Here is a 576,716-nt window from a genome sequence, read left to right as displayed (position 1 = left end):
TAAACGGGACGATGTATAAATGGCTGGCTGCGGGAACACGCCAACGTGATGCGCGGGTCTGCCCGCAGTCACGTGGAGGAGGTGAACACTGCTCTACAGGGACAAGTGCACTCCTTTGTTTGAGATGGTCTTGAAAAGTGGGTGGATGTGGCCACGTATAAGCACCAAAGGGCTCGTGGGATTTGTGAGACCTTCCGCATATACGTGTGACTGGGATTCTTTGCGTTAGCTCCTCAATCATTGAGTTAGATTCCCATTCAATGCGTTAGCTCCCCATTCATTGCGTTGTTGTATATATAGTAAGATTGACTACCTGTCGACGTGAACCAAGTGACACGCTCGCTTTGACATGTGCCTTTGTCCTGGTTATGCAAGTAACATATATGCAAATTTATATTTTTCCCTCCTTTCGGCTCTAACTATGCGCGCATTGCTGTGCGAGCAATAAAAACTGACGGTCGTCAGTAGCGCTCTGTTCAGTCGTCTTGTGTCCTTCTTTGTGAAATTTTGCAAAAAAAAAAATATATATATATATATATATATATATATATATATATATATATATATATATATATATATATATATATTTTCCTTGATGAAAGAATGTTCTACTAGCGAGCCTAAGCAGCTACCTTGTCGTATTCTGCAAGAATTAAGCGCAGTGTCTTCGAATCGGACACGCCTTGCACCTCCGCCCGACCATGTCTAGCCACCATAATACGCCCTTGCAAAACGGACGTCTATCCAAGCCCTTATCACCTGGTGTGCAGCGCACTCTTTGTACAGCGTTACAAGCACCGGGGCTTGGCGGCCGCCCTTGGCGACTAGATTCGATGCAAATGAGTGCACGGAGCGCAGTCGTGGCGATCGAAGCCTTTGCCCACGAAGCAGGCGTCATCTCTCACCTTATGAAGTTCTGGTGAAATTCATTGTAGCTACCGAGTGTCACGAGGGAACCGAAGCCAACTCCGTAGCTGTAGAACACCTGAGTTCCAGCAGCAATCCATACCTAAAGAAAAAAGGAGCATAAAGCTTAACAGACGGTTGAAATTATAAAAATAACATTAACCCATTGAGTTTCTTTTTAATATAGTACAAATTTTGACTCATTGTCTTTGGTTACCAGTGTCATCCTACGCGCGAGGAGACATTTCTCACGCCGCAAAACGGTTTGTCGTTAGACAATTCCACCGAGAAGCTACACTCTAAGAAAAACATTGCACATTTCTGGGCATGTTTTGTTCTCGCGTGCATTTTCCTTTCTTTAAACGACAACGAAGACGGCACTGCTGCCACACTCCGACCTCCTGGGTCCATGTCGCCTCCAGTGTTGCGCAGTTACCACTCCTGAATTGGAATGACTCCAGAATCATTCCACATTTTCGCGACCCCGGTATGGGAATGGAATTACGTCTTTTTCCGAAAATAAAGCGCTTTTTTGTCTATACGCGCTGTTCTTTATCAAATTATGCCGAGGAACCAACCAGCCCACGTTCAAACATGAGTAAGTCAGAGCCTCGAATTTAACAATAAAGCAGTATATTTAAAATGGCTTGGCTGGTTACAAGAACGGCACATTTATAAGCAACGCGCCTACTACAATTCTGTTCTTTTAGACTGAGTTGCTCTGAAATTATTCTCGATTCATCGCGTAACCCGTGCGGTACTACGGTGGCGGCATACTCCTCCCCCTCCCCTTCCCTTACGCATTGTGTTTTTTTTTTTTTTATATAACCTAGGCGGTGCCTTCGCCCGGGCCGCCTGCTGTCTCTCCACCCTTCGCTTCTTTGTTTTAAAGCGAAAGCCTTTCTAGGCTCATGGTGAAGTTTGTGTCAGCAGACTTGACCGCCGGAGTGTCCGCCGAAGCGTCATCACGCCATATGAAGACAAATTAAAGACAGAGTGATGGTGGCAGTTAGTGAATGATAGCGTTATAATAGAGATTAGTAGAGGTTAGTAATGACTACTAATGACTTGTAATGGCTACTAATGACTCCGAAATGTCCAATATGTCTAACGACGGCTTGTAATGACCACAGTTGTTTAGAAATGACTAAAATTTCTACTAATGAGTAGTAATGACTAAAATGACTACTAATGACTTGTACTGACTACTAATGGGCAATATGTCTAACGACTGCTTGCAACGACCACAATTGATTACAAATGACTAAATATGCTCAGTAGTGAGCAGTAATGACTAATAATGACTGAAATGACTGGTAATGACTATTAATGACTACGAAATGACCAATATGTCCAACAACGGATGGACAAGCCAGCCGAAGATAACGTCGGCCTTCACCGCTGGGTGCAGCTCTGTGCCTGTTCATCGAAAGGCTGCTCTTGACGACGCCATAATCAACATGATTTGCACTGACATGGAGCCCTTTCGTGTTGTCGAGAGGGTGAGATTCAAACAGTTCGTAAAATGTAAGTTTGACAATATTATAAGCCGCCTTTCATGGAAGTAACTGCTCTTGAATTTTTTCAAATTCAGGTCGCCGTCCCGGGCTACAAGTTGCCATGGCGCGATGACCTCAAAGAGAAGTTCCTGGCCGGGAAAGTATCAGCGCTGCAAACCAAAATATCATCGTCTTTGGCAGGAGTTTAGTACGTCTGTATCGCACTAGACGTGTGGACGTCGCGGTCTACGGAGGGCTTCCTGGCTGTCGAAACAACGTTCGAGGACAGCGACTTCACGGCTCACACGTACCTCCTCAGTTTCACTCGCCTGACGGGGAGCCACGCAGCTGCTCGGACCTGCACCGAGTATGACGCAGCGTTGCTGCAGTGGAACATAGCTGACAAGGTAAAATGTCTATTTTCGTACAATTTTGCCTCCGTTAACTGTTTTTATTTCATTTTACAGGTCCTTCGCGTGGTGACAGATAACGCATCATCAATGATAAAGGCATTTGCATTTACCGGATGGGAGACTGCAGAGGACGATGACGATGTTCGACGACTGTCTGCTGCTAGTATGCTTACTTGAATTACGAAACCCATTTCGTTACGATTAAACTAGCCGCACTGCCTTAGCCACGGCACTACGTGCACCACATTTATTCCTAAAGAACAGGAAAGTGCAGCCTATGCATTAATGTGCACTCAATGTATCGTAGGGCTGAAGAGAACGGCTGTGTCTGTCCCCACTTTATTTTGTCTAATGCAGTCTTGAAGAGCGTCAGTGTGTCGTCGAGTGCAATACCGTACAATTACATATGTATAATCATTCTCTTTCTGAAACTCTATTGCATTGCTTTTTTGCCGTTTGCGCTACCTGTACTTGCAGTGGCAATATTCACTAATTGTCGGCCTCGCTTCATTTTAGGATCCAAATGCCGAGGAAGTCGTACAAAAATGCGGCGCCGTCGTTGCATCTATACGCAAGAGCACCGCCGACACGGAAGAAGGGTTGAATATGGCCGGTCTGCATTTGAAATATCACAACGCGACGAGGTGTAACTCGCAGCCGCGAACGATGAAAAAGCTCGTTACCACTTCTTCGAGTCATCCAGGCCTGACAGAAACTATGCACGCATGCAAGGAGGCTAAACTGTCTAAACATGAACTGAGGCTGGCGACAGACTTGATTGAGCTTCTCTCCCCTGTAAAGGAACCCACGGAGTTGCTGCAGAAAAGGCACGAGGCAGCGGGCCTTTTGCTTCCCGCGTTGCGAAATATCGAAGTTTCCCTTGCGGAAATCTTAAGCAAAGGCACACTTCTTTCCAAAGAGGCGGCTAAAGGCCTACGGCGTAGCCTGGAGAAGTTGTTCGCATGCACGTGGACTGACTCTGTGTTTTTTGATGGGTGCCCTCCTAGACTCATGGTTTAAATCTTCTTGGTGTTCAGCTGCAACAGCCGAGCAGATACGCTCTGCTGTGCTGGGGAGTGGTCCTCTTCTGTTAGGGCAGGACAGCGCCAGCACTGTCGCGAATGCAGACTCTGAAGCAGGGCCAAGCAGGCTGGTGTTTAGAAACATCAGGCAAAATGAAAATGCCCGCCAAGACAATATGCCTGGATCCACTGCAGGGGAAATTTCTCTTTACCGTACAGAGGGAACTTGCGCAGACATGGTTAAGCCGCTGACCTATTGGAAAACGAACGCTAGCCGCTTTCCCTTGCTTACCCACCTCGCAAAGGCAGTTTTCACTGTAAATGCGACGTCAGCTTACGTGGAATGCGCGTTTTCTGTGGCATCCCTGATAATGACAGGGAAGCGAAATCGGCTGTCAAGCACCTCTTTCGAGCAGCTCATGTTTGTGAAGCGCAACACATAGTTAGATAGAAGGCAATTGTTTTATCTCACTTTTCTTGGTTTTAGAACTAACCGTTGAAGCAGCCGTTATTTACACCTCGGATTTTCAAAACTAAACGGCGAAGTGCCCATTTAGCTAATGACATCTTGTTGCAAAATTTCGAAGAGAAAACCAAAATAAAGCTTCTTTTTGAATCTTGCACTTTTTGCGATTTTTATTGCAGCATTTAAAAATCACGAGGACACCTAAGCGAAAATACGCTATGTCGTCATTTTTAGCATTAACACATTTGAGCTTAAACAATATTAAAACATCACAAGCCGTTAAAACATGCTGACCATGCAAATACTGTAGGTAGCGGGAGAGCTGCCCCTATGGGAATTATTAGGGTGGTTGTACTGCGCGAGATATGCCACCAAGCTACTATCACTCGACCTTGGTAACGTGTGTTGCGTATTTTTTGCAGTTCTTAAACGCGTCTGATGACATCAGCTTTATGGTGCGTTCATCGGTAACTCGATAAAGCTACCAAGATGCCTTTCCCGCGTTGCGGAATTACATAAATGGAATTGAACTGCCCGGCCGTTCCCGGAGTGGGAATGGGCAATGGGAAAGGTTTTTCATTCCGAGGAATTGAAAGGAATGGAATGGTGGCAAGTTCTAATTCCCCGGAATGGAATTGAAATGGAATGGGGTCGACCATTCGGCAACCCTGGTCCCTACTGCATTCAACGACGCCACCGTCAGACAGAAACAGCTCCTGTGTGGCTGCGAAGGGGTCTCTGTCCACTCCGAGACAAACACTGGCGGACACCGTAGGAGCAATACCCTACCCGCGAAAGTTATCCAGCAATTTCGGCATGTTCATGATTGTTGGCTTCGACACATCTTTCACCTTATGCAAACTTCCTCCCTGAGATAATCCGATTCCTTCGCTTTGGCCACGGGCCAGTCATTCCTTCCTTCCTTCCTTCCTTCCTTCCTTCCTTCCTTCCTTCCTTCCTTCCTTCCTTCCTTACTTGCTTAATAATAAATTAATTATTTTTTGTTAATCAATTCTTGATTTACACGTTTCTTAGTGGGAGCAACGGAAACATCGGTGCTACGGTAGTGCTGATGGTAAATGGTTTTTACAGAGACAAGACCGAATCGTTCACTGCAGTGAATGTGCGCCCGGACGGAGCTTAATATAAGCCCATAACAATAGGACGTCTTGGTGGGCCAGCTAGTTGATATACTCCTGTTGACATAATTGACTGCAAGCATAAACACAAACCACGCTAGGAAACATGGACAGGTAGAGCGCGAGGACAGACCAGGCCATGTTTCCTTCCGTGGTTTGTTTATATATGCTTTGTCAACGACGTTAACAGCCCAAAGCACTGTAATTCTATATGGTATATATGCTTAAGAGTGTAAATATGCTGTTCACTATATGTGGCAACAATTCGAAACATCCGACTTCGATACTGTCGGGCGTCACTGTAGTTGCGTCAACGGGGCATGATTAAGTTATCTTTTCGCCGTATCTCTCTTTATTCCATTCAGATATATGTACGTCGACTGCTCAGAAACAATTAAGTCCGGTGTATTGGATATTGTCGCAGTAAATGCCCAGAATTTCAAAAGAGACCCTGCAGCGTCTGCAATAGTAATGCTTGCAAAGCCAGCGTAAGGTCACCCACCTTCGGCTTTAGTAGTTGACTCCAGTCGGGCGTAACGTAGTATAAAAGGCCGTCGGACGATCCACTGAGTGTGAGTCCTCTCACGAGAAGAACGAAGAGGCACACGTATGGGAACACCGCCAGCACCCAGACTATCTGAAAAGCAGAGATGAGATATGCGCGGCACGCACTGCAGGTCAGCTTCGACCGTAATGCTTAGCTACGTACAGTCAACCACAAAAGCTTACGGGCCACGGTATCTCAGAAAACGTTCAATTTCCGAGCAGCCTGTAACAGTAGTCAACAAAACCGAACGTCACAATGTTGTTCACATATACTGGTAGAGGCTGTAAATGCGAATAAGAGGCTGCGTCGTGAGGCTGCACTGATATTCAGATTTTTCTCAGAGTTCGTGTTTCGTAAAATTTTGTGGCCGAGTGTAGATCGCGGTGGAAGAGGGCACTGCGTCAAGACAGATACGCACATTGCATTTTTCGGAACTCTCATCGCATTTGTCAGGCGATCAGTGTTGACTGCATGCGACTGTATAGATGTCCCAGAAATGATGTGAACATGTCTTCAAATTTCTGACACCCGAGACATGTTAGCAACAGCCAACTTGGTTATTTTCTTGTCATTCATTTTTCTCTTTTGTAGGGTGCCACGTACGAAGTGTATTCGATGTGGTACTTCTGTTAAGCTAAAATGCGCTGTGCTGTTCGAACCTCTTCTCTTTATAATAAAACATTTGCATGTCTCCAATCTTATGCATCACAATATGCTATTCTGTTCTGTATATTGTCGATGTATCACATAATCTGTGCAATATGTATGTGCATCTACACAGTAAAGATTTTTGCACTCTTAAGGGTGCTAAAATGGCGGTTTTCGTGCTTGTATCCTTAATTACACCTATTTAGCACCAATGTATACCTATAGAAGTCCTTGATAAGAGCATGTGCGAAAAAAATTAATTAATTAATAACGAGTGTTTTAAAGCTTACTCCATTTCCGCACACTTTAAGCAACCGTTAGCAGTGTGTTTATGTGCCAACCAGACGCATTTCTGGTTAACATCCCTACCTTCTCTCTTTCTTTCCTCCTCCACCTCCTATAAGAAGGACTGTTGTTCTTACACTGATTAGTTTGTTCGCTTACGTTGGGCTCTGTTCTTGCTGCTACAAGGGCTAGTTTAAGGACAAGTTTCAGGTGTAACGAACGTATTTTCTGCGATGAATGAAGCGATGTGATGCAAGATTTATTATGAATTGAAGCAAAAAGCTTGATAATAGAATTTTTCTTTTAGGGTAGCAAACCGGATATGGCGATCTGGTTAACTGCCCTGCCTTTCCCTTTATGTTTCTCCCTGTCTCTTCTTTTAGGAATAGCTAGTTCGTATTATAAATAACAATCACATCACGGAATATTATTTCATGTATAAGTACATTTATTACATTGAAGGGCTGTCTTTCTTTTTTCGATAGCCACACTAAAGTTTCCAAATTTCTTTACTAAACCGACATTACAACGAATTATGAATGGCCATCATGTTGCGTTTCCGACCACTCACGACCAACTCTTGTGTTATCAAAAGTTTTGCTGGGCTTGGGCAGCGCAGAAGGTGCAAGAAGAGATGACGCAAGTTTTGCGACAAATTATATATAAGCGGATACCAACATCACAAGAGCTGCAACGCGTCTTCTGTTTGGCGAAGTGTATATAAAGTGTCCGGCTCGCGCGCGAGGTTCTTGACCGCTGTACGCCTGTGTAGCGCCTTCATGATTATATTGCGCTTAGCGTTACCCTGACGATTTTAAGTGAAGGACAGGACGTGGACGTACGTAGCGCAAGCTACCAACCCTACGTTGCGTAGTTTGCGCTACGTACGTCCACGTCCCGTCCTTCACTTAACGTCGTCAGTGTAACCCTAAGCGCAATATAATCACGAACGTCCACCAACTAGCCCCCTTCATTGCTTTACTAAGTGTAGCGGGTGTCCGCCGTACATGTTCGTTCTTTTAGTACGCGTCTTTGTAGTGCTATTTTCTCTTCAAGGAGGTTCCTGCGTTCGAGTCCAGCTCCGTGCATGTCATTCGCAACCTATGTACGGATAAATCATTTGTCCTTTTATTGAACGTACGTAGTAATGTAAAAAAAAAGTGGCGAGTAAGACGTGCTTAGGGGAAATGCTTTCTTTCCCCCCATTCCACTTACACTTCGACCAATCACCCATTTTCTTGGTGCTGGTATGTCACTATAAGAGTGTCAGCTATGTTACAAACCAAAAGCACCCTTAAGGGAGTGAACATTTTTGCTGTGTGCTGCGGTTATGGCGTGGTAGGCATGCGCAACCATCTTCTGTACGCATCTAGGCTAGGACCATTCTGCTCATGCATATGGAAGGTGCACTAGCTGCCAGAGTGGGATTCGAAGCACTCGATTTCTGTTAGTCACAACCACATCAAGGAACAGACAATGAAGACAGAGAAAGCGAAGCGGGAAGTTAATTGTTATGTTACATTGAAATGTGGAAATAATGAATTAAAGGGCAATGAAAGTGGACGAAAAGATAACTTGGCGTAGGTGGGAGCCGAACCCGAATCTTCTCCATTACTTGTGTGTGTGGTGCTTTACAAATTAAGATACCGAGGCGGCCATGACCCCGTCTACCTTCTTGGCTATTTCTATAAGTGTACGCGATTAACCCTGGTAGTGGTAGTCAGCGCCGCTCGTGGAACATCCTTTGACCCGCAGGCGTCACGTATTACGTCAGCTTAGCAGTTCGCAACTGACCAACAAACCCTTATCGTCTAAGCCACCGTAATCCTTAAAGAGCAGCCACGGTCTTACTTTCAGTTCATCGGTGCTGCTACCTCGGCCTGTTGTTATATGAACACTTTCTCAATTTTGTGCGCAGCGCCGTGAACTTAACACGGTAGCGAAGCACCGAACGGTGTTTCTGTACAACCATTCCCCTCATATAAATGGGCCTTTGCTGTTCTCGGGCTACTGAAACGCGATACTCGGAGCGCATGGCTGCCGTCGTTTGTCGCGCCATCTTTGGCTCACTGGGGAAACCGAGGTGATGCATTGTGGCATACGATGAGAGAGAGAGAGAGAAAGAGAGAGAGCGTTTGTGGTTCACGCGGACTGCATTTGGCCCCCAGCACTCATCCAGTGGTGGTCCAACAAGTACGGCTGCCACACTGTCTGGGTGCCGCGTTTGAATCCCTGAGCACTGTACCTTGCTTTGATAGTCGCAGTTAGAAAATGTCTCTGTTAACAGCCCGTGATGTCGACATTCCGACGCTTCCTTAAGATGCACTATAACGGTCCGTATGATAGCCTACCTCATTGTTTATGGATTGACAATAGAATATTGGTTGACACGTATATACAGAAAAGTCGACCAAAAATATGTAAGGGCATAAACTTGTAGATTTGGTCACCTCGTAAAGAGGAAGCTTTAGCTCGGGACCAACTCCGATACCGCCTATTCAAATACATGTAAAACTCAGACACGTTTTTCTAAGGTAACCAATAGACCGATTATATCAAATTTGTAGCATTTGAGAGAGCAAGTTTGAGTCTAGTTAGTTTCGGAAGCGGCATTTCGATTTAAGGCCTGGATTTTTTAAAAAGTATTTTGAAAAATTCGTAAGTCTGAAAAAAAAATAAAAACACGAAGTTTACAAATTCGTAGCTCTGCACCAACAACATATACCGTATTTCTGTAAACTGCATCCATTAGATCCTCTAAAGCGGACAAATTTGATACGTCATTTTATATCTTACATGGCTTCGTTACATTGTTTACAAAGGTTTTGCGAAAGCTCTATTCCCGTATTACTATTTTTATAGCCATGAGTAATGTATCAGTATTGTCTCCTTTAGATGTACTATTATAGGCAATGTACAGAACTGTGACATCGTCTTTTATTGCCGAGTTGCAGAGTTGTAAATATCATAGTTTCGTTTTCTGAGAATTTGCGAATTTTGAAAATTTTTTTCAATAAGTTGACGACATAAATAAAAAGTTCGCGACCAACAGTCAGTGGCTTCTGACTCTTTCTTTTAAATGAAGCAAATCACATCGACTGTGGTGCCGTGGTTGCCAAGAAAGACGATTTCTCCTTTCCCGTGTATTTAGATAGAAGCATCCCAGCTAAAGCTTCCTCTTAAGTACGGCGCCGAGTTTCTGAAGGGACAGTGACTCGACAGAATGGGGGGGGGGGGGGGGGGGGGCGTGGCATCGCGACCCTACTTTCCTGTCTCCACCCTTGACACCCGCTGGCTTTTCAGAACCGGCGCAACGAAGCAGTTCCACTGGCCTACCTTGCCGCTCTTGTGAAGACCCTTCCAGATGACGAAGTACACCGCGACCCAAGAGATAAATAAGTAGAGGGTCAGCTCCAAACGCATGGTCCCAATATCGTGCAGTCCAGACGTGATGCCGAGCACGCGGTTCCTGCAAAAACCGTACGCAATATGAGCAACAGTGACTATAAAAAGAAAAAGAATAAAAGGAAAGGGAAGAGAAGATTTCACAGCAGTTTTCGCCCAAAGCGCGAGACAATGACCCCAACTACAGCCTGGTTTTCTCTGCGTTGTCGTCTATTGCCTGCCGAACGATACGCGCGACACACGAAGTAACATGCAGGGGGACTTCCCACCTCGGAGAGCCCGCAGCATCTGAGGCATAGAGTGGCCTCTGAGGTGAAGAAAGCTTGCAGTCAGATAGCTGGGCTACTTTGTGCAATTCTGTAGCCAGCGCCTAGATTGGCTTTTAGGTAATAACGCACTCGGCTTTCACGTGCAGACACAATTCAAGCCTTGAGGGAGAAACGTGATCTTCTTTCTTTCTCTGTTTTGTATTTGCCGTGGATTTCATTACTCAAGGTCTAGCAGTACTGTGAATTATCGCTATCATTTATCACTATAGTAAAGAAAGGCGTTTCCAGATGTCCCTGTCCCGCACACCACCGCGGTGTCTATGAGCCAGCTAGTCAACAGTTATTATTACTATTATTATTATTATTATTATTATTATTATTATTATTATTATTATTATTATTATTATTATTATTATTATTATTATTATTATTATTATTATTATTATTATTATTATTATTATATGTAACAACGAAAAAGGAACACGAGCCACTGCACAGCTACACTGTGAAGGCATGATCGCTTTCGGTATCGCAGAAACTGCGAGCTGTGCAGAGTGCGGCGTATTCATTTGGAAGTACAGGACTCGAACGAATACTCACTCCCAGTACTCTACAATAGGCGTGACGGATCTGTTGTGCGGCGGTCTTGGGTGCGTTTCGTTGTGCTCCCAACACCTGTCGGTGTTCCAGTAATTGCCGCAGTGCTTCCAAGGAAGCACTGTGGCGAAGGATGAGAGCAGATAGAAGAGGATCCAAGCCACGACCACCATGTAGTAGATGTTAGACAGCGCAAGCATCACAAATGCCGCGATGCCTATGCCTGCGTACAACGCAAAACAGCCGCACTCAAAGCATATCGCAAATGCACTCGTCAAGATCGTCCAGCGGACAAAGCACAGTATCTGCATGAGACAAGATACGCACGCATGCCTGTCAACGCTGCAGGATGTGTGCGAATTACGGTAAGTCTATGCTACATACTTTTTCTTTTTTAATCTACATACCTTCTTCTTCTAACTTTCTCTCACCCCTTACCCCATCCCCAGTGTAGGGTAGCAAACCTGATATCTATCTTCCGGTCACATTTCCGGCTTCCTGAATTCTCTCCTTAACCAGAAATTCGCTATTCACCCTTCATTGTATTTATCCCCCCTATCAACAAGACATACACGACATCAACAACCAAGATCTTTAACGCCATATTTCGCAAAAACGAATGCTTATAAATTTTCTTTTTTCCCGCACACAGTGTCTCAATGGAATTCTATACCAGAGCGTGATCGTCTTGCCATCATGTAGCATTGTGTACATTAGCCATTGTGTTCGTTTTTGCTATTTATTTGTCTCTGGATGTAAAACACAATGTATGTTCACCCTTATACTCAATGTGATTTGTTAAAAAAATGCCCGTCCTGCTTGGACCACGTTATGTGGTCTGCAGATGTATGTATGTATGTATGTATGTATGTATGTATGTATGTATGTATGTATGTATGTATGTATGTATGTATGTATGTATGTATGTATGTATGTATGTATGTATGTATGTATGTATGTATGTATGTATGTATGTATGTATAAATAAATAAATAAATAAATAAATAAATAAATTTGCCTAGGCTATATCACAACAACCCTACGTGGATGCGGCTTACCTTTGAACATTGGGGCTACGGACCAGATGCCTATACCACCCTTACTCAGGTACTGTCCCATGGCCACTTCCAAGTAGAACAAAGGAACCGCCGTTGTGATGAGGCAGATAAAGTACGGGACAAGGAATGCACCTGCGTCGAAATACATTAGCGCCAGTAGGCGCCGAGGAGGTGTTCAGCCGAAGCAGGCTTCTTCCTCGCGTCGTCTACCTCACTGATCCATATGGAAACACAGCGTGACAGCGCGGCTTTGAGAAATGAATTAGGCGTCGCGTTTGCGTACTGTAACTATGCTATACTTCCATTCCTGCTTGAGGAGGAGCCTTGGCGTTTACCGACATAGGTTTTCCTGCAGAATGCCGTCACTGTCCGACGCTCATGAAAAGTGCTTGAAACGTTAACTTGAGCACTAACTATATACCGCGATACTTCAAGCATCTTTGATTTCTGCTAGAGAAACGTCAGACTGGTTTCAGAAAATGGCGGATATGTGAAGTCGTCGGAAGTCTGTATAGTTCGTCAGGAATCGATGCCATAAATCATGCCTACGAACACATTGTGGTAAAATGCCGGCCGATTACGTGGCTTAATGTGAGCCGCACACGCCGAATTCGTGTTGGCTGCCTGCCATGACTAGGGCGCGGGAAGCGTCTCACATTCTAGAAATTACCACCTTCAAGGAAGTAAACGCCTTGTAGCGGGGTTAAACACTATTTGAGCGTACACGGAGTGTACACCCTGTTGTTCACAGCACTTTACGAGATTGCCGAACAGAGTCTTTGCGTTGTCTGTGACGATTGTAACCCGAGCTGTCTGAGTCAGGAGACAGTGCTGTCTGGGCCACTTGGTCACGGTACCGACAGTGTTTCGCCTCTGCAAATTTCAGATATTTACAAATAGCGATGGTCTTTCTTAAACGTTTTACAGGCTTAAAGGGCTCCTCACCAGGTTTGGTCATTTTAAACAAACGAACGTACGGTATACATGAGGCACTGCCGATCGCGTCTGCAAAGTATTACGGCGCTGCGCGCCGCAGAAAAACAGCTGACATTTCAAACCAAACGCCGTGTGCCTGTCCTCTCGACAAATCTTTCTACCAGTCAGAGAGCACGGTCGCACGCACTTCGTCGCAGTGCGTGTTTCGTCACTCGCCAGGACTAATAATCTAATGCGGAGAATGGAACGGGAAAAAAAAGAGAGAGGAGAAGAAGAAGAAGAAGAAGAAGAAGAAGAGGAGGAAGAAGAAGAAGAAAAAGAAGATGGTGGTGATGATGAAGAGGGGGAGATAGATAGATAGATAGATAGATAGATAGATAGATAGATAGATAGATAGATAGATAGATAGATAGATAGATAGATAGATAGATAGATAGATAGATAGATAGATAGATAGATAGATAGATAGATAGATAGATAGATAGATAGATAGATAGATAGATAGATAGATAGATGGGGGGGGGCTCGACGCCGCGGTACGTCCCTCGGCTTCGGTATGGGAGAAGGCTGGGAAGTAACCCTGCCTAGGAACGCTATTAGAAGCAGAGGGAGAGGGTCTCCGCTTACAGTGACATGGTAACAGGACAGTTAATTTCTCCTATCTCCTCCAATAATTAAACGATTTGACAAATCATTTCGGTGAAACGCTCCTTAGACGGCGTTTTATAGCTTTCAGTGTATAACCAAGATTTACAATGGAACCTGGGGAGGAGCCCTTTAACGGTGCTAGTTCTTCCCGTGGCTAACACTCTTGTTATTAGGAGTATATACACTCAAAATAAGAAAGAAAAAAAAATACACCCATTGGTGCATATCTTGTCCCCAAACAATAATTGTCATATCTCTTGCTTGCGTTTCCTTTATCGAAAACTATAATATGCACTCGCTGATATACCCTATAAAGAATGCTATGCCACGCTGATAACGCGCGGTCCAGGACCTGTAAGTGTGGAAGTACCGGACGGATGCGCAGCGCTAAAGAAAGATAAAGCAGGCAAGATAGACGATTATTGTTTGGGGGCAAGGTAGGACCCAAAGGGTGGAAACTTTTTTTTTGGATGCATAACTTTTTTTTTTTTTTTGTACACGACAGCAAATTCAGTCCACACTTGCGATGAGAGACGATGAAGTCGAGAACTTTGTTGAATTCTGACCACCTAGCGTGCACCGAAAATCGGACACAAGAGTTTGACAGCGACAGCTCAGCTACAGATTATTTCACACAGTTTCTCGTGTCGTGTGTCGCGGCTGTCACCCACGAAAAGTCTCCAAAAAGTATAGCTTCATTTGTTGCCCCATCAACGATTCGACCTCGCCTTTCAAAAATGTTGATGTTAGCCACAGGACAAACCAATCACCCTTTATACACCAGTAAGTGTCCTAAAATATTTGATGTGTACCTCGTGCCATATGACGTTGCACTATGATTACTGTACTCCACGTCACCTTGAGTGATTATTTTTAAAATAAATTTGGAGCAGTTATTTTTCACTTGTATACTCTCTCAAAGTACAAGTGTAGAAAATAGAAAACATATGAAAGTAACCGTTGTCATACGACTAATCTGCGATGACTGATTATGGCAAAATAAAAACAAAAATAAAGGGGTCAATCCATGTGTACTACTTATTGCCGTGCTAAATGAAGCGCTCTACTGGAGGATTTCGTAGATAGAGCCAAATTTTTGTCCGTTATTCTTCGTGCCTAACCTTAATCACATGAAATCTAACGGCTGTGGGTTGGTGCAACGCTTACCATATTGCTCGTTTTTCAATATCCTCCTTAGACTCGAAGACAACTCAAGCGCGTGATCACTTTTATAGTCGGTTTTTATTGCCCTGTGGTATATTAGGAACGTGCAAAACTATATATATATTTTTAAATGTTGAGGTTAGAAGCTAAAATCGACATCTTCATGCACGTGGACAAGGCAGCCGTTTCCACGCGTTTATGATTGTAAAGACCGCATTCATTTGCCTAAAGATAGAGATGAAGGTATGAAACACTACGTGATAAATTAGCACGTTAACGCTGCATCCTGGGTTCTCGTGTCATCTCAAGGCGTTTACCCGCCGCGGTGTCTTGCGGCTATGTTGTTGCGTTGTTAAGCACGAGGTCGCGAGATCAAATCCCGGCCGCGGCGGCCGCGTTACGGTGGGGGCGAAATGCAAAAACGCGCGTGTCCCGTGCATATGGGGCACGTTAACGATCCCCTGGTGGTCAAAACTAATCCGGATCGTTTATCGTCTATCCCCCACCACCATATCCCACTACGGCGTGCCTCAATCAAATCGGGATTTTGGCACGTAAAGCCCCAGAATTCAATTCAGCCTGGGAAGTCAATAGGATAGCTAGCCCAACTGCTGTCAGTCAATTAGGATACGACACTGATCTGGATGGGGCGGCTGAAAACTCAAGGGAGCTGCGCTGCTGCGATCGGTAGCGATGAACATTTTTAGAACATTATAACAAATTAGACGCTTTACGCGGAGCGACATCAAATTCGGGTCAGTTGTCTGGAAAACTGACGGCAAGAATTTAATTAAAACACTACCGCACAGTTCTGCGTGTATCTGTTGTCATATCTGGCGTGATTTTTTCACGTAATCGTCTATGAGTAAATATTGATAAAGATGGAATACCCTTACATAGTGCGTCGGGAAGATATTGAAAAAAAAAATATGTAATGAAGTTGTTTTAGCGCTGACAGACAATTACACAAGAATGTGCACAGGACACACGAAGCGCTTCGCGTGTCCTGTGCCCCTTCATTGTGTCCGTGTCCGTCAGCGCTAAAACAAGTTCACTACGAATAACCGACTTGTCCAAATCACCACCTTGAATGTAAAATATAATATGTAAATCTTCCGGTAGCATGGTGAGGCACGTAGTATTCAAAATTTGAGAGAGAGAGAGAGAGAGAGAGAGAGAGAAAGAGAGAGAAATAGAAGCTGTCATCATGGTAAAAACGCACATTGAATAGAGCAAGGACTCTCACCGCCTCCGTTCTCAAAGCAGAGGTACGGGAATCGCCAAACGTTGCCCAATCCCACGGCGTAGCTGATGCAGCTGAAAACGAAGTCCGCCTTGCCGGCCCACTTTCCGCGCTTCGGTGCGTTGTCCTTGGCCGAGTTCTGCTGGCTGCCGAGTCTGCCAGTAGTGGCGGATGAGGACTCTTCGCTGTCTTCAGCCTGAAGGCATGCAGAAGTAGTGGTATAGACATTCGGTATGCACGACTTCTAGTCTTTCTCTACATAAAATTACAGAAGCCGGGTGAGCAAGCCTGCTAGGGCACATATTGTTTCCAAGAGGTCATATCATGATAGTTTATGTATCCATCCGGATATATTGGTACGAGCCGTTGTTTTACTCCCCGAAGCGTTCATTGTCACCGAGTTATCACTTTTATCAACAATTGTCGCTTGGCGAGAGACCCGTCTATACCCGTCTATCCAAAATTTCTTGAACATCGTAGCCAATTCTATAGAAAAGAAGACGTGTATGGCGAGATTGCACGCGTGTCACAAATAGTGTTGCACAATCTCGGATGTACGCGAGCACGATCGATTACTCCATTGAGACGACTACGCTCGTCGCTACCGTTGTGCCTTGAGTGTTGCCTGCCTTTCGAGGCGCAAGTTCACCCAATAATGAGTGAACTCGTACTTTTGGCCGCGGTTGATTCTTCACCGCCACTACAACGCGACATCTGGTGGAGCAACTCTTTAGTTCATGTACCGGACACTCACGGCAAACCGAGAGCGTAACTGTGAAGACAACACCATTGTTGCCTCGGACAGGCGAACTTGTCTCATGCAAAAATTATTGTCGCCAAGGTGTACGGACCGTTATCCCACAAGGCCAGCAGGGCTAGGGTAAATTCAACATCCATGACAGCTCCATGTTGTCACTGCATCGATCGTACCGTAACAAGCAACAACCTAGAGAGCCCCACATCTTCGTCCTACGACCCCGAAACATGGCTAGACACATTCAAAGGAGTATTTACATTCAACCACTGGGACTACGAAGAAAAGCTGCTCCATATTGGTTGCATTTCGTGCATCGGGTGCGCGGTAAAGAACCCCCGGTATGGTATGGTATGGTAAAACTTTAATGAGAACCCCCGGTGGTCAAAATTAATTCGTAGCCCCCCATTACGATGTGCCTCAGAATCATACCGTGGTATTGGCACTTAAAACTCCATAATTTAATTTTTAAAAAGTGTATTTCTCCTTAGAAGACGCCAACATAACTTGGTTCAAGAATCGAGAGCCCACAGTCAATAGCAAAGTGGCATCCGTTTTGCAGCAGCTTCCTAAAGGTTTTCACCAGCGTCGTCCTAAGGGAAAGAGCCGAGGTTCTACCGGATTCCCTAGCGCAGCTGTCTAACGGGGACGTTCCAGTTTTCGAGGAAATAATGACACGTATTTTCCGCCACGCCGTCCCGAATATTTCAGAGGAGCAGAAAATTCGTGCTCTCATGCACAGTGTGAAGCAAGAACTCTACGCCAGTGTGATGCGCCAGCCACCCGTGACCGTGGCAGAATTTCCGTTAGAAGCCACGGCGACTGAGAAGACGCTGGAAATTAGCACTAGGCAATATAACCGCCGCTCGATGTCAGACTGCACCGGAGTCTAAGCACTCCGCTCTGGCGATGCGCGGTAGACCATTAGATCAGTTCTGCACGAGCAGCTATACGAAAGACGTCCCCAGCGTTGCGGCCTCAGGTGGCCTCCATTTCTGACACCATTCACCAAGAGATCTAGCACTCCCTGCGAGTTCCCGAACTGAAGCCCTAAGCCACTGTAGCCTGCTTCTGTCGGCAACGATGACGTACGCCGCCGTCAACCGTCGTGATGCTCGCCTTCCCCTCCAGAGTCGGGAAAGGAGGCGTGGAAACCCCGGGAAAGAAAGCACAGAAAGCTTCGCTTTAAGAAAGTGGCAAGCGAAGTAATAAGTGAAGGCGCATGTCTGTTGCATTGAAGATTTTTAGGTACCGTTTGTTGTTTCATCGCGTAAATCCGTAAAGAACAGGGCTGGTCACATGCACATCTGTAGGGGTAGTTATAAGCCGAAGCTTATAAGCCGATTCGTTGTAAAAGTGCTATCCCGTGTCCATCTTTTAAAAAAGGCGCTTAAAACGAGCGCTTACGTGTACACGCCCCGCCAATACGAAAAGGTACAGTTCATTTGTTTCGAACCAGTGATTCTTGAAACCGTGCAAGTCAGAGCTTCAGTACCTGCTATTTGTTATGTCGTTCACCTGTTGACGAGTGCGGCTCATACAATTCCTTTTTTCTCATCACGAGCACACGCAAGGAAAGTTACCGGCTTCGAACGTACACTCTGTGTTTCCTTTCATTTGACCGCACCGTGAACCTTCATATTTTCCTGTAAAAGCTAAGTTTTAGTATATGCCCGTGTATCCTGTCTCCCTTCTTTCGCCTTTCCTTGTTTTAATCGCCTTTTTTTAAAGACAGACCGCTTGCAGCTCGTCCAGCTTGCTACTATAATCAACTGTCTGGTGGGTGAGCTATTCCTGCATGCGGCAGCTACGGTTAGCAAATTTCTAGAGGGTTCGCCTAGAAAGCTTCGCTTTAAAAGAAGAGAAAAGTTTGGTCATCAGTTTCATCAGTCTTAACCGATCTTGTGTTGCTTTTTCATTCCATCTCTAAGCAAATACGCCGCTCCCTTTCATTTTGTCTTGGCTAATAAGCGGATAGTCTACAAATCACTTTCCAAAGTCCCGCGATTTGCGCGCCCATAGTGGACTAAAGGGAAAGTTGGCGTCCTCCGAAGTGTAGCACGAGTGTTTCGTTTGTAATCTTAGCATTGGTCAGCCGATCTCGCGCTACACCGACGCTTCTAGCGCTAAAAGTGACATTGCGCTGTCTTGGACGGCCTTCACCTCTCCTTCGCAGGTGGGTAACACACGCTGAGTTTCCGGGGACGAGTGATTGCCCCTGCAGGAATCGCGGCGCAGGGGCGTCACCGAGAACACGTTAGGTAGCGATGCTCTCTTAATAACCATGTTGCGTGGTCAACCCGCCTGCGCTTGGGCTTCCTGCAAAAGAAAGGTAATATAAAATGAAGGAGGGCGAGGAAGAGGGAAGGAAGAAGAAGAGGAGGAGGACGAGGAGGAGGAAATTGTATGAGATAGAGTTCGTGTAGACATAATTACTTTGTTTAGCGCATAACAACGTACACAAGAGAGACGACAGGACAAGACATCGCACGAATGTGGATTCGCCCATATAAACCCCCCGTGGTTGCTCAGTGGCTATGGTGTTGGGCTGCTGAGCACGAGGTCGCGGGATCGAATCCCGGCCACGGCGGCCGCATTTCGATGGGGGCGAAATGCGAAAGCACCCGTGTACTTAGATTGAGGTGCACGTTAAAGAACCCCAGGTGGTCGAAATTTCCGGAGTCCTCCACTACGGCGTGCCTCATAATCAGAAAGTGGTTTTGGCACGTAAAAACTCCATAATAAAAAAAAAAGATTCGCCCATATAAGCTCACACGCCGATCATGAGGATGATTTATTAGCATCCCCTTTGAAATGGGGCAGTGACAAATAGTCACCTATAGTCTGCTTGAAATAATCAAGCACCCACTGTGGTCGTTTAGTGGCTTTGGTGTTGCGCTACTAAGCCCGAGGTCACGGGATCAAATCCCGGTCACGGCGGCCGCATTTCGATGGCGGCGAAATGCGAGAAACACTCGTGTACTTAGATTTAGGTGCATGATAAGGAACCTCAGGTGGGTAAAATTATTCCGAAATCCCCCATTACGGCGTGCCTCATGATCAGATCGTGGTTTTGGCATATAAAACCCATAATTTAAAAGAATCAGGTATGCTATACATGCTTTTCATTCTAGCATTTTCTATACATGTCCTTAATCTTTTTTCTACTCCTCGACCCTTCTCCATTTACCTTGTACCGCAGCTTATGCCTGTAACAAATTCGGTCATATAAATGTCATCCTTGCCTTTTTTGTTTACACCAGTATACTCTAAACGTCTCTTGCTTATCTCGACTGCTGACCGGTTGATGCTTCCATATACTTTAAACCCAAGCGCTTCTGAAAGGTGCGCGTTATCTACGAGTGTTATCTGGATGTTTGCTGCAGCATACGCATGCCTCATCTTGTTACGAGTATTTGCTCCGATGTGTTTTTGTCCTTAGGCAACGAGCTAGAGCACCAAAGAGCAAGGCACTGCCCTTTATGTTATCATACAGATTCTCCCTTCTAATTTCTTTATTTCCATTATTGTAAATCAACAAGGTATTCTTTGTTTCCATTCTTTGCATCCAATTCACTGTCTCTCTCACTTTATGTTGGTGACTCCTGGTTGTTTATTTATACTCTTAATTACCTTGTCCTTTGGTTGCCAACTTTCTTGACCTCTTCCTCCATTCTGTGTCCGTCTCATGTCCGTCGCAGTGAAAGCTCGGTCAATCAGTAACAAAAGCCGACATCATATGTTCTAGAGAAGAGTGAAGGGCTCTCCCATTATAAGCTACTAATACTTCCGTGAAGCTTCAATTCAGTCGGCGACGTGAGGAGAGCGATCAGAGGCGGACAACGGAGGAGTCCTTCTGGTTCTCTTTTCTGCTTAGTTGACGTGACCCATTACTCTCGACTCCTTGCACGGAGTTGGATGAGACGGAGCATAGCCACTTGAGTACCAATGCAGCCTCGGTAAACTTTGCGAGTAACAAATTAGACCAGTGGCTCAGCCTCGGCTGGGTTCTTAGCTTCGGCTGTTATGAAAAGAGCTTGACAAAATTAGCCTCCCTTTGCAGCAGTGATCAGCGATGCACGAATTTGTCGCCAAGCCGAAAATTTCTTGACACCCCTATAGATTATTTTTTTTTCTTTCTTTTTGTCAGTCTATGAGGAAGTTTCACATCTACTGTTCTCCCCTTCGGCTTCATTGACAAGCCGTCAGAGACATAGTCATGATCAGAGTAGCAAGCTTCTGGGCCTCGGAAGAAGCTTCTACCAAGCAGTTACTTATTTATTCGCTGAACTTCAACGCTAGGTGCTGCCCTTATGCGTCCTTCCTTGTCCAATCCTTTTGTGCAACGCTGTTCGTGCGAATCCACATCGCCATTACTATTCACCGATTTCAAAACACATCTCGTATGAATACTGGACAGAACTGGTCATTAAGCACTGAATAACACCCATATTTAAAATACAAAACCGCAGCCTTCTTTATTTTCACAGCGCCTGCCCAGTCGCTTCGAAATTCGGAAGTCAGCGATTCAGTGTGGCGGCGCCACGTTCCTAAACCTTGTAAAACTGTCTTTGTTTTATAATGGTGAACTTACGTTTATTCGCTTTGATGCTGCTCGCTTTACTATTTACTACACAAGTGAAACGGAATAATCATGCATCGCTGTAAGGCGACTTCCCTTTTTTTTTTTAATTTACGTGAAACATTTTTCAGTTCGGTCAACATACTAGGGCGCTCGCTACTACCACATGTTGCAAACACAAGTAATACTATTATCGCTTTTATCTTTGTAACCGTACTACTCAAGAGTCTTATTTTAATGTCGTTGTATAGAGGAAGGAAGGCGTTACTAGTTCATGCATGGGTCGCGTGCACAGATGCATGGTACGGTTGTCGCGCCAAGCATGACGCAATCGGAGTTAAATTTAACATTTTGCTCGGCGTTGAGACGGCATAGCTCGGCAGTACATTCGTTGATCCGAGCAGGAGTGATCGCGTTTGAGATTGTTCACTCTGCTATAGTGAGTATAATACATCAAACTCAAACCTGTGCTCGTCGGGAGGCATAAGGCTTACAAGTGTGCAATTTGTTGCAGAAATTTGACGATTTGCTCGTCTATGGCGATCCCTCGTTCGACATGTAGGGTCGAGAAATGGCATGAGGAGACCCAGGCATCAAGGCAGAAGCCTGTTATGCCGATTCGCGCCCGCCATTTTTGACCACGGCGGGCCCACTAGGAATAGTGAGCGGGCACAATCGCAAGATAGCTGTATCATAAGTTAAGCATGTAAGCTTTGCAATGCGTCAATACATGTCACTTGTGCATTTGGTTACGTTATTTGATTCTGTACCCCGGTACCTGTACACCATCAGCGCCACCCACAAGTCGTTTCACATACCCCACTATGGCTGCGTACCCGATACAGCCTGCTCGGCAATTTTCTTTTGTTGTTGTTGTTGTTGTTGTTGTTGTCGTCGCTTGTTTGCGATTCTATCAAAGGAAAAAAAATACATTTCCAACTCGTTACCCGCAAAACACACTCTAAACACGGAGTAATTTGAGGATATATGTCTAAAACAGACATCAATCCCGAAAGTTATTGTATCACCTTGAAAAGTTGAGTTTACAGACTTGTGGGCACGTCAGGGGAGAAAAAAAAAGGGTAAAATGAAAACAAAGCTTACCTTCGTGAGAAGAATTCAGCTTCGCTAGGTGAATAGCGAGTTTGCTACAGCTACAGCATTCACGGTACTGGTCGAGCTTTGATCAAACGTACATGACACATTATACTTACTTAGCACTTGTTTTCAATACCGTTAAGCGTAATTTGCTCTAAGGCCTCGCCAGACATTTTATAGCCAAACTCTCGTGGAGCTCGAAAGCTCTCGCCCAAAATCGTCGGTGAACTGTGACGACGTCGGCTCGCACTTCAGTTCCCGGAGTCACCTCTAGTCGCTAAGCCCACCAATCAAGGTTAGCCATTAAATTAGAGGATTTCGTATTCTTGTAACGATCATCTCGGAGTTAGACATATGATACTTCCGGATACGTGACAGACGGTGGCATTTCTTTTATCTTCTCATTTATTAGGAATAAATAATTGCGTTACCTGTAGCCTCCTTTGCTGAGTCTCGGCTGTCCCCGGTGAAGGTGCGTGGGCAGGTGAAAGTAAATCCAACCGCGACAGCGCAAAAGGCAAAAATCGTTTGAAAACCGAGTCGTTCCGGCTGAAGAACGGATGGTGCTTGTGAAATCACCCCACAGAACAGCACTGTCTCATTGAGAAACCTGTCTGCGGGGGGTTTTCTGTGTACACTTCAAGAAAGGACAGCAAATTCGCATTTCTCAAGGCACTGCAGGCTGTGCCTTTTATCTTCTCGTTCATTAGCAGTACGTCGTTTACGTCAATGCGTTGTGCTATTCATACTCAGCGTGATGGATCTGTCACGGGAGCGACTGGGCGTCTGTTGCACCGAAATTTGAGCCCCAGCTTCGGCCGTCTGAACAATCTCTCGACTGCTCGGTCGTAGAACTTCACTCTGCAATCGAAATCGAATAGCGTCCGGAATATATACCTCAAGTTGAAGGTCTACAGTATTCGCCAGCATGGAAGCAATGCAAAATGAGTATACGTTTGTTGACAAAACAGTGTGTTTGGCCTCGTTTGACTTCGTTCATACGTCGATAGTGCAAAGAAAAAAAAAAGTAGGGAGTGTCACGGGAGGTTGTTCTAGGAAGGAGAATAGGGCTGATTCTTGCTTTTATTTTTATGTCTTGGTACATCCCTTCGTCTTTCGCTTTCTTTATCAAGTCGATGCGTTTTTCTTAGCCTCGTTAAAAAGCAAGACAATGCATTCATTTGCTTGTCTCGCTCCACGTGGAGCGCTCATTGCGGAAAAGAATTTAAAAAAAGATGAAAAAGGGAAGAGAGAAAGAGGCGACGGCTTTCACCTTTCACCGAAGCAACATCTTAAGGGAGCTGTGCATTGCAAAACATGCGCCTTGAAGCGCGACACTTTGACACGGAGGGTGTGACGTATGCACGTTGATGATTGATTCGCGGTTCATCTTGCGTAAGCCCGGAGCTCCAGCATGCGTGCCAAATTAGAGAAAGCGAGAACGCGGCTTGCATATATTTGAAAGGCCCAGGACGACACCGTTAGACGCGTAAGCTTGCGGACCGATCCACAGGCTGCACTCTCGCAGTCTTTCTGCAAGGAACGCGTGGTTTCGTGGAGGGAATCACGACGAAGCGATTCCAGAGACTGCATGGCGCCGCGGCTGTATGCCGAATTACTGTGGTGTGTCACCAATCGATGTACGCCGTGTCCCGCTGCCAGCACTGACCTTTCACGAAGCGTGGAGCACTTGGACGAAACACGAAGTCTTGCTTGAGCGTGAGTGAACTTTGCATATTTTCTAATCTTGTCGCGCTCTGCATATTGAGCTATCAGAACATTAGGCGCAACCTTTGTAGACTCTCCCAGGTCATTGTGATTGGGACATCGGTAGAACACTCGTTCGTCGAAAGCCCCGAAGACTGGAGGGGAGGATGCTGGCTACTCTCCCTAGCATAATGAGAGATCCGGAGGGTTTCATTTTTGTTAGTCACAACTATGTGAACAGTCACTGAAGCTAGGGAGACCATAGGGGAAGTCATTTGTTTTGTTTAACTTAAACGTAGAAATAATAAGGTAGAGGGACGTGAAGGCGAACGAAAATGTATCTAGTCGCAGGTGGGGACTGAAACCACGTCTTTCGCTTTAACACGTGCAACTCTTTACCCATTAACTAACGTGGCGGTCATCCTCTCCACCACTTTCTTGGGTATTTGTGCACGTCTAGCCCTGGGATTGTTAGCGAGCGCTGCTCGTGGCCATCGTGGCGGACGTGGAACATCCTTTTAACCGCAGGCGTCACGTATAGCACGTGCGATGAAGAGCCAGACAACTAGCCAAAAACCCTAGTACGCTACCTCATGGCGTCAAGAATGCCAAATTCAAGCCCCTCTCTGTGTACAGAGTACGAAGAATAAGGATACGCGAAAAGGGGGCTCATCTCTTTTTCTTTTTTTTTTGCTTAGTCACAAGTATACGGCAAAAGAAAAAAAATATGCCAGACATTGATGCCGGAGAAAATACAACACCCTCCAGCGCTTGTCGAATGGGTGCCACAGGGCTACAGTTCACCTGCTGAGGAGGGACCGAGCTCCTCCTTAAATGTTAAAGGGTGGTGGCGCCCCCCCTTCTTCGCCCCCCTCCCGCCCCCTTCACTTAGTGAACTGGTCACAATTAAGGAATGCGAGAAACTATGTCCCCTTGTTTCGTCCGTCCGTATTTTGTAGTTTAACCAAACGAAGTACATGCGCGCAAGTCCTCAAGGCAGATAAAGATTAACGAAAGAAAAAAGTGTGTGGCGTTGGCTACTTGAAAGAAGCGTGTAGCCATACAAACGTACTCACTCGGGTTCTTCAGAAATACATTTCGCAGCTGAAGAAGGTTTACTGTTTCGGCGATCCAGCTGCTTTTAAGTTGGCATCTACATTCTTTCAGCTGCATGCCAATGTTAATTCTCATACTTTCAATTGAGCAAAAAAAGAAAAAAAGTAGTTTTGAGATAAATGGGTCGTCTTCTTTTACCTTCATATTTTTTTATTTATATTTATTTATTTATTTACAATACTGCCAGTCTCATATCGAGACCATAGCAGGTGGGCATATGATTACACATACAATGCATGTTTTATATACCGAACGGTAAGAACATCAAAACATGTAAATGGAAATACATCAAACAGGCTCAATGCACAATTTTAGAACAATAATACTATGAATAACAAGAGCAACTCACATAAATAGTGCACTTCAGGTTACATGTACGTAAAGATTATTACGATGTTATAAAAAACAGAGAAAGAAACAAAGGAGGTAAATGTTTAGCTATAGTTCAGAAAATGGGAGTTCCGACGATTATATGTACATAAGAACTATTTTTTTTTCCTAGCTACTTATTTCATCTTCCAATAAGTTAACAAAATCAGACTGCGATACTGTGTTATCTATAGATGCATCCAGGTTATTCCACTCGCGAACAACACGAGGGACAAGGAAGACTGAAAAGTATCGTTATTACACTACGTGCGATACCGGCGCTGCAAGCTCCCACCGGACCCCACCTCAACCCAGTGTGGACCGGCTGTTGACGGCGGTACATAAATGCACGTGGCATTGATTGTACGTGACTACAGCGAACACGGAAGACTTGGCTGGTTTATTAATATAAATTGTAGGGCCTTATCGGCCCCCAGCAGGATCGGATACAACTTAGCAATCGCCGTGGACTATGTGGAAGTTATACGAAACAACTGTACAAGAACAAAAAGCGCTTTCAACCAATTCTCCCAGGCGTCGGTGTTCAACGCAACATAATCAACCAAAATTGATACGTGCGTCACATCTGTTCATTTGTTCCAGCATGCCAGTGCGATTAAAAGAAAGAGAGGGAGATCACTTATGGTAATGTAAATAAAGGTATTCTCGAATAGTTCACGATATCACTATGGTTCTTTATGAACGTTCGAGGGAAATTGCCCATGGTAAATAATTGCTAGCGTTAATCGCATTAATCCATTCTTCAACCGCTTACTGTTCTGACATATATATTTCCGTATACTGCAAGATAACGAGCAAACAGAACAAGGACGGCAGTCATCGCTTTCAAAGGCGCGAAAACATGAGCAGGTGTGAATGCCTTGCGTCGTCGTTTGCGACTAAGATATGCATTAGGTATCGGTGGTATTCGCGTCCGTGCACGTTAATGTCACACACATATACACCCGCGAATGCACAGAAAGCTGTGGCTGACGCAGTTTGCAGAGGTGATGAACGGATGAAGCGCTGTGGGTGGTGACGTCGAAACAGGTGCGTGATGATTTCGATGATTTGGACGAAATTGGTCGCGATCGATCATGTCCGAACGGCTGCGTTACTGAATGAAAACTTCTCTTTCTCCGACAGGTTACGTTCCACCAGCTGGGGTGATAAGCCCGCTCGGATTCTCTGGGGAAAGGTAAAAAAAGAAAAGAAAAAAAGAAAGAAAGAAAGAAAAGGAAAGTGAGCGAGAAAGAAAAATCGCGGTGACCTCACAGTTTTAAACAGTGAAAGACCAGAATAGCATATTACAGACGGCTTCTCGCCGTGCATATGAAAAACGTTTTATAATTTGAAGATGTTCAAGGAATCAAAAAGAAAAAAGAAAAAGAAAGACGACTCAACAGCGATTGACACCGAAGAAAGACAAAGTCTTTTGGAGCGCATTAGTGCAACATGTGGATTGTTTGTGCTGCAATACAGCCGCGATCGGTCCGCATCTTGGATTGTATTACCTCAGGGATTGATCCATCTGGGCCACCAGGGTTTGATTTCGGCCTTCTTGCACTAATTATGCATGCTTACAGCTCCATATATAATTAGAGCTGACGTGAAGCACCTTTTTAGTTCCAAGCTTCATTTTGGTGCCTTTTTCGCTGTCCTACACGTACGCTAGAAGGCCTCAAATTGTCTAATTTACGAAACAAAAGTGACCAGAAACCCAGACCACACGAACCCCAAATCAATCTAAAGTGTCCAAAGTTGCCCTGTCATCGGAAAAAAAAAAGAACAGAGAGAAAGATAGAAAGAAAGAAAAAAAGAAAGAAAGAAACGAATCCGCAGGTATTGCAAGTCATTCGATACAACTTTTTATAAACATCAATGCAACCAGTATGTCACCGCAAAAGGTTTCCCAGCATGGGAAGCACAGAATTGCGGAAGATGCATCTGTTTTGTAACTGTGTCACCCTGTGGTCGCCACAACTGTCGGTACGTCTCCGAAGGGACCGTCCTTTTATTTCAATACGGCTATTTTTAAATATGGCTTAAAGTGTTCGTAGAAACACCCGGTATCTACGCCACTGTGAAGTAAAGTCCATCGGCTAATATTCACTGACGCTGCAGTGCTGGCCTTACCTGTCGTAGCGAGCCGGGTGTGGTTGCGAGGAAGTAGACAATGTATGCAGGAATCATAATGATGGAGGCCAGGGACATGAACCAACCCAGCATCTCGGCCCACCACGGGTACGCATATGTCTTAGCGTACACCAGCGGTTGGTACTTGATCACAGAGAACAGGAATATGGCCTGCAAGCAGGGTGAAGTTGCAGCTACATCACTTAGGTAATCAGAGCTTGTAAGGCCCGTTCTCGTGCGTGGCTAAACGTGAATGCAGTTTGAGCGACATGCAGAAAGAAAAAAGTCAATCTCTTCGTACAGTTTTCCAGCAACAATAATTAAATGTAACGCCATTGATTTCTAAAGGAGGCGTCAGTCCCCGTAGGAATCGTCCGGCTTGCATATCTGCGTTCGCCCTGACAGCGTTTTGTGCATGTGTACAACAAATGTGAAAAAAGCGAGCTCTACTTGGTCTTGTTTCAGTTTCAGTTCAATAAAGCTTCGACTGGGACTAGTCGGTATGGCATCGTTCCGTTTGCTGCGCTATACTGTTATGCAAAGGACAAAAAACACAGGCACACATGTGCCCAGGACACACATGTGCACAATTGCGCACATGTGTGTCTGTGCTTTTGTCCTTTGTATAACAGTATAGCGCAGCAAGCAGAACGATTCAGTTTCAGGTAATAGCGCACTTGTGTTGCTTGCTGGGGTGATCAAAAGAGTACCGTAAATTATGAAGAAATTGCGGTCACTGACCAAGTCAAGGTGAAAATAACACAGAGAAGTTTCGGGACCCGTACATGTTACCTGACCAGACAAACTTTGGTCGAACTCTTGACTACAGTACCCTAAATGCAGTATTCACGTGAATTGTTTATAATATTTGATATTTGAAAATTATTAAAACAAAACTGAATTCATACCAAAAGAAACAATCATGTTCCCTCTCCCATGCATTCTCTTTCTTTTTTTTTTTTGGAGGTGGGGGGGGGGGGGGGTGCATTTTGAATTCTCGGCGCGTAACGTCGCGGACATGTCGGGAAGTGGTTGTCGTATTTCCTGGCCCTTATCGCTTATCGCCGCTCGTCGGCTCGCTGTGGGCTCGCCGCGCTCGATCGCCAGTGACGTCGGTGTCGTGGATTGGCGTGAGGACTAGTCGCTGCAAAGCTCCAATATGGGCATAAACGTTGAAACCGGGAAGGCCGGCGTCTGTGAACGGAAGACGTACGGAACGTTGCTGCATCAGAGGAGATGACGAGATGGCGAATGCGGGCCGTCGCATTGCCTGCGTGATGTCTTAACCATCTTAACTCCCGAGCAACGCAGTGCCGCCAGGTTCTTTCGGTTCCCCAAAGACAACAGGTAAGCGCGTGTTACTCGGCAGTTGAACGTCATGGCCATTGAGCCACGCTTGCAAGTGCAAGACATTTAGCACTTCACGTGTTCTAGAAAATCTTTTTCTGTTTGCTGTTCCTGGGTTTGACCTTCTTACTGTCATCCGTACCACATAGCAGCTGCTAATTTTACGCCAAAGTGGATTAACCCGATAACTGCCTTACTGACCGACTGGTGATACATGACGTCGCAAAAGAACTCTAGGAATATGAGAGACGTCACTGTACAGAGCGCTCTGTAATGATGTCGTTTACCTGTGATTAATTAACGTGCGCTTAAGTCACGAACCTTTCTCGCTTTGGTGACTTCTCTGGATTTTGGACATCTGAATATGACCGGTTGAAACGTTTTGCCGACAAAAATGTATAATTTAACAGCAAAGCGGTAACCACAGCGGTTATTCAGTACTAAAGAAATGCCACGTGGTAGTTCCGCTTCCGTATTTGTGTATTGTTAATCAAACTGCACGATTGGTTCATTGTGCTACTCTGTTTAATCAGTACAATACCTTGTAATTTACGTTGCTTTTGGTTTGGACTGCCTAAGCCCAGACAAGTGTACCACATTTGAGCGGAGTTGCAAAGTGATTGTTGTCTACGTCTATGTGTCTAGACATGCAAGTCACAAGGCTACCGCTTTTTTTTTAGCTCTACTTAGAGTTTCGTGCATTGCAGTTGACATAGTCACTGTATTGTGCCATGTGTGACATAATGAAGGCGAAATAATAGCACAATTTGTTTGCGGGTTGGGCCATTTCAGCGCTCACATTATAACTGTATTTACTAATTGTGCGCTGTGATAGATAAATTAATATACCTTTTGCTGGTGAGTTTGGTCACACTTCAGTGTGATCAGCGCACGTAAAAAGTTGAAAGTTCAGCTACGACTCGTGCCTAAATTTTATTGATTGAATGATCAGTCATCCTTTACCCCCGTAATTAATAAGGCGTTGCAGTGCGTGACTTAGCGCCCCTGTGGTTAGTTCATTTACTAACCGTTAGCGTTTGTGAGAAGGCCAAACTACAAAATTAAATATAAGAAATCAGCAAACGCATCACGAAGCGACAAAGCAGACTATTGAGGTATGTTGTTCCAGCACGCAAAAATTGGTTCGCGCCAGTTCGTCATGTCAGAGCACGTAATCAGTGTCAAATATTCACTTGTAAAGCGATCCCGAAGTGATTTCAGGGTCTCGCTGTGCTGCCGATCAAGCGCTAGCGCGCTCAGAAACACGTCAAGAATAAACACCGCGAAGGACGGCGTCGCGTAGTCTGCGACGAGGCGTGGTCGCCCGGCGGCGGAGCCAGCCGTGTGTCGGACATGCATGCAAGCTAAACAAGGCCTCCGGTATCTGGCGGTGCGCGCTGCACCGCGCGTCACCCAATCTCGGAGGCCACGAGCTAAAACGCCAAAACGCATAAAGAGAATTTGCTGTTGGGTTGGTTGGTTAACGAAATTTTTGAACGAAAACCCCTCTTTACGACAGGCGCCGCGACCAAACCGCGAGCGCATGGCAACGGCCACGTCATTGAGTCATTGGAAGAAGGCCGACCGGCGCGGCACACCTCCGCCAGCCCTTCCCCAACCTCATAAAGAGACAGTAAGGTCATCGGCGCTGTCTTTCTTAATTATTACCTTTGACCTCGACAATCATGCAGGAAGGAAAAAGACAGGAGAGAGCATTACGTCACGCAGCCAGCCTTGCTCAGTGCACTGCTCAGTGTCGGCCCAACACGTGACACCTTGCGTAGAGATAACGGAGCGAGAACCGAGATTTGCCGAGTCATTTGGTTCCCGGCAGTCGGTTCTTTATTCTGCGGGTGGATTTCAATCGATGCGCGCGCCGGCAGCTGCTCGGCTGCTCTGCATGTTTCTCTGGTCACGTGTTCGGACGACACACATGGCTTCAGTCGCGTTGCACGATGCTCCCTCATATCTTTTTCCTTTCTCCACGTCGGCAACCACCAATGGAGGGAGCGGCGCTGTAGCGTTGCCTCGAAGCAATTCCGACGTCCAGTGAACGTTATAGGAAATTTCTGCGCCGTTGTAGTGCACGGCGTATTGTATTATATGTCCTCGCTCCTTATCGTCCTTATTGTTATATTTTGCTTTCTTTCTACTGCTTTTTGCATCGTTCATCCTAACAATTTGACGTAGAATGCCTGGCTTGTGGCTCGCCCAACCTCTAGATATTCACTTTTTTCTCTTTCTCTCTCTGTCTGCTCTCTCAACTCAAAACCTTTGCAGATAGTTCGCGCAATTTTGAGTGCGCAGTGGTTATTGAACTGATCCGCGAAAGCGTAATCGCTCGTCACGTACCACACACATGGCCGGTATGAACAGCGTCCATCCCAAACGGAGCAGCAGGATTGGTCGGCGACCGATCATTTCCTTGATGTTATCGGATATGTTTCTTGTCCCTGCATGAACAGACTCGGTCACTGTCAGAGCATTATTGCTTTCGCGAGGCCTATATAACGCGGGGAAAAAAAGGCATTTAGTAAAACATCGCTAATATGATCCGCGTGTGTTTCTAAATCAGTGGTGTGTGATGATGGTGGTGAACTCAAGGCCGTGTGATATGCTTGCTTTACTTTATTTTCTTATCGCCATTGGCACGCTGCCTTATCGCCTGGCGCTCGAAATTAAGCGCGAGTTGTCACGTTGCCTGCGCGCATCGATACGTCTAGTGTATTCTCGAACATGTTGTTATCACGCAGTCTGAATATATTTTGGTTTCCTGGAATAGATCATGACTCAGCGTACCTTCCACGTGCGTCAGTTTTTTTGCCGAAACGTCAAATTAAGAATGATACGTCAAATTAAATGCTTAATGCAGTATTTTGTCTTATGTTGCTATTATAAATGAGGTGTGTACGTTTTCTGTTCCCCGAGCTTAAACAAATACAAATGTGAAACTTTTTTTTCGAGAAGCGCTCTTACTTGTGTGCACTTTGCCTTGGTACATTTTTCTTCGTTGCCACATAAGACTTTCAGCAAGAAAAGTTCCTCTACGTTCTTGGGTCTAATAGGTTGGCCTCGGCCTTCTCTATGTGTGTGTCTTGGCCCGACAAGTGCCAACCAGCAAGCAGGTACAATCAATACTTGTGAAGGTAAAATGTTGCGTATTACGCTAAACAGTGGCTCACCGTAGACCCAAGCAAGCGCTACTGCTTGAAAGAACACTATGAACAGCAGTGTGATGCCGCTGACTGCGTAGTTATCCATTAACTGGAAGATGTACATTCCACCCTGCAATGATAAACGGTGAACAAATCATGGCAGAAACCATCCTCAATGATTATCTAAGTCAATGCAAAACATTTCTTCAGGTGCACGGGGCGCGAATCCCGAACGGACTCTAGTCCTCCCGGAGAAACACTCGCTCGAGGACCACCACATGCGTGGGCATCGTTATAATGTTATAAGCTCTAAGTATAAACTGCGGAGTTTTCGATTCCTCTTACAAATTATGACCTTTGCCTAAGACCGCTTACTTTTCCACAGGCGTTTTAATGACCTGTTTGTCATGCACTTTTCGCCATGTATATATATTTTTCCATTGTATTAATTAATGACCTTCGGGCCGAAGGCATAATGTAATGAAGTTAGGTTTAGTTCGCTCTTACTCTACAATAATTACTGTTGTAATTCTGTAACAATGTTATGTAAAGAAATAATTTTATCACTACACTATGTTGGCTAAAACGGAACGAAACAACTGTGGTTGGTTATTGTTAACTGTTTACACGGGAAGATGGTTCCAGTCGAATGATGTTCTGGAGATAAAAGATTCACTGCGAGATTTGATTAAACAGGGCATAACCTCGATCTCTTCTGTGTGGTCAATTTTAGTTGAGACACATGAAGGTGGATTGATAAGAAAGTGGAGAGAACGAGTGTGGTAGTAGATTTAATCAGTTCATCAATGCATTAACCAAATTTCAAAGCGAATAGGTTTCTTTGCCTCTTTCACCCGTTTTCGTGTTTGCAATGGCGGTGGTCGGTGGTCGGACTTGCGATACAAAGGCGCCGAGGAAAAGGCGGGAACTCTCGTGCAACCGAATTGCGGGAGGGAGGGGAAGAAGGGGTAGTGCTGCCCGTTAGCTTTGTGAAGCGCTCGGCAAGGAAACTGTTCGTTCGTTCACTGGATTTCTTGTTCTTTTGTTCGCTCGTTCGTTCGTTCATCATAACATTACACTGACCACCATATCGTCGACGATTTCTGCACAATTCCTAGTATTTCCAGTGAAAGAAACGCTACATTTACAGCTTAGAAAGACAAGACGGAAAGCTAAGAGCCCTTCATCAGAATAACAATCCGCCAACGGGCACTTGCCTGCGTCGTCATCGGAAGACCAAAAAGGAATTGGAGCACGACGAAACAGAAAGTGATGAGCCTCCGCCGTGTTACCAGCCGCGGCCATTGATCGATCACTCCGGCGACTATCGCCTCGGATGGACAAAACTGCAAAAGGAAGGGTCAATACATATACTGGGTCCCTCAGTAAAAGCAGAGGAACGCGGAGGTTTGACTAACAAGGCCTCTTAGGTCACGTCAAAGTCAAACACACAGAGGACGGTGCGTGTTTTGAGTATTTTACCTAGGCAACATGGACTCACATTGACTTACTTTTGCGCAATGTTGCAGGGATTGCTACTACACATACATAGAGAGAACGATGGAACGCAAGAATAGGAAAGGGTGGAGGGTCAATCATCATCCTCATCATCATCATAAGCATCGTCATTAACCTATTTATGTCCACCACAGGAGGAACGGCTCTCCCGGCGATCTCTTATCACCCCGGTCTTATGACAGCTGACCCCATCTCATGCCTGCAAATTTCCTTATTTTTTAACACCACTTACCCCCGTATTCCGAAATGCATCCTAACTTGAAGCTCATGCTTGACTTGATTTAAATGACACCTGTCGTGAACGCACCAAAAGAAACGCATTGAGCGTCTTGTGCGCCTTCTCACCAGGTGTCAGTTATATATAGTCAAGCATGAGCTTCTAGTTAAGACGCAATACTGGGTTAGTCCTCTGCCTTCCCCTATATCGCTTCTCTCGGCACCCACTTTGTAATCCCTTTCCCCAGTGTAGGGTAGCCAGCCGGGCTCAGTCCTGGTTAACCTCCCTGCCTTTCATTTTGCATTTGCTCGCTCTCTCTCTTAGACCCCCGGCAGTCTGCCCTACATGGCCTTCCCAACTCCGTCATGCTTCCTCCTAATGTCAACTAGCATATCGGCTATCCCCGTTTGTTCTCTGATCCTTGAACAAAAAACAGCGCGACAATGACGCGGACTAAAGGAAAAACATGTATAACGGACAAGGCGCTGTAGCGCCTGTCCGTCGTACACGTTCTTCTTTTAGTCCGCGTCGTTTTAGCATTGTTTTTTTCTTCAAGTATGTTACACCAACTCGCTCACATCAAACTCCTGCTGCTTCATGTTCTCTCATCCACACCGCTGCCTTCCAATCTCTTAACATTACGCCTAACCTTTTTACGGGCAAGCGTGCGTGCCCTGTCTGTGAAATCGGCGAGATTAAGTCGGAGGCCGCCGAGCTGGGAGAAGGAAGCAAAGCCAGAGGAGGAGGGTGCCTGGAGGTGGAGAGGAGGAGCAGGCCGAGGAAGGTATACAGGGGGGAGCGTAGGCGGAGGTACTCTCGGTTCACTTCCTCTGGCAATTGCTACGGGCTCTGTGTTCGCTATGGATGTACCGTGGTCGTATGGCGATCGAGAGGCCTAGCGCCGAGCGAGAAGGGACGGAGCAGCAAAGCAAGCGGCGGCAGGCCGATCGCGAATCGACTGACCCCGACTATGGAAACGCGGGTTTTCGCGCAGCTTATGGGAATAACACCCACACGCTTGTGTAATCTGAGTTCACGAAGTGAAATGTCACTGATATTTTCGTTGAATGAACACACTGGGCGCACGCAGAAGGATACACAAGGGGACCACAAAGGGCCACTCCTGCTGGTGCACTTGAAGAACTGCACTGGTGCGCTAATAGCTTTTGTGACAACAACTTGAAATCCAAATTATTTCGCTCAAGGGCACACCGATGAAAAAATAGGATATTTCAAGTTTGCGAACGCCGTCGTCTGTTCCGGTACATGTTTGCTTAACAATAAGTGACCGGGGGCACAGCGGCGTAATGCAAGCAGATACAAAAGAATAACACGCGTAAGCTTTCAACTGCCTTGCCACGTAGAGCTGCATCCCCTGTCTGCTGTTCATATTGAGGAGCTTGTGATTACAGAGTGGGCCCTGCCTGTGTTACTCAGCAGTCTAGAACCGCACTGATAATATGGCTGATATCGCCAGATGACGCAGCGATGCAATTCGGTTTCCGCTCTCGCGACCTGCGCATTTTTGTACCCGATTGTACACATTTTTCAGTGATTCGTATTGTATAACGTGTCTATCCTATAGATCCGCAGAGCCAATGGCTTTGTATCTACATTCGCTTACCGCCATTCACGGTGCATTGGCTTTCCTCATGAAAGAAAGCCTGCAATGTGCTCCAAGCGCATTGTATAACAACGCTATGAAGAAAGAGGTGCACGCATTCATAGTTATCAGAAATGCGCTGGGCGCGGTACCTGGCTGTTTATTCCGAGGAAGAGCAGCATGACGAAGAAGAGTATTGACCAGATCGTCGAGGCCGGCATTCGAGTGACGACTTCGGGATACACGAGGAAGGCAAGGCCTGGTCCTGAGGATTTGCAGCGAGAAAGAAGACTATATATGGGTGATTTCAGGCCGCACACATCGAGAAATAACATTGCGTTGCCAGCACATTTGTCGTTTCGTACGAAACAGGTTGCTGCAATGAAAATCTTTGTCTACAGCACAGTCTAATATTGAGGCTAACGGATGAGCAATTGGGCGCAAATATACAGTGAAAAAACGAGTGCAATGAAGAACATACATGTTCAATGTATACAATGGGAACATACTGACTATATACGATTGCACAGTATCAGTAGGGAAATATAGTTTTCCTACAGATAGGAATGACATGAAGACAAAAAGTACACATCAGTGGCTGCTCGAGGACTAACGCACAGCAACCGATTCAACCCAGTGATCGCAGAAATCTGCTTAAGCAAGACAGCGCAGTTGTCTGCTCTTATACTCTGTGTTGCCTTTCGAGCGGAAACCAGCGCAGAAAACGCAATGTCACAATAGCTAGTCGAAGTTGAAGCATTATCTTCTTTATGAAATGCAATAAAGGGGGGGGGGGGGAGGGGGGGGAGTCACGTAGGGTGCGCGTTTGGCTCCCACCCGCGGCAAGTTGTGTTTTCGTCCATGTCCATTTCCTTTTAGGGAAGTACATTTCAATTAAATGTAACAGTTAACTTACCCTAAGCCCTCCCCAACTTCATTGTCTGTGTTATTCATATAGTTGTTTCCGGTAAATGTTTAACGTTTTTCTTTTTTTTTATTAAGCATTTCGTTGTCATCTCATTATCGCCTTCACTTTCTCTTATTTTGCACCACTTCCTTGCTACTCAACGTTGAGTAGCAGGCTACAACATATTTCAGGCCGACCTCTCAGATTTTCGCTCGTAATAAATCTCTTTCTCTCTCTCTCTTTCCTCATATGGCTGTTACCGACAGAAGGTCGAGCCCCTTTGTTCCCTTTGTTCTTGTCGGTCAATAGTAAGCTTAGCGTTATAGAGTACGCTCTGTGCAGAAGATGGAGGCTTGAAATAATTAACGTTGGCCGAATAAGGAATGCCTCTGGAGTAAACGCTTCGATAAGGGAATTTGTCCTCAAAACAGCAACTCAACTGCTCTTTTTTTTCCTCCCCACAACCCCCCCACCAACCGCGTTAATTGTCTTTACATTTTCACTTTCCTCACTCTACTCTGCACCCCAGCTTATTCACCATTGCAATTGCAATGTGGTCAACGCGGTTTTAATACAGGGCTGTATATATATATATACACACAATCTACGAAGGACCTTTATAATTTGATCCGATGGCCTGTGATCAGGAAAGGAAAATTAAAGGTCGGAATATTTAAGACTGTTAATAATATTTTTAATCACATTTTTATGCTCTAATCCTCAGTTATTAGACGACCAGAGGAACGGCTCGCTGAATTCCAGTTCGTATACAAGCCAGCCCGATGTGGTTTATAAATATGAGGCTCTTACCAGACTTCACGACGTCCCCTACAGTTTTGCCAGCTAGAAAAGCCATGTGGCCAAGCACGGAGAATATAACCATTCCGGAGAGAATGCTCGTCATAGGGTTGACGATGCAAACAACCGCCGAATCTCTGTGCACATGGGTGAAAAAAAGGAGTGTTATCAGTCGGGGGTCCCGCCTCTAAAGCTCTAGCTGTTTGCACGAAGTATAGACATTAGAATTCAGAGATTGCAGCAGCAAGTCGTGACCTTGTTTACGGCACAGCTACAGATCTAGTGCGTTTTTTATCCATAAAGCTAATTAAAAATATCTAGTTTAATAATTTCGATTTTTTTAGAGACACGTAGACACGCAGGCACGAACGGAGGTGCATTTTTTCGTCCACTTAGCCAACAAGAGACATGGCCATGTCGAACTGAAATATTGCAAAATAGTTTGCACATAGGTTTCGAATAAACAGGGGAAAATGTTTATATAATGGTTCGGTTCTAATTTACTTGTAATAAAGAGCACCCGATGCAGCACCCGTCGGTAATTTAATAGTAAATATTGCCAGAAGATAGATTGTTTATTTACTGAATAAGCGGAGAGGTCAGCCGTATCCGAGGTGTATTACTCCGTGAGAGTTAACGACCGTTGTACACATTGTACCTTATGCGGCTTGGAGGGCGTAATTTTATTACTACACCCATAAGTGTCCGACGTTGCCAAGCTGTTAATGTTGGTAATTCCACTATCGATAAGCATTTTTCTCCATAAGGAACCCCAATTTCGATGGGTCTAAAGGCATGAAATATGGACGCATACAGACACACTTATAGGCGTAATTTGATTTAAAGTGTAGACGTGGGCGAAAACAAAATGTTCCTGGGGAAAACAGTAAACGGCCCCTCGGACGTTATAAGGTTGGATGACTTAAAAGGTAAAGAAGAAAGCTTCTGCGGACGCTAACCTGAAGAAATTTTGGTGAAAGTCATTATAGCTTCCTAGAGTCATCAAAGAGCCGAAACCTACTCCGTAGCTGTAGAACACCTGAGTGCCGGCAGCAATCCATACCTGAAAACAAAGCATGAGAAGAGTTAGCAGACGACGTGTGCCGTCAGTGTAAGCAGCATTAATCGATATATCGAAGTGCCGACTAGGTTAGTCTGCTGATGAGAGCAGATCGTGCCACGCGAGGCTGCCGTTCACGTGATTCGCATCATCCTTGTAGCAATCTGTTGGCGTTAACATTCTGGCATTCTAGATTAAATATGACCGCGCCCAGCGATTTCACAACAAGAGGGCGCTGCCGGTTCCCCCAACTTTTTCGCAGCCCTCGCGCACCCTCCTCACGGAACTAATAACGAAACTGCGACGATCTTCCCCGGGTTTCACACTGCATATGGAATTGCAGCAGCCCGACAAGAGTCTGTGAATGTAACGAGTAAAGAGCCATTGAAAGTATTTCTATCGGGCCAATGCCCCGCTGCGATGTCAACGACTCTTGCGACGTTCGCGTTGCTCGAATTATTAGCGCGCAGAGAACGCAATGAGCTCCGCCTCCGGGAAGCTTGCTCTCGTGCCTACGTATAGGGACGTTCTGACGACAAGCATTACCCTCGTGAAAGAAAGTAAATTAAAGAAAAGAACACTTCGAGATGTGGAGTCTTTTGAACTATTTCAGAAAGCGCACGTTTTTCGAACGAAGCTGCTGCTATTCGCTCGCTTCCTTGGATGGGATTCTGATCTTTCTTAGACAGGACTATTGCTGCGGGAAAATAAGATATAATAAAAAGGCAGCATTCTTGGCGAACTCGCTCGTAAAGCGAGTCAACATACGCGTTCACAACCCTCGCCAGCACGCCTTCAGCGTTCTCCTGGGCTGTCAGCTTGGCTTCAGATCAGTTAAAGAGACGTGCTCACCTTCGGTTTTAGTAGTTGACTCCAATCTGGCTTTACGTAAAACAAGAGACCGTCGGTCGCTCCGCTCAAGGTGACGCCTCTCACGAGTAGAATAAACAGGCAAACGTAGGGAAACAATGCCGACACCCAGACAATCTGTAAGATAAATAGAACAATTATGTCCGGAGAAAAGCAGATACAGCTCAGCAGAGACAAAAATAGCACTGGCCACTTGCTTTAAAATGAAATAGATGGGGAGTATATACATGAGCAAGTGCGAAAGAAAGAGGAAGCATACGTGAAAGCATGTGTGTGAAACATACCCAGTGGCACAAGGTACGTGCGCCGCTAGAAATCCGCAGGCGCCTACAGCTTTCTGGGGGCAACCCTAGCAGAGCGGGACTGCACGTCCGCAAGCGTACTCTTGCACTATTGCAAGTGCGCGACATCAAATCTAAAGCAAGGGTGCCCGGCCTTTGACGTAAAGCGATTTCTCAAGAGGCGCATTGATATCATGGTTATTTATTTACTCCTACACACTCTATTTCAGGGCGCAAGGATTTTATTATAATTTAATTCGGCCAGAGTAGAAAAGCGCAAAGCGACAGATCCCATTGCACCCGCTACCTTGCGGGTTGAAAGCAGGTAGGTAACCAGGGTCTGTGTTCTGCAACAGTCCATTATATTTTCACTTCTTCTTTCCTCGTCACCCGTCGCGCCAACTGTCCATCCTCGACGAAGGGCAAAAAACGGATGGAAGATTAAATGGGACGATACAAAATAAGGCCGAGCAATGAATGTCCGGTTGGCTACCCTGTACTTGTGGAAAGGGTCACCGAAGGACATTATAAGAGAAAGTACACTTAACACTGACTTAAGCTGTTTCATACGAAAACGCTGGCTTTTTTCAAAAGCGGGAGCTTGGGATTTTTGAAAAAGATCTGAAATAGAAGGAGAATTGGTAACACCGCCTTAACACCCCCATGCCAGATCTCAGCGACATCCTATACTGTGGCACTATTTCATCGAAGCTATACTGTTTATTGGTTAAAAGAAAGACCGCTCAAGCTCTGTTCCAGGACGGGAGAAAAGTCAACTTGGCATCTGAGAGTTCTTTTCAAGAATCCCTGCAATGATATGAAGAATTACCTTTTTACGACTCACCATTATCCTCAACAACATTTCGCCGAAAGACAATTCTCAGCAATTAACAATACTGACCACGAAATGTATAGTGAGGATCGTAAGATTTATTGTTTACACGAGAGTCCAACTACTCTGCACTTTAGACACCTTTGCCTTCACGGAGGCGGCCACGTCGGATCCCTTAGACACAGACCAAGTAGAAAATTAAAGGAGGGCAGAGGTGAAGTGTCCCTGCCTGCATGGCAGGGACAGTTACTTGCCGTCCCTGCGAACTTCTGGTGCATCTTGGCTGCTGGGGCCACAATGTTCAAGTGCTTGAGGTAAAAAGTTGTTTCACTGTTTCGCGCTGGGCAGACCTTACTATCAGTGCTGCCGAAAAGCGGCAGTGTATAGAAGCTGGCTTATGTGGGAGACTGTTGACTTTGTACTGTGATGCTGGCTCAAGTGGGAAGAGAACGTTTTCCCTAACTGAGAAGTGACATCCTCTGCAAAGCAGGCTTTCTTCCTCAGTGGCGATGAGGCCAGTCAATTACACCGGTGTTCGAGTGCGGTCTCAAAAGTGAGAATATAATTGGTGCGTGCGGGACTTATATTACAAGTTCTATTGGTTCACCTTGCCGCTTTGGTGAAGGCCCCTCCAGATGACGAGGTACACCGCGGCCCAAGCGAGGAGCAAATAGAGGGCTAATTCCAGACGCATGTTCCCAATCTCGTGCAGTCCGGATGTGATCCCAAGCACGTGGTTTCTGAGAGCACCACATGCGACATAAATAACAGGAGACAAAAAGAGAGAAAAGAAAGAAATTCGAACAGAGCTCGTTCAGTATGACTATCCAAATATGAATATATCATTCTTTAGAGGTAAACATTAATTTCTTTTACACTAAATGCCAGTTTATTGTTCTATGTACACTTTGTACACCTTGTGCATTTTGTTAACACTCTATTAACGTCGAGTTAACACTCGACGAAAAGCTATATACAAGTATATTTGCAAGGGAAATCGCCGCACTTAGCCAAGAGACAACAGCCCGCGCTAGCCTCTAATCGTCGTCGTCGTCTTCTCACTACTCGCCTCTTCGTCATTGTAAACACTGTTCCGTAGCAATGTCATGGGTGTGTGATAAGTGGTGATATGTCATATGTTTTGATGAACATAATGAAGAGTGGAATATACCCAGTGGCGCATACGAGTGACTCAAGTTGGTTTTCGATTAGATAGCTAGATAGCCAGAAAGAAAACTGGTCCGACCATGCCAAGAAGGCTATTTGCATAGATATGGAGAGTTGTGTTTCATCGTAAACCGATGCAGTTTATGGACTATCGTTACTGAGTCGATATTGCGAGGTGATTGCGTACGGTCGCGATCGTTGTTGTGCAGAGCGCATAAGCATTCAGCTGGTGGACGTACGAATGGATTCTATCTATCTATCTATCTATCTATCTATCTATCTATCTATCTATCTATCTATCTATCTATCTATCTATCTATCTATCTATCTATCTATCTATCTATCTATCTATCTATCTATCTATCTATCTATCTATCTATCTATCTATCTATCTATCTATCTATCTATCTATCTATCTATCTATCTATCTATCTATCTATCTATCTATCTATCTATCTATCTATCTATCTATCTATCTATCTATCTATCTATCTATCTATCTATCTATCTATCTATCTATCTATCTATCTATCTATCTATCTATCTATCTATCTATCTATCTATCTATCTATCTATCTATCTATCTATCTATCTATCTATCTATCTATCACACGCACGCACGCATTAAAAAATTAAACTGGAAGATTGGTTTGTCGCGCCTTTGTCGCTATGGGGCTTCGGATGTGAAAACATGCAGCTGGTGCGAACTTCTGGATAAGACCACGCAGAACAATTTTCTAGCTGATCAGTGTTGACGCGGTAAACCTACTCACTCCCAGAACTCTACGATGGGCGTAACGGATCCGTTGTGCGGCGGTGTCGGGTGGGTATCGTTGTGCTCCCAGCACTTGTAGGTGTTCCAATCGTTGCCGCAGTGCTTCCAGGGGAGCACGGTTGCGAATGAAGAGATCAAATAGAAGAGAATCCACGCCACGATCACCATGTAGTAGACGTTGCTCAGCGTCAAGACCACAAATGATGCGATGCCGATGCCTGCGATGAATACGGCATGTCTTGTTGGTATATCTTTATGTTGGGACATCTGCCATTTAACATATTTCGTAGTGAGCACTCGTCTATACATCGCTACTCGTTCGTCCATTGCGCTCATGTAGGCGCCTGCGAAATCATCCGAGCTTCTTGCGTGTCTCCAGCCGGAGCAATGTGTTTAACTAGTCTACTTTGCCACGTGCCATTAAACATTAGAATGGTCTTACCGATAATATCGCTCACATTGAAGATGCTGCAATCTTCAGACAAGAAACCAGTGCAGTATTTGGCTAGTGTCTTAATTGACAAAGGCAAGCGTTCGACATCTTCTATTTGTGGTATATGTAAGTATATAACTATTTCTTTTAATTACGTAACCAAGTCAACTGCATTACCTTGATTTCTACTGAATAGATTTAGCTTAATAAAAATATATTATTTTTGTTCCTCTTTAGAGAATATTCTACGTAACTATCTTACATTCCTGTTTGTATGTACAGCATTGTATAAGTCGTTTCTGTTTTTCCCTATTGACATCTGGACTCTCGTCATGCAATATTCATTCTGGGGTACAGTAAACATTCGCATACTAAATGAACAAGCAAATGAACAAGCATGATGTCACACGCGCACAGAAAAACATGAACTGACCGCACTCAATGACTGTGAGCACTCACTGTCACAACACTGGCGTGATGAAGAGCGCCGGCAGCGGGGAGCGAACCGCTTCGCGCTGCCTCTCGCTTCACCGCGTCTTCGATACTTGAGAGTACGCCTATTATGCGACCTCGAAACACTAGGTGGGCGGGAATACAGAGCGCACGAAGATATCAGCCATCTATGTTCGCCTGCATATTTGTACCTGCCACAGATTGCCTCCACGATACGGCGCGCAAGCCGCATATATGCCACGGAGCAAGAAATATAGGAGTGGAAACTCCGCTGTTTGCGGCGACCAGAAAAGGTCACAAGCCCGCGGATATATTTTCATGCTGGCGGCACCTGGCGGCATGGGAAGAAATTACCGCTGTTTCGGTTGCCAGGGCAACCGGTCGAGTGTTGCTCCCGTTCGGCCGCGCGCGCCTGACTTCTACTGAGGGCACTCTCGCGCGCTTCTTTACCGCTCGTAGCCCGAAGAGCAACTGCTGCTACGCTTCAGCCATTTGAGCACAGTAAAAAATAAAACGCGTTTTCCATGACAGCTATAAGATGATACGTAGCTTCTGGTTGTAGCCAGGGCTATCTTGCTCCGTGGCGGGCGGTTTTCGGCTTTTTGCGCTTGCGAAACTGATGGCTATCTCGTTCCTAATCGCTCAAAGGGCGACCGCTTGTTTCTCGCTCTAGTGCTCACAGGGGTGCGCTTAGGAAGGATGCCGCCGTGCATGTGTTTCCGTTCCTTTTCTTTTTTATAAGACGCGAAAACTAGTTGCCCTAGCTGCTTGGCGATAAGAGGAAGATTAGCGGAAGTTTGCCACACGTGTTGCTTTTTTTGATGGGCACACAACAACACAGTTTTCTTGAGTGCGCGCACCTACGCAGTTCGGTTACGGCGTGCCTGCTGAAGCAAACACCCGTGTCGTCTGCTTGTCGTCTGCTTTGAGCGGGCGCCGCCGGAGTGAGCGCCGGAGGTGCCGGAGCCGCCGAGCCGCCTGCCGGGCGCTGCTTTTTTTTTTTTTTTCCGCTGCGGCTTCTACGACGCACCGCATGGTGCCGCCACTGCATAGGGTAGCGTCGGCGCATGCAACAATTGTGACTTTATCTGGTCGCCCACGCTCGCTCGCGCTGACGGGAGTTTCACCTCCTATATGTCTTACTCCGTGATATATGCTCAGCCGCGCGGACAGCTACGCGTAGCCACTGCCGGTCTAGAGGAGGAGACACGCACTCTCCTTCCCTAGCGCGCGCTTGATCACGTAACCTCCAACGTCGGGCGTCGACGAAGAACGATAAAGTCGAGAGACGCACCGTTTACTATACGCTCAATCGGCTCGGAAGCGGAAATAGGCATGCGTTCTGCCATCTGCTGCTGCCTTAAGCTTGGTGCGCACACATTATATATAACACGAGCGTCCCTGCCGAGCTACCGTGTGCAACATTACTCTTCTAGTAACGTTGACTGAGTGTGTGCTCAAACATGAGCAATAAACGTCAAGGTAACGTTGTCCACTATTTCACCGGGCACTGACTAACGCCGACTCTTTTCCGTTGGTCTGATCTCGTGCACCATCGAGGTGCAATGCCTGCAATGACAATGGCGGCACTTATCAGGCTAGCGTTGTGAGGCGCCTGGTAGTTGCCAGGGCGCTGTTCCTTCTGCTCAGTAGGAATTGTCTGGCAGGCTGCATCGCGCCATGTCACACGCGCGTACAGTGCGAACATGCGAATCCGAAGATTTCAAGCGCAAAGCTAAACCTCGCTATCACTGTCAATGCTGCGCCCTTTGTTCCTAAGATTTTCGGCAACATGAAGGTGCAAAATATTGCGATAATGCAATTCATGGGTTGCATGTGCCTGTTGTTCTAATTTATTGACTCCAAGAAAGAAAATGACAGAAAGCGGGATCTTAAGATTTTACTAGCGCCCTAATGCTCCGACTGAGCAGGCAAAATAACAACAGAGAAGGCGGGCGTGGCGGCCCGGAGCGAAAGAAAATTGAACTCGCACGCAATGGACCTCGAAGAAAGAAAGGCTGAACCCAAAGATGTTTTACGGTGAAGCTGTGTTGGTCGGGATCTTTTGTTTCCGCGTGGGCGGTGCTCTACACAAAAACAAAACCGCTCGGTTGTGGGGCGTGCGCGAACATCCAAGGATAGCCCACGCGCATGAATTAGCGCATACTCGGCAGGTGGCACTAGCATTAAAATAACGCGCACTCTGAGTGTTTCCGGCTAGCTGACTAAATCTAGCTGTCTGCGTTTCAAATAGGAGTTATGACAGCAAAAAGAAAAGAAAGAAAAGAAAAGGTTGACAAATTCACCGATGATAACGATAATTCCTAATGCGAAACTTGAGCCCAGCTCTATTCGTGTTTTCATATCGCGATATATTGGTTGTTGCGGACAGTCAGTCTCTTGCGGCATGTCGCAAACGGAACGAAACGTGGCTCCACTGCCTCGCTAATCGGGTGATCGCGAAAGGCAGCGCGTGGGTGACGCGTGTGCGCGATTCACAGCAACCGCCGCGCACAGACCTCCACTCATACAATGCTTTGTTTCCATATATGGTATCGGTGGCGTCATCGGTGTACAGACGACGCGCGCTACTCTGGTGCCATCTTGTAGCCATCATCACCGCAAAGCTGCGTAAATGAGCTTTTGTAGTATACATGAAACAAATGAAGAAAAAGATAAATGGCGCCACATTATCTAGAAAAATTAGAGGACTTATACAAACCAAAAGCTCGCGCAGAAGTCTACGAAAGGATAAAAAACATTGAAGTCCGCAAAGCAATTAGCAAAACAACAATAACCAAAATACTCCCTCCGACGCCAGTCAAGCAAGGATAATGAATACAAAATGTACAGAACTGGGACGCCTATATATGTATTTCTCTAAGTTTCGGGGACCGACATCTCAAAGCTGGTACACTATATAACATCCGAATGTTTACGTTCTAAATGAAATATGCTACATTATTGCCCTGCTTTGTTTCTACAATCGCGAAACGTACTCTAATTTACTGCGCAGGTGATTTACAAAAGCACTGATAGGCTGGCGCAGCGTGTACCTTTGAACATCGGCGCTAAGGCCCAAACACCGATGCCGCCCTTGCTCAGGTACTGGCCCACGGCCACCTCCAAGTAGAACATGGGAACGGCCGTCGTGAGGAGGCAGATGAAGTACGGGACAAGGAATGCGCCTGCGCAAGAACAGATAACAACCGGGTAAGTATACCGCTCGCTGTTCTCTCAAACTGACGCTAAAGAAGAAACAATAAATCCCTTCAGACATTTCAAAACAGCCTGCCACGGTTGCTTAGCGGCTTTAGTGTTGCGTTGCTAAGCACGGCGAGGTAGAGGGATCCAATCCTGGCCACAGCGGCCACATTTCGATGGGCGGCGAAATGCAAGAACACCCGCCGTGTACTTAGATTTAGGTGCACGTTAAAGAACGCCAGGTGGTCAAAATTAATCTGATTACGAGGCACGCCGCATACGGGGTGCCTCATAATCAGATCGTGGTTTTGGCACGCAAAACCCCCGTAATTTATTTAATTGAACTTTTCGAAAGTCTGTTCTCGTTGATTTCACAATACGAGCCACAGTTTCGTGACATAAAGGTACTGGACAGATGTAGCGACATGCTGGCATGGGAGTTGCTGGACGCTTTTCGTATTCTACAGTCGTCAACTGTATCAGGGACATATCTGTTTATCTTCTTAGTAACTAGTCATAACTGTCTGTCACGTTGCTGTAGGTAGCTCTTTTTCATGTGACCTCTGCGCGCATGCGCTCGGTCTGTATTATTTCGACTTAGCTGTCCGAATAATACAGTTCGAAGTTTAGCGCCCTCTCTTTTCCTTCCTATTCCCTTCTTCCTCGTGACAGTATATATTTTTTTTATTTGTACATACTGCAGGCCCACGCAGTCCTTGCAAGAGTGGTTAAAGAGATGAAAAGAAAAAAAAAAATGCAATCATGAACAGAAATGAAGGGTTTGAACTATAGGGTAACAAAATATTCCACGGTATTACAAAAAGCACACAAACTGTTAGGTAAGCTGTTCCAATAAGAGATAGCCAAGTGAAATAGTGAGTATTTGTGTGTGTTAACGCGGTTTGAAGGTTGCCGAATCGTTTCACCGTGGTTAGTTCTTGATGAGTGCAGGAAAGGGTCAAATAAATAACGAGTCTGTGGAATTTTTAATTCACCGTGATGCAGAAGGTAAATGAATTTTAGCTTTGAAATTGCTCTGCGCTGTGAAATTAGTTCTAAATTTGCCGTCGTTATTAGATTTGAGACACGATTTGAAAGATTGCTCTAAAACCGGCAACTCTTATATGCTGTCTAAAACAAGAGCAGGAAAGACTTGCCACGGGATCTAATTTTTCAGAAAGCGCAGTAACATTTCTTTTCCCAGATCACTTCCATCAGTGACCGCCCGCCCCCCTTCCCTTGCCTCCTCCTCCATTCATATCAAAGTATATGAATCTGGCCGCTAATTTGTATGCGCTCTACTTTATTAATTAGATGTTTTTGATAGGGGGTCCAGATTAAGTCAGCATGTTCTAGTGATGGTCTAGTGAGTGTTTTGTAGGCATCTAATTTTACATGTGGCGTAGCTTTACGCAATTTCTGTCTTAAGAAAGATAGTTTGCTCTTGGCGCTCAGAAATATCGAGGAAATATTAGGTTGTCAGGGTTGGACGTGAGGTTAAGGCCCGAGTAGCCTACCTGATTTCATTTGTCGATTGCGGTGTTTCTAAGCGCATATGTGAAATTGAAGTGGCTTTTTTTCTTATTAGCAAATCTGATGCATTGGGTTATTGACGCATTTGGTCTCATATCTGATGTATCATACCACGAGCAGATTGATTGTAGAGAATTGTTAAGTTGAATTTGATTTCCTAACTTACGTGCTACTGTATATGCTACACAGTCGCCGACAAAGAGCCGCATTTTGACGTGTCCTTCAACATGGAACTGCAGATAATTGATACACATAACAAATAAGATAGGACCAAGAACAAACCCTTGCGGAACTCCGGAGTAAGCTTCAAGTGGCTGCGAAACACGTTTATCTACGGCCACACTTTGTATTCGGTTTGTGAGAAGAGTCCGTGAGATTATTTCACTCTCAACACTGTACGCTGAGAGCTTTGTAATTAAATTTTGATACGAGACAACGTCAAACGCTTGGAGAAATCTAAGAAACAAGTAGAGCATTGCGTCTACTTGACCTACATAGTTTATTGTGCTGACTATTTCGTCAGTTCAGCGAGTTGAGTTATAGTTGAAAGGCCTGATCTAAATCTGTGTTGCCGACTATAAAACATTTCGTTAATTTCTAAGTGGGGTATTATGGCCTTAAAGATAATGTGCTCCATTAGCTTACAACAAACGTTTGTGACACGCGGAGATAGTAATTTAATTCTAGTTCCGAACCTGATTTGCGGATAGGAATTATCTTTGCATTGCTCAATCATCTGGTAACATCGCTGTTTTACGACAAGTGGTGAATATTTTGTGCAAGCGTTTAGATACCCATACGACATATTGGTTTAGAAATGAGTTAGTAATATTGTCGGGGCCAAGGGATTTTCTTTAGATCTGTTTTCCAAGGAGAGAAACGATACACTCATCGTTTATCGTAAATTGTGGCATGGGCACTCTCAACACACATTATTCTAGAGAGGCGTACTAGAGGCGCGTTTCGTGAAGACAGATTGGCGAAAGGAGTTAAGCTCCCTAGCAAATACTTCCGGTTCCTTGATAGCACGATTTGAAAATTTTATTTGTGAAATGGCTTTCCGTAAATGAGACAAGTATCGCCGGAATTTTTCAGGCTTGTGCGCCATGAACGAAGTAGTGTCGTGGAAACGCAATTTGGCTTGTGTTATCTTCTGCTGCAAAGTAACGATATAGTTATCGGTGTCGTTGTTCTTTCCTTTTTTCCCGTCGTCATTTTACTTTTATTCACCCATCCCAGTACTTTCACCCCCCTTCCCTCCTCCCCAGCACAGAGTAGCAGACTAGAGCGCACTAGCTCAGGTCGACCTCTCTGTCTTTCCTGTAAATAAATGCTATCTTCTTCATCTGGATTATTTCTCGAGTTACCCACGGGTATTCTCGGTTGATACGCTTTCTTCTTTGTGGAATGAAATTGCCTTCGCAAGAAACGATGTTTTTTTAAAGCGTTCGAACACGTCTTTCATTTCATTGAACGCTGGAAAGTTCGACTCCAAGAAGCTGAACACGGGAGAATCGTCTACGCGCGCATAAAGTTTTACGTAGGCGGGCAGCGTTGTTGTTGTTGTTGTTGTTGTTGTTGTTGTTGTTGTTGTTGTTGTTGTTGTCGTCGTCGTCGAGTCATAGATACGGGGCAGGATAAGACGAGTTCTTTGTGATCTGAAATGTCGTTTTCGATGCACACAGTGCATACATGAAGTGTACTGCTTACAAATTAATGAAAAAGTAAAAGTGGTGTACAGTAGTGATTCCGAACTTCGTGGTTCGCGGCCGTCATGTGAAAGATTAGTGCGATTTATTCTTGGCAAACTGAAGTCCTCCGCGACGATAATTTTTGACCTTCAATTTATGTGCTTCCAAAGGTAGTCGTACATCACTTCAAGATATTCAGGTGGAGCATTTGGGGGTTCTGTATACGCCCGCCCCCCCCCCCCCCCTCCCCCCATCACAAGGTTATGCACTTATCAAAGTATGTGATCTTGCACCACACGCTTTCGTGGTAAGGAATACCATCTAACACTGAGCATTTCAAGTTAGTTTTAATTGCTGTCGCTACCATGCACTACTCCTCTTGATCCTCTATCTGCATGAAACAGCCTCTATGATGAAGTGACGACTTCAGAATCCGGCACTCGAAGATGCAACCATGTTTCTGTTAATACCAATGCATGAGGTTGGTACGCCACGATAAAATCTTCAAGTTGACCAAATTTGTTTACTACGCGCCGTGCGTTGACAGCAAGGATTATGATTGTTTTCGCCGTGGGCTGTCAGCTCGTGTTATTTTTTTGAATATTTTGGAGATTTTGCGCGGACATTCTTTATTCACAATTAGAGTTTGACTAAAATAACAGTAAATAAAGGGCAACATTCCATTTATTTAATTCCGCGCCAAAACTTTAGTGTCAGTACGTCAGTATGACATCATGGATTTCAAAGTACATTTTCTGGCATTGAGGCCGTCTTAGTGAAAGAGATTAGATAGGCACGGACAGACATATCTAAAACTGAGTTGAAGTTTCCAAAGAATGCTAGTAACATAAAAAAATTCAAGCAGACGCCTTTCAACCTTCACATTCCCGCACCAAAACTGGATATCGCTATTCCGCGAAGTCCACATGTATATTAGAGGGTCTAAAGTGAACAAATACGATGCTTTGGTTTAGAAGTTCGATTACGTGACTTCTCAAACGTCGCGTTCATGATATAGTGGTTCAGTTTCCAATAAATGTAAACTATATTATGCCATATCAATTTTGTCTGGTTCAGACGGCCTAAGTTATGCATCTGACAGTGTCGTGACAGTTGTTCCCACTGGCAAACTAGGAGACCTAGATAACATACTTGCGGCACACAATCGGCAAATTTTATTTTCTCTTGTATATGCAAAGACCGACATCAATGTTTGTAATATTGGTTCCGTTGAAGCCGTGAAATATAGTTTCCCCGTTGTCACAAATTTAGGTATTAACTCACGAGATAACGCTTGCTTTTAAGCAGACAGTATCGAATAATCTGATAAACTTATCAGGCTGAAAAAGAATATCCAGATCGAACACACACCTTGTACTCCATTGGAAGCGAAGCTCTATGGAATCAATTAATTACATGCTATGCAAGTAAATGCAATTCGTATATTTGTGTTTATTTTCATTATTCGTTCATCTATATCGCGAGGTGCACGCATACGGCTTTCAACCGACCAGCCATCTCTCCCGCGAGACCCCCCTTTTTTTTTTTGAGTGCGCGTGTTACTATATTGTGAACAGTAGGCTTAAAGCTCGCTGTTCACACGTGCGAAGCGGCGTGATCACTATTGAGCAGTTGCAATCAGGCAGAGACACAAACTGAGTGGCACAAACATTCTCACCGCCTCCGTTCTCGTAGCAGAGGTATGGGAAGCGCCAGACATTGCCCAGACCTACGGCGTAGCTGATGCAGCTGAAAATGAAGTCTGCCTTGCTCGCCCACTTGCCCCTCCTCGGTTCGACGGCCAAGTCCAGCTGGCTTCCCAGGCCGCTTGTCGCGTGCGAGTAGCTTTCGCTGTCTTCGTCCTGGAGGCACGCAGAGTACGCGTTAACATTGCGTATGCTGCGTCCGATATATCCGCCAAATAGACAGATTCTAAACGCTCGCCTGCGTGGGCCCCGCTCGCACCTTCAGTTACGGGGCTTTCTTGGCTCGAGACGGACGCGTGCATCTGTGTGCGTGTGCGCGTTAGTGTGTGTGTGAGAGAGAGAGAGAGAGTTCAGCTCTGTCCAATTATCCCAATGGGTATACTCGTTACGGTGGCACACACATCCTCAAATCCTTACGTTCGTGAGAGGCATTTACTATTGTCCGGTCGGCCTTCGCGAAAAATATGTCTGACACCACGATTGGCAGGAGTATTCCCTTACAAACAGTTCTAGTGTAAGCTTACGGCCCGGACAGACAACTGCAATTTAGGTAACCTCGTCAATTAGTAGCTTTAGTTTGCTTTCCTCACTCTGCTCTGCTAACAAATATGTGCTTTGCGTGCCCATTCGGAAAGATTGCTCTAAAACCGGCAACTCTTATATGCTGTCTAAAACAAGAGCAGGTAAGACTTGCCACGGGATCTAATTTTTCAGAAAGCGCAGTAACATTTTTTTTCCCAGATCACTTCCATCAGTGACCGCCCCCCCCCCCCCCTCTTTCCTTGCCTCCCCCTCCTCCTCCCGCTGCCAAAGCTCTGCTACCGAGGCTGGAAAGCCTACGTGGAAATGCGAAATATGGCATATCCGGTAAACGACAGTCGTCTCCACTCGAGAACCCCTTACCTCTTTGCAGATTGGCTCCGCCTGCTGAGCTTCCAGCGGTGATCCAATATCCCTGCACGAACTGCGCCGCCGCAGGGATGTCAGTGCGAAGACATTGGGCAGCGGTTCTTTCTTAATAATCATGCTGTGCCGTGTGACCGTATGCCTCGTGCGCTTCCTAAAACAAATGCAGAAAAATACAGAAACAAAGAGCGGATCATGAGACTAAGCGTTAGGCATTGCATGGCGGGAGTTTCGCGGCTCTTTCTATATGCGCTCACAAAATAATTTATTTATTCATCATAATGTGTGTGTGGGGGGGAGGGGCGCAATCGCGTGAAGCATATAGCGCGCGTCCTGTTCGTGTTGATTGCCTGAAGAGGTGGATGTGGTGGTGAAAAGCATTTATTGGGCTATATATACAGAGAGGTGCTCGGGGAGAGACCTCTAGTGGGTCGCGCTCCTTGCAATACTGGCGGAGTCTCTCATTCCGGGACCCCGAATTTTGCTGGCAGGCCCACACCATGTGATAAGTGTCAGCCACCTCGCCACAGTGTTGGCACCTGCTAGTGATCGCAGGATAAAAATGTTTCATTACTGCCGGGCACAGCATTGTGTTGGTGTATAAGCGAAGTAGAACGCGTTCGTTCGCTTTCCCCAGTCCTTTAGCTGGGGCTGGGTACCGGTGATGGCTATCCTTATAATAGGTAGAAATGTCTTTGAAAGTTAAGAGAATTCCGCCTTCTTGTTCCAGGATCTCAGGGGCCAAAGAGGACGCCCGGTAAGTGAGTGCTCGGGCTGCCGCATCAGCAGCTTCATTCCCTTGAAGGCCCTGATGGCCAGGAGTTTAAACTATACAGCGGGTGGTTGGATCGACATCCTTGCTGCAGTTTCTCAGTATTCGCTCGGCCAATAGGGTGACCCAACCAGCCTCGTAATTACGGCACGCGCCATGCGAATCCGTAATGATATATTTAGAATTAGAGTCCGAGGCAGCTAGGGCGATGGCTACCTCTTCTGCTTCTGTTGTACCTGGTGCACGAAAAGTGAGCCCATCCACCTGTGTTCTCTGATGTATGACTGCTGCTGTATACCATCCCCCATGGCTTGGCCCAGCGACATCTACATAGTAAACTCCATGTTTGTTGCCATAGTGACGCTCCAAAGCTTCCGCCCTAGCTTGGCGGCGTCCAATATGGTCTTCTCTATCCATCTTGGTTGGAAGAGGTCGAACTCGGATGACGCGTCTCCATAGTTCTGGCACTCTGACTCTTTCTTGTATGTGGAAGTCGTGTTGGATGTGTAGTCGAGCCAGAAGTAGTCGGCCTGATCGTGTTTGGGCTAACCTTGTGTATTGATTTATTAGATGAGCTTCTTTGAGCTCCTGGAAGGTCTTGACCATTCCGAGATCGAGAAGTCGTCCGTTGGAAGTGGATACCGGGAGATCAAGAGCCCTCTTCGACCCCTTCTCCGCATGCGTTGAGCTGGGTGCTTTGAACGAGAGGCCGTCCACTTGTCTTTCCTCGTGTATGATTGCAGCCGTGTACCACCCCCCCTGGAGTGGTTGGGGCCTGCAATATCAACGTAGAACACGTGTTTCTTGGAGCCATAGTGGGGGTGCAGGGCATTATTGCGGCGCCCGCGCCTGGCGCCGGCCATTATGGTCCTCCTTGTTCATCTTAGTTGGAAGGGGTCGAACGTAGAGGGTGCGTCTCCACAGTTCGGGCACTCGAACGCTTTCCATCGTATGGTGGTGATGTTTAATATGTAACCAGTCTAGGCGGCGACCGGACATGGTCTGGGTGAGACGCGTGTATTGGTTAACGAGATGCGCCTCGCGAAGTTACCGATGCCCAGGCCTCTAATTAAACCAAGTCACTATGTATCGACGTTTCAGTTATTAAGTTTACAGCACATGTTCCACTTGCGAAAAAGGTGTTCCGGAACTCTGAACAAAGCGTTAGAGAGCTGCGGTGCAGACATTACGAAGCCGGTTAGCGGTCCAGACGGCCAGAAGAAATTTATATAGAATAACGCTCATATAGTACGCGAAAGCAGGGAAAACAAAGGAGCGCAGCAAATTAGATTGAACGTCGACGGCGCGGAGCGTAAATAACAAGTGTTAGATAATACACACGAGTGAGCGGTATCAACAAATCAATTAAAGCAAGACAATCTCCTCATATTTAGAATGCTTTGTTTTCGGGTTTTAGGTATATATATATTTAACTTCGGGGGTTAAAAATTGGGTGTCATGTTTAAAAACGAGAACTGGGGAGAAATTGGGGCTTTCGTTACGCAGCAGCCCAAAGTTCGAAATTGCTTTTACAACATTTATAAGCGATCTGCACCCGCAGTGGTTATCGTTTGGACACAAACGTGGCGGACACAAAAGGTCGCGCGGTACTTTTTCGTATTTCGCGCGCGCTTCCTCTTGCGCTTGGAAAAGCTTGTGTGTATCCCGTATTGAGCAACGGGAAGGTGGATCGAGAAATTTTCAGATAGTCTATGATTTTCTCGTCGACAATTTTGTTCTAAGTATAATTATGTAATTAGGCGAAATACAATAAAAAATCTGACTTGCTTCATGCCACGGCGAACAACATTACCTTGGTTCTTTCCAGCAACATGGCACTTGCACATTTAAAAATTTTTGCGCAAGTGACATGGGGCACATGGCGTATACATGTATTCACACACACACACACACACACACACACACACACACACACACACACACAGCACATATAATGGGAGAAAGGGTGAACTATACCAATACCCAATCAGATCCGAATTTGGTCCTCACATTCACTAACGGTGCTCTACGGGTCAATGCCATTCTCAGCCGCCATTTTAACATCATGAAAGAGAGCATCCGACTCGCTGCTATCTTCAAGCTTCCGCCTCGGGTTCTATATAGAAGAAACAAGAATTTAAGGGATTTGTTAGTCAGGGCGAGGACACAGAAGCCCAACGCGACCAAGGATTGTCAACCCTGTGGGAAATCTCGTTGCAAGGTATGTCGTTACATAACAACAGACACAGCTGAGGCATCGAACTCGTCCTTTGTATATAAAATTAACCAAAACCTCGACTATGATTCCAGTAATGTCGTGTACAAAATTCGATGCGAGGTGTGTAAGCAGGAATATATCGGACAAACAGAGACCCCTTTTCGCCTGTGGTTCAACAATCCCCGCGCGCATGTGAAAATACTCCCGAATTAACCTTTCTCCAGGCACGTTCGACTGCCAGATCACTCCTTTGAATGCGTGAGGTCTCGCACTTGCAGTCTGTTTTCCAACACAACAGTGCACGCGAGCAGAGAGAATCTTTTTTCATCCATAAATTTGGTACGTACGCTACAGGAATTAGAGTCTGGAGCGGCTGACGTGCCTCCATAATATGCCGTGAGAGTGCATGGGGAGCGCGAATACATGTTCTCTACTTGAAAACTGAGTCGCTGGTCACTGCTTGCTGCTTCCTCCGCGTGCGCCTATATATGCGCCTATCTCTTTACCTATATATGCAATTTGATAATCAAGCAAGGAACTCCTTTATTATAGACCCTTTCCGAAGAAACGTCCACCCCCAATATAATAAAGGCCGAAGGTTAGCGAGGGCTAAGGCTTTTTTAAAGAACATATACGGAACGGAGACCTTTGTTGACGCGGCGCGACACGCCAGTGCCAACAAGTTTTCCGTAGCAATAGTCAATGACAGGGGAGATCTCCTCCCGGCAGTTTCGCTGAAGACCTCCTTGGTCGACGTGGCGGTATGGGCTGCTATAGCTCTCGCATTACTTGACACAAAACGTACTACGGTGTACACGGACTCCCGAGCAGCCGTTAGAGTGTTCGCTTCGGGATTGATAGCCAAAGAGGCAGATAGGATTCTGAACAGCAAACACCCCTCTGACATTACTCATCACATAGTCTGGTTCCCAGCTCACATGGGACGATACCTATTACCGGGTCACCTGAACCCCAATGAGATAGCCCACAATCGTGCGCTAGGTTTCATATGCCGCGACGGGACGGTGTCTCGGGTGAGTTCGGGAGAGCTCGGCCACAGTGATCCTCTAGTTACTTTTCACGAAATCACATCTCATTATATAGGGAATAGCAGAGTTTTCTCTTCCCCCATTATAAGGTCAACAGATCACAAGCTAGCACGCTCCGCATGCTCCAGACGGGGTCCTACCCCTCTAAGGGCTTTCTGAACATGCTTCACCCCGACATTGATCCACTCTGCCCAGATTTCTGCACTGAATTTTGCTCATTAAATCACATGCTTTGGCAGTGCCCTGTGTTACAGAACTTTAACCGAGAAGAAGACTGGACGAAGGCCATCACAGACCGTAGACAAGACGTCTAGCTCCTGGCTGTCCAGATGGCCCGTGAACGAGCAGAGAGGCATGGTCTCTCTGTTCCGACATGGTACTAGCCAACGGCTGGGTAGGGACCTACCTAGCAGGCCCCCTGCCTACCTCCTTAGGAACCCAATAAAGTTGTTTACAAGTAGTACTGCTACATCTCTCTCTCTCTGTGTATGTATATATATATATATATATATATATATATATATATATATATATATATATATATACACACGCAGAGTTCTCGTCATGATCTACGCACTTAAGCAATTGGAGTGAACATGGCTGCTCTAAGACCGCTCATAAAGGATAGCTGCAAAGCAAAGCTAGGAAAAAAATATGATAATGAGCGTCTTATACTTACGCCTGCAGGACACGTAGATAGATGGAAGTATTTTATATCTTCTGATTGATACAGATAAAGGCTTGCTTTACCTTGCACTTCGGTTGCCGCTCCTTCGATCCCTCCGGTGAATGTGTGGACAGGCGAAAGCAAATACTCTTGCGACAGAGCAAGCCGTAAAACTGGGTGGATGCCGAGTCACGTAGACCGAAGACAAGGCGAGCGGAAAGCGGGAGGTGCTTATGAAGACACTAGCAAAAGAAAAAAGAGAAACGTCTACTACACGTGTCACTCAGAAGCCCACCTCTCACCGCGGGAGGTTTTTGTTCGAATTCCAAGATAGAAGCACGGTCACTTCGCGGGGTGTTTTTTTTTTTCAATTTTTTTTTCACGCTGTAACTAACTGTCTTTCGTTCTGTTCTCTGTTTATGGCGTTCATTAGCAGCGCGCCGTACACGTCGTCACCAAGGGGATGGTTCTGACGCCGCAACATCGGAGTGTTAGTGCTGCCACTATGCTGGCGCCTATAAGGTGGCCAGCGATTTTGCCAGACTGGAAACCTCTCGAGTGCTCAACCGTGGAGGTATATGCGTTTTGCAATCGAACAGCACGCGGGCGAGCTTAAGTTGTGACATCAAATCATCCAAATCTATACTTTCGTCAACGCAACAGCACACGTGCTTATGTCGTCGATGCTACTCTCGTTTTCGCCGGAAGCAAATAAAAAAAAAAAAAAAGAAACCCACGAAGTAGTACTAGAGTGTAGTAGTAAAATGTAGAGTGTCACGAGACTGTTCTGGTAGTAGAAAACACGGTTGCGTCTCCTTTTTCTTGGCAGCCTTGTATATTTCCTCTTTTTTTTCTTTGTAAGGCCGGCGAGAACCGCTTCCCTTCTCCTTGTTAAAAGGTATGCTCCACGGGAGGCGTTCGTCGCAGCAAAAAAAAAAAAAAAAAAAAAAAAGTACGCCACGGCCTTCACCGTTTGTCTGGCTGTTGAAACTTTTTACAAAAATTCCGTTTCGCAAAGGGACCACCTCGACGGCGTGTCTTTGACGTGGAGTGTCTAAAGCGGAGGTTGGCTGGCACGTAGTATCACGCAGGAAGCACGTTTCTGTGTTCTTGCTGCAGTGAAGACAGTACTGGCGTGGCAGGCATGATTGAACAGTAGTACCTCGCTGTTACAGAAGCGATACGGAAGCCCCACTGGCTGTGCTTCTGCAATAACGCTGCAGGAAACCAAGGGGTTGAGATGAAGGGAAGCACGAGGTGAGTCGGAAGGCTGCGGGGCGTCGGTTACACATGAAATGTCGCGTCTCCAAACGAGTTATACGCCGTGTCCCGTTGCAGGCACACGAGAGCGAAGTGACGGCCAGTTGATTGAGCCTTCAGAACGTCCTTGCAGATATTGACGTCTCAGGAATCATGGAGGGCTGGGTGGTACACACGGCTGCTTGCTGGGTGACGTGAGTAAACTTTGATTTCTCTCTAGTATCGAGTTTATACAGAGCCCCCTCTTTTCCATTCGGAAATCAAACTTGTGGAGCAAATAAACGTTCTGCTGTGTGAGCGCAGTGCTACTTCCTCTGTAGCAGGTACCGTATCCGTGGCATGCATATGTGTGAAAATTAATTTTCTTCTCCCTGAACTAAAACTGCCACATCGTCTCGGTTTGACTTCTCAGCATCCGGATGCAAAAAAGTGACGGATGGGATGAGATGCTCGACGGATGGGATGAGATGCTCGATGCCCAAGTGTAGTTCAGAGGAGGGTTCAGAATGTGCTTCAGGGGTATGAACTCAGGGTTTTCCCTCTCTGAACAGAACGCGGCTGGAACATCCTTGGTCGGATCCCTCAACGCAGCATTTGCACTAACCCGACACAAGTCAGCGGAGCCAGCCAAGATATCGAATTGGCGTTTGGCGGCCGCGATAATCTAAATGCTTAGCAAGTCAGGGCAAGAGGCGCCAGAGAGAGCTGTGCCAACTTCAGTGCAGGACGCACGTTACATTTTTCAACATGCATCCCTGGGAAGGAACATGTGTGAAGTATTAAGGTTACAAGACGTACTCGTTACAAGTACGCCAACAAGACTTCTGACTCGGTGTGATAACGCATCATTTGTTAAAACTAAGTTACGTGTTGGCGTGGTATATAACTTCAAAGCGCGCATATGTTCCGTGCCACCTTGTACACCTGACTGATATCTGGTGCACTTTCCTCGTGACGGCAGCTTGACGTGTGTGTACATCGCACTGCAGCAGCGACGTTTCCAGCGACAGCTGGTATTGAAACGTGGTGGGTGTAATATTCCTTTCAGGACCACCGAGAACAAATGCGAAAATTTCTGAAGCCTCCTTTAACGATGATCGCCGCCTGGTTCCACTTCGTACTAACGGAAGCTAACTTTTTACAACGCTTTCTTTAAAGGGATACTAAAGAGAAACATCAAATAAGTTTGGACTTACAACATATTACTTTAAAAAAAAAAGCGCAATATTCGGTAACCGTTGATTGCTAGAAAGTAAAATGAAGGCCAAATTTCTATTTCATTAATTTCAAGCCAGAACTGTGTACCGTCGGTACGGCGTCAGTGTGACGTCAGTGCAGAGTCAAGGATCTCAAGGTATTTTCTCCTATATCTGCCTTTGTGGCGCAGAAAAAGTTATCAAGACCTTTGAAGTTCAGTCTTTGGCTCGCTTAGAATACCATGTAACTTATCCTTACCGATAACAAGTTAACTCAGCCCTAGCAGACACCATCTATGACGCCACGAAGAGATGGTGCGGGATCTTCAAGGTGGCGTAGCCACCCGCTTTTTGTTGTTTTTTGCGTCTTTTCTGACCTTACCAAGCTTCCCCAAAGTTTCGCCCGAAAGGCGAAGCATCGATTGCGTTTGCAAATTAGCAGACAGTTGTATGAAGTAAGGATAGTAGTTTTTTCGGCCGTATAAACATGTAAATATTCGCTCACTAACTAAATTAACACGGCATGCATGATGTCACGCGCGCACAATTAAGCAAACATGAACACCCCTCACTCGATGACCGTGAAAACTTCCTGTCAGAACGCTGGATGGAGGAAGCACGGAAACAGCAGCAAGCAAACTGACCTTCGTGTTGCCTCTCGCTTCAACGTGAACTAAGCGATGAAAACACAGCGCACACGTAGCTGTCAGTACTCGGCGCGCTCTGTCCCTCTTGCAGATCGCTTCCAAGACAGCGCGCGCGCGCGCGGCTGCGCACGACAGCGCCGTACGCAGTACGGCATGCCGTGCGCAGAACGCCGCCGAAGTAGAACGTCCCCCCCTCTCTCTGCCCTCCCTCCGGTGCCTTACACGCGACGGAAGACGGCGCTCTTCCTCCCCGCTTTCTTCTCTTGCAGGCGCAAGATTTCAGCCACCATCGTCGGCTCACCCTCGCACATACAGCATACGGCACGCGGTGACTATGTTATCGCCCTTGGACTTTATACGGAACATCGCAGCGAAGCCGATTGTGAAGGCAGTCAGTCTGTCAACAAACTTTATTAAGGTCCTAAGAAACTACTAAGTCGTAGTTGCGGGCCGCTCCCACTTTCGGGCCGGAAGACCATGGTCCTCCGCCCGTTCGCGGGCCCTTTGGACATCCCTTAGTTGGTCCTGGGGATCGCCGCTGAAATACATCTGGAGTGTCCATATTGTTACGGGGAGATGTCAAAATGGGCTTATGTATAATATTGAAACAGTGACAGCGAGTGACACCACAACCACAAACGTGGTAAGCCAGGGCACAGCTCGCCCTCTTTCTCGTCTACATGCAACGTCTTCTTCGTCTGCACTACAGGTGGTTCACAACATTACCCTCCGGCGACAAAAGCACAGACTCGGTGCAGTCGAAATACGATGGCACAGAAAGGGATCGCTGCACGCACAGGGTTAATCAGTATCCAGGACACGATATGGCTTCATGCTGACGACGTGTACGGTGTCGGTGTGGGGTTGAGCCAATTAGGACGATGGCAACGGAGTGATTTCGTACGTTACATCGGTCACTTTGCGGCACACTCTATATGGGCCGGTGTACGGGAATAGCAGCTTTTCAGAAGGCCCGACACGGCGCGCTGGGGACCAGAGGAGGACAAGGGACCCAAGGGCAAAGTGGGTAGTCCTGTGTTGGCTATTGTATCGAGATTGCTGGTGGATCTGCGACTCTCTGAATCGAGCACGGGCAACGTTGAGTACTTGACGTGCATGATCAGCACGGGCAACATCCTCTCGAGCATACTCGGTAGGGGGGGGGGGGGGGGGGGACGCGTAAGAAGGCATGCACTAACGTGTCCATAGGCAACGCTAGATTTCGGCCGCATAAGAAAAAGAAAGGCGAATAACCAGCGGTCTCATATCTTGACGTGTTATACGCGAATGTCAGAAAAGGCACTGTAGTGTCCCATTCCTGGTGGTCGGCGGACACATACATTGCCAGCATGTCGGTAATTGTTCGGTTCTGTCGCTCCGTCAAGCCATTCGCTTGTGGATGGTAGACCGTAGCCAGCTTGTGTTGCGTCGAGTAAAACCGTAGAATGTCCTCGATCACCTTCGTAAGAAATTAAACTCTGCCCCGGTCGGTTAGGAGTTGCCGAGGTGCCCCATGCTGGAGAATGACGTGATGTAGTAAGACGACCGCAACATTGTTCCTGCAGCTAATGGGAAGAGCCTGGGTGATCGCGAATTGCATCGCATAGTCTGTAGCGACGGCAACCCATCTGTTTCCTGAGACAGACAGAGGAAACGGGCCAAGTAAGTCGAGGCCGACGAGATGATACGGCTCATGTGGAACGTCGAGAGGCTGAAGATGGCCAGCAGACGAGGGTGGCGGCTTTTTCCGGCGCTAACAAAGGTCACAAGCGGCCATGTAACGGCGCACCAATCGGCACATGTCTGGCCAGTAGGACCAACGGCGTGCGTGAAACGCCAAAGTGCCCCACTGTCGGCGCATGAAGAAGCTGGGCAAGGTATGCCGGAACCCCAGGTAAGAGGTCAGGACCATCAAGAAGGAAACTGGGACGATGTTCTTGTTCTTCGGGTAAATGGCGCAACCCACTCTGGGGGATCAGCCATGAATCGAGCGGTGATAAAACTGTTATTCTTAATTTTGGGGGGAAAATAAAGTGAAATTAAATAAATGTTTTGTAAATGTAAATTAAAATGTCTTCTATAACTGGTATGAATGATTAAGTTGATAAGTATTACAGTAAAATTCTGATCATATATATATATGTTCCACGATCCTGGTGGCGGAGCAAGTAGCCGTAGCCCTGTCCGTGCTCGACGGCAAGCGGGAAGTGATCTACAGCGACTCCAGACCAGCCATCAAAGCCTTCGAACTTGGCGTCGTCTCCGACAAGGCGTTACGCATCCTCCGTAGCGCGAACCCCAGCACCCTCAAGCACCACACTGTCATCTGGTGCCCCGCCCATCTCGGCCGGGTGTCCGCACAACCTCAACGCCCAGCCCACGACACAGCGTGCGCGCTTACTGACCGCGCCGTCCTCGGGCAACCCCATCTCGTCGAACTAGAGGGCAACCGGGACGCGCTAATTATGTACAGCGAAATAACAAAACACTTCTACCAGGGGCGCCGCATCTTTCTGCCACGTACCACACCCCAAACTGAACAGTCGTGAAGGTGAATGGCATCACTGCAAAATAGTGCTGAGAAATCTGTTGCCAGAGGCGAAGCCCTGAAAGCCTTCGCTGTTGTCTGGTATGTGAGACGGCAGTGAATTGTTGCTGTCTTGGCATTACAGTGTATTCGGGAGTCCGAAGAGGAGGCCGCCCGGTCGAGATTCCGAAGTGCTACTGTTACACCTACCTCATGCACGACTCGCCATCGGTGCGCAAGACCTACTGCAATGGCCACAAACACAAGGAGAACGTCAAGTTCTACTACCAGAAATGGATGGAACAGGCACAGAACCTCATTGATGCCAAAATGGCGGCATTCAAGGCGGGAAAGATCCAGTCCTCCCAGTACCAGGCCAAGCCTCTAACTGGTGCCATAATTCCTCCACCAGCAGCGCTACAACCAGGTCCTCCACAGTGGATGCCGCTAGTCGGGCCACCCCACATGGGACCCATGCCGGGCCCAATTGGACCTATGCCAGGTCCCATGGCCATGATGCGACCCCGATGCCCCCAACATGATGATGCCAGGCATGAGGCCACCAATGGGACTGATGGGGCCCGTGATGGGACCCATGGGGCCAGGGCGCTGCCCCATGCAACCACCACTGGTCGTGGGGGCGCCAAAAAAGTGATTTCCTGTCATCACTGGTCTGCTGCATCACGCTAATCTATCTGTACACTCTTGTCACTTCATAGCGATCACATAGCACCACTCGCGTGCCAAGGGTGTCATTGTTTGACAATAAAGTTTTTTGTTTTTTTCGAAGGCGCTAACACTACTATGCCTACTACAGATGCACATATGCCCAAACCCCGCCAAATTACACGTATTCGATCCAGACGCGTACCCAAGCGACACGTGCCCGTCGTGCGGAGACAGGGCGACACTCGCACACATGCTCTGGGGGTGTAGAGACGATCTTCCCCACTCTACCGTGGACAAATGGGAGAAGTCCCTCAGAGAAGTCCACTACTCGCCGACCAGAAATGGGCCGTCCAGCAGGCCCGCGAAGCGGCAGTCGGGTACTCCTTGTTGGTACCTACGTGGGAGATGGCCGCTATGTGCTAAGCACGTCCTGCAGGACCATAATAAAGTTTTCCAGTTCAGTGAGGTAAAAGAATTATTTTAGCATGCAATTCCTTTTGTCTTGCGCAAGAAGTTGCAGAGGGCTTCACAAACGCTCCTGTGGCTATAACCCAATACGGTAGCCCCAAAGGAAAGAATTACCAGAAGAGTCAAATTCAAGCCGAGGTTTTGGAAGGGATCTTCCGAAAATCTTTTCCTTTGAACAATTTTTTTTTTTAATTATGGGGCTTTACGTGCCAAAACCACTATCTGATTATGAGGCACGCCGTAGTGGAGGATTCCGGAAATTTCGACCACCTGGGGTTCTTTAACGTGCACCTAAATCTAAGTACACGGGTGTTTTCGCATTTCACTCCCATAGAAACCTTTGAATAATGAACCGGCGACAGGTCAAGAAATGTTGCAGAGATTCACTCTCGTTGCATAAAGGACACAAAGGTAATATAGCCAGACCAGACCTGTGAAGGTAAAAGTTCAGTAGGGGGACTCGGCACCGCAGTCTCATAATTGTTACTTCGATTTTTCTAGTGAAACACCATTTGTTATGCCAAGGAAAATTGAGATGCGGGAAATGAGATGTCGACAGCAATGACTTGGCGAAGCTGTTTGTAGTAGAAGATTTTCTGAATCAGGCCGCAATGATAAAGGCAGCCGTAGATAAAATAGGGATTACAAGACCATCGTGGGATGCTACTGCCAGTGCATCTGCATATTCATTTAAGGCTAGACCTTTGTGGCCTGGCACCCACACTAAACAAAGGAGACGAAAATGTCTTGGGAGGAGAGAATAGACTGTTCCTAATGATTTTGACAATTTGGACCTGGTTAGTGAAGAACAGACACACAATAGAAAGTTTTAGAATAGGGGCCTCAAACGTTTGGGGCCCCAAAGAAATAGTGTCGAAGCCACTGCGCATGCGCAAGATGTAAGCTGTGTTTGCGTTTTGCGTCGGGCCAATGTCGGGGACGCTTCTTCATTGATTTAGCCAGAGCCCCAAAAGCTGCCCCAAAAGATTTTCGTAAACAAACAAGGCACCACCCATCGAAGCGACGACTCTAACGTAGCACCAAACTGGGTTCGATTTGTGGTAACCCGTGAAGTTTGCAAGCTGGGAGAAGTGACTGCGGCTATCGCTTTCTCTCAGCTAGTGTGTGTTATGAAGATTGATTCATTAGACGCCGCTGATTCCGAATTCGATTGTGGATATTATGGCTCGTAGGCCTAACATGGGTTAGCTTGGCTGGTGAAGACAGGTAAGGTTGGTCACTCAAAACTAAGCGCAACTAATTGTTTGGTGCTAATAGAATAAATGCTAAATTGTAATGAAACGATAAAACATGAAAATCAAAATTATTATTTTTTATCATAAAATGGTATATTTTATTTAATTATTTCTAACAGCTTTTCTTTGACGTAGTAGTGGCGCTCTCAGCGCAAGACGCTATCTGCAAACGCAAAGCCCTATTCTAACTCTTCACTCCTGCGTGCCCCAACGCTAAAACTCGTAAAGCTCTTTGGGGCCCCAAACTATTGCCGCCCCTATTCTAAGACTCTCTACTCAGTTAAAATTACGGCTGATGACAGAGACGATGTTAATTTGCACAAAGGCAAGACAATTGGGAAATAATTCCGGCTGAAAGATAGGTGTGACGTCAGGTAGTCTAATGGAAAAAGACCAATTAAGACACAGTGATACAATGCCCACACCTGCCTTCTCTTCACAGACGAAGGCATCAATCGCTATAACGGTCTTTGTATCCAGTGTGTAAGGTGGTCTTCCAATATACCAGTCATATCTTGATAGGGCAAAGGTTTGGCATTGTTTGGAAAAATATCATCAAATTCAATTTTACAGCGGGAATAGGGGAATTCAGTAAGACCACCTCGCATAGGTGAACATTTAATCGCTCCAATAGTTCTTGTACGAAAACAGCTTGAGGGCAACGTGAGCGGTACCATTGATGGTTAAAGAATGAAGCCGCTTCAATAATGAAAAAATATTGTGACCCTCTCCGTGGATATGCATATTATCTTAGGAAAGTCTTTACTGTTAGTATATTACATCGCATGAGAAAAGGTGGCAGGCATGTTTCTTGATATAAACTATCATTCGCAACAAATTTAGGAAGCCCAAGACATAACAGTAATGCCTCTTGTTCTGATAGAACCAGAGGTCGAATTTTGCATGCGCGTCCGCCAGAAATCAAAACTCTATTATCGGGCGAACATACATGCAACATATCATGATGAGGGCATGGCAGTGCAATCCTGATCAATTGCTGCGAAGTCTACGAAGAATTCCTGCTGCACATGCTACGTTTGAGGTTATATGCTCTATATATGCGGACTCCAGGTAAGCTTTTCGGTGTATATGACACCCAATATTTAAGTGAATTTACCTGCGGGATACTCTCTTGTCGATAAGGAATAGAAATTTGCACAGGGATGCTTTGAGGAAAAATTAGGATAGTGCTTTTCCTGATATTAGGAGAGTGGTTATTGCCATCAGGCCACAACTCAAGTGTACTCATATGGATGCATTTGGTACAATGCATGTATATCTATCTTGCTTGCTTGCTTGCCTTCTAGAGTGGCTCATAGACCCACTATAGGGGATTGGCCAGGAATCAATGTATATCTATGATGTAAAGTGTCTTCTTTCTTGTCTGCTATGCAACGTCTTCGTCCGCAGGACAGGTGGCTCATAACAATAAAATTGCTATCATAATAAAAACTCAGTCAGTATGTTTGAACACCCGATAGTTCTGTGCCCGTAGAAAGAAATCTCCATTATTTGGTATTAACTTTAGTGGACAACCACGCACCGCATATCGATACCACCACTGCTGACGCTTTCGAAGTTCGGCGTGGGGACGAAAATGCCGCAACTGTGTTTGACCGATCAACGAATTTAGTGACGCTGCAACTAAAAAATAAATAAATAAATGAAGCAGCGCACTGGTGTTGTAATGAAACTGCCCAACTCATGTACCCCTTTATCGTGAAACACAACCGGCGGCTATTTGATCCCTTTTGAATAGGTATACGAATATCGGAATTTTTTTTTTATTAGCAACTTGATAAGGGAAAGACGGTTCATTTCTGTGGTATACGAAGCAGTGTGATGGGACGAAGACAAGAACACAATCAGGGGCTCTGGAACCGAACGAAAGAGGGGCTTGCAATGGGGGTGAGCGCCTCCACAGGTTCTATTGCACTGAAGCACTGCCCCCCCCCCCCAGCCTCGAGGGCCTACCTCCATCTCATATAGTAAATTAAGCATAAGTTTTACAATGATATCAAAAAATTTTGTGTTGGCGAAATGAGCTCCCAGCTCGTGTCTCCATGCTCAATCACACTTACAGAGCCCCTGAGCAGAAACAGCATTAGTGCTGACTGCCAGCTAAACTTTATTGATGCTTCTTTGTTGTTCTTTCGACAAACTATAAACGGCTGAATCTTATTCCGATAAAGTTTTGTTTGGCAGTCAGTGCTAGTCCTATTATAGTTCTGTTCTTATACTCGTTCCATCACGCTGCTTTAATATGCCTTAGGAATAGCTCAGTTGAATCAAACATAGAATATTATGTGTACGTCTAAACGATCAAGTTGTGGAAATATTCGAAATTGTTCAAAGAAACAGGCAGCACCTTGCTGTTGCATTGTAACACATGTGGGTGTTCACTTCTTTTTGATGTGGCCTGGCAGCTTGCAGCGAGCACGCAATATTTGGGAATTAAGCTGATTAAAAAAAAAGTAGGTTAATTCCGCTTGTGTTATGTATGTCGTCTGTTTTATTGCATCATAAAGAGGTTCTATACCTCCACAACTAGCATCTGTCTGATTTTCTTGCACATTATTACTCACCGTGTACGCTCATTTTCAACACCGTTCCCAACTGTACTTTTGTTTTTGTTGTCCGTTTGGTAATTAGTTGTGTCCAAGAGTTGTTTGTTATCGCTGCCTTTCTTTTCTTGCTTATTTAATTACAAGTTCCTTTAGTTTGCTCGCGTGATAGTCGCAGTTGGTAGTTGCCGGCGGATCGTAGCTCTTGCATCATTGGATGCATCACAATCCGCAGCTTTAGTTGTGTGTGTTTTTGTTTTTGAGTGTGTATGTGACATTGGCTATCTTCTTTGCTTCCCGCCTTTCTCTTATATATTATATATATATACATATATATATATATCCGTTCCTTGAATAAGCCACCATTTGATTGTCAGCGTCCGTATTGTATTCCCCCCGCAGTCTTGTTGTCTGCGTTGTTTGTTCAGCATGTCGAGATTGCAGAAGGGGCTTCTTCCCACTATATCTCTTATTGCAGAGAAGCCATCTTTATAAGTGTATTTCACGTTCATGCAGACGAATAGCATATACAGTTGAATGCCTATAGTATAATGAAGTGCTTGGGGTCTCCGAATTCATTTGTTATACAGGCCTCTTTGTTGTAAAGGTCGCGCACAGTACACTTCACAATATAACCGGGACATAATTGTTCTGTCGTTTATACGGGTCAGTTCATTGTAGAGGCGTTCCGACTTTGTAAAAATATTTTCAGGCACATTAAGATGCAAACAAAATGGAAAGGGGGGGGGGATGCAGAAGTGTAGAACATGCAAGAAAGTACTAGGTACCACGTCTGCAGTTCTTGGAGGCATCATTTGTTGTTAGATTTTCCACAAATGGAAATTCCTGTGTCCTTCTTGGACGGGTCCTTCTTTGATGCTGACAGGAACTTCCCCCTTTGTATTGTTAAAATGCAGCACAATCGCTTTACTAATATCACCACTGTGCCCACACAATGCTACTTGGCAATTGCTAAGTTACCAGTATAGTATTTCATTATCATGTGCTTTTTAGTCGTTTACCGGGAGGCGACTCATTAAGCGGGGACATCATTCTACACAGAGCATATCCTGCATAGCAGGAATGGCTGACCAGTATTATTGAAGTGTGTAGGCTACTTGAGTTGAGAGGGAGTGCACTTATCTGTGCTCGATAATAAGCAGCATTAACTTTGTTAAGACCAAGTTGTTAACAAAATCTGTATTCCAACCACCATGTTTCCCTAGAGCACACACACAATAAAATTGACTGCTCCGATTTTGTCGCAGCAGTAAGAATAAATCAAAGGGCGAAGGCTTTTTGATTCTCTTTATATGCAAAAAAAAAAGAAACACAAGAGTGTTTTCATTCATGTGTGAATGTGCATTGCATTATAATTTACTGGCGATGTTGAGTAGAGCAGGCAGTGTGAACACACACTTGATCCACAAAAATAGGTGATGTCGTACGCGAAGGTGATGCATAGATACAATGCGTGGGTGCAATGGTTGATGAGATGAAATGACGCATGATGATCTTGTCGACGGTGAACTTGGTCTTGAGTGTCTACGGCTGAAGGGCGCCATTGCTAAATGTGTACTCCTTCTCCTCTTTCTCGTCATGTCCCACTAGCTGTGGAGTAACACCTGCTAGGATCCTCTGGAAGGGAGGAATGAGGCAACAATATTGGTCAGTGTTGTCATCATTCTATTTCATCATCAACATCCTCATCATTATACAATCTGACTTACAGACCACTAGTAACCTTTTCCATATAGGGAGCATAACAGTGATACAAAACTATCTGTGAATTGACCATCAATATTATTACAATATATCGCTATGAAAATATTGATAGCACAAAAACAATTGATGTTAGTACTAGCTATAGTACTATTGATAGTATTATGATATATCAATAGTTTTGCAATTTCTGGCTAGTGATACTGCCAGAAATGTTGCTATAACTGACCATCAGTAACTCTTAGTTCCTGCAATTGGCAGCCTGGAAATGTCACCCAAGTTTACAGTGTTTACATGTGATTTTACGTTATCGATTGCACAGTGGCTCGATAGTACTGTTGATATCAATAGCTTACTATAGATGGTACTATTTAGAGTTTTTGTGCTATCTACTATCGACAGCGCATTATCAATAATGTAAGATCATTGAATGTACCGGCCATAAACACTGCGGCACAAACTTGGCGACGTTTTACTGTTCCCCAGTGCATGAACTGGGCATCACAGAAAAATTGATGGCAATATTACTAGCCAGAAATCTCAAAATTATTGATATCACTGTTAATAGCAAACTATCATAATACTATTGATAGTACTAACGAAAGTGCTACCATCAATAGCTTTTATTTTACTATCGATAGTTTCATACCAAAATATCAAAATACAGTCGACTTCCATAAATTCGAACCTGAGGGGGCCAGCGAAATTGATTAAATTATCTGGCGTGTCAAATCAAACAAGATGCAGAAAAAAGGCCAGAACACACCGCTGATTCATTTGGAAGTATTTGCCCGATTCTAACACGTCCTGGAAACAAACACGTGTGAATTTTCTGTGTCTGAAGTAGAAAATTAGTGTAGAAATGACATTAAAGCTCCCAAACAAAGTACAAATCTAACGCGCACTCAATTTCTTGAGAAAAGAAAAATTGGCAAGGGTCTAATAGTGTTGAGCCATGGCGGCAAATTCAGTTTTGCCACACGATTTTTAAAGTCAGCTTTAAGGCCAGTATTCATTTCATGTCCAACTGCACAGCGCAGGCAATTATCGGCCCGACTTTTAAAAAACAGCAAGAAAAAAAAGGGGGGGGGGGGCACTCGTTAAAATACCGTAATCAGGCATTTTAAGTCACGGTTGTTGCTTGAAAATCATCTTAGGGCAGGCCTAAAATGGGCATTTCCGATGGGAGATGACGCATCTTCAACGTATTCACTGTCCCCAAGCTCCGGCGAGACAGACGTTACTAAAAGGGTTGCTATTGGCGTCACCATAGTGGTCAGGCATGAGCATACCGGCTCGTCACGTTAGAATTATCTGGTGAAGGCCAATTTCAGGATTGAAATAACGAAAGTTTGGGCCCATGAAAATGCATTGGCACTGACAGGGACCTTCGGTTGAGATCGGATTAGGCAAAAAATCGAATTAACTGGAGTCAAATTAACGAAAATCTACAGTACTATCAATAGTGCTATCGATGGTAATACTATTGATAGACTTTTTTGCACTATCATTGTTTCAAAAACCTATTTATACTAAGACATACTGACTGAACTATCAATAGTATTGATATAGTACTATCAATAGTTTTGCATCACTAAGGCATAATCAACCCACATGCATCACTATACTTGCTGCTGGGCTAGCTGGCTCATACTTATAATGGTGTAATGGGACGCGAAATAAAGAGAAGGAAGACTAAGACAAGAAAGAGTGAAGAAGAGACATTAATTACACTCTTTCCTGTCCTGCTTGAACTTCTGTTTATTTCGTGTCCAATTGCATCGTACTCAGCTTGCATGCAATGGTACATTATATCAACACAACCAGCAATTAATCCACAAGTCAAAAATACATTTTCCAGAAGACCACTGGCAAATTAGACTTGTCAATTCACTTCTAGAAGTGAATTTGTACCTTGATGCTTAATTAAATAAATGGCTGTTAAATTATGTAAATGACCTGCCTTTTCGAGCCACCAGTATGCAGTGAACTGGTCTTGGCTTATGACCAAAATTTTTGGTAACTACATGACATCTCACCATAAGACAGATAAACTAGTTAGTTTGCGATGTTTTATCTCCTGCCTTACCTCTCGTAGAGAGCCAGGTGTGGTGAGGAGGAAGTAGATCATGTATGCAGGAATCATGACCATGGAAGCGAGTGCCATGAACCATCCTAGCATCTCGCCCCACCATGGGTATTCATATGTCTTGGCATACACAATCGGTTGGTACTTGATCACAGAGAACAGGAATATGGCCTGCACAGTCAAATAAAGATGTGCATTACACTTTATCGCCATCTTAAATCAGTATTGGTACGACATCTCAATAAGAAGCAAAGGAGAATAACAATAATAAAAAAGATGTGCTGCAGACATACAGCATGGCCCCAGATTAGTGTCCCACTGGCCAGCCACACGAAATAAGAATCTTCTCGCCTATGCACTTGTGATCTTACAATGGAAAAGCATGTCTGCAGGAAGTTTACCTTCGCACAGGAGTAGCTTTACCTGGGAACAAGCAAAGCTTTCCTCTGTTTAATGTGAGTTAACATTTAAAAAAAAAAACGGTTATTTTGTACGATTCTGGGTCAATAGAGTGAGACCTCTTCCATTTTATTTTGATGCTACGTGGATCACAAATAAAGCTTTAGAACATGGAACTAGCAATCTCAGCTAGACACAGCCGAATGCCTTAGCGAATTTTGCAACCCATTGTGATGGAAGCATAGAGGGTTTTGTGAGAAATGACATAGAAAATAAAACTGCTGTTTGATGCTTACCACACACACGACTGGTATAAAGATTGACCAGCTCATCCGGAAGAGGGCACTTGGGCGACGTCCAAGCATTTCTTTGATGTTATCAGAGATGTTGCTGGTTCCTACGAAAAAAATAAAAGAGAAAGAGAGCTCTTGTCAGCTGACAGAAGTCAAATGTGGACTCAAATTTATAATGAAATGTTAATTACACATATGTGCTCACCATATATCCACGATAGTGCGACAGCCTGGAAGAACACTATAAATAGCAATGTGATGCCAGTGACAGCATAGTTGTCCATCAACTGCAGGAGGTACATGCCACCCTATAATAAAAAACAAAGAAGGAAAGGGTACATTAAAAAAAGTTACAGACTAATAGCAACTTTAGAGGAAATAATCAAAATTCAGCAGTGAAAGCTTCCCAAAAGGTATACAGCTGAAACTTGTTATAATCAAGTCACATTTGACATGAAAATTCTTTCGTTTTATTTGATGTTTATTATAAGCATACAGTTGTTGAATTACAATAGTGGCAAGAAGCAAGTGTTACTTATTTCGTTATATCTAATATTTTGATATCATGGTTCCACTGTATAACACAGGTAAAAAAATTATGCGGATCAGATTATGCACTGTGGGAATCGATGTAAACGAAGCTTTCCATGCTGTATGCTTTGATTGATGATAATTAGCAGTGATATTGATGGCTAAAACTTAATTTCTTAAATGTTTAGGCTAACATGAGAGTGGTGAGTTGATGTTAAACATTAAGTTGCGTGAACCAATGCTGTTTGTCTGCGTAGTACACAGAACACACAGGGAGAGGTGTTTGCTTGAGGTGTTGTTGTATGCCATATTTTATAACCTCTGAGAGAGTTGAGCGTTGTAATTTCCTCACATGACATATCATATTGTGGCAGAAGTATTAAACTTGAATTGGATTATGGGGTTGTAGGTGGTAAAACCACAGTTGGATAATGAGGCAAGTCGTAGTGGCGGACTCCAGATTAATTTTGACGCAGTGATGTTCTTTAACGTGTCCCAAAATCTAAGTGCACATGCGTTTTCTATTTCACCTCCGTTGAAATGCGGCTGCCGCAATTGTGATAAAATCCACGACCTCTAGCAATGCCATAGTTGCAAAGCTAATGCAGCGTGCACAGAAGCGTTGATTTGACGGTCTACCGCTTCCGTAGTGTCTCCTGGACCCTGCAGTGTTCTTTCATTAATGCGGCTCTGCTTCTGCATGCTCTGTATAAGTTGCCCGCTTGACATATTTGCATGGCGTTTATTTTTCAGAAATAGCAGCAACGTACTGTACCGTACCTTGAACTTAAGCTTATCCTGTTTCCCCGTAACTGCTGTCGTATAGTAGTGGGGTTTCCTTGCCTTCTCACGTCACCTCCCCCCATCTCTTGTACGAGAACTGCCTTCTTCTCCTCCCTCTCCTTCTCCTCTCTACAGTTCTATTTGGGTCCCCTCTGGCCTTGCACGTTAGTAGAAAGGTAAGCGCTGCAGTTTCTGCAATGTTTCTGAGGGGAGTCATGCATAATTACAGCTGTCAAGCGGCTAATGTGGCGACGGCCAGGAAGCTCCAGAGGGCATTATGCACATTCGACGCGGCGGGGTGAAAATAAGTTTCTCCTGTTGCCTTTGTTCTCTTACTCACGCCTCTCATATATACAGATGTTCTGACCCCCCCCTCCCCCCCGACGCAGTGTATGCGACAGCAGCAGTCCACAGCAGCAGCAGCAGTGGCAAAGTCAAAGGAAGAGGCAAAGAAAGCTTCGCTTCAAAATTTGTGTCTGACACATTTGAAAACAGAGTATAGAAGGGCTTTGGCTGAGCAGAAATACTATGCTCATGCATGACCTCTCACCCCAATGTACCATAGAAAACATATGTACTGTTGGCGTCAAAGGCCTATGGGGCATAGGACTCATGAATTGTTGGAATTTTCATGAAGCATGGGCCCGAAGCCTAAAATTACAAATAAGACCTTTTGGCAGCATGCACAGCTTACACTCTAGAGTGATCCATCATTTGAAAGGCTGCATTGTGAAACTGCATGAAAATTTTCGCAGAACCCACCCCTGTAAACTTTTGATGCCAATTTTACATCCAGTTTGTGTTGCTCACAGAGCTCATATAAAAGCTCTGAAAGCTAAGAGCAGCATTAGAATTTCAGTATACATCTGGCAGTAGCCTAAGTGTGATATGGGTTATTAGTAGGTTGTATGGTGAGGGCCTAGCCCAGTTTTCAGAATTAGTTGTGTGTAAATCCAAAAGACACGAGTAGACTCATGAAATTAAAGATTGGCATCACATAAGGATAGCACAAGGCTACAACATAATGGATTTCAACACTGGACAAATTTGTTAAGAAAACATTTAGCAAATTATTATTTCTACACTTACAGTTGTTGATTACTTTTCTTCTACCAAATTAGCTAATGATGAGGCCAGCTGATGGCAGAGTGCTCTGCCATCAGCTGGCCGCATCATTAGCTAATTTGGTAGAGTGACGGCACAGGCAAGAAGCTTGCATTGGTTTTAAATATCTGAACCAGGAATAACTTTTGTTAAATAGGGAAAATTTCCTACTGAAAAATCGTATGGGCTTCCTTTGTAGCTTTATGCTGCTTTCATGTGGATGTGAACATTCCCTTTCACAAATAGCTAGGTGTATTTAATTATGGCAGGGTGCAACAAGCACTTTTGCTGTGGACCAAATACATACAACGGCAATGCTGTAGTGCCTTTGTGACCTGAGCAGGAACCTAAATTTAAGTGGTTCATGAGTGGGTCATAGCGCACTTGAAGCATAAGAGATAAGATTTCATTGGTGGATCACGAAACACACAAATTAGAAACTTGAGAAAGAGATCTGGCAGTAAACAAATTTAGACCAGTCTAAAAATATTGTACACTGTGCATTCTACTGTTTATTGTGTGAAAAGTTCACCTTTACATCATGCTTAGAAGAGAGGCAGATCACTTCAACTTTATTAATGGGCATTTTGCATAGCTGCCAAGGAAAAGGCCTGTTAGGCGCAGTGAGCAATTGCTTATGTCTTGCGCACGCATAACAGAGTGTTGTATGCGAAAATTAGCATTATACTTGAGTGTATCATTTTCACACTAAAGTGTAGCCGGTGCATCGGTTCTTGCAATGGTACTTTGTTCGACTGAACATTAGCTCTGCCTCTGACATGCAAAGTAGTCATCATTATTCTCGCTTTCATATTCTTTCCAAGTGCCTGAATTTCGTGTCAACGAAACATACCAGAGAAGTCAATGTCCACACATGTTCTTTAAGATCAGAATCGCATGCCAAGCAAATTCATTTGTGTGTTGGCAACCTACCTGAGTAACCATAGGAAGCCCAAGGAGAAACTGGAACACGACCATAAGGAACGTGATGAGCTTTCGCCGAGTAACCAGCTGGGGCCACTGGTCGATTAGACCAGCAACTATTGCTTCAGAAGGACAGAACTGCAGAAAGATGCAAATGGAGGGAAAAAAAAGTGGACAGGCCACTTGTCAGTACTGTGTCTGTTTGATTCAACTACATTTACCAAGTCTCTCTGTAGTTAAAGAATGTGAAAAAGCATGGCGTAAAAAAAATTGGGGAGTGTGTTTTGAAATATTTGCTTGTTGGTAGTGTTGGCTGTTTCAGTACTAACGAGAAGAAAGGGGGTTAACTGAGGGGCCCGATTTTTATTAATTGTATCCTGAGAATCCAAGCCAACAAGGACACCAAGGACAACATAGGGTAAATTAATTGTACTTACTAATTGAATTAAATAAATTATAAATTAATGGCAATGAAAGTGGATGAAGAAACAACTTGCCGCAAGTGAAGAACGATCCCACGTCCTCGCATTATGGGTACGATGCTAATAGTTTCGGTACTATTACTTATATGCACTAGAGACAAATAGTAGACCAAGTCGACATGTCAGTGTCACAAATTGAATGCCAGAGGTATATTTCTGGCTAACTGAATTCACATGGCCTAAGGCTTCAGCACGCAAGTGTAGTCAGTGACAACATAAAGGAAATAGAAAATTGATGCCAGGCATTTTGTGGTTTATTTGTTTAAAATACACTATATCAGTTTTATTTTGTTTGAAAATATCTGAAACATTGCCTTGAAGAAATGTAGATGTTGCATTTTGAGTTGCACCGTTCCTTCAATGCAGAATTTGACAGAAACACCTGTGTGGTTGATCCAAAAAGCTCGCTACTGCAAGTGACAAGCTGTAATAAGACTCCATGCATAAAAAAATAAATGCTCTGCATGCCTCCTATGGCATCTTGCTTTATATTTTTACAGTTATAAATTCTTTTCTGCAATCAAACCTGTTCATTGCCTTTACAGCACAATTCTACATATGATCACTAACCCTTAGGCATGTTGTTACAGATGATCACTGAATCCTGAAACTATCAGAAAAAAGCAGTATACAAGGATGTTGCGGCAGCTTACCTGGCTGTTTATCCCCAAACAGAGGAGCATAACGAAAAACAGTATCGACCACACTGTTGAAGCTGGCATTCGGGTAACAACTTCAGGATACACGAGAAAAGCCAAGCCAGGACCTGAGGAGGGAAACAGGAACAAACGAAAAAGCATAATTGAGAAACATAAAAATATGTGTTTAAGCACCACTCCATTACACAATGAGAAACAAGAACCAAAGGGCTCAATTTACTGTTACAGTAACAACAAAATGAGGCCAACAGACAGTGAAGTCTAGGAAAACATAGGTGAAATGAAGTTCTTTAAAAATTGAAATGTAGAAACAGCAAAAATAAACATAAAAGTGAAAGAAAAGACAACTTCTCATCAGTGGGGAATTGAATATACAACCTCCACATGGTGCAAGCAACATTCTAATAATTGCACCGCAGTGGCGGCTATCCCCCTGTCCACTTTCTCAGGTATTTGTGTGCGTATAGTAAACCTATAGCCCTGAGAGTGTTAGTGCCAGTCACGATGATGGCAGCAGATGTGAAGCATCCTCTCAACCGCAAGCGTCATGTAATACATGAACTTAGGAATACTAAACTGGCCAATAAGTACTCGTAAGCTATATCAAGCCTCGAAGCCGCCAGGGTCAAGACCCTCCCTATGCGATTACACGAAAGAGCTCTAAATAGTTGTCTTGAATAATCACATTAGGGTTCTCCCATGCTGCTACAATTTCAATGTAAGAAGTTGTAGTCAAAATGCTTCACAGGCTCTTACAACTAACATGAAATCTCACAGTTTTACTGACCACACATCTTTGTTATATTAAGTGACAGCGGTAACACTTTTGAAATAGCTTTAACTTTAAAAAAAATAACATTAGCTGCTCATCAATGTATGCATGCTAAGTGAAGTAAAATATTGGGAAAGAGTTTGGGAAAATAGAATTGGGAAAAGTTTCTCACCCGATTTGACTACATCACCCACTGATTTTTCAGCTATGAAAGCCATGTGGCCAAGCACTGAGAATATAACTGTCCCGGCTAGAAGACTTGTCAGGGGATTGATGGAGCAAACGATTGCCGAGTCCCTGTGAATAGGTAATAAGAAAGCAAACAAGGTAACATTAGAAACAAGAGTCATTTAAAATTTGTTCATGCAGAAAGAAGTGAACATGGTAATCAACCAGAGATGAACAAGGATGAAGGTGTGCATCAGAACTTCATTGATACCACAAATACCAGGGGAAATCTCCAGCCTGATGTGTCAGTCACATTAATTATGAACCATGACATATTTAAATTTGACCATACAATGTACTACCAGCATACACAGCTGTAGTATAGTAGTCATCCATAATGTGCTACATAAAATGTGAACTGCAGTCGTAAAGTTTGCAACAAGTCACATGACACAAAATTTGACCCCTTCGCTTTTGAGCATCAAACACTGCTGATGTGAAACTAGTGAAACCAGTTAAGAGATGGCTAGGTGACTTGACAACTGTTCACTGAAGCTGTACAAAAAAGACATGGAGAAAGCACTGTATGGGTACATGTCACTCCTTTTTCCTTTGTAATTTTTTTTTGCACAACACAAACACAATGACATGAAACCAGCTTTAATTTTTGGTGACCTCAAGCTAAAATGACAGTAACAAGCATAGCATATACAGAAGAGGAAATACGATGTACAAACTGTTCTTTATCACTAAGCTTACAGCATGACAGATACTTTTAATGTGCATTCTTTAGTGTTCTTTGAATTTGCACTTCTCCTCTCATAAGTTGCACATGTCTACAGTGTGCTACAGCGGAGTGAATCCTGATACGTTCATAACATTATCTGATTTGCATGTCAGACAATAAGTCCAAGCAAAACGTAACGTAAACAAGAATGCCAACATGTATTAAATGATAACCCATTTCTTAATGTGCCACTGCTGAGCTGTGGGCACAATGTATCAGTAAGTGATTGAAGAAATGCTATGTCTTTCTTGCCAGTATGCATACAAGAACCCATTCAGACCAAATAAACAAAATATGCTATACATGCTTTCTCACTGTGGTTAGAATGTGTGGTATGTCACCTAAAAAACTAGATCTTTGATATTTATGAACTTTCAACTTGCATAAGTCAACTGTCATTACACCTGACCATCTGCGCCATCTTTTTTCTTGATTAACGCATCACTTCTTGTACTTTTGTGAGGCTCTGCACTACTGTGTTTAATAGTATGTGTATGTTAATGCAGTAGTATTTGTGTGCCAGTGAAAGTGCTTTTTGCCACTAATCTGAATTTTCATTTACATGTGTTGCTGATCTACCACTTACCTTTGCTGTTTTATGCCAGTGTACATGTTTTTGAAGTGTTCTTATGGAATAAGTAGTAGCCGGCACCACGGAGCCACCGTCTCTTATACAGTCTAACCTCACTATAGTGTGAAGTTGCATCTGACACAAAGATATCTTCATTAAATCCGATATTCTTTGCAAACATTTGTTAGATACAAACTGATATTTGTTATAAATGTTTGTTCACAACACACTGACACTGGCAAGGAATGTTTTAGATTTACTTTGCTAAATTCCATAAATCGTTATATTGCCGTTTGTTATATTGAAACTGGACGTATATTAACCTTCGAAGAAAAGTAGAAAGGTACATCACTTTGACAGTGTAGTCTCTAAGAGGCAACTATAAAAGTGCTGGAAAATAGAAAGGAACTTTCACATACGCTTCATTTTTTAGCACTCACACATTTGCCTTTCAACAGGGATGCTCGAGTTCAGTGGGAAACAAAATGCACAATTAAAATGACTGTGATGTTATGTGCAATGGACAGCAGCAGGTCATGATGAGAAACAGCAAGCAGGGGAGAAGGGGAAAGCGGTGAAAGGCATGATGGTCGATCGAAACGTTGAAGTGTACCAAGATGAAGAAGTGGGTGTGGACTCTAACCTGAAGAAATTCTGGTGAAACTTGTTGTAGCTACCTAGCGTCACCACCGAGCCAACGCCAATCCCAAAAGTATAGAACACCTGAGTGCCTGCAGCAATCCATACCTGAACGGAGAACGCACCAGAAGAAAAGAAAGAAGAAAAAAAAAGAGGCACATTATAGCTTGGTATAAGCTGTAACGATAACAATAACATTTGGCACCTATTGAAGATGCGCAATATTGGGACAGCATGGATTAGTTGTCATGCACGCTAGATCAGCCTTGGGGGAACAGGGGATTACAGGAAAAGCTGCTTAGCCAAAGATACCAGGAATAACGCTTACCTTTGGCTTGAGCAATTGACTCCAGTCTGGTGTGACGTAAAACAAGAGCCCATCAATTGAACCATGTAATGTGACGCCTCTCACAAGCAGCACAAAGAGGCAAATATAGGGAAAGATGGCTGTCACCCAGACAATCTGCAAAGGACATAAATGATTTGAAACAGAAAGAATGAATTTGTAATAAGAAAACATATGACAAAAAAAATATTAGTTTGTAAAATTGGTCCTGAATGCTTTATACTTACTGCAGAAAAAGAAAGTTGCATTTCTCATGTTGCAATATATTTACAATTAGCTCAAAGCTACAAGAGGGTCTCATAGACATTTTAGTGGACGGGTCTCTTAACTCGCTATATAGAACTCTTTTACAGGCACATAAATTAAGCATCATTGGCCTGTTCCCACCCAGCCAGTAGAGTTAATTGGCTTTTGCCAGTTTTAGTGTAGCCTTTTGTTTGCAGTTAGGTAATGATTTTAGTAGACAAGTCATCTCCTGGTAAATATTTTCAACTTGGAAGGAGGCTCACTTCATAATATCTTCTGTCTCGTTTTGTAAATCTTGTTTCTAAAATAGAACTTTTTGTAAAGAGTAAGTCTATTAAATAATCTACTTACATTTGTGTTTATATATACTGCAATGTTATACAAGATCTTTGAAGAGTGGTGATGATGTTTGGGGTTTAATGGCGCAAGGGCCAGGTATGGCCAAAGAGCGCCATGCTAGTGGTACAAATACAATAACAAGCATTGAAAAGCATATTCAAGCATAATTCAAGGCATATAATCTATTGAAAGAACAAGAACACATGTAGAAAAAGGCCATGATAGAGGTTGCATTTTAAAGCATGCTAGAGAATCTTGCGTTATGGTTTGTTCTCGAAAATTGTTTGTTTACTATTGTTCTTGAAAAATAAGGATATTTAAAGCTATTGTTACATGGTGGGAGTGAGATAGTTGACAGGGAGTGCTTAATTTCTTCTGATGGAGTAGGTAACCTGTCTAAAAAGTATATGCAAGAAGTCAATTTTACAATGAAAGTTGAAAGGAAAAGTTTCAGCCAGTTGGCGATATTTCTTTCTAAATGAAGTTACCTTGCCACTCTGATGAAGGCCCCTCCAGATGACAATGTACACAATGAACCACGAGAGGAACAAGTAGAGGGCTAGCTCAAGACGCATGTTGCCCATCTCATGCAGCCCTGATGAAATGCCCAGTACGTGGTTTCTGGAAGTGACAAATAGAAGGGAGATAAGGGAGAAAGGAAAAGGAAAGCAGACAATTAGTTGGTAAGCTCAACCTGTCAACATTGGTGTGGCTATTGTGGAAGGATTTGCAGAAACTTTTATGCGTTGGAAGATCTGTCACTAGGCACTATTGCAGATCTCCCACATAATTCCTGGCACCCTGAAGCTCAGGATTGCAGACAGCAATGTGCCCCTTAATGTACTGTGGCTTTGGACCAAGTAAAGCTATAAATGTACAGCCACTGCGAGACTTAAACTATGGTACAAACTGCACAAAGGTGCTAAATCAAGCTATGATGGCAAATTAGGTACAGAAAGCAATGTCCTTGTTGTTGCTAAGTAGACTGCAAAAAATTGCTTTTTCCACAGTGAAATGCAGCAAGGTTGAACACCCACCTAAGAAATTTGCCTACCCCTTAAGCGATTTGGAGCCATTATATTAATTTTTTTTAGACAAACAATCACTGACTTTTGTGCCTATGATTAATAAATACTGCATCTATATTTTGATTAACGTTGTGTGGATGCAGAACACACAGGAAAAGAGCTCAAGAGATTAAAGAGTTACTTTTGCAGTCCTGATAATATTATCAGAGATAAAAGGGGGTTGCAAACAAGAACACAGTATGCTACTGTCATTTTCGTGCAGATTATATTCAGGTTTAAATTTTCGATACCAGCAATCTCAACATTTAACATGCAGTCACATACTGAATATAGCAACCAATAAAATATTTAAAACAGCAGGAAGTATGTCATGAAATAAGGTTATACACTCAAACTTTCACGATAATAAGTGCCAATACTTAAAGTGAGGGCAAAGAAAAAATGCGCTCTGTGCAAATTGTTTGGTGTCAGATCAAGCGATTTCATTTGCTGTTCTAAAATATTTGACAACTGTGCCCAAAAAGAGAGGCCTGTATGTATGGTGCACTCACTCCCAGAATTCCACGATTGGCGTAACAGAGTTATTGTGCGGAGCTGGCTGTGTCTCATTGTACTCCCAGCAGTTCTCGGTGTTCCAGTGATTGCCACAGTGTTTCCAGGGAAGCACTTCAGTGAAAGACGAAATCAGGTAGAACAGGATCCATGCCACTATCACCATGTAGTAGATGTTGGACAACGTCACGATAGTTAGTGATGCGATCCCAATGCCTGCAACAGCCAATCAAGCAGCAACATATATTCCGTTACACTTCACTGTATGCCACTTCTGTCCAAATATGTGACCTTCAGTGCTGGAATGCCAGAAACGACGCATCCCAAGTTTTTGTGACATTAAGCACGATGCAAGTAAAAAGTTATAAGAATCATATATAGAGCAGTGTAGGCCTTTAAATTTCCTGAAATTAGTGAACTATGTGTGCCACATTACTGTTTTCAATTCTAAAAGCAAATGCACTTTTTTAAACAATGCACGCAGCAGTTGGTCTTGAAAACCAGCAATTCACATGAAAGATTCTCTCACACGAATGACACCATATGCGGGCATACCTTTGAACATGGGCACTATGCCCCAGATTCCTATGCCACCACGGCTCAGGTACTGGCCCATGGCTACTTCTAGGTAGAACATGGGAATTGCTGTTGTGATGAGGCAGATGAAGTAAGGAATGAGGAATGCACCTGCATGAAAAAAAGAAAGGATGTTATAAGCATTACGGGGTCTGAAGCACGACAGGAACAGCAAAGATGTTCATTGAGATTTGCTACTACAATTTGCCTGTGTAAGATTCTGTGGCATTGCTTGCCACCCTAGAGGAGTTCTTTTATTGCCCATACATCAAACTCATACAGTTATGTTGCTTTTGTGAAACACTGTTTTCACAAAACAGCAAGAGAGTGGTGTGCGAAATGTTTAATTACAATTTGCTCTATGGGTTTTTCAAAAGACTAAGCCTTTGGCTACATACTTTGAGAATGCTGAGACACTCCGCACTCCTGTGTTTCCTGTCAGGTTGGCTCCATGTATGGAATGTAACAGTGCTATGAATAACTGTGTTTCTTTGCTTCACAACAGTAGCACTAATATTTTTTTTTATAAGTGAAGCGACCGCATTAGATGGGGGTGAAATGCAAAAATGCCCATGTGCTGTGCATGGGGTGTACGTTAAACCCCAGGTGGTCAAAATTAGCCCGGAATCGCCCACTACGGCATGCCTCAGAATCATATCTAGGCTATGGCATGTAAAGCCAGAGAATTTCATTAATTTTAAATTTTTCTATGCAGTCATTTATGGGCAATTCACAAATGTATAGATGTTTTCTTCTTACATAACATGAATATATACAAATCATTTTGTTTTGATCTGTAGTAGAACGCATGGTAAGAATGAAAGTCAAATTTTCATTTCTTGATTCAAAATTCAGACTAGACACGTTTTCAGTTTTCACTTCAGTTTTCAGTTTATTCAAGGTTATGCAGCACTTTGCAGGTGTCCGGTAGTAGATCTGAACAATGCTGGGCTAGGTTCAATAACTAGCTTTGTTGCCCTACCAGGCACAGTTGATCCACTACTACCAATTTAGGACTTAATCCACACAGTGCAAATGGCGCACAACGTACGACAATCTTTACACGCTATCGGCACCTTAGGGGTCAGCCGACGACCTCGCCCTCTTTGTATCTTTGCTTTGGCTAAAAGTGACGTGTCGTATTCTTGTACACACTAGACAAGCATTCTTTTTCTGTCTAATTCCCACAGTCCCTGAAGTCAATAGTAAAAATGTGTAAGGTATGCTCAAGGCAATCATAAGGATAAAAAAAGTACGGCGTAAGTGGGTCATGCGGGAGCGTCGTTTTCCTTTTATTTTTTCACGGCAGTGAAAAGGAATTTCGCCACAATGGCACAGGCCATTAAGGCAGTTTGCTTATACACATGTAGTCGCAATGCCGCTGCCTGCTTTTGTTACTGGAGCCACTTATCACGTTACATGTGATAACTTAGAAAGGCGCGTGCGACTGGCCCGTAACGGTATTTAGCGCGCCCATCGTGAAACGGCGATGGCGTGGCATTCCAACGCGGAAATGAACATTCTCTCCTAAAATATTTCCCACGAATTATAAATGCAACCTTCAGGGCCCAATATGCATATGGCACATGTTATGCCGGGGTATTATTCTGGATATCGCCAAATTGTGCCATCTTTGTCAAATCTGCCATCTTGTCAGTTCTGATTAACCCAGAGGGCCGTTGTGAGCTCACTGATTGCCTCTACATGGCAACTTGGCTGAATTTGACAATTTTCAGAATAGTACTCCTGGTTTGGTTTGAGAATGCATGCGCGACTGCCACAGCCCCATAATTAGGTAGGTCATGCCGCTTTTGAGTACGTGTACAGTCCATGCATCGTCTATAGCTTCTCAAGGGCCTCACTCTCGAGATCTTATCTTCGGCGTCAGCTCTTTTCCTTCAACAATGGGAAGGCAAATCACTCATCGACAACACTTGGGCAGCAAAGGTGAATGGCCCAATCTAATCTTTGCAGACTTGTCCTCTCAATTTTTGAGAGACTGTGTGTGATTGACACATGGCTTTTCACATATTTTGGGAAATTTTGTACGGTGCAAAACACACCTGAATGCCGGATATACTCGAACTCTTTATCGTATACTTGTTTTCCACGTGGGTTACGCTTTGACCCTTCCACGTTGCATTTTCTTCATCAGAGGTGTGTGTGTTGACCACCGAAGATTCCTACGGTGATGTACTGACCTCGTAAAAGCTCCGAAACTGCATGTGTGACCAAACCTATTGCCAGATTTTATAACGAGCCAGATAAGAACTTTTAGTGCTATAAAACTTTGGAGATTTACGACGAATTAGCTTCAATATTCTTAGCTTCTCAGCATTAGAAGTGCGATACGGGGTGATAATTTTTAAGTTTTATGGAATCTTTAAAGATAGCTTGTTGCAGATAACATAAATCTAGTCCTTGAGCTGGATTATTCGGAGAGGCGGACATTACTTGCATGAGAAATCGAAACACACATTCAACTAATTAAAGAAGTCACTAATTATATTCTTGGATTAATTACTTTACGGCACACAATGCAATTTACGAAGTGTAACCGGTGAGTTTTCAAGGTGTATCCACTTGGAATGAATTTCCAGAATGACGCAAGTTTTGAGATATGCGCCATCAAACTTGCCTTAAAAATGCACTGTTGTTCCACTTAGTTTTTTTAACAAAGCGCTCTTTTATGGATTGAACCACAATAGTAACTAGAATGCCAATGTATTTCGTACAACACTTTGGGAAAATATATCTCGAAGCTGGTGTCATCCTGGAAATTCAAGTGTATACGCCTTGCAAGCTCACCGGCTGCAATTCGTAAATTGCAATATGTGCCGTAATGTACTTAATTAAGTTAATTAGTGGTTCTTTATCAATAAACTGAGTATTTGTTTCGATTTCTTGAGCAAGTAAGACCGCCTCTTCGAATAACCCAGCTCAAGAACAAGAATTATGCTATCTGGCACAGGCGATTTTTAAAAATTCCATAGAACTTAGAAATGATTGCTCTGTATACAAAGGATTGCTATAAGAGGGGCCTTGGTGACAGATTTGGTCACTCGAGGAGTGACTTCGATGCTTTTGACAAAAACGGATAGTACACATGCTCTCAATGTCGACAGTTATTGGCATGGTCGATGAATTTCATATAATTCGAAGAGGTCTGCTGGAATGTGTAGCTGCTATTGCTTGAAATAACATGCATTTCACAAATGTTCTGCGATCGCCTAAAGTAGATTTGATGCGACAGCGATGTGTCTGATGGAAAAACGTGAGAACATGTTGGTGCAGTACATTGACAGCTATTAGGAAAGAGCATTGGAAGTGAACTGCAGCCGCAGCATCATGCATCCGAGTCTGAACCAACGAGACCGAGCTAAGGAAAGCCAATCTGGAACGTCAAATAATTAATTTGTGGTACTAATATACATCGCCATAACTTGGACGGGCGGTGGGGCAGTTGACTGGCCAACTGACTGACTGATCGATTGATTGATTGATTGATTGATTGATTGATTCATTCATTCATTCATTCATTCATTCATTCATTCATTCAAGAATGATTATGAGGCACCCGCCATGGTCACAGCACCATGACAACGATGGTCGCTTAGTACAATAACTAAAATGGGCGCTACAAAACACCGCTGCAAGAAATCGCTGTAATAGCACTGACCCGACAGAACCACGGCGATACCCAATACAATGTGTCATGTCAAGGTAGTCTCTATGCAACGCAAATGAGTGGATCGGAAGCAACTGTGTCTGACGTGCTTATTTATGTTGCATGCAAGCTGCGCATGCCTCAGCCTCGAAGACATTCAGCTGATTTTTTCAGGTACACAGTGAGATAGATGCATCGAGCACTCACCGCCTCCGTTCTCGTAACAGAGGTATGGGAACCGCCAGACATTGCCCAGGCCGACGGCATAGCTGATGCAGCCGAAGACGAAGTCTGCCTTGCCCGCCCACTTCCCTCTGCTTGGGAGCCCAGCGAGGTCCTGCTGACTTCCAAGCCCGCTTGTTGTACACGAAGACTCTTCGTTGTCTTCAGCCTGTGTATATGCACATGTGCAGCAAATGAGCGGAAACACACTCTTTCTTCCTGGCTTCCATTATGCGCGACAGGGTAGCTCGGCTGGAGAACCTTCAGAGACCTGTCTTTCTGACATAATTAAGAATCGTTGCCTGAGGACAGAGAGTACAGAAAAAGAAGTGAGAAAAATGGGTCTCACTATTTCACTTTGCAAGAACTGCACAGTTTCTTAACAGGGAATACAGAGAAGTGAGTCAATGTATATAGCGCCCTGCGGGGGCGATTAGATGGATTGACTTCTTTTTTTGTGAAAAGTGACAATGACATCCTTGGGGTGTGAGTTTAATGTAGTTACAGTAAACTCACGTGAGGCACTGGCAGTTCACTCTGGTTTATCCCTTACTAAGTGAACACTACGTGCCTGCATAACTAGACCATTAAATATTCATGGCCTATTAACAAGCACGCAGAAAGGGTTTCGTCTAAGCTTCGATTCAACTTGAGCAACTCATAATCAATAGGCTCATAATCTCAATACCCTTTACGAGCAGCCTATAGAGCCTTTAGACAGCATAATAAAAACAAAAGAGGGAAATATAAAATTTGCCCGCATAAAGTACACGGCGTTAAACCATCAAAATATGACGCTCTACGTTGTGTGCATTGATACATCCAATCCACTACGTCGATGTACTCAAAGATAGCCACCTTCGGTTATTTCATGGTAAAATGCCTTTCGCGAGACAACATTCCTTTCTGCCAACAGAGAACATTGTGCTACTTGTGCTGATAACACTTACATATAATTAGGGTATGGCAACACTACTCGATGCTTTCCTTTTGTTGTCTCTTTCCTATAGGGTTCTCACTCTCACCTGTTTGCAGATGGGAACCGCCTGAGGCGCTGTGAACGGTGATGCCTTTTCACGACATGAACTGCGGCCAAGAAACGCCAGGGTGAACACGTTCGGCCCCGACGTCTTCTTTTCCATGTTGCCAGCCTTTGGACACAGGTAGTGTGCAGTGTTCTGTCAGGGAAGAAACCAAGTTCGAGTTAATGTAGTGGGGATTATACAAGAACAAACACACAATCAAGCAAACAAGCAAACAAGTGAAAAATACCGGTAAAAACAATTGATAATGATTGTCAAAGACAGTGTTAGTTTCTTTGAAATCTGCGGGAATTCTGTTGAGCTGTGGCTCAGCACACGAACTCTCCTCGCCACCCTCCCCAGTCCATACATTCCTTGTCTCACTAATTCCTAATCTCACTCATTAAAACGGCAAGCCAAATTAAGGAAGCTCGGCCGAGTTTATTTTGGTCATGACCATTGCCTTAAATAATATGTAAGAAATATAAACACAAAAAGACATGTAAAAACTACAAGCCTTAACACATCGATTGCACCTATCTCTTTGCACATGTATGCTACGCTATATCCACATCGACCACTCATCTCTCCTTGCAAACATTGCTGGGAAACATAGCTGGAATGGTACTGAGTGAACAGTAGCACGGCGTTGCCCAATAAGATGGGCGATGTCCAAGCAGTGTTACATAGATCTGGTCCAGAAAAATGTATTTCACATGTTCGGTTAGGAGAAGAACGATTTTCAAAATTTCAGAAAGCGATCGCAACAATAGACAAGGACAGAAAGGTTAGCACATTAGTTGACATAAGGTGAAGCAACAAACGAAGCGGTCACACGTGACAAGCGCAGCAATGCATTTGCTCCCAGAGGATGTTTATGCAAGAGGGGTGAATCTGCACGCATGTTTTTCGTCACGTCAAAGCGATGTGTCGTTCACATCCGTCGGAGTTCATCAGGCACAACGGTATCAAGAACGCTCGTCTGCAGGGACAAAGTACAGCTTAAGCTTTTCTTTCTTTTTTAATGTTTGTAAGTTTGAAGAGGCAGACGCACACTTAATTTAATTTAGACGATCATGCACGCGGGTCCCTTTGGAACTCGGCATATCTATGAATAACTGGACACCCTCTCTTATCTCTCTGAATTTGCTGTGGAGACAGCTTCAGCACTTCACTTAGAGAAGGAACCACTTGACAGTGCGACCAGAAATCCTGTAAGCAACTAATACAAATTTCATAAGACAAGGTCGAAGAAAAAAAGTGCCCGAAAAGTCATCGCATAATCGAGGGCATACTTCAAGAAGTACTGCGTGGTTAATTAGTCCCACAACGATGTCCTTTTCAGTAAATGTCAGCACATCAATATCATAACAGAATATCACCAAAACGTGAGAGATGAACCGGATGAACGCGAAAGCACGTTGTTTTGAACAATGTCGTCAGCCATAACAAGACTCGCCATTCTTGGTCCTTGTCAGTTTACTGCGTCCCCGGCGTCAAGGGGAGTGCTATGACGCACCGAGAAGTGTTATTTCGGTTTCTTTGCTTTCTCAGGGCGACGAGCGTCCTTTATCATTTTTTTTACGTCGTCGAGCAGCGAAAGGAAAAAGAGACAGAAGCTAGCGTTCGCGTCGTCCCTTTCACGCAGCTTCTGCCGCGGCGACATTTTCTACCGCCGTTGCCACGGCAACAGTGACGCGCGCGCGTGTTTGCGCCTCCTTTTTATGCGACCGACCGCTGCGATGCCAAGGTCGCTCGCTGTCTGCGCCGTCTGCGGCTCGTTTTCTTTCAATGCGCCTTCATCTCCGCTCCTTTGTCTCCCCCTACTTTCATCGGTCGCGAATTTATCCGCTTCGCGGCGCATTCTACCGTTCTGCAGGCGGTAATTCAATTTCTCTCTTTCTTTCTTTCTTTCTTTCTTTCTTACTGTATTACTTTCTTTCATTCTTTCTTTCTTTCTTTATTTTCATCGGCCTGCTCGGCTCTTTCTGTTTCACACGCCTCAATAAAGCGTGTCACAGAAGACTCAGTAAAACAGAAGTTTTGAAGTGTGCACGCACTCACGCACGCACACGCGTTCCCGTTCAGCGCAAATTAAACACAGCCACAGAGAACGATATCTCCGTCGACAGGAATGTAAACCACGCGAAAAATGGTACTATGGTAAAGTGCTTCTATTTCAGCGTCGTGCGTGATTTTACCAGGAAACTCGACTGCTCAGCAACGATGCGTATTGCCTTAGAAGTAACTCTGTTACCGCAGCTGTTCTTTACAGTTCGACAAATGTGCCACTGAAAGGGGGACAGAAAGTACATTTTCGCGGAAGTAATATTCTGCGCGGTCGCTGTGACTGTGATTGTTGTCTCCTGACTTTGCGCTGTTTAAGCATTAATGCTATAATGATGCCAGCTGCCAGCGAATTAAGGCAGTGGCGCACAGCTCCGGTTGTTCGGTTGCCTCGCTGTATTTTTAAGGAGTGGTGAAGCCCGGTCCTGGCTTTTCTGGCAAATTTCCTATTCTCGGTGGCATGCTTGCAGGCGCTCATGGGCAAGGGTTCTATTAATAAATTATAATTCCTTTTTTCAAACACACGCCTTTGACGCTACGTTCTTCACTGCACAGCGCGAAAGCTAAACAAAAAACACGCTTTACAGGAAAAACAAAAGTTCACTGGAGGAGGGTCGGTTGTTCTATTTTTTACTTCCAGGCAAAAAACGAAAGTATTCACTTTTACTGCTGCAGGGAACACCCTGCAGGGAAGTTCATCTGAAGTTTTGAAAAAGAAACAACCAAGAATCAGTGAAGAAATGGAGGAGAAAAGCTTAAAGCACTGTCAACGAACAGATCGAACAGTGTTCATACAATAACAAGTTCGGCACTGAAGCAAATCAGTGTTCTCAAAGATCAATGAACTGTTTTGTTCTTTGAGGCATTTGAAGTTGCCGATCCCCGTAGTTTATTATAGTCAAAAACTCTGTAGCTGACGAGTGGGAACAACCGACTAGCCCCGCATCAATCAGAAAAACAAAACACTATTGTCATCGCCTTAATAGGTGACTAATATGTGAGCATCAGTACTGCTACATTAAACTGCTGATGGGAGCGCGCATCATTCGTAAAATTAAGACACTTTTATTATCGCCATAATAGGTGACTAGTATCTGAGCATTAGTATTGTTGCGATGAATTGCCGATTAAGGCGAAAAAGTAGCGAATAACTTAAGAAATTACAAACATCGATTTTCGCGACAAGTTGGCTTATCGTCCTAAACTATCGATTGTAAATTATCATCGCCTACAACACGCCTTTCGTAAGTTATCAGTCGCTATCGTTATCAGTTGTTAACAGCTAGACGCTATCGATAAAAATAAACTTCAATTAGATAAATTAAGCTGCGAGTATTAACGTCAAGCCTCGGTATTTCCTTTTATTGGCTGACTGGCTTCCGTCAGCCAAGACGACGCGTCATTTCCAGCCGCTGCGCAGCCTTGAGATGACTTTTCTCTCCGACAAACAGGTCATCCATTAAGACGCTGTATAAACACCGAAAGCGCCCTCATCGACCGTTCTGTCCATTATAAGGAACGCGGCGCTATACTAAACTATCACACCGAAGTTTAAGGGAAATTTCCAAGGGACAGGAGGAGAACAAAGGACGAAAAATAAAGGGCGAAGTGGGGCAACTGGGCGCCACTAAGCCTCCTAGAAGGTCACGAGACTTAGTACAGGCAGAGTGTTGATTGACCTGACCAGGCCAAAACTTGCACTGACCTACATTTACGTGACAGCGGCGCCGAACGCCCGCGAAACCTGCCCCGCACAGGCCACTGCGGCCGTGTCTAAACACGCACACCCACACCCACCAACCCACCCACGCACGCACGCACGCACGCACGCACGCACGCACGCACGCACGCACGCACGCACGCACGCACGCACACACACACCAGCTGTGGGACAGGCATGCTTCAACGTAGCTGCGGTTGAGTCATCGGTCAGGTGAAAGTGTATTAGTAGACAGCTGCCGGGTTCCGGGGAAAACGAGTCATCGAGCCCGGCTTCAACGTTCGGCCACGGAGGCCGTCGTCGTCGAAACCCCGTTCCTCGGATAAGCGCGCGGGACGTGCAAGTTCGAAGGCACGTTAACTATAAGGAATGTTAAGAGCATGCTTTAAGCTCGGAGGCAAACGTTGAAGAAATTTTGAAGCTTGCTGCATATAAAAGAAAACATTAAATTCCCGTCGCTTTATTTCTCTCTTTATCTTTCTTTCTCTCGCTCTCTTTCGTTGCCGAATTTTGAAAACTGCGAATATCCGAAACCCCAAGTCTACAATTCCGTGACATTTCATCAAGAACTGAAAGCGCATTTCTGTGAAGGGCACTGATTATAGGTGCAAAAGCAGGCTGATCTGACGAGATCGTTGCGTTGATTATGTAAACTCTACAAAAGTATTCACAAATTACTGACACGTTTCAGAGCGATGTAAGTTATACCTATTTTTTCCACTCTACACTCTAATAGGTGTACCCTACAGAGTTGGTTGCGATATATGCACTTATTGCAGAGTCACATGATCGAAATATTCGTTTCAGTTTTTGTAAAATTTGAGATAACACACACACACACACACACACACACACACACACACACACACACACACACACGCACACGCACACGCACACACACACACACGCACGCACGCACACACGCACGCGCACACACACACACACACACACAAACACACACACACACACACACACACACACACACGCACACGCACACAGAGATGCGTACATGGGCCGATCGCCAACATATGCACAAACATGCGGCGCTGCTTGTGAATTTGTCGTGACTCCCAAGAGAGCTGCTTTTCATAACGAAATCTTTGTAACATGCGCCTTGATTTTCTGTTTGCCAGACGAAAAACGATCAGAGCTATAAAAAATAGCATTCTAGCGGGCTATACAGTGCTGCTGGCTGGTCTATATTTACACACTTACTGGAATGCAAGCGTTCGTTTCGCCTTCTTCAATAAGCTTTAATCATTGGAACCAGAAAATGATGCTCCTGAATGAGCACACGGACGCCACTAAGCACAATATCGAGCAGACACGTTTTCCATCTGCGGCGCAGCGAGACACTGTGTTGCACTTACAGCGTCTAAGTTATCTTATATAGCTCTTTTTGTACCAATCGGGCAGTGGTAACTGGAAACGCCTGATCTCGAGGCTGTTGCTCCTTTTGACATGGTGAACGAAAAAAAAAAAGAATAATAAATAGAACGGGTGGAGCGGTAGGAACCAAAGAATGCCCGCGGAACAACTGGGTGATAACGTCGTCTCTGCACTCGTCACTCTCCGGGCACAGTTTCAAAACCGACTCAGCTCGACACCTTCACTCGCATTTCTCTCGCCTCGGGAATAATATTCAAGAGGAGAAGAAGAGAGCGAACGCCAAGAAGAAGTAGGGAAGAATAAAGGATGAAATATTAATAAGGATCAAATAATAATAAAGGATCAACTAATGATAAGGATCAAATAATAATAAGGGTCAAATAATAATAAAGGATCAAATGATAACAAGGAAACTGCGAAAGGTACAACGATTGAAGTGAGGCGAAGTGACAACGAAATTGGTGAACACCAAGACGAGGGTGACACCAGGCGACGCTCGTCGAGTGAAGCTTAGAACGGTTGTTTGCTTCAACAATGTCTGAGAAGAGGAGATGGAGAAAGAAAGGCTGGCAGGGATCTCCAGCTCGGACGAAACAGCGAGCGGACGGTGAAGAAGCTATAGTGAACAGCGAGACGCGAACAGGTGCGAACGGCGTATAGTCGAGTGAAGCGAGGCCGCGACGAGGGGGCAGAGCTCATCTCGAGTCTCCTCGGGCGCAGCCCAGGGACCGCGGGTTCGACACGCGCGCCGTCTCGGCGGTGCCCGCCGCTCCACTTTTTTTCGCCTTCCCCTTGGGACCTCGAGGCCGACGCCCGGACAACGTTACGCCGGCTCGGAGCCCGTCTCAGCGCGCGCGCAAACAGTCGTCGCACCGCGAAACGGCTCGCGCCGTCACTTATTTGAAGAAGGCGTGCTGCTTCTTTTATTCTTGCACTGTTGTCGTTGTCGTTGTTTTTTCTTCGTCCTCTTGTAACGCTTTCTACTCTCGCTTTCTCACTCGACCCTTCTTATTTATGCTTGTTCTAGATTGACGCGGTGGCTTCCCTATGTTTAGCGTATAGCGTTCGTTGGCGTCATGCCGGCGTGCCAACGTTGCTGCGAGCCTCTGAAACGACGCCATGACAGCGTTCGCTAAACAGGCTGGCGCAAACACACACTCGCAGGTTCCCTCGCGCAGCCTGCCACTTTGCCTTGGAGCGCGGTGCGCAGAGGCCTCACGAGGTATACCGCAGCTGGGACGGAGGAGGTGTACGTATTTCAGGGCCGCGTGCGGGCGAGAGGCTTCGTTAAACCAGAGTCTATTTTGCAACTTAGAACGCAGGCCGAGAGCGAACTATGCTAATATGTGTTCATTATGTAGATCTATGCATAAGCGTCAATTACGGAGGGGCGAGGGGGAAGGGGGTTACTCTCTCCTGATCGCAAGCCTTAGGCAGCCCCATTACCAGATACACTTTGCTGCAAAAGTTGAATTGTCTGTTGCCAGTGCGCGCGTTTGTGTACAGGAAGATTCTTGTACAAAAGCATGAACCATGCATTCGAAGTTCCAAACTGTGATCACAACAATGACTCATTTATTTTGTCTGCCTCCCTCAGTGCACAATTACGGCTTCCACACGAACGGCACACCCCAGAATATGGAAACCCTACGCCTCCGGATCTACGTGTCACTCTACTGAAAAGTGCGACTTAAACTCAGGTAATGAAAAGGCCAGACGAACCATATCATATATATGCAATTTGGAGACAATGCGAATGAAGCAAAGTGAATTAAAAAGGCGGACCAACTATCCCACAAACATACAATTTACAAGCCGCCAATTCAGGCAAAAAAATATGACGACCCGCCGAAGCAAAACGTCGACGTGCGAAAACATTTTTCTTCTTCTTCTCTTGTGTAAAGTAGACCGTCTGTGAAGTGTTTGTGAAATGCCTGTTTACACTAGACTATGAGTAGTCTGATTTAAATTAATTTCTTTGCTCCTTTTTCATTTTTTTTTTATGTCACATTACTGCTCCGCGTTTGGTTGCGAACTGCTCAATAGGAGAGATGCTTGACGTCAACAATCCTCATTCTTGATTCATTCCCGTGTCTACCGTTCTGAAGAAGCTTGCGACACTTCGTGATAGTAGCCAATATTTTCGATTCATAAAAAATAAAAAGATCAATCAGTCACTCAATCAATGTCACCATTTTGAGCAGAACCTGTTTAACAACCTAGCTTCGAACCTAGGCATAAGGTTACCATGGCAACAACGTAATCGTAGGAGCAAGTCAAAGAGGAATGAGCTACGAAAACAATTCATTCCAAGCCGCTTCAGCGGTGACCGAATGAAAGTATCGCTATGTTTCATGTGCATTCAAATAGGAAAACTGCCCTTGGAACCGAATTGAACCTTCCTGAGAACGCAGGGCCGAATGTATGCACGCGACGACGTTTGCGCATTTAGGCAAAGGACATCTATAGACACTCTTAGACAAAGGTACACCCTTTGGGGTGTCTACCACACAACAATAATCGTCATCTGGTTTGCTTGCGTTTCCTTTCTTGAAAACGCCGCGCCCGCTACTTCCCTGTCGGGAATGCTATGTCATGCTGATAACGCGCATGCCGTTCGTTACTGGGAAGTACCGGGCTCACAGCGTTAAAAATGCGGACGAGACAGATGTCGATTATCGTTGCGTGGCAAGATACAACCCAAAGGGTGTAATTTTGTTTTAGAGCGTACACTCTTGAACAAATGTACACCCTTTGAGTCGTATGTTACCACACAAAAATAATCGTCATATCTTTTGTTTGCGTTACCTTTCTTCAAAACGCTGCGCGCGCCACTTTCCTGTCGAGAATACTCGGTCATGCTGATAACGCGCATGCCGTTTGCGGCTTGGAAGTACCGGGCTCGCAGCGTTAAGGAAAGGAAATGCGGACCAGACAGATGACGATTATCGTTATGTGGCAAGATACGACCCAAAGGGTGTAATTTTGCTTAAGAGTGTATACGCCTCCGCAGACTTGCAGTTGCGTAACGCACACTTGGAAGGCCGGGGTAAGCGGAAAAGAGAATGAGACGTTCGCCTAAGTGTTTGTCTAACGGCACCGTTAGATCACCCGCGTTGGCGACTGCGAGCCCACCTTTATCTCGGCCAAAAACGTCGCCTCAGCAAAGCGGCACTGAAAGAACGGTGCACTGTGCGAGGAGTTGACATAGGCGATAAGAAAAAAAAAAAAAGAAAAGCGCAATGACGCAATTTTCTTTTGTCTGCATTGAACCGTTGTGACACGATTCCGTTTCCTGCACGGCACATAGATATCTAGAGAGAGAGAGAGAGAGAGAGAGAGAGAGAGAGATCTTTCGATATCGTTATCGGCCGCCAACTTTACTCGCTAACTTTCAATGTTGCGCACTCGCTACCACGTGACGCTTTCGTGATACGGAGAGAACGAGCGCGATGAGACTGTGCGCACGCTATTGCGGTACGACTGTTTCCGCGTGCCGCCAGAGATGAAAAAAGAAGGAAGGGGGGGGGGTGTGGAGCTGACCGAAAGTGCAGTGTTACGCGCTGTTTCGCAAAGTGGGGCACCCTTTCTAACACAGCAAACCTTGAATGGTCTTTAAAAGTGATCCTGGTCAGGCGATCGAAGCCAGGACTATTGCCAAAGCGAGGCAAGCACTACGTCTCGATTGAGTTACCCAGGAGAATCGCAGATGGCATATAAATACGTAAATAATCGACAACTCCATTAGCAGAAAAACAAACCATATTTTGTTTCGCGGCAGATTAAGTATGCCTTGGAAAAAAAAAAATCCTGTTTCCTATTAGTGATCCCTTTTATAAAATGGCTGCTCAGTCGTTTCAAAATTGGTTACATCAGTTATATTGCTTTCTTTCTTTTTCTCTTTCTTCCTTCCTTCCTTTCTTTCTTTCTTTCCTTCTTTCTTTGTGTGAGACATGAAATGAGCTTCTATGATCAGACCGTGCGGATTGCCTTTATAGCTGTAACGTCTAAACCGGTGGGAACGGCGCACAGGAAGACCACGATTATGTCGCGGCGGAAGGACGGGAGATTGCGAGAGTAGCTCAGAGCTGTACATGTTCTATGATCACAATGCGCAGATCGGCTCCAAACAAGCGCGCGTACGCGTTATTGTTATCTCAGGGGTAGTGTTAGCGTGTCTTTCTTTTTTTTTTTTTCTCCAATATTCGCATTTTAATCACAGTTGCTGCGAGCTCTCGTTACATGCGGTAAACAAAGGCGGGTCATGTGTACCGCCGAAATGGCTTCCCGCCCACAGTCCTACGACAATAACCATCAATGTCTCGTTCCTATTCAAATAGACTTTATGGCGTTTGCTGCGCATTCCTGCCCGTTTCTGAAATGAAAAAGCGCCCGTGCTGTGGAAAGCGTCGATATCTATAGCTCGTTCAGTCTGATGTGGTTGAAAACGATGTGCACGACAAGAAAAAAAAAAAGAGACAAGAAAATAAGAAAAAGGAAAAGAAGGGAAAGAACGAGGGAAAGAAAAGAAGCTTGTTATGCCAATAACTTCAAGTATCGGTGCGGTGGCCATCCTCCGGTCGCAATTCGACTCGGGACAACGGCCTTCTTGCAGTCATATAAAAGTTACATGTTACTTTTAAACAAACATACGAGGTAAACAGTTTTAAAACGATGTTTTCTTTTATCTTCATTTTTTTTTTTCGTGCCAACCAGCTGAGTCGGATAACGGCCGCCGGAAAGCAGATAAACATCCGCTTTCGGGCGTTGCGCTCTCGCTCGTAGCAAAACCACGTCCATTGCGAGGCAAATTTTCTTTTTATTTTTCCTCCTGGTACTTCTCCATTCACCGTAGAGGCTGCTCACTAGCCGCGTATACGTTGGAAAGAAAGAAAAAAAGCGAAACGGAGATATGCCGAGTCTTGCGAGCGCTGTTTCTGCTCTTCCAACAAAATGAAGGCGCCAAGGCGACGCCAGGGAGATACGACGACAGCCTGCACGTGCTACACAGTAAACGACGAGAGTTTTGACAGCGAAACGCAGTTAACTGTTGTTCTAGCTGTTCTCAGCAACGCGTTGGCAAACTCGCAGCAACCACGTTTGTTCTCCTGTCGCCTCCAAGCATGACATAGATGTAGAAGGTGAACCTTCTTGAAGCCAGCCTGACGGCTATAGATTTCAAACATGGTTGTCAGGTGTGCACATGCATGAGCCCGTGATAAGCGCTGACTCAGGCCACGGTTTGAAAAGAAAAATACCGGAGTGCAGCGTTGACCACGGATGGGAACTGCGAATACGCAGACAACCTTCCGGGGTTTCTGCATTGCAGTGCGATTCCAAGAGCTTATTTGAGACCGCACCGAAACTTCGTTCAAAGTTTTTCACAATGTTTCGTTGTGTTTTTTTCAGTCATGTCGGAATGCAGGTCGTGTATGCATTCACATATGTTTGGTGTGGTTCGTGAAATCGACTGGCCTCAGTGACCAATTGTGAACGTGAAGCGATGGACAACCGCTCGTGTTCAGATTGACAGTATCTTTCTCCCTCCCTCTCTTTCTTTACACCCGTTAAACCCCTTCCTTCCGCGTAGGGTTGCAAACCGGACGCACACCTGGTTGACCTCCCAACCTTTCTTTCCTTATTTTCCTCCTTCTACTCCTTTGGTATCTTCAGAAGTTGAGAATTGACAATCGAATGAAAGAACATTGTTATAACGTGGGAAATGGATTTCGCTTTCTTTTCAAGCAGTAGACGCAGTAGCGTGGACTAGTTTTGCCTATATAGTTAGCGCGAATTGAGCGAGAACGTATAAGAAGATAACTTTGTCTTTAAATCAGCTTGGTTTGAATGTTGCTATGCTTTTGCGTCTGATGAGATTGCAGAGATCAGTAACGCAAAATGGGCGGTAAAGTTCACAATATATCCCGTTTTCGTTCGATGCCTTGATATATGCTAGCTTCACCGAAGTGATGGTAAACTTAATGAATTACATACCGTTGTCAACAATTAACGGTCATGTAGACGACGCTTATTGCTGCCGTCATGATGTTGATAAAATAAAAGCAAGTAATTGGAGGCAAGCTTTGAATGCGGGAAACCGTATACTATTTCATCTCGCTTGCCCGCGCGCTACCAGTATGAAAAAAAAAAAAAAGCGTTAACGTCAGGATTTCTATACGAGTAGGAAGGATACGTCAACTATAGAATGCGTGAGACAGAGATTCGCGATGAGCAACCGTATTGCAAATAGCACGGAGTATTATTCACATAGAATCATTCTCCAAGCTCATCATAATCATGGGTCAGTTTATATAAGGAAAGTAAGTGCGGCTTAAAAAAAGAAACAAGATAAGACACCACAAGCACTGCTTTCCGGTGCCAACAAAACTGCATGTGATAGAAAAGGTTAAGAAAGATCCACAGCTGTATCGAGTTGCGGAAAACCGCTTGAAAGGGCGTCAGCTACGGGTGACCTTCACATTGAAGCAATTAGGCACTGCTTTGCCCTGCCGCATTCATGCAGGCACCCACACACGCATTCACTAGTGGAATAGCGGAATAGAGTATATTACTCCTATGGAGCACTTTACGAAAGTGCCCCATTTTTTCCTGGCATCCGCGCTTTCTGCCATTGCATATGCTCCGGCACAGTTTCTCAAGTTTCTCGAGAGAACGCGAGGTGGCGTCGCCGCGTGTGGACGTGTCTCATCGGCTCCGTGAGTTTTTGGGTGTAGCGCCCGTTCTTTTTGCTATATCCTAGTGGCTCTTTCACGCGACATGTGTGAAGATTTCCGCGACGTTTTTAGACTATTTTTGAAGAGGTCTGTGCATTAGAACGCTTGTTATTGTGACTTTTGTGGTTCCTCGCCTACGAGAGCTTCGTGGCTCTCCGACGCCGTAGGCGTTGACACGCCTCGTGCGGGCGTCATGAACCCGGTTGAGGTAGTAGAAGGGGAAGATCTTTCCCCGGAGGAGATGCTCAAGTGGCGACAAACGCACATATACGACGCCGCATATCAAGACTCACTCCGCAAGGACGCCATCGCTGCCACGGCCAAGGCTGCTGTATGGAAACAGATGATCTCAAGGAATAACAAAGTGAGGCCTCCCAAGTTACCCGAAGGCTCATACAAGGCCATTTTTCGCATTCGCGGAGGCTTCGACGCCTCCCGCTTCAGCCACTTCCAACTCACCAAGATTCTCTCTACGGCTGCCGGCTTTCCAGCCACTGCGGAGCTGCGCCAAGACATCGTTACCATCAACCCCACCACCAACACAGTTACCCTCAGCACGGAAAGCTGCGATCGCTTGAAGAAATACCTCGCCATCAAGACGCTGACAGCCGACGGCCAAGAGCACGAAGTCACCTCCTACAGCGTTCCAAACTCCGAGACGTTCAAAGGCATTATCTACATCGACAGAGTATGCCTGGGAGAAGTTATCTATGAAAAAGACATTCTACCCATGCTTCGTGAGTGCAACCCACAAATGCACTTTTTAGAAGCCAGACGAATGGGAAAAACTTCCGACGCAGTCCTCGTGACTTTCTTGGGAACGAAAGTTCCTTTTTGGGTCAAATATGAAATGGCGATGCTCCGGTGCAAGCCTTTTCGGCAAAAAATGGAGGCCTGCACACGCTGTTGGAAAGTTGGACATCGACCGGACGTGTGCCCTACTCATACTGAGGATACTTGCCATAAATGCGGAACTGTGAATCCTCCGACTGATCATGTGTGCATTCCTAAGTGTGTACTATGTAGTGGAAGTCATGAGACTGGATCCATTCAGTGTCCACTACGATATAAGCCCAAAATCTCACTCCTCAAGGCTGACAAGACTCCTCCTCAATCCAAGACCAAGTCTTCTCCTTCGCCCAAGAAGCAGGGACCTCTTCCTAAGAAAAAACAAGACGAAGATTGGCCTCTTCTATCCGCTGCTCCATCTAACAACAAATCAAGCTCTCCTCAGGTAAGCTGGGCATCGGTAGCTTCCCACAGCTTACCTAAACCTAAGCAACCTGATGCCCCAATCTATGCCCTCCTACAGCAGTTTCAGGACGAAAATCGTCTTCTGCGTAAACAAATTCTCGACCTCAAAACCCCTTCTCCATGTACGCCTACTACCACTCCATCTCAACCCTCCACTGATGAGCAACCCACTGTAACTCCTCCCCCTGTCAGTGAGAATGGCGATCAATCTCTAACCATGGACACTTCTCCTCCTCCCACTACCATAACCGCCACAAAGCGCAAATCTATTGATGATGGGAGAGATACTTGGGAGGAACACGATAAGCTAAGTCGTAAACTCACCGCACACATTAGAAACTCTAACAATCGTTTTGAGGCCCTTGAAAAACGCATGGATGCCGTAGAAGCCAAGCTTGAGTCCCTCACTACTAACGTTCATAGCCTCAGTGCCCATATAAATGCTAAATTTCACCAGGATGACGCGCGACTTAGCCAAATTGATGAGCGATTCAATCAAATTATCGAAAGACTCGATCGACTGCATGGCCGCATCCCCTAAGCGCTCCAACCTAGTTGTTTGGCAGTGGAATTGTAGGGGCTTTTCGAAAAAGAAGGCCAGTCTGCAACAATACATAGCCAATCTCACGCAACCGCCCGCAGTCATTGCTTTACAAGAAACGAATGGTTACGTTAAATTCCCCGGATACAACACATTCCAGTGCAAAAGATGCGAACGTCCCAATACCGCGATCCTAGCACAAAAACATTTGACTGTTACTTGCTCCCATTTTGAGAATATCGACATTGATCACGACTTCGTAGAAATACTTCCTAAAAAGACCAGGTCAGCTCCTATTTACATCCTTAACATTTACAGCAGTCCCAGCTCTAAACACCACCGTTTTACTACCGTTTTTGCTCGTGCTAAACAGGAAGCTCGAAGAAACCCGCTCCTCATTGTTGGCGATTTTAACTCTCCAAATCAACTATGGGGTCACACTACTTCCACACCTAAAGGTCGAGCTTTATGGACCCACATTCAGGATCATCAACTCACCCTCCACAATGACTTCGACACACCCACCCGCTTAGGAAATAGTGTCTCCATCGATACATCACCAGATCTCACCCTCACCTCTCGGGTTAACTTAACTAAATGGGAAAACCTTCAAATCAATTTTGGTAGCGATCACTACGTTATACAGATTTCTGTTACCTTCTCTCACAAGCCCTTTCACACTCTGCCTCCCAAACTTACGGATTGGGACAAATTTCGGAAAACTCGCGCAAATAATGCTCCCACTTCCATTCTTGATCTACAGCAATGGATTAGTCAACTCCACACGGACGTTGACAATCATAGTACAACTATTCCACCTGATGCTCCTTTTCAAACAGCTGATGCCAAACTATTACACATGTGGCAAGCGAAGGAATCACTATTAAAGCGGTGGAAAAGACGCCGCCATAACCGCAGGCTTCGCATACGTGTAGCTAGACTTGACGATGACATACAAGCATATGCGACCCAACTAGTTAATCAACAATGGGGCCAAGTATGTGAGAGCATGCATGGTAATCTCAGTAGTAAAAAGACTTGGCAACTGCTGAGACATTTGCTTGATCCCTCGACCTCGCGCGCGCAACACAGTCACTACATCACTCAATTATTGCACAAACACAAGGATAATATTCCCCATCTTTTTCAGGAGCTTGCACGATTACACCTCCCTCCTACCACAACTCATGAGAATTCAGATTATACAGGCGATGTTAACGAACTTCTCGACGCCCCAATAACTGAGGCAGAAGTGCGACATGCCTTAGCTTCCCTTAAAACTACATCTGCTCCCGGTATAGATAATGTAAATAATAAATTACTCCGAAATCTGGACGACAAATCAATCTCTGCCCTCACAGAATACTATAACCATTGCTTCGATAACAGCTCTCTTCCGAGCTCATGGAAAACTGCTAAAGTAATCTTTATTCCCAAACCCAATAAACCCTCTGACATAGCTAATCTTAGACCTATTTCCCTCACGTCATGCTTGGGCAAAACGCTCGAACATGTCATGCTTAATCGCTTCAATAAATACGTGGAAGACAATCAGTTATTCCCACCGGAGATGATTGGCTTTCGCCAGTCGCTTTCTTGCCAGGACGCCATGCTAAGGCTCAAGCATGACCTTCTCACTCCTACGTTTAGTAAAGACACCCAAGCCATCTTAGGACTCGACCTTCGCGGTGCATTCAACAACATAGATCATGGATCTATCTTACGTGAGTTGAATGTTATTAACTGCGGTAGAAAAATGCATGACTACATCCGGGAATTTCTTACCAATCGGACAGCTGTCATAAGTCTCAATGACCAATCTTCGCCCCCAATCACCCTAGGTAGCTTTGGCACTCCTCAGGGATCTGTGCTCTCGCCGTTTCTATTTAACCTAGCTATGAGGTCTATTGCTGGGAAGCTAGCACAAATACCGGATCTCCAATATTCTTTATATGCAGACGACATTACCCTATGGATTAAGGGTGGCTCGGATGGCTACATTCAAGATACCTTACAAGAGGCTGCAGACGCAGTGGCTACGAGAGCCGGGTTCATGAACCTCGAGTGCTCGCCCACCAAATCTGAGCTGTTAATTCTATCCGCAAATAAACGTGTTACGCCGAACATTCAGATTAACATTAACGGGAAGCAAGTTCCCGTAGTAGACAAGATCCGTGTACTTGGCATGCACATTCAATCTAACAGACTCAATACGTATACACTTCAAACGGTTACTGCCAGCGTAGGTCATACCACACGGCTAATAGGAAGAGTGTGCAATAAGCACGGAGGTCTCCGCGAGGCAGAATTGCTAAGACTGGTACAGGCGTTTTCTGTCAGTAAAATCACATTCTCCCTACCCTATCTCCACTTAACTAGGGCCGAGGAAGATAAAGTTAACTCACTGATACGCAGACTCTACAAATTTGCCCTTGGAGTGCCAAGTAGAGCTTCTACTGAGAGACTTTTGGCTACAGGTACCTTGAATACTTTTAGTGAGCTCGCAGAAGCCCACCTGACCGCTCAATACCAGCGCTTATCGAACACCCACACTGGTAGGCACATCCTAAACTCCCTAAGTATTGCCCCAGCACCCATGACCAATGAGAAATTCAATATTCCCCACTCGATACATGAGCACTTTCATATCCCTCCTCTACCTAAGAATATGCACCCTGTTCATCACGAACATAGAAGGCAACAACGAGCTAAAGCCCTGCAGAAAAAGTTATTTAACTACAAAGACGTGCTCTATGTCGATGCCGCAGAGTATCCGTGTGGACACAAATTCGCCATATCAGTCGTTGACTCCACTGGCAGTATTGCGACGGGAGCATCCATTATAGCCTCTTCTTCGGAGGAGGCAGAGGAGGCGGCGGTGGCACTCGCCGCAACAATACCTAATTACTATGTCATAGTAAGTGACTCCAAAACTGCCATACACAACTTTGGAGCGGGTAGGGTTTGCAGGACAGCCCTGGCCATTCTATCTCACAATCCGCCAGCCCAACTTCTGAGTTTAATCTGGACACCTGCTCACGCAGGCCTAATCGGCAATGAAGCGGCCCACCTAAGTGCTCGAGCTTTCACGAACCGAGCACAGGCAGGGGACGGTTCAGACGCCAATAATCTCCCTCCAGCATTCACCTCCAAAGACAGATTACTTACATACCACGACATTTGCGGGCATTACCGCCTAGGTCGCCTAACCCTCCCTCCTTTAATGATTCGGTCGTCACGCATACACGAGGTACTATGGCGTAAACTACAGACTCGCACTTTTCTATCTCCTGCCTTACGTCACAAAATTCACCCGGGAATATACCCTACTTCAGCCTGCAAGTTTTGTCCTGCTAGCAGAGCGGACCTTAACCACATTATGTGGCAATGCAAGAACCACTCCCCTCCCCCTAACCTTTGTAGAGCTTTAAGTAGTAGGGAGCTGTGGGAGGCTGCCATGCGCAGCTACAACCCCGAACTTCAGGAAGCTATCCTGAGGTGGGCTGAGGTGGTAGAGGAGGCCTACCGCGAGTAGGATAACCTCCCTCGCCTTCTTCCCGCACTTCCTTTCCCTTTAAGATGGGATAAATAAAGTTGTCTCTCTCTCTCTCTCAAGTTTCTCGGGCGCCGAAAACGAGAAGAACTAACGGCACTCTACGCCTGGCCGCGACCTTCTTTAGATTGTGGGATAGCTTATGGATATAAGGCACAGCTCGTTGCTTGGTCTTTGTAGGTTTCCCGGCAGCTCTATCCCTTTGTGTTCCAGGTTTTAGATTCTGCATAAGTGGCGTCGGCAACCGCATTTATAATCAACACAGGGAAGCCGAGTGACCTTTCAGCAGCGACGGACGAGAGACACGTTGAGTACACGGAAGCAAGCCCATTTTACAACCAAGCGCTACATTATCGCAGTCGTAAAGATAGCCCTGCGTTGGTTGTTTTCGTTAACCCATCGTGATGAATGAGTCGATAGACACGTCGAGACGTGAAGAGCACGCGTAGCGCCAACAACCACGGATGCGCTGTTTGCACTCATCAGCTACGCAGCGTTTCCAATGCAAATAACAATATCTGAAACGAAAAAAAATATGCAAGGAATTCAACTTAGAAAAGCAAACTTTGTTAAAATCCAATAAAGCAGCCCTTGTGGACTTCCGCGTTAAAGCAGTGCGTTCACGCCTCTTATTCAATTACAAAGAGTAGTAATCTCTGCAAGGGAACTGCAAGTGGGAATTCGGTGCGGAAATAAAGCAGCGCACAATTAAGCGACTCCCCAGTAAGGCACAGGCAACACCGCAGCGCTGATGTGGTCACACTCCGCGCTGTCGTGTCGTCTATGCCTTGGTCCCCGTTGTCGGAGCTGCTTTATTTCTGTAATGACACACCAACAAGCCCGAGTGTGCACTCTTCTATCATTCAGTGCCTGCGTCCTTAAGCAGTGTGCCCTAACTAGGTTCCGAATAGGCATTACGGAGGGCTGCATTATAGTTAATACATTCAGGTAAGTTACGCAAACAGGCAACGTGATTTCAGTCCTAGGAGCAACGTCGTTCGGACGACGGACGTCCCGCTTAAGCACCCGAACTGTTAATGGACGCGTACGAGCAAATCACGATAGATCCGGGCGGCTGTGAGCCACAAATGTTCGGTCAGGTTATGCCTCGCCAAGTAAGGAAGTCACGGGTATGCATGGAGGGTGCGTAAGAACGAGACGCGATAAACAACATCCGCATGTAAGGGTGTTTTTTTTTTTCTTCTCTCTCTCTCTCCCTCCCTCTCCCGTCGGTCTGAAAAGGGCCTCGCCCATGTCCCCTCCTCAGAGGATGGGCGTTCGATAGACAAGCCGGGTCATGCGGGGATTTTCCACCGACCGTCTCCCGCGGTACGTTCCTATTGATCGCGCCGTATGGGTTCTGCAGCCACAGTGGGGGTGGAGTGGGCGGGGGGGGGGGGGGGTTACCGTCAAAGTACTCCCGCATTCTCCCACCGTTCGCGCCGACCTTGCGTGCACTGCATAAGGCCTCGGCAGCGCGAGCACACACACGCGCACAACTACAACCAAACGGGACAAAAGCTCCGGTACCTTTCTTTGTTTTCGAGCACTGTCAGCAGGAGCTCGGTGGAACGTTGTGCAACTTAAGAAAGCGCCCACACCATGTAAGCACGCGAGCGCTAAAAGCTAACTCCGCACGCACCCCCCCCCCCTCTCCTCACCCCCTATCTCTCATCCTGTCTCTCTCGGTTGCCGTTACGTAAACAGAAACCCACGCAAACTTTCGCGCAGGGACAATATGTGCGGTATTAGAACCCTCAGCTACGAGCCGTCCGCGCGAGCGTCATTGCCCAGCCCAATGACGTCAGGGACAGGATTAGTCTCGTTTACATATAAAGCGGTGAAAACTGCGCGCTTTCGGAAATAGCCCGATCGAAATGTTGCTAAGGTGACTGCGTTGGTTTCTATGGGCTAGTTTCCGTATTGAAACCCGCTTAAACGAAGAGGGACGACTGAGAACACGACATAATCGCTTGTGTTGCCTTCTCACTCATCCATGCATATTGCGCGGTTTTCAATGCGAAATCCTGCTGCTTCTCACATTATGGCTGCCAGATGAATCTATAGCTTCCAAGTTAATGCGACGTGCCGAATACGGCAGAAGCGGATGTTTTGAATAAGAAGACACCTTAAGACAAATATTTAGTGGACCTGTGTTGACATACTATATTTCTGGAATGTGATGCAGGTGACCTCTGCCAAGTGGGCGGATTGGCGACGCGAGAAAGCGATCCAAGGAGGAGGACAGGTGGCGCTGCCACCTTGACATTCCCGCACTCACTTCCCGAGAACGTCGAGAGAACGAAGTCAGGTTGCAGGCCCGAGTCTATAGGCAAACGTTACGTAATTCCTGAAAGCACGGCATAACAAGCGAGCGGAACCATGTCTTCCCTTGGCCGCTCTCGTACGTCTTTTAAGCAAGAAAAAGGAGAAAACAAAAAAGAAACTGACATATGCCAAGACGCAATTAAGTCACAGTTGATGTCAGCGGTGCTGCGTATGGGACGGGAAATTTGAAGACGTACATTTTACCGCCATTTTATTATCGAATAAGCCAAGTTTTCCCGCCTATGAAATGTGGCGAAGGTACTCCTTTACCCTCTTTCACCTGTGTAAGATAAACCGGTTGAGCACCTAGCCTTCCCTTACTTTTTCTATACATGCTTACAATATAGCGATATAACTGTCCGATCCGATTTAGTATTTCATTCCACTTTTTATTTAGGCGAATCCTTGTGTTTAGGTAACGAGCCCAGCAGCAAGGCGCAGCGCTCAAGTACACATAACATTCTATGCAAAGTACGGATGCTATTCATGCATGTCTTACGTACTTCTGACCTAGGCTTCCTTCTTTACTGTTACTACGTATTGTAGTGTCCTACAAGACATATAATACAGAAGGCAAACACATTTTTGCTCTTTCCTCGCGAGAAACACAGTGCTTAGCATTTATCAACCATATTCCTGTTAAGCTCCGGATCTTGGATTTATCCTTGCAGTGAATGCGAATATTCTTGTATGTGAAGAATACTGCTCACAAAACGGTGCAGCATCGATTCGTACTTCTCGCGCAGCAAATGGTGTCGAGGTGTGAGCACATCTTCAATCGGCTCACACTCATTGCTATGGAGTGCGCAAGTGTTAATACATCCTCGCAGGCCAGCGGCATACCGCACATATGCGGCGATAGAGACTCGCGAACATCTGTTCAGAAGACAGACGATGAATGTAGCGTCAGTCTATAATAATTCACAAACTATCACAGTGAGAAATTGGACTTGTGGAATCGAACAGACTGAGCACTTGAGCCGCACCGCTGCTATTCAACGGGAAGCAAGCGGTTCTATGCGAGCACGAATTGAACGATAAGTAAAAGTTGGGCAGTCATGCAGGCTGCGTCTGAGGAAAGTTCGAGAAACTGAACATTGATTAACACGCGCTAACGCCAGCAGCAGCGACACACAGTGTTAATGGCGCTTGCTCTAAAGCACTCAAACACATCTTTCCTTTTGCCTTGTTTTTGCCGGCGGTAACACAGAGCTGCCTGACGATGAACGTATTTCAAGCGGAGGTTCTGCGGCGAAGCACTAGCGAGAGGGAGAGAAAGAAGGAAAGAACGATGCTACCCTTCTGATGATATGTGTCGTTTAACGGACGCGTTTTGGCGGATGTAAGATTTTGCTGCTGCAGCTGTGAGAGTTGATCGCGCAAATGTTGCTTGAAAGTGCACTCGCTGAGTGAACATATGTGCTGCTGCGCGCACATGTGCCAGGCGTTTTTCGTTGAACTCTCAACTGCTGTGAGACCAGTCGCGGACGTTATGCCATTCGAACCTCTAACATATTCAACGATAGAAGTTACTGACACTTCAGAACAAAAGTTTTGTGTCGGCATCGCAACTTTATGAATGGTGGTGTACTATGTTGAAGTTCGCCGTCACATTTAACTGAAATGTATAACCGTCAATCTCGCGGTGCGTAAACGAGACACACGAAGCCGCCCTGGCAAAAGATTGTTTACGCGGCCCGTGGAAATTCTAGAAATGTATTTCTGTGGAGTCGATATAGGTCTGCCCATAGTCAGCATATATTTACAAGTCTGACGGCATGCAGAGTTGGAATCAACTGTAAACAGTTGATCGGGCGTGCTTGTGCCCTTTGATAGAGAGAGCTCGGCAGCTACAATGGCGCAACAAGTGCGGTCGGCAGTCGTCGAATCGAGTGACGATCGTCTGAGTCTGGACTACGGTGTAGGTCGTGCTGCTTTTTACCTACGCGTCATGAGAATTTCCAGATGCGGCCACGAGCTACATTCTACAACGTGCCCCAATAATCGAAGGGGCCCGTCTTTCTTGAAAGTACACTACTACGTTCAAGAATCACGCGTTACCTGATATCGCGAGCGCATTCTCGCGCGACAGCTGAAACGTGATAACAAAGCCGCGTAGCGAGAGGCGAATGAAACTCGCGTGGCAATGTATAGACTATAGGACTTACGCCTGCGACCCGACTATGCAGTCATTAGGGGCCCTGAAATCGATCGCACTTGTAGTTAAGGATGCCGAGTGAACCTAAGGATATACGATACAAGAGAGCGCGGAGGTCGAAGCCTCGCGATGTGGTTCCCCCCGGCTGCAAGCGCAGACGGCGGCGATCGGGGGGGATTTTCTCGCCCTTGATGTCTCGTCTTCGAGGAGCGGTCGCGGCGAGGTTACGAAAGTCGCAGACGGCGGGGACCGAACGAGTAAGCGAGACGTAACACTGTTCGTCGCCCATCGAGCGGTGGTCAAACAAGGACAAGAGGAGGTTCGTCGTCCTCGCACGACTTTCTCCCGCCGCGAACGAACGCGCTCGGAACGAACGGGCGTTGCTGCTGCGCCGAAGTGCAATCAGTGACGGAGAGCAGCACAGCGAGCTTCCTCTCTCGAAACCACGGGCTCCAATCAGCGGGCCGGCATTTCGAAACAACCGATACACGGGCCAGGGGCCGTCTAGTGTGGCCGAGCGGCCGTGCTCCTTCGCCCGGGAAACCGGGGAGAAAGAGACCTTGGTATCACTTTACACGCACGCTCCAAGGTCGCCGGCGCTCTGACCTGGTTGCATCGAAGCACTTTCAATCAAGAGGAAGTCGAACAATCAGGAGCGCTCTAGAGAAACGACTGTAGACCTTGCTCAACAGACGCTCTCGTGTCTTTCGATTTGCGAGCCACTGCCGGAACAACATAGGGCATGCGTCCAGAAATTTATTTGACTGCTTGATTTTGAACTTCGCGCCTGACCTCATCGTACACCTTTATTTTGTTAAGCCTGTAACATGCTAAGCGGTCATGTGTTTTCTTCCATGCGTCAGAAGAGGAGACAACGAAGGCGATGGCTTCTATTCGGGCGCGAACATCTTCTTAAATGCGTGCAGTAGAATAAATGTTCTACTGTTTCGCGTCGGTTAAGAAGAACAACGCTCACACCTTGAGGGAATACGCTGGCGGCGAGCGCACGGCGAGGTTCGCAAGGTGCGCAATACGCTATTCCCGTGCAGGGCATCTGAAGCAGTGCTGATATCCACGCCAACATGCTCATCTCTCGTAAAAGCAATGTCCCTGTCTGGTCATTATCTGGCGTTTCCGGAAAGGAAGGTCGGTGAGCGAGGAATAGCAGGCGCGAATGAGCGCCACCAGAATAACTAAAGCCACACAAGGTCGCGGGATCGAATCCCGGCCACGGCGGCCGCATTTCGATGGGGGCGAAATGCGAAAACACCCGTGTACTTAGATTTAGGTGCACGTTAAAGAACCCCAGGTGGCCGAAATTTCCGGAGTCCTGCACTACGGCGTGCCTCATAATCAGAAAGTGGTTTTGGCACGTAAAACCCCATAATTTAATTACTAAAGCCCGGAAAGAACACGCACCTAGATAAAGTAACGCTAGAATGTTCCGCATTACATGGCTGAAAAAATAGTTGTGGCTGGTGGATTAACAAGGCACTCGTTAAGGAAGTAGACAACTTGCTGTAGATACACGTTCGTCGTTCCACACAATAAGATCCACTTGTCATTCAGCCGCGACTTCTCTCGGAGCGTTTCACTCATCATCGCCCATGGCTGATTTCATGTATATGGTGTCGCACGTTCCCAGCCGACAGCCTAAATTAAGGTTCGTTAAGCATTTCTGAGGCTAGAGGGACGCCGAAGTGTCATCCTTTATGTATACTGTAGGATTGCAATGACAGCTGTACAGACATTGTTTCACAACAATTCCTCACTATACGAATTAAAAAAAAAAACAAAAAAAAACTGGCGTGTGAGTTGCATGCGATTGCGAACACATGGAATGCGAACGGAAATCTTCACACCCGAAATCAGACGTTCAGGTATACGACAAAAAAAGAAAAATCTAGATAACGAGGGATTTTTACTTCCCTAATTCACAATCCTCATCTGCTGCACGTCGTATCAGATTCTTTGTTTTGTACGTTTACGAAAGCACAGAAGGAAGAGAAGATTAGCAGCTACACAAAGTATACAAGGAAACCCAGCTATAGGGAAACGTGTCAAGACTGAAATCCGCGGTCTCCTTGAGGCACACGCGACGCGATGTTTGTTTTGCCTCCGTTAAGATGCTTCTATAGGCTTTAGAAAGCTTAGAAACTGGAGAATCCCTGGCTTATCTTCGGCACATTCCCGAGCAATGCGCGCTGTTATTTTAGCCGTCGTCCGGACAACAAAAACAGGTAGCCACTCGGCCATATGGGATCCGGGATTGTTTACCACGCGGGGTATTAGTGACCGCTAGATTTCTGAGGTCCTTGCGCACACGTGACTGCACGGAAAGAAATGCAGTCAACGAAAAAAAAAAAAAACGCGACAGGAAAATTTCACTGCCTGTAAACAGATGCCGTAACCTGAGCACGCCAATGGCGAAGGCCCTCAATAAAAAAGAAATATTTCGAGAAACGACAAGGGAAAAATCTCGAAGAAGAATTGGCAGAGAGAGAGAGAGAGAGAGAGAGAGTTTCTGCTATAGTGAAGCAGACTCAATGGACGCAACACTATATTGTTCTTCTTCTAACTGTACTGTTGCTAGCTGCAGGTCTAGCTTCCGGTTTTCGGTAGCTTATCAAAGAAGCGGCAGATATGAGCACTGAGACTTCTCATTACATAATGCGACCTTTACTACGTGGCCGGGTCGGCGCTAATAAGTCCTAAGGGCAGCTTTCATCGCCCAAGACATCTATTCACCTTCTTGCATAGTATAAGCACGCGCAATCAAGAGAAGCTCCCGTTAGGCACAGCGGGCGGGCCACCCTTCGTGTAATTGAACACCTTGGAAAAGCACTGTCTGAAGGCTGGCACCGAGTGTTCCGAGTGTGCCAGTGAGTTTCGTTACGAGATGTGAATATCAGGCTCGCCAGTCTGCGAGAGAGAGGAAGAGAGAGTGCGAGACATGGGCGTTAACAACGTGCGTAGAGTGTAACGTTCCGGAGGACGTACAGCGTTTCTGTTGTGCGCATACACCTTTCACCCAGGTCCTTGAAGGCTGCGTTAAGCTAAGCTTTCGTCATTAGTTCTGCGTCGAGATACGCGTACTGGAGGCTGTTGGCTCTTGGTGCCTCTTGTACAGTGTGCGCCACGACAGCGGTTATAATCTCTGTGGAGAGATCGGGTCATGATGAGTTCCGGCAGATAATTTTGAATGTGGACGTGGTAGTGTTCGTCAAGTGTAATATTTACGTGTTTTTTTTTTCTCACCAGCCCTTTTTAGAAACTGCATGTGGCATATAGCTCAATTCTAACCCGTGACCTAAATTACTCGATCGGTCATTACTTCTAAAAGAATTTTAAATCCTTAATTTAATGGTTAACGTAACTACACGAATTAACTTATTCATTGTAGACATTCCGGCACATGTCTTAGTTTACAAATTATAGCTGGTGAGTTCGCAAGACTGGAACGAATTCTGAGGATGGCACCGGTTTCGATATATGCGCCATCAATCGTGCGGTGAAAATTCTCGGCAGTCCCACTTATTATTTTTTTTTTTTTTTCAGAAAACGCTGTCTTATGTTTTGAAGCACAAAAGTAAATGGAACGGCAATGCCTTTCGTAAGACATGTAGAAAATGAATATCTCTAAAGTGGCGTAGTTTTGAGTATTTCAAGTCGATATGCCTTGCATACTCGCTAGCTACAATTCGTAGATTTATATATCTGCCTAAAGTAAATAATTAGAAAGTTAATTAGCGTAATTATATTAATTATTCAGTTAAGCTTATTGATTTGCTGTACAAGTAACGGCCACCTCATCGAGTAATATAGATCAAGGGTTAGAATAGCGCTATCTGCCACAGGCAATTACAAAAATTTGGTGCAGTTAAAAAAAAAGCGTATATTCTGTAGTAGCATGCAAGACCTGCAGCTAAGCAAACTTCCTCTATTACGAAACATATATAGTTACAGCGTTAAGAAAAACAGAACAAAAACATGAAATGCATACGACGGGCACTGGATATCAACTGTATATTTACTATAAGCAAAGCCAGTTGACGTCCAATGAAACCAGTTCGTGTGCAGCGCCCGCCAAATGGCATTGCTATGAGTAAAGCTATTTCATACTGTGAAGCCAGTTGACGTAGAGCGCCAGTCCTGTGTGTACAGTCCTTTTTTTTTTTGTATTTCGTCTTTCTTAGCGCTGTAACTACGGGCCCTACAACGTAAAACTATTCCAATCTGTATTCATTCCAATCTCCTGACATCATACTTACGTGACTGGCAGCGCAAGCATCGGTCGGTGACTCGCACCGTTGTTTGAACAGCCCAATCAAACGCTCTGCTCGTTTATGAAGTCACTTTTGTTCGCTCTCAAAAGCGAATAGCATTGCCTACCTTGAAAGGTTATTTTTATCTGATTAGCAGACAAGAGAAGCGGAGCACGCAGAAGTGGAGAGGGTTTTGTTGGGGATGCGCTGGCACAGTGAAAGTAGATGGGCATTATGGGATGAGGAAGGCGTCGCTGGCCTGCTTACCCTAGCTTAGCTTGACCCGCCGTGGTTGCTCAGTGGCTATGGTGTTGGGCTGCTGAGCACGAGGTCGCGGGATGGAATCCCGGCCACGGCGTCCGCATTTCGATGGGGCGAAATGCGAAAGCACCCGCGTACTTAGATTTAGGTGCACGTTAAAGAACCCCAGGTGGTCGAAATTTCCGGAGCCCTCCACTACGGCGTGCCTCATAATCAGAAAGTGGTTTTGGCACGTAAAACCCCATAATTTAATTTAATTTAGCTTAGCTTGGGGCGCTTGGTCGAAAATTGAGATAGCGTGTTACGGAAGCTTAAAACTGCCGCTAATACGGATCCCCGGCACAGAATAGTTGGCACTGCGATGTCGCATACGTGCCGAAAGGGCTCGACAAAGTTATACTGCCCCGCAAAAAATTCTTACTATACGCAAAATAAATTCATTTTCTTCCTCTGGCAGCTCCGAGAAGCCAGTGCGATCGGTGGGCACGCATATTCTATTCATTTTAATGCGATAGCGTTAAGGAGCCCACGTTGCAGAAAATCCGGAAGTCGTGCCGGCAAAAAAAAAAAAAAAGAAGAGAGATTTTCGAACCACGCATACCCAGGCCTTCCATGTGACGCAAAGAATCGACTGAACTGAATTTATCAAGCTAAAATACATGGAAAAATAATAAACTACGACTTGCACACAACCTACAGACAAGATAGCTCTCGGACTGTAATTTGAATATACGAGAAAACATAATTTTGTTACGCGAAAACTAAAACAAACGACTTTTCCAGCGTTTCTACAATGCACAGACCGGAGACGGCGTCCGCCATTTGCGCAGGCCGGCGCGTAAACCTCTCGGAGTCCACGGAGCGGGGCGCCCGCTTCCTTGAAACACTTTCAGATGGCGCTCGCCTCCACCGCATCGCGGCCCGTGCAAGAGCCCGCATTTCTGCCAGAAAGCCCGCCTACGTGCATAGCGTTCGCCGCAAGCGTTTCCCGGTAAACATTATGGTTACATACGCTGTAGTTGCCGGAAAGCGTGAGAAGCAGTCAAATATCATTGAATGCTATCGCGTTCCACTCTCAAATGCGAAGCTTAGGCGTCCTCCAAATTTTTGGAACGGGACAGTCTTCGGCTGCTCTGAAAAATATTCACTTTTCTTCGGCATGTTATTGCACCTTCATGAGTGGTGCACATCACGTTGACGTGGTGGGTTCTTGCAGTGCTGTGACGTCCCGCCACAGACAGGCGATCGAAGTGGGCGCATCCCTAAATCTTTTGACCAATAGCGGATGGCTAATGGCGAAAAAGGCGTAGAATCGGGAATAACTACTTTTCTTCTGTTTGGTATAATAATGCATAATCAGTGTGTACACGCCACATAAGATGGGATGTTTCCGCTGTTTTAGCGACGTCGCGTGACAGACAGGCTATACGTGAGGGTGGCCCGAAAAAATTTTTCCCCGATCGTAGAGGGATGGCTACAGAAATTGAATAGAAACAGTTTGGAATAGGCTTTACGTTAAAGCGTGCACGTTTCGTAATTATCAGTATAACCAACTCGCCCGGATTTCAGCAAATTTTCTATAGCTTCCGTTAAAACCATCTCTCTTTTTTTACATTCGTGCGGATAGCAGCGCCAGCCGGAGTCCGCGATGCAAGCGGGCGCGCAACCAATGACCAATCAAGAGACCTTGACGAATGGGGGAGGGAAAGAAGGGCACGGTGGGATCAGCCCCAGGGTTCGGATTGCGCTGGCGCCTGTAGAACGTCGCCGTCCATCGCCCGCAAAAGAGCGACGTCTAGGTGTTTCGCAACGCGCTTCGCTATGCGTTTCCCTTGTCGCCTACGCTTCTTTTCGTTAACAGTTTCATCGAGGAACTGAGACGCTTGCGGACTGCGGCACCGAGACGGCAGGCCATCTTGTCCGGCGCGAACTAACTGGAGCGCGAAATCGAGTCGATTGGAAGTCCGCGGGAGGGCTTCCCGGCGTTCGACGGTAGGAGACAGACCGCGACGGACGCGCAGAGGCACCCGCTGTCATGCGCTTGTCTATAAGATGACTTGCGCAATCGCACATTATGACCTTTGCTAAATGTTACTAACAATCACGCGAGTCACGCCTGGTGTCTGACGAATACAGGTGACGGTATAGTATGGGTTAAGTTAGCGTACGCGTGTAACTGATTGTTATTGAGTTAAAAGGAAGGAGCGGAGTTTGCCAGGTCGTGTAATGCTTGGAGAAGATAAGCGTGTTGACAAAACTTACTCCGCACGCCGTTTGTGTGGACGATGATAACGGCGACTCTCGGCGACTATCAAAAAGCCACACGTCGCAATTGGCGGTTATGGAGGAAGGACTTTGGGCAGAGCTGCCAAGCATTTCGCACGACATCGACGTAAATGATGTCATGGAAAGTGGCTTTTGGTAGCCGAAAGAATCCATACTACACTCGCCTGTTCAAACACTAATTGAAGCGTACCACCACCCCCACCAACACCACCACCACCACCACCACTACTACTACTACTACTACTACTACTACTACTACTAAGTGGTACGGTGACGGGCGTCGTCACACGCGATATGACTTTGGATATTTTGACGAAGGCTGTGCCTTCTTGAAGGATTTGGTTCATTGCGTCACTGGCCTTCTGCAATACAAGTAAAAGCAAATAACGGACTCCATGTCTATGCTTTGATGAAGCGAACTATATTGTCCAACGCATGCTGCAGACTTCGGGGACTGTTCCTTCGTAACACACGCGTAAAATTCGAAGCAGGGATATCGCTAAAGTTACGAGCACGAAACGAAAATGTAGTCAGCACCATACGATGAAATGTATGTTGTGCAAGAGATGATGATGTTACGTTCACGTCCTGCGTTCTTGTGACCGTATCGGGTCTTTTGTCAAATAGCACTTTTAGCAGTATGCGCTCCCGAGTAGTGTCGTAACGTAACAACATTGAATGGCAAAAAGCAACGCATCGCCTCTGCGCATTAAACGACAAAGCACAAGCTTTAGTTGCAGTAGCTCCTTCCAGGAGCCTTACCATAAATGTAAGATGTTGGTTCCTCCGCAGGAGAAGCGACTGCCTATGATAATAAACACTCTCTACCCTCGAAAGTGTAGCGCAGACTGTACAGTGTACAAAAAAGATTCGAGTCACACCCCACACCCCTTCCACTCGCTCCCGAAACAAGGTCAAACAGCCCCCACGAAGTACGAAGATTTGCTTTGTGACTAAACTTTACTCTTAGAGCACGCAATCGCCAAAAGCAAGTTGACGCTGCTGACTAATACGGCGAAGCATTCGCGGCATCTCCGGACGTCCTCGCTAGACGTCCAAGCTTATTTCTCAGACACGAATGTGCACGGCATGGCCCAGCAGAGTCGCGCTGTGTTTCGATTACAAGTCGTAAATTCCCATTGCACGGAACTGTCGCAACATGCGTCAATCCGCAGTTGTTATCATCGTACGACGGCGTCACTTGTTTAAGGAGTCGCTTCATTTGCGTCTAATAATGCAAGCGTAGCGTAAGCCTCAAAGATGACCCTCCGCGAACAGCAGAGCGACTTTTAGCCACCTTGGCGTCAAACGAGCCGTCATGACTTTTTCCCCAACGAAATAATATATCTCTCTGCGCAAGTGTCTAGACTGCTTCTGCCAGCAAGTACACGAAGGAGAGAAGTGATGCGTCAGAGTGTTATCTGCGTCCTCAAACAAGCGATAACTCTAAGAAAGGCCAGCGACTGACCCGCAACGAAGCAAAATGTACCTGGGCTGGAGTAACCCTTGTTGTGTTTGCGAAGTGGGCCGATAAAGGAGAGAAAAAGATGCAAGGAGGAAACACTTCACCTTCGCTTCCCCGCAAAGCAGCCGATTAGAGCCGTGAAGCGATAGAGAGCGACAGCTCCTGCAGCCGCACCGCCGCCTGCTGCGTCCTCTCCAGATGGGTTTGCTCCGGATGGTTCCGCTTGCCAGGAGGTATACGGGCCAGATCTGAAGGGTCGCCCCGCCAGAAGTAGCCAACGACAGATCCAGAGGGTTTCTCGCGGAGGTTCGGCTTCTCGACCTTACACGCAACGAACACGTCGAATGCGACGACGTGTGGCGTGGGCCCGAGGTTATAACAGCCGTCGCCTCCTCGCATGCCGAACGAGAGAGTTCTCGGACCACTCTACCGAAGATCTATTGCGTCTGGACGATTCCACGGCACGAGCCGTCTGCTCCAACACTGAGCGTTTCCGTTGGCTGCATTCCAGGGAGGAAGGCGCGGAGCAGAGGTGTCATTGGTCACGAATTGGTGACGCTGCGGCGAGACCCTTCTTTGCGAGCGAGCGCCAATGACACGTGCTTGAGTGGACAGTGTCGAAAGCGCGACCGCTTTATCTCGATGGGGTTCCACCGTAAACATTGTGCGGTCGAAGTGGTGATCGGTACGTGTACAGCGCGATCTTTTGCCCTTGGCGCATGTCGCGGCTTGAACTAAAGCAAGCAGACAAACAGAGGAGGAAACGCAAAAGCTCCAGCGAGACAAAAGGGCTTCGCAGAACACCGGCAGCGTGGTCTTCGTCTGGTTTTGCTTTCCTCTTTGCCCTCACTCCCTCTACCTCTCATACCACTAATGCGAGAAGCCCTTGCTCGCTTCCGGAAGCAAGCTTGCTGCTTTGTCAAACAGGTGCTCGAGCTCTTCGATAGGAGGTCCAGATACAAAAAACTGTTACGCAAGCACGGTTCGTGTTTGGTCTGCGCCTTCTGTTTTCTATAGCACTCGGTTACAAGTTTACACGTTTACATGCTTCAAAGAGGTTACAAGTTTTGACCGATATGAAATACAAAAGAAGGTCCCATAGCCGAATTGGGACATCCAATACAGTCTTTGTTATGACCCACTGCCAATATTGCGCTGAACACAATGACTATGCACTGTTACTAAAAATGGAATATTGTTAATATTGCCAGAGGTTCAAGAGAACGCGATGTTTCGTGACTGAACTCAGTTCGAGGCGCTATCGCGATTCCGTCTGTTCGTCCAAATCGTAACTGCACTGGCCTGGCAATTTCGCGAGCGTAGACATAATTTTGTTCTTTTATTCTGTGTTCTCATTCCTATTTTTTTGCTAATTGTCTTCATTGCTTGTCCGAGTTTATGTTTGATGTTTTTGGCATATCTTGCTCGTTGATAATCCATTTCCCCACGATAACGTCAATTAATAAAGATTCATCGTGAGAGTGAATAGTGAAAGACGGCAATTGTTCGTAACTTCATCGCCAGCTCGCTATTGTCGCATGTAAACGCTAGATTAACCTATGGTTGTGCGTCCTCAAGGGCAAGTAAACAATGATGGAGAGACTTTACGAAGTCCTCGTCTTCAGTCGCGTGAGTCAGTCACGTGTGCCTTCTTGAAGATAACGTGGAGTTGAAACAACAGGGACGCTGGTGATAAGCCACCGCGACAACGACTGGGCGCAGTCGCTGTAACGCGTGACTCAACGGAATCGACAACACCTCGGTAAGCTCGATAAGGGTATTGAGCTTGCAACTGAGCTTCGATCCATCGTGGAAACGCAAAGTACATTACAGATGTCTTCAGGATGTAACGGCAACAAAACAGAGGGCGTCATCCTTTCGAGTAAACGCATGTGGCAACAAATTATTGGTGAACTTATTCCGTATCGACACAAGCACAAGACGAGATTAATGCAAGATGATGAATCAGAATCGAGTAGTATTTACGAAGGCGGTTCGAATACGTACTGCCAATGCGATGAATACATTAATAATTATGCTTAGGAATACACAGAACTATCCGATCCGTATAGAGAGATGAAAATTTTCACTAAATGCTCAGCTGCTGAACCAAAGCACGAGCTGCTGTGACTTACAAGCATTAGTTTTTTAAGTGGCTGGTGTTATTTTGTTCTTGTTTACACCTCCGCCGCTATATACAGGGCTTTTTCTTTTCAGCTGCGCCAAACATTAAAGACAAATGCCTGTGATCTAAATTACTCCACGAGGAATCCATAACTTCCACGAGAAATCTAAATACCTAATTGAATAATTAACATGATTACGCTTATCAATTTCTTTAATTAATTATTTTACGGCACATATTTTAAACCAAGAATTGCAGCTAGTGAGTTTACAAGGCGATGTATCCACTTGGAACGAATTCTCAGGACTGCCCCAATTTCGAGATATTAACTTTCAAAGTGTCCGACGAAATGCATTGGCGTTCCAGTGACTTTTGAGCTTCAATGCATAGAACAGCGTTTTCTTAAAAAAAGAAAGAAAAAAGGTAACCGGAACGCCAATGCATAACGTCGGACACTTTGAAAATAAGCATCTCGAAACTGGGGCAGTCCTGTGAATTCGTTGCCGTAAAATGAATAATCAGAAAGGTAATTAGCGTAACTGTAATTATTCAATTAAACATTTCGATTTCTAGCAAGAGTAATGGCCGCGTAATCGAGTAATTTAGATCAAGGGTTAGAATTGTGCTATCTGCCACAGGCATTTTTGAAATATTTGGTGCAGATAAAAAAAAGAAAAAGAAAGAAACTTCCTGTATAGTGCGCAAAGCTTCCGCGATTGGAATACTGCGTGCAATAGTAGATGACAACGGCAAACGAAGTTTCACATAGAGGAAAGTTTCGCTGCGAGGTAGGATAGTGCGCCCCCTATAAAATATTGAGACGTTCAAATCAGGTATCTGCGATGAATAGTGCGTCCCTAGAACTGTACCTCAAGCGACAGTGTAAGCGACGTTGGAACGTAAAGGTGACCTACATCCACACCTTAAGTTACTTCATTTGGTACACTTAAAGTATATTCCTTCTAATACAGTTTCATTTCTCCAGATATGTCAATTGTATGCGATAAGAAAGAATAATTATCAATTAATGAGCCAGGAAGCGCGCACTGCCTCCGTGCACTATTGGTGCACACAGATGAAACCAGACGCGGCAGACGTCATCAAGCGGTGCTGAGCCGAAATTTGATCCAGAAAGCGCTTATAACGAGGGGTGTTTGTTGTTTTCCTTAATGGATGACTTACAGTTGACATTTATTTGAACTGGAGCCAAGCCCCGCGGCTCCGCGTATGCGTGGCTCAAACGCGCATCACAGATACGGCCAACAGAACGCGTGCGCTTCGCACCTACTCTATCTACTAAGTGGGCCTGAAGCTGTGCGCTACTGACAGTACTGTCCCGTCACTGTTCGCTTCTGCAGCACGCGCGACAGCACTATACGTGTCCGCAAGCAGCCTTTCCCAAGTGTTCGCGCACTCATGCGAGAGTCTCCTTAAAAAAAATCGCACCGCCCAGCGTCTTCTGGGCGACTGTGCGCTCGAACTGCGACGTCATCCAAAAAGCAGCCGCTTTCACAGAAAAACATGCCTTGTATAGTGAAAGATTCAGCAAAAATTTAAACTGCGCGACGAAGACAGGACGTGAACAGAAACACAGACGCGCACACAAAGGGCGTAACCGACTAGCCCAACAACATGCCTTATACTTCACTGAAAGATTACTGCCCTGAGCAGGTACTGCCCTGAGCAGGATTACTGCCCTGAGCGTTGCCAGTGTCGCTGAATGAAAATTCGAATGTGTATGTTCCCATAAGGTCTATAGAAGTCCTAAATGTATTTCTCTCTCTAAATGTATTGACACGTGCGGCTTACTTCTCCTGTGCCATACACCTCTCATTACCCTTTCTTCCCTCGCCAAACCATTGTTCATCGCCTTAGTCCTCGTGAAAACGAATTGCACGCATCGCATATAGTTGTATAGCCTTTATTCAACCGCTTCACATACGGATTCCAACATGTGCCTTGGATGTGCATAACTTGTAGGAGATAGCAGTATCTGCATCCTGACCACTCCCTGTCTCCGACAAAGAAAAAAAAAAAAAGAAAGGAAAACGAAAAAAAAAAAAAAACATTTCCAGAACAGGCGCAAACGAGACCCCTTTGAGTGTTGCGCCTCAAGCATGTCTACACGAAGGGCTTTCAGCCTACCTTCCCGAGTGACGTCACATCTTAACCGCCTGCAAGAACTTCGGTTATATGTAGGAGGCGTTCACATTTGCAAAAACTTATTTTCAAGGTCTAACCGAAAGAAGCCGAGATGCTTACACGTGAATTCTATGGACCGTCATTAGACGTTTGGATCAATACTTCTTTTTAGAATAATGTTCGGACGACTGTGGACAGCAATTATATCAAACGAGATTATGGTGAGTTGTTGATAAGTTCGACTTCGCCTGCCATTTGCTAACCGCATGGTTAGCTCAGATGGTAGATCGGCTGCCCCGGAAAGGCGGTGGTCCCAGGTGCGAGTCCCGGACCCAGGACGGATTTTTCTTCAACTGCGAAGCTTTTCTTTCGAGGAACCCGTATGGGTTTCCTTTGTAACAGTTAGCTGCGTTTGGGTGGATGTCTCACCTTCACTTTCCCTTTATGTTGAGGTATTGAGGCAATAAGACGACTGTGTTGGAAGACAGGTTAGCTTACATACCTACATACATACCTACATACATACATACATACCTGTAGACTGTGACGGTCTAAAATGTTTCTTAAGGGGGATGACTCAGCACCATCGTTCTCCCTCTCCGCTCCTATTGCTATCCTTCTCGCCTACGCTGTACTGACACGGTTGGCAGCTGCCACGTGATGCGAAAGACAAAAGGAGAGATCACTGGCCGCCCCGTCGACGGTGCAGCAGCCTTTGCAGCTCTCGCCTCATGACCCGGGTTCGATTCCTGACACTGTTGACACTGCGCGCACGGAATGTACTCAAGAGACATACGAGTACTTTGTCTCCGCATCACGAACCATTGCAAGATGTCACTGCGATATATTGACGCAGCGAACAATATTGAAGTGCGTGGCCTGTGCGCCCAATTATCGTGATCACCAGTTAAAGCAAAGAGAAGAATGCAAGTAGCTTATCAATGCATTTTATCTATAAAAAGGAACTCATTTATGCATAAAATGGAAGGGAGCTATGGATGGACTCAACCCATACTGTAGCGTCTCGTATATACAGAATCCGGGTTGTGTGTGTGTGTGTGTGTGTGTGTGTGTGTGTGTGTGTGTGTGTGTGTGTGTGTGTGTGTGTGTGTGTGTGCGTGTGCGTGCGTGCGTGCGTGCGTGCGTGTGCGCGCGACTCTGAACACAGAAAGCGAGGGAAACTTGGCGCATCGAACCGTAGCGTAACATCTTCCGCTTTTCTAACGCACGGCCGAGCAATTACCAAGTGTACACTGCTCCTCACCGACCGCAAGTTGTATCAGAATGTAATGACGATGTAAGAAAATATACAGGAAAGAGTGAAAAGGAAGTATATAGAAACGTCCATGCCCCTGAGGGTCCACCCGTGACCGCAGAAGTTCAAGCTCGCCTAATAAAACACTATAATTACGCTAAAGATTTCATTTCGAGGTGCGCCGCCATAGACGTGCGGAATTTAGGGAGAGCGACTCTGCAAATACGGCTATTCTCTGATCGCGAATTATGCGCGCCGTCTGAAAGAGAGGTCACGGGCGGCCGCGGATTGACGGGCGCGTGGCGAGTATTGTTCTACGTTCTTCTCGCTTACGAATCCACAGCTGCGGCACAAAAAGCACGATGAGCGAAAACACCACGACGAAGTTCGAAACGAAACTGACGTTGCGATCGCGCGGTGGGGAAAGTGGGATCGCGCGGTGGGATCGCGCGGTGGGGGGTGGGAGGGGGGCCGGTTTAAGAAGAGGGAACACCAGCTGCAGCGGCGGCACCGAAACATGAGCGAGCGAAAAAGAGAGAACGAAGATTACAGGGAAAGGGGAGGGGTTTGAGCAGGCGGAATATTCGGTTGGCCCCACCACAGTGTGACCGCGGGCCAGTTTACTAAATATTGCGCTACCTAAGGGGTCGGCCCACGCTTTCTGTTACATATACCTCCTAACTCCGCCAGTAATGCTATCGCGTTAAAACACACGCGCGCGCGCACACGCACACGCACACGCACACACACACACACACACACACACACACACACACACACACACACACACACACACACGCGCGCGCGCGCGCGCGCGCGCACGCACGCACGCACGCACGCACGCACGCACGCACGCACGCACACGCACACACGCTGGAGTGCGCAGCCGTTCCGAGGAACCCCACCGTCTCCGCGTGTACAGAAGACGGGCATCACGCGCACGGCTTCGATGAGGGAGCAAGAACGCCCGCCTTGCTCGTATTTTGCAAAAATAAATAAACAGAGAAACAAACTAGATGCAACGGATGAGCACGAAGGCAGCCGTCATAATTCTTTCCCTCGTATCGTCTAGCAGCGACGCCGCGACAGCTTTCCTGCGCAGCAAGGTCTAACTGCTCGTTGGTGACGTTTAATAAAACAGCAGTCAAACAAGCACTCATGCCAACGCGACGCGACAGAGCCCACTGAGAGTGCCACTCCCGACGGACCCACCAAGTTTGGCGTTTTGGCTGGCAAAAAGGTGTCAGACAAAAAAGTGCCGAAACAGAAAAGGAACATAACGAAACGAACACCGGTTCACCTATCAAAACGTCGGTCAGCCTGTCCGGGGCACCCTTTACCTTGGTTTATTCAATTTTATCGCGCAGTATGCGTCTGTCTGTCGCTCGTCATCTTAGCCTTGGGTTAGCGCACTAAATAAGTTATTTGAATTCCTCCGCAGCTTCATGTTATTATTATTATTATTATTATTATTATTATTATTATTATTATTATTATTATTATTATTATTATTATTTCAGATCATTACTAACTAAAGCTTTCACAGATGAGAACAGCTCAATATTCAACGATGTGAATCCAGTAAAATACTTGACATAGCAAACGGCGTACTAATAGGTGAATATTTCGTCGCAATCCCTTAAGAATCTTGTTTGGAAAGCTAAACCGCTACAACTGAAAATGCATGCCCTTTGTTTCGATAATTATTTTTATGACCGCTGACATTACTTTTATCAGTGGCGATAAGGCTATGCCACCGTCCCAATTTTTGCGCGGCACCCTGCTGGGGTCAAGATCATCGAGAGAGCTGGTACTTTTCCAGCACATAACTATGCGGCTGATATCATGGCTTTATCACTGGTATCAGTGCTTATTAAATGCAGCAGTAACAGTCTTTACATGTACTACCGTTATTTGTTATCTCGAGGGTGGCAGACAGACCTTCCGTGCTTTAATTGCACTCTCCAGCGCACTTATCAAATCCCGGGCTTACAATGGGTGATAGGACTTACTTAGTTGTTACCGAGATAGTGCTATTCACATTCTCATCTTTACCTACCTCCATCCCTCCCCACAGACACACTTTTTTTCGTAGTAGATTTTCCTTGCACCGCTGAGTTCCTTGTAATAATGGTGTTACGTGCTTCAGTGTTGCATTGCAATTATTTATGTTATTTGCTTTACTTTCAGCACGAAGAATTCGGGTCGTAGACCATGTTATACTATGCTGACTATAGAGAAGCAACATGTCTCACGGCTTATAGGAAGGCACATAACAGTACCGGAAGGTACTGGAAGTACTGACTTAAGCAACGCGAAACATTTCCTACAGGCCTAGTCACTTTTCTGATGCAGGCATAGGCGAATAAATATGTAAATTTTGGCAGCTAGATTTGCTACGGGCAGCCTGCTTTACAACCTCACCAACTAAGACTGATAGTAGTGTAGATATGACCGAGCCAACTGGCTCCCTGCGCATTTTTAGTGATGTAACGTATAGCTTTATGCTACCAGGCTTTCTAATAATACGCGCGATACTCGTACATTGATTCACTCATACACGGCTCCTGTCATGATTTGTCAAGAACAAAGATAAAAGAACTCCTGTGCCATTTTCACCGTGTCGGCGAACCTATCGCGACGTCTACTGTTTCTAAATAAATAAAGAGCCCTTTTATTTATTTACTTTCTTTAATGCCATGTGTTGCAGACTTTGCAGCTGTGAACGGGCTGCCTAATGAAACGGGCTCACTGATGGCGTGCTTTTACCTCGATGGTATTCAAGCAGAAATTAAATGTCTTCCTTGCCCAATATACAAAGTCAAATGAGTCAAATACACGCAAACGAAAACTCGAAAACTCAACATTAAAGCAGTTTTTTTTTTTCATCATTCTTTTTAATGCAATATAGCGTTTGATACGTAAAACGAAGAATGAGTCACGCCTGTATTATAAAACGCAGCCTAAATCTGCGCTACGTCATGTTTGTATGCTCCACGTACAGAGACAAATATCTTTATTTGCCTTCTCTAAGTGGACTTGAGAAAATACCTCGCCTCCTGTTTCCTAAAACTTCGAAGAGGCATCCTTGCCGATCCGATATGAGAGATGCCAATTTTACTACTTTTGCGAAGCTTCGAGCCGTTTTCTGCCTCAATGAGAAAAACAAGCGTGTGTCGCAACAGCCTTCCTCCTAAGCTGTTGAAGAAAGAACAAATGTCGTCGTAATGCCGTAAGGTACAACGATGTTTAGAACACAGCCTTGACTGTACTAGCGCGGTTTCTTAGTTGTTTCCCGATAATAGTTAATGCGCGAAGTAAGCCGGTACGGAGAGTTCAACCTTACTGATCGCTCTCCGATTCTAATCGAAGCGCGTTTGACTATTTCGACACGCAAACACTCCGCGGCGGTCACGTATAGAGAGAGCTGCGAGGGTATTCAAATCAGAGACAAGGCACGTATAGCGACGTACACAAAAGGCGTCGTCGATCATTTCCATATCAGCGCGCTCAATGCCAACTTTGATGCGAGGAAACGGCAGTACAAAAAGAGCATTTCTTTCCTGCCCTTTTCAAACGCAGCCGGCCGAAAGAACGGAAATTTCCTATGGCCGAGCGCAACAGTATATGCTCGCATGACCAACTCATCGGAGAGCAAAAAATCAGTAACATTAAGCGCGTAAAAGCTCGATTGCGAGAAAAGAGACTGGACAGCAAGGTGGGGCGGGATACTACTCCGCCAAATTGGCTGGATAAAATTAATGCCGGTGGGCCCACAAGCAGAAAAAAACAGACGGCAAGAGGACTCGACAAAGCGTTCTCACCTCGGCGTGATGGTGTGGCGGTGACTCCTCCCGTTCGGACTTGGATGAGGAAGATGCTGGGAGACGTGAGACGACCGTGACGCTGGCGGCGCTGATTGAGTGAGCCGAGATGTGTGGGTGGCTTAGCGAGCGTGCGAACTTCCAGCGACGTGTCAGAAAAAAAAAAAAAGTGGCCAAAAAGAACCAGCTGGCGTGCGGCGGGCTGTCTAGTCGTAAATGAGGGGGTTCAATGAATGGCCCTCGGCACGGGTTCGACCCCCTCTGTCAGCGGCGAGGCGCGACGGGTTTGTTATTCGCGAGTTGAGTTTTCCGCGCGCTGAGCTGTCTCCCCTTGCTTCCGCGCTTGCGCCGATCTCTGCGTGCCGGGCTCTTTTGCGGCGCGCCGGTCAGAACAGCGCGCCTTTCTTAGCAGGCGCCGGGGATCCGTGCGCGGGCTTTGGAAATTTCCACGCTCCGAACCTCCCAACTCCATTGGTCACAGCCGACGGCGCGCCGCGCGAAGCACCGCTGCTCCACCCGTCGGTCGCGCGGGGAAGCTCGTTTCCGCGCGCACCGGTCCGCCAGGCTTCGTCGCGTTCTCTTTCTCTCGACCTCCCTCACCGACATGTCTTTCTCCATACTCTCCTTCGCGTCTGACTGGGCCTTCTCTCACATTTTTCTTTCCTTTAGTTCCCCACTTCATCCGCTAACCGAGGAGCAGACGCATTTGATGTTGTTGCAGCATCAACTTTTTTTTTCAATTTTGCCCGCCGCCGCCGCCGTCGTATTCTCTCTGCCTTTCCGTCTGGCGGTTTTTTGTTGGAAGCTGTCGCATTTCTGGCCGTTCGCTCCTCCCTGTCTGTGACTGAGTGAGGATTCGGACGGGGCAACACGGGTCAAACATCGAAGACGCGGGTTTCATCGCCCCACTTCTCGGCCCCTGGCCTGCCTGCCTTCGCCGTTACCTCAGGCTTCGTCGTCTTCCCGGAGTCCTGCGGTGTTTCCTGAACGGGTTTTAATAAAATGCGGACGGATAGCGCTTTCTTCCTCGCCGTTTTGCGCCGACAGATTCTTGGAGACGCTGCGGCATAATAATGCAGCCTTGACCTTCGGCTGCTTTCTATAGTGATATTTTAGCTCATTCCCGGTATGCGCTGGTATTCAACGACCTTCTCATCTCGTCAGCAGGCCATGAGCCTCGCTTTGCGCCTGCGAAGGCAAAATGGAAGAAAGTGATTGCAGTTTGAGCACTGCTTGGGCCATTTTCGATCTGGCACATAAGAAGAAAGACGCCCGGAATGACGCTTCCGGACAGCACTGCGTTGATGACATTATCATTCTTAATGATGCAATTAATGCATCTTAAGTACTATTTTCCACTACAAATTAATTGTCATCTTGCTATACGTAACGCTGACTTTCGATAGCTCTATACGTCAGGTACCGTATTGTCAAGAATGCTGCTATTCGTTTCCGTAGCGTTACAGACAGGGAAGCACCAGCCACACGGCGTTATAAACGGCAAGCATTCAAATAAATATTAATAATTGTTTTGGACAACAAAACGCTCTAAATTCTACATGCGTAAATTAAATCTGCTGGTCATTTTCAGTACACCTGTTCTTGGTTGTCAATAAAACCGACGGATACATACTGCAGGCACCTGAATCGATAATCACATGGAACGTATTTTCAACGTACATCGCCGCGCCAGGTTCGTGTCGCATGATTGATAACCGTGCCATCATTACGGTGGAACTGCTCACTACGGCGTTTACGTTACCACTAGCAACTGCATGGAACGCATTTAGGTCGAAACTACCACTTACCATCTTGCAGAGTAAAACGGACACTGCGACTCAGGGCAACGGCATGCTGAGGAGGGCGGCGAAAAAGATGTGTTGCTTGTTGTTGCCCAGACAGTAGGAAACGTAAGACAAGCGCAAGCAGACTGTTTCCTCCCGAACGATGGCAGTAGGTTCGCATGGTACGGGAAAGGTATTTCGTGTTTTTCTATGTAGTTAGCCCAGTGTAGAGTAACAGATGAGTCAAGCACCAACCCAGGAAGATAAACACGCAACGAAGCGCATGCTTATACGGGCGTATGCACGTGGGCTCATTCGCGCTGAGACTCATGTGAGCGTGAGCAGGGGAAAAAAAAAGGATGTTTGAAGGTATTTAGCCTATAGTTGAAGCCGATCAAAGACAATGTCTTCCTTAGCGAGTTGGAGCTGAGAATGGGGCGAGGTGCCTGAGTACGGCACTCTATCGTATCATCCCTAGGCACAAGGGGAGCGGAGCGTCTGAATGCTTAGGTTTTATTACTGCGTCACTTCGAGATCGGCTGACCTTTTTTTTTTTTTTTTAGATTTCAGCCCCTTCGGGATTTGCCCACATCTTTAAACTGCACTATTGTCGTTATCGGCCCAGATTCTTAGACTGCACATACCTACGACAACGACACCCATTTTAGGACTTCACCACCTTCCGGATCGGCCCACATGTTTTAGACTTCACAATCTTTGTGGTTGACGCACGAAAAAGGCTGGAAACACACATAGCTGATACGGAAAAGTGGGGGTAACTCGCTAGGAAAGACTGTGTCATTAAAGTGTTATGGTGACTTCGCACTCAGCCACCAAGACTTGTCAGCAAGTTCTATCAATCTCCAGTCTCCCTTTATTTTCTTATAACTAGAAGTGTCATTCTGGGCACTGTCAAATCCCACCTAACGGTCGAATTCACCATCTTCTCATATCTGACTGGCGCACAGGGCTGCTGCGGCTTCTCTGATTGGCTCAAGGCGCCAACGTGGCGCAACAGGACAACATGGTGGCGTTCCGCAGAGTTCGGAATAACACCATAGGCACAAGAGAGTACGGTTGAATGATAGTACATGCACACAAAATGCAATAGAAAAAAAACACACACAAGCTTTAGTGTCGCAAATGTGTTATCTGCCTACCATCTCTACCCTCATTTGTCCCGAGTAGCGATAATATTGCTCGACACGGCGTCGGCGTGTGTTGCTCGCAAACTGTGACCTTATAGATATGATTGCGACTCAAGAAATAATTGAGTTCAAGGAAACCATTATGAACAGTGAAATCGCTATCAACGTTCTCAACCTCCATGGCTGAAGGCAATGCTACTCTTCTTTTCCAAGCCTGTTTTCACTTTCTTAATGGCATTATTTTTATCGTGGACGAAGACCACACAGGTGAAAATTCCATGAGTAAGAACCCATAAGTATCAATAACTTGCAAATAAACGGAGCTTGACTCCGATCATAAGTATTTGCCCTAAGTGCACAAAGACGTTCTCAAGGTCAGGTTTCCTTTGCTCTGTAAAAAATATCGTCATTTTGTCTTTGCCTATGCGACAAAGATATATCGCACAATTAGCTTTGGAGCTGTTCTTTTTGTCTCACATTTCCCCTTCCCCAAGTGCAGGGTAGCAAATGAGAATCTTACCCCGTTAACCTACCTGCCTTTCCCATCTCGTTCTTCTCTCTCTCTCTCTCTCTCTCTCTCTCTCTCTCTCTCAGCTGCTCTAGTTTGCGTCGTCATGACATTACACATTCACATTTTCATGAATTTATGTTATTAGACTGACGTTCATCTTTTCATTAAACCATACTGATGATGAATTTTGGACAAATTCAGCATTCGCCCTTACTCATTTTTATTTACTCAATATTACTTTGATCATAACAGCATGACCAATACTGTGCAGCTCAGTATTTCCTACAGCAGCTACACACGTTACCTACCATTCCACATAGTTAAAAAGAAGCAACAAATGCTTAGTGTAATTCACGTGGGGAGACATACTCAACAAGTATTTCCAGCACGCTGCAACACCTCCGCAGACATCAGCTACGCTATATCCGAGAACGCCCTTCAAACTCTTGACCGCCGAGACGTCTTGTAATGTAACGCCAAATGTTTTCTTGCAAACGCTGATGCGTATATCTGTTTGAAAATTTTCCACCATCTGCTCTCGTGTTTACGACGATGATATGCGTGTATATATGGGCCTGGCTGCGTATTTCCGCCTCTATTTTTTTTTCTCTGTCTCTTTTTCTTCATCTGCCTTTTTTAACATCATACGCCTAAACAGAGAATAATCACTCTCTATAGTGTATTACTGAGGCTGAGGTTCAAATTAAAGTAACGAACAAAACATGTTGCCCCTCTCCTGTTCATTGGCGCCCGGACAAAGTTATATAAAGCTATTACTTTCGCCTGTGTGCTGTCGTCCAGAAGAAAGATGCCACATCATTTTTGTAGATAAAACTGCTCCATGTTTTTTTATTTTATCTTTTCTTTCTCATCTGTGTCTGCACGCGAGAACTCATGGATGTACTTTCACTAGTGTTATATAGACGTTACTGCGATACAGTTCCATTCTGTCTTTGATATACTTAATGCGCATACGCTAGTTTTGTCGTGGTACGCAGTGGTAATGTGAATTTCTTTCTCGTCACTTTATAACTTTGTGCAATTAGCACTGCTTCGTTAACACCGTTAATTCTAATACGCTTGAATCATCTTATAGAATGTACACTAATATTTAAGAAGGAAACCAGCCAAGAAAAGAAGAGGCACACAGCAAATATACAAGAAGACAGGAAAGAGGCTGGAATTAAATACAATGCACCAACTAGCCCAACAACGTGTTTTACTCGTACACTAATGTATTCGCTTTCTTTTCCTGTACACTGACTGTTGTGCTGTCATGCAGGGTCTACAGGCATTTTCACGCTGTTTGCAACAGATTTTCGCCTGAAGGACACCCCAAAAATTGTTGGAAATAAAGTACTGAATCTGAATCTTACGTATAGTTCCATCTTCCTTGCCATCCTGCTGCCAGCCTTGTCCCTACTTTAAATTTATGTTATTATTTTTTTTCCCTGAGTTTTATCATTCGACCCATGTGATCTCCAGCCGGGTGCGCTGTTGAGCAGTCTCAACTTAAGTTCTAGGCAGTTTTTGGTTGATTTTGCATTACGCAGATGTTGTCTCGTTTCTTGTACCATCGCGATAGCTCAGTGGCTATGACGTTTTCTGCGGAGTAGTAGGTCGAGGGTTCGACCGCAGCTGGTGAAAATTAATTAAAAAGCCTTCAACACGTGTCTATCGGAGAATTACTTTGGCACGTTAAACCCCATGAACGAATCAATCCATCCATCGAACAATATACTGTGCGGGACCTGTGCTGTGCGTGTCCTGCTCAGTTCTTTGAGATTTATCTTCTTTCTTTCCTCTTTCCTCCCATACTTCCTATCTTCCATTTCTATGTTTCTGTCTCCTCCTTTCTGAAGAGTAGGCAGGCGTTCTATCTCTTCCGGTGGCAGTTGCCAGCCTGCTCCTCGCTTTACTTTTCCTATCTAGTGCATATATGTTTTCAAAGCAATATCATTTTCTTTTGTTTGAATATGTTGCAGTGCAGTGCAGTGAAGTAAAGTTGTCATGTACTGCCTGCCGTGATCCTGCATTAAACCTCGCTGTTTGGCGAGCATTAAACTTTCATAAGGATTATTAGCTAGGATTAGCGTTGAATGAAAAATCCTCCGAAAGTTATCTTTGTTATTACCGCTGCACGATGTACAGCACTTGTCGTACCTGTTATATTACAGCAATGTACGCACTTAATATGCAGTTAATTTCATCCCGATGGTGTATTCGCTGCGATTTGCTGCGTTAGCTTCGTTTCAGGTTTTGCTAACATCGCGTTTTACGTTGACTAGGAGAGCGGCAATTCTGCAGTCCGGCGGTCGCAACGGTCAGCGCTCACCGTTTTTTTTTTTTAAAGAGCCAATGCTTCCAATGCAGTTTTGCTGTCTTTTATTAAGTAGTTTCTATCAAAATCCTCGGTTAGAGCGTTTGAGGAGACGCTATGTAATAAAACGTTACGCTTACACAGAGAAACAGCTAATAACGCGTCACGAAGCTTGGCAAGCCAGAAATAACGCAGAGATGAAGGACGGGTGGCTATGTCGCCGACAAGTTGCCAGATAAGCTCGTCGTGACGAATGTGTTCTGACGACGTCTGCTCGATCGGCTCAAGTTTATTTTTTATTGTAATGATATGCTATGGGATGTGTTTTTAATATAGCCGAAGACTGGGTTTAGCGAGTTTGAGAACATTCATTTGGCCACAATGGTAAAAAAAAAGAATGTATTTTGACATTCGTGACGTAACGTTGAAGTACCGGCGCTGAAGTTTCAGCACAAGATAAAAGAAATTTGACCTTCATTTACTGTATTTATAATCAATCTATTACCCGAAAATTAACAAAAACAAGATTTTAAAATGATAGTTTATCCGTTTTAATTAATGTAGTGTTGCTCTTCATTGTCATCATTAATGTAATTTTTAATAGATCAGATATTTGAGAGCTCGCTCGCTCGCTGACTGGCTGGCTAGTTGGCTGGCTGGCTGGCTGGCTGTCTCACTCACTCACTCACTCACTCACTCACTCACTCACTCACTCACTCACTCACTCACTCACTCACTCACTCACTCACTCACTCACTCACTCACTCACTCACTCACTCACTCACTCACTCACTCACTCACTCACTCCACTCACTTTAATTAATTAGGACTCGACTTCCCTCAGGTATCTACAGGAAAGCATAAGAGACCGCCCGAAAGGAAAACTTCGGGAAAAGTGACAAAATAAATAAAAAGAGCATAACGGAGGCTGCTTTCTGCAGAGGCGCGCCAATGGTGCTCTCTCGTCTCAGCCGATTTATTTGCGTCACACAGTTCAACCAAGCAAACCAAGTTGAGGATTTATGGTCAGTGGTCGCAGTATTTACATACACTCTGCTGTGTGCGTAAGCGTCGTGCAGTGCAGAAAGCCGTGTGCTGGCCTGATCGAGTGAGTGAGTGAGAAAACGCTATTTCGAATCAGAGCGATTCCGTCCGGCGAGTTAGTGGGCTGGGGCACCCGCCGAGTTTACGGCCAAGAGTTCTTGTCTCCCGGCGGCTTCCTTGGCCCAGAGCTGGTGCTCCAGGTTCGAGCTCAGCAGCGTGGCCTGCCATCGCGCGCGGAGTCTGTCGGTGGAGGTCTTGCTCTCATTATCATGTACTAGTCCCTGACATATTCCCATGACACGTGTTCTAGCTTGACTCTGGTACTACACACTCTGCATCTATTCGTTGTGTATATTTCCGGATAAATATAGCGTGTATTAGTGTGTGACTCTTGTATGATTTCGTTTGTGGTTGTCGCTACTGGACAGCTCGCGATCTATTGAGTTATGGATGGGATGGCGGATAAGTGCATCTTTGCATCTTTTAATGGTTGATGCTGTCGTTGAACCTAGTCATTCTGTCTTCCCATTCCCATACCTTGGAGGGTCCTGTCGAGGGGTCTACGTTTGTCGCAGTTCGGAAAGTCAGTCCTCTAGAAACGTTGTGTGCCGCCGCGTTAGGGTTGTCCTCTCCCGTTAAGCCGAGGGTGTGGGCTGGTATCCATAGGATTTGGACGCATCTGTATTCCCTTGTTGTTTTGCCTTTTCTGATTGGGTCTAGCGCCTCAGGAGAGATCCGGCCGTTCGCGCAGTTGCCTACTGCTTGCGAATCGCTGATTATGTAGCATGCGTTGGTTTGTGCTATGGCTAACGCTATAGCCGCTTCCTCCGCCGTTTACACGCATGTCGTGTTTATAGTCAAGCTTGTGCAGCATTGCCAATTGTGGTTAAGTACTGCTGCGACAAATCTACGTTTGTATTTGTAACCTGCAGCGTCTACAAGTACCGCGTCCTTGTCTCTTCCGTAGTTTTTCACCATGTTCTTTGCACTAGCTACTTCTCCTGCCCTCGTGGTGTACAGGACGCATATTCTTGGGTAGTGGGGGTACCGTGAGACCGGTAGTGGGTACCGTAGTGGGGGTACCATTGGGACCGTTTCCGACATCAAAATCCGGAAATACGTGGATCGTCGTGGCGACGTACTACCTCACCCGCTTCGCTGAAACTAAAGCTGTGCCGAAAGGTAGCGCAGCCGAAGGGGCGAAATTTTTCGTCGAGAACATTCTCCTGCGACATGGTGCCCCAGAAGTCCTCATCACCAACAGAGGAACGGCCTTTAAAGCAGAGCTCACCCAAGCCATTCTGCAATACAGTTAGACAAGCCACAGGAGGACAACTGCCTACCACCCGCAGGCGAATGGCCTACCACCCGCAGGCGAACGGAACGCCTGAACAAGACCCTCGCCGACATGCTAGCAATGTACGTCGACGTCGAGCACAAGACGTGGGACGCGGTCCTGGCGTACGTAACCGTTGCTTACAACACGGCGGTGCAAAAAACAACACAGATCACGCCGTTCAAGCTGGTTTACGGCAGGAACCCGACGACTACTCTCGACGCCATGCTGCCGCACGTCTGCGACGAAGAGAATTTTGACGTCGCCACCTATCCCCAGCGCACCGAAGAAGCCCGACAGCTCGCCTGTTCGCGTATCAAGAACCAGCAGAGGACCGACAGCCGACACTACAACCTTCGCCGACGCTACGTCGAGTACCAGCCCGGCGACCGTTTTAGGGTTTGGACCCCTATACGCCGACGAGGACTTAGCAAGAAACTTTTACGCCACTATTTCGGACCCTACAAGATCACCCGACGCATTGGTGCACTCGACTATGAGGTTGTACCAGACGGCATTTCGCTATCAAAGCGGCGCCGCTCACGACCTGAAGTAGTCCATGTTGTGCGACTTAAGCCGTTCTAACAGCGCTAATGAACTTTGGGACTTTGCATAGCTGGAACTTTGGACTTTTTTTGGACTGTGTTACCTTGGACTTTGTTTCTTTGTTGTTTTGTTACTTTTGTTTAATAAGTGTCCTTTTGTGTTTCACTCTCCTGTTATGTTTGTAGCATCAGGACGATGCCTTTCGATAGGGGGGGCATTGACACGTGAACTTGTTTATCTTTTACGGGTGAGCGCTTTTCACCGCCAACAAATGTTATTGCTCAGCGCAGGAAGCACCCGCATGTATCGGAAGTTTCTGGAATGTCATTGATGGTTCTATCCGCCGTCTGTCGTTGCCGAACCTTGTGTAATCTGATTGCATGTATGCGCGACGCGAATGGTGTAGAACTTTCTGGAAGAAACGCGGGCACCAGTAACTACTCTGGAACGTTCGTTGGCTGCTGTATAAAAACTGACGTGCTTGACCCTCTGATCAGATTTCGACGATCATCGACTGTGTTCGCCGCTGTCGTTGTTCCTTGAGTGTAGCCTGTTTCTTGTGGGCACAGGTTCGCCCAATAAAACGCTAGTTTCGTCGGTCAGTTTTGCTGCCTTCTTCACCGTCACTACTACGTGGCAGCATATTCTGTCAGTTTGCCAATGGACGCGTCCTCCACGTTTCTGAGTGTCTTGATTGTAATGGCGTATGGTCCCGGTGCCGATTTGGTGCTGAGTTTGTGCAGGACTGCTGTTATTTCTGCTTCGCTACACTCTTCATCGAGACCGTACCCAGTCAAAATAAATTGCTCGAACCAGTTGGAAATTTCCAATTGGAACCAATTGGACATTTCCAATTGTGTTTTGGGACACCCATTGGAAAAATCCAATAGGTCCAATTGAACCAATTTGTTTTTTGAACACAATTGGATACAATTGGTCTCTGAATTAGACTTAGGACCAACACGAAAACCGAAGGAAAAAGAAAGCCTAAATGGACACTAACCTTTGTGTGACACAGATATACTTGAAACTCCGTTCGAGAAGCATGATCATACATGAAGACACTACGGCAATTCTCTTCATTGGCATAGCCAACACTCGCCACTTCAATATATGAGAGATGCATGTCAGGTGCTATATATGTGAGCAAAATTTCGTTGACCAAGTGGTGCCAGTGGTTCATGAGAAATTGGTAAAACTTCAAGATAAATATTTAACTTGACAGAAAGCTAACTGCTTCTCGCCGTTGATCGCACCAAAATACAGATATTTTACTTTAAAACTAACATTATAATCGTGCTTTTGTTGTTATAAACTATTCTAATGTTTCGCGAGATTAGTCGACTTCCAATTGCGTCCATTTCTGACCACTTGTCATGCCAAGCTCCAGTGATCCCCAACTGGAACCAACTGGACTTCTCATGATGTCCAAGTGGAACTTGGGCCTCCGACGGTGTCCAATTGGAACCACTTGTATCCCATTGAAAAATCCAACTGAACTCAATGTTTTTTGTTTTTTTTAACTAGGTAGTTTTGGTTTCCGTCGTATTCGGGATGAATACACGGTAATGCCTGTGATATGTATTTGAGTTCAAATTCTTTCAAGAATTCTTTCTTTGTTCCTTTACATGCGTATAGGATCTTGTGTATGTTTTACCTGTGCACCGTATTTGTTTAATCTGAGCAACCTCCACATCATGCTCGTGCTCACTTGCCCATCCATCTCCGTACATAGTTCCTCCCATTGTCGTCTTTGAAGCTGTTTTGCATATTATTATATTTCTTCTTTTAGTAAGGCTATCGTCTTCCTTAATCTCTTATGTTTCTGCGTTTTCAATCGTTTCTGCAGCCCTTGTTTGGCCTCCTACATGTGCGAGAGCCTGCTGTCTATAGCTTCTAGCTGAGGCTCTTGCGGGATCACATGCATTGATTTGGAGATGTCTTCCTGTAGGTTGACTGTCCACTGATCAATGTCTGTAATTGTTTTTATGTTCCTCTTTTCCCTTATTTTTTCTAAGTTTCACCCAATCAACTAATTTGAGTTGATTACCCCTGCTTTTGTCGGGGCCTCCATTGAGCTGGATTTCGATTATGGAGGGGTCGCTCCCCAGGTCTTCCTGTGTATTTAGCCATCTTATTGATTGTATATGCTCTTAGCGAAGGTGAGGTCTGGTGTGGCGTCGTCACAGACGCTGTTCCCTTGCCTTGTGGTAGTTGCTGGGTCCGTGACGAGGGTTAGACCTTCCTGTTGTGAGTCGAGCCAAAGAATTTTGCCTTTGGTGTGGACGTACTTGTACTCCCATGTGGTGTGGGCGGCGTTAAAGTATCCACCTATTATCACCTGCCGGTCACCCGCTATGTTGAGCGTGCGTTTGAATGGTGTTAAGAATCTGTGTCTCTTGAACTTCGAACTGCTGTATACGTTTGGAATAAATGTGCTATTATTTGTCTTCCTTGATGGTTTAATTTCAATTAGTATGTTGTTTATGTCTGTGACTTGTGTATCATGTTCTACAACCGTATGGTCTCTCCTCACTAGGGTGGCAAGGGCCTTGGTTTCTCCTACATCATTGCCTATGGGTTGGTATCCTGATAGTCTGGCGAGACCATTCGTTTCTTGTAGAATTATTACGTCTGGCTTGTCTTTCGTTTTTAGGTGTTGATACAAACTCGCCTTTTTATTTCCGTAACTTCTGAAATTCCATTGCCATACAGTATATGTATTTTTCTCTTTGCCTGGACATGACTATGCCGTGGTTTTAGAGAACGTCGGGTCTAGTATCGATGGCTTGAGCAGTAAGGGAGGCTTGGGAGTTGCCTGGACTGTTTGCATTTCCTTTGCAGGGGCTACAGCATCCATTCTCTCTGCTAACCTCGTTACACTTGCGTTTGTATTCTCAAGCTGTTGCCGTACGGGTTGTAGTTGTTTTGCGACTATGCTGACCATGGCCGGCTTAATCGATTCTTCCATCTGGTTCATGCGCTTTTCTATTATTTTCTCAAGTCTGGGTTCGAATTCTTCTAGACGTTCCTTTCTTATGCTAGCAGTTAGTTTTGTTCGGTTTGCTCCCTTTGTCCTCAATAATCTCTACGGTCTTGCGTTTCAGCTGAGGAGTATCGTTGTTTTATTCCACGTTTATGTTCTCGCTCCCCATTGTGTTTGTTTTATCTCCGCCCTGTTATCGTTTTTCAGCGTGGTGTTTGTTAACTTCTTCCTTTAATCTCTTAGTCTCCTCACTCGAAACTACCATTTGTTGTTTCATTGCTGCAACGACTTGTTTTAGCTGTGCGAGCTCTTCCTCTAATTTGTGATTAGCTACAGCCTCCCCTCCGCGCGCTTCCCCATGACAGCGCTTGCCCAGCTCACCGTTGGTGTTGTTGTGGTGCCTCCAGAACTCCGGGGTTCCTTGACCTTGGACCTGGCTTTGCCCATGGACCTGGATCTGCTCGACCTGGCTCTGTAGCTCGACCTGGCTCTGCTCTTGCACCTGGATCTGCTACCATCTTCTTTCAAAGGCTTCAAAGAGGGCTCCAGCCGATTCTTCAAGATGCTGAGGCCCTGCGCCTCATATTGCGTCGTGTAGTTTTCTTCGTTCTCTCTTTCTTGTTTATTTTTTTCCCAGCGACGTTTCTTCACCAGGAAGAGGATCTTGTATCTTGCCTTGCATTCTCGATCTGCTGTAGGGTAATCCATGTAGCATAGCTTGTACTTAGCATTGCATTCATGGTTTTCGGGAGGGTCCGCCAACCCGCATCTTCGGCAAATCTTGTCATCAGGATTAGGACACACGTCCGCTCTGTGTCCTAATCGTCCACATTGGCAGCACATGTCCAGTTGTTTCTTGTATAGCGCACACCGCAACAAGGGGCACCGTATCTCATGTAGCTTGGGACCTTGTATCTGTCGAACAGTACCATCACGTTTGTTGTGTTGCCCATTCGCTTGAAGGCGATTGCTGCAGGATTTCTTGGAGCTATTACTTTTCTCACAATGTCTTGTGCGCTGTCTTCAAGTCCTATTCCTCGGATCACTCCTTCGGATGTATTGTCCGGGGCCGCTTCGTAAGCGCTAGCTTCGTATTCCTGTGTATTCGTCCTGATGCAGACGATCTTCTTGTACTTGTCGGCGTGTTCTTCTGTGGGAGTACTGATCACTGTTATGTTCTGTTGACAATTGATACGTATCGTGTCTTGCTCTTGTGCCTCTTCGGTTAGGCTGGCCGCTTTCAAGATGCTTTGGACAATGTGGGTGCTCCTGTAGTCGGAGACTCGAAAACCCCCTCTTGGTCTTACTATAAGATATATTCCTCCTCAAGTAGATACTACATTCTGCTCGCCTTGGTGATCTGTCGTATACGCCGCTCCATCTGTTTCTTGCCTTCTCCCGTCGACTGGGGTGGCACATGTTGTCGCTCTGGCTTGACTCTGATTATAGCTCTGATTTCTTGGCTTCACGGCGCACAACAGGTCGCCAGCCCGTGATATCCTCGTAGCCTTCCTGCGTAACGTCTCCTACCTCCACCGATACTTCCATCTTGCTAAAATTCCTGCCCGCTAAGCGCGCGGGAAGCCACGTCGCCGCAGGTTTGACGAAGCCGCCGACGGCTGCCGTGCAGGCGTAATGTGGTCAAAAATCGGCCCATCCCACCTGAATTTGATGTCAGGACGATCATGGCGACTTGCTGCAGCTATACGTGGTGGTTTTTTTGACGAATTTGGGTGATTTTCCGCCAAAATGACTCGAGATACACAGAGCCGACATGGGGTGCGTCCGCTCACTATTTTCTTCTACTTCCCCTCTGATCGAGCAGTCTTGTTCTTTTGTTTTTTTTTAAAGAACGGGAGCATTGTTGATAGGAAAAACGACATAACATCAAGGAGGTCGTAATTTCATGTAATTTCAAAGTTCTTTTTAAACCTTGGGAGTTTCAGTATCTGAAATGTTTGTTCGAGACTTACAAGCTTGTTCAACACCTCACGTTGAATTTGGGGCGGCTTTTCAGTAATCTGCGAAAAGATGTTCCAACTTTAGTACCTGTATTATGTGGTGCTTCATGTGCAACAACGGACAACCCGTACGATGAGATTTTTGTGTAGTCTCCGGAGCCCGCTAGGACTTGAGAAATACGTTATTCTCTTGCAGTGCACGTGAACTCCCTGTACTTCTGCCTCTTCACCTTCTTTCTCTTTCTCAACCTCGCTTCAAGTGTAGGCTATAGTCAACTGAAGTCTGGCTTAAGTAACTCGTCAGTCACACGCGCACTTTCAAAGATCATCGAAACCAAAGGCTATACAGTTAAATCCGCGATCCCTAGTGGCTTCGTTGCTCCAGCTCACGGAAAGGAAGCCAATAAGGGTTGCGGAATACGATGGTCTTTGTTCCAGTGGTCATGGAAAGTGCGCATGCGACCGAAGCCTGAGGTTAAGTTAGGTTAGATTAGGTTTCTTAGAAGCGCCGGCGTTTCGTGAATGGAACCAGCTCCCCAAAGAGCCAACACGCCCTTCAGCTACATTTACAAACGTGCAAAGATAAGCAGCGTAAGAAGGCTCGAAACCATTCGCTTCAGGCGAGGAGTGCAACGTGCCGCAAGACACAGCGAGAATTTCGACATGCTTTCAGGAATATGCGGCGGTTGCAGTGCAGGGACGCGGCACCGGTTCAGTTAGTCGCACGCTGTCGCCCGAGCACCTTCGCATATGTACTGCTCTCGTTCGGTCTTGTATTTGCCTGCTTCGTCCTTTCTCGTAGTTTTCTTCCTCCTCCTCCTCCTCCTCCTCCTCCTCCTCCTCTTCTTATACCAGGCAAGCATAAGGAAAGTGGACTCGATTCATTGCCAGAAGATAACGGCGCAAGGGCAACGGCTCGTTGGCATAGGAGGAGAGCGAACGCATTGGTGAACCTTCCATAGCCTCGAACACTCGAGGCGACGTGGCTTTCCAAAGCGCACCAACGAACATCCAGAATGCCACAGAGGCCTTCTGCTGAGATGTGTCTTTACCTTGTCCCATTACTCGGTAACGTTTGTTTGCGTCGTGACACACTATTCGGTTTTGATTGTTAATTTATTTGATAAATATGTTTGTAACATTCACGTGTTACAAAGATGTTACGCAATGGTAACTAACTCACATGTTGAAGTTGACGATGTCATAACTGTTAACGAGGTTGCAAACATTTGTTCAATCGTGGAAGAGAACATGTGCGCGAATATGAATTCTAATGATTATTTATTCCAAACATAGGTCATGGTCTTGGCACGGCATTCTTTTCTTTTAGTTCCTGCTGCTCTTTCGTAGTTATTTCTTAAAAGAATAACTCGTCGAGTGTCATAACAGAGGTTCTGGCGGCGGCGATAGTAGAGCTTGCATTCCGCGAAGAAAAGCAGATAGCTTTGTGTCCGGTGAATACGCAACCTGGTCGCTCATAGTATCTGCTCTCCCAGATTGTCTTTGTTCCTGCAGACGTAAGGACGGCAGATGGCTAGCGTCCGCTGTACTTTAAACAACGGGACACATTGCAGGGGGTGGTACACCGCTATATTTATTTGTGTTTTCGATTCAACTAATGGAACACATGGGAACTCGTTCACCACACATCGTAAAACACTTTGACGTCAGCCAACATGACTACCTACTAAAGCCGGCGTTGTACGCAAGCAATGCGCTTTCAGAGGGCAGTGACGCTGCTGGGCCCTGTTTATGAACTTCTGGCCTTACAGTTCATGTCCACTAATGCCTATAAAATTTCTGCAATGAAACAACTTGGCAGTCAATGGACCCAATAGAAAAAAGGAAAAAGAATTCGTAACGACCTTTGTTACTATACAGTGCATACATACATACATACATACATACATACATACATACATACATACATACATACATACATACATACATACACACATACACACATACACACACATATATATATATATATATATATATATGTATATATATATATATATATATATATATATATATATATATATATATATATATATATATATCTTGCTAAGAGATTTATTAGCAGGGGCGCGAACGGGTAGCTGTCACAAGCGTTCGTCGAAAGACAGCAACCACGAGCTCATGCCGGTGGCGATGGTGCTGTGGCGCAGGCGGCTACTCTTCTTCGTTACAATATATATATATTCTTTATACAGGCGGAAAGGCAAGTCTGAAAGGCAGAACGGTATACGAGAATTCTACAGACAATCAAAGAGCGTCCATATTTATTTTTGTTAGAGCTATATTTACGGCATCGGCTGCTGCGGTACATGATCGCCGTCGTCCGGGGCGGTGTGCTAGAACACAGACCACATAACCAGTCATCTGTAAATGAGAGGCTGCAATTCTATACACCCGAAAGAAGCATTGCGATTCTCTTTTTAACTCAATCGTTCGCTCTGCGTACGCTTCGCGGCGAGTCCTTAAAAATATAAAGAGAAGATTGCTTACCAGCGCTCAGCTTCGGCGATATTTTGGGATTTACCTTTCTTTATTCGCTTTGTGACCGGGAGAAGCCGGCTCCAACTGAAGGCGTCAACGTCTCTTTTACTTGGTCATAATTATCCCACGTACGCCCAGTACAGGACGAAAGTTTCTCCTAGTGATGTCCAACTCAACCCCTACTTCCCCACAAACGACCACACCCTGTGGTCGCAGATTTCCCTAGCTCGTCACCTCGTGTAATCTTCTCTCAATCGCGGTTCCTTGTTCTTTACGTATCCATACTTAGCTACTGTCTTTCTTTTCATATTGAAAGACAGACTATCCGTACGGCTTTAACCGGTCTGGGCGTCAGAGAGTTCGTGGAAGAAAAAAATACTGGGACCGTGGACTCCACCGTCATAAGCGCGGAAGGCCAATAGAGCCCTGCTGCACTTTTTAACGATGACAGGGCTCAGCGACTGCCCTTGAATACGCTATAAGCGTGAACTCATAATAGCGTGAACGCTATTATGAGTGCGCGCACATCACTTATCACTTTGCTCTCTCCTTTTCTTTTTCCTTCTCCCTTCCCCACTGCAGAGTAGAAAACCGGATGCAACTTGATTAACAAAAAATTAAAAGAAACCGTCTGCCTTATTTTTTTTTCTGTGTTGTGTCTCTCTCCACTCCTATAAACAAACACCAGCTATCTGCTCCAAGCGTTGCATAACCTTTCCATGCACACTTATTCATCCTGTTCTGAACTATAAGATGTCTACTCAGCGTATGTGCTCTCTAGTCCACACTGTATTTGTGGAACTCCGACTAGACGTTGGCAACCGGCCTTTTCAACCGTCTGTGATATAGCGATCAGAATTTTCATGAAACGTCGGCAATATCAACACTGCACTTTCACTCTTTCTCTTAATATTTTTTACCCTTTACCTTTCTCCCAGTGCCGGATAGCCAACTGCGCTCAGTCCTAGTTAACTTCCTAGCCTTTCATTCGTGTATCTCTATCGTGTCTTTAATTTCGACGTGACTCCTACCGCTTTCCATCGCAAACATTTCTGTCAGTTTTATAGTTTGTACAGATTGCACAAAACACACGTTAAACACCAACTGGAACCTCACCAGTCCCATCGTGATAACTCAGCGGATATGACGTTGCGCTGCTGAGATCGAGGTTTCTACTTCAATTTCCGCCGCGAAGGCCACATTCCATAGGAGGCGGAATGAAAAAAAAAAATGAACACGCTCGTGTATCGTGCACTGTGTGCACGTTAAATAACTCTCCCGTTACACCGTGTCTCACAATGAGATCGCGTCCTTGGCACATAAAAGCCCAAGATGTAATTTAATTTTGTGAACCTCACCAACTAGCTCCATTACAAGCATTGCTGAGAGTGCATAGCAAGAAGTGAAATGAAACGAAACTATGGGCCTCAGAAAAGGCCGATATAAGAAGGTAGCCTTCTTTCGATTCCTCGCAATGCAGTGCCTTGATTCGCTTTCCCGCGCCGCCCTATAACGGCGAACAGAGCGGGTCCCCGGGGCTTAGGCAAAACGCGCGAGGTATTGGGCTCCGAGTCAACTTGTCTTCGATAACCTGTGATGCTGTTGTCTGGACTACGAAGTGTTGCAGACCGTATCGCGTTCGATACGCGGCGTCCGGGCGGAAGAGCGATTGCCGGCAAGCGGCACTCCTCCTCTGAAGCGAGCCGAGCGGCATGCCGGTCGGCATTTCATTCATCCATAGCTGACCGTGCTTACACGCACCGTGTCCAGGTGCCCCGAAAACTCGCCCCTGAGACGTCTTGTCAGCGCTTACGCAATTCGAACAACGGTGCTCGCGTTCTCCGGCCGTCCGCGTCTGGGAGCGTGCCAAGAAGCGCACTGCGAGCGTCGAACGAGGAGGAACAAACGCCGTTGGAAACTCGCTATTTTCCTCCTCTTTGTTTATCTATTATTTTCCTCTCTCTTTTTTTTTTTTCTTTTGTAGAAAGGCCCGTGGAATCTCACATTTAATGAAATTCAGCTCAAACGCGCTCCACGCAGCTTCGTCGGTGCTCCGGCGCATAACCGGTTGTCACCTAACCCATCAGGCGAGTGGATATCGTCAGGAATTCCGGGCACCCTGTGGGACTTTCTCTCTTTCCTTCTTTCCCCTGTTTTACTTCTCTTTTTCTTCTCCTTCTCTTTTTTTTTTTTTTTTGCTCTTGCCGTTAGTGAGGACGTTAGCGTGTTCTACAGCTTGTAAGAACGATTTATAGCATACATTAGAGCTGTAACGAGCAGTCCTTGTTAGTTTTTCGTGTTCTAATAGTAAGCAGAATTTTAATATATCGCCTGTGGCAAATAGCGGGATTGCAATCCTTGAGCCAACTTCATTATCCGAAGGGAGAAGCATTACTTACCCGAAAATATTATATAGACGCAGTTGACTTATCAACGCTATTTTAATAATTAGCAATTAGAATGTTAACCAATTAAAGCAATGCCAATTTTGCGGAAAAATGCGCTTTTGTTACGTTTAGTTTTTTTTAATAATACGCCTGTTGACGCCTTGAGGGAGGAAAGTATCCGGTAGCAAAGTATCCCCTAATAATTATCGTCCCATCTGTCTCACCAGTACATGCTGTAAGATGCTCCAACATATTATTTTTACGAACCTGGTTAATTTCCTTGAATTGAACTCATTTTTTACGTCAGCACAGCACGGTTTTCGGAAATGTTACTCCTGTGAAACCCAATTAATATCATTTACACATGCACTACACCATATTCTTGACAAATCATCGCTAGCTGATTGTATATTCTTAGATTTTTAAAAAGCATTCGACACGGTGTGTCACAAACTATTACTTCATAAACTAAAACAACTTAACATAGGCGGTAACCTTTTGAAATGGATTGAGTGTTTTCTTCTCAACCGCTCGCAATTTGTTTGTGCTAACGGCATTAACTGCGGTTTTACAGAGGCACGTTCAGGTGTTCCACAGGGTTCCGTCCTTGGACCCCTACTGTTCCTAATTTACATTAATGATCTTCTCTCGCTTATCAACTCCCATATCCATCTATTCGCTGTTGATTGCGTCATTTTCAGAGAAGTTACCAATGCTAACGATATTGAATTACTTCAGTGAGACCTTACCACTATAGGGAACTGGTGCAATGAATGGTTAATGGAGCTCAATATTAACAAATGCAAAGTCATGCGTGTTTCTAGGAAAACATCTACAATACCGTCGTACTACATTAACAACATGTCGTTGGAATCAGTTTCTTCATATAAATATCTTGGTGTTTACATCACTTCTAACCTAAACTGGTCTCTTCATACTGAGAACATAATCAAAAACGCTAATCACATGCTTGGCTACCTACGTCGCAACTTTTTCAACGTACCTCCTAATTTGAAACTTTTGTTATATAAAACATTAATACGACCCAAACTCGAATACGCGATTCCGGTATGGGACCCTGCTCATGAAAACCTAATCACTGACCTCGAGATGGTTCAAAATAACTCTGTACGTTTTATTCTTGCTAACTACAACCGCACAGCGAGTATAACTAACATGAAATCTAATCTTTGCCTCCCATCGCTGGCATCTCGCAGAAAAGTGTTCCGTATTGCCCTCTTCCACAAGTTGTACCATCACCATACTCTACGAGATCACCTCATCCCCCATCCAATTTATGTATCCCGTCGCATTGATCATCAGTACAAAGTCGGTATTTTGTCATGCAACACTAGAAGTTTTTCACAATCATTCCTGCCGCGAACCTCGCGTGACTGGAACCATCTTGTCGTCGAAGTTGCAGGCCTTATTAATTATGAACAGTTCCGCGAAGCCTTAGCTAATATTGTATATACAGGTGCCATTTAAACACTCATGTAACGAACTGTCTTTGCCTTCTTTTTGTATTTACCACTCCCCCTCTGTAATGCTCTTGGCCCTGAGGGGTATAATAAATGAAATGAAATGAAAATAATCAGGACACCAATAGAATTTGGTCGCACAATTTGGGAACGCATACCTAGAAACTCATGTCATCATCAGAATTCGTTCCTATAGTGAATATGGCTTGCCAACTCACTGCCTTAATTCGTAGATCCCCATGCGTGTCCTAAAGTAATAAGTTAAAGACTAATTATTTATCTTTTCATATTTACTCAGTTATTCGTTTCAATTTCTTGTATACGAGTAAGTAATGCCAGCCTCTACAAGCAATCCAGTTCAAGGAGTAGGATTGTGCAATTTGGCACAGACGATTAAAAAAAAAGTTCTGTTTATATATAGTAAAATAAAACACCCTATATGTAAGCCTCTGCAGACACGAGTATATACTACTAGCAAATCGGCTTAAAAATCACTCCTGTGCTCTTTCGTATAGTTAAACCCGCAAGGTGGAGAGAAGTAATTAATAAAGGGAAAATCAGACATCCACCCATTCGTAGCAATTGCTACAATGGAAACCCATACGGGTTCCTCGAAAGAAAAGCCTCGCAGTTGAAGAAAAATTCGTCCTGGTCCGGGACTCGAACCCGGGACCACCGCCTTTCCGGGGCAGCCGCTGTACCATCTTTCACGCTCGGAAAAACACTTTTATGTAGCACGTATTGAGCAGCAGAAAGCTGTATCGGGAGCTTTTCATGTCGCCCTACAGTTCACTCGTTGGCACTTGCCAGCTAATTATAATAATTGAGAAGTTGACTATATAAGACTATATATATCTAATTAGGTGAAATGAAACGGCAAACAACATTACCTTTGTTCCGTCAAGCTGCGTGACATTTGCATGTTTTTTAAACTCTGGCTAAAATTAGCTGGGACACCCTGTATACTGGGGTCGCGGCGGGGAAACGGAAATCTGAAGGGATCGTAAGATGCGGTAACCTTAGGGCCGAGATTGCGTGCGGGACTCAAATTAGGTTTACGTTCTATTTGAAGTTAGTGCTCCCGGAAAAGGAAATACAGCGAAGACAAAACGGGGGCCCAATGACCGCAGGCTAATGTATGAATTTATCATGCGATATTTTTTCGTAACATTCGTGAAGTGCATATTTCTCGTTATTTCTAATCAGTACTAAGTCTTTGTCACTGTAACGCACCATAGAGTGCCGTTCCCTGAAAACAAAGGTAATAAGAGCAGGTGATCGGGACTCGGACTCTAATATGGTCTTCATAACACGCGTTAGGAGTAATAATAAATGTGGACGGAAAAACACGACTTTAGAATTTCGTGGGTCAGGATAACTAACGCCTTAAATGTTGCACTAGCACTTTTTTTTTTTACGTTGTTTAATACTTCATCGCCGCGGCTCGAGCAGGTGAGAAGCAGGTGAGGAGTGAAAAAAGAATTTCTCTTACGTGCAGTCTCAACATCTAACCGCTCGCGCGTGCCTTCTAAGTAGGTTCCTTTTTACCTCTTCGCAAAGCTGTTTTTCTCGCGCATTTCGTTTCTTCGGTAAGCGACTAGTCCCGTCTTCGCATTTTCTTTAACATTGCTTATCCGATTATTGTTATTATTCTTGGGTACTCTCACTTGGTTTTTTTTTTGTCCTTTATCAGCCGTTACGGACACTTCGAACGCTATGCATCGGCGTAATGCGATCGGGATTCGAACATTCCACAGTGTGCAGCGGCGAAGAGGTTTCTCTCCCCGTGTCCTTCTCAAGTGAAATAGAAGGTGCAGAAAAATTCTTGATGTTTGCTTTGAAGAGAGCGACTGCGCGGCACTGTGTTAAAGATAAAAACACGCGAAACAAGTCAGTCTTGTCGAGCGTGAAGCAGGAATACAAATTCTCAGTTCACCTTACCCTGCTTGAACTTTTCTTTTTTTGCACGCACAAGGCAGTACTGTGTCCTAGACAACCGAGTTTCAGCAGCCATAACATCAAGCGCAGTGCGCACCTTAAATCGATCTCGTGGGGAAGCTAAAAAGAAATACAGAAGTATAATTTAATACGGACACAATTGACGAACTGAAGATGTGTTTTCCTTAATTTCAAGGTCGTAATCAAATTGGCACAGTCATAATCGATCGCTATAGAAGACGCAGCTTTATACACTTTTGGCAAAGTGAATAGCGGTGATTAGCGGGACAACTTTCATAGAAGTCGTCATTCTTAGCTTTCCTGTCACAAAGCCGCCTAACCACTGTGACGCAAGTGATGCTGCACATAGTTTGTTTACGTGCATATTTACAAATAGCGAATGTCTTCAGGCAGCGCGAAAGTGATGCTTGTGCCGAAAGCTGGTGGTGTGCGGATCGGCATGCTTCCAATGGGCCCTTGAAGGGGTTAATTTAGAGTCGTCGTGCGCGCTGCTATGCATTTCTTAGACCAAGATTTCTTAGTCATTTATCGAGACATTCAGTCTTGTAAACCAGCCCAAGGAAAAATGTAAAGCCCTGATTTAATGCGTGTCCAGAAGTAGTGACGTGAAACTTGTTGTGCTGCTGTGCACGAGGTTGCGAGGTCGAATCCCGCGGCCGCGGCGGCCACGTTTCGATGCGGACGGAATGTCGAAAACGCTCGCGCACTCATATGTAGGTGCACTTAAAAAACTCTAGGTGAACGAAATTAATCCGTGTGTTGCCAACTATGGGTGTCTGTTTGAATTGCTCGGGAATCTCTTTGGGACGTTAAATGAATTAGTTTGGTTTGATTTGTAAATTGTTCAAGAAGCACCACGTTTATTTCTCCGCAGGCCGTTAATATTGCTTCGAGATACAGAAAAACGAGTCCCTTATGTAAAGTCGAGCGCCATTTAGGAAGAGTGGTTGTGCTCACAAGAGACGTAAGCTTATAACATTTTCTCGTCCTGCCTGAAAACTAAATGCTCTCCAAGACGGGTCAAACGTCAGGCGAATAAACTTGCCAGTGCTGCTGTTGCCCTTTAGCCTCGGACGTATCACGACATCAACTACATCGCCTGCCTGTGCTCTTTCATTGACCTGATTCAGTTTTTACTGTAGTTGGTTCGCGTTACTTCTCATCATACTATCTCCCTGCCCCCCAAAAAATTCCTCTCCTGGAAAGTGCTATGTACACGAAACAAGCGATGCTCTTGTTTTCTGATCGTCAGGGCCTTGAAATATACCGCGTCAGCTGAACGTCCTACGTCCGCTCGAAGGTCTGTGTCCGGAACCACCCAGCAACAGGTTTAGATTGTCAAATTTTGCCTGATGCCAACGTGTTCCCACCGCACACTTGTGCGTCTACCAGGATGTTACCCGGAGCCAACGAGATCGTAAACATCAGCGCTTTTGATTGCTTCATTCAGTTTCCTCCGTAATTGGCTGGCATTACGTGTCACCGTATTATCCCTCGGCAAAAAAAATTATTACTCTAGAAAGTGTTGTTGAAACGAAGCAGGCGATGATCTTATTTTCTGACATGACTGCTCTGAAATATTTCACGTCGAGGGAACGTCCTGTTCCCGCATAACGGTCTTTGTCCCGAACGATCCAGTGACAGCTTGAGATTGTCGTTTCCTGGCCGGCGCGAATGTGCTCCCATCACAAATTGCATCAACCCGGACATCATCCACAACCAACGAGGCCGAAAAACTCCGCGCATTAAATTACGTCATTCAGTTATCTTTTTAATTGGTTTACATTACTCGTCACCATTTCAGATATCGACCACAAAGGTTACTCGCCTGAGAAGTGCTGCGTTGACAAGTCAAGGGGTGTTTTCTGAATGTCATCACCTGACTGGCAAGAACCAATTTCGAGCATCATTTTTGTCAATCACCATTCATTTTTCTCCTTATCGTTTTTATGTAGCGACGAGAGGCGGTTGGTAATGAGTTCACGACCTTCAGTGACTGCTTCTCTTTTTATTGTTTCACGCAGAATTTTTTTAAAGGAAGGATGACAGCCTGGTCCGCAAATTTCATTTCTTCAGCTCGGCACATTGCCCTCGCGCACATCAAGGTCAGGGTTATATTATAATTTCATATATGTTTGTGCATTCTTCTTCGTCTTGTTGAAATTATCATTGTTTGTATCATTTGATTGATCGTCTTTAATGCCTATTCACGCTTTTTTTGTTTTACTAAGATGCAAGGATCAGCTCCCATCTTGCATTTAATGGCTAGTATTAACCATCACCACTGTAAGTTGAATGATTATACTTTCCAGTGGGCGATCTGAAGCTCACAGAACAAATAAGGAGGTATAAACTAACTAACTAACTAACTAACTAACTAACTAACTAACTAACTAACTAACTAACTAACTAACTAACTAACTAACTAACTAACTAACTAACTAACTAACTAACTAACTAACTAACTAACTAACTAACTAACTAACTAACTAACTAACTAACTAACTAACTAACTAACTAAACAGCTCGACATTTTCATTTGCATGCTAAGATCTCAATATTCCGGATCAGTTTTGATGTGCCCTTGTCCATACACGGCAAATAAAGCCTGACGGAGGTTGGTTGAGGTGTTCAGGACCCCCTGACATTCCGCAGTGCACTCCTACCGTTTTTCTTTTTTTACTATTTTTTTTTATCCAGTACAGCAGTGTTAGAAGCATTGAAGTAGATTGAAGTAGACAGTTCCTTGTACGATAAGCCTTTCGGCTCGTAAACAAGCAGTTTCGTACTCTTCATCGTCAATCTTGTGGCAAGGACCTCGATCATCGCAACGGCATCGCGTTCTTCTAGAGCTCGCACCACCTTACACTGGGAACCGGGGCCGATCGTTCGACTAATATCCTCCACAGATAACGCTCTGTGCCATTGCTCTCGTTTCTGGGAACCTTTACTCCATGGTGCCGATTGGCTGCAGCGGTTGCTTGTGTCAAGTGTGGCAGTGCCAGTGCTCTGCTTTGTTGAGAGGCGTACGTCGCTCCCTTTGCGATGTGAAATGCCGAGATACTGACCACTTCGGGAGTAGTGGTCAGAAAAGGTATCTGTTCGCTTTAGCGTGATCCTCATACGACGCGTGCCAACATTTTTCTCAACAGTTCTCGCTCTGTTTGACGGCCCGTCAGCACGCCAGATCACGCCAGATGCATTCTTCTCTGCGAATGAGCCCTCCCCTGTAACTAAATAAATTTTAATGTGTCAAATACTAATTCACGCATAACAGAATAATGATTGCTTAAAAACGATGTCATGGTTCCTTCTCATATTGTTCACGACTGTACGTGTGATAACTGAATTTAGTTGACGTGTGCGTGTGCGTGACGGGGCTTGAATGCTGTCGAGTTGAAGTTTTACTTCATTAGGATTTAGCTTTCATCCTTGTCATTATTTATTTATTTAACAGCAGCGTCATCGGTGTGCGGCGGCAATAATAGCAACAGCCTTCATTAAGCATGCAGCATATATCTTGCGGACTAACGCTGGGTGCATTTGTGCGCAGCTTTTGTGTGGCGAGCCTAGTCTGTCGGTCTGCCTTGACATCTAAGTTAAGGCTGAGAATGCCAAGGACGTGTTACACTTGCTGCGTCCTTTTGATTATCTCCAGATAACAATCAACATCAACGCATACGAAATGGCGTGACAATACGCAGCTATCTTACTACCAAATATCTTACATGTCCGCTTTGAATTTTCAGTTTTTATTTTAGAACGAGAAAGAGACATGTCCAGGGCGCCCGAAAGCGGCGGACGAATCAAGATTAAAGTTTGTGCAAGCTCACAAGAAGCGTTGCCAGCTATCTTGCGAAAGCGTTGCTGATAGTGTAGCACGCTGGTAAAATGTGCAGCTGCTGAGGAAGGTGCTTAAAATGAACAAAGCATAAGCATGTACTACTTCGAGTATTTCCACCCAGCTTCATACTTTCGAAATTCTATGCACATCTCAAGTCGACTTGAGCGCACTCCCTGCCCTTTCGCTTCTTTACCGGGCTCTCAAGATTGTAAAGCGTGAAAAGAAAGGCTATGCGCGCTGTTCAAGTAGACTTCCTGCCGAAATCCTTTAACAAGCGTGGCATCACAAATAAGCTCCGAGGACAATAAGAGAAATTCGTTATGGGACGCCAACAACAATAAGAATAGTAGACCGAGCGACGGCATAAAACACAATATGAAAGTCAATTGCCGGAATCGGTGAAGAAGTGTGGTGGTCGCGAGCATTACGTTACTTTTCCTACGATAACTATTATTTCCGCGGACTGAAGTACTATTGTTACATAATTTTTTGAATGTTTACGTATAACGGAGTAATATATTCTTTGCTGACTTGGTAGCCTTATTTCATTTGCTTCCTGCATAACCGAGCTTCCCAACTTTGGTCATCACGGGTGTGTGCGGAAACGGGGTGCTTATATTAGGGCAATTACGGTATATGCCAGTGAAAAGATAGCACGACAGAAACACATTGTCGCAGTTGCCACTTGCAGCGAAGCGAGCAACGGTGTGTCAACTCCAGGGAATGAAGCCGAAAGACGGAAAAACCCGCCGCCTTGAATACCAGTGTATACGAGGCGGCGACCACCCTCGAGTGCACAATCTTCACCGGGCAGCATCGCGCTGTAGATCGCTCCTTGTCATCTGGCCGACTTCCAAGCGCCGATGGCCCCTGCACTCAACACCCTTCTCACAATCAACAAAGTTCTTTCAAGGTCAACCTGGACCTCCGCTTACAAAGGCAAAGCGAAGAGGAGCAGCCTGATGAAATTTGAGTACGTTGTGACGTCATCCTGCTTCAATATTGAGTTCGCAAAACAGCGCGTCAGACGTGTGAGCTGCATTTCTAGCTTTCACGGTGACAACCCATGTACGTAAGTGCCGGAGATTGTTGAATATCGGTGTGTTATGCAATTTTTTTAACGAAAGAGAATGACAATCCAGCAGACATTCCTCGTAAAATGCACTCCGCACTACATAAGAACAAATGGCCATGGTGCAATGAGAAACCCACATTATACCACATAGCACGGGCATGTCAACAAATTGATGTAGTCCCAATCATGTCACATGCAAGTGCGCAGCAGTGGGAGGAAGTGCTGTCCAGCGACCGCTGCGAAGACCAGCAGAGGCCAGCGGAGCCCTGGACTGAGGGCAGCCGACCATTGCGATAGAGGACGGACGAAGCAGCGGGTGGAGACTTCCGGGGAAGACACAAGGAGGAAGACTCCCCTGAAGAATCCGCCCCAGCCGCAGCAAAACAATTGCTAGATCTCTATAAAGTTTTCACTCACTCACTCACTCACTCACTCACTCACTCACTCACTCACTCACTCACTCACTCACTCACTCACTCACTCACTCACTCACTCACTCACTCACTCACTCACTCACTCACTCACTCACTCACTCACTCACTCACTCACTCACTCACTCACTCGAAGATTACAGGTACCGTGTGTGGCGAACAAATGATGCCCCGACCGCGTATGTGTGCGAATTGCATCGGTATTTGAAAGGCAGGAGGGCCTGACGCTTGTAGCGTATACGTACACATCCCTATGACCGCAAAATGCAGCCCTGCGTTGACTGTTTCAGTGACGAGGATGGATATAATGTCAACATTCCTATCGCTCGATTCCAATCATTACTTATCTCTGCTCACGATCGAATAACGGAGCTAGGACGCCACTCACCACTGAGGAAGAACGAAAATGTAAATAATTTTAATATAATCGTCGCATTATACCGACGTAGGAGTCTTCTTGCAACGAAACAACCAACGGTGTGTGTCAACTCCACACGATGGGTGTCATGGCAAACAAATTTGCGCGTACAGTACTTCAAAAACTAATTTCTGCATCACTTTGTCTTTCAGTTGTAACGAAGTTCCATAGTCAGCCTTGAATAAAACGTGTGTATTCTCCTACTCTGCTTACTTGGTCATGTTATTTTTCATATTCGGATTTAGTGGTTTGATTGCTTCCATAATGCGTGTTATACCGAGAAATGTTCAGAAATCGGCGAACAGTGGACTTTGTCAAAGGAAGACAATGCTTTTTACTGTACGAGGCAGCGTGTACATAGCTCACCGACCATCCTTCGGGGAACTTCAGAGCAGATAAGCTAATAGCTGCTCTTTCACTCCGCTCATAAGTTGACGTAGCTTCTTCAACTCAACTGAAGAGAGGCTTCATATCTCTTGCGATATTCAACATTCTTTGCTACGAAAGTCTTCCGCTTTTCAATGTACTCCCTACTCTTCGTAAGACTTGATTACTGTTACCCTAACGACTTCTCGTTTTCATCCGACCAGTCGTTCTCTCTTCGTATGTCCATAGTTTTCTGTTTTCAATGGGCATACGTGATACGCAAACGTACGTTTCCTGGATATCTGCCATGAGCGTCATAACGGCTTTCTGACCTTCGCTTATCGCACGACACACTGCCCGAGCTTAAGCTGCTGGCTCGTCATTCTTTTCGGGCCAAGAGCACACCTTTCGGGATAACGCACTGCTAGGGTGGCCTCCAATTTCTCGTGCTTCCTTCTGTCTTCATTCCAGCGAGATATCAAAGCGAGGTGATGCACACGGAATGATTGGCGCCAAGGAACAGCGCAACGTGGCCGAGAGCGACTGTGTAGGAAATTTTCCGCGGCGAGATGAACGGGAGGCAGTGTGAAGACTCGAGATAAGATAGCGACGCGTGGGACGGGTGATGGAGCCTGATGGCTTTATTTATAGACACGAAGAGGCGGGGGTGGGGTGTCATGCGTAGGCGTGTGCGGCGCAGCCTTCTGACGTGACGCTTCCTTGAAAGTCGTGGGTTTGAAAAAAAAAAATCATGCCAATGATACGCGTCCTCTCTGACGCGGTGGTACAGGCGGTGCTCTAAACTTTCTTCTGAGCGCATGTTTATATTCCGTTCCGCCTCCACCTAACAGTTTCGCCTGAAGTCGTCTGAAACGTAACGTTACACGGTAAGTACAGTCTCACGGGCGATGAATACATGGGCACACGCGCGAAGAATAAACACAATTGTACAAATCGCATTTAGTTGTATAGCATTTAAGTAAACGCTTCGCTAAAGCTTCTCTGCAATGACCCGCCGCGGTGGGTTGGGCTGCTAAGCCCGAGGGCGCGGGTTAGAATCCCAGGCGCGGCGATCGCATTTCGATGGGGACGAAATTAAACAAAAAAAAAAAAAAACGCCCATGTACCGTGCATTGGGTGCACGTTGAAGAACCCCAGGTTGTTAGAATTAATCCGAAGCCCCTCACTACGGCGTGCCTCATTACCATATCATGGTTCTGGCAAGTAACACCCCAGAATTTGTTTTGTTAAAGCTTCCCGTCATGTACATTTCAGCATCTGCGTTGGATGTGAGCAATCTTTATCTCTTGTAGTACGTGCCGTACTCCTGGTTTGAAGCGTACGTTAGCTTTTTTGAAGTAATATGAAGCATCTACAGCGGCGGGCGTCTGATCGGCTAATTAGTAAGAACTTGTCTGGATACGGCTGCATCGGGCATCTTGGCAGGGTCAGCTCTGTCCGCGCCACTGCCATTTTAAGCAAGCGTTGTTCAGCAATCGTGCGCAATTATTTCATCGTCCTGTACGTGACGGCGGCTAAGTATAGGAGTTTTATATTTGGCAGACTGCATAGCTTCTTCCTCCGACACGGCCGAAGCATTTCTTTACAGCGTGGATTTGCTCTTCGTCAGTTGCTTGCGCAAACGAGGAAAAAGTATGAAGAAATACCTTGATATTAAGTGGGATCGGTTCAGATGAAAAGTTGCCCGCAGGGACGTACACCAGACGTGGTTTCGTTAATAAATGAGATACAATAAGCCAACCTGCTTATTTTGGCCTGGACTGAGTTTAGTGCGCTTCCTTATTGCAAGAGAAAAGAGATGAAAAACAAAAAAAGATAAGCGACGTGAGATGCACTGGGGAGTTGCAAATTAAGCGGCCACGCTCTAAAAGAATATCACTATGTCCTCACGATGCAATTGGGAGTCTGTGACGCAAGCAGGGCCTCGTCGCAATAGTTTTGCCTTTAACACTTGTACGCCTCCAGGAGAAGTGAGCGTGGAAAATTTTATTGCTAAGCTCAAAAGAGAGGCTTTGCTTCGTCTTTATTTTTAGGGGAGAGATGACTTGAAAACATCAACGTTCTTATTTACATTGCTTGTAAGTAGCGACGCTGTTTTTCAGTTCGGGGTTCCCGTCGAGCCTTACTTTACTGTCAGAAGAGGCCACGCTACCGCTTGTCTCAAGAGTTCGTGTCAGCGCTGTATTCTAATATAGCCGAGCAAGTACGTAATAACAGCCTCAAGAGTGGAGCTCCTTCAGCTCGCTCTGTGAAACCCGACTCGCTTCTGGCGCAAAGGCTGCTTTAGTATCGCGCTGGAATCTTTCATGTCGTAGCACAGAGTAAGACGTCGGCTGCACTACTCAGAGCGCAGCGTTGTAGCTGCTGGTGCATCGACACGTATGACGCAACGACCCCCATTGACAGATAGATAGAGAGAGAGAGACGAAATAAAGGAGGGAGCTGGTGAAGTCCACGAGAACAGAAAATGTGTTTGTCTATCGAACACTGCGGGAGGAGGGAGCGGCGAACAAAGAAGAGAGACAAAACAGATAGAAGCAGACAGCTATGCACGGAGGAGTGGACACAAGTCAGTGAACATCAGTGATGCTAATGGCGCCTACCTTCATCACCTGTGGTGTGGATAAGTTCGTCATTCCAGATTGGTCAGATCAGAGAGTGGTCGGTCATGAAGACGGGTCAGCGTCGGTGTGCGCGATAGCCTGTGCACGGTAATGAGGGGAATCTCAAAGAATAGGGTCCATTCGCGACCACAGCCGTTCCATGCTTTCTGGTCAGCCATGCAGATGCGGAAAGACAAAAAATGTAAAACAGGTATTTAAAAAATTAGAGAGAGAGAGAAAAAAAAAGACCTTTCTCGAAAGTTACATTCTCCCCGCAGAGGATGCCTGACTATACAAAAACAGTTCCCTGGTATACGCAGTATACCATTCTGGTTTGTCACGACGGCAGTTAAAGCAACACAAACGATGGGTGAGGAGGCGGTGTGGTAGCGACAGTGCAGAGTGCAGGGTTCAAGCCGAGAAAGCGGTGCTCTCACAGGGCGAGAACAAATTTCTTGGGGGCACTAGACGTATCGATAGTGCCATGTATGCTGTGAAAACCTTCACATTTTGACCTCTGATAAGGAAGGTTTCTTTGTTGTAGTACCAGTGAGAACAAATGTCGGGCTGCGTGTCTTTATATAAGTCTTCTGCGTGCTCACTCCTCGTCTCTGCTGCTCCGAAGGTTGCAGCAATCCCCACGTTTTGCATGTTCTTTCTGAAGAAGATGGTAGATGCAAGTTTCCATAGCCAGAGCCCCGCAGAGCTTTAGTACGCACCTACGTACGTACGTACGTACGGGACGGACGGGACAACAACGGACCGACGAACGGACCGACGGACGGACGGACGGATGGACGGACGGAAAGAAAGAAAGAAAGAAAGAAAGAAAGAAAGAAAGAAAGAAAGAAAGAAAGAAAGAAAGAAAGGAAGGAAGAAGGAATAGAGCTAACCAAAAAAATTTTTCAGTTGCTTGTTTGAGGGTGCATTAATCCTCAGTCTCACTATCCACCTATTTGCAAGTTTGAAGCACCATGCCACAAATAAGTGAATGACGACTTTCTAATGAACAAATCTCCCTCAACATTGGGGGTTTCCACAAAACGGGTTTGCTTAATCGGTTCCGTCTGTTCGGGCGCAGATTACAATATTGACTCAGTTGGTTCACTCAGTCTCTTGGTCCGCCAGTGGTGCATAGTTCAGTTGCCGAAAACCAGCATGAATTTTCCTCAACTATGAATTTTCGATTAGCCTGTGCGGGTTTCCTTCGTAGCATTTCGCTACAGCAACGCGGATGACACAATTTAATACGATCCTCAGCCAGTTCGTCTGAATTTATTAAGACGGCCGGTTCGTCGCATTTCGCAACCCTTCCCAGTCTTCCGAGCTGCGGGCGCTGCCCCAATTTTCGGGCGCATCTCCATAAGCGTCGCGGGGGCTACGCTCTGGTTTCGATCCAGATACGGTCGTTGTCGCCCCACATTGCTGGGCGTGTCCAAAGGTTCCACACGGCGTCGGCGGGCGCTGGGAAGTCGCGACGGGACTTTTCCAGTCTCAAACGACACGTGTCTGTGGTTACCAGAGACTCGCAAGCCAACGTCCGCCGGGTTGCTGCATGCGGTGACGAGTGGAACAGTAGAAGCGGCAAAATTTTGACACCACCCTTGCCACTACTCTTCGCGCGGTTCGGTGCAGTGACTGTACATTGCGTCCTAGCGATGCCGACAACTTATAAGCAAAAAGGCGAGCCGACGACAAAGCGAGGGTGGAGAGGAGGTACTGCATATAGAGAAGGGAACTGGGGCCGGTACTTTTCCGCGCCGGAGTCTTGTACGCCGCCCTGCAGTGTGGCCTGCGAAACGCGATACAGAGTAGCAGGACTAGCTCGCCTGCGGCTGAATGGGTCCGCGCTTCCGTCAGTCGAGCGCCGATTTCCTATCGCTGAGAAATGCGGCACTTCCCAGTTTCTTCGCCCTGAAATACGAAGAAAGGTGGAAAAAAAAAGAAGGAAAGAAACAGTGGGGAATGGTGCTTCACATTCGCAGCGAGATCCTCTTTCTTTCTCTCTCTCTCTCTTGTCCCATTAGCTGGCTTGATAACCCTAAGTAGGAGAACTGTTATTGTCTTTAATAGCGGCTGTTAAACTTTGTCCGCGGTACAACTGTCCCCGAGCGTTGCCTGTTTGGTGAAGTGACATACACTTGAAAGAAAGAAGAGCAGCAGAAAAATGATTTCATATTTTTGCGAAAACTATGTATGTATGTATGTATGTATGTATGTATGTATGTATGTATGTATGTATGTATGTATGTATGTATGTATGTATGTATGTATGTATGTATGTATGTATGTGTGGGTGGGTGGGTGGGTGGGTGTATCGTACCTGTTACTTCGCTCACTGGTACGCACCTAAAGATAAGAAAGCAACAGACATCCACGCGGAAGAAAAGGACACAGTACTGAGGACTATGGTTTTGCTAAAGTGGCAACAATGTACACGAAGTGATCATCGCAAGCCCTTAAACACGGCTGTCCTTGTTTCATTAACTTTTTTGTGTTTGTGGAACAGGTCTAGCTTTCAGTGGATACACGTGAAAACTCTATGTAGGTCACGGTCACGAAGCAAGCGGGGGCTGCTGCAGCTTATTGCGCTGTTTGCTCATTCGGACTGAGTCTGCTAACTCATAATGAAAAGCTTACCGGATGAAAAGAATAAATCACGTCCTAGCGACCACGTAATGTAGTCGTCTTCTGCAAGCTATTTCCAGTTCACCGTACCAACTCCGCTTGTGGGTTTATTTCCGTTGAAATCTTTATTTTTTTTCAGTATTCCCTTCGACCTCTTACATGCATAGGCATGTAAACTTGCGTAAATTAATAAAGGTACTTGAAATCATCCGAGAACACATACAGAAGTCCAAAGCATACCAGGCGACGGGATAAAGCCAAGCACACATACGTAACAAACCGCATAACTACTTAACAATATACAGCAAGTTCAGACTTACATGACATATCTATTATCTGTAGTATTTTTTTTTATTGGAGGACACTAAATCTAATATAAACCTAAGGCCCCTGCTTTCATTGTCTTCTTGCCGACGTATCTCTTCACGGGACCAAACCGTTTCAATCTTCACTATGGAACCTTGGTTCCGAACATTGCCTTCAGGTAGACTTTACGCACTTAACAAAGGTAGCTTTAAATAATAGTATTTCTAATAGTAATAGTACTAGCCTAGGGAGTTGATGAGCATTCACATTTTTAAAGCTTGGCGTATAAAGAGAGAGAGAGAAACAACTTTATTGATCCATAATGAAATGGAAGGAAGGAAAAAGTGGAGAAGGAAAGGCAGGGAGGTTAACCAGTTTAGCTCAACCGGTTTGCTCCTCTACACATGGGAGCGGTTTGGGGGGGGGATGACAGATGGAGAGGAGGGAGAGAGAGAGCACATAGCACAGCATACACATTGTCAGTTACTCTTGCGTGATGCTATAATGAAATGGAGCACGTTAAGCGCCTGATGGGGTGACTTCCTCTTCACGGGTTCCATATGCTTCCAGGGCCGCCTGGCCCCTGTGGACCAATCGGAGATGGTCTTCCAGGGCGGGGCTGGATAGCAAGATCTACCATCGCTCGTAAAGGGTTGGGATAGTAGGGGGTTAGTTATGGGTATAGGTGAGGACGTTTCTTGCGTCCATGTTTTTTACGCGTAACATCTAAATAATTGGAAGGGTTAATGTGAATATATATACCCTTAATTGAAGCTAGCAAGAGAACATTTATACTAGAAGCAGCCTTTTCTGTAGATATGAAAGCCTACATGTTTGGTGTGCCGTCTTACGCAGTCGCTGAACTGCAAGACCTGGCGTGATTTAATCAAAATACTTTTCAAGAATTTGACTCAGACTTGTGGTACTACTGCCCGTGAAAGCTTCCCAAATATACAGCTAGACACATAACTCGACCAATCACTAAAATTAATCCACCTACCACACGTAAAGAAAATTTTCAACGAACTATAACGCAGAACACGGGCAATAGATTGATGCCTGTGCTGCGGTACGGTTACTAATAAACGGCAAACAATGCTCTTGAGGCGCCATTGTGTACGCCGTAGTGTGGGCGAAAGATGCATAGATGGTGCGAAAAATGGAGGAACCTTATATTTGATATCCGCTTTCTTGCATCATTTCACAAAACGCCAATTATATTTGGGGAATTACTGAAAAGTTTCAATGCTATTACACTATTGTCGAAGAGCGATAACATTGCCACGCTCAATATAACTAACATATACAAAAATGTATCACAGTGCATTGCGACCACGAGAAGCTTTACGTATGTGAATGCTTTAAAAAAACTGTAATCCATATATGCCTCCACCTACACGGCTGATTCGCAACAGCTCTGTACTAACTGTGAAATGTGTAGTCTGAGAGATATGAAATTTTGGCAGCTGGTGGGTGAAAAGGCGTTCTAACACATCCGTGTCACGAAAGCTGTACCGCTAAAGCCTGTCTGCATTGTGAGAACCACGGCCTTGAAATAGCTTCAAATTGCAGCGCAATATAGTTGTCAGGGTGAAAAAAAAAGCAAGGAATCCAATGAACTAAGTTAACAACCGCGTTTATTCCGATGTGACAGCAGTGGATATCATATGATAGTATCTGAATGCATTCGCGCCTGGAATTACGTCAACTAACGTTTGCCAAAAATGCCGTTTTGTATAAATGGAAAGTTGTTGGCCTACAGCAGTGGCTAAATGCCTGTGGCGTTCCACGGCTGATCATGAGGTTGATGGTTCGGCCTCATGGTTAGTTTGGGTCTTTAAGACAGAGAGAGAAAACAAGGATGGGAAAGACAGGGAGGTCAACCAGAACAGCATCCGGTTTGCTACCCTACACTGGGGGTGGGGGAAAGGGGAATAGAAAGAGGGGTGGGGGAAAGGGGAATAGAAAGAAGAAAAAAGTGAGAGAGTAAGCACTGAGTAAGCCCTACGAATAAATCATAGAGCTGATGCTGCAGCACATTTAGCAACTTGACCTTGCATGTGGTGCATCGGATTGTCTAGTCAATGGCCTTGACGCAAGGTAATATACATACGTATAGACGAAGGTGCGAACATTGGGACCAGTCGGCCTGCAACAGCGGCAGTGCCTGAAATAATGCCGTCATTGGTCAAACTGTTTTGCTGTCAAACGTTTCTGACGCGGCTGTCGTGATGTCGCCTGTACCGTGGTCCCATAGGCCTTGGAGATCTTGTAACCATTAGTGCCGCTAGAAAAGATAGATAAAGTGGCTAGGCAGGCCTCATGCATTTTTTTTTTGTCTGCTTACAAGTCCATCTCCCGTGTTCCCTTCTTTTAAATGCGAAGCATTTATTGGTGAACGTTTGCCACTTTACAGTATCTATCTAGCCGCCTACGTCTTGGTGCTCTCACGGTCGTTTCGTTAACTTGGTAGGTACCAAAATTGGCATAGTATGACAAGGGTGTATGAAGAACGTAAATGATAGGTTATGACGTGAATAGAATGAAATGTGTGTCATGTAGGTCATGAAACAGCCGCCCACGTCTTGATGCTCTAATGGTCGTTTCGTTAACTTGGTATGTGCCAAAATTGGCATTGTATGACAAGAGTGTATGACGAACATAAATGATAGGTCATGACATACGTGTCATGTAGGTCATGAAGCAGCCGCCTACGTCTTGCTATGTGGCAAAATTGCATGGTATGACAAGACTGTATGAGGACCATAAATGACAGGTCGTGACATGAACGTCATCACATGCGTGTCGTGTAGGTTATGAAGCAGACGCCTACGTCTCATGGTCCTTTCGTTAGCTTGGTATGTACCAAAATTGGCATAGCGTGACAAGAGTGTATGATGAGCATAAATGATTGTTCATGACATGAATACCATGACATGCGTGTCATGTAAGTCATGAAACAGCCGCCTACGTATTGGTGCTCTCATGACCGTTTCGTTAGCTTATGTGCCAAAATTGGCATAGTGTGACAAGAGTGTATGATGAACATAACTGATAGGTCATGACATGAATGTCATGACATGCATGTTATGTAGAGTCATGAAACAGCCGTCTACGTCTTGGTATGTGGCAAAATTGGCATAGTATGACAAGAGTCTATGACGAACATAAATGATAGGTCATGACGTGCGTGTCATGTAGGTCATGAAACAGCCGCCTACGTCTTGCTATGTGGCAAAATTGCATGGTATGACAAGACTGTATGACGAACATAAATGACAGGTCATGACATGAACGTCATCACATGCGTGTCATGTAGGTTATGAAACAGACGCCTACGTCTCATGGTCGTTTCGTTAGCTTGGTGTGTACCAAAATTGGTATACTGTGACAAGAGTGTATCATGAGCATAAATGATTGTTCATGACATGATTACCATGACATGCGTGTCATCTAGGTCATGAAACAGCCACCTATGTCTTGGTTTGTACCAGAATTGGCATAGTGTGAAAAGAGTCTATGACAAGCATAAATCATGACATGACATGAATGACATGAATGTCATGAATGTCATGATATACGTGTCATGTAGGTCATGAAACAGCCGCCTACGTCTTGGTACGTGGTAAAATTTCGTCATTTCGAAACTGCATGCCCAACCTATAGTGTACTTGGCACAGCAAAGTGCTTACGATGAACGTGATTGCACTACTTTTACTGCAGTGTAAACAACGAAACAATTAAGCTGCACTCGCAACATCGCCACTGTCTTAAGCAAGCCAACGTATGGAATGAAAATTTGAAGTGAAGTTTAGTGTATATAAACGCACCGCAACTGTACAAGCCGGTTGCATATGGATGTGACCAAGAGAAAGAAACAAAGACCGTGCTTTTTTTAATTATGCACTTATTTTCTTTCTTTCTTTTTTGTTCAGTACGATTACGGCCTTGCCAAGAGAATCTCGTTGCGCGTAGAAAACATCACCGTTCTAGATTACCGTAGTAGCACGTATAAAGCGATGTTAACCTGTACAAACAAAAACGGGTATTAGAGGGCGGAATCGTAGGCTGAATCAATGCCAAGATGGGAGGCGCGGTGACCGTGAACGCGCTGCAACTGCTTCTTGAATTGAGAATAACAATAAAAAAGACAGAAAATTATCAGGGACGTCTTGGAGAGGAAAGGGAAAGAAAGAGAAATAGAAAGCGAAAAAAAATAGAAACGGCACTAAAGACGGCGGAAAGGAAAGAGAAACGAGATACGGATAAGAGAGACGTGAAAAATGATGGCGAAAGAAAACGAAAATAATCGTCCTGACGTATATAAAAAAAGAAGAACCGCACAGAGAAGTCGCCTCCTGAGCGCGCTCCCCAAGTGGCCTCTGTTTCAGGCATTTAAGGCCACTTAAGATTCCTCCACACCCACGACGACTGTACTCTTTTCATTTGCTACTAACGTTCAGTGTTGTGGAGGCTTTGAAGCATGCGTTAGCCAGCCGAGTGCCGAAACCACGAAGCTGTATAGGCACGCACGTAGACGATTAGTGTCTTGGCAGGGTGTTGGGCTGCTGTGACGTTGTAGTTAACGATCTTTATAAAATATGTTTTGTAAAAGCTACTACAGGCATTTCCCAAAATCTTTGCAAACATCCATAGAGGACATCCTTGCGTTGTCTATATTATTTTGACTGTCTATTCAGGTCTTGATTTGACGCCGCCGATAGATTATAAGAAGCTGCCTATAAACCGCTTTCTCATATCGTTGTCCTAGTAAGTTTATTCCAGTGAGTGTTTTCTTGGAATTGCCTCTCTATTATTGGCGACATTGATGTCTCAAACTTAGCGCAGTTGGTTTGAACTTAGTCGGCTTTTTGTGACGTAAGCCACCTTGTCAGCACTGCGTTTCAGTGTCTGACGAAAAAACGGTAATGAACGAATTAAGCTACAATCATGTCGTCTGAGTCTCTGTAACGCAGTGCGCTGTATCAGCCAACAGTATTTCTTTAATTGCGGTCGAACTAGTTCGCTATTCTAGCGAACTAGGAAAGTCACTTGAGGCAACGTTTCAACAAACGGACTTGTCTTCGTCATGGCCTTGTCGAAACAAGCGACGTTCTTTGTTCGATCACAGCCAATGAATTCAAGCCTACAGCTTTCTGCGAACTTGTGCATTGTCTTAATGCTATATCTTTTTGGTGTGTTAACAATGGTGTTTCGCAATCACGGTAGCCATGCAAAGCTATTTCATTTACTCTCTTTCACACTATTTCTACAACAGTTCCACCATATTTAATATAATCATGACGCTTACGCGATAAAGTATAGTAAAGTCAAATTCTAACACTTTATTCGAAGTTTTTTTCTTTTTCCTGTTTCCTACTGCTGTACATGCATACCAGATCGGTTTATTTGAAGTGAAGCGGCACCAGAGTCTGCTCAATATGAAGTGCTATGAACGGGGCCGCTCGGTTGAAGCCCTGAAGTTGTCCTTTTTTACAGCGAAGCTGCATACCTCTACCGTCCAAGGAAATTTTCGTGTTGTAAACAAAAACACTCCCCATACGTTGGCCGATGCCGGAGATAGTGCAATGCCGGGCCGACCCGCGGCGGAGATGAAGCAGGCGTTAAGCACTCCCCATACGTGGGCCGATCCCGAAGATTGTGCAATACCGGCCCGACCCGCGGCGGAGGTGAAGCAGGTGTTAAGCATACGTAGACCTATCCCGAAGACAGTGCAATGCCGGGCCGACCAGCGGCGGAGGCGCAGTTCGCCATTAAGGGGCCCACATACACAGCTTCGCTGGTCATCCTTCTTCACAGAGTGGAAGACCACTGAGATTTTTTTTCTCTTCTCATACGCGTCTGGAGAGCCAAATAGCTTTGCGTTATTACCGTATCACGCGGTGATAACCGATAAACGAAGCAGCGGCTCACGGACGTCAGCAGAATTCCTCTTTTATCACTTGCAATTGACTTCGTACAAGCATGCTGCACACTAAGATAAACCTTCGGCAGACACGAATGATGCCGCGAAGACGTGCTTCAGCATTGACTTGCTGCATATGAGCTATACACCCTCGAGGCCATTCGTGGAGGGAACGCGTTGCCTCCGAAGATCACCAACGTCTTCGCACATGCCGGGTTCTGGCGCTTAAGCTTGATTAACACAGCTAGACGAGTCGATAATTCAGTTCGCGGGCGAGCATGTGACGAGCCTCGAACAGCGCCGCCGAATCACGCCGCACACAAGGACGGTACAGGCGACCTGCTGCGCGGCCTCTCGGTGGTCGGCATTTTTCGTGTCCGTGCGTGAGCAGAAATTATCATCATCAACAATGGCTCATACGCCCCCCCCCCCCCCCCCCCCGAGCAAGCAAAAATGCAGTGTCTCGTCACCCTCGTATTGCAGAGCCTACAAGCACTCAGAAAAGTGAACCGAACAATGCATACATTCATTGGAATCAGACATACAACGTACATTGCCACAGACAATTTTTTTTTCCAAATTTGTTGCAGCTAAAAAAAGCACCCCGTATATCGGGTACCAGAACGATTACGGCATACGCCATAACGCTCAACTGTATCTGTGCAGTGATTCTCCCATTAATCGAAGCTTATCCGCGTCGTATGCTTTCCCTGTACTTCTCCGCGGGAATCCGGAAGAGCCTCTAGCCAGCGACCGTCTAAACCTATTTTGATCAGGGCCCAACCACACGCGCAACCAGTGTCGCCAATTCGCAGTCTCAATAGGGCTGACGCTGGATTTCTAGCTTGCGCTTCGCTGCGCCGTTGTAAGTGGGGGCTAGAATACGTGTGCGGCGAACAGACGGCCGCGACCGCGGGCGCCGCCGCGCGCCCCCGCCGCGAGCGCAGCAGTGCATCAACAGTGCGCGACGCGACGCGGCGACGCCAGACGAGCCGCGGAGCAGACGGCGCGCTGCGCGAAGGCCCTCTGCCAAGTGCAAGGCGATGCGCTCCACGCAGCAAGCGGAGACCCGGGCGTGCGCCCAATGTCAACCACCGCGACGAAAACAACGCCTGCGCGCGGCCGCCAAGAGGATGCAGTGCCCGACGCGCTGCCCCACTTCTTCCCGCCATGCGGTCGGGCGCCAGCGAGAAAGACGAAGCACTTCGAGAGCGCCCCTCGCAAGAGAGAAAAGGAAAACAAAAGAACGATAGAGAGAAAATTTAACAACAAAATAACCTGACGCAAGCGTGCTTAAATTTATTCCTCCTTCTCGCACCTCGTTGCGGCCTTCCTGATCTCTTCGCAAGTTCTTTCTCTCTCCCTCACTCTTTGTGTATTTGACTCGGGCACAGCGCACTGTGTAGCGCGCTATTTTAAATGTCTCGACTATAGGAGGGGCCAATGCTACAGAGTCGCGAGTGCAGCCGATCTTTTGTCGTTCTCTTTTTGTTTTGTTTTGATCCTCGCTGTATATAAAGCAGTGCGCCTTGCGAGCACAATGAGAACAACCGGGCGGGGAAAGCGAATTAGTCCGATCGGTTTGCTTGTTGGCTTTCCTCAAGCGACGGCGACGTCTAGTGACCGTTTCGGATTTGATTGCACGCCAGCGTCGTTGTATCACAGCGCCGCGTTGTTTCGCCAAGTGCCAGAGCCGATCGAGATTTGTTGTCGCACGGGTGCGCTTTGTTTTTCTCGCGCCGTCATCGAGGTCCCGGCTGTCGTGCGTGGGAGACTGCGTAGGTCGGAGCGACAGAAAGAGCGACGGACCTTTATAACTGGTGGTACGTGACTCAGGTGTGCAGAATGACAAGCAGGCAGTCTGTCGTGGCGTTGACCTTCTTTTGCTGCCTGATGTTTAGATTTCGCTGCCACTGTGACATGGCACCCGCGACTACCAGTTCAGGAATGGCCACCACAACTGGCATTGTGCAATGTTTTCATCACGAGCCAACAAACGCCCTTTTCCCGTTCGCTGCCAATGGTTCGTTAAGCATCCCATATTTTTCGCCGCAAAAGACTCTCTTTATTTCAGTCCGTCTCCTTCAGCTGTTTCGCCCGATGTCGCCTTTGCACCACAAACCTCAATCGTTTTGACTGCATTCCTTTTCTCAGATTTTTTTTTTTTTTTTTTTGCGCTTGTAGTGACGCTTAGTTATAGCACCATGAAGCAAGGTGTAAGTTATGTATGCGTAGCACGAGGCGTTAAAGAGAGTGCAAGAGTGGCGACAACACCAATATTCTAAATATGAGCCTGCGCTGTTTACGTACAACTCATGCTCTTGTTTCATAGCCGCACAAGGGCATTGGTGGTATGCACGAAGAGCCAGCTTTAAACACCGCTCGCAACGACTACATCCGGGGACTGCGTCAGTGTCTCCGACTTAACATCAAATGCTCAAAATAGAAAACATGGTTGCTATGTGCTCACCATACTCTATTTGGGCAGTCTGCAGGAAGCAGGTGGACACTCTGGTATAAAGCCTGTAGATGCGCCTGCATATAGTATATCGCCTGTGGACTCACGGCCTCGCAAAGTTTTGTCGACTTTCATCTGTGAACATTTTACAGATTACGTGTTTGGAAGTCTGTGAACAACGCTAAACAACTGAAATATCCATGTTGACGTGTCTGTAGACAGCCATGTATACTTTCTATACATATAAAATAGAGCTCTAGAAGGCAAAGAAGTCCACTTAAGTCTGTAGACGCTTTGGAGAGCGTCAAAATTTTCTTTTATGATGGTGGACGTGCATTGAGAGGACACGAGAGCAATGTTGGCAATGGCCAAAGCAACAGAGATTATTGACTTTGGTGGCAAGACGCGAAGCGCCAGTAATAAATGAAGAGATATAGAGAATATCTAGACAAAATAAATCCCAGGAAGTAGTGGCAAGCTGATAAAGGAGAAATGGAAGGTACTCAACGAGAACGGCGACCCGCAGGGCATAGAGGTTGATAGACGAATAAGTGAGAAATAAGGTCGTTCACGAAGATCAAAAGAGCGTGAAGGTGACCCAACCCGGAAATAGATCGAAGAAAAAGAAGAGGCACGTGGTCTTCCTGTAAGTACTACTTCTGTCTTGTTTCCAAGGCTAACCCTGACAAATACCACCTCTTGAATAATTTCTGTTAAGCAATGACGACAACTACAACGCGGTTGTTGTTGTAGCCTGCGATGCGTGTGGCTCCTACCCACGATGGGGGATTGGCCAAGAAATGGGTGGATTATTCGAAATTATTATGGAGCATAAATTTCCTAATAGCTATTGAAATAGCATTGAATAGCACTTAATTACCTGTTAAATAAAATCAGGAAGGTCATATTGGATGAGTACTAATTAATTTAAAAGTAAAAACAAAAAGAAAGGAATTTAGCAGGGCATTCGTTTAGATTCCGTAAGAAATGTTCGGACAGCGAAGCATGCATCCCTGTGGCTGAATCCCAAAGTGGACGCTCCGAACGAAAGAATTGAAGGTTCTGTCAAGTCCAGGCCAATTCTTCGAAAAGGTATTTCCAACCATCTTTTTCTAACCGCAGTAAAGCGGCGACAAGATAGAAGAAAGTGGTGTATCGTCTCTTCCTCATTACAAGAAGAGCAGAGGGGGGAGGGAACCAAACCCGACCTGTGTAAATAGAAATTCAGCGAGGGTACGCGGCAGCGTAATTTGGTGAGGCAGACCTCAAGCATCTTTGTGTCACAGGATTCGCTATGCCAGGGAAATGCCAGGTGCTTATACTCTGGAGAAGCAGTCAAATGTGGGTTTGATAAGGCTAATCTTATTGACCGCATTCGAAATCTTGACGCCGTGATCTGTGCTGTCACTGGTAGAATAGGAAGAACAGGGTCGGATAGTGATGCATTTGCCAGTGAATCAGCAGTTTCATTAAAAAACAAACCTATATGCCCTGGCGCCCAAATCAAATGAACACATTGCACATGGGCTGGAACTAGTAAGTGGAATAGTTTTAGCATGGGTGACTCATTAGTAGCGGTAAGGCAAGAGCATACTGAAAGCGAGTCAGTCAGGATGGCAGCCGTTGTAATAATTGGGTCTAATTTACGTAAAGCTAGGATTACTACTAACAACTCGGCCAGAAAAATAGGCACAAAATCAGGCAACCTTAAAGAAAAAGACCAGTCGAGTGCAGGACAAAATATTCCAATGCCAGCTTTTTCCTCGCACTGTGAGGCATCTGTTGCAATGATAACGTTTGTTTCTATAGGCTGCTTAGGTGGTCTTGCAACATGGCGTTTAAGATGCCGTAAGGGAGTAGTTTCGCGTGGTTTGGGAAAATGTCAACGAACCTGATCTCTGGGTAATTTGAATGCGTATTATCATGAAGCACCTCGCGAATTTGCACATTTAGTGGTTCAAGTAATGTTTGCACAAATATAATCTGTGGTCTATGAAACCTGGGCCAATGAATAGGAAAAAATAATTCTGGATCAGAGAGGAAAATAATTTGAAGGCGGTTTAATGGGGATTCATATAGCCTTAGGAAAGTCTGAATCTATTTTTTGTTTTGTTCTTTTTTCCTGCTTTTCCCATGCTCGTGTGTATATCTTACAATCCACTTCCTGTTTGGGCCTGTGCAAAGGCCTACAGTATTGCTAAATAAAAAAAAAAAATAAACTGTCAGAAGGCGAAATCGGCATATTATGGGTGGGATTCTTGCCTCCAGGTATAATACGGCATTCGAAACGTATTTTGGGAGGCCTAAGCACAGACGTAGCGCCTCTGGTTCCAACAAAACTAGCGGCCGAAGCTTGTATGCTGGATCACCGGAGAATAAAACGCATCCAAATTCTAACACCGGACGAACATACATCTTATATACCATCAAGAGGGATTTTCTTCGCATACCTGTTCTCCGGTTACTCAACTTGCGCAAAATGCCCATTGAACGAGCTTCTTTTGTCGCAATATATTCAATATGCGGCCGCCAGTTAAGAATTCCGTTGTAAATAACTCCAAGGTATTTTAGTGACTCTACTTGTGGGATATCTTCGAGATGATAGTTAAGCAATATGTATACTGGGTCTTTAACGGGAAACACAAGGATAGCACACTTATTAGCATTCAGGTTTAAGTGTAAGCTATCCAGCCAGCTTTCCAGTTCCCTTAGATACGACTGCAGTATTTCGTAAAGAGAGTATATGTCGCTAGCCATACCAAAAAAGGCAATGTCATCAGCATAAACGTATGTACTGACAGCTGGGTGAACGGGGATTCTGCTCAGTAAAATATTAAATAATACTGGTGAAAGTACCGACCCCTGAGGCACACCTCTTGTTTGCTTATATTTACTGGAAGAATAGCCGCTTCGAAAACAATAGAACTCCCTGTCTTTTAAAAATTCATGCACCCATGCTACAATATAGCCTGGAAAGCAATGGCTCTGTAACCGATTCGTTAAAATTGTATGTTCAATGCTGTCATAGGCTTTACATATATCTAAGGTAACTAGAGCCGCATATTGTTTTTTCTGTCTGGCGATGTTAATGCGACTTTCAAGGTCTACATGTGCGTGCCATATTGAATAGCCAGATCGAAATCCAATTTGACACGGACTCAACAATCGATTGTCGTCAATAAACTCTAATATATGTCAGAGAAGCACTCTTTCAATAAGTTTCACTATGTTTGACGTCAACGCAATTGGTCTGATGTTGTCGATAGTATACCCTGCCCCTTGTTTTTTAAGTAACGGAATAATTTTGGCGATCTTCCAATCTTGTGGAATCCATGCGTTACCAACAGAGTAGTTTAGCAACTTCAGAAGCTCACGTGGAGATTCTTGAAAGAAACCTTTAACATTGCATTTGTTATGCCGTCCGGGCCAGGCGCTGTAGTTGGCAACTGTAACATAACCTTTGCTACTTCCGAATAGGATATCTCCTTGTAGCCCGAGAATGCAGGAGAAAAAGCAGGAGTTTGGAGGCGCGTTGCGCACCGACTCTCCAGTCCTTTAGCCAGTAGTTCTAAGGACTCCTGCATTTCCTGTGAGGTATAGACGATTGAGTCTACATTAATGCTCATTGGGAGTTTGTTTCTAAAACGAAGGTGATTAAATAAAGCACGTTTGTTTTTGGATTTAGATAGATAATCAAAATGGTTTTTATCGTACTCATCTTTTGCATGTTTAATAGTACGTTTGAAGGTTTCCGAAATAAATTGATAATTTTTCCAATTTTGTGGGCTATGATTATGTAGAAGTTTTTCCAAGCAGCTTTCCTTCTTCTATAAACTCGTGTGCACTCGCTGTTCCACCAGGGACTAGATGAGGAACGCTAAGCTGTCTGAATTACAAATTCAGACTTTTGTCGGGACGTCTGTAATGCTGAACAAATATTCAAGCCAATGTCTTCGTCATTACTATTACTTAGTGACGCAATGGTGGACCGCAAGCAGTCTTTAAATTTTTTACAATTCACAAATATTCTGCCTTGTCGTTCAACTGATGTTAAAGGGCATGCAATTTCAAAGTATACCGGGAGATGATCACTGTTTGTACAGAAATCAATCGTTGTCCAAGATGTCACAGTGACACTTGTGCTAGAAAACGTCAAATCTAACACTGAGCGAGATTGTCCGCGGACAAATGTAGGTCCACTGGTATTAAGGCATGTAAGGTTTTTATCTATGGTCCAGTTCCACAGACGTGTCCCACCTGAATCTGTTCTGTAACCCCAAGACATGTGATGCGAGTTGAAGTCACCAGTAAGAATGACTTCATTTTTGCAGCTGGCAAGCGCACTATCCAATTGGTATGTACTGTGCACGCCCGTAGGGAAATAAGCATTTATAATTGAAAATGTACGGTAGCCTGGGATGCTAAGGTGCACTGCCAAAATTTCACATTCCGGAGACATTAACTTGAAAGCTATTTTTGCCTTATGACAGAATTTAGATGACAACAAAATCATTAAGCCACCTCCTTGTGAAAGGCGATCTAATCGAAAAGATCGAAAATCTTTAAATAGAAAATTTTTCTCAGGAGTAAGCCAGGTTTCTTGTAAGATTATGACGTCAGGATTAAGCTCAGTTGTTAAGCCATGTAAGACTGTTGAAGCAGAAAACAGGGAACGACAGTTCCACTGTAGCACTTTTAAAGAAGCTATGGTGATGATCTAATTGATATAGTTACTTCAGCGACTACCGTCGCAATGAACTTTCTTGGACGCCAGAATGAGAAATTGGATTACCCTTTTTGTTTTTGGTATATGGACAAGAAGCAGTTACTGGAGACCCAGTTCGTTTTTGCGGCCTGGTATCATGACCTGTTTCCATGTCGACCTGCGAGTCTGACTGACGCGAAGAACAAGGATCGGATCCTACAAATATTGGGTCCGATGTGGTACTCGGCGCTAGGACTGAACTGGCTACCTGTTCTGCAGCACAAGCAATCGATTTGGTGATTGGTGTTGCAGCTGTTTGCAATAGATGTGTCATCTGCGCAGTAAACACTTGGGAAAGACAGTCGGTAACACTTGTGACAATATGTTGCATAGCCTTTGTCATTGCTTTTTCTACGGCCGATTCAATGAGTTTCGACAAGTTGTCTTCCTGTAAAGTAGATTGCCTCGCCGTGACGCCAGCGTATCCAAAGGCTCTTTCCTTGACGACTGCAATAGCTTCTCGCCGCGAACATCGTCGCCTGTCAATTACTTCGAGTACCTGTATTTCGTTAGCTCTAGCCGAGCAGTTTGCATAGTCAGCCGCATGGTTTCCTCCACATAGGCAGCAAGTTTCGGCTTCAGCTGTGCACTCATTGGGAGAACGATCGGCACCACAGGCGCGACAGCGTCCATTTGATTTGCAGCCTCCTGCACTATGGCCAAAACGCCAACAGTTCCGACACTGAAGTGGACGGGAAGCGAGAGGTTCCACTCTAAAAATAAGTGGCCACACTTTCAGTTCAGAAGGGCAGGACATGCCAGCAAACGTAGCAATAACTGATTCTGTGGCAACTTTTTCTCCATTTACCAGTCTGTTACACGGGTATACAGCTATGACGCCAGCATCAGACAGTTTCTCCAGAGTCTCAGTTGGGCTCAATCGAGAGTCTATGCCCCGGACAATGCCTTTAGTGCATGCTAGATGAGGAGGAATAAACGCACTCACCGGGACAGATGCGAAAGTCTTACACTTTAGGAGGTCTGCGACACGGGTCGAATCTGATGACCTACAGACTATCCCACCTCTTCCAAATTGTCGGACATCGCTTATCATCTGGAAATGACGCGTCATGGCCTGGAGCTCGGCCTGAACAGCTTGTGGGTTGTTCAGCCGGATGAATCCACCGTTCGAGGGCACCAGCGCGACAGGGATGCTGCTGACACCGCTGCGGAAGAAAGATTGCAAAGGCAAATCATCAGGGGAAAGGGAGGCTGACCAAGGGCTGTGCCCTTGCCCAGGAGAGTTTTTAGACATCAGCGTTGTTTCAATCACGGATAAGTCCTACAAAAATAAGATAAGTAAGATAACTAGGTCAAATCCACCCAAAACTCAGCCAAACCACCAAGAAAGTTCCAGCTTGGGCACACCGGACCTGTCGCTTTTTCTTCTTGTTCTCGCGGTAGCCTAGAATAAATTTTTCTTTTTTTTTAATACAGTGAGAAAGCTCGTGAGCCACAGCCGCGCAATTTTTTCTCTACTAATGCTTGTAGACTATCTGCAAAGAGATTTTTCTAAAGTCGACCTCGCTAGCCCGAAAGAAGTACACTCGATTACAACGTTTGTCTATGGACTGTGTGCAAACGTTCCACAGGCAAAAGGTGGAGTGCAAGAGAAGGCTAAGAGGTCTACAAGAATGTATGTAGGCTCCCTGTAGACTATCTAAATTTATTTTTACAAAGGTCCACATGGAAAGCAACGAAGTTTAAAGGAGCACGTGCGCATGCTGCATAATTTACTGGAAGCTTTTGGTTCCGCTCGAAATTATACATTCATATACATGCAAAACGGGGAAATGTTCTCATTGCAAAACTGGTGAATTAATTTTAAATAATTTGTTGCGCTTAAAGGAAATAAAATGAAGTTCTATTGAAGGTGAGAATGAAACGTTCTATTTCAGATGCCTTTTTTTTTCCACATAGCGGCCGAAGGTTAGAAAGTTTCTGAAGAACGTTGAGGTACCATGTGTACAATTCTGCGCAAAAGAAATATATAAATCACAATCGCCTAAATTAAAGTGCACCTATTAGATCGTACAAATAGGGTAACTCTAATACGTGAGTTTAAACTTCAAACGCAATTTACACGTCCGAATTAGACGCTGCGTCCAGCTTGTTACATTTCGTCGGTGACTGCTCACAAGACTGACGCGATCCCCACCGTGAACTAAAAATGGCCGCTGCCCTTTTACCTGCCGGTGCGACATGCATCTCTTCACTTGTGCGTGCCCTTTGCGTGGGTGTCGCCGGAATCGTGTATTTCTCGCATTACATGACGTCAACTATGACGTCATGTTAAAGAAAGGGGGGGGGGGAGGACGGGGTTGGCAGCGTATATATATGCTACCCTATACATTGCCTGAGCAATGACATAGTTGTATCAGAAAATAAGATGAAAATAAAATAAAATAAGAGAGAGAAAGAGGGGGGGGGAGATGTAATAGGAATTACAGCAACGCTGCCTTCTATATTACCCCTATTCCTTGAAATGCCGCGAGAAAAAAATAAAGCCGCAACGAGGAGGCTCGTGATTACGTCATAATTAGCTTAAGCGTGTCCATCGGCGATCAGTATAGCGCGCTCTGCAGAAACAGCGTGACTGCCATAAGCTGCAAAACTACGTAGCTTCGTGGGCGCAGCCTGCACAAAGCACGAGCACAATCAGGAAAACAACAGAGGCAATATATATATTACTTATGTAACCTCAACTCTATCATGTGACGGCAGGCAAAACGGCAGGCAATGAAGGAAAAAAAAAAGGAAAATAAGTACGATAAAGTTACTATACTATCGACGTGTTTGGAATGCCGCTTGATTAGAATGACGCAGCGCAAAGGTCCTTCTGAACTTACTTGGTCTTGCCACCCGAAGGAAGGCCCGTTCGGCCTTGCAACAGTGTTCGATGCGGCGCTGTCTTGTTTGGATGCATTCATTGTCGATATTTGTGCCATCTGCTGCTTTTTCCAGGAAATGTACCCGCATGACCAAGAAATTAATCGGGTTATGGTCGATTCGATGACGCAAACAAGCATATTAAACGAGCTCTGGCATAATATTCTACGCGGCACTGGCGGTATATAGTTAACAGAGAGGGCAGGGTGTACATCGAGGTAATAAAAGCCACCAGTTAAGGTTTGCGACCCGCAAACTTTATATAGGCATCTTCACTAAATTAATCTATGCCAGTTGCTCTTATGTGCTTGCGCCTACGCTAATCTTCAATCGCCACTGGTAATTGACGGCTTCGAAGTGTTTACTCGAGGGCACTGAAGCGAGCGACGCCGTCTTCACTTTCAATGAACTTTGTGAATGAACTTGAAAATGCGCAGTACTACTCCATTTGCCATGGTCATTGCCTTATATGCTGTGAATGGGACGACTTGTGGACTCTCTTGTACCTAGAGCAGCTAGGTAATAACCATATTTGGCCCCTTAAACTCCGGCCCTTCTTGGATCATGTCGGCCTGCCTGAATGGCCGGAGTAGGCCATTCGTGAAGAAGCCTGCGCCTCCCACCCGTCCGCGGGTCCTTTGAATGCTGTAGAAACTCACTTAAGGAAGGGCTCCGAGTAGTCTTCAGGAAGAGCAAGGAGACAGCAGCACACGGCGCCATTTCACCACGGGAGACTAGGCCGGTAAGGCAGGCCGTCGACGACGGGTATGACATCGTTTTGCATGTAAATATGTGTACAGTGTAAACTTAAAGTAAATGGCAAGTTAATAGACCTGGTTATTCAAATGATACCTCTCGTCGTCTTCGTACCTGCGGATCTGCGCTTGCCCCTGCCGGAGCTCATCCCCCTTCATCGTCGTCTTCCTGGTGAGCTGATGCGTCAGAACGCTAACAGCTGCGTCACTTCGCTACAATACTGTGCCAATTTTGGTACACACCAAGTTAGCGAAACGACCATGAAAGCACCAAGACGTAGGTGGCTGTTTCATGACTTACATGACACAGATGTCATGGTATTCATGTCATGAACGATCATTTATGTTCGTCATACACTCTTGTCATACTGTGCCAATTGTGGTACATCCGAAGTTAACGAAACGACTATTAGAGCACCAAGACGTAGGCGGCTGTTTCATGACCTACATGACACACATTTGATGATATTCATGTCATAACCTATCATTTATTACACTCTTGTCATACTATGTCAATTTTGGTACATACAATGTTAGCGAAACGGCCATGAGAGCACCAACACGTAGGCGGCTAAATAGATACGGTCAAAGTAGCAAATGTTCGCCAAGAAATGTTTCGCATTAAGAAAGAAAGTCGCAGTTTCGCCCGAAAGGTGAAGCATCGATTGCGCTAGCAAATTAGCAGACAGTCATACGAAGTAAGGATAGTGCTTTTAACGGGCCATATCAACTTGTAGACATTCGCTTGCTAACTAAATTAACGAGCATGGTGTCAGCGCGCACAGCATACATGGACACATCACTTTGATGACCGTGGACACTCGCTGTCGAAGCGCTGACGTGAGGAAAAGCGGCAGCAGCAGCGAGCGAAGCGACCTTCATGCTGCCTACATATCTAAGCTGTCTATCGTTTCAACGCAAAGTGAGCGCCGAGAATACACAGCGTGCACAAAGCTGTGAGCCGGCGACGCACCTAGACATGCCTAGACTCATTCCCCGACACAGATCGCTCTCAAGATACGGCCGCGCGAAGCCGCCGCATTGCAGCAGGTGTAGAACGCTGCCGCGTCTCCCCCCCCCCGTTGCCTCGCAATGTTGGGTGCCTCACGCGCGAGGGAAGACGGCGCGCTTCCTGGCCGCTTTCCGGGCGAGATTGAGCCTACATTGTCGGCTCCCATTCGTGCGCTCCCCTTGGACTTTATACGAAACCTCACGGCGACGCCGACGGCAGAAATGCGCTTGGGGTGTCCATGTAATTGCCATCGCAATAAATGTAAGTGGAGCAACAGTGCATTTTTACTGCGAGTTTGATGGCGTATCTCTCCAAACTGGCGTCATTGAGGAAATTCATTCCAAGTGGATACGCCTTGCTAGCTTACCGGCTACAATTCGGAAATTGCAGCATGTGCCATAAAGTAATTAATTCAGAGTATAATTAGATACTTCTTGTTAATATGCGTTTCGATTTCTTGCGCAGGTGATGTCCGCATCTCTGAATAATGCAGCTCCAGGACGAAAATTATGCCATCTGCAGCCGGCTATCTTTTTAAATTTCGAATAACCTAAATGGTCACTCTGTATAGTATAATTGGCAGCCTCTAGATAATAATTAGGGAATTCCGGAAAAAGAATACGAATGATGTCCTCAGGATTCCTTTCCGTGTCACACGCGTTACGTTGCCAGGATCAATACCTCAAAACCACGATATGTGCTGCTCAGCAGCACTTGATCGTGGCTTTGAGGTATTCCCCCTAGCACTGCTTCTTGCTGGGCTAGTTTAACCATATTTGTTATGGTTAAAAATGCGCGAAACTGGCTTGATAAACGACCGGACAGGAAAGATTGTCTCTCTTCTGTCTGGTCGTTTTCTCATACAGTTCTCTCTCACTCGAACACCGCATATGAATACTTGTGATTAGCGCAAAACGTCAGCATAGGCTGCTTTATGCGGTTGCATACTACCGGATAGTGAACTTATCCCAACAGTGAGCGGGAGACCGCCTGAACAAAAACGAGCGCCATAATTTCAAGCAGTTATGTCAGGTAAGAAGGGTGCGCAGCAATATGCCGCTTTATGCAGATTCTTTGGCTGATAGGCAAGCTTTTCCTTACAAAATAAGGATTGTTATTGCAAATAAGTTGACGTCATCGAGACCTGACGACGGGAATTATGCGGGGAAGGGAACGGCTGCCTGTATTATTTTCTTTCTCCACCACTGAACGTTATCATGGCTACGCTGTCTCTCTATCGCGAGAGGCAGTTTACAAAACAATGTGACTTATCGAGCAGTTGAGCCTCGCCATCCGGCTGCTCTATACGTAACCTAACAGTGCCGGTGTGCGGGGCCGTGTGACAGACTCTCTTGAGGAAGTCACCCAAATTTATACAGGTGTTCTGTGTCCACCATGGATAACTTTCACATAGTCAGTCCGTTGCATACGCGTAAATTATGTAGTTCCTTCCTTTATTCTATCATCTTTGCTACGCCCTCTCTCTGTCCAGTTTTACTCCTTTCTGAATGTACTTCTTTTATATTTCCTTTATCCTCCCTCCTTCTTCTTTTACTCGTCCCTTGCGACTTCCTAAATTGTTTGAACCAATAAAAAACGATTTCAGTACGAAATCTTCTGCATTTCCTTCGTTTCGATGTGTAGTGTTCAATTTCTATCCATTGACAGTTTAAATCTCACCATAATGCCAGAGGTAAGCACGCAATGAAGTCACAGCAATGGTATCGCCGGGCGGACTGCCGGAATTCGTCACCCAAGCTCCGTGCGGCTGTCAGCGCGCGCTTAATTACAGTAACGTAGAAGAATCGACATTTGCGCAAGTTCGCACTGGTTGAACATCTCGAAGGGGCATCGCAAGATGACAAAGACTCTCAAAAGCAGGAAACACCCAGGACAGCGCTGAACGCGCAGAGAAGAAACTTTAACAGAGAATGGTCCGGCAGTTTTTGTTGTGGTGGCCTCAGGTGGCGGCTCGAAGTCCTTGGACTCGGGCGGCATCTTCGGCTTGCCGGACAACTAATTTTATTGGAAGGCATACACAAACTTAAGTACTACAACCTGTACCCAAGTGCTCTCCCATCGATGGCGTCAGTGTCAGTGCACAGGCAAACAGCCATCGGTGGAAGTGCACGTGGGTGTAGGTTGTAGTACATAAGTTTGTGTATGCCTTCTAATAAAGTTAGTTGCGAGTTCAGCGCTGTTCTGCGTGCATTTTCTGCCTTCTGTCTCTGTCGCCTTGCGCTGCCACTTCAAGATATTTAATAACTGTAACCTTCAAATCCCATCGCCGCCGGTGCTTGTTCGCTCGAGGCCGCCATCGATTCGGGGGCCGCCCGTTCCTACGTCTTTGAATAAACAATTGACCCAACACACAGAAGGAGTAATGGCAAAGAGAGAGAGAGAGAGCGAGCGTGGAAGGGGGGGGGGGGGTTATTGATCAGCTATGGCGCTCCCAAGCAGTGTAAGGTTCCACGATATTTTCCCAGTTACTTGGCTCTAGCTAACTTGGTTAACGTGCGGTACATCTTAGCCCCGGCTTTTCCGGCAATCGAATATACTTCACGAACGTAGATTCTTTAGCGCGCTCTGACACGTGCGCACGCGCACAGATGCATATACGCGCAGAAACAGACAGATAGAGGGAGAGAAGGAGACTTGCACGTGTCTTGCGAATTTTTCCGCACACGCACAGTGTAATGCGAGTGCGCCTGCAAGCGCGCATATATACGCGTGTACATACACGCGTGTGCGCTTCTCCACCGATGCCTGAGCCATTTGCTACGTACTGGCCGTGGAGGAAGAAAATAAACTAGGAGGGTGCGTTACGTCACGCCGGCAGCCTTGACAAGGCAGCTCTCTACGAAGCCATTCCCTTCGCTATGGCCCCCCGAAAAGTGGGCCCAACACGTGACCTCCGAGACACGGCGTAGTGGCTGAGAATGTTTGGTTCTCTGTAGTTTCTTAATCGATACGCCCTTGATCGGTTGATCTGCCGTGACTGCGACTGCAGACCGGGAGCACCAAAAACGAAGCACACTCTCTGACGTGCGACGATCACGTGTTCGGTCGACTCGTTTGGTTTTATTCGTGTTGCGTAATGCTTCATCCGAGCACTTCCCTTCTTCCATGCTGCTTGCGCAAGACGGAAATCGAAGACTCGATCAAATTACCAGCAGAATGCCAAACGTCGCAGCTGGTAACGGGCAAGCGGATAATGCGCAAGCGGCAACACAGCAGCAATCCAAACCATGTATCGTCTCATGTGCGCAGCTATGCATGTACGCCTGTGAAACCCGAAACCAACGCGCGCAGGACCTCTTGATCGAACCCCGGCTCACGTTTTTCTTCCGGGACGTGAGCGCTCGAGAGAAGGAAGCAGTGAGGAGGCCGGCGGGGGCACAGCCCACAGCAGGCAAGCCCACTCGTCGCGCCGGCAACGGCGCCTTGCGGCGTAGCAACGTAGGAGAGGCGGTTTTTTTCCACCGACGCCGGCATACGTCACGGGACGCCCCGTTGAGGCGGCCCCTCTGACGGATGCGTAATGGATTGACGCGCGCCGACAGCTTGATATATATGCAGTTATCAGCGGTGCACTCTGCCAAGCTTCCCGTCTTCTTTCGCCGCTTCTCTGCTGCCGAAACGCGACGTAGTACGCCCTATTTTTCCTGCATGCCGGTGTCACGGCGTCTCGTACGCGTGTGCGTCATAAAACGGTAAAATAAGTTAAGGGGCCCTCACTTGCCAACGTCGTATCCAGGTGTACGCACTATACCTCGCATGTCTGCGACCACTTGGGTGCACACATTAAACACCACCGACGCACACTTGTGTTCCCACCAATGACCGGACACAAGAAGGCGCGTGAGTGTACAGACAGGCATTCGCATACAAAACACGTGCGCCGGGAAGAGCACGAAACTGCGACCGATACAATTTGCATGTAAACGCTGAGAATTTGTGTTACACGACCTTTCCAAGCAGACACGACGCGTCGCAATTGCGACACCCCCGCCTCCCCCGAAGAGATTGTCTACATAGGAAGCATAACCTGTTCCGCATGGCGACAGCCCTTATCGAGGCGAGCGCGTGACATTTTTCGATCCCGTGACAACGTAGGAATGTTTCATCGACGGCGTCTCTGCTTTCGCTTTCTCTTTCTTTACCGACAAAGGTAAACAAGTACACGCAGATGCTCATATCTGACCTCAGCCGCACACTCGCAAGCTGTGCATATCTGTGCGAATAATTTCCCTGAAATGAACTAAAGAAAAAAAAGGAAGGGGGGGGGGGATGGTTGTTAATTCCAAAGAAAGTTTTAAAAGGCTCCGCAAAAATGAGATAACTTGCCTTACGACGACCATGACGATGTCCAACCTGGCACGACAATGGCTCACATTTCTGGTACCTGGCATCAAATTTTTCGTCGACGTAAATTAGTTTTCTTTTTGTCTGGTGACTTATGTCGCGGAAACATCATCTTCGTAATGATAACCTTTGTTGCGGACGTGAAAATTGACAAAGGCACAATAGCACAGCGCGTTGAAGGCTGCTAGCACTCAAACATGGTTTCCAAGGGAAACGACGATGTGCCACGAGTGTATACATTGAAACACGAACAGGGCTGAGGTAGATTATACTGCAGCTTTCTGTCGTTCCATAATTAACTACGTGTGAAGACCGGCGTGATACGAGCGTGTAGGCTCGCACCGTCAAAGTTCTGTCTCGGTTGGACCCCGCATCGATGCCGCATCGCATTTTCAAGTGTAATTGCCTCATTTTTCACTATTCAATCTACCTCCTCCTCTTTTCAAATTATGCTGCTGGTACGTTGTGCCGCTACAGCAGACGGCAACGGTCTAAGTGGCCTTCTGCCTTTCCGGAGCCCGGCTTCCCGGAAACCCGTCTTCCGGGCACATTCATTCTCTAATATATTGAAGGCTCAAGGGCAAGTTAGGGAAGAACCATTGCGTCGGAAGGTACGCGGTTCAGTAGAGCGCGTCGTGCTATTCAGCCACGTCTCTTCAGTCGTCCTATGAGCGTTCGTTATAGTTAGATGAAAACGCAAGTCATCTAACTTGTCCGCAACGCGATAATGTATGCGAATGCTAATGACGCAACAGGAGATGGTGAACTATGCCCTCTTTCGTATAAGTTACAGGAATAGACAGTCTTGACGACTGCTTAAACGAAATGTAGAGTAGCACTAGCAAAGCTGCTCGCCTATGGTCACTCACATGCCGGACACTGGGGTGCGTTGGAACGAATCAATCCATAGCGAATTGATGCTGCTTTATTTTGTTTCCTATGTGCAAAAAGAGTGGCCAAGTGTCCTCCTGTAGTCACCATCACCGTAGGATACAGAACTTGAACAATCGTGCGCAGGGTGAATGGTTAACCTCAAGAGAGAGAGAGAAAGGCAAAGGAAAGACAGGTTAACCTCAAACTACGTGACAATGCTAGGTGGTAACCAATCATAAACGCTGCGTACGAGTGGTCGGAACGCTGAATGAAGAAACCGACCGACTTCCGGATCATGAGGCATCTAATACTCACCAATAATCAGAAGACGCCCTCCATGCCTGCATGGAGGGCGTCTCCATGCCTGCAGAGTTCTGCTGTATAGGTGTTCTATGGTCCACACGCCATTTTTTCATAATTTCCGAAGCGGACCGTGCTTTTTCAATACCGTTGTGAAAAAGAACAAAGCGGCTTAACCAGGAACTAGCCGCATGTCACAGAGGCCACACTTATTGGTAACGAGCGCCAGGCGTAGCCAAAGTTTCGGAAGACGCGCCTGCTGACAGACGAGTGTGACGCACTCTTGGCACCGTTCCTGGACGTCACACTTTGTCTTTGAAATGATTCATGTCGCACATTGCGACACGCCTACAACCATTGAAACCCCTCCAGCTATTAACATAGTGTAAACAGTAGGCGCAGCATTGCATAATATACAACTCAACTGCCCACTTCGTACAAACTCGGCAAAAAGTTTACACGCTTTAACAAACGCGTTCCGACTCTCGGTTATTTCGCCAACACTTGATCAACTTCAACGAAAATCAACAAAGTCGCACAAGATGAACACATGTTCCTGTTAGCCTTCTTCAGTTGATGTGCGCGTCGTAAAACAACAATAAAGTTCGTCGAAATAATTGACCTGCCGGAATAATTGAACGACGCCAATGAACTAACCCCACAGGGTTTGTAAACATAAACGCTAGTCTGATTGGTATTACCGCGCTTTCTATCGCGGAAAAAACATCGATGTAACGAATAGTATACGAAAGCGATGCTACAGCAAATATCATAGCTATGAATAGCACATAAAGAAAAAAAAAAGATGTACACTAAACATCATAGAGATGGAGACAGAGGTCAACTAGGGATCACCTCCGCTTTGCTTCCCTCTACAGGGAAAAGGGATCAGATGCAGCAAAATAAGAAATAGAGAACTATCCGAATTCTCTGAGGCAAGTTAAATCGCGGTGTCACGGTATTACACAATGTCAAGGCATCACACACAGTGTCACGGTACCACGAACGATGTCGCAGTTTCCCGCACACCAATAAACACACTGTCGCACAGTGTCGCAATGCGCACTTCGCATGGTACACAGTATGTATAATCACAGTGTCATACAAATATCAGCCTGCTCGGATGCGCTATGCGCTTCAGAAACGCACATCTGCGAAGGAGTAGTCACACTAAGAACCCGACGCTTAATTTTGTTCTTTCATCACATGACTCATACCTATTATGGGGGATTGGCCAAGAGTCGAGTGGATAAAGTAAAATAAGATAAATAGAACTTTTATTTGCAAGGTATTAGCTTTGATTAAAAGCTAAAGTACATTGTATGAGTGTAAAAAAAGAAGCAGAAAAAGAAAAAAATAAAGGACAAGGAACAAACTCGATGGGCATGAATCGATACAAAAAGAAAAGGGAAAGAAAGGATGTGGCAAGACATGCGATGGCGGCTTCTTTTTTTAGCCTTCTTTGCGTCATAATCCAGCTGCTATCGCTAGCTGCTGTTTCTGTGCTTCCTGTTAACGCAAATGCATAGGTGGGGGATTCACAACGCGTACAGTATGTATATGGAGAACCGCGCATTATAAAAATTACGTAGGCTATATGACCGGCCTAGCATGCCGGTACATCGCTTTGGAGTAAACACTATTGGTTAAAGTAATATTCGTAGCCGCCCTTCTCTCTTTATAATGCTCGACGCACTACAAGTATTTAGCTTGCCCTCAGATACATAACTAGATCGTAAATACACTGCGCCACGTGGCACTTGCTCATTGATAGTCGGGGCCACTGTTATATAGGCATTACTGTGCGCCGCAGAAGGTTCTAAATTGTTCATACAATAAATTAATAATGATTAGAAACCTTTCCCTTATGGTGATGGCATAGCAGTGTCGCCAGTTAGGTAGCTTTGGAGGGCTTCGTCATGAAATAATAACCGTTGGTCTGACTGAGTCTTTGTGAAACTGCGTATTGCCAGTCATCGGCACACACACATACACAAACACAAATCAGGTCACTTGGTCAGCAGTTTGCCTAAAGAAAATAGATTTTTATTTTATTTGGACTAAGTTTATCAATTGAGTACCCACTTTGTTGAAGCTGCTGTGAGATTAGCAGTATTACGCAGTCAGCATAACATGCAAACATGCCTGGAACGCTGGAACGCAGATTCTTGATTAGCGTATGAAGTGAGCACTTAAAAGGGTTGCCTCTTGGGCTGTTGGCCTTGCCTTCTCGTCTCGTTCTCGTCTATTTTCTCTTTGTGTCGGTCCACCGCTTTGCACTATGTTACCATAATCAGAATGACGTGAGCATAAAGCTAATCAGCGGTGCGTTTGTGGCACATGTAAAGGTTCCCAAAACGAAGAATTAATCACATAGGTAGAGGGGCCAGAGGCGCTCTGCTCTGATACTGAACCCTCGACCTTCGCATGTCACGCGGAAGGCTCTAGCTAGTGATCTACGACGGTCGCTCTCTTCCAGTCTTTTATGCCCGACCGCCGCTGTCATTCATTCCCGTTCTGCGCTAAACGTGACAGCGCAAGGCAATGAAACGCGTGGACAATACATCCTGCTCGCCTGATTCTGTATATATGGGATCGATATCCTTCATCTGCCAACACGGATGTCTAGCTCTGGCGAATCCTTTCGCACCCATCCTTTTCCGGCGAAGGGCAAAGGTGGAAGCAGGTCGCGCTGAGGAAGCGGCGATCACACACACACACACACACGCACACACACACACACACACGCACACGCACACGCACACGCACACGCACGCACGCACGCACGCGCACGCGCACGCACACGCACACGCACGCGCACGCGCGCACACGCACGCACGCACCCACGCGCACGCACGCACCCACGCGCACACGCACACACACGCACATGCGCGCGCGTGTGTGTGTTATGTTGCCTAGTGGAGAATATCAAGGGTAAATTGATGTTACGCATCTTTTACGCCTCCTCGCCTTCATATAGGGGACGCGCCAATGCGGCTAAGATTAATAAAGCTTAAGTGGTCACCTCCAAATTGATTATCTCTCTACGCTAGTAGTGGAAGCGCTTGATATTAGGACGCGCGAATTGGTCGTCAGATGAAACGGTCGGTAATACGGCCTCCGCTGATCGTGCGAGGACGCAGCGGCCTTGTCCACGCCTCCCAGACACTCTTCGCTGCCGCTCGACATCGCAACAGTGCGACGTCAGCGGCCGCCGGCGACCGCAAACCACCGATATAGAGACGCGAGAGGAGAGGGAGGCCTGCTACCGCGCATAAATATAGCGCAAGGTCAACGGATCCATTTCCACGGTCTTTCGCTGCAGCGTTCTGCGTTTTCTTGCGAAGCTTCTCTCGGACTTCCTCCCGCGGCTGGTATATAGCACCCGCTCGGGGCGACGACGCATTCCTGCTTCACACTTCCGTCGTGTCGGGCCCGCCGACATTTCCCGGTGTTCCACGCGCTGACAGGCTCGTCACGTTCGAGGGGTTTCGAAAGGAACTGCGCTTGTGTTTATTCTTTCTTTAGCTGCGCTGTAAATGTGCTTCTGTTAACCAGCTGAGCAAGACGAGGAGAAAAAGAAAATGCACGGAAAGCATCCAAGACGATAAAATATTACACGAAGTGTAAGACTACGTAGCTGTAGTAGCAGTGTGAATTGAAGTAAACGTAAGCGACCTAAAAACGAGCTGTTGTGCCAGGCCATCTCTGCTTGAATCGTGCCATCGGACAATTTCACTTATGTCTATTAGTTAAAGACAAGGTCTTAGCGACTTTACCACCGCTGTCTCGTATTGGGTATCTTTCAAATCCGTTTCGTCGGCCGATCCCGGAGGTCGTGCACGGCCGCGCCAATGAAATTACATCAGTTTAAGGTTTGAGTTTATTTATCGTTTCGCGTTTTCAATATTTAAGTCTGAGAAGATTTAAGACGAAAGGCATGCGCTGTCGGTGCTTTGTTTCATGACATTTCTTTGTGGGCTGCCATTCTCAAAATTCTGAGGAATAATTTTGTCAAGAATGTATAATCTAGTATGAACAACTTTAGTGACAGAATGGTATATCAATATAACCCGCATATACCAGATGTAATACAGCAGGGAGTGGCATATAGCATACATATAGCTAAGTATATGCGGAACCTCATGGCGACGGTGACGGCATAAATTCGCTTGGAGTATCCCTACAGTTGCTATCGCAATAATGAATGTAAGCGAAGAGTCGAAGGCTTTTAGGAAGATATTCGTTTTATTAAAGGGATGATGCGCATGAAGGCGCATATTTGTTGCAGCCAGGACATAGGTAGCTTTTGTTGTTTTACTGCGTAATTACGCGGAGAAAAGAGCCCTTAACTGGTACACATACGTAGCGGTGCCGGAGCCCTCATATACCGCCACCACAGGGGGGGAGGGCGGACAGAAGATGTGGGCAATCATTCCGTCTAAACCATTAAACGACCCAAGGCTTTCGACATAACAGCACGTGCCGAGAGGGCCAGCTATTCGCTTACAGAAACAACGACGCTACAAAGCCATGTCCTCAACAGAGCCAAGTTCTATCCTGGCATTGTCGCCTATTTCCTATCTTCATAACCTCCGGAATAAGACGTGCAACTAATAGTGACAAAATGCCGTTCTAAGTGCCATATATAAAGCTACGTTCGCATCGAAGGTTTTTACACCGAAGTTGTATATGGCTAGGTTTCCGTTTTTTCAGCGTGATTAGAAGAGGTTCGCGTAGACCGAGAAATCGACGTAGCGCGATGCTCGTCCGCGCGCCGATAACGTCGGGCTATGGACGCTAAAGGCGCCTTTATAGACCAACGGTATGAGTGCGCCTCTTTACTGTGATTTCGACATCGCGCAGCGCCGTTATCGGCGGCAGTTGCGTTCTGGTCGTGCTATGGTTTGGACGCGTATCGTGCGCATCGAGGAAGGGCAGCGTGCCCTCCAAGAGCGATGGCGTGAGCAGAAGCGGGAATGGGCGCGAAGGCGGCGGGAAGCCGCTAACGCCGAACCAGTGTAAATAAATGTTTTTTCAGACAGACAGAGCGCGCGTCGGTCGACAAGCCTGGACCATCGCGTAGCCGCCTTCCGTCCGACGAAGAACAGCAGCGTGCCCCTGAAGATCGCCTTCGCGAAACAGAAATGGCGGCGGCGGAAGGAGACCATCGACGACGGGCCGGCGATCAACGCCAAGCGTGTGCATGATGCCCGTCGGGAGCCCGAGTACCGCGAGGTGGATAAGGTTCGACATTCTTCATTTCGCGCCAATTGGACTACTGCTATAAGTGGAACAAATTAATAAAAATTTACCACTTATAGCTGGAACCTATAGATGGATGGATGGATGCAACACTTTAATGAATGTCCTGAGGTACGCGACTCAGCGCGCTGCGGGCCGCTCCCACGTTGGGACAGGGCCATGCCCGACCGCCGCATCGTGCCCTCTGGACAGCCCATAGTTGCGCCCCGGCATCGGGGCTCTTGATAGCGGAGAGCCACTTGTCCTCATTGATTTGTTCTGTGCCTCGTAACGAGGTGCAACGCCAGAGCATATGGTCTAGGCTAGCGATGTCACTGCAGTGCCTGCAAGAACTAGTGGCATAGGTGCGGGATAAAGCTTGGGGAATAAAGCCGGGCTGGGATACGAGCCTGTTTGCAATAATCTGAGGGTCAATGCCTGCGCTCTATTTAACTTCTTGTGTGGAAGGGGAAAGTCTCTCCTGCCGAGATAAAAGTGCTGCGCAATTTCATTGTATGTGGTCGGTTGATCTCTGTTCACCACCACTGCGGGCCGGCGGTGGAGTTCTCCATGGTCGCGGAAAGCGAGACTTCGCGCCTTTGAGTGGGCCAGGTCGTTGAGGTTTGTGGGACCTTTCATGATGGATGCCATGCGAGCGGGGAACCACATGAGAGTGTGGGTGGCGATGCTTTTGCCGTCGAGCATGCGACAGGCTTGCTTACACACGGCGCCAGCGCTGAAGGCGCGGGTGGCTGCGCTGGAGTCGCTGAAGATATTGGCATGTTTGTCGTCCAGGAGGGCCAAGGCAATGGCCACTTACTCGGCCGCACGCGACGACGTGCTTCGTACCAAAGCGGCGCTAAGGGTCGAACCCATGTGGTTGATCGGCACTACCGTGAAATTGTGGAACAATATCAGGGGACATAGAGAGATGCCAACTTCAATTATATGCTAGGAGTTTAAAAGGGATATAGGTTCAAAACTGTGGATTCGATATGCTCACGTCTTTGTGTTCGTTATAGTGTTATTTCTGATCATTCAAATTCTAAGTTTGTGTAAAACGACCTGCAGTTTCTTTCATAACTCCTTGCGAAGGCACCACCCCTGTTGACAGCAGTGACCGAATTGTGCCGTGATCCCATTGTGCAAAGATGGCCCACTGAGGACGTGTGCCAAGGTATAGCTGCCAGGTCTTCACTGCTCGCTCGATTACGCAAGCGAGGACGCCAGAAACGCAAAACACATCATGTGCAGCGTAACAGGCGCGTTGCGCAGGCAGTCCTTGGCAAACGCAAAATGAGCGTAGACGCGCGCCAACACGCAGCGTGTATGCAACGAGCTTAGAGGTAGCAGTTGACGTTGAACTGTTTCAGGCTTGCATTTAGGATTGCGAGACATGCAGGTAAAATTGTTCAGTCCGTTCGCTTGCGATAGGAAACGAAGTGTCGCGGAGTGAAGAGAATGCGTGCCAAGTGAATTCGAATAATAAACGCAAGGACTAGCTTTGGCCGTCACAACAAATTTATCTCTCTCTCTCTCTCTCTTCTTAAGCTCCTCATACGCGCGATCGCTGCAAACACGCTCTTACATAAGAACGCTGGTTTAAGTAGAGAGATAACCAGCTGCTCACTGTTTGAATCGGGATGCGTTTCATTATTGTGCTGTGACCACGGTGAATAGTTTACGTGATTTGAAAATTGTTACAGCGCTAACACATGCATCCAGAAAGTAACAAGGACGAGACGCAGGCGCTGTTTACGACATTCGACATCGACATTTACGACATCGTTTACGACATTCTGTATACAGCCGAGAATGCGCGGTGGCAGGTTTGACGCACCAACGCGCAAGGACAGAAACACCTTCGTGCATCGCGACTTTGACGAGTATACGTTGAAAATGCGGGTATATCGGCAACTAATCGTAATGCTCACGTTTCCTTTACAAAATTTTATTGGCCCTAATAAAGGTTCACTTGACTACGTAATAACATTTACTGCAGCTGTCGTCGTCGTCGCCTAGCTTATAAGAAGGAAGTCCGACGAAGATATATGCGAGTCTTGTACGGCACGCCAACTGGCGGGCGCAGAAATGCCGGGACACGGAAGGTCAACCTGGACCCTATACTACGTGCCGTTAATAGTGTAATCTTGCGCACGCAAACAAATACGACCTGCTGTGTTTGAGATTTGTTAATACGTTTATGCACCTGCTTTGTGTTTGTTATGGCTCTGTATGTTGTCTGTCAAATATTTACACGTGTTATCATTGCTTACACGCAACCGCTGCCGTGTATAACCGTGCGAGCTTCCTTGTGACTTTGGTGGTGCGTTTGTACTTTTACTCTGTCACGACTGAATGAAACGCGATTGGGCAGAAATAAATAAGAAAAATGAAATAAATTTCGCTGTGAAGGGCTCCGGGTCAGCATTGACCAGCTGGAAGCGTTTAACGTGCACCTAAATCTAGGCCTTTCGTTTTCAAATGACGGGCGGTATACAGCACAGACGGTTTCTCTTTTTTAACAGTTCCTTCGCCCTCCGCGCCGCTCTAAAGTAGCTAGACGAAAAAAAACCTCTCTTGTTCGTTGCACAAGATCTTGGGACCATGGTCTCACTTATATCACAGATGTAGAAGGCCACAAAAGCGCTGCTGTGGTTCCGGAACGCAACCGGACCGTCGTTGGTACAGCGCTGATAATTTTCACTACCGCGGTGATGTCGACACTGAACTTTCCCTCCTTCTCTTAATATTTCTCTCCCATTTCTCCAGTGCAGGGTGACCATCCGGGTTGCGCCCTGGTTAACTTCCGTGATTTTTTTTCCCATTAATATTCATCTCGCACTAAATCTAAGTACACGAGTGTACTTGCATTTCGCCACCTCTTACGCCTTACTGGTTCAGCGTGACATGTGTGATCCGGGTGTACGCCGTACGTCAAGTGCGCTCTGTCTGCAAGGCTAAGCCTCGATCCGTGAATAAAATTTTAAAGATATCGGGAATGTAAGAAACACTGTAGGTGCCTTCCTCGCGTTTCTACGGACGGGTGCTTTCCATATCTTCTTTTATATTCAAATCTACTGCCCTCTCCCCTTCTGCCAGTTCCGAGCGGCGAAACCGAAAGTTAGTTTAGTTAACCCCTTCCTCCTTTCGTCTCTACTTTCTCTCTCCCTCGAACGAAAAGGCTCGGGCGCATTAAAGTATCTCGGGCCTCGTGACATGTGTGGTTAAAAAAAGAAAGAAAGAAAAGAAGCAGAAGAACCTTTTCAGAAACGCAGGCTCCGCTATCATCACCCCGGGACTGAAACAGGGCTTTCGGCCTTCGTTTTCTTCGTTTCCGCACACGTGCTCGTGCTTTCCCACAGGCGTCGCTGATGTTCTCCAGCGCGATCTTTTCGCCTCCAGCAGGAGCCGGCTTGGGAACGCTCGGTGAGTCAGGCATGCACCTACCTTTCCCGCTGCCAATAGCTTCCGTCTCCTCGTCTCGTTGCTAACAGCGTCAGGTTGCCCCCTCTTCTTTGTTCTGAAACCCGTTCGCCCTTGCGGTCGCCTTGCGTGTGGAAAATGGAAAGCGGGCCGCGTTACCGACGCCCTTCGACGACGGCATTTCGGGCGCGCGCACGTCGAGGGGGGGGGGGGGGGGGGGGGCATTCGGGGCCGCCGCAATGGGGCCATTCCAGCCCAACGGTGGTTGACCGATTAATAAAACATAGTATGCACGTGACGTCACATCCGCTGCTGTCGTCTGCTTCCGCTACCTTCCGCCATCTTGGGGAACCTTATCAACAGGCGCGCGCATAGGCCTATAGGTTCCCCAACATGGCGCCGCCGTAAACCGGAAGACGCGGAGTATCCTTGAATGACGTACGTGCATACTATTTATAGTAATCAGCAGCAGCAGCAGCCTCCTCTTTTTATTCAGACAGCCACTGCGTGACGAAGGCATCTTCTGCCAGCTGATTCCAACTGGCGCCTGCAAATATCCTAATTTCGTCACCCCACCTAATTTTCTGCCGTCCTCGACTGTACGCTTCCTTTCCCTTGGTACCCATTCTGTAATTAGAATGCTCCACCGGTTGTCCATCTTACGCATTAAAGGACCTGCCCAGCTCCATTTTTTTGTCTTTTAATGCTAACTATAGAGCACCGGATATCCCCGTTTTCTCTCTGATCACCACTCTTTTCCTGTCTCTTAACCTTACGCCTAAATTTTTTTGTTTGTTCCATCGCTCTTTGCGGTGAATGCTTTCCACCACTACATAGTTACTGATAATTCCATGAAAAAGACGGTTTCGATTTCTGGAATAATCTCGCTGACTACAGACCTATTTCACTTACATCTGTACCATGTAAAGTTATGGAGCATATAATATACACGCATCTAGTTAATTTTCTTGAAAATAGCAGCTTCTTCACAGTTATGCAGCATGGATTCCGTAAAAACTTATCCTGTGACACTCAGCTTATCCTCTTCACTAATGGCCTACATCCCAATTTAAATTCTGGTTTTTTAACAGACTATATTTCTTGACTTTTCTAAAGCGTTTGACAAAGTGAACCATGCGTTGATTCTTCATAAATTAAACGTTATAAACATAGACCCTTCCGTAATCGATTGGAGTCGCGCGTTTCTGGCATCACGTGTTCAATTTGTAACCCCTAATGACGCTAACTCACCTTTAGCTCCACTTGACTCCGGTGTCCCGCAAGCGTCCGTGCTCGGTCCTTTATTATTCCTAATTTATATTAATGACTTGCCCACTAACGTTTCCTCGAACATTTGTGTACTTGCGGGTGACTGCGTCTTGTATCGTAATATAACTAATGCCTAAGATATTCTAGCAATTCCGGAGGATCTAAATAACATAAATGAGCGGTGTCGTACGTGGCGCATGGAATTGAACATTAAGAAGTGTGAGACTATGAGGATTTCACGTACCAGCGTGATCTGCCCCACCTATACGCTAAATAACATCCCACTAGAATTTGTAACGTCATACCGATACTTGGGGGTTTACATTGCCGGCAATCTATGCTGGAAAACTCATATTGATCACATAACCTTTAAGGCCACTCGTATCTATCTATCTCACCTATGTCTTTTCCGTAAAATCTACTGCCACAACGCATAGTTACGACCTATCTTTGTTCAACCGCCACCATACATTCCATCTCGCTTTGACCACCGCCAAAAGATAAACATTCCTCGCTGCAACACCATCGGCTTTTCACATTCATTTCTTCCCCAAACGAGCAAAGATTGGAATAACTCATCCGCATTACTTACAAGCATCACTGACACGAATAACATTAAAACCACACTTGAAAGTTTCATGTTAAAATTAATGTTGTAATTGCTTGTCCTGCAGAATAACTGCTCTTATGGCATAATTTTAAGTTATGCCTTGCATTTTTATATGGTATGTTTTCTATTTTTTTATGCCATGTATTTTTGCCACATTTCGCCCCCATCGAAATGCGGCCGCCGTGGCCGGGATTCGGTCGCGGGATCGAATCCCGGCCACGGCGGCCGCATTTCGATGGGGGCGAAATGCGAAAACACCCGTGTATTTAGATTTAGGTGCACGTTAAAGAACCCCAGGTGGTCGAAATTTCCGGAGTCCTCCACTACGGCGTGCCTCATAATCAGAAAGTGGTTTTGAAACGTAAAAACCCCATAATTTAATTTAATTTAATTTATTTTTGCCACGCTTTCCAAGTTTCTATTTACCATTCTTATTATATTATTGTATTGTATACCATGTTTTGCGATGTCTTGCCATGTTTTTCTTTTTTTTTATGTATTGTATCAGGTAACTATTTAACACTTCCGGGACAATTCTTTTTTTATTCTTTTTTGTTGTTGCCTTCCTTCCTTATTTTTTTGTTCTGTTTATTAATTATTGACTTCCACGTACCTAGCTCCGACGCTTTCTTCGAAAATTATTGCTTCTTTGTACTTGTAATTTTTTTCTATAATCAACTATTGTGTGATTAGATTAGCCTCTGTATTTACCTTGCCCCTCCCCTCTGCAATGTACAACCGTACCTTGAGGGTATAATAAATAAATGAAGAAATAAAGAAATAAATAAACTTTAGAGGATAATGAAAAGAAAAAAAGAAAAGCAGATATGTAGTGTCTTGTAGCTAGCACCAGTTTTGTTAGGGCTATTAAAACGCAGTTTGCAGATTGAAGAATTAATTTTACTTCTACGTGAGCTCAACGCAGAAGGCTTGTTTCTTATAACTGGACACATCAAAAGCGTGTGACTGTAGTCCACTCAGGGATAAAATGTCATTGAGAGTTTGAGAAATAGGTGACCCAAATTTAGGACACCTGCAGCCGTACTAGAGAACGCAGAAGGGGTACACAAATCACAAGTGGAGGACACCGACTTTTGGGCAGTCAGAATTGAATGACGGGATTTACCGTTCTAAAGTAGCACATGGGCGGTGAGAGACAGCGTAATTTGGTATGGTATGGTATGGTATGAAAAACTTTATTTTGGTCCTGAGGGATCAGTCTGGGACTGATGCGGGCCGCTCCCACGTCGGTACAGAGAGGCCGAGCCCCTCTGCCATCACACGGGCCCTCTGGACAGCCCTGAGTTGGTCCGCCAACACTTCACTGTGCAGCATGCGCTGCCACCACTGTTCACCTCGAGAGCCATCACCGGCCAACGCCAAGCAGCGCCACAGCATGTGTTGTAAATCGAGCAAACCCCCACACTTACTACAATAGACTGAAACCCCGCAGTCCGGATTAATTTTATTCATGATGACCGGGTTAGGGTACGTTCGTGTCTGCAGAAGCCGTAATGTAACCGCGTTTTATGCATTCCGCCTCCATCGACTTGCGGCCGTCGCAGACGTGAATCGCACCCGCGACCCGGTGCTCTGCAGCTGAAATTAATAAACACCAGCCACCGCGGCAGGGGGGTCAGGAAGTCGATTGCACATGCTATCTTTATACATTTTTAACGCCATCTATGAAAACAAGTCTGAGCGTCCGTAACTTCACGTTTTTTGTACAACGATCAAAGTGCACACTGTTGGAATCGCACCGCTGGCACGAGTTGTTGGGGTCTCGGTGCTGACGCCCGTTATTGCGAATGGGTCGCAAGCCCCAAGGGTAGCGTTGGCCTGGCGGCCTGGGGCACTGGAAGCATCCGAAGGTCCCGGCAAAGCATGAGAAGACTGGTAACAGAACAACTTGTTTATTCTAACATAGCAAAAGAGCGGCCGGTCAGTTCGACCGAAGTGGAGAGACGAGAGAGCACGTAACTCAACAGTACAAATCGGAGCCTCTCTCCTGGCGTCCGGGGGCAGCTGCTCTTATACTCTCGGCGTCGCGGTCCAAAAGGGAAGGTCACGGGATGAAGGTCACGGGACGGCGGAGCATGAGCCCACGACGGCGCGCACGGTCGAGCCGAGAGACCTGCTGAACCGAGTGCAGTGACGCATCGCCAACCCGCCCACACGACGGCGCGAACGGTTGAGCCGAGAGACCTCCAGGCTCCTCATTCGGGGAACTCCGCTCCCCGGCTGCCGCGCTTTGACAAGCGAGGGCACACACACACACACGCACACACGAAGACACGTGGCACTGAAACACGCCTGGACACGCTTGGCGGGTTGGCGTTGCGGCGGCGTTGAACGGGCCAAAATGTCCGCCGCTTTGAACAAAGCCCCGGCGTCCGTTGCATCCGCGCCGGCATTACCGCGCGTTGTAGGCGAAACGTAACAGACCGCCCCGCCGGGGGAAGGAGATCCCGATGGTCAGGGGACTGCATCCGCTGTCCGGAGGGATGTCGCTCGATGATGCTCATAACCGAAGTCGGGCGTCCTTTGGCGTTTCTTGAGCGCAGTGCACAGAGAAGGCCTCGTTCTCACGTTCAGGTGCACACAGGACACTGCAAAGTGACTTCGGGAGAGTTGACATTTTTGTTCTCGTTTCCGGCAAGCGTTAGAACTACGCCGAAAGTCAACCGCTCAGTCAGCAAGCACGGCACAACCCTCACTAAGCCCTGCCAGGCTCTTTCCCCTTTTATACTGCTGCCTAGTTCCTTACAGTAGTTTAGCAGCACTCAGAACGCGTCCACAAATCGGAAAATTGCACTAGAAAGCACATCATCACTTTGAAACACTACACAAAAGCAATAAGTTAAAAATCCTGCCTCAGGAAGAAAAACATCAGTAACAAGCAATTTTGAGGCTGATTCCCACGTTAGGGGCTTCGACTTAAGCCATCGGCGTTACCGTTGAGACTCCCCTTTTTGTAACGCACCTCAAAGGAATATTGTTGCAAAGCGAGGCTCCAGCGCAGGAGGCGGCCATTTTTGGGAGAGATGGTCTGCAGCCATTGGAGAGGGCAGTGATCCGTTTCAATGATAAACCTCGAGCCGGCTAGGTAACATGACAATTTCTGAACGGCCCACACGATACACGCACACTCTTTCTCGGTGGCGCTATACGCCTGCTCACGACTGGTCAGCTTACGACTAGCATACAGGACGGGGTGTTCTACTTCTCCATTTTCCCGTTGGCACAGTACAACGCCCATGCCTCGCTCACTAGCATCACACTGAACAACGAACCCTTTTGTGTAGTCGGGCGATCGTAGCACAGGCTGGCTTGTTAGGGCGCTCTTTAGGGCGCTAAAAGCTCTTTCCTTCGTCTCATCCCAGACGACTGTTTGCGGCTCTGTCTTTCTTAGAGCATCCGTCAAGGGAGCCGCGATATCAGAGTACCTGGGGATGTACCTCTGATAGTAGCCGGCGACACCTAAGAACGACCGAATATCGGTCTTCGTACGCGGTTGCGGGAAGTCTCGCACAGCGGCCACCTTTATTTCAGAGGGGCGGCGACGACCCCGACCAATCACGTGTCCGAGGTAGACAACCTCGGCCTGTGCTAACTGGCACTCGGGAGCCTTGACTGTCAAGCCCGCATCGCGCAGGCGGGTTAGCACTGCCCGTAAGTGGGCCATATGCTCAGGCCAGGATGCGGAGAATATCGCTACGTCGTCTAGATACGGTAAAGCGAATTCTTGCTGTCCCCGCAACACTTTATCCATGAGGCTTGAAAAGCAGTATGGCGCGTTCTTCAAACCAAAACTCAAAACTTTAGGACGGAATGTCCCCATTGGTGAAATGAACGCCGCATACCTACTAGCCTCTTCTGTAAGTGGAACCTGCCAATAACCCCTGACAAGATCTAGGGTGGAAATAAACTGAGCGCTACTCACTCTCTCAAGGCGCTCCTCGATGTTAGGGATCGGATAAATTTGATCCTTAGTGATGGAATTAAGCCTGCGGTAGTCGACGCAAGGACGAGGTTCCTTGCCCGGTACCTCAACTAAAATCAAAGGGGAGGTATAATCACTCTCACCCGCTTCAATAACACCGAGCTGTAGCATTTTCTTTACCTCAGCCTCCATAATATCGCTCTGGCGGGGTGACACCCGGTACGCCTTGGATCGTACTGGCTCTGGGGAGGTAAGTTCTATGTCATGAGTAAGGACAGAAGTCCTACCAGGCCTCTCAGAGAACAGACCTTGAAACTCTTGTAAGAGCTGGTGTAGTTCGGTTTTCTGCTCAGGCGACAGCGATGCTTTACTTATTAAGTCACTAATGACTTGATCGGTGTCTTTCCTGTTCGTCACTGAGCCTAGTCCCGGAAGCTCGACCGGAAGCTCTTCGGGCACGTTTACCATCATGCACACCACTGCTTCCCGTTGTTTATAGGGTTTGAGCAGATTACAGTGGTAAACTTGCTGTGCTTTCCGCTTTCCTGGCAGACTCACCACGTAGTTAACGTCCGACAGTTTTTGAACAATCCGTGCTGGGCCCTCCCACTGCACGTCGAGTTTGTTCTTTAGCGATGTGCGCAATATCATGACCTCATCGCCCACCTCAAAACGACGGGCCCTGGCTGTCCGATCATAATAAACCTTGGCCCTCTGCTGGGCCTCTGCCATTGCTTCACCTGACAACTCCTGTGCCCTTCTTAAGCGTTCGAGGAGCTTAAGCACGTACTCTACCACGACTGGGTCGTCGCCCCTGCCTTCCCATGATTCTCGAAGCATGCGAAGCGGAGATCGCAGCGAGCGACCGTACACCAGCTCAGCTGGCGAGAACCCCGTAGCCGCATGCGGCGCGGTCCTTAATGCAAACATCACTCCCGGCAGACACAGCTCCCAGTCAGTTTGATGTTCAAAACACAATGCTCTCAACACGCGCTTCATGACGGAGTGGAGCTTCTCAACGGAATTCGACTGGGGGTGGTGCACTGAGCTGTGTAACAGCCTTACCCCGCACCTTTCGAGAAAGGCTGTCGTCAAAGCGCTAGTAAACACTGTACCCTGATCTGACTGGATTTCTGCAGGAAAACCAACTCGCGCAAATATGGACAGTAGTGCATTGACTATCTCAACTGAGCTGAGTTCTTTAAGCGGCACTGCTTCAGGGAACTTTGTCGCTGGGCAGATCACAGTCAAAATGTGTCGGTACCCCGTGGCTGTTACCGGCAGAGGTCCCACTGTATCAATAACGAGCCGTCTAAAAGGCTCCGTAATGATAGGTACCAACTTCAACGGCGCCCTCGATTTGTCCCCTGGCTTGCCCACCCGCTGACAGGTGTCGCATGTCTTCACAAAGTGGTCTGCGTCCCGAAAACACCCTGGCCAATAGTACTCTTGCAAGAGACGGTCCTTAGTTTTCTTAACTCCTAGGTGTCCGGACCACGAACCCCCATGCGACAAGCGCAACAGATCCTGACGATAGCATTGAGGCACGATCAGCTGATCGAACTCCACTCCCCTGCGGTCTAGATACTTCCGGTACAGGACCCCACCTCTTTCCACAAAGCGAGCATTTTTCTTGGCGATACCTTCCTTGACAATGCAGCGTATGTTTTCTAGGCTGCCATCCTTCTTTTGCTCGGCTATCAAAGCCGACCGGCTGACTTTTAGCAACCTGTTAAGTCCGTCTGACGTAGGCGCGATGAGCAAATCTGGAGACAGCTCTTCTAACTTTCCCGTGTCGGGATTTTCCTCTCCAGTATCTGGTGCCTTTAACGCTACAGGCTCAATTTTATTCAGTTCGGGCGTGCTCTGAATACCAGCTTGCTGCGCCTCTGACCCTTTCTTATCTTTCAACAACGTCGGCCCCGCAACTACCGCCTTTGCAGCGAGCTCCCGAACCTTCGATCTGGTTAAGGCCTGAACGCTAGCCTCACCAAACAAAAGCCCCTTCTCGCGCAGGAGGTGATCGGACCTGTTCGAAAATAAGTACGGGTACTGGGGGGGCAGCATAGATGACACTGCGGCCTCCGTCTCAAGTGCTCCGAAAGGTCCTTCAATAAGCACTTTTGCTACCGGCAGACACACGCTATGAGCTTCCACTGCTTGCTTGATCCATGCGCACTCGCCCGTGAACATATCGGGTTCTACGTAAGAGGGGTGAACGACATCCATTGTAGCTGCGGAATCGCGAAGCACTCGGCACTCTTTCCCGTTCACGAGGAGGTCTCGCATGTAAGGCTCGAGAAGCTTCATGTTCTCGTCAGTGCTGCATATAGACAAAAACACGACTTGTGTTTTTGTTTCTGGACACTGCGCCGAAAAGTGACCCGGCTTCTGGCACGTATAACAAACGCGCGCTTGCCTCGTCTCGAACCGCTTTCTGCGTTCGGCTTCGGTTGCCGCCGTCTCCTTACGTTCGGTCGGACTGCTTTCACTCGCATCCGCACTACGTGTATCCCCCTTTGCTCTCATGGGTGTGAACTTCGGCCTCTCAAACTTGGAGCCAAATTCACCCTTTTGACCGTCCTTAGCTCCGCGAGCCCGACGCGTCACAAACTCCTCGGCTAACTCAGCGGCTCTAGCCACCGTACTAACGTCTGGCCTATCCAAGACCCAGTACCGCACGTTCTCAGGTAACCGACTATAAAACTGTTCTAGCCCGAAACACTGCAGAACTTTCTCGTGGTCACCAAACGCTTTCTCTTCTTTGAGCCACTCCTGCATGTTTGACATAAGCCTGTAGGCAAACTCTGTATATGACTCACTTCTGCCTTTCTCATTTTCCCGAAACTTCCGACGGAACGCCTCCGCTGACAGCCGGTACTTTTTTAGCAGACTCGATTTCACTTTGTCGAAATCCTCTGCCTCCTCTCTCTCCAAGCGAGCGACTACGTCGGCCGCCTCGCCGGGTAGCAAAGTGAGCAAGCGCTGTGGCCACGTTTCCCGAGAGAACCCCTGCTTCTCGCACGTTCGCTCAAAGTTAACCAGGAACAAACCAATGTCCTCTCCAAGCTTAAACGGCCGCATCAGGTCAGTCATTTTGAACAATACTCGTTCTCCTGCACCGTGTGCCTGACTTCCATTACGAGCGCGTTCCATCTCTAACTCGAGACGCTTCATTTCCAAAGCGTGTTGACGGTCGCGCTCTCTTTCTTTCTCTTGTTGCTCTCGTTCTATCTGTTCTTTACGTTCGCGCTCATCTTTCTCTTTCTGTTCTTTAAGTTCACGCTCCTGTCTTTTTGCCGTCTCCCTCTCCTCAATGGTCTCAAGGCATTCCGACAGCTCGTCATCCTCAGCTTCTAACTCAAGAATAGCCCTTAGCAGTTCTGGTTTTCTGAGTTTGTCTGAGACATCCAGACCCAACTCTCTTGCAAGCTCCAGCAATTTCGGTTTGCGCAACGACTTCAAATCCATGGCTGCTCTGAATGCTGCTTTCTCTACTGCCTACTATTGTCTTGCCGCAAACTAACCCGGTAGCAACGACAACCACAATTACCAGCTCTGTTTCTGACACTAACAAAAGCCTGGCAAAACTCAGAAGAAGAAAGTCCCGCACTCACCAAACCTTGCAGCCAAGACTTCAGCGCAGTCGTTCCGCTGCAGGCAACCAGTCATCACACAGGGCTCGTTGCGCTGCTCCCGGATGGTCGTTGTGCTGCTCAGCATACAGTCAACCGCATCTCTTCGCTGCTGGCCTCCGTTGTCGCGATCTCACCGCTGGCAACCAGATGTTGGAATCGCACCGCTGGCACGAGTTGTTGGGGTCTCGGTGCTGACGCCCGTTATTGCGAATGGGTCGCAAGCCCCAAGGGTAGCGTTGGCCTGGCGGCCTGGGGCACTGGAAGCATCCGAAGGTCCCGGCAAAGCATGAGAAGACTGGTAACAGAACAACTTGTTTATTCTAACATAGCAAAAGAGCGGCCGGTCAGTTCGACCGAAGTGGAGAGACGAGAGAGCACGTAACTCAACAGTACAAATCGGAGCCTCTCTCCTGGCGTCCGGGGGCAGCTGCTCTTATACTCTCGGCGTCGCGGTCCAAAAGGGAAGGTCACGGGATGAAGGTCACGGGACGGCGGAGCATGAGCCCACGACGGCGCGCACGGTCGAGCCGAGAGACCTGCTGAACCGAGTGAAGTGACGCATCGCCAACCCGCCCACACGACGGCGCGAACGGTTGAGCCGAGAGACCTCCAGGCTCCTCATTCGGGGAACTCCGCTCCCCGGCTGCCGCGCTTTGACAAGCGAGGGCACACACACACACACGCACACACGAAGACACGTGGCACTGAAACACGCCTGGACACGCTTGGCGGGTAGGCGTTGCGGCGGCGTTGAACGGGCCAAAATGTCCGCCGCTTTAAACAAAGCCCCGGCGTCCGTTGCATCCGCGCCGGCATTACCGCGCGTTGTAGGCGAAACGTAACAACACCCTCGCCTTGCACTTTAAATCGTTGTCATGGCCAGGCTGAGAGAGAGATACGCAGATGGGAGAGAGGCCGAAGGATTGAAGCGGAGATTCGCGAAACTTCAAGGTAGTGCGCCAATTTGCGTAGTTAATATATATTTAGCTAAACATTGGCTAATTCAAGGCCATTTGAAGCGCAGCCGTTCGATAGCGGTGGGGAGCAGGTGCGTTTCCCTTGCGTTGGAATGAAACGAGCGAACGCAATTATAGCTGGCTAACTGCGTTGCGCAGTAAATGGACTGTGCGCCTCTCCCTAGACATCCGCTTTCTTCTAACTACCTTGCTTACTATTTAATATCCTGACTTCTGCCGCTGGCATGTCTTCTAACTACCTTGCTTACTAGTTAATATCCCACTTCTTTCGCTAATATGAAAAGGTAACACGCCACTTAGATAGTCCTATTCAAATTTTGACTTCTTCAGTCGCTGTTATTTGAATACCGGCTTGGTATTCCTGCTCGCCATTACTGGCAATGGGCGAGTCGTTTTGAAATGTACTAAAGGGGAAAAAGAATTAAAACTGGACGCCAAAAAGGGACGCAGTGCTTCTGTCGTGTTCCTGTCTCGTGATCCCATTCAAAAATTCTGCGCTGCTTCTTTATTATTATATTTTTTCAAGCGACGATCCAGTTATCTTGGCACCCACATTATATAGAGCAAAACCCACGATTATAGGGAAGACAAAATTAATATTCTCGCACTGATTACAGCTCACGTTTCACGCGAAGCCTTGTCCATAATTTGTCACCAATATAGATCTGCTTAACACGCCGCACCGAACATTTTTTCCTGTGTTGCGATGATGAGATCAAGTTGTGTTGGTTTAAATACGAATTATATACGCGCGCCCTTTGACAGTGGACCGTGTTGTAAGCTTGCCCTCACGGTCTGAGCGCGCGACTCGCTCTCCTCCTTTGAGCCCAGAATTCGCCTGTGCTTCGTAGGCCCGCCATGCTAGGCGAGCGCTGGCTGACCGCGTGGGTGTTGCTCGCCGCCGCGTTGTGGCCCCGGTACGCGGCAATCCCGGAGGACAGCGACCCCGGCAACGTACAGGAGGGCCCGACATTCGAAGAGCTCGAAGACCTCCGCAGCCGCTACAGCGCCGTCCAGATATCCAGGGACTCCGAGTACGTTCGCAGCTTGTGACACTCACGTGGATGCTGTTCGAATAGCCCCTCGTGGAGACACCATTTGACGTAACTTTGCTAGCCCGCTAAGCTATAATGCGTCAAGGATAACAAGACTTCCTTTTGACGATGGGTAATAGCTCACCTGTCAAAATCTCGGACAAACTGCCCGGGGCAGTTTCTATGCGGCTTGAAGTGGCACACATGCATCTGCTATCTTGACGACGTTGTAGTCAGTGGTGGTTAGTGGTACCGCGCAGTCTGCGTTCCGAAATATGCGCTGCTCTCCAGGCTGATCCACAGTGTGCAAACTTGGGAGTTTTCAAAACGTACCAGTGCCTACGACAGCGGTACTACTGGCGAGAGACGTACAGCTACGTTCAGAAGTTCGTTCGCTGCGTATTGTATGTGCAAGTGAAAGCGTAGGCTGGTGGGGGCGGCATGGGTGAGCCGACGATGGTGGCTCAGTATTGTGTGCGCAAGGGAGAAAAGCGGGCAGGAAGCGCGCCACCTTCTGTCGCGCGCGATACATCGGGGCTGGGGTGGGGGAGGGTGGAATGACGGGGGACTGTGATTTTTGAATCTGTGGCTGCGGAATGTGTTCATTTGCCTTGTTTGGCGCATTATATACAGTGACTTTTTCTTACATACGTAGATTTATTGCAGACGTATACGTATACTTAAATATCTTGTTGCGAGGTTTTGTGTATACGTGCAGTGAACTTTGTTTCCAGTGACACGTTTTTGCCCTTTATCAAGCTGTATCTTCGCATTTGTATATTCCATTGTATCATCGCATTTGTAATGTACGAGGGCGAGTCAAATGAAAGTGAGCCAACCAACCCGGAGCAATAATGGTTCTTTTCGTTATCTGCGAGGCATGCGCGTAGCACACAGGCATCTCTCATATACAAGTGACATGCAGGTGTGAGGATAAATGTTCTTTAATGCTCTCATACATACATTGGGTTGAACATGGTTGCGTGACATAATGGACACTCTATAAAGTTGGATAGCGTGGTGTCGTGAGGTCTTTGACAGCTAAAGGTGTTTACCAAAAAGGAATCAGTCGCCGTATGGCTTTCGTGTACGTTGAACATTGCATTTTATTGGACACTGTGAAGCGTTGGAGCAAATGGTAAAAAAAAGGACGTGAAAGTTGCAAATACGATACAAGACCGGGCCAAAGCCACCATGCAATCACCCCCAACACAATTACAAAGGCTGATGAGCTGATTAGAGAAGAACGGAGGATAAGCATCGATGAATTGGTAGGGCGTGTGAACATCAGTCACGGTTCGGGTCACACCATAATTCATGAACATCTCGGTTATCGGTTCTTGTGTGCGCAATAGATGCCCAAGATGTTGAACCACCGCCAGAAGACGGAGAGGTTCGGCGCTGCCTTGACTAATCTAATCCGGTGGCACAATGAGGGTGACTACTTTTTGTCTTCAGTTGTGACCGGGGACGAATCATGGTGCCACTACTACGAGCCTGAAACACGACGGCAAAGCTTACAGTGGAAACATTTGAATTCACGAGCCCTAAAGAAAGCAAAGCCCGTCATTTCCGCCGGAAAGGTGTTGTTGACTTTTTTCTTTTTTCGATCGGCAGAGGCCATAATTGATCGAACTTACTAAACCTGGAGAGACTATAAATTGTTTCCGATATTGTGGAACGCCAGATCGGCTGCGTGTCGCAATCAAGAACAAACGAAGTGGAAAATTGACGAATGGCGTCATCTTTCTCCACGACAATGGCCGTCCCCACTTCGCTGATATGGTTAATACAAAACTGGGAAAGTTCAATTGGGAAACGCTGCAACATTCGCCATAAAGTCCAGGCCTGTCGCCTTGCGACTTCTATATTTTGGGGCAATTGAAAAAACAGCTCAAGGGAACCAGATTCATGTCGGACGATGACGTGAAATAGTCAGTTACAGATTTTTTGAAGCACCAACCAAAGGAGTTTTATGAGACGGGATTCACGTGACTCGTTAGTCAGTGGGACTAATGTCTAAATGCTCATGGAGACTACTTTTAAATAAGGTATCCCGTTTGCCATATGTTCGCATTCGAACACTTTCATTTGACTCGCCCTCGTATATTTTGCATAACGGCTTTTTATATGTGCTCTCGTTGCGACTATAACATCGGTGCAATTACAATACACTACCATTGATAGCATTGTTGACAACACAGCTGAACAAAGGACAGCATCATTGAGATTTTTCCCTGGCCGTTGTACATGTACAAAAATGTAAACAAGGTTCTTGAATGACAAAGTTTCGTTAAAATATTTGTCCTCAACTTGTTCATTTCATGGCCTTTACATTTTTCATATCAGTGGCATGCACTGCTTTGCTGGTTTCAATCTGATAAAGTTCTAAAGTTCGTGTGATGTTTTCTTTACTTATTAAATGGAGAGAAAACATGAAAGCTTTATGTGAGTTATTTCGGGCACAAATTTTGAGACATAAGAGTATATTCTTGTATGAAAAAAAATACATATTTTACTTGTCTTGACATTGCGTAGCGTTGAAGAATTCGTTTGCAGCATCTTTGGCAATGCAGTTATTATTCATGTATTTGATGTTTCGACAAATTCTAGAAGGAGGAGGCCGAGCTGGAACGTGAGCCCCCCCCCCCCCCCCCGAACAAAATTTCTGGCTACGCCACGGATATATATATATATATATATATGTATTTATTTATTTATAGAATACCGTACAAGGCCCCTACATGGGGATTGAGTAAGGGGGGCATACAATCAGTAACATACAATCTATTAACAACAATAACAAATGAAATCAGCAGCCAAGTGCACAGCCTAAAAGTCAGAGAAACATAGCTACATAAAGCTGCATATGATTACAATAAAAAGGAACAATATAAGTTTGTAACAAACGTATTACAGTGCAAGAAAAAGGTAGAAAAAAAATAACACAGAACAGTGTGAGTGTGATATTAATGATTAACATAGGTTAAGCGAGTTCAGTGAGTGCTTGAATTTTTCACGGTCAGTTTCCGCAACTGTGTTGTCGGGGAGGTTGTTCCAGAGCCGAATGGCACGTGGAATTGCAGATGAGTTAAATGCTTCTGTTTTACCATAGATGCGCGTGAAGCTATGATGGTTGTATAATCTGTGCGACGTGTGCGATGACGTTTCTAGGTGTAAGGAACGTTTGTTAGTGTGGTGGGCGTATTTATGAAATAATGACAAAAGGGCTATGTCGCGACGATTACTTAGCAGCTGAAGTGAAAGGTGAATCTTTATTTGAGTTACGCTAGAACGGTAGTCATAATTTCGGGAAATGAAACGTGCGGCTCTATTTTGGATTGATTCCAGCATGGTAATTAGGTAATTTTGGTGGGAAGACCAGACTGGAGCGGCGAACTCAAGTCGAGGGCGAACAAATGTTTGAAATGCCAGTTTGCGGATAAGTGGAGGTGAGTTCCGAAGGTTACGTCGCAGGTAACCCAGTGATCGAGAAGCACTGGCACAGATGGTAGTTATGTGAGAAGTCCAGGAGAGGTTTGTTGAAAGGCTTACGCCTAGATATTTAAATGATGAGGTCCGAGATAATGGGAAATTTTTAATACAGTAAGAATAGTCCAAGTTAGTGCGTTTGCGGGTGAAGGACATCACTTTACATTTTGATGAATTTAGAGTCATTAGCCAGGTGTTACACCAATTAATAATTTGGTTAAGATCATTTTGGAGGATCAGGTGGTCATCGGAGGAGTTAATAGAACGATAGATAATGCAGTTGTCAGCGAAAATGCGCATGCATGATGATAAGTTATTGGGTATGTCATTAATGTATATCAGAAAGAGTAAGGGACCAAGAACGCTTCCTTGTGGTACACCGGATGAAACATCTGAAAGGGGCGAGGAGAAGCTGTTAGCGAAAGTAAACTGCTGCCTGTTAGAAAGAAAATTTCGAAGCCAGGTTAGAGTTAGTGAATTAAGTTTTAATGATGATAACTTCAAAAACAGGCGACAATGAGCTACGCGGTCAAAAGCTTTAGAAAAATCCAGAAAGATGCTGTCAGTTTGAAGGTTTAAGTCCATGTTAAAATGTAAATCTGTCGTAAATTCAAGCAGTTGCGTTTCGCACGACAAACCTCTCCTGAAACCATGTTGATTATGAAAAAAGAAGTTATTCGATTCTAGATGTTGGTAAACATGAGATGCAATAATATGTTCCATCATTTTACAGCATATGCACGTTAGTGATATTGGTCGGTAGTTCTCAGTTAAGTTTTTGTCAGCGTCTTTGAAGATGGGTATGACTGGCTATTTTCCAATCTTGGGGTATCTGACCTGTCATTAATGATTGATGAAAAATGTGAAATAGAAACTTGCTAGATACTGATACTGTATTTTTTAGTAATTTAGAATTAATATTGTCAATACCTGCTGAAGACGAAACCTTCCAGTTATTAGTAAGCTGAACAATATCATCAATAGTAATGCCAATAGGTTCCATGTACCGGTTATCTAGGTCTGCAACAATGGGCAAATTAGTAATAGTTTCTTTTCTGAATACGGATGAGAAAAATTTATTAAAAGCTTGAGCGCACTCACTGTTAGGAATAGAAATGTTGTTTTTATGATGTAACGAGATGTCATTAGTATTGCGTTCAGGAGATCAAATTTGCCAGAACTTTCTGGGATTAGATTTGAGTAGTGAAGGAAGGTCTTGGGAAAAATATTTATTTTTGGCTACATTGAGAGCGGAGCAGTAAGAACTTAAACAGTTAAGATACCTTTCCCGAGCTGACGGGGTGCCAGTTCGTTTTGCAGTTCTGTATGAACGTTTCTTTTTGTTTTTGAGTAGATGAAGGGACTTAGTGAACCACGGTTTGTTTTTGTCTTCAGTTATTCTGATTAAAGGAATGTTCTGCTCAACCAATGCGCATAACTTATCTCTGAACATGACCCAGTTATCATGAACATATATATATATATATATATATACAGAATGAAAAAGAAAGGAAAGAATGAAAGAACACGGGAAGAGCACGCCACCATGCAGGAGCACGTATAGATTGTTGTGTACTTTGAAGGAAGGAGCGTGATGGTACAGCACTTCACATTGTTTCGAAGACTTGCAAACGCGCTGAGAGTGACCGAATGCTAGTGTGATTTGTCTAAACCTATACGGCAAACATGAGACATTCTAAAAGTAAGGCTTTCTTTTTTAATAACTGCAGATTATTCAGCAGCGGTTGCACGCCCCATGCGTTCTCCTAGGAACTGGTGCCACTGCACGGCAATTCCACGACGCCATCGCAGCAATATAATTCGGAGCAGCTTTCACTGGCACCGGTCTCTTTCCTTCGAGATCTTCGAAGTGTTTTTTTCGGAGTCTCTAATATTAGAACATAACGAATATACGACAATTTCGGATACCGAATTCCGGAATCGAATGCGAATCTAGCAAGGGCTATTCAATTTGTATTTTTTCGGTATTTCTAATGTTTCGGGCAGCCTTAACTAAGAATGCTTTATGACATTCGAAACCTCAGTAATGTATCTTTTACACCCGCCCAGGCATATCAAGAGAGACCTGTCGCGTGTCTTGGTCTTGGCACAGCAGGGTGATCTGGACACCGAGGAAACAACGTTTTACTTTATGAGGTTTGCCATTCAAATACGCCATTGTCTTTACTTTATATGCAACTAACGCATATGTCGGATTATTCACGTGTCACGAACGTGTCGCAGGAGTCATGTTTTCTGTTCCGCAACAATCTTGCAACTGATGTGGACTGAGAGATGCGGGAGCATTCTCAAAAGTACACATAGGGCAGTATATTTCTGTCTAGTTCCGTTTTACTACTAAAACTGTAACTTATATGTTGTGCATCTGAAAGAGGAAAGAAAGAGAGAATAAATAAAAAGAAAATTCTAGGTGGAGTTCTTAGCAAGATCGATACTAAGGGCTTTTCATACGAATCCTCACGACTTTAGTACTTCTCAGACAGCTTATAATCACGGCTCGCCAAACATCGGAATTCGCAACCATGGTTGTGTGCAAAATCGCCTCAAATTACTCGAGCTTCTCATCAGCCGCCGGCTGCATGTTTAACATGTTTTCGGTGGCATGCTCCAGCGATCAGTCGGCCACGCAGAGAACCAATTAAACACTGTGATAGAACGCGCGGATATTAGCAATATTAGGTGAGAACTACTTTTATATACGGCGCAGAGTCGAAGTACTTTATGCAATTAGTATTGTAGTTACTCATGTTTACAAGATTATTTTCTTTTACTTGATATTGGACATCCCTTTTGAAGCATTACGATTCCTAGAGGGATCACTCAACGAGAACTTTCTATGAACGTTGTAATGATTCCGGCAAAGGCAGTGATAGCTGGCGGTGTATAGGCGGGAAAATTCAGTACTTGTCGCTGTGCCCCTAGAGGCTAGAGAACGAAGGAGCACATTTTAATGAAGTGTCCGATTCTCTTCAAGTACAAGTGCACGAGGAGAGCGCTGAGGTATAAGAATCATTGCAATTTAAATTATCAGAAACGGAGATTGTTACCAATAGGCAAATGCAGAGATAAGAAAGAGGAGGCTAGAACATTGCCCGAAAGAGGCAACAGAATACGTATGTGTATGCACAAAAGAAATTCACGTAAATTCCTTTTATCACACTTGTCACCTTTCCGACACAAAGGGACATCCTTTAAATATGTATTCATTGCCTCCTCCCTGAGATTACAGCATTTCTGCTGAATAACATTGCAGATGCTTGGTAGAAGTTACGTGTCTTCGAGTATTTTCTCAAAGATAACGCGTTCTATTTACTTGAAGGCACACAGTGGTGTCTTGCGCGAGGTGAAGTTGAATCTCCCACTCTGCCGCTTAGCAGAAGCTTGCGGCTGAGACGATGGCGCCATCTGTGCTTCGCAGGATGCACGACTACGACGACAACAACCAACTTGACGGCCTGGAGCTGATGCAGGCGTTCGACCACCTTCTTGAGCACAACAATGAGACGTCGAGCGAGACCAAGTTGGTCGGTAAGCAACACCTAACTTTGCCAGACACGGTCGTGGTGCGCCTTTATCCACGGTTGAAGGTTACAGGGGTGAAAACATGCCGCAAAGTAGCTGCTACTGGAAATGTCACCCGACAGACTATTTAGTTAAGTGGCCAGACGTGTCGCCTTGAATAGTAATCGTCGTCTCTAGGGCTCACTGACAATAAAGTGCCATCATTCAGCGTGTGCCGGCTCCAACACACAATAAAAGAAAAGAAACCAACGCAGGACAAAACGCAGCGGTATATAAAATACAAGAGAAAAGGAACAGGAACACCATGGACACTGGTCAACCTTTTTCTTCTATATATGTTCGAATTTTGCTTTGGGTAAGTTAATATTTCATGTGCTGCGCGGACTGTAGATTGGCCAGCCACGTCCCCGTATACGTGTCTGGATACACCATCCCCGGTGTCTGGAACACATTAGTCGCCTTGCTACTGTCTGGTGAGCATACTTCCCTGTTGAAAGAATCAATTCTGCAGTGAAGCACGCTTTTAAGGTAATCACGCGTTCACTGTACGCCTTTTTATGCCCAGTGCTTTCCTGAATCCTCTTTCCCTTTACTTTGCAGAAGTGCTGAAGTAACAGCATAGGCAGTTGAAAACGCGTAATGAAAAAGCTTGCACTGCTACTATTCCAGCTTTGGAGAGCGCGCTCACAATGACTCGGTGCTAGCTGTTGTGCCCAGAGTATAGTCTATAGACTATAGCTTAGTAAGGTATTCTTATATAAACGCAGAAAAAGTGACTTTGCTTTTGATGAGCTGCGCCGAACATGGTTGTTACATATGTTCCGTCCCAGCTGCCTACCGTGCAACAAGTTAGTCTTACTTAATTTTCTTTTTTTGATTGAAGTCCTCTACGGGGATAAAACCTTGTAGGTTGTTAGCTGCAACCTGAAGAAGCCCCCAGTATATATTGTGTTGTTCCTAATTAAATAGTTTGTAATTATTAATTACTGACTTCCATATTATTACATTTACGGGAGATGTGCAACACTTAGGTTATAGTGCTGAACACACACGAAGACACATTTTATTTGCGGCACGCTGTCTCCTGTGTGGATACGTTTTCTGCATTTTCAAGAAAGCCCGCGAAATATAAAAGAAGTCTCTTGGCTTCCAGCTTGCGTGCCGCAGTAGTGCTGCCCTCTAACGCGCTGCGAACGAACTGATTCTTTCCGCGCAGGGCCTCTGATATCGGGCAGCGCGCGTGCCTCCCGATCTCAGAGGCTATGGTTAGTTTAATGAACCAAACCTCTCACTGACACGGCATGTCGCCTTTCTTTTTTTTTGTGCTGGCTGCTACGTTCGTAGGCACGTTTTATTTAGCCTAACGTTGCTAAGTGATAACGTGCGCTGCGAATTTTGACCACTTGGGTTTTGTAGGCTGCCTTTACCGTTGTCACAAAATGGTCGTGCGCTCAGACACGAGGCTCGCCACTATCGCAGAAATTTTGCGCTCTTATCAAGATGAACGCCCTGTAAAAACGCGATGCAACCGCCGAATTATTCAATGGAGAATGTTTAATTTCTTCGCGACGTGTTTTCTTTTTCTTTCTTGAACGCCACACACGTGAAAGATAGCGGGCCACAACTAAGTGCAAATTATATTTTAGGATGAGTTCTAAAACCTATAGTATCGAAATGTCTGTGGTAAATATACCAGTTGAAAAGTTAGTTATTGATAATGCAAGACTGGGGATTAATTAAGAACACAATAACGCTGTAGTCTGCTTCAGCTGGTTGCTAGCAATACGCACTCGGTTTTAAAGGCACAGGAGGCATCACTTCTTTAAAGCTCGGCGCATGCGCGATAGCTGGGACACCCAGCACCTATATAAACTGGCCTTTTACGTCTGCACGTCTGCCCAGAAACGTCATCCTCATCGCGCGCTAATTGAAATACGAAAAATTCCGTCTTGTTTCAGCCGGCCGCGCACAGAAGTATTGTGCCGGATCTCAAGTTATTGCGTTTAACAATTCGCCGACTGTCACAGACGTCGTAGTCGAAGGTTCCGGATTATTTCGTCCAGCTCTGGTGAACCCCAATCTAAGCACACGTGCGTTTTCGCATATCACCTCCTTTTCCAATTCCCATTCTCTCTACCCATACGAAATAAAGTTAAATATGGATGTCGAGAAATTCCATACGTACAATGCAATAGCGGGTACAAAACAAAAATAAAATGAAATTAAACGGTACTTTCGAGTACACCTCAACGCGCTAATTGTGTAAAAATCTAATTAGGACAACAAAATTTATGTACGGTATGCATTCGGTCGTAAGGTTTGCTCAGCGAGGGCGGAAGGGCCTTGCATAGACGTTTATTGACTTGATCCATGTTGTTGAATTTGTGCTTTTGAAGCTTGTCCGTGACGTGCGTTAGCTTTTTGCTAAATCTTCATGGGATTACTAACGAACACTGATGAGTTGACTGAGTTGTAATGACGTCAACTGAAGCTGTTCACAAGATTGTAATCGAAGCGCATTTGACTTCATTCTGTTGGTTATGAATAGGCTACAAATAGCCGGCCTTGGTAGGGAACCTGCAAACTCGTGACCAGCATCACGAAACCATAGCCACTGAGATACCGCGGTAGGTTACCGTGCCTTCTTTTTATAAGGGATACGGAGAGAGTCGCGAACAGCTACATCAACTTGTTAAACCTGAATGATACCCAAAGATGGCCATTCAGGCCACGCGCAGCCTGTGGGTTTGGATGTCTTGAGATACCTGCTCTTCAGACTGTCTGCAGGCATTTTGTAGACTGCCTTGTCTAGACTCGTTTTTTATCTGTAGAAAGTACGCAGACTTCCCAACGGCTTCACGGTGATAAGTCTATAGACAACTGTCTACTGAACGTGTAAATCTCAAGTATACATCTACAGGCTGTCTGTTGACATTCTGTAGATGTCACAGATAGAAACACCAAAAAGAGGTCTACAGACTTTCTGCAGAGTATCTAAATATGATTTCGCAGAGATCGTCATCCTTTATTCCTTGGTAACTAAGTGGGTGATTTGTCTGTTTCTTTTTTCTCGGCATTCCGACGTGCTTCAGCAATGGTGGACAACTTGCTGACCGTGGACGTCAACGACGACGGTCTCGTGTCCTTTCCCGAGTGGCTGTCGTACATCCGGAACGTGAAGTCCAAGGAAAACAACGAAAACGGCGGTGGCGTCGCAAGCCACGAGACAGCGAAGCACTCTCACTCAGAGCAGTGACCCGAAAGGAAAAAAAAAAAAGCCGGCCAGATCTCGTTCTCCGCCATGCGCCTCTATGCCTGCACAAAGCCCAAACGAACCTTTATTCACTTCAAAAAAATGCCGGCAGCATGGAAGGTAAACACAACACTGCGAAGTCATGCTCGGGAAAGTGCGGATGCTGACGTCAGGTCCCTTTGCATCTTCGTTTGCAAGTTGTGCCAAGGTTCAGTCGCATTCGCTATTACTCTGAAACTTTCGAGGGACCGTATCGGTGCCTTCGCCTTCTTCTTCATTTTCTTTTTTGTTTGCGTCCAACCTTCACAATGTTGCAGTGCAACATACTTGTAATGCCGGCGAAGGCCGCGTGTGACCATGACTCCTTCTCTCTTTCCTCCACGAAAAGCAGGCGGAGTTCGCTGTTTTTGTTCATAAGGGCTACAAGAGAAGGACGTGTGACTGTGTTTTTCATTCTGATTAACGTGTATCTTGATTTCATACCACACGATCCTGACCGTGTTCAAGATCTGAACAAAGTTTCAGTCCACGCGCATATTTTGAATGCTTCAATGTTTGGTGGAATTAGGCACTACCTTCCTGCCACGGGAAGCTTACATGGACAGGTGATGGCCTTATCCCGTCTCCTTTATACGAATGCCACCCCGCAACGAACAAAGCGAGAGAGGCGGATCGAAAGGGCTTTCTTTGCCTCTTTCGTGACGAGTAAAAAAGAAATAATGTAACAACAAGATCATTGTACAAATCTGCAAACTACTGCATAGTCCGAGCATTTACATCAATTTTCTAGGAAAAAAAAGAACGTTGTCCTAGTTGTACCGAATTTTTGGGAGGCGTAAAAGCGATTTCTCCGCAAGGAGAGCGTACAGAGAAACGGTGTTGCGTCGTCTTCGGATTCATGAAGCACACACGTTTGTACCAGAAAGAAGTAATAGCTTATTGCAATGATCAGTTATCGCGTATTAAAACTGCATAATACAGGGCACCATACCAATGAAAATCAGTTGTTAAAGTGAAGCTTCATTTGCCTCTGTTCTCTGGGTTTCAGCGCTAATGGTTGTTTCCCCGGCAATATATATATATATAGGCGGTGATACCTGTCAACAGTCAACATGTTCGAAAATTGGCATATGCCATATGGGGCGTAATGAAATTAAAATGGTAATTGCAGAATATATATATATATATATATATATATATATATATATATATATATATATATATAACGAGAAGAAAGCGGGTAGCAGGAGGGCCCGATTTTTATTAGTCGTATCATCAGAAGTCAACAAACGCTGACACCAAGGACAACATAGGGGAAATTACTTGTGCTTAATATATGAAATAAAGAAACGATAAATAATGGAAATTAAAGTGGATGAGAAAACAACTTGCCGCAGGTGGGAACCGAACCGAAGGTTGTGGGTTCGGTTCCCACCTGCGGTTCCCAGCTGCGTATAGGATTCCTAGATTACTTTTGTGCTTGGATGCATAAAACGGCGCTTTTTACGTTAAGAAAGTAAGTGGAACAAGGGTGCACTTTTACCGAAAGTTTCACGGCGCATATCCCGAAACCAGCACGATGTTTGGAAATCGCTCCAGGTGTATACGCCTTGCAAGCTCATCGGCTACAATTCGTAAATTACGACATGGGGCGTAAAGTAAATGACTGAAATGTTAATTGCTGAGGTCTCGTTACTTATTTGCTTATAAATTTCGATTTCTTGTGTGATTTATGTCCACCGCTTGGAGTAATGGAGCTTAAGGACTATAATTACGCTATCTGCCAGAGGCGATTTTTGAAACTTCTGCATGGTCTAAAAAAAAGAAAGAGCTTCCTGTATAAACTTGGTCGGTTGGGTAGTTATGAAAGCTGATTAAAGGGTAAGAAACTGGGATGCAGCAAGCTGGTCCTACTTCTTCACTCGTCTGCGCGTATAGACTCCTCAGTCCGGAGGTCCAGCAGCAGTCACGGCCCGTCGCACCCGCTCCACCAGCCGTAGCTGGTATTGCAAGCCCGAGCTGGACAGTGCTGCTTCTCGCTGGTCTAGGATACACGTTTAGGAAGACGTGGTCGATTCGTGCTGACTGCTGGTTTGCCGAGTAGACAGCTTAGGTCACAAGGTGCCCCGTGTTGACAACTTGCTGCCGGTCGCTGTCTAGTCTAGTAGGGGTGTTGGGTCACGAGGTACGGGCATGGGGCAGGGAATGTGCGGGAACAGGCATCTGCGGCACTGAGCGCGTGCAACTGGATATGTGCCGCTGGGTCTTGGCCAATACTCCAGAATGAATGTGCCACTGTGACACAAAGGGTATGAAACCTTGATCCATAGACATGTGTCGTAATTTTCTCTCCAGATAGCTCTCAACATTATTGCCACAACATTTGTACCATATATCGCCTTAGTCACAGTGACGCAGACAGGTAACAACTGCACGCGACAAGGCTGTGCTCGTGTCATCACTGCTGCTGCTAGCTCACTACAAATAAATAAATAAATAAATAAATAAATAAATAAATAAATAAATAAATAAATAAATAAATAAATCCAATCAATCAATCAATCAATCAATCAATCAATCAATCAATCAATCAATCAATCAATCAATCAATCGTTTTTATTTTATTTTCACTTTGAAAAAGAGGAGACCATGACTAAAAGCAGGGGTACAGCTTGACAAGGGTCCTCCCCCTTATACAGTTGAACGCAGAGCACTGCAGAACATGACAGAAATTACAGTTACGACGAAGTAATGCTTGTAACGAAACGCACTTTCAAGCAAAAAGTTAAGCCCGTATACATACATACATACATACATACATACATACATACATACATACATACATACATACATACATACATACATACATACATACGCATATACCTACATATTTATTTACAAACATACAAACATTTATAGATGTAGATACACATAATGCACATACAGACATACATACCATGTACACAAGCATATGCACATAGCTATATATACACATGTATATATACTAATGCTAATACTCATGCGTAACTACAATGTAAGCGAACAAAGATTATATACAACACTAGTTGTATATCTGGCATAAGTGAGAAAATAGTCTTGTTGCCATGATTTGGATTACACAAAGCACTCTTCTTTTGCGAGTTTATTAAGTAGAATAGGCACGGTGTATGTTAATGATTGCTTATCGTAATTGGTTCGAGGTATAAGGACATGCCATTCTTCTTTATGTCTAATATCGCGGATGCTACGGTTGACATTCAGATCTATTGGAGAAAACACAATAGATTAAATGAGACTTCAAATATGACTTGTAGCTCAATATACAAAGATAATCACAAAGCAGCAATACAGGTAAAATGTCAAACTTTACAAACAGATTTTTCGTAGAATATGAGCAAGTAACATTGGAAATGCATCGCACTGCTCTTTCCTGAAGCAAATGCAATTTCGTGAGGTTCGCCTTGCTAGTAATGCCCCAAACGAGGTTACAGTATTGTAAAACTGAAAACACTAGAGCATTGAACAGTAATATTTGAATTCTAATAGGAAGAAAAAATTTAAAACGTGTTATTGTTCCGACAGTAGAAGAGGCCCCCTCACCCCAAATTGAATAGGGCGCAAGCCGTTTCTCTCAGACTATTACAGACCGGTACATATCCGTGTCTGGCCGTTCTACACGAAGTTTAACCCGACGTATATCGCGACGGTGCGTGCCCGTCCTGCTGGCAGACCTCCACTCTAGCACACATGCTCTGGGAGTCTAGGTCGAGATACGCCAAGTTCATCAAGGAGAAGTGGGACTCGCTTCTGCGTAGCCCCGCCCTAGACAAGCAAATCCTGGCTATCCGGCGTGCCCGCGACCGGGCCAGTGGGCTAGACCTGCCGGTCCCGACGTGGGACTAGCCGGGTGCGCGACGAGTTCGCGTCCCCGCCGGATCTCCAAGAAGGTTCACTCACTCACTCACTCACTCACTCACTCACTCACTCACTCACTCACTCACTCACTCACTTGTTCCACGTGATCGTTCCAGCTTAGGTCTTTAGAGAGCGTTACATCTAATGTAGAGACCATGTTAACAATTTCTGAATTATCCGTGCCTATTTTCATTTTTATTGAATTAATAATCTTTGCCTCTTTGCGTATATAGAACTTTTGTATTGCTGGCATTTATTCGCAAAGAGTTTGCATCAGTCCAGTCCTTAAAATCTCTTAGCGCTTTGTTCCCTTCAAGCTGTAGCTCATCCACCGATGTAGCAGTAATAAACATTGCTGTGTTATCTGCATAAGAGATAAATTCGGCCTGTTCTGAACTTTTTGGCATATCATTTACATAGATTATGAACAGGAGTAGCCCACGGATGCTCCCTTGCGACACTCCTACTCTTATAACCTGAAGATTGGACTTCTCCTTTTCTATCTCTACCTATTGTGCTCCATGAGATAAGTAGGATTTAAAGAGCTCTGAGGCTATGCTACGGATACCATAAGCCTAGCGAGTAAAATTTTATCATTCACAAGATCAAAGCTTTGGAGGAATCTATATATATTCCCCTAATTATTTTTTTTATTGTTGAACGCTTGCAGGCTGGTTTCTTTTCGAGCTAAAGGAGCTGTCTCTGTGGAAAAATACTTCCTGAAACTATGTTGGTAATCGCCTAGGAAATTATTTTTGTCAAGATACGACATTATTTTAATATGAATTATTTTTTCAGTGCCTTTCGAGAATACTGGTAGGATCGAAATTGGACGATAATTGCCGAGTAAATTTTTGTCACCTTATTTAAACAGCGGCTGTACTCGAGCTATTTGCATATCTCTCAGAAATTGGCCAGACGAAAGAATCAGGTTATAAATGTAAGAAAAGGACAAATGATGTCAAGGACATGCTTTACAGGCCTTATTTGAATGCCATCTGTGACCTGCGATTTACTATTCTTGACTGAGCTTATAGAAGAAAGAAAAACTTCAGTATAGTTAGTTGGACTGAGGAAGAACGATTTCGCACTAATATTTTGAATAAATGAAGCATCATGCCTACTACTGCGGGATACTGCTACATACTACTACTGCGGGATATGCGGTCACGCACGAAATCGTCTTAACATTTCACTGCTGTGTTCTAGATTTCTGCCATCGCCACCGCCTGCTGCTCGTGCGTCGACCTACCAGACTTTGAAGATACGGCCTGGCCCACGTGTCGACCGACTGACGTCGCTGTCCTGGTAGGGCAAGCTACTGCGCCTGCGCTGCGACTCCTCGGTCCAGTGCCACCGCACCGCATAAAAGATTTCTGCCATCGCCACTGCCTGCTGCTCGTGCGTCGACCTACCAGACTTTGAAGATACGGCCTGGCCCACGTGTCGACCGACTGACGTCGGTGTCCTGGTAGGGCAAGCTACTGCGCCTGCGCTGCGACTCCTCGGTCCAGTGCCACCGCACCGCATAAAAGATTTCTGCCATCGCCACTGCCTGCTGCTCGTGCGTCGACCTACCAGACTTTGAAGATACGGCCTGGCCCACGTGTCGACCGACTGACGTCGCTGTCCTGGTAGGGCAAGCTACTGCGCCTGCGCTGCGACTCCTCGGTCCAGTGCCACCGCACCGCATAAAAGATTTCTGCCATCGCCACTGCCTGCTGCTCGTGCGTCGACCTACCAGACTTTGAAGATACGGCCTGGCCCACGTGTCGACCGACTGACGTCGGTGTCCTGGTAGGGCAAGCTACTGCGCCTGCGCTGCGACTCCTCGGTCCAGTGCCACCGCACCGCATAAAAGATTTCTGCCATCGCCACTGCCTGCTGCTCGTGCGTCGACCTACCAGACTTTGAAGATACGGCCTGGCCCACGTGTCGACCGACTGACGTCGCTGTCCTGGTAGGGCAAGCTACTGCGCCTGCGCTGCGACTCCTCGGTCCAGTGCCACCGCACCGCATAAAAGATTTCTGCCATCGCCACTGCCTGCTGCTCGTGCGTCGACCTACCAGACTTTGAAGATACGGCCTGGCCCACGTGTCGACCGACTGACGTCGCTGTCCTGGTAGGGCAAGCTACTGCGCCTGCGCTGCGACTCCTCGGTCCAGTGCCACCGCACCGCATAAAAGATTTCTGCCATCGCCACTGCCTGCTGCTCGTGCGTCGACCTACCAGACTTTGAAGATACGGCCTGGCCCACGTGTCGACCGACTGACGTCGCTGTCCTGGTAGGGCAAGCTACTGCGCCTGCGCTGCGACTCCTCGGTCCAGTGCCACCGCACCGCATAAAAGATTTCTGCCATCGCCACTGCCTGCTGCTCGTGCGTCGACCTACCAGACTTTGAAGATACGGCCTGGCCCACGTGTCGACCGACTGACGTCGCTGTCCTGGTAGGGCAAGCTACTGCGCCTGCGCTGCGACTCCTCGGTCCAGTGCCACCGCACCGCATAAAAGATTTCTGCCATCGCCACTGCCTGCTGCTCGTGCGTCGACCTACCAGACTTTGAAGATACGGCCTGGCCCACGTGTCGACCGACTGACGTCGCTGTCCTGATAGGGCAAGCTACTGCGCCTGCGCTGCGACTCCTCGGTCCAGTGCCACCGCACCGCATAAAAGATTTCTGCCATCGCCACTGCCTGCTGCTCGTGCGTCGACCTACCAGACTTTGAAGATACGGCCTGGCCCACGTGTCGACCGACTGACGTCGCTGTCCTGGTAGGGCAAGCTACTGCGCCTGCGCTGCGACTCCTCGGTCCAGTGCCACCGCACCGCATAAAAGATTTCTGCCATCGCCACTGCCTGCTGCTCGTGCGTCGACCTACCAGACTTTGTAGATACGGCCTGGCCCACGTGTCGACCGACTGACGTCGCTGTCCTGGTAGGGCAAGCTACTGCGCCTGCGCTGCGACTCCTCGGTCCAGTGCCACCGCACCGCATAAAAGATTTCTGCCATCGCCACTGCCTGCTGCTCGTGCGTCGACCTACCAGACTTTGAAGATACGGCCTGGCCCACGTGTCGACCGACTGACGTCGCTGTCCTGGTAGGGCAAGCTACTGCGCCTGCGCTGCGACTCCTCGGTCCAGTGCCACCGCACCGCATAAAAGATTTCTGCCATCGCCACTGCCTGCTGCTCGTGCGTCGACCTACCAGACTTTGAAGATACGGCCTGGCCCACGTGTCGACCGACTGACGTCGCTGTCCTGGTAGGGCAAGCTACTGCGCCTGCGCTGCGACTCCTCGGTCCAGTGCCACCGCACCGCATAAAAGATTTCTGCCATCGCCACTGCCTGCTGCTCGTGCGTCGACCTACCAGACTTTGAAGATACGGCCTGGCCCACGTGTCGACCGACTGACGTCGCTGTCCTGGTAGGGCAAGCTACTGCGCCTGCGCTGCGACTCCTCGGTCCAGCGCCACCGCACCGCATAAAAGGCACTGCTTCGCTCTGGCCCTCCGGGATATGCGGTCACGCACGACATCGTCTTAACATTTCACTGCTGTGTTCTAGGTATGTAGTAGCACTTAACACCCCTCACCCCTTATTTTTTTCTTCTTTAACAAGTACCGTGGCTGCTTATCCCCTTATTGCTGTTTTTGCCCAACATTCCTGTACCTCTTTGAGTGATGGGAATTGACATAGTTACCTACAGGGTTCGTATCGGTGCCTTCAGTACCTGTCACCGGAATAAGATTGATTTAACTGAGCGCTCACATGCCGTAGTCAGCTTAGTCTGTGTCGTCTGCCCGAAGCCCTCGCTTGCCCTGTCAATTTGCTTAGCGCTGCTGTTGCTCTGTGCTGGGGACATTGAAGCCAACCCTGGCCCCAAAGTAGATGATGTATATGCGCTACTCAAAGAATTCATGGATACTAACAAAAAGAATTTTGACACCACTGCAACTATTCTGAAAGAAATCCAGCGAGATGTTGCCGATATTAGGTCCCGAGTCTGCGCAGTTGAAAAAAATCTACCTATTGTACCCGAAATCGGCACTGGTGTTAAAGCTGTTAATGACTCGCTTGAAGAAGTAAAAATGACTTTGTCACGTACGAGTGGCGACTTAGAAGATGTTGTAGATGACCTGAATAATCGTTCACGAAGAAACAATCTAATTATCAAAGGTTTAGCTGAAGTTGCGAAGGAAGACTATGACGCTAGCGAGAAGTTAGTAAGAGATTTCTGTTCCACTCACCTAAATATAACCTTGCACACTGAAGACATTGAACGCGCGCATCGAATCGGGCAGCCTCGACCTGATGTTACGCGTCCGTTAATTATCAAGTTCCTAAACTTCAAGACGAAAGACACACTTCTTCGCAATGCGCATAAACTCAGAGATGTTGAACCTAAGATCTGGCTTGAGGAAGATTTTTCCCAAAAAATACAGTTTGCAAGGAAAATGCTGCGGGACTTTGCTAAACAAAATAAAGGGAAGGATGACCGCTACACGATACGGTACAACAAACTGAAGCTTAAAGGGCACATCTACTGCTATGATGCGGTTTCTGCCCGTGTAATTCAGGCAGACACACCACAACCACGGGCCTCTGAATGACAAACTGTACGAATCGAGCCTGTCAGTAGAAAGGCACATAACTTATCTATTCTTCTGGCTAACTTTCGCAGCATTATAAATAAGGTTGATTCTTTACTTTCAATAGTTCACACGTGCTCTGCTGATACTATACTATGCACAGAAACTTGGCTCCGGGGTGACATACGCAATAGCGAGTTGTCCCTTCCTGACTACTTTTCAATATTTCGTAAAGATAGAACTTTGTCTAGAGGAGGTGGTGTCTTGATAGCAATAAGGACTGCGTATCAACCTTCTCTTGTAGTTATTGATACCCCTCTTGAGATGATCTTTGTAAAAACCCGATTTGAAGGTCGCACATGCATCATCGGCGTATGTTATCGGCCTCCTGATAGCAAACCCGATTTCGTTGACCACATGACCAGTGTGCTTGAATTTATTTATAACAAATATCCACACTGTATTTTGTTGCTTGGCGGCGACTTTAACTACCCTGCTATTAACTGGTCAATGCCATCATCGCCATTAACACCCGCCCGGCTCGAGGTGTCTCGCTTCCTTCAAACATTACACTTGTTTCATTTAACTCAGTTGGTAAAGGAACCGACACGAGGCGAACGCACCCTCGCTTTAGTCCTAACTAACAATCCGACTAATGCTGTAGTTCACGTCCTTGATGAAATTAGTGACCATAGAGTAGTACATTGTTCGCACCCACTCCCACTTCCTAATAAACCAACAAAGCTAAAACGCATACTTAATTACAGAAAGGCAGATTTTGGAAAAATGAATAGCATGCTAACCGAGTTTGCAAGCTCCTTTTCAAACGAATTCATTAATCGTTCAACTAATGACAATTGGATAGTGTTCCGTGACTTCCTTAAGAAAATCGAAAATACGTGCATCCCTGAGATTTCATTCACGTCAAGAACAAATGCTCCCTGGTTTACAAAAAAAAGTCAAACATTGCCTGAATAAAAAGAAAAGAGCGTATAATAAAGCCTCGCGAACCAAAACTGATTATGCGTGGAAAAAATATAAAGAATTAGCTCGTGAATCACAAAAAACAATTGAAGAAGCTAAGGATCATTATTTCAATTATACCCTGCCCACTTTGTTAACGTCTGATCCAAAAAAGTTTTGGCGTGTAATTAACCCTAAAGATACGGACACTGCAATAACCCTAAAGGACGCAGATGGCTGCATGGTACCCAATGAAGCATGTGGTGACCTCTTGAACAACACTTTCAGTCAAGCTTTTACCGACGAACCGCCACTCGACCAGTTTTGTACCGTCTCTCTTTCTACGATAACTCATCCAAGCGAGCCCATCACCGTTACTGCAACAGGTGTATCACGGGCTATCGACAGGCTCCCGCTTAGCTCCAGTCCTGGACCGGATGGCATCAGTTCTAAACTACTAAAACTAACTTCCCACGTATCAGCATTTATACTGTGTTTAATTTTCCAACAATCACTGGATACCGGCTGTGTTCCAGATGATTGGAAGTCTGGCCATTTCATACCTATATTCAGATCTGGTGATCCCTCATGTCCAAGCAATTACCGCCCAATTTCACTGACATCAGTTTGCTGTAAACTCCTTGAGCATATAATTTACTCCCACATTATGAGTCATCTTAATGCAAATAATCTGTTATTCAAAAATCAGCATGGCTTCAGATACAAACGGTCTTGCCAAACACAGTTGTTCGAACTAACCACTGACCTACATGACTCTTTGCACAATTTGCTTTATACTGACGCAATATTTATTGACTTCTCGAAAGCCTTCGATCGTGTTCCCCATAAACGGCTAATCATGAAAATAAACAGCCTTAAGTTAGATGAGAAAACTACCCAGTGGATTAACGAGTTTTTATCTGGTCGCTCTCAGTCGGTAACTATTAATAACAACCAATCTACTTTCTGCCGCGTTAGGTCAGGGGTACCTCAAGGGTCAGTGTTAGGCCCATTATTATTCCTAATATATATTAATGACATAGCTACGAATATAACTTCAACAATACGGCTGTTTGCCGATGATTGTGTAATTTATAGACGGATAACCACCCCTGATGACGTTGCCATATTACAAAAAGATTTAACCACATTAGCTGAATGGTGTCGCGTATGGAAGATGGAAATTAATGCAGAGAAAACTAAGGTCATGACATTTTCTTCCAAGCTAACCTTTCCATCTAACGTATACACTCTACGCAATTGCATACTCGAACGAACCTCTTCCTTTAAATATCTGGGCGTTATTCTTACATCTGACTTAAGCTGGGCCATGCATGTTGAGCATATTACTAACAAGGCAATAAAAAAACTTGGCTTTTTAAAACGCCGTCTGTACCTTGCAAACAGTGACACAAGACTTCGTGCATACATCTCCCTTGTCAGAACAACCCTCGATTACGCCTCAATTATTTGGAACCCTCACACAGCTAACCTTTCTGATTGCATCGAATCAATTCAAAATAAGGCCGCCCGCTTTATTTTGCGCTTCTACTCTCCATATCAAAGTGTGTCAGCATTAAAGCAGACCCTTAATCTTCCGGATCTTGACACACGACGGAAATATTTCCGTCTGTCTTTTTTTCACTCCCTTTACTATAGTGGTTCATCTTTTTCATCTGCTCCCATCTTACCCGCCCATTTTCTGTCCACCCGCAATGACCATGTATGCAAAGTGGCTCCCACATTTGCTAGGACCAAAAAATTCCAATATTCCCCTTTCGTGTTATCAGTGAACGAATGGAACGCCCTACCTGAAGATATTGTAACAATCACTGACCCGTCTGCCTTCCAATCAGCCCTGCGCACATTTTTAAATGTATAAAATGTTCAGCTGCCACTTCTTGGCTGGCCTGTGTTACATATATGTATAATTTCTAAATTTCCATTTACCCGCACCCACCTGCCACTTGTGCCTTGTTGAAAGTGCCATGTACAGCAAATATGAATTGTACCATGTACTCTCGCCCAAATTACTTTTCGTTTTTTTCCCCTCTTTTTTTTTCATCTTTCTTTTACAAAGTGTTTCTTCTACCGAAATCTGTGCTTGTTGCCTTCAGTCATTTTTATTACAATATCATGTGTGAATTGTATCCCCCCCCTATGTAATGCCTCTCGGGGCCTTTAGGGTATTGAAAATAAATAAATAAATAAATAAATACTGTATGAATCACTGCAGGGATTTACTGCTATTCATCTATTGGACGCGGGAATCTATTTGAAGCAGGGATTCATCTATTGAACAAAGAAATCGTTTAAAGCATCAGCTAGTGCTGCGCGAGATAGCTGTTTACCTTGACGTTGAAAGTTATGAGGAAAAGTGTGGGATTTAACTGGACGTAGCAGGGAGTTTAAATTTCTCTATGTCACATCTGACCGCGTAGTCGCAGGTTCTAAAAAGAAGTTTTGAAGACATAAATCTTTAGCTGCTCTCAGTTTACTTGTAAGCTGATTTCAGTGTGACCTATACTCTTCAAGACTATCTGGGTTTTTAAGTTTAACAAAATGGGTGTACAGGGCATTTTTAGGCTTAACTATATTTAATAGTTCATAAGTAACCCAAAGTTTACGAGCTTTCGAAGGTTTCTTAAACCTTTCGTATCGAAAATGTTCGTGGTATATCTTTTTAAAAGTACTGATGAAAGCGGAGTACGCAATTTCGCTGTTGTTTGAATTTAGAACGTTGTTCCACTGATGCAGACTAACGGATCTGCGAAAATCTTCTATAGAACGTGGTGTTATAACTTGAATATAGCGAATTTGTGTGCTCTTTTTATTAAACGGCAGGTACTGCTGATTAACATAAACATAACTAAATGGTCGCTGATATCTGTATAACATCCACTATTACGTCATCAAAGCGTTTGTAATAAAGATGGCTAGCAGCGTGGCAGTTCCGTGAGTATCACGTGTAGGCGCTGCAATTACATTGCTTAAACTGTTCGCAGTCATCAGGTCCTGAAATTATTGCCTATAGTGCGTATGCGTAGTGCGTATGCGTACAATCACCTTCCACGAAAAGGTTAAAATTCCCTTGTACTACATTATCGAAAAGTTTAACAGTGAAACTCAAAAACCAGATAAAATCACCGGAGTGTGAGCTGTAGATGACGCAAAAGAAATTGTCGCGGCTGCGTAGTGTAAGTACTTCAATATCTGAGTTGATAATACAGAACTCGTTCACAGTTTCACGTATGATGCCTTCCTCTAGAAGAAGAGCCACACCGCCTCCGCAATTATCTTCACGATTTCGATAAAGGCACTGATAGACAGTAGGGCAAAACACCTGCGACGTGTTAGTGTACCATGTTTCTGTTAGCATTATTGCCGTGAAAAGCCCATTTATGCTTTCCAAGAGCACTTCCATGTCATCTTTTTTGTTTACCAAGGAACGAACGTTTTGATGGAAGAATGGCAGTGATGGTCTCTTTGCTTTCACCAAGACATTGACGTCGTTTAATAAAAAAAAAACACAATTGTAACATAGCGCACAAGTAAAAGGAACAAACACGATAAGAAGTTTCCCTGTGAGATGGTAAATAAGTCATCCAGTTTCCCTACACCAAGGTAAATAAGTCATCCAGGCTATTTATTAAAACAGCAGCCGTCCCAACTTGTTTGCGAACAAATACCTTGGCGTTTCTTGTCCACGCATACTGCCACTGGCAATATTTACTTTTCCCCTTCACGTCACCGCATAGTCGCTTCACGGCAGGGCACAAATGCTTGTTTACAAAACGGGCATTTTTGATGGAACGCCTAAATCATTAATAGCTAGCCTTTGCTTTCTAGCCTTCTCTAGAAAAGAGTCTCGTGATGATCTTCGTGCAAACTGAATGACAAAGTTAGGGGCAGTAGTATTGCCTGGTGTTTAAACGCGGTGACAGATTTGCATGTCTGAGCTGTCGAGGGGCATGTCTATAGCTTGTCTTAGTTTTTTTTTTTTTGGCGATTTGTCTGATATTATTGTGAGAAGCCTGGGGCACGCCTCTCACTTCTACTTTATTGCATCTTGAGTGCTGTTCACTTTGTAGAAGTCTAGTCTCACATTGCTTCCGCCCCACACGCAGAGCATCACGCTCTTCTTCAATTACTTGACATTTTCTTTGAATGCTTGATTTTCTAACGAGCTCTCGCGTCATTTAGATTTCAGTACTGCGTTGGATGTGCATGCTTCTTTTCTTGATTTTTACTTCGAAGGACTATCATAGGAACTAAACTGGTTCTGGATTTCTATGCGCCCTTATCACAGTCTAGGCTTTGGAAAAGTGAATAGGTGATGAATGATAGAACCTGTCAGAAAGTGCGAATATAGAACCAAAAGAAAAGTAAAGGTGATAGACGGTGGTCACAGGAAAGAATGTGAGTTACTTTCCATTCGTGGCACTAAATGAAATTCTTATTTGCCCTAGTGCAGACACAACGCCCGGCCTACTGCACGCGTGTATTATGCCTACGTAAGAAAGCGAGATAAAGAAAGGGAAGAAAGAAATAGGAAGGACTGGGCTGAGGGCCTGGCGTTCGCTGCCGTTATTACAGGAACACATGTCGAGGCACTAGCTTTCCGTAAGTGACAAGCGCCATCTGCCACAAGTCGTAAGAAGGCACACGGCAAATGACTTTCCACGCAGAGTTGCTGGTCGCGGGGGACTATAGCTGCTTCCTGCGACGCGCAGCCGCAGCTGAGTTTCGTAGCGCCGCTTATCTGCGCAGTCCGTCGGCGGCAAGCTTATCGCGGGCGCTGACGTCGTCTTATCAGCGTCCAACGTGGCTGCCCCGTAGCCGCCACCTCTCCTTCGCGTCTCCGCCAGCAGGAAGAAAGCCGTGCTTGGGCTCCCGCAGCTGCCACTGAACACTGCCCGTCAAATCATTCGCGGGCCCGCGACAAGTTATACGCTGTGTTATTCGCCAGGAGGCGAAACTTGCGAGGAGGGGAAAACAAAGGCCCGCCGCGGAGTCCTTGTTTCTGCGTTTGGCGGTGTGCGTTCATCGTGCTTTTTTTTTTTTCTTTTGGTGCGTCGTGATGCGGTCGACGCTCGTTTCTGCGGCCGCTGGCCGGACACCGGTGCTCGCTGCGTTGTGCCTGTGGTGTGTGGTCGTGAGCTGCGTTTTCCCGAAGGCGGCGATGGCGACTTCCGGTGACGGCGGCGACAAAGTAGCCGAAGTGCGACGGAAATTCGGAACGAGGGATGTAATCCACGATATCGAGTAAGTGCACGAAGAAGGCTCACGCATACGGTCGTCCGCGCTTCCGTCTGTAGCGGTGCATCGGCGCGCTGCCATGCAACGAAGTCGATGTTCCTGCGCATTGCTGGCCGCTCGGAGCGACAATGCATGTGACCAATGAAAGCTATGAGGATGCCCGGGCAGCACATTATTCAGCCCGGTACCTTGAACCTAGCAGCTGCTGTGGTATTCCTTTCTTTGCTCTCCAACCCAGCGCTCGAACGCTCTGTACGGAAGTGTGGACGACCGCACAGGTACGCGCGATTGAGTCCCGCGAGCTCCTGAACCGAGAAAATATATATGTATATGTCGCAGAAGTCACGGTTCAAGGCATTGTGTTGAGCAACCATGTTCATGTGGCTGCTGTTGCTTCTCGACAAATCGTTATCTCAGAAAGCGAGCAGCGAGGCAGAAATGTCGCGTACGTGTGCTTCGCAAAGCACCACTCAAGAGCTCTGAACACAAGTGTGGAAGGCTGCACAACTTATCACTGCCTTAGGTTCGAATCGTTTTCTCAGTTTGGCACAGCGAAAAAAAAAAACTCATTTGTGCTTTGACTAGGACGTTCGCTCGCTCAAATATACATATCGCAGTCAAATGACCAGTTACGAACTGACGCCATGTTGAGGCGGATTGCTTACGATGTACGGTGGATAGGGCAAGCGCTATCTTGAGTATGGCCGAGGCATCTTAAAAGATTAGCAAATTTAACTTTTCAGCTTGACGCCGGATGCAATCTTAACTACTACAACGAAAACTACTGCGACTGCTGTGGCATTTTCTTTAGTAAAAATTGAGGCCATGGCATAATGCAGGCAACGTAAGTACTGGATAAAAATAATGAACCATAACATACGGCTTACCTTATCGATGCGATTCTGGAATCGGGCTGAAATGTTCGGCACATAGAAGGAGGCTGAGCAAGCTGGGATCATCCCTCCCACAGGGCGCAATCCTAAGGTCATAGCCATTGTGCACAATAATATACAATATATATAGTATAGTATATATAGTAGAATATACAATAATATAAACACACGTTCATTATATATATATATATATATATATATATATATATATATATATATATATATAACGAGAAGAAAGGGGGTTAACCGAGGGGCCCGATTTTATTGGTCATATCATAAGAAGCCAACAAACACTGACACCAAGGACAACATAGGGGGAATTACTTGTGCTTAATAAATGAAATAAAGATACGATAAACTAATGGAAATTAAAGTGGATGAAAAAACAACTTGTCGCAGGTGGGAACCGAACCCAAAACCATCGCATTTCGCGTGCGATGCTCTACCAATTGAACTACCGCGGCGCCGTTTCACCATCGACTTTCTTGATTATTTATGTGTCCTGGTAGAACCCTGGGAGTGTTAGCCAGCGCCACCACTCACAGACCTTGGCGGTGGACGTGGAACGTCCTTTTTGCCGCAGGCGTCACGAGAACATGATCTTTTTGGGTGAAGGCAACTGGTCAATAAACGCAGATATGCTGCCTCAAGGCATCAATGTTGCCGGATTCGAGACCCTCGTTATGTAATAAACATGAAGAAAGGGGGTTAACCGAGTGGCCCGATTTTTATTAGTCATGTCATAAGAAGCCAACAAACATTGACACCAAGGACAACATAGGAGGAATTAGTTGTGCTTAATAAATGAAATAGAGAAATGATAAATTAATGGAAATTAACGTGGATGAAAAAACAACTTGCCGCAGGTGGTACCGAACCCACAACCATCGCATTTCGCGAATTGATTAAGATAATTCAGATAATCTTACGCTTACAACGCACCTTCCGATTTTATTCCTAAATAAACCCCAGAAGCGCTAACTTTATTATTGACAGAATGCGGTACCTACGATGCTAGATTGAAATAAAAAGCCTGACCTCTAGATCGTTCTTATTTTGTGTCAGTTTACAACCCCTACAGTTAAAAATTGAATGCCAATCGATCTTGCGCCGCTACTTTTTTTCAGCAGCATAATATATGTTTAATGAATATATATATATATATATATATATATATATATATATATATATATATATTTGCAAGAACTTATGAAGTGAACAGACAGTGAAGTCAAATAACTGATAGGGAGAACTATAAACCTAAAAGCTATGCAACCAAAAACAATAAACCTGGATGCAGCGTGTCTATCAAAGCGGACGTGTATTTCTTTCTTGTGATCTTTTGCTTCAGGCACCTCAAAGAAGATCTGAAGACGATCACAGACTTGCAAATCGAGGGCAAGCTGACGGAAGACGAGACTATATTTTACTTCCTTCGGTAAGTTCATCGTGTTCCTGTCTGTAGCATAGATAACTGACGCTTTGTTAGAAAAAAGTTATCTTTTACGCTTCGTCACCATACTTTGAAAATTAATTTTGCTAACTTCTATTCACGTGCGGCACTGGCACCTAATTTCTATTATATTTTCGTTGTGACCTGTGCGTTCATTATTGCCTTGATTTGCAAACTTCACAGACATGCAGAAGCCTGGGAACTGGTCCAATTTTTATACCAATTCAAAGTGGCTTTGTATTCAGTGTGACAGGCATGCCGTGTTTAACTTGTTGAAAAGGTCCTACACACCACGCAAGGATAGCTTGAATACACGGGTAATTTTTTCGAAAACTAAAATGCGTCCCTTGTAATTTGTCCCGGTAAAATCTAGAGCCACTCTTTTTAACTTAAGTTTTTGTAGTATGACTTCATCATTCGTGAAGCTGATTGAAGTATGTAAAAAAATAGACGTATTGTTTCTCCTGACCTTACCAAGCGCGGTTTCATAGAACTAGAAAGTGATGCACCGGGCTCGTCAAAAATGTGTGTTCGCGAATGTCTACGTTTCTATACTAAGTGCAGGTATTAAAGAAGTGCATTACGCCGCTACTTGCCACCATTTTTTTTTTGTGAAGGAACGAAAGCAGGTCTGCAGATTGCTAAAACAGAACTTGATGAAACGCAGAAATGGCCGTGTACCGTGCGATTGGGTGCACGTTAAAAAAAAAAAAAAAAAAAAAAACAGGTGCTTAAAGTTTAATTCGCGGACCTCCCACTACGACGTGCCACCGAATCATATCGTGGTTTTCATATCGTGACACATAAAACTCCAGCATGTCGTTTCATGAACTTTAATTAGCGTTCCTGCCATTCGCAGCATGCACGACTTCGATGACAACAACATGCTTGACGGCTGGGAGCTGCTAACCGCGATGAAGCACATGGGGGCGCACGGCCATGGCAAGGAGGAAGCCGAGACCGGAATCAGTGAGACAGTTGGTAAGTACCACGATCCACTGGCAGTGAAAGATGCACTTCACTGTAGCGCTTCCTTCTTTTACTGCGCAAAAACTGTTGCGAGCTAGGATATTGGGATATCCATGTAATATCACGGCTCCTTGTTGCGTCACAACTCCCTCTAACATCGAAGCTCATTGTGTACGCCATCACGTTCGAAGACTCGGGAAAGAAAATAACGTAGGAAGAAAAGTCCATTAATTTACGTGGGTTTGGAACAAGAACACGATGGCTCCTAAGCGAGTGCTCAGTTACTTCTCCACAAGCCATTCTGCTTCTTTGCATGGGACTAAGACATTCTATTGGAGAAGTATGGGAGAGGCCTTTGCCCTGCAGTGGGCGTAACCAGGCTGATGATGATGATGATAGGAAGAACAAATCACTACGAAAATGGAGATAACTATGGAGGTAACTCCGAACACATGCGCTCAAGTCATACAGTGCGGAGGTGATTCTTGACCGGCCTACACACTGCGAACGTAAGCAGCTGATTCCCGAAAGAAAGAGGGCGTTTCGCGGTACTTTAGCATGTCTGTGGCACATCGGGTCCTCTCTTCAGTATAACTCTATGCTCTTTCCCTTTCTTGATGTTCCTGGCAGCAGCGATCACACCCACTCAGATACATTCGCCCCCCCGCTCCCCACCCACCCATTTCTCCATGTGCCAGCTGCTCTTTATTATTTTTTTGCGCAAGTACATTTCTTTCACTATATCCGCGAAGTGCGATAACGCACTTTCTTTAAAGCATTGAGCAGAGGTTGATCTATGCATACAAGAACACAGCCGGTATCGTAACGGTGTCCTTAAATGATTGCGAATGCACATCAGCAGGAGTGGTCGCTGCTGCAAGAGCCAGCAAAAGAGGGTACAAAGAATCGCTAGTCTCACACAATCTCGTCTTTGTCTCGTCCAAAACGACATCCGATGGCATAGTTATACCACAGTCTTTCGTTATACTGAAACGGTCGGTGCCCCCGCTTCAACCTTGATATCCGTGTGTCCTTTAACCCTTAACCGTGTGTCCACCTGCAGCTAAGGTTACCCGAGCTGTTCACCGAAAAAAAAAAAGAAAGAAAAGCTGCAAGATACTAAAAAAGCAACGGTATTTGGTTGTCAAAGGCCGGACGACCAAGCACCGTAGGTTTTAGCATTACCTTGCACCGTATTTCTAAATCTATTTTTTTTCCCTTTTTCGTTGAAGAGCGGGGCTAACGTTATAGCTGGGATACCCTGTGTAGCTCTTCGCGCATGCAGAAATAAAGACGTTCCAGTACTCCTACAACCTCTTAATTTGATGGTTGGAGTGGACGGATCACGCTTGCATGCCATCGCTGATCCATTAATGGCACACTGCCGCGTCTAATCCTGACTCTTCGGCGACTGCGTGCATTTCAGAGGCCGTGGACGCCCTGATGCACTTTGACAAGAACAATGACGGATTCCTGGAGTACGCTGAGCTTCGCTCTTCCTCTGACGAACCATAGAAGGCGCCCGTGTCACGACAAGCTCACGGTGTCATCGTTTCTCCTCCATGTTGTGATTTACAGTATTTAAGAATGGCGTAGTCACGGCATGAAGTTTATGCGGGCGTCATCCTAACAACGGAACGCGTCCTCACTGAACCGAGCATCTGATGTCTCCAGGTTATTTAAGATACCCTACTTGGATTAGAAAGCAAGGAGCGAGATGGGCAGCTTTGGTGGTTTTAAACCCCCCGTGTGCTGAGCAAGTGGTTGTTTTGTATCTGTTTAATGTAACCGCCGAATGAAGTTGATTTTTTTAGCGAGCTTTCATAACCTTTTAGTTTTTAAGGTATTTGAGATAAGTTTCAAGCTGTAGATCGTTTGCGCACATCAGTTGTTCATTAATTGAAAAACAAAATCTTCATAGGGGTGTTAATTATCATTCAGGTAACCAAAAGCGTTCTCAGCGTCGTGATCGCCACAAATTTTTTCTCAGGCATTCACGTATGCACGTACAGGGTCTTTCACTTAACTTGGGCCAAATTTCAAGATGTGCAAATGCTACATAGCCGGACAGAACCAGTGTAGTGCTGTTTGCCGTCGCTTGTAGATACATTATTTTTAGCATGTCACCTAATTAGATAATTAGTCATATTTTGTCAACTTAATTATTATAATAAGCTGACAAGTGTCAATGAGAAAATTGTTGAGCAACATGAAACTCCCGATACAGCTTTCTGTTTCTCAATACGTGCGACATAAAAGTGTTTCACGCTCAGAAAAGCTTTCATGTAGCACGTATTGAAAAACAAAGCTGTATCTGGAGCTTCTCATGTTGCTCTACAATTTTCTCATTGACACTTCTTATCTAATTGTAATATGTGAAGTTAATTAAGACTAATTATCTAATTAGGTGGAATGTAAAAAAAAAAAATCTGAGTATCTTCAAGCGACAGCTGACATTATCTTGGTTCTGTCCAGCTACGCAACATTTGCATATTTCAAATGTTTGACCCAAGTTATGTGAAACACCCCGTATAATCCCGATACAAAGACAATTCCACTGTCACCACCTTTTGCATTAGTTTCTGCCACATTTTTTGTGCAACTACCATCTAAACTTTTTCAGCGGAAGCTTCAAAATAAACATTTCATGGTTTCCTCGCCTGCCCTTTATTAAAACGTTTTGTGTTTGTGCAACTGGGGGCTAAAATTGAGTGGGTATGCAGCACGTGGTCTTAAATTCGTCCCTTATTCATTTAATTTCATTAGTCTCCGGCCGTGCTCACTTTGCATTACTCATGGTGACCGAAATCTTGAATATAAGAAGGCTGTCATCTTGTCTGTTGGGAAAGGGGAGGGGGGAAGGAAGAGAACTGCTTACTTGCTGGTCAGTTTTCACTCGCGACGATTATTTACTTTCCCACTTGCCTATAGTTATTCGACAACAAACCGCAATGATCCATCTAAATTATCTTCCCCCTCCCTCCTGATCCCCTCCACCATTACCTTATTTCGCTTCACGGTTGCGAACGCTGGAGTCGTACTACCCGCTCCACCCGTTTATTAGAAAGGATTACATCGACATCCTGCAGTGGACGTACACTGGGGAATAATGACGGTGAGGTTGTTTCATTGCTCGGCATAAAACTTAAGAACGCCGCCGACATACGCCCACGTCGCTAATATGTTCTAAAAACGTTCCGCGTGACTGCCGCTAAAGTTTAACTAGTCAACAGCGTCATTAGAGAGCGGTGAATGGCGCAAATTGACTATGAACTTTTACGGCAGAAATACGTCATATAATGCGCGGAAATAGATGACATTATTCGCCAAATTTCTAAGAACTCAAGGCGGGCCCTTATATAGTCCGGGGATGCCGTTGGCTTTCCCGGAGCTCTAAAAGCCGGTCCGCTAAAATAGAGCCCGGTGCTGCGGCTCCGTGTTCGAGCTTCCCGCCTCTCGCAGCTGGAGCCGCGCCCATATCCAGAGCCGAAGCCGCGGCTGCAGCCAAAAGCTGACGCTCACCAGCTGGGCCCACGCTGTTGTCGCAAGTGTCGCAACGGCTGGCACTGACGTCAGTCCCTATCGGAGGAAGAGAGCTGATGAAGGATTGTCGGTGGGTGTAAGCGCAGCCGAAGGCTGGAGACGACAACCGCCGCTTACTTTCCTTACTCTCTCTCTCTCCCTTGTCCGCTCTCTCTTGCCCCTCTTCCTCTTGTCGCGAGTTTCGTCTTTCTGGGCACGCCTCAAACGATGATGGTGGGCAGAGCCGTCTGTCGCTAGCGTTCGCAACGGACACGCGTCGAGCCGCGGCCGCTAGCCTACCGCCACTGCGCGAACTCCACGTGTGTTTGTGTGTGTGTGTGCATATTTGTGCGTGCATGCGCGCGCGGTTTCCCCCACGTGGCCTCCCATGCCTGCGTGGCGTTCGTCGCTTAGCTTCGGCAGCTGCTGTCAGGGTTCGAAGCGCGTGAACCTTCAGGCACGGTTGCCGCGTAAACGTTCGGGCTCTCAAACTTGTCGGCGAAGCGGCGGCGGCGGCGACGCAGCGACTGTGTCCTTGCGGTAGGCACTCGAAAGTGATTTTCCTGTCTACAGTGTTTGGACGTTGCGCCGAGCGGAGCACAGCTGTTTTTGTGACCTCGTTGTGAAAAGCAAGAAGACATGCAGACCCTCGCGAGCTGGGGCTTTTGTGCGACTGTTTTGTTCGCCGCTGTCGCGGCGGACCTGCCCCCTGATGCCCAAACCGGCGAGGCAGCTGAGCTACGCAAGAAGTGGTCGGCGGTGGAAGTTGCCCGCGACTTGGGGTGAGTGTAAAATCGACCTGCGCCCACGTCGTTGTAGGTTAACGCAGTAGGTCTTAACTTGCGATGGCCTGCTTTGTTTGTATTTTTCTGTAAGTTTTTTTTTACGAGAAACAGATTTCTTGCCAGTGGATCTAAATAAGTGTTGGTACGTTTGCCTGGGTGGTAAAGGTGGCAATAGGACAAACGTAAGAAAGGTGAAAACCAACGCATGATTGTGCTTAAATTTCTCGTGCATGTACTGCTGCCAAGTTTTTCGAGCCATAATTTACTAGACGTGACCGCGATGGCGTGTGATAACAACGACGAAGTCGCAATGCCGAGTTCTGGTCTGGTTGGACAAATGAAGGCAAAGCGTTTGCGAGGCAGAATCGAGTCACCCGCGGGCTTGCCTCTGAGTAACGAAGGCGATCTTGCGCTACAGTTTATACGATTAAAATATATAAAGTACTCACTCCGAAGTGGCGCTAGAAAACAAGCTAAGCGGAGCATAAACGTTCTTTTTTTTGAAAAACAGATGCTTAGCTTTGGAACTGTCGTGTAGTTAACAGCCGGTTACGCTGCGCTCACACGTCGCATTAACAGGCCATTAAAAGTGACGGCTTTTTCTCTTCATTTCGGCGTGACGACACATAGTACGATTTATAAACACCATTGCCTGAAACCCGGAAGAAATGGGCAGTCGTCGATTCATCCATTACGCAGTATGCCACTCGTGTATACTAAACGTGTGTTCGGGGCTGTGTACTTTCGCAAATTCATGAAAAAAAAAGCGATTTTGTGCGTCTGTTTCATTCGAAACTTTAGTACACGTCGCTTTCGACGTGTCTGACCTTTTCCACGCCGACTGAGCTACGCGCATGGTGAATTTAGGAAGCCTGTTTACGTGTGTCTGTTCTAAGCACTTTCTCTTTTTTCATCCGACGTCATGGCTAACTGCAGAACTAAAAAAAAAATTCTTTAGGGCCCCTAGTGGTGAAGGTCAAGACGTTTAGCAGTTTGAGCATTAACAGCTTTATTGGCGGTGGTCAGATTCTACATTATTCCAAATTTTTCTAGACTAGAGATAACTTGTTTCGTTCTCCGCTGATTCAGTGAAGATTTAAACAGTAATTGTTCAAACGGAATGCCCTAAATATTAATTATGGGGCTTTACGCACCAAAGCAACTCGCGGACTGTTGTGCTTTAGAATATAGACTTTTCTGTTCACTTACGTCTTTTGTATGCGTTTTGTTTGCAGTCATATTAGACAGGACGTCGCGAAGATGATTGAACTTGAAAGCGCCGGAGTAATGTCGCAGGATGAATTGTCATTCTACTATTTCAGGTAAGCGAGCAAGCGGGTAATTTTTTGTGCCTGTAGCCTGTGCAATAAGACTTTCGTGCATCTAAATCGTAGCTCTGTGAACTTTAGCGCTAGTATATGTATTAGGATTACTATTTTCTGATTTTTAAATTTGCAATCGCTCTGATGTTTCAGTGAAAGCGAACTTATTTTTAACGTTGTGTGGTATTGGATACGAGATACGGGAGGCGTTCACGAGATCTGCGGTTTCTTTGTGCGCGATGATATAGAAGATTAGTTACAGCCCTAGTGACAACAGGAAGCCCTCCAAACGAACGTTTCGTCTACTTCGCGCTTCGAGTAATCAACTGCAGGCTGTTTTGTGATGTGGCTCTCCAACGTTTCGGTTTATTTTTCCTGCTTATTTACAGAAGCGGGGGCAGAGGCTAATCGCTGTACGAACTGACAATGGCATCTGCTTCTAACGCAGTGCGACAAGCAGCTCGACGAGCAGGAGCATGCAATAATGGCGTGATCAAAATCGGCGAGAAAGTACACTAAAAATGAAACAATAGTTTACTATACTACTATACAGCACTATGGAAACTATATATAGATTTAACAAGCTATTGTACAAAATAAGACAGCAATAACAGCAACAATGACAAGAAAAAATTACACGAACTCAATATGTTTTATCAAACGAGATTTGAAAACATCACTATCACAAATAATGAAATTAAGAAGCATTAGAAGTGGATGGTGTAACAAATAATGACTTCTTACGCTTGTGTATGCGGTTTGCCCCCCCCCCCCCCTTTTTTTTTTTTGTTGCATGTCAGCTAGTGTTGAGCCACTTGAAATCTTGGACTGTGCCTTGTTTAGGAGCAAACAAATGCTTATTATCGCAATCACATGCATAGATATCTGACACGGTTTCTTCAAGTTCGTGCTTCAAACGCTTCGTACATCATATTTATGATGTTTCCGTCACGCTAGCTTCGCGATATCAGCGTAGATAGAATGAGGGAGAACACACGCACACAGCATTGCGTTGTAGCTGCGCTGCGCACGCATAAAAAATGTTTGCTTACAAAAAAAAAAAAAAGTCGTGACAAGCATGACGGAAACCTACCTTTTAATGTTGATAGCCGAACTCCACATCTGCGTTGAGCTGCGACACTGAGCGTTCGCGCTGACCAATTCGAACGATATGGTTGGGTCGTGATTTCGTGTATGGAGACAAATTCTACGTAGTGACAACTTTATTCTATGGAAATTACCTATGTAAATTCTATATTCTTTACTTTAACGAGCGATATATGTTCGGTCGATAGCAGAGTTGATAGTGTTTCGAACATATAATGCAAGAAATACGAACCTATTGTCTTAATTAAGTTTATTAGCGCTTCTCTCCACTGAATGTTTACGCGATACAGAGAGACTGTCGTCGATTTTATTGTCCGTGAGAACTAGCGTGTACTAGTCTACTGCACTCTAGTGAGAGCCTAAGATCGAAGTACCAGATACACCGCTGGTGTAACAAGAATATGTACATATGCGTCATGCGGTTACGTTAGCACATTTCCATTACGTCACGGCGAACGCGTACGAACTTCTTTCAGTATCGGTGCTGATCTGGAACTACTTTATTTTTTTCGAGCGCGGTGGCTACGAGTGCTGATGCAGTGCGCCCCCCCCTCCCCCCCATTTATTTGGGGCGGTTGAGCCCGAGCTCAATTCTTAAATTGTTGCCAAGTCCTACAGTTGCTCGCACCTCAGACCGATTTGTGGATTGCATGTCACAGGATGCACGACTTCGACAACAACAACCTGCTGGACGGCCAAGAGATGATGGCGGCCATGTACCACTCCAGCCACCACGAGAAAGGCGGCCACGAGGACGAAAAGATGGAGATCATACCGGAGGCGGAAATCGCCAGTGAGTTAAGCCTTCGGCAGCACTGCACATTACTAACTTCACGCACATTACTAACTTCACTTCGTAGTGGCTATGGCGTCGCGCTTCTAAGCCCGCACATTACTAACTTCACTTCGTAGTGGCTACGGCGTCGCGCTTCTAAGCCCGCACATTACTAACTTCACTTCGTAGTGGCTATGGCGTCGCGCTTCTAAGCCCGCACATTACTAACTTCACTTCGTAGTGGCTACGGCGTCGCGCTTCTAAGCCCGCACATTACTAACTTCACTTCGTAGTGGCTACGGCGTCGCGCTTCTAAGCCCGCACATTACTAACTTCACTTCGTAGTGGCTACGGCGTCGCGCTTCTAAGCCCGCACATTACTAACTTCACTTCGTAGTGGCTATGGCGTCGCGCTTCTAAGCCCGCACATTACTAACTTCACTTCGTAGTGGCTATGGCGTCGCGCTTCTAAGCCCGCACATTACTAACTTCACTTCGTAGTGGCTACGGCGTCGCGCTTCTAAGCCCGCACATTACTAACTTCACTTCGTAGTGGCTATGGCGTCGCGCTTCTAAGCCCGCACATTACTAACTTCACTTCGTAGTGGCTACGGCGTCGCGCTTCTAAGCCCGCACATTACTAACTTCACTTCGTAGTGGCTACGGCGTCGCGCTTCTAAGCCCGCACATTACTAACTTCACTTCGTAGTGGCTACGGCGTCGCGCTTCTAAGCCCGCACATTACTAACTTCACTTCGTAGTGGCTATGGCGTCGCGCTTCTAAGCCCGCACATTACTAACTTCACTTCGTAGTGGCTACGGCGTCGCGCTTCTAAGCCCGCACATTACTAACTTCACTTCGTAGTGGCTACGGCGTCGCGCTTCTAAGCCCGCACATTACTAACTTCACTTCGTAGTGGCTATGGCGTCGCGCTTCTAAGCCCGCACATTACTAACTTCACTTCGTAGTGGCTATGGCGTCGCGCTTCTAAGCCCGCACATTACTAACTTCACTTCGTAGTGGCTACGGCGTCGCGCTTCTAAGCCCGCACATTACTAACTTCACTTCGTAGTGGCTATGGCGTCGCGCTTCTAAGCCCGCACATTACTAACTTCACTTCGTAGTGGCTACGGCGTCGCGCTTCTAAGCCCGCACATTACTAACTTCACTTCGTAGTGGCTATGGCGTCGCGCTTCTAAGCCCGCACATTACTAACTTCACTTCGTAGTGGCTACGGCGTCGCGCTTCTAAGCCCGCACATTACTAACTTCACTTCGTAGTGGCTACGGCGTCGCGCTTCTAAGCCCGCACATTACTAACTTCACTTCGTAGTGGCTACGGCGTCGCGCTTCTAAGCCCGCACATTACTAACTTCACTTCGTAGTGGCTACGGCGTCGCGCTTCTAAGCCCGCACATTACTAACTTCACTTCGTAGTGGCTACGGCGTCGCGCTTCTAAGCCCGCACATTACTAACTTCACTTCGTAGTGGCTATGGCATCGCACTTCTAAGCCCGAGGGCGTGGGAACAAACCCGGGCCGCGGCGGCCGCATTTCGACGGGGGCGAAATGCTAGAAACGCCCGTGTACCGTGCATAGGGTGCACGTTTAAGGAACCCCAGGGGGGTCAAAATTATTCCGGAGTCTCCCGTTACGACGTTCCTCATGATCTTATCGCAATTGTGGCAAGTGAAAACCCAGAATCTAATTCTAACTGATTCATATTAGTGTAACCTTTAATAACGATCACACTTTCGCCCACGGAACAGTTCGTTAAGCCGATGTGACGCCTAGGTGCAACCAGAATAATGAGAACCTAAAATGACCTGCGCGGTAGCTTCTTTTACCTCGGAAGGCATTGAAAATGTGCGCTTTACATGAAGGCTACCGTGACAGGAGAGTACGCCTTCACATAATCATCTGACCTTGCATATTAAAGCTTTGAATTGCATATAATCACGCCGCAGTATGTGCATGTTCTGAAATTGTCCTTCTTGTTTTGGCATTCTAGGGAATAACTCTACTACCAGTTTTAGAACGGCGCGATATGAGAACATATTCCCCCACGCTTCCCCATATTTCCAGCTTTTTTTAAGTTCCGGGGTGCTGTTAGGAAGGTATAACTGAAGGTTATTATCATGAATGGGACCGGCGCGCGAATTAACGCAGCAAAGTCATCGAAGCTGCCTCTTGTTTTCAGTCCAGGTGGCCCCTAGAGTCTTGAAGCTCCTTTACCATCAGCATCATAATCACGCCACACCTCTCAGAGAGAGAGATCGAGAGAGAATAAATCTGAGCCCTGCTCACGATAGTAAACATTTAAAAAAAATTCGCACACGCATTATTTGAATTCTTAAGTAGTCTAAACCGTTGTGTACTGCACTGGACCGCACATAAGTGATACTCCGTACTACTATACACATACCTGCCAACTTTCTCCAATTTTCCGTAAGACTGATAAATTTTGGCTCGTTCTGCGGCTTTACGAACGACGCGTCGACGTTTAGGAAAAAAGTAAATTCTGTTCGCAACGAAGCTTCGCTCGTTGGTCTCCGAACCTTCCTTCCGTTGCAATCCCTTCTGATGGTGAAAGCATTCGAGAGCGGTACTTGCTTCGAGGAAGTCTATACGGAGTTCCTGAAGCAGGAGAATTGGGCAACGGCAGACTTGTTGTGTACGGGGCCCGTTGCAGTCTTTGACTTTGGGACCCTCGTCTGTATAGTGTCTCTTCCCAATTCATTGCATTTAAAGAATAAGAAACTGAAACTTCAGAAGTCACTGTGATCTGGAAACAGTGTATTTCTTGTCGGTATTTGCTGTGCCAGGTGTCCTGCTGCTTGTGCGCAGCGTTTGAAAGCAAGTGATTTCATATAAAGGTGCGTACATTACGTATCCCTGAAAAGACGCCTGCTCAGGGAAGCTTAAAAAAAAAAAAAAAAAACGCGTGCTATCGTTCGTCTCCCTTACCACTCGGTGTCACGTCTGCAAGAGTTTGCGAATTTTGAAATTCGCAGCTTGGCAGGCATGTACGCGTAGCTGCCTGTTCAATCGAGGACCCTCCGAGTGATGTCGGTACCACGGGTGGCGTTAAAGAGTAGAATACCACATTGTTCGATTTCCTTGCTCATCGTGAATAGTTTATTCGAGCCAAGCGCAGTGCCACTCGCTGATTTATGCAAATATTGATCGTAAAGTTACTTCGCGAATGCGCGAAGATCAGTTCAGACAGATGGTGCATGAAGCGTGGATGCTGCCCGATTGTGTGTTTTTTATTCACCGTTAAATTGGATCCAAACTTTCTCGCGACCACGTTTTCTTCATCGACTGCTATCACATGCAACGAAAGGAGGCAATTGGCTTTTCTTTTAGTGTCCAGCTGCATTACCCTCGTTTTCCCGGTTTTAACGTCGTTGATGCCCGGTCCTCATTACGCTAAGGGTATATTCAAAATTTTCACGCAATACGAGCTTTTTTTTTTTCAGCAACTTATGTCGCTACGATTCCTGGAAAAAACGTATTAGAGGTGTACCAGAAATATATTAGCGAAGCGACGGTCTTTTAATCACACAAGATGGTTAAAGGTCAAAGGTGCGGAGGGTCTGAATCCTAGTTTGTTTTTCACTGAGCGCATTGTTTGTGTGAAGTTTTTAAGTTAACGAAAATGCCTCACAATAATAATGGCTTGGGTAGCATGCTGTGCCCACCTTCGTCTCTAATTTTGAAGGAGTTGTGTATTTTCGCTTAGCGTACGCGTGAAACTACAGTGAGTGTTCTGGCTTCTTCTTTGTTTTTTTTTTTTTTTCAGGCTACGTGGACTCTGCTCTTTTAGCTGACAAAAACCACGACGGCTATATTTCGTATCCGGAATTAAGGGCAAGCGACCTTGCAAAGCAGCATACTTAAATCTTTGTACAAAGGTGATACCATTATGCGCCCACTGCATTTTCACATACATCGTTTTATTTAGAATTGTTTTTTGTTCGGCACACAGTGCCTTCTCAGTGCCTTTATACTACTGCTTTACTGAGTCCTTTTACTCACAATAAAGTATTTTGCCGCGTTTCTGTGTCTCTTTCTTGTACTGCTTTTTTTTCAGTTACTGTAACTGCTCCTACTACTTGGAGTGAAGTTGCCATCGACATATATATATATATATATATATACTAGATACATATTTACCTACATATATGCATACATCGACATATACCTACATAGATTATGTTATGGCTTGTCACGGATGAGCTGAGGGAAAGTTACATACAGTTGGCGAAAAAAGTCCGAATGTTATTTGCATATTCTGTAATTAATGTCTACATTGTGTCATCAAGCGTCGCTCGCTTTAATTGGGGATGGCCCCGTTAGTAGTAAACCCGACACATCAACGTTGCATCCACATTCTGAAAAACATTGGCGTCGATATGTAATCTAACGTGCATGTTTATCAGTGAATAATTTGCGAACGTTCATTCTAAATTTTGGCTGTCGTCAGCGCTTGGATACTATAATGAAGGGTTCCCCGACGAATGCGATTACTCTGCACGATGTGCATTTTTTTTGTGTGAAAGTGGTCGAGAGGAAGTTTCAGTAGACGGGGCGAGAAATTGCACGAAATGCTACTCGTCTCTGCGTACAGTAGTACAAAATCAGGATAGTTTGTGGCAACGATCAGTACAGGGGGATGTGCACGCAGGTGTTTGAGACAGGATTCGCATGTGCTATACCGCGAATATTTCGAAGGAAATTTCACCGGCCGTTACTTTTCTGTGTGTATGGGAGTAACTGGAACGAAAGACAATTCAAAGCCGTCTTCGTTGGCCGCGGCGCTTTCGTAAGCACAGCTGCCGGACAGGTGGCGTCGTTGAGATATTCATTCTCATCAAAGTTGGCGAAGCCCTGTAGGAAAAAAAAAACAGTAAAAGAGGAGAGAAGCGTGGCAGCTTTGAGAACACTGCCAGCAGGCGCTCCGAATATGTACGTGGAAAGACCTACATTTGTTCCGTAACGTGATACGACGACGACGTCATCTCCACGTCTGTTCGCGGATGCCTGTTGCTTCCGCTCACACAGAAATAAGTAGTGCTGTGGGTCAGCAGTGGATTCTGATACGGAATTAGCGTCCGTGCTACTTTTTCGTGTCTGTGTGTGTGTAAGTCACCGGGTGATACGTTTGAAGACTCGCACATGTATTATCGGCGATTCGTGAGAAAGGCGCCCGCAGAAACCCGCTGCAGTTGGTTCCTGCGTTGCGCCGCGTTTCTCGCTTGCACGTGGGTCGTTGGCGCACACGTAGACTCGACTTTGCACGGCGCTCCGAAACCGTCCAGCGCAGCGGCGGCTGAGCTGCACCACAAGTGGTCCACTGCGGACGTGGTCCGGGACCTTGAGTGAGTTGAACACGGCGATTTGGGTGATTAATCTGAACTCCTGTCCCCCCTCTCTCCCTCTGCCCCTATCTATCTATCTATCTATCTATCTATCTATCTATCTATCTATCTATCTATCTATCTATCTATCTATCTATCTATCTATCTATCTATCTATCTATCTGTCTGTCTGTCTGTCTGTCTGTCTGTCTGTCTGTCTGTCTGTCTGTCTGTCTCTGTCTGTCTGTCTGTCTGTCTGTCTGTCTGTCTGTCTGTCTGTCTGTCTGTCTTTCTTTCTTTCTTTCTTTCTTTCTTTCTTTCTTTCTTTCTTTCTTTCTTTCTTTCTTTCTTTCTTTCTTTCTTTCACCCCCCCCTCCCCACGTGTGCGGTATTAAATAGGCGAAGTGTACATAGTTAATTTTCCTGCCTGTTTCTTTCCAACTATATCGTTCTGGGTGTACAGTTGCTTAAAAAAATTTCTAGAGGGAACTCTGGTAGGGAACTCCTTTGCAATAACACTTACGTGATCAGTCTGTGATGACAAGGCTAATTAAAAATGTTAAGAACGAAGGAGCAAGGACCTCGGAATTCAGAAGGTTCAAACTCCAGGCAAATACAAGCCCATCATTGCCTCGCTGGCTTAACTGCCATGCTACGAGACGGCGATTTGGCCCAGTAGAGACAGACCACCTTTTATTGCAATCCCACTGTGAAACTATGTCGCAGGAGTGTCGCGTATACGAAACGAGTAAAAAAGAAAACCCACCCGTACTATCTGTTCGCAAGTGACTTTCGGATTGCCACTATGCCACCTGCTAACCGTGCACTTTCCTTTTCTGGTCTAGGCACATTAAAGAAGACGTGGCAAAAATAATTCAGCTGCAGAGTACGGGAGAGCTGTCCACAGAAGAAATGTACTTTTATTATTTTAGGTAAGGCTTGGTGGGTCGGGGTACTGGGAGGATTTGCAATTTTTAACCGTGTTACCATATTGAACTCAGCCTAGAAATGTACTTCGACAACAGTGATTTCGCCTGTTAGTTGACCATCGTGAAATGTATGTGTATTTATGTAAATTTCATTCATTGCACACTACCTTAACGACCCCCAAAAGAGGGTTAACAGCATCACTAAATAAATAAATAAATAAATAAATAAATAAATAAATAAATAAATAAATAAGCATTACATGTATCTTAAGCGTTGCGAATGTTTGCATGTTCAAGTTACCCGCGGTCACCCGCCGTGGTTGCTGAGTGGCTATGGTGTTAGGCTGCTGAGCACGAGGTCGCGGGATCGAATCCCGGCCACGGCGGCCGCATTTCGACGGGGGCGAAATGCGAAAACACCCGTGTACTTAGATTTAGGTGCACGTTAAAGAACCCCAGGTGGTCGAAATTTCCGGAGTCCTCCACTACGGCGTGCCTCATAATCAGAAAGTGGTTTTGGCACGTAAAACCCCATAATTTAATGTTTTTCCCGCGGTCATCATCCACGCAATGGGCGTATTATGTAACTTGGACGAAGCTTTCCACTATAAAGGAGTTTCCAAAGCAAGCGGTTGAAACCAGCGGAGTAATTGTCGACAGTCGCTTTCGCCAACCTGGCATAACCTTGTGGCTAGCCTACATGGCTAACTGTAGTACAACATTAATGGCTCAAATGCCAATTTGAAGGCACAAAAACTATGTCAGGAAATGTGGAACGTGTTCACGAATATCCGGTGAAGTTCATATCGCACGTTTTCCAGATCAACGAGCATCACTATTTGTTCGCTTACAAGGATTGTAGCACTTTCAAATGTGGGCTCAGGAAAAGGAGCGAGCATTATATGGGCGTTGCTTTAAAGCAGCAAATAAGCGGCGCGGTGGGCCCAAAATTAACCTAAAAAAATGGGAAGTGACACTGCGCGACAGAGGCCCATTTAAGCGTGAAATTCTTCAAGATCTGCCAAAAAACTTACTAAGTGGACAGACTGGCCCGGATGTCATTATTCCCCCCAAATGGCTTCCTCGCACAGGCATCACAGCCCAGAATCGCGGGAAAATGCGGTGCTTTATTTTTTTGTGTTGTTGTTGTTACATATTCTTGGGGACAGATATATAGCGATTCCAGTGCTAGATTCAGAATTTAATGTGAAAGGAGGATGGCTTTAGCATTGGTTGGCATGAATTTCGCAGCTGTCACATGTTTCCCAAATTATTGACTGTGGGCTCACAGAGTTTCCCACGGGTAAAAACAGGACACACTGCTCAAGGCGATTGAGAAAGTTGAACGCTTTACTCGAGAGGCAGGCATGAAATGCGCACCAGAGAATCGGAACTCAAACACTCGAGGAGAACTGAGCACCCGGACATAAGCTCAATATTGTACGGGCAGCCGATCAGAGAGGTGCAAAATCTCAGAATGCTGGGCATGTGGATACAAGACAACGACAGGGTATCACACACGCTACAATCATTAATGATTGTAGTGAATGTGGCACGAACGATCCACAGAGTCACAAAACAACGAACAGGCTTTGAAGAAGCGGAGACGGTCAGACTCGTGCAAGCATTCGTTATAAACAGAGTGACACATAGCCTGCCCTTTCGAAAACTAAGAAAGAAAAAAGCTGTAACGACCAATAGACCTCCATCATCAGAGCAGCGTATAAGGCTGCCCTGAGGGTACAAAAAAAAAAAAAAAAACAGGATTGAGAGCGCGCAGGCTCTTAGCATATGCAACACATATATGAAGAACACTCCACGTGGCGTGGTCTTGGAACAAAGAGAACGTCTGAATTCAACAGAACAAGGAAGGGCCATGCTGCAAAAGGTTGGATGTCCCCTGAGAGCCTAGTACGGCGGAGAAGAAACAGCTTTGCTACTCAGGCAAAGAAGAGAGAAAATTCTAGATTCGCCCATCCCAAAGAATATCAACACGGAACGCCACCAAAGCAGCACAGAAACACGATAAAAGGCTTTACAAAACAAATAAGGAATACATCTAGACATATACTACACGGACGCGTGTAGAGTGGCAACAAAAAGATTCACAGTAGTGGCACACAATCAGCCCGCAGCGATAGCAGTCTCCATTCGGATTCCTCCGGCCTGCACGACGGAGGCAGCAGCCATAGCGCTGGGCCTTTGAGATGCAGATGCAAAAGAACAATCTGCATTGGTCATGACGGACTTCTAGGCGGCATGCCGTTCGTACATGACGGGTACCATCCTACACAATATCCACGGAATGATAGGCATCACCCTAGAATGTCACTACGCGATAATTTGGACTCGTGTGAAACGAGAGTGCTGCTTGCTGGGCCATTTGGTTCATATTGAAACTTTAGAAAACCAGCGAAAAAATTGAGATGCAAAGACGACGGAAAGAAGCTGGTGTGGTGTCTCTTCTTTCCGTCGTGCTTGCGTCTCAATTTTTTAGCTGGTTTTGTCAATTGTGAAACGAGATGGCGGACCGAACTGCTCGAGGAATAAGCATGCGAACATCGGTCGGTCCTTTCGAGGAACCCCCGTCCACCCGCACTACATGCTCGGCAATCAAAGAAAAGGAGAAACAAATACAGCCGCCCACACCCCGACCTTAAGTGGGGACAGGCCAGTGATTGGCACCGCATACAGACAAACACATATCCACACCTACAAATACTTTGTAAGATACACCCAGCACTTTATAGGGATACATGTCCTTGGGGGTGGGGGAGGAAGGGGGGCAGAGCAGCCAGCTCTTGCCCACGTAACGTTGACGCGTAAACTACGGCCTTCGAATTCCAATTCGCCCTTTGCGGCGCAAATGCCAAGTAATAGGCAATGAGAGGTTTGGCTTGCTAGCGAAGATCTAGAGAGCTAGAGAGCTCTTCTCAATCAAGCCCAGCGAGCTGCAGGGACCAGTGAAGCTCTGGACTGAGGGACCCACCGGCCGCCCAAACCTCCTAAGAGAAATATATTTCCGAAATGTTAAATATATAATGGCACGTTGCCGATTGAAACCAATGTAATATCCCGCTCTTTAAATGTTCTGACCAAATTAATAAAGGGGGAAATCAGACATCCACCCGTTCGTAGCAATTGCTACAAAGGAAACCCATACGGGTTACTCGAAAGAAAAGCCTCAGAGTTGAAGAAAAATCCGTCCTGGTCCGGGACTCGAACCCGGGACCACCACAACTCTGAGGCTTTTCTTTCGAGGAACCCGTATGGATTTCCTTTGTAGCAATTGCTACGAACGGGTGGATGTTTGATTTTCCCTTTATTAATTACTTCTCTACACCTTGCGGGTTTCCGCGGAACTACGTCATTCTGACCAAAGTGGCATAATAACGCTGCGTTCCCCTACAAGTTCAAAAAACAGTTATACCAGAGACTCTGGTTATAGCTTGCCTCCAGCCCCCCTTTCACACGTACACTCTGAAAACAGTTTGCACACTCTGGGGCGTATATATCTGTCCTACAAGACCCACCATCATCTATCTTGCGAGTCTTTAACCCTGTATACCTCCAGGTCGAACGAAATGCACGTTATCAACATGACACAGCATTCTTGACTGGCAAGCACCGAGCGTAGAGTCTTCAAGAAAGGAAACACAAGCAAGACAGATTATTATAGTTTTGAGATAAAAGATACTCCTCAAAGGGTGTAAATTGTTTTTAGAGCGTAAAAATGTGATTACAGAAATGGTCAGCATATAAACTGGAGAGGCATGAACGCATGAACGTTAAAAAAAAAAAACCATGAGAGCCGACTGGAGAATTGTAATCGACTAAGGGGGAAATGATCAATCCACTTAAATCCACTTGACGACGTGCAGCGCTGTGTACGTCGCCTCTGCTTTCGTCCTGCCCTTCGCACTGTTTCTACGCCTTGATTAAATCCGCTTACACTGAGAAGAAGTGGCCTCCCTAATTTATGTGCCAGAATTAAGACGTTGTTCGCAGGCTCCTGTAACATTTGCAATATTTCAGTAACGTTTGGATACATATGACCAAACATTTATTCGGCTTCTGAATGGAACATATACGCCAACGTACGCCACGTCGGCGTACGCTCTGTCTGTTCGTGCTCTTGTCCTCATCTTACTCTGCTCTGTTGCGCTCGATTTAAACTCGAAAGATATCACACGCATAGGATAGAGTTGTAGCAATTGATAAACTCCGTATGCGGCTCGGTTTTAAAGGAATGCTTTTTCTTAGATGCAGCCCGTAGTCTAAAACGTGAATGAAAATTTAATTTTGCTTGTATGTTAGACGTGCCAAATTACTCAGATTCCGTAAACGAAATATTCGGATCGTTTTGGTCATTTTTTTATGCCGAGCCTTGCCGATTGTGTTGAGAACACTATGAGCTTATTGGCCCTGGTGCAACTGATAGCCCCGCCTTGTAAGTTCTCTAATGTCGTTCCCTATCGCTGCCGCTGCTGTGGCTGCAGGATGCACGATTTCGACGACAACAATTTGCTGGACGGCCACGAGCTGAAAGCCGCGATGTTGCACACTATTGCCCACCGCCCTGGCGCTGAGGAGCACTCAGTGCCCGAAGAATCTATCGCAGGTGAGCAAGCGTATGGCCTTCGAGATCGGTCGTGCGCGCTGCCCGATAACGGAGGCCATGGTAAGCGTACAGTTTTGTATGAAAAACGCCAGAGGGAAACATGGCGCTAGTGTAGTCGCACGCCGCCAGTACGGAAATGATGGCCAGTTCGCATGTGATCACGAAACTTCAAAACATCTCTTGTACCCACAATAGGGACGGGTCAATAATCAGGTAGTTGTAAGCATCGACGACTAGAGGAAAACGACCTTAAAAAAGTAAAACCGTGTACAAAGAGTAGTGTGTAATTGAGAAGTGAGACCAGATGCATGGGCAATTATATTTAAAAGAAATTGGAAAATGATTCATTCACGGATTGGCGTAAACTTCGTCCTCGTGGCTTCAGCCGACCTTGTGCACATCATTTCAATTTTGTAGCGTCACAATAATTAGTCTTAACCTCTACTTGCTGCAATGCAGTAATCTTCCAGGGCATTAGAAAAATAAATAGTTGTATACATGGTGATAATTTTTAAGCTTTTAGGAATTTTTAAAGATTGCCTGTGGCAGATAGCATAATTCTTCTCCTTCAGCTGGTGTATTCGAAGAGGCGCATATTACTAGCCCGATAAATAGAAACACATGTTAAACTAATTAACAAAACCTGACTAAGTTAATTACTTTACGGAACATATTGCAAGTTATGAATTGTAGTCGGCGAGATTGCAAAACCCACCCAGTTGAATTTCCAAGATGACACCACTTTCGAGATATTACCCGAAGCGTGGGATGAAATACATGGGCGTTCCAGTTACCTTTGTGCTTGGGTCCATAAGATACTGTTTTGTTAAAAAAAAAGTAAGGGGATCAACAGCGCATTTTTGCCGCGAGTTTGATGGTGCATATCTCCGAACTGGTGTCATTCCGGAAATTAATTCCAAGTGGATATGCCTGACAAACTCAACGGCTGTATACAATTCGTAAATTGAAATACGTGTCTGAAAGTAAATAATTAATCTAATTAGCGAATTTTGTTCATTAGTTGAATATATGTTTCGATCTGTTGTGGAAGTAATGTGTGCCTGTCAGAACAATCCAGCTCAAGAAATAGAATTAAGTAATCTGCTGCAGGCGATTTTTACAAATTACATAAAACTTATGATCACCCTGTAGAATGTAAAGAAATGCCTGTTACGAAGCTTCATGTAGATTCATTCAGCAGTGGGCACGCTCGAAATAGCGTAATTTATATAGACGATGGAAATTATGTGTTTGCCCCTATAAGGATATTAACATCATATAGCTCTTTTAAATGTGTTCTGCATGGCTAGGTGTCTGGCAAACAAAAATAAATCAACGCGCTTCATGGTCACGTTCTGCTCTTTCGTTAGTGTGCTTTATTTCCGGATAATGTGTTTTATGTATTACCTTGAATTTTTTGTTTTTCTGAGTGATACCCATCTTGAAGTTTGCGCTCATGAAATATCCTGATGTTTCTTTCAATACTGATAACTACTGTCGTGGAGCCTCACGGCTGTTACGATTCGTTGATAACGACAATCTACTTCGCCACGTACACTTAATGTTCGTTTTTGGTTTCCAGGTTACGTGGACGCCGCTTTGAAGTCGGACGCAAATCAGGACGGCTTCATTTCGTACCCGGAAATAAGAGCGGTCATGTAGTCATTTGCGCACGTTGTTCACGCACACACTGAATCATCGTCATTCACTAGCAACGTCAGTAAAGCACCATTGAAACTCCCCGTTTTCTGTTCTCCGCTATTGATTTCGTGCTTGTCACTGAAAGTTGCGGTGGGTCTCAGAGACAGAAAACGTGTTGGTCGTCCACTGCTGAACCACCTGTGGTCTCTTTAAAGCGAATATTTTTATTTCTACAGCACTTACATGGACACTCCAGTTGAATTTTCGCCGTTTCCATCGCCAAAATATTTCGAAAAAATTACGAGTGCGGTTTGTATGAGCAGCCTGCGCGCCGTATGCTGACGGCACGGGGGAAGCTTGCGACGGTGAGCCAAAGGGTTGGTCGTCTTCCCGAGCGCCAAATGTTGGAGATCACGTGATTGTGAGCGCGCTAGGTAAGGAGAGCGTGCGTCTCCTCTAGCACGGCCATGGCTGCACATGCCTGTCTGCGTGGTTGAGCGCATGCGCGGCCCGCGCGGGCTGTATGTTCGAAGCATAGAGTTTCAAACAATAATTGCTGCAAGTAAGGTGCGCTGTGTGTCACGGGTAAAGGCCGACCGAGACGGCTGGTGGCTTCATGGACGCTGGGTTTCGCACGCCTGGTGTTGCAGCTCGCGTAATCAAAGCTTCGGAGACGCGGTGAAGCGATATAGGCAGCATGAAGCATTCGCTTTGGGACAAGAACGAGCGTTCCTCGCTTCCGGCGCGCCTCACTACGCCAGTGTTGCGACGGCTAGTGCTCGCGGTCATCGAATGAGATCTCTTCATGTTTGATCTGTGCGCGCGCGACACCATGTTTGTTTAGCTAGAAAGGGAATATAAATGCGAAGCATTTCCTTGCCTCGTCGGAGTTAAGGTAAAACGCGAGGCCGTCCAAGGTCACAGAGTTTGTCGCCGATGCGCGCGCCCCCCATGCCCCCGCTCGCTCGCCGGCGTTGGCGCGGCCCCTCCTTGCTTCACGCGTGCGCACCTCCCATGCGCCCGCTCCCTCACCGCTAGTGACTTGGCGCCTCCTCATGCTCCACTCCCCAGTATGTGTGTGGACGCTAGACATAGACGTGGCTGGGTTGCGCTAACTGGACTACGTTGTGCACAGGCCTCTACTTGCAGGTGCAAGAATGACCCCTCAAAAGTATCAAGCGGAAGAGGAGAGTAATAGTGTAAAGGTTCTGCAGAGACCACAGAGGTTTGCGATGCGTACTGAAGTTGCGAGGCAGGAAGCAAAGCGATGGGCCGAGGAGAGAGGCGTAACCGTGGGGCTCGAGCAACAAGAGAAGCGACGAGTGGCCGAAGAACCGCGGCACGGCAAGCGAACGGCCCCTGGAACAGATCGAGACCAAGCAGCGCCGATTTGAGGACCGCCACTTGCGGTACGCAGACGCGGGCTTTCGAAAGCACTTTGTAGAAGACTAATTTGATACGGCGTGTAGTGCATGTGGCTGCCTCTGGTTCCGGTCGTACGTCGTCAGCGTGTCGCGGCCCTTGCATGTGGCGGTCCTCCAGTAAGCGTTTCCCCGGGAGCACGCGAGTGTGTTCGGGACTTGCGCCACGTGCAGAGGAGAAATGCTTCGTATTGACTTAGGCAAACGTCGAGGATGGTTCTTGTCTTAATGTTTACTGCACTCTATATGGCCGCTAGCACTATGAAACTTATTTCGTGCAATTGTCTAGTACTTTACCATCGCCATCGCTATGTCACCTTTCGGACGAAACGGGCTTTTCCAGTTGATTTATCACCGAGTAAACTGGACCAATACGGGAATGCTGTAATGAAAAATGGATCATTGCAATAAAAAATGCGTAGTCCAAGGTTGCGTGGTGAGGGCCCCTGGGGTCTGAAATTGTGTGGGCGCCTGTGTGGGAGAGCGTGGTTAAGGCTGGGCGTATATAAAAACCCGCACTGTGGTAGTGTGCGGTATTTGTACCTGTGTCACTGGACCGATGCGCATTCTCAAAGACAAGAAGGAGGGCCTTGTCGGGCAGGCACGTATTCGTCTATGCTACAAAACACGGTGCAGAACATGAAGTTACATGCGCCTTACCGCGAAGCCGAACGACCAAATAGTTATGCGATGGGCGAAGAGTTTAGATAGTTCCTTGTGCGTATTCTTGGAAATAAAAGAACATGTACGCATCATGTGTCTCTTTCCATAGCTTTTAATTGACATGCTCCGACAAAGTTGAAGGTCTTATCCTAGAATACAACAAGCGATCGTTGGATTTGCCATCTTTTTCATTAAACAAGTTCCACGCAAAAGAGGATTATCAATGAAGAATGGACAAACGTTTCCTGGTTCCCCTTCCATCACTGGCTCAATCGACCGGTGAAGGAAGGAAGGAAAAGTGGAGAAGGAAAGGCAGGGAGGTTAACCAGTTTAGCTTAACCGGTTTGCTACTCTACACATGGGAGCGAGATGGGGGAGATGAAAGATGGAGAGGAGAGAGAGAGAGAGCACACAACACAGCACACACATCGTCAGTTGCGCGGTACGTGACATCATTGTCACAGCCGCTTGTCCAATCCCCTCTCTTTCAAAAACCGTAGCCCCTTTGTCGCCTTCAGCTGCGATGTCTTCTGTCGGCGATATGTGAAAATAGTTGCAAGTGACAATGGTCTATTGTCCAGGTGCGCTAGAACGGACGCCAGGGACTGTCTCTGAACATTATACTCAGGACAGTCGCACAGAATGTGTTCTGGCGTCTCCTCGCAAAGACAGGCATTGCAGATCTGAGAGCGTTGTCGGCCATTCCAATGCGAAATGAGTAAGATATCGTGAAGGCCACCCCTAGCCACAAGCGATAAAGCAGAGTGGCCTCTCTTCGGCGGAGTCCAGTTGGCATACAGAGATGCATCAAAGAGGGCAGGTCGTATTGACGATTGCTCCGGTTGGTCAGGCTGCTTGGTGTGCACCATAGAGAGAGAGCGTGATCTCTTGTGCAAGCACTCGAAGTCTGCTGGCTGCGTCGGACCGTGAAAGTGGTATGACCTCTTCATGTGTGTCTTCAAGAGCTGCCCGAGCGGCATTATCGGCGTCTTAGCGGCATTATCGGCGCAGTGACTTGGCAGCCACTGAAACGTCACGTGGTGTCCTTTCTCATGTGACGTATGGAGTAGGCATCTAATATCGAAAACGAGCTGTTCGAATGGCCCACGACGCAGAGCTGATAGCACAGATTGTAGGGCAGCCTTTGAGTCACTGAAGATAGACCATTCTCAATGTGGTTCCCAATTGACGAAACAAAGTGCAGCGCGAAGAGCAGCTAATTCCGCAGATGTCGATGTCGTTGGGTGGCCAGTCGTGAAGCTGATGGTAATACCTCTTGCTGGGACAACCACAGCACCGGACGAACACTGGATGTTTGTGGAACCATCAGTATAAATATGTACACTGTCCGGATACCTCTCGTGCAGAAGAAGCAGAGACAGTTGTTTTAGCACAGGCGACGACACCTCAGACTTTTTCCCGATTCCTGGTACACTGAGATGGACTGTGGCACTGTTAAGACACCAAGGGGGTATCGATGGTTTAGATGCAGCGGTGAAGCCCGAGGGAAGTTTGTCGTTGTACTTGACGATAGTTTTAGAGAATGATGCTTGGTGCCTGTCTGAAGGTAGTGTTGCAAGGTGGTGATAGGGGGCACGTGCAAAATGTTTGATGTGCGTTCTCAGGGCTTCCACCGTAATGTGAGTTTGCATTGGATGGTCCCGAGCAATCGCAATAGTTGCCTTTGTTGACGTGCATCTGGGCAAACCAAGGCAAACTATGAGTGCTTGAGCTTGTGCTGCCTGCAGAACACGAATATTCGTCTTGCAGGTGTTGTTCAGTACAGGTAGGCTATGTCTTAAGAAACCCAGAAAAAGAGCTCTGTAGAGTTTTAGCATTGCGTCTACTGACATCCCTCACGTCTTTCCTGTCAAGTATTTAAACAACTGGGAAGTTGCTGTCACGCGCCGTTTCATGTAGGCCACGTGCGGGCTCCAGCAGAGGTCTCGGTCAATAATTACGCCAATAAATCTGTGGGTTCTGACATAGGAAGTGGTCTGCCCATTGATTGAGATGACATAAGGCGTCATTGGTTTGCGAGCAAATGCCACTAGTGCGCATTTTTCTGGTGATATGCTGAGACCTTGTTTACAGAAGTAGCTCGCTGTCAAAGTTGCCGCTCTTTGAAGCCGCGCACCTATCTGAGGACGTGTGACTGCCGAAGTCCAGACACAGATGTCGTCAGCGTATATTGAAATTTTGATGGTAGTTGGCAAGTATTCAGCAAGTCCAACAAGAGCGAGGTTGAATAGCGTCGGGCTGAGAGCACCGCCTTCAGGAACGCCCCTGCTGGTATAGCATCGCGTAGTTGGGCCATCGTCAGTTAACACATAGAATGATCATGCAGGTAGGTAACTTGCAATCCACAAAAACTCGACCACCTAGGCCAACCGTCGCAAGAGCGTCGAGAATGGCCTCATCTAATACGTTATCGTATGCCCCTTTCACATCTAAGAATAAAGCTGCAGATAAACGCTTACGGGACCTTTCGTGCTGGACATATGAAACGACATCAACTACATTGTCGATGGAAGAGCGGACACATCGGAAACCAGCCATGGAAATCGGATAAATCTTGTAGTATTCAATGTACCATTCCAGGCGGCCAAGGATCATCCGTTCCATTATCTTTCCTACACAGGTGGCCAGCGCTCTTGGGCGGTAAGAGGTGAGCTCTAGTGGGGATTTGCCCTGCTTTAATAGTGGCACCAGGCGGCTTACTTTCCATTCGTCAGGAACATTTCCCTCCTGCCATGAGGAGTTGTAAAGGTTCAACAATTCTATCCGTGCGGATTCTCCGAGATAGAACAAGGTTCGGTCTGATATGCCATCTGGACCCGGAGATGATGAGCACCTGCAGAGAGCTAGTGCCGCCTCGAGCTCCTCGTCACTTACAGCGCATACATAGACGGAGGACAAAAAAGGAACGATGTAGACAAGCGCTACCAACTAGCCCGTACTCAAACCTTGATCGAGCTCCTCCATTGTAAAAGGAAGGTCCATGTGGCAATCACGGGAATGGGGGACGTCATCTCGGGCTGGAGGATTGGACGAGTCGCTTGGTCTGCGATCCGCGCACAAAGGTATTCTGCGACATCGATGCCTTGCCGCCCTTGGAAGAGCGCGAAGGCCTTGAATGGAAAACGCTGTTCGGGAAGGCAACGCATACCTTGCACCGTTTTACAAATGTGAGACAGTGGCTTGCGGGGGTCAAGTGTCTGGAAAAACGTTGCCTTCTGACGTTAACCTATCCATACGACGCTGAATCTTCTTTTGCATCCTCCTGGCTGCCCTAAGGTCATGGATTGATATTGTACGCCGATATCGACGTTCCGCCCGGCGACGAAGTGCTCGAAGTCGCTCTAATTCTATGTCGAAGTCGTTTCGCGTGGAAGAGATCGTCATCATGCGAGTGGCGTTTTGCATCGTATCTTTAATTGTTTGCTCTAACCGAGAGGGTAGGCCCTCGCGGCAGGCATCTTCCATATCAGATTTGAAGTTGGCCCATTACATCGTCCGAATGGTGTTCCGTGAGCCAGATCTAGACGACAAGCCTTTGATGTTCAGATAGGTGAGAATGTGAATCGACCGGTAGATTTCCCTTCATTACATGGAGCTGGCGAGAAAGAGTATAAAACAGGCTGAGCAGTTGCAGAGAAAGCAAACCAAGCAAGGGTGGCGATTTCGCGCCGTTTGCAGGCTTATACTGACAAACCGGCAGAGGAGGTAGAGTAAATGTTTTGAGATGGACATGGCATAGTCTTTTTTTATCGTTCTACCGCCCGCTCCTTGGACAACCTGCAGTTGTGGGTATGTGCCAATGTCCGGAATAACCATTATCATCATATCATACTGTGCGGAGTGTCACGCCCGCCTTCTGCAAGTTTCAGCTTTCAGTGTGTCATGAATAACAGGAGGAACGTGACATTCTTTAAAATGGCATCATTGTGATCTTCATAATAAAAGAAAAAGAATCAGTCGCGACTTAGCGGTAAATGTGACTGCTGTAGTAAACGTTTGCAGCCTCGGGACGATGCTGCAAATGAACACAATAGCGATAAACAAGAGTACCCGTTGTAAAGAAAGAAAAAAACAACAATGAAACATAGTCCCGAAGTTGCTCAGCGGGTATAGAAAGGATTAAGACGCGCCACGTCGGCGACGTGAGGTCATGCGCGGAGCCGTTGCGATTGCGAATTGGCATCCCACACGACCTCATATTCGAATACTCCAATACGTCAGATGATCAGAACTTCCGGGGCACCATGTCTTAACAGAATATTATCGACGAAAAATCTCGCGATTTCGGCCACGGTGCCTTTGGTTAGGGCTTTGGTTTCGGCCTAGCGAGTAACGTTGTCGGTAGCAACGACGATCCACTTTTTCCCGAAGGTTGACGTCAGAATGGTCCCAACAAGTCTATTCCGATCTGCTGCAATGGTCGGCAAGGTGGCTCGATTCGCTGCAGCAATGCCGCTGGGCTTGTTTGTGGTGTCTTCCGTCGCTGGCAATCACGGCGTGTCCTGACGTCGGTGGCAACGTCGGTGGTCAGGCGCGGCCAGTAATACTTCTTTTGTATCCTCGATAGCGTACGGAAGAATCCGAGGTGCCCAGCAGTCGGATCGTTATGTTGGGCGTATAGACCCCGTGGAAGCAGCGCTGAGGGCACAACAAGAAGGTAGTTGACACAGACTGCTGTGAGGATCTTCTTTACGAGGGCGCCATTTTGCAGAGAAAATGAAGACAATTTTACACCCTTGCCTGAATGCCCTAGATACAACGTCGGTGTGGCCTTCCAAGTACTCGATGAGGCATTATAGTTCTGGGTCTGCTCCTTGCTGTTCAGCGAAGTCTTCCGCGCTTATTGTTCCTAGGAAGGCGTCGTCATACTCGTCGTCTTGTAGCGGTGGGTCCATGGGGGCGCGCAATAGGCAGTCGGCATCAGACTGCTTCCGTCCGGACTTGTATACGGCAGTGTAGGTATAGGTAAGGGCGGAATTTCGTATTTCGTGCCGTATAGGTAAGGGCGGAATTTCGTGGTAGCCTAAATGATGGCAAGCCATTCTTCCGTCGTAGAATAATTGGCTTCCGCTTTCAACAGCGGAAGCGTAAGCAACAACGGGCTAGCGTAAGCAATGACTCGTTCAAATCCATCTTTCCTTTCGACTAGGATGGCGTCGAGGCCTAACTATATGCCTAGGTGTGCATTTCTGGTGTGCAGTTCATCGAAGTGGGCGAGTACTGGTGGTGACCGTAGGCGTCATTTAAGCTCTTAGAATGCTTCGATTTGCGGCGTTTCCCACTGGAATCCGACGTCGGATATTAGAGATATGTCAATAGCTCGGCGATGCGTGAAAAGTCTTTGACGAAGCACCTGTAATAGGCACACAGGCTGTTGCGGCTCGAGGTGCCGTTTGGGCCAGGAATACACCAAGCCCATCGACGAGTACGTCCGGTAGTAGAAATGAAGGAAAGAGGGTTTATTTTATATTATTTACACTGGCTCTAGATACGGAAGCCCAATCCGTGCAGAAGCATATTAAACGCCAGAGCTCATATTAGGACACGTCAGCACACCCTCACTGCACCAAAGGTCTCCAAAGGTTTTAATATCGCCGTCTTCCCTATAGTGACTTTCTAGGGAATATGATGACTGTATAGCAGCCAATCACAATCGTCGAATCGGTCACAATATCCCGCCCATGATATATCACCATTCCGCTGAACTCCACCTTCGATGCTGTATCTTCGTCCGCGTACATTTAGCAAGCGCGTAGCAATCTCGGAATCCGAGGTCGAAGCCGTTTCCATGGTAGCATTTGACGTTGGCCCTTTTCATCATTAGTGCAGGTTGTTAGGTGCCGGTAGAGGGGTCTTATGTTGATCCGTCAACCGTCAATGTCAACGCTGCGTTGGCTTCTGGATAGGCGCTGATGAATGGGTGAGGTTGCCTCATGGTAAACGTATAATAGATGCCCTTGGCCGTGTTGAGACGTAACAAGGCCAAGGAATCTGCGCACTTTCTGCTTGTCGGCTGGCTGTTGAAAGTCAATGATGGAAGATGGCTTCTGCGGACCAGGACGGATTCTAGATTTGCTGATGACCTGGCCCAGGAACAGCTCATCTTAATTGAAGCGACATTTTCTGGCTTCAGAGTGAGCCCTTGGTTTAATGACCTCTAGTTCTGCCTGAAGCCGCCTAAGGTGGTTGTCGAAATGCCCGCGAAACCAAAGATGTCATCCAAGTGAACGAGACAGGTCTGCCACTTCAATCCGGCTAATTCTGTGTGCATTCCGCGCAGGAACGTTGCAGGTGCTGAGCACAGTCCGAATGGCATGACCTTGAAATCATGGAGGCCATCCGGCGTGATGAAGATGGTCTTCTCACGATCCCTCTCGTCGACTTCTATTTGCAAGTAGTCAGTCTTGAGATCCATCGATGAGAAATACTTAGCCTTGCAGAGCATGTCCAATGCGCCTTCTATCCGTAGGAGCAGGTATACGCTGTTTTTCATGATCTTGTTCACCGATGATAATCCACAAGTAAACGCAGGGTTCAGTCCTTTTTCTTCACCAAGACAACAGGACACACCAACGGGCTCTTCGAAGCTGGATGATTTCGTCGCATAGCATTTCATCTACTTGTTGCTTTATGGCTTCTCGTTTCCGCGTCGAAGCTCGGTAGGGGCTCTGACGGAGTAACCGAGCGCATTCTTCGGTTATTATGCGATGCTTAGCAACTGGTGTTTGTCGAATCGTCGATGGCATCGAAAAGCAGTCTTTGTATCGTCGAAGAAGACTTTTGAGCTGTTGCTGCTTACTCATGGGGAGACTCGGATTGATGTCGAAAGCCGGTTTGGGAACTATGGCCGCCGAGGTAGATGAGGCAGAATCCGAGGGAACAGACGCATTGCTGGTGTCCACAATTTCCTCGGTGTATGCGATCGTCGCGCCCTTGCTGAGGTTTTGTGCTCGTGGTTGAAGTTTGTCAAAATTACTTTCACTTTTCTTCCATGCAGTCGAGCGATTCCTCTTGCGATGCAAATTTCGCGGTCTAGCAGTAGATGTTTGTCGCCCTCCTCGACGACGCCTTCTGCGTCTGCCGTTGTTTTGGTGGCGACGGAAATGTTACTGGAGCGAGGAGGGATGCCGACTTGATCTTCAAGCACACTCAATGCACGGTGACTCGCGAGCTCTCCGGCGATATCACATGGTATTCGGATAGCGTTGTTGACTTGGACTTCAGGTCGATGATTGCGCCGTGTTGGCTCAGAAAGTCCATGCCGAGGATTACGTCTCGTGAACATTGCTTCGGGATAACAAACGTCGCAGGATAAGTCTGGTTATTACACAAGCTTACACAAGGTTCGGTGACAACAGAAAACGGTTCGAACCATCGATAACATTCGAGAAACTTCCAATACATGCAGGCGCGTCCTGCGCCGAGCGATAATGTTCAATATTTGTTAGCAGGTGAAAAGCTTTTAACATAGGAAGATAAACAGGTGCACCTGTTCGTACAACGAATGCGTGATGACGACCGTGTGGCATGACAACGGCATGAGGACAATTGGGATGGCGACGAGTGTATGGTGACAAATACGTGACGATGGCTGTATCGCGAAACTTGTGTAATGTAGATGGTGTGACGACGAGGGCATGACGAGAGGCGGATGATAAAGCAGGAGGGACGATGACGGCACGATCACAACACCATTATGACGACCGTCTGACGATGCAGCCCTGATAGCCAGTGGGTGAAGATGACGGCATGACAAGGGTGGCGTAATCACGACCGAATGACGACAGTATGACTGCAATGCAATGATGAAGAAAAACTAACGTCAATGGAACGACGAAGGCGGTAAGTCGACGACAGAGTGATGACAGTGGGATGAGCTTACTGAAGTGATGACAATGATAAAACGACTGCGTGAAGGTGACGGACTGATGATGATGATGACGATGGTGATATGAGAAGTAGGTGCATATAAGTCCTCGTCGTTGCAGCATCTCTGAAGCCGTGCCTTTTGCCCAGTGTGCAAAGGGTAGATGTGCTGATAAACAGCGGGGAATATGCTGGGTCGCTCGGGCATCGGGACGCCCTGCGCGGACGCGCCTATCCTGCGCTATGCTTTCGCAGGTGTGCTCCGTGGCGGGGCGCTCGCAGACGCCGCTCCCGTGAGATTAGAGAGTTTTAGCTAAGGGAACGCAAGTGCCTTGCGTACGCAAGAACTAGGGGCGACGATACTGCGCATGCACAGACCCAGACGTAGAAGTCTGCGCATGCGCAGTACCGTCGCCCCTAGTTCTTGCGTACGCAAGCCGCTTGTGTCCCCTAAACTAAAACTCTCTATTATTAAAATAGTGGACAGGGTGTACGCAGCCAACACAAAGCAGCTTTCGACTGCAAGAAAGTTGGAGCATTCTGCTGTTGTCGTCGTCGTCATTGTTGTTGTTTTTCTGCCGTCATCGCCATCACACCGAGTGCGTGGGCCGCGTGACCACGGGGATCGTGCCACAGCAGCACGAGCTTAAGAATAATTTTCAGCTGTGATCGGTGTCGCTGTGCCTAGTCTCTCGAAATTTCGCAAGGTATTCTCCTTCTCCGAGCCATACCGTCGCAGAGTGGAACAGTTCTTGGCCTTGGGAGCGTCGCTACGCGTGCATACGCAAGGTAAGCTGCTGGAACTGGCGGTTAGGCTTTGTGTCCTTTACTGAAACTTTGGCTTCATTGGCTTCCGGCTACGTATAGGAAAAGAAGTAAACAAACTGGCACTACAAGCTTCGACCAGAGATTCCTTATCGGATTGCGCAGCGTGATATCATAAGATGAAACTAGGACAGGGCACCCACTATCCATGGCTGTGCCTCGAAAAAGGCGTTGAAAAAAACAATCACTGCTCTGAAATTGCAAGAGAAAAGAAACGGGGAGGGGTCCTTTTTTTTGTGTGCGTCCGCAAAATTATGGCCTCCACAAGTGCTGACCAGGAAGGTTTATTCTTCAGTTTCGGGCGTGTGTACTCACTCAGAATCAGAATGAGCTTATTCACGAGAGTAGTGCATATATATATATATATACGAGAAGAAAGGGGTTAACTGAGGGGCCCGATATGTATTAGTCATATCATGAGAAGCCAACAAACACTGACACCAAGGACAACATAGGGGAAATTACTGGAAATTAAAGTGGATGAAAATACAACTTGCCGCAGGTGGGAACCGAACCCACAACCATGCGAAGGCGAAGGTTGTGGGTTCGGTTCCCACTTGCGGCAAGTTGTTTTTTAATCCACTTTAATTTCTATTAATTTATCATTTCTTCATTCCATTTATTAAGCACAAGTAATTTCCCCTATGTTGTCCTTGGTGTCCGCATTTGTTGGCTTCTCATGATATGACTATATATATATATGTATCGCCTCGTAGTTAAAAACAGAATTGGGACCAGAGGTACCGGAAGTCGGACACACAGGCGACAGCGGCAGGTAACACTCATCGAGTGGCGAAAGCTCAATTCGTTTCTTACTACAGCGGGGCATTTTGTCCTCCGGTTAAACGAGAAGAGGCATTTTCTTTTGATCTTCGTCTTTCGAAGTCACGGTAACGAATTTCGGACGCCTGAACCTGTCGGTGATCTAACAGCTTCCCAGAATGGAGGCGGCCAGTGGCATGGCGAGCCGGGTCAACACCCCGGAGGAGTCCGAGGAAACGCCCCTCGAGGAGAACCTGTCGGCCATCATCGGGCGCACGGGCTTTTTCCATCGCGCCCTGTTCTCGTACGAGATGGTCGCCATGGTGTGCCTCACGCTGCACAACATCGTGCATAGCGCGAGCGCCTCTGACGCGGACCACTGGTGCCGGCTGCCCGACCCGCCCGCGAACACGACGCTCGAGGAGTGGAGGGACGCGAACATCCCCAGGCACGTCGCAACCGCGGTCGTACTTTGGACGTTTGTCGAGTTGCATCGTATTGTCGAACTCGCCAACTTGTCAGTTCCGATTTTCTCGCAGAACCGCAGTGTCTCTGCAGCGTCTCTGATTGGCTCGAAACGCGGCCATTGCAGGGTTTGACAAAATACGGAGAAATCTGACATTGTCTGGAATGGAAATCCGGCGCTTTAGTGATGAAAGAAACCGCGCTGGTAAACTGCGCCGTCATTGCGTCCTGTGGGAAAACGAGCCCTGAAACTTCGCGTGAAGAACAGCAGCGCCGTAACACAGCCTAGCGGACGGAGGAAACAGCTTTCAGTAGGACATATTGCGATTTCACGTAAGAAAATCCAGCGCTCACTTTGAGGCACGTATGTCCAGCATCTGAAGTGACTGGGCGCCGGCGCGCTAGAACCAATGAGGCCCTAAAATAATATTGTAACTCTAGAACCTCTTTGGCTGGAACATGTAGGAGTGAGCCCGCTCCTCATAAAGAGCATGACCATAGACAGAGCTTGGCTGAATGCGCCGGGCGTTCGCAAGGTTTGATACAGGCGGGCGCGCCCGTTGTCGTTTAAAATCATTGATAACGCTGAAATGAAACAAACTGATGTTGAATATCCTGTCTCCCTGCCCGCAAGGTGAGTTTATCAGCGAACTTCGGCAAGCGGGACTGCCGTTCAAAACGACCACCTTTGATGCAGTGCACATTTGCAACGTGTTCGAGAATGAAGACTGGTGAAGCAACGCCGGGAAATTGAAAACAAATGAAGGCAGGCCCAGAACGGGAACGAGGTTGCCAGATGCGTTCGTTTGTAGATCACGCTAATAATATTGCAAATTTGAAAGGTATGCCTCTCGAGTAGGAATTTACAGCGATCTTAAATACAGGTTGCGTTGGAAAGTCTTTAGGGATTCTGTAGTGATACCGGTTGTATACCACGTAACTAGAGCCAAGCTTCTAAAATATGCGAATGCCACATAGCTGGACAGAGCCAAGGTAATGTTGTTTGCCGTCGCTTCGAGATACTCAGATTATTTTTTGCACTCCGCTTGTTTACATTATCAGTCTCAATTAATTAATCAACCTCTCAGCTATTATAGTTAGATGAAAATTGTAGAGCAACGTGAAAAATTTCTGATCCAGTTATGTATTGCTCAATGCTTGGTATATAAAAGTGTTTTTTTCCAAGCATAAGAGAAGCCCGCGAATAGACGCAACGTGCCTCGAGCGGCCAGTCGCGCGGCAATCTTTAGTGTATTCGCGGGCTTCTTGTGAAATGCTGTGCGTGTAAACAAATGGTTTTACTTTTTTGACGCTTTTTTTTTCTTTATCTTAGGGAAGAGAACGGTACTATGAGCCGTTGCCTCGTGTACTCGGTGCCTGTCGGCGAACGCCCGGACGAAAATGTGACGCGCGTAGCCGTGCCATGCTCAGCCAGGGTGTTCAATGTCTCCGCCAACGTAAAACTGTCCATTATAAAGCAGGTGAGATATCTCGGCGTCCCTTGAGACATCATAAAGTAAGCTATAAGTGCGATCGAACGTGTTATACGGGGGCCCTTTCAGTTTGCTGGAGCTTTAGGAGAAACAGTCTGAAAAGTTACATGACCTACAGAAATGATCTTGGATTGTAGCGCGAAGTGAACACGGACACAGAAAGGAGCAAACAGGACGAGCGCTCGTCCTGTCTGCTCCTTTCTGTGTCTGTGTTCAAAATTCGCGCTACAATCCAAGATCATGTTACCGTACCAACTCGCCCAACTTTCTATCCTTTTGCATTACCTATAGAAATGTAATTTTGCAAATTCATGCACTTTTCATCGAATGCAGGTATTCTTTTCTGAACCTATAACCACACAAGACTGGATTGTACCGTATGGTATACATGTATATCAGAATAAGAAAAGAATCTCATTGATTGTCAAATACGAATGCTTTATTAATCAGGAGTGTGAGCGACAGTAGACCGTTTTCATAATTGGAATGATTGCCATCCCGCGAGGCAATTTGCCAAGATAATGGCGGCACACACTTTTTTTTTTTCTGCAACCGCACGCAATTCCGTACGTGCGAGCGCGCTTTACTCGTCTGGTGACACGGAAAATGCAGGCGTGGCTGTCGTGATGAAACCATGCACTAGAGACACGAGCGTTTCAGTGGATCGCTATCTGTGGCGGCCGTTGTTGCTCCAAGAATGATCGCGTCATGTGCTTTGCATCGTGGCCACGTAGTGCACACTTAAAAGAAAGTACAGCTTACGTCATCGCTTGCTTAATTAAGGAAAACACACTGCGTCGAAACGTTATCACAAGACGGACTGCATTAGGAATGGTTGCCTTCGGCAATCCGACGAGTACAACCATGCTTCCTTTGTGACTGGATGCTTTCAATAGGAACATGCAGTTCACTTAGGAAAGGTGTACTCGGCGTGGAGGCCCATTAACAAAAGACAGGACCTTGCATTTTCTTTGTGCGCGTGCTCCTTCATTGACCTGTCTTCGTTCAACGCTTCTTTAGACTTTAACATGCATAAAGAATTTTTTCATGAATCAGTGGCCCTTCTTTTTGCGGCGCAGTGGGACCTTACCTGCGAGCGCAAGTGGATGGCCTCTGCGTGCGAGACTGTCTACACAATAGGCTCCATCATAGGACTCATGTTATCCGGTCTTTCTGCAGACAGGTAAGAAATGAGCATGGTGTTAGTTAGTGTGCATTTGTATCTAGTAGCTCCTGACGGCATGCGTCCATCATTTTTCTTTAATTAGCGGAATCTTTGGCAAGGAGCATCTTCCGAATAAACTTGAATAGGTTATTTGTGGACGCGGAACGTAAACCATTATGCATTGCTAACAAAAATAGCTGAGGTACAGAAATTAAAGTAGGGTGCTTCTACTGAATCATGCTGAAGTGGCTTCCGACCCCTTGTTTGCTTTCGCGGCACGGCAGCGACCGAGCGAGGCCAAACCAACGTCGTGGATGGCGAGGAGGAGGAAAAGTTAATTTATCTGACACACGTGTACGGTGATCTCTTTGAACCCGCCGTGCTTGCTCAGTGGCTATAGTGTTGGGCTGCTGAGCACGAGGTCGCGAGATCGAATGCCGGCGGCCGCATTTCGATAGAGGCAAAATGCGAAAACACCCGTGTACTTAGATTTAGGTGCACGTTAAAGAACCCCAGGTGGTCAAAATTTCCGGAGTCCCCCGCTACGGCGTGTCTCATAATCAGAAAGTGGTTTTGGCACGTAAAACCCCATAATTCAATTTTTTTTGTTCTCTTTGAGGAGCGTCTTGATATTTCGCTGACTGCGGTTGAGGGCAACTTTTTTTTTTTTTTGGCTCGGTTCACCTATTATTTTTCTCCTACTGAGCGCGAGGACGCGGGTTCGATTCGCGACCGCTGTAGATGCGTTTCGATGGTGAAATGCAAAAGTGCACACGCTCGTGTAATTGCTAATTAGTTTTAAGTGCACGTTATGGAGCCTCAGAAGTTCAAACTTAATATGGACTCTCCACTACGGCTTGCTTCGAAGCCCCTGTGCTGTGTTGAGACGATAAACCCACTTATTTATTTATCGATTAATTGCTCGGTTGATTGGTTTGATTACCTCGACTAGCTGGTTTCCTCTCCAAAGTGTCAGTTGGGTCGTTGCAGTCATGTAGTGGAAGGTTTCCGAGTTAATATTTTTTGCTGCACTTTATTGTTTAGCGCGCTCCGCGCGTCTGCCTTGAATCGAAGCTATGATTTCGTCACCAGCATAAGAATGTCATACAGCCCGACAGCCTGTACAACCTCTGCGCGCTACAGCGGCGCGTTATACAGCTGCATCCTGGAGATTAAAGAGTTTTAGAATAGGGGCCCCAATAGTTTGGGGCCCCAAAGAGCTTTGCGGGTGTTAGTGTTGGGGCACGCAGGAGTGAAGAGCTTTAGGATAGGGCATTGCGTTTGCGGATAGCGTCTTGCGCTGACAGCGCCACTACGTCGTCAAAGAAAAGCTATTAGAAATAATTAAATAAAATATACCAGTTTATGTAGGAATAGTAATGTTGAATTGTGTGTATTCGTGTTTAATTACAATTTAGAGGTTATTCTGTAAGCAGCAAACAATTAGTTGCGCTTAGTTTTGAGCAAACCAACTGTACGTGCCTTCACCAGCCAAGCTTAGTCGTGTTAGGTCTACGAGCCATAATATCCACAACCGAATTCGGAATCAGCGGCGCCTAATGAATCAATCTTCATAACACATGCTACTTGAGAGAAACCGATAACCGCGGTCACTTCTCCTATAGCTTGCGAACTTCACGCGTCACCACGAATCGGGACCAGCTTGTTGCTAGGTTAGAGCCGTCCCTTCGATGGGTGCCGCCATGTTTGTTGACGCAAAGCTTTTGGGGCCGCTATTCGGGCTGCCGCTAAATCGGTGAAATAGCGTTCCCAACGCGCAACCTAAAACGCGTCTCGCGCATGCGCAGTGGCTTCGACGCTATTTCTTTGGGGCCCCAAAACGTCTGGGGCCCCTATTATAAACCCTCTATACATAGTATGCACGTGACGCCACATCCGCTGCTGTCGTCTGCTTCCGCTACATTCCGCCATCTTGGGGAACCTTATTAACAGGCGCACGCATAGGCCTATGGGTTCCCCAACATGGTGCCACCGTAAACCGGAAGTCGCGGAGTATCCTTGAATGACGTACGTGCATACTATGTATTGTGTGGCGTGTCCCTAGTCGACGTGAGAAGAGCGCTTCACATTCTGCAGGATCGGCCGGAAGCCAACGATCTGCTTTTCGGCCGTGGTACTCGAGGTGGTCGGCATCTCGCTGAGCAGCGTGGGCAGCGTGTTCCTCTTCACGTGCCACCGTTTCTTGGTGGCGGCCGCCACCCACGCGATCGTCTACACACAGTACATCATGCGTGAGTTGTATACTGCAACGCATACGTTCTAAACGACACTACGCCTCATCTTTGAATTTTCGCAAGGGGGTCTATATTCGTTACAGCTAATTTCACAGGTGTAGATAACGGCTAAATTAACCTGCGTATTTTTGTTCCTATAGGCAATCTGTCTCTCTTCATGTTCTGGTTTTTGATAAGAACTGTCATCTTCTCCCAAGTCGTGTACTGGTCCCTTCAGGTTCCTCAAAGCAACGAAGCAGAATAAATGCCTGCAAGCCGCGTTAAATTTAAGAAAATCTTATGCGGATGACTATAAGGCTCAAATTGTGAGTTTTTGTAATGAATGCATGCACGAAGACATCAGGGTGACGTGATATTCCTCGTAAGCGTTAAAGAGAAGCGCCCAAAACAGTATACCGTACATAAAGGCGTATGGCGGCGCCTCCGGCAGAGTGGATTAACCTAGCAATATACGAGTCCAAACCTCAAGGCGTGTCTACGCTTCTTAAAGAAACATGCGCTAGACAGCATGACACCGTCACGCGGCTTCAGCTATTGCAGTCGAAGGCGCATTCGAGTGTATTTTTTTTTTTGACCTTGCATATAGCTGGCACATACATCAGTGCTTGGCCAACTGGATGTTTCTTCTCTTTCAAACAATTACATTGGCAGTGGTCGAGGTGGTGGCGACACAGTGGCGGGCCATGTACATGACGTTCGTCATCTACGGCTACCTCATTGGCTTCGTCATCAAAGTCTTCACGCTCGGCGACGATATAGACTGGCGGAACCAACAGCTCATCATCATGTTGCCCACGACGGCCCTGCTCTGCGGATTCTTGTGAGCGCAAGCTTCTCGCAATAGAAACAATAGACAGTTGTAACCGAGAGTCGCTTGCGGTCCTCTCCGCTCACGTTTCACGCGCTCGGTATATCTACAGAGCACACATAGCAGACTGCTGCGTTGATGTCGCGTTTTTCTTTATAAGCGCGCCTCCTAGAGACGCAAGCAAGGCGGTGTCAGCGGAACAAAATGACCCATATTTGCGACTGCATTTGTCGTGCTTCCTTTGACGTTATGGCACCACCGCGACAGTTTGCGACAACCTGTAAAAACCCCACTCGCAGCTTGCTGCCAGAGTCGCCTCGGTGGTCGCTCACAAACCTGCGCGTGGAGGAGGCTGTGCGTGCGGTCGCCTACATTCTCCGCTGCAACCGGGCAACGCCCGACGCCATCAAAGCTGTCATCAGGAAGCTCAGGCTGGAGCCGCTGCAGACGCTGCACCGTAGGATGTCCGCCAATGAGGATGCCTCGCAGTACCTAAGCCACCGCAGGACACAGGTACAAATATATCCGCACGTTAAGGGGATTGAGAGTTTGTCATGCACGCTATCTTTAAATCGATGACAGATGCAAACATTGAGCAAACGCGCACTGTTTGGTTGCCGTTATTGAAACACCGCAACGCCTATGTTATGCCACGAGATGGCTTTGTAGTAGAAAGCATCACTACTGAAGAGCCTGTAGAGCGTTCTATCTCTTTTTATTCATGACATTGACAGCAATTAACGATCTTGGATGGATTTCCTACGCTGCGCGGTGACTTCAAGAGCCTTATTCTGCCAGGCCACTACAGCTTAGCTGCTTCGAGACAGAGGGTGCTACGGGCAGGCGAATAGAGCCGACAGTGATGTGTCAAGAAGCAGTATTATTATTTTTATATTGAACTTCAATCTCTTGAATTCGTAAGAGTGATACAACGCTAATATCGCGTACGTACAATTCAGACGACAGTTTCAATGTCAGGGAGTACACCTGGACCCTGTATGTTTGCGAATGTCCTTGTGTGAATGCATACAGGTTCACCAGCAGCAGTGAGTGCTTCTGTATCAAAATCTGAAAAAAAAATGGCAAGCTAATTACCTTTCAACATGACTGCCTTCTTATAACGAGCGTGTCACCACAATTTACCGATTATAAACGGGACATCCGTCTTGCGAGTTAGTACCGTATTCCTTCAGCGGCTGCGCTAACACTCCGTTTCCGCCTTCTACTTAGAAAAGCTTTTCTTCTCTTTAAAAGCTACGTTTCACGTCGGAACGCCGCTATAACACTGAATCTGCAGATAATGTTTGTCTTCAGTATCTATTTAAAAGTAAAAGGTGATGTATGTTATCCTGTGTGTTTGCAAAATAAGGTAAAGTTGTCCTGGTCGGCCCCGATGTCTAACTTCACACACTCGCATGCAGGCACGTGAGCTGGTGTCTCCAGAGAAGAACGTGTGGGAGCTTCTGGTGATTCTAATCACCCAGTACCAGTTCTCCAGCCTCACTATCAGTTTTTGCTGGTGCGCACCTGTTTCTCAGCTTTCTTTCTGTCTTATTTTCTCTGTGGGCCAACTGATGGCTAACACCTCTGGCGCGCAATACGAAGTGATGTGTATATACGCGGCGCCGAGTCAGTGCTGTACACAAGCGGACCCTTCTGCGCTACGTTAGAGTTGGTGTAATGGAGTTTTTGGGACTGCAGCTGCACGGGCTGGCGTTAAAGATAGATGTGACTAAGAAGTAGAGAGAGCGAAGGTCAACTTCAACTTCTTTAGATTATTTTACAGGGACCACTGCTACACAAATGAGGACATTGTAAAGACATTGGTATGCAGATGTTTCTGTCATGCTTGGACCGTTTAGTGAAAGAAAATGACCACGAATGATGCAAAAAACAGTCTTCGTTTAGTTTAGATGTTGATATATTCCTTTTGTTTTTGTGAGTATACAACTAATTGACTGATTGGATGATTGACTGGGCTTAACGTCTGAGAGCAGCATCAGTGCTACAGCCGCTAAGCCACCACGACGGGTGATTAGTAAACACACACACACACACACGCACACGCACACGCACACGCACACACACACACACACACACACACACACACACACACACACACACACACACACACACACACACACACACGCGCGCGCGCGCGCGCACGCACGCACGCACGCACTATAAAGTAAGTTGCAGTTAACTACGCTGCGACTTAACGTCACGTTCGCGGTAATCGATTTCAAAGCGTTCTCCCAAGTGCTAGGATTATTAGGGTTGCAAGTTTCGCAGGTGGTATAGATAAAGTCAAGAGTAAAATGAAAAAAGGAAAAAAAAGAGGGAAAGTACACCAATATGGCCGCCGTCTCGTATAGATACGGCCATCCAAACACTATACGGCGGAATGTTTTCCTTTGCTCATGCGTCCACAAAATGTTGCCGTATGCGCATCTTCGAGAACCACAGGGGATCATCTGTGAAGCCGCGCCATGCACTATATTTTTAATGCGTTTCAAGTAGAAAAAAGTGTATGTGTTGAGGTGTGGAAAGCCGGTCATGTGGTAGAGGTAGAGAGAGGAATATATATATATATATATATATATATATATATATATATATATATATATATATATATATTTATATATATAATTTGCGTGCGTGTGTGCGTTGCACTTCGCTTCTTAAGGTTGCACTTCCCTCCTTGAAGAGGCAGGACGTGTGTCAAGTGAGCACCAGAACAACACTTTGCAATGTGGTGAACGCGGTTTAAATCATCAATTCTTGACTTGAAAGAGGTGCGACGTTATGCTAACGCACTTCTCTCGCATTTACCGCTATATAACGACAGATTTTTTTTTTACTTCGTCGCATCGTTCTCCCAAAGGTTCGCCTGCTCCATCTCGTTCTATGGCCTCGCTCTCGATATCAAAATGGGGTCCATCGACAGTTGGTTCCAGTTCGCGCTAGTGGCCGTGTCGCCCATGGCCACCTATGTCTTGGTCGTGTGGCTGGGTCGGAGAGACGTCCTTGCGGTGTCGCTGTACATCGTCTGCATTTCCTGCATCGCCGCCGCATTCCTGCCCAGAGGTAAACGGGCAGACGGCAGCGGACTGCAACATGTCCAGTTGCTTCTGTCGAGGAAAGAGCGCCGGCTAGCGATAGCTTGGATTGGCTTGGATTCCGAGAATGAATTAAACGAGTGCTAGCAATTGTTCTTGAAAGTTTCTGTTTGTACCGTGCTTAAGGTTACTTCGGCAGTCCTGGTGACAGATAGGCTGTTTTGGGTGGTGTCCAGTGAACTGATCTTTGTCGCGTTTCTTGCATTTAAAAGGAAACGTGAATATGTGTATATATACTGTAGGGAGCATATATTTATTTACGTCATTAGTCTATCTCCTTTCTTTTTATGCAGTGATGACTGCATATTAGAAAATAACTAAGGGAAGCATCGAGATTACAACTTTGCAACTCATAAAAAAAAGGGATTCTATAAACGGTATTGATTCTGATCCCTTTAGCGGACAAAACATATATAATACATATATGAAAGCCCACCAGTAATTTAGGACTATGACTTAACAGAACTCGCGTAAACATTGTAATGCTTTCATTGAAGTTGTGAATTAATGAATTATAATTGCCTGCTTTAGACGATCTGACAGTTATACTATACAGAATTCTGACATTTGTTCTTTATGTACAGCTGCGGAGTTGTGTACATTATGTTGTATCTTTTGTTGTTGTTGACCGATTTCTGAAACTTATGCGAAAAACGAGTAAGGCAGCCTAATTCAATATTACACTTTGGACAGTTCATTGCATAGAGATTTGTTTTTGTTCTTTCTATGCGGAAAAAAACTTCCGCCAAATGATTGCAGCGGTCGATTAGTGAATAGATTGTCTTATTGTGTACTGCGCATAGGTTCTGCTGGGATTATCCCTCTGTTTGCATCATCCGTTCGCATTTCGTCTTTGTACATCTCGTGAAGAAGGTGCAAAGTTTGATTCCGAATTTTGTAGATATACTTTGAGAAAACTGCATATCGTCACGCCAGTATTTCTTTTCCTTTCGGTCGGTGGCCGTTTCTCCCCGAATTATCACTGTTCTCCAGTTACAGCTTGGCGTAAGACGCGCCTTACATGCACACAAAACTTCTTAAACGTTGTCGCCGATTCTATAGACTTCTGTCTGAACAGATTGCGCATGCGACGCCAATATTTTAGTACCTTCTAGAATCTATACTCGAGTGCCAGTGGTTGCCCTGGAAAAACACTGTCAGCATAAATTCAAACCCGATGGACTACTGTGCTCGTTGCTATCGCGATTTGTGTCTGACCTGGCTTCAACGGCACAGGTTTGCCCGATAAAGGGTCGAGTTCTTAACTCGCTCTTTCGGCAGTGTTCAATTGATTCGCCGTCATTTCACAACGCGACAACACCGTTGGCTCGCAGGTAGCACCAGCGTCCGTTTCGTGAGCCTGTCGAGCGCGTGGTTCTTCTCCAACATTGCCTACACGGTGCTGTTTGTGTACGCCACCGAGATCTACCCGACCGTCGTGCGAGCTCTGAGCTTCAACTTCGGCGCTGGCCTCGGCAGGATCGGGACCATCATTGCGCCTTACATCTACCACGGAGCGGTCAGAGGAGGAAGCGTTTGTTGCGAATGTTTCCGTATGGGAGTGCGCACAGGAACGCCCAGGGCGGTCATTGCCCCCTGGGTCCCCATGACCTTAATAACGGTCTCAGTGGACTGGGAAGATCTTAATGGGCTCAGTAGACTGTGAGGTACATCCCGCGCCTTATTTGGGTCCGCCCTATGCAGTGCATCGATTAACTTCCATGTGTGCTATCCTTAGCCCACAATGTGTTTCACCCTTTGCCGAAGTTTGCTGCTTCCGAGATTATGTGCCGGTGGACGCAACTAATATAATGTTTAAGTCATGGTGAACGGATAATGAAGACGTACTGTTTAAAGCTGTATAGGTAGATTTAGGGTTTGATGCTCCAAATATCTGGGTATTTGTCCTTTTTAGATTGACCATCGAACCGTGACTCCGATGATGTTTTCGTGGCGCCATAGTCATTAAACAAAAGTACACAAATGTGATGATATGTTCATGACTTGGCCAATGTCGGTGCGCGAGAACTGTACAAAAAGTTGCCAGGTTTCCAAAGTTATGTTTTCCTATAACTTGGAAGTTCGTGTAGCACCTGTGTTATAGAAAACATTTTTAATTAGCCCTGGCCTGATGTTCCCGTATTCTTCGACGTCACCGGTCAGCTACTTCAGGAATCGGAAGGCAGGCACCGCCGCATTGTTTTCCATTAAAGCTGAAGCTCGTGTTCTTTGAAACTGTCGCGGACTTCCTACCTCAGAAGTCGAATCCACAAGTTTATCTTAACACAGTATTTTTTTTTCTTTATTGTGCGTTTTGTTCAAGGTTCTCCTGAGCAAGTCTAAGAGATATGTTTAATGACCTTCAGTGACCTGACACATCGATGCCCTGGCGTTAAATTTTCACTGTACCTGTGATTGGTGTTGTCGATCAATTTGGCCTCGCTCTGCAATTTAGCTTGCCACAAGATGAGATCAGATGGACGAGCTACCGCCACGGAAAGGCGTCTTTCCAGAGTTTGAACCCTGACCAGGATGAATCTTTTTTTAATCTGCGAGGCCTTCTGTCTGAGAAACCCTTGCGGGTTTCCTTTGTAGCTTCGTGCTACAGTCAGCTAGATGTCAATTTCTCCCCCCCCCCCCCCACTCTTTGTTCTATCATCATCATTTCCTAAATTAATTTTGGTATCTGCTTCCAAGAAGTGGAGGCAACAAGCTTATAGCAACTCGCATGGATGATATAATCTTGATTTCAACCTTGATAACGACGAAACGTAGTTTAAGGCTTTCCGCACGGGGACCACGTTGGACAGAACCAGCTGACAGTCACCGGAAGCGGCAAAGATATTTCCGCACCTGAACTTTCTTAAAAGTATTGTGATAAAGTGGTCCTGGTTGCGAGATGTGACTTATATTGTTGCGTTTATTCTGGACTTTTACGCTTTGCTGCATCGCTTCGTGGCATTTTGCAGGGTTCAAAGTTTGACTCCTACCTGCTTCTTGCGTTCACCTGCGGTCTGAGCGGCTTCTTGGTGGGAAAGTTGCCGGATACCAAGGAAGTGCACCTGCCCGAGATGATCAAGCCCGAAGAGAACCTTTTCGAGTACGACTCGCAATATGGAGGCTATCGTTGCGCGAAGTATATAGCAGTAAACCTTGCTTTCAGAAATTTATATGGAGCGCAACATTAAGGCTGAAGTTGAAAGCAGTCGAACGCTATAAGGTAGAGTTATTCCCAGAAATCTTCCGCCAGAAAACTTTACACAGGTAGAGAACTTCCGAGATATGTCGAAAATGCGTTCTGTGTGGTTGCGACTTAGTCGAAACAGAAGAATCATGTTACTCACATTCATACGAATCCAACAGATAATGAAGCCAAGGAAAGCAGAGAGGAAATTGCCTGTGGTTTTAACTGAAATGTAGAAATGTTAAAAAAAAGGGAAACGAACGTGGACACAAAAATAAAAGAAAAGAAATTCAACTTGTAACAGGTCCAGTATGCGGCAAGTTTTTTTGTTTAAGTTCTTTAGAGGGGCCATTGAATAAATATGTTACGTTTAGCGAGACTGAAAGATTAGGCTTCTATGATAACGAATCTCTCATTCGTAGCGATAACAGAGCTTTTCCGAGCAAGAAAATGAAGAAAGCTTAAAATCGGACTGGCACCACCTGTTTGTGGACTATGGTTCCTGTCATGTCACGTCAGCACTGGCTGATTCTCAGAGAGCGGTATAGACGGAAGTCACGTGGATGTTAGCTCAACTCGTCCGTGTTGGCACGGGTTGTTGAAATTTAGGAGCAGCAGGGGGATCTTCGCGGCAATTTTCTACGGAACACTGCGATACATTCGCACAAAGAAAACGACGATAGTCGTCTTAGACGGACATGTTCTTGATCTAGATAGAATTAATATTTTTTTCTTTAGTGTCTCTTTAACAGCACATGTTATTGATTTGCTCTGAAAGAACTGTAACAGGCACAGATGCCCTTCTCCCGAAAAAAAAAAAATAGAAAAGGCGATACGAGGTCCTCTTCGTTTTTATTCCCAGCTTTTCCCCACTTCGACAGCACGCTAGCGGGTCGCGTGGAGGCATGGGCCTGGGCCTTCAGGACACAAGTTCCAACGCCTCGCTGCTCGTGCCAGCACTTCTCAAGGTATCGACCAGCAAGGTAAAAATGCTAGCATTCGCAACGGGACAAGTCTGCAATTAGTTGCTCCATTTGTCCTTAAAGTGGCACTAAAATGAAAATTTTATTTAAGCTGTATTAGTAAATTATCCCTCTACAACATCCTCCCCCCTTTCACCCCTTCCCCCAGGAAAAACGCCCTCATTGTAAAAAGCTATGTGCGCTAGAAAAAAAGAATCGCTAAAACGAAAGTCGAGTAGTGACGCCGCCTTGAAGTTACCATGGCATAGTTCAAATTCTTTAAGACCAGCGCTTAGATGAGTTAGACTTGACTAAATTTAGTAAAGATCGGCATATAGAAATCGTGCCTAGGCGCCGCACTGAAGAGGACATGTGCTCACAGAGTTGAATATAGTTTTCGGGCACATGTGGTTAGGCTAAGGCCTGCTGGCTATCCAGCAGGCGTGCTACAGATAGTGGTGCAGGGTCTGTTAGCCGAATACGAGACGCCGAAAGAAAACCGAACAAAGCAGAAGTACTTTAACAATTTCGATAAGAGAAGCATAGCAGTACTTCCATACGTGCATAAGGGGTCACGTAATCTCCAGAAAAAAAAAAGTTGTTACTAAGTCAGGGATCACGCTTTTCTTTAGTGCTCCTAACAAGCTTCAGGATCTATGTAGACTGGTTAACCAAGGAAAAAAAGAGCCACTAATACATGTGAGAAAAAAAGAAACGCACACGAAAGTATGTCATATGCGGTAGCAAATATGTCTACTTGATTCCGCTGTCCTACGGCCGTTGTTACGTGAGCCAGACGGGTAGCTGTTATAAAGCACCCTCTGAGGGAACAGGCAAATTTTTTGAAGGGTTTGATACGTAGCAATCTCGCTGTCCACTGTAGCAAGTGCACGTGTCATTCAGATTTCGACAAGTGTCGGATTGTGCGGAACTACCGCGAATAAAGCGCCCGGGAAATATGTGAAGCCTATTTGATGCACGAGAAACGGGGACCAGTGTGTAAGCACGCCTTCAGTGCTGCTGCGCAAAAGAAAAGAGATGTAGTTATCGCTATAGGTCTGATCTTTGTTCCCAACTCTTTTTTCCTTTATTTTGTTGTTAATTGCGAATCTATAACGTTCGAAGCAAGAAGCAATAAGCTCATATGGCTGCTGGTCAGCGAAATGCGCGTGTCGTTCCTTTATGTGCATTTCTTATAAGCGCTCGTCTTCCAGAATTTGAACTGTGCTGCAGCAAACGGCCCAAGTGTCTACCTTACTGAAGTTCCCGTACCAGTTCGCCGAGACGTCATGGATACGAACGAAGTCTGCTCGGGCCCAGTTAATTTTTCTGTCGATGAAGACGCAGCACACTGTATTAAAAAAGAGCCGAAGGCTTAACTTAGCACATTTCAGTAACATTTACTTGGTCATAGGAGCCCAAATACGAAAAAAAGAAACGCTAAAATTCTTGACGCCACAATGACACTTAGGCCATTAGTCCTTTAGAGGGACACTAAAGAGTAACACTAACTTTGCTTAATTTGATGAAGACTTTCGTTTGTACTGAATTTGCATTTGGTTGGTGAAAAAATTGTTCGATACTAGGGGGAAAATGGCAGGTACTAGCACGTGTCCGTGTACACCGGGACTGGTGCCTTCCCAAATTTCACACTTTACCTTGCTTTTATAGCCGACTTCTCCAATCGCCAGGACGCCAGACCAAAAGTACTCGAGTAGGGTCGTGTCAAAAGCGGCACACACCGGCTCGGCCCACCGCCAACGTTCAGTCAAGCCGGCGCCGAAGAAGCTTGCTAGAGCACGTGCGGGTGTCGTGACCGAGGCTCGGCCTTCCGGACGGGAGCTTTCCGTCTCCGAACGGGTTGCTGGAGGTGCCACACAATCCGCATCAGCGGGCGCCTCGGCAGCAACCGAAGACGGGAAACCCGCGGAACAACTGGCCGATGACGCCGAACGGAAACGAGCGTCGCGTGCGACCTTTACCGACGAGGGCTTCGGGGAAGACCGGCCCAACGCAGGGTCACCGAAACGACAGGAAGTGGTTTCTCCTTCGGGGATCAGCGTCGACGCCGAGCAGTCGCCCTCCGAAAGTTCGGGGCAGTGCCGTTCGCCGTCAACTACCGTGGTGGGTCCTGTCGCCACCGCACGTCCCAAGGAGGGTCCTCACCTCGGGGTCCCCGAACCGCCATCGTCAACGTCGCCTGTCGCCGCAGCATCGACCGCCGTTGTCAAGGAGGCGATGGAACGTTGGTCAGCCACGCCGCACCATCCCTCGCCGGTGAGGGACTCCATTCCGGCCGAGGTCGTTTCTCCTACGCTCCGCAGAGCGGACGCTCAGAGGCGGAGCACCCCGCCAGCCGTGGCCACAAGGCCCGCCGGCGGTGTCCCTCGCTGCTCGTCGCCCTCGCCATCACCTCGCGCGAGGCGTCACAACTCGCCCCCAACAACGCCGAACTTGGGCGTCGGCGGCGTGGCGTCGAGTGCTGAAGCCCCACAGGCTCCCGAGCGTCCGGGAGAACGAGACGAAGTCGGTGCTCGTGCGGTGCAGGCGACGTCGCTACGTGCGGTCGCGCCTGAGAAAAAGGCCGGTACACTGCGGTCGCCGCGGCGTTCGGTGGAAGGTGCAGGGAGCAGTGCGTCGGCGAGGTCAGAGAACATTGACGGAAGGCGGGCTTCGCCACTCAGAAGAGACGCAAAGGACGTTGCCAGCCCGAAGATGAAGAGGAACAAGCTCTTTAAGCACCGCCAGCCACGTGCAGATCGTGTTAAAGACCATCGCTAAAAAATTTAATTGCGCGCTTTTCGTGTTCATTTTTGTTGGATAATACTCCTCCTGCGTGGTTGAGAACTTCCAGCTCGTACGCCTGGTGCGCAACTCGCACTTCGTATTTATGACTTGAACCTTCAGGGAACGAGTGGGAGTATTTCGCCACGTGGTGGAGCAGAAATTCCTTTTTCGTTGCTTTCTTTGTTGCTTCCATCGGAAGTAAGGTATCAACAGGTAAAAACAATTGGCGAACTGCTGAGTGCCTCTGAATTGCAGAACGATGACGCTAGATATTCCTTAAGCGTATTTGACCCATACGTTCTGTAGTTCTTGGCCGCCTTGTCGCCAATTAACGATTTCATAATTCTGGCGGACTGAATTGCGTCGTTTTAATACTGTACTTGCCATTATACTGAAGCGAATTGTGGTGGTGTTCTATGCCCAACGCTTTCTCGCGTGCTACACTTGTTGCAAAGCTTTCATAAGTAATATAAAACGTTCATTGTGATCATGCTAGCTGAACGCAAAGCTAGCGATTTGTTTGTTCTTGTTTTGTTTTTTTCGTTATGTTCTAATTTATATGATTGAAGAGTATTGAACCACAGCTCGTAGATCCACGGATCTCGCAAACATTAATTTTGGGATTTTACGTGCCGAAACCGCGATCTGATTATGAGGCACGCCGTAGTTAAGGCCTCCAGAAATTTGGACCGCCTAAGGTTCTTTAACGTGCACCTAAATCTAAGTACACGGGTGTTTTCGTATTGCGCCCCCATCTAAATGGTGCCGCCGTGGCCGGGATTCGATTCCGCGACCTCGAACTAAGCAGCCCAACACCATAGCCACTAAGCATCCACGGCGGCTCACGGATGTCTCTAAAGCGCTTGATTCGGCCCTCTGCGAAGTGAAAAGTAACAATGTGGCCAGCGCACATCAGCGTCCACATTTTCATGCGAGCCACGTAATTTAGGATAATGGAAACACGCTGTGTATGTTGTGCTGTGCTTTACCTTGGCATTCCCCAGAATCGGTCTTCAACTCGAACATCTTCCTCGTATCGCTGAGAGAAGTACAGCGCCGCTCCTCGGCTTAAAAAAACTCGATGCTTGAGTGACTATGGCCTCCGAGATCGGACGGTGCGCAAGACCACGCGCCTTCCGAACTCGGAGGCCATGAATTGATCCATTCTCGGATAATCTATACGGCGAGAATTTGCGTAAGAAGCACCTCTTCCCACCAATGCATTAGAACTGGCGTCGAGTGCACCCGGTAGCAAAGACGATCAAGATGCCAGCCTGTGGAGAGAGTGCGAAGTTTTTCCATCGATATTTCGAATGTCAGTCAGCCATAAAAACTTTATTATCGCGACTGGGAGCGATGGGTTCTGCGACCCCGCCAGATGTCCATCAGTCAATGCTAAGGCGACCACTTGGGCTCGTGCTGTGACCGGGACTTGTATTTCCGGACCAGAGCTGGCCAGACGGGTCGCCCACTTTTGCTAGTGGAAGGAAACTTTTTCATTTCATTTCATTTATTTCAGCATTCTTTTTTTTACAGCAGAAAAAGAGCACTAGGGCAAGAACAAAAAGCTGCAAAGCAGCAGCTTGACTAGGTCCTTGCCCCTTTTCTTGGCAACAGGCACAGATTGATACATACATTCAGAGTACATATATGCATATACACACACTTATACCAAAAAACTTCCTGTTAATTTGTCAGTAAGAGAGAGAGAGAGAGAGAGAGAGAAAGAAAGAAGTGCGCACATATTCACCAACAGAAAAAAAAGACAAGTACATTTATAGCATTTTCTTGAAACATTGTTCTTTAAACATTGTTACAACATTCATTTTTCGAAAACATGCCATTGTAACTCATACAGCCACTTATAAGGGTATAATTTAGTACAGCAACATGCTTTCGTACAAAGGATACTCAAGAAATATAAGCAAAATACCGTTATATAAGTCATGTTAATCATTGCTCAACCGTTTGCGTCACCGGTTCCACGCAAATGCGCCGTATTCTGAAAGTTGTGCTGTCAACGTTCGCCTAGAAATATCATTTAGGGTTATATCAACACTCTGTAAGGCGTTTAGTAACTTCGGTACGCGATATTCTAATCTAGTAAAGCCATAATTTGTTCTTGAAAATGGCAGTAGCCAAGCATTCTTTTGCCTCATATTGTACGGTACATGTGTGGGGAAAGTTAATTTGCATATATCTAAGAAAAATGTGTTGTTGTATAGAAGACTGTTTTTGCACTTTAAAACAAGGTTTGTTTCGTGCGAGTGTTGTACGGGGATCAGATTAAGGGAGCGAAATATTGCAGCTGTATTAGCACCGTAAGAGGCATTCACAATATTGCGAACGGCTTTTTTCTGCAAGACTAGTAGTCTCTGAAGATTCGTTTGGGAAGTGGTTCCCCATACGAGATTGCAATAATTTATATGAGGAGCAAGAAGGCTGTTGTAGATTAAAAGTTTAATTTTAGGGGGTAAAACATGTCTGAATTTGCATAGTATGCCACAAGCCCTGGCCAAAGACGTTGAAACTCGGGCGACGTGATCATCCCACAATAAATGCTCATTAAAAACTACTCCTAGAGTATTTACTGTTTTTACAAGCTCTATCCTTTCCGCACCAAGCGTTAACATTATGTTTCTGTAAATCTTTTTATGTGGTGGAGCAAACAGAATAGCTTTTGTTTTCGTACTATTTATTTCCAACGAGTTAGTTTTACTCCAATTAAGTAAACTACTCAGGGTGTTATTTGCCAGGTTCGAAAGGTAAGCCAGACTAGTTGACTGGAAAAACAAGCTGCTGTCGTCGGCATAAATTATGAAGTGTGTTTTTTTGCTTATATGAACGATGTCATTTGTGTAGATGTTGAACAATGTTGGCCCAAGAACGCTGCCTTGCGGAACTCCTTGCAAAATTTTTTGAAGAGTTGATTGGGGGGATTTAATTGAGACGCACTGCTTTCTATGTCTTAAATATGACTGTATAAGTGCTAATGGAGTGCCGCGAAACCCATAATGTCGTAATTTATCAAATAAAATTAAATGATTAATCCGGTCGAACGCTTTAGAATAGTCAATAAAAACTCCTATTGTTATCTTTTTATCTTCAAAACCGTTAAGAATGAATTCTTTTTGTGACAGTAAAGCAAGCTCTGTCGACATTCCTTTTCGAAAACCAAATTGTTGCTGGGATATGATCGAATGTTTTTTGCAAAATGATGTAACCCTTTTACAGATAATTTTTTCTAATCCTTTTGAAATTACAGGTAATACTGAAACTGGTCTGTAATTTGAAAATTCGTTTTTGTTCCCCGATTTAAACAGTACAGTAACTTTGGCATGTTGCATTGCTTCGGGAAAGACTCCAGTAGATAAAGCAATATTGAATATAGGAGTGAGGACAGGTGACAGAAGATCGAGCACAAATTTAATGGGTGTTATTTGCAGCCCATCAATATCACGCGCTTTGCTGTTTTTCAGGTACATGAAAACTAAGAAAACCTCTTCCGGAGACGTTGGCTCAAAAAAGGCTGAATGTTTATTGGGTAGTACACCCAAAAACTCAATTGCTGTTTTGTTGTAATTGCTTGAGGCTAGAGAAGTAAAGTAGTCATTAAAGCTGTTTGCTAGCTCTTCGCCCCTTAACGATTTGCCACCCACAGTAACTTCCAACTCATCTTCACGGTCTGGTCTTAAAAGCTTGTTAAGTTCACGCCAGACTGTTTCGCTTCGACCATTTGCTTGATTAAACCGATGTTCAAAGTATGCACGTTTTGTGTTTTTCAAAAGTTTAGTTACACCATTGCGGCATTTCTTGAATGCTGCCAGATCATTAATGGCCTTTGTTTTCACGAATTGAGCATATAATGAATTTTTCTCGCGAATCATTTTGAGACACTCATTCGTAACCCATGGCTTGCGTATTTTAGTGGACCTTCTTACTTGTTTAAACGGAAAACAGCAAGTATATGCTTCCTTCAGAATGCTTATAAACGTATTGTAAGTGTTGTTTGCATCACTTACTTCAAGCACAAAGCTCCAGTTTATATTTTCAATTTTCGTGCGAAATTCCCCTAATGTTTTGCCGTTGATTTCTTGTACGAGAAATGTATCAGCGTGATGTGTATCCTTAAAGCAGTGATTAAAACGGCAGAACATATAAATTGGTACATGGTCACCTAAACTAGTGACAATCACACCTGAATCTGTACAATGTTCAGAAGAATTTGTTATAAATACATCTATTAAATTATCAGAGAGATGGCCGATGCGTGTAGGTTCAGTAATAACATTAGTTAACTCTTAGATAACTCTTAGATCTAAGCGGATGCGTCGCATCATTTCCATTATGCTCTTCGGTAAGAAAGTTTCATGGATTGACGGCATTTGTGTTGAAATTGCTGTAGGGCGATTCCAATTTTCCAGTAAATCACCGTAATCGCCATTCTTGAATATCATTTTATCTTAGTCACGTCACGTCATATGTCGTCGTGTACAGAATTGAATACCGGTTTAAAACACATGTACATAAGAAGACGCGATACTTGGACTGCGTGACTGCTGGAACTTTTGTGCACCATTGGCGAGGGTGGGGTCACCGATCTGGGGAATATTTGTATCAAATGAAAGCGAGTGACTTTGTGACGGATTGCAGCTGCATTCGGCCCCCTCAGCGATCGCCTAGCGTTCACGGGTGGCGCGAACAGGGCCAGCCGCCTTGCGGTCTGTGTATCACGTTTCAATATGTGAGCACTGTGCAAGTTAATTATTGGTTGCAGGCTTACGGTCAGCATTGCTGGCGGAACGGGGCGCATCGAACGTTCCGTCAAACGTCGTAATGTTTTAGTACAATTGTCTGTGTAGCAATGCACTTGTCACGCAAGTGTATAGAAGTTATATCGAGTATGCCGGGTGTCCAACTGACCCGCACCTTAATATTGCTACGTCGCTCTGAAGTCTAAAGGAGAGAGACATCGCTGTAGCGAAGCGACGAAGAAGACCGTGTGATTCGGTGTGCCAGCTGTCCACCATTTTGTTGAGAGCCTCCCACAGCTCTGATTTTAATTCGTTAACAAGGAGTGTCAAAGTGAAAAAAAAGTGTATGTGTTTGGAGTGTGGTAAGCCGGTCACGTGGCGGAGTTATATATATGCGCGCTTCGCTCCTCGAAGGGGCAGCATGTGTCAAAGTGAGCTCATGAACAACACTTTGCAATGTGGTTAACGCGGTTTAAATCCTGGATTCGGGACTTAAAAGAGGTGCGGCATAACGCTAACGTATCGCTCTCCCATTTACCGCTAAATCTCCACTGAATGATTTTTAAACCTTTTTTCATCAGCCCATCACTGGACAGAACCGGCAAGAACAAGTCGGGTAAACAAATATGTGCTCCGTGACTGAAGGATATCTTTATTATCGTTATTTCGTGTATCTCGTTCGTTCTAGGTAAAGTGCTTTTTTTTTTCAGCGCGACCGAAGCCATTACAGAGATTTCGCCCCGTCGCAAGCTGTGAGAATGCACATTTCAACATCCACCGCTCGTCAACTACTCCACTAATGAAGCGCAGGTATCCCGCTCGACGGACGGATACCGCAATTCCGTACGGACACGCCGGTGACTCGAGAGAGAGCCGCAGCTGCTTCGCAAAAAGCTGCGTGTGTCGCATAACGGCATGGCGCCCGGAACCTCCTGCATCTGATGTCAAAGTTGTTATAAAAAAAATCTCAGACAGCACACGACAAAAATGAAAAGAGGATTGATGCAGGTGGATCTACCCTGGCCCAGGCTCACGTATAGGGCTCGGCTGTAGTACACGTGTACGCACTTCTGAACCTGTGCAGTTGGTGCTCTCGGAGTTGGATCCGGCAATGGCTTCTACCTCAGTTGCAGCGTGTCGTGTTGGGAGCTTGGTCTTATACGAGCTCGTCTGCGTCGTCGCATTTTCAGCTTGCGTTATTGCGCACGATCACGGACATTCAGACAGCAGCAAGCCGTCTAAATCGGTTCGGTTTCGAGAAAGATGGGACGCCACCGATGTGGTCCGAGACGTAGAGTGAGTTGTTCCTTGAAATATGTTCGTATTTTTGCAGGATGTTTTTGCGCTAATAGAACCTCGTTTCCTTTAAAAAAAATGCAGATGAATTGTTTTGAAAGAAAATTAGAAGAAAGAAACTTCGCTTATGTGTGTTAACCCGAGCAACTGATACATCAAAGACAGCGATGTGTAAGCGAGTTCTTACAACCTTCGGATGTACTAAGGGTCTGTTGGCCGTTCTTAGTGACGATTCATGACCGACGATACCTGCACGTTCTCACCGGCGCCGTGGTCAATACGGCGGGGTTTCCACAAAGGCTGCGTTGCTGGACCGCGAGGTTAGGCTTCACTGCCCAGCGGCTAGCAGACCTCCAACGCGGAGCTGCTAAAACGTGACGTGAAAAAATAATAATTAGTGGCTAAAAATCTAAAAAAGAACGCGCAAAGGAGTTGTTTATTCTAGTAAGGTGCACGGGAGGTAATTCTCATCTCATAATTTATTATAATTTTTGATAATTGCGGCTCAAACCGGAAATTCGGCACTTCGACACAGGTTGCCTGCTGGGTGTTCGATTGACATTCGATACCGAGCACGCAACTGCACGCCGTCGCCGTACGAAAGCGGTTGCGGAAGGCACCTCAACAGCTTCGCTGTAAAGGAAACTATTGTCGAAGGGCGTACAGTTACTTATGAGGCTTATACTGGATCAATGTATTAGAAGAGTTGACAGTCACACAGTGGCTCCATGGTTGTCCATGGTTGCTTACGTCAGGCCTTTTAATGATTCGGAGCTCGACGACTCGAGTGTCGATGCACGCCAAACCAGGCGTCGCGCACCTGCAGTGCAGAACAAGGAGTGCCGGACTCTTAGTGCGAGTTCTTATCGAAGAAGATTGCGTGTGCAGTATAGCGATACTGCAAGTATTTCGCAGTACTCGTACAGAACTGGTGATAATTACGTAGTGGTGGAGCATTCTCAGAAGTGCTACAGAGAACGTGAGGAGTTCCTAGATGGCTCCAGGCAAGTTTAGATAGTGCAGCGAACACTTAAGGTGTTCTGGCGCAAGGCACGGGCGAGAGTATATGGACTACGTACTGCAAACAAACGTAGAACTATGGAAATTTAAGTAGTAATGTTTTCTTTTCTGCGTCTTGTGAAAGTCAGTTCAGTCAAATCTATCGATTCATCCAGCTTTAATACTCCCAAGTTCAACCTTCACGTTATTCTACAGCGCGTGCCACAGTTCATTAGTTTATTTGAATTCGCACATAGTTAAGTACTTAACTGAATTTCTTTTTCTTGCTTGCAGTAGAACTAACAAGGGGTTACGCTTCCAGCATGTGACCCTGGGATGTCCCCGTGTATGCCAGAGATACCGTTTTTCCCTTTGTAATCCAGAACAATAATTTGCTTTTGAAATGTTTCGAAGTATTTCTACTGCCCTCGAGAGGCCAGTGAGAACAGTCACTTTCCGACACAGCCTGTGATGCTGGGTTTCCTTTGATGTATTAGCTTAACTCGCGCTATATGAAATTCCACTGCCTCCGAGCGCAGAAAGGCACCTTCGCCACTTCTTTTTGTCTCCTGCTCGGCGTGCTAGAAGTGAAAATAAAGCCTCCGAAGAAAGCTGCCGATAATATGTGCCCTACTCGCAATTAGATCGTGTATGCTTTAGCCTCGATACGCTGCTTGCTCTGTTAATTAAAAAGAAAAAAAAAACAGAGAGGCCGCGAGTGCATCGCATTTATTTAATCGCGCAGGCATATAAAAGAAGACCTCGCCACTCTTGTGGACCTGAAGAACACCGGAGAGCTGACGGAGGAGGAGATCACCTTTTATTTTTTCCGGTAAGCTTGCTCACCGGATGAGCATCGGTTCGTAAGACGCGGGTGAAACGTTAAAGGTCGGCACAGATTGGACGGCGTTTAAGCATCGGGAGAAAAATTTGTCAATGTTCCTCGCGGAATCCTTTCTTACATGCGCTTGTCGTTTGATGCTGTTTGATGACTGGATCGCCAACTGAAAACTAACTGGCATGCAAAACTTTAGTGCATATCACCGTAGGAGCCAAGAAATGACACAGCTGTTTTGTGTATTTCACATGAGCTTCTTTCGAGCAAGCGCGTCCATGATAGAGAGTTTTAGATTAGGGGGACGCAAGCGTTGGCGCACCGCAACATTTGGGGCCCCAACGCTAGCGTCCCCATAATCTAAGTTTCTCTAATGTCTCTAAAGCTCTCTAATGTCTTGCTGGGCTACGCGCTTCCGTGCGGGTGATTGAGTAGGAAGAAAACGTGGGCTGGTTGTCATAGTAGCACAACAAAAAGACTAAATTTATTTTTCTGCGCCACAGCTCTGACTCCTCTATTGTCTCTCGGGCAATTATAACATCACAGAAAAAATATCAGCGCGGACGCCGATCGATGAATAATTGATTAAAAAACAAGTAAAAATTTCGCGGTTGCCTGAACTCTTGTCTCTTCTTGCTACCACTATCATTAACGAAGCAGTATATTATTTGGCGACATTGAAACAATGGTGGCTGCTGTCCTTTTCAGCATGCACGACTTCGACGGCAATGCGATGCTGGACGGCATTGAGTTATTGTCGGCTATGCAACATACTATCGACCACGGCTTCGTGCCAGCTGGCGTGGGACAGCAGAGTTTCGACGATATGATTAGTGAGTACTTGGTCTGTGCTTCTCTTTAATAAATGGAGTGCTATAAAAGGCAGCGTTTGTGAGCTGGCACTTGTGTTAAGTCACCATTTACTTGACCATATGGAATAGTATGGTAGGCCTTCCGATAGTCTTAACACCTCCAGCTACCACTAAACTGTTTTCCTCTCTGTCTTACAGACTTCACTTTTGGGAGGCAAAATTGACGCCTCCAAGGCGGACTATATTGACACGTGTACTTATCTTTATCGGGCGACCACGTTTCGCCACCTAACAAATGTAATCGCACAGCGCGGGACGCGCCTGCATGTATCCGAAGTTCTGGAAAGTTATCGATACTTCTACCCGGCTATCTGTTGTCGCCGAACGTTGTGTTATCTGATTTCATCGTGTAACGCGAGTGGTGTAGAACTTTGTGGAAGGTACGCGGGCCCGAACGATTAGTCTGGAACATTCGACGACTGTACTATAAAAGCCGACGCGCTTGACTCGCTGATCAGATTTCCGGCGATCGCCGACCGTGCTCGCCGCTATCGTTGTGCTACAAGCGTAGCCTGTTTTTTGTGGGCACAGGTTCGCCCAATAAAAGCTAGTTTTGCATTCCACCGTATTGCTGCTTTTCTTCACCGTCACTACCACGTGACATCTGGTGGAGGTGCTTTTCTTTCATGTACCGGACGCCCCCGACAAGCCGTGATCCAAGCCCGGACCGCAAAGAGAACACCAGCGTAGTCCCGGAGCATCGAGCAAGCCGCCGTCTTCAACAACTGCCCCCGGAGCACGGACTTCTACCTGAGAAGACCAAGAAGATTGCGGACAAGGCAACCCCAATGGCAGCCCCAGCGTCCCCCATCGTGCTGCAGCAGCCCAGGGAACCTCCGACGTTCCGCGGATCAACATTCGAGGACCCGGAAACCTGGCTCGAGACGTATGAGAGGGTCGCTACGTTTAACGGTTGGGACAGTGACGACAAGCTGCGGCATGTCTATTTCGCACTGGAAGACGCCGCCAGGACCTGGTTCGAGAATCGAGAAGCCACCTTAATGACGTGGGACCTGTTCCGAAGCGGCTTCTTGCAAACGTTTACAAGCGTCGTACGAAAAGAGCGAGCCCAAGCACTACTAGAAACCAGAGTGCAGCTGCCAAACGAGACGATCGCGATCTTCACGGAGGAGATGGCCCGCCTTTTCCGGCACGCCGACCCGGAAATGTCAGAGGAGAAAAAAGTCCGCTTCCTGATGCGGGGCGTCAAACAAGAACTTTTCGCAGGACTTATTCGTAACCCGCCGAAGACCGTAGCTGAGTTTTCTGCAGAAGCATCGACGATCGAGAAAACTCTGGAGATGCGCACCCGGCAATATAACCGCCAGGGGCTCACGCCGCAGTACGCCATCCAAGGACTGGATTCCGGTGACCTTCAGGAGACAATCAGGGCCATTGTGCGTGAAGAACTGCGCAAGGTCCTGCCTTCGTCGCAGCCCCAAGTGGCTTCGATCGCCGACATCGTGAAAGAAGAGGTGCACCGATCGCTTGGAGTTCCCGAGCTGCAACCACAATTACCGCAGCCCCAGCCAGAAGCGATGACATACGCCGCCGTCGCACGCCGTCAAGGTCCCCCTGCGCGACCACGCCAGGGCCCTGCAACGACGCAATTCCGTCGTCCGCCGCCGCCGCCGCCGCCGGCACGCCCACCCGTCGCCCAGCGCACCTACGCGAGGAAGACGGACATTTGGCGAGCCCCCGACCACCGCCCGCTCTGCTATCACTGCGGAGAAGCCGGCCACGTGTATCGCCGATGCCCATAGCGCGACTTGGGACTGAGAGGTTTCGCCGTCAACGCTCCGCGCCCGCAGCAAGGTGAACGCCCTCGCGATATCTCCGACTACCTCGCCGCTACTCAGTGGAGCACTCGACGACCGTCCCGTTCGCCATCACCAGGCCGCTACCTCTCGCCGCAGCGCCGACCATACACTGGCCCAGCCCGGGGCCGGTCAGCGAGCCCATATCCGGAAAACTAAAAGCAGCAACCGATGGAGGTGCGGTTGCTGTTCGTCGAACTGACGAAGATCCTCCGCCGCCGACGAAGACGCCGAAGAAACCATCTCGACGACATAATAACGACACGCCGCCGTCCCGAGGAAGTCAGGAAGCCAAGACTACACCGACGAAAGACGACTTGACGACGCGACGTACCAGCTTCAGTTCAACACGACGCAGCCGTGATCCGACGCCAAGACCCAACTGCAACGCAAGACAAAGAACGACCGACCTCGACGTGCTTCTAGATGGCCACGAAGTCACCGCCTTAGTCGACACAGGCGCCGATTACTCAGTCATGAGTGGACACATCGCCGTCCAGTTGAAGAAAGTTAAGACTGCATGGGAAGGCCCTCAAATTCGGACCGCTGGAGGACACCTCATTACGCCGACAGGAATGTGCACGGCAAGAATTACCATCCACGACCGGACTTACTCTGTCACCTTCGTTATCCTCCAACAGTGTTCACGAGACGTCATTCTCGGCATGGACTTCCTCAACCAACACGGCGCAGTCATCGACCTGAAGTCGAAGTCAATAACGCTGTCCGAAGATAATGCGATACCGTCGGAGAGCCCTCGTAGTCACCACGCCTTGAGTGTGCTCGAACATCAAGTGAGCATCCCGCCTCGCTCCAGCATTTTTATTTCGGTCGGCACCGAAACACCCGCTGACGTAGAAGGCGTCATCGAAGGCGACCAACGTCTACTGCTAGACCGTGAAATTTGCGTCGCAAGAGGGATCGCTCGACTGCACGGAGGACACACGAAAGTGTTGCTGACAAACTTCAGCCAGGAGTTCAAGCACATCAACAAGGGCACGACGATCGCATACATCGAGGACATTCTGGAAAACAGCAATGCGTTTGTCCTCTCGGATTCTGCCGCATCTACCCCGACGACCGTAGTTCCCGAGCCAGACTTTGACATAAATCCAAGTCTCCCCACGATTAAGCAACAGCAGCTTAGAAGTCTACTTCGACGATACAAAGAGTGCTTTTCGACGTCATCAAGGATTCGACAAACCCCAGTCGCAAATCATCGCATAATAACCGAAGAGGGCGCTCGACCTCTCCGCCAGAGCCCATACCGAGTTTCGACGCGAGAACGTGAAGCTATAAGGCACCAAGTCGACGAAATGCTGCGCGACGACATCATCCAGCCGTCCAAAAGCCCGTGGGCATCTCCTGTAGTCTTGGTGAAAAAAAAGGACGGAACCCTGCGTTTCTGCGTCGATTATCGTCGTCTGAACAAGATCACGAAGAAGGACGTATACCCCCTCCCACGGATAGACGACGCACTGGATCGGCTCTGCAACGCTAAATACTTCTCGTCAATGGACCTCAAGTCTGGCTATTGGCAAATAGAAGTCGACGAAAGAGATCGCGAAAAGACGGCCTTCGTCACCCCAGACGGCCTCTACGAGTTCAAGGTTATGCCATTCGGACTGTGCTCGGCTCCTGCAACGTTCCAGCGCGTGATGGACACAGTTTTAGCAGGATTGAAGTGGCAGACCTGTCTCGTTTACTTGGATGACGTCGTCGTCTTCGCCGGAAATTTCGACGATCACCTGAGGCGGCTTGCGACAGTACTAGAGGCCATCAAGTCATCAGGGCTCACTCTGAAGCCGGAAAAGTGTCGATTTGCTTACGATGAGCTTTTGTTCCTAGGCCACGTGATCAGCAAATCAGGAGTACGCCCCGACCCACAGAAGACAGCTGCCATCGCAAAGTTCCCGCAGCCAACCGACAAGAAGGCAGTGCGCAGATTCCTTGGCATGTGTGCCTTGTTACGTTTCGCCTACAACGCGCGGTAATGCCGGCGCGGATGCAACGGACGCCGGGGCTTTGTTCAAAACGGCGGACATTTTGGCCTGTTCGACGCCGCCGCAACGCCTACCCGCCAAGCGTGTCCAGGCGTGTTTCAGTGCCACGTGCCTTCGTGTGTGCGTGTGTGTGTGTGTGCCCTCGCTTGTCAAAGCGCGGCAGCCGGGGAGCGGAGTTCCCCGAATGAGGAGCCTGGACGTCTCTCGGCTCAACTGTTCACGCCGTCGTGTGGGTGAAGGTTGGCGATGCGTCACTACACTCGGTTCAGCAGGTCTCTCGGCCCGACAGTTCGCGCCGTCGTGGGCTCCTGCTGCGCCGTCCCGTGACCTTCATCCCGTGACCTTCCCTCCTTCCCTTTTGGACCGCGACGCCGGGAGTATAAGAGCAGCTGCCCCCGGACGCCAAGAGAGAGGCTCCGATTTGTACTGTTGAGTTACGTGCTCTCCCGTCTCTCCACTCCGGTCGACCTGACCGGCCGCTCTTTTGCTATGTTAGAATAAACAAGTTGTTCTGTTACCAGTCTTCTCATGCTTTGCCGGGACCTTCGGATGCTTCCAGTGCCCCAGGCCGCCAGGCCAACGCTACCCTTGGGGCTTGCGACCCATTGGCAATAACGGGCGTCAGCACCGAGACCCCATCAACTCGTGCCAGCGGTGCGATTCCAACATCTGGTTGCCAGCGGTGAGATCGCGACAACGGAGGCCAGCAGCGAAGAGATGCGGTTGACTGTATGCTGAGCAGCACAACGACCATCCGGGAGCAGCGCAACGAGCCCTGTGTGATGACTGGTTGCCTGCAGCGGAACGACTGCGCTGAAGTCTTGGCTGCGAGGTTTGGTGAGTGCGGGACTTTCTTCTTCTGAGTTTTGCCAGGCTTTTGTTAGTGTTAGAAACAGAGCTGGTAATTGTGGTTGTCGTTGCTACCGGGTTAGTTTGCGGCAAGACAATAGTAGGCAGTAGAGAAAGCAGCATTCAGAGCAGCCATGGATTTGAAGTCGTTGCGCAAACCGAAATTGTTGGAGCTTGCGAGAGAGTTGGGTCTGGATGTCTCAGACAAACTCAGAAAACCAGAACTGCTAAGGGCTATTCTTGAGTTAGAAGCTGAGGATGACGAGCTGTCGGAATGCCTTGAGACCATTGAGGAGAGGGAGGAGCAAAAAGAGAAACAGGAGCGCGAACGTAAAGAACAAAAAGAGAAACAGGAGCGCGAACTTAAAGAACAGAAAGAGAAAGATGAGCGCGAACGTAAAGAACAGAAAGAGAAAGATGAGCGTGAACTTAAAGAACAAAAAGAGAAAGAAAAAGAAGAGCGCGACCGTCAACACGCGTTGGAAATGAAGCGTCTCGAGTTAGAGATGGAACGCGCTCGTAATGGAAGTCAGGCACACGGTGCAGGAGAACGAGTATTGTTCAAAATGACTGACCTGATGCGGCCGTTTAAGCTTGGAGAGGACATTGGTTTGTTCCTGGTTAACTTTGAGCGAACGTGCGAGAAGCAGGGGTTCTCTCGGGAAACGTGGCCACAGCGCTTGCTCACTTTGCTACCCGGCGAGGCGGCCGACGTAGTCGCTCGCTTGGAGAGAGAGGAGGCAGAGGATTTCGACAAAGTGAAATCGAGTCTGCTAAAAAAGTACCGGCTGTCAGCGGAGGCGTTCCGTCGGAAGTTTCGGGAAAATGAGAAAGGCAAAAGTGAGTCATATACAGAGTTTGCGTACAGGCTTATGTCAAACATGCAGGAGTGGCTCAAAGAAGAGAAAGCGTTTGGTGACCACGAGAAAGTTCTGCAGTGTTTCGGGCTAGAACAGTTTTATAGTCGGTTACCTGAGAACGTGCGGTACTGGGTCTTGGATAGGCCAGACGTTAGTACGGTGGTTAGAGCCGCCGAGCTAGCCGAGGAGTTTGTGACGCGTCGGGCTCGTGGAGCTAAGGACGGTCAAAAGGATGAATTTGGCTCCAAGTTTGAGAGGCCGAAGTTCACGCCCATGAGAAAGCGGTTCGAGACGAGGCGAGCGCGCGTGTGTTATACGTGCCAGAAGCCGGGTCACTTTTCGGCGGAGTGTCCGACCGAACGTGAGGAGACGGCGGCAGCCGAAGCCGAACGCAGAAAGCGGTTCGAGACGAGGCAAGCGCGCGTTTGTTATACGTGCCAGAAGCCGGGTCACTTTTCGGCGCAGTGCCCAGAAACAAAACCAAAAGTCGTGTTTTTGTCTATATGCAGCACTGACGAGAACATGAAGCTTCTCGAGCCTTACATGCGAGACCTCCTCGTGAACGGGAAAGAGTGCCGAGTGCTTCGCGATTCCGCAGCTACAATGGATGTAGTTCACCCCTCTTACGTAGAACCCGATATGTTCACGGGCGAGTGCGCATGGATCAAGCAAGCAGTGGAAGCTCGTAGCGTGTGTCTGCCGGTAGCAAAAGTGCTTATTGAAGGACCTTTCGGAGCACTTGAGACGGAGGCCGCAGTGTCATCTATGCTGCCCCCCCAGTACCCGTACCTATTTTCGAACAGGTCCGATCACCTCCTGCGCGAGAAGGGGCTTTTGTTTGGGGAGGCTAGCGTTCAGGCCTTAACCAGATCGAAGGTTCGGGAGCTCGCTGCAAAGGCGGTAGTTGCGGGGCCGACGTTGTTGAACGATGAAAAAGGGTCAGAGGCGCAGCAAGCTGGTATTCAGAGCACGCCCGAACTGAATAAAATTGAGCCTGTAGCGTTAAAGGCACCAGATACTGGAGAGGAAAATCCCGACACGGGAAAGTTAGAAGAGCTGTTTCCAGATTTGCTCATCGCGCCTACGTCAGACGGACTTAACAGGTTGCTAAAAGTCAGCCGGTCGGCTTTGATAGCCGAGCAAAGGAAGGATGGCAGCCTAGAAAACATACGCTGCATTATCCAGGAAGGTATCGCCAAGAAAAATGCTCGCTTTGTGGAAAGAGGTGGGGTCCTGTACCGGAAGTATCTAGACCGCAGGGGAGTGGAGTTCGATCAGCTGATCGTGCCTCAATGCTATCGTCAGGATCTGTTGCGCTTGTCGCATGGGGGTTCGTGGTCCGGACACCTAGGAGTTAAGAAAACTAAGGACCGTCTCTTGCAAGAGTACTATTGGCCAGGGTGTTTTCGGGACGCAGACCACTTTGTGAAGACATGCGACACCTGTCAGCGGGTGGGAAGCCAGGGGACAAATCGAGGGCGCCGTTGAAGTTGGTGCCTATCATTACGGAGCCTTTTAGACGGCTCGTTATTGATACGGTGGGACCTCTGCCGGTAACAGCCACGGGGTACCGACACATTTTGACTGTGATCTGCCCCGCGACAAAGTTCCCTGAAGCAGTGCCGCTTAAAGAACTCAGCTCAGTTGAGATAGTCAATGCACTACTGTCCATATTTGCGCGAGTTGGTTTTCCTGCAGAAATCCAGTCAGATCAGGGTACAGTGTTTACTAGCGCTTTGACGACAGCCTTTCTCGAAAGGTGCGGGGTAAAGCTGTTACACAGCTCAGTGCACCACCCCCAGTCGAATTCCGTTGAGAAGCTCCACTCCGTCATGAAGCGCGTGTTGAGAGCATTGTGTTTTGAACATCAAACTGACTGGGAGCTGTGTCTGCCTGGAGTGATGTTTGCTTTAAGAACCGCGCCGCATGCGGCTACGGGGTTCTCGCCAGCTGAGCTGGTGTACGGTCGCTCGCTGCGATCTCCGCTTCGCATGCTTCGAGAATCATGGGAAGGCAGGGGCGACGACCCAGTCGTGGTAGAGTACGTGCTTAAGCTCCTCGAACGCTTAAGAAGGGCACAGGAGTTGTCAGGTGAAGCAATGGCAGAGGCCCAGCAGAGGGCCAAGGTTTATTATGATCGGACAGCCAGGGCCCGTCGTTTTGAGGTGGGCGATGAGGTCATGATATTGCGCACATCGCCAAAGAACAAACTCGACGTGCAGTGGGAGGGCCCAGCACGGATTGTTCAAAAACTGTCGGACGTTAACTACGTGGTGAGTCTGCCAGGAAAGCGGAAAGCACAGCAAGTTTACCACTGTAATCTGCTCAAACCCTATAAGCAACGGGAAGCAGTGGTGTGCATGATGGTAAACGTGCCCGAAGAGCTTCCGGTCGAGCTTCCGGGACTAGGCTCAGTGACGAACAGGAAAGACACCGATCAAGTCATTAGTGACTTAATAAGTAAAGCATCGCTGTCGCCTGAGCAGAAAACCGAACTACACCAGCTCTTACAAGAGTTTCAAGGTCTGTTCTCTGAGAGGCCTGGTAGGACTTCTGTCCTTACTCATGACATAGAACTTACCTCCCCAGAGCCAGTACGATCCAAGGCGTACCGGGTGTCACCCCGCCAGAGCGATATTATGGAGGCTGAGGTAAAGAAAATGCTACAGCTCGGTGTTATTGAAGCGGGTGAGAGTGATTATACCTCCCCTTTGATTCTAGTTGAGGTACCGGGCAAGGAACCTCGTCCTTGCGTCGACTACCGCAGGCTTAATTCCATCACTAAGGATCAAATTTATCCGATCCCTAACATCGAGGAGCGCCTTGAGAGAGTGAGTAGCGCTCAGTTTATTTCCACCCTAGATCTTGTCAGGGGTTATTGGCAGGTTCCACTTACAGAAGAGGCTAGTAGGTATGCGGCGTTCATTTCACCCATGGGGACATTCCGTCCTAAAGTTTTGAGTTTTGGTTTGAAGAACGCGCCATACCGCTTTTCAAGCCTCATGGATAAAGTGTTGCGGGGACAGCAAGAATTCGCTTTACCGTATCTAGACGACGTAGCGATATTCTCCGCATCCTGGCCTGAGCATATGGCCCACTTGCGGGCAGTGCTAACCCGCCTGCGCGATGCGGGCTTGACAGTCAAAGCTCCCAAGTGCCAGTTAGCGCAGGCCGAGGTTGTCTACCTCGGACACGTGATTGGTCGGGGTCGACGCCGCCCCTCTGAAATAAAGGTGGCCGCTGTGCGAGACTTCCCGCAACCGCGCACGAAGACCGATATTCGGTCGTTCTTAGGTGTCACCGGCTACTATCAGAGGTACATCCCCAGGTACTCTGATATCGCGGCTCCCTTGACGGATGCTCTAAGAAAGACAGAGCCGCAAACAGTCGTCTGGGACGAGACAAAGGAAAGAGCTTTTAGCGCCCTAAAGAGCGCCCTAACAAGCCAGCCTGTGCTACGATCGCCCGACTACTCAAAAGGGTTCGTTGTTCAGTGTGATGCTAGTGAGCGAGGCATGGGCGTTGTACTGTGCCAACGGGAAAATGGAGAAGTAGAACACCCCGTCCTGTATGCTAGTCGTAAGCTGACGAGTCGTGAGCAGGCGTATAGCGCCACCGAGAAAGAGTGTGCGTGTATCGTGTGGGCCGTTCAGAAATTGTCATGTTACCTAGCCGGCTCGAGGTTTATCATTGAAACGGATCACTGCCCTCTCCAATGGCTGCAGACCATCTCTCCCAAAAATGGCCGCCTCCTGCGCTGGAGCCTCGCTTTGCAACAATATTCCTTTGAGGTGCGTTACAAAAAGGGGAGTCTCAACGGTAACGCCGATGGCTTAAGTCGAAGCCCCTAACGTGGGAATCAGCCTCAAAATTGCTTGTTACTGATGTTTTTCTTCCTGAGGCAGGATTTTTTTTTAACTTATTGCTTTTGTGTAGTGTTTCAAAGTGATGATGTGCTTTTTAGTGCAATTTTTCCGATTTATGGACGCGTTCTGAGTGCTGCTAAACTACTGTAAGGAACTAGGCAGCAGTATAAAAGGGGAAAGAGCCTGGCAGGGCTTAGTGAGGGTTGTGCCGTGCTTGCTGACTGAGCGGTTGACTTTCAGGCGTGGTTCTAACGCTTGCCGGAAACGAGAACAAAAATGTCAACTCTCCCGAAGTCACTTTGCAGTGTCCTGTGTGCACCTGAACGTGAGAACGAGGCCTTCTCTGTGCGCTGCGCTCAAGAAACGCCAAGGACGCCCAACTTCGGTTATGAGCATCATCGAGCGACATCCCTCCGGACAGCGGATGCAGTCCCCTGACCATCGGGATCTCCTTCCCCCGGCGGGGCGGTCTGTTACGTTTCGCCTACAACGCGCGGTAATGCCGGCGCGGATGCAACGGACGCCGGGGCTTTGTTCAAAACGGCGGACATTTTGGCCTGTTCGACGCCGCCGCAACGCCTACCCGCCAAGCGTGTCCAGGCGTGTTTCAGTGCCACGTGTCTTCGTGTGTGCGTGTGTGTGTGTGTGCCCTCGCTTGTCAAAGCGCGGCAGCCGGGGAGCGGAGTTCCCCGAATGAGGAGCCTGGACGTCTCTCGGCTCAACTGTTCACGCCGTCGTGTGGGTGAAGGTTGGCGATGCGTCACTACACTCGGTTCAGCAGGTCTCTCGGCCCGACAGTTCGCGCCGTCGTGGGCTCCTGCTGCGCCGTCCCGTGACCTTCATCCCGTGACCTTCCCTCCTTCCCTTTTGGACCGCGACGCCGGGAGTATAAGAGCAGCTGCCCCCGGACGCCAAGAGAGAGGCTCCGATTTGTACTGTTGAGTTACGTGCTCTCCCGTCTCTCCACTCCGGTCGACCTGACCGGCCGCTCTTTTGCTATGTTAGAATAAACAAGTTGTTCTGTTACCAGTCTTCTCATGCTTTGCCAGGACCTTCGGATGCTTCCAGTGCCCCAGGCCGCCAGGCCAACGCTACCCTTGGGGCTTGCGACCCATTGGCAATAACGGGCGTCAGCACCGAGACCCCATCAACTCGTGCCAGCGGTGCGATTCCAACAGCCTACTATAGGCGCTTTGTCAAGGACTTTTCACGCATCGCGGAGCCGCTAACACATCTAACCAAATGTGATGTCGAGTTCAAGTGGGAAACGCCGCAGGCCAAGGCATTTCAAGAACTCAAACGACGCATGCAGTCGCCGCCGGTACTTGCACACTTCGACGAGGACGCCGATACCGAGATCCACACTGACGCCAGTAGCCTAGGCCTCGGTGCCGTCCTAGTCCAGAGGAAAGAAGGACTTGAAAGGGTGATATCGTATGCTAGCCGGTCGCTGTCAAAAGCGGAAAGCAATTATTCTACGACTGAAAAGGAATGCCTCGCCATCATTTGGGCTACAGCTAAATTCCGCCCTTACCTCTATGGCAGGCCATTCAAAGTCGTCAGCGACCACCACGCGTTGTGTTGGCTAGCTAACTTAAAGGACCCTTCAGGACGGCTGGCGCGGTGGAGCCTCAGACTACAAGAATATGACGTCACGGTAATATACAAGTCCGGAAGAAAACACTCCGACGCCGACTGCTTATCACGCGCCCCCATCGATCCCCCGCCACAAGACGACGAGGACGACGACGCCTTCCTTGGGATAATAAGCGCGGAAGACTTCACTAAACAGCAACGAGCAGACCCGGAGCTAAAAGGCCTCGTCGAGTATTTGGAAGGGAACACCGACGTTGTCCCTAGGGCATTTAAGCGCGGGTTGTCTTCGTTTACGCTACAAAACAACCTGCTCGTGAAGAAGAACTTCTCACCAGTCCGCGCCAGCTACCTTGTTGTTGTACCGTCAGCGCTGCGTCCAGAAATACTGCACGCCCTACACGACGATCCAACCGCTGGCCACCTCGGGTTCTCCCGGACGCTGTCGCGAATACAGGAAATGTATTACTGGCCGCGTCTGACCGCCGACGTCGCCCGTTACGTCAAGACATGCCGAGACTGTCAACGACGCAAGACACCACCGACAAGACCAGCAGGATTACTGCAGCCGATCGAACCTCCTCGCCGACCATTCCAGCAGATTGGGATGGATTTGTTGGGGCCGTTTCCGATGTCAACATCCGGGAATAAGTGGATCGTCGTGGCGACGGATTATCTCACCCGCTTTGCTGAAACTAAAGCTCTACCAAAAGGCAGCGCAGCCGAAGTGGCGAAATTTTTCGTCGAGAACATCCTGCTGCGACATGGTGCTCCAGAAGTCCTCATCACCGACAGGGGAACGGCTTTTACAGCAGAGCTCACCCAGGCCATTCTGCAGTACAGCCAGACAAGCCACAGGAGGACAACTGCCTACCATCCGCAGACGAATGGTCTCACGGAGCGCCTCAACAAGACCCTCGCTGACATGCTAGCAATGTACGTCGACGTCGAGCACAAGACGTGGGACGCGGTCCTGCCGTATGTAACCTTCGCTTACAACACGGCGGTGCAAGAAACAACACAGATCACGCCGTTTAAGCTGGTTTACGGCAGGAACCCGACGACGACGCTCGACGCCATGCTGCCCCACGTCACTGACGAAGAGAATGTTGACGTCGCTAGCTATCTCCAGCGCGCCGAAGAAGCGCGACAGCTCGCCCGCCTGCGGATCAAGAACCAACAGAGGACCGACAGCCGACACTACAACCTCCGACGACGCTTCGTCGAGTACCAGCCCGGCGACCGTGTTTGGGTTTGGACACCGATACGCCGACGAGGACTGAGTGAGAAACTATTGCGCCGCTATTTCGGACCCTACAAGGTCATTCGACGTATTGGCGCACTGGACTATGAGGTCGTGCCAGACGGAATTTCGCATTCACAGCGGCGCCGCGCACGATCTGAAGTGGTCCACGTGGTGCGTCTGAAACCCTTTTACGGACGCTGACGAACTTCCTTATTTTGTTCTTTTCTTTGCTACGGGTGTTTTTCCTTATTTCGTTTGTATGCAGCATCGGGTCGATGCTTTTTTTTTAAGAGGGGGGTATTGACACGTGTACTTATCTTTATCGGGCGACCACGTTTCGCCACCTAACAAATGTAATCGCACAGCGCGGGACGCGCCTGCATGTATCCGAAGTTCTGGAAAGTTATCGATACTTCTACCCGGCTATCTGTTGTCGCCGAACGTTGTGTTATCTGATTTCATCGTGTAACGCGAGTGGTGTAGAACTTTGTGGAAGGTACGCGGGCCCGAACGATTAGTCTGGAACATTCGACGACTGTACTATAAAAGCCGACGCGCTTGACTCGCTGATCAGATTTCCGACGATCGCCGACCGTGCTCGCCGCTATCGTTGTGCTACAAGCGTAGCCTGTTTTTTGTGGGCACAGGTTCGCCCAATAAAAGCTAGTTTTGCATTCCACCGTATTGCTGCTTTTCTTCACCGTCACTACCACGTGACAATATTAAGTAACGTTTTCCGCCATCGATTCACAACCGCATTTCCTAGCCACAAGTTTCATGTTTCTGTGCCAGTATGCAAATATCACAAGATGCCAGTAAACTTCCGTAAAGTCCCGAGGGATTTTAGGAGGCTTTTAATTTAAACTTTACATACTTTAACGAGAGCTGCCTCTCGATATTCTAGAGTAAGAAATTCCTGCGCGAGTTTGAGACTTTACCAGATGCCTGTAAGGAGCGATAGCGTATGCAGTTTGTCTGAAGTGGTTTTATCAGGTTTCTTTAGCACACGTATCAGGCGGCGCAAATTACACATGTTTGTGTTTCGTGACAAGCCTCACAAGTTTGTAACAAGAAATATGTATACGCTTGTTATGAATTTTTCGATTTATTTCATGCCATATCTGCTCAATCACAATTCTTGAAAAACTGACGGCGCAAGTGGCTTGATAATAAATAAATAAATAAATAAATAAATAAATAAATCTGTCTATCAATCAATGCACGTCCTCCTTTCTTTTTTCTTCGCAGAGCTGGTCGACGGAGCCTTGATGCTTGATGCAAACAACGATGGCTTTGTTTCCTATCCGGAATTGAGAATAACACTTAACCATACGTAGAAGTTGATCGTGAAGTGTAGCGTGTCCAACGTTGAATACTGATAGGAACACTTAACACCTCTACTTATACTACCTGCTGTGACAAATAAACGCTTATGGAACGTTACAACACGAGGTATCAGTTTCCGAAGCACCGACGCTCCTCGTTCAAACAATGGGATCATTGCATTGGTACCAACCGCTTCTTTCACAAATAAGGTCGGTTTTATTTTGTCAAATGCGAATTACCTTCGAGCACGTTGACCCTGCCGTGAGGGAAGATGTGAGAACATGTGGCCAGGACTTCGCGATAAATGATACTACCTCTTTCACAGACAGCTGTCTTAGTTCGCAAAGGGTTCGCCACAGGTCAGGAGCCGATCGAGGTTTGCGAACAGGACGTATAGCAGGATGCGTTTTGTTCTTTGTTTCCATAAGGTACCTGTTTGCACATGTTGTTACAGTCATGCGCACTCTGGAGTTGGCTCCGATATGGAGAATCTTCTTTAGCGTTCTTAAAGAGCATAGATTGAGAGGGAAGTAGTGGAAGGTATACGGCAACGTCCATGAATACTTTGTTTAGCGCAAACCGACAGAGACAAGAAAGACGACAGGACAAGGCGCTACTCTCAGCTGACATCATTTTATTGCGTCACTCCTTTATAGACCGCTCAAACCAGAGGAACATGCGCAGTGAGCACCATGCGGTGGAGCCACCAAAAACCGATCCCAAGAGCGCACTCATGCGACAGAATCCAAAAAACCAAATTCAGCGCTGTACAAGGTTAAGGAAGGCACACTAATGCACTGTGACCCCAATGACTGAATGAAAAAAGCTTCCGATAACTCTCGGGCGGTGGTGTCACGGCTCTTTTTCAAAATCGTGGTATCACGAAACATGGGTTTGCACTTGCATGTTTTACAATGCTGAGCCAAATGGGAACCTGTGCCTGTTGGTATGAATCGCTCATGTTCTCTAAGGCGCTCGTTAACACAGCGGCCTGACTGCCCTACATACACTTTGCCACATGACAAGGGAATCTTATAAACCACACCGACTCTGCAATCTACAAACTTCACGTGGTTCTTTTCACAATCAGGTTTTTTACTTGTTTTAGAAATACGGCTGCACAACATTGACAGTTTGGCAACAATGCACTGGGATACAGGCGACGTAGACTCGTTTATTTAGAGAGAGGGAGAGAGATAGAGAGAAACGAAGGGATATATATGAAGGTTAGCCAGATAACAGACCACCTGACCACCGTGTGTTGGGGTAAGAAGTAAAGGAATTAAAAGAGGATAGAATAAAAGACGATATAAAATAAAATAACGAAAACAAAACTGCAGATAAATGCGTTACAGAGCGACAAATCTAGTCTATCGCTCAGTTCGCATGTTCTTAAAAGACATGAAAGAGAAAAACCGAGACCAATTTTCACTGATAAGGCATTCTTTCAATGCTCAATTTGCGTTCATTTCGCCTCAAAAGCTGGATTGCTAGAATATAAACGCCAGGCTCGCACTTTAAAAGTTTCGCGCCACAACCCTAGCGCCCGTACGTCAGTGATATATATATATATATATATATATATATATATTCGTATTTCGACCACGGTGGCCCTGTAAAGGTTCTCAAACCTGGTTAAGTTCAGACACTGGCCCTATTAGAATACAGTGTAGTCCATCTTATCAATGAAAAAAAGAATCCCCGCCTTTTCCAGTCTGTGGACATGGCCGAACAGTGAAGCTTTGTTGCGTTGCCGTTGTGCTTCGGCTTCTCGGGCGCACAGCTCGGGATCGGCCATACGACGACGAGCCCATTCACGAGCCAACTCTCGCTGACGCACACGGTAGGCAGCTTCTTCCTCAGGGGTACGCACTACTCGTGGTCTTCCCATTGTTGTACCTGGGATGGAATGTGCGGAACCACTGATCCAAAGCTCCTTATATTGGGCAAGGCCCACCGCTGGAAATGCGGGCACTGCAATTGTTTTGACGATTGATTGTATTGGTTTGACGATTGACGTATTTGTCTCTCTTAATGAGGTTACACACACGTTCGGCTGCGACGGAGAGAACGACGTCAGTGACGGTATGCCCGCAGTCCGCCGTTGTCGCTTGCGTTCGACGTCTCGAGTTTGCTCGGTGGCGTGGTCGGCAGCATCCGCCGGCATTGCCGCTTGCGATTCTTCAAAATTAAATTGCTTCGAAATTAAATCTGTCCGTCACGTAAGACTATGAATTGCTCATACCCCTGTAAACGCTGTCTCCCCTTTACGACGACAGAAGAGACGTGAAATTCTACGCTGGAATGACAAGCGACAACGGAGCCAGCTGTGCAAGAAGACGACGACGCTCGACCCATTGCGTATGATAGTTTTAACGAAGTCCGACAACGACGGCACAGGGTCTGCTTACACAGCTTCGCTGTAAAAATAACTAGGCGCGAGTAGACATCATTAAAATGTATGTCGTCAGGTCGAGTTGGTGTGGGAATTGGAAAGGCGGCGTGAAGACTTCGTCTTTTTTTTTTTTTTAATGTATTTTGTGCCTTGCCAAGCCAACTTTCAGGGTAAGTGTTTGTTTTTGGTATTGTAAAAGGCTAGTTTGCTAATACAACTGAACTTTTCTTACTCTCTTTAGCGTCGCTTTAAGAAGCGTTGTCTATTTACTTAATCATTAAGTCTAAGGACTCGTGTGAGCATTGCAAAGGAGGGTTACCGAGATGAAACGTAGTTACGAGGAAACTTTAAAAAAACATTGTATAACGGGTTGATCGATGACCGCAGCAGAAACGGGTAATCCAAGACATCAATTCAGAGTAAGTAGGCACTCCCAAATTTATATCCATAAAAATGATTGTATTATTTAATTCAGGAATTGATAAGACTAATGATGAGTTCTAGAATTTTTTTCCGAGCGTAAAGTGATCGCTACATCCTGCTAATGACCGACAGGACAGAAATCTTTCTTTTTTTTTTGGCTTCTCGCACTCGTCTGCGAGTTTTAACCGCTTAACACTACTGTTTTCACCTCATAAATTACATATACCGTATGGTGAATTTTTGTGAAATGTAGGTTGTTAGCTGACAAGCTCATAAGGTAGGAGCGAGATTCTCGCTGTGACGCCCCATTCTTCAGTGGCTTAACTGCCACCAAAATAAAGCCTGGCGATAAAGAAGTGCCTGCAGACTACGGATTAACCATAACCTAGCGTTTGAGAGCTACTCGCTTTTGCACAGCTCTATTCGCTTTGTTTCTCAATCTCAAAAAAAAAAAAAAAAAGAAATCTTGGCGATGAAGTGGTCTACATTTTCTAATGCGCTGAGTGCAATTGGGCACGGCCGATAACACGGAAGGAGACACCAGACACATTCTCGTTCTTGCGCGTTCTCGTCCTGTCTTCTGCGCCCGGTGTTACTTGCCGCACCTATAGTTTCACTCAGCGAATTATACAATAAATTATTCTAAACTTCGGTCTGAAGACGTGTCGCCTGACTCACTTCAGTTAGGATATTGCATTTTTCTTCTTTCGTTTTCTTTTACACTTCGTTTTTGTCGTTATCGATGACCCGAGAAAGTTCCAAAAGACGCAACTATCCAAAGCCATCGTAATACGCCTCGCATCGACAAAGTGATCACTACAAGTCACAACCTCACCGTGCCGGTTCTGAGATTCATCCGAGTGCTCGAAGTGACCCAGAGAGAGGGCCCAATCAATGGTCGGGCCTGCCAACGCCGCCGCTGTAGCAACAAAACTTGTGACGCAGAAACGGCGGCAAACACACTCCCTTAATTTCATGGAAAAAAAAAAAAAATCTTCGATCGCCGACGACACGTCGCTTCCTCGCGGCACGCATTGAACGCGCCGTGTGGAGAGGCGCTTCTCCCCTCGACCTTTCTTGGTGCGGGTGGTGACGCGTCTCCGAGCTTCACGCACTGTGGCTCGAGGGCCTGCATAGCGACGCAGCTTGCAACCCGAATACATAAGAGGTAAGGACGACCCGGTGAGAAACTTCGTCAGGCGCTGACGAATCTTCCAGTTTGCGGCCCATATAACTCTAAAGAGATAGCAATAAGTTTGTCGTTTGTTGCCGAATGCTAGAATTATGTCTTCATCCAGAGTGGCGAAGCACAAAAAAAATGCTAAAAAAAATTGGAGGAGTGGGGGAGCTCAAATGTGATCGGTACGTTCTTCGACGTTAGTAGTAACGCAGGCCTTCTGTGCAGATTAGAAGATGCTCCGCTTGTCGCTTGCTGTAATTGTACTGAGCGCTAATTATTGCGTCGTAGTCGTCGGCCTACACTGCAGGACGAAAGCCGCTATCGCATACCTTGACCTACCTCTCATGCGTCCATTATCTCCACCTTATATTTTCAAATTTGCTGTTTCATCATTTCATCGAATAATCTGCCGACCTAGGCTATACTTTTCTTTCCTTGAAGCCCATCCTTTTAAGATAAATTTACGCTTTTCTGGCAGTAACATTTAGGCATTAAGTTTCCGAAAATTCGAACACTGGCCGCCGAATTACACTAAGGCGAAGGCGAAGCAGTTCTCCGCTTTTCGCTTCTATAGTCATCGGAACTACGATTACGGCAGAATTCTCAGTATGATGCTGGGGACTGAAAGGTGAATGAAATCTCGGCAGTGAAGGATCAGCCGAGGACTTTGTAAAGAGGTGGGAGCAGTCTCTGCATGCCAACCTAACTCGTTTCCTGGACTATGGCGAAATTCCACATACGCCGCATATGTTACTGGAAACTAAGCGATGAGGGCAGTTAGTTTTCATTGACATGAACACAGAATCAATTTTAAATGCTCAGCTCGTATCACCAGTTTCTGTGCGTAATTTGAGCGACGACTGCACTATATGTCTAAAATAAAAGATGTGTTTACCAAACAGGTGCCATCAGTGGTATCTCTGTGGTTCGTTGTCGAGTTGCCGTAGCGTGCCGTAGCGTTCGTTGTCGAGTTGCCATGCCGTTTATTTTTATGGTTTTGTATCTGATCTGTTCACGATTCTCATATGCCATGCCTCATTCCTTTCACTGCGTTTTTAGGACTAGAGTTTAAATATGATAGCGAAGGACTTGCGCTCTCTTCACACTAAAACAGTGTTTTTTGTCTTCTATACATTCTGTCCCTTTCGTAGATGCACTTGCAACTTGATTTAATCGTTGCTCTTGTGCTGTTGTTCTTTTTTTCAAGCTACTTTTTTCTCACGATGGCCATCACGTGCATGCGGTAAGCACCGATCCACGTCCACCAGACGAGAGACCTTCCCTTAGTTTGCAGCGTAACTGGATGAGCCATGTCACCACGCCATCTTTGTGTCCTGGTTTTCATTATACTCTTGGCGGGAGCACAAGGCTTTTCCTTTGGCTGGCAGAAGGACGCGGACTCGGCTGAGGACCCCTTGATCGAGGAAGAAGATGAGGAAATACGCGCTGAGGACAAGCTAGAAGGGATGCCTCCATGGTACTCCAGCAAGGGCTATCCCTACGACTACGGGTGAGCACGGCCCTGAATGCGCTCTTCAATGTATATTTGATTTTGATGCAGGTATTTGTTGGATCGATCGTTGAAAAAGAAAGAGGTCTTAGAAGAGGCCGTAGTCCGCGACAATTGTTTTCGTTTTCCATTCTCTTTACCATTAAAAATTATGGGGTTTTACGTGCCAAAACCACTTTCTGATTATGAGGCACGCCGTAGTGGAGGACTCCGGAAATTTCGACCACCTGGGGTTCTTTAACGTGCACCTAAATCTAAGTACACGGGTGTTTTCGCATTTCGCCCCCTTCGAAATGCGGCCGCCGTAGCCGGGATTCGATCCCGCGACCTTGTGCTCAGCAGCCAAACACCATAGCCACTGAGCAACCGCGGCGGGTTCTCTTTACCATTCGCCAGTACTTCGTATAAGGCTCGCACCTATTATCGTTTTTGTGGACAACTCGGTGCGACGAATGATAGGAAATGGATACAATTGGACAAAAACAATACTTGCAGAGCACGGCGCCAAGTTTCATTTAAAACGCACTGCGGCACCTCAAGAGAGAGAGAGAGAGAGAGAGAGAGAGAAGATAAAAGTAAATAGGCTGAGGTGAAATAGACGCAGGTCCGGTTTACTAGCCTACACTGAGAAAGATGAAGGGAAGGATGTGAGAAAGGTAAATATTAACACTGCTCGCGCACGCAGCTCTGCGCAGCCCAATATCAACTGTCAGGGAAGCCGGTTGAGTAGATCATGTTAGCTCATCAAATCGTTCAGCTGTCCTTTTCAAGCTCCCTATGGAGGTCCAGTGATATATATATACGGCAGCGAAAACACCGTCCGTAGAAGAATGCGTTTGCTTTTGAACAGGAACGAAACGCAGAACAAAGGCCTCATGAACTCTACACGTCCTTCAGCTGCCGCTTGAAGAATCATTACACGTTCTTTTTTTTTTTACTTTTTACCGCGACTAAGAGAGCTTTTTAATAATACTGAATGACTGTTATCGAGCTACGAAATTGTGTATTTCTAGCTATTTTTGAAAAATTTGTCTGCGTCATTTTTGTGGCAAAAGAAAAACGTGCATCTCGTTCCATGGACCCAGCACTATGGCCGCGATGGCTGGTGTCGACATGCAAGCCGTCAATATGCAAGACGTCAATATGCAAGCCATTGAACTCCCGCATCTGATGCTTTTGACTTCATAAATTGATGCTATACTTAAACAAGGATACCAAACTTTGGACTCGTAATAGAGGATTATCTTGCATTTCTACAGGCAAACACAGAAATATGCGAAAATACCTCATAATCCGTGACGTTTCGCCGACGTTACCGGCGTAGCGGTTTGAACGCATTGTTAAAAACAACAAGTTTGGCCTTCATTCCCTCGACTAATAAGCTGTTTCTGCCAAATAAGTGCAGTATTGCGAAAGCGCAGTAAACACTCTACCCTCCTTTTAATTTTGTTTCTCCTTAACAAACAATTAAGAGTATCCTTCTGTGTACATAGAATCGCTAGAATATTTATACCGGACATATTTTCGCGCTCGAGGCAGAACGCTTTGTGAATAGGCAGCTTCCCTGTCTTGAACACGCGTCTTCATGCTCCCGTATGTTTGTTGAATCGCACTCCACGCTGTAAAATTTGTACATGCCTTGTAGAATTACACGTAACTCGCATCGTTAGAATTACCTACTGTCGGGTGCCTTTCGAAGTGTCTGTTTTACTTTGTTGCGTGCTTCACTTTGCATTTTTGGCGGTCCATACTTTTTTGTTTTCTCCCGGAACAGAATGGGCGAGGAGATAGGAAACATGTTCGGCCCTCACAACGAGGACCTCTTCAAAGACAAGGACTACGTTTTTGAAGAACCCCAGAAGACTTTCGAGGAGATCTACGAAGAAGTTTTCAGGTACAATACCGTATTTTACGTGCCCACGTCGCTTTATTTCAATGGAACAAACAAATTACGACGTCATAACTGCGCTAAGAATGGCAAGAGCTTGTCGCTTACTGTAATTTACTGATAGGTAGAGGTCGCACTGCCGGATTAAGGACAACAGAGAATTTCAGAAGCGCGGGCTAAGAAACGTCACTAATGCCCATGAAGGCCGCAAATTTGTGGAACTGATTTGCAGTGACGTAGCCAGAAATTAATTTTCGGGAAGGGGTGGGGGTGGGGGGGAGCACCCACTTGACCTGGGACGGGGAGGGGGAGGAAGGGTAGGGGGGGCTATGAAGGCCGCATGCTAACACAGAAATTGCCTGGGAAGGGGGGGGGGGGGGTGCCGGGGCAGGTGTCCGGTGTGCCACCTCCTGTCTACGCCACTGAGTCATAGGTTGCATACCAGCGCTGGCACTTAGTACTTCTCTGATGTTGTACAGTGTCAGTGTAGTTGTACACTGACACAAGATGAAACGCTAAGAAAAGACATTTCGTCGCATCTGGTGTAGGAAAGGAACACGTTTGCATGCCTTCGCAATCGTAGGTTATCAATGAAAGCACGTCGCCCAGTTGCGGAAACTGAGCAACATTGTTCAACTCTTTTAGAATGGCTACTTTGCATCAGTCACGCTTTTCTATGTTTCGTGTTTGTTTGATGAAATTACCGAGTTATCAATACGTAACTGCACTATTTTTACTTTGGTATGTGTGCCTTCCATGCCAGGTTTCACGACGTTGACAAAGACGATGTCCTCACGCCAGAGGAAGTGCGACGGGCGCTGATCCACTCAAAAGTCGACATTGTGGACGCCGCGGGAAATGGTATAAGTGCTATGCTATTACGAGGCCGCAGCCCCTGTTTCTCATCTATGCTTGGTGTTACCACAAGGAGCCGTTACTGTAGTACACGTGCTGTAATATTTACACGACAAAGAGTAATCACTAATGCGCTCCACATTAATGCTAGGAAAGTAGGAGAGGCTGTAGGTTCTGCATTCTTCTACGAAAAATAATATATGTCTGATAAAATATAAGGACTGGGTACACTGCCGCGCTCTTAGTGTTATATGTAAGCGGAGAGGACAAGACTGGGTAATAGGTGGGTAATACTTGAATATATTGTCGCACCAGTACCACCAATCATTAGCAACAATCTTCCGGGCAAATTATTTTCCGCTGTTGGAGTTGTAGCCGTCTACGAACCCACTTTGCCTTCAGCGGGAAAGGCCGCACACATCGGCCTCTCCTGTAGGATCCTTCCTTTTTCCTTATGCTGTTCGACACCTACGCAGAATGAATGCATGAGTATATGGGTGGGTCTGCAAGACCTGGATAGCTATTCAGTCCAATACAAATTTATTTCTAGTGACGACACTCGACTATATGACCCAGATTCTTTCCACCATTTTCCCACTCAGCATGATGTATAAGACATTGATATATAGATTAACACGAGTAAAACAACAAACAGATGAACCGTGTCCTACCTCCCGGACTTTTAATGAATGCTTCATTTAAACAAGTGTCGTTTATGTTGCGGTGTTCTTTCGCTAAGAAAAAGAAATCATTGCTGAAGAGAGCGAATTCAGGAGGGCCAAGTCACTTCGGGAAGCGTGTTGTCAGCACCGCGCGCGTTCTAATATCAGTGCGGAGGAACGGCGTCCGATGTGGAAATGCAGGTCGGCAATGGAGTTGATGGCTGCCTCTGTAAAACATTTAGCGCCCGTCATTCAACATATTGTAAAATAATGCTAATGTCCGTCGAAAGACATTTCCCCTTCGGCTCCTTCCCGCGCATCGCTCGTTGGCGCTTGGGCACCCCACACAGCGCCGGTCCACCCCTCCCACCCCGCCTCCTTGTAGTACGCCAGACATTTATGACATCCGCAGTGATTAGACGCAGGGACACGAATCGTCGACTAGGCCTCTTGACTGATATACAGCGAAGGACCCACGTACGCTCAGCCTAGAAAGGAGGGTCGATGCGATTTTCCTTATGAAATACAAACACTCTCAAAAAAGAAAAAGAAAACGTAGTCACGATCCGACGTACAATTATTCGCACCAACAGCGGAATCTACCACGTTCCCAACAGGTTCCAACAAAGTTCCCACATGTTTGAACTTTCGTAGCAGCCTTATCGCCGACACTGTGCATGTCGTATCGCACTCCACGTCGCATCGTCTGCCGTCTGCTTAATTGTTCCGCACTGTTCCTACCTCACAGCCTCGCGACGGTTTCTTGGCTTAGAGAGCAATGAGAATAAAGCTTTAGGGGGTGTGCCCGAAACTTTCCAAACGCGAATCGAATACTGTACGATTGGATTCGTTCTACAAATCGAATGGTCATTATTCACAAATACGAATATTTCTCGGACAGCTTTGGAATATTTCAAATCGTCAACTGTATGTGCGCGAGCAAAACATGAAATTAGAGCAAAAACGCGATGAGTTTTATCCAGGTGACCTGATATAGTAGACATAAAACAACATAAATTACGTACTGGGTCAGACTATGCGTCGGTCAGGAAGCCAGGTGCTTCCGGCTCAAACCGCTATCATCCGCAGTCACCGAAGAGTTCCGAGTACGTCAACAAATTTGTTCGTATGTGCTTTCGATAAACAACGCGTCATTATATGAAATGCGGTGCCAGAAGATTATTAAGGTTGTGAATATAATAGGTTACATATTACTGCTGTAACCGGCTGCTCATAATTCGTAATCTATTCGACAAGTGTTCGATATGCAATTCGCTTGGCTTCTATAGCACCATTCGATTCGTATTAGATTTCTTCTAAAAGTCACTGTTAGCACGCCGCTATCAAAGCTGTTAGGCAACATGTCAAAGAGACAGCTCTCTCTCTCTTTCTCAACGACAGATCTAGTGGAGGACGCCCTTGCATACGACGACAAAGACAAGGATGGAACGCTGTCGCTCGAGGAGTTCCTGCTTTCGCAGAAGACGAACTTGAGCGGCCTCAGGAGCCTCGGGTCTCTGGAGCTATGACGCGTCACTGGTCACGGGAGTCGCCGAACTAAACTTCGGGTCGACATCACAAATTTTAAGGTTTACAGCATTTTAAATCCTGTTAATGACTAAAATACCGCGCACCGATCTTGGCGTTAGACGCTTTCGAGTGAAGACACGCCCATTCATTCTAAAGAGCTAGTGACAGCTATTGTTCACCCTGTAATTCCCAAGTCCTACCTCAAGAACAAAGATTTGAAAAAAATAATGTTGACATTTATTTCTGGCCATGCAGTATACATACAGGGTTGGTTTTTTGTTTGTTTTTAGGCCATGCCGAATTTTAAAAATTGCCTATAGCAGGTGGCGTAATTGTAGTCTGAGCTGAATTACTAGCACAATAAATTATAGCACGAGACGTTACTTGCACGGGCCGAAACCGAAACGCATAATCGAATAATTACCAAAAATTCGCTAATTAACTATAAATCCATTTCTTTACGGCAACTAAAATTTACGAATTACAGCAGATGAGCTTGCGAGGTTTATACACTTGTAATGGCTCTGTAAGGATCGCACGGGTTTCGATATATGGGTCGTTAAACTTGAGGTAAAATGCACTATTGCTCCACTTTTTTTCACAAACCGCCATCTTAAGCACTGAAGCACAAAATTAACTGGAACGCCCATGTATTTCGTTGGGCCCTTTGGGTATGAATATCTAGAAACCAGTGCCACCCTGAAATTTTAAATATGCCTTTCGAAGTCACCGGATACAATTCGTAAATTACAATATAGACCGTAAAATACTTCATTGAAAGTTAATTATTCATTTTTCCTTAATAACCTATTATAAATTTTGATTTCTCGTTGAAATAGTGCCTGCCTCTTTGACTAATCCATCTCGTTCACTAGAATTAAATTATCTTTCATAGGTCATATTAACGACAAGAAAGAGGGTGAACCGAGGGCCCGATTTTAATTATTCATATCATAAGGAGCTAACAGAAAATGACACCAAGGACAACACAGGATAATTACTTGTACTTAATAATTGAAACAATGAAATTATGAATTACTGGAATTGAATCAACTTTCAATTCCAGTAATTTATAATTTCTTTATTTCAGTTATTAAGTACAAGTAATTTGCCCTGTGTTGTCCTTGGTGCCTTTGTTTGTAGGCTTCTTATGATAGGCGATATTAAAACATTCTGTATGGTTCAGGGAAAAAAGACACCCGGTATGTAGAAAGAAAACTAAGAATTTCATTTGCTGTTATAACTTAATATCTGTGATAATTTGCAACTGTGTTGCTAAACTATCCGCAGCTGGAACTTCACCCCAGCATATAAGAGACGCAACTATGGGCTTTGCATTAAGTTTCCCAGGCTTCAATCAGCATTTTGGGGCATCAAATTCGGCGTACCATATATGATACATTGGGCGTTACAGTTACTTAGCACTCCTGGTTACAGAAGAGGTCACATTACCATCTGACTTCCCTCCACTGCACGAGAAATAGGGAATCAGGTGTTCAATTTAACTTGCGAATGGTTATAAAGAAATACCTTCTGAGTTGATTAAGTCTCCGTGTAAACAAAAAAACAAAGCAAAAAACAAAAAATAGGAGAACGTCGTGCGAGAGCATGATACCTATAAAGCCAAGCTCGAGTCAGAAAAAAGTTGTTGCGGTGCATGCCCTAAAGTAAGCTCATTGCTTCGCCCACTTCTCAGCGCTCTTGTCAAAGCAACCAGATGTGTGAATTTCAGAGTTTAATACTATACACTGAGTGGTATGCCGTGTTCTTCGCTTGTACCTGACTGTTTCCATCGAGCAACGCGGAGTTGACAGGGTGCGCTAACCTGGTCCACGTCTCGGCGTCTGCGAGTAGTATTTCTATTTGGCCTCACTGACGCGCTCCACATTTTCTTTTTTCGTAGTTTGGCATGAGCCATTGCATTGTCTACAAATGAGCCAGTGGCATGATGTACGTGGCGATGTGTTTTTCCAAATAAATTGTCCCTGTCTGCTCCCGACTGCATTGAGCATAAAGATATAAAAAATGAGTGACTTCTGTGTGCTTATCGTACGTTTGAACGCTGTGTTATATTGAAACTTCTCATGTCTGCTACAAGATGTATTGGCCTTTCAGCCAGTTCGACGACATCGAGGGAAGGGAAGCGTGAGAAACCACTTGTTGTGAACATAGCGCCTTAAAAAAAAAAAAAGGTCTCCAAGAAAGCTAATGAGGGGAAGCACAATGTAAGAATATTTATTGCGACGAATATTAAATGGCGTATAACTGACAAAGCGCAAGTGGCTGTAATCAGATGTTTCTTTTTTTCTTCTTCAATGTTTGCCGTAATAATGGCGGTAAAAGCGCTCAGTCGGAGTAACGTAAAGCTTATTTGTAGAAAAGGCATTAGAGTGTCGATGGAGAAGATGCAAGCAAAGGCTCACACTGAAAGGTTGCCCACGTGCTCGAGAAGTGGTTGGGCACCAACATGCACAAGCAAACTTCTCATTCCTCTTCCATGGACAATTCCATGGGCAAGTAGCACACGAAACATGATATATTATCTTGCGCGTTGTTCTTTCGCGCCTAATAAGCAAGGCAAACTTCGCGTTATTGCCCAGCAGCGCGATTTCCGGGACAGCGAAATACAGAGATCGGCACAAGGTCTCCATTTTTCGTTGCACAATCCCGGGGCAGCAAACTACGCGTCACTTGAAGTGCCCGATAACCGCGTGAGAAAATTTGATGCGATGTGGCGGTTCGCACTCTTCTCCCCTTTTACGTGCCCGAATGCTGGGTGTACATAGAACTTCTGGGTCAGCGCTTATCAGAGGAAAAGGCGGCCTTATCAGCAATCGCCGCTTTCCTGGCCCCTTGCCACAAAAACATTGCTCGCGCGTCGCGCGTTTACACATATTGTCTACGGCCACAGCTTTTTCCTCATCCTGGCGGCGAACATACGTCTTGCGTCTCATTTAGCTGGGTTGGATCATTCTGCTAAAGGGGTGTAAGCCGTACAAGCTCGAACTCGTTTTTTGTGTCATGCTGGCGTCCTGGCCTTGATGCTCCTACGTGGGATGGCGTTGGCGAGCACGCATTTAGCGCTTCAAGTTCTTGTTGATGTGAGACACTATGTGCGAGGTCGACTCCTGTGTCGCATTTGTGTGCCTACAGGATGCAGGTTTTCATGCAGCGGTCAAAGGTAAGCTTCAATGAGCATTTTCTTTTATGTACTGATCCCGCAGTTTGGTGGGCTACGGTAGTACACGTAGAAAGATATTGAGAAGTGTTTAAAATACGTGGCTTGCAGAGCCCTCGTGTGTTGAGTGAACGCCATTAATACTGACCACCGCTCAGACAACCGTTATCCCGAACAGGTCACAAAGTGGTCAACAACTACGCGGATCGATGCCCAACATATGACACTTCACTATTAGTGCCATGTACACGTTCGCTGTTTCTGTGGGCACTTTTTTCTGACCGTGACTTGCTTCAGATTTCGTAGAACAAGCGTCGTTCCAGAAATGAGCTTCAATGCACGGATCTAGTGTTCTTACATATAACTTGCGATCAGCTTGCTGGTTACTTTGCTTGATCAGCTGGCATTAGAGAGCCTCTGGGCGTTTGACATTTATTAAAGTTTTGCTTATCTGAAATTTTTAATGTGCAAAATACTCACTATCGTAATTTTCACATTCTCAGTCCTAGTATGTTTCGTATGAAGATATGTGTTATGCTTGCATTTACACCCAAAAGTGCCAGCTTGAAGCAGGTCGCTGGCAACCTCTAGAGACGGTACCCTAGTTAGCCCTTCATGTCTTCTACGTAACATCAGTGTCTCAGCGAACGGTGTCTTTCACAACTGTGGCGATTCAGCTTTACATTAGCGAATGGAGGTGAAGGCTGTCTTTCAATCCCGTGCACCATGGAATCCTCACCACTGTTAGCGAGATATCTAAAGACTTCAATAACAAAAGCCACAGTAATTGACTCACACTATCTGCGGGAACAAATGTGGCCTCTAAAAATAATGAAAATGCACTGCCGCTATGCAGAGCAGTAATGTGTCTACGTTGTAGCTTAAGGATGACTTATAAATGTTTATACTGGTTGAGGTAAACACGTGAAAGAAAAAGAACTATTGTAAACTCTTTTCGCTCTTTCATATGCAGTTGAGCGACACCATTCGATTCACACTGCACAAACCATTTGTTTCCGCTTGTGTAGCCGGCGCATATAGAATACTGCATGCCACCATCGAAGCTGCACTCTCCGATTCGCCGAAGTTCGTGTCGTTGTGTAGAATGGCTCTTGCGTCTGTCGGCCACTAATTACTGGATAATGCTTGTCGCGCAATTTCACGGCAAACACCGAGAAAGTTTTTCTGCTTGTTGGGATGAATTAGACTTTCGTGTTAATATGAGCGCTATTGGGCCGGCGAGCATCGCACGGCTGAATTAGCAAGGTCAGCCTGAGTAATACAGCCTGAGAGGGTAGAGCGTGTCGAACCCCACTTGGTCAGACTGAATAACCGAGGTGAGACGGCGGAATTAGTACACTCTAGGCCGAGTTGGCTCGCCGCAGTTTGCACACCGTCTTGTCTCGTCTTGACGCTGCGTGACGGTGGCATACCTTTCTCACCATGTTACTCGTACTAAGGCGCATTATTTTTCCCGTCGCAAATTTGTTCACGTAAAGGTCGTCGAATCGGACTACCTCAACCTTTGACATCTGGATCGACGCTTTTCCGTCGGCTTGATATCATCATCAACATTATCAACGTCCTGTTCACTACCGGAAGAAGGCTTCACCGAGCGATCCCCAATGGCAATTACCCCTGTCTTGCGCTAGTGGACCCCGTGTTATGCCCGCAAATTTCCTCCTTTCATCGCACCCCCCAACCCCCCCTCCCCCCGCTTTTCTTTTTTCATATTGTGTCTACTAGAATATCGGCTACACCGCTTACTCTCAGATCTATTACGCCTATTGCATTTATTCCCATGGCTAGTTGCGGGGTCTTTAAATACGTTTCAAACTTCTTTGCTAACCTCCAACGAAACTTGAGAAAAAGTTAAGGACCACGCAACGGGTGATGGAACGAGCGGCTCAGTATAAATGAACCTAAATAGCGTTTCCTTTTTTGGGACAAGCGGCACGAAGCCATGTACGTACAAGTTACCCTTGCTGTTTTTGTCACGCTGTGCTGCGAGAGAGGCTGATGGAGCATCAAAACAAGTGGCGCCCAGTATACTGGGACCAAAATCGACTGTTTTTTACACTTTAGTCCTCAGTGCGGTTGCTAAGGGTGTGTACCTGAAAACAGCCGTCTGTCGTGATATCGATTTTACTAGGGCTGTTTAATTATTTGGAAGCCTATGCTGTATACTTAAAACAGGATAGCATCGCATATTGTTTAGGCCTTTGCAACAAACGTCGGCTGCAGCGGCAGGTCAGTTTTAAATATTTCAGAGTGGTCAGAAAACACTAACACTGCCCACTGAACGATTTTACGGCGCTTATCGAATTGAAAGAAGACGAACTCTGCCCGTGAGGCATGTATTAAAGGCATGGCGATTGTCGACATGCAAATTTAAAAAAGAAACTAAATAAATGGTATCGGTGACTTGACTGTGGGTCGTCACTTTCATCAGGCTATCTCAGGACTCGGTAAGCAATGCCGGAGAGTCGCTAACGGACTGTCATTAACATTCGTTAGAAGGAGGATAAAAGTGTCTTGGCGGCGTATCGCGGGGCACAACGCCGCGTATCAGTGGCTAAATCACGCGCTCGAGTTTGTGGCTGATGTAAACAGATAAACAAGGATGCGTTGTCGCGCTGGCGTTCGTACAAAATACGCATGCAGAACAAAACAAGGAAGCTCTCCTCGTTGCAACGAAAATACCATGTTCGCGCTTTGGTGCCAGCCGCACGTGGGATGTGCGCAGCAATTTAAAGAGACACTGAAAAGCAAAACAATTCGAACTGTATCAGTAACTTATATTTCTATAATGTTGCTACACGCGTGTGATATTTGATTGTTTGAATGAGGCGCGTGGGCGCCACCACTCGGGAAAAGAGGAGGAAGAAAGAACTGGGCTCGCGCTGTGAATCTACCCAGTCAGCGCTGCAACCACTGTTGTAAATATAACCTGTAAATAGTTGCTCGTCTTACTGACTCGTTCTTCGCGTAACATTGTGGTGAAGGGTGCCGTTCCCCGTCCTCACCACGTAGCTCCGCAGCGGCCGCACCGTCCTGCTTTCCGCCATGGCTCCCATGACGACACCTCATCTTCTTCTACTCCTGCGACCCCAACAACAACGTACGTTACGGTTACAAATCCCCACGATCCTGGCATATTCTCCGGCCAAGATAATGTCGACGTTGATTACTGGCTCAACCTGTATGAGCGTGTTAGTCAAAACAACCACTGAGACCCTACCATTATGCTAGCCAATGTCCTATTCTACTTGGGCGGAACTCCTCGTGTCTGGTTCCGGACACACGAGGACGAGATCTCTAGCTGGGATGCTTTCAAGGAGAAGCTCGTCGACCTCTTTGGAAATCCCACAGGTTGGCAGCTGGCTGCTAGAAAAGAGCTTGCTACCCGAGTTCAATCTTCTACTGAATCGTATGTCTCATACGTACAGGACGTGCTCGCTCTTTGTCGGAAAGTCGACGGGAAAATGGCCGAGGTTGACAAAGTCGGCCACGTACTGAAAGGGATCGCGGACGACGCCTTCAACTTGGTGGTCTTCAATGATGTGTCCACCATCGACGTCATTGTCAGGGAAAGCGCGGCCTTAAACTCGCCAAAAGCCGCCGCGTCATTGCACAGTTCTGCCGGCTCCCTAACACGGCTGCGACGTCGTCTTGCGTTGACCTTACCGCTTCACCACCTTTTAATGAGCACGTCACACGTATTGTTCGCCGCGAACTCGAGACTACAAGTCCTGCGCCGTTACATTCACGCCCACTTGAACCCACCATTGACCAACCAGCCCCAGCGATCTCCCTCATTCAGGCAGTTGTACGGCAAGAATTTGCAAACCTAGGTTTACCTGCTGCCTGCTCCGTCTCCCGAGCTGACGCCCGACCGGTGCCCACTGCTCCGCCTCACGGCGATCTGTATTCACATCCAAGATAGCGCAACCCTGCCGAGTGGAAAGCTCCAGACGACAAGCCCATTTGCTTCCGTTACCACCGTATTGGCCACGTCGCTCGCCACTGCCCCACCTCCTGGACGTCGCCGTATTCGAGCTCATTTTCCCCGTCTCCTCGTCTATATGCCGACCAGCGCCGTTACTCGCCTCGCCGTATGCCTCCTACCTCTGACGTATCCGTCGATGTCAGTCGTCCTGCTCGCTCACCGTCACCTCAGCGCCATCGGTCCCCGTCGCCCCAGCCACGCCTCTATTCGTCGCCGACCAATTATGGACCATCCCGGACGGAAAACTAGGCCATGCAGCTCTTGGAGGTAGTGCTCCATCACGTTCGTCCTGTTCAAATCCTCCATTGACGCCCCTGACCAACACGAACCTAATTGAAGTAGACGTAGATGGTGTTCCGTTGACGGCATTAATTGATACCGGAGCCCAAGCGTCCATACTGAGCGCTAACCTATGTCGTCCCCTCAAAAACGTTCTTACGCCTGCCATCACTCGAGCCGTACGCGTCGCCAGTGGCGCCACCGTAGCCGTCAGGGGTATGTGCACGGCTCGTATAGGAATTGCTGGCCGCCAAGTTCCACTCCTGTTCACCATGCTGACCAGTTGCCCTCATGACCTAATCTTCGGGCTCGACTTTCTGACGACGCATTCTGCCCTCATCGACTGTTCCACCGGTACGCTGTGCCTCGAGCTTCCTCTTCTTTCAGACGTTCGCCCCGAACAACCGACATCCTCTGCACTACAGCGTTTGTTCGCTTACCTCCAGAAGCCCTAACTTTCGTCGAATTGGCCTCAACGGCAACCGTGCCTGATGGCGACTATATTGTCGCACCTATATTCGTGATGTCCTCCTGGTGCGCGACTTCTCTGTGCCACACTCCGTCGTAACCCTTGCCGCTAATCGCATGTGTCTCCCCGTTATCAGTTTTGGTTTGACGAAGCAAGTGCTACCTGAATGCATAGCGGTAGCCACGCTCCAGTCAGCGGCAGACGACCGCGTCACTGCTTTTGCAGCCGACGCGTCTCCAGATCCTCCTGATTACCCGCGGGATGCCTTGAACCTCGATGGCCCATTACGTCCCATGGTCGCTCCGGACCTCGCACCTGACCAAGCCGTCGCCCTATATCGCCTTTTGCTTTCCTACTGCGACATATTTGACACTGACAATCGACCACTTGGCCAGACGTCCCTTGTTAAGCATCGAATAAACACTGGTGATTCAGTTCCCATTCACCGCCAACCCTATCGCGTGTGCACGGCAGAGCGGCAAGTTATTCAGCAGGAAGTAAACAAGATGCGCGTCAGAGGTATTGTTGAGCCGTCGTCGAGTTCTTGGGCGTCGCCGGTCATGCTCGTCAAAAAGAAAGATGGCTCGTGGCGTTTCTGCGTTGATTACCGCCACATCAACTGAATCACTAAAAAGGACGTTTACCCTTTACCACGAATCGACGGCGCTCTTGATTGTCTTCACGGTGCCAAATACTTTTAGTCCATCGACCTTCGATCTGGTCATTGGAAGATTTCCGTCGATGAGCAAGACCAAGAAAAGACCGCTTTCGTCACTGCAGATGGCCTCTACCAATTCAAGGTTATGCCGTTCGGTTTACGCAAGGCCCCCGCCACGTTCGAACGGATGATCGACTCTGTTTCTGGGTTTCAAATGGTCAACTTGCTTTGTTACCTCGACGAGGTCATTGTGTTTTCTCCTACATATGAGACGCACCTTGAGCGCGTCGCAGCTATCCTTGACGTCTTCCGCAAGGCTGGGCTCCAATTAAACTCATCGAAGTGCCACTTCGGGCGCCGACAGATTACAGTGCTAGGCCATCTCGTCGATGCTTCCGGAGTACAACCCGACCCGGAGAAGTTTCGAGCGGTGACGGCTTTTCCTGTATCTCAGTCTGTCAAGGACGTCCGGAGTTTTGTGGGGCTCTGTTCTTATTTCCGACGGTTCGTGAAAGATTTCGCAGCAATCGCTCGACCACTCACTGAACTTCTAAAGAAAGACGTGCCTTTAACGTGGGTTCCCCTCAGGCTGCCGCATTTTCACGCCTTATCACGATTCTCACCAATCCACCGGTCTCGGCCCACTTTGACCCGTCCGCACCTACAGAGGTCCGAACCGATGCCAGTGGTTATGGGATCGGAGCCGTCTTGTCACAACGCCAACACGGACACGGCCTCGTTATAGCCTACGCTAGCCGGCTCCTGACAACTGCAGAGTACAACTATTCGATTATCGAGCGCGAATGTCTTGCTCTCGTCTGGGCTGTTTCAAAGTTCTGCCCATACTTACATGGCAAGCCCTTCTCAGTAATCACCGACCATCATGCGCTCTGTTGGCTTTCGTCGCTCAAGGATCCTACTGGCCGGCTCGGTCGTTGGGCCCTCCGACTACAAGAATATCCCTACACAGTGACTTACAAGTCGGGACGCCAACACCAGGACGCAGATTGCCTCTCTCACTACCCAGTCGAAGACGCGACCTCTACGTCTAATACTGGCACCGACGCCTGTGTTCTCTCTGTTTTTTTCACTGCTCCATGTCGCCGACGAGCAGCGCCGTGACCCGTACTTGCCTATGATCATTGACCGCCTGGAATCGTCACTTGCTGACAGTTTCCTTCGCTTATTCACACTTCAAGATGGCGTACTCTACCGCCACAATGTTCACCCCGATGGCCCTGCATTACTCCTTGTGATCCCTAAAGAACTTCGCTCGGCTGTTCACAAACTTCACGATCTCCCCACTGCCGGTCACCTGGGCGTGTCACGTACTTACGACCGGATCCGCCGACGCTTCTTTTGGCCAGGGCTTGCTCGCTCCGTTCGAAGATACGTAGCGGCGTGTGAGAAATGACAGCGACGCAAGACACCATCAACGCTCTCTGCTGGGTACCTTCAACCACTCGGCATTCCCCCGGAACCATTCTTTCGGGTTGTTTTGGACTTACTTGGCCCTTTTCCTCTTTCTGCTTCTGGGAACAGGTGGGTCGTTGTGGCTACGGATTAGGCCACGCGCTGTGCCATCACCCAAGCGCTTTCTACAAGCTGCGCCACAGATGTCGCCGATTCTCTACGCGACATGACTTTAATACGTGGAGCTGCGCGACAACTTCTCATAGACCGTGGCCCGACATTCTTATCAAAAGTTATGGCGGACATACTGCAGTCCTGTGCCACGAGGCACAAGCTATCCACGTCATACCATCTGCAAACAAATGGCCTCACGGAGCGTCTAAATCGCACTCTCACAGACATGCTTGCGAAATATCTCTCTTCAGACAACACTGACTGGGACCTCGCTCTACCGTTTGTCACATTTGCTTATAATTCCTCGTGCCACGACACCGCCGGGGATTTCCCATTTTCCTTCTGTTCGGCCGAGAACCAGCACTGCCCCTCGACACAACCTTCCTTCTTCACGCGGCACCGACCAGTGAATATGCACTTGACGCCATCGCCCGCTGTGCCCACGCAAGAGAAATTGCCCGTGACCGCCTTCTGAAGCCCCAAGAGAGTCAAAGGCGTTTGTACGACCAGCGACACCGAGACGTGCATTTCCCACCTGGTTCTTTGGTGCTTCTATGTCTCCGTCGCGTCAGGTCGGCCTGTCAGAAAAACTGCTGTTCGTTACACAGGCCCATACCGAGTGCTTGGTGCCGTGACTCCCGTCACCTACGAGATCGCTTTTGACGCCCCATCTGCTTCCCAGTACAGTGATATCGTGCACGTTGCACGACTGAAGCAATATCACCCTCACAGTGATGACATGTAGACGCTCCGGAACGTCGCTTCTGCCGCCGGGGGATTAGGCTAAACGCGTGTGATATTTGATTTTTTGAACGAGGCGCGTGGGCGCCATCACTCGGGAAAAGAGGAGGAAGAACGAACTGGGCTCGCGCTGTGAATCTAACCGGTCAGCGCTGCAACCGCTGTTGTAAATATAACCTGTAAATAGTTCCTCGTCTTACTGACTCGTCTTTCGCGTAACAATATCACGCACAGAAAAAAAAATCGCTCTTACCATGAAAAGAGGCGCGGTAAGTCAGAAAAGACACAAAAAGACGAAACGCGGGTGGCGCCGCCACCTTGCAGTTCCCGCATCAGTGAGCCGTGACGTCATGAATTTTCGTGTTGTCTGCTCGGGCCTGGTAAAGTCTTTGTCGGTAAAGGTAAATTACATAGTATTGTAAAAAAAAGCCAAATACTGAGCTTAGTAAGTTTGGAGAAGTTTTGCTAGGCTGCAGCGTCCGAAATACGAGAACACATACCTTGAAATGAGTGACGTCAGACTGACGTACCTACGCGGCGGTTTCGGCGCGAAATTCGAAAATAATCAGACTTTGAATATTAAACCTATTACGGCGAACTTAAGTAAGATAGTGCTTTGAAAGAATGCTTATTGAGTTTAACTGTTTTTAACTGCCTTGTAAATGAGTTTCTCGCGTAGCTGTCCCAATCGATGCCGGTCGCAGAACTGTTATGAAGTAGGTTAGGGCGAATATTCAATTCGAGAACTCACTATTTGAAATTATCGAATAGGTGTTGCTGATCGAATGTAAAGGAACCTTGTCGTCGAGAGGAACCTTGCTCGTTTGCAACTCGAGTATGTTGGCACAAACATTCCTTCTGGGAACAAGTGTGTTCCCTTACTTGGGAACACACCTGTTCACTTACTGGTGAACAGGTGGCACTTATAAGTGAGACGGCTTCGCACCTGGAACCGTCATTCATTTCTATTACTTTCAGAAGGACGCTGACGAGGCTAAGCTACTACCACCGACCCGGAAAAGAGCGCCTCTTTTCCTACACGGTCGGCGACGTTATTGACAGGACAGCGGAAGCACGGGGTGAAAATCTCGCCGTTGTTTCCTGCCACCAGTCCATCAGGAAGACGTACGCGGAGTATAAGAAGGACGTGAGTGCAATGCATTTTCTCACTATTGCTTGCTGCATTCAGCTATTTTAGTCAGGGGAAGTCGTTTAACGAGTTTACTACCAGGTTTATTTATTGAACGCGGCCGTAGCGGAGCACGTACTCCTCGTTTCCTCTTGTATTCTGCTCATTGTTATCGAAAATCGGAGCTTGCACAAGCAAGCCGTTACGCTGCAACCTTTCAGATTTACAATAGCCCGAACAAGAAACTCGCGTAAAGACTCGTAGTGTGAAATCTCATGGCTGTCATCCCACGGAAATTGTTGAGACAGAAGCATCAACCGAGATCTGGTGGCCGTTCGTCAAGTCACGCGGTTAACGCACTCTTGAAAGCTATTTCCCTTTGAGATTTAAGCCGTCACACCTGTGGCCTCCCCCGCAGAGAACGAAACTTGCGAAACTATTTACTGACTCCCTTTCCTCATTTACACAGAACGCGGTGGTGAAGCGAAAAGCTGTTTTTAGCCGAAGGTTCCTCTTTCTATTAACCGTGAGAATCGACTGAGGGTACGATGAAGCTTTTGGTGGCTAAATGCTTCTCCACAGTTCAAGGTAATTCGATCAGCGTACGTAGGACATATCTTCGCAAAAAAGCAATGAGGCAATATTGGCAAAAATATATGACTCCGTGCGCTTATCGTATACTTGCAGATCGACCACTTTGCAGCCGCCCTGATGTCATTGAAGTTGGGCATTGGCTCCAGAATAGCAATTATTGCACCCAACATGTACGAATGGGCTGTCGTGTTGTTCGCAGCTGCCAAGGCAGGTTTAGTATTGGTAAGCATTTGAAGCGCCATTGGCTCATATATTGTCATAGTCTTGTGCTCTCTACAGCAATTCACGGAAACTATTCTATTTCTACAGGTCAACGTGAACACGACCTACGAAATTCACGAACTGGAACACTGCCTGAATCACGTAAGCGGGAGCGGGGTGGTCCCACAAGATTGGGTTTATTTCTCTCGAATTAATTTCAGACGGACTGCAAAGCCGTGATACTGTCGGAGCAGTTTTCGAAACAGGACTACTACAAGATGCTCGTTAAATTGGCGCCGGAGTTAGCATCGAGCTCTTTTGACAATATCAAGAGTGCAAGGTATGCTAATTAGTTCAATACGGTGAGTGAGTATACCGATGTGTTCAGGATCGACACCCGCCGTGGTTGCTTACAGTGGCTTTGCTGTTGCGTTGCTAAGCACGAAGTCGCAGGATCAAATCCCGACCATGGCGGCCGCATTTCACTGAGGGCGAAGTGCAAAAACACCCGTGTGCTTAGATTTAGGTGCACGTTAAAGAAGGCCAGGTGGTCACGAAAGGTTCAGGCAGACAAAATAAACTAAAGGTTGTACACGTATAACCCTGAGGTTAGTGCATGTAAAAAATCCGGTACTCGATGACACAAGGAGACCATCTTCCGCGCTGAAACAGTAATTTACCGCTCCTTGATAATACACTGGTCTACCGCTTCATATGTGTTTTCAATAGACGACGCAGCAACGATAAAAAGTTTGAAGCAAAGCGATGCCGTCTCCAAATGCACGCTACTAAAATCGTACTGCCAGTATGCCAGACTCGCTAGCCTTTGATGCACCCGAATGTTCGTAGCGAAACACGTCCAGCAATTTCTTTTCGCTTCCTTTGACGTCAAAGTACAGCACAGAAGTCCATATAGAAACAAGGTTGCAGGGAACAGAATTGTGGGAAATTTGGTATATCTGTGCAGTGTGGGGAAAACTCCTAAACAATGTGAGGAGCAAAGTGCAGCGTGTGTTCGTTTATTGCGTGTCCCAAATTCAGCGCTCTTATCGCGAATTATTTACTCCTCCACTTACTCATCTTGTTAGAATGACGCACCTGCTAATACAGGGAGCTCGAAGAAGTGCAAAATCGGAAGTAGCACAGCGTTAAGAGCGAGCAAGCTGAGATTTATTCACCAAAAAGCAGTGCAAGGCGATTTTTAATCGTACGATCTCGGTCTCTCTATCGATTAAACCTTTTCTTGATCTAAATCTTAAGCCAAAGTGTTCTCTGTGCAGTGGCAGACTTGTCTCTTATTCAGGCAAGTGGCTCTTTCTAAACAGGTTGCGTGGTTTCTGAGGTGGCTGTCAGCACAAATGTCTCGTTGGCATATTCAGCAAGTTTTTGACAGTTTTTGTAAGTTTTTGGTAAGAGGCGAGTGTGCACGCTTCCAAGGTTGTCCTGTAGTGGCAGCGAACGGCGTATCAGCGCAAGTAGTTTTACTGAACCATGCGACGAACCACGCATATAATATGCCCGCGGCTGATGGAAATGCTTTACAGCATTTACATTTCTCTAGGTGACTCCCCAGCGGTGGCACAAGCGAGCTCATTGAACCATGTCTCGTTTGCAGGCTACCCAGCCTGAAGCACGTCATATTCATCGGAGAAACAGCCAAACCGTAAGACCTGCTTCCATTTCTGGTTGAAAGAACCTCTTAGATTCTCATTTTTTTCAGATAGATGGCTCGGTTGGGGAATGGAATATAAATAGTGTTAACCGGCAAAGGGGCGTTTTATTTTTCTTCATTTCGCTGTTACTTTTGGTGCAAATGCAGATATTTATGTGATGTGGAGTGGTGAATGCTCATTATGTGATCTACTACTTCTCTGTCGACAATCGGCTCAAGAAATCGGACCTGTGCTATATCAGGCGCAAATCGTAACGGATTCGTGAAACAATTTGAGTAGATCGCCTACTATACGGGTATATGGAATATGTAAGTTATGTGGCACCCCTTTAGCTTTACTAGAATGTAGCATGTAGAACTTTATAAATTTTAGTAGCTTACAGCTATGTTGCTTTCTACCAACAAGCAATAAAACAAACGAAAGGAACGAAGAAAAAAAAAACACCCTTTCTGCAGGGGCACGATTAGGTTCGCCGATCTGATGGAGTCTGTTACGAGCGAACACCTACGTGCCCTGCGCTGTACTGCCTCCAAGTTGCAGATGGACGACGCTGTCAACCTGCAGTTCACATCAGTAAGCACATTATTCGCACAGAGCATTGTTCGAGAGGCGCTTTAGGGACGTGTTTAGCCGTTGAATTCGTATCTTGTACTTTTGAAATCCCAGACCGATTTTGTATAGGCCGTGGCTCGACCAGTTTCGCGTAATTTCAGACGCCGTATTTCAGTCGCATTTCAGCCGCATTTAACAGGTGGGGTTGCGCCGCCATCTCATTTCCGAAGTCGTAACCTGTGACATTGCTAATTTCGTAAACGTCTTGCCACTGTTTACCTGTTAAAGCTAAAACTGCTATAAAAATAAGTTTATTGTTAGCGTTACGGTTAATCAAGGGTTAAGGTTTGGAAACTTGATTATTAGAAAAATAGTTACTTTTTTTTTCTCTAGTGCGAGTATTTTGTTTCCGGAGAAAGGCCGAGCACTTCGAAGTGACCGTACAAGAATCGATTACTTCTGATGACTAAGCCGACGCTGTAGGCTTTATAAAAGGCATTTTTATAAGTTTGAAACTGCAAGGTTAAGGCACGCTTAAACGCCTTAGCATAACGCATTGCAATTGTTGTGACCAGGGTGCTAGTTTCAAATTGCGCTGATGCAGTCATCTTTCGCAGGGAACAACAGGAAAGCCCAAGGCGGCACAGCTGTCCCACTTCAACATAGTAAACAACGCCTATCTTGTAGGCCGGAGGCTCAACCTACACAAGCAGGTATACTGAATTGGATAATGCATTTCAAGCGTAAACAATGTGTACATGCATGTACGTAGTTCGCTCAAAGAAATTATGGTTATGATTGAAGGACTTCACCCGCTCAAGATACACGCACCATATTGAAGTGTCAAGGCGAAGTTTTTATTTTGAAAGGGCCGCAAGATCGGAGGCATTATTATCTTTTTTTTTGCCAAGAGCAATGATCAATTTTAATATATACTTATGAAATGTTACAAAAATGGAAAGGGCCTTCAACAACGAGGACGACTGAATATCTACACGCGGGTTCATTTTGCTTAGGAAGTCACCTCCGGAACTAATACGCCAATTTCTTGTCTTTTGCAATACTTAGTAGTTTGTTAAACACAGCCATTGCTATACCCCAGATGATATACCTTAGATGTCGCAACTTCACCCTTGTGCCTGATGCAATTTATCTGACACATCACGATTTTATAGCACACCTTGGTGGCACCTTTGGATTCTCGCAGGGGGAGGTGATTTGTCTGAACGTTCCATTGGTTCACTGCTTTGGTTGCGTCGCTGGCATAATGTCGGCGGCCATTTTCGGGTCCACGGCGGTAATGCCGGCTCCGAGCTTCAGCGCAGCTGCTGCATTGGAGAGCATTACAGCAGAAGAGTACGTATGCTGCGGGGTTCTCGTGCAGGAGTTCTCGTTTGTTACGTGTCTGACTTCTACAGGTGTGTGTCCGCCTTCTACAGGTGCACTTTCATCTACGGCACACCAACCATGTACATTGACATGCTGCAGCATGTGGGACACGGTTGTTACGACGTTTCATCCGTTCGAACAGGTGCGAGTGAAATTTCGGTTTTCTTTTTTTGCTTTCTGCATTTTTTTTCGTTCTTGGCAAATTTGTCTGCAGTATTACTGAGCTAATAAACATGGCGAGTGCTTTTGTGTAATTGTAGGTGTAAAATAACAATTTCGTATGCCGGTATTCGAAACATTCCAAGCCTCTTTGACATGATTCGTCTCAGTAAAGTCATTTTTCAGGAAGGTTTATCTGCTGCATGTTTTTGAGTGGATACAAAAATAAAATATGAAGAAATATTATTTTAAATAAATAATCCCACCTGTTTAATCCTGAAGACATTCCGTTGTTATGCGGATAGATGAAGACGTTCCTACTACGTCACTTTTCCCAGTCAGTGTGCAAAAGGCGTTTTTCTCGGAACTTTACATTCAGTGATAGCGCGATCAAGTAAAACATTTCTTTGTTGCTGCAGAGGCGAGACTGAGCACCACTGAGGAAATGTTAGCAATTACTGTATTACATTCATTGAGTCGAGTTACTTCATAGCTATATGTAACTATACTGAATATTGTTCAGGGACAGTAATGGTTTTGATTAATTTCGACGGCACCAGATCTGAGACAAACGCTTGCATTGAAAAGAAGGTTTATTTTTCAATCCGCTGGATTGGCAATGCTATAAGAACTTGGCTTACTCCTTCTGAAGTTCTGAAGCTGAAAGCTAACACTAGCGAACATAAATGCAGCGGTCGTGTCTGGTGCACCTTGCCCGAACCACTTGACAAAAGGCATCACGGAAAAGCTGAACGCAAAACGCATCCATGTAAGTAGGTTACCTTATGTTAAGACTACAACAAAAATAAGCAGGCTTTCACTCTCGGAATTTACACTATGTCTACTAGGGACGACGGGAGAATGCATTGGAGGGAGAGGGGTGGCGGTCAGAGCGGAGGCTTCGAGTAAAGGTTTTACACTTAACAAAAGCACATGGCGCATTTTTACATTCCGAACCCACTGGAATACACTAGCCTACGCGGGGAATCGAAAATACGACGTCTACTTAGTAGCAGCTATGCCATTGTTATTGAACTACCACTGCCGATCGCTATCTAGAGGCTTCTGTGCGAAAAACAAAGGCTATGGCTACACATGTACGAAAAGGAATGTTTCAAATTTAGATTAAAAACGTTATAATCTAGGATGAGTTACAAATTCTGCCGACGGAACCCCTTTCTATGAATACATTTTCTTGCAATTTCCTTTCTACGATTACGATTACGATTTCCTGTACATTTACTTTCCACGATATGTCATCAACACATCTACTTGTGTAGGTTTTGTATGGCACAACGGAAACGAGTCCAATAGTTACAGCGAATGACCCGAACGAACCTGTGGATCAGTGGATAACTTCGGTGGGAAGGCCCTTGGACCACGTTGAGGTGAGTGCGAACTAGTGTTCAACATCCGCAATCCTGGGGCGCGATCGGAGGTCATTGTTCGAAACGCGCGCTCAGTTTGTGTTCAGTTTCGCCTAACGCGATTGGCCTAGGCCGCGCCGACGTGCGGGGCTGACGACGTCGGTGTGGCCTAGGGCAGTCGCGCGAGGATAAACTGAACGCAAACGGAACGCCCGTTTTGAAGAGGGATCTCCGATGACGCCCCTGTTCTACGTAGAAGTCTTATAGATCCATGTTTTTTTCTCTTTCGTTATCCACCGTGCAAGCCGGTACTCGAATATCGGTGTTCTTGTTCCTTCAGAAACAAGAACATAACTTTGTAACGTTGAATAACTTTGAAAGAAAGATATGTAATGTCGAATAGTTTTGCAATAATCTAGTGGTAACTTTGTAATGGTATATGCTATGCCATGTAAAAATCACGTACTGGCACCAATGTTACTCGTAGGCTACGGTTACATGAACCCGACAGGAGCAGGTCGAATCAGAAGTCGGCCTCAGACGACCCGACCCGACAGTGTTTACGTGAACTCGTACATGACAGGTCGAGATTGTTGCGATAGCCTGCGTCGAGGCCAGATATAAGACAATGCTTCAAGTAATCACTGCTGGCTTCGGACCACTGACCCGACCCGTCCGCGTTTTCATTTGCACTTCAGATGGGTCGGGCTGGCTCAGCCAGACTCGACGCTCGCTGAAGCCGATCGGCTAGCGTTTGCATGAGCACGACAGGCAAATCTCAGCGCAATAAGAGGACAGTTTTTGTCGGGTTGATAAACGCTCTGATAAGGACGGTTTCAAGGCAACGACATCTTCATCGAAGCGCAAGCTCTGGACGAGCAAGCGAATGCTTTCTTCGACTGCGAGACTATATGCGATCCCGCAGGGTTAATTCTTATCTACCAACTTAATGATTTTAGTCGTAACTTAGTGTTGACTAATGGTATATATTGCATACTTAAGTACACGACATCCAAAGCTTCAGACCGCGAACGAATATTAAAGGGAAATATTTTAATGCGAATAATTCTTGACGAGTTCAACTCGGTTTCCTGCAACGGGTATCTGGCCTTTTTCGTGAAACAAGATAACCCTCGACATGTGCAGCTGACGCCAAGATCCCTTATATTTACACGCTGACACCTTAATCCTAAATTAGGCTCCCATACAAAGTAATCGCTTCAGTCGGGCGGCTGAAATAATGTATTCATTTCATCTTACCCGATAATTAACTTACGTCGAGAAAGAGAACAAAACAAAGCTAAACGCGATAGTGCATTGGGTTTGCTCATGTGCGGGCCCGTTATACTCAGGTTGCACTCAGAATGCTCTAAACACGGGCATTGCACTCTCTCCGCCCAAAGTACCCGCCGGTGTCTGGGCATGCGCGCATTCCCAGCGCTAATAGAGAGAGAGAGACAGAGAGACAGAGGAAAGGGTAGATGCAGGGAGGTTAACCAGAGGGGAAGATACGGTTTGCTACCCTACGCTGGGGAGAGAGGGGAGGGGAGGTAAAGTGATAACAGAGTAGAGATAACGAACGAAAGGAGCAGAGACATACAATCACAGTCGGTCACTGTCGCCGCATACTGTCACCGCACAGCACAGTAGCACTTGCAAAACTATGAACATCTGTTCAGGCTACAGTCGCTTGTCCAATAGTGTTGCCTTTAAAAAGGCATGTGCCACTAGGTATATGCTCCTGGCACCACTACATATGTACCCATATGTACATATAAAATACACATGTCGCAAAAGCATTAACCTAACACAGCAGATCACTTGTATCACTCATAACAACCATTCTCTACCAAGCCAATCTTGTAAACTGGAGTTGAATCTGTATAATTTTTTGTTTCGATTTCTTTTCAAGGTAAAGATTGTGGACGATAAAAACAGGATTGTTCCCGCCTCTCAGAGGGGCGAGCTGTGTGTCCGAGGCTACGCGGTTTTCAAGGGCTACTTCAAGGAAGACAAGAAGACAAAGGAAGCCATACGCAATGGCTGGTACCACACTGGGTCAGGTCTGCTTAGTACTTGCTCAGCGTGCTTAAAAGTAAAGCTAGACCTTACACGTTCCTTATGCCTATCAGATCCGTGCCCTCACACACTCAAATGAATTTGTTGCAAGTTTTGACAAGGACACCACGAAATTTTTATGCAAAATATGAGTGTCTGTATAGTTATGCAATATTTGCCCATTGTCGTTGATCGGCTTCCATTGGTGAAAACCTAAATAAACGCCCCCGACGTATACTGTAGTATGCAGATATGGCGTTTTCTATGATATAATGTTCTTTTAATTTACCTATTCTTGAAAAGAGGTAACTGCGCACTAAGTGCCGGATTAACTTCGCACAACTGTGTGCACCAATGACAAAAGGAAAGCCTGACAGTGAAATCCCAGCAACCTCACCATAATAGCTCTTCGAAAGCTAAAACGGTTCACAGACACTTTCCGCGCCAGTAATGCATTCTGCTGCTGAAACACGATGTAACCGATTCACTGCCAGCCACAGCTGCCTATTTTCAAAGGGGGATAGTATGAAAAAAAGCTCATGTATTGAGACTTGAGTCCACGTTGGAGAACCCCAGGTGGTCGAAGTGAATCCGGAGTTCTCGATACCCGCCGTGGTTGCTCAGGGGCTATGGTATTAGACTGCCGAGCACAAGGTCGCGGGATCGAATCCCGGCCACGGCGGCCGCATTCCGATGGGGGCGAAATGCGAAAACACCCGTGCACTTAGATTTAGGTGCACGTTAAAGAACCCCAAGTGGTCGAAATTTCCGGAGTCCTCCACTACGGCGTGCCTCATAATCAGAAAGTGGTTTTGGCACGTAAAACCCCCATAATTGAATTGAATTGGAGCTCTCGATTACTGCATCCCTCATATCCCGCGTGTATTTTTGCGACATCAAACTGCATAATTTAATTTTGAGTTCGGGTACAGAACATAATCGAAATAACGTACTGCACGAGACGTGACGTCTCGGTGCCCAGTAAAGATAACGTATGCAGAGGGGCCACAAAAAGTGGTGAATTGTTTGATAATGTCCACCTGATAGTGACCCAGACTACGAGTGCGCTTTTCATAGCTAACAACCAAGCACAGACACAAAAAAAAAACAGAAAAGTAATTAAAGGCGATTAAAGGCGGTTTAGTAGGTGCCCACGAAAAAAAAAAAAAATAACACGCACACGATCACCTGTCCTGCTGGACTGCTTGTTAGCACCAGGCAATAAGACAGGTGATCACGAGCACTTGTTTTTTGTCTATCTTGCCCTGTGCTGTTTCGCGGCTTGGTTTTTAGCTATGAACATGTACAAACTAGCAGAGCAGTCTGTTTTCTTGCGTGTACTTCTGTTTCGATTACCGCGAAAGTTTGCTTGCACACACAAGTGGTGGAAACAAAGTGGGCCTCGCCCATTATGCAGTGACTGCGCCATGATGGCTGAAGACGGTCGGGTGTCCATCCTGGGTCGCATGAGGGACATGATCGTGCGCGGAGATGAGCATGTATACCCGCAGGAGGTCGAGAACTTCCTCTACACCCACCCCGCCGTGCAGGAAGTGCAGGCGAGTGTCGACTAATACAAATTAGGACCTTGGTAATGTGACATGATGATGATTTATTTATTTATTTATTTATTTATTTATTTATTTATTTATTTATTTATTTATAATCGCAAGAAGTGATTATGGCAGGGAGGGCAAGAAACGTACAATACAAAAAATCAAAATCGAAGAGTGAGTATACAGGCGGACTAATTTTTTGTGGAGTAGTGAAATTATTACAATGCTGTTGTTCATGGAGAACATGCAATATTAGTCATCAAGAGTTCGTCATCAATATGCACAAATACAAGGAGTGGTGCAAAGTGAATTAGGTTACAAATTATTTTGTGGATTATACAATTTTTACAGAGAAGGGAATCGCTTAAGGAAACCATAAACAACAATTAACAAGTTTTAATGGTATTTGCAACACAATGGACTAAGGTGGACAAGTCATGTCTGCGAGGCATGTAGGTGAATCTCATAAGGTTGTAAAAAGGCTTCTAGTGATGGAGTGAGGAAAATATGTGAAGGTAAATTGTTCCATTCTCTGGTTGCGAGTGAAAAGAATGAAAATCTAAAACAGTCGGTACTAAAACGATAATTTGTGACGTGTTTGCTTAGTTTCAGATTTATTCAAATAGCGGGAGCTATCTGTAAACAACATATTATGTAGTAGTTGGTACATTACTTTCAGACGAGCAAGTTTGGAACGATCTTGTAAAGCGAGTAATCCGACTTTGTTAATTAGCTGGGATGGAGAGGCAGTTAGGGTGTACTCGTTGTAAATAAATCTGATTGCCTTTCTCTGCACTCTCTCTAGCATTGTTATTAGTTTATTGTTGTGTGGAAACTAAGAGAGATTTGCGTGTTCTAGGATAGGTCTAACGAATGTGGTATAGGCGAGTAGTTTAATTTCTGGTGTAGTTTGATTGAGGCGCCTTCGGAAGAAGAAAAGTCTTTTTAAAGCTTTACATGTTACGGTTTTAACATGAGTACCACATGAGATTGTCTGATATTAATAGGCCAAGATATTTATATTCTTTAACTGTTGCCAATCGAGTGCTTCCAACAGCGTAAGGGTGTATCGAGACGTTCTGCTTTCTAGTAATACGAACGACGGCTGATTTGCTTACATTAAGACTCATTCGCCAGTTGGAACACCAGTCTGTTATTGATTTAGCGCATGATTCCATATATCGTGATCCTCGGGTGACTTGATTTCTTGATAAATTAGGCAGTCGTCAGCAAATAGTCTTATGTTAGTACTGACAATACCAGGCAGATCATTAGTGAATATTAGAAATAAGAAGATTGGGGCAAGGACGCTACCTTGCGGAACACCGGAGGTAACCGTGGTAATTTCTGAGCACTCGTGATTCACTTCGACAAGCTGAGTCCTGCTAGGGAGATAATTTTCAACACATTTTGTAATTGGTCCGTCGCCTGTTTTTATCTGAAGCTTCCTAATCATTCTTGGATGGGATACTCTATCGAATGCTTTGGAGAAGTCAAGTAAGATTAAGTCTGTTTGCTTTTGGTGATCGATACTTGAGGATAGGTCATGGATAAGTTTTATTAATTGGGTCACTGTAGATAGTCCTCGGCGGAATCCGTGTTGAAATGGTGATAAAACATGTTTTTTTTTCAAGGTACAGAGTAATCTGTTTGTGGATGATATGTTCGAGAATTTTACATACCATGCTAGTTAATGAGATGGGTCGATAGTTACAGAGATCAGCTTTGTTTCCCGATTTATACACAGGAATTATGTTAGCTTTTTTCCAGTCAGTTGGAAGGGAGCAGGTTAATAAAGATTTATTGAAGATGAGCCAAGTATTTAGATAGCCTTTCTGCGTATCGCGTTAAGAAATGATTTGAGATACTGTCAGGTCCAGTTCTTTTTTTTATGGGGGGGGGGGGGGTCTAAATGTAATAGTAGAGTAAGTATTCCTGCCTCATCTACTGTGATTGGCTCAATTTATTCAGCTTTATGGCACAAATGCTTCTATGGTCATTGAGCGCCAAAGCAGTGGTGGTTGGTCGGCTCAAGGTAATGGTTAATGTGACTGTGAAGTCACAAATGCACCCTATAGACTCATGCAAGTGCCACACTTCTTTTTCACAATTTTGGTGCGGTGCGGCCTTTACACGGGACCGAATCTTTCCGTCGATATGGTGCCGGCGTAGCCTTGACTTGTGCACATCCCGGATGCCCGGATGTACCATTGCATCAGACGTCAACGCGCAGCTGTTGCCACTTCGTACCGGCTTGAAGAAGTACTCAGCGAGCTAAAATTCACCGGCGTGTACGCGTGGCATCGGGGTACCGAACGCAATTGCTTCTCCGTTGAAATTTCTCTTTCAAATTTTGGGCTGCCAAGTTGGGGATGCGGCCCTTACACGAATCTACAAGGTATGCAAGCTATAACAGTACTCAAAGACTAAATGGTTTTCCTGTCTATAGGATTATCGTGCAAATAACTTTCTTGTTGTAGATACTGCCACAACGCTGGATTCACATCAGCATCGTGTATTTTGTTATAGTTCGCTAACTTATAGTGATTATAATGTAACTTATGTATAGAATTGCACAAAGGTGGCAATTTACTTTATAAATATTTGACATAATACTGTTATACTGTTTCTGGCGTGAACCAGTCACGATGCATGGCTGCCACAAGTGCATATTTGATATATAATTGTCTTTCTACAATATATTTCACCTAGTGCATGCTCCAATGACAAAAAGAAATTATTCTAACTCACATACATTACATAAGTAACCAGGCGTTTTTTTTTAATTATATAGCAAAGCACTGTCGGCTTCAGGACTTTAAGGGAGACAGAATGTGCGAAAGAAAGTCAGCAGTACTTAGCGGTTCATTCAGCTTCGAACTCATTTACTGCGACAGTGGCACTTTCTACCAGTGAAGGCCACCATATTACTTTGGTTGCCTGCATTTTTCCTCAAATAAGTGGTCTCAACAACTACGGGGAATATGGACAAGAAACCAGTGGGTCTATAAGGCTGTTGGTTGGAGGGCAAGGGATCACTGTCGGCTTCAGTGCTTTAGGGACGTGGAATATGCGAAAAAGAAAAGTGCCCAATTTCCAGGCTGCCTCGGTATTGTTGCGATTGACAGCACGTCCCAAGTTCCGTGAGGTCAATCTCACCGCTGACTACCACTGTTGCGAAGTCGGGGGTCCGTGCGGCCAACGAAGTTTCCATCGATGGTGCCGTGCCAGATGCCGGGAGAAAGGGTTCTCAGCAACGTTTAAGAGAATGAAAAAAAAAAGGAATATATTCAAGAAGGTACATCGTTGAGATTACAAAACGGCTCCAACTATCGGAGCACACTATGGTAGCGTCTTAGCATGTCCGAGTCACACACTGTTTCCGAGCGTCCTCCTCCTCAGCCGTCCGGATCTGCTTTTTTATGCCTGCGTCGTCATTGTTCATGGTTTCCACCAATCCGGCGTCAGGAGACAGATGGCGTCAGGAGACCAACCACAGCGTCGGTGAGCTGAGGCCCCTTTCGGTGCACCGGGGTCGGAAACGCCCTCGCATCACTGGGCACAAGCAGGGAAAGTAGGGGGAACGCACGCTGACTGCGATCCCCGGCGTGATCATGACAGTTTGTGCGGCTGACAGGTGTCAAGAAGCGTAGCCTTGTACGCACCTTCACTCCGGCGTGGACAGGGTAATTTGGGCTGTTGACAGGTGTGAAGAATCGTAGCCTGAAGCATGACAACTGCATGTCGCCGGAGCGACGTCCAACCTGAACAACCGCCGGGCACAGCAGTATACAGAATGAAAATTTTCAGCGACAGTCAGAAATTATATTTGCGACCAAAAGCATCTCCTCTATAGCAAGAGGTACTCACAATTACAGTTGCGAACAAAAATATATAACATTTTTTTATTTTTTTATTTTTCATTTTGGGTGGTGCGAGCTAGCCCACCGATCGTGCAGACAACTTGCGTATACCCCCCCCTCCCCCCCCCTCCCCCCCCAAAAAGACCACGCCGAAATACGCGCGAGCTGCTGAGGGCAATCTTAATGGTATGGGGGGAGGTTAGCAGAGCAAAAGGCTTGGCATGCTACTACAGATTTAATATGTTTAATATATAACAAGAGGTCAAAGGAGAAGAGCAAAGAAAAAAAAGGAGGGACACGCGCCCACTTGCACACAAACTTGCAAAGGTAGACAACCGCTTGATCACCATAAAATGAGCAAAGATGAAAGGAGAGGTTTGCGGCACCGTCCAGAAGCAAGCTGTTATCCAACTCTGTCCCTTTTGATTCACAGGCGCACACCCATTTCGAAGTTATCCAAATCAACAACAAATCTTATTAGGTACGCATTTAATGCATTTTTACAGAAAACTACAATTTTATACACCTTTTTATTCACTATACTGTATATCATGCGGTTAGAAGGCTTTGTAGCAGATCCTAGGCTCCGTGAGCTAGCTGTCAGAGCCGACACAACTTTTCGTTGATCTAAACCTGGTCTTGTGAATTTTAATGTATTATTTTTTTGCAATTATTGGTATCTCACACTCTCAAAGCTTATTAATCAAACTGGAAACTCAGTATCCTGTTGTAACTGCTCACAGGTGGTTGGTGTCCCGGGCGAAGAACAAAAGGAGGAAGTTTGTGCGTGGATTAAGCTGAAGCCGGGATTTAGCCTCAGCCAGGAGGACATAAAACTTTTTTGCAAAAGAACGGTTTGTATCCTTTCAAGTACTTGACGCCGGTACTTCTGAGAACTGCTCTCGCGCCTAAGGCTTCTGATGTTTGGCTCCCCTGTTTATCCATTATGACGCAGGGAGATTTAAACAAAGACTGCCACGTATTACACAACGCACCTTCGTGACCAACACATTTTCCCAGTCTAGAAAGTTTGAAAGCTATTTGTTGGCTATCTAGTGCCTAGTCTCCGACTATATTAATGAATCATTATTTAGATATCTGGTCGAACGACCTATGCAAAGGCTTAGTACTTCAGCTGTGCATGAATATTTCTTTCATACAGCCATATGGTTTTCCTGGAAAAGAAAAATTAGTTGAATACCTTGAGCAGCATCGGCAAACACCAGCATAAATTTAACTACAGATGGAGAAATATAGAATGACAATGCCTCTTGCTCGTGGTTACAGAAACTACAATCTAATGTTGCCGTGTGCATAATGAGGCTACCAGATGGATCGTATGTCAAACGTATTCTCATTGCGGGCGCCCATCTTAAAGTGCGTGTCACCGCCGCGCGGTGATACCAAGTTAAACGTGTACCTCGTGGTTATCAGATTAAATGGATAACTCTGAGTGCGAATTTGAGTCGTAAATTTACTGCTGTTTCTTAGGGTTATCTTAGAGGTCATTCCTATATATCCGTGCACAAGTCTCACAAAAGATAACTTCATAGGCACTATAGTGCAAAGCTAAATCGTATATTACATTTACTTGCAATACTCGTCATCTTCAAGCCTGGAGTATACCGCGCACATGTACTAATTGCGGACGCCAAGTGCTGCGTTTTCTTTTACCGTTTCACTTAAATGAACCTGAGAATACCGCTTATGACATTTTATACCGCTTTGTGTATGCTGTGGTGCTGTTTTTCTTTCTTTTTTTTCTTCTTTTTAGTGCTCGATGCTCGAGGGCCGTGCTTAAAATAATGACCAGCTCTGTCTTGCTTTTTTTTCTCGCTGTTGTGAAAGCGTACAACGATGGGTGTTTGGTGGTACGTGGCGCCACCTTGTCCGCAATAATAAATTAGTATTTATGGTCACCGGCTTACATAATCTCTCCATTGGTACGCTAGGCGAAATGTCAGCACACGACGTCTAGTAACGTCAACGCGTGATGATATAATTTTTGATGAAAGCGTAAATTTTAGATGCACAAATTCTTAAGATACTTCATCTTGCTTATGTAAGCGCGTGAACGAGCTCGAGCAGTGTGAGAACATGGGTCAGGCATCTTTAAGTATGTCCAGACAAGCATTGAAGATCACCCTCGAAGTGGTCGCCCAAGGGCCGCCGCGACTGATGCCAACAAGGAGGCCGCTCATGCATTCACCAGAAGACGAGCGAGTAACTATAGACAAAATAGCGAAAGTCCTTGAAAGACAGCAGAGTGCAGTTCAGGAGTTGATTGAAAGTATAAATTAGAGGGAAGAAATCCGAGGACACCTAAGCACTCCTTATGGGTTGTGAATGCGAAATCATTAATGTCCAATTGAAAGTTGATGAGTGGTTCTTAGAGTTATGAACCCCTTGCGGGCAAGGGAGCGTGTTAAGACAATTGGCGGGTTTTTATTTGGCCTTACCAAGGCGCAGTAAGAACGCAGGCGAGAGCTTGCGCGAGCAAGAAACGCGTGCATAACACAGGCTTGCGAGAGCGAGGGTGACGTGGCATCGTGCTGATGCCCTCTCCCCTCACGCAACGGCTGGCGCGCTAGCGTTGCAGCAGGGGTACCCTTTCGTCTGGTCTGCTCCGTCGAGGCGCATTCGTGATGTGCCCTCGGAGCCAATGGAAATTTGGGTGTCGTTTTTCGGCTGCCTAGACGATAGAAGCCGGCTTTTTCGCTCAATGGGCTATTTGATGCTTTCGCGTGAAAAATGCGGCTCGATACCTTAAATCACTGCACAATTGTACTATTTGCGCAATAAACGACCGATAAGAAAACTGATGTCGAAGCACGGTGATGCACACTATCACACTTCTCGCTTAACAGTAGACATGACAAATTGGCGCAAGTGCTTCTGCACCCACCTCAAACGCGATGACGTTGGATGGTAACAATACGAAACAGCAGAGGCGATGCGTGCAGCAGTGCGCAACTTATTTTACAAGGCTGGCACACAGAATTTTATCGAGATGGTATATTCAAGGCTCTCCGATCAGGGAAAAAACAAATTGCCGACGATTACGTTGCTTTCTAATGCGCAATTTGAGCGCATTTCTTCAGCTGTTTCGGCTAAATCGCCTGTGAGCCTCGGAAATCTGTCTCGTGCGGAACATTTCGCACCAGCCGCCGCAAATGGAGCGTAGCTTGGCGCAACTGCCTCGCTTATCGAGAGGTCGCGGAAGGCGACGCGTAGGCGCATAGGAACGTTGCGCAGCGAAGAGATGGCAGCGACTGACTGACGCCGCTGACGCTGCTAGCGAGTCAACTGAAGGTGGCTCTGCGTTTCGGCTTGGGAAGCGCGCACCGTGATCCGCTGATACCGAGCCGGCGCTTCGGCAACCGGAGAACGCGCGCTCACACGTGGTCGCCGACACGGAGGAGGGGGTAGGGGGGTACACGCAGTGGCGAACGGCGGCGGTTATGCGCTTCGGCTTGGGCAGCAGCACATAATCGAGATCAGCCGCCACCGAGTCGGACGATCGTCCGAGCCGGTGCTCTGATTGCCGCCGCACAGAGCAAGGCTTGCATCGTGCACGAAAGACGGCGCCAGGAGCGCGCGCAGCTAGAGCAGCACGCTGGCCCTGGCTACGGAGCTGGTTACGGCGAGGGACGACGGCGAGGCTCGACGCGAAACGCGGGAACGGGCGCCAAAGAGCTACGCTGTGAAATGTATGCCGAGACATTAAGAGTATGAGAAAAAAAATGGACAAAGGTCTGAAAAATAATGTGACAAAGTTTCGTTTTCCTTAATGCAGGGTAATAATTTTTGAAGAGTTACAGCTCATTGCTTTTGGTATGAGTGTACTACTATTCTAGTTTATATCGGGTGGTAGTTTTTTATGGAGTGTATGGACTTAGTGTTCATATTCTGTTTATTGTGATATTGTGTATCCCTTGCCTGCCCTTTATGTTAACGACACCATTTACCATGTTTAAGGCTCTCTTCGACTTATAGTTATGCTGCGTTTCCGAGATGCTTGTGTTGCTCATTTATGTGCAATTTGGCTGCTCCTGCAATTATTGCTGGACTGTGGTCCCACTGAAGCCCGCATAGTGGCTTTTTGACCACGACCCTAAGCATCCAGGATGTTGATATCAGGTTTGAATTCGTATTTAAAATTGGTTCAATTGGATTAGAATATCAGCCTGGTCGGTAATCTTCTTGTGTTAAATTATTCAATACAGAATCGAGTCACTGCTACGCTTCTCGGCGGAAACGTACTTTCTTTTTCAGTTGAGCCACTACAAGATTCCAAGATATGTACTGTTTGTGAGCGAATTTCCCAAGACAGTATCCGGAAAGGTCCAGAAACACATCATGAGGGAAGAGAGTCGCAAGATACTACACTTATGAGTCTTCTCCAACGTTCTTTGTACGTTAATAAAGTGTCAAATATTCGCAGTGTATTATTAGTGTCACACTGTTTAAGCAACCTTGTTTCTGTCGTATATGTCCGCGTTAGAATAGAACAAGAAGCTTGATGAACGGAAAATTCTACCTCACTTTTGCCTCCAGCAGAGCCGATGTGGAGGCAGTAAAGCAGGTCGGAAATATAAAGAACACGTGCATCGGTTTGAAATACGCAAAAAAAGAAAGACAAGTTGATGCACAAATGAAGATACATATATTTCTTCAGAGGGAACAGTTTTCATTTTCACAGAAGTACAGAGCTAGGTATGCACGGTATATGAAACTTACAAGCAACAATGAATCTAATATACACATAGTCGAGCTTCCATTGTGTCTGTCCATTGATTAAAACGAATGTATAGAAGCACTTAATTATATGTATACGTAGGATATAATCTCTGCAACATTGAATAAGTGACTAATATGTGTTTAAGAGAGTACCATAACACATACCCGCACATGCAAGCGCAGAACTCGGGCTGCACAAACCTACCAGAGGCAGCGATTGTCGACCATATACATAAGAGATATAAGACATAAGACACATATTTATGGACCTCCGGGGCTCCTTGTCACCTACCTGGCTAAGCATGCGGCGATGAAATTGTTGCACCCGATTTCTGTTTGGCCAAGAATTGGTGGAATCGTGCGTGTCAGCCCTTGTTTCATTGAGCCGAATTAGAACCTCAGTACTATTCACGTGGGATTAAAAAAAGAGAAACATTGCTTTCAAACGAGGAAGGGGATCGATCCTCGCAATACTAGGATGTACACACAGATTTTGTAAGAGAAATTGAGTTCATCTGAAAAGATTTAGAACTTGCTGAGGTGACTACATCTCTCTCTTTTTATTTTTTAAGCCCTATTTTTAACAAGTACATTATCACGAAAGTTCTCATGATGTTCTGTTCCTCTTTTTGTTTAGTAAGCCCTTGTTCTCATACGACGTGAAATGTTTTTTATAGCCCATTAAAGCATGCACATTTTGCAGCAAAGTATATACAGCCAATGGTAGCGCTTGTGTCTTATTCCGCTCTGCCTTATATTGTAGGAGTGACTGGACTCAAGTGTGCGACCTTTGACGTTTGTCTGTTTCCCAGAGGGAGTGCTGCTGAACGCGACCAGGCCCATTAGAGCCTTGCTCACTTTCATGCAGGAAACTGAGTTGGCCTCCCGTTCACAGCCATTTTTTCCGCGTTCCTACTTTCTTTTGTCCGTGTCTCAGTCATTTGTTTATTTCCTATTTTCTTCTCATGTTTTCATTCCCTCGTGCAGGCGTAGTGCCCCTCTTGGTGGCAGTTGTCATTTTGCCCCCTCCCTGTTTCCTTTGTGTGTTTTATGTTTCCACAACAACAACAACAACAACAACAATAATAATAATAATAATAATAATAAAATGATGATGATGATGATGATGATGATGGTGGTGGTGGTGGTGGTGGTGGTGGTGGTGGTGGTTGTGGTGGTGGTGGTGGTGGTGTAGGTATTATAAGAGTGCAAAGAATACGTTCGGCAAAGTGAGTGTGCTTGTCTGCTTACGGTCACATATAGATGAGTGGAATAATGTCGTTAGTAGAGATAGTAGTAGTAGAGAGACTAGTCATCCTTGCCTTTGCATAACCACTACATTCGAGTTCTCCTTATGTGCGCAAGGGGATAACACGGGATGCAACCTTGCACAACAGGTGCATTAATTGTTTCTTGTTCTGGACAGAAATATGTAGCGACGGCTACAGAAAAGCGTCTCATGCCTCTGAAGCATCCAGGACATATCACTCGTTATCGGTTGCATGGTAGTCCGTAGAAAAAGACACGTGAACCGTCCTCCAGGCACTAACATTTGTCAAGGACGTCCACGTCCTACGGCCATACGTTGCTGCGTAACCTCGAGCTCGAGGTTTTAGCTCGTCCGTAAACGTGCTTCCCTTGGCGGAATATCGGTTACCGGTGACGTAAACGTGAGTGGGTGGAATAGTGGCACCATCTGGTGGCGCAGCGTTAAAGCAGAGAAGACGCACTGCTATCATTGCAGCAAACGAAGTATATTTTATTCAGCTTCTGAAGTAAACTTTTGGCTGCGACGTACTCGTTAACATGCAAGTCTTTTTTTTCTTCGGCAAGAACATGAATTGTACGAAACGACATGAGAAAGCGCTGCCAGCGTTGTTACTGCAATTCATGTCTCTAGTAGGTAAGCCGGTATTACGTGAAGGTTAGTACGCTTACAGACAAACCAGAACGATCTATTGATTCCTTGTGGTGGCGAAACCTAGAAGCCCACAATATTCCGGAGGACTATTATCACCTGTTTTTACACCACCTTCTCTCAACAGGGCATCGACGTAATGGATACGTCCATCTAACCTACGCCCTTCAGGCGCCAATTGATGCTGTTCAATTAAAATTTTGTTTCACCGCTCTTTATTAAATATTTATGTTCATGAAAGTCGTGCAGCTGCAGAACGAGTTGAGAATGTGAATTCTTCAGTGAGGTTTTTTTTTTCAAAGTTGAGAAAATCTAGACTCAGTGAGAGAACAGCCCACAGAAACGTCTGATATCAGAATATCAACTTTTTCATGTCTATCAAACTTGGAAAATCACTTGCGTGGCTACTTATGAAATGTGCCTGGAGCAATGAAACGGGAAATACAACGAAAGAAATGAACCCATGGCGTGACAACATATTGACGCCCAGAGCAAAAGCAAACAAGCAGCCGTTACTACTTTACTGAGGGGGGAAAAAAAGACGTAAATTGTTCATAATTGCAGCACAGGTCCAATCAGAACTGCTTGAAGATCTATGCGGTATGTTTTAAATATCGTTATTTCCATCAGTGCTTTTTTGCTTTTGATGCACTATATTGGGGCATACAGCTGCGCGCACGATGCTCGGTGCACTTGCACTCAGCTTCACAACAATGTAGAACTGGATCGGAGCAGCGCACAGACGCTGTGAAATTTAGTATAATCACATGGACGACACACTGTTGTTCGTTATGTGTTCTGGCCCCGTTCGATGCGGATGTCAGCGGGCGTCACACAACAGCTAAACGAAGAAGGCTGTGCGCGTGTGGTCAACACTCATGCCATCAGCAGACAAGATATATATATATATATATATATATATATATATATATATATATAAAACCAATGTTCTGCTTGAAAGCCGGCTAAGCAGGGCATCCCCAAGTACCACCTACTTCTTTTTTTTTTCTGTATCACTTCTCGCTCGAGCTGACCATGCTGAAATTGTGATTCTTTCGGTAAATGCTAACTACTTGTGTAAAAGGCGCTTAAGTTTTCCCTTTGCATGGCTGAGCGCGTGAACGGTAATCCTTGAAGGCTGCAGAGGCGCTCAGTTTAAAGAAAAGAAAAGAAAGAAAACAACAAAGAAAACGTGTTTCGACATCGCTAGCGAGGACTTGGGGAAAAGAAAAAGTAAACTGCACATGTCGGGACAGGGCTGTCATCGGCGTAGCACTCCATGCGTGCGTTGCGTCGGGGGGCAATACAAATTGCGCTGGGTATGTCTCCGCCTTATCTAGGCGCACCGCCTGAGATATCTTTTTAATGTGCTTTTTTGTTACAAAAGCATCGTTTTGTACTTGACAGCATGTTTCGAGAGGTCGCATATATTCTGCCAGCGAAGACGGGTGCCCCCGTGAATATCGCATGAAAGCGCAAAGTTATGAAGACAGAAACTGAAGCTTCTAATGTTACAAAAATTTTACAAATCAAAGCTCGCAACGCATGCGCGTGTAGTTTACTTCACCGACATGTTTTATTACCGAGCTTCAAGGCTCTCTGCTTTTCCTAAAATAAATTGTGCCTACTCAACAACAGAATAAGACAATGAAATCACACTCATAGGACAATTTGTTAATCTTTTACTTTTTCTCCTACTTCTTCTTTTGCTTCTCTTTCAAAGGCAGCTGCTCAATAGGAAGTGTCGCATTAAAGGTATCCTCTTTGATTTTCGACCTAAGCAGCCGCAGTCTTACCGCAAGGGTGAAAAACTAGACCTCTGCCCTCCGCTGTGATTTCCCTTGGACAGATTTCACAACGTACAACTGGCAACCACGTGGCCGACTGGTTCTGGACCACAGCACACAAGCGTGTGGACACGAATTGTGTTCTTACATAACACATGCGCAAAGCGCTTCCTCTTCGGATAGCGACAAGAGAGAGAGAGAGAGGGTTGGGAATTTCGTCAAAATGGAAATCCAGTTTGCCGCCGTCCGGGGAGGCGGAGAGGGGTACAGGGATAAATGACAGGTTGAAGACTCTACCTAGGCACGTGCGCGTGTGAAACCGCTCTGCATAGTCAAATATGTTCACGTAGACGCTGACGCGTGCTGGTCTACTCGATACATGCCGATAATGGGCTCAACAGCACTCGACTACTTTTTGAGAACACGTGGCCCGATGAAGGAGGAGATTGTCTCCGTTCTAAACAGTTCTGGTGATCTTTGTAGCGCTAGTCGCCGACACACCGGGTCCAGGGTGCTCAAGATACTCCCCTGTACTATCTCCGCTTCCATGTGCGCCATTTGTCATGTGTTGCAGCGAAGCTTTGACGTGACTTTATTCCCATATCTATACATATACAATGTATCATGCCAACGAGGTGAGACAAAAGGAAACAGGCAAAGCGTGTTTTCCTGATGAGGCCTATGTATGCACCCCGGGTCATGAAACCGGATAGTAGGAGTGGCTGGCGAATACGAACAGGAGCCATTCAGAACAATACAAGTTGTCATATATACTCCAAAAAAGTAATGAGTACATGAATTACATGAAATAAATTGATAGCGTTCCTACCAACCTCATACAAGGCGTTAACAATGGTAGCATATCCAGTACACAGAAAATATAAGAAGAGGAACCTTAAACAATGCAGCTTACAAGGTCATACTAAGACATATAAACACTGCAGAATGGCAACACGGTTTCTTCAACCTGGGTCAAAAAGTAATGTTACTTCCTTTCTGAATGCAGGAACGGATCTGCTAACATCGACAGTATCCACTAAATTAAGATGATTATTGCATAGTTGTTAATGCTAACTAGAATATTCCGCATCCAAATGAAAATCGCTGCTCAGAGCCGAATACTCTGTATTATCCCAATACTCCGTATTCAGCAGTGAGCACACAATTAAATTTTAGGTAACCCCCTTTCTTCCTTCTTGTGCACGACATCCGTACGTGCTCATGCTAAAATTAAAAAAAGAAAACATGTGCTTCATTCAACAGATTCTGCGTTCATTACCATAAAGCCGATTAAGAACGACGCCAAAGACGAAACGACGAAGAGGCGGTCAGAAGAGAAGATCGAGGTCTGGTGCAACAAAGTATGCATGAGTTCGATTTTGTTTGGACGGTAACTGTTTACTGTGCCTTTTAAAGGCAGTACATGTACCTAAGAAAGAAAGAAAGAAAGAAAGAAAGAAAGATGGCAGCATTCAAAAAACAACTTGCCCGTACGCCGCTGTTTACATTATAGTCATTAATGTACGGGTTCTAGTCTTCATGCAGGCTCGGACATTTGTCACAAACGTCCATGACCGCCAGCCATGATACGCTAGAGGACCACTTAGGCGAAGCCACGCTTGACAACGGCGAAACCTTGACACGAAACGACCAAACTGCCGTATACATTTGGGGGACGCTTATCGCGTCTGCACGCACCGTCTCCTCCTCGCCATTCTCCTCCTCTGCGCAGAAGAAAAGCAAAATAAGTCCCTCTCTGCGCAGCCATGGGATCACGGACGCCATGGGGACGCTTTGCGCCCTTCCTCCGCTCCTCCTCCGCTGCCTCTCGGATTGCTCAGCTGGCCGCACTAGCCCAGAAGCGACCGACCGGACCGGGGAGCTGTCGCGGAGCTACAGAGGGGTGCGCGGCGGCTCTAAAAACAGCTTCGGGAAGCAGCGTGGCTTCACGTTGAAACGGCGGCAAAAGGAAAATGGCGCAATTCTGCAAGCACGCGAAGACGCTGCGAGCCGCGTTCGAGGCGAGGCGGCTCCTATCGCGCCTCAATCCCCGGCGAGCTGCTGATTACAAGACGCTGGTCGGCGGCGGTCAGAGGTGAGTGAAGTAATGCGTCTTAAGTGGCAGCTCGGCTACATTACAGTTTGCAACTGCGGCGGCGATGCGCCCACGGCGGTGTATACCTACCGTGATACCCGTACATAGCTGTCATTCGAGTTGAGACGATCGGATCTGGCTGCGTTGCGTCTCGGGAATCGCCCACGTGCTGAGCGCTGAGGGAATTTTTCTGTACGACGTGGGTTGCGCCTCTTTCGAAGTCAGAGAGGCACGGAGCAAAATTTATCTTGAAGAAAGACTCGGGAGGAACACGGATGAAAAAAGAGGCGGTTGGCTAAAATGCCCAAACATTTGTACCTCGAAAGCGTGGACGCGGAACGGAGGAATGGGCCGACAAACTTTGACAACGAAGTGCAGGGTAATTGAAAGCGTAAATTGACAACACGCAGTCGTCAAAACGAAAATGAGAGATACGGAGATGGTATATTGGGTTCAGAGGAGGGAAACAAAAAGAAACAGAATGGAGGATTACGAATAAGGCAAGGAAGAAATCGGGAGGGAAAATCAGCACGATAACGCAAAGAGCAGTGCCTCGCTATTTGAGGCCCGAGCTGGATACCTGAAAACAAAAGCATACTGTAACAAACATTCAGTACTCGGCACATCGTAATGGAATGCCAAGATATTTACTCTGTGGTATAAAGTTTGTAAACAGGGATAAGGTGCCTGTTTACAAACTTTATACCACAGTGTGCTATTCCATCTGTCAGCCCTTTTCTTGATTTAAGATATTTACTCACAAGACCCGTTGGAAAAGTCCACCTCACAGGCGCGCTGAGATTCAGAACGGGTTCAAGCATTAACTGGTCAGCAATCGAGGTAAGCGAGACATGTTTAGGTTTTTGGTGGAGAAAATGCAGGGAACAGATTGGTAGGACCGGATCGCTTAAAAGCATAGGTACCTACAATATAATTGTAGAGTCCTTCATGAAGACAGAAATATCAAGGAGGAGACAAGCAAAATGTTAGACCGCGACGAATGAGCCCCCTCGCATTTCTTTTTATTAATATCACGCGAGCCTCGACCACACGGCGTGTTAACGGCCTTTAAACGGCGACGAGCACCCATGAAAAGAACAGCGCTGCAGTATACATTGGAACTACGAATCGCCTTGAGCACCCGTGCATACTGTCGCCGATCCCGCCTTTTCTCGTCACTACAAAACTGCTGACATGTCGTGCTGTCGAAGCTCGCACAATATTAAAAAAGAAGAAAGCGAGGGTGTACATACCTGATTATGTCAAGGAGGCTAGGTGACCACCTGTTGTGGCCCCGTTTCAAAGAGACGACAACAGTCATCTACATTTCGAAGTGCGTACTTGGTTCTGTGCAGCATAGAATGCGGCAGGGCTTTTCAGTCACAATGCTCGTGAAATTGTCATTTGCTTCACGTTGCTGTGACGAGAGTAGCATGCACTGAAGGCGCGATAGTTGATCGCATGGCTTCCACTGATAGAGGACAGCACGCTTCAAGGCAGCGCAGTCAATTTCCTCCCCCATCAATATTTCCCGTGGAACACCTCAAGGATCGATTATATCTCCCACCCTCTTTAATCTTTGCATGACAGCGCTATCAAGGCAGTTATCCACAATCCCTAACCTTCACCACACTTTCTACGCCGACGATATTACCCTATGGTACGAAACCGGATTTCGAGGGAACGTCGAAACGACCCCCCAGAAAGGCGTCGAGACCATAGTTAACCACTTACATAAAGCCGGACTCGAACCTTCAGCAGAAAAGTCGGAACTTCTCCTCATGAATCGAACACATTACCAAAAGAAAACAAACGCCCTGATACAACTCACCTTATTAGGCAAGCAGATACCAAAGGTTACATCGTGCCGAGTACTCGGCTTTATCATAAATCACAACAACAATGCCAATTCTAACGTTATACAATATCAAAAAGACTGCCGAAATCTCACGCACCTAATGCGAAGAATCATTAGCAAAAAACACGGACTGAGAGAAGAACAAGCAACACAGCTCGTGACTGCGCTCGTGTATAGTAGGCTTCTGTACACCGCCCCATTCCTAACACTGACACAAACACAAGCTCGAAAACTCGAATCTTCACTCAACACCCTTCACAAGGCCGCCCTGGGCCTACCGATATACACTTCAAATGAGCGCCTTCAACAAACGGGCCTCTTTCACACTTTCGCAGAACTAACACAACAACACCGAGACCGACAAGTAGCGCGATTGTCTTGTACGGAGCAAGGATGCGACATCTTGAAACGAGCAGGGATCGCCCCTATCCAGTTGACACCAGTTAACCAAAGCCCTCCGCTACCACGCAACATTGCATTTACAAGTATACCAAAAAATATGACGCCACACCTACATGACGGTCGACGTCAAGCGCAAGCAAAACATCACCACATAGACAGGAAATGCATCACGATATACACGGACGCCACACGCTCTGACATGGGATCATACGCGTATGCAATATATACACCTGGACAGACAGCACCGATCATCCAAACAGCTGGGCCATTTTCCAACCTTCCCAACATAGCCACTCTGGAGACTCACGCGATAATATATGCCATACAAGAAGCCTCTCTACTCACTAAGCACCACTCCAGTAACATCAACCTTTATACCGACTCCAGCAAAGCCATTCGCAACATACAACAACGACTGTTGGAAACACACCTACATGACATCTTAACAGAATCCTGTAACCGCAAACCGAACATTACAATCACCCTGCGTTGGGTGCCTGGTCATGCTGGGATCGAGGGAAATGAGTTGGTTCATCAACGTGCCCGCGAAATTAATCTCCGGGCGCCCTCGATTCCCTGGCCAAATCCAACGACAGTGGAAGACGCTGCCACGTACAAAGCGCAAATAGCTGATTACTACAAGAACATCAAGGAAAACCGTACTATTTTGCCCCAACCTCACTCCTCACTCAACACGGAACAAGCACATGTCCTTCGTAATGTTCAAACGAACACTCTTCTCACGCCACTAATGCTCTACAGAGAGAGAGAATCAACTTTTGAACTGAGCGCTTAGTGGCGGTTGGTGCGCGCTGGCACCAGATGGGGTGGAACCTTATTCGCAGGTCCCATATGCGTCCAGCAGTTCCTGGCCCCTAGCCGCCAGCGCGAGCTCTACAACTTCGGTTGGCGTAGCACAGCTCACTGCCCCAACTGTCCGGAGATAAGGGCAGGTGCAGAACACATTCTGTACTCATGTAACACTGCCATTACCTCTCCTCATTTTCCTTATCCTCCCCCTCCTTCCTGGAGTGCTTGGCTTCACTCGGACTCGGAGGATGAACAACGAGCCTTAGCGGGGCAGGCGCTCTACTTCACTGGGCCTTAACGTTGGCCTTAAATAAAGGTTTTTTTCCTTCCTTCCTTCCACTGATAGCAGCGCTGCACGGGAATTCTGCGTGCTTGTAAGGTGCTTGTCATTGCGCAAAAGACGACTTTTATGGGAAAACCGATCATCACAGCCTGCATGCGCGCACCTTGCCGCACACTGCACTTAGAACACTTCATAACGTATGGACCGTGCGTTTCGAAGCTATTAAGACTTCTCTTGGTGACGGTGGTTAATAAACATGGTTCGCACAATTTGAGCTGAATAAGCACGAAAGCTGCAACAACATGAGCGTTGCCATTTTGATTGAACGGTTACTATTGCCAAATCATTTCCTAGGCTTTCCAGTGATCCTTTCGCAATTTACATGCCTAGCTGTGGTGAGGAAATTGTACTTCGTAATATTGCCGTGTTATGTGTTCCGTTTCCTACCGCCTCAAAAGGGAAAGAGAACATCTCTGGAGCAATGTTAGTGCTGATCAACTCGGTAACATTCACACCGTAGTAGCCTTTTCATGCTACCTTCATTTCACAAGTGCGTGTATAAATTGAGCTTTATTGTGCACTGGCCACTTCGCGACGCGTGATCAATGTAATAAAACACTTCATCCTAACTTTGCCTCCATCAATGTGGCTACATTGGGCTTGGCGATAACATAAACAGCGCTTATAGTAATGCCATGACTGCTTCTGCAAAATCCAGCTGCATATTTAAAAAAAATATGAAAATTGATTCGTGCCAGGTTTCAGTGGCGGCGGGGAAACGGCCAGAAGCTGTCCAGTAAAGTGGTAGGTTTCCGCAGACGTCGTTGCACCGCGCACGTAATCTTGATTCTGGTCACGCATCTAGAGCACGAACGGCCATGTGCAAAAAATTACTGTTGCTGTATTTCTTGGTATTAAGCGGCCTTTGATACACTAAGTAGATACACTCTAACCGGCCTGCTTCAGTCGGACATCTCTGGCAGGTCTCTGCTTTGGATCGCAAGTTTTCTAAAATAAAGGACAGTATTCAGCAACACAGCTGACGAAAAGAGCAAGGAGTAGGTGACACATGGTATTATGTAAGGAAGTAGGTCAAGTCCTTTTCTATTCAATCGTATTATGTCTAGGTTGCCTTAGTGCCTTGCCTGTCTCCCTGAGATACTCAATTTATGCTGAATATCTGCGCATATAGATCTCGAGATCAAACGTACATCTTATACAGTAGAATCTGCAACAACACCTAGATGCCATCAACAATTCTTTAATTATTCGAGGCGTGGCTATCATACGAAAAAAATTCTCTTCTCCCATTCAGAAGAAAACTCCCCAAAAAATTCAAGTCTTGTAATAAGTGGGGAGCCTCAGAATCATGTTCGACAGCACAAGTTCTTAGATGTTGTCCTTGACAGAGGACTAACGTGAACAACTCAAGTACACAGGAAAGAACATTAACGTGGTGATAAATGTTCTGCGACGCATTGCTGGAACAAATGGGGCTGCTCAACATTATCATTGTTTCGCGTCCATTGCGCAGTCATACGGCAAAGAATGGCGTATCCTGCCCCGCGGTACTTCATCATCTATCCCGCTCCTCGGGGGAAGCTCTCGACCGCTTTTGGCTGAATTCGGCCATCTGCAACGGCAGGGGCTTTAGTAATCGCAGATGCTCGCCAATGTTCCTTTCGGGCGTTGATATATGTTGAGACATGCGGCCACTATTTTCACCTGACAACACAGCATGCCGATCACCGCTTCTTCAGTAATTAACTGATAAAAACTGTGCCCATGCACACGCGAGAAAGCAAATGTACAGGTACAGTGTCCCAAAGAATAAGTTCTGGCCGGCAAGGGCCGAGTATTCGCCATGGTTGCTATCAATTCCCGAGGATTCAGAGTACTGGGCATATCTCGTATATGCGACCTTGCAGAAACAGCTGTGAAACAATCAACGCTGCGACATGTTTACTGTACCTCCAGAGATTGCGTTCAGGTTTATACAGATGTGCAATCTGCCATCTCTCTATGAAAAAATAGAGGACGTTCGAATTGGATTGAATATTTTTTTTTATTCGTAGTCACTGTTCGCATTCCAGTCAACACAGAGACAGGTAGTTTAGTATGCGCGGCACACACTGAAAATGAGACCCGTCTAATAACTATATCACATAGCGACGCAAGAAACCTTGCATACATGAAGTAACCTTGTGCATATTTTACTGTACACTTTGCTTCCTTGATATACAAGTGCCCTGCAAGTGACTGCTCCATAATCTTAAATGACATTACTTGCATGCTGTGCAAATTCTGAATGTTGTGACGTACAGTCGCGGACAGAATAAAATGGACCACGGGATCTCCGAAAACGTTCAATTCCCGAGCAGCCTGTAGCAGTAACCAGTAAAACTGCCCACGACAACGTTGTTAGCATATTCTAGTCGAGGTCCAAAATGAAAATACCAGATTGCGTTGTGAGGTTGCGGAGATATTCAGCTTTTTCTCAGATTTCATGGTCCATAATATTCTGTCCGCGACTGTACATTGTGCCAATTTGAACTTTATGTGAACCCTGCGTTAGTGCATTTTGATATGTGCTCTTTACCTAGGAGAGAAGGAGTAGCAAGCACCACCCACGATTCCAACATTTCCTACACACACAATTATTTAAAAAAAAAAGAACCATGAAGGATTATATCGGGCTACAGACGATGCGTGACGCCAAAAATTAAGCTTTACTTGCCAAGTGACGAAACTTCTATAAGTGATTTCATACCTTGCGTGTCATCGCGTCGTTAGCGTTTTGCAGTCATATAAAAACGCCATCAGCGCTCAGCGCCTTTCAGAGCACCTTGCGTTGTTCGCAGTAGATGTGCCTTTGTGACCGAGAATCTTGGAAAACGACGACACAGTTTTTTTTTTCAGTTCGTGCCACGGAGTCAAAATCGTGAAGCCTTGCGTAACGACAACCTTGGAGATTGCCCAGTGGCGCGGCAAGACCTGGTTCGATGGAATAGCTATGGGATAATTAGCCGATTAGATCTCCCGGAAATTCTACGTCTTCTGAGTGGCTGAGGTGCCGTATCGGAGGATGACGGCTTAAACTGGCGGCCCTGCGCTCTTCATATGCCCACCTGAATGCAAATTACGGGAGTGTTTCCTCATTTCGCCGTCGTCAGAATTTCATTGCTTACTGGAATCGATCCGCCGATCTTGTGATCGGAATAACCATGGAAGTAGGGAGAAAAATTACTGCGTGGCAGGAGTGCGTGCGCAACGATGTAGATCTAAAAAAAAAGAATAAATTGTTGGGTTTTACGTGCCATAACCGCGATCTGATAATGAGGCACGCCGTGGTGGGAGACTCCGGAAATTTGGACCATCTGAGGTTCTTTAACGTGCACCTAAATCTAAGTACACGGGTGTTTTCGCATTTCGCCCTGACAAAATGCGGCCGCCATGGCCTGAATTTGATCCCGCGACGTCGTGCTTAGCAGCCATCACCGTAGCCACTAAGAATCCAGGGCGGATGAAGATGATACGCTGGCTAAACCCAGGATAGTAGTCATTTTACGCCTAGGGCGAGGACGCTAAGTGTTCTAACAAATGTGCCGCCGAGGCAGTTGCGATCAAACAAAATAAAGCGCAAGAATAAAGCGCAAAGCAACAGGGCAGTGTTCCATCACTGGAAACCGCCGCATTGGTGTCTGCTGACGTTCACAGAAAACAAGAACGGCGGCATCTCCGATTGCCTTAGCTCAGGAAGCCAAGTGTCACGGATGGGAGCCGCATTCCTCCAGCTTGCTGGCGGATGGGAAATGGGAGCCTAACTGGCGAGAAGCCACGGCACCTGAAGCTTAGTGGCTGCAACAATAGAGAGGGAGAGAGGGAGAGGGAGCGGGACATACAGAACAGCAGGGTTGTGACAACAGAGCCTCGACTGTGCGCTATCAACTGCGGATGCATGGTTGGTCGGCGCTTGTTCTTGGCGTTCATGAAATCGTAAGAGAGCACCGTTTTCTGCTAAAGCGGCATTGATTATCCCCCAAGGGATCACCTTTCATTCTAGCTTTACCTGATATTTTTTTGTTTTCTGTACTTTCGAAGCAAATCACGGTTTAGAGGCGACAAATGTATTTAGAAGGTGTTTCGGGGCTAATTGTGTAACGCGCCTGAGAACACACGTTCTTTAACCGCCTATAAAGGGAACTCGGCTAAGTTTGAGAGAGAGAATTGACGGCGCATCCATCTTTTGGAGATTAGTGACGACGTTAAGGCGATTGGCAATATTCCTTACTATGGGTGTGTAATTGGTGACGGATGTGCTTTTGTGTTATCATGGTTACTATGATGATTATTGCGATGATTACAATGATGGAAGTAACCAGACAGAGACGGAGTTGTGCTGTGTACAAGTGCAGAGGGTTGATTAGGGAGCTTGACGAGGCACTTCGAGTGGCCAGACTACTTTCTCACGCTTCGTCTTTATTCTTTCTTTTTTGACCCAGTGACCAAGTGGTACATGCCCTGGGTCATTAAGTAGCGCACAGGTACTCAGTGAGAGTATTACACCGCACGGAGCAGGAAGTAGTCGGCAGGAATCAAGGTATTCACGAATCGCAGGTATAAAACTACAGAAGCGGCTTTTCATAAGAGGCAAGACATGCAGAAACGCAGTCAGAGGATGCCTTCTCTAACGCGTGAACACCATTCTTCTTCTTCTTCTTCTTCTTCTTCTTCTTCTTCTTCTTATTATTATTATTATTATTATTATTATTATTATTATTATTATTATCCATGTGAACATATATAAACAGTACAAAGGGAGAAAGAGAAGAAAGATAAAAGAAGGAAAAGAAAAGAGGATGGCACCACGCAACACGTGACAGTCACAGGCATAGTACGAAATTACAGACGAGAGTCTAGTCCAGTGGCCGACGAGAATTCCAGCATAGCTTTGTGAGCCTGACATGAATAGGAAAAAGAGTAAAAAATTAGGCAGAATACGATCGTCGCCGTCGTGCAACACGAATGGAGCAACACAGTGTAGCAAAGTTCTGAGATGTCAGCGTCACATCGCCTCATTACTTAGTCAATCAGATTTTACGTGGCGTGTGAGTGGTGTATTTTTGTGGACAAAGGGAAAGGCGCCATCCATGACTGCTACAGTGGCATGGACTACAATGGTCCGTCTCACAATGGTCATGGGTCAATGATCGCTGCTATACGCAAGTTCATTGAAGCGTCAGGAGTGTTTCTCTGCTAGGGTACCGACGGTGGGACGCTTTACTTTATTTTCATTTTATCCTAGATTCATGATAGACCCTCAAGAAATTTCTATTAGCATTTAGTTGCCTAATGCTTCGTTTTGAATGTATGCCTTTACCCCCTTTTGGTATTTCATTAGATGCATTTTTCAGTCAACCTAGGGTGGCCATTACACTTTAGAAGAGTGAAGTGCTGGGCAAGTTGGTGATCCGACGTAATAAACGAGTGTTGCGCCATGACCACAAACACACAAGAAAGGAGTCAACATGGGAGCTTACTTCAACTATTTAATGAGCGTGAAAGCAGCCTACACATATTTACTTACTCAGAGAACGTGTTTTTTACCCGAATCTGATTGATTAATTCCTTGTAACGCGTGCGCATGCACTCTGGGAGGGCTACATATGTAGGATGTTTTTACGCTCATTAAACAGTCGACACAAGCGCCCGTGCTGTCTCCATTCTTGTGTGTGTGCGTTACTTGGCGCAAAACTCGTTTATTAGTGTGGCCAATCCGCCCTGTAGGTACCAGTCATGTTTTGAGGCGACAACAACAGTGGTCCCAAAAATGGATCTTAGACAGTCATGACTACAAGCTGAGAGGACAGAGGAGCTGCGTTTTTTTTTCTCTGGTGAAATATATGCGACAGTGACGCACATGAGTCTCAATGAAGTGTGCGTTGTCAAAACGTTTTGTTCAGAAAGTTTCCTATATCGTGCGAATAATTCAATTAAACGTTTGATTACCTTCTCGAATGATTGAATAAACGTCATCTTTATTAGAAAAGCTGGCTCTGTGGCCTATGTTGGAGCGGGGTTGGGGGGGGGGGGGGAGCTTGGGGAATTCAGGTGTGGGAAGAGGGGGAAGCGATGGCTAAGCAGGTGACCGTCAGTCAGCTGTCTGCATGGGCCTCACACTCTGAACAGCAAACCAGACTCGTTAGCGAAGGCCAGAAGGGAGCTGTACACGGCACGCTTACCGAGTCGGTCCGCTGATCGTATACGGGCCTCGCGTGCTCCGTTCCATACATAGCAGTCAACGCTGTGGACGCCACGCAAGAAGTTCGGTCAAGGAAAGTTATCACTCCACGCGTTCCGTCCTTGCTTCGCTGCGCGCCATGAGCGTTCGCCCGCGCCAGCATGCACGTGAGACTCCTCGAGACAGGCTGCAAATAAAAAACCCGAAAACAATGACAAAACTAAGAAGGATCTAAAACAATGCATTAGCCGCCTTATAACACGGTGTGTTTGTTTCTAAAGATTCAAACTTGTTTCGTTCAATACTGAGCCTATATAAGAACAGTTGCGCACTATTGCGGTAAAAACAAAAACAAAACAAAAGAACATGCAACTATATCCAAGTGCAAACGAAGCCAATGCAAGAAGTCTATCTAGCCTCCACAGCGTTTACTGCTATGTGGTAATGGAGTATAGTTCGAAATCACCGTCCTGTCTAGGTACTTGGGGCGTGGCGTGCCTCTTCAGAAGCCCGACAATTGCACTTAAATCAGGTGGGAGGAAATAAGAGACTGGGGAAAAGAGTGCATATGCGGGACGTGCTACTGTGCCCGAGGCCTATAGAATCGAATTAACATGCACGCCTCCCGGTCACTTGCAGGCGATCGCTCACTAGCCTCAGCTACCACCACTCCACGGGCAAGCAGCCGTTGCTTCCACTCACGCTGGGCGATGTGGTCGACCGGGCCGCGGATCAGCACGGAGACAAGGTGGCCATCGTGTCGTGTCACCAGTCAATCAGGAAGACCTACTCAGAGTACACGAAAGACGTAAGTGGAGGCCTGCTCATTCCGTATTCGCGAAGGAGGAGAGAAAAAGGAAACAGTTGTTTAGTACGTGGATTTCGCATTTCCATGTTCGCCAGTAAAAGAACAGCGAAGCGATTGTTTTTTTTCGCAGACGCACATGTGTTTGTGCGCGAGGAAGTCACCACGACTCAGTATGAGCTTTTTCTTAAGCAGATGAACGTGGCCAGACGCTGTTACTAGAGACCATGAAAACTGCTTGGCAACTATATATAAGCGTAAGGCATGAGAGACTGTGCAAAACACGCGAGGTGGCACAATAACGTCTGTTCCTTCGTTCTTCGCAGATTGACCAACTCGCCGCCGCCCTCGTGTCTCTCAAGCTCCGCGTTGGCTCCAAGATCGCCATTATTGCGCCGAACATGTACGAATGGCCGGTCGTGCAATACGCAACTGCTAGGGTAGGATTGGTCCTGGTGAGTATGCACTGAAGGCCATCGTGCCGATGGCATAATAGGAAAGTTAGGACATACGTGCTTACTACGTATAACTATAATTTTATTAAATGGCGATTATATGTACGTTCCGGGCGAACTTTCGCCGCCGCCATGATGTTCCGTACAAAGTCCAAGTGCGATAGGATCTTATCAAGCACCGTATGCTGTGGATACGAGGGAAAGCGTGCGAGGATGACCCTAGAGGAATGATGTCTTGATGCGCGTCGTATTCCCGCGCGCCTATGTTGGAAGTCACGTAATCTCAAGTATCCGCGGCGCGATGAAGCAAAAAGTAGCATGGAATGTTCGCCCCCGCTGCCGGCGCTCTTCATCCCGCCAGCCATGTGACAGCGAGTGTTCGTGGTCATCGAGTGAGATCTATCTGTTCATGTTTGCCGTCTAGGGCGTGACAACATTCTTGTGAACTAATGTTATAATCGAATGGTTTCCTGCGATTTATACGGATTGCTGAAACTACGAACCTTACTTCATGTAGTTGTCTAATACTTTGATGTCTCTATCAATGCGACATCAGGATAGCAGTTCAAACTTGTGGTTCTGCCTGAAAGGCAGAACCGCGAGTTTTATTTATTTAAGTCGAGGAGCGCTGCAAATAACGAATGGTAGAAAGAAACGTTATATGGGAATCGGGTGTAATTGTGAATAATTCAGAAACCACAGTAAGGTTTTGAAATGACCGTCAGCTTGAATCACTAAAATCTGTCATCTGGAGCCACTTTTTAAACCAAATGACGTAGCCATTTCTCGCATATGTACAAACTTATATGTTTCTGAATAAGCTATATATATATAAAGCTATGAGGTATTACAGTGCCAAAACCAGAACATGATAATGAGGCACGCCGTAGTGCGGTACTCCGCATTAGTTTTGACTGCCTGGGGTTCTTTAACGCCCACCTAAATCTAAGTACCCCCATGGGTGTTTTTGCATTTTGCCCCTATCGAAATGCGGCCGCCATAGCCGCGATTTGATTCCGTGACCTCATGCTTATATATATATATATATATATATATATATATATATATATATATATATATATATATATATATATATATATATATATATATATATATATATATAGTGCGTATGTGTGTGTGTGCATGCGTGCGTGCGCCAGAGATAAATGAGTGAAAATTGTCACAATTTCGCGGTAATCTTTACTTTATTGCCCAACATTATCGGTCGGTGAAATGACCTTCAAGGGCTACAGGCAAGTAGAGTACAGGCAAGTACAGGCAAGTACAGGCAAGTACAGGCAAGTACAGGCAATGTCGTGGCTGCCAGCGTGTAGTGGTAGTTATTTCACGAATTTGAACGGTGCTGTCGCAAGTATTAATGACAAGCGCTGCCATTGGCGAAGCACTCGAACCAAGATCCTGTGCGGCTCATTGCGTGAAATTAGCTTCAGTCTTTAAAGTCTTATCAAGAAAAGTTACAAGATAAACCAAACTCTTGTTTTTAACATCGAATGTTCTAAAATTTCTGTGCGAATTTTTAATATTATAAGTGATGGGGGTAAAAATCCAATAATTTATCAGAATATCTATCCAGCGAATTAGTATGTGCAGGGGACGAGGATGAAAACTGTGTGCCTTTTCACCCCTGCACTGAACACCACTAGCTGTGAAGGCTAGCCGAAAATCTTCGGCTCTCACTGTACCAATAATTTGCTTTAATTGCCAGAACATGCATTTCGTTTTTCTCTCTCTCTCTAACTCTGTGTTCGCACAGGTGAACATCAACACTGCTTACCAAGTTCCTGAACTTGAATACACCCTGCACAAGGTAAGCAGGGCTATATTTATACTCCCCTTCCACACACTTAGCGTCGGCAACGATCAAGGCGAATGAGAGAAGCATAGTGGCTATACCTTTGTTAAGAACAACCACATGACGCGTCAACAACGGTCGTACTAGAGATGTTTCTGGAGCCATGTCGTCAAGTAATGTATCATACAATTAGTCGTGTTTAACCGAGTGGCAATGAAACGAGAAAAACTGTGCTAGCTATAGCGCCCTTGGCACTTCTCGCGTTTTGTATTTGCTTACGCTAAGAACTGCGTATTTCAGCGCAATACAGCAAGGTCGATTCCGATCAACCAATCGCGAACTTTACTGGGACGGAGTGATGTGATTGTACAGTGCAGTCGACTTATGTGCCACCGACTGCTTGAAACGTCGTCGCTGCAGCTCCGTCTTCGATGTGGCCTAACCAACCTTGAAGCAACATTTTTTCTACGTTTCGAAAGTGGTCTGTCTAATAAGCCGTCGTGTATTGTAGATTTGTAACCGCTAGCGTGGCAGCGCCAACATGTTCGTCATTGCTCTTTTGTTTCCTGCAGCTCGTGGCATTTCTTTTATCGCACGGCAGTCAGCTGTTCTTGAAAAGATAGCGATGTGAATTGCTAGCGTTTTTTTAATGACGTAACTCTTTCATTTAATTTCGGAGAAGAGCGCAAGTTGGTGACGTCGAAGGTAGCAGTCGCATAGAGCGATAGAATAATATCTTTCAATGATGACTCTCTGCCTATGTGGAGAAATTGTTTAGGGGAAGGGATGTATGTATGGCTCACTATGAAAGCTTCGCGCGCGAAGCTCCATAGTAGGTTAAGTGCTTTTTGACGTTAGTCCTTAGTCTGACATTGCACTAAAAGGACGTCACTTCCTTAGGCTTGTACTAGCAACGAGTGGCGCGGAGTCCTTGCCTAGTTGCTTTGTGATTTTGGCAAGAATAGCTCAATGTAGTTTTTTCGTTACACAAGCTCTACCTGCCTAAAAAAGACAAGGTTATGCATAGCGCACTCTCACTTCAGTGCTGTAGGTTAGCTTTATTTAATTGCATGCTGAATGCTCGATAGTTTCGAAAGTTCACCACTTGTCGCTCAGCTCAGGAACGAGGTCTACTCGAGAAAGGTCCCCCATATTCCAGCACGTTCCTCCGCTCGTCACTCTGCCCTCGACTCAAGAAAGTAAAGCCCCTTAAACTTCATAAAGTAGCGACACTCTCCTCCTCCGCCTTCACTCCTCCTCGCTTCTCCTCTCTTTCACGCTCCCTCCTCGACCGTGGCGCCGCCTACACAGCTCGAGCGTAGCGACGGCGCCAACATGCACTCATCGCCACTCCGTAGACGCTTCTCGAGCAAAAATGACGCTGAAGGACGGCGCGAGGGCCCACGTGATGCTATTAGGCCAATAGCGACGCGGCGTCAGCCGCGGCCAGAGCGCGCGAGGAGTACGCGGCATTCTTCAAAGCGTGGCACTACTTTACGAAGTTTAAGGGGCTTTACAAGAAAGTGAATGGCAGCGCCACCCCTCGACAGAATTGGTTTCTACGCTTCGTTGAAACCCAAGCGCAATTTTTGAGGCGCAAAGCGTCATCTTCAGCCGAGGGGCGGCGCTGTGCTCAACTCGGTTTAGTGGAGCAAAAGTTTCGAGTCGAGGATCATATGAGAATACAGGGGTAAGAGTTGCGAAGTTACAAGCGGATCAGACAGACAGTTTAGACGCTGGCTCATGAACGATATGTTGGCTAAGCCACTACTGCAATTTCTGCATGAGCAGGACCTCAGCACTTCAATTAAATAAACAACTATGCCGCAGGGCAGGCATCACAGAAGTAAGCAGATAGTGAGCACGAGGCGTCAGTTATTGCCTCCATCCAGAAAAATCCAGTGTTAAACGGGTCTGCCCAATTAGTTACGAGTTTTCTTTTTTGATTTGTGTTTTCTTACAGTAGTTCCAAAATTTACGATTTCCGTATTTTAATGCAGTATAAGGGTTGCAAAAACCGTTTCAGACAGGGTGCGAGGCCGTCATTTTTTCTGCACGGTTTGCAAGACAGGACTACTACAAGATGCTATTGCAAATAGCTCCTGAACTGGAATCTTCGACTCCTGGAGATCTGAAAAGCGCAAAGTACGTATATACCTCTTTCCGTGCTGTCAAACGCAATGCCTTTACGGCTACCTGCCTTCGCTTGTGCATGTGCGAGCACCGTCACGTACGAGTATAACCTGAAACATTTCTTGACGAGAAGCTTTTGAATCAGCCTTGAGTTGTACAGGTAGACTTGTAGTGCCCTGTACGCAAAACGCTTACCTACAAATCATAGTAGCATAGGTACATTTTCTGGGCACAGAACTTTTTGTGCATGCGCAGCTCACGCTCCTACTCCTGCTTCGTATATAACGCCAAAGCTGCCTATCGTAAGAGAATGCCACGGCTATAATGGGCTAGCTCTAGTCATCTGGCACGTTAACTGGGGCCTGCACATTTATTTTTGTTATCCCCTGCCGCGAGATATTTATTGTGTCCCAGTGTCAACATTTAAGCCTGACGATTAATTTTATGGTCTGCTGCTTCCAATTTCAGATTACCCAAGCTTAAGCATGTCATCGGCATTAGCGATGAACGGAAACCGTAAGCATTGAACGTGGATCTTTTCATTGATTTTTTTCTAGTCGTGACAACAGACGATTTAGGTAGATTCAAATCCAAACGGCTAGGAACGTCTGCTTGCATCTTTTACGGTAAAGAGAGCCGCTTCATCTGGCTTGACAAATGCCCGCAGGAGTTCATTAGATTTTTCTCTGATTTAGATTCGTTTCATGTTTTGTCGTATATGCTTAAAAAGTTCTGTTACCTTGTTCCATTCACTGTTGTATTCCTCTTAATGCGATTTCTAGCGGAATTTTAGGATACTTAGATATCTTCCCTGCAGGGGTACGGTGACGTTCGCTGACCTCATGGAGTCAGTTACCAACCAACACCTCAAAGACATGCACGCAATCTCATCTAGGCTGCAGTTCGACGATCCCGTCAATCTGCAGTTCACGTCTGTAAGAAAACGACTTTTTTGTCTTGATTTCCTAAATGGCGCCGAGCAAAGTAGTTATGATTAATTTTGATCAAGAGTTTGTCCCGCAGGGCACGACAGGCAAGCCCAAGGCAGCGCAGTTGTCTCACTTCAATATCGTCAACAACGGCTACCTGATAGGCGAAAGGCTGGAATTGGACAAGCAGGTGAGTTTCAGTGTCTTTGATGCCGCTCTGGGCGCGGAAAAGCGAGCTGCGTCATTATCCTGACAACCTTAAATGATCTTGGACTTGCAGCTGTCTTCTAACTTGAACTTCGCGACAACATTGCATATTTTATGCATATCATTCAGTAAAACATTTGGCTTTCATGGCTAGTGCGTCCGTACTTTCAGCTCACGATAGGAAACTAAACCCTCCGATATCTCAGCACCATGGAGTTCACTTGTCCTATGACGAGCTGTGTTTGCGACAGTAACTTTTTTTTTTTACAGCGGTTGCTGTTATGGATTTATCTCATAGTCGCTTTTATGTTCGCCGCAGTCGGCACCCGTCGCTTGAATACCATAGTGGTTTGCCCTAACTTTATGAATTAAAAAAGAAGTGGCACTTCCCCGCCAAGATTCGAACTCCGTACCTGCAGATGGCCCAGTTATGGATCAAACCTTTCAACCATTCCTCCGTTGATGCAACAGAGAACACTGCGCCTGGACGATAACATGCCTGACTTCTTGAGCGCTCGTTAAAGATGATTGGCTGACGGCTCTCACTGTGGAGCTTGTCCATGAACTAGTGCCGATGCGAAAGAACACAAACGAAGCCCGTGGTATGAAGCGAAACGCTGGATAGGAGAGAGGAAGAGCTCGTGTACCGTGCTGGGTGCACGTTACGGAACCATAGGTGGTCGAAATTCGGAGTCTTCCACTACAGCGTGCCTCAGGATCATATCGTGAATTTGGCACGTAAAAATACAAAATTTAATTCAATCTTTTGTTAAATCTAAGGCAATTCCGGAGACAGCGTAATAGACAGCGTAATCCCGGAGAAGGTTTAATCAAAACTGGTGAGATCCCGGAGATCAAGTAATCAAATTGCGCCGATCTCGGATATGTTATCAACACTGGGCCGATCCCGGAGACAGCAAACAAAGGTTGTCACTTGGTGGGCCCATTATTACACAGATGTGGGCACGGCGTGCACGCGAGAGTTTCGATGCGGTTTGTAAAGCGAGCCGATCTTGTAGGCAACCCGATCCTGATAATGCTATCTCATTGCAGTCGCTCAGGTGTACCATTGGGGACGAAGCTTTCCTGCCACTACCAGTTGTGGCGTCGATGTCTCGCGGTGCAGGCGTAGCGGGAGGGTTTCCGACACAGATGTGACGCGGAGAAGAAATACACGAAGGACATTTACAGGACAAATGACATTTGCAAAGGACAAAGGACGTCTCCCCGGATAGACTCGACTGAAGGTCTCCGCTGGGGCGAGGGTGACATGACAAGGGTGATTAAAAACGTGTTCGCTAGAGCTGTCTAAGCATTAGAATGCATCGCTATATTTAATACTTCTCTCTGCATACAGACTTTGTATCAGACTTTGGGAGGGGCAAGGGGATGCCTATCGCATCCCCTTGCCCCTCCCACAGTACAGGGTAGCCAACCGGAGATAATCTTTGATTAACCTCCCTGTCTTTCCTTTGCCTCTCTCTCTCTCTCTCTCTTCCTTCAACCACTCGCAAAACGTCGCATGAGCCTGAAATCATCGCTGCATGCACGTCGCATACGATTAGGCCGTGCGAACTTGTGCTTGCATTTATCCAGAATCTGTAAAACTATCGAAATAAAATACAATTTCAAGCATCACGTGTATCCTTGCTTGTGAGTTAATTCAGACTATTCGGGAAAAACTTGGTTAATATATATTCTATCAAGTATGTCGCATCTAAAATAATTTTTTAGAAAGTAGTTTTCAGGAATCATGCTCTATTTTTGAAACCTTATTAGTGCAAAAGTTAAGCTACATCACTTAGTAAGTTGAGCAAGCGACGTGAATGTTTACAAGAAGTAATATCACTTTCTTGTCGCACAATAATTGTTGAATGATCAGACTCTAAAGATTAACCAAATCATGTGCTCCCCTCGTGTTCAACTCTGCTCGTAACCGTTCATTAGCTCTGCTCAGAAATCGCAGATCCTACGTGGCTTGACTCTCTCCACTACCGTTTCAATTCACCGTCAGGTTATCTGCTTGAACGTGCCCCTCATTCACTGTTACGGATGCGTCGGCGGAACGATGGCGGCAATGCTCTATGGGTCCACCATTGTGTTTCCAGCTCCTGGCTTCAAGGCGGAAGCCTCACTGAGTTGCATCCAAAATGAGAAGTATTATACACAATTTTAATGCCTTGGCTTCGGGGTCGACGTGTAAATAACTGGAAAATGCATGCGAGAAATGTAAAAATACAGCTTACTTACGTTGCTCTGATAGGCTGCCTTCTTCACTTGCTTCGACTTCGTTTCAATTGTTTCATACTTATGCCTATTTTCAGAGGCAACATTCTGCACTAATTGCTTTGACTGTCTTGCTTTTTCATTCTGCTACAGATGCACTCATCTCTACGGAACACCCACCATGTACATAGACATGTTACATCATTTGCAAAGTGGTCAATACGACGTCTCCTCTGTGAATAGAGGTAGGTATGGCGTCGCAACGTCGCTTTTAATTGACCGCGATTTGCAGCTGACGACATTCGAGAAGTCGGCCATTTGTGCTGACCATTAGGTCACTGCAGAGGGCAATTCACCGCACCTGGAAATCTTCCAGTTCCCAATGAATGTGTTGAGTTACGAGTAGCAATTATAGAAATGTTATATCGCCTTTGTCGTTTGTGCTCTACGTACCTTCGTCTTCCTTGGTCACGTTCAAATTTGTTTCGCTCCTTTTCTTTTTTTCTTTTTGTCCGTGAAATATAGGCGCCCTGTCGACAAGTTTATGAGAAATACGAAATCACCGGTTATGAACTGTTTCTATAGACCTTATACATAACGCCAGGAACTCTTCGAGGCCGCAAGTAAATTTTGCGTTCCTCTCATTAACGTGAAGCACAGAGTAAGTTGGAGAGCGAAGCGGCGCGTAGAAACTGTTCGTTGATCGCGCGCACTTTACTACAAATATCGGTGAGTTTATGGCCATGTTCTGACATACATAACGTGTTCGCCGCATATTACGACCCAGCAAACGCAAACTTGGTTCTCGGCAACGGGACGGGTGGAAGACCCTGGGATGTTCCCGCGCCTAGACCGCGAAGGCGTCGTTCAGAGTCAGTGTCAGAAGTGGATTTATTTAGGCATAAAATGAATTACAAAACTTTGTGCATACAGAAGGAGGTCCCATAGTCCGAGACTGAATCGAGACCTCTTATGGAAGTGAATGTAAAAAAAAAATTAATTAAAGCAGCAAACACCAGCAGCGAAGTCAAACAATAAAGCGGCAAGGCGAACGCGGGGACGGGGAGAGGCATTGACAAGAGCTGCAACTTTTTTTTGTCACGCCTTGCATCGTTCCGGATTCCGCCAAGAACAATCTACACGATAAAGAGAGCAGCAAACCAAGAAGCGTGGCTTTCTGTGACATTTAGTTTATACACTATTGTAAAGATCCCGAGTGGTCATCTATCACGACCGAAGTGTGGCCTCACGGGCGCTATAGTATTTGGCCGTGAAATCACTTCAGGTTTTCGCGGCCGCCTTTGCCCGGCATCTCAACCCTGGCTCGAGCAATGACTTCTGTCGCCTGCACTGCTTTAGGCCGGTAACGTATGGTTCATCAGTGAACTGATATTAACTGATAATTGGCTGTGGGTAAGCTGTACCCATTCGGTTAAGTACACTAAGCAACTGTTGAAACAGAGCAGCACTAAAGCGCTACGATTCGTGTTCGGCACGGTCGCGCATTGGCCGTGCTCTCAGTTGACGTCGGTGTATTGAAGTCCGTGCCGAATTCTATAAACTCATACTTTACGGTTGGAGCTATCCTTGTAGGGGTACAGCGGCACGCAGCTGCGGGGGCCTGGTGAATTTCAGTCAAGAAAGCTTGAAAAACTGCACTATCATACAAGCGGGCGGTGGGTTCGGCAACCGGCTACTAGAGCCTGCCCGAGTATACTGGTATATTTATGGACACTGATAAAGAAATTATTCATATAATGCCAAGGTGTCACATATAAATGTCTATGCACTCAACCGCCCACCTTGAGATACAGAGCTTGCAAAAGCTTCCTAGCTGCGCATAAGTTATGCCAAAGCATTGACGCCGCTGCCTGCACATTTCGGCATCAACTGAAGTTCCCAGCGTGACGGCACGGTAGTATTTTCTTAAATTTTATTTGAGGTAGGGTATCGGTTCATAGTATACATAACGTAAGCACAAGTGCACACTAAACAGAAGTAACACATGTTTCTTTAGGTAGTCCAAGCTGATTTTTGAGTGCTCTAGTTCGGTGCACTTGAAGAAGGTGCTAAATAGCCTACCTATCAGAAGTTAATGGTCCGCGTACCCTAGCCTACTTCGCAAGTGCACCACTGTAACGCGTCTGTTGAATGAGGTCGTATACCGGATGCTTTTTTGTCTCGCTCCACCAATCTTTTTAAAGATTGCCTATGGCAGATAGCGCGATTCTAACCGTTGGTCTAAGTTACTCGACGAGGCGGACAATACTGCGAGAAATCATAATGTTCAATTGAATAATTAACGTAGTTACGCTAATTAACTTCTTAATGAATTCCTTTACACGAGATATTTCAATAACGAATTATAGCCGCTGAGTTCGCACGGCGTATGCACTTGGAATGAATTCTCTGGACAGCACCAGTTCCGAAATATTAATTTTCAGTGTCCGTCGAAGTGCTTTGGTGTTTTAGTTACTTTTGTGCTTCAGTGCATAAAACAGCGGTACTTAAGAAAGTAATTGGAACACGAATGCATTTCGTCGGACGCTTTGAAAATTGTTTCGGAGCTGATGCTGTCCGGAGAATTGTTCCAAATGGATACGCCGTACGAACTCTGCGGCTATAATTCGTAGATTGAAATATGTGGCATAAATAAATTAATTAATCAAAAAGTTAATTTGCGTAATTACGTTAATTATTCAACTGAACATTTTGATTTCCCATAGAAGTAGTTGCCGCATCATCGACTAATTTAGATCAATGGTTAGAATTGTGCTATTTGCGATAGGCATTCTTCAAAAAGTTTGGCGCAGCTAAAAAAAAAAAAACACACACACTCTGTAGTTTACACCAGTGATCTGCTATGCTGAAAAGCTTATATTATTGTTTATCGCAGCCGTCATGGCCGGATCACCATGCCCACCAGAGGTTATTAAGAGAGTGATGACGGAACTCAACGCACATCGATTCTTCGTAGGTAGAAGTGAATCGGTCATTTACTTACTGCATATATAAATTCTCATCATTTTTCACGGAGACACATCTTTGTTTGCGTCATCCGTAGCGATGTGCTAGTACTGTTATTCATGAATACTACCACGGCCGCGGCGGCCACATTGCGATGGTAGCAGAATGCAAAAAATGCTAGTGTACTTATATTCAGCTACACGTTAAAAAACGCTAAGTGGTGAAAAATATTCCGAAGTACCCTCCCCCTCCCCCCTTCACACGCACACAAACGGCGCGCCTCATAAGCAGATCGTAGTTTTGGCACCGGAGACCCCAGATTTTAGTTTAATTTTTGATGTATGGTGCCAACTGTACCAAATTTACACTTATATTTCTAAGGTTTATTCACGATCCATGGGCACATGTAAGCTCGCTTCACAAGTTTTGTTTTTCATGCTTTACTTTTTTTCTCTAGCCTGTCCTTTCAGCCAACTCTTGCGCTGAGTAGAACTCCCGCTAACGTTTACCAAATTACAAACGTGGTCTTCTACTTTTCGCACTGCAGCTCTGCATGAGTACTGCATTTTTCTTTCCCGAGCGCGGAACACGTTCCGATAACTTCCTCTTAGCTCAAGCTCACAGAGAAATTCCTGCCGTTTTACCTTTTCGCGAAAAAGTATTTCGCGGTGTGTTTTTGAGTATACCACATAACGTGGTACTTTCCTCTTACGAGACGCTGCAAGAAAAGTTCGTTTTATAGAAAAAGAAAGTCAATTTTTACTTCCAGGGGACTTCGAAACGGTTAATATTACTGCTGGAGCCTACGTGATATTGAAAAATATCCCACCCGTTCTGTAACATTTTACTGCAATTGTTTTATTTTTTTTTTACTTCAGATTCTGTACGGCACGACAGAAACAAGCCCTGTGATAACGGCAACGAGCCCGGATGATGAACTGGACGAATGGATACATTCCGTCGGCAAACCTTTGTCTCACACTGAGGTGATCCCGTTTTGTTGGGCCCCCCAGAACTTCCATGTAAAGGGGAGTACCTCGTTGACATGCGGTCTGTCGTAGAGCACTACGACACACTTTGTCTTGTGGTCACTCAGACGTTCCGATTATAAACGTTCGAGCACCCTAAGGTGTCTCGTAAGGCTACCTTCTAGGTCGTATAGTGTATCAGTTTCCGCTGCTTCGTTTTCTCGTGTTCTTAGACAAGCTGGAGGTGTCTGCCACACGTTTCTTTGTCTGCTGTCTCTCTGAAATGCACTCAAGCGGTTCCTGTCGAAATCTGGAGCATGTATTCGCTTTGTGTTACGCGCTCCTTATTGGTAGTTCGGGAGGCTGGTTCAATTCGGTCACGTCGGGTGGCTCCCACATGCAAGTAGCCGTGACGCCAAATCTAAAATGGCTGCGCGCCTCTGTACACGAAGTGCCAAGGTCAACGTTAGACTTTTAAACGAAAACTTCATATCACCTTCATGCGTCCTCTAACCACTCGCGTATTCTTTATTATTATTATTATTATTATTATTATTATTATTATTATTATTATTATTATTATTATTATACGTATATGTTGGGGGTGTTGACATCATGGGTGAGGCTGTGTGCTCCTTCTCGCTTAGCCAAACAACGCATATTAAAGTGCGGCCTGCTCAAACGAACAGACAAAACAATACACTCGTTTATATTTACACATGTGCATTATTGTCGGCCAGAGGTAGCACTGCATGTCGCCGCTATTTACCCCACGTGAGCATCTCAGAGTGATCTGCTTCCTGTTGCACGCCAGGGAAAACTCGGGGAAGGCGGGAGGGGGAAATTCAAGACGATGAGCAAAACGAGAACAAGGTGGCAAGTGGACTTGTCTTCTTCAAGTCCACTTGTCGAAACGTTGGCTCCTGCTTTCACCTTGTTCTCGTCTTGTTTCCGCAGCATGGTCACATCCGCAATATCGCGTAGATTCACGAAGGCTGCGACGTAACTATACAGTATTCTGTCAGAAGCGACCCTAGCAAAGCTTTCAGAAAAATTCAGCTGCAATTTTCTGCACAGAACAACCTGGGGGAAAGTGATATCCAACGCGGCAACTGCGTTGTCTTGCACTGCAAGTTTAGAATGCATCAAGCAGCGTCTTCTCTGCAGCCGATGCAAATGACGTGTATCTTTGTTTTGTACCTACTTGAAGGTGAAAATCGTCGACAAAGAGGGCAACATCGTGCCTACAGGCCAGAGGGGCGAGCTGTGCACACGGGGCTATCTGGTCTTTTCGGGTTACTTCGACGACGAAGAGAACACGCGGAAAGCTGTGCGCAACGGCTGGTATCACACTGGGTGAGTAGTCGTCGAGCTCTTTCCCTCTACAGCGGAATGCACCGAGATCGATCGACCTGTAGGCTTCAGTAGAAAGCAAGACCTTCGCTTTCGCCAAGGGAAAAGTTTCGAAGAAACAGGACGTATGTCCAGTGAGCTCCAGAAAAAACACTTTGGAATTTGGTGAGCGCGCGGCTTAAATCACGAATCCAGGACCTCAAAGTAGTGCGACGTAATGCTGGCGTATTTCTAAATCTACAGTGAATTTCTTTTCACGAGTACAAGAGTGCTTTGTAACGCATCCTGGTTGAAGACAGGAGCACAAAGTCGCTTAAGTTCCAATATTGTTTACTAGATCAGCGTCACGATGGTACGGTAACGTAAGTAGTTAACTGTGTACACGTCCAACTAAGCACTAACGCCTTCAGCATTTTAATGGAGGTCAAATCTACGTCTTCGACGCAGGGACGAAGCTTCGATGACAGAAGACGGTAGAGTGTCCATCATGGGTCGCATAAAAGACATGATAATCCGCGGAGGTGAGAACGTGTACCCTCAGGAGATTGAAGAATTCCTCTACAGCCATCCAGCAGTTGAAGAAGTACAGGTGAGCTACCAAAACAGCCACTTTTACAATTGCATGCGACTGCGTGGTGTATATGTGCATCAAAATAATTTCTAAAAAATAAAAAAAATATCTTCCTCGATGCTAAGAAAAAAAAAAAGGCGATCTTGGCAAAAAGTCAGTGTACTATTGCACCATTGCAAGGCTTGGGCATCATGTGGAACACAAGAGAGTGTTGTAATATAGCATATATTACTCCTTATGGACATATAATTGCAAGTAAGCTCAAAAATGTTTATTAGCTTTAATGAATGAATAGACTTCATTCAAAAGACATGGCTGTGCGGTGTAATTCGGTTGCGGGAAGATCGGTAGTGTGTAAAGAAGAGGTGCGGAGATACGGGTAGGACTGAGCCAGAAGGGTGGTAGCGCATCAACTCGCTCGCCAGTGCATGAGCAGCCTCGTTGCCTTGGTTACTCACGTAGCCCAGTACCCAATTCACCCAAACCAGAGTCACAGATTCTTTTGCGATATTTTTTTTTCCTTATGTGATTGCTTATTCTTGGTAAGCCGGATAACGACCTTAGCGCATCTGTAGTCTGTGTACACACACACACACACACCGTCTCGCCAGAGGGAAAGGATGACTCCCATCGATTAAGTGCCGTCTTGATCGCCTGTAGTTCAAGCTCTGCAAAGAGTGGTAAACAGTCGTGCTGAGTAAGCATAGTTGTTTCCTGCCTTGCGTTTCCATCACAATTCGGCACCGCCGCGGACGCTGCCACTTGTGACGTTTCGTCCCACGCCATGTCAGTTCCACGCCATGTCAGAAAAACATTTATTGCCGACTAATATTATTGAGAAGAACGATAATCAGTTTTCTGTAAAGCACATGACCATATTGCTGCGGACTACAATAAGCCCTCAATTCTTTACTTCCACGCACCCTTGTGCATGTGCGCAAGGGTGCGTGGTAACGACAAGTACAAACATATTGGTGCCCATTCTTCTGGTTATTACCTGGTCTGTCTGGCTGCTCAGAGGGAATCAACTTCAGAGTTGTAAGGATGTCCACTTCCTGTTGAACCTCCTCGAAATGTTTGTGACCTTTGCTGAACCACAGTGTATCCATAGAAGTTGTCATCTCCCCAATAGCGCGTGAATTCGATCGAGCACTGGCGAAAATTGGACAGCAAGCCGGCGCCGGCTGAGTCAGGGCTAGTGCTAGCTAGTTATTATGTCAGAAAAGCTGAACACCTCATCAAAACTTGTGCTTGTGACTTGCATCAGTCGAGCATAAACGGAAAAATGAGGCCTCTACGGCCAGCATGCCTTGATAATGATCGCATTTCGCAGCCTTCCGAACGGAAGAAATGCCTTCATTTTTTACGCATGAAGATATAACACTGAAGCGTCATTTTGCAGTCAAAATCTGAAATATATATATATATATATATATATATATATATATATATATATATATATATATATATATATATATATATATATATATATACGCAATTCACAGTGCCCATATGTCGCGAGGGAATATATACTTTAAACATAAATGCGATTTTTCGACCCACATCTCCCCTTACATTTATAGCCATGAAATGTTACTTCGGAAAAGTTTGAAGCTTCTTCAGATGACTATAGTAATCTTGTCACTGTCTCAGCAATGACCGATTATGTTCCCTCGCGACATATGGGCACTGTGAATTGCGTTGCCCACTGTTAATTTGTTGGTGGAAAATGTGTTTTGATTCATTGCTTGTCCATATAATCTAGCTGCCAGCGTCAGAGATAACGGACACTAGAAATCTTATGCTTCATATCTTATCAGTCTCGGCAGGTTCTCTCATGTAATTCCCCGTGTATGGATTCAAAGCAAACCAAAATCCCTAACTGCGGACTTATATATTCTCCATGGAACAGCTAAAATATGGGCCATGAAGCTAAACTGCTAAAATATATCGTTCAAAAACGACAGACCAATTTTGAGCCATGAAGAAACTAAACCCGCTGGTCCATGGTATTTTACGGAGCCAAATTCTTCGCAAAAGCCTGTCCGACGTAAGGGATAATGTTTCTAAAAATAGAATTTTATTTGCTACTGCTCGCAGGTAGTTGGAGTTCCAGATAAAAGAATGGGCGAAGAAGTCTGTGCGTGGATAATGTTGAAACCCGGGTCTAAGGTGACCGAAGAGGACATAAAAAATTTCTGCAAAGGAAAGGTGCGTCACAATTGGTTTCGTTAGAGTTATACTCTTCCTCCATTTAATGTTTGAACTACGTGCTGTTTCTTGTTAATTCAAATAAAGATATGCTACTGAGCCAACTATTTCAACTGTTCTTTCTCCTTTTGATGCTACGGAGAAACTAGGAAATCGCGTATGGCAGATAGTACATTGCTGTCTCTTCAGCTGGGACAGCTGAGCTTGACGATGCAGGCTCGCGTGACAAATAACCATATCCTACTGGCCAATTAAACATGTTTCAGTGACAATTTTTTAACTGTCACTTCAGTGTACGTATTATATTTCCGCTAAATAAAGTCAGCGAGTAATATATAGAAGGGCTTCTGAGCGTAGCATAACTTTTAAGGTATCCATCCCTGAAACCGAGTAGCGGAACACGCATACTCGCTCGTCGTTGCTTTATTCCGGCAGTAGAGCAGAAAGTCTTTTCGGTAAAGAAAGTACGCGCAACACGAATTCATTTTGTCGGACATAATGTACACGCATATGTTGAAACACCTCCTTTTCTCAGGATGCCTGATCAATAAAGTTCTTGGCATTGAGTCCAGTTCTGCATTCCCGGCATGTCACTTAGGACAAACTAAATAAAACCTTAAGTGACGGCTCCAGATTCAACGTCCACTTTCACACTGATTTACTGTGCAAGTAATATTTGCCTTATTTGAAAAAATCTGCTCTTGTGTAGGAATTGAGGTTTCTGTCACAGGCTTTTAATGATTTTGTAGCTTCGACAAAGAAAGAGTCGCTGATGGCGTCGGACAGATTAGCAGTTGCTGTGATCATAACGAGCGTGCCCTAAAAAGAAATCACTCTGCATCGAAATCGCCTACCTTACATTAAAACAGAAGTTTCCTGGTTTGCTCAGTTCATGATCGTAGACTGATACATTTACACCTAATCTTCGTTGCACTGTGTCTGTTTTTCTACCAACTTGTACATTTTCTTTTCTGTGTATCATCATCCTTCGAATCAAAGGGATAAGCGAAGGCAACTCTAACTTCAATTGAAACTGTTTCCTTGTCTTTTCAGTTGAGCCATTTCAAGATACCAAGGTACATCTTGTTCGTCGACACATTCCCGAAGACGCTGTCAGGAAAAGTTCAGAAGTTCGCCATGCGGGAGAAAAGTCGCCAGATACTCAACTTATGATTTACTTCGCCTAGGTCTCCTCGAATGTTTTAGTCTGTAAAATTGGTTTATTATTTCACCCTTAAGATATATTCTATATGGCGATTTTCAGAGCTCCATCGGTTTTATTTTTTTATTCATTTGGGTTGCCACGCAGCATAATTCGGTTTTATAACGCGAAATTGTAATAAAAAAGTGAAAATTTATATCTACTTTTCTGCGGGTAGTTTCGTGTGGTTTGGTACATGTCTGCAGGCACGTGCTGTGGACTGATCATGCAGACTTACCAAGCTCACTCAAGCTCAACAAATTTCCATTCTTTAGTTATTAAATTCATAATTTACGGAAGAGCCGGTGCCGAAATTGTTGGCAATATTCCTGTTTACATTCAAATAATTTATTCCCACACATGTAGAAAAAAAGTGCCACCTTTCTCAGAAGAATCGGCTTAAAGTGCATGGTGATTATTTCTATGTCATTGGGGTTTTAAGTTGGTCACGTGATGGTCATGCCACTCGCAGGTAGGCGTTGCACTTAGAATCACTGCTATCGCAGGTTCATCGCATTTTACGAATATCGACGCTTTAAGGGGGGGGGGGGGGGGGGGAGTCTAACATGCAACGTCCTTAAAACCGGTCAGAGGGGGTCGCTTGCTAAAGTCGCATGTGACTAAAACGTGTTAAAGCATTGTCGCTTAATTTTTTGCAACCGTACTACCAACGAGCATTACTTTGATATTGTAGTTATAGAGGAAATAGGCCATTACTCGATGACGCATGTGTCACGTGCGCAGATTTCGCCATTGTCGTGCCACGCATGACGCAATCGAAGATGAACGAACTTAGCTGCTCGCTCGGCGTTTAGAGATGTGTAGCTCGGCAGTACGTTTGTCCATTCGAGCAGGAATGCTCGGCGTTTAGAGATGTGTGGCTCAGCAGTACGTTTGTCCAGGAACGGTCACGTTCGAGAGAGAGAAAGAGAGAGAGAGAGAAGACAGGGAGGCTCACCAGACGCACGTCCGGTTTGCTACCTTGCACTGGGGGAAGAGGGTATGGGGATGAAGAGAAAGAGAGGAGAGGGAGTTCACTATGTCATAGCAGGTATAATTCACTCATCGGGAGTTATCAGGACTACAAGGGCGCAATTAGTTGCAGAAATGTTATGCTTGCTCGGATATGTATTTTCCTGCGTTCGACACGTATACGGTTCAGAAATGGGGTGAATAGACTCGGGTAGCAAGGCAAATAGATTTCCAACCCCTTTGTTCGCGGTGAAACGTGCTCGTTCCCCAGACCGAGTGTGAGCGCGGGAGATCGACGCAAGCGCAGGAGCAGCAACCGTTTATACGATTGCGGCGGGCCTGAGCGGCTTAAGTTAGGTATGCCGTAGCTTAAGTTAGGTATGCTGTAGCTTAAGTTAGGTATGCTGTAGCTTAAGTTAGGTATGCTGTAGCTTAAGTTAGGTATGCCGTAGCTTAAGTTAGGCATGGAAGCTTTCTAATGCGTGAATAAATGTAACACTTAGATTTTGTCCCGTCATTTCTGTACCCTAGTGCCCATGCGCCTGTCTGAAGCTGACACAAGACGCTTCACGTACTCCTCTGAGGCTGCGCTCCTGTTACAGCCGACCCTATTCTTTAGGTCTGTACGAGTCGCCTGCACACAGTCAAATTACATTCATTCACTTCAGCAATTCACACGCGATCATGAGTACTATAAACCAACCAGGTCAACAACAGGTAGTACGCTCACAATTGACGAGTCTCCAGCTACATTCGGGGTGTATGGGCGTGCCCTTAAGAGCTTTCTAGTAGGCTAACAAGTGCGTTCGGAGAAGTGTTCTTAAACATGCTTACATTTTACGTGTCAGAACGGTCCGATTCTGAGACGCTGCGTAGTAGGGGACTGCGGATTAATTCCGACCACGCGAGCTCAAAACACGTGAGCGCTTTTTCATTTTGTGCGCATAGAAATGTAGCCGCCTTTGCCGGTATCGCGCGACCTCGACCTCAGCAGCGCTATATAGCTGTACAGCGCAACGCTATAGCCACTAAGTTATATGATACGGTGGGTGCAAGCTGTTTTAAACGTGCTCTAGGGAGGGCTTACGCAAGCCTTGGTGGTTCCACTACCACTGTTCCTGACAAAAAAAAAATTATACTGCAGTAAAGTCTGGCACTGCGATTGTGCAGCTACCAAGGTCGATTAGAATGGGTCGCGAAGCTTCGGGCAAAAAGCAGTCCAAAGCCAATTATCATCGGCACCAGCAAGGGCGGTTGCGGAAGCAGCGATTCAAGCGTGACTGGGTGAGGAGGGAACAAAGAGTGTTAATGAAAGGAAACCCTTTCTTTTTTCATTAAAAAACAAGAGACAGCTAGAATTTATTCAAAGAAAATAAATCTGTTTAACTTTATGTACGTGTGGCGAGGAAAGAAATTGATTATTTCAGTTTCTGTTTAAGAATGAATACCTCTTTTCAGTGCCCGCTAAAGGGGGTGTTCACGCCGCTATCAGTTGAAATGCAAGGCGATGCAGTTCGTTCAGTATTCAGAAAGGCGCGCTAACAAAGTTCATCCGTTGCTATACCACCCCTTCATATGTAGTACTGATTTGCTCGTCAAAATTTGCCTGAGGTGTCCTGGTGTCGCGCTTGCAAGGTCTGCTTCCTCGTGGATACAGTGTACAGTCAACAGTGAAAGGTCAGTTAGAACCGCCAGATCATCTTAAGTTTCCTCCGTGCCGCTGCGCTGGCCGACGGGGTTGGCGACGACCCGACCAGCGCTTAACACCGATGGCTTTCTTCAGCCCGCAAAGAACTCCGTACATGCGTGTGATTGCGACACACGTACGGCTGGCGTTTAGTTGCATCGCTTTGTGCGCTAAAAGCGGTCATCGCGCCGAATTGCAGGACCTCTGAAAATACCGTCCTAATGGCAGGAATATTATTATTATTATTATTATTATTATTATTATTATTATTATTATTATTATTATTATGGGGTTTAACGTGCCAAAACCACTTTCTGATTATGAGACACGCCGTAGTGGAGAACTTCGGAAATTTCGAACACCTGGGGTTTTTTAACGTGCACCTAAATCTAAGTACACGGATATTTTCGCATTTCGCCCCCATCGAAATGCGGCCGCCGCGGCTGGTATTCGATCCCGCGACCTCGTGCTCGGCAGCCCAACACCATAGTAGCCAGTGAGCAACCACGGCGGCTGTGTGTGTGTGTTTGTATATATATATATATATATATATATATATATATATATATATATATATATATATATATATATATATATATCATATGTGTGTGTGTGTTTGCGCCTTTAACCACTAAAATGACGTCACCATTTTTTTCTTCTCTTAGCGGATACAGCGTCACTTGGTTTTCTGTTCCACCGTATGTGTTCCCTAGTCACACAGATGACGCTAAGCCTCATGAACTGCCGATGAACCGCCATGTTTAGAACGTATAGGATTCTATGAAAGCATTGCTGCCAGGTGTATTCGCAGCTACCAGGAGAACGATGGTAATACTATAGTGCATGCATCTGTGTAATATTCGTACTTATGTCTTCAGGCGTTCTTGTGGCGTTTTCTTTATCCCCCTCCCCCCCCTCCCGCTTTTCATTTTTTTTTCTAAATTTCCAACCAATCAGTTTTCTCAAGACAAGACAATAAAGTATTTGCGCAAATGTATACACATTGCGAATTGGTGAATTTACAATTCGTGATGTTATTGAAGATGAGAAATTTTCCAAAGTCGCAAAGCCGTTTGAAGCCCCGGAAACACGAAGCTTAGGAAATTCCGTGTGCCGCCTATCCTTCCATCGCTGCCTGCATGAACCACCGCACTTGCGACCCGCGCGAACACCGGCACCAGATTTCTCTTTAGCGATTTTTGTAGGAAATTCCACGGCGCCGCCGGGACTCCTAGCACGCATCATTTCGAAAACCCAACTGCCATTCGATGGAAGCTTAGCGACACGCCGGCCAACATGCCTGCGGACAGCGTTATTCGGAATCGTCAGAATTTGGCAAAAAGAACAAAAGAGGAACGTCGCATCAACGAGGACAGCTGTTGCCCTCGGCGCACGTTCGGCTCGCTGTGCGGCTTTCCAGAACAGTCCTGCCCTCGCTCGAACCTGCACGCGTCGAGGGAAGTTCTCACTTTCGAGGCATTGCACTCGCACCACTGCGGCGTTTGCCGCCGAGCTTATCGAATATCATCGAGCTCTGTGCGGCCGACCACAGACATCGCGATGCTTCGACGGTGTTGCCGGCGGGCTGCGGGAACGCTCTCGCTCGCCGTGGAGCGGCGGAGCCCGCGTAACCTGATAGGGATTCGTCATGTGTTGCGGTGAGATTTCCTTTATCTACGTCGCTTTCGAAAACGATGGTCAGTTGCTTCGGTGTCAGATTGCAAAGTCACGTCTGAACGACTCGCAGCCTGCAGACGGCGGCTGATCAGAAGCGGTCTTTTTACAGCGAGGCGTCACGTGAATGCTATGACTTTTTTTTTTCTTTCGTGGTGCACAGTAAGTGCAATGCTCCTTGCGATTTCTGGCATTAGTGTCCAGTGGAGTTAAGATCACGCCGCATGATTTCCAGCGGCCGAGACGAAATTGGAGCAAGAGACGTTTGCTCGACAACGAGCGTCTGCATGAATACGCCGCTTAATGTCTACTTTTCTGCCAAGTTCGGCGTAACATTGCTTCGTGCGGAGTTACTGCAAGTTTACTCTACGCCTGCCTCGTTCGTTGCATTACGCTATTGGGTTATAAACTCGGCAGGGTTACCAAATAATTACAGTCCGTAAAGCGTATGGCTTTCTAAAGGCCGAAAGTACAGCCCAGAACGAACGAATTGTCCGATTCCAGAAATGTACACAATAATCTTCTTCGTTTGAATTAAACGTACATTTTCTGCTATACATTTTCCTGCACGTTTAAGAGGTGGCTATCAAAAAAGCCGAAAACAAATGTTCAAGACCTGCTTGCTGTCATTGATTATATTATAGTACAACACAATGTGCTAAGCAATGATAACCTCTGGATAGTCCACCTTGCTTTTGACCAGAATCTAACATCCGAATCCGAACCAGGGTCACAAGGATTTCATCACGTAAAAATACGGGTGAATGTGTTAATGTGCGTCATAATGATTTTTTTTAAGATAAAGAGAGTGACAGTTAAGAACGCCAAAACACCGAAACAGGCAATTGAAGAAATTTACAACTGACTCGGCTAAAGCGAGAAGTTCAGAAGCACTTATAATTTAAGCACAACTCGGGTTCTGTGCAGAGAAGCTCAAGCTAGGCTCACTGGCGAACTCGGCCTGAGTCCAAATTACTGCAGAGCCAAAAAAATAAAAGAAGGCTGTGACAGAGCAACTAGCCGTCCATTCAGAGATTGAACATTATGAATCGCAGAGCACCCTACACGCAAAAATGAACTGCATTAATAATGAAAGTGCTTTGTAAGAGTGCACTGCCGTCACTGTCGTCCACTAATCATATTTAGGTGTCTGCAACTATACCGTGTGCCCCAGCTAACGTAGCCAAGCTATTCAATGAAGAGAGATATCTAAAGAACACGATGTATGACACAATTATAAGACCTACGGCGCTCGGTCGTCATAGTTTTGATGACCGAGAATCGTAGGTCTTAAAATCGAATCTGGCACCATGCTTTTTCAATCCTTTTTTTTTCGTTGTTTTTGATCTTGAACAGCTTGGCTAACGTTGCCTGGGACACCCTATATATTCGTGGAGCATGTGAGTTCAAACCGTTCAACCGGCCATTAGGTGACGTCGTAGCGATACTCATCCAATGAAACGTAACACGGTGCTTCAGTGGTAGGTCTCGTGGTACTAGTTGGTTCGTTATTATCACAGCTAGAAATTACTGCAAGAATGAAAAAAAAAAGTCACACCGCGCAGCGAGACACATGGTACGAGTGCCTTCTTGCGTGATGTCCTTTTCGTCCAAGTTAGCGCAGCATTTTCCTACGATAATTTAAAAATAATGTGCGCCGAGGGTCGGGTATCGCCTGATGATCCCATTAGTTAATTCTTCTAAACGCATCGCCAGAAATGTGGTGATCCCAAATTTGACCAGTTTAGGGCCTTGCTGTACAGCGCCCTCCCTTAATTACTCTGGAGCTCAGCGGTATTCTTCGTTTAGATTAAGGTGTTAAGTAATCTGGTCATTTTTGTACGCGCCTTGTGATGCATGGAAGCTAAATGACACCGTCTGCCGTCAGGCGGGAGGCGTCTCGCCTCAGCTACTACCACGGCGCGGGCGGTGTTCCGCTGCTGCCTCTGACTGCGGGCCAGGTGATCGACAGGGCTGCCGACACCAAGGGAGACAACGTGGCCATAGTGTCCTGTCACCAAGGGATCTCCAAAACTTACGTGCAGTTCAAGCGCGACGTAGGTGAACATGCTTACAGAAGCTTTCAAATGCAACATTTATTTATTTATTTATTTATTTATTTATTTATTTATTTATTTATTTATTTATTTATTTATTGTACCTCAAGGCGGCGGAGATGAAATATTACATGAGGGATGGGGCGACTTTGGTGAAACAGTGACTCGGGGACAGCCTTGAAATGATGCAGGTCGCAGTGGTGTCCGGCGTAGAACTGCGTCGGCTCGAGTGACAGTTGTCACTCAGATTTGCATTTAAAATATTTAGCGTTGGTTGGCAGTTGTCTGCCTCCGGGGAGGATACACGGTTTCACCATGGTTTAATGGCGGACGGCCAAGGCGATGAGCTGGCACTGTAGCTGGAATTCCCACTGGCGAGTGACAGCGTTTGCGAAAAAGCTACAGTCTAGAGATATGACGTCGCCATTCTAGATTTGTTGAATTAAGTTCGAGAACGCTGACATTACATCAGGATATTCGCAATAAGCAAACCGAGCTGCACGGTTTTGAATTCATTCAAGTGTGTTTGAATATTGTGATCCTAATCTCGTCCTCCGGTGTTCTCAGTTCCCGCAGACAATCAGTTGTCCATGTATCCGCAAGTAAAATAAAGTTTGTTGGAAAATTGACAGGCAGGGCGCCCGCTCGAAACTATGGCGAGACCAGCACTCCTGCTCCGATAAAAGTGCGGGGAACGAATGGTAACTTCGCCAGGAAATATGACTAGAAATGATTGCAAAGAAGATGGCAAGATCAAGAGAAAAAAATATTTTGTATGTTCAATGAAACTACCGCAGGCGGCATCTTAGTTGCCACCTGTTCCTGAGAGCTAAATTTCCATCATCATCTCTGCACCCTTAGAAACAAATTTTTTACTCTTTCAGCTACATTGACTTAGTATTTTATGCTAACTCACTTTTGAAAGAAAGGAAGACAAACGAACTTACATATCCCAATGTTTTGGCATATTTAGAAAATCGTTATATTTAAGACATCTCTTGTATAAATTGCGCGCGTAGCCTCTGTAAATCGAAGACCATTTTTATATCATAACAAGGAACTTAGCTGAGCCGTATTAAGGCGGATCCATAGCCATACACAATACAACAGTTTCAGAACGTGAAACCAAGAGCGTTAACACTCGAAAAAATATTTTTAAAATGTCATATTTTAATCCGTATAACATCCACAGCATGAATTTTGAAATACAACAGTCATAAAACAACGGCTCTAGCATTAAACGGAACTGCTAAAAGGTGGACGTTACGGTAATTTGGACTTTATAGACGGAGCCACGAGCCGTGATTGCGCCGTTTTTCGCCTGTTCTCGATTGCTCGAGCTTATTAAACAACGCCAGCTGCCTCCATTTTCATTTTTGTCTTTGTAGCCACGTGTTAGGTGGCCAGACAGACAAGTGAAAATGACTTTACGTGCTTTTTCGCCGCACCTGTTATTTCGTGACGGCCATGCACACGCAAAGTCATACACCCTCAAAAGATAATCAACAAAAACTTCGTTGCTCTAAGTTACTCGAAAAATAAAACACAGAGAAATAGGTTTTGAGGTACATTTAACATATTCAGTAAAAAACAAGTTGTCAAAGGGGAAGGACTCGCGTCGACCCAAGTGAGCACTACTCGACGTCCGTTCCATACGCAGACTGTCAGATGAAAACATATCGCGACACTAGTTCCAAAACGTGCTTGCAATCGAGTCGGTTCGAACTGATTTCGCTCATTCTGGGTGCTTTTAAGCGAGCATCCTCCGTAGCTGCGCTACAAAGGGGCATGAAAATGACGACCCAAAGCAGTAAAAAGAAAGTTGATATCTGAAAAAAAAAGTTGTGGCGTTTGATCTCTCGAAACAGCACAATGGATTATGAGGGACACCGTACGTAGGGAAGAGTTCGAGAATAACTTGCGCCACCTGAAATTTTTTTATTGGAAATAAAAGAAAAATATGCATTTACCTTATAATGGTGATGGCTACCCATTTTCGCATAATACCAACAATATTTATTTTGATAGTATTGTAAGAAACAACGTCATAGGGTCAAGAGATCTAGAGCGTATACGGCCTTAATTGTACAAACGCGAACATGTAGATATAAAGGTTTAGGACAAGTTGCACCACACTGAGTCTCCACATACACTAGTATGCAGAGTTTGAAACACATACACGAGGCCGCGCTGCATTCTGGTATGAGCAGGTGCACAGATGACGAACATACGCATATGAAATAGTGCACACGAAGAGATAGGGCAGTATTAAACGAACTTCATTACCCACAGAAAACGAAAAAAAGAAAAGAGCACGACACACAATATATAGCGCACATAAACACAAATAAAGAAAGCGAGTTCTGGACATTCCGGACGTGAAACGCCGCCTACATAGTTGACAAACTGTGATGATTCGTACGAGCGCCATCTTTCGCACTCGCGTACAAAGCTGCAACGTGGCTCAAATAATCATGCCGGTGTGATACGAAGCGCTCGTACGAGACGGCGCACTATATAGCCGCGTGCCCTGTGCCCTGCGTCTACGTAAGATAAATCGCGTCGGAGACTCATCAATAGCTTCAGGAAGTTATCATCCGCGTATCCGGCCCTTACCGCAGCTGCAAGCAGTGAAGCGTTTCTGCTGTCCAGCTTCGGCTGAACCGCGGAGGTTAACGAGCATGAGTGACTGTGCGAGTGTTCGAGCTTTGAAAACGCCCGTCTGTGGTTTTTCACAGCATCATCGGTCGCGTACATCCCCTTCAGTCACGGTGTACACGTTTGTGGACTCGACTTACTTTTGCCATTACTATGCTGTGGTTGCTAGGAATAGACAACGAACATGAAGCATTGAGTAAATCGAACATCCTGCTTTCCTAAAGTACACCCACTTCACTTCTGCGAGAAATGTATCGCTTTAGACGACTGCTTTGGTGAAGGCATTACCTTGTTTGACGGGACGTTTGAAGTGGGGCGTTTCTGTAGTAATTTCGAAAGATATTTTTTTCTTGTTGCAATGCTTGTGCCAAATAATTAACCTGTGCATGTAATTCGAGCGGGTGATTCAATATTGTTAATGAAGAGACGTAGCATTACTGGAGGAGGAAAGAGAAAAGTAGAAGGCAAGGAGGTTAACCAGAATAACGTCCGGTTGGCTACCCTACACCGGGGAATGGGAAAGGGGAAAACAAAGATCACAGGGAGAGAGAGGAGTGAAGGAAAGAAGGAAATTGCGGCAAGTTCGCTGACGCTTGCATTACTGACTGTACAATAAATGAATATCTCATTATCATGTAATTATGGTAGCTCTTTATAAAATGCACAATCATTCTCGTCCCACCTTGAGTTGCTTTCTTTTCCACCATGTTCATTTTTTCTATCCAAGCTTCGACAGAGTATGTATGCATATTAGTACGAATAATCCTTCCGTCGTGATTTAGGGTTAGCGTAAGGTTTTCACTCGCGCAAGAGCACGCAGCCGATTTCAGACCAATCTCCGGCCGAAACTTGTCTAGCTGTCTAATCTATTACATTCTGAACACCGCCTTGGCAAGTGCCCTTATTCATTACTGTGCAATATTGTGCAACACTCCACATTACTGTGCACAACTGTACGGGAACCGAACAAAGTATGTGGAGGCTCCATCGCCAGTTGCACGAACACTAGACCACCTGGCTTGCACAGAAGCGCTAATCGAACGCAATAATCAAGTACGAAGAAACTTATACATGTACTTATACATGTTCTCTGGCCTGACAACCGTCGCTTCGCGAGACTAAAGAATGCAGTAAAAAAGAAAACCAGGTGCCTCGTGCAGTGTGTAAAAAGAAATGCTCCCTGTGCAATAGAAACTTACCCGTTTTCTCATTTGCAAAGTTCCGGCTTTCTCTCATATAGCGTAGGCATCACTATGGCTATAGTATCTACGCCAAATAATCGTGAGAATAATTTTTTTTCCTTGATCTGATTTACAGAAGTTGGGAACTAGGAAACAGGTGCATATTTTGTATATTTAAGCTTTTCTTTACTCTCACTGCTTACAATAAAAAAATATCAGATTATTACTTTCGTTAGTGTTTCTCGAGGTGATTCTTTGAAGTTTCACATAAGAATTTTGACGAATTGTCTGAGAAATTATTACTGTCGTACGTTCGTTCAAAGCATCGCCGATCGGAATATGATTTTATGCATCACAGTATACGTTGCCCATACTACGTCCTGAAATAAAATGGTAAAACTTAATAGCCCAGAAAATGAGCCCATTTCTAGCGGCAAGGAAAGGAAAGAATTACAGATCCGGCCTAAATCCGTCAGGATAGGGATAACTTTAATAAAGTGCCGGCAAACGACGGTTTAACGCGTCGTGACACTGGCCAAGCGTCGACCCGGGGTTATACCCTACTCTGCACTAGCCCAGTGGGGCCCGTTTGTAGTGGGTCATGAGGCTTGTGCTTTTCGAGCGCGGAAAGCGTCGCCTGGCTTCACATGGCGTAGCGGAACGGGTGAGCTTCAAGTGGAAACCGTTTGCGCATCTAGGTGCATGAGCACGCGTATGCTTTATGAAATCCAGGATTCGACGAAATCCCGTATAGTCGAGAAGAGGCATGATGCAAAAAGGGAGCTCCGAACAAGAAAGGAGTCGTTCCCTTTTTTTTTTCGTCACACACACTTTATACGCCTGAAATAGCCGCGCTATACGAAAACAGCCGTACAGCCGCTTCCATATCCCTTAATCGGTTCTTTAATGGTATTTCATATACGCGCATCTCGCAGACACGCTGTAGTGGACGTCTGGTACGTATGAGCAGTGCAGCGCGCTGCTGATCGATCCTCAAGACGGTCACGACATATATGCGACGAGATGAACGCAGAAACACTTTGAAGACGCACTGAAATAGTCAATAGGTGCACAGTCTTTTAGCGCTGGCTTTATTGCGGCGCAAAACGGTTTCTTTGATGGTTCCGACCGTTCCAACTCCTGCACCAAAACGTTATCCTACCTATGTATATTTTACCCATGTTGGGAAGTCTTTTGCAGGTCACTTCAATTGTTATGCCGTACGCAGAATGAGGCAGAGTGATTCATGGGAGGGTAAATGATTAAACTAGTTCGAAAAACAAACAACAAAAAACATTAGAAAGAAAAGAACGTGATCCACCTTTGTCCCGTCTTTTTTTTTTTTTCCAGATCGATCACCTGGCTGCCGCCCTGGTTTCTCTCGGGCTACCGCTGGGATCCATGGTTGGCCTCGTAGCGTCTAACATATACGAGTGGCCCGTCGTGCAGTTTGCAACGGCCAAGGCTGGCCTCGTCCTTGTGAGTCACGTAACGATCCGCGATGGAAAGACAAATTTCGTATACGTGACGCCGGTATAGCAACACGGCAATGGTTCTTTTGGCTCGATAGCGTTCATTTCTTATGACCCGTCGCGTCGAGTGGTCGATCTCGGGGACTTTGCGAGTCACGTTTATCAGATCACGAACCACTTAAGCGCAACTTGAGTTTTGTATCCCTTTATTCGTCGCTTATTTATTTATGTATTTATTTATTACACCTTGAAAATATGGCCAAGTACAGTATGTGGCCGGATTCTCACCAACGCTATATTGTTAAATGAATGAATAACGATGATAGCTCAAGTGACATATTTCATCTATTCAATAGTTCGCAAACAAACACGACGATGGAAACCGCAATTTAAAAAAAAAATGCACAAAATATTTTATTTATCACATTTCTCATAATTTCACCTATAGGCTGTGGACAACACTCTTATATAGTGATCACAAGCATTTCACAAGCACTTGTCACACCTGATTATATGTCACACCTGATTAAATCAAGCAGGTTAGGTGACTGTTTTTCACGGCCCAGTTCCAAAAGGGATGTCAACGGATCATCATCATCATCAACAGCAGCAGCAGCAGCGTCATCAGCATCGAGTCCATGTCACTTGTCATGCCATGTGACATGCGCGCCGCGTAGGTCGATACGTGCAAAAAGGAGGAGGAGAAATAGACGGAAAAACAGGCATGTTAGCCAGTTCTCAGACCGGCTGGCTACCCTGTATACGTGCAAACTTTTGCGTCGTATTTCACCAGGTGTCGCAACATGTAGCAGTTGCATGTAACAGTTGCATGTTGCATGTAGTTGAACCTGGTTAACTCGAGCAAGTGACTATTAGTCACAGCCCCGTATTCAAAGGGAATGCCGATAAATCATCAGCATTATGATCGTCATCAACAACAGCATTGTATCGTGCCACGGGTCATGGGATGCGACATGTGCGCCGTGTCGTCTGGATATCTGCCATCACTCTTCGGTACACTTTGTGGTGCCTCCTCTCAAGGTACGAACCGAGGCTGAAGAAGCGAATCGTAGAGAGGTGCGCGTGCGGCTGCAGGCGTACGCCAGGCAACGCCGGGCTCCGCAGACCGCTGTGCAGGGAGCAGCACAAGCCGTAGTTCGCCGTCGACACCGGGTGGACAGTTCAGATCCTTCTCGTGAAAACGACGCAAAGAGACTTCGCCGCGAAGACCCTCTAGCGTGTTCTGCCGAAAATGGAGCTCGTACGGAGCCGCTGCTCCTGCTGAAGCTGTGACTGTGCTGGGTGTTCCGCGTATGCCTGTGGCTTTTTTTTTTTTTTTTAACCAACTCGCCCAGCAACATATTCCGCTCTATTCCACTTATTTTTTTCTGTAAGTTCATGGGGAACATGGAGAACGTGGGGAACGCACGTTCGCGTTCGCACTCCTCCATCGGAATGCCTCCCGACCGGGGATCGAACCTGCGGCCTCGTTCTCAGTGGTGCACAGCGCCACAGCCACTCATTTACAGCAAACGCGTTTGGAATATGAACAAACTATACGTCGGCGGTACTGGTCTTCGCCACACTGCTACGACTGTATTTCCAGAAACCGAATAAAAAAAAGCTATAGTGGCAGTTACATAACAGACATTACGCAAGGCGAGAGTGCACTTGGAACGCCATCGCCGCGAAGAACAAATGCTTGCGATAGAACCAATTCATTTATGACCAAATATATATATATATATATATATATATATATATATATATATTGTACCTCTGTAAGCACGCTCTGTCTTACCGTACTGTTCTGTTCATGCAGGTAAATGTCAACACTTGGTATCAGGTGCCGGAGATGGAGCACTGCCTAAAGCTTGTGAGTTTTTATTTTGTGTCTCCCATGGCGTGAAATTCTGACGCTGTACGTTATGACCACTCGATCTCTGACCACTCGGTCTCTGCAAGTGTACATGTAACGAATGTACCGTCACTACGCGTACTGGAAATTTTTAGAACGTTGCTGAGAAAATGCAGATATTACAAGTGAGGAGCTTGCTCGGAAGAAAAACGACAAGGAAATAGTTAAACCTTTTCATGCGTTAATTTGTGCACAAGCCACTCAGCGTATGAAAATGTAATGACTAATGACTCTGACAATGACACCATTTGCCAACGCGTAGGTAGGCGCGGGTTTTAATTGAGTTTTTTGATAAAGTTGAGAACCCGCACTTGGGTGTACGTGCACGGTAAAAACAAAACGTACCATACGCAATAGGCTAAAATAAATCATATGTGATCGAAGCACTACGACGTGTTTCGATCCCCTCTCCATTTCTGCCTTCTTGATTGGTTGCTCCTGATCAATATTTATCACTTATTTTTTGTGTGTGTGTGCGCGTAAAACAAGGAACATGAGCGTTTTAGGCTAACTAAGCACGGTGCAGGTGGACTGCGAAGCACTGATCCTTTCGAACAAGTTCGCCCGCCAGGAATACTACGCGATGATGCTGCAGATTGCGCCTGAACTGGAGCGATGCAAGCCAGGTGAACTCAAGTGTGCGAGGTAAAGTCAAATGGACGTTGTACCCAAAGCTTTCTTTGTATTTATAGATACTTCTGTAGACCAGATTTCTTTTAAATCTCGCACCAGCATTTAGAGCAAGCGTACGTAATCACGAATCGAGTCACCTTCTGCCGGTGGGGCCCGGGCATGCAGGGTATGCTACTCTGCGCATTCAAAAATTCCGCCACCTATCAGATTCCTCATAGTCTGACGTATAGGCTGTGGAAAACAGTCTGCTATAGTGTCCCCCCCGCCAAGCATTTCACAAACAGCTCACAGATATTTACTTTGAACAAGAGAAGTTTTGCAATGTAACACGAAAAAAGTAAGACATAATCAAAGGTACTGCGGGTTCGATGACGTCAAAGCTGTCAGCGAGCAAACTCTGGTGGCGAGCACGCGATAAGAACAGACTGAGCGCTATCGAGGCCACTGGTTCGCCACCAGGGGATCTTTAACGTGCCCCCAATGCACAGCACAGGGGCGTTTTTGCAGTTCGTCCCCATCAAAACGTGGCCGCCGCGTCCAGGATGTCATCCCGCGACCTCGTGCTTAGCAGCACAACACCATAACTACTAAGTCACCGCGGCAGGTTCAAGTCGGTTCTTAATGCAGACTGCTATGTTACCAAAGATGCATTTTCTTGTTCGACTTCCGCTGTCAAATGCTGAAGGCAGCATCTTTATGTAAGTGAGAAAGCAATCGTCTCCGTAAAGAAAAAAAAAAAAAGGCGCCGAGGGACTGAAGATATTAATGGTCGTTGCATGCCGTGCAAACGAGGTAGCAAGCCATGCGTGTAGGAGGGCTGAGACTTTCAGCTTTCATTAAGTTATCTTACCTAATTGGCTCAGGATGAAGGGCGTGAACGGTCAATAGTGGTACTATTGCACGGTGAGGGAACTGTACATGTATGCCCCTTCCGTTCCCGAATGTTCTGATTCGTAGTAATCAACACGTTTTCCATAATATTATTACTGCTTTCTTTTTTCTTTCTCTTCTATTTTCAGGCTGCCGCGCTTGAAACACGTTATCTTGCTTGGAGGTGAATCGAAACCGTAAGTATGATGCATTACTTACGGTCTTCCACTTTACGTCACTAATTGTTCCTCACTGCAAGCCCACACACTTTGAAGACCTCTGCGTCTGGTTATTTCCGATAGGTTTTTTCTTTTAAGCTTCCTCGTATAAAATTCGCATGCTGTTACTACGATCTCGAGGTCCGTGTTACGCCAGCTCGCAGTAGGGGCGCGAGCTATGGCGAATGAAAATGCAGCCGGTCTCAAGGCCGCGTTGGGGCACAACTTCGGCCATTACCCGCCGTGGTTGCTCAGTGGCTATGGTGTTGGGCTGCTGAGCACTAGGTCGCGGGATCAAATCCCGGCCACGGTGGCCGCATTTCGATGGGGGCGAAACGCGAAAACACCCGTGTACTTAGATTTAGGTGTACGTTAAAGAACCTCAGGTGGTGGAAATTTCCGGAGTCCTCCACTACGGCGTGCCTCATAATCAGAAAGTGGCGTTGGCACGTAAAACCCCATAATTTTCTTTAACTTCGGCCGTTGTAATGCAGTTACCGCCAAATTCAAGTGTTCAAAGCTGCGTCGCCGGTTACAGCATGTCATATCAGTAACATAGCCTTGCTTATAGGGCTTACGCAGCGCACGTGATGATTTTTTCCCTGCATTGTTACCGCTAGCTTTAAAACAAAACGTGAAAACAGTGACATTTAGCATTTCTTTCGGAGCTATAAAATGCCGAAATACCGAATTATTTTAAATACGATTTACTTTTCTTCTTAGACTCCTTGAGATGCTAAAAACACCTTTGAAACACCATGCCTGTATTATTTAGTTTTTTAAAAAAAAAAACTTACTTTCTTTTTTTTAACTGGGAATAGGAATAAGCCCTATCTTTAGAGCTGCGCCAAAAGCATGCAAATTTTCTAAAAGAAAATAAGTAGCTATAAGTGGTTTCATACTGCCATAAACTCGTCAGATTTTTTTTTTTCGTCTGAACTTGAAGAAGTCGAAAATAACGCTGGACCACTTGGGCTGGAAGGACCCTAATCACAAAATAATACATTTTGCGCATAGCTATCACTATAACGCAGTTTGCGTATAAAGAACCCCTATTTTTTCGTATTCGCCGACTGCGTACAAAAAAACACAAGGGAAGTGTTTATTCAGTCACTCAAGGACAGCATGCAAGAGACGTGCTCGGACAAAGTGCTCTCTTGAGGTGGACCCTGAAGCACCAGAAAATCATGCGTGCCTCACAAAACGTAGCAGTGATGAAGGCAATAAGTAACGTAGAATGTAAAGCATAGCCTGGCGAATTAGAAACGTAACTTGAAAATTATTAGTTAAAGCTTGATGATATTTTATATTAGCCGACTGGACACTGTAATAGAACACTTTGTATCTTGGGCAGTACTTGCGCTTCTTGTACGCTTGGTCAACTACTACGGAGTAACAATGAGCCCTAATTTGCGATTTTTCAACCTATTATGCACCGAGAGCGCGTGAATTGACCGCGCGAATTGCTTTACAGATCGGGGCTTCAGTCCAACCGTGTTGCAAATTACTCTTTCTCTGTTGCGTTAAATATTAATCCAGACACTTAAACTTCTAAGATATTGCCATGTGATATTTATGCAGGGGCACAATAACATACGACGACCTTCTGGCGCAAACAACTACGGAAGATTATGCTGCCCTTGATAGGATAGCATCCCAGATTCGTTTCGACGCACCCGTTAACGTGCAGTTTACTTCCGTAAGTAAGTCAATTCTTTTAGTACAGCAGTTTTTATGAGAATATTATTTGCAAGTACACCTTCGCACCATATTAAATTATCAACTGTAGTTAATTGATCACTCTGGTTGTTTTTCAGTGACTAAAAGTAAGAAAGCTTTGTCGTCCTCTACTGAGCCGTATGATATTCTTAGCGCTGCAAGAAAAATCTTCTGTTCTTCTGAAAGCAGTGGTATTCTTGCTTTAATCGGTTCTAGTGGTGACTCCGAGCTACCGTCGCGGTTTATAACTAGTGAATGCGTTTTCTTTTTGTCTGATTTTTCTATGCCATTTCTCAGGGTACCACAGGGAAACCTAAAGCTGCCTTGCTGTCGCACTTCAATATAGTCAACAACTCCAACTCGTTGGGACGTGCGATGGGATTCCATGAGCAGGTGAGCAAAAGTGAAAACGCACCATAGTCAAGACAGTCAGCGTGGAGCGAGAGAAGGTGTGACTGACAGTCAAAAACAGTCACACGAAAGTCGCGGATTGCAATACACAGGTGACCCCCAGTAAGCCTTCTTAAAAGAAATTCTCAACTCTTCGAGGACGGACACTTCCTAACACGTGTTCGTTATGGTTAGTCTAAGGTACATTGTGTAGATACGTAGCTAGTCTAGAGGGTAATCTCAGATAATGATCTCCATTTACTGTGTAATCTGGACAAGGTTGTGACACATATGGAACAATTGTCAGAATCTCAATGTGATGTTCGAAGTGTACGAGCCTACGCAGCTTTAACTAAGCCGACTAGCTCTTCTAGAACTCTTCTATCTTGTTACAAGGTAAAACATGTGGATCTGTTGTGTCCTCGTTACGTTATTTGTGGTAACAAATTTTTCACGTGCGATGAAAAGCAGTCGGCACTAGGCATACAGTAATCCTAACGTCTTTCTTTAGTTTTCAATTACTTTTCATGTCAATATAGCTGCTTTCCTACAGTAAAATATTTTTACTGGCATATCCCCGTTGTGGTATTGCAAGCCCTTTCAAGAAATTTCACAGTGGATAATTCTTTCTGAAATCGAGCTCAATTAAGCAAATTATGAGTTGAGCTCTAAACGCAAATATTGATTTCTTTATCCATACAGGATATTACTTCGTATTACCTTTATTCACCCATCAAACCGCGTTTTCAATGCTGTTTCTGAGATTGTTTCTCAGAGCTTTCAGTGTTACAGTCCTTAGAGGAAGCTTTAGCACGGGGCCAAGTCTGATGCCGCCTATTCAAATACATGTAAAAACGCAGACATTCTTTTATGTGATAACCCCTGGAACGATTTGAATGAAACTTGCTGCATTTGAGAGAGAAAGTTAAATTCTAGTGCCTGTAACAAGCATAATGTTGATTTAAGGCGTGCACTTGTTGGCTATTAATGGCGAAAATTAGTAAGTTTCACAAAAAATACAAGCACAAAGTTTACAAATACATAACTCTGCTGGAAAAGCAGATATCGCTATTCTGTAGATTTGTTCTGCTAAAGCAGCTAAAGTGTTCAAATTTGGTATGCTAACTTCCAGCTTCCTGAATTTGTAACACTACTTACAAGTGTTTTGCAAACATACCACTTCCACATTACTGGTACATTGTTCAGAACGGCGCATATTTATATCAATTTTGTCCGTTTCAGATGCACTATTAGGTGCAGTTTGCATCATTTTGACATGATTTTTCATTGTTGAGTTACAAAGTAGTAAACTTGATAGTGTCATTATTAACACGATAGTTTTCAGGGCCCCGCGTCGCAGAAAATCCGGTGTCGCGTCGACATCGGTGGCGTTGTCGGTTAGAGAAAAATCATCCTGAACCAGGCCTCCCGAACCAGGCAGGCCCCCCACGTGGCGCATAGGCGTTGCTGAACTAATTGAACTAACGTAATTCTGTTACGCGGCAACTCAGACACAAACCCCCTTTTCCAGCTGACATCTGAGGTCTGTCTTAGTAGCCGCGGACGCTAGGTGTGGAATCTAGGGGGACCTAGTGAGTGGGTTGTTGCCTTTAATTTAATGAAGTGTGTTAGAGATTAGTGCTGATGAACGCTGTGGCGCTCCACCCTTAAAGGCGAAGCTTTAGCGTCCTCCAAGCTTGTTATATTTTTCTTATTTTTGCGATTTTCAACCATTCTTATAAAACAATTGACTCCCCCAATAAAAATTACGATTTACAGTCACTACGCTCTAACCTTTTCTTCTAAATGCGACGAAGCTCATTCAATTCGGTGAAGTGTTTTGTCGAGAAAAACAAGTTATCCGTAGACAGTAGCTCCCGAGCTAAAGCTACTACTTATCATTTCTTTTTTTTTTTTTCTAGGACGAAATCATCTGTCTGAACGTTCCCTTAATCCATTGCTTCGGCTGCGTCATCGGCACTATGGCGGCAGCTGCGTTCGGTGCCACCATCGTGATGCCGGCACCCGGATTCAACACTTTCGCCAGCCTCCAGGCCATAACGGAACAAAGGTGGCCGGGTCGAATTCTTCGCATTTCTATGTGTAACGGCCGCGCACAAAATTTACCGAGAAACAAAGGTACTGTGAGCGTGACCGCTGCTAACTCAAGAACACCCGCCGTGGTTGCTCAGTGGCTATGGTGTGGAGCTGCTGAGCACGAGGTCGCGAGATCGAATCCCGGCCACGGCGGCCGCATTCCGATGGGGGCGAAATGCGAAAACACGCGTGTACTTAGATTTAGATGCACGTTAAAGTATCCCAGGTGGCCGAAATCTCCGGAGTCCTCCACTACGGCGTGCCTCATAATCAGAAAGTGGTTTTGGCACGTAAAACCCCATAATTTTTTCACTCAGGAACGTCTAGCTTTTGTTGCGTCCGTGCTGCTCTGAATCTCTGGATGGGGAGGTGGACTCTAAGTTTCAAACTCCAGTGTCTTTAACGCCGGTAAACATATATGGGCGCTACACGGCTAAGCGGGGACTTGTTATAACAAAGCTCACCCTCCTGCTGAAGTGGCACTAAAACCAGGGCCAACGTACACCGACGTATTGCCAATATTGCAGCACTTCGAAACGCAAGTGCTCTCGCACGAGAGCTGTGGGGCGTCTGAAGGTTTAGAAGCTGTGGTGGAGTGCTCGGGGAGGACGGACCCCCTCTTCTCTTGCCGCCCTCTCCACCCGTGGCGGTTCGGATGGATGAAAAACGTTTATTCAACGGATTGAGAGTTTGCAGGCCAAACATGGCCCTTTACATAGGTGGAGTCCTTAGTCTGGGACCCCACTGGACGAAGCTGCTACCCGCGCCCTTAGGACTAGAGCCCTTTGGGACTCCAGCGCCGAGCAATTGAGTAGGGCTGCCTCCCATGCCTCTCTAGTGGGGGAAGGGTTGGGGGGAAGGGACGGATTCATCTGACACGCCCACACCATGTGAAAGTTATCGGAGACTTCCCCACAGTGAGGGCATCGCCCATCAACTTTTGGGTCAAAATGTTTTGCTATTGCAGGACACAACAGGGTGTTTGTCTGCAGGCGCCGCAGTGTTCGTTCATCGGCCTTACTCAGGCCCTTAGCAGGGACCGGGAAAAGCCGATGACGTTCGCAATAGTCTGCCAGAATTTCCCTGAACCGCAGAAGCGGTTGTCTAATCTCTGAGCCGGAAGAGTCTGGTTGAGGTGCCCGGTGGGTAAGCGCTCGGGCGGCCGCGTCCGCAGCCTCGTTACCTCTAAGGCCCTGGTGGCCCGGAGTCCAAATAATGCGTTTGGGTGAGGGGTCCGATTCCCTCACGGCTCGCTGTAAAATGCGGTAGGCTAAAGGTGATACCTCGCCCGCCAGGTAGTGCTCACAGGCTCTGCGCGAATCTGTGATGATTACCTTCGAATTCGGGTCCGAGGCGGCAAGTGCTATAGCAACTTCCTCGGCCTGCGCGGAGTTGAAAGCGCGGTAGGAAAGTCCGTTAACTCGTTGGTCCTGGTGAACTACGGCAGCCGTGTAGAATCCAGTGGGCGACGGCCCTGCCACATCAACGTAGTATACACCCTGCTTTAATCCATATTGGTGTTCGAGAGCCCGAGCGCGCGCCTTTCGTCTGCCTTCATGTGTCTGCGTGTCCATGTTGCGCGGGAGTGGAGGGACCCAGAGCTTGTGACGCCAGAGCTCCGGAAGCCTGCATGTCTCCTCTGGAATGCACTCGTGTTGTATGTGCAAGCGGTCTAGCAAGTGGCGCCCGGACACCGTCTGCGAGAGTCGCGTGTATTGGTTTACAAGGTGGGCCTCCTTTAACTCCTGGTAGGAGTTAAGCACACCTAGAGCCAACAACTTAGCGTTGCAGGTAGCCACCGGGAGGTCTAAAGCTCGCTTTGTAACCTTCCTTATGATGGCGTCGATGCGTTCATCGTGTTTCTTTGTAGTTCGAAGGTAGGGTACGGAGTATAGGATCCTGCTGGTTACGAAGGCATGGGCGAGCCGAAGCGCGTCCCTGCCCCGCAACCCGCCGCGTTTGTTGGAAACGCGGTGGATCATACGTCCGACCTGTTCGCCTATGCGTTTGAGTTTGTCGATAGTGGATTCCGGGCTGAGTCTGTGATGGATGAACAGACCCAGGATCCGGATCCCCTCGACCTCTCTAATAGGACCTCCCATCAGAAAGAGACGCAAATTCGTGTTGTCTTTGGGATTGGTTTTAATGTGAAGAAGTTCCGATTTCGCAGGAGCGCATTGGAGACCACAGTGGATAGCATAGCTATCGACGATGGAGGCGGCCCGCTGGAGGCGGTCCTCCATTTCCCCAACGCTCCCTTCGGTAGTCCAAATTGTTATGTCATCCGCGTAAAGTGCGTGTTGGATGCCTTCCACCCGGGCCAATTGTTGTGGAAGCTGCATCATGGCAATGTTGAAAAGGAGTGGCGACAAGACCGCTCCTTGGGGAGTGCCCCGTGTGCCCATGGTGTATGGGCCATATTCCTCGTGGGAAGGGCTTCGTTGGCGCAGCAGGAGCGTGGCATGTCGCCTTCCACGCCGGCGGAGCTTACGCCGCTTGAAACAATACACATGCGTCGAATGGGCTTATAATATGTATAGCCATCTAAACTACAATTACTGGTTAGCGGCTCTGTTTTCGACAGAATGACACAATGAAACAACACACGCTACCTAAATGTCATCACTTCAAGAGAAACCTTCATTTCTAATAATAATAAATTGATTTATTGATTAATAAGGAGAATGGCTTTCTAGAAGCGTTCGGCTGTTGGCTTGCATTGACAATAATCGCCGATTGTTTCCGCATTCTTTTTTTCTTGCTGCAGGTGCACCGTACTATACGGAACTCCAACTATGTACATCGAATTAATGAAGCATCTGGATGCAAATTACGACGTTTCGTCACTCCGCAAAGGTAAAGCAAGTGTCTTAGATACGTGTCGCTAAATACCAACAATACAAATCGTGTATTATAGATACGACTCAGTAACATGCTTACAAATGTATTTGTACCAGTTTTAAGAAAAACCTTCGTAAACATGAAAAACCAGAGCAAGGCCTGGACATCAAATACAGGTAGAATTATATTTCAGACAAGGCTAAGACGAAGAGTATTTGGCCGGATCTGCTGACCTGTGTACAACAGCTTATACCTACGGTCTCAGTGACAATGACAGTGAGTGAGTGAGTAAGTGAGTGAGTGAGTGAGTGAGTGAGTGAGTGAGTGAGTGAGTGAGTGAGTGAGTGAGTGAGTGTGAGTGAGTGTGAGTGAGTGAGTGAGTGAGTGAGTGAGTGAGTGAGTGAGTGAGTGAGTGAGTGAGTGAGTGAGTGAGTGAGTGAGTGAGTGAGTGAGTGAGTGAGTAAGAGTGGTTAGTTAGTAAATTAAATGAACGTGCTTAAGGAAGAAAACGCATTTCAGGAAGCTATACTATAGGGAAACCGTGTAGCTCCTCTGTGATGAGGTCTGAAAGCATGTTGGTAGTTGGTTCGAGTATCGATGATCAGGATAATTTGGAGTCAATAAAATATACATTTTTCCTGCATTATACCTAATTATGATGGTGATTTTAGAGTTCCTTTTTCAAGGTTTTATCGTATTCCCGCGCTGTAAGGAATTCCACCTTTTGTACGTCGTTTTTTAACGGAAAAAGGTGCGGTGACGTTGCAATACTGACTTTTAATACTGTCAAAGGCAGCAACAACTTCGTTTTTTGTAAGAGTCTTTGACATTTGTCTGCAACCTTCAGATTGTGCGTTTGTGCTAGGCAAGAAATCCGCGAATAACTTCTTAGCTTGAGCACATCGAGCTTTTTCCCAATCAGTGTTGCGACTCACGAGGACTCACGACGACTTTTGACGTCCTGTGTCAAGGATCATGTTGAAATGGTAGTCTTGCAGAAGGTACAGTTCAGGCGTCCGATAATATACTAATGAAGAAACAATAGTCTCAACACATCTTTTGTTTTTTACGTCACGTACTTGAACTTTGATTGCGCTTTCTTTGAACCCTTCTGAAACGGTCGTGGGTCACCTCTCTCTCATTAGTGGGGGAATAAATAAACGTATTTGTTCACGCAAATACACGACATGCCGGAAATTCATCAGTTACATTACTCATCACTCGGTCGCGGAAATATGTGCAGCTTCGTGTTGCTCAGAGTGAGTGCACATTTTTTTCTTTTTTTTTTTTTGTGAGTGAGCAAGCCAAACAATAGTTATAGTGGCGGCGCTTTGCCCTAAATTGTTCTTAGTGGATGTCGCTCGTAAGCATTCATCACTGCATTCGCAGCGCATGGCAAAGGAGACTATTGAAAGCACAGTGGTTAAATGTGGCGAGTGACGATCATCAAATCGCGCTTGCTTGCTAACGCAAATTATATCGCTCGTCATTCTGGAGTGATGGCGCTGAAGAACCTAATCTATCAAAGAGTAATTTCATACCCTGTATCAGAGCGTGGCCGTCAGCGGCCTAACTTGGTCAACTTCGTAACTTGGTCAGCGGCCTAACTCACGCGCGCACGCACGCACACGAAAGTTGCTAACCAGGCTAAGGCCCGTCGTGTGGTGTTATTGTGCTCAATGGAGAATGACTGCGACTGGAGACTAGAGGCACCTAGAGCACCACCTGACGATGACATTTGAGGGCAATACATACAGCACTAACCGGCTGCATTTCAGGTGCTATTGGTGGCGCCCCTTGCCCACCGGAAGTGATCAAGAATTCTATTGAGCGGCTGAATACGAAACGACTTCACGTACGTGGTGCTTTATGCTTTGCCGGTCTGCACCTTCGGTATATAGGCTGTCCCAGCTAATGTTAGCGAAACTGTTAAAATAAGAAGACGGAAGCAGAAAACATGGTGCGAGATACGGTTATAACACCTACGGTGTTAGATATTCACACTTGGTACAAACGAACAATAATTTTTATAAAATTTTACCTTGCACCGTGTCTTCTTTTTTTATTCAACACCTTGGCTAACATTAGCTGGGACACGTGGTATATAATATTACATTTTTCAGGGTACAGTGCTGTTTGCTCAACAAAAGAAGGCGGTATCGTTTTTTTAATATTTACTTTATTTATCAATGTGTGCCAAGTACTTTCCTGGTGGGTTTACGCACGCGTGTTCATGACGTTTTTGACAGGAATCTGATAAGCACGTTCGGAGAAAGGAAACAACAGTGACACTAAAGAGTAAAAAAAAAATTGAGTCGTCTTGGTAATTCTTTTTTTTTTTTTGTAATGCCAAAAAACGCTATTTTTACCGTGAGAGGTGAGTCGGTAAGCCGAAAAAAGAAAGATGCAAAAGCGAGAGGCTGGTGGTGATGCCGGCTTCAACTTCACGCACACCTGCTCGCAATGACGTCATGAATTTTAGCGGTACCTAATCATGGCTAGTTAATCTTTTATCGAATAAAGACAGGCCATAACAATTTAAGCTCGTTATAACGTTGTGGATATGACACGAAAGTACATTAGTTAAATCCGGCATTCTTTATAAACATCTATTTGTTACACGCTGATATGAGCAAGAAACATTTAATAATTCCTTACGTCTGTGTTCGTTTTATATCACGGCTTGACTTTACTGTGTTCTAAAAAAAAAGCCAAACACTGAATTTTGCAAATTTTGATACCTTTTACGGTGCGACAACGGCCAAAATACGAAAAATATCTTGAAATTTGCAGCGTCGCACTGGCGTACCAGCGCTGGAACATCATTGTGAAATTCATAAATTGAATCTTAGAGCTTTATTTTATCGTTTAATAATGAACCTATGGATATAAATTAACGAAAATAGAGTTTTCATCGAATTCTGTGTGTGCAAATTTTTTTTTTCTAAACTGATTTATTGTTTCTCCTTAGTGTCCTTTTTAAGGGGGTATCGCGATTGCACGTGGGATAACTCTGTTTTCCTATTCGAATTACGTTTCTTTAGCTTCAGCGTTCTTGCGGCAAATAAAGAGAGGAAAGGGAACCGAGGGACCCGATTTTTATTAATCATGTCATAAGAAGCCAACATGCAAAGACGCCAGGGACACGATAAGGGAAATTACTTGTACTTACTAATTGAATTAACTAAATGATAAATAAATGGGAATGAAACCCACGCAAATAAGAACGACATAATGCCGTCGCTCGAAATGTCCCTTCAATCGCAGCTTGTCGTTGCAGATACTTTACGGCTCGACAGAATGCAGCCCAGCCATTGCGGTCTCCAATCCAGACGAACCACTTCAAACGTGGATTCACACAGTCGGGAAGCCGTTAGATAACGTTGAGGTAAGGTTTGACACATGGTGCGGCAACCTGTCTTTGTTGTTGTTATCACCATAGTCGGCGTCACCTTCTCTTTTTTCTTTTACTTTGTGTATATTCTCCTCCAATTGAAGTAGTAAGCTCTGCTTGTAGCTGGGCTTACTTCTACATAGTTTCCATTAAACTCATTCTCGACAGAATGAGCTTATCTTGAGTTTACATACATACATACATACATACATACATACATACATACATACATACATACATACATACATACATACATGCATGCATGCATACATGCATACATACATACATACATACATACATACATACATACATACATACATACATACATACATACATACATACATACATACATGCATACATACATACATACATACATACATGCATACATACATACATACATACATACATACATACATACATACATACATACATACATACATACATACATACATACATACATACATACATACATATTCTTTCTCACTTCACCGTATCAGTTATTTCTCAAGTACTTTGATAGCTTCTTAATGTTGAAATCTTTATCCTAAATAAATAAATCCTTCATTGTAACCTACACATGCGGGCGAAGTAAATATATCATAGACAAAGAACTCCCAAAACAGGCAATGAGGGATTTGCCATTAAGCCGAAAAGAAACAAGTGATACACCGGTGCGGCTTCACTCTGTTACTGTAGGCCGCGTACTTAAAAGCCGAGGAATCATTCAAGGCCGAAGCTTAGAAATCGAACGAAGTTGAACAGTAGCTTTGTCTTTATTGATATAGCAATTATATGGACACTCCTGGCGAGTTTTTGTCGTCGTCGTGAGGTTGACGTGGCCGTGAGGTGCTGTACAAAGTCCAAGTATGATAAGACCGCTCCTCGCGCTAAGTTTGCTGTAGGTGCGTGGCAAAGCGTGCGAGGGTGAGCCGAGAAGAACAGCACATGGTTTGATGCGCGCCGTTCACCCGCGGGTCCAGTGTTAGAGGTCACGTGATCAAACGCGTGCTAGGGTAGTGGGAGGAGGGCGGAGGTGACCGCGCGTCTCCTGCTCTACCCCGGCCGCGGCTGAACCGGCTTTTCCACATGGCTTAGCGCATACGCGAACCCTGCGCTGTATCTTGAGGTAATCTGCGGTGGGTGCAAAGTAGGGCGAGCCGAAGATGGCTGGTCGCACCACGCGCAGTGTCTTCCCGAGCGCCTACTATTGGAGGTCGCGCAATCTTAAGTATCGGACACGCGTTGAAGCGAGAGGCAGTCCGAAGCAATCGCTCCCTGAGACCGGCGTTCGTCACGCCATCATTACGGCAGTGACTATTGGCAGTTGAGTGTGATCTGCTCATGCTTGTCCGTGCGCGCGCGACACCGTATTTGCTAATTTATTTAATAACCGAACGTTTACTGCTACTCATACGGCCGATGGAACTACGAATTCTAATAGTTGTTTAATACATTGGTATCGCTATCAATGTATCGCCTTTCGGGCGTAACTACGACTATTTTCAAGAAACCATTCAAGTCTCTTTCTGTACAAAACAAAAAAAGCGTGAAAAATGCCAAGCTTCCCCGCTTATAATTTAAGAGCTGGAAGTATCTGAAGGAAAGTCACAAGCAATGCTTATATGTAGAAACGAAACTGCCGATCTTGCCTCGTAAGTGCACAGTATTCTTGTGCACGGTGCAGGTGAAAGTGGTGGACAGAGATAACAACGTCGTCCCTGTTGGCACACCGGGAGAGCTGTGTGCACGCGGCTATCTCGTCTTCCTCGAGTACTACAACGAGCCCGACATGACGAATGATGTGGTGCGGGACAAGTGGTATCACACCGGGTAAGTGACTAGGCTGAAGACTTCAAAGGCGGCTTATTTCAAGCGTAGCGCAACCGTAGAAGCTATAGAGGGTGTCCCAACTATCATGCACCAAGATTTAAAAACATGCAAATGCCACGTAGCTGGACAGAACCGAGGTAATGTTGTTTGCCGTCGCTTGGAGATGTTCAGATTATTTCTTACATTCTCCACAATTACATAATCGGTCTCAATTAATTAATTAACTTCTCAAATATCATAATTATATGAAAAGTGTCAATGCGAAAACTGTCGAGCGACATAAAAAACTCCCGATACAGCTTTCTGTTGCTAAATGTGTCCTGCATAGAAGCATTTTTCCGAGCGTGAAAGAAGCCCGCGAATACGCGCAAAGTGATTCGAGAGGCCAGTTGCGCCGTAACCTCACAATGTCATATCCGTCTTAATGTACTAAATGTGAGTTTATTGTCTATTATTCCAAGGTTTTTGACAGTAGCCCGTAGTATTGTACAAACGAACAAACAAACAAATAAACTGCGATCATTTATAATTTTTAGCTGTATATGAAAGATAAAGACGTATGTCACATAGAAACCTTCGTATTAATTCGTGCAGAGACGAAGCGATAATGACTGAAGACGGCCACCTGATCATCAGTGGCCGAATCAGTGACATGATCTGCCGTGGCGGTGAGAACATCTACCCGCTCGAGATAGAGGAGTTCCTCTACACGCACCCGGACATTCAAGAGGTTCAGGTGACGGGCCCTTACGAATTTTCAGCAAGCGTAGAATCCTTGAACTAACTGCGCTTTTGTGCGCTCAAGAACGTCTTTTTTTTTTCCATTGCGTTTTTGACAGGTTGTTGGCGTACCCGACAAAAGGTTCGGCGAAGAAATCTGCGCCTGGGTTAGCTTGAAAGAAGGGAAGATCCTGACCGAAAGAGATGTCAAGATGTTCTGCGACGGAAAGGTATTACGTCGAATCCGCTGATTTGGCTTGTGTATGCGCGCGTAAGTGAATGCGCGCGCATCTGCTTTAACTCTAGCACGTCATGTGGACCCAGGAGAAATGCTTTAGTTGCTGCTTATTGCAACGTACTATATATGTGCTGTAGAAATACCATGATAGCGTACTTTCATCTCCTTGCAGCACTGTCAAAATTATGCTTCTTCATTAACCAAACAACATCTTCCTTTATTTCTATTCTCATTTTACAGATCAGCCGATTCAAGACGCCGAAGTACGTTCTGTTTGTTGACTCTTTCCCGAAGACGATATCTGGAAAAATTCAGAAGTTCAAGTTGAGGGAACAAAGTAGGAAGACATTAAAACTTTGAACGTTATACGTCGATCACTGCTTCTTCATGTTATTTTAAATGGATTACGGACACAATACAACAAGCCGGTCATGTGGAGAACTTAGACAGGCACGCACTGTCAAAATACACATTGGAACAAAAACGGCATAGTTGAACTTGTAGTAATATATCGCCGTCATACGCAGCGTCGTATCGCGGAAGCGGCAACTTCGTCTCTATATGCGGTTATCTGCGTGCATAGAATGTCCCTCTTGCGCAGCTACTCCTTATTTTCCTACTCACGGCCCAACCAGTTGTACTTGAAGCGAGCATGTGCGTGACGACAGACGCAAAACCACGACGACGACGACAGCGTCATGACGTGTTTTACATCGAAGCTGTTTATGCGGACCCTGTGCCGTCGTTGTAGGAGTTCGCTAAAGCTATCATCATCAGCAATGGCTCGAGCGTCGTCGTCTTCGTCCACAGCGGGCTCCGTTGCCGCTCGTCATTCCAGCGTAGCATTTCACTTTTCTGTCCCCGTGATGGGGAGGCCGCGTTTACGGGAGTAGGAGCCATGTAGCTCATGTATACCCCTGTATGAGAAATGCCTCTGGATATGGATAACTTTAGTAAAGTTCCGGCAAACGACAGTTTAGCGCGTCGTGACGCTGGCCAAGCGTCGGCCCGGGGTTATACCCTGTTCTGCGCTACCCCAGTTGAACCCGTTTGTACTGGGTCATGAGGTTAGTGCTCTTCGAGCGCACCCCGGGCCTGCTGGACGGCCCATAGTTGTGTGTCCTTGTCATAACCTCGTATGATGTCTCATACGGGGGTATGTGATGTATCGCCAACTTCATCGTCATCTTCATCGTGCCTTCATCGGCACTGCCATGGTCATCAGGACACGTGAGCAGCGGAACACACGGACGCAGGCTGCAATAAAGCTGTGTTGCTTGCGGCGTTATGTCCAACTGATGTCAGTGTTTTTAAGCCTAGTGCGACATATCAGTGGCGACGAGGCCTAGCGTCGCTAGGTGAGAAGACCCGCGTCAGCATGAGTGCTGGACGGCCACCGGAATTTGCCGATGCAGAAGGTACGTGGCCTACGTATCGCGTTCGCCTGGAGGCGTACTTTGAGGCTCATAGCATCGTGGACCCAACGAAGAAACGAGCGCTGCTCATCGCTTCGCTCACGGACAGTGCTGTGCGTGTGGTGCAGGGCCGGTGTCAACCAAAAAAGGTGAATGAACTGAGCTATGAGGAAGTCGTCGGGTATCTGGAAGATCACTATGCTCCGGAGGTCAACGAGATCGCTGCAAGTTATGCTTTCTTCATGCGTTCGCAACAAGACGGGGAAGCTGCTCAGGACTTCATTGCGGACATTCGACGCCTAGCTGAGAAGTGTAACTTCGGCACGTCATTGGAGCGCATGTTGAGGGATCGAATCGTTTGTGGAGTGCTGGATGAAGACGTTCGGCGCCATTTACTGACGCGACGGAAGCTCACCTTAGAAGAGGCTGAAGACTTTGCTGTCTCGGCACAGCGAGCTGTTGAAAATGCCAGGAGCATGAACTCGGCGCACTCAGAAGTACATTTTGCCCGACAAAAGAGCCATTCCTCGAAACGACGTCCCAAGCCGGAACAACGCGACGTGTGTGGAAGGTGTGGAGAATCGCATGCTGAGGACGAGTGCAAACACCTTCGCGCGGTGTGCCACCGGTGTGGAAAACGAGGACATCTACGTCGGATGTGCCTGTCTAGCACAAATAGTGACCGTCGGCAGGGATCTTATCCAGCAAGACAACGGCGCCAGGGTTCGTACGCCATGGCAGCCGGAGAGGACACAAGCTCGGGCGACAACGACGCCTTGCACACGATTACAGCGGTTCTCCATCACGCAGCCAGTATCCGCAAGGTTAGGCCTATTTACAAGGACATCAGTTGGAATAACGTTCCGCTCACTATGTTGGTGGATACGGGGTCACCTGTAAGCGTCATTCCCGTAACGGTGTTCCGCAAGTACAAGCAGCTCTGGCCTCCGTTGGAGAGTTCACAGCTCAAGCTCTCTTGTCTCTTGGGAGAACTTCCAGTTGTCGGCCAGCTTAGCATGACCGCTACGTGCGACGGGAAAGATATTCCTGGTACTGTCATAGTGGTCGACAGCTCCGGACCATCTTTGTGCGGCAGAGACACCATCAAGGCATTTAATGAAGTTGGAGTGGCAATGTTGTCGAATGTGGTAGCGAATCTGCAACCGGTTGGAATACAGGCTGTCAGCACAGGTCTGCAACAGCTGCTTGACGAATATGCCGACGTGTTTGCTCCGGGACTCGGCCTGTGCAAAGGACCACCGGTCACATTTCAATTGAAAGCAAACGCGTGTCCACGGTTCTTTAAGGCCCGTACTGTACCCTACGCTCTCAGAGATAAGATGTCTGAATCGTTGGATCAGCTGGTCGCGGAAGGCGTTTTGACGCCGGTAAAAACCGCTGAATGGGCAACCCCTGTGGTACCCGTTTTGAAGGGCGATGGGTCCCTCCGACTGTGTGGAGACTTCCGTATGACTGTGAATGCGGCCACTGTGGTAGAACAATACCCGTTGCCTCGAGTGGACGACATTTTTGCTAGGTTAAACGGTGGCGAAGTATTCACGACCTTGGATTTGCGTCAAGCCTACAACCAGTTGCCATTGGATGAGGAAGCAAAGAAGATAACAGTCCTCAACACCCAGAAGGGTCTCTTTTGTTTTAACAGATTACCGTTTGGCGTAAGCTCTGCTCCAGCCATATTCCAAAGGCGAATGGACGGACTGCTGGGGGATATTCCTGGAGTGCAGGTGTACCTGGATGACATTATCATCGCCGAGAAAAAACAGGATTCATCTAGGCTCAAAACCGTGCTGCAGCGGCTGCGGGAGTATGGTCTCCGACTGAACAAGGGAAAGTGCAAGTTTCGGCAAGAAGAAGTCACATTTCTCGGTCATCGTATCGACGCGAAGGGTCTGCGACCGAAGGACGACAATATCAAAGCCGTTGTTGAAGCCCCAAAGCCCACCTCGGTGAGTGAGTTGAAAGCTTTTCTCGGTCTCATAAATTACTATGGCAAGTTCCTGCCCAATCTGGCCACCAGGCTAGCTCCGCTACATGCTCTCTTATCCAAAGGAGTCAAGTGGCAATGGAGCCAGGAACAGGAGAAAGCATTTCAGCAAGTTAAGCAGGCAATTGTGGCTTCCAAGTTTCTGGCTCACTTCGACCCGGATAAGCCACTGCGGCTGGAGTGCGATGCATCATCAGTAGGCATTGGGGCCGTTTTGTCGCACCGCGTGAATGGTGTTGACTACCCCATCGGATTCCGGTCCAGGACACTTACTAAGAGCGAGCGCAATTACTCGCAGTTAGAAAAAGAAGCTTTGGCACTGGTATTCGGTGTCACCCGGTTTAAAGACTACCTGTACGGACATCAGTTCGTCTTAGTAACAGACCACAAGCCTCTTACTGGTTTATTCAATCCAGGTAAAGCCATACCACCGATGGCGGCCGCAAGAATACAGCGTTGGGCCTTGTTTCTTGGCAACTACAACTACACATTGCAGTACCGGAAGGGCAGTGACCATTCCAATGCTGATGCCCTCAGTCGGTTGCCCTTGCCAGTAATGGAGGAGCCGCGGGACTCTGCTGCCGACGAGTACGTTTTGTATGCCCACTCTCTGGAGGAAACAGCGCTTGGCGCCCGCGAGGTTGAACATCTGACTAATCGAGACACCAGCCTTCTGCAGGTTAAAAAATGGATTTCCCAGGGATGGCCGTCGTATCTTCCGCAGGGCCATGAGCATCTCCGGCCGTACTTCAACAGAAGAACAGAGCTTACAGTCAGCCATAATTTGGTGTACTGGGGACATCGTATTGTTCTACCCCTGGCGGCGGCAAGGCGTGTGTTGCGTCTTTTGCACGAGACACACCCCGGCATGACAGCCATGAAAACCACAGCGAGAACGCTGTTTTGGTATCCGGGACTGGATTCCGACATAGAGCGACTGGTGAACTCATGTTCCACATGTGCGCAGGCTTCAGCGATGCCACCAGCACAGATACCTTTGGCCTGGCCAGCCACCGGGGAAAGGTGGAGCCGGCTGCACGCAGATTTCGCAGGCCCGTTGGACGGACAAATGGTCTTAGTCGTCGTCGACTCGGAAACGAAATGGATGGAAGCCATTCCAATGAAAACTGCCACTTCGCAAACCACGGCCAACGCGCTAAGATCAATATTTGCACGGTTCGGCCTTCCAAAAACCTTTGTTTCTGATAACGGACCACAATTTGTGAGCAAAGTTTTTCGTGAGTTTCTGGCACGGAACAATGTGCAACAACTCACAACAGCCCCTTATCATCCACAGTCGAATGGATTAGCCGAACGAGCTGTGCGTACGCTCAAGGAAGGACTAAAGAAGAACCCCGGAATAGACCTCAAAATACGCATAGCGCGGGTTTTATGTCGATATCGCCGTACGCCCGTCAAGGACGGAAAGTCTCCGGCGGAACTCTTATTGGGGTACCAAATAAGAACAAAGCTGGACTGTATCGCTCCCGATGAAAGGTCACCAGAAATCCAACCACGAGTTGGAGGGTCTCCAGTTCAGGCAGGTGACCCAGTCTGGATGCGCGATTTCCGAACAAGTCGTCGCAGGTGGATACCAGGAGTAGTGCGAGATCAACTGGGGTCCAGAATGGTCACTGTTGATTCCGGGAAAGGAATTCAGCGGCGACACTTGGACCAGGTGAGACGTCGAACTGTCTCAGACTCTTTCTCGACACAGAGGGTAGCCGTAAACCCTGCAATCACGTCGCGACATAGTCCGGAAATGGCCCAGACGGATAGCCCGCCACCGTTACGAAGATCGACCCGACAGCGACGGCCTCCTGAACGCTTGGACCTGTAAGAGGGGGAGAAGTGATGTATCGCCAACTTCATCGTCATCTTCATCGTGCCTTCATCGGCACTGCCATGGTCATCAGGACACGTGAGCAGCGGAACACACGGACGCAGGCTGCAATAAAGCTGTGTTGCTTGCGGCGTTATGTCCAACTGATGTCAGTGTTTTTAAGCCTAGTGCGACATATCAGTATGAGCCATATGGCTCATACCCCCTATGAGACATTCATATGAGGTTATCAGGCATCCATTGCCTTTCGTGAGGGACAGAGTTAATTTTGAAGCAACTTAATTTTGAAGAATCGCAAGCGGCAATGCCGGGCGGATGCTGCTAACCACGCCGTGCACCGAGCTAACTCGAGACATCGAACGCGAGCGACAACGGCGGACTGTGGGCATACTGTCACAGACGTCGTTCTCTCCGTCGCAGCCGAACGTGTGTGTAACCTCATTAAGAAACGCAAAGACATCAATCGTCAAACCAATCCGACCCATCGTCAAAACGATTGCAACTCGCGCGTCTCCTGTGGTAGTCCTTGCGTCCAATATAAGGAGCTAAAACTGAACTTTGGATTAATGGTTCCGCACATTCCATCCCAGCTACAACTATAGGAAGATCGAGCAGTGCGTACTCCTGAGGAAGAAGCTGCCTACCGCATAAGCGAAAATGAGGGGAAAGAATGGCGAAACAAAACATTTACAATTTATATTGCTTGCGAAGTTTGACTTGAATGGTGTAACACTCGGTGTAACTAGCACAGCTTCGCTGTTTGACCATCTTCACAGACTGCAATGGGCGGTGATGTTCTATCTTACCTCCGAGAAGAAAGGTTACAACCTGCTCCGTTACATGAACCTGTATCCCAAGGCCAAGATACACGTACGCTTCCCGGTGCGCAAAAGCTCGCGCCCGCGGCGCACCTACACGCGTGCGCAGATGATGCGTGACAGGTCGTACTCGTCGAAGCACGGCGCGATCAGCACGGATACGTCTTCGCCAGACAAATATCGGTGCTCTGTCTGCCTCCCAAAAACCACAAGACGCGCTGGCTCAAAACAAACGCAAGGCGCACGGGCGCGAGATTTCGCGCGCCAGCAAGCGTACGTGTAGTTCGGCCTTGATTGTTACAGCATTGCACTCGACGTCAGAGGTTCGATCCCAGCTGCTGTCGATGTTGTTCGGCGGAGGGCCTACCTGCAGCCGACGAGTTCGTGCACCCACTGCCTGAGCGCGCCCCGGTCCAAGACGGAGGTCGCGTACCGAGAGACGGCGTCACCAGGACGAAGCGGCGCGGAAACGAGCACCCGAGCTACGCGCCGCTTGCTTGGAAGTCGCTTTTACAGCACGTGTAGTTAATGCAGTAATAATTAAGCGTTATCCAAGCTTTATGCCAGCGCATTCAGGAATTGGAATTAAGGTTCAATGCATCTTGCGCAAAATTGTCCGAAGGCTTCTAATTTGAGCACTATCTTTGCAGGTTAGACGAGTAGTTACCAAAAAACTTGAAGTAAAAGCTGGTGTCTTAGTTGTTGCTGAAAAAGAAGAGCATCACATGTGCGAAAGGCGTGTCTGGTACAAAAAATCAATGTTACTAACTTTCCATCCATGTCATAACAATTCGGCATGCGCGACTTCAGAAATAATTATGAATGCGAAAGCATTATATGCCCCATTACGCGAAAACCCATCGTATAGTCGGTGTGACCGAAAGATGGCACCAAAAATGTCCGACGGCGCAGACGGTAAAAACGCGCCAAAAATGCTCGGGTCGACGTCAAATTTCTCAGGGATGTTCCTGTAAACAAAGTAGATTAATCAGTTTGAAAATAAAATTTTTGTACATTTCGGTCTAGGCGGGAATCGAACGAGGGTCGCCGGGGTACGAGACAGGAACGCTTCCCCGGCAGCTCGACGTTTCTGGCTGACTAAATGTGTGCCTATAGTGCGTGCGTCATTGCACACGTCACGTCGCAGCCATCTGACGAACATGCGTCACTGGGCACGTGACAGCGCAGCCAATGGGAAAGAGGTGGCGCCACGTCATGAGTGTATAAAATACCGATAACTTCTAGGCCTAGTTTGCCGTGCGGCTAAATTGCTCTCCACACAGAGACGTGAAGTACAGCTGTGCGTGATCACGGATTCACCGGTAGTTGGTTCACAATATACAGCACAAGGTGTTTGGCCTCCCAATGCATGATGCATAAAACGTCATGAGTGTATAAATCTGCGCCTGGGTAAGGCCAAATCAAAACGAGCTAAGCGTCTCAACGCGCTCGCTTGCCTGCAAGGAGTTCATTACTCGAAGGACCGCTGAGGGGCGTTCAGTTGGACATTATTGCTTTCCGAGGTCTATAAATGCTATATTGCTTTCGCATTCCCACACGTAAGCAGCCCTAAGCGTCTCTGCCAAATCTATAAAATTCATTTTAGTTGTTTCATAAAAAGAGTGGTTCGTTCGTCCGCATCGAGAGCCTGTTCACACAGCCGGCATTACGCCCCGTAACCGTCACGTCTTCAGGGCGCTGGTTCTGCTGCACAGCAGCAGTTACCTCACCTGCTGTGTCGCACAAATACGTTGACCCTGTGTGTTGTTAGAGCACTGAGGAGCTTCAGTGCAGCACTAGACTTTGCTATCGCGTTCACTTAAGCTGACTGAACAGGGGCTGATTTAGTCTCAGGCCTGAGCTAACTAACGGCCAGGGCTCTAAGCAGTATACCAGGAATGGTGTAGCCTGATTATGGGTATTAATTTTTTATAGTGAACCGTGCCCCCCTACTCTTCTCCCTCCTCTGGAGGATCGCTATATGGGGGGTTGGGGAGGGGTAAGTATGCAATTCTCTAAATATATTTATTTGTTTTCCTCCATCTCTCTCCTGTTCTTCATTCACTGTCGTTTTTCTACGTACCCTTTCTCTCCTAAAGTCTTCAGGCGTTGTGCACCTCCTGGTGGCAGTTTATTGGCCCACTGGCGGTTGTGTGCAAAACAGCTGCACACAAACAGCTGTGTGTCATACCCACTACCATCTTTACGTATGCAAACCAAATAAACAAGTAGGTTGCAGTGAGTGGCATGGTAAGTGGGCAGTGGGTGGTAGTTGCTAATGAACTTGCGTCTACTCGGCAAGACAGGGGGGAAGCAGGCAAAAACAGCAAGCGTCCGCAGGCACATAAAGAAAAGCCACTTTCGCGATAGTACCACTTTGTGCCTCTTTTCATTACTTTTATGATTACTCAGTTGTGCATTACTACTTTTGGTGGAATCCAATTCGAATTTTATTTGTTTGTTTGTAGTATCAGTGCTACATTGATTTGTATAATCGTCCGATTTTTCGCGTGTACTCCGTAGTGGGTACGTGCCCTAATTGAGGCCCACCAAAAGCAGTTGCCCCGCTTCGTGGCCCAGTCGCCGTAGCGGGTTAAGTGCCGGGAAAATACATACATTCGCTGCCCTTGGCACAGCGGGGCCTCGCGTGCCGCGAGTGAGATAGCCCTCACCTTTGAGCCATTCGCTGCACTTGTGCCATCGTCGCCGGGTCCATCGAAGGCAGCGTTGCAGCGCTACGATGCTACAGTGGTGCTGTCGGCGGGCTGCGCAGACGCTATCGCCAGCCCTGACCCGGCCGATCCTGAAGAGGCGAGCAAAAGCTCGCCACGTCTCCCGGTGGGTGTATTCGTTATCTTCAGCGTCGCCTTCTGTCGTGGCGTATTACCACCGTAGAAGGACTTGTTGTTGGGCTAGTTGGTGTTTGATGTAGCGCCAAGGCAGATGTTACGAAGAAGAGACGCCTGCGACGTGTTCTGTGTCTCTTCTTTGTAATTGTGCCTTCGCGCTGCATAATGTCGCTCAGTATTACCACCTGTGTCTGCGGATGTGGCGTGGTTTTCAGACGCACAATTATTGCTCCTTCGCTTTGACGACCGCAGAAATTTGCGCTTTCTTCAGATTCAGACACAAGTACGAGAGCATCGCAGTGTAATGGTGAAACTAACAACCAATGTAAATTATGTACGAGTGAGGAGCGAGTGACTTCGACTTGATTGTAAACATATTTGGTGCAAGGTCTGCTTATTTTTCATAGTAAATTTGTTGATGCCGTGGACCGAGATAGGGGCAGCGGTTTCGGTGTTTCGAGAGCAGCACCTCTCCGCATTCACGTCTGCAGTCGCCATTGGGACAACGCATATAGTCTCGGGAAGTGTGAGCGTTGAACGTCTCGAACACGTGATTCTCTAATATCGGCTCGCACCACACACAAACGCTGACTTATCAACGCCGCCACTTCAATGCACGGTGCAACTTTAAAGCACCAACTCCATGCGTGGAACTGGTTCCCGACTTACTTCGGGCGCGACGTCACCTCATGCCTCTGAGTCCATTTTTACGCCCTAAGCTTACCGGTCGTTATCAACTTTCTTTTGTCTGGATAACAGCGCGGTCATTGCTCGACTCAATATGGCCGCGCTGACGCCGCGCGAAACCACTCGGGAAGAGCGTCGGAATTGCGTTCCATGGTGATTGCCGTTTCTTCGACAGCCTCCACTTTCGTCGCACTCTGTGAACGCACTTTCGGTTGATTTCTGTCCTGGGAATCCGATGACGATAATGCATAAAACAAACTTAGGAAACGTGCGCGCTCGACGTACTTTGTGCGCAGTGGGTACGGTGCGTCTATATAACACCGTGTGATGCACGCGCGTGCTATATAGTGCACCGTGTAAAACACGTTGGGTATGAGCTGCGGCCGCCTCGATCGCAGTTAGGCTACATCACACTGCGCGTCTAATCAGAAGAATAAGAATGGGCTGGGGTGCGTTTGGCAGGCATTCTCAGATCGTGAACAGCAGGTTGCCATTATCCCTCAAGAGAAAAGTATAACAGCTGTGTCTTACCAGTACTCACCTACGGGGCAGAAACCTGGAGGCTTACGAAAAGGGTTCTACTTAAATTGAGGACGATGCAACGAGCTATGGAAAGAAGAATGATGGGTGTAACGTTAAGGGATAAGAAAAGAGCAGATTGGGTGAGGGAACAAATGCGAGTTAATGACATCTTAGTTGAAATCAAGAAAAAGAAATGGGCATGGGCAGGACATGTAATGAGGAGGGAAGATAACCGATGGTCAGGGGGCGGCGGAAAGTTAGGTGGGTGGATGAGATTAAGAAGTTTGCAGGGACGACATGGCCACAATTAGTACATGACCGGGGTTGTTGGAGAAGTATGGGAGAGGCCTTTGCCCTGCAGTGGGCGTAACCAGGCTGATGATGATGATGACACTGCTCGTATCGTGCGGCCTAAATCTATACGTGTCAACTCCATGGCGAAAGGAAATCGCAAGTATGCGTTATGTTTATTATATTTGATGATGCTTCTCTCAGTCCCGCGTGAATCTCGCTTCCTTGTCAGCATTAAGGCGATGTTTAAGGACAAATTCTTAGATGTACTACCTGTGTTTCGTACTGAAGACACATGCTGCTACGGATTCAACGATGCAGGAAGTTCGATCCAGCGGTGCACGTCAGGGCAGAAGAACGCTTTGGTTTAGGAACGGCAAAATGCATGCAGCTGCGGTAGTCCGCTTGGCGCGAGGCTTGCTATTCAAAAATTGAAACAAAAATTTATTCTAAGCTTGTACCTTGGCTGCGTAATTGTTTAGACAAAGTTGACTCTTGCATGTGCGAACAGTGCGGCAAGTCATATAGCGTACGTGAGATAGCCGAAAGTTTGTTATGAATGTCTCCCTATCACTATTCCTGGTATTTTCTGTAAACATGGAGCTGAGACACATGCTGCAACGAATCCACGGTTTGAAACAGACGCAGGAAACAGAGACACAAGAAGAACGAGAATTACAACACATACGCCGACTCTGTTACTTGCCGACTGCCTGGCGCTCGCGGAGGCATTTATCGCTAAAGGCCGTCACGGTCAGCGTCTTTCGCGCGTTTTCTGGCGTTTCGTCACCCGGCGTCAACCGGCGTCACTCGGCGTCGACGCTGGGGGTGGCGCGCTCAAGAGACACAGGCCGCCGGAAGCGGTTCGATGAGCGCCAACCAATCAGCTCTGGTCCGCGTGCCGCTCTCTCTGGCGTCGAGCCACACGCCGCCAGAGAGAGCGTCGTGTGGCTCGACGCTCTCTCTGGCGGCGTTCGTGCGTCGACGCCAAGAGACGTAACGCGAGAAAACGCCGGTGAAAAAAAGCGCTGCATGTGGGGTGGCCTTTAAGCTAGCAAAAACGTCGTGTCGCTGTCTCGAGCGCTTTAACACTTCGCCATCCGACTCTGTGTGAAGCGTGCTTAAAAGCATATGTAGAAAACAGTGCCAATGTAGGTCAGATCTACAGTCACATTGACTCTGCAATTGGGATAAAGCCTTTTTTGCTTGCCTAGGGGTGTATGAGGAATTGCTGATTATGATGGTTTTCTTTTTTTGACACAGAACAAAAATGAACGGAAGCCTAGCCATAAACAACGTTGCTGTAAAACCGTCGAACTATTTCTAGGTGTGAACGCAGCCAATGGAAAAATCTCTCTAGCCTCCACAGCGTTGCACACGATGTCTGAAACGGAGTATAAGTCTGGGGTGGCTTGCACGAACATATAATAACAAAAATAATAACGATTTAAGCACGCGTTCTTAAATTCGTAATTATTTTCGTTATTAAATGTTCGGGCAAGCCGCCCCTGGTGTGCCAAACGATTTTTGTGTGTACTCAGCGCTGAGAAACTCCTAGTTTAGTAAATTGTTGGCGAGCTTATTGGTGGTGAATACCGGTGAAAGAAAATTCACTAGTGATTATGATACTCCCTAATGCGAAATTTGAGCGCAGCACTATACGTGTTTTCATTTCGCGATATAATGGCTGGCGCAGACAATCTGTCTCGTGCGGCACGTTGCAAACGGAGCGAAGTGCGGCACGACTGCCTCGCTAATCTTGAGATCACGAGAGGCAGCGCATGGGTGACGCGTGGACGCCATTGGCAGCAGCAGCCGCAGACAGATCTCCGCTCACGCAGCTCTTTGTATTCATATATGGATATCGGTGGCGGTATCGGTAAACAGACGACGCGCGCTACTCTAGCGCCATCTCTTAGCCATCGTTGCCGCAGAGCCCGTCTTGCGCTGCACTACGCTTTTCTTCTCACGCTTTCGCCATACCCTCTTCCTCCGCTTTCCTCTTCGCGCTCTCTTCGCTATCGTCGTCTTGCATCCCCCGCTGCGCTCCGCGTTCGCTCTTTCATCCTTCGCTGTGCTCGTTCGCTCGGTACGAGGGACGCCGACGCTCGCCGCAGTAACGGGCGCCTAAGAGGTGGGCTCTAAAAAAAAAGTGCACCATTATTTTGCAGGCGAAAGACTTCCCGCCTCAGCTACTACCATGCCCCGGGCAACGTCCCGCTGCTGCCGCTAACAGTGGGCGAGGTGATCGACAGAGCCGCCGACACTATGGGTGACAACGTGGCAATCATATCTTGCCACCAAGAAATCAGCAAGACCTACGTGCAATACAAGCTCGACGTAAGCGAACATGTCTAGAATCTTTCTTACCGCATATAGAATAGGTGTTTCATATCTTGGTTCATACCGCGACTTTCTGGCAGCCATCTGCAGCGGAAGCGACGTCACCCCTCGCGTAATATGAATCACGAAGAAGACCCTGGGAACGAAAGTTCGAACATGATTTGCATTCGTAACAGTAGATGTCGTGGCTGCGCGGGTGGCGAGCTTAAATTATTCAAGGTTTGCTAATCAACCGTCGCAATTTTTTTAGATCTTATTTGACTTATCTGACTTGTGCTTCGTGCGCTTGGTTTCCTTGTTTCCTAGCTGAGTCTTGCTTTTGCTTAGTTTGTGCGTACGTTCGTGTTGGATCTCGCCTCGACGAAGATTCGTTTTGGTCTCTGGTCGAAGAATTCTTCAAGACCGTATCTGTAAATTGCAAAAGAACTATACGTCAGCGTGAGCAGATCGATTCTTTGTTTTGGTTTATCTCAACGCACTGGGATGAATGCCCATTGCAAACAAGCAAGCAAGCAGCCACGTGATCGCGAATTCCTCTTTCTTTGTATCGGAGTATACCGCGGACTACATAATACTACACTCTGAGTATACACCCTTTGGGGCTTATCTCGCCCCAAACAGCAATCGTCATCTGTAATAATCATCAATAAGATTTCTTAAGAGTGTAGTGGTTCAATGTATGCAAGCATTCGTTATCTAGGAGGTGTTAATCTGTTGTCGATTTTTCACTGCATAACCACAGGTGGTAGACATTTTTTAAAACTTTTCTTAAAATGTATACGCTTCTCATGACATGTACCAAAATCACGCCACAAACGTGCCCGTGTCTGAATTCCGCCCCGTCTGAATGCGACCGCAGAGGCAGGTCGCATTCGCAAGAGGGAGCTGTCTCTAGTACGTGGATTTGGGCGCCATCTATTTGTATGCGGTTGGGAAAAGTTGTAGAGTCAGTGTTCCTTTAACTCGTCTTCACTTATGTGCGCCATCGATGACGTAAGTGCCGTAAAATGGGCTGAGATGAAGCCTGCTAGAGTTACCAGGCAAACAATAAATAAATAAAGAAAGAAAAAAAGCTTCCGCATTAGAAAAATGTGGGGGGAAAAACGCCGGTTTCGCTTTCTTCTTTAGGTCGACTACTTGGCAGCCGCCCTGGCATCCCTCCGTCTGCGGCTGGGCGCTACGATTGGCATTGTGTCGTCTAACATCTACGAGTGGCCGGTCGTGCAGTTTGCATCAGCCAAGGCCGGGCTCGTCCTTGTGAGTCTCGCAATAGCATTTTGTAACAGCAAGTAAAATTGGTGCAAGAGCGTCCGTGTCTCAGTAGACATTATGCAACGCTAACGTTTTCCGTATTTTTATTAACGCTCACTTTGGCGTTTTTCAGATCTTGTATTGAATTACGAAAGCCATGTAAACGTCAAGAACAAATATCTTATAGGCCGTTTGTGAATTTCAATATGTCGCCCAAAGCGTAAATCCTGCATTGAAACCAAATCAAGAAGACGAAAAGGCTAAAAAGTTCGCAGCCTTTGGACAAAACTGTGGTGGTCCAAGCAGGAAGGACACTGACCTACAAAGGCACGGGCAGGTGTTTTTGCCCTCATTGCTGTTACTGCTCAAGCCCTGTTTATAGCCCAATTTTATTACCACCAACAGAACCCAGAATTGGCTGTATTAAACTAGAACCATGAGGTGTTCAACTATCATGGGCATCAACTGGGCTCCGTCAATAACGAGTAAAAAAGTCTAGCGTCCAAAGAAGAGCTTATCCGCAGACAGATGTGCTAAGCCTCGTGTTGAATCGAGATACAATTCGAGCGCTATATATATTTGAAAAGTATCGCCGCAACGTTTTGTCGCAGTTCACTTTCTCGTGCTGCTTTGTGCAGGTAAACGTTAATACAACGTATCAAGTGCCGGAGTTGGAGTACTGCTTGAGACTTGTGAGTTTCTTTCGTGCCCTACCGGGCATCGCTCTTTGGATAAATGTTACGACTGCACGTTACGTTTGGCGATCGATGCATACGCACCGCACCCCGGCTGTACGATTCAATATCTTGCGCAGCGCGTCTCTCTCTTGCAAGTTTGCAGGCTTGCCAGCATTGAAATCATGCTGGTTGACCTTGAGCAGAGAACGTAAAAGAAATATTAATAAATACTGAGGCGATATTGACACATATATCAGCGAAATGTCGTGGCCGATAGAATATTTGCGCGTTTAACCGTTGCGAATCCCTTAAAGAAATTATGCGCGATTCGGAATGGTATTTCAATAGGAAGTCCATAGAAGGCAACAGAAAGTCAATATAGATACGACCAATCTTTATTATAACTTTTGTGAAGGTTAGAATGCCGGCTGAAGCTGGCATTCGAATAAAGGCCGAGTGCAAAGTGCCCGTGTCGCTGAGACGTGGTGCACGCTTAATTAGGCAGGGGCGCCTAACCAGTCGAAGCGCTTAGAAATATTGGAGGTAACAGCGGATACGTTATTGAAGCAACAATTCCTCGTGATGAGTGGACTAGAGCCTAACGTGTGCATAGAGTTTTATACAATAATTACTGGGGGGAAATCTGGAGCTAATCCACGGGAGCTGCAAAGGGAGGGGTTGAGCCATCATGGGAATTATGGACAATAGATGGATTTGCCTAAACTTCGTTCTTTTGGCTTCAAGCGGTTTCGTGACTCTATAAACTTGTCATTTTCAACAATGTACTGCGTAACAAATGATTAAATAAGCGTTATTAAAAGTTGTCCAACGGCAGGATTCGAACACAGGACCTTTGGCACAGACGTACGATATTGAAAGCATTACGCCACGGACGTATGCATGAACAAGCGACATATGAATGTGAGTGGATATGTCGCTTATGAATTTATCGCGGGCAAGCCAGTGCCTTTAGACGCTTGACGCGTTTCGATTTTGCCACCTCGACAAGGTGAACCGATGCCCTAAATAGCGATTGAGCGTGTTCGCAGTGTCTCTTGCACTTAGAAAAGTATAGATTGCTCTGAAATGTATAACAATGAATGCATATAAAGTGTAATATACGATTCAACAAAAACGTCTGAATCTACAAACATGAAGATCAGACAAATCCATATACTTTCTTTCATTTCCACGGTGGCTCAACGATAGCAGCGCCAGAGTTCCATGTAGTATATTGTAGGAAACTCTATGAACATGTGCGTATGGCCTGAGTAGTGTTTCTTGCAGTACATCCACTCTCATGATAACTTTACGTCCAGCCTATCTGTTGATCAGCTCCGTCTTTTCGGATGCTAATATCAGTGCCCCTTTCAATCTTGAAAGAAGGTTTAAACTTGCTCGTCGTGGTAAAGCGCTCAACTGTTCGGCACAAAAGCTCTCGTTCCTTGTTCTGCTTGGCTGCTCAAGTTGGACAAAGCTAGATTGAGCGCAAGGTTAGGGCGAACTAACCAAAGCGTGACGCAGGTCAACTGCGAGGCCGTCATCCTGTCGGAGAAGTTCGCCTGCCAGGACTACTATTCCATGCTGCTGCAGATAGCTCCCGAGCTCGAGCGCTGTAACCCGGGCGAACTCAAGTGTGAGAGGTACGCGTACGTGGTGGCGCGGCATAATTTTGTCACCTACGCGTCAAAGACCCAAAGACTTTCCTTTGCATGATGTTCATGACCGGATAATCAGTTGGTCTTTTATCGGCTCGCGGTGTTTCGTTGGCCACATGAGACGACCACACGTGGATTTGTTTTGCTGTGACATTCACGTGACAGTCATGTGACTATGATTTTTCTTTTTAAACGCTGGCGCCTATCGAAATGAAATTTTCCTTCAGTCTTGAGTCCTCTGCGTGCGCCACATGTGGGGAGATAGGCATTGCCAGCACCCACTCAAAAAATTACACATTTAGGGTGTTCGTTTATTTTATGCCTAACACTTTTACCCTTAAGGCTGTAAAAAAACTTTTCTTCTACATGACAAGTTTAGGCTACACATGTGACTAGGGAAGTCGTACCTGAAAACAGTGTATTAATTTTGACCATCTGAAGTCCATCGAAATATCTGACAGGAAAGTTGCCATTTGTCGCAGTTGCCATTTGTCGCGGCTATTGTAATCGTTACTTGCCACCAAAAGTTGCTAAAAAAAAAAAGAAAACCTAATTATCCCCCTTATTCAATGACTCCATCTCGCCCCCCTCAAGGAGACACTAAAAAGAAACACTTAAATCAGTTAAGACTGATAAACTATTCGCTATATATTTTATTTTCATTAATATCACGGTAATAGGTTGTTTATCCTAACAGAAAACTAAAGTCAAAGTTTCTGTTTGTTTTTTTCTCTTTTCGCACCAAAGTTCTAGAGTCGGCACGTCAGTATGACGTCACGGACTTCAAAGTATTTTTTTCGTATTTGAGCCATTGGGGCCTAAATAAATTTCGTTCAAGCTCGCCAAGTTCATTCTTTGGCTGTTTTTAAAATACATTGCAGTCCCAACTTTAGCGATGAAAAATTATCTAGGCCCGAGCAGGCGTCGTCAAAATTCATGACGTCACGGCAAACTAGTGCAGGAAATTCAAGGTGGAGTCGCCACCCGTCATTAGATTTTGCTACTTTGCTGGCTTACGACGCGTCTTCTCGTGCTAAGACTAGCCTTTCATTTATCTATTTATTTATTTGTTGTAGAAGGATGATTTAGCAATACAGTTCAAATTATGTTTCTCTTTAGTGTCCCTTCGAGCCTGAGGGTACACACACTTGGGTGAGACACACCAAGCACCCTGTATACACCCTTAAAGCTGTTTAAATGTTTAGTGTGTTCCATTGGGACTCCCTTTTGGATCCCTTCTTTTTCATTCTCGAGAGAGAAGCGTCATAATGCACAACAGAAGAAAGCGTTATATGAAGGCATCGAATAAGCTGTTCGCCGAGCAAAGATTGCTGCAATTATCTCACGGCAACAGTCTTGCTTAAACTTCAGGAAGACAAGATGATCAGCATAACCTACAATCTATAATATACGAATAGGGTATGGGCAAACAGATAGAACCACCAGTGATTAAAAAAGAAGGAAATGTGGTCCTTTGTTTAAGGCTGCTTATTTCGCGCTACAATGCTCGTTTCACGGTGGTTATTTCATGGAATCATACAAGTATCACCCGATAATAAATAATTAAGCGCATGCGAAATAATGATTTTCTTCTTTCTTTATTTTTTTACTTTGCCGTAAACGCTTTTCTCTCGTGTCGTTTCTCCGGTTTACTTGACTGGGTTCACTGCAACAAAATAAAGCAATTCAAGCTGCTCATTTGTTCTCTTCAATTGCACTTTTCTTGGGGTTACTGTACTGGAGGCCATTACGCCAAGTTAGCCGGACCCATGCTGCCCTTTCGGGTTGCCGTTTGCCGTCACTGTAGTGACGCCTCAGAAGTCTCGCTGTCACGTTGCTATTGGAGGGTAATAATTTAAAACTATGCCTTGTATAACTTAGCTACTGAGCCTCTGTGACGGAGCCACGCCGACTGCTGTTTCATCAGTTCCCCATAAAAGAAAACCGTATGCTTCATAACTGCCATATTCAATAATCGCCAATGAGAACATATGGGTTTTTATCTGGGATACCAGCATAAAAACTTGTATAACAATCTTATATGGGATTATTGGGCATGTGGGTTACAGAGCATACGACCCTCTTTTCTTTTCAAGAGAGAGGCTGGGTTATATTGTCCTTCGTTTTACTTGAAACAGTCTCGCGGTTTCCTTTTTTTTTTTTTCAGACTTCCGCTCTTGAAGTATGTTATCCTGCTCGGGGACGAAGCAAAACCGTAAGCATAGCTTGTTATTTCACAGCCTACATTTCTCGCGTCACTCGCATGCGAGTCTTTGTGGCGCTAACTGCAGGCCTTTACAGGGAAGAGTCTGGTTTAGTTACAGGCATAACATGCTGTGAACCTCACTGAGAAGGAGGCTGAGGGACGGACGCAAAAGCAGAGTCCGAAGTAACAGAAACAAATGGTGTACCTAGAAACGCGGATTTTGTGCTCCGTTCAGTTGGCCGCTATTTCGTCAGTCTGTCCTCCTTGGAGCGCGGTTCACAGCATGGATATATAGATAAACACATCCGTGTTCGATGGCATATTTTCAAGGTTGAAGAGATTCTATACCGCACGCTTCTTGCACGCAAAAGCATAGTGAATGTCAAAATTAGGAAATACTTATAGTTATAAAACAAGTTGACAGCAACATTAGTCTTTAAATGTCCACCCTGGCTTGACCGACGTTATCGTGACGTCATGAGACAACAAAAACTTTGCTGGCGTCATGTAGCAACAAGTACTGTCCAAATCTACGCCTCAGCGACGGCCCTATCTGGGCAACAGAAGCAGATCTCGAAGACTGCGCTTTAATCTAATTGCATGCGCCAAAAGTGATTGCGGAGCCTAAACACGTCATAGACACCATGATTTGGACACCACCTATAAGGCTATGTGATGACGTTGCTCATAAAAAAATGAACTAAAGTGATACGCGCATTTCTTCTGGTGGCGCTCGCGTAAGGGAGCCAATCGGAGAAACGGAGCGACTCAGCGTATCATGATGTCATGACGCACCTTCCTCCTGGGTACCGATCGAGACCGAAACTAGTTCGTAGAAATCAATGTTATAGTTAATTATTTAGAGAAATCTGACGCTTGCTAGTATTTGTCGCTTGGGCTTAGAGATCTTGAGCCTTCAGGTACCGCGGGAAAAAACAAGTAAGCAAGGCCAAGTAAACAATCCTTTAAAATTGTTTTGCGTATATATATGGTGTGCACACTTATTATTGCTATCGTGACGCAGTATATACATTAAGCCTGTGGAAGCTGTTCGTAGCGATTATAGTGTGGATTGCTCAATTTCACGACACCAGGGAAATACTATAAGCGCGTTAAGCAAACACGTTAATTCGCTTCATTGCCTGTTCCCATAGCCGCAATATTTGTTACTTTTCTAAGCTACTTTTCTGCTTACGCTCGAATAGCTAGCAACGAAGGCGTTTATGGAATATCTGCGGTGTTCCTTATTACAGCGGGACTATAAGATATGATGACCTTCTGGCGCAAGCAACCGCGAAGGATTACGCCGCCGTCGAGTTGATAGCCCAGCAGATACGCTTCGACTCACCCGTCAACGTGCAGTTCACTTGCGTGAGTAAACCATATATTCTTTAATAGGGCGATATCTGCACCGACGTTAACTTTGAGTAGCCTTATTTACAGGCTTTGTCAGTGTTCCTACCAGAATATCTCACGATCCAATAATTTATCTATCAATTGAGCTCATCTTATGTGAATCGTTTCGTTTTCTTTGTCGTCCACCTAACAGTAAATAATAGGCTGAACACTGTAGCGACCATTATCTGCTGTTCAGTTATGGAACATATGTTATGGAGCGTACGGAACATTCAGTTACAGAACATATGTACTGTGTTCCAGCTGACTTCTTGAAACTCTTTTCCAGGGCACGACGGGAAATCCAAAAGGTGCCTTGCTGTCGCATTTCAGTATTGTTAACAACTCTAACTCTTGCGGACACGTGGCGAAGCTTGACCAGGTAAGTTCAAATAAATATGTATGACATTCAATGAATTAATGTGTGGTGTTTAGTGGCGCAAGGGCCGGCATTCAATACCCACCGTATGCTGTAATATAAAGTCAATGAGCAGTCGTTAAAGTCTAGATGACAGTCCAGGACAACCGTGGCTGCGTAAATAGTAATGATAACTGACGTTCTGGGCACCTGGGGCGTAGTTGTGAGGGTCATTTTTCTGTTGTTTTATTCTTATCAAGTCAACAGCACCCTGTTCATCCTGGTGATAATGGGGGTGCGGATTTATGCAAGTGAATGACCAAGGGCAAGTAGAATAGAAAATGAAATAGATCGTCACAAAATACGGACAATGGAGCCGTATTCTGCGACTATCTATTTCAACTTCTGTTTCCTTCACCCTGGGTCACCGCTTTGCTGGGCAACACCATTATGGTGTTGATCGTTGTTGCCGTCGTTACCGCTTGGGATCGGCCACTTATGAAAAGAAGGATAGCAAAATTAATCGAAGGCTACAAGATACGTCCCTGTACTACGGCTATGTCGCAACAAGTGTGAAATATGAGAATTTATTGATAATTTCATTGTGCGTGTTAACTTATGGAAATTATCGCCTTCATCCAAGCAATATAAACAAAAGTCGCAGTGTTCGTTATCAAACTGCTCTTCAAGATATTTTTGTGATTGTCTTTGTTGAACAGTTTCATAAAACTTCACAATGAATGACGCTCCTATCGACGTGAACTCGAGCCATGTCGCCCTCATGAGAGTGAAGGCGCCTATAGCGACATAACGTGTTTTATCGAATTTTCGTGCCAGCTGGTTATACTGTCATATCAGTCTGGGGCGCCTCCAAGTGCGCGGCCACGCCACGCACGCTCGTACGCAGATACGGATAACCTCACCCATTTATGTCGCTCAACATCGCGTGCTGCAAAGAAAGTGCTACAGAGAGCATGCTGCAAATAAATGTGTGGATGGGGAAATTTTTATTCCTCATCAACTTTGACTTTGCATATGCAAAACTCGCCTTGTTATTATGTTTCTGTTCCCTGGACTTCAAATTGATGTTAGCTGCAAACATCTGCATTACATCCTGATTAGCTGAGTTGGGGTCGAGGCAGCTGTGCCGGGTCCAGGCGGTAATCCTGGATCCAGCAAACTGCGAAGCTTCTGTCCACGAACACCGTCACAAAAGCTGAAACACACGAAGAACGACTCCGACATGTTTGATCACGTGTTCGTGTTTGTTTGCTCACAGGGAAGATACGCCAACCAGCCCAGTTTTACCTACTCGTGAAGTTGTTTCTCTTCATGATTTGTTTTTTTATGGAGTGGCCCGTATAGTCCCCTTTTGCAGCGTTCCGCTGCAACCTAACGGGCGGAAAACTTGCTCTTATGTGTGTATCTCTACATTGTGGGTTTCCTCGTAAGTTACTTCGTTCATTCCTTGATATACCACGCTTCAAAAGATGTTTTCAAATGTGAAGTGTATGTCGTACTGTTCCTGGTGTATGCGATGCGTAAGCATCTCCTCTTCTTGTTAATTTTTGTTTCAAGGACGATATAATATGCCTGAACGTTCCAATGATCCACTGCTTCGGCTGCGTCATGGGCACCCTGGCAGCGGCCGTGTTCGGTTCCACAGTTGTGATGCCGTCGCCCGAATTCAACGCGGTCGCCGGCCTCGAGGCCATCGCAAAGCACAGGTGTGGTGCCTCGTATTCGTATTTAACCTCACAGTCACGTATACACAGCTGCGCACAGAAGCTTTCGAAAGAAGAAATCCGTGAAAAAGAGCTAGATCGTTTTGGCATTGCGTGAGGCTCGCATGTCATGTATTGAGAGATGTTGGCATTGTACACAGATAGTATAGTGGTGGTCGAAGGCGTTGAACATACTACAATACAATACAATACAATACAATACAATACAATACAATACAATACAATACAATACAATACAATACAATACAATACAATACAATACAATTCAATACAATACAATACAATATAATTTATCTCCAACAATACGTTAAGATGGAGGATGTGGGGGAAAAAGCGAAAGTGCTTAACGAGGTCCCCTTCCCCTTGACAGCAGGCAGCGGCAGGCGACGATTGACATTCTCGTTGTGAATACCGAAGAAATGCAGTTTAACTTAAAAAAATTAAATTATGGGGTTTTACGTGCCAAAACCACTTTCTGATTATGAGGCACGCCGTAGTGGAGGACTCCGGAAATTTTGACCACTTGGGGTTCTTTAACGTGCACCTAAATCTAAGTACACGGGTGTTTTCGCATTTCGCCCCCATCGAAATGCGGCCGCCGTGGCCGGGATTCGATCCCGCGACCTCGTACTCAGCAGCCTAACACCATAGCCACGCAGTTTAACTCTCACAGTATACAACAATAATCAAAAAAGAAAAAGAAGCTATATTTATAAGCTTGCGCGGCTGACAAAAAAAAAATGATGAACGAGACATATCGATATAGTTTGTTATTGACAAGCAAAGCATTGATAAAAGAAATGTTTATAACCTTTAGCAGGTACCAATTGCAATAAATTGGAATTGGAATAAATATAAAATTCAGCGCATTCAGGGAATTGAAATATATATAAATTTAAAGTAATCATTTATCAGGTTTGATGCTTTGTTCAAAAGGACCATCGGTCTTAAAGACCGATAATAAGCGTAGAGGAGAGGTAAAAACAAATCTAAACTTGTTGGCATCCGCCACAACCCAAAGAAGACGCTGATAATATCCACCTGTCCATACTTAGCACAATACTTAGGCTTTTCAAACCTTCAAGTGGCGATAGCCAGTTCCGCTCAAGCTGGTCTCTCATTTGGCAGCACCTTAACATCTTAGTGCGGCGCCACCCTCTCAGACCGCGTGTGATTATAGTTACAATGTATGCTGCCAAATGTTAGCATATACAGTAACTATATTAGTATGGGGTGGTTGTGGAGGTTATAAAGATCGGTAGGGTATATGACACCATGGTATACTGTGCGCAGCGCTTGAGCGGTATGCCCCATGGGTACAGTGCTCGGCGCACAAAACTACTACGCATGGTGTCTGCCGTTTATAAGAAGAAGAGCAAACATCCTTCTATATCGAAATTACCACGGTATAATTAACGTTGCTGCCTTATTTTGGAGTAGGTGAAGTTATATTGGATTAAGTTATTGTGCTAATTAATGGTCCCAAATAAAGTTAGCGCTGAAAAGAAAGCTGCGTAATAAGTATGCGCTTGTTTCTGTTTTCTTTTGCTTTTTGCTTTTTGTTTCTTTTTAATTTTTTATGTGACGCTGTACCGTGTGTCCAGCTAACGTTATCCAAGCTTTTCAACGAAAAAAAAAATTCAGGCAGAGACTCCGTTGGGAGTTTTCTAAGTATGCGTAAGCATTGAGCCACTTGCTCGTCTCTACGCAGCCCGGTGCCATTATCTATACTATGAAACGTTATCCGACGAGTACAAACGACAGCGCTGCGGCGACACGAACGGGTGTGGGCGGCACAGCAAGGGACATAAATGGCGCGAGCAAAGTACTGCAGGTGGCGGCGGCAGGTGTGCTGATGACGTTCCGATCATTATAATCGTTATCGATCTTTAGCGCCTTATCCATCTGCGTCGAACCCTTATGAACCGTGACCAGGCGTATTCGCCCGGTGGCACCGCCACGCGGACCGTGCCTTGAAGGCGATCCGCGATGCCGACAAAGAGTGCCGACTGCTGATAGCTTCGCGCGCTGTGTTCTCGCCGCTTACTTAGCGTTGGAGACGAGCGGTATTCCCGCCGATTCGATCGCGTTGAAGTGAGAGCCAGCACGAAGGTGAGTTCATTTCGCTGCTGCGGGCGCTAACTTGAAATCGGTCGTCTTACGGAAAGGACAGACGGACGGATGGTTTTCTCGCTGGGTAAGCATATAAGTGCTTAAGCATAGAGAAAAAAAAATTTAGAAAGAACACGGTGCAAGACACAATTAAGAAACCTATGACTCTTGACCGCCAAAAGTGTGCCGACCAAACACTTTAATTCATAAAATTGTATATTGCACCGGCTTTTTTAATCTCTTTTTTCGTTGAACAGTTTGCCTAACGATGGGACACCGTATATATAAGGACTATTCCTTCAACGTGGTAAGAGCCGTCACCGTTGATACCTTAAAAGAAAAAAAAAACGACTTCGAACTTATAACACACATAGTCAAAAGATCCTAAAAACCTCCCGTGAAAAAAAAAAAAGAACACATGAAGCACCTTCCGATTTTGCCCCAAAATTAGCATTGAGAGCTTGGAAATCTCAGGTATATTTTACTATGAAATTTAGAGCCAATAAAAATTTATTTCTTTATTCTCTCTCTGGACACTATGCAGGTGTACTGCGATATATGGAACGCCGACCATGTACATCGACTTGTTACACCATCTCAATAATTCATCTTACGACGTTTCATCTGTGCGCAAAGGTAAAACAAGCGTCACGCATTATGACAGTATACTCAGCGTAACTCGACTCGGTTAATACGGTAACCTGCGTTTTACAGGCGTGTAGAAAAGGCTTTTTTTTTTTTTTTGCACATTGTTACGGGGTGCAGAAAAGGGGGTTTACTTACACTATGTACAAGGAGGCTAAAAGTGGGGTGGCGGACGATAGACTTCACCTCTTCCTTCTTTTGTCCGCTATCTTCTGCATCCGCAAGACAACTGGCTCATAACAATATTACCAGAAAACCTCGGTACATCACAGAAAAAAGCCAACATGATACCAATTTCGTATTCGGAGCTGCAAGGAATATTTTGTACGCGTTGGCGTCTATACTTACAAAGAGTGTTTCCATCCAGCGCTATTTAGCGCATGTTAGCATGGAACTTGATCTAAAGGTACTCTTGCATGTTAATGCAAACACAACTTAAATTATAGTCTGCTGCGTAATTGTCCACTGACGCAAGATTTTACCTATTGTATTTAGCGGCTGCTTGCAATAAGTCGCCGGAAAAAAAAAAACACTTGTTTCCCCCCCCCCCCCTTTTTTTTAGGTCGGACTTTCTTTTTTTTTTTATCGTCTCTCTGTTGTTGCGCCTTTTCAGGCGCGTTTATAGAGGATGTGGAAATAACCTGCATGCAAAATCTTAATATCCATTGTCCAAGCACCTAATGAAACGATTTACTAATAAAAACCGAACAGGTGTGAAGCTTGCTTAGCATAAATCGTAAGATTAGTCACACTTTCGACATCTCCGGCCTTGAAGTGTGCTACAAGATACATTGTCACGTCAGCCAAGTTTCTCAAAAGCATGTATCAAGCAGTTCGGTATGATCTTAAATGTAACGCCAATGCGTCTTTTTATAAGATTTCGGGAACGGATATACCGAAAGGGGTCCTAGTCTTAGGATTCATGTTAAGCAGACGTAACTTCACCACTGCTCAGCTTCGATTTCGCTATTGGAACACATGCCCTCAAGTGAAAAATTAACAAAAGTTAATAAGTGAATATCTTTATTTATCCACCTGGGGAAGATTCTGTAAGAGTCCACCTAGTTGACTGTCCATTTCGGCCGCTGCTGATTGGATGCAGCTGTACGAGAGAGGAGGAGACGAACGGCCCTAGCCAATCAGCAGCGGCCGGAATGGACGGTCCACTAGGTGGACTCTTACAGAATAACCTCCCTGGACATCGCGATTTGTCGCGCAAATAATGTCCGCATCTTCGGTATAATCCACATGAACAGGTCGAATTGCGCAATGTGCGCCTTGGGAGTTTTAAAAAATTTTCTTCGAACTAAAACCAAGAAGGAAAAAAAAACGTGATATAAATAATACTAGGCGCCATGCACAACACAGCGCTGACTACATCGACAGATGGTTATTACTGTATTCACAATATGCGAGTATACGTCTGTCAGGTGGGAATTGTCTCGTGCAAAACAGACATTGCCAGGCACATGGCACAGGCATGCAGAACGTTGTCGTGAGCACAATAACGATAGTTGCTTTCGTTAAAAGGAAGGATGTGTGACTGGCATACGCATATGTCCGCTCCTTTTTTGACGCGTTATAGCGCTGTCGAAAGCTCATGTGTTCGAGTGTAGTGTCCACAGATATACAGGGTGTCCCACGTAACTCTACAGCCAAACATTAAAGATATGAAAATGCTACGTAGCTAGACAGAATCAAGGCAATGTTGTTTGCCGTCGCTTGGAGATCCTCAGATTATTTTTTGCATACCGCCTAATTAGAGAATTAGTTTAAATTAATTAATCAGCTTCTCAACTATTCTAATTAGACGAAAAGTGTCAATGAGAAAATTGCAGAGCTACATGAAAAACTCCTGATACAGTTTTCTGTTGTTCGATACGTGCTACATAAAAGTGTTTTTTCCGAGCATGAAAGAAGCCCGCGAATACACGCAATGTGCCTTGAGCAGCCAGTCGCGCGGCAATTTTGCGCGTATTTGCGGGCTTTTTTGACGCTTCGAAAAACACTTTTATGTAGCAAGTATTGAGCAACAACAAGCTGTATCGGGAGTTTTTCATGTTGCTGGCCTAGGCCGTCCAGCAGGTCTCGGCGGCTCCTGAAAGACAAAGGCCGAGCGAAACCGACGGAACGTTGCCCCCCCCTCAGGGCGACCGACCGCGGGAGTAACACGCGCTGGAGTTGAGTAGAGACCACCCGCTGAGAAGACGTCAGGGCCCGCGTCACGGTGCCATTTAGTCATGGTGTCGTTCTGCAGGCGACTACATGAAGTTGTTTCTCTCTCTCTCATGTTGCTCTACAATTTCCTCATTGAAAATCTTAATCTAATTATAAGATTTAGGAAATTGATTAATTAAGACTACTTACGTAATTAGGCGTATTGTACAAAGTAATCTGAGTATCTCCAAGCGACGGCAGGCAACATTACCTTAGTTCTGTACAGCTACGTGGCATATGTATATTTTAAATGTTTGGCTAAAGTTACGTGGGACACCCTGTATACATAACTGTATGATATCCATAATACTGCCCGGCTGTATTTCAGGTATCATGGCCGGTGCGCCCTGTCCACCCGAAGTGATCAAGAATTCCATGGAGCGACTGAACACCAAAGGGCTCTGCGTACGTATGGGTGCCGAAGGTGGCTGAAAGTGTCGCGGGATGCATTTATATACCAGCTTTAAAAATGCTGTGCACACTTTAGGACGTAATCTTGTCCAGCAGTGATAGTCGTCATTAATCTTCCGTAATTAAGTAATTTCCCTCACGCTGCGCACCAGGTACTTCCCTGTCAGAAATACGATGCGCGTCTTCCAGTGTCACATATAGCATTCATAACAACAAAGCAGCAAGCGCAGAGCACCGCATAAAGGAAGTTAACACAAAGTTGATGATGATTACTACTGTTGTGTAACAAAGTTAATCCGTTAGGAGCGAAAAAATAAACTAAAAGTACACTCTTAAACATTTTACTTCCTTTCCAGGGTACCTCTGTCTCGCAATGAGCGAGAGAGATCAGGGGAATCTGACTTCTGTCTCATAATATCTCGCAGTGATTGCTGTCATTATTGTTCGCAAGCAATGAAGCTAGCTGCTTTATTTTTACTGGGAAGGAAAACTATTTTGCTTTATCAAGAACTTTAGGTTCGGTGCCTGCATTACAGTTTCTTAGGCGAAACGTCAAACTTGCGTCACGTTACGAAAACAAATCGGGACCGTCAGCGCCATTTTGCACGCGTCGTGCCTACGTCACGCCTCAAAGAAAATGGTGGAATGTCTTAAATAGAGCCCATGCTTAGAGTTCTTGCAACAAATTGTACTGGCGTGCTCTCTCTCTCTCTCTCTCTCTCTCTCTATCTATCTATCTATCTATCTATCTATCTATCTATCTATCGATCTATCTATCTCTCTCTCTCTCTCTCTCTCTCTCTCTCTCTCTCTCTCGGGGCCTCCCTTCGTGGGCGACTTCTCTGCAGGTATGTTACGGCCCGACAGAATGCAGCCCAGTCATTACGGCTTCCACTCCCGACGAGCCACTGGAAAAATGGATTCACACAGTGGGAAAGCCGCTAGATCACGTTGAGGTAATGCCCGGAACTGGTGTGGGTGGCCAGTTACACCCTTCTGTTCTTTTTCTGCGGTAAACATTGGTCATAGCACGCCTGTCAAAACCGAACTTCGCGTTTCGGGGGATGTTAGCATTCTCTGTACTGTTAGGCTGGCTAGGTGACACCGAGGCGACATGTACGGCTGAAATTCTATCTCGGAGGGCTGTAACAAGCGACACGACTTGCCCAGAGTTGGCCCAGAATAAGTGGAAAGAATTTCGATTTAGATACTCGATTTTTTCTTACCAGAAATATATAGACGCGAATAGCCTGAAATTATTGTGCACGTGTTTGCAGATCACTCATTGTGTCCACATATTTAATGGCCAGAAAGTTGTTGCCGTCGTTGATCAGAATGCCGCCCTAATTGGGCCTAACAGAAACTATGATAGTACCATTCATACAAGTGCTTCACGTTTGCCGCAGTACGATGTTTAGAAGTTTGCAGTGACGAAAATGGTATCGTATATTTCGAAACTTTACGCTTTCGAAATCAATGACTTAACGTGACGCTGCCCTGGCGGACACCTTGGAAGCGAGAGCCATTCGCTTCCCGTAAAGAGATTCGTTTTTGTGGCGCTTCTAGGTGAAGGTGGTGGACACCAATAACAACATCGTTCCCTTGGGCTCCCGTGGTGAGCTGTGTGCTCGCGGTTACCTCGTCTTCATCGAGTATTGCAACCAGCCTGACATGACGATGGAGGCGGTGCGCGACAAGTGGTATCACACCGGGTAAGCCTCAAGACAAAATTAACTATAGGCGGCTAAAGAATACACCAGCATAGTTTGACCAATCAATCTTAGTTGGCCGGTCCTTCGTCCAACATAATGTGAATTGAAGGGTGGACGCTATGCAGAATGGTCAATTTCAAACCACGCAGCTTTTTCTAGCGTTAGGCTGCTCGCTGAGTCTATATACACCTATTGCATATATTGCGGTAAGTTGCTATTCTCATGCAGCCATCCACGAAAGGCCTCGGTCAAACGGCCATATTGAAAGATTCTGAAAGTAATCACGAGGACCAAGTCGACGATAATCATAAGTTCGCTGCTTTCCAGTGGTAGGGCTTACACAGTAGCCAATGTTAGCCGAAATTAGACTGGCCTGTTCGATATGGTCGAAAACAAGCTTTAGTTATGCTCATTTGACCTAGCCAATTCGTATTACCAGCCACGGCAGCCACATTCCTATGAAGAGGGAGTTCAAAAACGCCCATGGATAAGGATTTCCGTGAAATTTAAGCCAAGGTGGCCGAAAGTAATACGAAATCTTTTACCCGTCCGTCCGTCCGTCCGTCTGTCTGTCTGTCCGTCTGTCCGTCCGTCCGTCCGGTCTGTCTGTCCGTCCGTCCGTCCGTCCGTCCGTCCGTCCGTCCGTCCGTCCGTCCGTCCGTCCGTCCGTCCGTCCGTCCGTCCGTCCGTCCGTCCGCCCGTCCGTCCGTCTGTCTGTCTGTCTGTCTGTCTGTCTGTCTGTCTGTCTGTCTGTCTGTCTGTCTGTCTGTCTGTCTGTCTGTCTGTCTGTCTGTCTGTCTGTCTGTCTGTCTGTCTGTCTGTCTGTCTGTCTGTCTGAAAAATATCTAAATCGCGCAGCGACCAAGCGATAATGACTGAAGACGGCCACGTGATCATCCGCGGCCGCATCAACGACATCATATACCGTGGCGGTGAGAACGTCTGTCCTCTCGAGATAGAGGAGTTCCTCTACACGCATCCGGACATTGAAGAAGTTCAGGTGATATTGTTTTAAGGGTTTTCTTGACGCACAAAACGCCTGTACCAAAATATATGTTTGCCATTTGTGCAAAACGTTATTGCTTGTTTCCGTTTCCCTCAGGTTGTTGGCGTACCGGACAAGAGACTTGGCGAGGAAATCTGCGCCTGGATCAAATTGAAGCAGGGAAAAAGCTTGACAGAAAAAGATGTCAAGACGTTCTGCGAAGGAAGGGTATAGCATCGAAGAAATTGAAAATTTTCTTTTTATTTTAGTACACGCACGTTCTGCGACCCCTTTGTATACCACAGCTGAGTCGGTTGTTTTTTCTGCGTCTTGTTTTCTATTGGTTCGCGTCATTCTTTTTAAAGCACTGCGAGAGAAAAAACACTTATGCAGCCTACTTTTTAACTCGTACTTGTTTTTTCATTATCTTCCCTTGTCAACTACAGAGCACACTCTACTGTCCTTATTTTACAGATAAGTGACTTCAAGACCCCGAAGTACATTCTATTTGTGGACACGTTTCCGAAAACTATTTCGGGCAAGATACAGAAGTTCAAGATGAAAGAAGACAGTCGGAAAAAGTTAAAGCTCTGAACGTCTCACACTAACCTCATCTTTTTGTTGTTGTTGACTGCGTGTGGAAAAACAAGTGACTAATTGCATCGTACGGAAAAGTGTGTTAGAAAAAAAAAGTAACGATACGTTCTAAGTACAATGTAGTGAAATCCTCTTAAGAAAGAAGTGTGATTAAAATGCCAACCTTGCCGTATTGATAGCTGTTCTTACAGAAAGAGTAGCATGAATTTGTATATACACTGTTGCAGAACTAGAAGTACAAAGAGTATTAATGCTTCTTCGTACTGGAAATCGTCTATAGAAGAAAGTATTAAGACCTGTTGTTATCGTTGTATACATAAGTATTCCCAAAAGGTAAACATCCATCATAGGTAGTCGAAACAGTTCATAGAAACTTCATATAGGAGAAAGTTGATAGAAATGTTTTGAAGAACAGTTCAATTTTATACCGGTGCCACACGACCACTTTCGATCGCGATCATGCCCGATCCGGATCGAAATTATCAACTGCGATTGGCACCCTCGCGCAGCTTGCACAAAGGAACCAATCGCGGCAGAGAAATTCGATCTGGATCGGGCTTGATCGCGATCAAAAGTGCACCGTGTGACACCCGTATTATTTACTCGTATTGATATGTGCATTGTGGCGAAAATAATAGTTAAACCTTCCGGTGCTCACTTCAGGAAGCAGGTTAGAGCTCCGCCGCCTTTATTTTGCAGTGGCTGTATTATAAATACAGCTCCTCCAGCTTTCACGGCGTGTGTGACGAGTATCAACATCATGTTCGTTAGCTTCATGCCTCCTTGGCAGAAGTTGCTTGAATATAAAATTGTTTTGTCCACCCAAAGATTCCATGCAGAGTCCTCGACCTGCGTGCCATCTCGCAGTTGTCGTGCCGTCATTGTTGTTTTGTTGCAGTTGTCGTTCTGTCCCACATATGGAGCAGAAACGTGGAGGTTAACAAAGAAGCTCGAGAACAAGTTAAAGACCGCGCAAAGAGCGATAGAACGAAAAAATTTACCGATGATCACAATACTCCCTAATGCGAACTTTGGGCCAAACTCTATATGTGTTTTCTTTTCTCTCGATATATTGGCTGGCGCGAACAATGTCTCGCGCGGCACGTTGCAAACGGAGCGAAGCGGGGCGCGACTGTCTCGCTAATCGGGAGATCGCGAGAGGCAACTCGTGGGTGACGCGTGGGCGCGACTCATGTTAGCAGCCGCAGACATACCTCCGCTCATGCAATGCTTTGTTTTCATATAGACGATGCGTGCTACTACGGCGCCATCTCGTAGTCATAGTCACCGCAAAGCCAGTCTTGCGCGGCACTACGCTTCTCATGCTTTCGCCATAGCCTCCTCCTCAGCTTTCCTCCTCGCGTTGTCTTCACTGTCGCCGTCTTTCATTCCCCGCTGCGCTCCGCGTTCGCTCGCTGATCCTTCGCTGTGCTCGTTCGCTCAGTTACGCCGAAGACGCTGAGAGACGCCGACGCTCGGCGCAGGAACGGGCGCATAAGAGCTGCGCTCTAAAATGTTAGGGTTAACGTTAAGAAATCTGAAGCAGCAGGAGCTTGATGTGCTTGAACAGGAGCTTCAACACACTTGAAGAAAAAACAACGCTAGAAAGACGAGGACTAAAAGAAGAGCATGTACGACGGACCAGCGTTTGTCCGTCGTACATGTTATTCTTTTAGGCCTCTTCTTTTTAGCGCTGTTTTTACTTCAGGTAACGTTAAGAGACCGGGAGAGAGTGGTTACAGAATTGGTGCCAAGGAAAGGGAAGTGCTTTCAAGAATGGCAGAAAACTAGGTGAGGTGGTAACCAGCGCACACAGACGTCGCGGGGTTGTGTTACTCCGCCTGCCAATCACAGAAGCAAACAACATCGTTGTCACGCTACGTTTTCAAAATGGTATCGTGCTTGACACCTCCGGAACGTTTGCTGTTCTTGAAGAGTATTTTCATTGGCGGCAGTGATGAGGTGTGCCATAGACGTGGACAAAGTGTATGTCGTCTGAGCATCTCACTCTTCAAAAGTTCGCGGTACAGTCCATTTCACTGCTGATATCGTTTTACTCGTGAAACTCAAAGCCAACTGAAGTGGATCTTGGCAATAAATAGTTGCAGCTAAGCGGGCGTCTTATTTCACTTCAATTAATAATTAGTCTTTCGCCGTTCCGATATAATACACGAATTACGCGCTTATAATTTTATTTTTGTGATTACCGCCTTATTCAGGCAACAGGGAAAGTTTGAAGTACGAACTATTTGCAGCCTCGCGGAGGAACAGTGGCTGGCGGTTCTGAGGGCGACGGCGGAGCTTCACTGCAGATTTGAGTTGTATCCTACTATAGGAATTTGCAGGTGCAAGTTGGAATCATCTAGCGCAATACAGGGATAATTTGAGATCACAGGGAAAGCTGAGCCTTTGTCCTGCAGTGAACATAAAGAAATAGGCTGCTTCTGCTGATGATGACGATGTGCCACCACCACCGTCGTTGTCGTTAATGCCATTTCTGAAAGCTAGCTAGTTAACAAAGAGTATGTATTGCGCCGTGTTCTCGTATCTGTGATATAAGATGCGATTCATTATCATCGTCTACATCATCATCAGCCTATTTTAAGTCCACTGCAGGACGAAGGCCTCTCCCTTCGATCTCCAGTTACCCCTGTGCTGCTCCAACCGATTCCAATTTGCGCCTGCGAATTTTTTTTAGTTTCATCGCCCCACCTAGTCTTTTGCCATCCTCGACTGCGTTTCCCTTCTATTGGCACCCATTTTGTAACCATAATGGTCGACCGGTTATCCAACCTACGCATTACATGACCTGCCCAGCTCCATTTCTTCCTCATAATATCATTTAGAATATCGGCTATGCCCGTTCGCTCTCTGATCCACACCCGTCTCTTCCTGTCTTTAAACGTTACGGTCATCATTCTTCGTTCTATCGCTCTTCGTGCGGTCCTTTCGAACTTCTTTTCAGTCTCCAAATTCCTGCCCCATATTTTAGCACCGGTAGAATGCACTGATTGTACATCTTTCTTTTTAGGGATAATGGTAAGCTTCCAGTAAGGATCTGAGTATGTCTGCCGTATGCGCTCCTAACCAATTTTATTGTTCTGTAAATTTCCTTCTCATGATCAGGGTCCCCTGTGAGTAATTGACCTAGGTAAACGCATTCCTTCGCAGACTCTATGGAGGCAATTATTCATTCTCTAAATACCGTTTAAATTATTCCATCGTACATGCAAGTTAAATTATCATTTAGACAATATCTGAATAACGAAGCCAGTGCTTCGGGCTTTTCTTGATTCTTTCCGCTCGTGGAGGCGGGAACACAGAAGAAGAGACCATCACCTCTCGCGCGCACGAGTCCCACGAGGCAGAAGAAGAATGAGCTCACTGAGCGTAAGCACGTCTTGACGTTCTGCTCGATTATCGTGTGAGTAAACACCATTACCAATTGCTATTCTGCGTCGAGGTCACGCCTGTCAAGTTCGGAGCCGCACTTCGACCATGCCGCCAACGCTGTTGCCGTCCGACAGGATGCTGCTGGTCAGTCGCGGCACTCGGCGTCTCGGCGAGATACTTAACAAGCGATGCTACTGGGTCGGCGTTTCGGCCCTCACGGCTGTTGTCTTCGTCCTTCTCGGCGTCACCGCGCTCCCTCAGCTCGAAGCCTTTTTTGCGCCGGGCCACCTATCCGTGAACGTCACCGATGACTTGCAATACGAGGCGCAGCGAACGAACGGGAGCCTCTCTATCGGCGAAGAGATGGCTTCCCTGGCCGCGAAGTCGCGCCGCCAGCCGCAGCCGTACGTCTGCAGCACGGCCGCCTGCGCCAAGGAAGGCAAGAGAGTCGTCAAGGCCGTTGACAACTCGACGAATCCGTGCGACGATTTCTACCGGTACGCCTGCACCAACTGGATGGCCTTCAACAAACCGGGCCCCAAAGATGCCAGGGCATCCGTCGATGACCGCCTTCTCTACAGTTACGCCGAGATAATGTCCCGTGTGCTGGCGCAGAAGCACAACGTCGTGCCCTCGGTGAAAGTGCTCTTCGACAACTGCGTCAACCCGACCGACGAACTCTTCGGGCACATACGCAGCGTCTATTTCTACCTGCTCGGGTTTCAAGACTGGCCCTACTTAGCCACCAGCTCTGGCAGAATCAGCGCCGATGAACTGTCTTCCAAGATGGGCGACCTCCACCGCCACCTAGGCATTGACAGTCTCTTCCACTTTTCGCTCGTCGAAGAATATGAAAACAATGGCACCCTCTCGCCTGTTATCGGAGAACCCAATCTCTTGATAGGCAGACTTCAGGGCCCTCTGAACGAATACCGATTCCTCAGCGACGCGTTCCAGGCCCTGATGCACTCTATGGGCAAGGTTGCCGACACTGACGTCGCTCAGATCGAACTGGATCTCGCTCAGCGAAAGACCTCGCACACTCATGACTGCATGCTTTTTCCCAAGCATTGCGGTGCGATGAGCTTGTCCAACCTTCCCGGCACCAGGCTTTTTACATGGCGCATCCTGTTGGAGCGGGCCTTCGGGGATCGCATTCTCGCCCTCGCCGGTCACAAGGTCAAGGTGACGAGCTTGGAGTACCTGTCCAGCTTCGCGAACCAGGGAACGCTACCGAGAAAAGCGGACGTCCTCAATTACATCGTGTTTCGCGTATCCATGGCGCTCTCGCCGTTCATCAAGAACGTTGAGCTGCGAAACAAGCTGGCCTCCATTGCGTATGCCGACCAGCCTGAGTTCGCCAAACACCTACCCGCCACTCACTACTGTGTCAAGCTGCTAGATCGCATGGAACCGTACGTTCCGATGATACTGGCCTACAGCGGCTCCGTCAAACTGCTAGGCTACGAGACGCTGAGAGACCTGCTCTTGAAGCGCCTCAACACCAGCTTCTACGAGTTCGCGCGCAACGACTCACGGTTTTTCGGTGCGTTCAAAGACAGCCTACTGAGGAAGCTTCGCGCTCTTTCCTGGGAGCCGCTCGTTCCACGCAGTTTCTTCGACAAGGCATTCCGCAACAAGTACTTTAGCAACATGTACAGCAGCAACCCCACGGCACCGCTAAACGCGTTCTTCTATTACTGGCTGAAGAACGCTATGATGAGGCGAAACTGGCTGTCGTCCGATTGGTACAGGCAGTATAAGACGGGCTGGAAAGGAGGCTTTTTGCGTACGTACCCGTCCCTCGAAGCGCCATATCGGAACCTGGAAATACCGCTGGCCGTGTTTGACTTCGTTATGTCGAGCCACGCGTCGATCCAGCTGTTACACGTGCCAAGAGTAGCCACTCGCGTCTATCGCAGCCTTTACCGTTTCATATATTACTGGGCATACACGTTTTACTTCCACACGGCGGCTACGGACCCGGTGTCTGTCTTGGAGAACATCCGAGGTTGCTTGCAGCAAGACTACGCCGCCTTGCGGTCTCCCTTTTCCAATGCGTCGCTGAACAGCGAACGAACTTCTTTGTCGGACCTGTTCGATGCCTTGGCCATCCCTGCCGCTTTCAATGCCTTCCTGGCGGAAGCTTTGAGAGGATCCAGCGCTTTCCGGCTAGCGGAAGCGCTCTCTTACACCCACGAGCAACTGTTCTTCCTTTATTACGCTTTTGGACACTGCGAGAACAATAACCCCGACTTCCTAGCCAAGTGGATGCGCCAAGGGTCGGAAAGCCCAGCCTGGTATAGGGTTAACGGACCTCTCCGTCATTTCCCGGCGTTTTCCAAGGCCTTCAAATGCCCGGCTGGAAGCTTCATGAACCCTGTTAAGAGATGTGTTAACTCATAATGACCATCGTTGAAAATATATGCTCTCTATGAACATGCGTGAAATTTGATCAGCCGTATACAAAGTGACAAATAAAGAAAGGCTTAATTTGTATGAGTCAATTAGCAGTTGCAAATGTATATAAGCGAATGATTATTGCGCTTCATTAGCTTCGTCCACGTTATTGCAAAAAAAAAAAAAAACAGCAAATATGCCTTAAGTTTCGTTTTTATTCCTTTCTTCAGAGAAATGTATTGAAATTAGAACTGCCAGGAGTTGTGAGGGAGAGGTAGAGCTTATGTTGTGTTTTGTTTTCTTTGTTTCTTTTTTGTGCGTGGAACCTTATTAGGTCTGGTGAGAGAGGGGGGGGGGTTGTCCCTTCTACACTGGAATGTGGGGAGCACTGCCCTCAATGTAATCCCTTCCCCGCCTGCCGTTTCGGAGCCCTTATAGGTCAGCGTCGATTATCCACGCGTGCACGCACTGAAAACCTTTTGACACCACCTTTAGCGCCACTGGTGCCGTAACTCATCTCCGATAACTCCATCTCATGTGCTTAGACTGCATTCAAAACTCCAACAAGTAAGCTTCAATGGAAAACTTCAGCTGCTCAAACTTTGCTGTAGAGTGAAATTCAAAACGTTAGACTCCGCGCATCGTTTGAATTTGGCGCCTTTTCTACCGTTCGTGTTGGTGGAGGAAAAGGTAGAATGCAGAAATTCATGATGGGACCTGATTTCAAAACGCCCTCTAGCTTGTTTTTGCCCCCTTTACTTTCAAGGCTTTGTTACTCAACCTTGTGTGGATCGTTTTCTGACCCACGTACGTTCCTTTCTTGTTGAAGAGCATCGTGCGCGTGGTTTAGTTTCACAACACAAGATATTTTCCCTGCCTCTAAGAGCTTCCACAACGTTGTTTCCACGCGCTATTTTCCTTCCAAGCATTCAATTAAGTGGTTAGCGAGGAGTGCAATCAATACACGCGGGATCCGGCAGTGCAATCTTGAAGTGAAACCGAAAGTCTTAGACTTCTCCTTGAGGTTGTGAAATCCGGAACGGACGTTTGTTTGTGGTTGTATAAAATGATGCGTTCAGCTGTACAGTGATTTCTAGCGATTATGCAAGATTTTACAGATTTAAGACAACTTCAACTACAAGCCTTCTATTTGCCATTTTCAGCTGTTTTTAGCCGATACAGAGTCCAAGCAGTTCCTCTTTGTATTTTGTTTTGTACCTGTTGATTTGCTACGGGCAGGTGGCGCCAGCTGCGAGGTGATGTAGTGTGCGTGTGTTTCGTGCGTGCGATGTGCGTTGCGTAGCGTACGCGCGTAAAACTGCTGGATCTGCGGCTTCTCCTCGCACCACTTTTTGCGCGATTTACTTTCTTCCCCTCTCAAAATGTTGGGTGCTCGAAACGCTTCCTCGTTGGCCACGCACGGGGTATCCCAGCTCTATCAGGTACGGTTGATAAGACATCGAAACCCGCTTTAATCTGTGCGCTGGAAGTTGGTTTACGGTTGCATTTTGCCCACACTTCGTACGGGAACTCGCGAGCTGCGCAAACGACTCGTGCCTCTGCATTTGGCGAGTACAGGTAAGGATCGTCTTTCGCGAGCCCGTGCCGTGTTGCATCCCCAGTTGGAAGTGCGCTTGGGGCAACCAGAAACCTGATCACGCTACGTGAGCTGTCGATGTCGGTGCTCGTTTGCGGCGTCAGCATGGTTCTCTTTGGGCGAAGCTTGTTGGTGCACAGCAGTATCGTTGCGTAAAAAAGCAACGGCACTTTTTTTGCACGGCTGAGCATGAACACCTGTCATCCTTTTAAGGAGCTTGTTGCGCGCCGTGTCGTAGGTCTGCGATCTCTCAGTGGCACGTGAATGAGTATGGGTGCAAAATCTAGCGCTTCCGTTGCACAAATGTTCGGTTTAATTTTTAATGAGTAAACTCTTCAATGTCGATGCTGTTTTCTTGCGCAGCATGTCGAAAGCCGAGAGCCAAAGGGAACAACACACTCCTAGGTTTCTGACACCACCTTCAACGCCGAAGAGGGTCATTGCATACCAAGAAAAGCTAAAGCAAACCTTCAACCCAAGCTTGTTCCTGCAAAATTTCAACTTTTCAATACCGTTTCGAAGAAAACCGAAACCAAAGGTAAGCAAGGGTAATGTTGATAAACTAGCCAATGCAAAAAGAAAAAAGAAATGCAGTATGTTTCGTACGAGACCTGCAGATTTGTGCCACTCTTTCCAGATTTAACTTATTGCAATATGTATGTGGCCTCCACATACTTACGCAGATGTGTATGTAAAAATTACTTATCTGTAATGCCAATGATCACTGTAAGAGATCTGTGGGGTTAATTAGTAATTCCTGTAAAATCATATCCACAATAAGTTTTCGCTTTGATATGGTTGTGTTTACTTTTAGCCAACATTAAAAAACTAGAGACATTTGCACTGTTTATTTTTCAGCCGAGTGAAGATACTACAGTCTTTCCTACTCCTTACAAGACACTTTACCACCCAAGAGTTGCGAGGCACCAGCCATTCCGCAGGTCCGAGTTCATCGAACTTGCCAACTTTGGAGTGGTTGAAATCGATCCGACAGAGAGTGGTGTGGGCCACGACTTTGAGCCAGTGGTGTTCAAGAATCCGACTTGGTGCGACTTATGTGGTGACTTTGTGTGGGGAGCCTGCAGTTTACAGCAAGGACTTCAGTGTCAAAGTGAGCAAACATTGCTGTTCTTGACAAGTGACTGGAGGGCAGAAGTTGTGCTTTCTCAAAGTAAACCGAGGTCAAGAGACAGGGATGCGTTATTACAGCACCTGCTTCAGTTTCACATGTGTGACTATAGCTATATGCATGGGCAAGTATTTGTTAACGGAGTACTGACAGGAAAACTGTGTGTCCCACATTTTTCTTTTTTTTAGCTCTCGACTCCATAATCATGGTACGAAGCTTCAGTTCCTCAAGATTGCCGCAAATAATTGCAGAATCGTTTGCGCTACCAATTCAAAATGTGTGCGAAGTGCAGCACTGCTTTCAACATGAGAAAGGAGGCTATTCAGGTTGCTGAAGGCAGAGCTGGTGGTCACGTGCTATCACAGACAACTCAAGAGGAAGCCAGTCAGCCTGGTGTGGTGGTTGAAGGCCATGCAATGACTATGTCACTGAAAGCTGCCATAGTGGCCCTTCCAGCTCAAGTGTGCTTCTCTTGGAAATGCAGGGGAACCCGCTCTCCCCTCTTGTCCCATCAAGTGCCAAACTGACTCTGCTTACGGTTGCACGGTCATAGTGTATGTGTATAAGTCAATGGTGTCTGGCACTACGAGACTGTCACTTGGTAAGCTAAATGGTCTCCTTTTTCATTTTGAAAGCCATGCTGCACATGTTATGCATCTTGAACTGGTCACATTAAAAGGCAACATAATTAATTATTTGTTGCGCTATCAAGGAATTCAGGCAAGACGGCTCTGAGAGGGCTCCACATTGCTGCAAACTGTGTTAGAGTGCTATAGGAACTGCTCGTGTGTACTTTTAGTCGAAACATTGCAGGTCAGCCTGTTGTTCTCTTCCTTCCTGTTGAGCATGTGAAGCGAGGGAGTGTGCACCAAACACTTGCCTGGTTTTGCCCATGATCTGAACCACTTAGTTGCGCTAAAATAATAACCACAATTAATGTACAATAGAATAATCAGATAGTTAATTGATCAATGTGTTAATGATGACTGTAGTTAGAGGTCAGAGCTGTAGTTAGACTGGTCGCTTACACAGAATGCCAGTCTCACTCCATGGTACTTCTGTTTCAGACTGCAATTTTACTTGCCACCTAAGGTGTCGAAGCTTCGTTGCATTGGATTGTAAAGGCCACGGGGAAATGGAGACCACCGACCTAAGCGGCCAGAAGCAGGACGAGCAGAAAGAAGGAAATGTGAGTTTTATTGCTTGAATGCCCTTGGGGTCGTCTTGGCAAACTGCAGGGAGCATTAAAGTGACAGTGGCTATTAATACCTCATCCTATTTGCCTAATAGCACTTTTGAAAAAAGAAAGTTCCGTTTGTCTGTGAGCAGGTTGTGATTATTACTGCGGTGAAAACTCAGAGCGGACATTGTAGCATTGCACAAGGAAAGCTTGAACTGAAGTTCTAAGGCCAGTGCATTGGAATGATGAGCCCTGTCGCAGGAGCCTGTGGTGCAACTGGTGTACTAAACTGTGCATTCTGATACCATGAGGTTAAGTTATGTTGGATGTTGAAAAAGAGAACTAAAAAGGTTTTTTGGAAATATGTATTGAGGACCAGATTGTTTGGCCTCACTGTAATGCCACCTACACTACATAAGTATAGAAAGGTTTTTGATTTACAAGAAGGGGACAGTTGGTCTTGCTACATTATTCACAAACATGCCTTGACTTGATGCTGCTCTTCATCTACGTTGAGTGGAGGACAGTGCTGCTACTCAGCTGAGATATCACTGCACTTCAGCTCAGCAAATGTGTGGACAAGTTTTAGCAGAGCTGTGTTAATTAATGCATCTGTTAGTCTATAGAGCTTTGCAGCACTGGAAGTTCCACGGTGGCCTTTGTATGTGGTACAGTAACAGCTTTAATAGGGAATTTGGTGCTTTCAAAATGAATGGCAAAGGGTGTATATGTTGATATGCAGTGAGGAGTTTCAGAGTTTTGGCTATCGCAAACAAGTTGGCTAGTTGGAGTATTGCTTAAGCATGCATGATGCAAAAGCACAAAGGACTAGTCTGAATAAGTCTGTGAGCGATGCATGCTTGTAAGCATTAACCATTTGAGCTGCTAATAATGTGGGTTGTTTTGATATTGTGCATCAGAATTGGCACGGTTATGGTGACTTAAAACTTGGAATTATATGTACATAGCAAACTTCTGGTTGATGTCCAGTGTCTGTTGCACCTTGCTACTCTGCCATGTCCCTTGTGCCTTTTCTCTGTAAATATTATGCATTCAGAATTTTGTCATAGTAAAAAAAATGGGAGGAGTGCTGAGGCCTTGTTTTGTAAAGAATCGTAGGAAAGGTTGATTGTGTTGTCTTGAACAGCCAATATAACTACAGCAAAGGGGGCTGGTTGGTGTCCTTGTTAATGACTTTCAGTGTGACCTTCAGCTATATTAAAAAACTAATGAGATGTTCCATCGCCCTAATGACATTAGTAGTATTTCCTATTGCCAATATAGACTCCCACTTTTAGTAACATGTCTCCTAGGCTTTGGTTAACCCACCGAATTGTTTCAGCAGCCATGTTCAGGGCTGATAATACCCATGGTGTAGGCTTGCTATCTAAAACTAAGCTCCTTAATCAGTCAAGTATGTGGGCTTTGGATTTGAAGTAATGATCACATCATACATGAGTGTATCTGGTATTTTCGTGCTGGACAAAACTAATGAAACCCCTTAAGCATCTATATTCTATGTGCAGTCAATGTAACTCCTTGCTCTGTACTGAACGCTTGCTCTACACTTCAGTGCTATATCTGCAAACTCATGTAGAATAAAAAAAAATTGATGGTCATCTGTCACAAATTAACATTGATTGGTCTGTCTGTCCTGTGGACACCCACGAATAGACTGCAGACCGAAGAGCTGTGACCGGAGAGTCTGTGCATATTTGGCAGGGCAAATGGTGAAAAAAAGAAAGAAGGCCAACACTTATAACATCAAAAGCTGGACTCTGGTGTGTCGCTTCCATGGGGATTGCACATTTGGCAGTATGTTGCATAAGAAGCAACAGTGAGCGCTTAACCGGGCGTCCTTCTATTGGCACATGAATTATTTTACTTACCCTTTTTGAACAGGGTCGTATATCACCATTGTTTCTTGAGGACCTCCCTAAAGATGAGCTCATGTCACGAATTGAGTCCTACAATCTGCAGGAACCCGGGCTTGACATGGTTTTGGTAAGAAACAGCATTTATTTCATGCTCCTTGTGTTTACTTGTTACCGGTTGATTAATAGATAGCAGCAAGACAAATGAACAATGTTGCTATCGACAATGTTGCTAAGATCACTGCTTACTGAAGACCAGAGGCTAGTGATGTAATCTGATAATCATGATGGGTAGGCATAGCACTTGTCAGCTGTAGAATTTCTTTTCCACATTGTCATTGTCTTTATCTCTAATATGCTGTCAAAGCTAAATGAAATCAGAATTTGTATGCTCAAGTTCCTGCTTTTATAAGAAAAATGCAAAGTCGGTGGACATATACGTGAATAGATCTGTAGGCACACAGAAATTTTTTATGTCTATAATACATTGCTTAGCTTGAAATATATTGAAAGGTGGTAATTAGGCTTCTGTCACAAAGCCAGCAGCAGTAATAATTAAGCTATCACTAATTTTAGCTGTGGCTAAAACTGTTATGTTTCAGTTTTAAAGAAAGAAGCTGTGAGAGTCGTGTTCGGTGTGCTTTTTCAAAAGTCAACTATCTTTTTTGCAGGTATAAAATGTTTTCTTTCATGGCAATTCTGTGATTGGAGTTCATTCTACAAAATAAAATCATAATAAGACAAGTTAATGGTAGTTACTAATAGCCTGAAACTTTGATACTCATAGTTGTTTGGGACATGTCTATTCAAAATACAATCACAAATGTCTTATTTCAGAAGAGCAAAGGTTTCTTCTTTCTAATTAGCAGACACCTGAAACATTTGCAAGAACGCAAAACGGCAATGCAGCCTACAGAAAAGAATCACTTGAGAACGTACAGCCAATTGAGAAATTGCAGTCAACATCACAGTTTACACTGGATCAGCAGGTTCAAGCTAGCTCGCATTTCATTTTCATTTGATGTGATACAAAATGGAATGAAAACATTCTGCTTGACATTGTCTCTCACTTGTGTGTACGGCTTGAGCATTTAGCGTGCTAGAGGTACACACTTGCTGTGGAGCAGTGCATTGAAGCACAAGTCAACAAGATTTTCTGCTTAATATGGTTAGAGGCCTTTTAGTTCCATATGCAGAGTGAGCAAGGATGTAAAAAGATGTTGATCTGTGGCAGTGTGAAACAAGAACAAGTTCCATACTGGTGTCATAAGCATGTGATGAATGTTATGTAAATAAGTCAGGTATTCATTAGTACTCTTCAAACCATTCAAACCACTGGCTCGTTCATGATCAGATTCCACACAGAGGTGGCATATCGCAGTGTGTGCTGTTTAATGCCGACGTGCTGCAAATGCCAGCTCTGTGGGAAACTTGAGCAAAAACAAGCCAGCAATTTTAGCTGGAAGATCAATGTTTATCTGGCTTATTTATTTATGCAACGTTTTTCATTTTGCAAACAGTGCCTCAGAAAAAATACGAAAATGAAATGACACAATGCGAACTCTCAACTGAAGCTTTATTTCAATCAGACATGTGGTAAGACAAGCATAGTGAAAAGTGAGCCATTTAAGAACGAAGTTCTTCCTCATACAACGCAATTTAAGGAAAATTTATACAAGTATCTTTTACAATCTATTTGCCATGCCTTGATAATCTCCCGAGTTGTCTTACTATGATATGTGGCAACAACATGAGCCTGGCTGAACTCCGGTGCACAGCTGCATCCTTCACATTGCAAAGCAATGTGAGACTGACAGGGAGCACAGGTACAGGTGGCAACTGTCAGTCTCACATTGCCTTACAGTGTGAAGAATGTGGCTGTACATTTGAGTTTCACCAGGCTCATGTAGTTCCCAGGCATCATAGTCAGACAACTCGGGGAACTATCGAGACATGGTATACACATCATAAAAAAAGATACTTGTATCAGTTTTCCTTTGATTGCATTGCATGAGAAAGAAGCTCTTTTTTTTTTTTTGACGGCTATCTTTTCACTTTATTTGTTTAACCATGTGTTATATATTGTCCTGTGTATTGGAAATAAGCTTGAGTTGAGAGTGAGTCCTTGTGTCACTGCGTAATTTCATGTTCGTGTATTTTCTGTGATGCCATTTTCAATATGAACCCGTACCAACTTACCCAACTCACAGTTATTCTTATGCAACATTTAGTACAGTCCATGACGGTAAGCTGTTTCCCTTATATCAGTTACACATTCATAAGATCGCACTTTTTCTAACTGACAGTTTGATTACACATTTGGATGCTCCTTTATAAACAGCCAGTTAAACAATCTTCTTTCAAATCGTCAGAGATCTGTCTTGCAGTCTGTGCAAGCACTTTGACGAATTCTCTGATCTTCTTTATTCATTAACCTTCCAATTGTCAATCATCAGAGTATCTGAAACTTGGCTGAGTGACCACGATAAACTCCTTTTTTGCTTTTTTTTTAGTTTTGTTCCTGAATACTCCAATCGTCTGTTCTTCAACCATGGCGGGGCAGCAGTGTATATCTATTCTGATATTACATACATAGTACAACCGAAGTAACGATCTTGTGCTTAATGTAACTAATTGTGAAGACGTTTGGACTGAACTTAAAAAATGACTTCCTCAACATAGACAACAAAGACTTAATAATTGGTTGCATATATCGTTCACCCTCGTCATCAGCAATAGATTTCTGTGCTGCTCTCACTGCTAGCAAATGAAAACAAAAATGTAATACAGAATTATAGGTGACATCAACAGTAATTTCGCTGACAGTACGTCTACCAATTCTTTACATTATTCTGATTGTTTTAACAGCTTTGGTTACGAATGTTTAATTAAGATACTGACACGATGTGCTAACCACCCCATAGGTACATTAATTGACCGTGCATTATAAAATTTGGCATATCCACCAGACGCAGGTGTTCTAATGACCGACATAACTGATCACTATCCTATATTTTTAAACTTTTACTGTACTCATGGCTCCGAAAAAAATCATGTACACGAAGTTTATGCTAGACAAACAATCATTTTCTGAAGCTGTGTCGAATCTTGACTGGTCCCCCATTTTTTCTACAAATGATCCACAAAAAGCATTCGCACTGTTTATCTCTATGCTTGAGTCCTGTTTTGATCATCATTCCTATCAAGTTAAATACAAAAATAAATTCTTGTTGCCTCAGAATCCATGGATAACAGATAATCTCCTAGCTTTAATGCGTAAAAAAGATAATCTTTACAAAAAAACCAAGCGACAACGCGACAACCATTTAACAAGAATTTAGCCATTCAGTACAAGAAGCTTTCTAACCAGCTTTCTGGCACATTGAAAAAAGCTAAATAAACATTGTACGAAAGAAAAATTTTGGAATGCGGTAAAATCGCAAAAAAAAAATGGGAAATCGTTAACTCCTTCTTAAAGGGACACTAAAGCGAAACAATAAATCAGTTTAGACTAATGAAGCATTGTTTGAGAACCCTGCAGGCAGTCATTAAAAAAAGATTGTTTGATTATTAGATGAGAAAATGAAGGTCCAAGTATCAATATTCGAATTTCGCGCCGAAACCCCAGCGCCAGTACGTCAGCATGACGTCGGGGATTCCAAAGTATGTTTTCGCATTTGGGCCGCGTTGGCTGAATAAAGGTTCCCGAAACTTGCCATGTTTAATACTTGGTTCCTTTAGAACACAATGTAGTCAATCTGTACCACTATATATAATTAGTAGGCTCTAGAAAATGCCATCAAAATCCAAGACGTCACCGCCCCCAGGTGCGGGTACTTGACTAGGCGTCGCCACCCGTATTTCGTTCTTGCGCTTTTTCTGGCTTACCAAACGTCTTATCGTTGTAAGAGTGGTGTTTTTGGTTTTGTAGAATGGTAATTTACTGATGCAGAAGAAATCATTTTTAACTTTAGTGTCCCTTTAAGTACGGCAAATAATCGGGAAACTATAACAGAAATTGCCTATCAAGGTAAAGTGTACAAGACTGCCAAAGAAATAGTTGATGCGTTTGCTGATTTCTTCTTTAGCAGCGAACTACAGAGTCGTGCGCATGATAATCTTGTGCCCCAATGCCTGCCACAGTCTTTCTTTTTATTTCCAACTACATCCCAGGAAGTTCTAAACATTATAAACAACATGAAAATAACCGGCGCCGGCATCGATAAATTACACTCTTCCCATATACAATTAATGTCACCCTTAATAACTGATGTCCTTGCAGACATAATCAACATCATGTTTAAATCAGGCAGTTTCCCACAGGAACTTGAACAAGGCATGATCACCCCAATTTTTAAGCAAGGTGACCGCTCTTTGATATTCAATTATCGCCCCATCTGTGTACTACCTTTTTTTTTTTTAGCAAAGTAATCGGAAAGTTTATAGAAAAATGCTTCACTAATTACCTTACAAAATTTAACATTCTCTCACCATTCCAATACGGTTTTCGCTCGGGTTACTCGACCGAACTTGCTCTTGTTGCTCTAACCGATCAACTAAAGCTCGCTATTGATGAAGGCAGTTATGTAGCTTCAGTATTTGTAGATTTAAGCAAAGCATTTGAGAAAATAAATCATCACATCTTACCGTATTTGCTCGCATAATGATCACACTTTTTTTAAAAAAAAAATTAACACAAATTCAGGGGTGCGATCATATCGTGGGTTAAATTGCCCGCAAAAAGAAAATTTTTTTTCATCCCGCATTTGCTGCGGGATGACAACAGGTCAACAAATAGGTGGCTGCCGCTGTATGTAGTGCGGGACACCAAAACAAATATTGCGGCCGGCAGATTAAGCCGAACGCACAGAATGCAATTTTTTTTCTTATCGTGAGTACATTACATGCTTTGAAACAGTCTCTTTCGTATCAGTAATGAATAATATCGTTAATATCGGCAAGTTTGCGGCATTAACGTAGCTGTGTCTACTTTGAGGGGACAGAAACAGATGGGCGCGCTTAGCTGCCAGTGACATAGGAACACATGGCGGGCACGCTGCGGAAACTGCGGCATTTGTCTTCACTACTATCCTAATACTGCAGGTTTCCGCTAAGGGTGGGTGAATAGCTTAGCTGTGTTACAAGCGTCGGCGTATGAATGGGTACACTTCTAACATGTCGGTGTAAATGTAGCTGCTATCATTGCCGCTCGCGATTTGTTGCGTGCCCACGAGTGCAGACGAGAAGAATCGAAAGGTGCCTTTTTTGTTGTTGTTGACCCCAGCCATTATAAAACATACACATAATAAAGGCAAGTTTGGTTGTAGCTTTTTTTTTTTTGTCATGGAAGTGCGGAAAGTGTTGAAAGGAATGAAATGGGGCATCTGCTTAAGAATGTTTGGTGCGTGCAGACTGATTGGTTTGTCTTGAAGAGTCGTTCGCGTAGCATTCGACAGATGGTAAGCGCGATCATTATTAGCTAGACTTGGCACATGACACGACTTCGGCAAGTTCGGGGTGCGATCATTACACGGGAAATAAAAAAAATCGAATTTTTATGACAGAATTCAGGGGTGCAGTCATTACGCAAGTGCGATCATTATGGGAGTAAATACGGTATTTCGTAAGCTTGAATCATTAGGAATTACCGGCTCAGCACTTTTGTTACTACAAAATTACTTAACAGAAAGAGTGCAGGTAGTAACTATTTCAGGCGTTCATTCTAAAACCATGTTCACTAGTACTGGCATGCCCTAGGGTTCCATATTGGGTCCGCTTTTATTTTTATTATATGTCGACGATCTGCCTAACTGCCTCTCTTATTCGAAATGTGTGCTTTATGCAGGTGATACTACTATCATTAACTCTGATAAATGTCTCACAACTTTAGTATCTCACCATAATGGCAATTTACACAGCCTGTTGGAGTGGTGCCATACTAACCACCTACAGATAAACCGGTGGAAAACAAAATTTGTTGTATTCACTTCCCATCAATGAACACTTCACTCCATTCCTCCCATCTTTCTTGGCTCTAGTCCTATCCCTGCAAGTTTTTAATGTAATTATCTTGGTATAGAAGTAGACAGAAATCTTTAATTTATTGAACAAATAATCAAAGTAAAACAGAAGATTACCTACGAGATCAGGGTGCTTCTAAAAGCATGACACATATTTAACCATCAAATAATACTGCCATTATACTTTTCATTTATTCATTCCCACATTAACTACTGCGTTACTTGCTGGGGAAACCCTTACATAATCCATTTAAACTCATTTGTAAATCCTACAGAATCAGGCTATTAGGATAATTATATTTAGCCCATATAACCACAATGCCTCATCTTTTACAAACTAATCACATTCTTTCAGTCACACAACTTGTTAACTATAACCTTAGGCACCTTTTTGTTCCATAGAATCAATTACACACGATGCGAAAGCTTGATACCACAATCTTCTCTCATAAATACTAATATTACCAGGTTTGCAATAAATAGAAACCTCATTTTACCCAAAATACATACTAATTATGGCAAACCGAGCGTCCATTTTTCATCTATCGCATTCTGAAACACACTACCATTAGAGATAAAAACACTTAAAATCACGAATTCAAGAAACGACTAAAAGATCATTCTGTCGAATACTGATGCCTAGTTCATACTCACAACCATTCTTTCAGGATGCCTTCATTTCATTTTCATTATCATACCATTAGGTTTTTGTTTGATGCCCTTGCCTTACATATACATTCGAGTTAGCAAATTATACTGTGTTCGTCACATCACTTACGCTGTTACTTTATTAGTTGTCAATGAGATTATGTTACAGTGATTTTTTTTCATGAGTTATACACATGTAATTCTTCGGTCATGCTATTCATACTAAAACCTGTAATTTTTCCATGTTAACAATTTGTTGAAACTGCTGTAATTTGTGTTTTATTACATTTACATTCTAAAGGAGGTCCCATTGCAGTCTTTGACTTCGGGACCTCCTTCTGTATATTAACATCTTGTAGCCTTTCTAATCGTCTCAATAAAAACCGATTCTGATTCTGACCTACTTATACTCTAGCAGTAACTATACTGCAGAAGCCTGAGTGTTGATCTCTCTTTCGTGTAGCTGCTACATCATCATGTTCTCTTGAAAAATCTACCCTTGCGTACATGATTAATTTGAGTGCCACATTTAGGAACTAATGGCCCTAAATTTAAATTTTGTTCCCTCTAATATTGGTTTCCACTGCAATATGTATGTTCTGATTGGAACAATGCACCCTGGACTACACTCAGTTGTGCTCATGCTTGCTTGGTAGTCATGGCATCATTGGCTCACTATCCACTTTAATGGCATGTCATGCATAGTTGGGAATGCTTGCTAATAGTTTGAAGTGCTTGTTTTCACTGGGTGTTATTTCTTACCTGTGTATTATTCTCTTCTTATGTACTGTTAGACTTTATCTGAAACTTAAGCTGGTCACAAATTAATTGTGCCCTCAAGCCTACAGTATACATGTGCAGTTGAACCCCGATATATCGAACTTGAAAGGTATTGGCAAGATAGTTTGATATATTGATAATTCAAAATATGAAATATGCCTACTTGAAGCTTATTTGAAAACTATGGACGTCTCGTAGAGCGTCCAGAAAATATTAAAAACGGGAATTAACCTGTCTCATGCCCGAAGCCACTCAGTGAAGAGATTGATTGGCATCCATTTCTTGTGGATCACATGTACTATTGGACCAGGGGTGCTTTTTGCATTCTTGAAGCAGCGTGGCAATCCTCTTTCCAATAACAAATGGACACGGGTAGTATGCTTCACTGCACGGCAGGTAGTTCTTTTTGGTATGCGTATGCTTTACCGCATTGCACAGCTATGATGTGGCGAAGATACTAAAGCCAATCTGGCATTATGGAGCACAAATAAAACACTTGCTGCACGAGCCCTCTGTATCTTGAGGCACACACCTTGCTAATTTTTTTCTCTATGGCATGTACTGCCTTTCATGTTCAACACCTTGATAGCATTTGCCAATACAGTGCCGTTATGTAAACATAAATATATGTTATGACACAAGAAGTGATCAATCTTGTTAAGAGAAGTGCATCTGCAAGGGCCTAGTACTTAATATATTGAATGTGGCAGTGAATGAGAGATCGGTATGCATGTAGTACAGTGCTATACTTTTACATAGGATTTCCAAGGGGATGTTACAACTGCTTTATATAGACAATAACTCAATATACCCCGGTTCGATATATCTGGGTTTGACCATGTATGCACATGCAGTTCAAGAAAATGTCATAGTGCTTTGAGAACACTGAGCATGACTATGTAAAGACATGTACACTTTTTGCTCATTCGTGAGCTGTCCAATGCTGAAGCTTCTGAACTTTCTATTTCCTGTGAATGCAGCAAGAAGACGGGTCTGTACGAGGTTTTGTGAGGGTACGCATGAACCTAATGCGTCCTATCAACGTTGTAGCAGGAACAAGACCTCCGTCCATTTACAACATCCTTAAGGATGACGACAGTGGTCGAAAGACACTTACCTCCTTCTACCTGCCCAGGGACACTATAAAGGCTCTTCACATTACCAGGTAAGCAGGCGGCCTTCATCTAATAGAAAGCTTTGTTTGAGGCATAGATGTAGAAAAATCAAGAAGCCAGATTGTGACTGCTTCTGTTGAGACAAGTCCATCCTGTGCGTCTTGCATTTGTTGTGAAACACTTCAGCACCTGATATTGGAGTGTCCCCTTCAGGGGCATCTGCGTCAGCAGGTGTTTGGTGTGTTTCGACACCGCGTACCTGAGCACACGAGGGTTGAACCCTGCCACATGTAGCCATGCGCGGCTTAGCCGTGTCTGGAGAAAGGGGGATCCTGGGGATTGAGCCAGTGCTGGGTGTTTGGACCTTCAAGGCCCTCCAGCGGAGGCAACACACCTCTTCGGCCTCTGCTTCAGATAGATGGCACCTTCAGACTGACCCACCTGGAGGAAATCGGCAGTCGCTTTTTTCTGTCCCACTATTCAATCTTTTGCTTTCCCTCTTGCTGTTTTTTCTTTCCTGTCTTCTTATCACTTCTTCTCACTTCCGAATTTCTAGGCAGCGAGGGTTAACCTGGTGTATGTATCAAACCTTGGGTATTTTATATTAGGTTATAGTAGCTACATACAGCTGGCATCTGCGTTTCCTCCCGGACTCGTGGCGTCCCCTTGTTGGGCTCGGTGGTGGGTGGCTGGCGTAGCTACCGAAATTAAATGAATTCTGCATGGTTAAGACGTCATTCCCCCCCTCTTTCCAATCGTCCTCTTTCAAAAAGAGGATGCACCGAAGAAAACTTTCCAGCTATTCAGCCAGCACAAAGAAACGTTCCCCCACTTCCATGTGATACACAGTCAAGATCCTGAAGAGACAGTCAGAACTATCTTTCATCGTAGCTAAATGTCTTACCGACACACTAGGTGCTGGCTGCAAAGTGACGAGTGGCGACCTTCTTCTTGAGGTCCATGGCACTCAGCAGCATGGCAAACTCTACAATCTCTTAGCATTCCGTAATGTGGAAATCACTGTGGCCCTCCATCGATCATTGAACACGTGTAAAGGACTCATCTCTGATTAAGATCTCTTGAGCCTGAGCGAGGAAGAGCTCCTGGAGGGCTGGAAAAAACATAATGTGATTCAAGTGCAAGAAATAAAGATCAAGTGAGACAACCAAGATATTCCAACTAAGCATCTCATCCTCACCTTTGCATCGAGCGTGCTACCAGAAACGCTAGAAACAGGATATACCAAAATTCGAGTCAGGCCTTACATCCCAAATCCCCGAAGATGCTTCAAGTGTCAGAGATATGGCCACGGATCACAAAGCGGCCGTGGCCGAATGACCTGCGCAAAATGTGGCGAACACGAACACGAATCCGACAACTGTAGTGACGCGCTCGGCTGTCCCAACTGTGACGGTGGACATGCAGCATACTCTCGAACTTGCCCCACATGGAAAAAAGAAAAAGACATAATCACAATGAAAATCAAGGAGAACATCTCATTTCAAGAAGCGTGGAAACGTGTTTCCTTTTTCCATACCTCAGGGTATGCTGACACGGCGCGCAAGGGGGCAACGTCGCAGCAGACTCCGGTTCCGGCCCAGCCCACAAAGAGTGTGCTTGTGGCCGGGCCATCAGCCCCCTTGGCGTCAGCAGCCAGCGCTGCTGCACGGTCCCTGAAGGAGGGCCCATCGACCTCTGGGTTGGCGGCCTCCAAGGCCCTGCTTTTTGAGGCAAGGCTATGGTGAAAACACCCCGCTCATGTGAGTGGAAGTCCAGTGGCTCCCAAGAGTTGATGGATACAACCTCAAGCCAGACGGCGCATCCAGCGCCTCGAGAGTGGCGTGAATCTCGCAACCCCTCCAAGAAAGACAAAAGCCGAATCGCAGGGCCTGAAAAGGCTCCGTAAGTCATTTTTCCAACTTGACTCCTCTTGACACACAGCATAAAAGCACGAGCAATATGGCTACACAAATAATACACTGAAACGTTAGAGGTCTTATCCACAACCTAAATGACATTAAAGAACTCTTACACAAATATAACCCAAAGGTGATGTGTGTTCAGGAGACACATCTTAAACCTACACAAACAAACTTTCTTTGTGAGTACACCATCTACCGTAAAGACCGCAATGAGGTGAATACCTCATCTGGTGGTATAGCAATAGTTGTGGACAAGTCTGTAGCTTGTCATTATGTCGCCCTTCAGACGCCCCTTGAGGCAGTGTCAATTGGGCAATTATTTTTAATAAATTGATCATTGTTGCATATACATAACCCCCTAATTATCACCTTGGAAAAAGCAATTTTTATAACCTAATTTATCAGCTTCCGGACCCCTACATACTCGTAGGCGATTTTAATGCCCACAACGCCATGTGGGGGACTCGCGATGTGATGCGAGAGGTCGTTTCATTGAAAATTTTCTTTTGAACTCCGGTGCGTGCCTCTTCAACAAGAAGGAGCCAACGTATTATAATATTCATCATAATTCATATTCATCAATGGAACTGTCAATTGGCTCTGCTTCAATTTTCCTGGACTTGCAATGGCATGTAATCAAAAATACCTATGGAAGTGACCACTTCCCTGTAAAGTTAAAGTCAATACGTCAACACGAATGCCCCCCACATACACCCCGGTAGAAACTAGACTCCGCTGAATGGAACCATTTTAAGGAATCAACTTATCACAGCATGTTATCACCGATTTTAGCATAAATGAAGCAGTAACGTATTTTACTTGTTTTATACTCGACGCAGCAGAAAAATTCATTCCACAAACACAAGGACTCTCATGTAAAAGACAGGTCCCCTGGTGGAATGAACAGTGCAGACTGGCATGAAAGAAACAAAACAAAGTGCGGGGTTTGCTGTGTCGCTCCCCGACTGCAGAAAACCTCATAGAATTTAAACTGGCAAAATCACAAAGAAAGCGCACGCGGAGACAGGCAAGGAGGGCTAGCTGGGAGAGGTTTCTCTCAGGCATCACTTCCTTCACCCAAGAGTTCAAAGCATGGAATGGTATAAGAAAGCTAAAGGGGCAACAAATCCACCCGTTGCCCTTAGTGGGCAACCAAAGGACTACCTTGGAAGAGCAGGCCAATGCTCTGGGTGAACACTTCGAACATGTATCAAGCTCCACACATTAAACAAAATCATTTCTCAAATATAAACAATTAGCTGAACTTAAGGCACTGAATCGTAAATGCCGTCCGGATGAACCATACAACTGTCCTTTTAATATTGCAGAGCTTAAAGCTGCATTGAGCCCATGTAGAAGCTCTGCACAGAGAGCTGATAGAATCATGTATGACATGATTAAGAACTTACACAAAGACACACAAATGACACTTCTGGCACTCTTCAACTCTATCTGGGCTGCCGGATACCTCCCATCCTCATGGATGGGAGATATCCGGAAGCTATTGTTATTCCCGTCTTGAAGCTGGGTAAAGGCCCTTCCTTGGCGGCAAGTTATCGCCTGATAGCTCTTGCAAGTAAGCTATTTGAAAAAAATGATTAATCATAAACTGATACATTTCCTTGAACTGAACAAAATGCTTGATCCCTATCAGTGTGGCTTCAGAGAAGGGCGGTCCACGACTGATCACCTTGTGCTCATTGAAGGAAATATCCTTGATGCATTTGTACATAAACAGTTCTTCTTATCGATATTCCTCTATATGAAGAAGGTGTATGACACAACGTGGCGATACGGGATCTTGCGAGACTTGTCGGGAATGGGCATTCGTGGAAATATGTTAAACATACTAGAAAGCTATTTGTCCAAACGTACCTTCCGTGTGAAAATCGGCAATGTATTGTCGCGACCTTTAATACAAGAAACTGGTGTACCCCAAGGAGGTATGCTTAGCTGCTGCTTTATCGTGAAGATGAGCACGCTTCGGGCTTCATTACTGCCAGCCATTTTCTTATTCTATTTACGTGGATGACATACAAATAGGTTTCAAATCCTGCAACATTGCAGTGTGTGAGAGGCAGGTACAACAGGGCTTGAACAAAGTGTCCAAATGGGCAGATGAAAATGGATTTAAAGTGAACCCCAACAAAAGTTTTTGTGTGCTTTTCACATGAAATAAAGGGCTCATTACAGATCCCAATATTGAAATGTATGGTCAGCAAATCCCTGTGAACAAAAAGCACAAGTTCTTAAGCATCATACTTGACTCTAAACTAACCTAGATTCCACACATTAAGTATCTCAAGGTGAAATGCTTAAAAACAATGACCTTACTGAAAATTTTTTCCCACACAACATGGGGCAGCGATAGGAAGTGTTTAATTAATCTTTACAAGAGCCTGATTTGATCACGAGTGGACTATGGCACCATGATCTAGCATTCTGCCGCCCCAAACGCGCTAAAGATGCTAGATCTGGTCCACCATCTAGGGATCTGACTGGCCACTGACGCTTTCAGAATAAGTCCCATTGAAAGTTTGTATGTAGAATCAAATGAGTGGTCACTCCATCTGCAGAGAACATACATCAGCCAAACATACTGTATTTTCTGAAAGTTCACTCTAATCCTCAACATCTGTGTTTTAATACTGTTAATGATATGACATATGCTACACTCTTTTGTAAAAGTCCCTCTGTAAGACAGCCCTTTTCACTGCGTGTGAGGGAGCTTAGCGTTGAAATGGATGTCCCACTCCTCAAACATCGCTTAATACCTCTAGCTAAGCTGCTACCTCCTTGGGAGTGGCAGCTGATACAATGTGATATATCTTTCCTGCAAGTTACAAAGCATGCTACAGAGATCGAAATCCAAATGCATTTCCTGGAACTCCAGTACAAGCACTCCTGCATGGAGTTCTACACAGAGGCATCGAAGTCACTTGACGGGGTGTCCTATGCAGTCGTCGGTCCACAATTTTCTAGCACTAACGTACAGCATATCGCCAAACTGCGATTGTACGGTATGTTTCCCGGCTACTTGATCCAGTGCAAGCAAGGAAAGGCACGAGGCGCGCTTAATCGATAACCACAGCCGCGCGCCGCAGTAGCTCTCCCGCAATACTTGCCACCCGTGTCCCGTTGTGAAAACACCAGTACACGCTCTATTTACTGTTCCAGTACACTCAAACCCACTGATAACACAGCAACGTCAAGTTACACATGAAGCAAGGACAAATACTCATGCGTCCACCCACTCCTTGCAACATGCCAGAGAAAGTTTTACTGATCGCCAATGAGGAGGCCCATGCGCTGCAACTAAGCCAAGACGAAGTAATGTTGGCTTGATCGCCTATGGTGTGGAGAAAACACAGCCCTGTGTGTTGCTTAACAAGCATAATAAAACCTGCACACTGCGAATCGGAAGAACTGGGGTGCACCGGCATAGCTGAGAAGAAAATCTTCGAGCTCCCTCGAAGCAAGCCGGTTTCCCAGCCACCATACCGTAGCTCCTACTACCAGAGGTGGGCATGGAAAGAGATGGCTGATGAGTTGATACCATATAGATTAATCTGTAATAGTACTTCTGAGTACAGCAACCCCGTTCTCATGCGGAAGGAAGGATGGCGCATACAAGAGGGTGACCGACTACAGCCGCCTCCATAACCCCAACAGTTAAGGACACAGGACAGCCCATGAAGACGCAACCACATAGAGGCCCGTACATTGTTACAGAGGTGCTGTCTGCAGACACATACCGCATCTCAAACCTATGAATATCGAAGGGATCGACTTGGCCAGACTACGTTACAAATGACCATGCAAGCCAGATGAAACAATTTAAATTGGCGTCGGACAGCGAGTGCGGAAACGAGTCAGACTAATGAGACTCTCTCGGGACGAGATCACACAGGATAGTTGAGTGTAAGCAACGAACATGGTGCTGTCACCACCAGGTCCCATTTCTTTCAGAAACCGAGGTGCCTCAAAAACATTGAGGAGACAGTCCCGCAAGCGGCGGGCTGCATTCCTCCAGCCTCGCCGCCACCCCCGGTTCGACCCCCTTCGCTGACCGCAGGCATCTACCTTTGCCTCAAACCCCGCGTCTTATGACCCTGGCAGTTTACAGTAGCCTGTGTCGTATAGAGAGAGAAAAATTGTATTTGAAAGAGAAAGGTTGTGTGTCTGTTTGCTCCCCTAAAGTTTGCAAGGAGCCCTTTTTGCATGGGAGCCACTTGGGGCGAGTGTACGCCTGTGCCTTACTTTGCATCGCGTGTTTCTGGGCCACAGTGGCACATTTGCGGGCTACTGTCGACCAGAGCTAGTTTTTTTTAACCAAGTGCACAGTTATGTAAGTGAGTAACGAGAATTTTTACAATTGTTACAACCGATAATTGTTATAACCGGGTTGCATAAAAAAAGGAAATCAGAAAGGGGGATGACATAGTTGTTCCAAGAAAACTATAATGGCAGGGAGGCCAGTTCTGCTCCCCACCACCTTCCATCATCTGGCTTGTGATTGTGTTGACTCGTTTAACTGTTTAACTCCCCATCCTGCACGCTGCGATCGCGTGTTGCTAACGAGCCGCGGCTGTTGGCATTCAAGAATGGCACTGCTATAACAACTGAAAACAAGGGTCACAGGCAGCAAGTGACATACAAACTCTGCTGAGGCATTGCTTTGGTGGCCACAAAAAGTGCCTTTTAAAAAATATGGGAAGGTTGCCGCAGAAGCATCTCAGCTTGAGAAATCCAGAAGAAATGCTGGGATGAGATCGCCACGAGCTTCTCGCCATGTACTTCTCTCTGGCTTGCATGAGAAAACCGCATGTCTGTCAGCCTTGCTTGCTTTACACGAAGCTTGCCGACATCCTTTTCCAAGGCATCCAGATGCTCCATGTAGTGAAGCGGAAGGTCCCTCACAAAGACAAGCCCATGAGGGGCTGAATCATCTACAGGACATTCTGCGGGGACAATGTTGAGGCAGCCTGCCCTACCACGCAAGCGCTGCCATTGTGGCCGTCACTGTTGCTATCTGATGCAAGCACGTTCGTGATGATCGCCTCATTGGCTGGAGGCACAGTGCGCGTTCTTTTCACCGGCAACGTCATGCATTGCCGATGATCAGCGGGCGGATCAGCCATGTTACGTTTCGGTGGCGAGTTAAACAAGGCTGAGAAACTACGTGGCCAAGAACAACTTCAACGCCACGAACAAAGGCAAGCACGAGCAACTTAATCTGTTGGCTAATTGCGCAGAATGAGGGCCCAGTGAGCAATCTGGGAGCAGTGCTGGCAGCATTGCTAGCGCAGTTAGGGCAGTCCATTCATGCTCGGAGGGATGGGAGGGCGTCGGCAGGGATGCGCGCAAGGCTGTCGTGCATCTCTCAAGGAGAGAAGCGCGCAACGGCAGTTGGGGTGGCAGGCATATCACTTTTTCCTTCTTTTCAAGGATTTCGCTTTCCATTACCTTTTGGCATGGGCACCCAGCAGCCAGACTTCGTTATAGCCGATAATGCAGCATGAGGACATTGTAGCAAGCAAGCTATTTCTCCATAGAAAACATACAAAAGTTGACGGTGCAGCAGCTTTTCATTGTTATAACCGTTATATTCTTAAAACCGGCATCGTTATAAGTGGGTTCAACTGTACTAGCAAATCTCCACAGGGGTCGTTGCACACCGAATTCACAACTGTCGCCGCCAGCCCTATTGCAATAATTATGTTCACCTTACCTGTTTCCCAGTGCATGGGGTGTAGTGCTATTGGAAGCATACTGCATGCTTTTCATAGGCGCTATACACTGTTGTTCACTGTGAAGTGAGCATCATGTTTCGCGTTGGCAGCATCTTAGGCATCCTATTCCATCATTGCGCATCGGGGCGTCTTGTGCCATAACGATTCACGCTGAGTGGGCACGCCAAAACTTCCCGCCAAAATGCCCTGCTCGATAGAGCTGTTTACCCAGGCTGAATTTAAGGAGCATAAATGAAAGCTTGCTGAAGCTGCAGAATCGACACCGCATATCTTGGGCTGCTCAGGCCGCGCCAACTTGGCACACATCGGCAACTCGTGCTGTGACAATTCGCATTACGTAGATGTCAACTACAGTTGAGTCTGTCATATTTATTGGCAACTTCTGATAGTAAGTTTTCCCAGCTGGTACATTTTGTACTGACATTTTTTTTTTTCCGAAACTTATAAATGAGGTTCTACTGTATATAGTGCAACTTGTGGTATCCTGCTTCAGACCACCATCAATTGCACTTCACTGCTCGAAGAGGCAGGACATGTGTTGAATGAGCTGCTGAACATTACTTTGGAATGTAGTAAACACAGTTTAAATCATGCATCCAAGACATGACAGAGGTGCAATGTAATGTTAATGCATTTCTCTCATATATTTACCGCTAAATTGCCACTGCATTTTTTTGTCTCTGCAATCACATTGTCTTGTTATCGTGTGGGCATCAATGAACTCTTCAGTAAATTTTGGGACACTGCTGATGTCATACAAATGGTATTCGTTTCCTGCAGTGAATATACTGTGCGAGAGCTGATAGTGGCCCTTCTAAAGAAGTTCAAAGTAGCAGACAATCCCCGGAAGTTTGCGCTTTATGAAAGTCAAGTCGACGAAAGCACCGGTGAAGGTAAATCATTTTACAGCTTTTAACAAGTCTCTCATAGTTCTGGTTTTGTTTATGGTGAGAGGCAGTGCTGCTATGTCATAATGGTTGCAAATTTACCATTAAGCTAGTTTCTGCACCTTTAAACATTTTACAGACTAGTTCAACTCCTGTTATTAGAATTACTGTGTTGTCATGAGAGTGATTTGCTCATAAGTTGCACAGCTAGTGAGTTGCACATCAAGGCAGTAAAGCCTCGAGCCAGTAAATAGTGTCCTTGCTCTTTGTAACAAAAAATTTGTGACGTAAAACGTGACACAAAAGGTAACCTCTCCTTTTTTACTGTTTCAGTCAAACTTAGGAAACTTCAGGATACAGATAAACCTCTCTGGCTTGCATTGGACTGGAATAGTCGGTCTAGGCAGTTTGTTCTTCAGGAAAATGACAATAGTGATATAGAGGTAAGCATATGTGCTTATTTCTTCTTCTTTAACCTGATAAAACAGTCTGTGGTAACAGTGAAACCCTTGCAAGGAAGGCAGCAACACCAAAGCTGACTTGGCAGCGACGTGTATAGTTGAATGTCATTATAATGAATGGATAAGTTAATCTAGAAATTGAAAAAAAAAATTATCTGCCAATGTTAGCAAGTGTGCTATAATTAATATTGGATATATAGAGGCTATTTTCATGTTGTATGCGACTGCATTATACTATGACACTGCTTATGAGTTAGTTTGAATAAATAAAGTGATGTGAGCAATATGAGATGTAAGTTTTAGTTCTTCTTGCCTAGACAGGAATTCGTTGCATCTAGCTAGCAAGAAAAATTGGCAGTCTCAACCGAAGGCCAAAGTACTGACTTGGATAGCAAGGTTTAGCATTGTGCTTGAACTGCTCGGACGACAGCCAAACTATATACGGGTGTGACTATGCGGATGTGACATATGCGAGCGCACCAACATTTCTGGAATCCTTAAAAGCTTTTACACACCCTGTAGGGCCTGTAATGACATTGCACAGGAACCAATATGCTGCCTGCAAAGAGCCGTGCCCATAAGATTACATCACTTTCACGTTTAAGCACTGATATTGTTTTGCAATTTTAATATTTAGTAGTCTGAGAAGATTCAACGTAAAAGGTATGCACTGTGAGTATTATGCTTCATGACATTTGTTTGTGTGCTGCCATTCTCAAAATTCTGAAGAATAATTTAGTCATGAATGTAAGACCTGGTATGAGCAACCTCAGTAATTGCTATTGCAATAAAAACCTTGTGTGTGGCTGATTTGGAGCAATTCTGCAGAAGGCATGAAGCTTCATTGTTTGGAAGAATTACACCGACACAGTAAAACTTTAACAGTTACGTAGCCATCTGCTTTGTTCATTGAACGTAATTCTCACTCAAACTTCAGGTGCAATTGACAACACTGTTAGGCACCACTTTTCAATAGTTACCGAAGAGTTCAGCCTTCATGTCTCACATGGTGCTGTATGTGCTGAAGTTATGTTCAGCATACAAAGGATTGCTTTAACGGCATAAAATGCACCATAAAAATATCTTGTAGCAAAAGGCAAACATTTTTGTGGCACCTTTACTTTTTGTTTAGTGCATTAATATGTTTAGAGAATTCTACATAATCTTGATAATCCTATGTTATTGCTGTCTTAGATGCCAGTCAAGTGTTGTCATGCCATTAACTGCCTTGTTAATGTTTATGTCAATTTAATGTGTCATGTCTGAGCCAAGATGTAACCCACGAGCAAACACGATCATCTCAAATCTATGCTCATAGCTGCTGTTCGCTGTAAAGGTGTTGTGGGGCCCCTCTAATAGTGATGCACTGCCGCACATAATTTCAGTAGTGGTTGAATGCGTGCAGTGCCATACCTTTCTGGACTAATGATCCTGCATAAAATTTCTGCCATTACAAACGTATGGCTGCATTGCATTAAAAGGAATGGGCACCGTGGCTTTGTTTCCACATGACGATGACATTCATGACATGACACAGGTCTGCTGTATCATGGCAAATTAGTTCTGCAGAAATCTGCTAGGTGAAAGTTTTATGAAAAGGAAAAATTGTCATCCGCCTGACTTTGGAACGAAGTTACAAAGAAAACCTGTGTGGGTTTCTCAGAAAAAAAGCTTTGCAGTTGAAGAAAAATTTCTCATAGTCAGGGGATAGAACCCAGGACCAGTGCCTTTTCAAGGCGGTCATTCTATTATGTGGGCTAACCAGGAGGCTAGCAGACTGCAGGGACAGTGAATTTGCAGTCCTGGTATTATGGGTTTTCTTTAGCTTGTAGCTTGTATGGGTTCCCTTTGTAGTTTCATGCTACTGTTGTGTGAAAAGGAATTTTTCCCTTTCATGCTGTGTTGCATACAAGCATGTAGTTTGATGTCGAAAATATAAGCTGCCTTACAGAGTCTCGTGAACTGACCATGCAAATCACGTGGAAAGTGGCTGCTATGTACGATCCACAACACAGCTTTTGGCAGAGTATCTTGGAAATAATTGCCAGTGCTGTGTTCCCATAAAAATCAATATGTATTTTTGATTTCATATTGTGCAATGTTACTTTTGGTGGTTGAAAAAGAAGTGGGCTGAATAAAAAAGCTCCAATGGCAACTTCTGCCATTCACTTTCACTTAAATTTTGCCATGTACGATTTGATGGTGCAATGTGATCTTTCAATTTACCTTATTGACTGATTCAAGCATTTGTTTCACCTTCTGTAAACTTGAAGTGGGAAGACTTTGCAATACCGGAGCTGCAGAACTTTCTGAAGATCCTGGAGCTCGAAGAGGAAGAGTACCTGACCCAGCTGAAGCTGAAGTATGACCTCGTGCGCTCCAAAATTCAAGAGGCAATGGACTCATTTCCAAAGCCTGGAACTGAAGTTCTTGACACCCAAGGTTCTGAGGCCCACGGGCCTGAGTACACAGAAAACACTCCAAGCTCTTGATTTTGGCATTTGAGCTAGAATGTTAAAGATACCAGTGCACTTTTCATGCATGCAGTAGGCCCCCTGTAAGTTGTACTATTGTTAACAGATATGTGAATGGTACAATCCAGCCATCACTAGCACCAAATCAGAAGGTGATGGTTGGCACTTGTGTGTTCAAATTGGAGTTCACCATGCAGTGCTCCATGCTTTGCAAGCAAGAACTACGGGCATCATTATTTGGCATCTGTGAGACCAAGTCCTGGATGTTTTTTTTTGTGTGCATTCAGCATTTTATTTTTCCATCACAGTAGTACCTGCATTTGCATACGGTTTGCTTCCTTTTGCTTGAGATGGCTTCTTTCATGATGGACTGAAGCAAAAGGACTTCAGACCTCTCACATGCAATACTGATGTGCCTAGGGCATTGACAGGCCTTTCTGCTCTTTCTTCTTTTGTGTGTGTGTACGTGTGAAAGCAGTAGGTAATGTTGACATAATCTGCACGTACAGTTGAAAATCCATTAGCTGTTTACTCTTCATTTATGTCTTCTTCATTTGCAATGGATTTGGATGGCTGATATATGAAGAGTATTGTACTGCAGGTAGTGAAAAAGTGAGTGATGCCTTCTTCTTCTTTACTTTATTTTCTCTTTTCTTTTACTGACATATTGTCTTTAGCTCCCACATGTATGTAGAGTACTAAAAAACTTGCATATTATGTATTAACCCGAGTAATAATACAGTAGGTAGTTTTGGGGCTATGATAAGGAGAAGCTTGTACTATGCATATAGGAGAAACAGAATACACTGCTTTTTTGGCCTTATAAGGCCTAGAAAACATGTAAACCACTGAACACTATTCCACCCAACTGCAATACAGGAAGTTAACCTTATGTATCATTTTCATCTCATTTGTGTAATGCAATAATTGTTGCACACAACTTTCTTTTCTTTACATCTATAGGAGCTTTAATAGAAGGATCACAAATATGGTCTTGTGAAGTCAGAGAGAAATGTTATGTAGCTGAAATCGTAATCAAACAGTCTCAGCTAATCAGAACACGGTTTTGTGTATCCCACACGCTTAATTTAATCACCTGTGACAGTCAACTTAAAATGTCTTGCTCACTTTTGCATTACTTTTAGTACATCTCCTCCATATATGCTCCATGCATAGTCGTTGATATTCTTTTCGTTGTGATGAGCACTGTTCTCTCACTCACTGAAGTTTCTAAAGTCGAATAGATACCGAAAAAAATCTTAAGGTATTTTACAACATTATTGTAGAACATTGGAGTAAAATTTTCATGCTGTATGTGCTACTTTGTGCCACAAAGCAGCCTGAGTGCTGTTGAAACAGAACTTCCCAAACTTCATATAAAAATATGCTGCTATTAACCATTGCCTTACACAAATTGGAAAATTAATTTGGCACCCTCCACTACAGCATCTCTCGTGAATATTCAAGAGGTTAAACCCCACAATTTAATTTTCTTTCAATGTAATTTGGATGCAGCGCTGTGAACAGCACAAATTTCACTCAATAATTGACGCACTGCATGGTAGTAACCCCAGTGCAATCTAGGTATCATTACTGGAACCATTCATAGCATTTCTTTTTCAACAGTGCTCTTTGCTCTGCAAGATATTGGTGATTTGGCAGTCTCTCTGGAAATATATGAGCAATAGCAAGTGTTATTTTCCTGATCATATAATCCTCTCCATGTGGACCGCCTCTGTCCTGCAGTGTTAGGCATGTCTGATGCAGAAAAGGTGCAGGTGCTACAGGCCGTGGTGCGCTGAGCTGCACCCACTCGCTGCAAGGTTCAAGGGTTCACTGCGCTGTGGTTACTGCAGCTTACCATGCACCCTCATGCAGTCGAGGACGGGGTCGCAGTGGGCACCGCTGTATCTTGTACAATCGATGGCCTAGGTGCAGTGCACCGTGCATGAATAAGTGCAGAGAAACCTGGTTGATTTGAATAGACCTGTTATAAGTATTGTTGCCCACTGTCGCCAACCGCTACCAGCAGGTTGCCAGCTGTGTTTATTTATCATCCTTAAATCTCGAGGTTTGGCAATACATTTGGGGAGAAGGAATAAGTAAAAGCAAGTAAGCTTTGCAGTTTGTAGGACACTCATATAACAATGCTCGCCTTCACAAGTTTCCAAGGTCGTAGTTACCGTGCTGAACGTTGCAGTTTCAGCAAAAGCAAAAAGGTGTGTCTTAGAATGGTGTGCAATATTTTGCTGGGCTAATATACCTATCACAGTCCTCTCATGAGCCTTTTTAGAATATGATCAGCCATTTTGTGGCAGCGAAAAATTGCCCCTATCAACAGATCGATGCGTCCAGCAACTGAAGTAATTTCAACAAACACGACGGCAGGCATCAACAGCAGGCTATAGTCGGTGCCAAAATTAGAATACAGTGATAAATACACCTCTTTCGAAATTGAAGTTAACTTATATAGGTGTGCAAACTAGTCACATTTTCTAGTTTTTATGATGTTACCGTGGAGGCGAACTTTCAACATCAGTGTCTCTTGGGACCTATGTTTTGGTGCCTGGAGGCGCAGGGTGCAGATGTAGTGCAGTTTTCTGGGAGTACTGAATTCTGAAGTTGTCGCCAAGCTTGGTAATGCCACAGTGCTCTTTCTTGCAAACATGCAGGAGGTCTCCAGCTTCTCATTGGTAGTGTCAGTTCTTGTCTTCTGATTTTATTATTGCAATCTTGAGAGGACCAACAACTTACCAAATGCCTTAAAGTATAGTGGAGGAAATTAAGGAAGGATGTGCATTTGCATTGGCTTAAATCCAGCGCAACTTACGAAGGCAAACCAAAAATGGTTTCAAATTGAAGAAGGCTGCATAGAACTGAGAAAATACCTAATAGAAGAGTAGGCACTAGCACTGCATGTCCACGTACCTTTCTGAATGCCTTATCTAGGTTAGGTGCATCACAGCTTGGTCCATGAAGCTTTCTTCAATGTTTTCATTATTGCTAGCACCCATTTAAACACATTTCCTGTCATTAATGACCTTACATTGACATGGGGGCACTTACATCATGTAACAGGTGTGCGGCCTCTGAGCGATCTGGCAATGTGTCTTAGATGGTTTCTGTGCTCATCCAGTTGGAGGTTTCAATTGCTTTTCATTCCTATCAGTGTGTTCAGCATTCTGCCAATACAAATACAAAAGAAAACTTTGCATGCCGAACATAATGCCTCTTACTGCACCTTCAGCATAATTGCTATGTGTGATTAGATTGCTTTGGCTATATGCTTTCTGTTGCTGGGAAAAAGAAATATGGGTTAATTTTTATTTGTCAGCTGTTAAGTGTTTAGTGGGCTGTGGTTCCACTGTGAAATCTACTGTTATGGGCATTGCTGTCCATGTGCAGCATTGTGGTGTAGCTTATTTACTATCAGCACAAATTCAAACATGCCCAAGCCAGAAACGAATAGATGGTGTTGTTTAATTTCCAGGTTTACCAGCATCTGTAGACGTGGAACTATCTGTTCCTGCCAATTTCATGAAGGCAGTTTATGGCAAAAGCCAAAATATGAGCAAGTAAGATCCCTCTGATACCTTTTAATATATATATGCAGTTTAGACAACCAACATATTGGGTTAGGCTTAGAAGCAGAGGCACAGCTGGTGCATATGTGTACAGTTGGCATCAAGAGTTTATGGACCATGGGACCTGAGAAAAAACTACAAATTTCTGAGGGGCTTGTGACCTTAGCCAATAAAACAATGCAGTGCTAAATTGTTTGCATACAGTACAGTTGGGAAATCCGAATACCAGGCTGCGCGATCAGACTCAGAAATATTAAGGTCTTTCTCAGATCCTGTGGTCTGCCAACTTTTGACACCAACTGCAAAGAAAGGATGGCACAAACCATTTTCTAGCTCATAACTGCTGTTGCTGTAAGAACTAGGCGACCTTGTTGCTAATTGTTTGTTTGTACTGCTGGGCACACGCTGCATCAAAAATTTAGCCCTTACTTTGTCTTGAGTGTGGCACATAACAGCTGAGTGAATGAATATACATGCTTTTTTGTATAGGAGAGGAGTGGCGCATGTTGCTAGCACCAAGTCAGCATGAGGTACTGAAGGAGAATTTGTGATAAAAGAAGTTAACGTACCAGTTCAAAATTTTCTAGAATTTATATTTCCACGGAAATTACACAAGAGACGGATGTCCTATGGTTATTGCTCGAGGACTCTTCGATGAGGTGTCATTACATCATCAAATGTGGTATTTGGGGCAAACTGATGTCCTTTGAAGAAAAAAAAAGTGTTAAAGTGAATTCTTTGTTAAGATGAACCATTCAGACATCTTTGTATAGCTTTCCTTATATTCAGTGCACTTCACCTAAATTGAACTTCTGGAATGAGTAACAGATTATTAGAGGTTCCTTCATGTCCACTTCAAGAGGGTCTACTGGATAAATTAGGTGCTTGAAGCATTCTTACTTGTCTCCAGTGGGGATATGAAATTCAACATACATAAGATTATTATTCTCTTGCTGCAGATTCTTCACTATGTCATTTAATGCTCAGCACTGTACCATCCCTGTAGACTGGACATTCACCAACTTATTTTTATGAAAGGTTCGCTATGTTTGGGGTGCTAGCATTAGCAGCGCTTCATCTTTCTATAGTCGTAGAAGACTTGTGAGAGAGTTTTAATGCTTTACTAATGCATTACCATTAGCATTACCATCTCTGCTACATGTTGGCTTTGTTCATGCTACCTAAACTGCACCAGCTGCATGCGTAGTGCGGGTTAACTGAGGCGTGCAAAGCTGGCAGGTGACCAAAGCAGCATTGGCAACAATAGGAATGGTAGCGCATGCTAAAACTCCCTTTTGGTATCGTATTGATGCCCAAATGTTGCTATAGCACCTGTAAAAAATATTGCTTCATTCTTTGACTTGTTTAGTACCTACAGCAGCCAGTTTAGAGACATTACATCACTATGTCTCTGCTGCATTATGTTGAGTGATGTTTCATATAGCAGAACATTTTTAACTTGGCAATCAGGTTCTCTGATTTGCATTGAAAAGATTTGTTTATTTGGTACTGGAGCATGTTGCTGGGCCATAGCGTGGTAGTTGTGCTGAGCTGTATCCTGAAACGGAGTTGTATACCTGATGCTGACTACTGGATCTAATATTCTGGGCTGTTCTGTGGAGAATTCACTTTCAGCAATACCTATGCCTTTTGCGTAACATATGCTGTATTCCATTATTGGAATATGTCCTGATAGGGGGTTGCTGACCTAGTAGTGATCCCTGGAACTGATTACTGGGCTGTATTCTGCAACAATTGCATTCAGCAATACTTTTAACTTCGCATAACATGAAATCTGGCATGACTCGCCATAGGTCAAGCTGTTCTTGACACAGTGACATTTCTCTTTCTTATTCTATCAATCTGTCTGTGAACCTTAGAGGGTTGGGATGATAAATCAATACTGACACTTGCCTGGTCTGGAAATTATTCTATTGCATATTCCCCTTCTACTTTTTCCAAATTCCCACTAGAGGGAAATGTGGTGCTAGTTCTTGCAGAGTTTTCCAGGGAGAGGTTTCATCTTGCATGGGAATAATGGCAAGTGCAGTTGTTGGACGCAGCTTGAATGCATAGTAACTGCAGCTTCGTAGTAACCTGTTCTGGTGACAAAACGATGATGACATATGGAAAAAATTTTGTGCCTGCTATGACGAATTTATCGCTATAAGTGTAGGGTACAGCATAAGGCACTGTGTACTTCATAGTTTTGAGATCTTTTGCTTGTCAAAGCTACTTTCTTCCACTAAGGGTTTAGCCAGTGGTGGTGAGTATTGATGACAGTACCGCCATGCCAGTGTGAGACTGTTGTGTGAAGCAGTTTGTGAAGTCAAGAAAAAAACTTTACAGCACTATATAGCTGTCAAGTGACAAAGCAGCACCAAAACTACCAAGCTGCAACAATGTGGGAAGCATATAGTTCAGAAGGGAGCATGTCATCAGGCCAGAAGATTGAATCTTTGGAATGAGCTATTCACAAGTCTACAGATTGCTAAAGTGACTCATGTGCTATCATGGGGAAAGGAAGCCCAAGCAGGAAAATCCAAGTTACAACAATAAAATTAGGTGAGTCGTGCTTGAGAGAGGGGACATATTAGGGTGCTCCATGAAAACATTGACATGCAATAAATTGTTCTGAAACAGAAGACAACATTGCCATTATATAAAATTTTGTTAATGAAATTACCACATAGATTTTGTGAGTCTTTCAGTTTTCAGTCTTTCAAAAGTTCTGTTTGCATATCATCATTCCTGTAATGTTGGAGTGATTGCAGTGCCATACATCTCTGTTAGGTTCTTACGGAACTCGGTGCCCGAAAGTAACCACCTGAGAATGGTTCTAGTCTTTAAATGGGTCGGGTACCACTTTCTGATGTCAGTAAGCGAAAACATGCGATACTGTAATGGCCTCACTGCTCAAAACCAAGATACTGTCTGCTTAATATTTATTGTATAGACTCTAATGACTCAAGTGCCATTGCCACACATAAATGTGAAGTTTTGTGGCAAGCTTGGGGTGCACTTACTAAATGTTCCCTGTAGACTGGTGTGTCGCAATGACACTAGGCTGTTTTGCTGCTTTAGACAAACTGCAAGAGAATTTTGGTTGTGGGTATTGTGTGATTGGATGTTGTGAAGGAATAAGGTAGACTATATATTGCTGCTGGCATTGAGATGTAGCTAAATGTCATCAAGATTTTGGTGCACTATTCTAAAACCTGCGTTCTTTATGCTGTTTGACATAGCATCTGCTCACTTGCAATTGTTGACATTTAACATTCTTTTCCACCATAGTCGACTTTCATTCATTTGACGTCGCACAGGATCGGTTTTCATTAATTTCCAGCACGTTCAACTGTGTAGAAAGCTGAGTGTGCTTTCCTAAGGTGAATAAGAAGTGCTTTATTGCTAACTTTGTACACTGAGTGGCATATAACTTTCAAACAGGTCAGTAGTTATCATTGGAGATGTATCACTGAGGATATATTCTTGGCCAACCACTTTTTGGGATACTGCCATCTTTGCAGGATGCGACGTACATTGCAATGCCTTGTCGAAGCAGTGGGCGTCCTGTCTGTCAGCTTATTCCAAAGAGTGCACGCTCAGTTACGCTCTTTAAAAAGATTTACGCCCTTTTGGGCTTATCTTGTCCCACAACAATAATGTCATCTGTCTTGTCCACATTTCCTTTATTTAATGCTAGGAGCCCAGTACTTCGAAGTCACGAAGGCATGTGCGTTATCAGCATGACATAGCATTCTCAACAGGAGAGTAGTGAGTACAGTGTTTTCAAGAAAGGAAACACAAGCAAGGCAGAGGACAATTATTGTTGCGGGACAAATATACACCCCAAAAGGTGCAACTTTTTTAAGAGCGTGTGTCTGTTAAAGTGATTGACCAAGAAAGGTATTGACTGAGGTTTATGGCAAAACACTCAAACCACCATCAACATGAGTACCGTCATACATGTAATTTGCTTTCACAGCTCTGTACAATGTTGTTAATGTAGGAAACCTGCTTTAATGGTAACCCATCGAAATTAACTGGTTTTGCAATGTTGGCACTTGCATAAATGTAGAAATGTGCAAAGCGTGAAAGTGTGATTTTCGTCAGCTTCATACTAGGGCTTTTCTTTTTTTTGATGAAAGCTACAAATCTGACAATAGGTATTGCGGACCGCTGGCCAAGCACTTCCAAAGTGCAACTAGTGCTGCATGCCACATATTTTCTTCCCCCCATTTTTTTTACAGTTAGAGAGTGCTACATATGTTTTTCAGTGCACATTAGTCTGCCAAGACCATTTACACAGCACATCACTTGCAAACATGGATACTGGCCACTGTGAGAAAGTTTTTCCAATTAATAAGCTTTGTTTAATGCATATTTTGAACGTGGTTTGGATAATACAAACCAATTTGACCTGCCCTGCTGTGGTCAAATTAATGAAAGTTGACCAACATTTCTGCCTCATGTTGTTGCTAGCATTACATGGTTTTTATACCTCTGCTTTCTTATTCATTTATTTATCATGATATGCCATGTGATGGCTGTGTATAGGGAACGTGTTATTGTTGAATATAGAGTGAAATTGCTTGGGAGAAAGTTTAATTTGAAGCCAGCTCCAATCTTAGTGCACATATACATGAGGAAAGCTGAAATGTTCGCTTTATGTAGTTCCTGGAGTGATATAAATGAAACTGGATATATTTAACAGAAACATAATTCCAGTGAATACGATTCACTTTCCTTACTTTTTATTAAATATGATTGCACATGCACACACTGAGGAATAGTGATATCTAGTTTTATATATTTTTTTATTTTTATTTATTTTTAAATTTTTTTGTAATATACCTTACGAGGCACATGGGGCATTGAGTAAGGGGGGCATAGAATCAAGTAAGCACATACAATCTAGTAACAATATGAAGGTAAAGAAAAAAAAAACACCAGCCAAGTGCACAGCCTAAAAGTTAGAGAAACATATTGCCTACATACAGCTGCGTACAAGTACAATAAAAAGGAACTCTATAAGTTTATAACAAACGTATTGCAGTGCAAGAAGAAAGTAGGAAAAATAAAACCAAGCAGTGTGTATGATAGCAATGGTTAACAAGGGTTAAGTGAGTTGAGTGAGTGCCTGAATTTTTCACGGTCAGTTTCTGCATCTATATGTTATCAGGGAGGCTGTTCCAGAGACAAATGTCGTGTGGTTATAGCATGCAGTTCTGTTATATAGTGTACTTTATTGTGTATCTTTTTTCATTTCCTATATTATTGCCAATTTTCATTTAAAAAAAAAACGTCGGGAATAAAGTAAAATGTCTGCTTACAAGATTCACTACAATATCAGTCTTTCCACAAAATGCAACAGCAGTTGCTGATGAGAGCATTTCAGCTTTTCAGATGTGTGTTGCTGGTTGTGAGCTAAAGCCTTTTCTTAAATGAAATTTGCAAACGGACTTGGAAGTCCTTTGTACACACTGCTCTGTGGATTTGTTGAAAGTTCACTTCTTGGTTTGATCGATAGTTGGCTTCCTGGGCATGTGCTGGGTATTCATTTCTTTGTTCTCCCTTTTTTTTCTGTTCTAGTCAGGTTGCTGCATTCTATATTTACCATTTCATGACTGCTGTTCATGTGTGATGTTGCCCACGAAGTTGTTTTATCCCAGTGATGTGCGGTTGTATTGATCATTTGTCTACCCTGAAGGTGGTGTATATGAAATGCTGTTACTGTTAACTAGTGTGCTTTGTGTGTCACAGGCACTGTGCCAGGACACTGCTAGCCTGTACCAGTTGTTTTTGTGATGCAAAATTGACCTGTGTTAATGGGATTATTGTGTAGGATGTTTCTTGCGTGACACTGACATTTACTTCCTTGGAGGAGTAAAATTTGTCACGTGACAGAATACTAGAAAAGTTTATTGTTATGTGACCCTTCAGTTGCTATTCTGAAAGGGACAAGAAAATAAAGCAACCCCCCCCCCCCCCCGCCTTTTCTTTAGTTGGGATATATTTATAGAACAAAGCAATAAACATAAAATCTCTGCGTGTGGCTGTCATGTGTTACTAGTAGCCGGAGTGTTATTGTAAGACCAAGTTGGTTGAAACTGCAGGTAAGATTTTTACGTTGTGTGTGTGTGTGCACACACACACATATATATATATATATATATATATATATCCTACCCGCTTAATTGCCTAAATGCACGGGCACAAACAAAATAGAAGTGCTTGATTGATCGATTTTTTTCAGCCTTGTACTTTGGTTGTATAAATGACTTGCATACTATTCTTTCGGAAGAGGATTATGAAGACCGTACCTATCTGGCTTATCACAAAGTAGTAATCAACCTTATTGTATGAAACTGTATGGTAAACGTTCGGCAGTATGTTTTACTCTTGTTACACGCACGTGAAGGCGAGATCCTGCTGCACACTTCGTAATGCATTAAGTTATACGATCGGAGGGGTCAGACTTTTTGCAAGACATAACGAGCCGCAGTGAGAAGTAAACGTCGACCTCTTCTCTACGTTGCCGTCTTGCATCGTCGCATTGCTGCTGCTTCGGCATGTTTTGTGAAAACATTTATCTTTACGTTGCATCCTCTCAGCAGAGGAAAGCAGTACTCTCAGTCAAACGCCTTGCTCCCGCCACTTTACAAGTCGAACCTCGTTTCTCGCTTGGGCAGCATCCTCGGCCGTAGCGTAGTTTCGAGGGGGTTATGCAATGCTTTATTCATGGTTGGGGTGCTTGTTTGAGCTTGTTTAATGAAACGTATGCTGTTGTGTGTGCGTTGTTTGGGTGATTTCAATGAATGTATGCACTGTTCGCTTCACTTTGCTGCGCGCTTGTAGACCCTGCCTTGTAGATTGCCACTGCATCTTTGCTTGCTTACGGGGGTATGACAGTTGCTCATATTTTTTGCACCACTCGACTAGGCGACCCATTTTTTTAGGTATGAGTCATTGCAACAAGCCACTTGAAACTTTCGCCTCAGTAAAAAATATATATATATATATATATATATATATATATATATATATATATATATATATATATATTTAGGGCCTTGTAACGTACTGGCTTGCAGCGCCGCCAAAGTGCTCGCCGTTTTGTTGACGAGAAAGTTGAGGCTGATGGTACGTTCATGACGTCACACCTGCGCTGTTCGCTTGCCCCGACAGAGACGTGGCAACGAACAATTTCTATCAAATCTTGAAACGGTTGCCTTAATAATTGTGGTATTTGTTGTGTGAAGTGCGTACGGTCAGCCCGGATTACCGACCAGCTATGGGACTCACGTTATCATCTTTGTTCTCACGTCTTTTCGGGAAGAAGCAAGTTCGTATACTGATGGGTGAGTACCGCCTGTGTTCTAGGCCTAAGAGATTTAATGTTTTTCTAGGCTCTTTAATTTTAAAAAAACACCTTTATGCCATCTGCCAGCGAGTTCGTTCTGGCGCTTAATGCCAGCAAACGTGAGGCGCGAATTTCAGCGTTTCAAACAAGCCCACAAAGCTAGTTGTGTTGACAATGCTAGACCGGCGAAGGCCCGTACTTGCTGAATGAATAAAATGGAAAGTAGACTGTGTCCTACCGCTACGGCAATATAACTTGCCTTTTGCTACCCGTGCGCTAAACTAAATCTATTTGTGTGCTGTGAAAACTGTTGTTTTACTGTTTCGCTTGGCTGTTTACAGTTGGCCTCGACGCGGCTGGAAAGACGACTATCTTGTACAAGCTCAAGCTCGGTGAAATAGTGACTACCATTCCTACCATCGGCTTCAATGTTGAGACTGTTGAGTACAAGAACATCTGCTTCACTGTGTGGGATGTCGGAGGACAGGACAAGATCCGGCCGCTGTGGAGACACTACTTCCAAAACACGCAGGTGAGCTGGCGTCCGCCGACTCCGTTCGTCAGAACGTCTTCTCACCCGAGTTCTGACTCCAGGTCGAGAATCTGCCGCACGACGCCACGTCCACCGCTTAGTTTTGACCTCATTGCTGGAAACAGTCGGAGTAGCGGCGTTTCGTTATTTCTGTGACTGGTTATGTGTCGAAATGGTGAAAGGGGAGTGGCCGGGCGTGGAAGGCGTGTCTTTATACAGGAACTGGGCCTACATGTTTGGGGCACGTTTAACGCGTCTGAAGGAGGCTGAATCACTGGGATGCATAAAAGGACAACTTAGAGAACGCCTGCTAATTAGAAGACTTCACGACACAAGTGTGCACTGTTTGTTCAGCGTGCAGAATGGAGAAACTCGCATTCAGTTTCATTGAGTTGTCTAACAGTTCTCTCAAAATGAATGTAGAAACTAAGTGACGATCAACCCAGCAAAAAAAAGTTCATATTGTGATTTTATGTACATTGTCCCAGCTTGCATGGTGCATTTGGGCCCTTCAGCCCACTACCCTCTAAGCCATCTTTTTGGAAAATGAAAATGAAGCCGCTAAAACAACTGATGCAACTGTAGGTGGCCCGAGGCCAGTAACGAAGTTACGTGTCATTTCATCAGTCATTGTCACCACTGTCTTGTTAGAAAATGGCAGCAGTAAATGCCAGCATCTGTTGTTGTTGCTGGTGAGGTAGAATGCTTATGAAAGGCGTGAAATGCCGTGAAGCGTACAAAGTGAACTGCACCATGACAATAAGGCATTGTTTCATAATGTTGTGCTTTTATTTTGTCAACGTGTATTGAAATAACATTTAATTTTTTGCTGTGATGTGCTTACCTAACAGTGACTAGGAAAACATTTGTCCTACTCATGATGGCTTAATTGGCAACAGTTGTGACTGGGCTTTCACAAGGTTCAATGAGGCAATCACTGAATTGTATGCTGAAGTTTGTCGCCAGCTTATGGTGATGGTGTTTTATGATCTACAGTGGTGGGGCACAGTGGCTGCAACATTTTGCTGGTGATCGCAAAGTCTCCGCACAAATTCCTATAGAGGCAGAGCTCGAATGCAAAAACACTTGCAGATAACTTCGTGCACAAGTTGAAGAATTCAGTCTGACGACCTGCTCTGCGTTGTCCCATGTACTGTATTGCATAGCTCTGGGATATTATATCTCATAATTTATAATTGTTGTGACTTGTTTTCAAACTGCACTGACCTGCTTTTTTTTTTTTTCATTTCAGGGCCTCATTTTTGTCGTTGACAGCAATGACAGGGAACGAATCAGTGAGGCACAAGATGAACTGCAGAAGATGGTGGGTTAAGTTCGTATGGTGGTTGTATTTTTAATGGCAAGGGACTCTTGCACTTACACAGAAACCTGTCTTCTCTCCATTTGATTGTTTATAGCTCAGTGAAGATGAATTGCGAGAAGCTATCCTACTGCTCTTTGCCAACAAGCAAGACCTGCCTAATGCCATGCCTGCAGCAGAACTCACTGAAAAACTGGGCCTGAACCAGCTGAGAAACCGAAGGGTGAGTGGGTGTACTTGTTTAATACCATGCATTCCTTTTTCAGTGGGCCTCTTGTGTTGCCTGCAAGGCACAGATGTGTTCATGCCTTCTTTATGTATTCCAATGCCTCAAGACTAGAAAGTCTAGACCTGAAACTGAATTTAGAAGTGAAAATGTGAAGCTGTCATATGTACTTGCTTCATGATTTGCGTGGGTTTTGAACAGTTTTCTAGAGCAACACTTGCGTAGAAGTCAGCGTGTGTGGATATTGCTTCTTGAGACAGAGGGCATAGTGCTTGTATGATATATGCAAGGTTAATACATCCATGACTCTCATAAGGATAATTGCAGAAACCAGCAAAGGTGGCACTACTGACAAGTTGCTATTTATTTTCAGTGAAAATAACATTAAGCACCTGTTTCTGTCATGGTGGGACATCTTTAGACTTGCTTCTGTGTAACACCTCTTAAATAACAAAGCTTCATGGTTTAACTTTATATCACGTAAAGATGGCATGCCTTCGAAATAAATTAAGCAGTCCTTCACATGAAGACTGCATGGTGCCATTGCACCTTGCTAATGACAGCGTATCAACGTTCACAAGTACTTCGAAATTTTGCCTGCATCACAAGGTACATTTATGGCTGCCCCAGTATGCCTTACCTTTGTGCATCAGTAATGCAACTGCACAAATGCAATTTAAGCAGCAATAAATGGATAGCTGAACAAATGCGCTAACAACAGCTGGGCTAATATGTGATGACATCATTTGTTAAACTGTGCGCCACTCTCCATGTATTACATACAAAGGCATTCAGCAACAGCACGTTTTATTATGTTAACACTACGAGACACCAATTATTGCTGCTTTAAATTTAGGTTGAAAACATGCAGCAGAACAAACAATTGGAATTTTTTACTAGTTATGTTGCACTCACAGCTGTGATGCATGTGCTGTAATGGACCATTTACAAAAATGTTGCTGCATATGCACGAGAAAGGTAATTTCTATACCCTCAACCACAAACTAGTAGTATGAAGTATTGTTCCCATTTAACAGCTTCACCATGCATACCTCTCTATTCTACGAGGGCTGTAGTTAGAGGCTTTTGAATGGTAAAAATGCATACCTTGTCAGTGGCTAGGCAGAAGGCATGTGGGATTTTTCCCTTCGTGCTTGCAAAAAGGGAAAATCCCCCATGCTTTATGCTATGCCTTTCCTTACACCAGTTAAAGGGCGTAGAGGATGGAAAAATGTAGTCTGTGGAGGAGAGTTTCTTCAAAAAATATGCTTTACAGGGCAGGTGACTTACATATTTTTTGCAAACGGCTATGCAGCACTGTGAAGAGTTCCAAGTCCATTCCAGGATATTTTTAAATATGGGATGAAAACAATATTCCTCACTCATTGGTAACTTCAGCCAACGAACCTGCTTGAATGGCAGTATAAACGCACCAGTTGTCACTTCGCGCATGTGATGCCAGGAACACTTGTTTTCCAACCGCATAGTGAGGTACGACATCGATGATTCTGGTACAGTGAAACCTCGTTAAACCGTAGTTGGCCGGAGCTCGAAAAAAGTATGTACTTAACGGTAGTACTGTCTAACCGAAATAGCATGAGATCGCCCACTTACCTGTCAAAAATGGAACTCAAGAGAGTGTGATGAAAGGGGGAAAAAACATGCAGTATGTAGTCACTTCGTGCGACAAAAGTGTTATTTTCGTTCGATGCCGCGGCGGCCTAGCAGCGATGACCGCGGCCTCAAACTTACTGGAGCTGCGAGCCAGCTTTTCAGCCAGCCCCCTCTTCTCGGCAAACACTCGTATGGCAGATTCCTTGTTGGCATTGCGTATTCTCCGTGCATGGGCGCGGTAGCACTGGAAAAGTCGTGGGGCGCCTTTTTCACTGCGGGGTGCTCTTCTCGTCGCAACAATTGCATTCATGAGGCTGACGTAATGCACAGCTTCTGCCACTGTCGGGCCTGAATCGCCCATGCTGTCACATTCCGTGTCGTCATTACTGTCGCTAGTCGACACTTTGGCAACAACAGAGGCAACACTGGTGAAAAGTCGAACCTCGTAGCCGACATCTCTTTGCGGTCGCAGCAGCGCTGCCGAGCAACTTCGCAGTCCAAATGCCACACACTATAGTCAACAGCAGATCCCCGACCCTTGCCAGTGCCGACTTCTTCGTGTCACGTTAGATAGCATGATCGATGTCTAATTTTTCTTCTCTGCTGAGCACCCGGCGTCTTTTTTATCCGAGCTTCGGCATGACGCGAGTCCTCACTTGCATGGTGCCACAACGGTCTCTGGCATGCCGCCAAAATGATGTTGATATTGATGAGGCTTCACGCGCAAGTGCACAGGGCGCTTGGAGGTCGTTATTCCAATCTCTGAGGCTTGTTCTTCTGCCGGGCCGCCCGATGGAGACTATGCACCGCCGTGTTTGCGCTGTGAAAATGGAAACGCTACGTGTTGACCGATACGTATGCAATAAGCTGATACGGTTTATGCGGATACAAAACACATTATGTTCAATGGCTGCTGAGTCGGGGATTTGACTTTACTACATTTAAAACGAAACTACTGTGTAAGCGGGAAATGTTTAACGCGGCTTTACTGTACTAGAGGTCGCTGTGAAATTTTCAAGTGGTCCACTCTTAACAATACTTCAAGTGTAGAAAGACGGTAGGCTATTTCATGTGCACTGTACTTGCGAAATGCCGAGCCGCTTGATAAATTGACCTGGTCTTTGATGTCAGAGTATTAAAAAAGGAGAATGAGGGTAGCAATGTGGGCTTGTTGGTTGATCATCATGGAATGGCGTGTAGTGTAGCACAGCAAAAACAAGGACACAAGAAGAAAGAGAGAAATAAGCGCTTGTGTCTACCGTTTCTTCTTGTCCTTGTATTTGTTTCACTACACTGCATGCCATTCCATGATAAAAAGAACACACTGCGTGAGCACAGTTTGGTGCTCGAAACAAATGGCCAGGTGTTTATGTTTCAGCTAGTTTTGCAGCACAAGGGTTTCAATCAGAAATGTCCGAGTATAAGTGTGACCCAACTTGATCATTAATTTTGTTGGTAATTCTGGTTTCAAGGCATTATCTTTGCATGTACCATTGTATACACAGAGCCCAGCGAGGTTACTGTGACTGTTACCTTGTAGAGCATATGAACCATCGGATCTATTTGTCCATTGAGCAATGTAGGGTAGCACATTTGACTTGCGTTAATTCGACTCTGACGGGACCGACGAAATCGATCGAATTATCCGCTAGGTCGAAATAAACAAGATGCAGAAAAAAAATAAATACACCACTGATTCATTTGCCAGTATTTCCCCTATTATAATAAGCCCCCAAATCAGACACGCATCAATTTTCTATGTGTTTGAAGTAGGAAACTAACATAGAAATGACATTAAAGCTCCTAAACAAAGTAGAAATGTAATGCACACCTTATTTTCTAGCAAAAAAACTAAACTAAACAAAAACGTGCAAGGGTTTAATATGTGTTGCACATTGGCGGCCACTTTTCTGAAGTCAGCTTTGCCTCGGTACATCCACGTTATGCGGTAAAGCATATGGCATGCATGCATACGTTGCAAGCATACAACAAAGCTGGTTTTCATTTCGTGTCTGATTACACCATGCAGGCAATTCTCAGCCAATTTTTCTTAAAAAAGAAAAGGTGTGCATTAGAATAGGGTAAATACTGTAATCGTACATTGTGAGCTACGGTTATTGCTTGAAAAATTTCTAGGGCAGGCCAGAAACAGTCGTTCTCTACTGGAGATGAGTATTCAATGCTTGCATTGCCTCCCAAGTTCTGCCGAGAGAGACGTTGCCACTAAAGAGTTTGCTATTGGGATCATCATATGGGTCAGGTGCGTGCAGACTGGTCGAGTTAAAATTATCCAGCGAAGGCCAATTTTAGGATTGAAGCAACTGTAGAATGGAATTAACCGGAGTCGAATTTACGGAAGTCTACTGAATTCCTTGCTCAGCCACTCTTGCAATCAGTGCCATGAATGAATCCCAAAGGTAACGTGGTTTCTTTCAAATTAATGCCATAACAAGGCTGAATAACCCTGCTAAATGCATAGCGCTAGGAGAAAGATGTAGTGCTAAATGATGTCTCTGCCTCCACTAAAATTCACGTGTTCTAGTATGGTGCACTCTAAAAAAAATTTTTTTGGGGGGCTTATTTTGCCCCCAAACAATAATTGTCATGTATTGTGCTTGCTACTTTCCTGTGAAGAATGCAATATCACGCTGATAATGCCCATGAAAAGGTGCAACCTTTTCTTAAGAGTGTAGTGGTTCAATGTATGCAAGTATTCATTATCTAAAATGCGTTGATCTATGGTTGCATTTTCACTGCAGAACCTCAGGTGGTAAAAATTAATCTAGAAGCATCAATTATGGCATCTTTTATAGTTCCAGTGTTGCTTTGGGTAGGTGCGTTCTTGTCTTGCCTGGTTAAACTTAGTGTTCGATGGTGGGATCAAGCGTTAGCATCTAAGCACAATAGGCTGAGGCTCATCAGGCCAGAATTGCCCAGCTAACTCTTTTATTTGGTTGGCATGCAAATCAGTTTTCATGACACCACAGACACAGGAATGAAATGCACAATTAGTTGACCTTACCACTGTCTTCCAGATTTATCACGTTGCATAGGCTTATAAAAGCTAGTGTGTTAGTTTCTCCCAATCTTCTCTCAAGACAGCTAGTGGTTTGGGACGCTGTGTTAGACTGCTCTGCCTTTGAGATCGGCCTGGGTCGTACCAGAACATGCCATTGCCATCATACTATTGTTGCTGTTATCTTGCTGCTTTTGTCACGCATGCACTTCAGTCATGTACACAATAGGCCGATGTGACCAAAAGTTGCGCTAAAACACCACTGCCGCAGTGCACGCCAGCAGTTGTAGTTTTCCGGCTGCATTGGCGGCGTACTGAGGGCATACGGAACCCAGTGTGCACCAAGACATTCTAATTGTTTTCATTTCTTCCGGAGGTGCATTGTGATGGTAAAGGAAAGGAATGAACTGTTCATGCCTGTGTGCTGCAATAAAATATGATGAAAATGCTGAGAGGAAGCTTTTGCTTGGTGCCAACTCTGATTTCCCTACTAAAATACATGTAAAATGCAGGAATGCTTTCATAAGACTACCAGTGAACCAAATTGAATTTGTTGCAATTGACGGTGAAAGTTAAGTCATGGTGACCTTAGCAAGCAGAATTTTAATAGAAGACTTCCAAGTTTTCAACATTCCCAAGCATTGGCAAATTGAAGCGCAATAATGACAAGTGCGTAGCTCTGCACTGAAAATAGATATTGCAGTTCTGTAACTTGCATCTATTCGAGCAACTAAAGCGGACAAATTTGGTATTGAACTTACGGCCTGTGCGAAAATGTTACAATGTTCACGAGAGTTTTGCAAAAGTCCTGCTCCCAAGTTGGTGATCTACTCAGGAGTGGTAAATAATACATCACTTTTGTCCACTTTGTAAGTAATATTAGGTGCAGTTTAGGCAATTGTGCATATTTTTTAATTGTAGAGTTACAGTTGAAACTTGATGGTTCAGTTTTATGTAACTGCGATTGTCAGAAAATTTTCTAGAAATATTCGTACCTTGAATTAAGGATTTCACCAAATCTGTGCTGTGGCAGCTGAGAAAAATTTCCTCCATTCACATGTATTTAGATATTAGCTGCCTAGCTAGAGCTTTCTCTCAAGTATTTGTCCTTTGAAAAGACACCAGCTGGCTCTAGGAATGTGTATTCAGGTCTAGTAAGTTATCCTAACAGAAAGGCTGGTAAAAAATATTTTTTTGTAGGTTCATTTGATCTCGAAAGATTGCTTCAGCCCCTAGTTCATCATGTAAATGTTCAGCGAAAGGTAACAAGGCATGGAACGTCGCACTGAGTCGTTTATGCCACTGCGGATGCGGTTATGTTGCAAAAGACAAAACAATACAGGAAAGAGTGGTCCCACTGATATCTCTGAAGCTTTGGATAAGTCATGTGCAGTGAAGTCTTAGCATTATTCTCAAGTGAGAGAGACAGTGATTAAATCCAGCAATACGAGATGGTATTCAGACATTCAAGACACGTGAGCATTCAATGTGAAGTGTTGCTCGGTCCAGCTGCCAGAAATCATTTGCTGCTCCAACCACAGCTCTCACCGTAGAAAATATACTCAAATCACATTAATGGCTAGATAAGACGATATTATTGAACTCCTGGCATCGTTGGTAGGTAGCACTCTGACTGCAGTACCACGGGGGGCATTTTAGTAAGCACGTCTTGCAGCATAGTCAAATCAAAACCGCACTGACGCAACAAGTAATGTTGCACTCGTATATTACTGAACAACATGTTTCGTTCATTTAGTATGTCTGTACACTTTCTGCACTGAAAGAAAAGTACAGAGGATAACTCAACCAATGCTTCACGTAGTCAAAGCTTGCATATAAGTCTGACATTCCTACACATTCTTAACAATTGCACATTCAATTGGTAATTTCCGGTTATTCTTTCACGTATTTATGGTCATTTAACAAATCGACTAAGACTTATTGCAGCGAAAAGCATGTTGTAACAAAAACTGTGCAACACAGTGTTTCGCACAACTATTGGGGAACTTGGAAGTGCCAAGTCAAATATGACATAAAAATTGCCATTTTAAGCTTCAACGCAGTCTCTGTGATATTAACCGCTGTAAAAACTTGTTCTTCTGGGCAAATGTCATTAAGAAACTTTCAACATTAGGGGGTATATATTGTTGCAGTATGTGCACAGATGATTTTCTTAGTCAAGGCACTGCTGAAATGTAGACACATGATCACCACTGCTTCTGTATGCAAAAAGTCGTAATTCAGGAATGTCAAGCTTTAATAGTGCACAGCACCTTAGAAGAGCAACGATCGATGTTGCCAACCTCTGAAGCCAGTGTTTCCCTAACTGTGCTAAAAGAATTTCTAGATTCCCTAGATTATCGCGAAATGTGGTTGTTTCTTGTGTCAGTATGACTTTACTAATAGTAAATATTTGTTTGGGTTGCATAAATAGACTGCAAATTTTGTAGTAGAAATGTATTTCTAAGCTCTTTTTAAAATGTAAATAGTTAGTGAAGTCCCTGTACTCCAGCTGAAATGTTGCAGTGCAAGTTCGTATGCTGACACACCCTCCTTGGAGCCATATTCGCAGAAGGCTTCAGCGCATAAGTACTTGGTTGTTGTCCAAAGTTGTTTTGCACCTGAACCAAATAGCCAAGATTACATGGAACCATAATTAAAATGTAAGGAACATGTGTACCAGACTTCTCCGGCAGGATCTAATAAAGTAAAAACACATTCCACTTAATGTAATCAATGTAAAGGAAGGTTTTTTTGAAATGCTGTGTGTTGACATAGCACTACCCACTCACATGCACGCTTACACATTATTTGCAGCAAAGCATGAAGATATGTGACCATTTTTTATATTTTCTTAAAGCTTGCCCAAGCACATGAACACTGGGACTATATCCAATGTTGCTTTGCCTATTGGCAGTTCCCAGTAAATTTTACTAGACGCATGCATAGTCTGCTGTTCAGCACCACGACCACATTGTCGTACTCGACGCTAGTATCGTATTTACTTGCATAATGACTGCACTCGCGTAATGATCGCACCCCTGAAATTTGTTGTCAAAAAAATTTTTTTTTTTTTTTTCTTTCCCGTGTAATGGTCGCACCCCGAATTTGCTGCAGTGATATGCAGCGAACTTGCTGCAGCTACAGCCAAACTTGCCTTGGCTTTATTTGTAGGCTTTACAATGATTGTGGTCAACAACAAAAGGAGCCTTTCGATTCCTCTCGTCTGCACTTATGGGCACGCATCAATTCGCGAGCAGTAACAATAGTAGCCACGTTTACACTCGTACGCTAGAAGTGCACCCTATTTGTACGCCAACACTTGTAACACAGCTAACATTTGCCCACCCTTAGCGGAAATGTGCCATATTAGGATAGTAGTGAAGACAAATTCCAGTTTCCGCAGCATGCCTGTCATATGTTTTTGTCACTCACAGCTAAGTGCACCCGTCTTCGTTCCTGTCCCCTCAAAGTCAACATGGCTACGTTATTGTCGCAAACTTTCCAACATTAACATTATTATTCACTACTGACACGGAAGAAACTGGTTCAATGTGTGTAATGTACTCGTGAGAGAGAGAGAGAGAAATAAACTTTATTGTGAGACCAGGCTTCTTGAGCCCAAAGGTGGGTGGCCTCCTCAGTCCAGGTAGCCATGGCTCGCTGCCGCCGCTCGAGCCCTGTTCACCAACCGCAGCTGGCTGTCAGGGTCTTGCGTCACCAGCAGAGCCTCCCACTGGTCTTCCAATTCTTCTTCTGAATCCACCTCTTTCTGCATGTTATCGCCTGGTGGTGCTTCTCGATTGAAGAAAAAAAAAATCATGTTCGGCATGTTCGGCTTGCTCCACCGGCTGCCATTTTTGTTTTGGTGTCCCACACTGTTGCAGTGGCAGCCGCCTGCTTGTTGACCTGTTGTCATCCCGCAGCAAATGCGGGACGAAAAAAGAAAGTGTTTTCTTTTCACGGGAAATTTAACTCGCATAGTAATCGCACCCCGGAATTTGCATCAATTTTTTTTACAATAAAGTGCGATCATTATGCGAGTAAGTACAATATATATGTGTCCATTTGCACCCAGATTTGCCAGTGCTGCTTCGTTTGGTGTTGCATCGTACGTTTGTTGTGCCAGTGTGAGATAAACATTTCATTCAGAGTGCACAGACATCAGCAGCACAGCTAGAGGTATGAACGGCCAAACCATAGTAGCAGTACTTCATTAAAGGGCCCAGCTAGGGCATCCGCACCCTGCGATTCACTTATGGCAAATTCGGTAAATTGTATTGACACGCACCGGAACACACCAGTGCCATATGCCGCATTCACCATATGCAAGATGTGCCCGCTGCTGTGCTGTGGAGTAAAAAATGTCTTGGTTGTTACATGAAGGTCAAACCGTCATGTCGGCAGTCTAACCATTTCTGTCTTAGCATAAAATTTCCCCAAGTATGGACCAAGTTTCCTATTTCCCTAAACAAGGCCAAGTTCCCTAGATTTAGAGAAATTTTGGCAATATATGGCCTTGCATATTGTCCATCGCAAACAAAAAAGAAAATGTGTAACGGCACTTCTCACAGCTGGTGCGCATTAACAAATGCACTTTCAGAAACATGCTTTTCAAATCAAAAGAATACAGTTTTGCACACCTCTAGCACCACTGCTTCCACAAAACTAGTTAAAGATGCCAAGTGGATAACAGTCGTGTGGGGCCTTCCCGCTATGTTCAATATTGAGGTTCACAGGAAGAGCAAGGCTTTTAGTGGCTAACAGTGGTGGAACAAAGAATGTTGTAAAAGCCAACGTTTTGACATGGGCACTTGTCTTTGTCAGGTCCATGACGAAGGCGAGTCCTCTTGTTGAAATTGTTTCCCTCTCCAACCACTGTGATAATCACACGGTCTGGAGTTTCAAGACGCTGTCGCAGACGTGAATGTGAAGTAAGATCACAGGTGCCCAAAGATGGGTGTTGCTGCAGTGCAAACTATCAATCTGTGGTTACACATTTTTCTCTGCTAGTTGTTCTTCACTCACTCAATCACGTCTGCTTCTCTACCTTGCAGTGGTACATCCAGTCTACTTGTGCAACACAGGGACAAGGTCTGTATGAAGGTCTCGACTGGCTCTCCAATGAGCTCTCGAAAGCAAAGTAACTCCTGCTTCCCTTTCGGCAAGTGAGGGGCAGCGACCATTTTCCTGAAGAGGAGGAGAAACTATTTGCAAGGGGGGGACAGCTGCCATCATGTGAAGTACAGAAGAAAGCTTCCACCGCACTCTCTCCTCGTGCTTTTGCAAGAGCCACCTGGAGATGGCAAATGCTTTGGAAGCTGTCAAGAGGCTGGTGTTCAGCCAGCTTTGTCAACCAGTGCTGCTTGTAAACACATCTTATTTAAATTTCAAACAAGCAGCACTGATGAAAACTGTACTTGAAGACGTGCTGTTTTCAAAGCATGGCACTTTTTTTCTCTATTTTCATTGTGTGTGGGCAGTAATAAATTATCACTCCTCTCTTTTTATTGTGCTAAGTTTTGAGAAAATTGTTGGGTTTTTGTAGGGGCTGATGTTCGAGACAGCTTGGGACCTTGCAATGTTGATGCTAAGCTGCTTTTCTTTTTAGCTGCTGCATTTCCCACCATGTAGCAATGGCCGTAATGTGCGATTTGCAACATGTATTTTTTTGTACAACACATGCGCACTGGGAGAAAACCAAAAAGTTAGTCATGTTAAATTCTAGTTTACACTTTCCAGGTGCTGTTTTTTGATGGCGTTGAAGCTCCACCTAGATTGTGCGTGTGACCTACTGTGTGTTCTTACTTGTACATATTTCTTGGTAGGGGAAATTTTGTTTGTACTTGATCTGTCGGGCATTTATGGGACCAACCTGACTTGACTGTTAGTAGGTATCGGCAGAATGAATGTCTTGTCACGCAAGTTTCTGTGGCATATCAAACCTCGCATGCCTGTATAAGGATTCAAAATTTCAGGGAAGACATGGTCATCAATTGTCTCCGAACTTCTGCCGCATTGAAGAACTTTGACACTAAAATTGTTCTTTTTGGCACCTGTGATAACTGCACCTCTGTTCGTCTGGTTGATTTCTGCTGTTTTTAATTCCATGGAGTCATGTTGCCTAGGCCTGACAAGTCATGTAATAAAGTATAGGATGAAATGCTTCTTGTTTATTACTGAAAACAGCACACACTGCCATGACATTTGTACCAAAATACGTTCGCACAGAGGAAATATTCAATTGGTGCACAGTCTGGTAATGAAAAACTACTTCAGCAGGACAATGTAGGCAGCAATGGCTGTGCGCTGCATCTCATTACCATGAACGTCAGCTTCTGGACATACAATCGGACTTTACAAAAATAAAATTTGCATTTATATAACAGTGATACAATACAACCTCAGTGGTTGTACTTTTACAGCACTGCTCTCTTGCCAAGAGTGTTCAACTTGTTGGGCCATTCAACAAGTCATTCAGCTTCAGCAGCTGCTCGTAAACCTGAAAGGAAGAAAGGTACAAGGTTAAGGCACATGTCGACATTAAAGGTTGAAGTGTTTTGTACGACTACACAGAAATCCGGTTTGGCAAGGCTTGCTTGAGGAAGTGCATTACAGCTTTTTTTGGTTATGGCTGTGCATTCTGTTGTAGGGGTTGAACGTTCTATATCTGCAACTCTCCTTATAGTGTACTTTCCACCTCCAATTGATATGCTTTGGAATGTGCTTATTGCTTAGTTAAGACAATCTTTAAGCAGTGATAGTAATCAAGGGTACCTCTGAACTTGTTCTTGGCCTAGTAGGTGTTTACTAAAGGATATATACCATATTTTCTGGTGCATAATTCATTTTTTTCATTTTTAGTCTGCGTCTTATGGAATGATACGACTTGCATGTTTTCTTTTTGTTTGATTTTTTTTCTGAAAAAGCTGCATTCAAAATCAAATCGGATGCTATGGCCACGCGGAGCGTGCTGGGTTGGCCTCCTGTGGCAGATCGTACGGGTTGTGTGCGCGCTATGCAGGTACTACTGGGTTCTCGTGATCAAGTTGCCAAACGCTGTGTGAGAAGGACACAGCAACAACGCAAGCGGCAGCAGGCCGACCACAAGAACAGACTCCGAAATTGTCGCACCTGCAGATCGGTGTGCACCACTGCGCAAACTACGCAGTCGCTGCCAAATCACAAGCCTCCCTCCCTTGCGTGCTATTCGGCTCACCGTCGCACTTTTTCACTCGCACATGCAGTATACGGTGTGCATGGACGATATCGCCCTTTGACTTTATTACAGCGAAGCTGTATATGGCTAGCCGATTCGTCTGTCGCCTGTACACCGAAAACTCCTCTGGCGCAACCGCATGCGCGAAATAAGAGAGGCACACGATTGGTCGAGCCAGCAGTGATGTTGCTCTCCGTTGCAGCCAAGCGCGCGCAGCAGTTTCTCTCCGGTTCTGAAATGGATAGGCCACGAATCATACGTACCCTTGAGAAGCAGGCAGCTTTCGATCGGCAATGCCGCGAACAGAACTGGGAACGAGCTTGTCTGCTGTGCCGATAATGCAGCTTGGGCACAAGAACAGGTTTGTGCAGCCGAGCACAGGCAGCAACTGTGTACTGAGCATCTTGCAGACTGCCAAGCCATCGTTTAATCAACCGTCGGGATTAACCCAGTTATAAACAACAGGGCCGCGTGTTTCAGCTTTGCTGGTTAACCATCTGTATGGAATACTTGGGCGGTGATTTTATACGGAACATTGCGGCGACCACGATGACAGAAAGGTGCCTGGAGTGGCCATATCATTGCTATCATAATTCTATAAGAATGGCACCGATACACTTGCACGTGACCTGTGTTCATGAAGTGAAATGTCACTATTCTTTTTAATTGCTTGCTGAATGAACAGGTGGTCTTATACACCGGTGCGACTTATATGTATTTTTTTTCCCCAGAAAACTGCCACTTTGAGGTGGGGTGTGACTTATTCATGAGAAAATACTGCATTTACTACTAGAAAGATGAAACGGTGAAGAATAACAAAGGCAGTGCCACTTTTGTCCATTACTGTTCCATTTTTATAAACATAAACATGTATTCTTCCAAGCTATGTTGTTTGGAATGTTATGGAAATGGTCTAGTGGTTGAAATTGGCAGTTAAATGAATCTGGGATGGAAAATTGGGATAAACTGCAGGCCAATTGAAGTTGGAAGTACAAAGTTAAGACAAATCCATGAACTGCCCATCACGCTCGTGCTGGCTTAGCTGTTGTACTGACAGCGCACTCGGACGCTAGAACCAGATTTCCATCTAGTAGGCTTTGAATGAAACTATGAAATGCTTTCTGGCATGGAGTTTTCTACAAAAGTTACCAGAGGAAGCTCTGGTGATGTGATTATTAAGCAACAATGGGAATGAGTACATTGATTTGTCCCATCTTCGTGCTCATGGCTTCAGATGTTCTTGTGATATTTATAATGCTTTATCTCTCTCAATTTCCGAGCACTTATACCCTCGTATTCTACAACATTCCTCCACCCTCGACACTTGATCTCAAGAAAGCAGACGGTAGCACTGCAGCTTGCATAAGTGGTCACTGTGCTTCATTGAAACCTCAACAATGTTGCAAATAAAGAAGGAGCACGAGCGGCGACCCGAGGCGCAGCTCGCTCAATTGCTGCCAGATGATGAATGAGTAGGGCATCCGGGTCCAATTCCCATCGTTGTTTAGCTACATTTCAATTGGTGCCTAAACCCACCCTGTCATCTGGCCCCTGAGTTCCTGCAATGGAAGCAAATCTGCACGAAGCACGGCTTCGTCCGGAGCGCCAACACCGAGGCCATTTCTACGACCGATGCCTTGCTGACAGATGAGACCACCCCAGCATGGGTGATGCACCAGCACTTCAAGCTCATCTTAGCAAAGAACACGGGGCTCATCGAGTTTGACTGCGCAATACAAGATACGCTCACGGATGCAGGCCTGAAGGCAGAACTGACCAAAGCTTTCGAATGCGAACCAAGACCAGCTAAGACGCATGTTACAGAGTCTCGTCTGAGCCGCGTCAACCGCTCTTTGCTGTGTCCGTCGACTACACCGCGAGTTCTACAGTGCAATTTGCCTCACGACCGCATCCAACTGCCACTTCCACCTCGCCTGAAGTGTAACCCACGGCGTTGCCCTCCAGCGTTGCCTAGCCAAAGCTGCATATCCCGCACTTTTCTGGGGAGTGGCACGACTGGCAAGGCTTTTGGGAGCAGTACCAGGCAAGCATTCATGGCAGTTACTCGCTATCCAAGATGGAAAAATTTAAATATCTGCTGACGTATCTGTCCAGGTCAGCTAAGGCGGCAATTGAGGGTATCCGCCTTGCAGAGGCCAACTACAATGTCGCCATCAAGGTACTGTCTGACCGGTTCGGCAGTTACGACATGCCGGTCAATGACAATCTGGGCCACCTATTTCCAATAGCTCCTATTCATAGTTCAGCCGATCTAGACAAGCTTCGGAACCTCTATGATGAGATCAATTTCCGTGCAAGTGCACTGGAGAGCCTTGGCTTTTCACCAGACAAGTATGCTGCTGTTTTGTGACGCGTCATCATGAAGGCTTTACTACCTGACCTTGGTATCCCGTCATTTCCTCCTTCGTCAAACAATGCTGACACGGCAGTGACTACAGCAGACAAGGCCCAGCAAGTGAAACATCTTACGACCTTCCTACGAATTCAAGTCTAGGCAAGGAAAGAAAGCAGCCTCGACCAAGCTAGCTCATCTGCTAGCCAGTGGAATCATCAATGTGAATTATGAATGCTTGAGCTAAACCCGCCCTCTGCAGCGGCTCTATCAATTGAAGTAAGATCACCATACATGCGTCCCTACCTCCTTCACAACGTGTCGAACCATGCAGCTCAGGAATGCTCCACATCACTCCAGAAAAAGGAAACACAGGAAGCTTCAGGCACACAGGCTTTGCTTCTGCTGTTCCAAGCCCAACCACATCGCCAGTGAATGCTGAAGTGCCAGAAATTTGCAGTGTGCCCTCTGTGCTGGACAACACTTCACGTCACTGTGCAATGTCTGTACTCCAAGTCAAAACCAATCAAAGCATATGGGCAACACGTCTCCGCACTCCGTGCAAGCAGGCCGGAGTCCATTGACACACCACCCCGAGCAACATCCGTGTCTTTGAGTGGTACCACACTCATGCCCGCATTCCTATAGATGTATAGAGATTGTGCTGTTGCACCAGCGAAGTCAATTTTGCTGTGATTCGTTCTAGACATCGGCAGTCAACACACTTGTTTGGTGGGACGTTGCTCAAGCACTTAATTGTCCTGTGACCCTTACATGTAACCAAGTGTCTGTCACACTACGGAGCCAGCACAGTACCAATGAGACCACTATAGATGCCCTCGAAGTGCTGGAAACCTCTGCGGTAACCAGCCCAACAGCGGATGGCGTGATCATCTTCATGATGACAAACCTCGGTCTTAGTTGTGCTGATGCAAGCCCTGAAGTAGCTACTTTCAAAGAAAACAAGATAAGCATTCTCATTGGCTCCAATATCTACTGGGACATTGTAACCGGCCAGATATCTCTATTATTGCTTCAAGTTAACGCAGTGGAAATTCATTTTGGATATACAGTCCAGGGAGCCCTCCATGACTTCTCCCAAAGTTCAACTGTACAAATCACATCATTTTGGATATACAGTCCAGGGAGCCCTCCATGACTTCTCCCAAAGTTCAACTGTACAAATCACATCAGTCTTTGGTACTGTGGAGCCTCCCAGAGACGATGCACCATTGAAAGTAGACAGTTCTTTGATGTTGCACCTGAATACAGGTGGCATACAAGTACAAAGCTCTCCTCGTCGTGGAATGGCCCAGTATAGCGCTGAAACTCTCATCGTTTACCTAGCTTGCAAGGCGGCAAAGCCAAGGAAAACAAGGGAAAGGCAAAGAACAAAATAGACTAGTGCAGACTAGATTACCAAGTGCATTGCTGTTCAGGTTGTCACTTGAACTGCTCTTGTCATCAGTTGAACTGCCGCTCAACATGCTAGCTCAGCATCCGTGGCTAGCGTCCAGTGTATGCACTGAGGCCGTGCAATAGTGTACTTGCTCGAAGCTGGCCATTGGATATTTGTCGGGACGGGAGCAAATAAAGAAAAAGAGGAAGTAGTCCAGAGCGCGAGTGGCGGCTGGAGGTGCTGCTCACTCTACTGCTGCCAGATGATGAACCAGTTCCCATTGTCATTTTGCTACATGCAACACTTGAGAAGTGTGGCGTCTTCAGTCGAGGAGCGGTGCTGTGCTCAACTCGGAGAAATGGAGGAAGAGCTTCGATTTAAGGATTGTTTGGGAATAATTGGGATAGTCTTCTAAGCACAGCTAGGCAATTACTCTCCCCAGATGATTAATGGTCGAAAGTTGTTGCATTTATAATGCAATATTGCAATTGCAAAGCCAAAAGGACAAAGTTTATGCAGATCCACGCTCGGCTACTAGTCATTCCCATGCTGGCTGAACTGCCACACTTACAGCTTCCATGGATAATAGTGTGAAGAGGTCCCTCTAGTAATTCTTATAAGAAACTCCATGCTTTCAGCTCATACATCACAAATTCCTTGCTTACTGGTTGCATCGTGGGTCGCTGCCTTCTGTCGAGCCTGACGCATACATCGCCTATTTCATACACTTTTTGTGCCAGGTCCTGATCCCACACACCAGCCGAGGTGTCCAGAACTGGTGTGATATCATTGGGATGCGTGTCCTTCAGGTAGGAGAGCTGCAAAAGGTGCCAGGACATTTACCACATCTCATCCTGGAAAATATTCAAACCATCGTGACATTGTGGATATGAAGCTTTAGTGTTTGACACTACCTAAAGACATGCAAAGGTTCAATTTCAAGGCACTGGGCGTGGTAGCATCCAATCTTCCAGCAAGTCTCAGTGCTATTGCTTCCAGTAAAGGTCCTGGTACAAATAAGTACAAAGCCATTTTTTTAAAAATATAAATGATCAGTTTATTTTGCAATAGAGGAACAGGATGTACTAGGAATGGTCGGGAAGTTTCTACAGCAGGTGCATAGTAAAAGAGACACCGCTGTTTTCGCTGCTTGACAAAGGCCAAACTGCAGATTAAAAGAGTTTGCAGTTTTACATGTCGCATTGCAATGCAAAAAAATAAGCTCTCGGAAGTGTCGCATAGCACCTGTTCTATAACACATGGCCCAGTCATCCTGGGAAAAGAAATAATCCACTCGTAACACCCACAATGTGGCTGGGCTTGGTATTCTGTTGAGATATCCTGAGCATAAGCATAATGAGAAAAGTGTGTGAAAGCTACTGGTATCACAGCACTGGCAGGGGCCATGTGTATGCACTCCAAGCATGTTTAGATTGGGCTACTGCCATGCCTACCAACTTGTGAACTTCGTAAAATCAGAGATACAACACTGCAGATGAGGGAAGGGAGGGAATAGCACACGTTTTTCTATTAAGGGCTCCTCACTAGGTTTGTACTTTGCAAACAGACAAGTACGCTGTGTAGAATGCATGCCACGTAGATCATGGAGTGGCAACCGTGCCTGCAGATTAACAATGGGCGTAGGGGGTGAAGACAGATGAAATTTCAAACAGAATCCCGTGTGCCCTGCCTGTCGGAAAAGCCCCATTTTTAGGCACAGAACAGAATCCCGTGTGCCCTACTCGTCGGAAAAGTCCCATATTTAGGTACAGAGTCAAGGCCAAATACACACTGCCTACAACGCTGCCTTTTATGGCACGTGACCTCCATAGATTGTCTAATGCAGAATGTAAAATACCACCAATCAGTGTGCACCCAACAGCAAGAAGAGGAAGGAAAGAAAAGGCAGCAGCTCGTGACATAAACATGATGCAGTCTCTCGGCTCTGGTATGGGAGAAGGCAGAAAGAATAGCACTAGTGGTCGCTAGTTGAGGCAGAAGGAGAGTGTGTCTAAATTGGCAGTAATGCTGACCTTCTGGCAGTATGGCAACACATTAAAATTTTTTTTATCTCTAATACGAAACTAATTAAAAAAATTATTGCAGCACAATGCTTCCCCGGTGGCGCCCTGCAACTTAAGCACAGCCAAAATTTGCAATGGGGCTTTGTGAGGGCCCCTTTAAAGCTTGGCCTAAGAGGGATAAAAACAAACTTTAATTATACTAAGGATTTACTTTCCAATGTAGCAATGAGCTTGGCACAGCAAATAGTAACAACTACACATTTTTAGATCGCAGCAATTTTTGCAGTGACATTGGTGTTGCAGATTTCGTCTGCTTTGGGAACTTGTCTGCATATGCAATGCAAGTACCCCTCTTGCATCCATTCACCATTGTGTGCATGTCTCACACTAATAAAAAATTTTGAAAAGGAACAGAAGGAATACTTAAAGACAAGCTATACTTCACTCAATGGAAAGTTGCTTTATAATATTGCAGAGGGCCACCCAAGTGAATCTTTTACAGTGCACCCACAACGACGTATGACCCAATGATGAGCGCACTGTGGCAGAAGGGTGGGTGGGGACTTTCCTGAATCTGTGCGGTGCATTCTATTCCTAAATATTTTATATTCATTTTATTGTTGCAAGGGTGGCATAATAGTTTGTGGCACATTATATGCTAAGCTGGCTGAGAGCCAAAAGAACCTACATCTAACATGGTAAAAGCATTGAAAAATGGCAGCACTGCAAATGGAAGTTTAGCCAGCTGGAAGCACATCTTTGAAATCTGTGTGAATGACCATTGTGATCAGGAACACTGGTAAATGACAGCACTACATGAAAGTTAAGAATAAGGAGCTGCAGGCCTGGGCCTTACTGTTTCATAGAGTTATCCACATTTTCAAAGACGTGATCATGCAATTTTATGAATAAGGTAATGGCATGATGGTGCTCAAAAAAGAATAAAGTACTATTTATAGGCCAGCAGTGCAAATAGGATAGCAAGGCATTAGGAATGGGGAGGCCTGATGAAAATATGCTGGGACTGAATAAGCTCTCTTTTCCATGCAGCCCTAGTGAGATGTTGCAAAAGGATGTGCACTTAAAGGTTACTGTACTCACAATGTCTCCTCTTGCATTCGTGTACGGTGGCAGGCCTGTCAGCACCTCCATGATGACCACACCAAAACTAAACGTGTCCATTTTGGGGGAGATTGTGCCAGTGAATGCTTCTGGTGACATGTAGACAGTTGTCCCTACTACTATCTCTGTTCTTGTAGTACTGTCCCCTGACAAAGGCCTTGTCAGTCCAAAGTCTCCCAGCTTTGCAGTCCAGTTATTGTCCAGGAGTATGTTGGCACTGAACGAAAATATTGATGCTGCTATTGTGCAAAGCATAATGCCCACGTACTGCTCCATCAGATGTGAAAAGACTACGAAATCCACAAGAACAATAAAATAAGTATTCTCAAATACAACAGTGAACCAGAACTCCTGAATCATGTACAGCACTGAAGGCTCCTTCCTGAACTGAACTCCAGATGCATCCCAACTGATCTTGCCACATCTTCACACCTACAGGAATCCTTGAAGGACATTTGCCAAAGTGAACGAGTCATATTGTAAGTAACAGGCACAGAGCTTTCGCAGCTGTGTAGGCGGCACCATGCATTTCATATTTCAATGCTTCACTGCCTCGGTGCCATGCATGATATCCACACAGCTGCCCTCTGATAACCAAGGAAATCATTGCATGCCCATCTTATCAAAATGTAGATGCACAGATGATCCCAAACGCTACTCTGCTTACCTCTTCACATCCCTATGAATAAGACAGGGTGTGCGAGTGTGCAGGAAATGGATGGCAGCAGCAACTTCTGTCAGTATGGTCACGCGCCTTTTCCAGTACATTGGACAGGTCTGCAAATAAACATGGTGCTTCAGAGAGATTGCACTCATGCAAAGGAGGCAGCACACCTACTTCTCTCGCAAGGCACGACTGCAAGGATCCTAGCTCCATGAATTCATAAACCAAGCAGCAGTCCACACCGTCATAGCAAATTCCGATGAGAGGCAGCAAGTTTGGATGAGAATGCCTGGATAGAAAACAGCCTTGCCACTGCAAGTCACGAATAGATCGCTCCATTTTCTCACCTTCGCAGCAGTCTTACTTCAGTGAGAAACTGTTCTGGAAGGGATTCCTTCATGCGCTTCACAGCTACTGCTGTCCCATTTGGTAATGTGCCTTTGTATACAACTCCAAAAGCTCCTTCTCCCACTTTGAAGCCTCCCTCGGACAATGGCACATTACAGAAGTTGCCGGTTGCTCGTGCCAGATAGTCATACCTGAATCGGGGCGTTTCGTTGATTATGCTGTCCATGACCTCATCTGAAATATCAGATGTGGCATGAATGTCTACCCTATGATCAGGGTGGCAAGCTGTATGGTCATATGCAGTAAGAAAAGTTCAGACTGTGAGATGAGTGTACTAAGAAAATGAGTGGGAATCTTGGTGACAATTATTGCTGCATGAATTGCAGGCACACAAAATTGTAACAATGCTGTATGTTGGGCATGTTTGTACTCAAACTTGGAAAACAGTTTTAGCGCTAGCGAATGAAGAGGGAAGGAAGAAATCAACAACACAATGCACTAATGTGTAAGTGCATTGTGTTGTCAACGCGTCTTCTGTCTGTTTTCGTCTGCTGGTGTTAAAAATGTTTTAAACTAAACTGAATTGAGTGTTACCATAACAAAGGTGAATTGGGGCTGCATTTTAAAATGCATGGCTTGTTTCCAGGAGTTATATTCTTAGTTGACGATGACTGGCGGTGAGAAATTGAGAAATTAAATTATGGTTTAAAGTCCACCAGAATTAGACAATGCGAACAAAATGTAGGAACATTTGTAAATTAGTTTGACTAATTGTTTCATTTATTCATTGACAAACTAATTCACTAATAATTAATCACTGAATGATCAAAGAATCAATCAATCATATAACCCTCTCAGTGAAGCACTTGATAATGGTATTACAGATTGCGCAAAGTGCATGGAGTTATACACAGGCAGATAATTCATAAAAAATGGACAAGTTTCACCCAAAGTGCAATGCACTGAAAGCAGTGGCGAGTGTAATCCTGGAAATACTTGTGATATTTCCTCTCTTTTCATCATTTGCAATTCACGTCTCAAGAGGTGGTGTGAGCATGCTTCACCGAACGAGTGATTGGTTCTTTTATTCCTCATTTGGCTTTTCACCACTGCAGTCTCCTACTTATACTATTTTGTGGTAAAAAAGATAGCCTTTTGGCATGGCCTGAGAACAATGCAATCAGTTAAGTTTTGGTTTTTTGGAAAAAGATGATGATTTAGATGCAACAAGTACAAAATATGGCAAGGCATTTTAGTGACCTTCATTATATGATAAAGATTTAGTATTTGGTGGTCTAGTGGTTAGTGAGGTATGCTGGTACCTAGCAAACTATGGATCAAATCCTGAGGGAGCGTGTGATATCTTTTTTTTTTTTACACTGTAGCAGATAGCTACATTAAATACCATATGATAATATGAGCTGTATAGTGAAGTGCTAATAGCAGCTATCACTGTAAAACTTCATAGGCTACGTGGAGAAGCATCTGAAAATAACAAAACAGAAGGTTCATCATTGGATGGAAGTAGGTCATACACTTAAGTGTTCCTAGTGACAATGTTATGTTCATTAGACAGACAATTTGCTGTAAACTACGATATGTAAAAGACTAGCTGACTTGTGGAAGTGTGTCACCCCACAAGGTCAATCATTGTCACTGTACCGGTAGTACCACAAAATACCAGCATACTGCACATCCAAATGTTGCATTGATGCAGCCATCACGATCAACTGGTACTACTTGCCAATAATTTCAGTAGTTGTTTATCAATTGAACTAAATTCTCACTAATCAAGCCTGGCTTGCAAGGTGTTGATTCCTTTCAAATTTAGAGTCACTCTCGTTTGGTTTCTAATAAACTACAGGAGCGGTATGCACTTGCCTTTCAAACATTATCTGGTATGCAGAACAAGTGGCATTCAGTTGTAAGCAGTGATTTGATGACAATACTATATTCGTTAAGAACAAATGCAAGTATATAAGCCCTGCAGCACATGTATAGCAGACAAGGGACTGCCACACATAAGTGCTAGGCAAACATATTAAGACATTCCCTCGCTTCACAGTGATGAAAATGAGTGACAACAGAACTTTATTTGTTCTGAAAAAAAAAAAAAGAAAGAAGACAGTGAAGGTTTTTTTTTGTGTGTGTGCTTGCAATATTTTGACATCCTCTGCGATATGGAATCGTACAGGATTTCACTGTGCATTTGCACAACACTTGCTCTACATACAGTGGATTGCGTGCTTGCCAAGTTTGATTCCTTGTGCATTGCATAATGGTTTGTGCGGGCCATGCACAAACCATTATGGAATGAGTGATCAACACATTGGATGACTTCTTTACATATGCTTTCATCGCGTCCTTCTTGCCAGCTTATAAATGACAGACTGCAGGAAAACAGCACAGACAAATGGACCACTGCAACTTGGCCTTGCATAGATTCAGTACAGTTTGACGTCAGTGGGCCTATTTGTTTAATCTTGTCTATCCTAACGTCCTTTACGTCCAGCAGGAATAATGTAAAAAAAATATTTGCGGACGCCTTTCGTTTGTGTTCAACTTCCTTTATTATATGCAGTGTAAACGTGTTCCGAGAGCGGCAAGTGGCATGTAAACTTACCATCGCAATTTTCTAATGGCGGAGGTGGCGGTGGCCCTAAGTCAGGCTCCTGTAGGAGATCTTCAAGGTTGGCTTCGTCATCGCCAGGTACCTCTGCAAATTTCCGAGTTGAAATATTGCGGAAGTTTGCTTCGGCAGGATAAATATGCATTCTGAAGATTCCTATTCTTACGTTGCAGCACGTTGACTTCGATGATCGAAGCTGCCCTGTGAAGTTCTGCTTGTTTCAGCAAGTAGACCAAGTCCGATATCTTTGGTCGATTACGCCCTGTCGTGCTCCATGTCTTTAATATTTCGTCGCTGCGGCTTCCTCTTGTGTAGTTCTCGAGAACCCTAAGCGAGCTTGAGGTTAATAGGGATATTAAGAACTTTCAAACCAATCCGTTACCTTGCGTGATCAGCGTTGAAGAGCATTCTGCCAGGGTCATCTGGATGAGTGATTAGGTGCAGTACCTTTCTCCAGCCATCACCAGCGTCCAAAACACTCGTCAGTCGCAAACGAGCATGATCAGGCAAGAACCGCAATTCAGTGTCTCCGTTGACATCACGGTTTGAGTCACTGAACTGGTTGGCGACTTCCTGCAGCAACATTCTTCTTCTTCTTTTGCCACTTGTTCTGTTGATCACGGCTTACTGTCATCGGAGAAAGATCGGGTGAATCAAATGCAATTATTGACTTATTAACGGAGTTTTCAGATCACATATTTACGTTTCCATCGCGGTAAGAATGTAACACACAATAATTGTATTACTCGCATTCGGACGATAACCTTGCCGGGGAAGCGCATGCCGGAAACAAACTCGGAGCACGTGACTGCAACTAAAGCGGAAAATCCATAGAGTGAGCTCCGAAGTCCGGAATCCCGTTACGATGCGAGGCTACGTTCACACAAACTTGACAAAATCCGCCCGCCTAGGCGGAAAAACGGGTGGAAAACCAGGCGGCGAAAAAATCGGTCCGAGTTTTTTCGCCACGGCGAAGCGGAAAACGGCTCCGCTACGGTTCCGCTTCACCGGAAGCTGCACTAACATGTAAACATCCGGTCGTGAAATTTAATTTTTCGTTGTTCATTGTCTATTTTTAGAAAAAGCAACTAGCTAAAGCTATCAAAACTATGTCTTGTTTATCTTCCATGGTAGCCTAAAGTTAGAAACGACACACGCAATTGCGCGAAATGATAGCTTTTAGTAACTGATGGGCCAATGAATGAACGTTTGTCTTGAAATCGTATAATGAACAGAGCCACCACGCGGACAAACATACGCAAACTAGATGGATGTGGGCGAAAGCGGCAGTGATTTCCGTTGCAGTGGCGAAACAAATGTGAACATCTCGTACATGCGGGGAAAAGATTTTCCGGTCGCTTTGGCTTTTCCGCCCGCTTGCCGTTTCCCAAGTGTGAACGTAGCCTCGATAAATCATCTATGCAAAAAAAAAAAAAAAAAAACGTGACTCATCGTGCTTTATGCTGTTTCATTCTTTGCCAATCACTCGGAGGGCATACTAAGATGAGCATCAATGAATAAGTCGCATAAGGAATACCACTAACTCTATGAGGAATACATTCCGAGAAGAGGTGAATTCGAAGGGCTCGAAGTTGTCGATCTAGGAGGCAGGGAGACGCCTTTAAGATTATCTACATCTCTAGTCTCGGAGGCCACAGAACCTCAGAGCAGCGCTTCCTTAATTCTTTTTCGATGCTCAGAGGCTTTGTCGGTGCAGGCAAAGTTGGACATGACATATGGCATGGGATGGGCTTGGGTAATGGTGCCAAGCGTGCCAAGTATATCTAGGCAGTGAAAGAAGAAATGAAAGCTTTCTTGTTTTATTGGTCCGCTGCCAGATAATGCAAAGATTCATTCCTGCGCCACGGCGCCACAGAAAGACACGGAAAGTGTTTCGCATTCCGTTGTAACCCTGACCGAAAATCGCGCGACGGAAGTGTTGATTGTTTTCCGCCCTGGAAGAAGGCTCATTCAACGAAGGCGTGATATTATATTCTTTTGAATGATCGTCTAATCGAAGTACCGGATTACGTTTGCATTCAAAACTAACCGACTATGGGAAAGTGCCCTCGGGCAGCTAGCTGTTCGCGACTCGCCAGCGGCCAGAGGCAGTAGTTTCCTCGCAAGTTGTAAACCGGTTCGCCTTCATGTCACAATCCAGTGTGTGGGGCTAACACCCACTTGAAATGTGCGAAATGAATAGGTTCATATCGTCGCACGTGAACACGACGCGCAAATCAAGAAACCACCTAATATTTCACATCGCCGAATGGAAATCCACACGGACAGAGTTTCTGTGAGTGCATGTCTTGGTTCGAGCATTGTTCAGCATGATTGGGGTGAATATACACTGTGTAGGCCTCAGAGTGATTTCACGAGATCACCGCGACTTCAGTGTGATACGAAAGCAGGTGTTTCTTGATATTGCGCGATTTATACCTCCATTTCTACGTTTGCGCAATTTACGACGGGAATAGGCGTCGGCTGCGGTTCCTACATTCCGTGCGAGTGCGTGCACGAAATATGGCAGCAATAGGAGCGAATTTTTTGTATTTATCAGAATACATTCCTTGCATGATGTAAATTTCGCCAAGGCAGACAGAGACGTGCTGAAGAGAGCGAAGGGAAAGCTAGGTTAAAAGAGGTCTGTCACGCATAAGTTAACGCCTGGTACGCTTGCTTCAGCGGGCGGAAGGAACACACGAACGCAAGATGCAGCACACACGTAACATTCATTCAATAGGCTATTTTAGTAACTGGAACACACGGTAAGATTCAACACTTATTACACACGGAATGCGTCCTTCCTTGCTAAGCTTTCCGCTCACACTACCGCGTTTACAAACGTCTGTGCGGCGATCGTCTATTCGCTGTAGTAGTGGCGCCTACAGTACCGGTTCTGTTCGACGCGGGTATCAGCGTCCCCCGGTCTGTGGTCCGTCGATGCGATCTGGTCGTCGTCAGGAGTTTAGTGTCCCGCGTCACCGATGCCCCGGCCGACGTGACGAAGGCACGGTCGCTGAGGGGCTGTCGCGCTCCGGCAGAGCGCGGCTCGTGCCGGCTGGCGCTCCCGGTGCGCGCCGGCCCAGCGTAGTTCTCCGGACGGGACGGTGACTGGCTGTAGCCAGCCTCCGCGCGTCTACGTTCAGCGGCGTAAACGCTGACGTTTCCTGGCAGGTAGGTCCGGGCCAGCGGTAGTTCCGAGGACGTCGGACATCTGCTCGCCGAGCCTGATACTCGGGCGGGACGTCGATGTGTCGCCTAGGAACTGGGGCAGGACCCAGAGAGGCGATCTCCGCCCGTCTTCTCCTGGAACGCTGCGCCCGGCCACCAAGTCCTTCCCTGCGCGCGCCCCTTCTCCAAGATGGCGGCTCCACGCGCTCGCTTCACTCCTTCTTCCTCGTCTTCCTTCTTTGTTGGCGCTTGTCACTCCTGACAAGGTCCAATTTTCTGCTTCCGTTGGATGAGAAGTAAAAAAAAAAAATTTGTATGTAGATACGGCAACAGAAATAATGATTATAGAGAATCGTAAATGGCGTGCCACAATCGGGCGCATACCCCAGAAGAAGTGAACGAACGCCCTCTACTTTCGTACCTACGACGCTAAAGTGAAGGTAAGAGTTTTAGAATAGGGGCCCCAAACGTTTTGGGGCCCCAAAGAAATAGCGTCGAAGCCACTGCGCATGCGCGAGACGCAAACTGCGTTTGGGTTTTGCGTTGGGAACGCTATTTCGCCGATTTAGCGGGAGCTCAAATAGCGTTCCCAAAAGCTTTGCGTCAACAAACATGGCGGCACCCATCGAAGCGACGGCTCTAACCTAGCACCAAACTGGGTTCGATTCGCGGTAATGCGTGAAGTTCGCAAGCTAGGAGAAGTGACTGCAGTTATCGCTTTCTCTCAACTAGCGTCTGTTGTGAAGATTGATTCATTAGATGTCGCTGATTCCGAATTCGAGTGTGGATTTTATGGCTCGTAGGCCTAACACGGCTAAGCTTGGCTGGTGAAGGCACGTAAAGTTGGTTTTGTTGCTCCAAACTAAGCACAACTAATTGTTTGCTGCTTGAAGAATAACCTCTAAATTGTAATTAAACGCGAATACACGCAAGTCAAAATTACTATTCATATCATAAGATGGTATATTTTATTTAATTATTTTTAATCGTTTTTCTTAGACGCCGTAGTGGCGCTGTTAGCGCAAGACGCTATCTGCAAACGCAAATCCCTATTCTAAAACTCTTCACTCCTGCGTGCCCCAACGCTAACATCCGCAAAGCTCTTTGGGGCCCCAAAATATTGGGGCCCCTATTCTAAAACTTTCTAAAAAAAATATCTCGCTTTTCCTAATCTCACGCAGAAACTTCAGCGCCGTTACGTCAATATGACCTCGACACGAACTCCAGAGCATTTACTCGCACTCGGGCCGTTTCAGAGCCAGGAAAAGCTCCCCAAACTTCCTCGGTCTAGCCTTCGATTCACTTAGAATGCAGCGTAAACTATCATTATCCAGGATTAACTAAGGAGACGGCAGGCGGCGCCGTCGAAATTCATGACGTCACGGGAAGCTAGTTGATGCGGGAACTTCGAAGGGGCGTCTCCCACCGGACTTTCGTGGCCTCCGCTCACGGTAAGAGTGTCATTTCTGGCATTCTAGAAACCATACAGCATATCCTAATGCCCCTTCTTACATTATTTACAACATGTTTTGCTGTGGACGGCTGTCCAGCCCCTAACGCCCGGCGCACAATGCTCTTGCCTCTGCTGTAACGTGAACAGATATTAAGCAGGTGCGCTCGTTTCATTACTACAGCAGGTATTACAAGTAGGACTGTGGACCATTGCATCAGAAAAGAATATGGCCTTGCAAGTGCAGCTTTTGCTTCAGTACCTGTCACGCATGTGTTTGTGCTAGCACCTCTGGATTTGTTCCCTTCGTGCGTTTTGTATTCGTCTTTGAAAGGTATCTGTTGACTCGTCTTATACATGCGTGCAACAAATATTCAGGTTAGCCAACCCTCATGTATATTTTCCTACCGTCCTTATCGGTATATCATAATAGAAACGAAACGAAACCGATGGACGAAGATGTCAAGCATGTTCGAAGAAACTTGAAAGCGTGCGTTGCTGATGATTTGCTGGTACGCATCGTCGCTACTTTGGGGCTGTCCGCTTAGAGCGGGTCCTCTACCTATATTGTACCTGTAATTATCTCGAATGGAGCGTTCTTCATGCTATCTTATTAAAAAAAGTGTTTGGTCACGTGTAATGACAAAAATCGCGTACGCGTGCTTTCCTGTGGGGCACAAGTTCAAAGTTGAAAGTATTTGATGGATATAAATAACTTAGTCTTTGTAGAGGCGTATTGAAACGTGTAATCGCCCGCCGTGGTTATCTGATATATTGCAATAAATGCATCAAGACGGACACCGGGATTAGATGGTTTGCATTGACGTCATCGTCGCTATATTGGTATGCTATATACTCGTATATCATGTCGAGAACTTTCGTGTACAAGAGAGAGATGACAACGTGACAGCGCCAAATCTTGCACTGATCGACAAATCGATAACAGGGATAATCCGGTAAAAGTCTGTCACTGTCGAAAAGCACAACAACTTGCGCGTGATAATATATGTTGCGATGGCGTCATCGTCGCCGCCACGTTCGGGTGAGAAGCTGTCCCTGTGACGACACGTGAAAACTATGAGACATTCCATGCGAATATCATGCTTTTTCGCGCTTCGTCAGTGGTCATAGCGGCGTTCCGCCCACGTTATGAACTGGATGAGCCCGTCGTGAACGGTGGATGTTGAGCGTGGCACAGAATCGAGTAGAAGGAGTCGCTAAATACGTTATACCATCCCTGTTTTGGTAGATCGTTGTTTATTCTTCTTGACATCTTTCCGCCTAATGCGGCTGTTCGGTCTACGCCCTCTTCGTGTGACTTGTTACAGCGAAGCTGCATATGGCTACCCTCCGGCGGTGGTCGATGTCCATCCGTCTACGCGTCGCATAGACACGAAAAGATTTCATCTCCAGTTTCTCGCGAATGCTCTGTAGCTCTCAATCTAATGTAGGCATCTTGGAAAAAAATAACTGAAATTGGCCGCTAAGACGACTCTATCATTACGCCGAGTTTCATTTACCTGTCATAAATAGTTCACAGTGAAGTTGTGAACGTTACAGAATTCACGTCGGCTGTCAATACATGACCGTCTACGGAGGGAGTACGGTTACAGGAAACGGCTGTAACGCTTGTTTTGTCAAAAATATCCCGAAAGATATTAAATGACAATTAGACGCTAAGACGCCTCTAACATTACGCGAAGTTTCACCTACTTTTCGTAATTACGTAGTTCGCAGTAAGGTTGTAAATATTGTGGAATTCCTGTCTGCTGTCAATACATGGACTCCTATACGGGAGGGAAACGCACAGCCCCATGTTTTTCCTCTGGAATAAAGCTCTAGCGCTTCCAACCTTCATTAAGCCAATTAACTAGGAATTGTGCTGAATCGCAAATTACAAACAAACGTATTTTGTTTCGTGCACTCCTTTAGACTGCGCCCCGGTCAATGCATATTGTCGCTCGCGTTGAGACTCGGTTTAACGGCCACCTGCGTCCTATACCCACTGTTACTACCAGTGGGCATTGTGTATTGTGGTTACGGCATAGTCACCTGTAGGCGGCCTTATCGGCAGTTTCTATGGGGCTCTGATATGGGCCGGACAGGTGTTGAGCGTAGTACCTATACATACATAGATACGTCGATTGAGATAAAACCACAGCTTCGCTGCGCGTCCTTCTTCACAGAGTGGAAGGGCTGATTTTTTTTTTCTTCTATACTGTACATTTTTAAATATCTTTTCTACCCTCCGAGTCCCGGTGTATCAGCGATAGCTTTGTGCTGCCGCTCACAACAGCAATATTGAAACCGCGAGATGGGGCACTGTTAGAAACTGCTGGCAGCGATAGTACATACAGGTCAGGAAAGAGACACATCGACGAGGCGGTCATGACGGCGCATGGCGATCCTTCTTTGGAAAGACAGGGACAATAAATTTGTTGAGAAAAGCGCGTATACCGTGAAACATGGCATTGCCCTGCTTTTAGATGCATGGGAAGTCGTTCTATACTTAACTGCAGCGTCGGCCGGTAGCGTCGCGAGTTCCGGTCTAACTGCCATAGCAAGACCTATGGCTAGTGGTGACACTTGAATCCGTAGTAAATACGAGATGGAGAGCCAGCGTGCGCTGGTGCATTTTACGCCGCGGACGTACTTCAGGCCACACAGTGAAGCACAACTTTGTTGCTGATGCTGGGCGAGTTGAAGTTCTTTTTCTTTGGTACCATACAAAAAAAAAGCAACAAGAACAACAACAATGCAACAAATCTTCACGCTCTTGGAAGTGAGAAAAATAAATAAAGAAGTGCACAGAAATGTCCGTCGCCTTCTTGCTTAGAAAGGTCCACTGTTTTCGGACATTAGGCGTCGACGCATGTTCACGTGTACACTGACGCTGTGAGGGTGAAATTAAAGTTCGCGTCCTTAGAGCCGAAGTAGTCGACGAGAAAATCTCTCCCCTTCGCGTACAGGGGTACATCCAGCGGTAGCTCGTACCAGCAGTACCTGTAAAGAAATGAAGCGGCTTAATTAAAGGGACAGTATACAGTTCAGAACATGTATTTGGATTAATCTGCGAGCACAAGTAGCTGGGAACCACAGTAACCAACAAACTCAGCTGGAGTACTCGCATTTCTAACGTATGTAACTCTTCGTTCAGGAAAATTTGCTTTATCAGACGTAAGTTAAAAGATACACCTCCTAGTACTACCTTAACGGCTTATACATAACTAATTCGACCTAAACTCTAATACGCCAGCATTGTCTGTCTGGGGCCCCTATACAAAAATTAACGTCGATACTCTTGAAATGATACAGCATAAAGCTGTCAGATTCATCTATTCTAAATACCGTACAAGTGACTCTCCCTCTAGTCTAATGACACAAGACAGCATTCAGACTCTTCAATTACGAAGAAACATACAAAGACTAAAATTTCAGTTTTCGCTCAGAAAGAATCTGTCTATAAACCCAGACCCTTATTTGAAACCAATTACAGCACGTAGAACACGGCATCATCACGCTGACTCTTTAACACCCTATTACACCCGAACTAATCTTTTCAAATATTCGTTCTTTCCACGCACCATAACAGATTGGAACATTGAACTACCGTTCTCAGTTATCTAACGCAGATTTTTTAGAACATATAAGTCTTTGACATCACTGACATTAATGTACTGCGAATTTATACCTACACTTATTAGTTTTCTTGTGTTCGATTATCCTGTATCTCGTCAGCTGCAGTAACGGCTTCGTAAAATGTTTTTTTTTTCGTATCTGTGTGTGCGACACACTTGGCAATTTTGTTGAGTGTCAAGTGCGTAAACAAAATTATACATAATTGTGTTGATTGCTACGCTCCATGGTCCTTGAACTTGATGTTACTATTTGCCAATATTTGTACGGTTCGTGCCTTTTCCCTTTTAATTTTTCTGCTCTTACGTTTATTACTGCTTCTTGTTGCTAGGTTTGTGATCTTGTTATGTGCTAATATTTGTACTCGTTGCTTTGATATATTTTTTGTGTACTTTTGCCCCTCCTGCTTGGGCCCTCTTTCGAACCTGCAGTATTCTGTAAATAAATAAATCTAGAGGAATGAGAAGATCGTGTGTCGCATTGACGGAAACAAGCGTGCTTTTATTCCATATATATATATATATATATATATATATATATATATATATATATATATATATATATATATATAGTTATGCTCTGAAAGTGGTGCATAAATGGCATGTGGCTTCGCTTGACGGTGAAACAGCGCAAACAAATGACTGTGTACCGTCACGTGACCTAATTAAGGATCCGCACAATAAGAGTTCTTTTGCTTACATACATTGCTTAAAATTGTATTTTATGCGTTTGTTCTCACTTTCCTTAGCATGAGAAAGTATTTTCTCTTTTTATTTCCAGTACCTATACATGGTAATACATAGGCAGCGGGAATTCATCGAACTTTTCCAAACTCGCCAAAATGACTGGAGGCTAAGAAAAGTTATACTCTGTTAGAAAATGCAAAAAAAAAAAAAAACCAGGTGACGTATTTCGAAGGCTTGTAATATTTTGTTACAACACATAAGTTTGTTTAGCTCTGATAGCAGTGTTTGCGGGAACATAAATAGTTGCTCCGCTTTGCTTTAACGTTCTCGGAAAAGATAGGTATTTATTAAAGAGTGTTTTGCTGCACTGTATCTACATGCTACCCTGAAGGGGATGAAATTATCGGAGGAGGAGTTGAGGAGAGAACTAAAATTAAAAAAATAAAGGCGCTAGGATCTTGTCGGGAGTATGAGCATCCTAAATGAGGAAGGCATGCAGGTACATCATCATCATCATCATCATCATCATCATCATCATCATCATCATCATCCGATTTTATGTCCCCTGCAGGACGAAGGCCTCTCCCTGCGATCTACAATCACCCCTGTTCATATTAGTGTTAAAATGAGTTTCGCTGTTACACTCAGCTCACCTCTCCCCTTTGTAGAGGTCGCGGTTTCTGAGCTCGAAGTACAGGTCACAAGTGCCGACGCTGTGGGTGGAGTTGTCTGCGGAGAAGTCGGCAAACGTGACGCTTACTTGCTCTCCCTTTGGCGCCTGTTGACAGGTTGCATGAGTGTACAAAACCATACAGACTTCGTTAATTCGGAACTCCTGCGCAGTCCGATCGTCTCGCATGTCATTCTTATAATTCTCACGGAAATGACTCGAGCAGAAACAGAGCAAACGAACAGGGCGCTTAAGAAAGGGACAGACAATGACGCTGCCGTGTCGCCGTTGTCTGTCCCTCTTTAACGTGCTGAGCGCCGGACGCTGGCGTAAAAATAAGTTTTTTTTTTCTCTCTCTCTCTTTAACATGCTGATCTTTTGCGCTGTTTCTGCCCAACTTATGAACCGACCAGCCCAAATGCGTTAGCTTCTGCATCTCGCGGAAAGGATGCGCTCCAGATAAGGATTTATTATCGGTTCTGTAAGGATGACTGGAAATATTGGGCTGCATGCATACAACACTTTTGCGCATTGAAAATGGTATCCCACAAAATCAGGCTCTAAAGACGATATCGAATAAAAGGACCTATGTAACACTGAATATTGCATTTTTCTGCACCATAGCCTTGCTTGACCTTTCGTTGATCCACTTTACGTTGCCAGAACAAATGCAGAAAACTGAATGCCGTGAGACAGCACTGGAACAGGGTCTATTACAGGACCTTCCCGGTATGCTTAGGTTACCATTTTTGTATACCGAATAGTCCGATAACACTGCGCCCAGTCCCGCGAACACGCAAGACCCGCCACAAATGACGATAATCAAGAGGGGAGGAGCATGTGCTCTAATGAATACGTTTAAACGACGGCAACCTACCGCACGAGCTCTCTGCACATATATCCACACACAGTCGAACGCGTCTACAACGAAATTACATGTATAACGAAGGAATTATTCTGTCCTGGCTCTACTGTGAGTGGTGCGGTTCGCGACCTTTACAACGAAGGGGCGGTTACAACGAATGATTTCGGAGGCCCCAAGAACATCGTTATAAAGAACATATTAACAGGTGCGCATAAAATGTGCGGGATGGCTGCGTTATGACTGGGCAAGTATCGTGTTAAGTGCCGGCTGGTGACGTCATATTTAGTATATAATTGTTCTATGAGGCAAAGGAGTAGCCGGTGCTGCCTAAAGGCACCAGCATCTCTTAAATACCGCGTATTAACAAAAAATAAGAATAACCGTCATGCTCGCAGGCGTATCCGACCAAAGTACCTTCTAGGTAGTGCTGTATGACCGGAATCTGGCAGTCTTGACGTTATGCTAGTGGCCCCATATTTTCACATAAAAGCGCGAGTTGGCGAAAGCACAAACTCTCTTTAGGCGCTGGTAGTCGCTTACTACCGCGTCATATTGGCTTCCAATCCACTAGATTGACGTCCCGGAATCGGGCTTTGTGCTATCTAGTACAAGCTGTAGTCGAACACGCTTGCAATTGCGAGAAGTCTGGAACAGCAGAAAAACGTCTTCGTTGACCAGTGGCGATTATTCCCGAGACTTCACAAAACAAATAAACGCAAAGTGAATATCAATAGTAACTTTCGAGTGAAGGGAAGATAAAAAACATGGTCATTGGTTACCCTGATCCACCATGTGCAATGGTAACTCGAAGGCCGCGAAACGAAGTGAACGGTCTTGTTCTCTTGGAGCACTTCTCCGCAGATGCCTGGAAAGAAGAGGGCATCCGTGAATTCATGCCATACAGTTATGATGGCCTCTCAGAAATCTCAGACAAAGCGTCGGTCCAGCTGAATTCTCATGCTTTCGTTGGAGCGGAGCTCCTACGCAGTAACATCGACCTAAGCGCACTCATCATATATTTCTCGCGTCGTCACAGCCATTAGCGCAGCCTTCAATTCAGCCAACTTTTGCATCTTCTTCTCATACACACGATCACCATTGGATTGGATTGGATTGGATTTCCTTCTTCGATGGCGCGTACCCAGTGCGGGGGATTGGCCAAGATTTGGATGGTATTAGGAAGATTTTGGTGGTACAAAAACTGGTTATAGTGTCATGTGGAAACGGATAAAAATAATGTTTGAAAAACTTAAGGAAAACGTTTTGAAACAACTATGAATTCCTCCACGGCTGAGCAGATATCCCTGTTGTAGTTGCCAAGAGATGAGGCTCCTAGAGACCGGATATTTGAGTACCGTACTGGAGTCGGAGATCAAAGACTAATGAACTGACCGGCCTTGGCATTGGTCGTCCTGTGCTCGCAGTGATCGCCGACTGCACCGGGCGGGCACACGCAGCTGCACTTGGGTCCCACGTAGCCACCGTGCTGGCATCGGCTGCTGTTTGCGTTCGGGCATCTCTCTGCGCGTACATGAATATATGCATGACAGTGATCGCGACCTTGTATGCATGGTTATTGATGGATGTTTCAATTTGTCAGTGGTCCCTAAACACAAATATGTACCCATGGTTACAATCTTTCTTTCTTTCGCTTCTACCATTCCCTTCCCAACGACTAGGGTGTATCGTCTATATTTAACCTCTCTGCCTTCCTTCAATGAAATTATCTTTCTCGGTCCCCCTCTCTAGAACGGTTTATTGATGGTTTTCGGTGTATGGCTTTTAACGTGTCAAAGCAACACGCCGGCTTCTAGACTCCACCATGATGCAGTGGGAAAAAAAGGGGAGGGGGGGGGGAGGGGGCGTGGTGGCTCCGAACTATTCCTGACCATTGACGGGTATTGATCCCGTGACAGCCGGAACCTACAGAAGGAGAACTCGAAACCTAATTTGCCTCCGCGATGGGTAGAAATATTTATTAGAAGTAAAGCCAAGAATGGGCCAATGCAAAATGTGTATTACGAACAGCGCGTTCACGTGCTTCTTGAACCATGTACGGGCCTTAATCAAGCTTCTCCTGTGTGACTGCCCAACATACGAAGGTGTGAGGATCGCACTTCGAAACGCTTTAGGGCACTTGGACGGCAGGGCTTTCGCAGAAGAGGAAATCTTTGGACCGTGGCCTACTGCATCTGCGATGTATAAAGCCATGAAACGATAGTTCTTGAAGAGCACCAGCCTCCATGACCGCTTGTCGTTGACGGTGAACGCTTGACTGCAAGTGCACAGTGTAAAGCGTGAGCTTCTCTCTTCCTTCACATTTTCGATCCCGTTTCTCCTTCACCAGTGCAGGGTAGCCTACCGGGTTCAAGCTGGTTAACCTCCATGCCTTCCGCTTGTGACTTCCTTCTTCTCTCTCTCTCTCCTCGTTATTCCTAACGCTCGTGTATACTTAGATTTAGGTGCGCGGCAAGGAACACCAGATGGTCAAAATTAATCTGTAGTCCCCAACTAAGACTTGCCTCAAGATGAGATCCTGGTTTTGGCACGTAAAACCCCGTAATTTGTTTTCCTTATTCCTAGGCTCAGCGTTCTTAGTTATTACTCAAAATCATGGCTGCGCACTGCACCATTTCGAAACGCGAGCGCCCATCTTAGTTTGCTCATTGCCAACGTTAGCAAGTGCTGCATAATATGAAGAATTGGTGTTGATGTAATGAAGATCTGTTTGTGGACGGCAAACTATGATTTACTTGCTCTTGAAGGCCACTGAGAAGGCGCCTGCGTCCATGCATAAGCGTTTTCTCTGTAGGAGAAGAGGGTCGTAACAAGCCAATAGAAGTATATATGCCTATAGGTTTATTGCATTGTGTTACGTAGTCATCTAACACGTGCGCTTGAGACGTACCGTTGCATTTGTAGAGTTGATTGACCTTCTTGTATTCAAGAAAAGAGGCGCGTTCTGTCGACGTCGTACGGTACAGGTAGAACGGGTCCGCCGGATACACCACCCTTCGGTCTTGTAACATGAAGTCCACGTCGCCCTCTACGCTCTGCGTTACGGTTTCGAGAAAGAAACTTAACCTCAGCGAACGCCGTGCGACTAAATGCACACTGGACAAGGCAACCAGAAAACGCGTTCTAGCAATGAGATTAATAAGGGTAGAGGCCCAGAAAGGTACCGACGAGTTCGGTCAAAGAGCACGCACCTCGCTCTCGTCGGCCATGACGGAGCTCCAGTCGAACTCAAACTCAGACTCCAGGGCCGATATCTTGGTACGCGATCCGTAGGCGGGACTCTCGTGGTCAAAGTTGTACCGGTACCGGTTCGGTACTGAGTCCCAGGCCACGAAGTAGAAAGTGTCACGGCTACTGTCGGCATGCGTGTGGCGCAAGCCGATGGCGTGACCGAGGAGGTGAGCGTAGTGCTGTGCCGGAATGAATGAATGAATGAATGAATGAATGAATGAATGAATGATATGCGTGACAGTGAGATTTGTCTCACAACCTGTCGCTCTAGGTGGACTTAAAAATTGTTTTTATTGCGCTTTCAAGCAGAATAGTAACGACGTGTTAAGCGTAGTGGCTTCTATTCACGATTTATTAAAGCTTGACATTACTTACGTAAGCATGCTCTGTAGAATATCTTTCGTTAGATAAAAGGGGTTGCTATAAATATAAAGCGCCCCTTGTTGACGTTGATAGGATAATTTTTCTCTAACAAATAGAGAAGGATGCCTTGGCCATATTCTCTTCACTGACGGGTACTCGGTGCCTTGACAGTGCGTACGAAACCTAACGTCGAACTCACCGTGTCGGGAAAATAGATGCTAGGTATTCCAACCTTCTGTGACCCTCCTTGCTTTCCCAGGTAGGAATAAGCCCTTCAAGAAAAAAAAAAAATGGATCGGACTGTTACTGTGTTCTCCTTTAGAATCTTGCAGCTGCTAAGATACTATGAGAAAGTGAGACAACGGCCCAATGCAAGCGCCGGCACCCGTAAAGTACGAGAACTATAGTTGCTGTGAAGTATTCAACAAAGGCACGTCCTGTTTACCCCGTCCTGTTAACATGTCCCGCTTTCTCGGCAGCGTCAACCTTGGTTCCGCACGTACCATTTGTTCACTAAATAAATATTTCGCCTTGTTTTCATTCCTGCTGCGTAATATATCATGGTGTAAAAGACGCGTAACCACATGAAGAAACCACCGGAAAGAAATGAGCGGTAACTCGCTGCAAAGTTTAGCTGCACAACTTTGTTGCGAGTGACGCTTTTTCCTGTCTGGTCGTTTCTTCACATGATAAGTACGAAGCAACTATCCGAGCAACAAGTAGTGATGCGTAGTTTACCCTCGGTGATCGCGACTAAGTTAGTAGCCGTTTTTTGTACACTAACGAGCATCTTTCTTCCCTGGCCTAACGAGAGCAGAATTTTTTTTTCAACCCTTATAAGCGTCCGCTGACGTTGCTGTCTAATATACTGCAGGGTGATCCAGCATGTGGCTGCAATCAGTCATATGCATTTTGCTTCGCACCGGCAGGGAACTGTTTGGAATTCTTGACATAGGCATTTTCACAAGGGGAATGCCAATTTTGTGCGACGTCCTTTAATATTCAGAATTCCGGAGTGGTACTAAAGTTTGTATGATGACAGCTTATTGAATAATCGAAGGTTTTGCAGCCGTCGGCTCCAATTCCGACGCTTAAGGGACAGGATAACGAACGACTGACTGACAGACTGCGTTTTCGTAATATGTATTGCCACTTCGAACTCAGTCAAGAAACAACTTATTTTTTTCAACACTAAGACAGGACCGCTTTCCTATAGTGTGCTCTTTGTTGTCCAACAAGCCCTTGTTGTCCAACAAGCCCTTGTTGTCCGTCCAACAAGCCTTTGTGTAGTCCACGCTGGGGAGTTACTTTCACTATAATTGAATTTCGCCCCGACTTTACTGATGGCTCCTCTTAATCATGTTGCGCATGATTCAACAACATATATCACGCATCGTACAGCGATGTCTTGCCTTTTCTTGAAAGCTCGGGACCTTTCAGTTTGTGCGGAAGCGCGTGGTTTGTCATTTGTCTTCCCAGCCTCTGACAGCCCGTGTTATTAAAAGTCGTTCAGGCAGAAAGCCCGCCATTCTTCTGTTTTCTACTTGGTGTTGCAAGTTGTCGCTAGTGTTGCGCAAGCTGTTGCCGAAATGACTCACCAGCGAGACTGCACGAAGCGAACGTGGTCTATGTTGCCGGCCTCCTGTGTTATCTCAATGAAGCGGACGCAGGTTTCTTGTTCCCACTGCCGCATTGCGTCGCGAATTTCTCGCGCAAAGCCACGAACTGAAGACAAAACAAGATAACGAGAGATGAAGAATTGCCGAAGCTCCGTAGACAAGTGCTGCTGATTTGAAACACACACACACACGCACGCACACACGCACACGCACGCACGCACACGCACGCACGCACGCACGCACGCGCACACACACACACACACACACACACACACACACACACACACACACACACACACACACACACACACACACACACACACACACACACACACACACACACACACACACACACACACACACACACACACACACACACACACACACACACACGCGCGCGCACACGCACGCACGCACGCACGCACGCACGCGCGCTCTAAATGCTCTTCTGTGTTTTAGATTTGGCTAGACGACTTCAACTCATGTTACTCCTGGCATCACGCACAACGAAATGGGCAAGTGATATGGTCACATTTAGAGGCAAATCATGCAATGTTCGTTTAAGAGTTAGAGTGCTGGACAAAGGAGACGACCTGAACGCCACTTGTATACCCACTGCGTCGTCACATGACGCTATGTACATACAATTTGGAGCAAGTAGACAAAAATGCAGGATGCTCTTGTCCGTGTTATAAAGCACACAACTTATAGCGATGCTTTAACCGACGCTAGGTTGCGCTCACTTCAACTTTGCCAGGTCAACTGACCGTGCAGGCAGTTGCCCGGAGTCGCGTCGACCAAGAGTTATTCTTGTCGCAACGGCTGGCAGTGTCTCGAGAACACGTTGCGGTTAGAAGAAACCACTGAACACATATTATGTCACTGCCCTTTGTATGATGAGCAGAGGGCCATCCTCCGCGATGCGGCCACTATATTGTAGACCATTCGTAGCATACCTTGATAACCTGGTCACGGTATGCTAACAGCTGCCGCGCTTCCTTATATAGACTATTAGGCTATGAGCCTTTCTATGTCTCTGTAGCGAATGCTCATACGTGTGCCTAGTGCGTGAATGTACTATTCTTATCTTTTTTTTTTGCTTCCTATCTCATGCCCTACCTTCTCTCCCAACGCTGGGAAACCAACCGGCCTTATATATTTCGAACGGAGGTTAAACAGCGCGAAAAAGACGAGTACACAAGGAAACAAATACCACAGACAAGCGCTGACTGCCAACTGGAAGTTTATTTGAAATTCACCGGACATTTATACCTTTTTTAGCATAGGCATGCGCACACCAGTCGCAAAAACATCTGCAAATGCGCATGCCTATGCTGAAAAAGGTATACATGTCCGGTGAATTTCAAATAAACTTCCAGTTGGCAGTCAGCGCTTGTCTGTGGTATTTGTTTCCTTGTGTCCTCGTCTTTTTCGCGCTGTTTAACCTCAGTGCTAAGTATGAACCAATTAGCCCTCATCAATATCTTATTACATATTTCGGTCTAACCTCGCTGCGTTTCTTCCTCTTTTGCTTTCCCTCTTTTCAACGCCAGTGAACCAATGTACCTCTGCAATAAACGGATTGATTTATTCGGTGTAATCAAATGACTTCTACTCGTTGGCTGGATTCGCGTCGTACTTCGCGCGCGATTGCTGTCCATAAGGACGCGTGCGGTATATAGCGAAGACGCCCCGAATTACGAAGAACAGTTTCCGAAAAACGAAACCACCGTGAACGTGGCCCGTGCACACTTTTTTTTTTATACCTATGATATAAGGAGATGTTTACGCACAATCTAAAACGCCGGCTACTCCTTAGCTCTTGACTGGGTCTAGCTTACAACATACAGGGTACAAGATTACAGACGATTAGAGAAATTACAGAAGATTACAGAAATAACCTTTTCATGCAAGCATCAGGACTTGTCAAGCAACGTTTTCACAGTCACACTAAGACGTAAGAAACACACGCTACATATAATATACAAGTTAAATGACTCCACAGTTCTGTAGAAGAAAGTCTCAAAAATACAAATGATACCGTCGCCTAATAACATTCTAGTCAGCGGGTGCCCTTCGTACCTTTTCTTCCGATCACGAATGGCACCGTTGCGTTCGGCCACGCATAGAACGTCTCGTCTTTAGTGGTGTCCACCCCGTAGATGTGCTCCAACTGCGCCCTGGTAATGCGAATGTCCCGCTGGTACATGTAGTCGCCGTTCCACAGTTTCCTCGCGCTTCTGATTGCTTCAAGAAACTGCGAACAGATTAAGAAGGAATATATGCACGAAGGTAGTAAAAGCTCTGGAAAGATAGAGAGAAGGGAGCTAAAGGAGAGAAAGAAAGGAACATTTAAGGCTCGTTCTCAAACTTCATAACGGCACTACAGAGCAAATAGACACTTTTAAAGACAATAAATGAAATAAGAGGGAGCATAGGAAAATGGTAAGTAAAGAGAGAAAGGCTTGCTACACACTGATGCGCTATCTTTAATGTGTACGCCATGCAGTAAGCCCTAATTCAAAATGCCGTGTCTCCGGCGACCGCCGGCGCCGTACCAAGTATCCAGGCTTGCAGTTCCCTTGCAGAAATTATGCATAATATTCTCTTACACCTCAACAGAACGTGCATCTACAGCAACAAAAAGTAAACAGAAATATATATATATATATATTTCTTGCCCTTCAATAACGCAAAACGTTCATTTTATTATTCAATTATTTCATAAATAAATAAATAAATAAATAAATAAATAAATAAATAAATAAATAAATAAATAAATAAATAAGCGGCAGGGCCTCGGACAGCGACAGTCGTACCTTTGACAAAGGCTGCAGAGCATATTCATGGGCCAGGAATGCGCGACCGTGTGGCAGATTGCCATCGAGCTGAGGACACCTGCAAGCTGTGTGTGGAAACAAATCGCGCTGTGCATTCGACCGCGTTTGTCTGCAAGCTTGACCATTTCGCTGAGGCAGACTGCAGTTACCGAGTTATACTGCACACAGGCATGTGGGGCTCCTACGCTTCAGGAAAGTGGGCACAAAAGTCGGCGCTGCGTTCACGTTACGAAATGCAAATGAAGTGCGCGAGCTGCACGCTCTCTTTGCTCTTCTGCCTCCGTAACGTTTTTTTTTTAATGGATGTGCGGAGTACAATATGCCAAGTCATGACACCATCGATACGCGTTTGTGTGTGTGTGTGTGTTTTCTTTTTTTTTGCGTGAGCTGTGCTGCCGCGAACAGCCGCATGCGGTCACAGCTCACGCACCTGCACACGGCCCCACGTTTTTATTATTCAAGATCCATTATTATTCAAGATCTATTATTCAAGATCCCACATCATCTTCAGTTTGAAATGGTGGCACGTGGTGCAACCTCCATTTGAAACCTGGTTTAGGCTTTACTATGTGCCACATCTTGTCATTAAGGAGAACAAACGTTGAAGCTATGTTGTGCACAATACAAAGGGTATCTCGTTTAAAAGTCGGTGGTCACCTTTAAAGGTAACAGCCAAGGTAAGCCGTGCGTTACAAACCAGCATGCAGTGCAATAGGTGTTGTACAAAGTCAGAGATGACGTACTTTTGGCAGACATGTATCCTCACCTTTTCCTTGTCGCTCCGTTTGTCTATTCTGAAGATCGTTATTTCGGGCACATTGTTAGCTGCGGTGCTGTTTGCTGCGTCTTCGACACTGTCAGGAAATTCTGTGACCTGTAAAAGATTGAGACTACTGTAATATTGATATACTAATACGTTGAACGACCTTTATTTTGCAGCAGTTCGATAGCTTTGCTTGTACTACAGCTATATATGGCAAGCTGGTAGGCGGTCAGCGTTTTGACAATTAGCTCTGTCGTCTTGAACACGCGAGTACCAGCTGGTGCAATGAAACCGCGTTTACGCATGGCATGACGAGGGGAGGCCATTTTAGTCCTGTTTCTGTTCGTATGAGATAAATGCTTCGTAAACTTTGTTCGCTCTTATTTTTTTTTTGTCTTTTCTGAGAGCTTAAGATCGGAACACAGGAGCGATAGCGAACAGTAGTGCTAAATGCTGGGAGAGATGGTATTCCATACTCACGAAGAATGGTGCGATAAACGAGGGACGAGAAAATAACTCGACACGTGTTGTGTTGTGTTTCTATGTCGTGGTACTCGTGTTCTGCTTTTTGTCTTCATCCCCTGTTTATCCGGCTATTCTTGGTCAGTATCGAACAGTAGTATACGGTATACATACGGATTCAACAACTTCTTAAATGAAAAAAAGAGAAGCACCAACAATTTAGAGTTCTCACATCTTTACTTAAGTTATTTCTTTTCGTATAAGAGTGGGCGCTCTCGCACGTCTCACAGCAATTGCTCGTTTTGTGCGCGCAATAATTTTTTGTTTCTCTTTTTATATGCTTCACTTTTTGCTATTTGTTTACCCAAACAAGAATGAGTAGCTGTGACCGCTCTATATTGTTAAGTCCCCTTTTTTACATTCATTTCATTAATAGAAGAAAACCAAGTCTCGACTGCATATTTTCGTATAGTTTTCAACACAAATGAGCAACTCTGGCGCTAGTGTATAAGGCAACTTCAAGTATATAGCAATCCATGGGTTTGCCTGAAATTGGTCCCGCTGGCTTGAAGCTGCGTTGTGACTTTGCAAATTGACCATATTCAACAAAATATTGCAGCGTAACTGCAAAGATTCACAACGAATATACATGTGCGCGAGACCTGTTGCCTTCATGCGTTTAGAAAAATAGCATTTATCGCAACCTAGAAGAATTTGTAGCTTGGCTAGTTGGTAATCCACCTTGGTAACAGCTTAAGACCGCAAGAACACACTCGCGTGCACACTGGGGTAGCAAGCCTAGTACCAAGTCAGGCTAACATCTCTATAGCGTGTAATTAAAGTTTCTATCTATACACTCATATACACGCACGCGCTCACACGTGTGTAAGTGCGTGCCTGCATGCGAATGCATTTTCTTGCGCTCTTAAGCTGTCATCAAGAAAGCTTTATTGGAAATCTCGAAAGATCAGTCGTAATGAATAAAGCCACATGAATATGTGAAGAGAGAAGCACAGACGACCTTAGGCCCAGTCCTTGTATACTACCCATCATTTTCATGGCAGCTGAGCAATCGCAGTGCCCGAGTTCCCTGTAGTAATTTTTTTGTATAGGAAACTCTGTGGGTATCTGGTTTTTAGGTTGAAGGGAGTTCTTGACTTTGAGGTGATCGTTCTTGTAGAACTGACGTCCCACTTCCGCTTACGCCGACGACGGCGGAGTTCGCAGGCGTGCTTGGCAGAACACTCAAGATAACGATACAGCATGCGGACGGCGAGATATCACTAAAAGGTTCCATGGGACTGTAAATAACACACGCCGTCTCTTACAGCTGCCTCGATATGCATAGTCGTACGATCCCTCCACCACGTGCGATATATGTCAGGTATGACGGGACCAGGGTTGAAAAATCATGTACTGACACATGTGCTGGCGCATTTGGTCACGAGTCTATCGAGTCGAATCGATTCTCGTGGACGAAAAGGGCACGCCAACTAGAAAAATAAATGCCCGATGCCGGCGCTAGTTTCAAGATGAGCTTGCTTCCCCTGCTAACTATATATAAGCGGGAATGCTATACTAAACACTGTGAAATTCCGCCATGTTGGCGTTTTGAGCAAATCAGAGATGGCCGTAGCAACCCTGTGAGCCAATCGCAACCGACAAGATGACGAATGGGGCAATACGTCGGAATTTCGCAATGCCCAGCAGAGCAACCCGGCGGCACCTTTAATGTGCGAACTGTGAATGGATTCTTCAGATGAAGCTTGTGTTTAGAAGAAAAAAAAAATATTATTCTACTGACACTATATGCCATGCATGTAGTACGTGGCCAGGATGCGCCATTCGATGTACTAAGCTTCACAAGAACCGTATAATAGCAGCCCACGAGTTTCACTTGTACACAGAAAGCACGAAGCGATGACATGCATTCAACATAGTGTATGCCAATATTCAACAAAGGATATGTCAGTGGGATGCACGCTCGAACAACGGAAATGGGAAAGACCGGCAAGTGTACATATTAGAGGGCTGAATTCCGTACGAAGCAGTCGGCGAACCGATCAACGAGCAACAAGGTCAAAAGGTACAGCTGGCTCAAAAATGAAACACGGTTAAGACTACATACGACAAATAGAAGTTTTTTTTTTCTTCTGGACTGTTGATACAGTTAGCAGTGTGCCTCAGGCTTTGTTACAAATTGCAGGGCTGTTGTATATAATTATATTCTTCACATTTTGATGCTCCGTAATTAAGTTACGCGTTACCTTGTATAAGTCTGTGACCTATTGAGTGCTGCGGTCTTTGCGTTTCCGTTCTTACCGATAGGATGTGCGCGTGCGGGAGACAAACACAGGCCTTTCACTGTTAGAAGAGGTGAATGAACCTTAATGTCGCAACGATTTCGAGATTTACTCTAAATCGCAACGCTTATACGCTCGAGTAGAAATTCAGCTGGCGTGATGCTTTTTACTCGCCGTGCTAAATATGTTCAATGACCTGGAAAACAATATCACGAATGTCTGGAGCAACTATAGAGCAAGCACTTAATATACGGCAAATTTACAGCCCTGTTTATTTACGCTTATCAATATGCAATTCATTACCGTTGGTAAAGCAATAATAACTTAAAGTTCATTTATTTAGCACGCACATTCAAGCCATATTTCGTCAGGGAGTTGACCACCTGTAATGTTTTGACAATTAATTCAGTTATCTATGCTATGTAAAGTTCATGATCCTTGTTTGTGCTTATTATTTACATGCTTATTCACATCATGTCTGTACTTTGATTACAGCTTACTATTAGCAATTTTGTAAAAGAAACGAGTTAGTTTTGTTAGATCTAACGTACTTCTCCCGTTATTACATGTGCAGAGAGTAACAACTTAAATTGCAATCCACAAGTCCGGACTTTTGTTACTGCTTGCTCTTTTTCCTTATAGTTACCCTATCTTTATAACCAAAGAAGGTCGATCAGCGTGTCAGTTTTTCCTACACTTTGAGATCTCCTGGTGTAATTTTTATCACTTGTATACGTAACGCTGCTATATTTTTTTTTGAACTGAACTTGATTTCAATCATCAACTGGTAAACAACTGTGGAATACGAGGCAATTCGTACGCACTAGAAAAGGCAACACTGTAAATCTCTCTCTCTCTCTCACACACACACACACACACACACACACACACACACACACACACACACACACGCACACGCACGCGCACGCGCACGCAACGCACACGCACACGCACACGCACGCACGCACGCACACACACACACACACGATAGAGCTTAGCTCTATCGCAATGAGAAAGTTCCAACATTAAGGACTTACGTTGTTTTCGACAGGTGCGCTTGAAACAAGGCTGATAACCACGACAAAAGCAAATGTGATCAGGAATTCCATCTTCTAACGGCGGGGAATACCTCGAGAGAAGAATAAAGAATAAAGCACGAAACAGTTCAAGCGTGCACACTTATACCCCCAGCTGCTACACCTCAATTTTTCTTTAAAGCAGAATACACATGTTGAACACGTAGGCGTTCTTGCCGCTGCGCGTAGCACAGCACCTTCGTATGCCCCTCTTTTTTGCTATACATGCAGTGAAACACCAAAGACAGGCTGCGAATTGCATATCAAGAGGCGCGTTCGAGCTACAAGGTGTGATAACGAAGGTCCTTTGCGTCGCAGCCACAAGGCGTGCTGTAGTCGCATGGAAACGGGTTGAACTCGTAACTGTCAAGACGCCTCGCTTTATCAGTCGTTTCACAACGCACGGATGGACTGAGATATGGCAAAACTTGGAATTTTATCGCCAACACGGTTCTCTTTGTTGAATTACGCTATATTACGACCATTTGCGCTTTCATTGTTTCTTTTGCCAACCTATATACCATCGCACGTGAGTCATCTTAGACTTGCAATGTCGTATCAGTTTTTTTTTTTTCACTGCGTTCTCTGATGACATTACGTAACGATCGACGGATTTATCTCATACGTTGGGTGATTCTATGCTAATTTCGGCGATGTACTCTTCCCCGCTGATGCGTGGTGACTCACTGTGCTGATTGTCTCATTATTTATCGCGGCTGGAGGGACAGCTACCTTGAGTTCATCGGCCTGAGATGATTAAACTAACCTTGCTGGTGCTGCTTTTAGGCAATGGAACGCAATTTCATACATATATCCGGCTAGTATACATTCCGACATCTATTAAATTGTTGGAGAAAGCTTCTGGAGCGCTACCAGCTTTTGCCCAGGCGTATTGCGTCACTTGACGCAATAGACATAGCGATATTGACGACTATTCACGGTTAAGATTTTTCTGAAAGCATGATTTGACAGAAGGCTTAGAATGTCTCCTCAGAAGCCTTTCCCGGTGCTATTTTTGTCGAAACATTTTCCGTGCAGAGCGCGCTTGACGCAACCGCCGCCTGCGGCATCCCGTCTATAGACCACATGGACCAGCTGATACTACGAGTACTATGTGTATGCCCCAGCAAAGTAGACGGCCCGCCGATTGATACCACTGGCCTTTTTTAGAACAGAAGCACCTTTATTGCGACGCTGGAGAAGATAACACAATCCTTCCGAGGTATCGGCGTTGACTGTCGTCTTCCACCTTGCATTGTCATTGTCGCGTCCTAAGCGAGCCGGCGCGTGGGCTTCGCAGCCGTCGCCTCAAACCGACTTCAATGCGACGATCGCACTCTCGCCAGACAGAGAAAAGGGGTCGCAAAGAGCGGGTTTGGAGCCTTCCAGTCTCTAGTCGCCTTGCACGTTTAGCAATATTTAGCCTGCCAGTTTGGCGCTGTCCAAAATTCAAGCAGTGCGAGGTCATCAGTACTGATGTGACACTCACACCGACCTGGCAAGAGAGAGAGAGAGAGAAAAAAGAAGGAAAGGCCTGGATGTCACCATGCACGGGCGAAAGGGATTCGAAAGAAAGACAAGGCAAGTAGGGGGAGAGACAACTAGTTGATGCATACAGTAGCAGACACAAGGTTTCTCATACAAGGCAAAGCTGCAAAACGTTAAAACGCGGTAACGGCCACACGACGGCCGAAAACTCTCAACGAATGTGACAACGAATGTGAAGCGATCGTCAGCGCCTCTTGCGGCACCTTATGTCGAAACTGACACTGACGGACCACGCTACTCAGGCTGCCCACGCGGATGTGCCAACGTGGTCGCATGTTCATGCTTGTTTTGAAACGAACAAATGGCGCAAATTTTGCTGTGTTGTTTCAAACCAATAATTGCACGGTCGGATACGCCTTGCCATTCGTCGTAAAGGGGAAAAGCTCTATGCTGTCTGGCACGTTCACAGAGTGAAAGAAGTCGCCGGTGTGAATGTGCTGGCGAAGTGTCACTCCCAGCAAGGCAAACACAACTACATCGTATCTTTGGACGTGAGCACACTCAGCTATCATATTATGCTTTGATCAAGCAGCTCAATTGAGTGTGCAGGCGTGGCTGAGCTTAGTAAGCGTTAGGCGTAGGTGTTCTTGGGCAACCATTTGAGCTACCGTAGACAAAACGTGTTCTTCCGTGGTGCTGTTTTGACACGCTTGCAAAGCCTCATTGGCCACGGATGATAGGCGCCATATCTTTTCGAATTACTAAATGTTTTTTTTAAACAACTTGCACAAAAAGTGTGTTAGGCTGTTAGACTGCTATGTTCTGGCAAGCAGCCGCAGTACTTTGTTTACAACTGTCGAGGCACCGGTACGACCTTGGGACGCTCCGGCCGCCAAGACTCGGGTGACCGTATCCGGTAACCTGAACCCAAGCAGAGCCGCACAGCGTGAAGCTCTCAGCGACTCACGCAAGCAAGAACACCTGCAGCCACCACGCAGCACGCTTCGTACAGGAAAATAAATAGCTCTAAAAGATATGAAGAATTTACAAAAATATGTAAGTCTGCTTCCCGGCAAGACTCCTTCACGACTAAAAACTTCAGTCTACTGACTACAATACTTTCCAGTGCAGTCTTCCAGGAAGGAAGCGCGAGCACAAAACCACGGCCGGCCAGGAAATCTGTGGAGTCGGAGAGCAGTGCAGTCTTGCGCGGCCATTACAGTCTTTGATGCAGCAGTACCGCCGTCCCCATGCTTTTCTTCCTGGGCAGCTTTCGAAGTCTTGCACATTTTCCAGCGTAAGACAGCGGTATGAGAACGTTTACCTTCGGGAAGGTGGCGCACGTGGTTCGGAAGTTTCGAATCGCACGCGGTCATAACAACAACACGTGCGCCGGCTGGATTCTACGCCGTCGACTCATAGAATAAAGAACTAACTGTCGACTAAAATTGGTTAAGTGCCAGAGTTGCGCTTTCGACGCTACAGGTGGAGCGGCTGTCGCCGAGAAACTCCACTGTAAGGAGCGTTATGACAAGGGCGCATCTTTTCGACAAATTGTGCTGTTATATTGCACAGCGCACACTGCAAGCTTTCGAGCTTCAGGCAGAGAGAAAGCTGCAGGCCTGGCACGTTGCGTCTTTAAAGGGCACCCAATGCGCATTGCACGAAAGCTTTTTGCGTTGCGACGGCGGATCGTTCGTACAAATTTGAAAAGCAGCACACATGCTGTTTCTGTGTTGAATGCATGCAGGTCCTCCTCAAGACAACTTGGCGAAGTGCACCAGTAAAACAAGCAAAAAATAAAATATCGAACGTAATATGACTCAATTAAATATAAGAAAAAGAGATAAAGACAGGGAGTTTAGCTACAGTGGAACGGGCTGGTTAACGTGTTAGGGGAAGGGATATGAAGAATTAAATTGGATACCCTAAATGGGGGGGAGATAGATAGATAGATAGATAGATAGATAGATAGATAGATAGATAGATAGATAGATAGATAGATAGATAGATAGATAGATAGATAGATAGATAGATAGATAGAGAGAGAGAGATAGAGAGAGAGAGAGATGGCGTGCGCATACACAGGGAGCAGCACGCGCGAACGTTCGAAGTCTTAAGCAATCGACGCGCTTAAGGCAGGACCTGATAAAATTGCCGATATTCGACAAACCCACCGAAACGCGACCTTTTTGTCACCCTGTCGACAAAACTGACAAAACGACAAAACTTGGACGGAGGGCCTCCACCAGCTACATTATTGATATTAAATAAAGTGTACATCCCTCTCTCCCTCTCTCTCCCTTTCTCTCCAGTAAGATACTTTTCGGCCGCACGCGTATCTAATACTCCTACTCTCGCAGCTATATTTGCTCGCACACTTCCAAATTAATCTCCGGGGCTGCTTACAATTAACTACATCCATGTTTGTTAGTTGAGCAGCGCAGGCCAGTTTTACATCTAATCACATACGGTTTCCTTTCTTCGGGCTTACGAAATTGCCGCCTCAAGCCGCGCGCTTAAGATAACACAAACTGCGTCTCCTTAAGGCCCAGACCTCGGGTTGACAGAACGATAGAGAGTGAAATAACGTTTTACGCCAGATAGGCGAGCGCTGAGAGGCCAGACTTACCTTCCACGAGTTCCTGACGATTTATGTCCGGCGAATCGAGGCTTCGTCAAGCAGCTTGTGTTTGTTGTGGAGGCGCTGCGGGCGCTGCCGTCTTGAAAAACACGTTTATTGGTGTCGGCCCAGGCGCCTCACTGCTCTTGAACGGATGTATGCAACGCATGCAACGCTTACTGCTTCCTTTTACTCACGAGGAAGTACGCGCTATCGCCCGGATGGCCGCTCCTATACTACAGGCGTTGCGTCTCATGCCCCGTAGGGGCCGCTCGCTTGCAACTCGTTTGTACTTTCGGGCTGACGTCATTTCTGATATCGTATGGCAGTTCAAGAGGCGCAGGGCGCAGGCGGCCAGATCGCCGCTTATTAACGCCTCGTCAGCGCGCGGTGTTGTCTGGCTCAGCCGGCTGGGTTTCTCGCCAAGTCACATAAGCAAACACTGGCTTTGGTCCGCGGCGTCTATCCCTGAGCTTGGATCTCGGTTTCTGCAATAGTAACTCGGTTGGTGCGAATGAATCAGTCGGCAGATGCCACAGTGAACTTGTGTCCGCTGGAAAAAGGCTGGCGTGTTGTATAAGGCCACAGTTGCCGGCGCCGCTCTCTGAGGTGTTCGTCGGGGCACGATCAAGTTCAAGCGCTCCGACGTCTTCCAAAAGCGCACAGCGCTAGATAAAGGAATCGGTGCCAAAGACTGAAGAGGAGATTATGAAGTAGGCGGTGTAGTTTAATGCGAGCGCTTTCTGCGCGTGCCTTGTGTTTTATGTAGCACACATATGCTACCTAACCTTCGATGAAAATGTCGAATACCCACGTCCACAGCGGTTCGGGACCTATGACATTTTGCTGCCGATCATGCGGTCGAGGGTTAGCTCTCCGGTCGTGGAAGCAGCCCCATTCAAATAAAGGCACGGAATGCAAAAAATAAATAAAAAAAAAAAGCACGCGCACGCACGCACACATGCAAGCGAGCGCGATCATTCCTGCCCGGCACGTACTGCACAGAAGCACGCACACAGGATGCGAGTACTTTCCTACAGAAATAGCTTGCCGCCGGTCTGTTGACTTTGGTAAAGCACAATAAGTGAGCATGGTTCTTCGAGTCCCCGATTTTAGTATTCGGTAAAATATATATAGATGGATAACTAAAGAGCAAGAGAGAGAGAGAGAGAGAGAGAGAGAGAGAGAGAGAGAGAGAGAGAGATGCTCTTTTTTTTGTAGGGCAGGTATTTTTAGGAAAGCCTTTGTCCCTACTTCGACCTCGCAGAAGTGCTCAATAAAAAAAAATAAGAGAATAAAAAGCCTGCACTTGTGGATCACAAGTAAAAATTGTGCATAGAATGTGTATAACGAAAAAAAAAAGAAGCTTGCAGTCAATATAAGCACTTCTTTCGTTTTTTCTTTTCTCATAAAGTAGAGGAGAAGGTATATACATATAGTTCAGCGTTCAGTGTGACGCATCGAGTGGTTTAGAGCCGGCGGCTTATGCTTGCATGGCCGCAAGCTTTTGAGCGTCGGCTATAGCGTCCGGCGGGCGAAGCGAGGTCGTAAATTTCGCCTTCTTTTAAGCGGGAAAGCCGTCTTAGGCCCTCGGTGTCAACCTCAAGGCCCAGATAACCTCGCGGCTGAAGCACAGCCCTGCAGGATGTTAATAAATAGTCTGCTCAAACAGAAGCGGGAATAAGGTTTAGAAACTTACTTTCCTGCTGGCTGAAAGGTTTAAAGCGCTCAGCTTTTCCAACTGATTACAAAAGAAGAAAGAAGTGACGCGTTCGTTGAGTCACGCTTAAGATATCCCGTGCCAGATGGTTTTATTTTTTGTTTGTTTCGAAAATAATTTAATATGCGTCATTGCCCTCAATTATTCTTTAAACAAAAGGTTTTAGCAGTAGCGTTTACTTCACGAGTTCTCAATTCTGTTTGGGACGTTTAAGGGATGCACCAATGATGCGTTTTTATGGTTCCTTGTCCATAAAATTCACCGAAGTCTAAAGAAGACGAGTGATACAGTAAACGAAATCTGTGCTGCGCTTCCCGGAAATTCTTCAGGGAGAGCACGCAGCAGCAGTGAAGATTTCATTATGACAGTTTTTCTGTGTTGTTTTTATTGTCGATCAAGTATTATACATATGAGAGGACTGGGCTGCGATTTTGCAGCCATGACTTCCGCTCATGTTTGCGCCACTCTTATCATATACCGTTCACGGCCACCTGATCCCATTCATAACTGAACGTCGCTCTGATCACTGACGGAGCGCAAAAAGCGATAGCACCGAAAAATACATCGCTGCAACATCGCAGCCCACGCTTGCATTTGTTTCCCCAGGACCTGTAATTAATGCATGGTCACTTCGGCTTATTTAGCGCCCACGCACACACGCATCACTTAACGGCAAACCAATGTCGTTATCGCTTTGTCAGACTATATATAGTCGCCAATCCTTACTTGTTATCACTTCACAGGCACATGCAAGCACCCATACGCGCACACGCAACACATGCGCATACTCACTCACTCACTCACTCACTCACTCACTCACTCACTCACTCACTCACTCACTCACTCACTCACTCACTCACTCACTCACTCACTCACTCACTCACTCACTCACTCACTCACTCACTCACTCACTCACTCACTCACTCACTCACTCACTCACTCAATCCAGGGACAGAGTTAATTCATCTGTGACACATTGTTGGAAAATTATACATAGTTTCCCTCGGCAAACAACTACGCGCTGGTCGGACAGTGGTATTCCGCGCGTACAAAGACCAGTCTTGATTAATTTCCTTTGCCGATTTTCCTCTCGCCAGCTACTTTGCCGTCGGCGCAGACACCACAGGGAGGGCCCCGCCGGTGCTAGAGCCGGGCTCACCAAAGGATCGCGAAGCAAACCGCCAACAACGTTTTCCGTAAAGCCGAGTTTCTTCGCAAAAGAAAAGTTTTGCAGGCGCCGCATTCATTTTCGTCTTAACCCCATCGTGTCGGTGAGAAAGAATGAAAGCCGGTGCCGAGTCCGTATCTTCCGAGTCGTTTCAGATGTGCGGAACCCGGTATGCAAATTAGGCGTATAGCTCACTTTTTCTGACGCGAGAAGAAGAGAAAGAGCTGGCGGCACCCATTGTGCGCGTTCCAGGTCTTAACCGGCTACGCGCCCACCGAACCCTCTCTCCAGAATCCCCCTTGCCGCTTTTTCACCTTTGTTTTTTGTTTCTTTCTTCCGGCTTTCCGTTAGACACTACTTTCGAGTCTTATTTTATTTCGCCTTGCAGTTCGGGCACATTCGACGCCTTTTGCTTTTCTCGCTACTCGTTACTTTTTTTTTTTTGAACTATTAAATTCTCACCCAGCGTGTCTGACATTGCGTGTCCTGCTGGTGTTTCCTTTGTCACGTTCGCGCGACGCTGGGGGGGGGGGGGGGGGGGGGGTAGCGAAATCGCGATTAGGATTCCTTTGGAAGACGCGCGGCCGGCTTATCGGGTGGCCCGTACAAATGGAAGCGCGGCCAGAGCGACGACGAGGAATGTCAAAAACGATAAGCCTCGCAGAGGAGAGAAAGAAGGAAGAAAATCGGGGGTAGGGGGGGGGGGGGATATGTGGCGCGGGTGGCACAACTATCTATTATTCGCCCCGGCCCAGCCAAGGGAGAGTCCGATGTTCCTGGGCCCCACTACCAGATCTGCGATGCGATTCGCCCTCTTTCTTTCTTTCGCTCCCATTTCTCAGGATTTTCTCTCTTCTGAATCGCCTTCATTAAAGCGAGATTGCAAGGAACAAAAACGTACTGCACAGCTATCCCCCTTTATCTCTGGATGACGACGCTGGCCGAAACACCATTCCTGCATATAGCTGCGCTTTCTTGTATTTTTTTCATTTTTTCTTCCGTCCACGCAACGATGAACGATGAAGAGATTGCCGTGCCGGTCGGGAAGGGGATATGGAGAATTCTGCACCCGTCGCTGGATATTGGATATTTTTTTCTTTTATCGAGTCCTTTTATCTGCTACAGCAGTTGCCGCGTCCCGAGAGGGCGGTAACCCCAGACAGTGTGGCCGCAGTCGCTGCTGCTGCTGCTGCTGCTTCATAGCTACGTCTAATATGTCTGCTTGCTGATTCCTTTCCATTATTCTGCCCGAATTTTCACTCCCGAAGTTCCGGCAGTTACACGACTGACTGAGAGATATTGAATGCGCGCCATTGCCGCAGCGAAGCGATAACGACGCACACCGACGGCGGCTGCAACCCCCGCGGTTCGATGGCGTACACGGCTCAATCTCCGAAATTTATGCGGCGAACGCGCGCCTCGTCACAATTGAGAAGCGAAAATTTGCTTCGCTCGCATTTGCATCGTTCGAGGCCAAGCGAGCCCAAGACGGCGCGATGTTTGGTGGGTCGAGTGCTTGACGCGATTATATGGTAGGCGCCGCGCGACGCGCCTTCATTAAGGACACTCATGCTGTTTTGTGAAACACGCGTATTCAATTTGTAAGCAGCCCCGGAGATTAATTTGGAAGCGTGCGAGCAAATATAGCTGCGAGAGTAGGAGCATGAGATACGCGTGCGGCCGAAAAGTATCTCACTATAGAGAGAGAGAGAGAGAGAGAGAGAGAGAGAGAGAGAGAGAGAGAGAGAGAGAGGATGTACACTTTATTTAATATCAACAATGGAGGTGGTAGAGGCCCTCAGTCTAAGGCCTCGCTGGGACAATCTTTCAACGCAGCGTTGACAAACTTCACCAGGTACTCTTGTGCGTGTAAGGGGGTGGCTTGTGTCTGCCGTGTAGCCGATGGGGTAGAGGGCTGGAGGGAAAAGGAAGGAGACGGGGAAAAGCAGGTGGGGGACAGTGCCACAGAATGTGTCGGAAGTAAGGGTAACCGCCAAAGAAAGGGGGAAACAGATGGAGATTCATCTGAGAAAGCACGGAGAAGGTGTAGGCGGGTTGGAGAGAGCAAACATTTGGACTGCGCCTGCCGCAGTAGAACGCCGTGAACACGCGGGAGTGCCGGGTGGGGAGGGGGAAAGACGCGCCTGAGGAGACGACAGGGTTCTAGGCTGGGCGGTGTGTAGCGTGGTTCGTGTAGTGTGTAGCGTGTGTAGTTGGTTCGGGGATGTCGGGAGCCTGACGTAAACTCCCGCGCTTCATCTATACATCTGCCATTTGTCATTCACCACATCATCAACATCAGACCATTGACTGGGGCTTTTTGGCCATCATTGGGCCTTGCGCCATAAAGCCACATATACCATCATCATCTGGCGCAAAGCTTCACGTGCGAGCTGGTTAGCCCGTTTATTCCCCGACAATCCCGCATGACCAGAAATCCACACAACCTCCACCGTGTGCATAAATAATTTGCTGTGAGAGAGGTAAGTGGGGCCGGAGGCGTTCCTTGGAGAAGCTCCTTTCAGGGCATGTAGCTCTGCTATCGTAGGATCAGTAGTAGGAAGCAGTTCGCGGGGAAATACAGCTAGGGACTGGGAAAGTACGACGACAGGCGGAACCCCGGGCGGATGTGCTGACGTTAGTGAAGGAACAGGGATGCAAAGGATGAGTGCTGAGGTAGCGTTGGTAATGGCTGTATAAAACGCGGGCTGCATGACACAGAACGTTGTATTGGGGGTGCATGCGTCGTGGAAGAGGGGTTACATTTAGAAGGATTCGTGTAGCAGCAGGAAGTATTGAAAGAGATGAAGTAGTAACCGTAGGGGCGGAATAGCCTAAGTGCTCCAGGATAGTGCGTCCTCAGTGTTGGGTGGTGGATGGATGGATGGAAAACTTTAGTTGGTCCTGCAAGTAGTGATAATTAACAACTAAGCGGGCCGCTCCCACGTCGGGACCGGAAGGCCAAGTCTCACGGTCACGTCGTGAGCCTGCTGGACAGCCCAGAATTGTTAATCCAGATCCGGGCTGCGAAGTGTAGCCTCCCACCTGGACGCGTCCTTGATCGCCGAGTCTTCAATTCTTTCGCAAGACCAGAACATGTGTTCGAGCGTGGCTAAAGCACTACAATCCTGTCAATAAAGCTCTGTATACGTCTCAGGATAAAACATGTTCAGCCTCCGTGGGCAAGGATAAGTACCAGTCTGTAGTAAGCGTAATGTAAGTGCCTGAGCCCTGTTTAGTTTAGGATGCGGAAAACCGTAAACCCTGCGATTAAGAAGGTAATACTTCGTGATCTCATTGTATGTGGAAGGGGTGTCTCTGTTCTCGGGGAGTACCTCCACGCCGTGGCGCGGGGCAGAGCGGAGGGTAAGATCTCGCGCTGCCTCATGAGCGGACTCATTGAGATTCAGAGGGGCTCCCTCAATCATCCCAAGGTGAGCAGAGAACCAACATAAGTAGTGTTGAGAGATCTCACATGTCTGCATAATTTTAAAGGTAACCTTAGCCACCGAGCCCTTTTCAAAGGCCCTAACGGCCGACTTTGAATCACTATATACAAAAGGCCTGCGCCTGTCAACCAGGGCGAGCGCAGTAGCCACTTGCTCTGCGACCTCTGGCCTATCAGTCCGAACGGTAGCAGCATTAACGACACGGCCCTCGTTGTCCACGACAACTACGGTAAACACCTTCCTCTCCTCGTTAAAAGAAGCGTCGACGAAGCCAACCTTTTGATTCTCATCACGAATGAGTCTGAGCAGGCAAGCTCCCCGGCCTTTTTTCTACCCACATTTTGCTCCGGATGCATGTTCCTGGAAACAGGCTTGATGTGATACCGCTTACGGACCTTCAAGGGAATACCGACGTGAAGCTGCGAAATCTTCACCTGAGAAACACCTAACTCTCTCAGAATTTGCCGACCCGCGCTAGTCGTAGAGAGACACACCATCTGCGTCCTCTCCTGAGCCTCAGCTATCTCATCCTAGGTATTATGAATTCCCAGCTGGAGAAGTCGGTCGGTGCTATTGCACATTATCACTCTCAACACTTTCTTGGCAATCTTCCTAATCTGCGTGTCAAGCTTCTCCTTCTCTGATGGTTTGCACTTGTGCATGGCCGCCACATAAGTAATGTGACACAATACAAATGCGTGCATAAGTCTAATCAGACTATCCTCCTTCAACCCCGTCTGCCTGTTGGCCACCCTCTTCACTAGGCCTGCTGCATTTTCTGTCTTGGCAATGATCTTCTGGATCGTCAGCGTGTTGGCGCCGTTCGACTCAATCAGCATCGCCAAAACCCTGATCTTATCTACCCTAGGTATCAGATCGCCATTTCTTGTACGAAGCTGAATGCTCAGCTGATCCACGGGGATCCATCCCCTTGGCTTGGGTCCCCTTCTAGTGGGACTGTACAGCAACAGCTGCGACTTGGAGGGAGAGCAACTTAACCACGTCAGGTCCAAATAAGTCTGAATCACATCTACTGCCTCCTGGAGAACACTTTCGATATAGCCCTCACTACACCCGGGACACCATATGGTCACCACATGGTGTGCTTAATCCCCTCAACCTCCAAAAGCTTCTTGGTCAATCCGACAATGGCCAGATTGAACAATGTGGGCGAGATGACGGCCCCCTGAGGAGTGCCCCTGTCTCCACGATTTAACGTCTTTAATTCCAGCTCCGCAACCCTCAAGGTAGCCTTCCTGCCTGACAGGAAGGACCTGACATAGTCATGAAAGCGCGCGCCGAGGCCAAGATCCGAAATGGACTTAAGAATATAAGAGTACCGAACGTTGTCAAAAGCTTTCACCAGGTCCAGCCCTAGGATGGCCTTAACGCCCCTTCCATCTCCGTCAATGACCGGATGCTTGATGAGCTTCATTGCGTCTTGAGTCGACAGCCTGGCCCGAAAACCAATCACAGTGTGAGGGTAGACCTCGTTCTCCTCAAGATGCCTTGTAAGCCGATTAAGCACCGCATGCTCGGCCACCTTGCCCACACACGAGGTGAGCGAAATAGGCCTTAAGTTATCAATGCTCGGGACTTTGCCAGCCTTAGGAATCAGCACCGTGAGAGCCCCATCTCTCCACATAGTGTTAACCTCCCCGGTAAGGTACTTGATCGACCTATCGTCCAGATTCTTCATAAGCTTGTTCGAAATCCCGTCGGGTCCGGGAGCCGACTTGCTGTTAAGGTTATGCAAAATTGTGCGTATCTCTTCCACAGAAAAGTCCTTATCTAGGGAAAAGTTGTCCTCTCCCGTGTAGGCCTGCTCCGCCAGAAGAGCATCCGGGTCCGCAACAGGAAGGTATTTGTTGGCCAGCTTCTCAACCAGCTCTTCCTCCGAGGCAGACCCCACTGCTTCGTGTACAGCTCTCGCAAGGACGTGCCACTGATTAACTCTCGTATTGGAGTCGTTCAGCAAATGCTTAAGCAAGCCCCACGACCTCCCGTTGCGCACCTGCTCGTCTACCGAGTTGCATACCTCATCCCACTGTTGCCTAGACAAAAGCTTACAGTGCTCCTCAGTCAGCTTATCCAGCTCGGAAATCTTTTTACGCAGCCTGCGATTAAGCCGCTGCCCCTTCCACCTAGCCAGCACAGACCGCTTGGCTTCAATAAGATGGGGCAGGCTGCTATCAACACTATCCAATTCCAAATCCGTAGTGATCGCCTCCGTAGTCTCCTTTACATTCTCCCTCACCTGGGTGACCCAATCCTCCAGGGACGGCCGGTACAGGCCTTCGAAGTCCTTCCCCCTTTTTCCTCTCTCCTCCCGGATCATCCGAAACTTATCCCAGTCTATAAACATTAACGCCCTAGGGCGCCCAACCTCAACCTCAAAAACGACTTGGTTAATGTAATGATCACTACCTAGGTCTTCGGCAAGATTGCACCAACTAGGCTTTGCCGCGTTCTTTACAAAGCAGAGGTCAGGGGTAGTATCCCTACACGTCGACGTCCTCGGAAAGGCAGGGTCAGTGACCAGCGTAAGGTCAAACTCCGCAGCGTTCTGCCAAAGGTCTCTCCCTTTAACTGTGCCATGCTTGTACCCCACATGTGATACGGAGCATTAAAATCTCCGGCCACGATCAGCGGATGGTCCCCGGCAAGCTTAGAAGCCTTCTGCAGAAGCAGCTTGAATCTCTGCACCCTGTACCTCGGGGCACTATACACGTTCAGAATAAACACGCTTTTCTTGTTCACCCGGTTAGGAATCACCTCAATCATGACATATTCCAGGGAACTGAAAGGTATCTTAAGATCAGGGACCACCTGTGTCCGTTTGTTATCCAACAGAATGCAGGTTCCCCGAGCTTTGAATCCCCCGAAGACGGCTCGGTAGCCCGTCAGAGAAACTTCTTCCGTCACTGTCTCCTGCAGTAGAATAGCCTGCGGCCTATCCTTACACGGGCGAATATACTGCTGTAGACGCGCCCGTTTGCGAGCATACCCTCTACAGTCCCACTACCACACACAAAAAGCCTTATTTTATCGCGCCATGTTAAAGCAGTTGCTGCGAGCCATGAACCTGAAACTTCCCTGTCGAGGTACCAGCCGACTGAGATTCCGACCTAAGAAGGGAGAGGCACTCAAACTGGACTTGTTTTCGAACACCTCTGTTCTACATTTCAGCTCCTAGAACCTCCCGTCGATCGAGCCGAGCGACTCTGTGAGACGCGTACTCATCTGCGCCAGACCATCGTTGACCTGCTTAACACTACCCACAACACTCGACAGCATCTCCTCCACCTCAGATCTCAGCTTCCTCGACGCGGGCTCCGCCTCATGGGTCATTGTCTTTCTCTTTGAGGGGCGCGACCCACTAGCCTCACCTCACTAGCCTCACCGGTGGCCGACCTGCTCACAGAACGGCCACCGGAGTGGCTGCGAGATGCTCTTCCTGGTCTCCTTGATCCTGCCCTTGCCCAGCCTCCAGCGTCTTCCCCAACGTCGGGAACTGGCTTTCGTCGTACCTGAAGCCTCCCTTCTCTTCATCCTCCGCCTTGATATCCGCCATAGCCCGCTCAAAACGATGGCGCCGGACCGCATATGGACTACGGAACCGCTGATGGTACCCCTTGGCAGCCGTGATATGCTCTCCCCCACACAGCTCACACTTGGGCGTGCACAGGTGGGCCTCACCGGGATTGGTTGAACCGCAGCCCCGGCAAACCACTTCTTCCGGCGAGGGGCAGACGTCAGCGCGATGCTCCAGCTTTCCACAAGCATAACAAACATCAATCTGCTTGCGGTAAAGCGTAGTTGGGCACCTTTTACCAATCGAAGGCGATGATGACCGTACCCGACCCCTTGATGTGTTTTGCCGCCAGGGCCAGGGGATTACGCGGGTTAACAATCTTGCGACTGAGCGCTTCGGATCCCTCGCTGAGAGGAACATTTCTTATGATTCCCTCGCACGTTTCACGCGGCGTCGCACGATATGCCGCAGCTTCATGTATATGCCCAGCAATGCATAAATACTTGATCCTCACGTACTTCGCAGCATTTTCTTATTCCGGCGTGCTAACCACCACAATATTCTGCTGATAATTGGGGCAGATCGTGTCCGCTTCTCGCTTCACCTCGTCTATGCAAGCAGCAGCCGTGATTGCATCAGCCACCGCGGACGCACCAATTTTAGCAATATTCAGACCTCCCCTGATCCTGACGATAATCTTGATATCATTTTTCGGCAGCGGAGGCATTTTACCGCGCCGGATGATACCCTTCTTGACGCTAGCAGGCGAGTTTGTACTCACTTTGCCGTTCTTGGGTCCCGGCCCGCCGTTAGGTTTCGCTGCCGTATGATGGCCTTGGCTTGGTCGTAGAATTCCTCTGGGTGTTAATTTTGCAGCCAGCATCCTCTGAAACGTCTTCCGGAGCAATGTATTCGCCTTCCACAGCGTATTCCATTATGACAAAAGCGTCAGGCGGCCGGGAAGACGGCGCGGCCCACGAGCACGGCGGGTTCGGCGATAAGGGTTAACACATTCGGCGGTGTAGTCTAGGCGAGAAAGGCCGTAAAATCAAGTACAGTCCCCTCATTGAAAAAAAAGTCCTATATCCCGACGTAGCGTGTAACTTCGCGGATCCGTTTAGCACAGAATTAGGCACCAAAGAGAAAAATCCGGTCAAAACTGCCCATAAAGGGGGAGCAGTATATAGGTGAGGTCTATGCGAAACTCTTGATTGGGTTTACGGATAGAGAGAATCTCGTCGGTTGTGCTGTGAACGCCTGTCTGGACCAGAAGGGAGGTGCTGGTGCTGAGAGGGAGACCTAACGCTATAGCTTGGTGGCCTTACGCAGGAAGGCCACCAAGAATGAATGTTTATTTTTGACAGAAAAAATAGAGAATCTCTGTCAAAGAGGCTGACAAAAAGGCACGAATGCCTGACTAAGTGTCAGTCCCCTTCCCCGACCCGTTCCCAGCGCGCAAAACACTCAAGCAGACAGGGCAAGCATGGTACATAAAGTGGATACATACACACACACAAAAAAAGGGAAGTACATGAAATACGAAACAGAAATACTGAATGCGATTTCTTGAAAAGCGGAGTGTATTGGCTTCTATAGGGCGCATTCTCAATTACCCGAATCATGCGTTTCTGCAAGGTTAGTAATCTATGGATGTTGGTTGTCGTCGTGGTACACCAGACAGATAAACAATATTGGAGGCGTGAATGCACTAGGCTATAGTATAATTGTTTTTTTAATCTAGAAGGTAATAGACGCTTTAATTTATTAATAACACCGATGGATCTTGAAATGCTGGTTTTAATGTTGCCGACATGACTGGACCAGTTTAAGTTTTCTTCAAACGTAACACCAAGGAACCTCTGGGACGTAGAACGTATAATGACTTCATCACGAAATTGTAATACTAAGCTATCATCAATACCCTTGTTACGAGGCCGAAAAATAATGTAGTTTGTCTTTTTAGTGTTTAATTCCAATTTATTTGCTCTAAGCCAGTCTGAAAGATTACTGAGCCATATATTTGCTTCTTGCTCGAGAGTAAGCAAGTTTCCACCAGAAAAGAAGATATTAGTGTCATCAGCATACATGATTATGTCAGGTGTTAGAGGCACGTTTGTGATGTCAGTAATGTATAATAAAAAAGAAGTGGCCCTAGGATGGACCCCTGCGGAACACCGTATTTGATTTCACCCATTGCTGATTTGGAATGACAAATGTACGTGTACTGTAATCGGTTGGTTAAATAATTTTTAATTAGGTTAAGAGCAGTTCCCCTAATGCCGTACTCATTTAAATTTTGTAGCAAGATATCGTGTTTAATGGAATCGAATGCCTTTTTAAAGTCAAGAAATATTCCTATTGTGTACAGCTTGTCCTCAAAGTTACGTATTATTTTTGTTTGATCTTTAGCAACGCCATTTCAGTACATTGGTATTTTCGGAAACCGTATTGCTTTTCTGTTATAATATTATTTTGAGTACAGAAATTTAGAGTTCTTTCGTTAATGACCTGCTCTACTATTTCGGAAAAGATTGGGAGAACTGAAATTGGTCTGTAGTTGTTCACGTCATTCCTGTCTCCCCCTTTAAAAACTACCGATACTCGTACAATCTTTCATTCATCGGGGAATGTGCTAGTGCACAAAATTAATACCCCTGTCAAGCGGGCAAGTTAAGTGCACTTACGGGGAGTGCACTTCGGTACCTTGAGTCACACTTTAGGCAACGCGCTTCTTAACGGGAAAACAGAGTGCACTCGCAGTAAAAGCAAAATGGTGACAGACTAAGAGCGCGTTTTTAAAGATGTAAATTAACAAGAGAAAGCTGCTAAAAAGCGATTGTTTTAAGAAGAATTATATATAAAAACAAACTTCATCTGTTTGTCTCAACAAAAAACGAAGAAGTTTTTATTATAAGTGTGTTGCAAGTCAATGCTGGCCAAGACGAATGCCTAGCCAATCCAAAACAACATGGCGGTGTACGGCAGTTGATCCTGCTCATAATCCTGCTAGAACAGAATATGAGCGAGTATATATGAGCAAAGGTGGCAAGTTCGATATTTAGCTACACTGCAAAATTCCACGCACACAGTTCAAAGCACGACCGGCGTGGTCAGCACGCTTTCACACCAAAATAAACACGAACTGAATGAGCATGGCGGACCGCAATGCCGCATCATTCTGGCGCCGTTAGTTGCGTACATGATAAATTCGTTTCTTTATTGTGCTGTTTCGCTTCTCGCTAAACACAAATTATATTGTTAAAAGCTGCTCAATAACTGAAATGAACATTTGTGTCCTTTTTCTATGCATAACATTTTGCGTCGTTGAAAGCGTTGGTGGCGAGGCTAGGCACTCCTTCAAACCGTTGGCGGCGAAGCTACGCACTCGGCCAGCAAAGTGCGTTCCGTGAACGTACTCCGACTTGAGTGCACTCATATGAGAGTACACTCCGCTGCGACGTTAAGATTTGGGAAAGTGCACTTAAAAATCGAGTGCACTCGCCGTAAGTGCACTTAACTTGCCCGCTTGACAGGGGTATAAATTGCATATGTGTGACATTACTTTACAAATATGCAGCGCCACAGCTTTCATTGGTTCTGGATTTATGCCATCCACACCACATGCTGTGGAATTCTTTAACTTTAGAAATAAGCGACTTATTTCAGCTTCAACTGTTGGTGCAAGAATTGGCTTGTGTCGACGGAGCACAGGTTAGTATAAGGGAGCCGATAACGAAGGCAAGAAACTAAAAGGGAGTCACGGAGACGAAGCATGTCAGGTTCTGTGAGGCCTCGGAAGCGCGAGAATACCCCACGCATCATGTGCAGCACTTGCTCCCCTTGGCGGAGAACGTGTTGCACCGGTGCAGTGGGACCTCCGTCGTTATGAATGCAGAGGCCGATAACTTTTATGCTCCGTCGCTGACGGACTCCAGCAGAAGTCACTTGTATAGGAGGATGCAACCATCCAGGGTGGTTGGTGCTCAACGAGAAGTTCTGTTTTCTCTGGTGAACAGGTAGGAGGCCAATAGTGCTAGCAGCGGAAGAGGTGACATCGAGTGCGCTTTTACGGTGTTCTGAATTTGGCCACGGGAGCCCAGAAGCCATCCACATAGTAATATCATTGACATGTACGGGATGTCCCAGCTAACTTTCTCCAAAGCTTAAAAATATGCGAATGCCACAGAGCTGGACATAACCAAGGTAATGTTGTTTGCCGTCACTTGGAGATACTCAAATTATTTTTCATTCCGCCTAATTAGACAAATCGTCTTAATTAATCAACTTCCCTATTATTGTAGTTAGATGAAAAGTGTCAATGAAGAAATTGTAGAGCGACATTAAAAATTCCCGATAACAGCTTTCTGTTGCTCAATACGGGCTACATAAGTGTTTTTCCGAGCGTGAAAGAAGCCCGCGAATACACGCAAAGTGTCTCGAGTGGCCAGTCGCGCTGCAATGTTGCGTGCATTTGCGGGCTTCTTTCACGCTCTGAAAAACACTTATGTAGTACGTATCAAACGACAGAAAGCTGTATCGGGATTTTTTTCATGTTGCTCTACAATTTTGTCATTCATACTTTTAATCTAATTATAATATTAGGGAAGTTGATTAATTAAAACGATTTATGTAATTAGGCGGAATGAAAAATAATAACTTGAGTATCTTCAAGCAACCGCGAACAATACCTTGGTTTTGTCCAGCTACGTGGCATTCGCATATAGTTTTAAACTCTGTCTAAAGTTAGCTGGGACACCTTGTATACTGTAATTGATAACCGACATGGAAGCAAGAGCGCGGTCGCTGACACTTATTGCCAAATTGTAAAGAAGAGGAGCAAGAGTAGAGCTTTGAGGAATACCTCGTGGTGGATGTGGAAATATGGGTGGTGAAGTGGCGTCTCCTATGCCAAGGGAGTATAGGTGCGTGCCCGAAAAAAATCGCGTACATAATTGTAAACGCCCGCATCGCACTTAGTGCGGGCCAGTTGTCGGAGCATAATAGCGTCATCAGCCTCGTTGTCGAATGCTTCCCTCAGATCTACAGCGAGAATAGCACGAAGCTGGACAGTGTTAGGGTGTATAAGCACGTCATTATAGATCTGAAGAAGATCGTCTTGCGTATAGTATAGAGGAACGTGCGCGGCAACCTATGAGTCTATGGAGCAAGTACATAATGTTGTCCAAGAATGCTGAGGCGAACAAGTGTGATGCGCTCCATGAGTTTTCCAGTGCAAAAAGTAAGAGAGATGGGTCGCAAGGACGTAAGCGAAAGTCTTTTGCCAGGTTTAGGAATGTTTATGATTTCAGCATGCATCCTTTCCTGGGGCATGTACCCCTCAGTCCGCACATTATTGATCTGCTCGAGGAGAAAAAAAGGTAGTCGGTCTCAGTTAGGCTGCGGAGCTGCCTGTTGGCAATACCATCCGAGCGCGGGATAGTGTGCGCACAAAGTTCAGCGACAGCTGGACGAAGCTCTGAAAGGGTTGTTGGGGCCGACAGATGGGAATCAGGATTATCCTGCCCGTCATATAGTCTGCGTACCCGGGGGTATCGGGTGGTGCGAGATAAGTCGGAGATCCGTATAGAGAGCGTCTAGTGTCGGATAGTTGTTGACCAGTATTTGCAAACGACGGACGCTAGCTGTTCGAGTGGACTGAGGGTCGAGGAGAGCCTTTAGAAGTCGCCGTGCGGACCATAAATGGAGGCTGTTGTTCATCTGATCACACTGTGTGCCACGGAGGAGGTGTGTACTACAAGGCGCACGTTTCTGTTCAAAAATATGTGCCCGAATCAGATTTTTTTGTCGGTGTGCCGAAAAATCAGTTCAGTGTTCAAAAGGACCTGAAAATGGGCTAGTCGGCCACGGCTAGCCCATCTTAAGAAACCACCGTTTTATGCATTGAAGCACTAAAGTAACTAGAACACCAACGCATTTCGACGGACACTTTGAAAATTAGCATCTCGGAACTGGTGCCATCCAGATAATTCATTCTAAGTGGACACGCCGTGCGAACTCAGCGACTATAATTCGTAGATTGAAATATGTGGCGTGAAGCAGTTAATTAAAAAGATAATTAGAATAACTACATAATTATTGAATATAACCTTTTGATTTCTCGTAGAAGTGATGGCATCAATGGTTAGAATTGTGCTATCTACCATAGGCAATCTTTAAGAAATCTTGTGCAGCTATAAAAAAAAGAACATAAGCGCTGTATAGCGTTATCAATCAATACATGATTAAACAATAGTGTTATCAAAAGAAGGACTACCGTACCATAAGGCTGACAAGCAAACAAGAAATTTTCGAACAAAGTGAGGAAAAAGAAAAAAGTTTGTAGCCGAGACAAGCACAATATACTGACGCTCGCGCAGGGTTATACCTCACTTGTATTGCGCGGCTGCTATATAGCGTTTTGCTTTGGTTTCGCAAGTGCTTCGACGAGCACTGTTTATAACGATCGGTGGCTCCAACATCCCTATGTTCACTTTAGCTACAAAAAGGCACAAATGTATCCTTATATTGAACGCCTTCTCTAGAACGCCTTCTCCCAAAACTTAATTCTCCAAGTGAGAACAGCTTTACGGTGTCGTAAACTCCACCTCACGACGCTTTCCGTGTTTTGGAACAGAGAAGCAATGAACAAGAAACTGAACAGATGTCCCTCTCTCCCTTCTCCTCCCATGCCCTCTATTGCAATTCCAGGAGCGCTTGTCTAGAGAATCGATATCAAATTGCGTTTGTCAGTCTAGCGTAGTTGTACATTATCTTTTCGGTGATCAACGTTGAATCATATACAAAAATCGGTCGTTTATAAAGTGCTTTTTGTCAGCTCGTGTGTTGGCTTGAGATTATCCAGGTTGCGTCTTCACGGAAAATCCGAGTGCCTTTTTGTTAGGCTCCGTGCGGTAGAGCGACGAACAGACTCCTTTCCGTAAACTCATGAAATCAATTCTTCAAAGTGCTCTAGCCTTCTCTCTTCCTCATGAAATATGCATGCTGTCCGGTGAATGTACATCATCGACGTATTGTTAGTATGAAACCAGAGACTTAATATACATGGTATACAGTTAATTCTCGCTTGAGTAGTACGAAAGAAAACAATTGCAATTTCGCTCATAATACGAAATAATATTCGCATTCATTCACATTTACTGGTTCCACACTCACGCTCGATCATACTCACATCCACTCCCACTCAGAGGCGTTCACTCACATACATACTCACGTCTGCACACACTTGCCGACACTTATTTCCGTTCGTACTCAGTCATCGTCACTGACTTTCGTTCGTATTCGCGTTGAAAGGACCCTGACTCCTATTCAGACAACCGTGAATTGAAGCTCACCGGCCCTTACTCCCAATGATATTCACGCCTACTCAGACATCCTGACTGACTTTCGTTCGTGCTCGCGTTAAAGGGCACTTACTCCTCTCCACGCATTCGTCAACTGAAGTTCACCGGCTCTCACTCCCGTTCATACTCACGCCCACTCAGAGACTTGGTCACCGACTTTCGTTCGTACTCGTATTAAAAGGCCCTCACTCCTCTTTAGACACTCGTCAACTCAAGTTCACCGGCTCTCACTCCCGTTCATACTCACGTCCACTCAGAGACCTAGTCACTGACTTTCGTTCGTACTCGTATTAAAAGGCCCTCACTCCTCTTTAGACACTCGTCAACTCAAGTTCACCGGCTCTCACTCCCGTTCATACTCACGTCCACTCAGAGGCCTAGTCACTGACTTTCGTTCGTACTCGTATTAAAAGGCCCTCACTCTTCTTCAGACACTCAACTCAAGTTCACCGGCTCTCACTCCCGTTCATACTCACGCCCACTCAGAGGCCTAGTCACTGACTTTCGTTCGTACTCGTATTAAAAGGCCCTCACTCTTCTTCAGACACTCGTCAAATCAAGTTCACCGGCTCTCACTCCCGTTCATACTCACGCCCACTCAGAGGCCTAGTCACTGACTTTCGTTCGTACTCGTATTAAAAGGCCCTCACTCTTCTTCAGACACTCGTCAACTCAAGTTCACCGGCTCTCACTCCCGTTCATACTCACGTCCACTCAGAGACCTAGTCACTGACTTTCGTTCGTACTCGTGATAAAGGGCCCCCAATCCTCTTCAGACACTCGTCAACTCAAGTTCACCGGCACTTATTTCCCCTTCATATATGAACTCTTTCACTTTTCTACAAAATGAAGCACGTCCTGTCACGATTTAACGCGTTTAAACCAAAATAACTGTGCCGCTTACTCTCCAAGCGCCACCATATCTGCTGAGAGGCACGTTCCTCACTGAAATCTGCAGCGTATCTCTTGTAATGCACAGGCTGTCGCTTACAATAATGTCAACCCAGGGTTGGTTCTGCCGAGATTATTTCGGTGTTGCAGAATAAGCTTACATACTAATACAGGTCAAATTACTTTCCTCTTACTAGGTTTGTTATAAATAAAGTTTCTTTCTCTTTCTCTCCCTTTGAGAAAGTCAAGATGAGACAAATTTTCAGGTGAATTAGGAGCTCGGTGATACGGAGAAAAATATTCGTTCGCGCTCAGCGGAAACTGCGTGAACTGTAGCGCATGAGATTGTGTTGCTAGTTTATGCTATGCCATGAAGAATTCATAATAAGCGCAGTCTAGGTGTCAGGCAAGGCTTATACTCGTTTGAAATAACGCTATCTTAGTTTTCTAGACTAACAAGTGAGGTGAACTATGGGGCCTAAATTCGCCTTCTACTTTGCGTGTTAGATATGCTGCGCGAGAGAAATCCGTTTGTGCACTTGTGAACGTCTCCTTGTACAATGCGTGAAGTCAGGCCTCCGAAAAAAGAAACTTGCTCTGACATTAAATATATTGATCGAGATAAGAACAGAAAGGTCCTGGATTCGTATCATCAACAAAACGTTAAAGTGGCTGTCAGTGATAAATACTATTTGACTTACCTAATGTCTGTGGTATGGTAATAGCTGCGCTGAAACGCATGTTATCCAGTCTCTTTTTTTTGTTCGAAGTCGACATTTAACGAAGGGCATATCCTATAAACAGCGTGTCCGCTTCCACAAATTTTCCTCGGTGCGGAGATGCGCTGAATGCTTCGTTGTTTCGCTTTGTCGAGTGCGTTGGTCATACACAATGACGCATTTCGCTAAAATAAAAATAAAGGAAGTGAAGTAAAGGCGAACAACGTGTTTTCAGAATAAAAAAAGAATTGAAGCCGTTTGGAACTAGAGCCAATTTATTCATGAAAAGTCGGTTAATACTCAGTCTCTGCTGCTTTGTGGTTTTCTACTATTGTATGGAGTGTTACCTCTGCGAATCAAAAAAAGGTGAAGAAAGAAAAACGGTAGCGATTCCCCACACACCTCTCCATCCATCGAGTGTTAGGCTGAAAGATGTCACCAACTGTTGTGGAGACATGTAGCAGTAAGTTACCAAACAAATTGGGCGAGGTATGTCTTGTCTAAAAAAAAAGTAAACTAAATATAGAAAAAGAAACTAACAAATGAAAATAAAAGAAGATAAAAAGAATAGCCTTCAAAAGGTTAACGATATTGGGTTTTCTCAATAAGATTACACCGCAAAGAAACAGCCCGGCTGCATGATGAAACTGTTGAACACCAAGGTTGAACGCTGCAGGTGGTTATGAACGCCTAAAGCACAGGTGAGTTCGTAGGCAAGTCTCTGTATTGCACTGAACTGAGGTTCCCGGTGATGAGTACAGTGCTGCGGTTCTTTTCACTGCATATCACGCAGTCTCACAAAAAAAGTTTCGTGCGTAGTCTGGGTTGCGGTTGGGCACGGCGAGGGTTGAGCTAACGTTCACGGGGTAGCGCATCTGAAGGGGCCGCAGCTACACTTCACGTTCGGCGTGGAATGGCATAGTACGTGCCACGAAAACGAGAAATTCGAATCCTGGTAAGCGCGAGTCAAGGAACGCTCGCTAGAGAACTCTGTAAAGTAAAAAGCAGCCGCACCTGCTTCTTTTCAAGCACATCTTAATTGTCATTAACGTAAACGGACGTAAATGGATATGCGTATCAGTGGCGGTCCTGAATTTGCACTCTGAATTCGATTTAGGTCCCAAACGAAACCTAAATCTTGAATTTGTCAAAAAAATATAAAGAAAGACGTATGCACATGTCCCGGTGTGGTTTGGCGCTTCTCATGTTACAGGATTGCAGTTGCACAATATGCGCATGTGTCATGCACGCTTGCATAATGTGGTAGATCTATATTCGGCGACAGCCTAAGAATGTAGTAGTGGATACGCTGCTGTCCAGCTTAGAGAAATTGTGCAGATGCGCCAGCCAATTACGTCCGCTCATTTCAGTTACGTCACAGCGGGGAGGTGAACTTCTTTCGGCATTGGCATCTCTCTCGATAACTACGCTTTGACATCGTGACCCGGGTGCTCTTTGGAATTTGCGGATGTTGCCTATGCACCAATAAAATCCATCCTTCAATCAACTATGCTGTGAAGCGCGTAGGCACACAGGTCGGCTGCGCTGCGGTTTTGTGGGCGAAGCTTGAATACCAAATTTTTAGACTGTCACCGAGTATAGAGACCACGCTTGTTCGGAGCTGACGTCGCACTCGTAGTCTGACTGACAGCCCGCAAGAAGTTCGCAAACGGAGCGTTAGCGTCGCAAGTCACGTGAGCAACTCATATTTTCGCCTCCGTCTCCCGGCGTGGTGAAGCGACATCGTGTTCTTGATATAATACGTCGGTGATACACTGTACACAGCACATTGATGTCAAAGGCGAGGCATCGAGTCACTTTCCCTGCACATTGTGCAGTGCACTCACTAGTCTTCCAGCTGTGCACGTTGTCGCAAACCGCGCACTATTCGTCGAGGGGCCGAGGAATCGGAAACGATACGACGGGAGCGTAAGCCTGTTGGTCGTCTTGCAGATGACCGCAGTGAAAAGCTTGGGCTTTGCGTTGATCGCGTGCGTTGACTGGATCCTGCGGGACGATGCTTGCTTAGGCTGGAGAGCACACCAAAACAAGAACTTCTAAACTTTGTATTGGAGCCACGTAGTGTCCTGAGTGAAGAACGATTTCTTTGACTAACGAAGGCCTTCGAGGCGGCTAATTATCCCGGTGATGTCTTCACGCCGCACCTGTAATGAAAGAATGCGTCAAGATTAATTATAACAGTCCTCACTGTGCGTGTGAAACAAATTCTGAATGAGAGCGAGAGAGAGAGAGAGAGAGAGAGCAATAGAAACCACACGTTTGTTTACATAACGTGGCATTTCTAACATCGCACTGCCTGGATTTTGTGTTTTCGTGGAATTCTTGTATCACAATAGGTATTCAGGGCTAAATTATATGACTCATACTTAACAGCATCCTTGAAGTGCTATTGGCGATGTCGCTAGTGGTGGGTCTGAGGAGAACAGGTCTTTAATAAAATGCCTTCATATCTTCTTGCGTGCGCTTGGTTAATCAACAATTTGTTTACATTGCGGTTCCTTCGAGGTAAGTTGTAATGAATAGGCTCAGCATGAAAAGGAGGATAAATGGGATGAACTGCCGGAATATGGGGATTTGGGCGAGTTGGTTAAACTTACTAAAAAAAAAAACTGCGAGGTAGATGAAAACACAGAGCCAGCAAAGTACACAGTACAGGCGTTGAACTTTCTTTAGATACCTCTACAGCATTATCACCCGCAGATCTTCTTTTTCGGCTTCTGGAACCTATTCTGTCTTCGTGCGGTACCACTGTTCGGTGCCGCGTGGGTAAAAATGCAACTAAATCGCGCGGACACGTCGCGTTGCGCCCAGACTTTACTTCTTATGCGCGTGGGTAAGCTGACTAAAGCTTGAGCCGCGCCCAATGACCAATTGCAGAAGCCCGTAACGCTAACATTTACGCCTCACTTTGACAATTATGCGAACAAGCGTGTTTACTCGTACTTATGCCACAATCATACTCCATCTCACCGACTATACGTGCAGCGGAGCGAAGTCTATGGAACTCGTGTCAGCCATTCGATGACGAGAGTTGGGCGTGTGTTTCTGAAGAAGGTCGCTCATCGTACACTACTAATTCCATTATGTGACGCTCTCATTCAGTCGGTGTCGCGAGATCAAAGGCCTACAATGAAGGAGCCCTCACTTCGGGTTCTATTTTCTAGTTGGCTGAGCGCGAGCCACAGCTTTTGTCGCACTGCCTAGAATCGGTGGGATTGGAGCATAGTGAGAATCCTTGAACGATAAGGAGGTTACTGAGAAGCACTTTAATGAAAATGAAGAAAAAAGGCACTAATGCAATTACTCATGCCTATTACAGCATTAATACTTCAGAGGTTCCAGTTAAGAGTGCCGTCGATTAGATTCCTACAGTGGATCAGCGGATTATTATTGGTTGTTTTGATATATATATATATATATATATATATATATATGGAAAATGGAAGACAGGATGAAGGGGAGGGAAGAGGAATGTTGTTAACATGTATAAAACGCTGTTAGTAGGCACTAGTCGGACCAAATTAGCGCTGTATTAACGACGCGCAAGCACGGATGCGCCCGTTTAAATAAACGAACAGACCAATGTGAGCACAAATGCGCAAAAGCAGCCTTACCCCGTGAAATAAGATGGTTCGTTGTACATGAGAAAGTTCGCGGATCGTGCACTTCCTACATCTTCGTCGGAGTTTTCTTTGGAACAACCGGCATCTTTCCCGCTCCAATACATTGCGCTGGCACTGTACCTAAAAAAAGAAACAGAAAAGAAGTAATACAGAGTTATCAGCGTCTTCTTTTTTTTGTGCACTGACCTATATCTCGGAAAGTGTTATCTGTTGCACATCAAGAGATAACGATTTTTTCAATGTTTGGTATTTGTTAAGAGTGTTAGTAACACGTTTTCCGTTAAAGCTGCTGTTCGAGCTTACGTCGAACCTCGAGCATGTCATTTATAACTGCTATACCTTGCGCATATACTTGATTTTCATGCTTCATGCCAAGTAAGAAATGGAAAGGTGGTCGGAAGAAAAATGTGGACATGCGCTTGAGTATTTTTTCAGGGTACAACTCAAACTTTGGTGCTGTTATTTAGTGGTTGATTGTTTCAAATTTCGCCGCACCACTATATATAGTGTTTTTCTACGCCTGTTGACTGAAAAAGATGTGCACAGTATCCTGCATAAAGAAAAGGAAAAAGAAAATAAAGCTTACATGGAATGCCCAACTAGCATGAAGAAACTACTTCTTTTTATCTATTTTCTTGATAATGCCAGTTGTGTGCACCAGACAGAAATAGCATATCAATAAAGGTTCACTCCATCGACCTTATCTAACCTGAAGAGCGATGAATGCCTGAACGATAACTCGTTCAATCCCTATAGGTTATGACGTGCTTAGCAGTGCTGGCTAGCGAAATTTTACCTCGCGGAGAAGTAGCCAGAGGTGTCAGTTCGTAAAAATTTCAATAAGTTGGATTTCAAAGCAACGTAGGATCTACACAGGGCGCGTTGAATACGGATTACGACATGCGAAGCACCGGCCAGCGATGCTCACATTATATATACAACTTGGAGTCCTGAAGGTCGAGGTCCTTGTCCGTACTCCAGGCGCGCCGAAAGTGACCGGAAGGCATCTCCAGGTCTGCAGAAAGAAAAAAAAGAAAACGCAGAGAATATGGCAACTCTCGCGACAGACAAAAAAAAAGACAAAAAAAAAAAACGAGCCGCGCATTCAAAATTAAATGTCGAGCTATTATGGCGGCAGCAAGGCAGTTGTTAGAGAAACGTAACTCGTGGTTGTAGCTACCTTTCTTTATCAGGAGAAACGAAGCACACCAAGTAAGCGTAAGTCCTATAAGCACCATCATTTCTTGTTTAACAACGCCCCGAGGTGGAGGTGTCGCGGACATCGAAAAGTTTCTAAAACACAAGCTGAGATCCTAACGGAAGCTCTTCATCGCGATTCTGCAGTTCGCCGGGTGTGTATGTAGACTTCTAGAACTTCGTTACGGTATACCAGAAAGTCAAATTCTGGATAAATAAGTGGTCATTAATTGCTTATCTGTTCTCGATTTACCGCTCTCCCAATAAGTAGACCATAAACCTTAAGCGTGTCTTCCAAGCTCGGGCGCTCGGCCTTTCTTTGTTTTTTTTTTCTTTCTCTTTTTGCTAATATTGCGTCACGTGCTTCCGCTATTACGCGACTGCCAGTTTTTCGCGCTCTTATCGCTGGTCTGTCGCACAAACACTATGGCTGCCGCGCTATCGAAAGCAACCGCGCACGCGCCGGAAATTGGCCCCGCGCTCTTCGCCGCCTCTGGCTCTCTCGCGTGGCTGTGTCTCGTGTGGCTGTGACGACGAATACTACAGAAATGATTGAGAATCGTCTACTAATGCGTAAGCGTTGTTTGGCTCGGCTGCTGCTTCGATTTTTTTTGCTTACTTATTTGGCTAGCTTATGCCTGTCTACCGATCGCTGCCAATCATCTACTATTACACTACTACAACGATTACATGCGTTAACTTGGCTGATTATCCATTTATTTTGAAGGTATAAGGTGCCACGAAACGGGCAGATGTTGCTGGGGTACTCGCCAAAGAATGCTTACGCATTAAAAAACTAGATACCGAAGTCTCCATTCTATAGGGCCGATGGCACAAGACTGCGTTATGGACATTCTGTGGACATTGCATAAAAAGCGTCTATGAACGTAATACAGACTTTGTGTGGGCAAAAGGGACAAATACGTTCACACATGCTTCAGACATCATAGGAAAACGTGTATAGCATCGTTATTATTGCGGCAGTATAGGCTAATAGAGTGCATGTACTGCAAATCTGTGCTGCGGTGTCTTCCGCCACCAGTGTGCTCTCGCAGGCCGCCTCGATGGAAGACAGGAACACCGTGAAAAGAAAATTTACTGACAGCCAAAGGTTCCAATTATATAGTGGATTCTAGTAAAACCGGTACCGAAAAGCGTATGCAGGCTTTATATAGCCTTCATATATAGCTATAGGGCAAACCTGTAATACAGGCGTTCTCTAGACTTAGACGCAAGAAATATGGAAACCTAAGATGCATTTGCACGTATGTCGTACTTTTCTGTGCATACACCTCCCTTCACCATTCTTACCTGGGCAAGCATCAAACGTCGGCTTCGTCACTCCGGCATCGCCTGCGTTGACGTCTCTAGTTTCCATCCGCCAAATTAGCTTTTGCGTTTTGGTATAGATTGTGAACGCTGCAGTGCGTAAGCTAAATATTGCATGAAGCTAAAGCCTTGTGTGGTGCACAAACATAAACATTGCATAAGGTTACGCCTTGCATAGGAGATAAGCACACTTGTACGCATTGCATACAATTCTACAGCAGTCAAGCGTATCGCTAAAGCTTCGCTTCATTCCAGCATGTGCGTTCGATCAGCGTTTTTTTTTTTTTCGTTTGTGTATGAATGCTTGCGCTTCAGTGCACGCACCGTAGATCTGCGCAGTGCAGTTTGCGGCTGCAAGAGTGCTCGCGTAGGCCGCCTCGGTGCATGACGGGAAGGCCAGGGACGGCGTGGGCGAGTAGGTGTTCGCAGCGGGCCGGCCGAAGCAGCCGGCCTCGTACTGCTGCTGCTGCTGCGACTGCTGCTGCTGCTGTTGCTGCTGCTGGCGGACGGCCTTCGCCGCGCGAGCGTGCCGCGCTGTGCTCCCAGAGGCCACCCCTCCGTTTAGGCTCTGCGAGACGGTCGCGTACTTTGCGTTCTTTGCACTGGATGGGTCCTCGTAGTCGTCCTCCAGCCGGTACTCTGCGCGTGGATGAGAAAGAGAACGAGGAAGCGTCTTAATTCGGGAAGAGAGAGTGAAAGCGACCGACAGACAAAAGGAAACGTAGGGAGGTTAATTAGGAGGGGGTAGCCGCTTTCCTGTTTTGCGTTGAGGAGGTGAAAAGGTGGACGATGAAAGGTTGAATTTGTTGGGGTAATTGAGGTATGGAAAGACAGAAGAAACCATGCCTGTGCCTATAGAGAAAAAAAAAAAAATGCGAAGCCAACTTATGTTCACTTAAACAGAGCTTCTGTCAAAAAAAAAAAAAGTCTACGATGAAACACAAACAAGAAACACAGATATTAACAAACAAGCAGGATACTAATAATTAAAGAAGAAAACTGTGCAAACATGTAGCCTGCGTAATAGCTTTAACTGAACATTACATTTAGTTGCATGAACTGCGAACAACGGTGAAAACTAAAGAGCAAAAGCTTTGTAAAGTAAGACGAGGACGGAAAGCGCAGAATTGTCTTCACTTGGTCGCATCGTGTCTTTTGGATTGCAACTTCGAGTTATGCGATTGTTCTTCAGGACGGATATGGGATTTTGGGAAGATGGGAAAACAAGCCGGACGAGATGAGAAAAAGAGTGATGCCGAGACCATGGCACGGTTTCTATATATCGAAAGCTTCGGTGAAACCTTTTAATGGAGCTCTGCAACGCTTTTTCAACAAACTAAGTTTACCCGTCCAGCCGCTCTATGATGCTGTCATGTACCTTCGCCGCAAACGTTACTCGTCTGTGTCTGTTTATAGCCTGCAATAATGCTACAATACCGCTCTTCGTTCAAGCGGACTCGCTATAATGCCGACAAAGCCACCATTGACTTAGCTCGAGTCTTAGGTCAGAGTGCCTCTTTGCTTCAAGCGCCTCTGATTTTGATGAACGCTCTTTGCAAGCGTTCATTTCAGTGCTGACTGTAGTATAAATAGATGCCTTGAGAGGTACGAGACAGGGTGATAGTGCGAGACATGAATTCCCGCTTTGCTTTGGTTTTCTTAAAATTTGTTAGTCATACTGCGTTAAGGTTAATCTAGGCAAATGGTTCATAGGAAAGCGAAGACAAGCCCCATTATCGAAACGTTTGGTAATGGTTGAGGCTTCCATTCTTCACCCATTGTTAACCAATGTTGTTAACTACTGTTAGCCACTGCTCACCTCTGTTGACCCATTCTGATCACTTCGTCGCCGTCTTACCGTGACCCATTTATCTAGCAGGTTATGTTTTACCATGTATCGTTTGCCGCATGGAGCGGTTGATCATGAACGCTGTCATGTTGTACCTAGTTTAAATATAAAATGAGAAATGTACGTGCAGTTGTAGGCAATGTGACATACAATCACAAATCTGCGGACCAGCGTCTGTTAAGCAAATTCCGGCTCTTGAGCCTGTTAAATTTTGTTAGAAGACAATTACTATACATGTGTACCAAACAGTCCTGAACGAAATTCTAGTTCGGTGAAATTTACTGCCTGCTGAGGGCCAGACATGCGAATGCTGCGTGACATCGGCCGGCTTCAGGAGGTTATTGATTATTACGCAATCGTGAAATTTACAGCGCGGTACAGGACACAGACCGAGAGGCAACGACGGAACCGCAGTTTTCGGCTTACAATTTAATAACGTTAAGCATCAATGAGACCATTACCAGAAATTACTTGTTACATACTTAGAAACACGCCCTGTTTATCAATGCTCAAAAACGGCCCCTAGATCGAGTAAGCTGTCCTTGATCACGAGAAAAGTCATTCAAGCACCGTCAATGCACACAAGAGCAAAGCTGTTTTATGCCATTGGTATATGCTGTATTAAAACTAAAGGGTATTTCTTGCTTCTAAACAAATACTACTAATCCTCACATAAACATTTCACGATGCATACAGGTTTAAAATTTTTCACTGCACGTCTGATATTTTTCGAAAAACAAAACGCTAAAATAATTATCGTCCACTCTCGAATACTTGAACGACCAACTAAACGCGAAACCAAAGTTTCCCGTCGTCATACACGCATTATTCGCCAACGTCAATGCGAGTTGCAGGTCAGGATCCAGCGTGCGTTATGGAGGCAAGCGGAACGAACACATAGGGTGAGTTTCCCCATAACCGGATGAACTGCAACGAAACGACTCCACGAAGCTCGGAAACGTGGCCACGAACAGTTTCATCTCGGTGGCAAAGACCGAGTAAGCCTTCGCTGGCTTGCACCGGTGGTACTGCGCGTAGGCCGTGAAGAAAACTCGACCGCGGGTCAAGCTCCAGGAGCCGTCTATGGGTTCGACCAAGCCGGGGCCTCGCGCTATACCGACGCAGGTGTCGATGGCGAGCCAGAGACTGGTGCCGAACAGCGGCACCAGCCTGTTGCTGCCGTACTTAACGCAGGAACGATAGCCTTTAATGGAAACATCGATGGTGTTGCCCCATTGGCCGTCCAGCACCATGTCCCAGACGGCTTGCGCCAAGGCGATGCCTACCGTTGACATCGCCACCAAGGGGTCCGCCGCGTTCTCCAGTAGCGCCATAGTGTAGACAGCCACCGGAACCGTCAATGTCTTCCCGTCTAAGGAGACGTTGTCTCTCTGGACGCGCTCGATGACTTCCGGGCTGACGTTCAGCTCGTTGGCGAGGTGATGGCGCAGACGGAACGCAAACTCACTTACGCTGAGGTAGTCTTGCGCGAAGTCACTGTTGCTGAGCGCAGGTAGCCCGACACTTTTAGGGACGACGTCGGAAGGAAACAACAGGTGGATGCCACTCAGCTTTCGGTTAATTTTCTCGACGTCCGAGCGTTCCATGTCGTTCTGTAGCCTCTGGATGACGGCGCCCACGATGTTGGCGTACGCGGCGCGTATGGCCGTGTTTTGCGGCTGCGTCGGATAGTACTCAATTTTGTCTAGAATCCACAGAGGTCGCAGTGCCCTAGCCTGTGCTTCGCAAAACGTGGCCGATTCATTGCCGCTGTTTTCTACGGGACTGATTTTCTCGGCCAAGTACGTCGAAGCAGCGACGAGTATCAGTGCTATGCTGCGTTGGCGGTTCTCCGGCTTCAACAAGTCGGCAGTGTGTTCCTCCAGAAAGCTGAGCGGAACGCTGACCACCCTCGATATCCGGTCATATACGGTAAAGTCGCTGAGAAACTTTTTCCACTCGGAGGCATTGACTCTGCCTTCCGTGATCTTTGTCAGCGAGTCGATGGTGGTGGTCTCGATGCCCAAGTGTTGTCTGGACTTCTCCAAGCGGTCGAAGTAGTCGCCCACCTCTCTGACCGAGACGTTGACTCTGAGCGTCTTCTTGATAACTTCGAGGGCGTCGCCTCTCAGCTTCGAGAACAGCCCCTCCGTGTCCGATCCGCGCAGTCTCTTGAACGACGGCACCGAGATGTCCAAGACGGTAAACGGGCTGGCGCCGTCAGCCTGTAGCACGTCAAACTCGAGCACCGAGGGAAGATCGTACCGCAGGGAAAGCTCGAGGATCAAGCGGATGATGTCGGTCGCTCCCACCGAATCTGAGTGCAGGTCACGGTCCAAGTTGAGCTGGTACACAATGGCCTGGGTAGAGTTCGTTCCGTGTAGCGATGAGTGAGAAACCCATTGCAGGCAGCGCTTGTGGAAGTGGGATACGGCTCTGCCGGCCTCCGTGATGGGATAGCCGTATATGGGGTCCGTGCCGACGTTGGCGACCCAGGCGTAGGTGTTGCCGTGGTTGCCCAGGTAGTTGTAGCAGGCGTACTCGAAGAAGCGTTCGCACGCGTCCACCGTCAGGTTGCCGAGGCTGGCGAGGCGACCCAGGAACTGCGGGCAGCAGAAGAGGCGCTTGCTCGACGAGCGCTGCGCCCCGCTCAGGAAGTAGAGCAGCACGGCCATGGCGGCCACGCCGGCAACCACGAGGCCGGCGACGCAGCCAACGATGGACGACGATCGCGACTGCAAGGTTCGGAAGGCTGACCGGCTCCTTGCGTCCGGTTCCTCGGCCATGAGGTGCTGCGGCCGATGTTTCGTCGGTTGCGTTCTTGCTGCAGTTACGATGCGTCGTGCAGCCTTTGTGTTCTACTCCTTCTTCTTCTTCTGCTTCTTCGCAGCGCCGAATGATTCGCGTGCCTGCGTGGAAAGCATGCGCGCGCGTCTCTGGAAACATCTTAATTTTAAGGCTAAAAAATTGATAGCAGTTGTTTTTTTCACCGCCCGACTCGTGGCCGATCCCCAGAGTGGAATGCGCCATTTCACTAGGGAACAAGAACAATAAGAAGAACAAGGCTACTGCAGGACGAACATGAAATCATCTTTACCTTTGTCGGCGTCCTCGACGCTTCGCCTCCCCACGTCCCGGCTTGATCTCTTGGTGTCGAAGATGTACTCGTAGATGAGGCCGGCCAACAGGCCTCCGGCCACGGGCCCGAACCAGTACACCTGCAAAGAGGTGCGAGACGCATGCAACACATTAATGAATTTAGTTTCTTTGTTGCTTAAGCGCTCATCATCCTTGCTATGCACCACGTGACCTAAAAAGTTATCGCAAAGTTTTGCGATGAAAGACACTTCTGAAAGAAGTCTTGGTGCATCGTGTGTCAGATACAGAAAGGGAGAAAGAGCGCTGTTGCCGTTCTCGAAGACAACCGATCTGAGTGAGGGTCCGTGATTGAATGATGAACAATGGAGTGTGTATATGTACACGTAAACTATATCTCATTTTTCATTGATTTTCTTGCATAAATTAAGCTCCCATTTCTTTATTTGCATTGTAGTTAGACGGACTCATTTGTGGCTGGCCTGTGTGCTTTCTTTAAAAGATTGCTTTCTTAAGAGTCGGACGTTTCTGACAAGCAAACCAACTTTTATGCACGTGCAACCAGGAAAGAACAAAATAGGACAATGAAACGAAACCTTGCCAGCTTGGTAAAAAGCAGCCTGATCGGCAATCGAGCGTCGGCATCACACCAGCAGAGTTGCATAACGTCGATGAAACTCACTTTCCTAAGGCCAAAGTAAAACAAAACGCGAGGGTATCGAAATCAGCATTACACCTACACCCAGTTCCACCAGAAGAATGGGCATCGGAGAGGAAGGCACTTCAATTAATTCCGCCGAAGTGAATCTACGAAGGGAGCATGTACGAGGACAAAAAAGAAAGTAAGAGGAAATGAATGAGAAAAGAAAGGTGTCTGATCTCATTTATCCTTCAGTCACTCTCTGCGCGTCTCTGCGCGTTCGGTGGTGCGAACAGCGTGTAAGCCTGTGTGTGCGTGCGCGCGCTGTAGGCGGGGGCGGGGACGCTAGGGTTAGCTAGAACTACAACGGCCTCGGACGCAGCAGACCACTCTGGTGGCACCGGAAATACATGACAGGAGGCTGCCACAGGACGAGAAAGCAAGAGAGCCTTCTCATGTTGCCCAGGCTTTGTCGAGGAAGAAAACGAAGCTAAAAGGGCTGTCTAGAAGAAAGGGGAGCTGGTAATAGAAGAAAGTGAATGAGGACCGGCGCGGCCCCCAAGTTAGAAGACGACGGTATACGAGGACGAGATTAGGCTCACGGGCCAGGAGGAGTGTTGTTCCGGGGCAGAACCAGCCGTGGTATCCGCGACTGCTGCGCGTAACCTGGCCTTTTTTATTTTTTCCCCCTCCCTCTCTCTGTATCTTTCTCGCGCGTGCTTTCTTTCTCCTGATGACGTTCTCCCGCCGCATCGGCCGTAACGGCAGCCGTGGCGCGTTGCTTCCTGTCTCGAAGCGACACCAGGCAGCTCCGCGGACGATGAAATATCGCACCCCGGAGGGCCTTCTTCTCCCCAACGCGCGCGTGTGGTGAGAAGAAGAAACAGCGCGCGACAGCCGACGCGGCTGCTGCTGAGGAATCGATCTTGGTTCTCGCACCGGGTCGGCCTCTTTTGCCCGGCAGTTAATGCAGAGCAAAAGCGCCTTCCGCTGTGCTGCTGTTGCTGCTGCTGCCAAGGACGCGGCGGCGTATGTGTGTCGCTTGCCGCTGTGTACATTTGGTATGTGTCTCTTCCGTGCGTCTCTGCGTTTGAGTACGCCTTGTTTGTGTAAGATGAGAGAGTGCAGGGAAAAAAATGCAGTGTGTGTGTTTTAGAGGAAGGGTGCGCGTTGTGCGTGTGTGTTTGAGAGCGAGGGGGTGCGCGTTGTATATATGCTAGACTATTGCTAGTGCGAGTGTGTGCTTGCGTGCGTGTGCACACGCGTTTGTGTGGGTGCCTGTCAAAAGGAGTCCAGAGCCCTCAGGTGACAGAATCGGGCCGAGAGGAAAGAATTGGCTGCCACTAAGAGGTGCCTGCGTCGCACATTTGCCGAGAAGCGCGACGTACGGGCCCTGGATCTCGGTATAGGTGCGCTAGACGGCGCACTCTCGCTAATGCAACTCCGTAGGGTTCGACTGCTACGATCGTAAAACCCTTTCTTCTTCGTTTTTTTCTCTCTATCGCACGCAAGGTACCCGCGGTCGCTTTCTGACAGCAACACTGACACACGAACGTGGGTGTCGGTTCTCTCGAAAAGCTGTGATTGGCCTTGTTGTGTCAGGTGTAGCTTGTATCTAAATGCTACACTGGTTGGATATGCTGAACCGCTATTTGGCTGTTTCTTTCTCTTTCTTTTTTTTGCCAGAAATATTGATTCGCACCTAACAGAGTTCTGAAACTTGTTTACACATTTCATTTCTAGCCCTTTAGCATGACCTAAATAGGTGTCGCAATATAATACCGATTTTCTTTTGCTTAATGTCAAATTATGCTTAGTGTTTGCGTTGGTTCGTAAAGCTTCTTGTCTGAAGTCTTTTGTGTGTCATATGTACCTCCAAGCGCACAGCTGCTGCTTTACTTGCGATAACAAGTTATGCTTAGCGTTCGCTCTTGATTTTTTGGTCTTGTTTTCCTCGTGTGTCATATGTCCGATTAAATAAAAACGAAGCAGAAAGATGGTAAAAGACGCAAAGCTGTACCTTAAGATGTTTGAGTCAACAGGTCGGAGGAATATCAGCGTGTGTTTCGTTTCACTAAGATTTCACGAACGTGCCGAAGCTTATATTAAGGGTGCTATTCGAAGACTGTGAAGTTGCTCGTGATAAATCAACACTACTCACTAATGTCACTGCTATAGCTTAGAGTTTCAACTCGGTTGTACTTTCTTTACCAGTGTGGGAAGATTAGGGTGTGGGGCTTTAAGTGAAGTTGTTTTGTGGTAAAGAACATTTTCCACGCCTGTCTAACTTGCCCTTGAAAAGAATGAGCTAGGTATTTTGGTAACGTACCTACAAAGTTACGTGTAATATTTCTTATATATCTTTTAAGAATTTCAAAGCGATTCATTCGACTTAGCTTCAGACAAGCCATTGAAAAAAGAGACTGTGGTTCACGTTATGCAAGGGAAATGGCGAAGTTCCCATGGGGTATGGGTCATATCATTTCTCTCTCTCTGCAAGCCAGTCAGTTATGAAGCAGCTGGTGACAGAAATTTTCAGCATCTATGATGTAATCAAATAAATAAATCCATCTTACGCGAACGCTGCCAATGCGACAACTGTATACGGAGCACCTGAATTTAAGGGTGCTTTCCCCGCATTTGGGATTAGGAGGAGAAACGTTTTTTTTTTTTTTTTTACGTGGCAGATAAGAAAAGGTGGACGTCGTAGCCATCAAAACGACACAGTCCTCCTGAGAAAAAGAAACATTGTCTGATATACATCGGCAGTTCGAACTACTTTTTACGAATGAATACGTCAGACAGACTTTCCAAGTTTTGTTACCTCTATGTCGCGCCTATCGGACTGGTATGCCATATGACATGACGGACGCGGCTATAGAAATTCATCCGTTCACACGCGTCTCGCGAAGTTCTACAAGATTACGCGAGTGAAATGCATCAGTCCTTTTAACGTTGGCCCAACTGCACCCAATAACAACCGACGTAGTCATAGGTAGAAACCTGCCGACTGAGTTCAGCGACAACGAAAGTTAGCTTATATAATAATAATAATAATAATAATAATAATAATAATAATAATAATAATAATAATAATAATAATCGTAGCTGTTCGACCACATTCAACTGTTTTTCTTTCTCAGTTGGTTAATTGCCAAGGATATCCGATTGACTAATTTCAAATAATTGACAATGCAAGAATGTCTCTCTTTTGCCCCTTTGTATCTAAGAGCGAAAAAGAAAAATTCGAACACTATTTAGCTACCGCTAATCGTCAGAGTATGCGATAGCATGCTTAAAGATTTAGAGCCACAAATGTTTTTATATTGGTACAGTGACTTCAGGTGGTGGTGGTGGTGGTGGTGATGTTGAAGCAGGCGGGGTTAGCCTGGCATACATAGCCGGCAACTGTTCCGCCTGATCCTCCTTCGAGTTGAGATCAGGGGTGTGTCACCAGGTGTCGATGAGCCCCGTGTCTCGCAGGAAGGCTATCAGCAGTCGTTGCGCTCTCTTCCTGAATGCCGCGGGCCCTCCGGGGAAAACAACGTCTTCAAAGGTCCTGTGCGTGAGACCGCTTTTTTGCAGGTTGTCGACCAACGCTTTTCTTTCTGTGTCAAACTGTGGGCATAGCCAAATGAAATGTTCGATGTCACCAATGTCACCACAGAAAACACAGAGTGGGGAAGCGCGAAGCCCAGTCTTGAATAACCAAGCTGGGGTGTATGCGGAGTCGGTCCTGATGCGGTATAAAAGCGTCGCTTGTTCGCGTGTAAATCCATGAGTCACACAGGATTCGTGTGGATTCTTGTGCATCTGTCTAAAGTGAAGGCGGATCGCATCCTTAGGGTTTTGAAAAGCTTTTGGAGCTTTCACTTTTGGGACACATGTCAGCGCTAGGCGTGCAAGGGCGTCAGCTTGCTCGTTTCCATCAATTCCTACGTGTGATCGAATCCACTGAAACCTTATGTTGAATCCTTTGCTCGTTAGGTCGTCAATCAGTGCCAGAGACTGCCTTGTAAATTTCTCTAGAGGTAGGCCCCGATGTAATATTTGTAATGCTGACTTGGAATCCGTCAGCACCACGACATCTCGTGCAGAAAAGGCACGTAGTTTCCGCAAAGCCGCGGTGATTGCGGCGCTTTCTACTGTTGTAGAGGAAACTACGCGATCCAGTCGGCCAGACCATGACACATCAAGGGATGGTATGCAGAATGCCGCTGCTCAGCTATCTGTTTGTGCGCACACCGAACCGTCTATGTACACTTGTAGATGGCTTTGAAACACAGTGCTCAAGTGGTCCAGCACAATAAACTTGGCTTCGGCAGTTGAAATGGTACGTTTCGTCGGTAGGTGGGGTACATTGAGGCTGCAAGTAACGTCCGGAAAAGACCATGGCGGGTCAAGGCGACTTCGTTTAGGCCATTCCAATCCTAAAAATCGGAAGGTGTTCAGCGCCGCATGGAAATGTGAGCGAGTTCTTGATCTTAGCAGCCGGAGAAGCGCCGTGCCTGCGCGTGACTCGCCCAGCCTTAATAGCTGCGTCAGCAAGGCCTGAGATGCCAAGAGGCGGAGTGGAAGATACTCTGCCTCATTAGTGACTTTCTTGTTTGAAGCCGCCGTTGGAACTCCCATCGCCAAGCGAAGTCCCTTTCTGTGCACTGCCTCCAAGCGCTCGAATTGACTCGATGACGGTGACATCAGAGGGAGCTGATAGAGAATGCGGCTTGTTATCAGTGCAGCGTTCAGTTTAAGCATGGATATAGGATTGTTTCCCCAACGTACACCTGCCAATCGACGAAGTGCGTTGATTCTTTGCACTGATGCGGCCACAACACTTTCGACCGCACCACGCCATAGTAGCTTGTTGTCAATGGTGACGCCCAGGAATCGAACATGAGTTGCACGAAGAATTGAATGCCCTCTGATATTCAGCGTCAGATGTGTTGACTTGCGTCTCACTCCCGGGAAAAGCATGAAGGCTGATTTCTCTGCTGATAAGGATAGGCCAAGCGTCGATAAGTGGCGATCGATAGTGGAGATTGCGGCCTGGGCTATCCGGGCCAAACGTTTGTGTTGGTACCCCGAGGTCCAAATGCAGATGTCATCTGCGTAGATGGACATTTTAACTACCGTCCGACCTACTTTCAGGGCATCTGGAAGGCTGGCCATGGCAACGTTAAAAAGCAAGGGGGATAGGACACTTCCTTGTGGGACGCCGAGGGAAATGCGTCGCTTGACACTCATTATACTTCCCAGCTTAACTTGTACACATCGATCACTGAGAAATTCATGGACGAATCGAAGAGCATTTCCCGAGACGCCCATGGCTCGGAGTCCGTTGATGATGCCTGTATGAAGCACACAGTCGTATGCCTTGGCAACGTCCATAAAGATGGCGAGTGTGGAAAGGCCGTCTACGCGATGGTGCTCGATATGGCTTAGTAGATCCAAGACACTGTCCTGGGCACTCAACCGTGGACGAAATCCGGTCATACATGATGGCAGTCTATTTCCTTGCTCAAGATACCATGTTAACCTCGTACATACTAGTCTTTCCATCAACTTTGATACGCATGATGTTAGCGATACTGGCCGATATGAGGTGAGGTTTGCAGGATCCTTTCCGGACTTGAGCACTGGCACCACCCATGCTGTCTTCCACGCTTCTGGGATCTCTCCTGTGCTCCAGACGTGATTAAATATGTCCAGAAGTGCTCATTTTCGTTCATATGGCAGATTTGTCAGCATCTGATTGCTGATCGAATCGGGACCCACAGCACAGCGTCTTCTTAATTTGCTAAGCGCCAAATCCAACTCACGAAAGGTGAACGGCGTATCCATGGTATGGAATGCTTCAGACAACAGAGGGATCGATACTCCTGCTGATCTGCCAGATGTGTATACGTCTGCAAAATCTTCTGCAAGGGTTTGCAAATCTTTTCCTTGCTTTAAAGCAAGCGCTTCGAATGGCCTGTGTAGGTGAATCTTTCCGGATAGGCTATTCATTACTCCCCATATCCTTGTCATGGGAGTAAACGCCGATAAACTCTCACAGAAAGCAGCCCATTGAACTCGTCTTAATCTTTTTGTGTGACGACGGATGACAGCGTTTATCCTGTTGTATTCAGTTTTCGCAGATGGATTTCCCGTTTTTCTCATTAGTTTTCGCTCCGCTCTCCTACGCGCTGCGCAGAGGTTCTTTAGTTTCAAATCAGGAGTAGGGAAATGATCTGGCAGTTTCAACATTGAGGTAGCCACTCTTTTGCTCCGCAGCATATCTGCGAACAGCTCACCAGGGGATTCGTCCAACGCTTCTCTGTATGTGTCCCAGCGGGTCACAGCACAGAATTGTCGCCCAGCAGTGTGAAATCCGGTGATGTTGGTGAAGATCGGAAAGTGGTCACTGCCCATCCTGTCTGGGGCCGTTGTTGACGATACGACAAGGTCTGTAGAATGGATCACGAGGTCTACGGCACTCCATGAATCTGGTGGTCTGAAGAAAGTCGGTTTGCCATCGTTCGCGATACACAAGTCAGCAGCTTCCGCGGCTGTGACTAGTTCCTTGCCTCGGGAATCTACAGTCTTATCTCCCCAAAGCGAATGATGTGCGTTAATGTCCCCACAGATTATTATAGGAGAGGGGCAACGAATGCAAAGGTCCTTTATGAACGCCTCCATGGAGACCTTCCTGTGAGGACTTATATACACCGACACCACACTGAGTTTTCGTTTTCCTAGGCACACTTGCACAGCGGCGACTTCCAAGAAGGTAGAACAAAGGTCTTGCACTGGTAAGGTGACGTGAGGTATTTCTCGCCTGATGTATATCATCGCACTTCCATTTGCAAATGATGGTATACTCGGATTTTCATGTCTGATGTACCCTGGGATCGTCCTTCCATTTGGGAGACCGGCCTCCGAGAGGGCTAGAATTGGTATGGTATGTCTCGAAGGAAAAGGCTGAGTTCAGGAAGACGCTGTAGAATACCGGCGCAGTTCCATTGCATTATTAAGGGCACTTTTGGACGACGGAAAGAACCAAGTGGGCGAGACATTGCCATTATGCTACTGAGTGTATGTGGAAGTAGAGCAGAGTATTACTGACTCAAGAGCCAGCACTGCTTCCAGCATATCCTTCGTTGAACTAGCAGGCATCTTCGCGACGTGGGAACGTAGTGCCGTGAACAAAGCGCGTATCACATGCTGGCAGTTTTCCTGCTGACTGTTGCCAAGTGGTACTTGAGGTCGGTTTACTGCGGCCGCATAGGTGCGCTTTTGGGACTCTTTTCGAACAGGTTTCTCAGCCGCTGTGACCGTTTGCGTTGGCTCAATAACTTCGTTTATCGGTGTGAGACGCGGGAAATGAGATGCGTACTCTGTTTCCAAACCAGTTAGTTGTGGCACTCTGGACGTCTTCTTCGTGTTCGATGGTGCGCTTGCACTCTTTGGACCTAGAACAAACATCTTATTTCTTCGCTGAGCAGCTGTCCGCGCCGGGCATCGACCGTAGCTAGCAGGATGGTCACCGCCGCAATTTGCACACACAAAGTTGTCTTTACTTGCGCACGTCTTAAAGTCATGAGGTCCCCCACAGCGCTTGCACCTCTGTTCCCCACGACAGTACTTAGCGATATGTCCGAAGCGCTGACACTTAAAACAGCGTGGTGGTGTCTCCACGTAGTCTACAAGCTCGTGTCTGGTGAAACCAAGGTTGATCTTCTCCGGGCGTTCAGAATTTGGAGCAAATGTGAGAACCACCGAGTTAATGCGCCTTGACTCCCATTCAGATGACGAGGTTTGGACCCGACGGATGATTCTTCTTGCATGGAATACTCCCTGAGGTCTCAGGTAGGTGAGCAGCTCCTCATCCGAGTACCATTTAGGGACTCCTCTAACAACGCACGTATTTTTCATATAACTGTGTGGGACACGGGCAGATATGACTATGCCACCGATATTCTTGGTCTCTAGAAGGACGTTGGCTTGTCCTTCTGTCTCTACATTTAAGAGCAGTGCTCCCTGTGCTGTGAAGTGGCTCTTCACTGGTGCTCCACCGAGAATCGTTTCAAGCTGAGAATACAGGACAATAGGGTTTACTTGCCTTAAATCATCTCTTTCGGATGTTGCAGTGATTAACACTGGAATGCCCTCCGCCCTGTCTTTACGATGGCGCACAATTCGGAAACCACCCTCGTCCATGTCTAGGTCTGAAGCGTTCGCCACGTTGTCGTCATCGATGATAGTTGACTCGTCTTCAGATTCACCAGTGTCTTGTCGCTTGCAGTCAGGCTGGCTTGTACAAACCAGCTGGCGTTTCTGACCCGGTGTCAGCCCTTGGGAGGTTGCCAGCTTGGTTCCTTCTAGCGCCTTGTGAGGCGGCGGGTGGCGCAGCACCCGTCGGTCTCCGATACGGAAGGTACCTTTTCGAGTCGATAGATGTCTTGAACCGTTCTGACCAGTAATATTACCAGAAAATAACGAAAATAACGATAAATGTAGGCAGAGCTACTCAGACAGGCTAGCAGCAGGTTCTTCGTCTTCTTCGTCTTCAGATCCAACACGGATGCTAGAATCTCAGTGTAGCGATGCTTTAGTCAAGCGATTATTTAAACGTTATAAAAACTGTTCATCTTGTGCCCCATTGCGGCACGGCGATTATTGCGCCAAGCTGAGCATGACGGTGGCCCAGTTTACCAGTACCGGCCCACTTCTTCTGGCGTTTGGACAGCTTCGCGAACGTGCGTCCTTGCCCACTTTCATTTATTAATGTGACGTTTCTGTACCTCTCACAAACTTCCGCTTTATTGCACACTGCGACGCGCTCGCGTGCGCTCAACGTACTTCGGGTTTCCTGTTAGACAGCTGCAAAGTGGGTGAAGCCCACCTACAGCGCTATAAAGAAGCGCATGGCCACCGATGAACCTCTCTTAGAGCGCAGCAGCCCATTGCTCTAACCATCATTAGGCAACGATCGCGCCTAACGTTGATCGCGCCGCATGCTTCTCTTTGCTAGTGGCAGAATTCATAGCACTACGCTCCGGATCATCAATCAAAAGCCGCCAACGAGATCAGTCATGATCATCTGGGCGCCAGCTCATCAAGGCATTCCTGGCAACGAGGTCGCCAACCACGTGGCTCGAGATCTGACCCACCGAGCCGACGCCGAGGAATCTGAACCCGAGCGCATGCACCCTCTGGTCTCTTACCAAGACATCACACAACACTACAAGCTAACCCGCAGAACATATGCACCCCCACACAAGTCACTACCTAGAGAGCAGGAGCGTTTCCTCCGAGCTCTACAGGTTAATACATTCCCCCACCCAACCAGAAATCACCTCATAGACCCTACAAAATTCTCTCCGCAATGCCGCTTCTGCGCAGAGCCCGGGTCCCTCTGGCACATAGTAGGGGGTTGCAGAGCGGCACCATTAAATCCTCCGAACCTTTACCCCACTAACGAGCTTTGGGAGAGAGCCTTGGCCACCTCCGACCTCGAGGATCAGCAACGGCTGATTGCGAGGGCCCAGGACGCGGCCCGAGCTCAAGGCATTCTGGAATGAGGACGCCTCTCCGAAGCTTCATTCACCGAATAAAAATGTTTATTCTCTCTCTCTCTCTTCTCTCATGCCAAAGTCGCTCTTCAGAACGTCTGACGCGTGAGCCTCACGCCAGTTTTTTGCAATCTTCCCTCGAGATTTTCTAGCGTTTCGAGGCGCCGTGTTAGAACGCACTGTCTTCGGGATCGGCCCGCAGTTTTGGTCAGACAGATGCCTACAAAGCCGGCGAGGTCCCTGTACAATGCTATCGCATCATGAGGGCACGTTTATCTGCAGGCACGCCTGCGAGTAATGTGTAATAGGTTATTGCGAGACGATTAGTAGCCTCCCATAGAATGCTACAGTAGCTTTGTCGGTGAATAAGGAAAGCTGGACTCGGAAACATTCTCTCATACAGTGTTTCTATGCTGACGCTTGAGACAATGAGACCGGAAAGAAGGACGTAGAACGATCTGTCGCCCCCTCCCCCCCTTTTTTTTCACCTTTGTCTGCTGGTCATAGTGTGCCAACCAAGCAGGCATTTGCAACACAGGATCCGCTTTTTAGTAAGTAGAATAAACGTTAAGAAAACATATACACCACCGAGATGAAAGAGAAAAAAAATAAGCGCGGGACCTTTTCTTTGCTTCTGCAAAGTATAAGAAACAAAGAAAGAAAGAAAGAAAGAAAGAAAGAAAGGAAGAAAGAAAGAAAGAAAAAAAACGAGGACTGCGTGACGAAACGTTGTCTTTCTGGCTTGTACGTATAAAGACACACTTTGTTAATGGCGCAAAAAGAGAAAAGCGATGCCAGAACAAGAAGCTGGATTTTCGTAATAATAGAATCGGTGGTCGGACTGAAGGGCCCTGCAATTATGGGCCGAGGGTCCTTTGTACCCGTTGTCAAAGCTTGCTCATCAGTAATCGAATTGTTTCGCTCCATTGTCACGAAAAGGAGCGACCGGAGCCCCGGCTTTCTGTTATTTATATAAGACGTCCTCGGAACGAGTAGAAGCTCCTTTGTTGGGCGCTTCTCTTTTCCACACTGCAAGGTCACGACACGTTCATAAATGTTAATAAGCTCGGCAATGGTCAATGAAACTTCGTATACACATTCCCCGTAGTCGTCTTTCTGAAACGAAACAAAACTCTGTACTTAGGTAGTCGGGCTGAGAATGACTTATTTTTGTTGTATCTGACGCTCTTTCCATCTCTGATGCTATCGCCTTATTGTGTCGTTGAAGACCACGATCACACGTTAAAATAACGTGGGGTTCTAAGATATGTGCGCATTTGCCTCGGCGGTGTAGTAGTAGTCCATCGCATCAGCAGTGTGTGCCCATAGCGGAGGATTCGCGAAGCATTGAGTGGTACAAGTTAAATAGGAAATTAAAGCATGCTTTATTGTGAAGGAATTGAAACAGATGTTACCTGCAGGTTGGTTAGAGTATCAGGTACCTGTCTCTATACGGCGCTAAAGGAAACGACGAGCATTACAGCGCTCTCTTTGTTGATGGGATCACATGCGTATAACGTGCAGAATATAGGGATCCGTACGGCCACTTGGGAGGTCGCTGGTGAAACGGCCTCTCTGCCAAAGCGTTAAGGCCTCGTCTTCTAGTGTTTTCTGCGAGCGCAGGAGGGAAAGCGTCAGTTAGATTGGACGCCTGCATGTATAGGTTGGTGACGATGCTAAGGGGCATAAAATTCCGAATCATTCGACGACACACAGTCTAACAAAACAAATAAGGAAACCTCGGCATTATTTCTTTTTAAAGGTCGCCGTACTTCTTTCTAATAAGAGCGACTAGTTTCTTAAGCGTTTCAACTCTTGTTATCGCACTCGAATTTTTTTTTCATGTGATAATTATCTCTAGCAGTCGTTCACTTGCCTTTCTTCGTTATAACTTCTATCTATGGGCAGAATTCAAGAAAACCGTCTTTCGCTTCTAGTTTTACTCTCCACTATGATAACTATGATCATTGTCGATTTTACGCTAGCTAGAAGCACCCACCCCGATCATTATCGAGAAACGAGGCATAATTTAGCGACTTGCGGGGAAAGAAGACAAAAGAACTGGATATTTTTTTTTCTTTCACACTCTTGTGCGCCTCGAATGCGACAGCAATTGTCCTTGCCGACAAGGGTTAACGACTTGTAGCGGCGACCCGGAATCGACAGTCATCAGGCGCAGGGTCAGTATAACGGTAGGAAGAACATGACTCGATACTTCGTTGTTTTGACGCCCGCTGCTGTGGTTATCGCGTTCATTTCGGCCGCGGCATTTGCGGATACAATTCTCTCTTCGCGAAGTAGACCGCAGTGACCGCACCCCCCCTCCCATTGTCGAGCACCGGGTCACAATCTTAGCGTGCTTCTGTTTTTTCGCGGTGTCATTTTGTTCCAGCTCCGCTGAGAGCGATCGCTGAATTACTCGCAGCAGAAGCGTACGGAAACGAAGGAACATTACAGCGTCAAGTTAAACGTCATTATCGTTTCAGCGCTTATGCAGTAAAGGGCCGGCCGGCGATATAACGCCGTTTTTGGGTCAGTTATCATGACTCCGACTAAGCTGTTATGGAATCGATAAGGTGCCTCATGAAATGTATCCAATGAAAAGACAATAGCATGCCATCATATAAGAAAACTAGAGCATATTCGTGGGTATTTTTTACTTTGGCACAAAAATGCGACGTCATTCAAAAGTGCGTTATTTTTATATGGCAAGCCCGCAAAGATTGCGTGACCTCGCCGTCGAAAGTATTTATTTATTTGTTTATTTATTTATTTTAACATACTGCAGGCCCGAAGGGCTATCGCAGGAGTGGGGAAATACAATACATAGAAAAGCATAAAAAGAGCACTGAAGATCAATGATTAGTAATGTACAATAGAAACTCATCGAGCGGTGAAGATCTTGCCTAACCAGGCAGAGAATTCCACAATTCTATAGAACGGACAAAAAGAAAACTATATTTAAACGCATCAGTATGATTATGTAAAGTGGACATATTCAACTCATGGTGATGTCTGGTGGTTGTGGGTCTAGCGGTTGCGATGTATTTGCTAGGTAGGGAAAATCGTGGTGAGTTAATTGAGTACAAAGAAACTTCAAAGATTCAATGTGACGACGAGAAGAGAGACTGGTAAGTTGAAAACTAAGAGGATGGGAACTGGGTGAAAAATACCGGTCAAAGTGACGATAAATCAAACGTGCAGCTCCCTTCTGGACCGATTCAATTTTGTTGACGTCAGATATTTTGTGTGGGTTCCATACGACAGAGCCATACTCCAGTATTGGACGAACCAGTCTTTTATATGTGAGGAGTCGCGTGCTAAGTGGAGCTGAAGGTAATTTGCATTGCAAGTAGCTTAACATTCTGAGCGCATGGTTCGATGTGATGCTACCAAGATAAATCCTGAGTAAATAGAAGACCTAGATATTTATACTGTGAAACATCTCTATAGAGAGCAGCCATTATACGAGTAGGTAAACGGAGAAGGGAAAGAACATTTGGTAAATGACGTAGATACAGTTTTCCGGAAGTTGATTTGCATCTGCCATGTCTCACATCCTCACACCATGATAGAATTGATGCAAATGAATCAGTAAGGATAATGTGATCATGAGGAGTATTAATCGTATGGTACATGCGCATTTTAACAGGAATATTGCTTGGCAGATCATTTATGAAATTCAGTGTATATATATATATATATATATATATATATATATATATATATATATATATATATATATATATATAAGGCTCGAATGCATTGCTGCAACTTTTTGGACAATAGTCGTGCAAACGATACCATCCCCCGCCGTGGTTGCTCAGTGGCTATGGTGTTTTGGCTGCTGAGCACGAGGTCGCGGGATCGAATCCCGGCCACGGCGGCCGCATTTTCGATGGGGCGAAATGCGAAAACACCCGTGTACTTAGATTTAGGTGCACGTTAAAGAACCCCAGGTGGTCGAAATTTCCGGAGTCCTCCACTACGGCGTGCCTCATAATCAGAAAGTGGTTTTGGCACGTAAAACCCCATAATTAAAAAAAGAGCTATACCATTCAGCAATCGAGGCATGTTCAGATATGTTGTGTGATAATGCTGCGTGCAACTTTGTGTTTGCGTAGTTGCTGAAGTCTGGTCCTTTCGTTGTTAACGCGCGCATAAATTAACACACATTCAATCAGCTAGTCCACCGTCGATTTTTTCCTTCACTTTGAAGGGCATTTGTTCTGTAATTTTGCGTGTGTCGACCATTTCATTCTGGAATAGTAAAAGCTGGCGCCTACGTAAGTGAACCAATAGTGTAATGACGATAAAGCAAAAAAAAAAAAAAAAAGAGAGCCTGAGTTCCGCGTTTGGCTGGCACAGGCGACACATATAGGGCTGTCAGAAAAGAAAAGCAGACATTAGCCAGACACGATCCAAAACTAGCAAAAAAAAAAAAAATAAATTCGTGTTCTTGCATAAACATGGTGTTTCGGTTGACAGCATGATCCATCCGGCGGCCTTGCATTCGCTTTTTGTCTCTAAACAGATACATTTTGTGGGGGTCTCGTTTGTCAAGGCGCATAGTTAAGTCGTTCCTCAGAAAGTGGAAAAAGTTCGCTGTTGCCTTACAGACTTGGGGAAATTGCACGTTGTTTGCGAAGACTTTCTAGGTGTTGACATGACTTGTTTACCGAGCTTCGTCGTATTTTCTTGTTTGGCGATCCTGGCTGTAGCCATCGCTGTTATTATTGTCAGGAGGAATGCTCGTAACGTGCTTAATTTGTATACCTTTTCCAGACATAGCCATTACGGCGAGACCGACATGTGGACGCAGGAACTCAATTAAAAAATTGAATCACGGGTTTGAAAGTCCATGGTGGGTCACAAGGCACAACGTAATGGTAGGGAGGGGGTCTCTGGGTAAGTTTTGACCACCCGGGGTTCTTTAACGTTCACTTAAATCTATGTACACGAGCGTGTATCATTTACTTATACTTTACTTGCTTGTGATCGTAAACTTATGGTACAGAGATTGCTACACGCACGGGTCAGAAGTCGTGATGATATGATGGGAAGCCCTATACTTACGTGTCGAGAAAAAAAAAAAAACACAGTAACCTAAAGTTCTCGAGAGACTGGGAAGGCGGAGAAAGAAACCCTTGGTATTCAGTGATAACAGTGAATTCACACTACCATGAATACTCGTAGCGTTAAAACAGAAAATTTCAAAGGCGCACGCTGGATCTGGCCTCCGAGCTCGCGTTCTTGCATGAACATGGTGTTTCGGTTGACAGCTGATCCATCTTTGTGAACCAATGAAAAAAAAAAAAAAAGAAAGCCAAATACACAAGTAGAGTTTTGTTCTAGCTCCCCCCCCCCCCCCCCCCCCCCCACCAAAATAAAAAGAAGGCCGCACCGACCGTTTATTATTTTATTTTTCTATTCGCGAAAGCTTGCATTGATAAAAAGAACAAAAAAAAAAAGGAGGGGGGGAACCAGCAACATTTCTCAGGTCATATAGTGTCCTCTGGTGGCGCTTAAGAGAATATAAAATTGAGGGGTTTGGCGGTAAGGCGTGGGGCTAAATGACACTACTTTTGAGCAAAAAGTTTAGAGTGTGAACAATTTTCTACGCGTCGTTGTGCAAATTCTTTTTGTTCAGTGAATAGAGTAAAAAAAAACAAAATGAAGCATAAGAACAGTACAACTCGGCGTAAAAACGTGACGGACGCTCTTGCGGGCATTACTACCGGGACACTTTCAACCGGGCAGTCTATCTTTTGCAGGGCGTGCGTCAGGAAGAATCATGGAGCTGTCCACGGAGAAGCCCGAAACCCTAACGATGTCACATTTCAGGTGGGCAAAAGATTTCACTCATGAAAGGCTCATAAAACCGCGTATCAGCGGCTCGCTGTTTGACTTTGCGCTTTCTTTTTGTCCTCGTTTAGACCGTCCGCGCTGAAAGTAACCTGCTCCCTCAATTTCCCTTTTCTTTCACGGGTGATTCTGTTCTTGTTTTCACGCGATGAAACGGCACCGCACCACGAAACTTGTTTTAGTTTCTGATGAAGCAGAATACATTTACCTTTATATTTATGTTAGTGAAAAGAGCGATCGGTGTGAGCGAGCCTGGTTGGAGATAATTTGCTGTCGCGCCGAAATTTGTTGAGCTGGCAGCTGACGTCACACGCTTTACTAGTCCTCAGTCTCGTGAGCTTGTATATATTTGATGACATTCTCATTTTTTTTCACGTTTTGCTTTTTCAGTGAGGGCCTTCGACCTCGAAACCCCATAGAAAACGTTCTAATTGCCAGGCCTCGGAGTGCACTAAGCAAACTTTACGAAAGTAGCTTTTATACGAAACCCAAATTTCGATTTTGT

At 45.9% G+C, this 576,716-nt stretch overlaps 21 protein-coding genes, 2 long non-coding RNA genes and 1 pseudogene across 39 annotated transcripts in view; 17 read left to right on the top strand and 7 right to left on the bottom strand.

Moving 5' to 3' along the window:
• LOC140219054 (sodium- and chloride-dependent GABA transporter 1-like) overlaps positions 1-20,673 on the bottom strand; it is a 34,930-nt gene extending 14,257 nt beyond the window's left edge. The window contains exons 1-7 of the mRNA XM_072288912.1: positions 20,653-20,673; positions 16,249-16,441; positions 12,255-12,386; positions 11,200-11,419; positions 10,262-10,394; positions 5,948-6,082; positions 906-1,009 (exon numbers count right to left, since the gene is read on the bottom strand). Coding sequence (XP_072145013.1) covers positions 906-1,009; positions 5,948-6,082; positions 10,262-10,394; positions 11,200-11,419; positions 12,255-12,386; positions 16,249-16,441; positions 20,653-20,673 — 938 coding nt within the window. The remainder of the gene's footprint in view (positions 1-905; positions 1,010-5,947; positions 6,083-10,261; positions 10,395-11,199; positions 11,420-12,254; positions 12,387-16,248; positions 16,442-20,652) is intronic.
• A 4,992-nt stretch (positions 20,674-25,665) lies between these two features.
• LOC126521817 (sodium- and chloride-dependent GABA transporter 1-like) lies at positions 25,666-52,651 on the bottom strand. Its single transcript, XM_072288683.1, has 14 exons — positions 52,461-52,651; positions 51,530-51,713; positions 46,480-46,611; positions 42,536-42,755; positions 41,203-41,335; positions 39,465-39,599; positions 38,512-38,615; positions 37,565-37,689; positions 36,000-36,112; positions 33,727-33,855; positions 32,537-32,639; positions 31,707-31,807; positions 28,008-28,178; positions 25,666-27,059 (listed from the first exon to the last, which is right to left on the bottom strand). Exons 1-14 carry the CDS (start codon positions 52,581-52,583, stop codon positions 26,967-26,969), a joined length of 1,866 nt encoding a protein of 621 aa, XP_072144784.1. The 5' UTR covers positions 52,584-52,651; the 3' UTR covers positions 25,666-26,966.
• Positions 46,551-58,698, top strand: LOC140218952 (uncharacterized). Its single transcript, XR_011895117.1, has 3 exons — positions 46,551-46,636; positions 58,345-58,426; positions 58,508-58,698. It is a non-coding gene; the product is annotated as an uncharacterized lncRNA (long non-coding RNA).
• A 2,690-nt stretch (positions 58,699-61,388) lies between these two features.
• Positions 61,389-63,887, top strand: LOC126522078 (U1 small nuclear ribonucleoprotein C-like; annotated as a pseudogene).
• A 5,160-nt stretch (positions 63,888-69,047) lies between these two features.
• Positions 69,048-127,495, bottom strand: LOC126521819 (sodium- and chloride-dependent GABA transporter 1-like). 2 transcript variants are annotated; one of them, XM_050170518.3, is made up of 15 exons: positions 127,045-127,495; positions 87,681-87,833; positions 86,641-86,824; positions 82,746-82,877; positions 82,190-82,406; positions 81,099-81,231; positions 80,008-80,142; positions 79,684-79,787; positions 77,687-77,811; positions 76,737-76,849; positions 75,611-75,739; positions 72,465-72,567; positions 72,263-72,363; positions 71,568-71,738; positions 69,048-69,394 (listed from the first exon to the last, which is right to left on the bottom strand). In XM_050170518.3, the coding sequence occupies exons 2-15, from the start codon at positions 87,795-87,797 to the stop codon at positions 69,302-69,304; spliced, it is 1,857 nt and encodes a 618-aa protein (XP_050026475.1). In that variant the 5' UTR covers positions 87,798-87,833; positions 127,045-127,495; the 3' UTR covers positions 69,048-69,301. The 2 variants fall into 2 exon arrangements, with proteins under 2 accessions (XP_050026475.1, XP_050026476.1); XM_050170519.3 differs by lacking the exon at positions 127,045-127,495 and adding an exon at positions 117,803-118,096.
• Positions 127,496-192,567: 65,072 nt separating this feature from the next.
• Positions 192,568-215,005, top strand: LOC126521820 (multiple coagulation factor deficiency protein 2 homolog). The gene is made up of 5 exons (XM_055066126.2): positions 192,568-192,714; positions 204,000-204,182; positions 209,745-209,831; positions 211,114-211,223; positions 214,310-215,005. Exons 2-5 carry the CDS (start codon positions 204,007-204,009, stop codon positions 214,471-214,473), a joined length of 537 nt encoding a protein of 178 aa, XP_054922101.2. The 5' UTR covers positions 192,568-192,714; positions 204,000-204,006; the 3' UTR covers positions 214,474-215,005.
• A 13,662-nt stretch (positions 215,006-228,667) lies between these two features.
• On the top strand, positions 228,668-235,169 carry LOC126521815 (multiple coagulation factor deficiency protein 2 homolog). The gene is made up of 4 exons (XM_050170513.3): positions 228,668-229,205; positions 231,444-231,530; positions 232,405-232,526; positions 233,941-235,169. Exons 1-4 carry the CDS (start codon positions 229,021-229,023, stop codon positions 234,027-234,029), a joined length of 483 nt encoding a protein of 160 aa, XP_050026470.2. The 5' UTR covers positions 228,668-229,020; the 3' UTR covers positions 234,030-235,169.
• A 94-nt stretch (positions 235,170-235,263) lies between these two features.
• On the top strand, positions 235,264-252,699 carry LOC126521814 (multiple coagulation factor deficiency protein 2 homolog). Of its 2 annotated transcripts, none has more exons than XM_055066125.2 (4): positions 235,264-236,127; positions 246,234-246,320; positions 250,817-250,938; positions 252,521-252,699. In XM_055066125.2, exons 1-4 carry the CDS (start codon positions 236,114-236,116, stop codon positions 252,598-252,600), a joined length of 303 nt encoding a protein of 100 aa, XP_054922100.1. In that variant the 5' UTR covers positions 235,264-236,113; the 3' UTR covers positions 252,601-252,699. The 2 variants fall into 2 exon arrangements, with proteins under 2 accessions (XP_054922100.1, XP_050026469.2); XM_050170512.3 differs by lacking the exon at positions 235,264-236,127 and adding an exon at positions 244,618-245,409.
• Positions 236,143-244,087, top strand: LOC126521816 (multiple coagulation factor deficiency protein 2 homolog). The gene is made up of 4 exons (XM_050170514.3): positions 236,143-236,818; positions 238,057-238,143; positions 239,910-240,043; positions 243,831-244,087. The coding sequence occupies exons 1-4, from the start codon at positions 236,676-236,678 to the stop codon at positions 243,926-243,928; spliced, it is 462 nt and encodes a 153-aa protein (XP_050026471.2). The 5' UTR covers positions 236,143-236,675; the 3' UTR covers positions 243,929-244,087.
• An 83-nt stretch (positions 252,700-252,782) lies between the features above and the next one.
• Positions 252,783-302,832, top strand: LOC126521812 (solute carrier family 22 member 6-B-like). Of its 9 annotated transcripts, none has more exons than XM_072288679.1 (13): positions 252,783-253,988; positions 264,316-264,585; positions 265,936-266,083; positions 267,175-267,278; positions 269,358-269,512; positions 270,167-270,335; positions 270,623-270,836; positions 271,745-271,842; positions 273,208-273,410; positions 274,777-274,976; positions 276,412-276,542; positions 277,489-277,609; positions 279,260-283,477. In XM_072288679.1, the coding sequence occupies exons 2-13, from the start codon at positions 264,317-264,319 to the stop codon at positions 280,367-280,369; spliced, it is 2,922 nt and encodes a 973-aa protein (XP_072144780.1). In that variant the 5' UTR covers positions 252,783-253,988; position 264,316; the 3' UTR covers positions 280,370-283,477. The 9 variants fall into 9 exon arrangements, with proteins under 9 accessions (XP_072144780.1, XP_072144779.1, XP_072144781.1 ...); XM_072288678.1 differs by having other exon boundaries at positions 264,308-264,585; XM_072288682.1 differs by lacking the exons at positions 252,783-253,988; positions 279,260-283,477 and adding exons at positions 288,170-288,256; positions 288,968-289,091 and having other exon boundaries at positions 263,992-264,585.
• Positions 302,833-307,670: 4,838 nt separating this feature from the next.
• Positions 307,671-314,122, top strand: LOC126521810 (uncharacterized). Its single transcript, XM_050170508.3, has 4 exons — positions 307,671-308,199; positions 309,974-310,093; positions 310,851-310,948; positions 313,006-314,122. Exons 1-4 carry the CDS (start codon positions 308,000-308,002, stop codon positions 313,131-313,133), a joined length of 546 nt encoding a protein of 181 aa, XP_050026465.1. The 5' UTR covers positions 307,671-307,999; the 3' UTR covers positions 313,134-314,122.
• Positions 314,123-316,036: 1,914 nt separating this feature from the next.
• Positions 316,037-376,726, top strand: LOC126521803 (uncharacterized). The gene is made up of 32 exons (XM_055066112.2): positions 316,037-316,315; positions 325,034-325,202; positions 325,872-326,000; positions 326,088-326,141; positions 326,201-326,319; positions 327,595-327,642; positions 328,108-328,225; positions 328,822-328,917; positions 329,412-329,560; positions 329,623-329,735; positions 330,445-330,521; positions 331,033-331,140; positions 333,032-333,177; positions 334,595-334,736; positions 339,340-339,450; positions 342,872-342,988; positions 348,997-349,136; positions 359,370-359,538; positions 359,862-359,990; positions 361,765-361,818; positions 363,830-363,948; positions 364,405-364,452; positions 364,754-364,871; positions 364,960-365,055; positions 367,087-367,229; positions 367,452-367,543; positions 370,195-370,271; positions 371,144-371,251; positions 372,444-372,589; positions 373,034-373,175; positions 375,258-375,368; positions 376,422-376,726. The coding sequence occupies exons 1-32, from the start codon at positions 316,176-316,178 to the stop codon at positions 376,539-376,541; spliced, it is 3,648 nt and encodes a 1,215-aa protein (XP_054922087.2). The 5' UTR covers positions 316,037-316,175; the 3' UTR covers positions 376,542-376,726.
• Positions 376,727-377,558: 832 nt separating this feature from the next.
• Positions 377,559-378,043, top strand: LOC140218951 (uncharacterized). Its single transcript, XR_011895116.1, has 2 exons — positions 377,559-377,898; positions 377,962-378,043. It is a non-coding gene; the product is annotated as an uncharacterized lncRNA (long non-coding RNA).
• A 576-nt stretch (positions 378,044-378,619) lies between these two features.
• Positions 378,620-405,510, top strand: LOC126521802 (medium-chain acyl-CoA ligase ACSF2, mitochondrial-like). 2 transcript variants are annotated; one of them, XM_050170498.3, is made up of 16 exons: positions 378,620-379,218; positions 382,791-382,959; positions 388,149-388,277; positions 390,093-390,146; positions 390,715-390,833; positions 391,841-391,888; positions 393,491-393,608; positions 393,926-394,021; positions 395,941-396,089; positions 398,883-398,971; positions 400,735-400,811; positions 402,237-402,344; positions 404,035-404,180; positions 404,775-404,916; positions 405,020-405,130; positions 405,379-405,510. In XM_050170498.3, exons 1-16 carry the CDS (start codon positions 379,049-379,051, stop codon positions 405,496-405,498), a joined length of 1,845 nt encoding a protein of 614 aa, XP_050026455.3. In that variant the 5' UTR covers positions 378,620-379,048; the 3' UTR covers positions 405,499-405,510. The 2 variants fall into 2 exon arrangements, with proteins under 2 accessions (XP_050026455.3, XP_054922086.2); XM_055066111.2 differs by lacking the exon at positions 378,620-379,218 and having other exon boundaries at positions 382,874-382,963.
• Positions 396,775-398,526, bottom strand: LOC140218950 (uncharacterized). Its single transcript, XM_072288677.1, has one exon. The coding sequence runs from the start codon at positions 398,518-398,520 to the stop codon at positions 396,844-396,846; it is 1,677 nt and encodes a 558-aa protein (XP_072144778.1). The 5' UTR covers positions 398,521-398,526; the 3' UTR covers positions 396,775-396,843.
• A 1,006-nt stretch (positions 405,511-406,516) lies between the features above and the next one.
• LOC140219053 (uncharacterized) lies at positions 406,517-410,398 on the top strand. Its single transcript, XM_072288911.1, has 3 exons — positions 406,517-409,391; positions 409,526-409,581; positions 410,276-410,398. Exons 1-3 carry the CDS (start codon positions 406,517-406,519, stop codon positions 410,396-410,398), a joined length of 3,054 nt encoding a protein of 1,017 aa, XP_072145012.1.
• A 3,322-nt stretch (positions 410,399-413,720) lies between these two features.
• Positions 413,721-436,077, top strand: LOC126521801 (putative acyl-CoA synthetase YngI). 2 transcript variants are annotated; one of them, XM_050170497.3, is made up of 16 exons: positions 413,721-414,057; positions 417,740-417,908; positions 419,040-419,168; positions 419,801-419,854; positions 421,364-421,482; positions 423,665-423,712; positions 424,957-425,074; positions 425,388-425,480; positions 427,035-427,183; positions 429,858-429,949; positions 432,504-432,580; positions 433,435-433,542; positions 434,153-434,298; positions 435,157-435,298; positions 435,401-435,511; positions 435,758-436,077. In XM_050170497.3, the coding sequence occupies exons 1-16, from the start codon at positions 413,960-413,962 to the stop codon at positions 435,875-435,877; spliced, it is 1,773 nt and encodes a 590-aa protein (XP_050026454.2). In that variant the 5' UTR covers positions 413,721-413,959; the 3' UTR covers positions 435,878-436,077. The 2 variants fall into 2 exon arrangements, with proteins under 2 accessions (XP_050026454.2, XP_054922084.2); XM_055066109.2 differs by lacking the exon at positions 419,801-419,854.
• A 2,899-nt stretch (positions 436,078-438,976) lies between these two features.
• On the top strand, positions 438,977-442,291 carry LOC129382295 (membrane metallo-endopeptidase-like 1). The gene has a single exon (XM_055066083.2). The coding sequence runs from the start codon at positions 439,379-439,381 to the stop codon at positions 441,677-441,679; it is 2,301 nt and encodes a 766-aa protein (XP_054922058.2). The 5' UTR covers positions 438,977-439,378; the 3' UTR covers positions 441,680-442,291.
• Positions 442,292-442,921: 630 nt separating this feature from the next.
• LOC126521807 (ras association domain-containing protein 1-like) lies at positions 442,922-477,148 on the top strand. Of its 2 annotated transcripts, none has more exons than XM_050170505.3 (9): positions 442,922-443,115; positions 443,634-443,808; positions 444,129-444,381; positions 445,467-445,588; positions 447,482-447,583; positions 455,882-456,066; positions 464,472-464,584; positions 464,912-465,021; positions 467,313-477,148. In XM_050170505.3, exons 2-9 carry the CDS (start codon positions 443,635-443,637, stop codon positions 467,529-467,531), a joined length of 1,278 nt encoding a protein of 425 aa, XP_050026462.1. In that variant the 5' UTR covers positions 442,922-443,115; position 443,634; the 3' UTR covers positions 467,532-477,148. The 2 variants fall into 2 exon arrangements, with proteins under 2 accessions (XP_050026462.1, XP_050026461.1); XM_050170504.3 differs by having other exon boundaries at positions 442,922-443,251.
• A 1,098-nt stretch (positions 477,149-478,246) lies between these two features.
• Positions 478,247-491,334, top strand: Arf4 (ADP-ribosylation factor 2). The gene is made up of 5 exons (XM_050170507.3): positions 478,247-478,458; positions 478,802-478,992; positions 480,245-480,316; positions 480,411-480,536; positions 490,227-491,334. Exons 1-5 carry the CDS (start codon positions 478,392-478,394, stop codon positions 490,314-490,316), a joined length of 546 nt encoding a protein of 181 aa, XP_050026464.1. The 5' UTR covers positions 478,247-478,391; the 3' UTR covers positions 490,317-491,334.
• Positions 491,335-491,525: 191 nt separating this feature from the next.
• On the bottom strand, positions 491,526-506,497 carry LOC126521806 (interleukin-1 receptor-associated kinase 4-like). 2 transcript variants are annotated; one of them, XM_072288675.1, is made up of 10 exons: positions 505,822-506,497; positions 503,310-503,554; positions 503,094-503,254; positions 502,922-503,014; positions 500,298-500,532; positions 500,125-500,239; positions 499,954-500,063; positions 499,266-499,503; positions 496,806-496,958; positions 491,526-491,671 (listed from the first exon to the last, which is right to left on the bottom strand). In XM_072288675.1, the coding sequence occupies exons 2-10, from the start codon at positions 503,510-503,512 to the stop codon at positions 491,618-491,620; spliced, it is 1,362 nt and encodes a 453-aa protein (XP_072144776.1). In that variant the 5' UTR covers positions 503,513-503,554; positions 505,822-506,497; the 3' UTR covers positions 491,526-491,617. The 2 variants fall into 2 exon arrangements, with proteins under 2 accessions (XP_072144776.1, XP_054922080.2); XM_055066105.2 differs by lacking the exons at positions 491,526-491,671; positions 496,806-496,958; positions 505,822-506,497 and adding an exon at positions 497,172-497,305 and having other exon boundaries at positions 503,310-505,784.
• A 612-nt stretch (positions 506,498-507,109) lies between these two features.
• LOC126522076 (uncharacterized) overlaps positions 507,110-576,716 on the top strand; it is a 208,200-nt gene continuing 138,593 nt past the window's right edge. For both annotated transcript variants that reach the window (XR_011895115.1, XM_072288676.1), the window contains exons 1-2: positions 507,110-507,552; positions 576,121-576,190. The gene's annotated coding sequence lies outside the window, so the exon portion shown is untranslated. The remainder of the gene's footprint in view (positions 507,553-576,120; positions 576,191-576,716) is intronic.
• On the bottom strand, positions 509,587-530,432 carry LOC126521805 (zinc metalloproteinase nas-25-like). Of its 2 annotated transcripts, none has more exons than XM_072288674.1 (12): positions 530,204-530,432; positions 526,045-526,136; positions 522,246-522,353; positions 520,722-520,896; positions 518,619-518,745; positions 517,220-517,292; positions 516,618-516,836; positions 516,317-516,461; positions 514,801-514,929; positions 514,188-514,273; positions 512,527-512,602; positions 509,587-510,554 (listed from the first exon to the last, which is right to left on the bottom strand). In XM_072288674.1, the coding sequence occupies exons 2-12, from the start codon at positions 526,114-526,116 to the stop codon at positions 510,100-510,102; spliced, it is 1,665 nt and encodes a 554-aa protein (XP_072144775.1). In that variant the 5' UTR covers positions 526,117-526,136; positions 530,204-530,432; the 3' UTR covers positions 509,587-510,099. The 2 variants fall into 2 exon arrangements, with proteins under 2 accessions (XP_072144775.1, XP_050026459.2); XM_050170502.3 differs by having other exon boundaries at positions 510,244-510,554; positions 512,527-512,651.
• Positions 552,712-576,716, bottom strand: part of LOC126521808 (lens fiber major intrinsic protein-like) — a 53,694-nt gene continuing 29,689 nt past the window's right edge. The window contains exons 5-8 of the mRNA XM_050170506.3: positions 560,154-560,274; positions 555,532-555,846; positions 553,610-553,696; positions 552,712-552,801 (exon numbers count right to left, since the gene is read on the bottom strand). Coding sequence (XP_050026463.1) covers positions 553,611-553,696; positions 555,532-555,846; positions 560,154-560,274 — 522 coding nt within the window. The 3' untranslated portion in view covers positions 552,712-552,801; position 553,610. The remainder of the gene's footprint in view (positions 552,802-553,609; positions 553,697-555,531; positions 555,847-560,153; positions 560,275-576,716) is intronic.

Source organism: Dermacentor andersoni, chromosome 6 (genome assembly GCF_023375885.2).
Source record: "Dermacentor andersoni chromosome 6, qqDerAnde1_hic_scaffold, whole genome shotgun sequence".
NCBI classification, from domain to species: Eukaryota; Metazoa; Arthropoda; class Arachnida; order Ixodida; family Ixodidae; genus Dermacentor; species Dermacentor andersoni.
Note: the sequence above shows the minus strand (reverse complement) of the source record. Positions and strands in the feature narration are given on the sequence as shown.

Coding starts and splice junctions, on each gene's coding strand:
- LOC126521817 (XM_072288683.1), bottom strand. CDS start 52,583: ATGATTATTAAGAAAGAACCGCTGCCCAATGTCTTCGCACTGACATCC. Junction 41,336..42,535: donor CCCATCGTAGAGTTCTGGGA/GTGAGTAGGTTT, acceptor TGGTGCTCTCAG/AAACCACGTGCTTGGGATCA. Junction 33,856..35,999: donor TCCTCGGAATAAACAGCCAG/GTACCGCGCCCA, acceptor TTCCTTTTGCAG/TTTTGTCCATCCGAGGCGAT.
- LOC126521819 (XM_050170518.3), bottom strand. CDS start 87,797: ATGGAAAAGAAGACGTCGGGGCCGAACGTGTTCACCCTGGCGTTTCTT. Junction 77,812..79,683: donor TTTCACCAGAATTTCTTCAG/GTTAGAGTCCAC, acceptor ACCTATTCACAG/GGACTCGGCAATCGTTTGCT. Junction 76,850..77,686: donor GGGTGATGTAGTCAAATCGG/GTGAGAAACTTT, acceptor TTCCCTCCTCAG/GTCCTGGCTTGGCTTTTCTC.
- LOC126521820 (XM_055066126.2), top strand. CDS start 204,007: ATGCTAGGCGAGCGCTGGCTGACCGCGTGGGTGTTGCTCGCCGCCGCG. Junction 209,832..211,113: donor ACAACGTTTTACTTTATGAG/GTTTGCCATTCA, acceptor TGTGCTTCGCAG/GATGCACGACTACGACGACA. Junction 211,224..214,309: donor GAGCGAGACCAAGTTGGTCG/GTAAGCAACACC, acceptor GACGTGCTTCAG/CAATGGTGGACAACTTGCTG.
- LOC126521815 (XM_050170513.3), top strand. CDS start 229,021: ATGCGGTCGACGCTCGTTTCTGCGGCCGCTGGCCGGACACCGGTGCTC. Junction 231,531..232,404: donor ACTATATTTTACTTCCTTCG/GTAAGTTCATCG, acceptor TGCCATTCGCAG/CATGCACGACTTCGATGACA. Junction 232,527..233,940: donor CGGAATCAGTGAGACAGTTG/GTAAGTACCACG, acceptor CGTGCATTTCAG/AGGCCGTGGACGCCCTGATG.
- LOC126521816 (XM_050170514.3), top strand. CDS start 236,676: ATGCAGACCCTCGCGAGCTGGGGCTTTTGTGCGACTGTTTTGTTCGCC. Junction 236,819..238,056: donor GAAGTTGCCCGCGACTTGGG/GTGAGTGTAAAA, acceptor TTTTGTTTGCAG/TCATATTAGACAGGACGTCG. Junction 238,144..239,909: donor TTGTCATTCTACTATTTCAG/GTAAGCGAGCAA, acceptor TGCATGTCACAG/GATGCACGACTTCGACAACA.
- LOC126521814 (XM_050170512.3), top strand. CDS start 245,207: ATGTATTATCGGCGATTCGTGAGAAAGGCGCCCGCAGAAACCCGCTGC. Junction 245,410..246,233: donor GACGTGGTCCGGGACCTTGA/GTGAGTTGAACA, acceptor TTTCTGGTCTAG/GCACATTAAAGAAGACGTGG. Junction 246,321..250,816: donor ATGTACTTTTATTATTTTAG/GTAAGGCTTGGT, acceptor CTGTGGCTGCAG/GATGCACGATTTCGACGACA.
- LOC126521812 (XM_072288679.1), top strand. CDS start 264,317: ATGGAGGCGGCCAGTGGCATGGCGAGCCGGGTCAACACCCCGGAGGAG. Junction 274,977..276,411: donor GAGCGGTCAGAGGAGGAAGC/GTTTGTTGCGAA, acceptor GGCATTTTGCAG/GGTTCAAAGTTTGACTCCTA. Junction 277,610..279,259: donor TCAAGGTATCGACCAGCAAG/GTAAAAATGCTA, acceptor TTGCTTTTATAG/CCGACTTCTCCAATCGCCAG.
- LOC126521810 (XM_050170508.3), top strand. CDS start 308,000: ATGTCACCACGCCATCTTTGTGTCCTGGTTTTCATTATACTCTTGGCG. Junction 308,200..309,973: donor GGCTATCCCTACGACTACGG/GTGAGCACGGCC, acceptor CTCCCGGAACAG/AATGGGCGAGGAGATAGGAA. Junction 310,094..310,850: donor ATCTACGAAGAAGTTTTCAG/GTACAATACCGT, acceptor CTTCCATGCCAG/GTTTCACGACGTTGACAAAG.
- LOC126521803 (XM_055066112.2), top strand. CDS start 316,176: ATGCTCCTACGTGGGATGGCGTTGGCGAGCACGCATTTAGCGCTTCAA. Junction 316,316..325,033: donor TTTTCATGCAGCGGTCAAAG/GTAAGCTTCAAT, acceptor TATTACTTTCAG/AAGGACGCTGACGAGGCTAA. Junction 361,819..363,829: donor TTGAATACACCCTGCACAAG/GTAAGCAGGGCT, acceptor AAACCGTTTCAG/ACAGGGTGCGAGGCCGTCAT.
- LOC126521802 (XM_050170498.3), top strand. CDS start 379,049: ATGCAGTTCGTTCAGTATTCAGAAAGGCGCGCTAACAAAGTTCATCCG. Junction 379,219..382,790: donor TGTACAGTCAACAGTGAAAG/GTCAGTTAGAAC, acceptor GTCTGCCGTCAG/GCGGGAGGCGTCTCGCCTCA. Junction 388,278..390,092: donor CCAAGGCTGGCCTCGTCCTT/GTGAGTCACGTA, acceptor CTGTTCATGCAG/GTAAATGTCAACACTTGGTA.
- LOC140218950 (XM_072288677.1), bottom strand. CDS start 398,520: ATGGGCACACGGGGCACTCCCCAAGGAGCGGTCTTGTCGCCACTCCTT.
- LOC140219053 (XM_072288911.1), top strand. CDS start 406,517: ATGAGTGCTGGACGGCCACCGGAATTTGCCGATGCAGAAGGTACGTGG. Junction 409,392..409,525: donor ACCCCTGGCGGCGGCAAGGC/GTGTGTTGCGTC, acceptor ACATGTGCGCAG/GCTTCAGCGATGCCACCAGC. Junction 409,582..410,275: donor TGGCCAGCCACCGGGGAAAG/GTGGAGCCGGCT, acceptor TTCTCGACACAG/AGGGTAGCCGTAAACCCTGC.
- LOC126521801 (XM_050170497.3), top strand. CDS start 413,960: ATGCTACAGTGGTGCTGTCGGCGGGCTGCGCAGACGCTATCGCCAGCC. Junction 421,483..423,664: donor GGCGAACTCAAGTGTGAGAG/GTACGCGTACGT, acceptor TTTTTTTTTCAG/ACTTCCGCTCTTGAAGTATG. Junction 433,543..434,152: donor AGCCGCTAGATCACGTTGAG/GTAATGCCCGGA, acceptor TGGCGCTTCTAG/GTGAAGGTGGTGGACACCAA.
- LOC129382295 (XM_055066083.2), top strand. CDS start 439,379: ATGCCGCCAACGCTGTTGCCGTCCGACAGGATGCTGCTGGTCAGTCGC.
- LOC126521807 (XM_050170505.3), top strand. CDS start 443,635: ATGTCGAAAGCCGAGAGCCAAAGGGAACAACACACTCCTAGGTTTCTG. Junction 444,382..445,466: donor GCAAGGACTTCAGTGTCAAA/GTGAGCAAACAT, acceptor CTTCTGTTTCAG/ACTGCAATTTTACTTGCCAC. Junction 445,589..447,481: donor ACGAGCAGAAAGAAGGAAAT/GTGAGTTTTATT, acceptor CTTTTTGAACAG/GGTCGTATATCACCATTGTT.
- Arf4 (XM_050170507.3), top strand. CDS start 478,392: ATGGGACTCACGTTATCATCTTTGTTCTCACGTCTTTTCGGGAAGAAG. Junction 478,459..478,801: donor GCAAGTTCGTATACTGATGG/GTGAGTACCGCC, acceptor GGCTGTTTACAG/TTGGCCTCGACGCGGCTGGA. Junction 480,537..490,226: donor ACCAGCTGAGAAACCGAAGG/GTGAGTGGGTGT, acceptor TCTACCTTGCAG/TGGTACATCCAGTCTACTTG.
- LOC126521806 (XM_072288675.1), bottom strand. CDS start 503,512: ATGTTGCTGCAGGAAGTCGCCAACCAGTTCAGTGACTCAAACCGTGAT. Junction 499,504..499,953: donor ATTCATAGGGATGTGAAGAG/GTAAGCAGAGTA, acceptor ATTTTCGTTCAG/TGCCAACATACTCCTGGACA. Junction 496,959..499,265: donor CGAATGCAAGAGGAGACATT/GTGAGTACAGTA, acceptor CACCTTTTGCAG/CTCTCCTACCTGAAGGACAC.
- LOC126521805 (XM_072288674.1), bottom strand. CDS start 526,116: ATGGAATTCCTGATCACATTTGCTTTTGTCGTGGTTATCAGCCTTGTT. Junction 520,897..522,245: donor AACGGAGCGACAAGGAAAAG/GTGAGGATACAT, acceptor ATCTGTTCGCAG/TTTCTTGAAGCAATCAGAAG. Junction 516,837..517,219: donor GCATCTATTTTCCCGACACG/GTGAGTTCGACG, acceptor ATTCCGGCACAG/CACTACGCTCACCTCCTCGG.